Genomic DNA, 576,716 nt, shown 5'->3' with positions numbered 1-576,716 from the left:
GCAGACCCCGCTGGCGCAGCCCCGCCTTCCTGACGCGCTGAGAACGAGACGCTGCTTTCTCCTGCCGAGAAATCCAGCTCCGGCGCTTCCGAGCAGCCCTCGCAGGCAGCTTGGAATATCGAGACCAGAGACGAGAGATACCATCCCTCATTCATCCTAAATTCCAGGTACAGAACTGAATAACCCCTTGCAGAGAATTCTTGAGTCAGTCACTTGGCAAAACAAACTTAACTTAAACTGCTACTTTCTATTCCCGCCCACGTATTAGGCTTAGGTCAGGTACACTGGGGTAGGCGTAGTTAGAAACACCAGTTGAGTACGATTAGTCAAATATATATGTGTATGTATCTATTTTATCCATTTTTAACCACCTTATGGCTTAGAAACCATATAAATGTTTTTACAGTATTATTTTATACTTCTGCTTTTATTGTATGCACTTTACTTAACCATAAGTATTGCGATAATATCGATCCATTTCTCTTGTATGAGAAAAGAGACTGATCAATAAATACCATCTTTTATTGAACACGCCCGTCTCTTCCTTTTCTCTACAATCTGATGAAACTAAGAATGCACGTACTGACTGAGTAAAATAAGTTGTCTTTTGTTTTCACACGACTCTAGAGATACACTCTTGATTAGGGGAGAGCAAAGTTGTCATGTTCTATGGTTGTCAGAAACTAAACCCCTTCTTGTCTATCCAGGGAGGTTCAACTCCTCCTTGCCTATTCGAGAAAGTTTCTAGTGAACTCTGAGCTAGCTGGCAAACCCAAAACTTTAAGTCTAATATCGACAATAGAAGACCTAGTTAACGTCTGGTCTAGGCCTATACTATTGAAGGTATTATTCCAATGCGCAGAGCCTATTGGGATAATAGGAACTACACTACAAGCCATCCACTCTACCGCGGCGGCACTCCAGTGACAGGAAATGCGGCGGCGGGAGGCTGGCTGCAGCGTCGGTCCTGCGTGGTCCCTTAGCAGTCTGGGTCAACTGGTAGGTGCGCGGCAACACCCCCGTAGACTCTGGCAAACTCCCTGTTCCGTTGCTTAAAAGCCATTCCGGTTTTCACAGGAGACTTCAGACCGGTTGGAAGCCAGGCAAATTCATAAAAAAATGGCATTTGCAATGCAATAGGTCTCACAGTTACGAGATTTTGAGCTATTGTAAATGACAATGCCTTTTATTTCTGTTTAAAAAAAAACTACAATAATAAAAGGCATTGTCATTTACAATGCCAATAAGTAAAAGTTTCTGAAATGCGAGACTGTAGTGTTGCTGCCAGTGGGGTGTACCACTGCAGCACACGCCCCCTCCCACTGTTACTACATAGTCTACCCCTGGAGCGTAAGGGGTCTTTGGTTCAGTCCAGGCGTAAGCGTGGACATGCAAATTAAGCAATAAAAGGCCCAGGGAGCTGGGCGTGGTCAGGTTAGTTGTCGCCACCAACTGCAATACATGTGTCCTGTGTCGTCTATACATAGGCCCCGACTGGGACACTACACTGGCGACGAAGGTGGTCTACGATCCACCCCATAGCGTGCCCTGCTGCACCATCGCGACCCAGGCGGGCTCCGCTGCCTAGCGCCGTGCAGGCCTGCACGTGGCGCACTGCCCGGCACTCCCGGCACTCCACTCACCGGTGCCGGCTGAAGTATCCGGCCCGCCTCCTGTGCCGTCCTACATCACCCGCAGCTCCGCGAACCTGGTCGCTGTCCTCAGGTACCCCCGAGTGCTCCCGCTGCTCCACGCTGCCTCCAGCCCCTGGCTGCACCGCTCTGCTCGGCCCCGGCCCCCCGGTCGGTTCATCGGCCTTCCCGCGCATGCGCAGTGAGTGCCCGCACCACACTCCTGGCGCGCGACGCGGCCGCTCAGCCATTTCTCACGCTTCTCGCGTAAGTACGGACCCTGCCAAACCTCACGCATCTCGCGGAACGAGGCCTTGGAACCCTCCACACCGCTGGTTTCCATTTCCAGGTGACTGCAGCAGCCTACGGTGCCTCTTGAAGCCCCTCCTGTCACCCAATCGGCAGTGCTTCGGCCATCATGGCCACCGTGCCGCATCTAGAGCCTTTTGCTGTCACAGGGACCCCCCCCTCTCAGGCTGCCCGGTGGAAGAAGTGGGTAGAGCGGCCTGAAAATTACTTCATCGCAGCAGATATTGCGGTGGGGCATCGATGCGCAATGCTGTTACACCTAGGGGGTGAAGCCATCCACGACATCTCCAAGGACATCACGGAGGGTGCCCCGCCCCACACGTATGCGACCCTACGAGACGCCATCACGAGGTATTTTGAGCCGTTTGCTAGTGCGGATTACGAACGTTTTCTACTACGCCAGGCACGCCAGCTCCCAGAGGAGTCCGTAGATGTGTTCCACGCTCGGCTCAAGAAATTGGCCAGCACATGCACTCTCCCGGATGCGGAAGATGAAATTCGCGCCCAATTCATACAGGGATGCGCCTCCCTGAAGCTGCGAGAGAGGGTGCTTGAAACGGACGCGATGCCCATGCGTGACATCCTAGCCCTGGGGCGGTCCAAAGAACTCTCCAAAGCCGGTGCCGCCCACATGGAACCGAATCCAACGGTAACAATCAAGACGGAACCCGTGTGTGCCATCAGGTCGCAACCTACAGACGGCCGGATGAGAACTCCCAGGAAAGGGCGGCCAAAACCAAGCCAGTCCACCCACGACCAAGCCTGCATGTGGTGCGGAGGTGTCACCCCCCACAAAGGCGCCTGCCTGGCCCAGGGCAAAATCTGCAGCGCGTGTGGAAAAGCAAATCATTTTGCAAGTGTCTGCTTATCGTCCCAAAGGAAGAAGCAGAGTGGCCCGCCCAGGAGGGTATGACAGGTGGCGCCACTACAGAACACGTCAAACAGCAGCGACATGGACGACGACGAAGAAGACGCCGCGTCAGTCCACGTGGTGCGCATGTTCAACACCCTAGCAGCCGCGTCTTCAACCGAACCGATGTGCACCGTCCAAGTGCATGGCCAAGCAGTCAGAGCCCTCATCGACACCGGTGCCACGATAAACCTCATGGCTGCCAGCGTGTACCAATGCCTCGAAGACGCCCCCACGCTTCACCCCACAAGAGTGCAAGTGTTTGCCTACGGAACCTGGCGCCCGTTGCGCCTGTGCGGAGTATTCCAGACGACTGTGGCCCACGACTCAACGCAGCTACAGACAAAGATCTACGTATCCCAGGAAGGATCAGGGTTCCTTCTTGGTTGCAAGACAGCACGGGAGCTCGGGCTCATACACTTTGCCCTAACAGTGCAAGCCCAAGGTTTGGACTATCTGGTTGCAGAGCATTCCTCGCTGTTTGAGGGCATCGGATGCCTACGAGGCCCCCCCGTCCGACTCCACATTGACCAGTCGGTAGCCCCGGTAGCCCTCCGGCACAGACGGATCGCTTTTCACCTCCTGCCCAAAGTCGAAGCTGAGCTGAGGATGCTTGAACAAGCCGGTATCATCGAGCGAGGGACTGGACCCACGCCGTGGGTGTCCCCCATCGTTGTAGCCAAAAAGCCGGAGCAACCCGAAGCAGTGAGGATATGCGTAGACATGCGCCTCCCCAACCTAGCAATTAAGAGAGAACGTCACCTGACGCCGACCATTGACGACATCATCGGAGAGCTTGCAGGGTCCAAGTGGTTCTCCAAGATGGACCTGCGGTCGGGGTACCATCAGATCCCTCTTCACCCAGACTCGCGCCCAATCACAACCTTCTCCACCCACGCAGGCCTGTGGAGATATACGAGGCTAAACTTCGGCATCTCGAGTGCGGCGGAGGTGTTTCAAAACATCATTCACAATGTCCTCCAAGGCCTCGACGGTGTACTCAATGTGAGCGATGACATCCTGGTACATGCCCCAACCTTGGAAGAACACATCACACGCCTCCAAGCAGTGTTCAACCGGCTAAAGGAGAGAGGACTAACTCTCCACAAGGACAAATGCGAGTTCCTACGCAAAGACATCAGTTTCTTTGGATACAAGTTCTCCGACCAAGGAGTTGGCCCCGACCCGGAAAAGGTCAAAGACATCCACGACGCGCCAGCCCCCACGTCTGTGACAGCCGTCCGCAGCTTCCTAGGTATGGTGACATACTGCGGGCGTTTCATCAAGGATCTGTCGGATCTGACAGGGCCCCTCTGCGACCTTACTAGGTCAAATGCCGCCTGGATGTGGGGCCCGGAACAGCAGGAGTCGTTCACGCACACCAAAGCAGCCCTGTCGGCTGACACGACCCTGGCATACTTCAACCCGCAACACGAATCACAACTGCTGGTGGATGCCAGCCCCACTGGCCTGGGAGCAGTCCTATCGCAGCGTCAGACATGCGGAGAGTGGGCCCCCATAGCGTACGCCAGCCGCACGCTGACACCTACCGAACAACGGTACTCGCAAATTGAACGTGAGGCGATCGCCATCCTATGGGGGTGCCGCCATTTCCATATCTACCTCTATGGACATCCCTTCTCAGTGATCACTGATCATAAGCCCCTCATACCACTTTTCCAAGGTTCGTCCTCTCGCCCACCACGGAGAATCGAAAAATGGGTGCTGCAATTGCAGGAGTTCCAATTCACCGTAGAATACCGGCCCGGCACGCGGAACCCCGCGGATTATCTGTCAAGACACGCCCGTCCAGTCACCGACGCTGAAGCAGCTGAAGCAGCAGCCACGGAAGAGTACGTCCGGCTAATCGTCGAACGGTCAAGGCCACGTCCAATGTCCCTGGAGGAAGTAGCAAGAGCCACTAAGGACGATGACTGCCTCCAGATCGCGATCCATGCCATAGAATCCGGCGACTGGAAGGCGCTGCAAAGCCCAGCATCTTTTCGCACTCAGGACGCCCAAGCTGTCCTGAAGGCCCTGTATCAAGTCAAACACGAACTATCCGTCTCAGCCGAAGGATGTCTCCTGAGAGGCCCGCGCCTTGTACTGCCCAGCAGCCTCGCCCAGCAAGCTGCCTTGCTGGCCCACGGATCGCACCAAGGGATCGTCAAGTCTAAAAACAGACTCCGAACCAAGTTGTGGTTCCCTGGACTCGACAGAGCCGTCGAGGAAGTGGTTCATAGCTGTCCGGTGTGCCTAGCGACGAGCCTACCAAACCCTCCAGCACCGGTAATCACCGAAGAAGGGCCAACATCCCCGTGGGTACGAGTGAGTGCAGACTTCGGCAGCCTTCCCGGAGGCAAGTACATGCTTGTTGTGGTGGATGATTTCTCCCGCTACCCCGAAGTAGAAATTGTGACATCGACAGCAGCATCTGAGGTGATCCCAAAGTTCGAAAAGATCATCGCCACCCACGGGATCATGAAGGAAGTCCGCACAGACAATGGACCCCCGTTCAATGGCAGCGAGTTTACAGAGTACCTGCAGAGCCATGGCGTCAAACACAAACGGATAACACCAAGATGGCCGCAAGCCAACAAAGAGGTCGAAAGGCTAATGAGAACTCTGAACAAAACAATCCAAATTGCAGTCGCCGATGGTCACTATCTGGAGCTGGCCATCTACCAATTCCTCCGAGAATATCGCCAGACCCCACACTGCACTACAGGAGTCACCCCGAACAGACTCTCCTTCAACCGGGCTATCGCTGACACCATCCCACACCACCCCATGTGGGAGCTAGCCCCTAACCCCAGTAACCGGTCCATGGAACAGCGCACCAAGAACAACCAGGAAGCATCCCGAAGACGGAGGGCCGCAGACAGCCCCATTCAAGTCGGGGACGCGGTTCTTGTGAAAGACCTCCATCCCGGTGGGAAGTTCCGCCTGCCATTCGAGCTGGACCCCTGGAGGGTCGCCGAGGTAAACGGAACAATGATCACGGCTGTCAGGAATGGGGAAGTAGTCACAAGAAACATTTCGTTTTTCAAGCAAGTACCCGAGAGAGGAGAAGACCCGGAACCGGATGACTGGCACCTGTGCCCACCGCGCAGACCATCAGAACCAACCGAAACAAGCACCACGACACACCTAACAGGTGACCTCGCCCCAAGCAACAATGAGCCAGAGAGACCAACTGAAGTCCCCAGCGCCGCCGAGACTAGAGAGGCAGAAGAACCTCTCCCAGCCGCGGCGGAGGGTCGCAGCCAAGCAAGATACAGCTTACGTCCGTGCCCCAAACCTTCCCAGAGGTACCGAGACTTTGTGGCCCAGTGCTGGCGGTGAAATGATCCAGATGGCTGACCCCGCCGAGAATAAAGTAAGACTGTTCTATTTTGTGTCTGATATGTTATGGTTTTGTCAGTAAATTCAGAGACTGCACCAGAGACTGTTTAGCGGACTTTGTCAAACATAGCAGAGTTAACGGTCACAGCACCTCCGCTGACCAGAGAGACTTTTGTGTGCCGTCGTGTTTTTCCAGGTTGTTTTATCCCTAGGTAAAGGAGGAATGTAGTGTTGCTGCCAGTGGGGTGTACCACTGCAGCACACGCCCCCTCCCACTGTTACTACATAGTCTACCCCTGGAGCGTAAGGGGTCTTTGGTTCAGTCCAGGCGTAAGCGTGGACACGCAAGTTAGGCAATAAAAGGCCCAGGGAGCTGGGCGTGGTCAGGTTAGTTGCCGCCACCAACTGCAATACATGTGTCCTGTGTCGTCTATACATAGGCCCCGACTGGGACACTACAGAGACCTATTGCATTGCAAATGCTTGTTATTTATGAGGCATAAAACAGGATGGTCCTGCTGCCACACGCATGCAATTTGAATTGATGAAAAACTGTGCAATTTCTGAAACATTAACCCATAAAACGGAGCCGTGAAAGGTGTACGATGTATCTATGGAAATGGAAAACTTGCCGGTAATGAAGTCGTTTTTTTTAGCTGGTTCATTTTAGTTGAAAAGGAAGGCTAAATGCATTTATTTCAATGGGCCGAGGGGCGTGTGCCCTGCTGCACCAAGCTCTTTATTGATTGTTGCCTCAGGCATGTTTATTATTCAGTGCTGTCTCAGAGTAAAACCAAGCAAGATAATGAGAGGCGGACGCGGTGAGGTCTGTCATGGTTCATATCTCCGTGAGATACAAATCCACTATAAAAAAATGCCTGTTTTTAACAACATGTCGTGTTTTTTTTCATAATAGCCCCCCGTGGTATGTACATTGCATTTGCATACTACCGCCATTAATGTAGCTGCTAATCTCAATAACAACATGCACACTTGTAAAGCTAACATGCACCCAGTGAACGTATTGGCGTTGAATAAAATGCGTATATTGATTTATGGTATATGTAAAATAATTATTGGGAGTTAAGTGGGATACTGAACTGGAACCCATGCAACCATGAATTGAGAGAACACGCGCCACAGCTGTGGGCTATGAATCAAATCTAGGTTTTTGGCCACATTTTGTTGCAGCAAAGTATTTTAGATCTAACAGGTCGAAACATGAACAGGTGAATCATTAGTGAGAATTCTTTTTTTTTAACAGGGCTGCCCAAGGTATTCAGTGGGCCTGGGCGAAGCACTACGCTACACTGGCGTAGTTTGCGAAGTTTGCGCAACTTCGCACTACGAGAGCTGCACGTAGCACAGTGCAAACATGCGTAGCGTAGCTTAGTGCAATGTCATTTTTTGCTTGCCCGGGGTCCTCAACAAAAAGTTGGCGACCGCGAGCAAGCAAAATAACATCTTGGCGAGACTTTTTCCTCGTTCGCGATCAGCAACATCAAGTTGCCGATCGCGAGCGTGGAAAATAAACCTCCCTGCAAGATTCTCAACGCGAGCGGCAGAAAACTACAGCTCGCACTGTGCAAGATGCCGTTTTCAATGATTTCCGGATGCTTGTCCGCACTGTGCAATCATTGAAAACAGCATCTTACACAGTGCGAACATGCTACTACGCATTTCGCGTAGTGCTACGCGAAGTGCACTTCGCGTAGCTTCGTGAAGCGCTACTTCGCAAACTACACCCAACCCTATGTTCAGGCACCAAAGTCATCGAACATGTTTTTGTTTAGTTTTTTAGGCCTGGCTCTCTGGACCACCTGCAGAGGTACAGTTAGCAATAGTGCAGCAAGTCCGGTGGTGCACATGGTCAAGGAGTATAGGGCCCACTCTACCCCTTATTAATGTCTGTTTTTTGCTTCAAAAGCATAGCATGGGGGAAACTTCTTTGATTGTGTTAGGCCCAATGGCACCCTTTCAATGCCATTGGCTCCATAACACTGCAGGGCTAAACCCTGGTGGTGCCTGTGACACTTTCTAACCAAGGACCTCTATTGATGGCTTTTTGCATTAGATTGTTGAGTAATGGTTTTGTAGTCACCATTGGAAGCTATTTTATATACCTATATGTATGGTACACAGAATATCCTCCTCAAAAGTGAAAAGTAATAAAATGATTTTGGAAAGGAAATAATGCATCTTTCACTCTGAAGGATATAGCCCTGATGTAGCTCTCCCCATAAGATAGACACGTTGACACATTCTATTTACAGAGATACAAATCACCAGGGTCTAAATAAGAACCTGATACATCAGATTTATTTAAAAAAAAAAAATAGCTGAAAGCAGTACAGCAACCAAATTTGCTGCATTGTGTTGCACTAGAGGGATAGAGCAGCACAGGAGCCATGTCTACTTAGATATGGTGTAGCTACTCTCCACCCCAGTACTGGCACACAAACAGGCATCCTAGCATCAAACCTATACCTTTGCACCATGCCACGAAGGTCTGAGCGTGATGTCCTAGATGTCTGAAATATTCTGTGCTTAATTGAACTGGTGGTTGCCAGTGAGGGCCTCCGGTACTCTTGTTTTGGGACCAGCACTAATTGTCCTGCAACTGACATTCACATAGAGCAAGAGAAGAGAAAACAAACAAATGTGGAGAGTTGGAGGGTGACTTAGGGCCCGATTCTGATCTCACTGGGAAAGCCCTCCATATGAAATAGACCTAGAATGCTTTCCTAACGAGACTATTTGTGTGGGTCGTCCGACCGAGTACGATGCAACCACATGGTTACGGACTAGATTCGGCTTCCATTGTATTCTATGCAAGCTTATGTACGGACGCTTACACAGGCTCTGATAGCAAAAAGGAAAATTGTACACACCGTGGCGGGCACCCCTTTTGCCCGCCAAACTGGGCTTGCTTGGATCAGGGGACCCATGTGCACACCCCTGTAAATGATTCTGAGGGCTCTGGGTGCAGGGGGGGGGGCTGCACCGACCCCCGAAGTCCGATTCCAACAGCTGCTTTCTCTCGCTGAAATCGAGTTGATGCAGCTATCTGAATCGTGCATCGTAGTCGCACGTTCATAATCCGGCTTCATTGCGCAGCATGATTCGGCTTCTTACTTGTCGTACGGATAGCTTTGCGTTCTGAAACAAGTCGGTTGCTGCGGACGTGGGGCTTCATTTATGAAAAGTGACGCATCGATGCGTGAAAACAGCAATGCGTCACTTTTCACTGCGCTCTCCCTGCGACATGATTGATGCGTCATATTTATAATATGACACATCATGTCGCAAGGAGTTACACATACGTCAGTATTTCTGACGTATCTGTAGGCGCAAAAGTGATGCATTGCTGGAGTGTGTCACAAAAGTGACGCAACTCCAGCAATGCTTCCTTTCACATGGGGAAAGCCCCATGTGAAAGGGCTTGCGTCAGTCTTACGCCTGCTGTGAGGCAGGCGCAAGATTTTGACGCAACAGCGTCCTAAAAGTGACGCAGTGAAATCTCATAGATTTCACTGTGTCACTATTACGAGGCTTTTTGCGGGTGAACATACATTATACCTGACGCAGGTATAATGTAGCGCAGGGGTTTACAAAGTGACGCATCTGCTTAGATGCGTCACTTTGTAAATAGTGCGCATCAGGAGGCATGTTTTACGCCGCTGATGCGTCACAAAAAGTGACACATCGGAAGTGCAAAACTCACGCAAGGCCTCATAAATGAGGCACGTGATCTTTGCATCATACTTGCTCGTTTGTAACGGGGGACAATTTGGTCAGTAACATGGGCTCCGAATGGGAATCGCATGCTGGATATCCCATTCGGAGCCCTTCCTTACGAGATCGGAATCGGCCCCAAAGTTGGAAAAACTGTCATAAAAGGAGAAACCAGGAACCTGCAAGAGCGACATAAGGGGTAGGGGAGTTTATGCTAGTGGATTAAAGTGACATGAGGTCGATTCAAAATTACGCAGTCTTGGCACTGGGTGTGCTAACATTTAATAGCACCGAGCGTGGGTTTTTAAGCAGAGGTTTGAGAACTGGCATTTATTCTTTTCCAAATTAAGCACTGGAAATGTTAGGAGAAATGAAAAGATTTCTCCTACTTAGCGTCTGCCTCTTTGAGGTATTATTTTTTGGGACAAATCCCTGTCTAACAGTTTCAGTTTAAATCGCTTTGCGTCAAAACTATATTTGAGGTATTTCTCTCCAAATATTACCAAAATAATGAAATTTATATCTCACAACAAATATTCCCATTAATAAAAATACATAAAAATCTAAATTACTCCCCATCATATTCCCCCATAAAACCAACATCTTACTCCTAAAGTATGCTAAGTAGACCTAAAAATATATAGTTACATTACTCCACATCATAATCCCCCATAAAACCAACAATTTGGTTCTTAAATGATGCCCATATACTACCCATGAAATGCTCATGTACGCTATTTACATTACTTTAAGGGCCACTTTCGTGTGGAAATAAAGTTTCGGAAAGTAAATACTTGTGTCACTTTGCGTCGACCCAATGTGTTGCAAAAACCGTCCATGTGGGTGCTCAATTCTAAGGGCCCAATTCAAGGAACAGAGAAAATCCTGCTTCTTTTGAGCCGGAATCTTTATTCTGAGTTGTGCACAAATAAGTGCAACGGCGGGTGCTTGCATACACGATTAATGATCAGTAGAATCTGCTTCGAGTAAACTGCACACATTCTGAGATGCACTACTTGCAACAGGGGAAAAACGCGTCACGAGAGTTATCCCAGTTCCATGCTCTGAGTCTCTTAAGGGTATGGTAAATGCACACCAAGTAAATGCCATAACTGGCAGTATTGGCATTTACCAAGTTCGACATTGCCACCCAGAATTGCGCGGGAAGATGATACCACATTTTATCTCAAAGAAACAGCCCACACGGTAATTCCAATGGCAATTTTGGTGCCAGATGGTGCTAGGGTTTCCATGCACACCCCTACCCCCCCCCCAAAACCAAGGTGCGTTGCTCCCCATCACTGACATATTGCATTGGCTGTCGAAGTCTTTACAGAGAGAGCACTCGTACAGAGTTGGCTTGTAGTCACCTTCCGAGTCCCTTTTAAAGCAAGCTCTGTGACAAACTAATTGCATTACCCTTTTCACAACTCATTTCGACAGTTTGGAACCCTGCCTCTCGCTCCAAGCAATGAAGACGGAACTGTCAGTCAGGGGCCTCGTCTCTCCCTGTGACGGATGTCTCTGACCCAACGGCCAATGACTGCTAAAAAAAACCTGGCCCGGGCAGGCTTTATTGTGCATTTCAAAAGAGTTGATGGGCGGCCAGCGCGATGAACAATTCCCATCGCTAGTTTCTAGATTAAAATTGGACAAGACATGCAATTATTTAAAGGTCAGTGGATTGGTTTGCCAAAAAATAAAAAAAATATGGTAGCCTGTAAACTTCAAGAGATAAGCTATTGAGTCAGCAGAATATGATACTTTCAAAGGGTTCATATGAAATGAGGCACAGGGGCTGCGGTGTACCTGTTCCCTCGTTTGCTGTTTTCCGACGTTTCTCTTCACCAACCAGGAAGATCGGTATGGAATTTCCAGGCCAAAGAGGGTGGTGGAGAAAGAGCGGGGTCGGCAGAACATTGCTCTTGATTCATTGTTTTGGAAGACCATACTCATATGTCATTAGTAGCAGGGGTGAGGGTGCACAAAAGAAGGAAGCTATGACGTATTTCTGGAAGGCTTTATGCAGGTACATTCTACTCGAGTAAATTACACTTGCGCACATGCAGATTTCTGGGGGTGGAGGGAGCCGCGTTGGCCCTGAAAAATGCAGCAGACATTCACGACAATCATACGTTAGTGGGTATTCACAAATAATTTGATGCTAATTTATCACAATGGAAACATACTTAAGACTGCTCCTGTGAAAGCAAGGAGAAAGTTTTTTTTTTTACTTTGGAGAAGTAATTGGATCCCCCACCCCTATTTTATAGGTGTGTAGTGGAAATAGTTTATCCTCAGGGAAATATTTTCCCTGTGTAAAAAGATAAAATGTATGTGAAAATACGCATTATTATGTGCACTCATACATAATTGCATAAAATAAATTACCCTCTCACCATGGGAGTTTTCTCCATTGGGGCGGGCGTCATTTTGCTGCTTTCACTGCTCCTACCGTTTTACTTTGAGTTGAAGAGCAGTTAAAACTTGTGATTTGTTCGTCCATTCGCAATAGAGTGGGCAGACAAATGGCACTACCTCTGAAGGCTCTTACTCTGTCAGGCTGTCAGAGGTGTATGTCGGCGGTGCAGATGGAGTAGTCTCCAGCCGTGGTCGGTAGGGAAGTACCTGCCGGGGCGGTGACGTGGGAAGGGGGAGGGGCAGGGTGGGGGATAGTAATGTATGGATAATGGATGTTTGCAGTTAAATAAACATATACAAAAATCAAACAAATTTTGTTGCACGCACTGCATTGCATTTGGGGATGCAGTGCACGCAACGAAATTCGTTTGATTTATTTATATGTTTACTTACCTGCAAACATCCATAATACATACATTACTAACCCCCACCCTGCCCCTCCACCTCCCCACGTCACCGCCCCGGCAGGTACTCCCCTACCGACCGCGGCTGGTAGTCTCCACTGTCAAGATATGGAAAGACCGCTCAACTGTAAATGTGGCGGGTGTACCTTCAGTTTGGCAGAGAGAGCACTCCGTCACCTTTGTGATGGGCCACTCTCTCCGCCAAACTCTAAACCGAGCCCTAATGTTTATTTTAGATTTAGTCTAAATAATACAAATTTCCGTAAAACTTTTAGTTATATAATATTAATTACAAGCACCAATATAAAAATCCATACGTTGATTACCCAAATAATATAAAAGCATTCCAATTCAACCAATCAATTACCAAAAAATAAAAAACGATTATAATATTAACACTATACATATTTTTTAAATATTATAGAATAAAATCATAAAAATGCATTTCTAGAAATGTTAAATGAAACATAAATATATTTTTTCAAATACTATTAAAATAATTAAATGTATGCCCCAACAAATATTTCAATGAATAAAAACACCTAAAAAGTATTTCTACATTACTCCCCACCATATTCCACAATAAAACCTACATCTTGCCCCTAAAAGTATCATAAAACATAATATAAATGACAAAAAATTGAAACACTAATAGAATAAAATAGATATAGAACAACTAAAGCAGTAAAACAATATTTGTAACAATATTAAAAAATACCTACAAATTACGTTATTACTTGCAGCATTCTATCACACAATATACTTCACATCAGGATATTTGTGATACAATACATATGTTCACACTCTTTTTGAATCTCTGTTGTAGTGGAACACCTTTGGGAGTCTTTTCAATTCCATTTTTAGTTTCTTACCAATGGGTTTTGTGCCATTACCCCATGTCTGATGTAGGATGGCATCCCTGTCATGGCAGTTCATTAGAATGGTTATGATGACACATGGTGTAGCCCTAGGTGGTAGCATCAGCCCCAATGAAGTGGATAACTGTCACAACATTGATACCAAAAATATTGTAACACACAAATATAGTGTCAAAAATATAATTGACACAAAAATTGTATCCCTATACTTATAAAGGTAAGTACAAAATATTGAAAAATAAATATAATTTCACACTAATATTGTAGAAAATAAGACAAAAATTAAGTTTTTCAATACATACACAGTTTAAAAAAGTAACTCTTAAACATTTTCACACATACGATCAATGTAATGTATAGTAAATAATTGTAAGTAACATTTAGGGGCTGATTCCGATTCGGTAAAATGCCCTCCAGATAGCCGTATGGAGCTTTTTTCCCGTACGATTCGTATGCAGAACCGTACCCGTACGTACGATGTAGTATGATGTGTACCCAAAGCAGTTCTCCGTACGAATCGCACCAAAGACCGTGCAGCTCACTAATCCGTACGAATCGCATTCGGAACACGCAGTACGCGATGTCCATACGGATCAAAGCTGCATTTTCCGACCCAGCAAGTACAAATCGTATCGACAACACTCCGTACGACTCTATTTCTACGGGAGCTTAAAACATCCGTTAAAGCAGATTTCGTCTCCAAATGCGTACGAAACGGACCCCCCGGGTACGGTGCATACACTCTATGATTGCAGGGGTACGGTGCATCGGGGTGCGGTGCGTACACCCCTGGATTTCAGATGTACGGTGCGTATGTCCCCTTGCGTACACCCATGATCATAGGTGAACGGACCGTAGGGGTACGGTTTGTACACCCTAAGGTCATAGGTGTACAGTGCGTACTCCCCGTGCGTACACCCCTTGATTTTAGGGGTAGGTGCGTATGTGATACTGCTGCCCTCCGTACAAAGTGCTTTTACGCGATGTTTACCATACGAATCGCGTACTCATTCCCCGGTCCGGATCGTACTTGGCGGGTCGTACGGCATTTTTACGAATCGTACGGTCCACTGTGCGGGCCGATGTCGTACGGATTTACCCTTCATTTTCGTACGGTTCGCAATGATTCGGATGTATTTTCTCGCAATGGATCGTAATACGCGATTCATATGGATTCGTATCATTCGTACGTAAAAAGACTACAAATACGAATCGTCGTACAGATTTGTTTCCCGAATCGGAATCGACCCCTTAATATTAAAACATAAATATATAATTAGATAAATATACACACATAAAAACATATCTATATATGTTTATATATATATATATGTATATATATATATATATATATATATATATATATATATATATATATATATGTAACATACCACTATTATTAAAAGATATATTTTACATTATAATAGTTTTTCTGGCTTTTCTAATTTACTAGAATAAAAAGCATATATATATTTATATAAATACATACAATATAAAAAAATTAACAAATGAGAACAGATAAAATAATCAAAAATATATATCTATTAAAAGTATTGAATAAAAAAATAAAAAATAAAAACATATAATATACAATTTAACAAATAGACAAAAAATAATATAACATATATTTAAACAATAATCTGTGAGAAATAAATATACTATTTCCTCCAATCTGTGCAACAGAAGGGAAACCGTTGGACTATGGGGGGTTAAACTTTATTATTCTGACTCCACTCTGGGAACAGTAGTGGAAAGGATTGGTCTCCAGAAAGGTACACTTTACTATTCCCACTCCAGTCAGTGCAACAGTAAGAAAAGCATTGGACTGCGGAGGGGTTACATTAACTATTTCCACCCCACTCTGTGCAGCAGTTGAGGAAGTAGATCACTTCAAACACGGAACATATTTTAATATCTCTAATAATTGACTAAAAATATAAAGCATTGCTTACAAAAATGATATATATATAAATTAACAAAACATTTAAACAATTTACATAAATATTACAATTTGTGCTAATTATTATCAAATTAATTTTTTAAAATTAATTGATCATTTAATTAAATTCCCACAGAATACTTCCACAAACCTAGCAACAGACACAATTAAAATGTAATAAAAAAATATATAACATGATTAGCATATTAAATGATCAATGAAATAATTATTAATAAATGAATAATTAATTGTTAATCATTACTTAAATAACTTCCCACTCTATTTGCCTACAAACACAATACCCGCACTTGTATAACATAAAAATATAATTAGTAAACAATTTACATAATTATAAATCAATTAAACATTAATTAATTGGTAATTGATTATTACTTAATTTAGTTCCCACCCTATATCTCTAAAATCCTACAACCCACTCCCAAAATATAGATACAAAAATATAATAATGAAAGAATTTGCATAATTAAGTATTAATTAAATAATGAATAATACATTTATAATTAATTATTGTAAAACTATTACTGAAATAACTTTCCACCCTATACACCTAGAAACACAACACTAGCCTACTATATAACTCAAAAAATATAATTTTGACATAATTTACATAACTAATTATCAATCAAATGATTAATAATACATTAATTAATAATCAATGATTACTTAATTAACCCCACCCTATACCCCTACAAACCCAGCAACTCGCACCTAAAATATAACTCACAAAATATAATAATTACATTTGCATAATTAATTATCAATTAAATGATTAATTTTAATTAAAAATCAGTTATTAATTAATTATACCTAACATCCTACCCTGTACCCCTGCAAACCTCACAACCCACTAGAACACTATAAATTACTCTTAACAATTAAATTAGAAATGAATAACTTAAACTTAAAACCTATATTAACAACATTTATGCAAATAGTGTATAACATATACAATTGAAATATGAACTGAAACACACAAAGCTAATTAAAAAACTATTTCTACAACAAAATTATTGAAAGCAATATTAAAACCCAGATATTCTTGAAGTTTTTTTAAAACACAGATATTCTTGTAACTTACCTAATATTTTTGTCCATGATATTTCTGCATCACAATATCATTGTATCATGACATAAAAAACTTGATATTTTTGTAGTTCAATATTAGCAATCCAATATTATGTCCAAATACCAGTGAATTATGAGCCCTTTCAATGGAAAACAATTTGGAGGATCCCATAAGCTTAGGAGTCTTGGGTATCTATTTTCCTAGAATGAGGTTAACTGATGGCCCTTTCAGTTCATTCAGAGAATCCCCAAAATGGCATGCTTTTAATGTGTGATCTGGCTTCTATGTCTTAAATGTGTGCTTCCAGTAGTTCACTGTGGTTTAATTTCAGTTATGCTTTTTTATTTGGCTCTGTAGCATCTTTCTTTGCTTTTGTTTTATAATCGTTCTTTCTGAGATTTGCTTTTATTAGGGTCATCTCAAGAGAAACCATGTCAATTTTATGTACAAGTACAGTGCAGGAGTCCCTGATGGCCTGAAGGAGATCGGCCAGTGACAGATGAGTTGCCTCCCCCAAACCATGTTGTGGGGCTGCAATTGCACTTTCTCTGTGATTGTTATATAATGGACAATTTTATTCGCTCGGGAAGCCTTACACATCTTGGGGCTTATTTTGATGTTGGACGGACGCCGTTGCGGAAACATGATCGACTGACATCAGGTTGGTGGTCCCGACCACTTAATCACCATGTGACCGCACATGGTGCTGTCGCATACTCCCATCCTCTATGGGAGCTCATGTTACAGCTGTAAACCAGCAGTAACACAAGCTCCCATAGAGAAATGGGAGTCTGTGTTCATCCCTTTACCCCATGGCAGGCACCTGAAGGTCCCTGCCACAAGTTGCAGGGATCAACAAGGGGGCACCTATGGCACCCCCTTGGCCCCCAACCGGAGGCTGGAAACAGAGGAGGCCCTGCTAGGGGCCCCCAAACATGCTTTATGACAGGATATCTGTAAGAAGGTGGTTCTGACCATCCGAGCCGCCCGGATTTTTCACTTTTTGAGCACCTAATTGTGGTGTGGCAGGACTTATACAGAATTGGGTGGTGAAATGGAATTGACGTATACACTGGGAAGAAACATGCCAGGGAACGTCAGTGTGTTTTACTGTGTTTCACTTCATTATTCTTCTATGGGGATGCGGAGCCCATGGGCTAGTTTCACTTTCCTAAGGCCTGCAAATTCCTGACACGCACTAAAGTCCGCTGTAACTTGTGTGAGAAAAAGTATTCTGCAGAGTCCAAGGCCATATCTGTACTGCTTTTGGATCACCCAGAACTGTCATATTGCTCTGACTCATCTCATAACCAGGGACTGGCTGGGCTGGCCCTGGCAGGCTGGATCAATGACCTTCCTTCCAAGGACAAAAGCCTTCTCTCCAAGAAGAGAAGATAGGTGGAGCTACAGGCTAATCCATCAGCAGCTGTCACCTGGTGCCAGGCACCAAGCTGCACAAGGGAGATGGCAGCACAGGGGGAAGGGGCTTTCAGAGTCTATGTGGCAAGAGACCCGTGGATGACGCCATCTTGAACCAACCCAGAGGCCTGGGCAGGAAGGAGGGAGCAGGGGCAGGTAAGTGATGTGTCACTGTTTGATAGGACAAACATAAACTTCCTGCCAGCCCCCTCCCCATTCTTTAAAAAGTGTGGGACCGGGCCTCCACGAAAAGAAGAGCTGCCGGGGGTGGGCTCTCCGAGACTAAACAACTCACCTGGGGGTCCAGGTGGGTCCGGATCCTTCAACGAGGCCAGGATGCAGCATGAGGCCACCAGCCGTGCCATCGCGGCCCTCCTCACACAGCAGGGGAGCTGCTGCAATGTTATTCACGAGGGCTAGAGAGAATCGCCCAGAATGCCTTGCAGGCCTGGATTGGCCTGCAATTAAAAACGGATTGTTCTCGACTCAGGATGGCCCCAGGAGGACGGGGTCCCACCAAGTGAGTGCCAAGGAGAAGGGGGAGCTGCAGGAGCATGCAGACTCCCCCACCACGACGTGAGTAAAGTCCCTTTCTAAGTCTCTGGGGACTTCATAGAAATAACCCATCAAGGGCTCAGCCTGCAGTTATCAACATCCTGGAGATAGAACTTTTGTTCTGCAGTTGGTGGTGTGTTAAAGACTGTGCCAATGGGATGAAGGGCTGAGTTGGGGATGTCTGGAGAAGGGTGTCCCCTGGAGGTGAGGAGGTGTAATTGCATCAAAAATACATTTACTAACGGTATTTCTTTTAGAGGGACTGAAAGTCACATGTGTTATGCGAAATACCTGTATAAGGTGACACCATAAGCAAAGTGGGGTTAGGTTGCCAGACATTCTTGCTAGGGTGACTGGCTGTATATGCTTAATCCTGTGATTTCATCTGTGATGCCTTTAGGGGCTGTAATTGCAATGCATTATATTGATCAACAAATGTGATGAGTACTGTCATTCTAAAGTGATGCTTAAACATGTATTCTTGCTGCTGCGCTTAGGTGAACAACAACCCAGAATGTTAGCCACTAAATATGTAGAGGTCTATACTGTATGGTCAGTATGCGATACTCACTCAGGGTTATGTGACACCAGGGCAGGTGTGCCTATTTCAAATGCTTGTTGAGGTAATGGGGTGGGTCGCCACTGGGATGGTGCCAGTGTGCAGGGCCCTCGCTCCAGGTTATGTTCAACTAACTGCATTAGGGGGCAAGATGATGTGCATACCTCGGAGTGGTGGTACTAGACCCCATCCCCCAGCGGGAGGGGTTGAGATGTTATACAATGTCCACAAAGTAATTCCAACTGCTTATGTATATTTGTAAATTGGTGCATAGTATTGAGTAGTTTGTGTGTTTAATAAATGTACTCTTACTTTTATAAAGCAAAGTACAGACTGGACAATCAACTATTGAGTGTTATTTCTGTGTACCTGGAAATGGCGATTACTCGCCTACACCACCTCCCTTGAGTAAGCCTTAGACTGCTTTGCAACGCTACCCTCTGAGAGGCAGGCACTACACTAGGGTGTTTGATTCCCAGTGAAGGACAAATGTGACATGTTATTTGTGCAGGCCTCACAGATACTGCCTCATTTTCCAACAGTTTCCATTGCGGAAAGGCCAGCATGCAAACCCTGCTAGAAACCATGCATTGTAATCCAGAAAGCGGAAACACTTTCCATTTAGATAACAGGCCGGTCTTCCACTGGCAGACGGGCTCCTGGAACCCGTCAGAAGCCAGTCAGAATGACCGGCGGGTTTCAATTCTGACTGGCTGCATAATAATCAGCCAGTCGGAATTTAAACCAATGTTCAGTGTCGGAAAGCCTCCGACCAGAGGTCAAAGTCTTTCTTACACTCGTTGTAATTGCCCCCCTTGTCTTTTCCTATATTTGCTGTTAGGACACATTGAAGTATGCTTGTCCACGCGTTCAGGTAATAAAGTAGCCGAGGCAGACCTAGCTGAGATAAGTAATAGGTTTATTCAGTCCATAGTTAAGATAACAGGAAGCAGAGGTCTGGAACAAGCAGCCCCACCAGGAGCAGCCTACTAGCCGCTCAGCCCACCTCCCAACTGACAACACTCACACCAGGCACCCAAGCATTCCATCCATGTCAATCACACTAACGTTTTACCCGGTACACTCACACTGGCTGAGCAGCAAGTTACAGAGTTGTAAAGAAACATATGAACAAGCCTGAGGAAATTACATTATCCTCTTCCTCTTGAAATGTAAAACAAAAGAGAAAATACAATGAAACAAGAAAATGATGCATAGTAAATATACAATTGAAGCAAGAAGTCTATAAACGCAGGCATGAGGATGAGACCACATCGCAAGAGGGAAAACAGACAAAGAAGGAAGAAAGGGATAGAAAAACACTAACGCCATCCTTCCCCTTTAAAAGTGAACAAAGAAAAGATATAGAGTGAAGGAAGAACTCACAAACAACAAGTGAAGAGGAGGTACTCACGAAAGGAGACTGTGGCGAAGGGTAAGAAAACCCTACATGCCACCCCTCGTGTGAGGGACTGTGTGAATATGGGGCTAACCCATAACAAAATAGGTGTAGGTGAACATGGGACAAAAACCCAAGAACACACGCAGCACGAGATGGTGCAGCACAATGTGGCGAATGCACACATATCAAGGTGAATCACAGGGTGACTTACACACACAAGACGACGTAAGAGTACAAGGTGATGCGTGGGGCAGCTTACACACAAATGACGTAACGAAGAGTCCAACACACGTGGAAAGGGGATTTTCACCCTATAGCCCAAGCATGAGGGTTAACAGCAAAGAATCATTGTGAAATGACCTTGAAATGGGGCTGACACCCACCCCAAACTTGACATGGGAAAACTCCTTGACCAAATTGTGAAAGAGGGAACATGGGACTAAAACCCAATCCCATCCCTTATGCAGGTATACAACAACTGTAAAGAAAATGTGAAAGAGGGGAAATGGGACTAAAACCCACAACCTTCCCTTATGCAGGGATAAATCAACTGTAATGAAAATGTGAAAGCGGGGACATGGGACTAAAACATGCCAACAAATCATATACGTGCGACATGCAAATAAAAATGGTTGGCAAACTGCAATAACAAAACACTGTAATTGCATAGATTTATTTTCCTGTAAGTGAATTTTTTTAGCATTAAATACAGTATAAATGCACCAAAAATAACAATGGTGTGCCTGTCACCACAAAGATTAGACAGGCGTGCAACAGTTTGTGACGTACCACCAAAAGGTGCTTTGGAGACGAAACAGTGCCCACAGAGGACCAGAGAACAACAAGTCTTGAAACAAAGATGAAAATGAATAGGAGCACATAGGCAACCAGAAAAAAAAAACACCGCAAAGAATGTAGGCAACGTTCGGTGACAGGAAAAGAAAGACTTGCTACCCAAACATTGAAGCTGAAGATTGGCAATAGAGACAACGTCCTGTGTTGAGTGTCGACCGACTTGAAGGAAGAAGATATAAATCGAGCCTTGGAGCAGATGAGGGGTAGAGCAGCCAACCCCATGTTGAAAAGGAAGTCCTGACATTGTGACACTGCAAAAGACAAGCCGTTCTTAAAACAAAAATTCATTCGTCGAACAATGGTCGGCAGGTTACTGAAGGGCACCATCAGCAGACAATAATAGGCAAGGTAAAGTGCCTGGATCCACCAACTCCATTATGGTGGGATGCACAGGAGACACATGCCGAGTGGCTCACGGCGGGCTCCTGCTGCCAAACATCGATAGGCAGCAACAAAGACCAGGAAAGCCGAAGACGTCATGGAAGGTTCAAGAGAAACTCCGCACGGCATCGTGGTCACTGTAAGTTGTGCCAGCCAATTTTGAATTTAAAACGAAGCGAAACTGTCATGACTCACAGGCCACATAGCAGAGTAGAAACCATTAAAATGAACAAAGTCAAACTCCACCATGGTCACAGTGTCGCTCTACTCTCCAGCAGGCAGGGAGACTCGTCAATCAAAAACAATTCCAGCTGTGACCACACACAAAGCGCCAATCCACAAGTAAATAGGCACCTGTAACCTTCACAGCGGTGCTGATCAAACACGAAACAGCACCAAAAACAGTCAAACATCCAACCCACAGAAAAGGAAAAACGTGAGTGAAGAGACTCAGTCAGACACAGTATACCTTAGATCTTGAAGCACTGTAGACGTTAGTAGTGGCAGCGTAGACTTTGTTGTGACTTAGTAGACCTTTGAAGAAGCGAAAACGTAGGCAGCTTTGACCACGAATTACCAGGTGTTGAGATGACTTCACAGTACGCCTGGGCTAGGGCTGTCCGGTGTAGTGGACGCTGGTGGGTCTACAGAGCGTGCTTGTTGAGGTTCCTTTATCATGATTAGCTTGTTGCTTGTTCCACATTTGTTACTGGTTAGTCCCAACTCCTGTTAGATGGCACGTTGAGTGCAGGTAAGTCTCCTCAAGATAATCGCCAATAATGTGTAGTATGGTAGTCCAGGTGTTCGTCAATCAAAAACAATTCCAGCTGTGACCACACACAAAGCGCCAATCCACAAGTAAATAGGCACCTGTAACCTTCACAGCGGTGCTGATCAAACACGAAACAGCACCAAAAACAGTCAAACATCCAACCCACAGAAAAGGAAAAACGTGAGTGAAGAGACTCAGTCAGACACAGTATACCTTAGATCTTGAAGCACTGTAGACGTTAGTAGTGGCAGCGTAGACTTTGTTGTGACTTAGTAGACCTTTGAAGAAGCGAAAACGTAGGCAGCTTTGACCACGAATTACCAGGTGTTGAGATGACTTCACAGTACGCCTGGGCTAGGGCTGTCCGGTGTAGTGGACGCTGGTGGGTCTACAGAGCGTGCTTGTTGAGGTTCCTTTATCATGATTAGCTTGTTGCTTGTTCCACATTTGTTACTGGTTAGTCCCAACTCCTGTTAGATGGCACGTTGAGTGCAGGTAAGTCTCCTCAAGATAATCGCCAATAATGTGTAGTATGGTAGTCCAGGTGTTCAGGTAATAAAGTAGCCGAGGCAGACATAGTTGAGATAAGTAGTAGGTGTATTCAGTCCACAGGTAAGATAACAGGAAGAAGAGGTCTGGAATAACCAGCCCCACCAGGAGCAGCTTACTAGCAGCTCAGCCCATCTCCCAACTGACAACACTCACACCACGCACCCAAGCATTCAATCCATGTCAATCACACTAACATTCTACCCGGAACACTTACACTGGCTGAGCAGCTAGTTACAGAGGTAGAAAGAAACATATGAAAAAACCTGAGGATATTACACACATGCTCCAAAATATTGTGTGTTTCTTACTAGAGTCGGTTCAAACATCACAGTTCTGCAACATGCAGTCCTCCCAAGAGAAGCCCTACCCACCCCCACCAGCTTTTATCTGTGCCTGTTATCAAAACTTCCCTTTACAGCCAGGGTCTTGGCTTTGTAGACAGTGTGGGGCCCAAGTTGGTAAAACTCTGAGGGTCTCCCCAGTCAGTGTACCTCACAATGTCAACCCCACTGGTTCTGGAGACCTCCCCAGTCGAGAACCTTGTAGGCACAGTGCAGTCATTGAAGCCCCACTACAACCACAACCTACTCCACAAGAAAGCCACCAAAGTGTTATCTACCTATTGCGCACTATGCATTTCTAAGTGCTGCAGACTCCCAGAAAGCTCAGGGTCACCTCTTCAGTACCCTGTTATTGCACCCCTGTTGCAATTCCATGAGCCCTTTTCAGCAGAACTGTACGGACCACATCCAGTTTAGAGCTCAATTGAGTGTTCATTGAGATCGTTTCTGGCTGATTTCTGTTTAGCAGTGGGGTCCCCTGCCAGGCAGAGTTCAGGCCGCATCTGTCATGATTTTCTTTCTGTTTACATCAACAAACATCTCTCAACAGGATGGACGAAAGTGATCCTGTATTTCACCTCCTCCTGCTATCACACACTTTGCATGCTCTACAGAATCTTCAGATGGATTCCAACAAACACTAGAAAGACTGTCACCCAGGGCCTCATCACCAGCATATTCCTGAAAAAGATGTTAGGAAAATGATTTCTCCACATGGACAAAATAAGAGAGAAAATACAAACGTGCGACTGGCATGCTTGCACTGACAATAGCTGTATTATCAGCTTCTCCTTTGTGACTCATCATGGGGAGCATAGGATAGAAGGCTATGCTTCAGAGCATCACTACATGCTGACAATGATGTTTTCCATGAATGTGGGCCTTAGCCTTTTGGGAAACATGGACCTCTTTTATTAACAAATGTTGACAGCAAGGGAATTCAAATGTAAGGACTAAAGTCTACCATACCTTAATAATTAATTTCCAGTCATTTATGGAGGGTCTCAAATTGCATTCTGCCTCTTTGATATTTATGAGGAAGGACGTTTTGTAGCCTCATGTGAATACACATTTTGTGAGGTGACTGAAAACGATATAATTTGCATTGCAAAATGGTGGATGGCCACAACCATCTGGTGTGCAATTTGCTCACACTGGTTTGTGAGCTGCCCAGTGATACATCAGGACCTATTTACTCCGCCCCTAATATAACCATTAATGTGTCACCTGTTTCTGGGAATGTGGGCATCTGCCTTGCTTCCTCTCAGATCCTAATCATTTGCTGTGGCATCTAGGTCACATCCTGAACCTGGCTCTTTAGCAGCAAACTTCACCTCAGCGTTACACTCAGAATACTGTGGTTCCTTTCAGGCACACACTAGTTACATTTGATGATCGATCAATTAGTAGTAATAGGAAAGGTGTCATCTCACATTAGGCTAAATAACTGTTGTGAAATGGTTTGGAGTCAGGAATGTAAACTTAAAAATATCCAAGAATGATCTTACCACTGAAGTGAGGTGCAGGAAATTGTATTATTTATATATAACATGCAATCTACAGTGAGTCCCTCTGCTTAAAATCAATTTTTATTTTTAGAGTATTAAGACAGCAGGACACATTTACAAAAGTGTAGCACAAGGCTGTGCAACAACCAACGTTGCTGCTTTGCATTGAGCTAAGGGGAGAGAGCAATGCAGAGTCATATTGCATGAAATTGTATTGTTGTTTAATTAGGTTGTGAGCACACTCAAGCAACAGCCACAATCCCTGACAGGGTGATTAACAAAGTCACTATAAATTAACGTGTGTTTAAACCTGGGTAGCTTGTCACAAAAAGAAGTCAGACTTCACTTAGAAGCAATGTGTTAAGGGGCAGATTTATGAGGCACTTGCGCCACGTTTACGCCGCTGTTGCGTCACGCAAGGCGCCGTAAACGTGGCGCATCCCTACGAACGATTTACAACGTGACGCATCTAGGCAGATGCGTCACGTTGTAAAGCCCTGCGCCGCTTGTGGGCGTTCCCGGGCAGGTGCGCCTCGCAAAAGTGGCTGAGTGAAATCTATAAGATTTCACTCAGTCACTTTCAGGCCAATGCTGCGTCAAAAGCCTGCGCCTGCTTGAAGCAGGCGTAGGTCTTGACGCAGCATTGTGGAGATGGGGCACCCCGAGCCTTGCTGGAGCTGCGTCGCGCTTGCGACGCAACTCCAGCAATGCGTCACCTTTACGGCACAGATGCGTCACGCATCTGTGCCGTTTTTGCCCCATGGTGCGCCGCATCATAAATGCGGCGCACCATGGGTGGCGGAGCTGTGGCGCACTGTGGCGCATGTTAACTGGCGCATCCCTGGGGATGCGCCAGTTAACATAAATCTGCCCCAAAGTGTTTATGCAGCACACAAAGAATAATAAAGTGAAAACATAACACAAGAAAAATCCCACGCCAATTTGGAAATAGAATACGTTTTAATAAACGATTTGGTACCAAAATGGAAACAATCCAATTAGTAGAACCAGAGTTATGGATTTTTTAAGTTTTTAGTAAAAACTAGTGCCTAAAAGATCGAAGTGCCAACAATGGGCATATAGTCATGCGAAACCAGGTCAAAGTCGAAAAATATTCCCAACTGTGAAGGAACACGGGATTGGACCTGGTCAATTCTGAGAAGGTGAAGTTCAGTGGGGCAAGGCTGTAGGTGATGTGTGGAGCTTTTGGACGAAGTTGCAGTAAAGGTTTCTACAGTTCTGGACACTTCCAGGTGGGTTGGAAACCCTGTTGTTGAAGGGCCACTGAGAAAGATTTGATGCTGCAGAGAAGAATGTAGTTGAAGCATCCGTGAAGTCAGGCTGTCTGCCCATGCACCTTGGGAGGAACGACTTGCAGGTTGGACCCAGTCTTCCTTCGGTTCTCAGAGCAGTTTTTAGCCAAAAACCTTCCATGTCCCAAGTTTTAGGTTTTGGCTATCTGGGCACCTTTTAGCACCAAAACCATGGGTCCAGGCATTCGGGGTTCTGGGCTCATCCAGGCTGGGTCTAGCTGTGGGGATTCCATATAGTGGGATATTTTTTGTCTCTGTGGCTCTAAACAGGAAGCCAGCAAATTAGCCTTTGAAGTCACTCTGGTAGTCCTGGATTCAGTTAAAGATGCAGGGCTCATAGAGCAGGGCTGGCCCCTGAGAGTTCAAGGCAGTCTCCAGCACGCAATTCAGACCTTCTATGTGCAGCAAAGCAGCCTTGTGAAGTACAAGGTAGGCTACAACAGCAGGCAGTCCTGTGCGAGTCCTTCTGCAGGTTCGAAAGTGAACTGAAGAGTGGTTCTAGAGGCTCTATCTTTATGCCTGGTTCCTCCTTTAAAGCTGGGAGACAATTCTAGAGGTTTGCCTTTGAAGTGCTTGGAATTTCCTGAATCCCCTGCCTTTGCTCCAAGCTGGCTGCAGAGACAATGTGGAGGTGCCAAGTGCTTCATGTGAAGGCAGAGCACAGCCTATTCAGTTGCAAGTGGGGTTGAGTCCAGCTCCACCCCACCATCCTGCTAGTAGATGACCTATTGAGGCAAACCCCATCACTCTATTGTGTGACTGTCTGGAAAGAAATCACAAAGTCTAACGTTCAGTAACACCCATTCATGTTTCCTATGACAAGCTACAGGCACCAAAAGGCTAAGGGCAGAAAAATTCCAACTTTCGAAAAGTGGCATTTTCAAAGCTGCAATTTAAAATCTGACTTTACCATTAAAGGCGATTTTTCATTACAATTTCATAGGTACCAAACATTAAATGCTTACTTAGTCCCTATCAAAAATGTGCACTTATTAAATGTAATTGGCAACCCACTGTTAGAATATGGGAGAGGTAGGCCTCACAGTAGTGCAAAACAAATGTAGGAGTTTTTCACTACCAGGACATGTGAAACATAACAGTTCATATCTAACCTTGTAATTACAATGCACCCTGCCCAATGGGCTACTTAGAGCCTACCTTAGAGATGACATATCTGCAATAAAAGGGGACTTTAAGACTTGGCCAAAGGGGTTACATTGCTAAGTCGAATTGGCAGCTCAAAACTGCATTCTGGCTACAATGGCAGACCTGGGATATGTTGTAAAGTGCTACTTAAGTGGATGGCACAATAAGTGCTGCAAGTCAACTGGTAGCATTTACTGTACAGACCCTGGGTATATAGTATACCACTCTAAAAGGAACTTAAAAGGAAATTAAATATGCCAATCAGGTGTTACCCAATTTACCATGTTTTGTGGAGTGAGTGTAAGTACTTTAGCACTGGTCAGCAGTGATAAAGGGCACAGTGTCCTAAGGCCAACTAAAACTAATTTCAGCAGAAAATGGAGGTAAGTACACAAAACGTTTGGGGGAACACACATTTACGAAAATTAGTCTGCTGTTTCTCCTTTTCCTGTACTGGTGCATATACAGGCTACTTTGGGCTGCACACACAACTTTCCACCATAATGCAAAGGTGTGTGTTTGCGTCTAGCTTAGGTTTTGTACTGGAAGGCAGGGCCGGACTGGGAACTAAAACCGGCCCTGGCAAAGTGCTCGGCCGCCCCCCCCTCCCCACTCGGGGGGGTTGGAGGTGCCATCGAGCCCTTCGCTAGGGCCGGTTTTTGGCCGATTTTGTTGCAGGGCCGATTTTGCAGCTATGCTGCAAAAACGGCCCTGTAACAATATCGGCCCCCAGGTGCTCAAAACCGGCCCCCACCCTTGCGGTGCACCGGGGGATTGCCCGGGGCCCGCTATGGCCAGTCCGGGCTTGCTGGAAGGGTACCTTTCCAGTGCAAATTCATAAGCCTAGACAAACTTCAAAGCGTTTCACACATTGTATGTGGCCATTTCTGAACTGGGGTGGCTTTGTGAGAAAAATATCGATGGATTAAACCCAGATCTGTGACTGGGGGTGAATGTTTTGCCATTGTGCAACATTCCGTCCATCATCTTGTGTGTTTTGCTGTTCACCCTATGTGGGAACGGTATACCTTGACGTGGGTCCCGTGCTCACTAAGCCACTGGAGTCAAGCTATGCTGGCTGAACACGGCTGATAGCCAGAAACCGGTCCTAGGATGCTTGATTCCGGTCCAGGGAAGACATGGCTAGGCAGTTCGGGCTGGACTGTTCCCATGAGGCACAGGGTCAAGACTGATTTGCATATGGCCATGTCTGAACTGGGGTGGCTTGGTGAGCAAAATAACGATGGATTAAACCCAGATCTGTGACTGGGGGTGAATGTTTTGCCATTGTGCAACATTCCAGCCATCATCTTGTGTGTTTTGCTGTTCACCCTATGTGGGAAGGGTATACCCAGACGTGGGTCCCGTGCTCACTAAGCCACTGGAGTCAAGCTATCCTGGCTGAAGACGGCTGATAGCCAGAAACCGGTCCTAGGATGCTTGATTCCGGTCCAGGGAAGACATGGCTTGGCAGTTCGGGCTGGACTGTTCCCATGAGGCGCAGGGTCAAGACTGATTTGCATATGGCCATGTCTGAACTGGGGTGGCCTGGTGAGCAAAATAACGATGGATTAAACCCAGATCTGTGACTGGGGGTGAATGTTTTGCCATTGTGCAACATTCCATCCATCATCTTGTGTGTTTTACGCATTGGATGTGTGCCATGTAGTGCAGTACACATGCAAAGTGTGAATGTAAGGAGAAAAAAACATTTTGTATCAAGGAGGTTGTAGAGAATTAATCACGTGCAAAAGAGAAAGAAAAACTAGCTGAGGCAGAGACGAGGGATCCCATGGCACTAGTTCTGAGCAGGGCCATCAGCCTAAAAAAAAGAAAAGGAACAAGTAATCTGAGAGTGGGAAGAGGAAGAACAGAGACGACACAAAAGAAAAAGAATAAACTAAATAAGGACTTATTGTGGGGGGTGGTGCAGGTGAAGAAAAGGGCCGTAAGGAGGAAGACTCTGGGTGGTGGGAGGAGAAGTGGCATTTGAGAATTGAGCAGACACATAAGAGAGGAGCAGTGAAAGAGGAATAGAGGCAGGAGACCAGAGAGGAGAAGGTGGAACAGAGACTTGGGACTTCAGAGAGGAGAGCATGCACCCATGCAAACGAAGAAGACAAAGATGGGTGAGACAGAGAAGGAGAGATGTGGATAGACAAATGTTGAATGCCACTGATATGGTCTAGCATCCGTTGCGGCCCAGGAAAGTTGTGGCTAGCCGAGTGAGTCTCGGAAAGTCACAGTAACTGCCTGCACAATTTCATTTATACTACTCAATAATGGTGACAGGATTAGTAATGTACAATGGCGATGCCATGATAGAGGGGTAAAAGAAGAAAATAACAAGTGCCTCTCTGAGGTAGACAAGGCCAATAGGGCATAAGTATATAGAGGACCAAGGGGCATATGTATCAAAAAAGAGTTTTGTGATTCTCAAATTGTGATTTTAAGCGAAACGCAATTAGAGAAATGCAAAACGCAGTGTATGTCAGATTTGCTAAAAATTAGCGAATCCTACATATTCCTTATTTGCGAATCACAAATTGCAATTCACAAATAAGGAATACATTCCAATTCATTCCTATGGTCTAGGAGGCCCATAGGAATGAATGAGAAGACATTCTCAATTTGCGATTACCAATTAGAGAATCGCAAATTGAGCATGCAATTTGGAGGTTGCAAGGGTGCCAAAAGGACACCCTGTTGCACCCCTGAAATATGCATGCGTGCAAATTTTGCTCTAAGGGCATGTATGTGCGACATATGGCAATTTTAAAAAATCAAAAAAGTGCTTTTTTTAAAGTAAATCGCAAATTACCACCAACTTGAAGTTGATGGTAATTTACAATTCCTTAAGGCCAAAAAGCAATTTTCTGGTGCTTCCAGAATTGCATTTAAGTGCAATTCCTTAAGGGCATACGCAAAATAGAAAATCGCACATTTTGCGATTCTCTATTTTGCGATGGCCTTGTGGGATGATACATTCCTAAAGGCTTTTTCCCATTCGCAAACGGACAGATTCTGAGAATCTGCCATTGGAAAAGGCTTGACACATATTGCCACAAATGTGCTGAAAACATTTTTTTATTTTTTTATTTCTCTTTCCCCTTCTCTTTACTGACGTTGGGTCTGCAGTTTTGGGTTGTCTCAACATAACTTGCTCTCACTCAAAGGCCCTTTCTTTAGCACCAACCTTCCTAAACACTTGCAAGAGACAGAGAGGATTAATAGGCAGAAGGATAGGAAAGCTGAAAAGGGGACAAATAAACCACATACTTACCTGGGTTGTTTCTCTTTTCCCAGGGAATGCTGGCGGAGACCCCATCAAATCCTAAAATTGAAGTGGAAGAAGAAATAATTAGTGAGTCTATACATTGAGAAGAAAGGAGAAAACTTTTAAGGACACAACACCATATTACATATTATATCTGGCCACATTAAAGCCATAATTTGTAAACACCTACCAATAAAGCCTCCAAAGCATTACATCGACCCATCCTTCCAAGAAGTGTAATGTTATTTTTTGATGCACAGTCCAGTCTAGCAATTTTAGTATATAGAACGTTTTGTCAAAAACCTTGGGCTGTTGCACTGAAACACCAAAGTAGCACTTATGGATGCAAAGTAGTGCAAATCGAAGTATAATGCTAATTGTGCAAAAAAATATTATTGGTAAATCTGCCTCAGTGTTTCTTTCATCTTTTTCCAACATTTAGGGTGTTAATCAGCCAATCAACGTCATGAAGCTCGTACCTACCCATCATCCAAATCTAATGCAGCAAGCTTAACCAGAGTCATTTATCGACATGGTACTTTCTGACACATGAGAGCGGATAACTAGTAAGATGCCAGCTTACTTTAGTTGTCTACAATGTATGAAACTGTGGATCATATTACCAAGGGGGGCGATAGACAATTATCGCCGATTTAGCAGTAAGCGGCGATAATTCTATCGCCCCATTAGCAAGCTGTCACTAACTGATGTTAGCGACAGCTTTTAGGCGATAGCGAGCGGTTTGGAGCCCGCTTTGCATGTCAGCGATGTTTATCGCTAATAACATGCAAAGTGGGCGTACCCAACCCGTTAGCGACTGAAAGCAGTCGATAACGTCGCTATCGCCTATTAACAAGGCAGGCGTAGCGTTGGGAATATTCACGCTAAGTGCGAATATCTCCAAAAACTAACGCCTGCTCAGACCAGTTCTTAACCATGTTATCCAATGTACATGTATTCTTGCTGCTGCGCTTAGGTGAACAACAACCCAGAATGTTAGCCACTAAATATGTAGAGGTGTATACTGTATGGTCAGTATGCGATACTCACTCAGGGTTATGTGACACCAGGGCAGGTGTGCCTATTTCAAATGCTTGTTGAGGTAATGGGGTGGGTCGCCACTGGGATGGTGCCAGTGTGCAGGGCCCTCGCTCCAGGTTATGTTCAACTAACTGCATTAGGGGGCAAGATGATGTGCATACCTCGGAGTGGTGGTACTAGACCCCATCCCCCAGCGGGAGGGGTTGAGATGTTATACAATGTCCACAAAGTAATTCCAACTGCTTATGTATATTTGTAAATTGGTGCATAGTATTGAGTAGTTTGTGTGTTTAATAAATGTACTCTTACTTTTATAAAGCAAAGTACAGACTGGACAATCAACTATTGAGTGTTATTTCTGTGTACCTGGAAATGGCGATTACTCGCCTACACCACCTCCCTTGAGTAAGCCTTAGACTGCTTTGCAACGCTACCCTCTGAGAGGCAGGCACTACACTAGGGTGTTTGATTCCCAGTGAAGGACAAATGTGACATGTTATTTGTGCAGGCCTCACAGATACTGCCTCATTTTCCAACAGTTTCCATTGCGGAAAGGCCAGCATGCAAACCCTGCTAGAAACCATGCATTGTAATCCAGAAAGCGGAAACACTTTCCATTTAGATAACAGGCCGGTCTTCCACTGGCAGACGGGCTCCTGGAACCCGTCAGAAGCCAGTCAGAATGACCGGCGGGTTTCAATTCTGACTGGCTGCATAATAATCAGCCAGTCGGAATTTAAACCAATGTTCAGTGTCGGAAAGCCTCCGACCAGAGGTCAAAGTCTTTCTTACACTCGTTGTAATTGCCCCCCTTGTCTTTTCCTATATTTGCTGTTAGGATACATTGAAGTATGCTTGTCCACGTGTTCAGGTAATAAAGTAGCCGAGGCAGACCTAGCTGAGATAAGTAATAGGTTTATTCAGTCCATAGGTAAGATAACAGGAAGCAGAGGTCTGGAACAAGCAGCCCCACCAGGAGCAGCCTACTAGCCGCTCAGCCCACCTCCCAACTGACAACACTCACACCAGGCACCCAAGCATTCCATCCATGTCAATCACACTAACGTTTTACCCGGTACACTCACACTGGCTGAGCAGCAAGTTACAGAGTTGTAAAGAAACATATGAACAAGCCTGAGGAAATTACATTATCCTCTTCCTCTTGAAATGTAAAACAAAAGAGAAAATACAACGAAACAAGAAAATGATGCATAGTAAATATACAATTGAAGCAAGAAGTCTATAAACCCAGGCATGAGGATGAGACCACATCGCAAGAGGGAAAACAGACAAAGAAGGAAGAAAGGGATAGAAAAACACTAACGCCATCCTTCCCCTTTAAAAGTGAACAAAGAAAAGATATAGAGTGAAGGAAGAACTCACAAACAACAAGTGAAGAGGAGGTACTCACGAAAGGAGACTGTGGCGAAGGGTAAGAAAACCCTACATGCCACCCCTCATGTGAGGGACTGTGTGAATATGGGGCTAACCCATAACAAAATAGGTGTAGGTGAACATGGGACAAAAACCCAAGAACACACGCAGCACGAGATGGTGCAGCACAATGTGGCGAATGCACACATATCAAGGTGAATCACAGGGTGACTTACACACACAAGACGACATAAGAGTACAAGGTGATGCGTGGGGCAGCTTACACACAAATGACGTAACGAAGAGTCCAACACACGTGGAAAGGGGATTTTCACCCTATAGCCCAAGCATGAGGGTTAACAGCAAAGAATCATTGTGAAATGACCTTGAAATGGGGCTGACACCCACCCCAAACTTGACATGGGAAAACTCCTTGACCAAATTGTGAAAGAGGGAACATGGGACTAAAACCCAATCCCATCCCTTATGCAGGTATACAACAACTGTAAAGAAAATGTGAAAGAGGGGAAATGGGACTAAAACCCACAACCTTCCCTTATGCAGGGATACGACAACTGTAATGAAAATGTGAAAGCGGGGACATGGGACTAAAACATGCCAACAAATCATATACGTGCGACATGCAAATAAAAATGGTTGGCAAACTGCAATAACAAAACACTGTAATTGCATAGATTTATTTTCCTGTAAGTGAATTTTTTTAGCATTAAATACAGTATAAATGCACCAAAAATAACAATGGTGTGCCTGTCACCACAAAGATTAGACAGGCGTGCAACAGTTTGTGACGTACCACCAAAAGGTGCTTTGGAGACGAAACAGTGCCCACAGAGGACCAGAGAACAACAAGTCTTGAAACAAAGATGAAAATGAATAGGAGCACATAGGCAACCAGAAAAAAAAAACACCGCAAAGAATGTAGGCAACGTTCGGTGACAGGAAAAGAAAGACTTGCTACCCAAACATTGAAGCTGAAGATTGGCAATAGAGACAACGTCCTGTGTTGAGTGTCGACCGACTTGAAGGAAGAAGATATAAATCGAGCCTTGGAGCAGATGAGGGGTAGAGCAGCCAACCCCATGTTGAAAAGGAAGTCCTGACATTGTGACACTGCAAAAGACAAGCCGTTCTTAAAACAAAAATTCATTCGTCGAACAATGGTCGGCAGGTTACTGAAGGGCACCATCAGCAGACAATAATAGGCAAGGTAAAGTGCCTGGATCCACCAACTCCATTATGGTGGGATGCACAGGAGACACATGCCGAGTGGCTCACGGCGGGCTCCTGCTGCCAAACATCGATAGGCAGCAACAAAGACCAGGAAAGCCGAAGACGTCATGGAAGGTTCAAGAGAAACTCCGCACGGCATCGTGGTCACTGTAAGTTGTGCCAGCCAATTTTGAATTTAAAACGAAGCGAAACTGTCATGACTCACAGGCCACATAGCAGAGTAGAAACCATTAAAATGAACAAAGTCAAACTCCACCATGGTCACAGTGTCGCTCTACTCTCCAGCAGGCAGGGAGACTCGTCAATCAAAAACAATTCCAGCTGTGACCACACACAAAGCGCCAATCCACAAGTAAATAGGCACCTGTAACCTTCACAGCGGTGCTGATCAAACACGAAACAGCACCAAAAACAGTCAAACATCCAACCCACAGAAAAGGAAAAACGTGAGTGAAGAGACTCAGTCAGACACAGTATACCTTAGATCTTGAAGCACTGTAGACGTTAGTAGTGGCAGCGTAGACTTTGTTGTGACTTAGTAGACCTTTGAAGAAGCGAAAACGTAGGCAGCTTTGACCACGAATTACCAGGTGTTGAGATGACTTCACAGTACGCCTGGGCTAGGGCTGTCCGGTGTAGTGGACGCTGGTGGGTCTACAGAGCGTGCTTGTTGAGGTTCCTTTATCATGATTAGCTTGTTGCTTGTTCCACATTTGTTACTGGTTAGTCCCAACTCCTGTTAGATGGCACGTTGAGTGCAGGTAAGTCTCCTCAAGATAATCGCCAATAATGTGTAGTATGGTAGTCCAGGTGTTCAGGTAATAAAGTAGCCGAGGCAGACATAGTTGAGATAAGTAGTAGGTGTATTCAGTCCACAGGTAAGATAACAGGAAGAAGAGGTCTGGAATAACCAGCCCCACCAGGAGCAGCTTACTAGCAGCTCAGCCCATCTCCCAACTGACAACACTCACACCACGCACCCAAGCATTCAATCCATGTCAATCACACTAACATTCTACCCGGAACACTTACACTGGCTGAGCAGCTAGTTACAGAGGTAGAAAGAAACATATGAAAAAACCTGAGGATATTACACACATGCTCCAAAATATTGTGTGTTTCTTACTAGAGTCGGTTCAAACATCACAGTTCTGCAACATGCAGTCCTCCCAAGAGAAGCCCTACCCACCCCCACCAGCTTTTATCTGTGCCTGTTATCAAAACTTCCCTTTACAGCCAGGGTCTTGGCTTTGTAGACAGTGTGGGGCCCAAGTTGGTAAAACTCTGAGGGTCACCCCAGTCAGTGTACCTCACAATGTCAACCCCACTGGTTCTGGAGACCTCCCCAGTCGAGAACCTTGTAGGCACAGTGCAGTCATTGAAGCCCCACTACAACCACAACCTACTCCACAAGAAAGCCACCAAAGTGTTATCTACCTATTGCGCACTATGCATTTCTAAGTGCTGCAGACTCCCAGAAAGCTCAGGGTCACCTCTTCAGTACCCTGTTATTGCACCCTTGTTGCAATTCCATGAGCCCTTTTCAGCAGAACTGTACGGACCACATCCAGTTTAGAGCTCAATTGAGTGTTCATTGAGATCGTTTCTGGCTGATTTCTGTTTAGCAGTGGGGTCCCCTGCCAGGCAGAGTTCAGGCCGCATCTGTCATGATTTTCTTTCTGTTTACATCAACAAACATCTCTCAACAGGATGGACGAAAGTGATCCTGTATTTCACCTCCTCCTGCTATCACACACTTTGCATGCTCTACAGAATCTTCAGATGGATTCCAACAAACACTAGAAAGACTGTCACCCAGGGCCTCATCACCAGCATATTCCTGAAAAAGATGTTAGGAAAATGATTTCTCCACATGGACAAAATAAGAGAGAAAATACAAACGTGCGACTGGCATGCTTGCACTGACAATAGCTGTATTATCAGCTTCTCCTTTGTGACTCATCATGGGGAGCATAGGATAGAAGGCTATGCTTCAGAGCATCACTACATGCTGACAATGATGTTTTCCATGAATGTGGGCCTTAGCCTTTTGGGAAACATGGACCTCTTTTATTAACAAATGTTGACAGCAAGGGAATTCAAATGTAAGGACTAAAGTCTACCATACCTTAATAATTAATTTCCAGTCATTTATGGAGGGTCTCAAATTGCATTCTGCCTCTTTGATATTTATGAGGAAGGACGTTTTGTAGCCTCATGTGAATACACATTTTGTGAGGTGACTGAAAACGATATAATTTGCATTGCAAAATGGTGGATGGCCACAACCATCTGGTGTGCAATTTGCTCACACTGGTTTGTGAGCTGCCCAGTGATACATCAGGACCTATTTACTCCGCCCCTAATATAACCATTAATGTGTCACCTGTTTCTGGGAATGTGGGCATCTGCCTTGCTTCCTCTCAGATCCTAATCATTTGCTGTGGCATCTAGGTCACATCCTGAACCTGGCTCTTTAGCAGCAAACTTCACCTCAGCGTTACACTCAGAATACTGTGGTTCCTTTCAGGCACACGCTAGTTACATTTGATGATCGATCAATTAGTAGTAATAGGAAAGGTGTCATCTCACATTAGGCTAAATAACTGTTGTGAAATGGTTTGGAGTCAGGAATGTAAACTTAAAAATATCCAAGAATGATCTTACCACTGAAGTGAGGTGCAGGAAATTGTATTATTTATATATAACATGCAATCTACAGTGAGTCCCTCTGCTTAAAATCAATTTTTATTTTTAGAGTATTAAGACAGCAGGACACATTTACAAAAGTGTAGCACAAGGCTGTGCAACAACCAACGTTGCTGCTTTGCATTGAGCTAAGGGGAGAGAGCAATGCAGAGTCATATTGCATGAAATTGTATTGTTGTTTAATTAGGTTGTGAGCACACTCAAGCAACAGCCACAATCCCTGACAGGGTGATTAACAAAGTCACTATAAATTAACGTGTGTTTAAACCTGGGTAGCTTGTCACAAAAAGAAGTCAGACTTCACTTAGAAGCAATGTGTTGAGTGTTTATGCAGCACACAAAGAATAATAAAGTGAAAACATAACACAAGAAAAATCCCACACCAATTTGGAAATAGAATACGTTTTAATAAACGATTTGGTACCAAAATGGAAACAATCCAATTAGTAGAACCAGAGTTATGGATTTTTTAAGTTTTTAGTAAAAACTAGTGCCTAAAAGATCGAAGTGCCAACAATGGGCATATAGTCATGCGAAACCAGGTCAAAGTCGAAAAATATTCCCAACTGTGAAGGAACACGGGATTGGACCTGGTCAATTCTGAGAAGGTGAAGTTCAGTGGGGCAAGGCTGTAGGTGATGTGTGGAGCTTTTGGACGAAGTTGCAGTAAAGGTTTCTACAGTTCTGGACACTTCCAGGTGGGTTGGAAACCCTGTTGTTGAAGGGCCACTGAGCAAGATTTGATGCTGCAGAGAAGAATGTAGTTGAAGCATCCGTGAAGTCAGGCTGTCTGCCCATGCACCTTGGGAGGAACGACTTGCAGGTTGGACCCAGTCTTCCTTCGGTTCTCAGAGCAGTTTTTAGCCAAAAACCTTCCATGTCCCAAGTTTTAGGTTTTGGCTATCTGGGCACCTTTTAGCACCAAAACCATGGGTCCAGGCATTCGGGGTTCTGGGCTCATCCAGGCTGGGTCTAGCTGTGGGGATTCCATATAGTGGGATCTTTTTTGTCTCTGTGGCTCTAAACAGGAAGCCAGCAAATTAGGCTTTGAAGTCACTCTGGTAGTCCTGGATTCAGTTAAAGATGCAGGGCTCATAGAGCAGGGCTGGCCCCTGAGAGTTCAAGGCAGTCTCCAGCACGCAATTCAGACCTTCTATGTGCAGCAAAGCAGCCTTGTGAAGTACAAGGTAGGCTACAACAGCAGGCAGTCCTGTGCGAGTCCTTCTGCAGGTTCGAAAGTGAACTGAAGAGTGGTTCTAGAGGCTCTATCTTTATGCCTGGTTCCTCCTTTAAAGCTGGGAGACAATTCTAGAGGTTTGTCTTTGAAGTGCTTGGAATTTCCTGAATCCCCTGCCTTTGCTCCAAGCTGGCTGCAGAGACAATGTGGAGGTGCCAAGTGCTTCATGTGAAGGCAGAGCACAGCCTATTCAGTTGCAAGTGGGGTTGAGCCCAGCTCCACCCCACCATCCTGCTAGTAGATGACCTATTGAGGCAAACCCCATCACTCTATTGTGTGACTGTCTGGAAAGAAATCACAAAGTCTAACTTTCAGTAACACCCATTCATGTTTCCTATGACAAGCTACAGGCACCAAAAGGCTAAGGGCAGAAAAATGCCAACTTTCGAAAAGTGGCATTTTCAAAGCTGCAATTTAAAATCTGACTTTACCATTAAAGGCGATTTTTCATTACAATTTCATAGGTACCAAACATTAAATGCTTACTTAGTCCCTATCAAAAATGTGCACTTATTAAATGTAATTGGCAACCCACTGTTAGAATATGGGAGAGGTAGGCCTCACAGTAGTGCAAAACAAATGTAGGAGTTTTTCACTACCAGGACATGTAAAACATAACAGTTCATATCTAACCTTGTAATTACAATGCACCCTGCCCAATGGGCTACTTAGAGCCTACCTTAGAGATGACATATCTGCAATAAAAGGGGACTTTAAGACTTGGCCAAAGGGGTTACATTGCTAAGTCGAATTGGCAGCTCAAAACTGCATTCTGGCTACAATGGCAGACCTGGGATATGTTGTAAAGTGCTACTTAAGTGGATGGCACAATAAGTGCTGCAAGTCAACTGGTAGCATTTACTGTACAGGCCCTGGGTATATAGTATACCACTCTAAAAGGAACTTAAAAGGAAATTAAATATGCCAATCAGGTGTTACCCAATTTACCATGTTTTGTGGAGTGAGTGTAAGTACTTTAGCACTGGTCAGCAGTGATAAAGGGCACAGTGTCCTAAGGCCAACTAAAACTAATTTCAGCAGAAAATGGAGGTAAGTACACAAAACGTTTGGGGGAACACACATTTACGAAAATTAGTCTGCTGTTTCTCCTTTTCCTGTACTGGTGCATATACAGGCTACTTTGGGCTGCACACACAACTTTCCACCATAATGCAAAGGTGTGTGTTTGTGTCTAGCTTAGGTTTTGTACTGGAAGGCAGGGCCGGACTGGGAACTAAAACCGGCCCTGGCAAAGTGCTCGGCCGCCCCCCCTCCCCACTCGGGGGGGTTGGAGGTGCCATCGAGCCCTTCGCTAGGGCCGGTTTTTGGCCGATTTTGTTGCAGGGCCGATTTTGCAGCTATGCTGCAAAAACGGCCCTGTAACAATATCGGCCCCCAGGTGCTCAAAACCGGCCCCCACCCTTGCGGTGCACCGGGGGATTGCCCGGGGCCCGCTATGGCCAGTCCGGGCTTGCTGGAAGGGTACCTTTCCAGTGCAAATTCATAAGCCTAGACAAACTTCAAAGCGTTGTATGTGGCCATTTCTGAACTGGGGTGGCTTTGTGAGAAAAATATCGATGGATTAAACCCAGATCTGTGACTGGGGGTGAATGTTTTGCCATTGTGCAACATTCCGTCCATCATCTTGTGTGTTTTGCTGTTCACCCTATGTGGGAACGGTATACCTTGACGTGGGTCCCGTGCTCACTAAGCCACTGGAGTCAAGCTATGCTGGCTGAAGACGGCTGATAGCCAGACACCGGTCCTAGGATGCTTGATTCCGGTCCAGGGAAGACATGGCTTGGCAGTTCGGGCTGGACTGTTCCCATGAGGCACAGGGTCAAGACTGATTTGCATATGGCCATGTCTGAACTGGGGTGGCTTGGTGAGCAAAATAACGATGGATTAAACCCAGATCTGTGACTGGGGGTGAATGTTTTGCCATTGTGCAACATTCCAGCCATCATCTTGTGTGTTTTGCTGTTCACCCTATGTGGGAAGGGTATACACAGACGTGGGTCCCGTGCTCACTAAGCCACTGGAGTCAAGCTATCCTGGCTGAAGACGGCTGATAGCCAGAAACCGGTCCTAGGATGCTTGATTCCGGTCCAGGGAAGACATGGCTTGGCAGTTCGGGCTGGACTGTTCCCATGAGGCGCAGGGTCAAGACTGATTTGCATATGGCCATGTCTGAACTGGGGTGGCCTGGTGAGCAAAATAACGATGGATTAAACCCAGATCTGTGACTGGGGGTGAATGTTTTGCCATTGTGCAACATTCCATCCATCATCTTGTGTGTTTTACGCATTGGATGTGTGCCATGTAGTGCAGTACACATGCAAAGTGTGAATGTAAGGAGAAAAAAACATTTTGTATCAAGGAGGTTGTAGAGAATCAATCACGTGCAAAAGAGAAAGAAAAACTAGCTGAGGCAGAGACGAGGGATCCCATGGCACTAGTTCTGAGCAGGGCCATCAGCCTAAAAAAAGAAAAGGAACAAGTAATCTGAGAGTGGGAAGAGGAAGAACAGAGACGACACAAAAGAAAAAGAATAAACTAAATAAGGACTTATTGTGGGGGGTGGTGCAGGTGAAGAAAAGGGCCGTAAGGAGGAAGACTCTGGGTGGTGGGAGGAGAAGTGGCATTGTGAGAATTGAGCAGACACATAAGAGAGGAGCAGTGAAAGAGGAATAGAGGCAGGAGACCAGAGAGGAGAAGGTGGAACAGAGACTTGGGACTTCAGAGAGGAGAGCATGCACCCATGCAAACGAAGAAGACAAAGATGGGTGAGACAGAGAAGGAGAGATGTGGATAGACAAATGTTGAATGCCACTGATATGGTCTAGCATCCGTTGCGGCCCAGGAAAGTTGTGGCTAGCCGAGTGAGTCTCGGAAAGTCACAGTAACTGCCTGCACAATTTCATTTATACTACTCAATAATGGTGACAGGATTAGTAATGTACAATGGCGATGCCATGATAGAGGGGTAAAAGAAGAAAATAACAAGTGCCTCTCTGAGGTAGACAAGGCCAATAGGGCATAAGTATATAGAGGACCAAGGGGCATATGTATCAAAAAAGAGTTTTGTGATTCTCAAATTGTGATTTTAAGCGAAACGCAATTAGAGAAATGCAAAACGCAATGTATGTCAGATTTGCTAAAAATTAGCGAATCCTACATATTCCTTATTTGCGAATCACAAATTGCAATTCACAAATAAGGAATACATTCCAATTCATTCCTATGGTCTAGGAGGCCCATAGGAATGAATGAGAAGACATTCTCAATTTGCGATTACCAATTAGAGAATCGCAAATTGAGCATGCAATTTGGAGGTTGCAAGGGTGCCAAAAGGACACCCTGTTGCACCCCTGAAATATGCATGCGTGCAAATTTTGCTCTAAGGGCATGTATGTGCGACATATGGCAATTTTAAAAAATCAAAAAAGTGCTTTTTTTAAAGTAAATCGCAAATTACCACCAACTTGAAGTTGATGGTAATTTACAATTCCTTAAGGCCAAAAAGCAATTTTCTGGTGCTTCCAGAATTGCATTTAAGTGCAATTCCTTAAGGGCATACGCAAAATAGAAAATCGCACATTTTGCGATTCTCTATTTTGCGATGGCCTTGTGGGATGATACATTCCTAAAGGCTTTTTCCCATTCGCAAACGGACAGATTCTGAGAATCTGCCATTGGAAAAGGCTTGACACATATTGCCACAAATGTGCTGAAAACATTTTTTTATTTTTTTATTTCTCTTTCCCCTTCTCTTTACTGACGTTGGGTCTGCAGTTTTGGGTTGTCTCAACATAACTTGCTCTCACTCAAAGGCCCTTTCTTTAGCACCAACCTTCCTAAACACTAGCAAGAGACAGAGAGGATTAATAGGCAGAAGGATAGGAAAGCTGAAAAGGGGACAAATAAACCACATACTTACCTGGGTTGTTTCTCTTTTCCCAGGGAATGCTGGCGGAGACCCCATCAAATCCTAAAATTGAAGTGGAAGAAGAAATAATTAGTGAGTCTATACATTGAGAAGAAAGGAGAAAACTTTTAAGGACACAACACCATATTACATATTATATCTGGCCACATTAAAGCCATAATTTGTAAACACCTACCAATAAAGCCTCCAAAGCATTACATCGACCCATCCTTCCAAGAAGTGTAATGTTATTTTTTGATGCACAGTCCAGTCTAGCAATTTTAGTATATAGAACGTTTTGTCGAAAACCTTGGGCTGTTGCACTGAAACACCAAAGTAGCACTTATGGATGCAAAGTAGTGCAAATCGAAGTATAATGCTAATTGTGCAAAAAAATATTATTGGTAAATCTGCCTCAGTGTTTCTTTCATCTTTCTCCAACATTTAGGGTGTTAATCAGCCAATCAACGTCATGAAGCTCGTACCTGCCCATCATCCAAATCTAATGCAGCAAGCTTAACCAGAGTCATTTATCGACATGGTACTTTCTGACACATGAGAGCGGATAACTAGTAAGATGCCAGCTTACTTTAGTTGTCTACAATGTATGAAACTGTGGATCATATTACCAAGGGGGGCGATAGACAATTATCGCCGATTTAGCAGTAAGCGGCGATAATTCTATCGCCCCATTAGCAAGCTGTCACTAACTGATGTTAGCGACAGCTTTTAGGCGATAGCGAGCGGTTTGGAGCCCGCTTTGCATGTCAGCGATGTTTATCGCTAATGACATGCAAAGTGGGCGTACCCAACCCGTTAGCGACTGAAAGCAGTCGATAACGTCGCTATCGCCTATTAATAAGGCAGGCGTAGCGTTGGAAATATTTGCGCTAAGCGCGAATATCTCCAAAAACTAACGCCTGCTCAGACCAGTTCTTAGCCATGTTATCCAATGGGAGGTGGATAACATGGCTAAGAACATTTTGTCGCTAATGCGTGAATATCGCTGTATACTCAGCGATATTCACGCTATCGCCGGAAAATGTATCACTTTGGAGATAAACCTTGCTAATAGCAAGTTATCTCAGCGATAATTTCCGGCGATGCTTAGCGATAAAAAATTAGTTGCTAAGCCTAGTTAGCGATAAATATCGCTAATCGTTGGTAATATGCCCCTGTATTCATGCACGTTCAAATCTAGGGATTCAATAGCACTGTAGGGGAACATAGGGGCATATTACCAAGGGGGGCGATAGACAATTAATTCTATCGCCCCATTAGCAAGCTGTCGCTATGTGGAAAATTAGTACGATTTTGGTAAACATTATCTGCGCCATCTTGCCTTTTCCCCTGGTGCCACACTTTTGTCGTGCGCACCCGCCATTTTAGGTGCCTCGATCAGGACCATCCCTTTTTGCATGCCACTGGCCCCCGACCTAGCCCTTCGCCCTCACCAAGCCTGCACGCTGACCAACCCCCCCCGCTCACACCTGCCTTGAGTCATAAACCCCTCTTCAGCGCAGCTCTGCCTCAAAGCCCCATCCTGTTCCCAGCGCGACCCCTCCCGTCATTCTTTTCATAGTCCCCGGCCCTTTGATGCAAAATCCCCCCCTTTTCCTGTGCCCATTTGTCTTCCTTGTTCCCAGGCCGACACCTAGCTCTGCCGATACTATTCCTTGCCCCTCCCCGTACAGTAGAAAGCTTCCCTCATCAAAGGACCCCAAGTTGATCAAAGCCCCCACCCCACGAGATCCGATCGAACCCCCCCACATTCCATGAATCGGCGGAATGTCCAGCTGCGCGATAACCATCACCTGTTGTGACCGGGGTGGGGACTTCTACTGTAAATGTGTGTGGGAACGGGCCCGAAGGGGAGATTCCGGGAATGTCTTTCCGTACATCAAAGCATTGCCATGAATATGTAAACTGTAATAAAGCCACAAAACCTGTATATAAGGGGCCAGGCCTCAGAGATGAAGTTAGAGCACCTCATGACGATACCTGCTGTCTGATTTGTTGTGTTCTCCTCCGGAGAGAATAAACCTTGTTTCCTGCTTTCCAGTCTCCAGCGCCTGCCTCTTCATTGATTAATAATTCGTGGGTTACAGAGGCAATACCGCCGGGCAACTATCGATTGTCCCCGACCCTAGTTTCAACAATTGGCGTCCCAAGCGTGGGGCCCATCAGCGACTCGTGGATCCAGTGGGAGAGGTCCTGACGACAGAGTGAACGACTGCAACGATCGGGAGAGCTCTTGCCCAATAGACCCTCGTCTGGCAGCCGATCATCCGAACTTCACTAGTTCCGAACAGACCTCTCTCGAGTGATCTACGGTCCTGACTGGGAACCATTAGGAGTGCCGTGAGAAATACGAGAAAAAGAGGACGAACGGGCGCTGGATTCGGAAGACAAGAAACTGTCCATACGGTCCGGGTAAGGTCGTGTAAACACGACAAACTGCAAAATAATTGTATTGGTTGTTCAGAAAATACTAGTATTACTCTTTATTTGACTTATTTGGAGATTCACTGTCTGCACACGGAGAAACAGTAGGCTCTTTCCCTTTTGCAAACAGTGAAGGATAGGTAACGCAGCCGTCGTGCCTATTTTTCTCCCCCACTGATTCTATTATTTATTAACGGTTTTTGGGAGATTCCCTCTCCCACACTGATTAACTGGGTTCTTTGACCCCGAACTACTGTTCACGGATCGTTTTCTGGAGATTCGCTGTCTGCAAACAGGAAATAACAGATTCCTCTTTACGGATAGTGAAAGGGTAGAGGACGCAGACTTTTGCGCCCCTACTTATTCTCCCCACTGATTTCATTTTATTTTATTCTATTTTTATTTTATTTTTATTGGTTGTTCTTTGTTATTGGTTCATGAGGTATTCACTGCCTGCAAACAACGTAGAATAGAAATATTCTGTCTAGTCTTTGCGCACAGTGATAAGATAGGCAGTGCTGACTTTTTGTCCCTCGCTGCGAGCCGTCATGTCTGTCTTCTCCCCACTGGTTGATAGCTGGTTCAGCCCGGACCGTTTATTAGAGGTGGATCATCTAGCTCCACTGGAAGGCACCCCTAATAAAGACATGTTCATAAACTATGGATTAGTTACCATAGCCTATAATAAATTGTGGCACAGGTATACCAAAGAAAGTCAGGACAAACAGTGGCCACTGGTAGGATCCTTCGATCTTGATAAAATAGAAACATTAGAAATAGCCCTTCGTAATAATAAGACAACGCCTATTATGCTCGACAGTCTCGGTATGTGGCGCAAAGAGGCAGTGCAACGAAAGAAAAGAGACGAGGACAGAGCAGGTAGAAGAATATATCAACAGGACAACCCCTGGACACCACGACCCGAAGGTTATCCCCCGACACTACGCACAGGACGGCCAGACTTAGGGCAAGACCAATGTGTTTTTTGTAAATGCGTCGGGCACTGGAAAGCACAATGCCCGACTTTACTGAACGAGGGTAGGAATAAAGGACCGACAGGAATAGCAGCCCGGAAGAAAGGAAAAAAGCGCCAGACAAAGAAGAATCAGACTGACATGGCCAGCCCAGATAGAACCACCACGTTTGATTACGCCCGATGGCACAAATTTCGCCAGACCGATTTCAGCGACATGTTCGAGTTTTCATAGATCGGACAATGATAAAACGGGAACCCAATCTAGCTCTAAATCAACAGACAGAAAGAGATAATTATGGCCAATCACTGTTTTACGTTTGTCTTTGGATCTTGTGTGTCATACTTTTACTGTCTCCCCTTCTGAGTTTGTGTGTACGTAATGTATGAATCTGCGTCATCCCCCTGCATGTGCTTCCGTGTTACACAAACTCCGTTAACAGAAATTTTAGCATGAAACAACCGGGAAAGAAAGGAATGAGAAACGAAATCAGTAAGCCACTAAGGAACACGAACTTTTATTTAACATAACAAACAAGAAACAATAACTTTAGAAACAAGAACGGTAAACTGTAGAAAATAAAAGTCAGCAGAACACCCCCCCCATTCTGGAACCTTCCAAAGTAGGGCAGGGTTACGGCTACGCCCAACTGGCGGCAACCCATATAAGGCGGGCCCTGCTGCCAACACTCGGTCAGGAAATCTTAACATATGGGGGAGCCGGAGGAGAGGCAGGGGCCAGCGGAGTCCGGCCACAGCGGCCCTGGATAGCTGCAGGCAGTCCCGCCACATGCCTTCCCGGCCCGGCCATGGTGGCGCATGGGAGTTTCAGGTAGTCCCGCCACATGTCCTCCCGGTCCGGCCAAAAATGGCCAGGGACCGGGGCCAACTGAGTCCGGCTGCAGCCGATAACCTAAGGAAGCCCGGCCCAGAGAAGGACGAGACACCTCTTTCTTTTCCCCTCCGTGACAGCCGCAGCAACTCTGGGCGGCGGGATGTCCTGTCCATACCTCTGCAGAAATTTGTCCAAGTTGGGCTGGGAGGGAGAGGCGACGCGGACGAGCCTCTCCCAGGCGGTGGTGCCAATACTTGCGCAGCACCGAACATGCAACGGTGCCCATATTTTCGGAGCACCGAATATGCAATGGCTGCACCGATACTTGTGCAGCACCGAATGTGCGCCGCAGGTGGCCATACTTCCACAGCATTGAGCATGGGCCTTGTGGAGCGCAGGGTGTGGAGAGACCATCGTGCATGCCCATGAAAGAGAGCGGCCTGGAGTGCACCGGGAGAAGGAGACGGCGCGAACGAGTCTCCCTCGCCCCCCAGGTGGGGGCATCACAGCTACACCCCAGCCGAATGTCCCGCTTCCACGACACAGAGTTCCACTCCCTATTTGTCCTCAGGAAGGTCTCTTCCACTCTTGCAGACTCGACGAGAGGGGACTGCTGCAGGGCCTCAAATTGGCGTCTGGGCCCGCTGGAAGGCGGCTCTCGGCCGCTACAGTAACTTTGAACAGCAATATAACTCGGTCGCTCGCCCACCGGAGCACGAGCCCCCACCTCCGACAGCACCTCCACAGCCTTGAAGATTCTACAAAGGTCCCCGGAGGAGCCCTCGGCCCTTGCAGGCTTCCGGTAAAAGACAACTGCCTTAATCGCTAGCGAAATAAGCATGACATAGCCACTCCTTCTGTTAGCATGAATTCTTGAACTGCCGAAAAGGACTCTGGTCCAACTGCCGGTTGTAGGAAAAATTTTCCCTGATGCTACTTCCGGACTAACCCGGCCCCGCCCAAAATGGCGCCGGTATCAATAGGAACTTACGAACACCTCGTGGTGTTCCTTTTTACTAATACAAAACTTGATGTTCTGAGACATATATGATCCTTTGTACACTTGACAAAAAAAAAGGAGAGCTCACTCGACGAACATGTAAAAAGGATCCCGTTAAAAATGATGATTACAAATGTACGATGTATTATATTTTTATATATATCTGATGTATGACCTCGCTTATGATGCACGCACACGGTATGCATATAGGAAATCTGATTGCAACTAGTCTAACTATGCTTCCAAATTATGAAATAAATGCCCCCGAACCCCCAGCCAATTGATAGATGTTTTAGTTTGCTACAAATGAATTGATAAAACTTTCTAATGTTTTTATTGCTGCAAAACAACACCCCCCCCACTGTACGCACTTTAGCCATTGCCGTGTCCGGCCAAATACGACTGCACCCTCATAAACCCACGTACTGAACTGATTTTGCAAAATAAAGGTTTTCGAAATTATGAACGGGTATTGCATGCTTTATTTAAAAATATGGGATCGGCGGGAGAGTTCCTTTCTGTGCACCCTACTCTGCTCTCTCTTTAAGGTTAAAAGAAGATGGTTGCCCACCCCCGGATGGAGGATCGAATCTGAGACACGACACTCCGCCGTCAAAAATGCGACTGACTCAGGGACTCGCGCATGGAGAAGGACCCCGACTCCCGGGGATGGGTAAAGGCGAAATGGCGCAATATAAAGGATGGGTAAAAGTGAAACGATGTAAATAATAGAATATTATAAAGATACGACACTCCAAGGTGCTAGGGAACAGAGTTGACCGAAGAACTGATAAACCTTGAAACATCACAGCGTTGAAAGAGATTTTAGGACCCCGATAGTTAAATACACCTACCAACTAGAAACTTCGCGCTAAGTGCTTTTGATTCCCTAACGTTTCCCTTCTCACAGCCTATAAGGACACACTGCCCCCCCCCCCTTTTTTTGACTCCAGAAACCACAGCCTCGGGGATTCTATCCCAAGGAGATAAGACGAGTATGAGGTAAGTAAAAGACTTTCGTACCCGTGCTTTTAATATGCTCGAATGTTGTCCCCTTCCCCTCTTTTTCCTCCCTCTGCAGGTTATCTCAGAGATCACAACCGAGGTATGGCGAAGATCTGAAGCCTTGCCATGCCTGATACACGAAGCAGACTAGCGCCGCAAGGTGGCACCTAAACACACCCACAAACTACTAATGTAACAAACAAACCAACAAATAGTCTGACTCGATGAAAAATGATCACCCTTAATCCATGATGCGTGAATGGACACATGTCGCGTGTGTATGAAACTATGAGAGAATGTTTGTGTGTGACTGAAGCGCTGACTCAGCTGGTCAAAGGACCAAGAATGCAAGGAGTGCGACACGATGGTGCCCCCTTTTCCTTTTTCTCAACGCATGTCCCCTGTACCCGACCTAATGCTCGCCCGTCCTGAACCGCATGCTTTCAGAATACTAACACAGACCTGCGATGTCTTGTATCAAGTAAAGCGCCGAATAATCTACCTTAAATACACGGCCGCTCCCTATGTTGCACGTGTGCCATCTAGCCTATTGTTACACATCTCTCTCTCTCTCTCTCTCTCTCTCTCTCTCTCTCTCTCTCTCTCACTTTCTCTCTCCTCCACACTCTCGCTCTTCCGAACGACTAGCTCCTAAATTGGCAAACCGCCACCCCTAGCACACCACCCAATTGGCTTCAAATACCGCCAGTATTTGCTCAAAACTTGTCTTTAATGCAATCACCCTAACGCTGTGTCCCTACCTCTCCTTTCCGAAAAATATTTTGATGAAACCGAGAATTGGCCATAAGGGAAAGGACAGGTAAGACGACTGAGGTTCCCTAATCTGACCCGTAATGAGGGAACTACATGTCAACGGCTCCTATGATGAAATAAAATGCCTCAGATGACGCGACCTTCCCCGTTCCGAATTGTCGCAATACCCGAACCGTAAAGGTAATCGAAACCTCCCCATCTTCCCAGGACGCACCCAGTATTGTGTTCAGTTGCCCCAGATAAGAGTTTTTAACTATCCTTCACCCCCGATTGTAAGAGATGGGTCGACTTGCGACTAACGCAGGCCAGCTGTGGTTCCTAGAAATGATTTTTTTGATAGGCCAATTTCAGAAGTTTGGAATTCGAGAAATGTCACTGAACGCTCACCAACCGAACTGTGGCCTTCTGCCGATAATGCCCTTATAACCCAAAGTAAGACGATGCCCCCCCACCACAGTTTTCTATGTCCCTAGTTATTTTCCCATGAGACCCCTGTCTTTTCTAATTTAGTAATCAGGCCGTGAGAGGCTGCATAGGAACCAGAATGATGTTTTACTAAGTTAAAGATTAGACCGAAGCGAAGAAAACCATTACAATGAACCTTGTTGAAAGCGAAAATGTTTAGTTAAAAGGCAAGATGCATTGATAGAATGAAAAATGTTTAGCCTATGTTCGTCCCTCAGCGGGATACCTACTAGTACCATGTTGATAGCTCATAGCACCCTTTGTAAATATGAACCCCTAGAGAACGGCATAGCTTTGTCAGGCTTGTATTACGAAGGTGGGTCTCCATCAGACGAACTGTCGTGACTGTAATAAATAGTTGTGAAGGAAAGTCATAGTAAATCCAGCAGGCTCACCATCGATCATTTATATGTCAGTTGTGAACCCTAATATAACGGACGTTTCTATTCTCATTTACCTGGAGCTGGGAGAGAAATAGACTTATGTAATTACCTTCCTCTGCCAATTCTCTAAAGACTGTCTTTTCAAACTCCTTCAAGGGTACGACTGTCGGAGGAAAGAAGGACCGGATGTGGGAGCACGGGGCCTGACTACAGACTATGGAGCATCTGCGACATTGGCCGAGGCGAGACCGCGACAGAACGGAGTTGCAGGACGAGGCACTATTTCCGACAAAACGAGAGGAGAGGGCTAACCTGACGCCCCTGCCCAATGTTCCGATGTGTGCCGAAAGGTCCCCGCTCCCTAAACTCGGTCATGAGCCCGCCTACCTGAAATTTTCCGTTCCCCTAGTCTGTTCCCGATCTGGCCTTGCTCCATCCCCCTTTTTTCTCCGACCTACCCTATGGACTATTTATACACTCTTCTTCCATCTGAACTGTTTGACTATCGACTCCGAAAGACACAGGGCGAAAAAGACCCTGCAACACGGGACCTAGAATAGAGCTGGACCCTTAGCTCCACCGCCGGTGCTCCACAGCGCCAACAAAAGACGACAAACAATACTGAGAACTCATTAACTTCGAACATTGACACCCTCAATCATCGTTTCTGCTACGTCTCATTTCTCTCCCAGCCACCAATGTATTGATTATGTAGCAACCGAATCTGATCAGAACTTGGATATGTAATAACCTGTCAGTTCACATTATGAAATGTACCCACTGCTCTCGCTACAGAATCATTTTTTTGTACTGCATTACTATGACTTTCCTGCGAACAAGTTTTTCGATAGACCCGCCTCCCAAAAACGAAAGATTTTAAATGCAATGTTTATAGCTCCTTCACCTGGGTTCCTACTTTTTACCTATGACCACCACCATAGACATGAATAGGAAATAGACCAGCAAGACGTCTTGAATATGTTAAAGGGAGGACTGTGGAAAATTAGTACGATTTTGGTAAACATTATCTGCGCCATCTTGCCTTTTCCCCTGGTGCCACACTTTTGTCGTGCGCGCCCGCCATTTTAGGTGCCTCGATCAGGACCATCCCTTTTTGCATGCCACTGGCCCCCGACCTAGCCCTTCGCCCTCACCAAGCCTGCACGCTGACCAACCCCCCCCGCTCACACCTGCCTTGAGTCATAAACCCCTCTTCAGCGCAGCTCTGCCTCAAAGCCCCATCCTGTTCCCAGCGGGACCCCTCCCGTCATTCTTTTCATAGTCCCCGGCCCTTTGATGCAAAACCCCCCCTTTTCCTGTGCCTATTTGTCTTCCTTGTTCCCAGGCCGACACCTAGCTCTGCCGATACTATTCCTTGCCCCTCCCCGTACAGTAGAAAGCTTCCCTCATCAAAGGAACCCCAAGTTGATCAAAGCCCCCACCCCACGAGATCCGATCGAACCCCCCCCACATTCCATGAATCGGCGGAATGTCCAGCTGCGCGATAACCATCACCTGTTGTGACCGGGGTGGGGACTTCTACTGTAATGTGTGTGGGAACGGGCCCGAAGGGGAGATTCCGGGAATGTCTTTCCGTACATCAAAGCATTGCCATGAATATGTAAACTGTAATAAAGCCACAAAACCTGTATATAAGGGGCCAGGCCTCAGAGATGAAGTTAGAGCACCTCATGACGATACCTGCTGTCTGATTTGTTGTGTTCTCCTCCGGAGAGAATAAACCTTGTTTCCTGCTTTCCAGTCTCCAGCGCCTGCCTCTTCATTGATTAATAATTCGTGGGTTACAGAGGCAATACCGCCGGGCAACTATCGATTGTCCCCGACCCTAGTTTCAACAGCTAACTGATGTTAGCGACAGCTTTTCGGCGATAGCGAGCGGTTTGGGGCCTGCTTTACATGTCAGCGATGTTTATCGCTAATGAAATGCAAAATGGGCGTATCCAACCCGTTAGCGACTGAAAGCAGTCGATAACGTCGCTATCGCCTATTAACAAGGCAGGCGTAGCGTTGGGAATATTCACGCTAAGTGCGAATATCTCCAAAAACTAACGCCTGCTCAGACCAGTTCTTAACCATGTTATCCAATGGGGGGTGGATAACATGACTAAGAACATTTTGTCGCTAATGCGTGAATATCGCTGTATTCTCAGCGATATTTACGCTATCGCCGGAAAATGTATCGCTTTGGAGATAAACCTTGCTAATAGCAAGTTATCTCAGCGATAATTTCCGGCAATGCGTAGCGATAGAAAATTCGTTGCTAAGCCTAGTTAGCGATAAATATCGCTAATCGTTGGTAATATGCCCCTTAGATATTTAACTTTTGGAAAGGCAATTGTGTTGGGCAAATATCCCACTTCTTATGTGCACCTCTAGAAATAATTCTATTTAAATTACATTTAATGTCTTTAATGTCTATGGTGATTTTTCATGAATGAATGCATAATTTCACATGTTGTAGAAAGACTATATAATTCATGGTAATTCATTACAATACAATTGTACATTGTTTTTCAAATCAACGAAACCGGATCATTTCATTTTGCTTCAAAAATGTGAACTACTTAAACGGTTATCCTGGGCACATTTCTTGCAGCGTGCTGCTAATGCTGTCACTTTTGAAAGGTTACACTGACTCAAACATGGTGAAGGACTGCAGAAAAATTAACATCAGGGACAATCCCCTGGTAGATTTGAGTGAAAAGAGCACCATCTGGGCACATTAATACAAACTGCCATTAATCCCCTCAAGTTATCCACAGCCAATGTATATTCATAGAGTATTTTTAGCAGTGCTGACAGTAATTGTCCCAGAGTGGGAGCCCTGCCTTTAAGGGATGAGAAAAGAAAATCTGTGAACCATCCAAAGCATTTTTTGAGCTGTGCCCGAAATGAATTCACAACAATATAACAATAGTTGCAATAAGTAGAATCAATATGGCATTAGCTACATAGCACATATCACCACAAAATTGGGCATTTAAAATGTGGTGCTTGTAGGGAAGAAACATTAACTGATCATAATGCTAAATAAAGTTGGTTCAGCATCTCCTCTTCATTCATTTTTTTCAGTTTAATAAGGTTTTTATTTTGTTTAAGAAAAATAGTACAGCAAAATATAACAGCATGACATAGAACAGAACCAATATGAGATAATCATGAAAGAAAAGTGGAGATGAAAAAAGGTTCAGATATAATATGAAATGGAAGAAAATAGTAGAGAGAAAGAAAGAACCAGAAACAGAGGAGTACAAGCGGACTTCTTCTAAAAATGGAGGAAGGGAAGAAACAGGATTAGCCATGTAGACCAGGACATCATCGGCATAAGCCGAAATTTTTGTCTCAATCGAGGACTGTTTGAACCCCTGAATTAGGGGGTTAGAGCGGATTTTCATGAGAAAGGGTTCAAGACAAAGAATAAAGAGTAAAGGGGAAAGAGGACAGCCTTGTCTTGTCCCTCTGGATAAGGGGAAAAATTTTGAGAATTGATTATTAACAAAAACACTAGCACGGGGAGCAGAGTATAGTAGTTTAACTAAGGAAATGAAGTGGGGACCAAACCCAAACCAATGCAATGCTTTAAACATGAATTTCCAATTAATTCGGTCAAACGCTTTCTCAGCGTCTAGAGTTAGGGCAGCTAGAGGGGCTTTGAATCGTTTACTGTGGGAAATAATATTGGCAAAAACACGGGCATTGTCAGCTGCAAGTCTACCTTTCACAAAGCCAACTTGATCGGTTGAGATTAGTAGAGGAATAAGGGAGTCGAGGCGGGCCGCTAAAATTTTGGCAAAAATTTTACAATCATAATTAATAAGGGAGATGGGACGGTAGTTTTTACACAGGGAGTGGTCTTTGTCAGGTTTGGGGATTATGATTATTAGGGCGTCCAAAAATGAGCCAGATGCTTTAGCATTTGCAATAAAGGAGTTAAAAAGTTGTAAAAGATGGGGGACAAAAATAGAATGCATGTTGGCGTAAAATTCAATTGGTAGACCATCTGGACCAGGGGCTTTCGCTTTCTTGAGGGAGGTAATTGCCTTGAGAATTTCCTGAGGGGTAATTTCAGACTCTAGGTGATGGAATTCGGTAGGGAGAGATGGGGGAGGAGGAAGGTCTTTGAAGAAACGGGAGAGGTCATCATCATCAGGGTGCGTATCATCAGTATACAGGAGTTTATAGTAGTTATGAAAGACTTGTGCAATATCCTCATCAGAGGAAACCGTTGTATTGGTTACTTCATTGAGAATAGAGCCAATTGATTTTCGTTCAGATTTAATTCTGAGATAGTTTGCTAGCATTTTCCCCGCTTTATTCTGACCCCCATGAAATTTAGATTTAACCTTCAAGAGGGTGTTGCAAGCTTCAACTGTGGCAATTTGATTAAGTTCAGATTTAGCTTTGATAAGTTGGAGGAGAACGTCAGGATTCTTGGACGAGAAGTAAGAGTGTTCTAGGGTTTTAATGTTGGAAAGTTGGGTGGTGTATTTGTCACGGTTGAGTTTCTTTTTCCTGGATACATAAGAGATTGTGAAACCTCGTAAAGCCGCTTTAAAAGCATCCCAATTATTTGAAACTGACGTGTCTTGGGGTAAATTGAGGGAGAAGTATTCAGAGATGAAATCTTTAACTTTAGACATAAATACAGAATCGGAGAGAAGGAAAGTGTTAAATTTTCAACGATTGAAAGAGGAGGAGGTTTGGGCCAGGTCAAAAGTGGCATAAACAGGTGCATGATCCGAAAGAAAAATAGAACCAATTTCAGATGTCTGAATCGCAGGGAGAAGGGATTTGCTGACTAGAATATAATCAATTCTGGACCTGGTGTGGTGAACATTGGAGTAGAATGTATAGTCGAGTAAGTTTGGATTACATGTTTTCCACACATCGAAGAGGGGACGTGAAGCAATGGCTGATTGGAAGGATTTGTGTGTCTTATCAGGTTGGAATTTGGAGGAGGATAATCTATCTGAAAAGGGGTCTAACCATTGGTTAAGGTCGCCCGCTAAGACAATGTTAGGGCAGTCAATGGAGGAAATGAGGATTTTGACATCAGTCCAAAATTTAGGGTCTGGTCGGACAGGACCATAAATATTAAGGAGCACCATAGTTTTGTTTTGTATAGTCACTTTTGACATAACCCAACGACCTTCAACATCCGATTGAGAAGATAGAATTTGGACATCCAAACCTTTACGAAATAATATAGCAACACCACCTTTTTTATCAATAGCAGGAGAAAATACAACTTGACCCACCCATGCCCTCTTAAGTTTCAACGATTCGACATCTGTACAATGCGTTTCTTGGAGAAAAGCAACCTGAGCATTTAACTTGGATAAATGGGACAATACCTTTTGACGTTTAACAGGGTTGCCGAGACCACGAACATTCCACGTTACAAAGTTACACATGATGGAAGGCAAGGAAGGAGGATAACAACTGGGTCCAATACACTGCAGGTAAGGAGCTATAAGGAGAGACATTGGAGACAAACATGGTAGAGATGAGAGTCAAACATGAAATATATACAAAGGCAATACAAATCGGGCAAATATAGAGAAACAATAGACAAGGAAGCATCACGGTCATTGGGAAGAGCGAGGAGGAACAATGAGGAATACTGGATTTATCAATAAGAAAGGAAATAAGTGACACAAAGAAGAGAACGGAACATAAATGAGCGAGGGATAAACATGAATGGCCTGTGAAAAGAAGAAGAAAAAGAAAGGAAAGAAAAAGAAGGAAAAAGATAAGAAACAGATCAAGGCAAAGACGCCAGATCTGAGAAAAAAGAGAATGTTTAGATAGTAGGAGCATGGAGACGCCAACGCGGGCGCCCACCCCACAGAGCGAGGACAACGCGGGAATATAGATAGGATATAATCAAGAAGAAGAGAAGTCATAGTAAAAAATTACACGAAAGACATCTGGACAAGGCCACAACAGTCGTCATGACAGATGAAAAGTGAGGGCAGAATGTAGAAAAGAGTTATTTTCAGTCATTAGTGTCCATCGTGGAAGTAGAGACGGTTTGTAGATACTCTCGAAGCTTCTGCGGATCCTCAAAGGTACGGGAACGACCATTGTGCGTTATTCTGCAGAGACAAGGATGAAGAATTCCATATTGAATGCTTAATTCCCTCATACGTGGACGCAGATTAAGGAACTCCTTGCGGCGTGCATTCGTGGCATTCGATAAATCCTGGGCTATGAAGATGTTGTGGCCCGACCAAATAAGGCGACGTTTCGCTCTTGCAGCTTTAAGAACAGTCATCAATTCAGTGAATTCCAGAAAAAGTAGGATAATGCCTCTGGGTTTGGCCGGGTTAGAGGTTGGACGACCCAAACGATGAGCACGCTGTATATTTAGGGGAGTAGATTCAGGTTGGAGTTCCAAAAGTTCGTAGAGGAATTTGCGGATGAAGGACACCATATCACCCTCCCCAAGGGACTCCGGCACACCATAAATACGGAGGTTATTCCGCCTGTTACGATTTTCAAGGTCCTCTGTGTGAAGTTTCAACTGCTGTATCTCCTTTTCAAGAATAGGAATTTTTGTAGAGAGATCCTGGACGTCACTAATGCGTTGTTCTAGTTGCAGAACTGTATTTTCCATGACGACCCATCTGTCTTCTATCTGCTTGAGCTTCTCATTAGTTGCCACCATGAAAGGTTGTAGGCCACGAACCTCTTCCAAAATGGAATCCAGCACCGGGTTCTGAGAGGTGCGAATTGGGGAAGGAGGGTCATTCTTAAGGCGTTTCGGTGTGGTACCGGTGACAGACGATCTCGCATGGCCTGCGTTCTGAGACATGATGTCAACAGAGGGGCAAACTAAGAGGATCGCAGGAATGGAAGTCACACCGCAATAATAAAAGTTTTGAGACCCTAAATGTAGAGGTGTAGAAAGTACTGGAAGAAAGAGGTCCAATACGAGGTGATAGGTAGCACTAGTGAAGCAATAATTCAAACCTATATGACAGGGGTCGATAGGCAGCAAAAATCAGTTTTACAGCCAAAAAACCATCCAGGAATAAGGTGGTGAACAAAACAGCAGAGCGTCCAGGGCTAATGGGACCCAAGTGATTTATTCGGTGTGCCACGAAGGGTTAATGGTGAAAGAAAGATAGGTATGTAGCATTGCGCAGATAGCACCTCAAAATGGCCGCCAAGAAGTAATGCTAGCAGAAATGCAGAAGCTGAGGAGAACTCTGGCGCCAACAGTCACAAAAATGCCTTGAAAGCATGGTGCGCAATATTTAGGACATACCTTGTCTAAACATGGCCTGTGGAGGCAGCAGACGAGCAGATACAGTGTTGGAAATGCCAAAAAAAACGGGACGTGAGCGCGGCGACACAAAATGGCGGCCGCCCGCGTCCCGGTATCTGGAACAGAAGCTGCGGTGAAAAAAGAGGTCAAAGCGGCAATTGCGGGCGCCGCTGCTGCTCGCAAAGCACGGGGACCATGTTCCGTCGTGCGAAAACAACTTTTTCCGGTGTCCGTAGAGGGAGAGAACAACAATATTTCAGGAAAGACTCCCGCGTCGTCACGGAGCTCAGCCGGGCAGCGCCATCACACGTCGGCGCGTAAGCCACGCCCCCCCTCCTCTTCATTCATGAGCTAATTATTTCATATACTGTATCTATTGTATGGTCTCCAAGGCATGAACTAACAGAGTACAGAGGATTGAATGCACCGAGGACGGTATTCACAAGTGCCATTTAGGTGTGTGAAGTATTGAATGTGTTTGATATCTGTAAATATGTCAATTTCTCCTTTATTCCACTGCGGCCTGCAAAAATGGATGTCACATGGTAAATGCAGGACAAGGGGATCCCACCCTCTAAGATTCCCGAGGCAAGTTGGCATGCTCCCTTTGCAACTGACTAAGAAAAAGTATAAAGTGACCAATGGCCACCATCTTTTTCTCATATTTAGCATATTGCCTTGTTTACTCTAAGTACAACGTTGTTGGCTATTCCGAAAATAAGTGTACAGCATACCTCTAATATGTACTAACAAACTATGTATACATTGGGCAGTAACTTTTCTATGTCATTTACTGTCAATGAGCACTTTCTGTGATACATATTGAGGATTTACATTGGTTGTGAGTCTACATACATTTTGTTCTTTTGAAATAACTCATATGTATGTTTTCTACTCCCAATATTCTATTGTCTAATACTGAAACAGAGGCTTACATTAAACTTAAACTGGCGTAATAACTATTCAGTTCTTATTATAAAGTTTTTAATAAATGGAGAGCAGAAAGCTAATGTAATCACACCATTAAGCAGGGTGCTTAGAGAGATTAGATACTCATTCTGTCCCACACTTGTAGTACATAATATCGTGAAAATCAAAATAAAACTCCCTCAAATTATTGTCATCTTGCGCCTTTGCGGTTGGTAAAAAGCTGAATTAGAAACATTGAAAGCCTAAACACTCTCCTTCTGTCGGTGACTAAGTTCATCTATTATTGTTTTGAAAATACAAGTATAAAATGTACTTAAAATGTACTGAGAAAGAGATATATTATAATATTTGGAATGCTTTTGCCAATTATTGGGCATATTACAAACGATTAGCGATATTCATCGCTAACGAGGCTTAGCAACGAATTTTTAACGCTAAGCATCGCCGGAAATTATCGCAGAGATAACTTGCTATTAGCAAGGTTTATCTCAGAAGTGATAAAAATCCTCACGCTAACTGCCAAGTGAGAGATTATCGCTGGAAGACCAACGATAATCTCTCGAAGTTTGGCGTTAGCTTGATGATAGGGGCTCACAAACTTAGCCATGATATCCACTTTCCATCGGATATCATGGCTAAGTCAGGAAAATACCAGGTGTAAAAAAAGCAGCCCTAACCGCGGTTAGCGCTGCTTTTTTTTATCACTAACAGGGTTAGCGAAATCCTTGATAATAGGAGAAATGTCGCTTAACAACATTTCTCCTATTATTTTTCTCTGGAACGCTCCATTTGCATCTCATTAGAGATGCAAGGGGAAGCGTAGAGAAAAAGGGTGCTAACATGCGAATTTGCGTGTTAGCACCCTGTTGCTGATAGGGAGATAATTTTATCTCCGCTTTCTTGGCTTTTAAACCAAAAAAGCGGAGATAAATCCCGTGATAGTATGCCACTATATGCCTACAGCTCGTCTGGAGATAATTAACATGTATTATTTTTCTTTCTCTCTCCTGTGGTTCGATTTCCTTTCTACCTCATATGTCTAAATATCATTATGGAACATCTATTTGAAGTCCATAAACGAAATGTTTCTTTTTCCTTTTTACAACTTGTACTAAGCAAATATTGAATTAGATAATATTGAAATATGTGTGTATTCTTGTGATGGCTACTCTGGCAAAATAAATAAACATATTATGCAAAAAAGTATTTTCCTGTGATTATAATGTGAATCCCACAGACGTCTACATTAACCTAATAATGTTGTCTTGAATTATAGAATTATGAACTCTAAAAAGCATTTCTTTGTAAGCACTGCAATGATGTTTTTCTGTCTGACATTAATCTATATTGAAATTAGGAACCCAGATTGGGTATGTTGCCACTCTCATCACTTGGATGCTGACATTCTAAATGGTTTTACGCTGTTAATGCACAAAGGCATTGTAGCTATTTGCTAAACATCTTGCATTGGGGTCAACTATGAAACTCCAATGTATTTTGAGGCGTCTCTGTCTATTTTACAGGGGGTATACAGGGGGTATAATCACTCTGTACTGTTGACATAACCACTAAACAATCACAATCAAGTGAATACAGAGCTTAAATGAATAATTCAATGAAAGTACACATCAAACTTTAGCTAATGTTAGGTTCCCCTCTGTTCCCGTTAATCTTTCAAGCATGAGTCCATGTTCCAATCACTGCTGTCTTCTAGAACTGGCATTCTCCTTGTATGGTGACCCGCTCCCTTTTCCTTTACCGCCTTTTCCCAATATTGGTTTCCCACTTCAAACGGGTCCACTATTTCCCTCTTTCCTATGTCAGGATCAACATCTCAAAAATGAGTGCCCTTTCTCTCTACAGAGTCCACCCTGCGTTTTGCTTTCAAGGTGGATGCCTTCCACATTTTGCTACCAATTCTTGCTTCAGTTTTCAACCTTCACTGCCTTCTGAGCCACTACAACTTTATCACGTCTCTTTCTTGTGGTAACAGATTGTGTTGTTCTCAAACCTGTAAACTCAATCCTCCCATTGTTACATACCATACAGGGTGCAGCACACACTGTACATAGGTACACGCTTCTTGGTCAGGGCAGGGTAAGCATGATGGCTGTATGCTTAGTATAGGGTCACATGGAATGAATGTGTACTTGGCAGTTTCTTGAGTTCTGGGCTCACGTGTTAGTGTTGTTCTTGATTTCTCTGAGACACATCTCCTGGGAACTTCCAATGCAAGATGCCATTTCTTTTTTTACTCACTGGTTCCTTGTAGTAGGAGCAGCGCAGCCACTCAGGATTGGCTGTGCGGCCACCATGTGTGCTGTGATGGGTCATTGGCGAGGCTGTTCTCCTTAACCAAGATGCTTAGTTTTGTTTCTTGTTTCTGGGAAGGATTTCCTGCCCCTGCATATTTTGTTTTTTGTTTTTTTGCCATATTGGTCCCTGTTTCTTTCACTATTACCCGGATTTCCTTCTCTGCGTTCCATTAACCTTGGAGCGCAGGACAGATAATTCCTCACCTGGAGTCCATTTTCCTTTCTGCAAACATGCCTGGAGCTTGTCCATACATTTTCAGGAACTGCATGCCACCATCTTCAGACGCCAGGACTCTTTGTACCTTCTACATTTTTTGGTACCCATGCAATTAATTTCCTACCAGGTCAGTGCACTGTAGCCCAGATTCCTCTATTGTTGGTTGGGATTACACTTCTCTGGATATATTTTGAGGAGTTCTGGCCATGCACTCTTTTTGCTACTTGTTTTGCTTCTAGCTTGGTTTCCTATTTTCCTCTAATGACTGCCTATTGTGAATTTCCACAAAAGAGGGAGCGTATATTCCATCTTCTCAACATTTTCCTATGGAAACTAATAGGGAATCTGATTGGACCCTGCTCCCAAAAATTAAGGGCAGCCGTTATCAGTGCAGATTAATGTTATGTAATATTTGAGTGCCTTCTGAGTGATTGAAATCTATGCGTTGAGTAAGCAATGTACATTCCCAAAGCACCTTCCCTGACACAAGGGATACCGTCAGGGTGAAAAAACCCATCCAGGGCACCTACCTTCTGTGAACTATGTCATGGCATACAGAATTCTTCATTTGTTTCCCTATTTCCCCTTTACCCTGGTGATTTACTGCCCACAGATGTTCTCCCGTCAGTGTGGAGGTTAACACTCTTGTGGGAGGATGGACTCTCTCTGTTCCTGCAGTACCTGGTCTTCAGGTGAGTGGGACCCTCGACAGAAAACCAAGCCCACAAAATGTATACTGCCCGAATGGAGATGGATTACGCAGGGCTCCCAGACAACCCCAATGACAGAGGGAGTGGGAGTACTGGACCTACACTCCGAGACCTTCCGCTTGCCTCATCTGCTATTCAAAACCTGAGACAGGAGAGCCAGGCACTTATAGGTAAACGACATACATATATGTCTAGAGAAGATTTCTGGGGGCATACACCAAGTGCCATTTCAAAAACCCAGGTTACTGTCTTGCAGCCAGACACATTTCAGCACAATAAGACCCAGACAGGCAGTGGAATTTGCCTATTAACCTTACGGTTGTTACCCTGGTACCTGTTCCCTTAGCAGCCCTGGAACAATTTAAGCAGTGACTGCATTAAATTTGACATTTTTATGATTCAATGCCATCTTCATTTCCTCAGTAAACCCTCAGATTTACATGATGATGCTGCTAAAGTTGCATTTGTAATCTCCCACCTGGCCGACACAGGTGCTAACTGGTCCATACTGCTGATACATAATGACGATCCAGTCCTGTGCAATTTTGCGCATTCAAAGACTAAGGGCCTATTACGATTGCGGTTTTCCCGCATCCTCCGGGCCGGCGGAAGCCACCGCCGGCCCGGAGGATGCGGGAAAACCGCCGCAGAGCCTTGAAAGACCCACCGCCATATTGTAATTTCTGAGCACTCACCCATTAACTTACTGACCCCCGCGCACTCCTACTCAGAGCCAACAGCAGCCGATCAGGCGCTGCATCGGCCTGAGTAACTCCTTGCCGGCGCCATCTTGGGTGAGGTAGAGGGCGAGCAGAATACTTGCTCGTTCCTCCCACCCTGCACTGCATAAAATGGAACCCATTTCCCAGAGGCGCAGCGGACGAGCGCAGCGGGCGCGCCGGCGGTGCGCCGAAGGCTCGCCAAAGGCAAGCCCGTCTGCACCCGTCCGCGCCCCGGAGCGTCCAGCGGCCACAAACCCTGCCCTAAACGAGCCAAACTCTCACACACATGTCGCTTACTCACTTGAGGAGTTACACCGGCTAAAAAGTCACTCCTCTACTTGTCCTCCCCTGGATCCATTAGTCAGCGACTTAGTCAAATGTCCTCAATGTCTCTTCTCCTTTAACCAGGAGACTCTGTCTGCAAACCCTCCGACCCCACCCTATAAGTTCTGGAGTATAAACTGTCGATCCCTACCAAAAAACAAAGATCACATCTTTGACCTCCTCACCTCCACCCAACCAGATGCGCTGTTCCTGACCGAAACCTGGCTTCATGCCAGTTCTGGCCCAGATGTGGCCAGTGCCCTCCCGTCAGGCTATGTTATAGTCAGACAGGACAGAGATACTGGGAAAGGCAGCGGGATAGCGATTATCCTTAAGGCTACTCACTCCTGTCAATTAGATGCTCTCCCTTTCCCCGACTGCGAAGCTGCTGTATTCAAACTTTCAGTCTCTTTTCAACTGACAATATCGGGAATACTCATTTACTGCTCTTCCCCCTCTGCAATTGCAATGGTATTTAACAGTTCAGCAAGACCCTCTTCTGTGCGGTCGGGGATTGCCTCATCAGTCTCTGGAGTAGCCTGTATGTTATCACTTAGAAGGCACGCAAAACAGCCCCAGCAGCACTTTCTTATCTGATTGTGAGGCCATTAACCTGATACTCAGAAATCAGGGTCCAACTCATCAAGCTGACCATTTACTCGATCCAATTATCTCTAACATTCCGCTTGATTGTAGCACCCCTGCCCTTCCCCTTGACTGGTCAGACCATTTTGCCATCTCCTTTAGTTTGACCGTAGAAAGCGCCAATAATATGCCCTTCCCTGTCATCACTAGCAGTTATAGAGCCTGGTCCAAACTAAATATTCCTGCACTCAATGCTACGCTACTTGCTAGCCGCCCTACTTCCGAACAAACATGTATATTATTTAACCAGGAAGTCCATCTCTTGCTGTCCTCCAACATCAACCAGCATCTGCCGCCTAGTTCCAAACGCCCCACTGCCCATCTCCCTCCAGCGCCTTGGTTCACGAATGATCTGAAAATTATGAAATCTAAATGCAAACAGCTAGAAAGATCCTGGAGAAAGGCATATGCCTTAAACGACAAACAAAACTATCGTTCTGCCCTTAGGCAATAACATCTAGCCTGCAGAAAGACGAAAGACTCCTATGTTTTGGAGTCCATAAATAGCGCCTCCAACCGGCCGAAAGCCTTATTCTCAACGGTGAAAAAGCTAGCAGGCTCAAACACTTCCCCTACTCCACCGGCCTTGGGAGAGACCCAATGCAATGACATTGCAGATTTCTTCATTTCTAAAGTAGACATGATCTACGAATCACTTTCCACAGTCCCTCCTAATACTCCTTAGGACCCGACTACCCCGGACATACCCGACTCCCCTTCCCTGACGACACAAATTTCAGAATGGCCCCAGCTCCAGCAAAACTCGCTCCGCAACTGTATGGCCAGTTAACTCAGGTTCTCCCCTGGATCCAATCCTCATCTATATTCTCCGTCAGCTTTCTCCAGACTTACTTCTAGTTATTCAAGATCTCCTTAACTCTTCCTTACGAGAATCCATAGTCCCGGAGGAATGGAAAAGAACTATGGTGATTCCTCTCTTAAAAAAAACCTGGCGCATACCCCAAGACCTATTCTAACTACCGCCACATTTCCCTGCTGCCAATATTTTCAAAAATTCTGGAAAGACATGTCAATACTCACCTTACCTCCCATATCGAGGCAACAGGCTTTCTACATCCATCTCAATCCGGGTTCCGCACCCATTTCTCTACAGAAACCACTCTTCTAGGAGTTACTGAGAACTTACGTTCCCGCCTCGATCAGGGTGAAACCTCGGCGCTTATTCTTTTAGACTTAAGCGCCGCATTCAACATGGTTTCACACCCTGTTCTTTTGAAAGCAGTGGAGGCGGCCGGAGTGACCGGACCTGCATTGGCCTGGCTCTCTTCCTTTCTCAGTGATCGTTCTTTCCAAGTCTTCTCCTCCAATTCTGCCTCTTCTGTGCATTCGTCTGCGCATGGGGTGCCTCAGGGGTCCTCACTTAGCCCAATGCTATTTAACATCTATGTGAGGCCCCTGGCTAGCATTGTGGAAGACTCCGGTCTTTCCCTTTACTCATACGCAGACGATACCCAAATCATTTTTTCACTCTCCCCGGCCAAAACCTGTGCTCCATCTGCTCTCAAACTGGAACTCAGCAGAGTTGCTGAATGGATGCGGACCAATCTCCTGAAATTGAACGGGGACAAGACGGAAGTAGGCATCCTAGGCAAACACAAACACCTCTGGGGCCCCCAACATTGGCCACCAGAAATGGGGCCTCTACCCCCGCCTGTGACACAGGTACGGAACCTGGGCTTTGTCCTGGATGACTCACTATCCATGCGACATCAGGTTGTCAGAGTGGCAGTCACCTGTTTTTCCATCCTTGGGTGGCTCCGCAAAATCCTCTGGATGCTCCCGGACTCGACAAGGCGTACGGTAGTCCAGGCCTTAGTCATCGCACGGCTGGACTATGGTAACGTACTTTAGCTTGGAGTCACCGCGGAGACACAGGGGAAACTCCAACTTGTTCAAAACTCTGCTGCCCGCCTACTTTGCAAAATTCCCTGGAGATCATCCATCTCCCCCTATCTCAAAGATCTACATTGGCTCCGCATTGAAAACAGAATTAAATTTAAGACCCTCTGCTTTATGCATAAGATCAAGCAAGGGCTAGCCCCTGCGTACCTCCAGTCTATTGTCCAATCATACACTCCCTCCCGTCCTCTTAGATCCTCTTCTCAAGGTAATTTCCTAATTCCACGTTTCAAACTGGCAAGAATTGGCGGACGTTCCTTCTCCTGCCTTGTCCCAAAACTGTGGAATGCTCTCCCGGCTCCACTGAAACTTGAGCCTTCCCTGACAAAATTTCGAAAAAAGCTCAAAACCCTGCTTTTCCCTCAGTGATAATCCTCTGACCTCATTACCACTGCCTTCAGTTTTGCGCCGGGAGACCCCAAGTGGGTTAAGCTGTGAGCATTATAAATTTAAAATACAATACATATTAGGATGGCTGGTGGGTCTTGCAGTCAGTCCGCAGCTTTTCCGCCGCGGTCGCCTTCCGACCGCGGCGGAAAAGCTTTAACATGTCTGGCGGTGTCTATCAGACACCGCCAGCCATATTAGGATGGTGTGAAATGTATGCTTTTCCGCGGCGGCTTTTCCGCCGCGGAAAGACATACGGACCTTCACTTCGGGGGCCCGTTGCGGGCCCCCTTGGTGAAGGGGGGAGTGGGGGGTGCACATGGGGGTACCTATGGTACCCCCCTGCATTTGCGTGAACAAAGCAGCAGGCACCGCGCGGTGCCTGCTGCTTTGTGCACGCAAATGCGGTGCATGCATTTTTAACATTGCGGCGGGTGCAGCTTTAAGCTGCACCCGCCGCAATGTTGAAGATAGAGGATGTGACCGCCACCCTGGGGGTCACATCCTAATCTGCACGGAGGGAACGCCGCAGCCCAAGCGGACGTTCCCTCCTACTCTGGGGTCGCGGATGGACTCAAGTCCGTCCGCGTTCCTAATCGACCCCTAGATGTGGTGTCTGTTCGACAAACACACTTTCATGCAAGCAAGTGACACCGAACTTCTAAATTTAAGGCAGGGAAAACAGTTTTTGCTAACATTATATATCTACTTTTAACCGTGTGGTGTCCGAGACACATTGGTCTCTGGAGAAAAGGGCATCCTTGTTTTATCAAGGTCTCTGTGATGAACTTAAGGATATCTTGATTGTGCTGACTTGGTTGACCTGGTAGTGAAGCTGGATCACTGTTTGAAAGAGTGGAGCGATGAAAAGAATACATTGAGAAGAGAAAGTAAGCTAAATCCAGTGTCTCAAGAACCCATTCAAATAGGCTGTGTAAGGGGCCTGTTAACCAAGAAAAGGACTAAAGATGGTCTTTGAACCTTTTTTTATATGGCGACAAAGGAGGCTATTATGCCTGTGATTGCCCTGCCAATCCCAAGGGTCTCTCTGCGAAGAAAACAGCGGCTTTTGTCAAGTAGGGTGGTCTTTCTTTAAACAGGATAAAAAAAGGATCAAGATTGAGAGACCTCTCCTGATTTAGCCGGGTCAGTGTTAAAGGCGCCACGTCACTTCACCATTACTGTGACTTTGGTTATGTCCAATACTGGACCATCCTCCCTATCTTGTTAGACTTAGGGACAACTGGTAATTTCATGGATATCAAATAAGCCAGGACCCATGGTATTTTGTTTACAGAAGAAAGATCCTCAGCCTCTTTTGGCAATAGATGGCACAGAGCTGTGTATCAGGTTGATTACAATGCGGACAGAGCCCTTTACATTAATCTGTGACAATGGTAATTTTTAGTTTCTCAGTTTTGATTTAATAGATACACCTACTTTTGGTGCTATCCTGGAGTGAAGTGGTTATAACTACATGGTCCCAGGATAGAGTGGCCTAAACTCAATGTCATACTAGACTCTAAACATTGCTTGCAATATTGCTATCAGGAAGAGACAGAGTGGACTTGGTTGGGCTTCCTGCTTTGCTCCAGAAACCTCGAGTATGCCTGATCTGTATTTGCAGAATGATTATGTTTTTCTTAAATCCAAGGCCATCCAGTTACCCCTACACCACAGCTTCGATTGTCGAATTGATCTAATACCAGGGGCCCCACTTTCGTGTAGCAGGATTTGGGCCCTTTTGGAACCCGAAACACAACACTTGAGAGAGTACTTGGATGAAAGGTTGTCTTTTGGGTTCATCATACCCTCTTCGCCTCCTGGGTCATCACCTCTTTTTTTGTGCCTGAAAAGAGGGGGATCTCCAAGTGTGTCAATTACTGGGCAATCAACAAAGTGGCAATCAAGAATTAATACCCGTTGCCCTTGATACCCATTTTACTGGGCCAGTTATGCCATGCCACAGTATTTACCAAGTTGGACCTTTACAGAGGTTATTACCTCATTCGTGTGCAGGAAGGAGATGAATGGAAGACAGCCTTCCACACGAAGTTCGCATTATATGAATACTGTGTCATGAATTTTGGCCTGTGTAATGCCCCTACAGCATTTCAGTTTTTTATCAATGAAGTGCTCTGGAAGTTTCTAGACATAGTGTTATTGTCTATATCAGTGATATACTGATATTCTCTGAAACACAACAGGAACACAAGCACAATGTTAGACAGCTGCTACATAATCTACAAGAAAACCACTTGTTCTTAAAGCTTGACAAGTGTATGTTCCAGGTTTCCAGGGAGACTTTTTAGGTATTGACATCACCTCCGCAGGGATCCAGATGGTCAAAAAGAAGACCATAGCCATTGGCTCCTGGCCTATTATGACATGTTGAAGGATTTATCGGCTCAATTGGGTTTCACCAATTCTATTGCCATTTTATTACACATTTCTCAGATCTCATAACCCCTATTACTAGACCCCTAAAAATGATGAGGCATTGCAGTGGTCAACAGATGCTCAGAAAGCCTTAAACGTATTAATCACCAAATCCACAACAGCTCCAGTTCTGATACACATGATCCTGTGTTACCTATTTTGTAGAGGCAGATGCTTCCCAATACACTGTGGGGGCGGGGAGTTTTACCTTATGAATTTTTTGGTACCCATGAGATTCATTTCCTACCCAGTCAGTGCACTGTAACCTAAATTCCTCAGTTTTTGTTGGGATTACACTTCTCTGGACATATTTTGAGGCTTTGTTTTGTTTCTACCTGGGTTTTTGATTTTTTCTATTGACTGCCTATTGCGAATTCCCACTAAAGAAGGGGCATATATTTTAACCTCCCAAAATTTTACTACGAAACTAAAAGGGAATATGATTGTACCCTCCTCCTACGGATTAACAGGAGCCATTTTCAGTGTAGTTTGATGTTATGTAACATTTGGGTGCCTTCTGAGTGACTGCAATCTACGCATTGGGTGAGCAATGTCCACATGTATTGTATACAAAGGAACCAGACTGTATTTGTCTTGTATGAATGTGTTGCACGCTCTTAGAACCTTTTCATGTTGTTTCCTTTTTGTTTTTAAAGGAGACATTCAAGAAGTATCTTCCGCGAAACAAGGGATACCAGCTAGAGGAAAAAAACCTATCCAGGGCATCTATCTTCTGTGAGCTACGTCATACCTATTTTCACCAATGATTTACCACCTATGGCTGTTCTCCATTAAGCATGGAGGGATAACATTTTGTGAGAGGACGGACTATCTCCATTCCCGTGACGTCTGGTCTGCAGTTGAGTGGGTCGCTCAACAAACATTAGAAGGGCATTTTTGTTTCTATGAAGCAATTCAAGTCTTGTGAGTCATTTACACCTCTTGGGTTGAATGTATCATGAAATATCATCAAAGACTCACCACTTAGCAGGTATTAGTCATCTGGTAAGGGACCACATATTGCAACACAGATGTCTGCCTTAATTCTTTTTTGAAGTATTGGTCCTGAATGGTGATCACAGGCACTAAAGAAATTAATTCCACAAGCCACCCTTTAATTTTTTGCTCCCAGGAGGAGGGAAAACCAGTTTCAATGCAGGTAAAGGCGATGACAACTTATCCCCACATGTAAATGGCTGAAAGGTGATACTATGCTCTTACAGAGGGAGGACATCTATGTCTATCTTAAATGAGAAACATGAGGAAAACAATGAAGATTTCCAGTAAGTTGGATCACATTGGTATGTTTCCTCTGGAAAAGTGGACAGAATAGAGTGCAGCAAATACACCAGTCATTGGCCTGTGCATAGCTTGAGACAGGCACATCATCACCGCCTCCTCTGAACATTACTTGACCTGAGAAGAAAACATCTAGAGGAAAGAAAACTTTACCTCACTGTTAAGGAAAGAAAATTCCTGTCTCCTGCTGGTACCCAGGTACTAGAATTGCTCTCAAATGGTTAAGTAGTTTGCCTCATGATGCTTCTGCAAGGGCACAAAAGACCGAAAAGCTCCCGCTTCTAAAGAAAGCTTAACTGGCCATTTGATACGCAACCTTGAGAGAGCCATGGTACAGAGAGACCTGGTGCTTAGATGAATGTCTTAAAAATATGGAGTCTGATGGAAAGACCAGGAGGGATGTTTCAAGGAACAATCACTTTGTGGGATTTATACATTTTTAACCTCCAGACAACTGAGGGTATATGCAGGGGCTCCTCCTGGGAGGGTGCGCTCTTGTTGGAACGACTTCCAGGTGTATCCCGCTTGGAGATTTTATCTGCCAACTGAATGGATTTAACTGGACGTTAAAATGAAGAGATCTGGCCTAATGGAGCCCCGACTGGCTGTAGCATCCAGCCTTGCTCCACTGAGGGATATCAGGAGCCACAAAAGTGACCAAAGGTAAAATTTGGGATCAGGGTTAAGAAACAGAGTTACTCCTCCAGTGATGCAACTTTGGAGGATATGAAATTTTGCTTTATCCCACTCAGAGCTTTTGACGCCGAATCTGAAGCCTTGAGGAGTTTAATGGTGATTTGTATAATTTTTAGGGACCCTTGTTAGCTTTACAATCTTGTCTTGACACACTGGAGAATCTGAGAACTAGGAAAACGTTTAAGCCCTAAAGTAAAAACGTTGATTGGCAAGACCCACTTGGCTTACCAGATGGCTTATCCAACAACTGCTCCATTGTGATTAGCCAACATTGTATATATATATATATATATATATATATATATATATATATATATATATATATATATATATATATATATATATATATATATATATATATATATATATATATATATATATATATATATATTACCTACTGGCGATAGCCAGTAGGTATATATAGTTAGGATTTTTTCTCTATGGGATTTCAGAAAATTCTATGTCTAATAACTTTGGCGTTTGTCAATGGAATTGGCTGAAATTTTCAGGAAAATGGCACATTTTGTTTCTGAGCAGCCCCTGAAAAGTTGGGGGGGTTTCGTCAAGCGGGGTCCGAGAAAACAGGGGGGTCACAAAACGTGTTTTTAACATTGAGTTTTCCATAGGGCGGTTGGACTCACTTTTAGCTCGAACGGCTGAATGGATTTCCACAAAACTTGGCAAAATTGTAGGGACTGGTAGCCCGATGTGCCTTTGCTATGTCTCAAGATATATGCTCCAGTGGTTTTTACGAAAATTAACTTTGAAAAATATATATTGGGCTACATTGGGCTATATATATGTTGGCGCCCAATGTAGCCCAATGTAGCCCAATGTAGCCCAAAGATGGCCACCAGAGACAAAAGAGCCCAAATGTAGCCCAAATATCAGCCAGATGTAGCCCAACTATAGCCCAGTGACAGAATGTCCCAGAGTGTTCTAAAGAACAACTAGAGCGCTAACAGTCTTACTTATGACAAAAGTATGGCACACCTGAAGTCATCTTGATTGGAATAAAGTGTTAACACTTAAAACATTTAATTTGCAAAGGAACAAAATGAGGGGTTTCATTTTGCCATAGAGATGTTATATATATATATATATATATTCACTGAAAAAACCATAGGTTAGAGACCATATATAGTTAGGAATTAGCATTTAAAAAAACTCGAAAATTCACTGAAAAAACCATAGGTTATAGACCATATATAGTTAGGATTTAGCATTTAAAAAACCTTATTTTACTCACACAAAACCATTGAAATTCCATATATAGTTAGTTGCACTAACTATATATCGCGCACCCGCAATCCACTGCTGATGATGTCACATATTACATCATTCATGACATGGTCAGTGACATCACTGATGACATCACTGATGACATCTCAAATGACATCACTGATGACATCACTGATGACATCTCAAATGACATCACTGATAACATCTCAAATGACATCACTGATGACATCACTGATGACATCTCAAATGACATCACTGATGACATCACTGATGACATCATCCAGTGACTGTGTGTTTCTGTAAAGTTTAAATATGTTTGATATATTGAAGAATGAGTGGATGTATAAGTGTCTGGATGAAGGATTTAGTAGGTGCGTGACTGACTGTATGAGTGAGTGAATAAATGTGTCGTACTAAATGCATGGGTTAGTGACTAAACTGTCTGAATGTGTGCATCAGTATGTCTGTTGTGATGTAAACTGCTGCATGTGTTGATCATTAGCTATACGAGAGGTTATATGTGTTATTGATTGGTTGCCCAAGTATTTGTATGGGAGATTGAGTTTGTGTGGGGGTGGCTGGGAGGTGTGTGACTCTGTGCATAGATGTGTGAGTAGTTGATTCACTAGGTGTATGAGTTCAAGAGTGCATGTGGAAACAGCTACATGGGCGGTTGACTGTGTGCATGAGTGTATTGATGAGTGAATGGATATCTCAATGCTACATGTCATAGTAAGTACATATGTAAAACACAGTACATGTGAGAGTTGGCATATATAAATAACTGTGCATGAGAGCCACTGAATGTGTGAGTGGCTGTATGGATCATTGTGAACTTGTATCAGGGATTGTATAAGAGAGTAAATATGTGTTAGTATATGTTTGAATAAGTAAGGTGTGTATAAATGTATAGTTGAGGAAATGGAGGTGAGATTGTTTCCTTGCATGACTGACTAGGTGTGTGAGTAACTCCATGGATGAGTGACAGTGTGTGAGTGTCTGTATACACTGAGTGTATCTAAGGTTATATTAGAGTCTGAAGAGGTTTATCGTATTAGCACAAGAATGATGTCAAATGAGATGTCATCAGTGATGTCATCAGTGATGTCATTTGAGATGTCATCAGTGATGTCATCAGTGATGTCACTGACCATGTCATGAATGATGTAATATGTGACATCATCAGCAGTGGATTGCGGGTGCGCGATATATAGTTAGTGCAACTAACTATATATGGAATTTCAATGGTTTTGTGTGAGTAAAATAAGGTTTTTTAAATGCTAATTCCTAACTATATATGGTCTATAACCTATGGTTTTTTCAGTGAATATATATATATATATATATATATATATATATATATATATATATATATATATATATATATATTTGAGTCAGGGTTGGTGTACCTCCAACAGCATCATTGTTCACATTACCAAAACGGTCTCATTTTCAGGACATTTGAAATTGGCCTACTGGGTCCAAAGCCCAGCCTCTGACTGGTATAATCATTAGACATGTCATTTAGAGACAAATCACAAACATTGCTCATCATTATCTTGTCAATTATCAGTTGCCAACATTTTCTTCTTTTCTCAATAATACTTGTTCTGTTATAGCTGCTGATTTTCCTATCAGCAGGGTCCGTTATCTGAATTTGGGAGGGATCACATCAACCAACTTTTTAGTGACCAGGTGCCTGGCCAGCAACATAACACAGAAAATTATTTTTCTATGATTGTGTACTTTATCGACCTTGCTCCAACACCAAACAAAATTACATTTGAGCTTACCTCAAACTTGGAAACTATTGCTGCAGTTATAGTTGTGCATAAGGTATCCCAATATTCCTGCAAAATAGGGCATGATATAAACATATGTATATCATCTGCGTTTCTTGCACGCACTTACTCTTGCTGGCTGCAGTCCATCGTTCCACCTTTTTAGTGATCCAGTAAGCCCTACATCAAATGATGAGCTGGTTTCTTTTATGTTAGCGGGAATGGCAGTAAAATTTCAAAAGATGGTTGCCAAAATGTTCCCTGGTTTTTGTTCAGGGAGATACTTGAACCTAGACAAAATGCCAAACCTTCTACAGGATACTTAGTCACACAATTTTAGTGGAATACTTAAAGCATCTTTCAAGCATTCAGGGGACTCTGGTGACTCCCATACTGGTGCCTGCCCTGAGGGGAAACAGCCATCACATCGCATGTGTTACAATGCATGCGATTACAACACAGTCATTACAACGACCGCGTTGTTACATTGCAGTACAATGACTTGCTGTAGGGGGCGATCTAAACTAAGGAATAGTACAATTTACTTACTTACTGCTGCACACTCTGGAGTTGGAATAGTAAATTATGCTCTTCCTAAGACCAGCGCGCCCCTACAGCAAGTTGTTGTAATGACTTCTTTAGTAATGGTACTGCAATGTAACATCGCAGTCATTGTAACAATCGTGTTCTATTCACATGCTTTGTAAACGCATGCAATGATAATGCCTATATTTGCCCTGAGTAGTATGGAATTGCCCATTTACTCTTAACCTTATGCCAAACTATCGCACCAGAACATAGAACCTTCAACCTGACCATTTAAAGAAAAATGTAGGCAATTCAAACTTATATAGAGAACTATAGGTGCCATTTTAACTATTAGCCATTGCCAAAAACAACTCCCGCACTTCTGAGTAGTTTGGTATTCCAAATAGCATCCTGAACATTTCCAGCTGGAAAGCCCAACAGCATTTTTGTACATCTCTCATGGGTAGCCTTTCATGCGATCCTCACCCCTTTTTCTGCCCTTTTAAATCTACAAATGACACTCTGGACATTCTGGAGTGTGGTTATATTGAACCAAAATAGGATGTAGTTAAATAAAAAAATCAATTTGGAGAGAATCTCAGTCTTCTCTTGATTAATAGTGTAACCTGCTAAGAACCCCAAATGGCCAGCGAGGCCCTGAAAGATGTGAATTGTTAATTCGGGCTGGGTGGAGAAAAGTATTGAATCATATGGCATTCAAATAGAATTATATTGTTTCCACCCTAATTACCTGTTCTAAGGGCTAAAAAAAATATAAACAAGAATTGGTAAAATAGGACAGCCCTGCTGTGTACCTCTGCTAAACATGACCTGTTCGGTAAGTGTATTATTTATCAATATTCTGGAGGATGGAATTTTATATAGACATTATTGCCCCAATGATATTATGATGAACCTATACTTTCTTAAGTAAGCACACAGTAATGCCTTGGCCGCAACTCAGGTTATCAGACCCAATGGTACATGGAATGTACTGGCTAGATCTATTGATACAACTATCTGATGTGCTAACTTGTTCTTCTGTCCACCTGAAATTAAACCCTTCTGAGCATCCATCACCAGCTTCCCCACTACCCCTGCTGATATCTTGGCCAATAGTGCAGAAAATATTTGATAGCTGGCCTTCAACAGTGACATTGGCTGATAAGACTCACACCTGCTCTGGAGTTTATTTGGCTTCAGTATTACCATTAATGATGCTTCCCACCACAAAAATGGAGGATGTTGGCCCTTGATTAAGATGCAATTAGCAGTTCCTGCAGCAAGAGGATTGGTTCATCGACTATGACCTGATATGCATCCCTAGGTAGACCGTCTTGGCCTGGAGCTTTGCATCGTGTTCCTTGTAAGCAAACAACTTACTTTTCAGAGCAGTCAATCGAATTGCTTCCTTTACTAAGAAAGTGCAGAAATTACCACAATTCCTCCTGTGTCTGCTTCTGTTGGGAATAAGCCTGTTGTAAATGAATCTAGGACTCTAGTGTAATTTTTCCCGATTCATGCCCTTATATAGGTATAGATTGTTTGATCCTTATGTAGGCATAGAAATCATTACCATATTTAGACTGAGCCGATGCAGCCCAAATACGGCACGGCTACTTCCACTAAATTCCAAGAATCAACAACGATTTCTTAGAGAAACTCGCCTTCAGCAGCTAGGGACTTCCCCTTGCCTGAATACTAATTTATCAAGGAAATCATGGACTTTTGGAAGAACTGAGTCTTTGATGATGTTATTAAGTCCAATCACACGTCACACTCGGCACCTTCAAAGCATAAATATGCCTAGATTTGCCCAGACAAACACATGGTGGTTTGGAGCAGATCGGCTAACTACTTGCCCGACGCCCTGCAGCAGCAAGTGCCAAAGGAAGCCGACCCTCCAGCTGACGCTCTGAGAGACGCTGTCTTTTCTTCTGCCGAGAATCCAGCTCCAGTGTTTCCAGGCTACCCTTACGGGTTGCTGGGAAATCGAGTCCTGAGATAGAGATACAAGACCTCCTTCATTCTAAACCAAGGTACGGAGCTGATTAGACCCTTAGAGAATTCTTGGACAGATTCTTGGCAGAGAAATACTAAACTTAAGCTACTCCTCACTTACTTCTTCCCTTGTACTAGACTTAGGTTAGGTACACCGGGGTAGGCGTATTTTAGAAGCACCAGTTGAGTACTTTTAGTCATTATTTTATCACTGTATGTATTTTATATGTTTTAGGCAACTTATGGCTTAGAAACCACATCATGCTTTTACAGTACTACTTTATAATGCTTTTCGTATTATATGCCTTGTACTTTATAACCAGTATTACAATTGTAGCAGTACATTTCTTATGCTCGAGAAAGAAGACTGTTCAATAAATACTTTTTTATTGAAAACGCCCATCTCTCTATTTTTTCAGCACCTCTGGTGGCCCATAGGAATGAATGTCAATTACCGAATCGGTAATTACAGATTCGGTAAAATTGGAAAAAAGTCAAGGGTGGCAGGGTGTCACTTTGACACCATGCTGCACCCCTGATTAGTGCTTGTGTGCACATGTGGCACACACACATGCCCTAAGGGCATGTATGTCTGTCACATGGCACAGGTGTAAATGCACATATTTGCATTTACATAGGAATTCATTATTTACCACCAACTAATAGTTGGTGGTAAATAACGAATCCTTAAAGCCCTGAAGCACTGTTGAAAGTGCTTCCTACATCTCATTTACCGATTCGGTAAATAGCGAATCGGTAAATAATGATTCGGTAAATACCGAATCGGTAAATACCGATTCGTTATTTACCGAATCGGTAAAATAGCCTCCTACATAGGGAAAAGCTTTTACCGGTCGGTAACGGCCGATTCCGGCCGTTACCGACCGGTAAAAGCCTACCTACATCTGGCCCAAAGTTGTCATGTTTATGCGGTTGTCAGGAACTAATCCCTTCTTGTGAATTCGAGAAAGTTTCTAATGACCTCTGAGCTAGCTGGCACTCACAATTAAGTTTAATATATTTGGTAGAGAACTAGTCGACCTCAGTCCTACGTCTAAAGTACAGGATATATTATTTCAATGCGCAGAGCCTATTGGGAATATAGGAACTACACTACATGGCACCCAACGTTTGGTAAGGAGATAATTTAATGCTAGATACTAGAGTAACTCAGTCGTGCTTTTCACACAGATCCCTTTCTCTCGTAAAAACTCCAATAGACGTCTTCTGGAGTGGGTGAAAGGCTAATATCCGCTAAAACTGAGTAGGACGGAAAAACCTATGTATTAGTTTTTGGTTTGTTCAACGTTGAAGGATACAGTGTTCCAAAATATTGTGCATCTAATCTTTGTTTCCTTGAAACTTGTTCTGCAAACTCTTCAATCAGTAAAATTAATGGTTACTGATGAAGAATTAGACAGAGCTGCAGCAGCTCAAGCAGCCTTAGATGACAGAAATCTCCTAGAGAATGACCTGGATGCTATAATCATCCCGGTAAATGTGAGGAAAACTATAACTTACAAACTGATAAATAATGGAGTATCATCGAGAGGTGGTAAAGTAATATTTGTTATAGAGGCACATGAGTATCGGCAGACAGAGGTATTCTATTCATGGATTCACTTTCTTCAAGCACATGAAATAACACACGAGTTTCACTACTACAAAGTAGAAGAACCTCCAACGGAATACGTTCCTTACGAGGACGTTGAGATTCCATTAACTTACCAAGAGCATCAGCTCTGGTTTAAAGGTGCCCTACAACATCAAAATCACATTACCAGGCTCGGTCCACTAGGTAGACCAGGAGCTACATGGCTGGTACTAGCCAGCTATACACCACATCCTGACATAGAAAACATGACAGGTCGAGAACTGTTAGCGCAGCTGAAACAGTTAATTAAAATACATAGACAATTGGTTGAATATGTCATGCGGACCTTAACAGTCCAACCTACTGTAAGGATTCCACAGCACACCCCTCACCAGGGGAACACAAACAAAATCACACCACAGACTATACAATCAGTCATTGGTAAAATGCCTGCCAAAAGGGAACAAATTCCGTTTTGGTTAGCACAAAAAAATACTCAAATTGAGGCAGTATTCCCTGATAGTACCCCTAATGAGAAACACAGAATTCTGACAATCTGTTTACCAATGGGGATAGCACCACATGTGGAGGACTGTGACACTTGGGGTACAGTCTTTGCTTCAATATACACAAAAACAGATGGTGTTCCGTCTATGGCGGTAATACCAGACGTTCTGAGACAGATTCAGAATGAATACGGTCCAGAACCAGCCTTGAATCTAGGTATTAAATTACTGAAAGATTTCAAACAGGTCTCGGCTATACTATTAGCCAACATCAAAGGTGAAGCAGCATCTGTGGCAATCCGCCAGAAGTTAAAAGAAACAGCTAGAGCAGACCAATCATATGAGCTTGCAAGAATTATTGAAAAATCATATGAAGAACTAGGTAGAGATAGTTTGGGTGGGAAACCATTAAAACCCCAACTAACTGAAAATCATGAAAAAGTTTTTATTAAAAATAATCTCACTACTACTAAAAAGAAGTAGGAAAATACTAAGCAAACACTTCCTAAAGAGAAGCATTCACAGTCCAGAGGAAGATCTCCCCAATGGGGAGGTAGGTCTCCCCAACGGGAGCCCTCTGAAAAAAGGTATAACCTTAGAAATAGGGATACTCTAAGAAAACCTGATAGATATCAAGATACTGATACACGTTCCTCTCGTACCTTTCAGACTTCCTCGCAGAAATCAGAGAGGAGAGGACGATCAGAACAAAAAGAGGAAAGCGTGAAGTCCGAAGAAAAACAGCACGTTCCAAAAAATAAGAAAACTCAATTCACCAAAAAGAAGGTAGATAGCGTAAAGATCAGACATACCGAGGATCTTGAGGACACTACTCAAGAACGGGGAGTGGGCCCAGACAATGCTAGACAGCGCAGCAGAAGTGACCATAGCTCGCAAGATTCCGATGGACAGCTTTCTCAAATCACATTCCAATTCATAAAAAATATACATATGCCAGAAAATGGGCAGTAGCTCAGGCTCCAGCATTATATAAAATCATGTGGGATGGGATGAGGACTCTCCTCACCATAAAATCCAGTTAACAAATCAACCTACTGCCCAAAGGCAGTATCCAGTTAAGCAAGAAGCTAAAAAACAAGTCAGGGAGACTTTAAATCAACTTGAATACCAAGGGGTGATTGAAACATGCACCTCATCAATAACAACCCTTTGTTTCCTGTCTCCAAACCAGACAATTCATATCATCTAGTTTTGGAAAACGGGCATCTAAACTCCTGTTGCAAAACATTTGCAGTACAAAATGCAGCACTGATGAATAACATCGTGCGAAAAAAATATAAAACCACATTAGATATTTCGAATGGTTTTTTCTGTCAAAATATTGCACCTGAAAGCAGGCATTTGACCGCTTTCTCAATAAAGGGGACACAGCGACAATTTTGCCGTCTCCCCCAAGTATTCAAGAATAGTCCAGGGTTATTTTCAGCCAGAGTAACAGAGTTACTACAAATGTACGATGATGAGGCATTATCTTATGTCGATGACATCTATTTTACAGACGATGATTTGGACGTGCACTTGAAAAGAGTGAACACCATAATACTCGGGTTTGCATCTGAAGGGTACAAATTCAATTTTAAGAAATCACAAATTGCCCACCTCAACGTCCTATTCTTAGGATATGAGTTATCAAGTGAAGGCAAAAGTCTGGCAGCCAACTTCCTAGAGAAATGTGTGCTGCTCCAACCTCCAAAGACGCTGAAAAACTTACAGTCAATTCTAGGTTTCCTGAATTTTGGAAGAACTTATGTTCTGAATTACGCAGTAAGGGTTAAACCTCTGTACGAACTAATCAAACCTGATTTCAAACCAACAAATTGGACCCAACACCATACAGAAATTTTGCGTTCAGTGCAAACAGACATGTTAGCAAAAACACAATTAGAAACACGCGATAATACGCGCAATCTTGTGATCTGAATCATCCCAGGGAGATGCGGATTCACATACCTGAACTTTAATGAACGTGAAAAGGTAACAATAGCATACAAATCACACTTGTACGCACAAGCTGAAATAAAATTCACTTCTACAGAAAAAATTCTGACAGCGGCTCAAACTGCAGTAGCAAACAAGAGAGCCCTCCCACAGGGTAAACGCATAATGATCGTTACACCTGTACCTGCCTTAGAGGCAGTGACAAAAGCAAGCATTCCCAATGCTAAGGCTTTACATCTGAGATGGATACAATGGGTTAATTCTCTTGCTACAGCAGACGTTGAATACGTTTTTGACCCCTGCTTAAAGACACAAGAATTCCTACAATACGAATACGAATGTCCTCTGCCGACCGAGATTATGCCTCTAGAACATTACGGATGTATAATCTATACAGACGGATCAGCGCAGCACGCAGTTGGGGGTAAACTAGCTTATAGTGCTGCGTGCTCGATTGTTAAAGGTCGCTGACACGAAGGTAAATTTAGACCTATGGTCACTAAAACTCAATCACTCGGAGACTGTACAGCTCAGCGAGCTGAACTACAGGCTTTCAAGATGGCGCTTGAAAATACCGATCGCGAATTCCCCACACTAATAGTGTGTGATTTGTATTACTGCGTACAATCTTGCAATGAATATCTGCAGAACTGGGTTATAAATGGTTTCAAAGACGCAAAAGGTGGCACAATTAAGCATAAAATGCTTTGGGAACAAGTAGTTCTTTTGCAGAAAGAACTACAAAAGACTCACGTGATTCATTCACTGAGACATCAGGGTGATGGCATTCACGTTGCAGGGAATTCATTGGCTGATGAAGCCGCGACGGCAGCTGTGCAAACGGCTTCCGTAGCTGCGATCACTCGGTCAAAAACAAAAATAGACAGCGAAATAATGCAAGCTGTCACTGCTTCAGTTAAAGACAGTGGTAAGACACTCCCGAAAGGCTTTCCAGTAAAGTACTCATATATAACTTATGCGAATAATGTTCCTTTTGCTCGAATCACTGGAGTGGGGGATAGGGCAATTCCAAACAAGGAACATAGGTTAGGACTGATCCTAGCAGCACACGAAGGACTGGCATCTGCACACGCAGGAATTTCCGCCACAGTATCATTATTAAAACAAAGATATTGGTGGCCGCGCATGAGGAAACAAACTAGAAACTATGTTCTAGAATGTGAAATCTGCCAAAAAATAAAAGTTTCAACAGTGAAACGACCTGCACAGACGCCCCTTCTGATTGCAGATAAACCACTAGCGTGTGTTTACCTGGACCACTGTGGTCTCTTACAAAGGGATGGTAACTATAAATATATCATGGTGGCAGTGGATTCCTGCACAAGATTTATTTGGATATGGCCCCAGCGCTCGCTGACGCCAGAACTGTTATAAAGGATTTGCGAGTCTTTATCGGCACATAAGCAATCGGCACGCTACACTCTGACCAGGGTCCTACGTTTAGCTCTCGAGCTCACAAGGAGGCCGTGGCTAGCTTGGGCATTGCATTGCGGTATTCTAGTCCCTTCCATCCTGAGGGTAATGCGGTAGTGGAAAGAAAAAAACGTGACATAAAGCAATCCATAACAGCTAAGGTATTAGGTTCGGGTGATGGGTGGGTCAAACATCTAAGTGTCCAACGTAGTCTTATCAATCTGCCAAGAAGTTCTCTGGGTGGAATCACTCCATATGAATTACTATTTGATACTAGAATTATAATCGAAGACCTTGATTGTCAAACTTCAGTGGTGAAACAAAAACCCTTTGATGTAAAAGATCGTTTGGCTGTTTTACAGGACTTAAATGAAACAAGAAGAAGTCTGAGTAACACGATACAGAAGCCAACAACCACTGAAGAAAAACCACCTGTCCCAGCAAGACCTATCGGGATTCCAAAGATTGGGATCTAGTCAGGGAAAAGATTGCGGTAAAGAAAGAATTTGGGCCTTCTTACAGAAAAGCAGTACCTGTCTTGGCAATCCAAGGAACAAGATCAGTAGTACTACCGCCCCTTGCTGGTAAAAGGGAGAACAGAGTTGTGTCCATCGACCTGGTCAAACCACAACATGTGGCCGATAATAAGTAGAAGACCCAGTGGACTCCCAAGATGTAGCAGAAGACCAAATCTTGCTACAATCCAAGAGGTTCAAACTGAAAGGCTTATCACGTTTGATAGACCTGCAGTAAGAAAGAAGGACTATGCAACAAAGCCATGGAACTTGTGCCTCTGGATACCCAAATAACAGTTCGTCAAGAAACACATGTCTACAATGATGTAGCCTCTGACTATACAAACATGAGAAAGGAAGAAGCAGCTCCAAAGATTCTTAACAATCCTGATGCAATTCCAACAATTGACAGAACTGCCTCTGGCTATTTCATCAACTTTGATACATTTTTTGAGGATCCCAGTGAACCTGAAGATAAGCCAGCAAATAAAACGTTCAATGAAAAAATAACAGAACTCTTTCATCAACTTGAAAAAACATATCTGGTTTCACCAAGGGTTGAATTTTGGATTGTGTTAGGTGTACGTTTCCTCCTGATCTGGCTCATACTAGTGTTAAGTTTGGGAAGGATGATAGATGGAAAATACAGTACAATGGACACAGCAAGTAAGAAAATCAACTTGGTCCTGAAACCTCACAAATCATCTCATCGTGAAAGAAGAGACCTGTCATCAGTAAACATCACAGCCATTCCTATACCTGGTGGTATAGCATGGGACAGAACTGATTATGACATCTATGGCCTGGTGGAGCTGTTGAAAATTCCACACCAGTTCAAGGTTTCTTTGAGTGACTTGGTCTCACCCAGCACATTTTCTGATGATTGGGATTTTGAAACTGTTAACAACATGATGACAGATTTAGAAATGTCAGGAAAATTTACAGAACATGAATACTTAGAAGGTTCATCAGATTATGAACAAATGTATTGTTTTAATCAATATAGTCACCATTATTTGCATAAATCTGCAAGCCCTAGGAATGTTTTTACTTACAATCAATGGGAACATTGTCCAACGCCGCCAAGAGGCAGTTCAAAAACATTTTATGAAAAGTTTCCGTACTTCACAGGGTTTAATGTTACAAATCCAGAAACGTGTTAATTCAAAAATATAAATAAGACAGGAATGAAAACAATGTTGATCAATACTACAGAAGAGGAAGTAGACGTACCATATATTTTAAAACAAAACAGAACTAATCCTGATTGGAAAAAATGGTTAATCTGGCCCACAGACACGAATAACTGTCAAGATAGATTCCTGAACAAAACACAAGGGTTCACAGTGAATAGGTCAGATCCAAGATATTACAACATTATTATTAGTATTATTAAAAAATATTTGTATAGCGCCTAAACTACCCGGAGGCCTCGTAGCGCTTCAGGAACCAATAACGCCACAGACAAAAGTCTCAGCCGAGACTACCAGTTGAATAGATGTGTTTTCAGAAGTCTGCGGAAGGTTGTCAGACTACGCATCTCTCTTACTGACTGGGGAAGTGAATTCCATAATCTGGCCGCCGAATAAGAAAAAGAGCGACCTCCCCATCTTGATTTCCTAATTTTCCTTGTAGTGGCCAGAAAATGGTTACTGGAGCGGAGAGATCTTAATGGTACATAGGGCGACAGCATAGAGTGAAGGATGGCTGGGCCAGATTTCCACATAACCTTATGGGCTATGCACATCGCCTTAAACTTTATCCTGGAGGCCATAGGTAACCAATGCAGCTGACGAAGCGCTGGTCCTGCAGATTGTCTCCTAGGAACCTGCAGGAGTAGTCTTGCTGCACTATTCTGAACCACCTGTAGTTTGTTTATTGTGGTCAGTGGGGCTCCTAGGTACAGGACATTTCCGTAGTCCAGCCGAGATAATATCAGGGCCTGGACCATAATTCTGTGGGCATCGAATGGAAGTAGAGGAAGAACTTTGCGTATCATCCTCAACAACCCATAGCAGGTTGATGATAAGACCATAGCCTGATGGCCGAAGTTGAGGGTGTCATCTAGCCACACGCCCAAACTTTTTATATGTGGCTTTGGCGGTGGCACTGGTCCTAGACATGAGGGCCATGCGGGGATAAAAAGTGTAGGAGAAGAGTTGCCCAGTAACAGGATCTCCGTCTTATCTCCGTTAAGGCGGAGATAAGAGTCCTCCATCCACCTGGCCACAGCTTCAAGGCAGGGGGCCATCATGTCAGAGGATCCCTTGTCGTGGCACAGAGATAACACTAACTGGGTGTCGTCTGCGTAGCTGACGATCTTAATGCCAAATGGATGGATGACTGCTGCCAATGGCTGCATGTATACATTAAAGAGCGTCGGACTTAAGGCCGAGCCCGTAAACAGTCAAAATATCGACTACAAAATATCGAATGGACATAATATCGAGTTTAAAATATAGAATGGACAAAATATCGAATGGACAGAATATAGACATCAGAAATATCGTTTTTAAGGTAAGTAATGTAATATCGGAATGTTAAAAATATAGAAAGTTAAAATATCGAAGTATATAATATAGGTTATTAAAATTATCGAATTTTTAATAATATCAAATTTTTTATAGTGTTTTTTATGTTATTACATGTGTGAAAAGTGTGTATTTATGTTATAATTTATTTTAATGAATGAATTGTGTTTTTTAAATTTTGCATAATTTAATTCTGTAGCGGGTTGTGGGTTTATAGGGGAATAGGGTGGGAAGTAATTTAATTATAATTAATTAAATATGTAAATGTATTTATTGGTATTCATTTTTAATTAATTGTTAATTAATTTATATTTGGTAATTAATTAAATTTTAATTGGCAATTAATTTAAATTAATTGATTAATTGCTAATTATGTTAATTTTACTAATTTATTTTCTGTAGCGGGTTGTGGGTGTATAGGGGAATAGGGTGGGAAGTAATTTAATTATAATTAATAAAATATGTACATTTATTTATTGGTATTCATTTTTAATTAATTGTTAATTAATTTATATCTGGTCATTAATTAAATTTTATTAGGCAATTAATTTTAATTAATTGATTAATTGCTAATTATGTTAATTTTACAAATTTATTTTCTGTAGCGGGTTGTGGGTTTATAGGGGAATTGGGTGGGAAGTAATTTATTTATAATTAATTAAATATGTAAAATTATTTATTGATATTTATTTAGAATTAATTGTTAATTACTTTTTTATGGGTAATTAATTAAATTTGAATTGCCAATTAATTTTATTTAATTGATTAATTGGTAATTGTGCTAATTTTACTAATTTATTTTCTGTAGCGGGTTGTGGGTTTATAGGGGAATAGGGTGGGAAGTAATTTATTTATAATTAATTAAATAAATCAATTTATTTAATTGTAATTAATTTGAATTAATTGTTAATTACTTTTTAAATCTTAAATTATTAATTGTTAATTTGTAAATAATTTGTATTAATAGGTAATTAATTGTAATAATTAATTTTAATTTGTAATTTTAATTGATTAATTATTATAATATATTAAATTGGTAATTACTTTTAATTAATTTTTTATAGATATTAATTTATATATTTTTTAAATAATATATGAAGTATTTACTTTCTCTACTGTTGCACTCTCTGGAGTGGGAATAGTAATTTTTACCTCTACGCTATCCAACGCTTTCCCTACTGTTGCACTCACTGGAGTGGGAATAGTAATTTTTACCCCTACGCTATCCAACGCTTTCCTCACTGTTGCACCCACTGGAGTGGGAATAGTCATTTTTACCTCTACGCCATCCAACGCTTTCCCTACTGTTGCAATCATTGGAGTGGGAAAAGTAATTTTTACCCCTACGCTATCCAACGCTTTCCCTACTGTTGCTCTCTTTGGAGTGGGAATAGTAATTTTAACCCCTACGCTATCCAACTCTTTCCCTACTGTTGCACTATTTGGAGTGGGAATAGTAATTTTTACCCCTACGCTATCCAACGCTTTCCCTACTGTTGCACTCTTTGGAGTTGGAATAGTAATTTTTACCCCTACGCTATCCAACGCTTTCCCTACTGTTGCACCCACTGGAGTGGGAATAGTAACTTTTACCCCTACGCTATCCAACGCTTTCCCTACTGTTGCACCCACTGGAGTTGTAATAGTAATTTTTACCTCTACGCTATCCAACACTTTCCCTACTGTTGCACTCACTGGAGTGAGAATAGTAATTTTTACCCCTACGCTATCCAACGCTTTCCCCACTGTTGCACCCACTGGAGTGGGAATAGTCATTTTTACCTCTACGCTATCCAACGCTTTCCCTACTGTTGCACCCACTGGAGTGGGAATAGTAATTTTTACCCCTACGCTATCCAAACGCTTTCCCTACTGTTGCACTCTTTGGAGTGGGAATAGTCATTTTAACCCCTACGCTATCCAACGCTTTCCCTACTGTTGCACTATTTGGAGTGGGAATAGTAATTTTTACCCCTACGCTATCCAACGCTTTCCCTACTGTTGCACCCACTGGAGTGGGAATAGTAATTTTTACACTTCTGCTATCGTACGGTAATAATATTGGATATTATTTAATTATATTATGTTACTATATATATGTGTTTTAACAAATATGATTGTAAACATTTTTTTATAACTTTCATTAATTATTTCATTATTATAAGTTCATTTAAGTATTTTTAAGTATATTTTAGTAATTCATTTTTAATATTAATTTAATTTAACACTGTTTTTAATAAAGTCGATATTTTTATAAACTATATTTTTGTAAACGATATTTTGTACTCAATATTTTAGTACTCACCTGTTTGTAGATACAAACTCGATATTCTGTCTGTCGATATTTTGGCAACGATATTTTTGCTACTCGATATTATGTCCCTCGATATTATGTCAGTGATCCGGGCTAGCCCTGTGGTACCCCGCATTCCAAGGACAGACTGGAGGAGACCACATCTCCCTCAAAGACTTGGAAGCTGCGGTTACTGAGGAAGGAGGTAAGCCAGTCCAGTGCAGCGCCCGACACCCCGCTACTCTTGAGTCGGTTGATCAAGATGGAATGGTTGACCGTGTCGAACGCTGCACTAAGATCTAGAAGAATGATGGCAGCCCTTCCTCCTTCATCCACCAGCTTCCTTGCCTCTTCAGTTACCAACAACAGCCCGGTCTCTGTTCCATGGTTTGGACGGAAGCCGGTTTGAGTGTCGTCCAACAATTTGTTGGACTCAAGATGGTTAGCCAGAATACTGTTTACATGTTTCTCCAACAGCTTACTAAGCCATGGCAGGAGAGAAATCGGGCAGTAGTTCGAAAATGTGGATGGATCTAAGCTAGGTATTTTTATTAATGCTTTAACCATAGCACATTTCCACATGAGAGGGACTATACATGTGGAAATGGAGAGATTTTAGACCTCTATAATGGTAGCCTGAACAGCCTTGATAACTGCCCTGAGCTGTTGGGGCGGAGCCACATCCAGCGGAGAGCCCGAGGTGACTTTGCTGACAATTTTGTCAAGCATCTCTGCGTCCAGAAGATGTAATTGATCGAGCACTGGTACATGAGCTAGATCTGTGGTAATATTATCCACCAAGTCAACCTGCTTGGGAGGGAAAGCAGTGTAGATAGCTTGTATTTTCTCTTTAAAGAACACCGCCAATTGATTACAAGGTTCAAGAGCCCCTTCTTTTGAGGACGAAGTTTGTGGAGGGGTGACGAGGGACTTCGCTATTCGAAAGATCTCTTTAGGGGAGTTCGCTGCGGTACTTATTATAGTCTCATAGAAGTTTGCCTGGGTCATTTTAATCTCGGTTTTGTAACTCCTGATCGCCTTCCTATAGATTTCCTTTGTTTCTTGTGAAGGGTCAAGTCTCCATAGCCTTTCCAACTTACGGCAAGATTGCTTTAATGATCTCAGTTGGGGGCTATACCACGGGGCTACATTTTTTCTATTATGTTTTTGAACGATGACCTTGGGGAGAGCCCTATCAAGAGTTTCCTGGATCCACCTATTAAAGTTTGTGTTTGCCTCCTCAATGTCAGTACCTAGCAATGGCTTGGCTGCCTCCAAGGATGTTTTCCATTCATCCAGTGGTAGATTACACCACTTCCGGTCCCACCGTATGTTAGATGGTTGTGCTCCCCGTCCAGCCTTTGTTACCCAAAATAGGGGAACTAGGGAGTGGTCGGACCAAGGTAGAGAAATGGGGTCCCCTGATGTAAGATTGTCTAAATTACTGAAGACCGGGTCAAGGAGATGGCATTTTTCATGTGTTGGAAGGAGGCACTTCAAGTCTAAACCCAGCGCTTGGAGGCCAGATAAAAGATTATTAGTTGCAGAAAGGGTTACATCCTCCAAGTGTATATTAAAATCTCCTGAAGTAGTAAAGTTCGCCATGGCAACCACTCGTTCTGAGGCCAAATCAATAAGTTTGGGGGTGAAATCCTTTAGCGCCTCCGGAGGGCAATAAATAGGTACGCCTGATAGGCAGTCGGTTGGGGACAGTTCCAGTGAAAAGGTAAGATTTTCCCCGTCCGTGAATAAAGATGGTAATAATCTGCATCTGTAGGTATCTTTATAGATAATAGCCAGGCCTCCTCCTCTTCCTGAGCTGCGATCCATTCTGCAAATACCGTATCCTAACGGAAAGGCCCGAATAATATCGGGTTCATTCCCTGGTTGCAACCATGTTTCAGTTAAAAATAAAGCATCCAGCTTATATTCCTCAAAATAAAAGGGCTAATCCGGTGCAATGTTTAGGCAGAGATCTACAGTTTAGGAGGGCTAAATTATATTGTGTGGTGGAAGTACGATCTCGATCAAGGTGGTTGTAGGATTTAAAATGACGATGACAGTAACGACTTACCAGCGGGGGCTTTGCAGGGTCTAGGGTGTGATGACATTCTGACCTTTTATTAGGCCTCAGCCTGTGTAGGGTAGCACTGCTATACATCAGAGGGGTACCCCTGGATGAACCAGGGGGTATGGCCCCTGGTCCCGACCGGGTGCGGGCGGGCGCAGACGGGCTTGCCTTTGGCACGCGGCCGGCGCGTCCGCTGCGCGGCCGGGAAGGTGTGCCACTCATATTCAGGCTGGGGGTGGGAGTGGCCGAACCACTGTAGCGGTGATCCCGGGCTACCCCCAATATGGCGGCCAAAACTAACTCCACCCGCCACAGCACCTACTCGGCTGCACGGGATAGCAAAATGTGAGGGCAGCACAGTCTAATGTGCGTCCTAAGCAAGGTAAATTAAAAAAAAAACATTTTTAAAAGTGACACAAGGTTTTCTTAAAACACAACAAGTCTCCCGGCTGTGCCTCAGGAGGTTTTTCGCGCAGCAATTAGTCTGTGCGCGAGGCTAAGGGCGGGCTTTAAATACCTAGCTAAGGTGGGAGCGGCCGAACCACTGGAGCGGTGATCGCAGGCTACCTCCAATATGGCGGCCAAAACTAACAACATCCAGGGATAGTAACTACTAATATTGTAGGAAAGCTATGCCTTGAGTGGCTACAGAAATCTATACTTCCAGAAATCAAACAACACTTATCTTTACTTAAAGAAGGCAATGATTTGCGAGATTTCTTAATGGGGCCTCGCAAACCACGTCAAAAACGTTTCATATACGCCGGTATATACGCTGCGTACAACGAAGCTTGGAAAATGACGGAAATAGAAACTGCAGAAAGAATACGAGAAATTGATCATCTTAATTTAGAGAAAGCACTCTCTGTAGTGGACAATGGATTACCGACTCTGTCCTCCAGAATATATTCTTTGGACAGCATTGTATCCTCTGCAATTGACATAATAGAACAGGACGTGCTAATGTTACAACATGGCCATCTCAATTACGTTCTATAATGCAGCTAGGTTGGACGTTACAAAATCTCTGTTCAGGCTACGTGCCATGGCGTCTAATCAACACCACGTCATTATTTTCTGTGTTTAACCTTACAGATAAACAAATCTCTTAGGCACAAAAAGGAGCCGACTATACGGTGCTGAGCATTGAAAAACTGGAAAGATTACCATTGACAGTTTCTGAAAAACCTGTCATTGAATGGATAATACATGGCACCATCACGATACCAGTGACGATTTTCCAATTTCAGTATTGTCTACAGCATATACCAGCAGGCCTGTATGAAAGGTTGGGTAAAGAATACATTAAGTCGACCTGGACTTTACCATACACACACAAATGTTGGAATGGGGGAAAGGAGGTATTCCTTAGTGGTAAAAATTGTAAGAACTCACTAAGTGGTACACTTTTGTGCCAAAGTATTAATTTACACGGAGCCTGCAAAGGTTCTGCAAATAACCTCTCTTGCCACCTGCACGGTACACCCTCCGCAGTGATAGAACCAATTTTCAGGCAGCTATCCAATGGCAGTTACGTTATGCTCAACGACCACAGCTGTTGTGGCATGATGCCAGGAAAAGCGTATCTAGTCAGTGTCTCCTCCATGGTCACTTGTTGTATGCAATTATTGTATCCAACGCACAAGACAGACAGGGGGCGGCATTATGGCCTTCACTGAATATCTCTTCTATACGAATTGATACTTTAAGCAGAATGAAAGTCATTCTTTTACAAAAAACTGTGCCACTGACCTCGTCTAGAGAAACGTATGATCTGCAAGTTGCAAGGACTTCTGCAGAGATACATGCATTATTATCAACAAACTGCCCAGTACATTTTGCAGAAATGTTAAGTCAAATCTTAAATATGTCTGATACCAGTGGCATCGCACATGTATTTAAGACGATTTTTTTCGGGACTGTTAACACTATTTACAGCAGTCCTCTGCATTTTTCCAAATTTCGTGCACTCTGTGTTCGGCGGCCTGCCTCTCTTCTTGCAACTTGTAGCAGGAATCCTGTTTTTATTCCTTCTGCTCCGATATGGCAAGTCCGGTCACCAGCGACACCCAGACTACCATGGAACAATGCCTCCTTGCCATGAGGTATCGTGAGAGAATTTCACATATTCTTGGCTTGGTTCGTTTAAGAGATCTGAACACAACTCTATCATTCAGACCAATCTGGCAAGATTGCATCTTACCTGTTCTACGATGCCTGCTTTGCGGAAAGGAATGCGTGTTGGACATTTGTCTTACACTTCCATCAGTCCTGACATCGGGTGTTGACACTTTGCTAGGTCCAGTAACGACTCATGCATCGTGTTGCCCCCACCGGCTGCCTATTCTGATGACGGCATTCATTGAGGTCTCACCGGCAAGTCCAACTGAGGGTGAGATACGAGACACTACAGGCATACAGGTACCACCTACTGCGGACATTGCTAATGCATCAAACGCTGACGGCGATGATCCACACTTCTGCACTTTTGATCGGCTAACTGAAGTGGTTCCACTTTCACCTACTACGGTAGACAGTTTCTTTGCCAGCCTAGACGATCTGATGTTTTCTCCTGACTCCGAGAATAACTTTTGATTCATGCACCCTGAACTCTGAAATTCGCCCTTCATTTTTCAAAACAAACCATCTACCAATTTGAAGTTTTTCCAAAATAGAACTCTTGGCACAGAGTAATCTGCTTAAAGAAGAACTATTCCTAGAGAACAAGATTTCTTTTTTATACCTCCTAAATAACAATATTTGACCTAATCATCAGAACGAAAACGGTTTAGATATTATACTTTGGGATGGGCTTGAAATAAAAATATTTTCTTTCTCTCCTTTCTGTAAACTTTAGAGATGTTTCATGAATGTAATTTAGTATTTTACAAATTATAGAATGTATACTATGCTTCATGTCTATAGAGAACTGTTTGTTCTATACTTGTTACATTTAAACAAGCCTTTTCAAATGCAATTTGTATGTTGTATTTTGGGTGGGATTGTAAACACTAGCTTTATATATGTTCAGTGCTTCTACGTTTAGTTTTATTGAACTTAAAATCGTGTAGTGGGTGTTGTAAATGAATCTAGGACTCTAGAGTCATTTTTCCCGATTCAAGCCCTTATATAGGTATAGATTGTTTGTTCCTTATATAGGCAAAGAAATCATTACCATATTTAGACTGAGCCGATGCAGCCCAAATACGGCATGGCTACTTCCACTAAATTCCAAGAATCAACAACGATTTTTTAGAGAAACCCGCCTTCAGCAGCTAGGGACTTCTCCTTGCCTGAATGCTAATTTATCTAAGAAATAATGGACTTTTCGAAGAACTGAGACTTTGATGACGTTATGAAGTCCAATCACACGTCAAACTCGACACCTTCAAAGTGTAAATATGCCTAGATTTGACCAGACAAACACACTGTGGTTTGGAGCAGATCGACTAACTACTACTAACTACTTGCCCGACGCCCTGCAGCAGCAAGTGCCGAAGGAAGCCGACTCTCCAGCTGACGCACTGAGAGATGCTGTCTTTTCTTCTGCCCAGAAATCCAGCTCCAGTGTTTCCAGGCTACCCTTGCGGGTTGATGGGAAATCGAGTCCTGAGATAGAGATACAAGACCTCCTTCATTCTAAAGCAAGGTATGGAGCTGATTAGACCCATAGAGAATTCTTGGACAGATTCTTGTCAGAGAAATACTAAACTTAAGCTACTCCTCACTTACTTCTTCCCTTGAACTAGACTTAGGTTAGGTACACCGGGGTAGGCGTATTTTAGAAGCACCAGTTGAGTACTTTTAGTCATTATTTTATCACTGTATGTATTTTATATGTTTTAGGCAACTTATGGCTTAGAAACCATATCATGCTTTTACAGAACTACTTTATAAAACTTTTCGTATTATATGCCTTGTACTTTATAACCAGTATTACAATTGTAACAGTACATTTCTTATGCTCGAGAAAGAAGACTGTTCAATAAATACTTTTTTATTGAAAACGCCCGTCTCTCTATTTTCTCAGCACCTCTGGTGAAACGAAGCATGCACGATTGACTGAGTAAAATAGTTATCTATTGTTTCCGCAACTCTAGAGATTGATCTCTACTGCTGGTACAGATGGACAAGATACTATGCCTAATAAACACCAAATGAAAGGATTTGGAGGCCAGATCCAGGTGTAATAATGTCAGAATTACGGGAATACCAGAAAAGGCTAACATACCCAGCATGGAAAAGTTTGTGGAAACCATGCTGTGCGAACTTCTTGGCAGTAAACTTTCCAGCATGTTCCTGGTTAAGCAGGCCCACCGCTCTCTCTGCCTCAAACCCCTGGTGGGGGCATAGCCGCGTCCAATCCTGGTGTGTAACTTCTAAACTACTGCGACTGCGACACAGTTCTGAGGCAAGCACACAAACTTAGCTCCGTCCCATACCAGGCCAATTCAATATCCTTCTATCGGACTTTACTCAACTGGTCCAGGCGGCTCGCTGGGAATTTGTTCCTGCCAAGAAACTGCTACAACAATCAGGAACTAAATATGCTCTTCTATCCCCGGCAAAGCTGCGGGTACAGCTTGAGGGCAAATCTCACTTTTTCAGAGATGCAAAGGCTGTGCTGAAACTTACTAGCAGGCGGGAAATTCAAGGAAAGCTGCCCAGCCATCAGGCAGTACATCGTCACCGGGCCACCTGAGCGAGAATGACCAAGCACATTGATCCTCAACTCTGGCATGGTTTGTTTGCACCATGGTTGCAGGACACCCCTGTTAATATACGTTTTATACTTTGCATCCCTTACACCTAATTATAACATATGTTAAGAGGTTGCTCCACCATCACAATGCTGTGACAATACTACCTGCTTTATCTAAACTATGTTGTATCACAGCCCGATTCGCACCACGGCTCGACCACTCAGCCTTAACTGGCAGGTTTGTTCGCTGGTAACTCCGCGTTCCCCACAGAATAATTCTCTTGCAGCCTCCTGGATGTTTGAGTACACTGTTCTTTTGGGTGCAAATGGAGGGACTAATTGCACAAGCTAATTGGGGGGTTGGTGTGGAAAGGGGTGGCATGAGGGTGAGTTGTTGTTGTTTGTTACCGCAAATTGTCCTGATGAGGTTGCTTGCATTGCACATTCCCATTGCAACAATAGAATGAGGTGTCGACCCGTTTGAGTATGCAAAAACACTGTGTACATATTCTCCTGATTCGTCCATCACATTAGGAGTCGCCCACCAGTTTGTGCACCTTAAGCAGTCCCAGGTAGGCTAACATGGCTTCACTAAGATGCATCACCTGGATCATTTGGGATCTAAACGACCATAGAAAAATACGGTTGGTTCAATCGTATCTGACCAGACCCAAAGTAGATATCTGTCTCTCACAGGAGATTCATCTGAGGGACACCTTCCAGTCAAAGCTGAAAGCCAGCAGGTGGGGGGGATATACACACATCAGCCTACTCCAACTACTCAAGAGGTGTGGGGATCCTAATACGCATAGGTCTCCCATGGACAACAGAACGTGTTATGACAGACCCAGAAGGTCGATACATTATACTGATGGGGGTATATATGGAAAACAGATAACTATAGCTAACACATGTGGGCCTAATACTGACGACCCAGAGTTTTTTAACCATGTATGGATGGGGATCTAGTCACTCTGCGATACTCGGGTGGTGACTTTAATGTGATCCTGTCAGAACACGCAGACAGGGTGGGCGCATCCCGCAATCATCATCCACAGACAGCTGCTACACTCCGCACCCTCATGGATGATAACTACCTAGTGGATACTTGTTGTTTACTACGCCCTGATGTAAGGGAGGGCACCCTTGTTTCACAGCAACATGGAGGATGGTCCAGGTTAGATTTGTGGCTCACATCCAAAGACATGCACTCTTGGGCCACAACAGCCACACATCTCCCACGTACATTGTCAGGCCACGCCGCACCGGTAGTACTTAAGCTCCAGATCCTGCAGCCCTATGTGCAGCCCATTGCATGGCGACTACCCCCAAATACACTGCTGGACGCTGTGTTTAAAGACAAGATATGGAAAAGCATATTCAATTTTTTTTTTAGCACAATGCAGACTCAGTAGATTTATTGACCACACTATGGGAGGCCTTCATGGGCGTGATCCATGGGGCTTGTAAAGCCCTGCAGTCGGGGGTTCTGAAAGATCTTCGAAACACCCTTACAAACCTAGAGGGAGATATTCGAGATTTGGAATGCCAATACTTCCAATCCCAAGAACCTGAGTTACTGGCTAAGGTAAGGGAAAAGCTAATGGCATTCCAGGAGGAGGCCGAAAGAGAAACCAAATTCCTACATAAACATGTGCAGGCCCGTATATACGGGGAGGCTGATTGCCCTGGCAAGATGCTGGCGAATTTGCTAAAACCCTCCAGGGCTTCCTCCTATATTACCAAGGTCCATCCACCTGATTTGCCTCTGGTCCACTCACCAACTGACATACTAGACCCTATGAAAAACCTTTACACACAACTATAGACTACAGCGTCATCCCCCCCCCCCGACGCAGAAATATTGGGATATCTAGACACAATAGAGCTACTTTGACTGAGTGGGGCTCACTGCAACTATTTAGACAAGCCTTTCACTGCTGAGCACATACAACAAGTCATACAAAGCCTACCAAGTGATAAGGCTCCTGGGTCCGATAGGCTAACCTCACCATTCTACAAAGAATAAGCGGCGCTCATAGCTCCTCACTTGTTGGAGGTGTATCGTGAGGCGCTCCAAAGAAGGTCACTCCCAACGAATGAGGCAGTCATCATTATACTGCTCAAACCGGGCAAAAATTAGACATCATGTGACTCATATCGCCCTCTGTCAGATATAATATAGACAACAACATATTTGCCAAGCCATTGGTAAATAGGCTGCAGCCGCTACTGCCACTCATTGCTAGGCCACATCAGTCTGGCTTTATGCCGTGCCGCTCCACACCCTACAACCTAAGGACCCTATTTGCACTCATGCATTACCTCGCCCCGCCCATCTTGGCGATAGCCACACTACTAGATGCCACAAAGGCATTTGATTCCCTAGAGTGGAAATTCCTCTTCACGCTCCTGACCGGCAGGGGATGAGCCACACATTCATACAGCAAATCCAACACTTATATGCGTTGCCCACCACCAGAGTCAAGGTCAATGGGCTAATATCTGATCCCATCATAATTTCATTGGGCACTCACCAGGGTTGCCCACTATCCCCCTTATTTTTTGCCATTGTCACAGAGCCTCTTTTGGTGCGGTTGAGGCAGCACCATGTGAACAGGGGTATAGGCTTCACCACCAGGGGAAGGATGGTGGCTATGTATGCTGACAACATCACGCTTTATTACAAGGACCCGGCTGTGAATTTTGTACCAGTACTCAAGAGCTGGTGCGATACGGGGGCCTTTCCGGGATACACATAAACTGGGCTAAATCTACCCTTCTCCTGCTCACAGAAGGCACAAGTACATTCAAGCTTGAGTTCCTGATAGCCTAGGCAGACGGCCCAATGCGCTATCTGGGCGTTTGGGTAAGCAGGAACACACAGGAGCTCTGGAGCGCCAATTATGGAACGGTAATGACATGGATAGAGGAGAGAGATCACAAGTGGAAGACTTTGCCCCAATCCCTCGCAGGGCGTAGTGCTATCACTAAAATTATAATCCTCCCTCAACTGCTGTACCTGTTCGTAAATATTCCTATGCCTATTCCTGCATAATTCTTCAAGTGTCTTAAATCAAGCATGATCGAGCTAGTCTGGGCAGGAAGACAGCCTAGAGCGTCCTGGGAACTCCTCACACTACTGCTAGCACAGGGCAGCCTGGGTGCCCCAGATTTTACATTACATGCATATTGTACCCAATCCCAGTTTCTTCACTTCTGGCACTTCTGGCACTTCTGGCCAACGCCATTTCAACCACTTGTAGCTATTGAAATAGATCGAGTTGCTCACCTACCTTTAACCACAGAGCTATACAAAAGCTACAAGCACCCCAGGCAAGAAACAGACAAGACAGAAGAATTTGGATGGGCATGGGAGGGACTCTGTAAAAGAGCAAACCTGGGCATGCTATATACACCATCCATCCCATTAGCTAACAACCAACAAATCCCCCTTCTAATGGAGCAGGGTACACTGGTTGGCGCCCGCCAGCTTAACATTAACACATTAGAGTACTCAGAAGGCCAATTTCTCACCTCGCAACAACTAAGAGGGTCCCCCCAGTTGGCGCCATTGGACATACTACTTTATCTCCAGCTTCGGGCAGCCTGCCGAGCAATACATGGTACAGTCCCCGCTGCCCTGCCGCCACTTCCAGCACTGGAGCATATGCTCACGGAGTCATCTGCCAGTAAATTAATCATTTTCATCTACTTTATTACCCAGCGTACATCCCGATCACAATCCCAAAATCACGCAGCACCTGGAATGCCGAGCTGGGTTCTCCAATCCGGGATTCACAATGGACTTTCTGCTGCGGCAACTAGAGCGGCTCTTCCCAAGTTAATGCTCAGAATAATACACTTCAAAGTCCTGCACCATTTATATCACACCCTGATTCAACGGCATCACAGGGGTTTACGGTCCGATAAAAAATGCTGAAGCTGTGGGATACCAGGGGCAACAATTCTGCATCTGGCCTGGGACTGCCCACGCGTGACCAGGTTGTGGCTGGCGGTGTTCAGACACATAGAATGCATAACTGGTCAGGGGTTGTTGAGATAGCCACTGGTGGTGGTTTTGTGCTATGTGCACAACATTCCCACAACGAGCCAATGGCTCACAGCGATGTTACTCCTGCTGGCCAGTGCTTTAAATGGGCCGGTACTCACCGGTACTGAGTACCGGCACTTCTAAGTTGTCTGCGCTTGAGTACCGGAACTTTTTCTTGTCTCAAAGACAGTACCGGTACTCATGGAGCAGCAGCCCAACTTAATTTGGCTTCTAAAAAAAAAAGCACGACACACAGCTAACGAGTCTGTCCGCTTTTGTGAAGCACTCGAGTGCTAATCTCCCCTTAACATCTCCTAATTGAGCAATGCCTCTCCTCCTGTTGTGCTCTCTAGCCCGGGCTGCTGCAGCCTCCTGGACACAGGAGATTCTTTCAGCAGACCTGCAGGCTGGGCTATTGTGCTCTGTTGGCCATTCAAACACCTTCGAAAAGTGGCGAAAGCTTTGTTTTTGTAAATTTCTTCATGTGCCCCCTGCTGTCCAGTTCCCTTCAACCCATTTGCAAGGTGTAAACGACTTGGTGCAGGACAGATGAAAGGCCAAATTTGCATCTCACCCCTCTCCCTACTGATAAACACACTGCAGCCATAGCTTGTCAGAGCTTAACTTATAAAGAGGAGAAATAATATACATGCTTTTCCTTTAAAATGTAATTGATCAAGAAAGTTTGTGATATTGTGTTAGGTATGTTTGATTTCTATTGCACTTTTCCAATGCTTGTGAGATCCAAGGCGCTATTACACTGGAAACAATTTGAGAAGGGGTTTACACTCAATTAAAAGTAAAATATTTATGACATTAGAAAATAATTTTAGTGAACTTTTTTCTTCGTGCCTTTGAAACAATTTCTAACATAAAGCGCCAATGAAACGAAATCTTAAATGAAGAGTTTCATTTGGTCATGAGGGTTTAGCAATGATTTTAATTAATTACCCCTTAGCACTACCCTTAGCCAGGCCCCCTTGGCTCCACCCCCATAGCCCTGCCCGCCCCTAACCCCGCCCACATCTCAATTTGGTGAGTACCTGCACTTATTTTTTTCCATTTAAAGCACTGGTGCTGGCCATGTGACGGGTAGCTATTCACTGGGCGAAGATGTCAGCCCCAGACATAAAAACCTAGTTCAAAGATGTTGCATAGTGCAAAGACCAATTCACATGCTACTGGGAACTCATGCCGGCCTGATCTCACCCCAAATACATCTGGTCCTCATTTACATGCTGGCTCCGCTCCCTGATTAGTGAAGTACCATAATGAATATCTGGTCAGCACAGCACACTCTTGTTTGCAGAACACTGCAATGTTATTAGAAGAACTGATTGCATCACCTGGACGCTGGTCCCTATCAATAAAATGTGCACTCACGGATGCCTGCGGGCTTCACTGGACTGAGGCACTGCATTGTGACCATGGCGCAGTGACTGAAGCAGTGGAGGGAGTGTTGTACACTAACACAGTGACAAGATCTCGATTTCCCATCCACTATTAGTAAAGCATATGTGTAGCAAAAATGTTTCGTGTTGTGGTGTTATGTGAAAACAATGTAATGCACCAATTTGGTCACTGCTGAACAAGTAACTGCGGTTGTTGTATGTTTATAAACTGAATACTCAAAAAAAAAATTGAGCTGCTGCATAAAATCTACTTTAATAGGGGAGGCGTGGATTGGAGCCAACAGCAATGGCCGCACATTAGAGGAGGTCCGCGCTCGTAAGCGGTGAAAGCCCGAAAATCCGCAGGGAAATCCCTCAGGCAGTGAGAAAACGTGGGGGATCTATTTGTCACCCTGTGTAGAAGTTCTAACTGTCTGAAATCCCGGGAAATGTCTGAGTTAAAGTTGCGGGAATGCTGACCGACTGAAGAGTGTTCGGAGGAAGCGAGCAGAGAGAAAGCGGAAATGCAGGCTGGCAGTGGGGAGGTGCAACCGACGGAGAGCCTGGAACTTGAATGGGATTCTCCGGCTGTCCTTTTTGACTGCAGGCACCAGCTTGTTACCCCGTGGTCTGAGTGCGGGAGAGACATCGGGAGGCCAGCGACAAATGAAGCGGTGACCCAGTATCGGCCTGAAGGCACACCGACCCCCCCACACGACTCCACTGCGCCGCTGTCCTCAGATTGAGGCTGTACCGGGGCGATGAGGAGGAATGAAAAATCAACCCAAGCACCGTTTGTAGTGAGCCCTACGAAAAGTGGGTGGCCCAGGTTGGGGGCTGTGAAAGTGAGAACAGGCCTTTAGATTGGCGTGTACTGCAGGAGTAGTGAGGCTCAAATAGCGCATACTGAAAGGATCGGACTGGCCCTGAATATCGCAAAGTAGTGAGGGGGCACTTGGTGAGCTGCCGAGCCCCAAGGTATAAGAGGCAACAGAGGAGGACTCGCCCTCGGACTGTGCATTTAGAAAGCAGAGGGCCTGAGTGGGCACCGGGTCATAGGAATGAGGTGAGCGCCATTTTGTACGACTGGTGGCAGGTACTGTCGGGGGCACCGCGAGTGACGAAGGAGAGGGGAGGAGAGGGGGAAAAGCTAAGCATGCATATGGGCGTACGCCCCCCTCCCCCCTGGACGGCCAGTGAGGTCTATAAGGGCGTTGATTACACTTGAAAAGAGAGGAAATAGGCACACACAGAAGTGAGGGAGTAGCAGGACTGGTTTAGACCGGATAGTGCCACACAATTTAGAATGGACCCTGTCAGGTGAACCACCAGGCAATATCACAAATCAAGAAGTGTCGGAAGGGCCAAAATACAGAGGAGCAGGACAAGCGACCACTAAGAGATATAGTGGCAACTTGAGTGTACCTATGTGAGGAATATGGTTCATCCAGCTCAAGTTGGTTGGACAAATAGATTGGACATACAGTACGGCATAGTGGTTGGTCGTACAGAATGGGCGAAACCAGGAAGTGGTGGTCTGGGCATCTCTGAAGTAAAGCACATATCTACAGACAGGAACCATCTGCTGGGGAGTTTTCGATCACACAACAATCAGGGTCAGATAGTAAGCCCTGGAGAGAAGAGTGAGTACTGACGATTGCCGGGAGGGAACGCTACTGAAAGTGGTGAAACCAAAAAGGACCTCCTATAACCCAAACTAACAAAATGGACAAGTATGCAGTGCCTAGAATGGGAACGGGTGATCTTGGGACCCTGGAGGAGGAACTGGGTGAGTCAGAACCATTGTTGGCAGCCATAATGGCAGAGATCACAGATCTTAAAGGGGTGCTGGAGTCCAAAATTGACTCGTATTGGTAGAGGTGAACCTCCTGACTGTAGGAAAACCTTGGAGAAAATAGCAGTAGTGGAAGGAAGTATTGCTCAACTAAAAGACTCTATGAAAGGTCTTAAGAATCAAGTGAAGTCTCTCAGGCAGCAGCAAGACGCCCTAGCAGCGAAACTCAAGGACCAGGAAGTAAGGGTATGATGCAACAACCTCCGTGTAGTAGGGGTGCAGGAGGGAATGGAAGGTCCAAGTGTGGAGCTCTTCCTGGAAGGATTGATCATGCAACATTTGTGCCCCAAGAGAATGTCAATCATTTTTTACAATTGAACGTGCTCATAGAACCCTGAGACCTAGACCTGGGGTGCTGCCGAGAACGATCATCGCTAAGGTTCTTAACTTTAGGGATAGTGACGTAATCTTGCAAGCAGCCAGGACTCATGGTGATTTACATTATGAAAATGCTACAATCTGTTTCTTTCCAGATTTCACACTTCAAGTCCAGAAACTACATCATAGTTTTGAGGCTGTCAAAAAAGAGCTAGGGAATCAAGTACATGATGTTCTTCCTGGTGTGACTACAAGTGGTGGCAGAGGGGAGATCCTGGAACTTCACCAAACCAGAGGACGCCTGGGAATGGCTCGAAGGTTGGCGTGACGTCAAGCAAAAAGAATCAAGACATAGAGATAAAAGAAACCCCTGGGGCTCCAGGGACTGGGACCGACAGACGAGACCAAGTAGCATGGAGAGCGATGTGCGATGATTACCAGAAGCGGCATCATCTGGAAAGGCAGTACCTGGGGGAATGATTTTGTGTGAGGGGGGATTAGGGTGGGGTGAGATCTGAATGTGGGGAAAAGTTGACAATCATGACACTGTATGGGGTATAAAACTATATATGGCAAATATGGTCTGGAATCGTGGGTGAGGGCGGAGTAAAGGTTTGGCTCCAGGCACACCCTAGTGAGAAATAGTTCTATGGGGCGACAGGCTCTCTGCCGATTGGGGTGATGGGTAGTTCTAAACCTGTCAAGCAGGGAAACAGGGCGGGGGCACAGTTTCAGGGGTTATGCCCACATCAGGTGGGTGAGTTCACCAGTGTTGTTGTATGTTCTAGGCTCAGTGAGGGGATAATCACGCAAGTAGTATCAATAAGTATAAGCATACAAAGGGTGAGCGAGGGCGAAGGGGTCAGCTATCAAGATGACGTTAACAATATTGACATGGAACCTCAATGGATTGGGTGGTAAAGTTAAAAGAACATTAGTGCTAAAGTTTTTGAGACGACATGGTCCTAACGTGGTTTTGCTCCAAGAAACCTACCTACAGGGTAACCACTGTAAAGCATTCGATAGGTATGACTATAGGCTTCAGGCTCAAGCAGGTTATACTACAGGTTCGGGGGTGGGAGTTCTAATAAAAGTCTCTATACCACTGATCATACAAAGATGCTGGTTTGACACATTGGGGTGGTATGTGGCCATTTCAGCAGGTTGGGAAGGGAGAACTGTGAATATTTGCTCAGTTTATGTCCCACCATGCCTGCATGCAGATACCTATGCACCTCCTAAACATGTCCAAAGACACGAGAGACCAATAGGAACTCCCAGTTGATGTACGTACAGCTACTATCCTTGAAATCCTCAAAAAAGGTCAACCCAGACTGATTGTGGGTCATACAGGCCCATATCGCTTTTAAATGTGCAAGCTAAGGTCCTGGACAAGGTCCTAGCAAAACAGGTGGAAACCAGTGATAGCTACACTGGTCCATCCAGATCAATCTGGATTCATGCCCCACCATAGTACGCAACTGAATGTGAGGAGACTGTATGGAGTTCTTGACTGGTCCACACGTAGGCTGGGGAGGTTCGTGGTCCTCCTATCGTTAGATGAGCTGATGGCGTTTGATAGTATAGAGTGGCAGTTTATATTTGCCACAATGGACAGACTGGGCCTCGGCCCTGAGTTTTGCTCCTGGGTGAAACTGTTATATCAAAACCCACAGGCCAGATGCGAGGAAATTGAGAAGTGTCTCGTTCATTCGCCCTCAGTAAAGGTACGTGGCAGGGATGTCCACTCTCCCCGATGATTTTCGCCCTGGCGTTGGAGCCTGTGGCAACTGGATATTTAACGACGTGGTGCTACAGGGAATACCGGACTGGGAGGACAGAATATTTCTATATGCTAACAACATCCTCATTTACTTATCTGACCTGGGCATCCCGGAGATCGCCGAGGGACGCCCGAGCCTTTCCTTGCCATCACCGCTGCTCCCGCCAGCCTTCCTGCCGCCGCAGCCACCGGACAGCGTGGCGCGGCAGAACTGGGACTACATTCCCCAGCGGCCCTCGCGACAGGAAGTCGCGCAAGCCCTGTCCCGCCCCCGGAGGTGCTCAAAGGCCAGCGAGAGCCCCCGCATCGCGGGACACGCGCGGGCGGCGCCGGGCTAAGCCCGGGCAAAGGGCGGGCAAAGGGCGGGCCGTCTGTGGCCGTTAGAGGCAGGAGGAGGCAGGGCAGGGCCCTACCCCCCTAACATCTCACACCCACCTGACGTGCGGTGAGTGGTATCCAAGTACGCTTCATTATCCTGTGGTCACTCGCTGAGAATGGGGAAGAATGGTGCCATTGCCCCAGTGGCTAATTTAAACATAATTGATACAGTGTTGGAGCATGCTATGAACTTGGTGAGCAACGAAATTCAGTTGGCAGAAAAAAGACTGTCTGTGGGTACATTTAAACAACCTGGCATTAATCATCATGATAATGTAGACCCAAGCATGGCACAGTCAACGAGACATGCAGTAACTGTACACTCACCACTAATAGTATCTGGGGAAAATACCTTGAACATTGAAGGACCTGATTTTACTGGGCTGGTTGGCAATGTTGAGGCCGAATTGAGCACTATTGACCCTTCGACCACAGTTAATGCACCCCCCTCGCCAGACCCGGAACTATGTGGGACAAAAAAGAAGAGAAAGGCCTTAAAACCACCCTGTCCCAAACCCAAACGAAGTCAGCCTCCACGCTTGAACTCTCAAAGCACAACCCTAAATAAATGGTTTAGGGGTAATTTTACCACTACAGACCCGGACCCAATTCCAAGTAGTGATCCGTGTTGTGATCCCATCGACCCAATCATCGTAGGTGATGAGGATACACAATGTAACACCACAGAAATGAAGTCCACTCAAACTGGCTTCTCAGACTTCACACTCGGGGACACTGCCATCGATATCATTGTTGACACAGTGTGCAATCGTATCAAAGGGCTTGTGGATCTTAGCTTTGACAAATTGTGGAAACGTCTAGATCGATTGGAAAGCCTATCCCTTAATGCTATATTGCCCCATAGGAAAAGTAGAGATATATCTAATCATGTAAATACCCAGGAAAAACACACGTCAGGATTACCATTGCCTTCCCCTGCACCCTCAGTCGGCCTAATTGCAAAACCAATGCCACCCATTATTAGTTGTAACAAACCCACACAACCTGGAAAATCTTGTGTTGCTAACTTAAATGCCGCACACAGCAACGTGACAGCTAATACCACTACAACTATGGTCAGGGATAATACAAGCACTGTTGTGGCCGGGGACAAGGGGCAAGCTGACCCAAATAAGGCCATTTTGAACCTACCACCTGCTTCTTGCCCATATGTGTTAGTCCTTGCAGGGGTACCCCCATTGGATAAAAACACATCTGAGTCTTGGGTACAACTTAGAAATAAATGTGTGGACTGGTTGGCCAAGCATAAAAGGTACAGGAGGCCTGACATGCGTGAAATGTTAATGGTCGGCAGGGTGGGATGGGTGGGACCTACAACAAAAACTATTAAAGGGGATTGTATTGTTATCAATATTTCACACCCAAGGACTGTTGGATCCATACTTGCAGTCAAGGAAACTAACAATCTTTTCTCAACTAATATTTGTGCATTATCCCTTGGATCCTTTTATAAATGTCCCCAGACACAACATCCAGTCCCCAGTTCATCTTATGTGAGACGTGTCTTGTCCTGGCTGACCCCAATCCTGAGGTAGTTTTTGTCTTCATTGAATTATGTGAGGGTATTAAAAATCTGATTTCTAGACCAGTGAGCATACACAAACTCAATCCCAAATGGTTCGATAACATCTGTTCCAGAGCTAATAGGGAATTGAGTTCAGCCTTGTCGGCACGACCCAGAGATCCCACCATTATTCCTGAATTAAGATCTAATTACAAAAGGGAGTTAAGACTCAGGCGTGATACAGTCCTGAAAGAACACTGGGACAATCTGGCTTGTGCAGCCAAAACTAATAACACAAACATCTTTTGGTCCGCCACTAAATCCCTGAAAATTCTTGGTAATCCCTCTACCCCCCTTGACTGTAACATCTCTAGTGAAGCTTGGGTTGCCCATTTTTCTAAGATATATGCCTCCCCATTATATTGTGATAATTCCCTGGAAAACCTGCCCTCCCCTAAAATTAAAATATCTCTAAGTGAGGTTGAGGAGGCAATACTCCAGAGTGTGGGCAATAAAGCCCCAAGCCCGGACGGTCTACAGATAGACCTTATAAAATTAGAGCCGGAATTCTGGGCCCCTTTGTTATTAAATGTTTTTAACAACCTAATTATAACTGAAATCCCCAGTACATGGTCAACCTCTAATATCATTCCGATTTTTAAAAAAGGATCTAGATCCGACACTAGTTGTTATAGGCCCATCTCATTAATTGACAATACCCTCAAAATATTAGGGAGAGTTTTATTTAACAAGATCAGGGCATGGGCCGAGGACGAAAATATTCTGAATAAATGCCAGCTGGGATTTCGGAGCCACCTTGGTACAGTGGAACAGTGTCTGATCCTCAACTTAATATTAGGGAAATATATTATAGCTCGACACAGTCCGCTGTACCTAGCATTCATGGACCTCTCGTCCGCCTTTGATTTTGTTAACAGATCAAGGCTTTGGCAACGTCTTTTGGACTATGGTTTGGACAATAGTTTCGTTCATTTTTTGGCCTATCTCCATAGAGATCTAAAAGCTAGAGTAAGGATCAGTATGGACGGAGCAGTGTCAGGTGACATAACGGTCGGTAGAGGTGTTAGACAAGGGTGCGTCCTTGCCCCTCTTTTATTCATTTTATACATTAATGAACTTCATAATGTTTTGTCTAATCTAACTCCTGACATCACTATAATAAATGGCACTAAACTCCCTGCCCTACTCTATGCAGACGATGCTGTTTTAATGGGTCGCACACCAAATGCTTTAAGGATTGTAGTTAGGGGATTTGTAGATTTTATGTATAGTCTTGACCTTTGTACCAATTTTAAAAAATCGTTTTTAATGTGTTGTGGCCCAAAAAAACGCCACATTAATAGGATCACTTTGGACCAAGATTCATTGCTATGCACTCGCACTTTTCCCTACCTGGGCATTCAATTCTCTGACACCGGCTCCTGGACCCCACACTTGGCCTATGGACGATCTAAATTTATCAAAGCAATAAATTCAGTATTGACTCTCCCTAAGCCAAAAAGATTAGCGGTGGTACTTTCCCTATTAAAAATGTATAGGACACAATGTGTTCCTATTATGACTTATGGGGCCGAAATTTGGCGATATACACATTTAAAAAATGCACAGGCTGAGTAGAATAGATTCTGCGGAAGGCTCTTGGGTGTACCAGTTTCATCGTCTACTTTTTTAAGTCACACTGAATTAAAACTGGCTTATTTGGAGGATTACATCAAGGTCCGACCTGTCCGGTTTTGGATAAAGGTCTGGAAAAACACAGAAGCATCTCTGATCAGGGAAATCTTGGCTGACTGCTTAAAATGTGACCAGGGCATCAGAATTCCCTGGCTGGCCCAAGTACGGGCGAGCCTGGCATCAGTCAACCTCGAGCATATCTTTGATAGCCCTGAAGAATTAGACGGGACTAACGGGAAGACCATTCGTAACATCCTTTACAAGCATTATGGGGAGACCAGATACAAACAAGAATCCTTTAAATGTACTGTGAAACAGTACATACAAATAGAAAGTGACACCGAACCTATTCTGTGCACACTTGCCTGATATCTCCTTAAAGACATCACATGTTGGGAGCGCAGCCTTCTATTTCGTTTAAGAGCAGGATCTTTAAAATATTTACTGTGTTTCCCCATGGGCTATCAGCCCAACATTGAGAACTTGGCTTGCCCATGTCAAAATTCAGGGAAACAAACAATGGTGCACTTTCTGTTTTTTTGCTCCTTTTATCAAAAGTATAGTAGACTCCTTTTGGTACAATTTTTTAGAGCTAGAGGTACAAAGGATTTTAAAGTGGCATACAAGACTGTTCTTCAGCTTAAAGAGGATGGCATTATATACCGTGTGTGCACCTTCTTAAAAATGGCCACCCGTTCCCGCTCTTCTATGAATTAACACCTATTATACGCATATGCATCATATATAATTGGAGTTGGCTTATATTTGCACTTTGCACAGTCATACCTTATTTTACGCTGCTATTTGTAAATATATGAACCATAGTAACTGATGAATAAATGTCTATCTGGCAAAGATGAATTACATGCACTTAGTGGTGTTGCACATTTGCACTATGCACTGTTGCACTTTACCTTGTGTTGCCATTTGTAAATACTCAAACCATAGTAACCCGCCTACTTTAATGTTTCATGGGCGACCTTGTATCATGCACTTTATCTAGATGGTCCAGTAAAAGCGAACTATGCACTTTATAATTTAGCACTTTATATAACGATGCCAAAGGCCTGCAAATTACTTTGTAGCAGATGCCTGTGAAATGTCTACTCTTTATACATTGCTGCTATTCTAAAGGTGATCTCTGCATATGTATATATCAATTGATGCTGCTATCAAAATTTTCCTGAAAGTCGGTGATGGATTGGACAATAATTCACTTTGCACATTATCATGCATGTATTGCTGCTATCGTTAATGATATGGAAACCTTAATAACGTTTTTATGTAATTTTATTGTGTTTTTATTATCTTGACCATGTGCGTAATTATGTGTGTACTTTTATGGATAATGGAATATCCGAATAAAGATCATTGACTTGACTCCTCCTTTACCTTACTAGCCCATATAGGTCAGTTCATAGGGTCCTCAAGGTCTTTCAGCTGTTCGGCACATACTCTGTGTACAAGAACAACTGGTCAAAATCTCCTATGTTCCCGCTGGCCGGTGAACTCCCACAGGGACTAGTGGATAAATTAAAGCAACATTTTCGTACCTGGGCATGCAGATCTTCATGAATGAATCAGACTTTCTGGTGGACAATGTATACCCACAGATACAGAGATTAAGAGAAGACGAGGAACCCTGGAGAAAACTGCTGGTGTCTTTGATGGGGAGGGCAGTCCTCTTTAAAATGATGTCACTACCTCAACTATTGTACGTAATGCAAAATACTCCTCATGTGATCCCACAGAAAGTAGTCAGAGATATAAATAGTGAAGTGTGTAGACTCCTCTGGGACGGTGGTAGTGCCAGGATAGCACTAGAGAAGTGTAGAAAGGGAGATTGGCTATCCCAGATATTATAAAGTACTACTCGGCTTCGCAACTGATCGGGATTAACGATTGGACCTTTGGACACCTCGGCGACCCTGCGCTTAGTGTGGATCAGTGGACGATGGGAGCAAGGGGGTAAATGGCAGCTCTATAAGGCAGGAGCTCAGACAAGTCTTTACCTATGCATAAACAAACAGTCATCCGAGTCTGGAAAGAGGCGACAAAACATGTGGGTTGGAAGGGCAAGTTAACTGGGAGAACGCCATTGTGGGACAGTGAGCACTTAACGAAACTGAAGGACTTTAGGAAGACTTTCAGGAAATGGAAAGTGCTGGGGATTGAGAAACTAGAGGATATATGGAGGGGTCACAAACCGCTCACATTCACGGAACTACAAGGGGAGTATGCATTGGTGGATTTGGAACAATGTAAATACTTACAGCTCAGGCACGCACCATACCAGCATATTAGGGAGGGTGACACTCTGCCGGATTATTTCCCTTTGGAAGACAGACTAATGATGGACCCGATGGAGATCAAGGCCACCTCCCTGACATATGAAAAATTGCTCTATAACTCCCCTAATCCTATAGATCCTCTCCGGGCATCATGGGAGATGGAAGTGAGGCTACTTGGTGGTACAAAGCCCCAGGGAAGTCGCAATTAGAGCCAGGTTACATCTAGTACAGCTGTGCATATTACACAGGTAATATGCCTCTAGATCGCTGATATTTAAACTGGGATATGGGATGTCTGAATACTGTATTAGGGAATGTGGAGAAATTGGTCCCTTTTTTTACATTTTGTGGGATTGTGAATATATACATGAATACTGGAAGGGAGTGGCGGAAGTCATGTCAAACGTCACGGGGATAACAATTTCAGTCGACTCACGCTGGATGCTTCTGTGCGTCACAGTGGAAGATAAATGGCCAAAATATACAACTATTTGGCTGAAGGTAGCTGCGATGGTGGCAAAACAAAATATAGCCCAAAAATGGGGGGCAAGACAGGTACCGGAAGTGAGAGCCTGGAAGTCCGACATGGACTGGGGTGCAAGGGCGGAGAAAGTGGTTAACAAGGCCAGCGGTTGTCCCCACAAATGGGATAGAATATGGGGAGAATGGCAGAAATACCGTGGATACAAGCTGGGGAAGGAGCTAGATGGGAGGGCTATTTCAGATTAGATTAGAGCATTCCAAGATTTCACATGGGGTGCGATAAGTTGGGCATGATCTTGGGTGGGTTGATAATAACAATGATGTGCTATGTACAATCTTTGGATATGATGATTCTGTGTACTATCCTGAGCCGGTTTAATAAAAATATATATTTTTAAACAAAACTTTAATAGGTGTCATTAAAAATTCCGAGAGACCAGTGAACAGAACATTGGTTCCAGTGATGTGTGACAAGATGAGGACCTGCATTCCAGGTTGGACAGTCACAACTGGGAGGAAGTACTTAAATTTGCACAGTGAAGGAAGCTGAAACTGAGCTGTTTGTGTCTTTTTCTTTATATGTCCTTTATTCAGACTCTACCAGAAGGACATAAGTTAATGGGCTTCCTTTGATCTCTTCAGTAGCATGAGGAGTCTCGCAGATATTCTCAGGATAGTAAATGTGAGGAATGTGAAAAAGAACAATGGGAAAGAACAGACTGTGCCAGGGAAGAAACAAGACAGACTGCAAATACTAGATACATGTAGCAGAAGGGACGGATCAGTGACAAAATATCTAAACCACAAATATTGTGGTATGTAAATATTGAGTCAAAAATATCATTATTCTAGACTTATAATGTAAATAACAAAAATATTGAAAACAATATCGTTATACACTAATATCGAAGTCACAAATATTGTTTTATAACATATATAATTAAAAATAATAACCATTAACTAAATTAATATTTAACACTAATATCATTAAAATTAAATATATTTGAATAATTTACTAGGTATATAAATATTAAATGTTTTTTTAAAAAAAAGCTCATATACATCTATATGTGTACAATTATTTAAACTAATATAATTTAAAACTATTAAAATAATAATTGAAATGTTATATTATATCTTAAAAAAAATATAAACACAAAAAAAAAAACTGAAAAAAATAATATATATATATATATATACACACACACAATAAATGTAAAACAATAACAAATGAACTGTAAAAGTTTAATGTCACATAAAAAAGTAAACATTATAACAAAAGCATTTTCCTAAAAGTATGTTACATATTACAAACATTATTAAATACAAATAGTATAATTTTAAATACACAAAACATCATAATAAAATGTATTTTATCATATAAACAGAACTTTAAAATTGTAGTAATAATACACCTATTATTCCTAATCCAAACTCTGCAACAGTCGGGAAAGTGTTGGTCTAAGGAAGTGTGAAATTTACTATTCAAACTCCTGTCTATGCAACAGTAGGGGAAGCATTGGACAAATGAATATTCCTGCTCCAGTCTGTGCCACAGTAGGAAAGCACTGGACTCAGGAGGGGTCAAATTTCCTATTTTAACTCCAGTCTGTGCAACAGTAGGGGAATGTTTGGACTTAGGAGGGGCGACAATTTACTATTCCCACTTAAGTCAGTGCAACAGTGGGTAAAGAGTTGGACACGGGAGGGGAATAAATTACTATTCCCACTCCAGCCGGTGCAACTGTAGGGAAAGCTTTGGATTTAGGAGCGGTACAAATTACTATTCCCGTGCCTGTCAGTGCAACAGTTGTGAATGTGTTAGATTGCGGAGGGGTACAGATTACTATTCCTGTGCCAGTCAGTGCAACAGTAGCGAAAGTGTTGGATTGTGGAGGGGTAAAATGTACTATTCCCACTCCAGTCTGTGCAACAGGAGATAAAGAGTTGGACTCAGGAGGGGTAAAATGTACTATTCACATTCTAGTCTGTGCAACAATAGCGAAAGTATTGGATTGCGGAGCGGTAAAATGTTCTATTCCCACTCCTGTCTATACAACAGTAGGGAGACAGTAGTTCACTTAAAACATGTAAAATATTTTACCAACTACATTGAATAAATAAAAAAATACATATTTATTACAATGTTTAGAAAATATTATAGATGAAAATTAATATCATTAATATATTTAAAATACCACCCTATGGGGCTGGTTAGGATGGCTGTCTGTGGTGGTCTCCCCGTAATCCTAAGCAGCTTTTTCGTCTGCCAGACTTGATGGTGGGTGGTGTGCTGGGAGGCAGAAAGCCCGACCGCCACCCATCCAACAGGCTCTCTGAGCCCAATGGTTCTGCGGCCACCAGAACCCGCCGCAATGGAAAACCTGTACAATGCGACCGTCACCATGGCGGTCGCTTTGTAATTTTGCCTGTGGGCCCCCTTACACTATGTCGGGCGGTCCCCAGCTCCGTTAGTGTGGCGGGCAGACATGAATCTGCCTGCCATACTAATCAGGCCCTATATTCTAACAATCATAAAAACAAACAAACATAATGTAATATCCCTACAAACAAAACAACGCGCACCTAATATATATAAATGAAAAAAATATTTTACTCAAATAATTTACATAATGATTGTTCGATTAAACAATTATTAACAATTAACTAATCATAAATTATTATATTTAATTAACTTTCCACCCTTTACCCCTACAACCCCAACAACCCGCACCTAATATATGACTTAAAAAAATAATAAGTAAAAAATGTACATAATTCATTGTCAATTAAAAAATTATTATTAATTAACATAAATTATGCATTATTGTAATTAATTTCTTTCACACTATTTACCCCTACTAAAACAACAACCTACCTCAAAATATAAATACATAATTAAATTATTTATACATTTTCATAATTAATTATCAATTAATAATAATTAAAAAATAGTTAATAATGTGTTATGATTAAATTAGTTCCCACTCTCACCCCTACAAATCCCATTTCCTGTACCGAAACCTTAACTCAATAATAAAAAATTAGCATAATTAGTTATCAATTCAATAAGTAAACTTAATTAAAAATTTATTATTAATTAATTACATTTAATTTACTTCCCATCCTGTACCCCATAAAGCCGACAGACATAACAATAAACTATTACATTAAATTAAAAAAAAACTAAAAATTAACAAACTATAATAAAAAACGTTACCAATAATTATAAAAATAATTTATAACACATACAATTAAAATGTACACTAAAATACATAAAAAACATAAAAAACAATATTGTTAACTATGATATTTTTGAAAATTGCATTAAAACAGATATTTTTGACATTGTTGCTAACAGCATAGATTTTTTTAACATTGATATCACTTACCTTAAAATTGATATTCTTGTCAATATTTTTGCACATGAAATTTGTGCCTCATGTTATTTGCAACTCAATATTTTTGCCTCTCAATTTTATTTTGTTTATATTTTGTCCAAATACTAGATGGGGCTATGATATTAGATAGAAGTGGTAGAGAATTGGGCAATGGAATTTGGGAGTAAGAACTAGACCACAAGTTATTTTTTGAATACTCACTTCCAGTCTCGCCTACCACTTCTGGGACAGCCCAGGAGCAGGAGTATTTAAACCCATCATTAGTGTATATATTTCTTCCTTTACCATTTTGCCCTCATGCTCTCTGCTTGATCTATGTGTGTCTTCTACCTTTCAAGAAAGCAAGAGGAGAGAAGCAGGATTCTTGTCAGCACAATGACAATTGACTTACCCTTAACAGTAAGGTTCAAATCTCCCTATCAACTAGGTCTAGAAACTTTCAATATTTCACTGGCAACCTGGTGGGAATTCCTTTCATCTAGCTTAACTCCTAATTGCCCAACATGCTAAAGTTGATTTTTTTAAAGAAATAGCATGCCATGTATGGGTGATATTAATCCAATCCCAATACATTTCTCACAATCTACAAGATGATAAAATTGAACTGTGGCTAAAAATATTCAGCTTCATTCTTAACAGGATTGAATAATATTATTTTACAGTCCTCCAGTCCCACCCTTCCTGGGGGTCTAAGGGGAAATCAAACAGTCTCACAGACTTAGGAATCGTAGTGAGGGAAGAAAAACACACCAGCTTAGCAGCGTACATGCAGATAAGGATGTTTAGTAGTTCCAAGTTCATACATCCAAATGTCCAAACGTAATGATAAAATAAAGAAACACACTATATAAATAGAATTATTTAAGCTTATTCTGTATAGACAAACAAAAGTCACCTGGAAGACTACAGCTATGTAAATGAATTTGTCTTTGAGTTGACCTACATTTTAATTTTCTCTGGGGAGTAAGAAGGTCTTTGGTTCCATCTGTGAATTGAACTACCAAGAATTAACGGGTAGTATTTGTGTGATAGAGTTTCATAATTCACAAGTTAGAAACAGCATATAATTCCGAACCTCACACTCTCCATCCTGGAAAAAACTCATTATCTCTGTTCTCCTGAAGTCACTGAGAAAAGTTGGTCAGATCCTGTGGTTGAGCTGGTGGAAGCAGAGGGATGGAAGGGGACTTATCTCAGAAGGTTCCTGAAAATCAAGGATGCAAAGGTCAGTGAGATAACAATGAACTTCAGCTGCCACTTTTTTTCCCAGATAAAAGGAAGGGGTGGCACATGGTTTAAAAAAGGGGCAGTGCCAGGGACAAACATTGTCCTTCAACAATTAACCAGGGTAGCTCAGGGGAGGGGTCTTCCTTCTAGATGGAGGAGAGAATCAATCATTGGTAAGTAAGAAGCATTGTGGGTGTTGTAGATCCTGGCCTACTTTAAAGAATCTGTGAAGAGAGGAAGAAAAAGAAGAACCATGCAAATTTGAGCCTGGGGATTGAGTGCTGCCTTTCTCTCTATTTCCATGGTTAGGATTATATTTTAACAGAAAAAAGTATTGGAGGGACGGAAGGAGGAGGAACCTTGTCAGTTGGAGTATGGAGTTGACTACTGCCTTTCTATCTCCCTCTTGCCCAGGACCTACAGTAATGCCTTCTGAGGATTAGGAATAACCTAAAGGAACTTTTCTTTCTCATGACAACAGATGTCAACAAATTGGCAAGAGAATTGAGACTGTAGAGATGGCTTAGATAGGATATGAAGACATTTTATATGTTGTGAGGGAAAAGGTTACAGAGCCAGTCATAGACAGGTAAGACTGGCTGGAGCACTAGTAGCATATCAATTAAAGCCTGTTGAGAAGATGAACTTAAATTGTAACTATTGAGGCAGCCAGTCAGTCATTCATCAACTTTAATCGGTCATTAGACCATAAAAGCACAATTAAAAAATCTCAATTGGGGAATATCACCTGACAATATAATCATATTGCAATCGAGTTGCAGTTACTGTTCCACACTTTGACATATAACAATTATCAAATATCAGCCAGGAGGAGATGTCCACGATTACTAAATCAAACAATCAAGAGAGAATGTTCATAATACATTCTCATCTAAAAATATCATTTTTCAATGGAATTGTATTACACTCAGGCTGCCAGAGCTATACCCCTGTTGACATATTAAAATCTCATCTAAAAATGGTCACTTTGCTATTAAATGGTGTCAACAACAGGCTATCTTTGTTATGCCCCCATTAACATAGTTCAATTATAAAATATTAGGCAGTCAGAAACAAATGTTCATTTTTAAAAACACTATCACTTCTTAAATCACAATGCATATTTCATTCTCAATTCCAGTGCTTGGGTAATAAAATGCAGGACAGAGCTGCTTTTCAAAGGAGACTCAAGGCGCTGGAGAAAAAAGCTAACCCTACTAATGATAGGTGAAAGATCTTCCACTAAGAATTAGGCATAAACAACATATTTTTAAATAGGTACACAAGGTACAGAAGAGGATAAAATGCTTGGTTGATTGGTGTGACTTACCATCACAGGAGCAACACAATAATGAGGGAAAACAATTGCCTGTAACAGGAAAGGCCACTAGGAAATGTATTGTATTCTCTCTAAGCCGTGTGAGATCAAATCTAAGCTCTGGCACATTTACCCATGTTGAATAGGGCTCATTGCCATAGGTAGTTGACAGTGGCACGTGATTGGACCGTTACCAGGTCCAATACTTTTCTAACCTACCTTCTTCTTTGTGTGCAAGGAACTTTTCCTTGACCTGGCTCCTAAAAAATGGAATTATATTATCAAGTTCTTCAAAAAGGTTGTTCATTCGCAGGTCTCTGGGAGTATTTTTAATATTCTTGAGCCAAGGGATGGTTCTCATGTTGCTCAGCTCAAGATAATCTTTATGTTAAGCCCAATTCAGGAGAGGACCACATTTTAATACACAGTTGAATAGTAGCCAGGCCTACTGTATCTTCTAAAAAGCCTACCCCCAGTTTGTTATGAGTTATGAAACTAGGGGTAGATTTAGAAGTCCCTAACAACCTATTTAAAATGTATTTTCTGCCCCCATAGGGCATTTACTGTTGTGTGCTTCCAGACACCTGCTCCATATGTACCAGCACTAAGGGTTCTGCTTTTGTAAGGCATATTCATTTATTTTGGGTAAAGAACCACACACGGTAGTGGTAGATATAGTGTCACACTTCAAAAAAGGTGTTATCAGATACAGGTACAGATCAGCTATCACCTCTTTACATTTACTCAATTCTGATAGGTGCCACTTAGGGTAAAATACCCCACTACCTAGAGTATTGGTTAGAACAAGGCAAATAATGACTTATTCAAAAATACATCAAAGACAAAACCCCGGCACTCTGAATATTACACGTACAATTTGTGAATACGTTTCTACAGCAAAAGAGACACCATATTATAATGAGAGAAATGTTCTGTCACAGGGATTTAGTAAACAGAGTAGAATTGGATGATTCAACAGTGATTTATTGCCTTAAAAACACACACATATTATGTTGCAAACAGGCTTAGCCTTAGCAAAGCACAAATTCTTTGCTGTGGTTAGAATTCCGGTTTCTCGACTTTGTAGCACGGAAACAGCCAACGCGCGTTTCGTCACCACCGTGACTTCCTCAAAGCTTGTAATATTGTAGCAAATGAGCCTGGAAAGATGCTCCAATTATGGCTCCATAGTCTCGGATTAGAGAAGATCCTTTGTCAGAGCTAGTAACAAACAGGCTTAAAATGTAGTAGCAAGTGGGCCTAGGAAAGTATTCCAGATAGAGTCTCAGATATCTCAGACTGCTGCAAATTCTATGTAAGAGCTGGTGGCGGACGGGCTACAGAAATTAATTAATTTAGGTAGCAAGGCCTCTTTGGCTTGTTGTGTCATAGACACTGGGGTTTGAGAGCAAGTATAAAGTCAGGTAGCGAATACACTCTGACAGCTCATGATTCTCCCAGTTCGAACAGTATTTTGAATATAAGCCTCGAAATTTTGAAATGGTCCACTGAGAGTATTCAACGATCTGTAGTGTGGTCGCTAGCTCAATGCTAAAAGTCCATATATTGGGTATTTCAAAGTAGGACTCTGTCATTCAAGAAGTAATGATCTCTTCCATAATTAAGTCAGGAAGCAAGACAAGACCATCTGATTCGGGTGCTGTGATAAGGCCCAGTGATGATATCTCCAAGCGACCCTAACAACCCGCATCCGTCCGTCTCCCGTATCATGGATACGGGAGACGGACGGACGCGGGTTGCTGGGGTCGCTTGGAGATACGATATTACAAGCCTTGAGGAAGTCACGGTGGTGACAAAACACACCTTGGCTGTTTCCGTGCTACAAAGGCATGAAACCGGAATTCTAACCACATCAAAGAATTTGTGCTTTGCTAATGCTAAGACTATTTGAAACATAATATCTGTGTGTTTTTGAGGCAATAAATCACTGTTGAGTCATCCAATTCTACCTGTTTACTAAATCCCTGTGACAGAACATTTCTCTCATTATCATAGGGTGTCTCTTTTGCTGTAGAAACGTATTCACAAATTGTACGTGTACTATTCAGAGTGCTGGGGTTTTGTCTTTCAGTCATTTATTCTGGGTGCTTGTGTCCTAATTGCCTGGTGAACCCAAATATTGATTCGCAAGAAGCTCCATCCCCTGGGACCTCCGAGTTATTAATCTTTCCCTTCTGCATATTCTCATTAAACATTAGACCTAGTTAATTACATATCTTTAAAACTGGGGGTTCCCCAACAACAACAATATTTCGAGTGGGATTTTTCCGGGCCACAGGTCATGACGTAGGATTTTTTGTGATTCACTTTAAGCTTCAGCCCATGCATTTAATTATTAAAACCATCTTTAAGTATTTTCTAGCCCGTTTGCTGTGTATGCAATTAAACCTGCGTCGTCTGTGTACAATAGTATAGGGACTAAGTGGCAATCAATTTTAGGGGCATCATGTGTGCAAGAAGCTAAAAAGGTGTCCTGGGCATTGATATAGGCTAAAAAAAAGGGCCAATATATAACCTTGTTCAATGCTCCAACTGACTTGAATAGTGTGAAGTGCACGTTGAGTATAACAAACTCTCATGTGGGAATCTTTGTGGGAACCTTTTTAAAATATGCAATAAAGGGGGATCAACCCCATACCCAACCCAAGATGCCCCATATATGTCTCTGTCCACTAAGTCAAAGGCACAGGCGAGGTCCATAAAACCGATGTACATGGCCCGTCTCCAGGCCTTGACATATTACCTAGAATCAGAGACAAATTTAGGGCTTGCTTTGTAGTGCCCATGCGCAGGTGAAATCCATATTGGACTTTGGTGACAAAAGATTTTTCTGCTGCCCAGTCTTCTAAATAGGCCAAGACTACCTTACCACAAGTGTTTTGACCTCGGCATCTAGCAACTAAATGGGTCGGTAATTTGATGAAGAATTTCTTTCACCTTTTTTAAAAATAGGAACTGTGATCGATTCCCTCCATGTCTCTATAGACCCCTCCTTAACTATGACTCTGAAAACATTTGTTACCAAGGGGCACTAAGATTGAGGCTGTGTTTAAAAAGCTTGGCTAGGACCACATCTGATCCTGGTGCTTTTCATTTCACAGAACTCAAGATCGCTTAATGTACTTCACCTACCGTGATTGTCTCACTAAATTCTACAAGATCAAACGGTAAGGCAGGAGAATCACTTAGGACTGGGAACTTGATATCACCATTAGTCAGGTTGAAAATATGTGTGAATTGCTCAACCCATTCTTGTTCTAATAGGTGGCATTCTATGCCGGTGTTTTTTCCAGAAAAGTAGGGTTGATTCATAATCTGCCAGAAAACCCTTTTATCTTTTAAGCGAACTGCACATTTCAGGTCCTCCCAAGCTTTCATTCTAATCTCCTCTCAATAGCTTGATTATACTTCTTTTGTGCTGTTTTGACCACTGCTGGGTCCCTTGCAACTACATTTAATTATTATGTTTAATGTTTTAATGTTTAGCATTAGTGCATTCAGAGTTAAATCAGGATTGCCCGTGCAGATCTATCTGAGGCTTATCTGAGATCAGTATTTCTGAGACCGATTTACATATCTTGACAAAGCTCCCTCTTATGCCCACTGGGTCAGCAGTAACCGAGAGACAACAGAAAATCTCTGCATGGCTATTAAAATTAAAGTCTCTGAACACCATATTAGGATCAACATGTATTCTTTTTCCTCGCAGATTTGAGAAGCTGTTAATGGGAGGGTGAGACTACAAATATAGGAAGATGGTCACTAAATAGCAATGAGTACACCTCATGTTTTTCAGCAAGAGGCTAGGTTATCAGAAAAAATAATGTGATCAATTCCCTCTCCCAGCAAAAGTCTATACCTCCCAGCAATGATTGCTATTTAGCTCTTATGTAAAATACAATTTTTATTTTTTATTTTTATTTTTCAATTCAGAAATTTTCAATACAAACAGTACATAGAAGTAAATTCATATAAAATATATTCCATTCCAGATCGGAGAGTTGAACCCCCCCCCCCCTCCCACGTTTGAATGGAAGCTTAATAAGTCCGATTGCTCATCTTGTCTGCTTATACCCCGAAATAAAAATTCCAATAGCTCCTTCCAAACGCCTAAAAAAGGAATTGGGGACCCGTAGTAGGATCCCTCTAAACGATAAAGAATTTTTGGAAGAATATTTATCTTAACGATATTATATCGTTCAATATGACCATGAGCGCGTTTATTCCATGATTTCATCTTAGTAGTAACTGATGATAAAAAAGGCTCATAATTCAGTTGAATTATACCCCTAACGTCCAAGCATAGTTTGACCCCAGATATACAGCAGTCGGTGTCACCTCAGGGATTGAGACATCTGGCTTATAACTCAATAAAATCTGGGTTTTTAAGATGTTTAGTTTGTACCCTGAAAATATCCCAAATCTGGCTGCCTCATCAACAACCTGTCCCAGTGCTACTTCTGGATTTAATGCAAAAACTGCAACATCATTTGCGTATGCCGTAAGTTCAAGTTCATGCCCGCCAAACACCTGAGGCTTGATACCCATATTCATGTGCAAGCATCGTAAATGTGGCTCCATATACTGCCAAACCAAAATAGGAGACAGGGGACGCCCCAGTCGGATCCTACAATATATATGTAATGCGCTTGTTTTATACAATCCTGGGACAAACCTCAGTTTCTGCACTTACTACGAAAGGCCTACAGATGATAACCATATCAGTCCTGGAATAGTGTTTGTTTGGGTATGAATATTAAGTATACCCACTATTGGTAGGATGAACAGTCCTCCATGGATCACAGAGCCCAAGTAACAGGGTCAAGTCGTAAATTGAAGACCTGGTTCTGCCCATAGGTGGAGTAGTATTGTGGTTAGTAGAGTCAATAATGTAGTTCAATACACAATTGAAATCCCCCATTAGAATCAGTCCACCAGCCCTGTCCAGCTACTCTAATGAATATATATAAAAAATCTCTGGGTCATCAACATTTGGCCCATAAATTGCACGAATACCAAATGTCTGGGAATGTAATTCCAGCTGTCCGAGTACCCATTTCCACCTGGAGTCCACTGAAGTATTATTCTATCCATGACCCTTTGAGATTAAACTAGGCAGCCAACCCTTATTCTAGATCATGTTTTCCAAAAGACGTAGAGGAAGAATACAAATACCTTTGAAAAGTTAAGAACATTCTGACTTACTTTACTCATCTTCCCACGCCCACCCTCCACACCAGACAAATTGTTAATGTAAATGAATCTTGCCAGAGCTTCCCCATAAGCCTAGTGTTGAAAGTGACTAACATGCTCCCCCTCACCATCTACAACTCCACAGACCCAGGGCCAACTATGTGGCCATTTGGCAATATTAAAATCCTCCACCGAGATAAAGAAAACATTGGATAACTATTGAGTATATACCACCAGAACCAGAACTTCCTTTCCCCAGTGTTTCCCCAGTCCATTGCCTATCCTGCAATATGATCTACAATAAGATTTTGATGATTCAATATCTGTTTAGAGTAGATTTTCCCTAAGCCATATGATATGGAGCTCAATCAGAATAACCAGAATAGTCTTGGACCATCACAGCAACGTTTTATATCATTCAATCAACCAAGTAGTATTTGTAAAGTGCTACTTGTCACCCGGGGGTATCTAAGCACTGTGCTGTGGGTGAGTCTGAGAGCCAGGACTTGAATTTCTTCCTGAAGTGGTTGACCAAGGGTGAGGTGCGCAATTGGAGAGGCAGAGTGTTCTATGCTTTGGCAGCGAGGTGAGAGAACAAGCATCCTCCGGTGTGACTGCAGCAGATGCGTGTAATCTGTGCAAGGGCGGGGTGTGTGGAGCGCAGGTTTCTAGTGGGTCAATGAAAAGTCAGGCGATGGTTCATGTAGTGTGGTCCGATGTTGTGGAGGGCTTTGTATGCATGGATTAGGAGCTTGAACTGGCATCTCTAGTGGATGGGGAGCCAATGGAGGTCTTTGAGGTGTTGATTGATGTGTGTTCTCTTGGGCAGGTTGAGGATCAGTGTGGCTGTTGTGTTCTGTATTGTCCGGAGATCTAAGTTTGTGCTGGAATAGAGTGCGTTGCTGTAGGTGGGTCAGATGGTGATGAGGGCCTGTGTCACCTTTTTCCTGGTGCTGGTAGGAGCCATCTGAAGATTTGTTTGAGCATGCAGAGGGTGTTCCAACCAGGGGGATGCAACAGAGTTGACTTGGTATCTCAAGGAGAGTTTGCTGTCAAGTATGATGCAAAGGTTGAATACGTGGTTTTGGTGTGGGGGTAGGTCCACGCTCCGTGGTCACCAGGAGTCGTTCCAGAGGGCGGAGTGTCTGTGAAGAAGAGGACTTAAATATTGTCTGTGTTCAACTTGAGGCAGTTGTCTTTCATCCATGTCGCTAGATTCTTTCATGCATTTGTGGAAGTTGGTTTTCATCTGGATGGAGTATGCTGAGAGTAAGGAGATGAGTTGGATGTCATTGGCGTAGGAGATTATGCTGTTGTTGTGAGATCTGACAATGTCTGCGAGTGGAATCATGTACATATTGAAGACGGTGGGCCTGAGAAATGAGCCCTTTTTCATATATTATGGGAACATGATTTCCCCCTTTGGCATATAACAAAGATCCACTTTATAATGTTAGTTATTAATAGGTAGAACCTTGAGCTTGAATCCAAAATTATAGACTGAATTCTTGGGCACCTGAATCAGTGATGTGTTATGTATTATGCTAAAGTGCAAATATTCATGGTTATTCTTTTTTATTGTTTTTTAATTGTTTGCAGTTTAAAGTACAACATACACGACCCATGGGACAGTGTCCTATACAGAGGGCGAAATAACAATTAATTTGAGCAATCCTCAGGATGTCACATATTAGACATCAGTCATAATAGCAACTGGATATACATTATCAGACTCTATTTAGAGTAAGCCATGCATTCTGTTAAACAACAAAGAAAGAAATATATAAAACACAAATTCACAAGATAGCAGATTGTCTGGCAGACACATGTTACACCCTATACCCTACATTGTCAGATTCAAAGTTACTCTTGGATGTACAATTTGAGCAGTAATTGTTTTAGTTCTTTTTTTAAAACATCAAAAGAGTGGTTTGTTCACACTGAAGGAGCAATCAAGCTTCAGTGTTTTGGGTCATGAGTGAGAAGTGACTGAGGAGGTTCTATTGGTAAGGACTTAGAGCTTTGTGGAGAGAGCACACCCCTCAATGCTTTTTTAATGCACTGAGGGTCTGATTATGACTAGACCAGTCCATAGGACTGCCTTAGTCCCTGTGACGGTCTGCACACAGCCACACTGGCGGTCCAACCTCCATATTACAAGTGCAGCAGTGGCCCTGCCACATGACCGCTGAAACCGCCAGTGATCCATGATCCCACGGCGATGGTGCAGCGGTTATAGTCCGCAATTTGCTGGAGGTGCTGTTGAGGCACCTCCAAGCATATTTCGACTTTCCCCACCACAACCCTTTTCATGGATGTGAGCCCGCCATGAAAAGGGTAGTGGTGAGGAAACTAAGGTGGCCCTACATGACCCCTGATGCCTCTGGGCCTGGGAGTGCATACAGAGGGCACATGGTGTGCCTCCCTGCCTTTCTGCACACCCTGTTCCTGCATGGCATGGACTGCACAGTCAATGTCGTGCAGAAATGTGCTTTGGCACTCCCACAGTGCTGCCTTTCTAAGGCTCACATATGAAAGCAGCGACTGCCCGACCAGGATTCCAGGCTCTGGCGTGGGGGCCTGCTGCAACACCACCAAACTTGTAATCAGGCCCTAAGTATTTTAAGGGTGACAAGATGTATGATTTTGTGCATGATGCATGCCATTTTAATATAGTCGCTAAAACAACAATATAGTCGGCATTTCAGTGGCTAGCCGTCTGAAAGACATGGTGACTGGGGTTGATGTTCTTGTTGTGTTTTTCTCATGAGACCAGTTTCGCGGTCACTTGTAGTGCTGCAGCCTACTGTATTTTGGGATATTCATTTGAGTACTGCATTTCTGTTCTAGAGTGGATATGACAAGTGATTGTACCACATTTCCGGTATCAAGTATTTAACTTGTTACTGGGAGTTTTTCCACCAAGATTGCTTGCATTCTCTGATGTGAGGTAAGTAATTCAGTACACTGAATGAGTGGATCCAAGTGTGGATGGGGCAAGTGTGGTTAAGACAGTGTTTAACTTCGGGCAGTGAAAAGACGGTCATTATTTGAGGTCTTCTAAAGTCTACCCTAGTAGTCATATGTCTTTTTGAAAAATGACTGTGAGGCAAAGCTGTGTGTCATCATCATATACATGATACAAGATGTTCAAGTGTTTAAGAAGTATATTCAAAGTACATATTAAAAGGAAGAACCTCTCAAGTCACAGAAGAGTTAATCAGACTCATCCAATATATGAGTACTGATGAAATGTTTTTTAATATGGTGGTTGGCACTGGGTCAGTGAAGTGAGAATAGAGTCTAGTCTTAATGAGTTCATTTTGATTTCTCTAAAATTGTTAGAGATCACACTGTTTTTGTGGAATTAGAATGTAGACAAATGTATCAACCTATAGTAAGGGTCTCATAAAAAATAATACAGTTCTTTCACACCTTTCTTTTGTAGTTTTGACATGTAGCAAAGGAAGAAGTTTAATATGCTATTGTACAATGTCAAAAGGTTTTTGGGACAACTTTCATCTTGGTCCTCTTGGGATCTCAAAAAATATCTTTCTCTTTAAGATGCTGAAGTATAGGTTTGTTTTTAATTTACAAGCATGACAGGTTCAGGTTTATTGGATTTTGGTGCTATAACAAATTGGGTTACTTGTTTAGGGGTTTGAAACCTTTCTTAAGCAGCAACCACAACCCTTCTCAGGGTGGTCACAAGCAAACCCTGAATAAACCTCTGCTCAACCTTTGGTTAGCTTTGCACAGACCAATAAGGTTTAACTCAGAGGTAATGTGTAACGTATTTGTGCAACACTTTAAACAGTGACAACACACCACAAAAAAAGCACCCACATAAGGCTGGGAAACATGAAGTAATGTCTAATAAATAAAACAAGACCAAATTGCCAAACATCCAATCAGTAGAACCAGGGAAATATATTTTAAAGATTTTATTGGAAAAATCGCTGACTGTGGATATCCGGTCACGTGGGACAGGGACAAAGTCATAGTTAGGCTCGCTGAAAAGATTGTCTTAAATCCTGGTTTGCAGAGCATTGCAATGATCCGATACAAATATGCGTTGCACAGCCAAAGCGAAGCATCAGTTCCAAGATGTGCCAGGGATGTGGTGCGAGGTCCTACATCATCATCGAGGATCCCGTCAACCAGGGCTTGCAAAGTCTGGAGTTGAGGGAGTGCTGTGCAGTCCGGGCAATGCGCCGGTTCTGAGGAGCTGTGAAGCTGTGATGTGAAGTACGGAGTCATCATCGAGGCTGGCATACACGAGGGATGTATGGGCTTGCACTGAGGATACTGCATGCAGCTGCGGTTCTGAAATGGTGATGGGCTGCAATGCAATGTGGGTGTTTGTGCAGTTGAGGCGACGCGTTGGTTCTACTTTGGGTTGAGCTGCACAGTAGAGGATCTGAGTTGGTTCCACTGGATCCACAGAGGCTGGCAGGGCACCTTAACCCACTTCCAAGGGTCCAGGATTGGGGAGGCACCACTTGGCAGGGTAGACTCACAGATGGGCCAAGGTTGATGGAGCCAGCCAACTAGCTCTTGGAGTCACTCTGGGGTTCTTTGTTCAAAAGAAACATGTCCAGTCCTTCTCACCCAGGTAAAAGGGCAGCAGGTCAGCACAGCAATGCAGCAGCACAGCAAGGCATTAGTCCAGCAGGGCGGCAGTTTAGCAGAGTGGTACTGCTTCAGCCGCTCAGGAGTCCTTCTTCCTGGCGGGTAGCCACAGGTCCAGAAGTGTACTAAAGAGTGAGTCTCTGAGGTCCAGTATTTATACTCAGTTGTGCCTCTGAAGTGGGAGGAGAATCTTCTAGAGGTTTCCCTTTGAACTCCCCAGTCATCCTGCCTCCCCTGTCCTGGCTCCAGACTAACTAACAGTCCATTGTGGGGACGCAGGACACAGCCTATTCATGTGTAAGTGGGTTTGTGCCAGCTCTTCCCTTCTATCTTGCCAGTGATGACCCATCCAGGCACACCAATTTTGTGTGGCTATCTAAAATGAATACACAAAGCTCAACCATCAGCTACACCCAGTCATGTGACCCAGGTACAGTCTATAGGCTCTAATGGCCAAGGTAGAAAAATGACAACTTTCTAAAAGTGACTTTTAGCAGCACAAAAAGCTGATGGATGGAATGCTAAACATTGTCAAGTATTCATCCCCAGTCACAGATCTCGGTTAAATCCACTGTTCTTTTGCTTACCACTGCCACCCGCAGATTGGACCCAGCGATATGTAAATCAGTCTTGTCCCTGTTCCCCACTGATTCAAGCTAACCTGGCTGATGCAGGGTGACACCCAGAAACCGGTCCTAAGATGCTTGTTTGAAAAGGTTTAGCACTTAATCCATCTTCTTGATGTGTTTGCAACTTTCTAAAAGTGGTATTTTCAAAATTGTAATAAAAAATTTGACTTCACCATAAGTTAGGAATTTTCATTACAATTTCAAAGACATCAAACGTGTACTGGTTACCCACTCCCAATTCGAAATCACAGCTTATGAAATGTAATACGGTAACTCCAATATTAGTCTTTGGGAGAGGTAGGCCTTGCAGTAATGAAAAACAAATTTAAGAGTTTGAATGTAAACCTTAAATGTACATGTTTACCTTATTAAATACACTTCACCCTTCCCTCTGGGCTGCCCAGGCCCTACCTTATGGGGTGGCATGTGTACTTAAAAGAAAGGTTTAAGCCTGGCAAAAGGTTTATTTTGCCATGTTGAAATGACAGTTTTAAAACAGCACACACAGGCTGCAATAGCAGGTTTGAGACATGTTTAAAAGGTCACTTAAGTAGGTGGCACAATCAGTGCTGCTGGCCCGCTAGTAGCATCAGAAACAGATGTTACTTTACAGTTACTGTGAAACATAAACTGCTTGCAAAGCAGCACTCCTCCTTCCCTACCATGAAATCTGAAAGGAGCAAAATATGTCTCATGAGTTACATTGAAGCACAATTTGAGATAATACCTTATCACATGGCTAGGCACAGTGCCCATAAAGAGTGAATTGAAAGCTTTTATGCGGAAATTCATTACCTAATGACTATTATCATATGCGATGGGTTTTGAGAGTTTGGGCTATCATGCTAATGCATGAATGCATTTTTATGTAGCAAATAAAGCAAAGCACTTATGATTAGACATATATTGCAAATGAATACCAGAAGGAGAGGAAGAGCAAGATGGTAAGCACACCTGAAATTATCAGTGTTAAATAGTTCGAGAGCACCCAGAAATGTTTCAGATTCAGGCATATGCAATTTTCTTTAAATGCACATTCAAGTTATTCCACCCCTTTTTAACCCATAGAATTCTGTACCAGAATCCCACTGTTTTGTGTTACTTAAGATTTTATATGAATTTGCATACACCTGATAAATCATGAACTATTTCCACATAGATTATATATTTTCTTAAATTCTTCAACTAATGTATAACAACACAGCTTATTCAAGATGACATTAAATATCAAGAAGAGAGGTAGGGAGAATATTTGACACTCTTGTTCCCCGGTCAATAATCAATAAACAAAAGAAGAGTGTCTAGGACAAAAAGAACTACGCTTGGAGCTCAGTAACAACCACACTAGGATGTTTTTAGAATGTTTTTAGAAGGCCCTCACTCACCACCTAGTGATGACATGCTTCATCATCGGGCCCCACCAAAGAGACCGAGTGTCTCTTTGGTGTGCTGCAACGCCAGGATTACTGCGGAGCTGGATGGTGAATATAGGGCGTGTTGAGTGAAAATGAGAAATTAGTGAGTGATGAGGGTATAAAATTTGTCAGTAGTGTATCTGAAGCAATTTTATTAATGATCACTAAAGACAGAAAATTTTAAAATGTATTAAAGGATCCAGTCCACTTTTAATTGAATGGTGGGATCCTAAAGAGTAGTCAACATGTTTCTTGCCATCGAAACGGTGTCAATTTACCCGGCAATTCTTCAGGACTGGGTGTGATAAACCCTGGCGGTATGGGCACTCTAAGGCCCACCCTTACCTAGGGACATGAGATGTGAAAATTATAAAAAATGTGAAAAAGTGCAAAAAAATTAGGAATAAAGGGTTAATTCCTAATTTACTCCTGGTTTAGGAGGCTTCCACTGATCGTTTCTGCACTTTTGAGGTGTTAAGAATAAACACCATAGGTCTCAGAAGGGGGGTGGGAGCGTATTTGGCACACCGCCCTCGACGCTCGGCACCCGTAGTGTACCTACGTCGCCCTTCTACCGGACCCCGACTCCGGTAGAAGGGCGACGTAGGTACGTAGGTACACTACGGGTTGACCTCTTCTTTGTAAAGACTGTAAAAGTAAAACCGAAATGAATATGTTACAAAAATATTCAATGGTGCTTTGCGGGGGGCGGCCGACCGGAGGGAGGCTCGCACCCCCGGGGAGATTTGGTGCCTCGGGAGAGGGGAGAGGGGGGTTGACAGGCAGGAGACTGGGGCGAGGCTGTTTTGGGCTGGTTGGGCTGTCGTTGGGATGTAATTGGGCTGGGATTGGGCTCCTTGGGCTTGTGGGGGTATTTAGCCGGCCATGTCAGGTCACTGTCCACCATTTAGGGACAGTGACTCGGCAGCCAGTGGTTAGGCAGGGGCGATTTTGGTAGGGCATTTGTGTAATGGTAGTGGGCGCTTTGGGTAGGGGCGTAGTCCAGGGTGTTGTGGTTAGGAGGGTGTGAGCGGATTGCGGCGGTCACAACGCTTACGGGAGGGCTGATTGGAGCGGCAGCATGGACAGCGAGGCGATGGCGCATCCTCAGGTACGGGGGGCCTTGCGCCTCCTGGTTGAAGCAGGCCAAATGGACCAGGTGCGCGAGGAGTCCGGGTAAGGCCCCCCGGGGCGGGCTGCCAGTGGCGCCGCGGCGACAGTGCTCGCATGCTGCGAGCCTCTGCGGTCTCGCCCGAAGCGTGAGGCGGGTGTCGGGGGGCGGGGCGAGAGGGCGGGTGGTGGTTGGCGGCGAGGGGAGAGGCGGTGGGGATGGGGGGACGGCATAGGGCAAGAAGCGCACGGGCGCGAATAAGGCGGCGCTGGCGTTCGCGGGGGGCAGGGGGCCAGAAGAGTGCGTCAGGTGAGGCTGGGGGTGAGGGGATTGTGGAGGAAATGGAGCGCATACTGCGGAAGGGGCGGGGGGGGCAGCCGGGGGGGCTGCCAGGGGTACATACTGGGGAGGGGTGTGGGCAAAAAGGGGGCTGGCTGGCGGGGTGGACAACGTGCTGGGGCCGGGGGAGGGGAGAGACAGGGGGCTGGGGGGGTCCCAGGGGCTGGATCTGGGAGGGGCGGTGGGGAGCTGGGGGTGTGGGAGTGGTTGGGGGCGGTGGTTTCTGGGCGGGTGGGGCGCACAGCGTGGGGCTTGCAGGGGGGTAGGCGCGGAGGGAGGGTGGGGTGTGGGTTGGAGTGGGGGGTCAAAGGGTGGTTGGGGTGGGTGGCCAGCAAGGCGGGGGGGCATTCCGCAGCATGGGGAAGGTGCACGCGGATGGGGTGGGGAGTAGGGGGTGGCGAGTAATCCCGGCATGCTGGACTCCCCCCCCCCTTTTTTCTTGGCAGGAACAGTTGGCTGGGTGCTCGGGTGAGCAGCATGTGGCTCCGACTCACCGAGTGGATGGGCCGGCTCAGCCTTGTATGGGCGGTCGCGCTCCAACGTGGGACCCCTCACAAGAGAGTGTTAGATGACGGGGGGATAGGTCCCCGCCAGCCCCATCCCGAAGGGTCTCGACGGCCGCCGGGAGATGGGGATAGAGTGTTGATCAACCTTACTCTGAGTGGCTGTTGTGGTATTCCGTGTGCTGAATTTTTCTCTGATGCTAAACAGAGTTTTATTTATAGGGAGGAGGTGGGGATTAGCGGATGAATACTGTGGGGGGACAGGCGAGGCAGTGGGGGGACGGTGGGGTAATTAAGAGCTTGGAGTCGCAGAGGAGGGGGATATGCGGGAGGGGGTGGGGGTGAGGAGTAATGATATTGGAAGTGTCTTTCAGGTACGCCCCCGGCGGGCAGCGTCGAGAGTGACGGCCGCCCCAGCAAAACTGGTTGGGCGGCGGGTTCCCGTGCGGATGCCAGCCTTGACGCCAGGTAAGGATGGTGGTAGAGCGGGGAGTGGCTTGGGCACGCCTCATGGAGGCCAGGTGTTGGGGGGGTATGGATGCACGGGGGGGTCTTGGTGAAGCTGGGGGGGGCAGGTTGTGACAGATGCCGGGGGGGTACAGTCAAGGAAAAGGGGGGTGGTGGTTACAGTGTTGGCGAGCGCCGGGACAGAGGGGGTGGGTGCGGCGGCGGCGGTCCGGAGGCTCCCGTTTATGGGGGCGGCCTATTTTAGTCTGTGTATTAGATGTATTTTATTTATGCCGCTTAGAGCCTCAGTGTTGTTTGCTACGTTGGTGCGCTCTGTCGTTTCAGCCGCTCTACGCCCCACTGCAATGTAGAAATTGTAGTCCAACATATATTTTATGAAATGTAGAGGTTTTTGGTTTTTAAAAATCTGGTCACCCTAGTGTTATGGTACTCGGAGAGTTTGCGGGTTTAGCGCAGCGCCCTAGTGTAGTGGTGCTTGAAGCTGATGGTCATTGGTTCGATCCCATATGTCACTCCTTTAAAGGGCACCGTAGTCTGGGATGTCATGTGATTGAGGTTCAGAGGTGCACCCGGGGCCAAAAGATAGATAGACCATCTTTGCAGTACATTTTTAGGTCCACATTAACACACCTGGTTCCAAGAAGCAGTTTGTTTTAGAATGGTACTGCATCACAAAAAAAAAAATAACAAAAAAAAATGAGCGCTATACCACAACACTGCTGTCCCCCGGGAGAGTGGCTTTACTAGTCCTTCTTTCCCGTTTGGCATTTTCCCAACCTGGTCAAGTACTTCACTTAATAGAATACACATCATTCTATAACTGCATAATTATGCCCTGCGCTGGGAGAAATGTTAGACTTGGGTTTCAGGCCCCCAGCGTTTCTCTTTTATGGGCTGCAGCATATAAATAATTTAATGCTGACCTGCAGCCCGTGAACGTGCGCAAAGGGATCGTCCGGGAGAAGCTGTTCAGGGTGGTCAGGGAGGGAAGGATGGTGCCCCCCCCGTTTCATGAGCTGCCCCTGCCCGATTTGATCGTTTCCCCGATCAGGGTTGTTCCTAAAAAAGGAGCCGAGACGCTTTCAGTTGATTCAGAGCCTGTCGGGCCGGGGGGGCATGTCAGTGACTGGATATAGATCGGCGGGCCTAGCGGCGGGTCGTACTCGTCGGCTGACGTGTCGCAGAGGTAGGTGACGGCAGCGGGACAGGGTGCCCTTATGGCGACATGCGACATTCAATTCCATGTCTGGGTTTCTGCCGGTACATGAGGTGGGGCGCCAGTTGCTGGGGTTCCAGTTCGACGGTTTCATCGTTGTGGTCAACGCGCTTTCCATGGGGTGCTCGGTTTCCTGTGCATCGTTCGAGAGGTTCAGTTCCATCTGGCAGTGGGCTTTTTCCTGGCACACAGGCTCAGAGGGAGTGACGCATTACCTGATTGATTTCTTCCTGGTGGATTGGCCTAGTTCGACGGACTGCCAGAGACAGCTGGATGGTTTTACGGACCTCATGGGCTACCGAGGGGTCCCCTTGGTGCCGGAGAAGAATCATGGCCCAGCACGATGCGGTCCTTTCTCGGTATAGAGCTTGACTCAGCAGCCATGGAAGCACGCCTACCGAGCGATGAGTGGACGGTGGTGGTGACACTGGTGGGAGACACGCTGGCCAGGCGGATGGTGACAGTGGGGTAGTGCAGGGGCTACCGGGCCCACTTGACTTTCGCATGCCGCGTGGTGCGGGCGGAGCGAACGTTCGCCGGCGATTGGGGCTGGCGCAGTCGGGTTTGACGCTACCGCATCATCAGGTACGCCTGGCGGCGGGATCGAATGAACACTTGCGCATGTGCTTGGATTTCCTGGAGCGCTTCAATGGGGTGCCGACGGCGCCGCTGGAGGTCTGGGAATGGGGACATCGTGAAGTTCTCATATGCGGCGAGAGTCGGCGGTTTCGGCCGTTACTGGTCAGGGCGATGGTGCGCAGCGCAGTGGCCGGCTCACTGGCAGGCGGGGGGGGAGTATTCCCTTTCTCGGATTGTGCCCCTTGGTGGTGGCCATTACGGTATGGACGCAGGACTTGGCGCCCAAGCGGGTTTTGTTCCGGGTCATCAATGTGGCGGGCGTGCAGGTGGTGCACGGGCAGTCGGCTGGGTTTCTGCAGGGGCAGTTGATGCGCGTTTGCGTTTTGGCATGCTTGGAACGTGACATTTGGTTTCAGGCCCGGCATGTGCTGGGGGTGGACAATGAGGTTGCGAACGCTGGATAGCGTGCATCGTGGCGGAGGGTCCGTGAGCTAGCCATGGAGGCGGACGAGGTTGAGACGCCGGTGCCAGCGGAGCGTTGGTCGGTGGGGGGCCGCGGGTCATGCACTGGGTGAGGGCGTCGGGGCGACACCCACATGCGAGGCGTACGAACAGGCTTGGCAGGAAGGTATGCGCTCGGAGTGGACGGCACGGGGACAGGCCGGAGGAGTGTCGAGGGGATGATTGTGGCCCAACTGGCGGCGGTGGCATTCGTGCGGATGCTGTGGTGGGGTTAGGCAATTTGGGTGGTGCTGGGGCCGGGGAGGTTGGCGGCGGTGTGCCCAGTAGACTGGGGGAGGTGACTAGCGGGGTGAGGGCACAGGGAGATGTGAAAGTTCTGGATGGTGGGGGACCGGTGAGAGGACGGCGGCTCAAGGTTGTGGGTCCTGCAGCACGCCCTACGGTGTATGGGTGAGGACCCGTAAGAGTCGGGACGCACTTATGTCAGGATGCGGCGGGTAGGCATGGAGTAACGACAGAAATGTTTTGCCCGCTGCTTACATGTGTGTCTTTGCAGGTGCTGTGGCGGGACCAACTGCGGTGGCGATGAGCATTTACATGGTGGGCCGTTTCCTTTGTTAAAAGAGCGGAGAGGGCTGACGGGGACAAGCACAGGAACCGCAATTTGGAGTTAATCGACCAGTTGTTGCGTTGTCATTGGTGGGGAACGGGGGGGGTAGGCGCTGGCACGAGTTGGTGCCGGCATTGTACAATGTGGTGCGGGGTGAGTTTGCCCTGCTGTGCTGGTCATCCTTTGTTAAAAGTGCGGAAGGGGCTGAAGGGGACAGGCACAGGATCCTCAATTTGGAGCTAATTGGCCAGTTGTTACGTGTCCTTGGCGGGGAACGGGGGTAGGCGCTGGTATGAGTTAGTGCCGACATTGAACATTGTGGTGCAGGGGGGAGTTTGCCCTGCTGTGCTGGTCATCCTTTGTTAAAAGAGCGGAGGGGGTTGCAGGGGACAGGCACAAGAACAGCAATTTGTAGCTATTCGACCAGTTGTGGGTTGTCATTGGGGGGGGGAACCTGGGGTAGGCGCTGGCACAAGTTAGTTCCGGCATTGAACAATGTTGTGCGGGGGGGGAGTTTGCCCTGCTGTGCTGGTCATGCATTTGGGGGGAGCGGATTTGGTGCAGTGTCAAGGAATAGCTCTGGTGAAGCAGATGGAATGGGACTGACTGGAGATGCGGGAGCAGTGGGCGGGGTGCTATGTCCTTTGGCAGAGTTTGTCCCTAGGCATGTCTGGAGGGGAGCAGAGGGGTCGGCGGCCCTTGACAGGACAAGAAGGAAGACTGGCATGGAGATGGGGGGTGGTTGTGAGACGGAGGTTTTGGGTAGGCTGGAGCACCCGGAGTTGGGATAGGGCGCAGTGTCTTTCTTTAAGGAGGACTGTGTCCAGTGGTCCCGGTGTGGGATGGAGTTATATATTGTGCAGCTGACGGGGGCAGCGGACTGGGCTATGGGGTGCGTAGGTATCCGAGGGTGCAGGTGTCCTAAGGGGGGGGTCGAAAGCCGTAGTGGGCTTTCGAGTGGCGCTTTTTCCTAGTCTAGGGGGGGAGGGGTCAGGATATGAGGACTGAGGTGTTCCTGGACTGAGGGGGGGGAGTGTACATATGACAAATATGTAACAGTTAGCCAGGCATCGTGCAGTTTGCATTTATGTGTATGTTGTTCTTCGGGAGGAACCATTTTAGGGGTGGGGGTTGTTAGGTAATGCATATTTAGTTAGGCCTAGTTTTGTACGGCACAGGCCAAGGGTTTATGGCATTGTTAGGGTGCACCTGCTTCCAATAAAGCGGGCTTTGTCACACTTTAAATTGCGTCTCCGGCTGGTCTGTACCCCTCCCCCTCTCCTGATGGGCCCCAAATTGCAAATAGGCATCGCAGGTCTATGCCATGAGAAATTTTTTGAAAACACACACGGGCATGTTAGTCATCACAATGCAACAAGGAGACAAAATCCAAAAAACTGTTAATCAAATGTATGACTTATTTTCAAATTATTGTAAGAGTAAACAATGTACCATCGGAGTGCACCCATGGGAATCTACCTTATTTGTCATAGAATGCACTTCTAGTAGATACCTGAAGATAAGTACTCTAAACAGGATTGATAAATGAGCCTCCAAATAGTTGATTCCCGTTTAAATATTGCACAGTTGTCTCAAAACAGTGAACTTCAAAATGAATCATTTTGTGGAAATATGTGATGCGATTATGCTTCTCTTCACATATGTTATAGAAGTGGCAAAGAGCAAAATCTATATCATGAGTGTGTTGTTAATTATCAAATGGGAAGAAATCTAAAACTTTAATTCATTAATGTTATGTAGATGGAATTTTAGTTTAAATATAAAAATTCAAGTTTACCTTCTTTCTAGTTAGAAAATAATCACAGGTAGTCATAAGAGAAGTTTATTATGCCTCCTTGTTAAGGATATTAAGCACAGCAAACAATGCAGGTAAGTGGCATATAAAGCATAATTAAAAAGAAAAATCTGGAGTTTCATTAACATCAGTCAAACATTTTCAAACTTTCATATTCAATATGTGTACCAAAATTATGTAGAATGTATCACCAGGCAGTTAATGGATACTCGAGTTCTGGATGTTACAGAGCAAGGATCCTTGATAAGGTCAACTATGTCACAAAAAATTAATAAATGCAAGCATCTTAAACCCAACCTATGTTAGCTTAATTATAGTTGAAAATAGTTGTTAGAAAAGGTGCAACAAAAACCAAAGTCGAATGAATCTGCTGTTGTAACTCATCATAGAACAGCTGTTAAGCCTGTTTTCTATCGAAAATCATTCACCTTGTGATAAAAATATAAAAGTTGTTACTGACAAACGTCTTTGTAATATTAATCATATAAAAGCAAAACTCCAAGTGGATCTTGTATGCAACGCCATATAGTCTAATCGAAATCCAAGTTGGCAGACAAATATCAAAAAATAATTTTAAAGCCTCCGATCTGTGTCAAATTTGCCAGAGAAGTTGATGTGTACTTGTCAGTGCATGTCATGTGCATGTTGGATCTAGACTGTGACGTCATAAATATACAACCAAAATGGCCACCAAAAGCATGTAGAAAACTTTAAAATTCAAATCTGTTATAACTGTCATGTAAATATTCATAATTATTAACATGTATCAACATTTATCAATATGTATTATATACTAATATGTTCCTTTCATTTTTCAGCTACAACACGTCTTCTTTAATGCCTGAAAATGAGTAGCATGTCAAAACAATACCGTATTACAACACCCACAACCAGTGGTAATCTGTTTATGGAGGAGAGCAGTGATCTATTCAATCTGGACAGCAACGAAGTTATGCCTTCTACAGTTACCATGTCAGTGAAAATAGCACATGAAATAGGTAGATCATAATATTACTCCTATTTTCAAGAGGTGTAGCAAACGTGTTCAAAGCCCTTAACAGATACAATACCAAGGAACAACCTCCAATTACTTAGCATCAGCCTGCATAACACTTCTGAGTCCAAAGACAAACTATCTTTGTTAAAAAGTAATTGCAATCTGTTTGCTAGATTATATATCAGGTGTCAGGCAAGAAATGGTGATTTGGAAGATGTTTTTCAATTATGGGAATCAGACTTTTCTTTCATCTATATCTGTGAATGGGAAACTCATAAAAGGACAGAAGCTGCAGCTATTGGACTGCATTTCAGGAAGTACCACCATACTCAACACTGCTGAGAGCTGGTTGTAAATATATTAAATGGTGCAGTTATAGCAAATATGCTACCCCTCCAAGTCCTGTAAAGCATTTTATGATTATGCTGTGACCATTTTTAAACCCTACATAGAAATTCAAGCAAGGAACGTGCAACGGTTGGCTTTTGTGTGGGAAATATACTACTGGATGCATCAAGTAAAGTGTTAGAGAAAAAAGAGGTGAGGGTCTTCGCCAGTGAGTTGAATCTAACACTCCTGTACCCAAAGATTGGCATAATTTCCTTAGATGAAAACAAGACAGAGTTGTTTGGTTTACTGAGTAGGCATGTGCAACTTATTAGCATTGAAGGGAAGCAAGTAATTGTCCCCTGTCAGGGTAAAGTTGCAAGTTCAACTCAAATTACGAATTTTGAAATTATATCACCTTGTAAACATGAGGAAGCGGACAGAGGATTTCATTCTTCCTATGCAGCAACTGAAGGTCATTCCAAAGTAATGATATGTTCAAGCATACCGATGCAGTCCTTCATGCAATTGCTCATTTTAAAAAAACAGTTCCACTACATACCACTACATACCAACTCACAGTATTGCAGCAGCTTCAGGCATTGATATATTTGAATCTCTGCCCATTTCCACGCTGGTACAGGTTGTAACACCATGTCATATATTCATGGGAGAGGGAAGAAATCACCTTATGAAACCTGGATGGCACTATCTTCTGCTACTACCACATTTACATTTCTGTCAGATTGACCAAGTTCTGTTGATCCTGTTCCCTTCGAAAATATTGAGAGATTCATTGTAGTAATGTATAGCCGCACTTGTCAATTGCATAAAAAAAGGGTGCTCGCCAATTCATGTTTGCAAGTGACAACAGAACTATTGAAAACATCCCAACTACACAAGATACCCTTGTTCAACAATTTAAAAGATCTGCGTATCAAGTGAGCCATGTTTGGGGTCAGACTTTAGTGCTCCTGCAAGAATTGCCAAATTTAAATGATTGGGGCTGGAAGCAGATTAATGGAGTAATGGTACCACATTGAACAACCATTCCAGAGGCAACTAAGGCATGCAAGGAACTTATTTGTTGGGGGTGCAAAAAGTTGTACAGAAATCATTGCAAATTCTCAAAGGCAATCCGACAGTGCTCCAGCCTTTAGCATTTGCAGTGGAAACTGTTGGCAAGATTAAGATAGTATACAAACTCGACTCATCATTGTTTCATATAATAGACATTTTATCAGAGTTTTATATGGTCTTGTATTGTTTGATTACAATGGAAAAAGTATCTGCATGTCATAGTATGTATTGGTAAGGATACAAATGATGCAAATTCTAAGTTTGATGTTATGTTATGTTATGTTAGTGACCTCTTGTATAGCGCATGACTCACCCAGGGTCATCTCACCGCTTACCTAGAGAATAACCAAAGAGAAGGTCAGATATCAAGTAGCAGGAACAAAAACACAGCATTAAAACAAGAAAGCTTTCAGTTGTTTTCTAAAAACCAAATAGATTTACGCAAAGCCTCTGGTAACGAGTACCAATACTTGGGAGCAATATACGAGGAAGCTTTGCCCCCCATGCAGCTACGCCGAATGCGGGGGATCTTCAAAAGTGCCAATGAATTTGATCTAAGATTACAACTGAATAGCTGCTTACAGAGCTTATTTTGCAAATAGTCAGAACCCGTTCCATTGATAGCTTTAAATTTAAGGCAACAGATCTTAAAAAATTATCTCTTTTTCAATGAAAGCCAGTGCAGCTCTCTGAGCAAAGGGAGTGATGGAGATCCTGGGGGACGATTGAGGACCATCCTCGCTGCAGTATTTTGGATAACTTGAAGCTTGGCTAACTTAGTTTCACCCACTTCTGCCAGTAGCGCATTCCCATAGTCCAGGTGGCTCACAACCATTGCCAGGACCACCGTTCTGCGATGTTCCACTGGCAGGTAGGGAAGTATCCTACGTAATAGACAAAGGCTATAATAGCAAGAACCAGCAATGTTTTTGACATTGTCCTTCATGGTCAACTTATGTATTCCCAAGATTTTCACGGAGGAGGAGGGACTGGGGGCCACCCCCAACTGGGAAGGCCACCAGTCGGCCATACAAATATTAGTGGCTCTTCCAACGAGCATAAGCTCTGTTTTTTCTGGGTTGAGTTGAAGGCAACATTCTGTCATCCATTTTGAGATGGCAAGCATTCCCGTCGAAAAACTCAGCCTCTCAACTATTGGGTTGGACCCTATTGGAAATATCAACTGGGTATCATCTGCATACGATACTATCTCAAACCTAAAAGGTTGAACAATCTTGGCCAATGGAGCCATATACACATTAAAAAGGGTAGGGCCCAAACATAAGCCCTGCGGTACTCCCTTGTCTAACAAAAGTTTTTGAGACCTGAAAGGACCCAGGGTAATCGTTTGCCCTCTATCTGACAGGAAGTTTTTTAACCATTCCAGAGTGGGATCCTCGACACCACACTCCCGTAACATCTCCACAAGCAGTCGATGAGAAATGGTATTGAATGCTGCGGAGAGGTCCAGGAGGATAAGTATCGCGGACCTACCATCATCAAGAGTTTGTCTTATCGAATCCGTGACCGCCAATATGGCGGTCTCGGTACTAAAACCCAGATGGAAGCCTGACTGCGAGGGGTCAAGAATACCATTAGATTCTAGATAATGGCTAAGTTGTTTATTTATAAGGGTTTCCAGTATTTTACCCAGCAGAGGCAGCAGAGATATCGGTCTATAGTTGCTTAAAACCTGAGGATCTGCTTAGGTTTTTTGAGAATTGGCCGGACATAAGCTTCTTTCCATGCAACCGGAATGGAACCCGTTAAAATTTTGGAATTGAACATTTTCCGAATTTTCGGAGCACAGGCAGGGGAAAGGAGTGCCATAATTTTAAGAGAACATATGTCCCCCGACGACCCAGATTTCGCTGCCAATAATTGATTATTTATATTCTCCAGCGAAATAGGTTCAAAGTGTTTAAGATGACAGAGAGGCACTATCATAGAAATATCCTGATCCTTGAAGTCTGGAAGTATGTCTCCCATGGCTGGACACCAGTGAGTAGTAACTGAGAACGTCAATGCCCTGCATTACTTCATCTTGCCATTGCTGCCACTGAGCCGCTCCCAGATGACTTCAGCGGGAACATCGACACACACAGCTCTGACCCCTGATGTGTCCGTGGCATAAATTGATGCTTCTCCATCACCCTTGCAGTCTGTCGTGTCAGTTGCACACAGTGATGCAGCCAATACCCCACGACACACACCGGACACACCTGACACAGAACCCGTATCAGGGGCGTAAAAAGGGGATGGGAATTACTGTGTGAGGAAGGAGGCAGTAGAATCCATCAGCGCCATATGCCCTGTCTCTGCCTGGTGATGACCTATGCCTGGGAAATACCTCCTATTGACCCCCGGAACACTCAGCGACATTCACCCGGACCCCGACACGGACTCCCATTTCATCACTGCTGGCCAATTACACAGCAATCCCGCTGAGGACTGCACCCTCCCACTTCCTAATCACTTCTCAATCCCTAAAGGACTGTGGTTTGCCCACCACTGGGCCTCCATGTGAGGTGGGCTTGGATGGCTATATACAGCTCCAGCTCCATCAATCACCTGAATGTGAATAAAACATTACTATGTTTACTCAAGTATGGATGTATGGCTGGATGTAGGGACAATGATTGCTCATGAATCATGAAGGTACACCATGGTAACTGACATCTATGCACATGTGTATTCCTGAGACACATGGCAAATTGGATGACTTTGAATGTGAGTACTAGCTGTGGCCCCATTTCACATCAACAATAATCTCATGAACCCCCAATGCAGGCACATGTCCATGTGTTGAATAAGGCTATGTGTAGGAGTGACCAATTCGGTAGAAGGCCAGGAGTGGTGTCCTACATCACATGTGATAACAGAACTTCATAACACATACCTACTTACACACATCTGTGTGGACACATTCTGTTATGTCATGTGACATTGCTCCACATGGTCAGAGGTTGGACACCATACTCACATTGCTGAAATCACGTAAGTCCACATGTCGGCAAGCACCTATTCCAAAACAATGTCTGGCTCACAGAGCTTGAGCTTGCAAAAGGGACCCATCCCCATTGCCCATGCGTCAGTCAATTCCTCCTTGTGTAAGGACGATGCTCATTGTGGCACACGAGTGGACACTCAAATCCACACCTCACAGTTAGACACCAGGTGGGTGGCATAGACTTTCTTGGGATGTGCGTGTCAGTGTGGACGACGCAATGGCCACAACAGTCAGGGACATGCTGAAGACACTTCCATGCAGCATGGGTACATGTCGAGCTTCAGGAAATGGTGGTGCAAAAATGTAAAACAATCATCAGGGATGGCAATGCTCCCAGCCAACCTGGCCTTGCTGGATGAGTCATATGTTCTTTGGCGTCTGCCCATTGCCCCATGAGAGGGGCACGACTCACTGCCCATGGGTTCTGCATAGTGCTCTGCCAACGGAGTGCTCCTATTGTCTGCTCTGCTGACAGTGTTCAGGTGAAAGGGTCCGACAGGTTCACATGTTGTGCTACATTGCCATGTGTGTGCTCTACCCCAGCAGTGTCTCTGAATTGGCAACTTTGCCAAACAATGCTGTGTTGCTCCGATCATGAACCTGCATCACCTTGCACTGGTGTGTGTACACACGCATTGTGCCACGCACATGCATCCAGAGTCTGTACGATGGCAGACGTGTCCTCTATTGTAGTGGGATATGTGAGCAATCCCCATGATGCAACAAGTTGTTGGGACATGTGCTGTGGGTAACAATCGGATGTGGCTGCAGGGACGTAGTTACTCGTCCATGAATGCCCGCGCTGCTTCATGTGCAATGTGTTCTAATAGTACGTTGTTGTTCTGTTCAAGGAACACCAGGGTGAGCCTATCCATTAAATGGTCTGGGCAGGTGTGCCTAGCCCATGCCATTTTACCAATCCACAATACAGCCCAATAGGGAAGCGCCTCTGTGTGGTCACTGCACACAAGGAATTGTGAAATCTCCCATGCACAACTACCAATACATACTTAGTATGTCGAGGCATCCCATGCATGGCTGTCTCGGTTACACTTCTGTTCATGTTCCAACAAGGGGTGCACACTCAAGTCATAGTCCAATTCATCTACAGTTGTGTTGGATAGGCAGACATTCATGGTACACTTGAATGTGCATGTTCGGCAATGGAACCAGAGCTGGATCCAGGTGACATAGGCAATGCGGAAGCTGAGCCAGTAACTGATCCGCAGCACTGCCAGTGGCACTGCGGCCAGTAAATGTAGCATACGTGCACGGTAGTGTTCCACGTGACGGGGTTGTGCATGTGCCCAGTATGGCCTGCCATTGCTTGGTGCGAATCGTGGAACCTGCACTTTTCTGAACTGCGTCAGTTGTGTGGAGGATATGCCACAGCTCTGAGCAATGATTCGAATGTGTGTGCAACGTTGGGCTGAATGGGTTGCTGTTTCCGTGAGTGTCAAGGGCATCCTATGTGGTGGTACCTCCGGCCGGGGCTTCTGTGTGTGGGGTGTAGATGAGTCGGATAGTTCATTTGCGCTATGCGTGGTGTGGGAGTCGTCCACCGCTGCCATGACATCTCTCTCAGGGTGTTCCAGGTGTGTTCTGGTCCAAGGTCAGAGGTGCAGGTATCCTCCCACCTTCTGCATTGGGACAATGGTGCTTTCATCCCTGATGTTTGGCTGTCTTCTACTTGCGTTTTTGGAATGTGATGTGGCTTTGGCGCTGAGATTAGGGCACGGTCTTGGGCTCATGGTGTACCGATGGCGATGCACGCACACATGTTGGCATGTGGAGACAGGTGCCCTGCAAAGTCTTGCGCTGCTTTTGCAATTTCACTCTATCTCTCTCCCTCGCTCTCTCCCTCTCTTGCCTTTGTTGGGAGCATGGCACACCTTCTTCTCTTGGATTTAGTGATCCAGGCTGTGTCCTATGGATTGTCCAGTAAGGACCCGCTAGGTCTCATCTGAATGGTTGTTTTGTCATTTGTTTGTATGGTGTTTTGTGTTGGTGATTACATTGCTGTATGACTGGATCTTCATTTTCTGGCAACGCATGTATATTGATTTTCCTGCTTGTGTGACACCAGGCAGGATATTTGTTGTGGGATTCGTCGTGTTGGTGTGCAGTCTCTTGGTCCAGGGTTGTGGTGGGCCAAGGGGAGGGGGTGTTGCGGGCCTGGGTGTGATGTCGGTGGGTGTTGTGTCCCTCTTGGGTTTCCGTGCTGCATGTTCAGTTGCTCCATGGCATCTGTTTGTTTTCAAGTGTGGCTGTGGGCTGTGCGCCCTTTTGTGGTGCAGGCTGTGGTCTGACTTTACACCAGGTCAAAGCAGGTGTAAATTTCCCGCTGCTAACGCGCCTAATCGCATGTTTTGTGTTCTTATCACAGATCTGTCTGGTCGTTGTGAATGATGAGGTCTGGTTTTGGCAAGGGAACGCCTACTCTGCATCTCATTAGCGATAGTTGTGGGGGTCCTCTGTGGCGATGTTTTTTGTGAATGCTATCACGGATAAACTGGTGCCAGCTTGTGAATCGGGAGGTACGTTTATCACAACTTTGGCTGCGCTAAAGTGCAGTTAATTCAGTGATGCTCCTTGTGAATATGCCCCTAGTCTTTGAGCATTCCTGGCCAGATAGTGTACAGGAGTGGTACTTTTGAAAGAATTCCCACGTTTGCCCTTCTCTCTTGTGTGCTTGTGCACTCTAAGGAAAGTGATCCAGAAGAGCCCTAGTGTTCTGGAACATCAGCTTCGACACTGCTTTGTTTCGACTGTGTGTTATTTCCACCAAATGGCACTGAAGAGCCTCTATGCAGACCATGGTCTAGAAATTGATGTTGTTTGTACCACCAAATGATGTTTGCCACGCCACTACTATATTTCTCTCACTGTGGCTTGGCTGTCTGTTATTATCATTCGTAATTATTGCCCACAGTCAAGACAGGGACAGGAAGAGAGACTTTATGCCAGGGCAGGTGCTTTGTGGGAATCTAAATATCGGCCCTAGAGGTTTTCAGGGCCTATTTATTTATAACATCTGTAGGCAAAGTCTTTTATCTACTGCACCTGCATACTTTTTACTAATAAATTGCTCCACAATAAATAATAAAGAGAATTCTGTTATCCTAAAACAGTGCTCATTTTCAATATTTCACTCCCCTTCTAGCCCAACGTTTTAGCTCATAACAGTGCAGAAAATCAGTCGGAGAAAGCTGGATCCTGGATCAAACAGCTGTTTTTTGAGCCAGATCCAGTACACAGGCTAGACCCAATGGAATATGCTGCATGTGTCCTTGTGTAATTTGCCGACACTGGCACAAACAAAAGCAACCACACATTGTATGCTTTCTGTTTGAAGAAGTCACCTGCAGACAGTGACTTCCATGACTTCCATATTGACTTCCAGCTGGGCCCAAAACAAAGGCCTGATTTAAAGGGCCATTAGCCATTCCTTTGTTTAACTACCATCCTGGCTGGGAACTATCTGGAACCTAATACCGAGATACCAATGCAATAGAGGGAAATAAAAGCACATAGCTTGTCATCACTACACAAGTATGTAAGAAAAAGTATAATTTGTAAGCAGTTTTATCACTTTATTCAACCACTATATGTGCGAGATATGCATGCTATCTGTCTGGTTGAAGAATTGCACACATAATAATTAAAATAGTACTTAACAACATATTTTGTATGTATTACTTGTGTAGTAGTAGTCCTTCAAATGCAGAGTGCTGGACACTTTAAATCATACTGACACACGGACACATGCACACACACACACACACACACACACACACACACACAGACTTACACAAATTATACATAGAGAATAGATCATGCACATGTGTAAATCAATATAAAGGTAATGGTACACGGTGTAGGAGTCACATATCATCTATACTACTCTGGTATTATATGTTAAGAGTGCATGGTAAGGAGAAACACAAAGTTAGGATTTAAAATGTAGCACAGTGGTTGGGGGTTATCTGTACTAATAAGACTGGGCTGCTACCCAAAGATTGTGTTCCTACCTAAAGTTGTATTAGCAACCGAATAATGACAGATTGAGAAAGAAACAGGTTCTGAACTCATGCCTTGCAATTTTCATACAGCTTCAGGATGCTGGTTCATAGTTAAATGTGCTATATTAGAAGAACTGTAAGGTATGACCTTCATGTTACAAAAGGATCTCTTTGTCCAAAGCAGTAGCCCACATACCAATCTACATAAAATACAAATCTGTGATCTGCATGTTATATGATGTGCTTTGCATCAGGTACATTAACCCTCAATGCTACATTAAGTCAAGTCTATGACCAGACAAACCATAGTACTCTCCGCAAAGGGCATTAAAACCAAAGAGTGTATATTATTGATAATATTAACCCCTGAAAACTGCTGTGTACAGAAAGATCTCTGACGCAGATTCCTAAAAATATATTTTAATATGCAGCCTCTTTGTGACCAAATAATTTAGCCAGAACAGAATTACTGTAACATCTATTTTTGTTGGCAATTTATTAGTGGAAGAGTTTAAAAAAAAGAAATGTGTAAAATGACTGTCAGATTCTGCTTTTTATTACTCCACTCCTCGTGACTTCAGCCCCTTTCAACTGACACACCAATGAAATGTATATATTTTCTTAGATATATTTAGGGTATATTTTTCATTCCTAGTCATTGCTTAACATATTAAAAACTCACAAAAACTGCTGGATCATTCATGTCTGAGCTTTGAATACAGAGGTCTGGAGTACAAAGATTCTGAGGCAGAGTATCAGGAATTTGGAACGTTCTGCACCTTCATCCACACACAGCAACTCACAAAGCTTTTAAGATGTGCAAGGGATGTATTTCACTATATCTAGTGACACAATTTAATTCCTGCCTTAATACTGGTTCCTACACACCACAGTATCCTAATAGTAAGCAGATATAGGTAAGTAGATATTTACTAATCTTAACTCCACCTTGAAATAAACCTATGCTTAACCACACTTATTTAGCTTCCCGATATTGTGGTGGGCAATATTTTAAATACAATATTATGTCAGGACAATATTTAAAACTTGATAATGTGGTAGACTACTGTTTAGGTGTGAATCGAGTGTATAAAAATGGTAAGACAGGCATGTATGGTATAAATTGCAGAGATGCCATGTGTGATTTCTCCAATTCCTCAGACATAACTGGCACCTGGATGGACAGAAAGTGTAACTGGGGTTCATGAGTCTACGAAAGTACAACAATGCTCCCCAATCTAATGATGGGTTGTAGAGTGGTCCCTAATCTGATGATGGGTTGTCCGATGTGGGCAAGAAAATCTTTTCACATGGGGTATTTTCCTGGAAATGAAAAAGGAAATGAAAAGCTATTTTCAGAATTTCAACAATTTCCTAGACATATGCATGTGCGATGTTGGCAATGCAAACTCTGCACATAAAGAGTTATGAGAAAATGATGCTTGGCTGACAAGTAGCTCAATGTTGCAGACCTCAAGGGGCATATTTACAAGGGCTTTATCTCCGCTTTTTTGGCTTTTAAAGCCAAAAAAGCGGAGAGAAAATATCTCCCTATTAATAAGAGGGTGCTAACATACATTAGCGCATGTTAGCACCCTATTACCCAACGCCTCCCTTTGCATCTCTAATAAGATGCAAAGTGGGCGTCACTGGGCAAGACAACCTTGTAAATATCACTGCTGTGCACATTGCGATATTTACAAGGCTGCCAACGCATTTTAGCAGTCGTTAGTTTTGGGCGGAAACCGCTGTTTTAGCCGGAAACTAACGTCTGCTAAAATGCAGACTTAGGCTTACCTATTATGGGGGTGTGTTGTGCTGATACGCCCCTCTGGGTCCTATCAACAAGGTTAGTGCCGATTTGCGGGGAACATAGCTGGAAAACCAGCGATGTCCCCTGCAAAACTGCGATATCGCCGGTAATTATATCGCCCTGGGGAAACGCGTTGTAAATAACGCGCTAACAGGGCGATATAATCAAGCGATAGACGGCGATAAATAGAAAAGCGCTAGGCGCGCTTTGCATCTATTTATCGCCGTCCTTGTCGCTATTCCCCCAAGTTCTTTTGGAGTACCCGGAAGCTTTATGGAAGGGATAATCTGATGTAAATCTCTACAACCCATATTCTCAAAGCTCACATTCAGAGATTAATGGTTGTCTTTGTAAATAAGGTCATTGATGTAGTATGAACACAAACTGTCCTATGTTTCTCTCCTTAACACTGGTTTCCTTGTTAAGATGTATAAAGTTGGAGGTTGTGGCCAACAAGATGGCCAAGCGGCAGCACTAAAAGCTCGCTTCTACCCCGGAAATGGAATCTGTCAGCATCCTGCTGCCCCGAGCCCCCATTTACATCTGTAAGGGTGCCTGCCAGACCAGACACCTGAGTGGAGAAGAGACTGCTGATCCCCCATAGCTGTGGAGCACTGTGGGCCTCCCCGGGATAGAGGGGGAGACCTGGCCCTCTCCGACCACTGGCGCTCTCGCGGAAGAGCAGAGACCTGACCCGAGTGTTGTGGCCGCTCTGGTGCATGACAAACCTGCAGGTCTGGAAGGAGTGGCGGCTGATGCGAACCCTCGCCCTATTGAGGTGGTGATGCGGTGTATGGACGTCGTTAGATGGCTGGAGGTCGACACATACTCTCCTCGGGGTGTGGCTGGCTTCGCAGCTGTGGGAATTGAGGCCTGAAGGGCGGCACTGCTAGCGTCACCCATTGCAGCCTTGTGCTGTGCTGCTGGGGAGGAGTGCTGCAACCAGGGACGGCTGGAGTGGGGATGATAGGAGGCTCCATCATCTCAGCCCCTCCCACCTAGGATGAAGCAGTGGTGTGTGCGTACCTGCAGTCTAATGGGGCACCATGATAGATGGGTGCTGAACGCCTGATAGGCCCGCACGCCACTGTGCCTTCAATATACACTGAGGTGGCGCTGAGGGCGGCAGATTGCTTTAGGAGGAGACTGCAAGGGCATATGCCCCTGGGTATGGACTTTGTATTTTTAAGACCCCGTGGAAGCTTGCTCCATGAAGTGTTGGTGCCAGTGCCTGATGAGTTGAAGATCTGAGGCCTGATTTGTTTACGGGTCGGGAGATGGACACACTTTCCCACCCGCCACTGCCTCTTAGAGACCAAGCACCGGGTGTACATTGGACACCTCCTTCCCCCTCACCGATGCTGCCACAGTGGGGCCCAACCGACCCAAAGTGTTTACTTTAACTGGCCCCCCAATGAAGTGGTGTCTTGGAAGCCACCTGGCCCCCAACAGCCTATAGATTCTGGGGTGGAAGTGGAGTGGTGTGAGGCTCGATGGCAGCCAGCTGTCTTTATCTTTCAGGATGGTGCACCCCCGCGAGTTCATGGGACCCTGTGACTTCACCTGGCACCATCAGAGTGTCACCTGCTGCTGTGGGAGGAGCTGAGTAAATTATTTTACGATCTGCAGAGCACCGTCCAATATATATACTTTACCTCCCCCTGCGGCTTTGCTAGAACTGTGGGTTGCTGGCTGTTTCGTCACCTAGCCAGTGTTTCTGCATCCAGGGTGCCCTCTATGACAACGCAAACTGCAGCTTGCTACTTTGTTGTGCTTTGGTGCGAGAGGTGTATGCTTTAAGTACTGAGAGTGGGATGACGCAGGTAACCCAAGGCCCAACGATTTCATTCACACTGAAGGTCGGAATCGTGGAACCCAGCATAGGCCTATGGGTTGAACGTTGATACAGGGGTATCTATTTGCTGTACGATGTAGCCGATGTGCAGCTTGAAAAGTGCCTAGATGGCTCACACCATGGGTGAGGATAAGAAGGCCCAGACCATGCAACAAACAAAAATGGATCACTACACTGCCCTGAATATAAACAATGGACAACAATCAGTGAAAAGTGCTATATCCATGAATACGGCTGAACCAACTGGAACTCAGATACTGGCGGCCATTGAAGCTTCTGGATCGGCAGTGCACACAACAATTGAGGCAATAGCCAGCTATGTGAATTTGTTGAGAGCTGACCTACATGAGGTGGCAGAGGGATCAGTAGAGACAGAGATCCAGGTCACTAAATTGAGGGAAGAAGTTAATGAGTTTAAGAAAACAGTAACTGTTCTCAAATCTCTCTCTAGTAAAATAGAAGATAGAATCGAGGATGCAAAAAAGCGCTCATGTAGATGCAACCTCTCATGGAGTTTCCGGAGGGCATCGAGAAAGGCAAACCTGAAGCCTTTCTGGAGGAATGGATTAAGTTGATGCTTCCAACTGCCCAATTATCCAACTTCTTTGCAGTGGAGAGAGTGCATAGAGTATTGGCCTCAGCCCCAAAACCTGGTGCTGCTCCAAGGACAGTTATTGACAAATTCCTGAATTACAGGGTTTAGGAAGAAATCCTTCAGGTGGTTCGAAAACTAGGAGACCTGAGATGTGACCAATAACGTTATCTGCATCTTTCCGGACTACACCAGAGCTGTGCAACCTGCAGAGGCAGTCGTTTTGAGGTGTTAAGCAAAAACTTTCCACTATGATATTTTAATATATGTTGCTGTATCCTGCTAAGCTGAAGGTGATCCACTACTTCTTTATGACCCCAGAGGAAGCATAAGACTGGATGGAGGTCATGAGCAGTGATCGCATGCAGGATGCATCATCCTGATGCAGATGTGATTCGTCCCAGAGACAGGTGGAAACGAGTGCACAGCCACGGAAAAGAAGCAGGCACAAACGAAGAACATGGTTGAGTGTGAGAGTGGTGGTGAGAATGGATGGCACCATCAATCTGGAATCACACCATCAGGAGAGAGCAGAGGCCAGGGTACTGGTGAGACCATGAAGTCTGTGGCATCCTCCAGTGTCGACTCAGAGCTACAGGATGAGTCGAGTGACTCACTGGCGAACACTGCCAAAATAGGAGAGGATTGGGGCTGTGCTGTTTGAGTCATGTGAATGAAAGTTCACATAAATAGCATATGGTAAGCAATGTCAGCACTCTTTGTTTGGGAAGAAATCTGTTGGTGACCATATGTGGCTGCTGCAGGCGTAAGCCAAGGGACTGGGAGAGGGAGCACCTACAGAGACATTGTAGTTCTACTTCAATGGAGACATAGGGATGCCGCCCGAACTGGGGCAGAATGGGGCAATGGGGCACAAGAATGGGGTTGGCCTCTTACATGTAGCAAGGACACAGTTCATCTCAACATACTTCCCTTCTTCACCTCCATTATCCTTTTAGGATTTTTTATTTTTTTAGTGTTTGGTTTTGCCCCAACTGCTTGTTGTCTTCTCTTTTCTGAGTATCTTGATTTTGCTCTCGGTGATATACATAGGATTGACGTACACAAAGGGTTCCCAACACACTCCAACATTCATTTAGCATATTTCTGTTGTTTGGGGGGGGGGTTAGTTGTGATGTGATGTATGGACAGACACTAGGTGAAAATTGGAATGTTTACCCGGGGTGGGTGGAAGTTGTGGAACTAATGTGTTGGGATGTTAAATTTCACATTCTTTTGTTTTTTACAGCAGTCACATTGCATCAGACAGTGTGGGGGAGCAAATTGAGGGGTTGTTGAATAGGGACGGCAAGTCTATTCAAAGCTGGAGAGGTATGGCTGACATAATACAAATATTAACATGGAATGTGCGGGGGCTCTCCTCTTTTATATGAAAAGCTATAGGACACACACCTCCCTCAGACGGCCGAGAGTTCATCTCCTGGAGGTTGAAGCTCAGAAACCCAATTAAAATGTTGAGAACGGTTGTACTTTTCTACTTATTCTTTCTATGCCTCGGGGGTATGCATTAGGGTGGCCCCGGGAGTTCCCTTCCAGTTAAGAGGGTAGCTAGCGGATGTGGAAGGACGTTATACATTGTTGCATGGTATGTCGGATGGATGAGAGTTATGTATGTTAAAATGCCTACGCCCCTAATATTGATTAGGGAGAATTTTTGGGACAACTAGAGACTGAGACGATGCCTTATTCTTGCTTGCCAATTGTTTTGGTAGGATAATTTAATTGTATTCTGAATGGGCAATTAGCTAGACACCCACCCAGACTGGACATGAAGTCTTGCATGATGGCAGGCTTTTGAGAGGTTATGACTCTGCTTCAGTTTACGGATGTGTGGCAGCAGCTTCACCCTATGGATAGGAATGTTCGTGTTACTCTCCCACACATGATACACATAGTAGATTTGATCACTTTCTCCTCGCTAACGATGGGGTCCTTGATGTTGTGAATGCGTCTTATCATGTACGATTCCTTTCCGATAATACCCCTCTGATTCTGGACTGTGAGGTGAGAAGTCATCGACCTTGTATCCCACTGTGGAGGTTCAGGCCCAAAGCCCTAGGGGGCCCTGAATACGCTATTGATATGCAGGACACACTCTATGGTTTCTTTACCACAAACTGGACCTCAGCAGCTTCTCAAGGCGAATATTTGGAGGCATTAAAAGTGGTCATTAGAGGGGCGAGCATTGGTAAGATGTATGGTATTAGAAAGAATTTATAACAAGATCAGAGAGAAAAGGAGGAACAGTGAGCAAAACTGCAGCATCAGATGGAGGGGCAGGAGCGGGAAGGGATGTTGCTGACAGAGGATTATAGGGCTGTGACAAATGTCTGGAGCAGGCTGGATGCCACGTACGGAAAGACTGCCAGCAACATCTCCATAGAGACAGAGACAGGAATGGATGAATGTTGGCTTGGCTACTTAAGAGAGAAGGTCCCCCAACCAACAATTCTTACCTTACGAGGACCCAACGGAGCACTGGTTATGGGTCAAACAGCTATTACCCAGCTCCTGCGTAATCATCTTGCTGGGGTATATAACCCGGGGTGGAAGAGTTCGTGGAGCAGGTGGCTGCCCCTCAGCTGATATTAGCCTAGGCTGTAGGACTAGGCGAGGCCATAACCGTAGAGGAACTGAGGGAAGCTATCTGCGTCATTGAAAGGGAAAAATATCTGGGTCCCGACGGACTTCCGGGCAATATTATAAGGCCCATTCTGCCACTTTGCTCCCAGCACTGCTGGAGACTCTTTTGGAGGCATATGGACTGGGAGTCTTCCTGAGGCACATGATGGAGGCAGTTATACCTAGACTTCCAAAATCAGGTAAGGACCCCGTACACCTGAGTTCATAGAAACTGCTCTCTATGTTGAATATAGTGAAAACTAAAAGGGGGAGTGTAGAGGTATCAAGCAGGGTTGTATGTCATTACAACGCAGGCTTTTACCCCGCATGCCATTACAACCCGGGGATTACAACGAAAGTCGTTACAACGACTTTCGCTGGAGGGCGCAGGATATTGGAATAGTTTAATTTTCTATTCCAACTCCAGCCCACGTTGACAGTAGGGAAGGTGTTGGATAGAAAATTAAACTATTCCCTATCCAACAGCGCCCTCCAGCGAAAGTCGTTGTAACGACTTTCGTTGTAATCCCCGCATTGTAATGGTAGTGCGGGGTAATCCCCGTGTTGTAATGGCTGTTCTCCATCAAGCAGGGGACCTGTCCTCCGTGGCACTTAGTTAGCACTCAAATGAGGTACCCGCAACAGAGGGAAAGATGTCATTGTTTGCAGGGAAATAGAACTAGAAAATACTTTTTTTTTTCTTTTCATAATACCCTCAGCCACCCGGGACCCCCCTGGGTGGCATGCTTCAATATTGCACCCATCGTTGTCCTCTACGGACAAGGCCGTGCTACTACCTATGAATACGTGGGAGCACTTGTTAGTAAAAAAACTGGGTGTCCCTAACCACTAATGATTAATTTTATAAAGGGAGTGGGTAAAGAAACAATGGTTAAAAATTCGAGATTGGTGGGTCTAAAAAACAATTTTATTTCCTACCCCCAAATGGTATGCTAAAATCTGGGGATGTGTGGGAGAACCTTAGGCACTAATACCTGCTATTTTCCTTATTTTGGTCGACTAGTTTCATGCTTTTCCCCAAGGCATTTCATCAGGACCTAGAAAGGAGAAATTATGTTCCCACTCCTAGTGTCACACTGTACATATCAATAATAAAAAATAAAAAAAAGTGTACATACAGTACTAAATTGGCCTGCGTTTAAATAGCAAAAAGACCTGCAATGATACAAAGAAAACAAAAGATAAAAAATACATTACCGTGAGGTTTATATTGCATCTTGTGAGTCATGATAAATCTGTGATTGTAAGCGTGACAGACATTTTTGCCCAAAGCATGCAGTAACCTGTGGAGAAAGAAAGACTCGCTGGACATACTACCATAAAGAACATAAACATATAAAACAGTATCACCCGTATAAAGTAGGTGTAGGGTGGTTACATACTTAGAATGCGACCATCATTGGGCCGCATGAGTCCATCCGGAAGATTAAGAAGGGACTCCTGTAGTAAAACCCTGCATACGTTTTGTAAGTAGGGAAAATGAAAATATGAGTGAGCAGGCTGAATTGTTACAAAAAATTTGGCTTGCCTCCTGATTATGGGCTGGGCGGCTTCACTCATTCCGTCAAGGCTACTCCCTCTCTGTGCATCTGACCGCACTCTTCCGTGGCTCCGATGTTACTGGAGCCGCTGGCGGTGGCCATGCTAAGAGACATGTGGAACAAACATGTCACAGGAAAGAAAATGACTAGACCGTGTAGCGTGGTTGGCAAATAGGAAGTGATACTTCTGGTTATTGCACAATAAGCCGCGTGAACATCATTCCATTAGAACTACTTATTAAAAATGATGGCCTGTCTGAAAAATGATCGATGTAAGAACACTGTTCATATTATACTCTGGCAGAGTTCGTTATGGTCCTGTTTACAGAGACCATATGAAGAAAGACTCCCATGAACCAGATGGGGAAAATAGAAAAAAGACTCTCATGCACCAGACAGGGAAAATAGAAAAAGGTTGCCTGCGTTCTAAAATCTAGATGCTGAAGGCCAAGCCGGTGTATTTTAGAAGAGGCTTAGATGCCCCTCAAGAAAACGGGTGGTTCTGACTCTATAGAAACAGGGATGTTAACGAGGTCTAGGGGAAACTTTCCAAGTAGGAAACTTTATTGACATCAATGGGGATGAACAAAAAGCACAAAAGTGTCCTCAATCGTTTGCCCAGTCAAAGTTTGTGTTCAGGTTTGGCTCTATTTGTTACATAGCTAAACAGATATCATAAAGATATAGCAAAAGCTGTAGGCAGGCAAAAGTCATATGACTTGGCCCCAGGGTATATTTGAATTTAATCCATTTTCATATGACTGAAGTCTATATACCCATCTCTGTTCTTTTTCATGGAGGTGAGCTTTGTTGCTGCTAAGTTCAATTAAATTACAGTCCATTACAGATCTTTTAGGCTATGTTTCTTTTCCAGATAATGAGAGGACATTTTGGTTGCAGCCCTTTGGCACCTCAGATTACTTTGATGTTTGCATCTGCGTGTCTTTAGTTTCCTTGATGTCATGACCACGTAATGAAGGTCGCACGGGCATGTAATCAGATATACAACATTCTTTGATTCACAGTTTGTGAACTTTCATTGTTCCCATAAGGTACCATCATTGGAAGTGATTGCCTTGCTGGTTTTTGTAATGTGGCACACGCTACAATTGCCACAAGGGTGGTGGCCATTGATAGGTGTTAAAAAACCTTGGTTAATGATGTTAATTCATGATTGGCGTGGCCGAGTGTGGACCAACATGCCTTTCAAGTTACGATTCCTCCTATGTGAGAACATTGGTTTAGGGAGTATCATTGTACTCAATAAGTGCCAATGTTTATTTATTAACTTCGTGATAGTGTTTTATGCACTGTTGTGTGTGGTGATACAGATGGGACGTGTCACATCAGGTTCCTTGATCCTGGGTTCTAGGAGGGCTTGTCTGTCATTATTTCTAGCTCTCTTTAAAGCACAGAATATTATTCTATCCGGATAGTTATGTGCTTAAAGATTTGTACTTGGGTCATTTGCTTGTAGCATGAAGTCCTTAACCTCCGAACATTTCCGCTGGAGCTGTAAGAACTGACCGAACGGTAGGTTCTCCCTGAGGTGTCTTGGGCGATGGCTGTTGAAACTCAAGAGAACGTTTTTTGCTGTTGCCTTCAAATGGGTTGTCTCTTTAGACCTCCTCCATTGGCACTGATATTTAAATCCCAAAAAAAACTAGTAGTTCTTGAGATCGTGTAGTTTAATTTAAGGTATTGATTCTATTTGTTGAGCCAGAAAATAAAAGACTCAGCTGTTTTCTCATCTCCATTCCAGATGACCAGTACATCATCTATATACCTCTTCCACAGCCCAATGTTGTCTCTATATTGGTTGTGTGATGACAGCATCTTTTGTTGTTCAAGGAGGTGGACATATAGTCCCGCCACACTTGGAGCAAATGCACTGCCCATGCTCGTCCCGTGTTTTTGTAAGAAGAGTAGATCTTCAAAGGCAAAGAAATTCTCTGTTAGTGCTAGATGGCAACTTTCCATCACCAGAGTGCGGGATGTCTGGTACTTCCAACCTGTATTAAAGAGGACCGTCTCCAGTATTTCTAAATTTTCTGGATGTGGGAGGCTTGTATACGAGCTCTCAATGTCAAGTTCAATAAGGTACTGTGTTTTACCATCAAATGGTAGAGTATTCAAGATATGTAGAATGTCCTTAGTATCTTTTAAGTATGTCTCAGTTCCTTGGATAATGGGTCACAGGAAGGTGTCTGCAAACTTAGAAAGGGGTTCCAGGACAGAGCCTATACCTGAAACTATGGGCAACCCAGAGGTTTTACCATAGCCTTATGTATTTTCGGTACGGTGTAGAAATACAGTGTGAGCGGTTTTTTGCTAGTGACGGAATCCCCCTCTCTCCTTGATAGCCAATCATGAGCTAAAGCTTCTTCCACCATACTGCCCACTTGTGTTCTGATGTTTTTAGTGGGGACTGTAGTCAAGGGTTCGTACTTACGTTGGTCTTGTAATAGGCGGAGACATTCAGTCCGGTAAGCCTCCCTAGTCTGGATCACTATCAAGTTTGGATCAAGCTGGGTCGCACTTGGTTTGCAAGGATCAATGTGGTTTTGTGCCAGGAGGGGCTCCCACATGAACCTAAGGAGTCTACCACATGTAATGCATGAAACTCAGGCATCTAAATTTGAGGCAGCTGTAGTGGCCTTATACATAGACAAGGCTTTCGACACCCTGTCTTGGCCATACCTCTGGGAAGTTCTGCATTGTATGGGAGTGGGAAGCAGATTTCTCTCATGGGTCCACCTATTGTATACTTTACCCACAGCGAGAGAGCGGTTGGCTGCAGAGATATCGGAGACATTTACAATTGAGAGGACAGGGCTGTTTGCAATGGTAATGGAGCCACTAATGATATACCTGAGGGACCAACTGCGAGATAAGGGTGTCCTGGTAGGAATAACTACCATGTTGTGTCATTGTACGTGGAGGATAAATTGATCTATCCTAGAGACCCTAAACGCTCAATACCTCTTCTCATGCACCTACTGGAACATTTAGGCAGGTTGTCAGGAATCTGCGTCAACTGTAACAAGACAGTGCTCTACTCGTTGGCTGCCTTAGTGAACAGAGATGAGGCAGATCTCACAGTAGTGGGGATGATCTGGAAAACACATAGCTTCCAATATCTTAGCTTCCAGATCACCCATGGCCGGAATCTGCAGTATCAATTAAACATTGGCAGGATTCTAGATGGACTCACAAATTCTGCCTGCTTCTGGACCACATTACCTCTGTCAGTGATTGGCAGAGTAGCTTTGAGTAAAATGATCCTCTGACCCCATTGCCTTTATATGATGCTAAATTAATTTTGTGTCCTGCCGGCTGGAACATTTCAACGAATAGATAAGCTGTTGGTTGACCTAATATGATTGGGCAAATGGTGTAGGGTTAAACTAGAGATCCTGAAGCTGGACCTTGATAGGGGAGGACTCAAACTCCCTGATGTACAACTATATTACTTATCTGGTCTATTACAGTACTCTGCTATGTGATGTGACACTGAGCCTATTCGGAAAAAGAGATTGCTTTCGGGATCTACTGAAACAACTCAGCTCCCCACTTGCTAATGTGTGGTCTAAGACTCCCACTGGGAAACCCCTTCAGTGTTGCTATACTGCTGTAAACGTGGCAAATAACAGTGAAGAAAGTCATAAAAAGGACACCATATGCCCCACTCCTTCCGCTTTGGTGGTATTGCCCCTTTCTGCATATCTGGGAGTCTATGGATGTTTTAAGCAGGATTGAAAGGGGATGTGAGTATGCAGAGATTTGTATTTGAATGGTAACTTCACCAAGGCATCGACAACCAACAATTTCTCCAATATGTGAGTATATTGCTCAAGGGACGTGAGATCTTGCCCACTTTCCTGGAAGAATCTGAGTAGTTGTAGGACCTTCAGGAACTTCAGGAAGTTCTGAATCCCGACTCCTTTAAGGTTATTATATACAGACTAAATGCACCCCTAAAATCTGATAGAAGGACAAATGTTGCTCTGAAACAGGCAGCCTGGCATTGGGACTTAGAGTCTCCATTAATGAATAGCGAATGGCGTTGGGCACAAGCACAGGTGCGCAAAGTAGCTGGTAATACCTGCTTTAAGATGGTGCACTTCCTTTTTCTCTACCAAGCCTATATGACACCATCTCGTATACACAGAGTGTACTCAGCAAGATCAGTGAGATGAGCCAGATGCCAGTCAGCACCAGCAGATTTTCACCACGTAGCATGGACCTTAGTGCAACTCCACACATTCTGACAGGATGTACTCGGGGAGTTGCATAAGGTAACCAGAGTAGCCATGGAACTCTTGGTGCATCATTGTTTGTTGGGGCTGACACCACATCCCAAGAAGGGAAAAAAATGTGATATAAATTTGTCCAACTGGGCCTTCTACTGGCACAATGCTGTCTAGCAATACACTGGGCCAGTCCCGTCCCCCAGCCGTCACCAAGTGGATATTGGACCTGTTGGAGTGGGCGGTGGCTGAGGAGGGTAAGCTTAGGAGGGTGCACACAATGAACATGTGGAAAGAGACCTTTTTTTAAATTTAAAATCAATAAAAGCTTCATATAACTTTTCACAATAAAATGCCTGATCCATGAATTGAATTTTGTTACAAAATTGAACAAAACTATTTTACGCTGTTCCTGTTATGACTAATAGGAAAAGGAACAAGCTGATTTTCCTTTACTGATGATGCTTTCATGAAAAAGAAAATAATATAAATAATATATAAATAATATAAATAGTAAACTTTCGTAATAGGAAATGAAACAAAAAGGTTTAAAGATTTTAGTGGGAAAATCGCTGACTGTGGATATCCCGTCACGTCGGACAGGGACAACGTCATAGTTAGGCTCGCTGAAAAGATTGTCCTAAATCCTGGTTTGCAGAGCATTGCAATGATCCGAAATGAAACAAACAGTTTTCATATGTGTGCCATTCGTTAAACTATTTTTTAAAAACTTGTATTTATTGCCAGCAGTGTGGAAACATAAGATTATCAAATAGGGATATCATCGATTACACAGGAGAGCCAAGGAAAGAATGGAAAAAAGTGATTAAAATGGAGCACTTCTCAAGTAAAAAAAACATTGCATCAAATTCCGCTTTCCATGGTACTGATCTAGATTCAAATCAAATCGGTCACATATCACTTCTGTAACCCCGTGTTTTGACAAAGACCCATAGTTAGTCCAACGAGGGACAAGCATAGGTGTCAAATCAGCCCCTCCGTTCAATGCCTTTCTGATGTTTTTGGCATACAGTCTGCTTGTAGATGCACATATCTTCTTGACCAGTCAACCATCCCACACCCGGCATAACAGAGGTCACCAGCAGCTCCCAATAAAACTCCCAAGGTACAGCTAAGGATTAGCAGCTTAGGACATATAAGCATATACGTTAATCAACCTTACTGGATGCGCCATCAAATAGTCCCTTAATGCTGCCATATATTTTTTGGGTGTGAGGTGTAATGTGGAATACATATTGCTAGTGATGTTGCAGTAGGTTAGATCACAAATCCAGGATTTCACAGTTGGGACCTGCGTCTCAACTGTGGGATAATCAGGGTGATGGCAGCAAATCGCCACACTCCAGCATGCAGAGGTTTGACATAGCCCAGCAAGTCCGTCAGTGGTGAGGGTTGTATCATATGGTCTATCATCAGGGATAAATGGCATAAAACCTCCCCCAGTATGTCAATATGGTTCCCCAATTCCAGGCCAAGTCTGCCTGATCCTTGGCACATCTGTCACAGGTGTGTGATTTGATTGGATCTATCTTGGCTAATAGGTACGGTGTTATATATGCTCCATGTAAGTATTTAAATTGAAACACTCCCCTCACTGTTAATTGCGCCGTTTACTGCTACCGGCTCACTGTCATCAGTATTTAGTCCAGTTAATGATGATACACATAACTATTACAAATGGGTGATGGACATGTAACGAGTGCAAAGTTAAATCGGATACCCTTGGGCAAGTTTGTATTGAATGATATGATGATGCTTTCCTTCCTGCAAGATTGCTTATGGTATCTTGTTTGCCAAATAGCTATGGGTTATATATATAAGCTGAGTTGCTTAATTTCTGCTGTGACATGATAAAAAAAAAACCTTACTGAGGATTGCAGTCAGCCTATTTTATTGATGTTGTCATTGCACCATTGTGAGACTCATATTGTAAGTTTCCTGGACTTAGGACAAAAGATATATATATTTGCAGTTTATGTCCCAAATGTACAGGTAGCATACCAGTTGGACCACCCCCGTACAAGTTATCACCAAATCCACTGTGGGGAGGGGGGACATTTTTATATTGCATATGGTTTGGAATAATGGCTACACCTCAAATGTAAGCCTATTACAACATGGAGGTCTACTGTATGTCCATGAACTGAATGTCTATGTGGTGTGTGAGCCAGAGTCTCAGGTGCCACTTCTCAGCCACTCCTTACTCTAATCATTGTCATAGACATCCTTCCTACTTTCTTCTGTGCTCCTCATCCTTAAACTGTTTTAATTCTGACAGCTCTCTTCTACCTCTGACTGATCATCCCAGTCTCTGACAGATCATCCCAGATCTATCCTCTATTCCAAGCACTTTCAGATCACGTCAAGCTCTAGTACTTTCCTCTCTTGCTACAGCTGCGCAGAGGTGAGCAACCACTATGGTAAGGAGATGAAAGAATGTGAGCACTGTCCGGCCAGAATTCATCCTTGGAACTTAATAGCAAAATAGTGAAACCACTGAGATGTTTCCACATCACATTGTTGTGTGCAAAATCCAGCCTGTGCTTTTAACTATCAAATTTTCGTTTTTGACACTCCAAACCTTTTGGCAGGTGCTTTCCAGTGAGAAAATAGCACTTGCATTGAAATTCTGAAGTGTGTACACCTTCAGCTATCTCACTGTAGAAGGGACATTCCCAGTCCCAATTTTGAGAAGTTGAACTGACTATTTGTAATACATATCTTTTTTTATGGTTGGCCCTATGTTAGTACTTTTCATAAAAACACACACCCATTCTTCTTCTGAGCCTATGTCACACAAAAAATCCCCCTTTTTAAACTCTGGCTGTTTGGATTTATAATGTTTAGAGCTGGATTTCCAGCTATAAAAAGGTTGTTTTTTTTGTTGCAAAAGTGATACATTAAAATACACTTTCTGAAGGTTAGAAGGAGATATTCAAACTCTCCTAGACTTCTACTGACAGTATGGGAACCTGCGACATCACACACACTTTAAGACTTCTATTGATAATATGAGGACCAGGAAGACACACCCCTGAAATCTGATTGGTTGATTTCTGTCCTTAGCAACTGCACTGTCTGTGTGTGTAGAGGGAGAATATGTTTGTGTGTACAGGAGGGCATTCATCACACACACTGTCTGAAGAAGGGGAATTATGAAGCCCTCTTCAAAATTTCACTCAGATAGCTGAGAGAGCTCCCCTCAGTATGTGAGCACTGTAAACGTTATGAGGACCGGCTTTTCGGCCCTCATAGCACACTGGTCCTCATAGCGTTGGTGTGTAAACATGTTCTGGTCCTCATAAATATAGATATACAAACACACACGCACACACACACACACACACACACACACACACATATTGGGCCTCATTCATGAAAAGTGACGCATCGCTGCGTAAAAACAGCGATGCGTCACTTTTCATTGCACCCTCCTTGTGACACCAATGATGCGTCATATTTACAGTATGACGCATCATTGCGCAAGGAGTTACAGCTACGTCAGTATTTCTGACGTTTCTGTAGGCGCAAAAGTGACGCATTGCTGGAGTGTGTCACAAAAGTGATGCAACTCCAGCAATGTGTCCTTTCACATGGGGCAAGCCCCATGTGAAAGGGCCTGCGTCAGTCTTACGCCTGCTGTGAGGCAGGTGCAAGATTATGATGCATTAGAGTCCTAGAAGTGGCGCAGTGAAATCCTATAGATTTCACTGCGTCACTTCCATGACCCTTTCTTGCGTCAATACGCCCCCCTTGCATACATTATATCTGGCGCAGGTATAATGTGGTGCAGAGGTTTACAAAGTGACACATCTACCTAGATGCGTCACTTTGTAAATATGGCGCAACAAGGCGCATTTTTTACACCACTGGTGCATCACAAAAAGTGACGCACCAGCGGCGTAAAAGTGACGCACAGCCTCATAAATTACGCCCATAAAGTGAAGTTATAATCAGCTTTGGTTGTAACCAGTAGTAACCAGTAGTATATTTAAAATGAAACTAAGATGTTCACTACAAAATTAAAGTTACAGTGCAGGTATGGTTACAAATTAAAAATGAAAAACAACTGCAATATACAAGCACAGTCTATAACCTGGACAACAGTCACACAAACAATAATTCGCACACCAAGTACAATGCAATGCCCATGACCTCATCCAGCATTAAATAGATGCAATTGCAAATGTTATAAATCACATTCAGTGGAATTATATACCACGTTACCCCTACCACTTTGAAAGAGATGACTATGAATGTAGTATCATTCATTAATTATATGTGTAATTACAGTTCACTTTTAGGAGTTGCTATTTATTGATATAAATATTATGATGTGCTTATGAGTTGCATTTGTTGTGAAAGTTAAAATTTGCATGGCATGTGTATGTGTGTGTAGGTGTGTGTATGTGTGTGTGAGAGAGGGAGAGAGAGCTATAGGGTTACATAATGGATAGCTCACCAGAATATTTGCCGCTCATGACGCCTATTCCCTCAAAACAATCCTAAATGCATACTTTTATTTTAAGACACTTCGTTCACAACAATATTTTGAATGCTGTTAGTAATTACCAAAGACAAAATACAGCAACATGAACAAGGACCTGCAAATCCATTCAACAATTTCCACCTCCCTCCCATTTCTATCTGCGGTGGCATGCGTTTAGGATTGAAGTTCAGTGTTATCTTCAAAATGAGGAGGACTGGCTCTCAACCCCATCTTGCCCAACTCCTGACAAAAGCTACCTACAGAATTATGCCAGTGTCAATATACAAAATGGGGTAACTAAGCCCAGTGATGGCTCCAGCATGGGCTGTTTCAAAATCATGATGCTTTTTAGCAAAAGCCACGTATCCAGTCCACTCTTCATCTTAAGAGCAATGGGGCCAGGCAGCCCCCACGCTTTTGTCACTCTGATAGGCTACTGCTATCTGTTGAGCATATAGGTGTCCCCTGAGCTCTCATGGAATTAGCCTGATAGGTATACACACCACAGGGTCTGATGCAAGTTTTGATAACAGACAAAGGCTACCCTTACCTTCTAGTCTTGCCAGGCCTCTCTATGGCCTTTCAACAATATTAACATTCTGACCACTACCTCCTACTATGGTGACTTTCCTAGCTTCTAAAAAATGCACATGAATTCAAATGTATCTAGTTGTGGCCCTCAAGGTTTGAAGGAAAAACAATAACTTGCAGATTATTTCAAGATTTTCATTCTCTCTCCAGTTCACCTAAACCTCTTCTTACGCCTCTCAGAGCCCTCTTGGACAACCATAAAATCGAAATGCATCAGCATGTTGATGACACTCTTCTATGGCTAAAACATTTCCCAAGCACAAATATCGAACAGTTCAAAACTGTCACTACTTCTCCCAGACCCAGATTCCCAGTTCTATCTCAAAGTGAACTGCAGCTAAACCATATTGTCCTTATAGTTATCAATGGAATTCAAGATAGAACCAAAATTGGCTCACAAAGATTAAGTTGAAGATAGTCCCCTCACAATTCACCTTTACTGCAAAATCTTCTAAATTTATTATTGACAGCAAATCTTCCATAAAACCCCACAGAGCAAATAAGAAGCTCCTGATGGTAACAACTTTCAATCCGTGCAACCCGTGAAGGCTTCTATATATTTCTGATCTGCTATCCAAACCGTAGGTTGCAGAAATGTCACTAGTCTTTGTCCTTATACAAATGCAACTTGAAGGAATGTCACTTGTTAGCCCTATTAGAACATGCCAGTGTCAAGGCCTCCTGTGTCTGAAACATGGTAGTGATGAGCAACAATCCACCAGGCCATCTTACCTTCCCAGATTGTCAAAGCAACAAATGAAACAGTGATATTGAGTTGAAATAATGACGTTTAAGATGTAAACATTCAGTAAATAAACATTCTCAAGCTATGTACCAAGGCTGTTCAACAACAACCCATCAAATATCAGACCTGCTATCTCAATTCCCCACTTTAGAAAGGTGCTAAAGATTCATCTCTTTAATAAGCTAAAACTCCTCTCCCACAAGAGAATGAGCACCTCTGCTCAGCCCTCTCTCTAAAAATTGTTTGTGAGAGAAAGCAGCGTCAGACAGCTGGAAGGTGCCAGACTTACTTCAATTCAGACAAAAAGGCACATTTAACAATCCATCAAACTTCCATCTCATTGCCCTACTCAATGTGGAACGTAAATACTTCGCTAAAATCCTAAACCCCCCCCCAGCGCCTTGAGACCCTCGCGAGTATGTAGTGCGCTTAACAAATGACTGGTTGATTGATTGAAACAATGAGCTAGATCAGCGGTCCAACACTAAGGCCCTAATACCCATCACACAATCAGGTTTTAGGCACTGACATGTCACTAAAGACAACTTGATGATCTTTTCTTCTTTGATCAAAGCTGCAAACTGCACAAAGGCCCCTCGACTCCATGTCGCCTCAATAGGCTTTAAAACTGCATTTGACAAAGTGGACAGAGAGAGACAATGGCAGAAGCTGTTCAATTGGGGCATCTCGGAAAATCTTTCAAGAGCCATTAGAAGCCTGTACACTGGAACCTGGGTAAAAGCAAAAGTTATATCTAATAGATTCACTATCCATAAAATCAAGACCACCTCAGGAGTAAAACAAGGTTGTATCCTTGCTCCACTGTTGGTCAATCTATACTTGGCAGACATAAACAAAGCAGTTGGTTCTGCACCTGCTTTTCCACCCAAATGTACTGGCTCCCACATACCATGCCTTCAGTACATGGATGATACTCCATTATTCTATCACACTGTGGTAGGGCTGCAGCAATCACTGGCGACCCTTGCTCTTTATTGTGCGGAAAACAAACTTGAAGTCAATAATGCCAAAATGAAAATCATGGCTTGTAGAGTCAGAAACAGACATGCTGCCAAATTCAATGTTTTGATGAACAATGTGGCTCTGGAACAAGTGACAAGCCTTAAATATTTAGGCATCCATTTTTACAATCATGGCTCCCATGTAACACATGTTTGCTGCTTAAAGGACTCTGCCATGTCAATGATAATGAGTTTTTAAAAACTGCCTTCTAAGATGGGCGCCTCTGATCTAACGGGCATTTGTAAAGTAATCAATGCCAAATGTATGGCAACACTCACATATGGCTCATTGATTTTTAAAGATCACATTTCAGTTTGGCTGGACAAAGTGCAAACATGATTATACTGACGTTTATTTAACCTCCTAGACATGGCACCATGTTCGCAGATATGGCTGGAATTTGGTCTCCAAAAGCAATCTATAATGTTGAATGCTCGGTTGTTGGGATATTACATGAAGCTGCAACTCCAAGGTCTCTGAAAGAAATTATAATATGAGGTATCCAAGACAAAAAACTCCTGCGGGAACCTTACTGGAGGGAGGCAATGGAAGCCCTAAATGTGTCAAATATATTTCATCACGACTTAACCCCGAAGCTTACTGCTAAATTGTTGATAAAAAATGGCAAAGATACAATAGGGAATTGACGACAAACAAACACTGTCTGGGAAAGCCCATGCCAGTCCATGTGAGTCCAGATAGTGAGAGCCGGGGTAAAGCAGTGTACCTAGCCTGCCCCATGAAACTGGCCATTAAAAAGATCTGCTGGGGCTGAGATGCAGTCTAATTCCTCTAAAAGGCTGTTAAATTTTGGCGGGCAACCGGGTCTATGGAACAGCACTGCAGCTTATGTAACTATAAGAAGGAAAGTCTCTCTCACGTAATATGCATTTGCCCAGTTTTGAAAAATGTAAGATGCTACTGGCTGAAACCCCTCTTCCGTAAACTCAGCATAATACTTAGAGAAGTACAGAAGCTACTGAACCTACCGCCAGAGGGTTTTTAGCTATCTTATCTGTCGGAGAGTGTCCATCCCTTTTATCCATTTTGGTTGGACCACATTTAGGGGTCAATTAGGATGGCGGACGGACCTGCGTCTGTCCGCCACCCCAGAGGTGGAGGGACCGTCCGCAGAGGCAGCAGCGGTCCCTCCGTGCGAATTAGGATGTGACGGTCACATCTGGCGGTCACATCTGGTATTTTTAACATTGCGGCGGGTGCTGCTTGAAGCAGCACCCGCCGCAATGTTAAAAATGCATGTTTAACATTTACATGCACAAAGCGGCAGGCACCGCGCGGTGCTTGCCGCTTTGTGCATGTAAGTGCTGGGGGGTACCATAGGTACCCCCATGTGGTACCCCACCCCCCAACACCCTGGGGGCCCGCAACTGGCCCCCAAATGCCAAAGTACACATGCTTTTCCACGGCAGAAAACCCGCCGTGGAAAAGCATGTTTCCCCCTGCATCCTAATATGGCTGGCGGTGTCTGATTGACTTTTTATATGCAAACAGATGTGCAGACTATAGTCAAAATGGATTGCATTATGAAGTTGCATCTGCATTTAATCTTATCTAAATTATAAAGACTTTTCCTGTAGTTTTAGATTGGCCACAACGTTATATGCTAGATTTCTCTGCACCATAGACAAATATTATTTTCAGTATGATTTTTTTTTATTTGCTTATATTATTAACTCTCTGCCACATCTACCGAGAATTAACCTGTCCCCTCTTGTCTTTTCTGGAGAAAGATCCGGAATCATCACAGTCATTGTGGCAGCACTCTCTGCTTGCATCTAAGGTCTAGCGCAGTATACATCTGAATACATACAGACAGGCATGCTTAAATACACACATATAGACCTAGACACACAAATGCCCGAGCCAGTGGTAATGAGGCACAGAAATCAAGCCTAATTCTAGGAGCTCAGATGTTGGATGATATGCTTGATTACTGCCAAACAATTCAGGGCCTCATTTATGGCACTATTGCGTCGCCGGAACGTCACTTTTTTGATATTCCAGTGGTTCAATGCGCCAGTGCCATATTTATAAGGCCACGTAAAGCCACCGTGGCTTTTCATGGCCTCATAAACATGTCCCCCTTTCACGCAGAAAACTGTGTGGAAGGGGCATTCCATTAGTGGTGCTGGGTCAGTTCCCAGCAACATCCATGGCTTTTTGATACGGTACCAGATTTAAGAGAAATTGTAAGTCTGCGGCAACATCAAAATTGTACGCCTCCCCAGAGGAGGTGTAAGTGAGGCACAACGAGGAGAATTATCTTTAATTCTCCTCATTATTCCCTTTTCTATGTGTGCTGCATTCTGCACCATAGAATGCAGCACACATAGAAAGAGGAAAAAACCTCTTGTGATTGTTTTTGTGCAGGAAGGTTTACCTTCCTGCACAAAAATAATCATCCCTCAACGTAGGTACCCTTACACTATGGTGCAAATGTTCCTGCGTTGGCGAACAGCAGACCATTGTGCACCAGCACAGGGGAACAGGACAGGAATCCAAAATATCTAATAGAGATGGCATATTCCTTCCCTTTTCTTTTGCTGTAGAGCAGTGCCGCAGCGAGACCTACTGCACTGCCCTACAGCAAAAAAAAACATAAATATAGGCCCTCAGTATCAAGGCATATCTATTCATTTCAGATTGAAAATATATTGTTTTACATACAGAAGGTAGGCGAAGTTAAAAAACAAAGACCACCATAATGAATAAGGTTCAAGATATTTCCCCCAAATACATTATTTGTAGCAAAGGTTATTTTTTACAAGATTTTATGAGGTAAACTCAAGCCACAGGGTATCTGAATCACAGACTGCCCCTCTGCTAAGAAATGACTGGAGACTCCTACCATGATTTAAGCTTCATCTATCTTAACATGTGTGTGCATTAAGTGGAAAGTATTTGCAGGGGCAGTAAATAAGGAAGAAAGTTTCATATTCAATCCAAACATTTTGTTCTGGAACCTATATAGAACCCCTTGATTACACTAGCAAAAGAAAACCATAAACCTTCAAGCTACATTATGATGTTCTAATGGGGCATTTCGTGTTTAACAAGTATTTAATACCCTGTCCCTCTTTAGTTAAGACAGCCCTATGTTGTGTTCTACCTGTCATAATTAAGCACTCGCAGATTATGTGTTGTGAAACACATAATATGGGCCTATTGAGCTAATAACAGCCTACGGAAAAAGTTATTCTCAGGAGTCCTCAGGGCTCATCTCACTATGGCAATTCTTTAAAGTTATATTCGATGGGGAAGAGAGCTCAGAAAAAACCCAACCATGTATCTTTATTGGTGTTTCCTTTCCTCAAGTTTCTCTTTAGTCATGGGTGAAACAGATAAGAAGTATTGTGCCTCCGACCTTGGAATCAGCTGCAACCATCATTTAATCTTTTCATAGAATTGTTTGAGGGAACAAGATCACAGCCGACCAACTCGCGACCTCCCTGAGCATGAACCCTCCCACCTGCACACCGAACCCAAGCCAGGCGGCCACCAACCTCACCAAGTGGATCAGCGACTGCGCAGACGACCTCGCCCCCCTGAGGACCCCGCCCAGCAGACCCGGCAGCAAGAAAGCCCCATGGTTCACCGACGAACTCAAGAACTCCAAGAAGAACTGCCGAGCCCTCGAGAGAACCTGGCGCAGAGACCCAACCCCGGACAACATGGCTGCCCTCAAGCTCGCCACCGAAAGCACCACCAACTCATCCGCGCCACCAAGAAAAACGCATTTAAGGAACGACTGGACAACAACGCACACAACAGCAAGGAACTCTTCAACATCGTCAAAGAACTCTCCAACCCCAACGCCGGAAACAACGACATCAGCCCTTCGCAAGACGTCTGCAACTCCCTCGCCTCCTACTTCCACAACAAGATCGCGGACATACACAACAGCTTCAGCACTCAACCGACGCACGCCACGACCGAACCCCCGCCCCCCACCACCACCCTCCGCGCCTGGACTCCGATCAACACCGAAGACACCATCCGCACGATGAACTCCATCCACTCCGGATCTCCGACCAACCCCTGCCCTCACCACGTCTTCAACAAGGCCGACGCTGTCATCGCACCCCACCTGCGGGACATCATCAACACCTCCTTCGACACCGCTACCTTCCCGGAGAGCTGGAAGCACGCCGAACTCAGCTCCCTACTCAGAAGCCATCAGCCGACCCCACCGACCTCAAGAACTACCGCCCCATCTCGCTGCTCCCGTTTCCTGCAAAAGTCATCGAGAAGACCGTCAACAAGCAGCTGGCCGCCTTCCTCGAGACGAACGGATCCCTCGACCCCTCGCAGTCTGGCTTCCGGGCAAACCACAGCACCGAGACCGCCCTGATCGCAGCCACCGATGACATCCGTGCCCTGCTCGACAACGGAGAAACAGCGGCCCTCATCCTCCTAGACCTCTCCGCGGCCTTCGACACTGTCTGCCACCGTACCCTAGTACAGCGCCTCAGCAACGTCGGAGTCCAGGAGAAGGCACTGGAGTGGATCATATCCTTCCTCGCCGGAAGAACACAGAGAGTCCGCCTCCCTCCGTTCAGATCGGAAGCCACCGAAGTCATCTGCGGCGTCCCTCAAGGCTCCTCGCTCAGTCCAACCCTCTTCAACGTCTACATGGGCCCCCTCGCAGACATCGCACGCCAGCACAACCTCAACATCATCTCCTACGCCGACGACACCCAGCTGATCCTCTCCCTCACCAACGACCCCGCCACCGCCAGAGACAACCTACACGAAGGGATGAAAGAGGTAGCCGAATGGATGAAGAATAGCCGCCTGAAACTGAACTCGGACAAGACAGAAGTCCTCATCCTGGGATCCTCACCCTCCGCCTGGGACGACTCCTGGTGGCCCCCCGCCCTGGGCAGCGCACCCCAACCAACAGACCACGCACGCAACCTGGGCTTCATCCTGGACTCCTCCCTCTCCATGACCAGACAAGTCAACGCCGTCTCCTCGTCGTGCTTCAACATCCTGCGCATGCTACGTAAGATCTTCCGGTGGATCCCCACCGAGACCAGGAAGACGGTCACCCAGGCCCTCGTCACCAGCCGTCTGGACTACGGCAACTCCCTCTACGCCGGTACCACCGCCAAACTCCAGAAGAGGCTCCAGCGGATCCAGAACGCCTCAGTACGTCTCATCCTGAACATCCCCCGTCGCAGCCACATCTCCGGACACCTGAGAGACCTGCACTGGCTCCCGTTCAACAAGAGAACCACCTTCCGACTCCTCACCCACGCACACAAAGCCCTACACAACCAAGGCCCGGGATACCTCAACAGCCGCCTCAACTTCTACGCTCCCAAACGCCAGCTTCGATCGACCGGCCACGCCCTCGCCGCCGTCCCCCGCATCCGAAGAGCCACCACAGGAGGACGATCCTTCTCCTACCTCGCCGCCAAGACATGGAACTCCCTCCCGACCCACCTCCGCCGGATCCAGGACCACCTCGCCTTCAGGAAGCAACTCAAGACCTGGCTGTTCGAGCAGTAGCGGACCCCCCCTCCCTAGCGCCTTGAGACCCTTTGGGTGAGTAGTGCGCTATATAAATGCTGCTGTGATTGACCCTCGAATATGGCTGTGGGCACACTTTCTGTTGACCTCCTGGCCATCATAGTCAGGTGCTCTCTTGTTGGACATTGTTAAAACATGGAGGGGCATATTACCAACAAGTAGCGATAATTATCGCTAAATAGGCTTAGCAACGATTTTTTTATCGCTGCCTATCGCTGGATATGTTAGCGGAGAAAACATGCTATTAGCAACGTTTTTCTTCATTGTGCTAAAATATCCAGCGATAGCGGCGAAATGCTTGAATATCGCTGAGAATACAGCGATATTCACGCATTAGCGACAAAATGCTCTTAGCCATGTTATCCACCTCCCATTGGATAACATGGCTAAGAACTGGTCTAAGAACTGGTCTGAGCAAGCGTTAGTTTTTGGCGATAGCGGGAATATTTCCATCGCTACGCCTGCCTTGCTAATAGGCGATAGCGACGTTAGCGACTGCTTTCGGTCGCTAACAGGTTGGGTACGCCCACTTTGCATGTCATTAGCGATAAATATTGCTGACATGCAAAGCGGGCCCCAAACCGCTCGCTATCGCCTAAAAGCTGTCGCTAACATCATTAAGCGACAGCTTGCTAATAGAGCGATAGAATTATCGCCGCTTAGCGGCCGAAAACGGCCGCTAAAGCGGCGATAATTGCCTATGGCCACCCTTGGTAGTATGCCCCGGAGTACCTTAAGCAGACTTAGAGACTTTGGAGTCCATAGGAGGAAAATCACATGGAAGACAGGGCCGGAAAGAAGACAGGTAGGGGCATATTATCAAGGGGCCGCGATAAAATTATCGCCGCTTTAGCGTCCGTTTTCGTGCAAAAAGCGGCAATAATTTTATCCCTCTATTAACAAGGACACGCTAGCGCGTGTTTCCTTGCCTTAGCGCCCGGTTTCTTTCCGCCTCGCATCGCTAATGAGATGCAAGGGAGGCGTGCCTTGTAAAACCTCATTGTAAAATATCGCTAACGGGGCTTTCTGATATTTACAACGAGGCCCCGTCCCGTGTAGCGCTGATCTTTTTCGAGCCAACTCTGCCTTAACGCAGGAATTTAACAACTGTTAAATTCCTGACTAAGGCACACCTAACATGGGAGGTGGATTGTGGGGCTAAGGCCACAGTGCCCTATCATCAAACATATCGCCGTTTTCCATGGAACATCGCTGTAAAACCAGCGTTGTTCCATGGAAAATGGCGATATCCCCGCTATCGCTGGAATTTTAATCACCTCACGTGTTTCCTTAACTTAGCGCCCGGTTTCTTCCCGCCTCGCATCGCTAATGAGATGCAAGGGAGGCGTGCCTTGTAAAACCTCATTGTAAAATATCGCTAACGGGGCTTCGCGATATTTACAACGAGGCCCCGTCCCGTGTAGCGCTGATCTTTTTTGCGCTAACTCTGCCTTAACGCAGGAATTTAACCTCTGATAAAATCCGGACTAAGGCCTACCTAACATGGGAGGTGGAATGTGGGGCTAAGGCCACAGGGCCCTATCATCAAACATATCGCCGTTTTCCATGGAACATCGCTGTAAAACCAGCGTTGTTCCATGGAAAATGGCGATATCCCCGCTATCGCTGGAATTTTAATCACCTCGGTGATACGCGTTGTTCATAACGCACTAACCGGGCGATAAATTACAGCGATAGACGGCGATAAATAAAAAAGCGCTAAGCGCGCTTTGCGATATTTATTGCCGTCTATTGCTAATATGACCCATAGTGAGTTATAGGGTGGAATAGCCTTCCTTGCTTTGTGAGAAATTTCTTCCCTACAGACACTAAATTTAAAACAAGCATTTGCAAAGCCAATAGGTGTGGTCTTGGCAAGGGTGCATTTTATTGTATTTTATTTATTTGTTAATTTTGCAAACATGCAGTATGCAAAAAAAAAACAACAGTAGCGAGCATATACAAAAATAAAAATTAAAGAGTGCTGCATTAGTACAGACATAACACCGCTGGCACTAAAGGGTACTCCTACTCGAGAGGATGCGCACATATGCTCATGCACAGTGCCGTCACTCATTGTGCAAGACAGCCAATGGATGAAGTGGGCTGATCCAGTTTGCCATGCTGTAGCAGGAAGAAGCAAAATGAGATTAACACTCAAGCAGACCAATGGATAAAGAGGGCTGCCAAAATACCTATTTGTATCTATATTCTATATATGTATTTGTTTTCAGCATGGTTTTTTTTTTTTGGGGGGGGGGGAGCTGCCTCTAGGGCAGACCTAAAAAGCCAGTGCATATGCAACTGAATATCACAAGGGCATCTCCAGTTAAATCATTCTCCTTTTGACTGCCTCTGGAAAAGTTCCAAATGTTTAATTTTAACTAGTCAGCTTTTATATCACATCTTTCTACTATGGATGGACTCTGCAATTGCAGCAAAATAAGCCCTCGAGCAAACTGGACGAAAATACCTGATGACATCCTTGCGCGAAGCCAGAGAATCTAATGGACTACAAGAACAATCTCACTTCACTTCTCACTTGATTCTGGGAGCTGGCAGCGCTTTTCTCACTTATCGTCTCATTAGGGGAAGTAATCCTCGAAAACCACAGCATCCCGAAGGGCTCAGGATGAAACAAAAATACCACAAAATCACTTATATGCAGCTAGTCGTGTGATTTATTGAAGGGTCTTTTGCTATCTCCCTGAAACCCCTGTGCGTCAGTTAGCAGACTTAGACACTCAAATGCACAGAATGTGGTTTCAAGGGTGCTTTGTGGCTATATATATCCTTCATGGAGAAAAGAGAAGGGGGACACGTGCGAGCAGCGACAGGAGTACAAAAAATTATAAATTATAATAATTTCTACAAACTGAGAATCTCAGAAAAAAAGTATGAACAGCCTTTTATGTATGGATTTAAAAGAATAAATAAAACATGAAATAAAAGTATACGTAAATCATCTGTGGTGTCTTTATTTTTCCTTATAGTCATCGAATTCTGACGTGGACTTCTTATGTTGGCGTTTTTGGCGCTATTTTAGGCATTCTGCATAGAGGTAACAAGGACGCAGAACAGTCCACCAAGGTCATAGGAATCACCTGAAATCATTTTGCTTGTCGTTCACAGAATACACGCATGATTTCTATTCTCAGAGTCTGCCCCTGCACTCCCTTCTTAATCCCATTCTGCTGACATTCTATTTATATACGCAATGACAATAGGGCATATTGATTTCTCTCTCGACAACACATCTGAAATCCTGTACATTTGAAAATGGCTTACAACCTCAGAATGTACAAAAACAGCCATTAGCTTACCATTTGGTAAAGTTGTATTACATTTATATAGGTCTTACTACCCTAACAAGACGCTGAAGCAATATTACCCACAAGTGAGCAGACGTCATGGGGATGTATGAAATCGGCATGATTTGGTGACCTAGGTTTGGGATTTTGAGAACTGATATTTTTTATAATTTTTTTTTTTTTGCAGTTTTGTGTAGCTTGACCTTGGCCTGAAGGTATTTGAGGTCTTTACAAGAGCACCAGTTCCATTACACAAGTGTTGAGTTTATTAGGAGATGACGGACCCTCCATTGATCTAGTTTGGGTGGGGAAGGGCCCATGGTGCACACAACCTGATCAGATCAGTACATTTCAACATGGGCATGTATAAATAATCCAGAGTGGCGGTTAGGATTCCGAGAGATAGGGATTCCTCGGAATTTTGATTGATAATAACGTTGACACCATTTGGCAAAGCTTTGCATACCTATTGCTTTTTCTACATTGACTGATGATGCAAAGTCTCCTGGGGATTTGCTAAGAGGGTGCAAAGAAAAAAGGGAGGGATTCCACCAATGCCTTTTCCTTAGACGTTTTAGACAAATGCAATAGGAAAATGGCTGAATGGATTTTTTAGGAAATTTGAATATAGATTATAGGGTGGAAAGGGTTCTTTTTGGTTGCATATGTAAATTGATTCAATAGTTTTAAAATTGTAAGGCACAAAAAGGTAGTAATATTTTGGGCCGCAGTACACCTAGGTATTTTCACTGTTTTTCGCGGCACACTGTGATGACAAAACATAATATTACTGGTTAATGAAAGCCCTTACAAAAGTTAAATCGCAGCCATATTGTTTATTTCACACTTTGGTAGGTTTGCATGTCAGATATACTTTATTACTTTGTTTTTTTTCACCTACAGGAAGACATGAGGCATTTTACAAAAGTATGGATAATTAGTAAAACGTATTTGTATTCTTCTATATATTTTTAAAAGAGGTAACGCAATACCACAGAGTATTATTTAGAAGAACCGCTGCTTATCATCTTCACCAGCCTGGGTACCCATGACTACACCACACACAAACCTTAGTTTTACTCACCTTTATTCATCTGCATGTAAATGGCAATTCAACATTCTAAACCAGCCTTAAGAACATTCCACTCAAACACTTACATCACAGTTCTACGGAGTCAATCAGGAGCCAACAGGGTTTCATAATTTCCAACTCGTCAGACACTACTTTTCTCTTACAGTTTTTTTACAAAACCTTTAGATAGATAGACATACACAATTAAATCTCTTTAATCAATCTTTTTGGCACTTTAATTGTTTGACCTGATCTTGTTCTCAGAAACTGTGAACTGTCGTCACCAATGTCCAGGAACTGCATCAGCGGTGTAGAGGTCACAGCAGTCACTGATGTTTCATGCCTAGTCTCTTCTTCAACAGTTAGATATGATGAACGATTTGTTAATGAGAAGAGTCTCCAGTGATAGACTTTCCAGGGTGCAGGAAAGTCACCATGTGTCCCTTAATAAATAAATACCACTTGAAATCGTTCTGCATCAAATGGAGTATCAGATTTTCTTTCCCACATCTGTCGCTCGAGCACTCGATCTCCTTTCTTAAAGATAATGTTCTTCGCACATTGTTAGAAATGGGGGTCTCTAGTTGGCAGAGGTAGAGACCTTTGTCCAAATAGGGACCCTTGCTTCTAATCAGGGTAAGGGGGATATACACTTTAGATAACCCCTGATCACCCCCTTGGTAGCTTGGCACGAGCAGAGAGGCTTATCCCAAAGTCTTTAAAGTATTTGTACTAACACTCACAGTAACACAGTGATAACACCACAAATGGACAACCATAATGGTTTAGAAAAATAAAGTATCTTTATCTAAACTTAACAAGACCAAAACAACAAAAGTCCAACATACAAGTATTAAGAAAAATTACTTTCAAAAAGTTTTAGCAACTGAGTCCATCAAAAACTATGGATGCATGATTTCTTGCAAAGTACCTGTTGTTGCGACAAAATTCACCAAGCCAAACCGCTGCAGTGATGAGAAGCGTAGAAAAACAAAGAGATGTGTCGTTCCTGAGACCTTTGTGGGTGCGATGGAACAGTTCCGCTGTACACAGGTGAGCGGTGCGTTAGGTCCGGTCTGTAGGAGGAAGCGATGCGTCGATTCTGAAACGACTCCGATACGCAGGTGATGCGTCAGGGAAAACGTGCGGCAGAGGGGTGATGCGTGGAAATCCGGGATTCACCTGCAAATGATGCAGTGGTGGTGAGCACTGCTGCATTGGGCTTTTCAGCCGTGATTCCTCGATGCGTCGATTCTTGCAGCAGCGACAGGCAGTGCGTCTGTTACAACAGCAGCAGTGCAGGGAGATACTTCTCGCCCCACGGCATTGTGTTGGAAAAACGGCCGCCAGAAGAGCGATGCGTCGATTTCCTTAGTGTTGGGTTGCTTTCCGGCTCCCAGCAGCGGAACCAACCTTCAGAGGCTCCACACAGTCACAGGCACTCCTTAAAGGTCAGAACTCCCAGCAAGGAAGTTCAGGCGAGCTGAGGGTGAAGTCTTTGTGTTCCTAAGACTTCAAAACAGGAGGCAAGCTCTACTCAGGCCCTTGGAGACTCTCCTCAAGCAGGGGACACAGCACACAGCAAAGTCCTCCTCCTTTTTTTGGCAGAAACAGTAACTGCAGGCCAACCCCAGACACACAGCGAGGGCAGTACTTCTCCTCAGTTTCCCCAGCTCTTCTCCTCAGCAAAGGTTCTTCTTGATTCCAGAAGTAATCAAAAGTTTAGGGGCTTAGGTCTAATACCTATACCCCAAAATGTCTTTGTTCTCTTTGTGCGAGGGTCTCTGAGCCCAGTCCAAACCAGTTCTGTCCTCTCTGGTGCAGCTGCCCGGCAAGAGATGGAGACAGCATTGTGTAAGGCATACAGGCCCTATTCAGGTGCAAGGGAAATCTCCTCCCACCACTCTAAATGCAGACCGGGACTATTCAGGTGCTAGTGAGAACTCCTACCCCTATTCTGACTGCAGTCCAGGTCTATTCAACCCAGCCCTGACTCATTCAGGAATGGAAGGACACACATCAACCCCTCCCCCTGGTGGCTGTCTGAGAGGATGCACTTGCCCAGCCCCTATCACTCCAAAACCAGACATTCAATACACAAACAGGCAGCGGCACACAAATTGTTAAACAAGAAAATGCCTACTTTCTAAAAGTGGCCTTTTCAAACACACAATTTAAAAATCATCTTTAGTAAAAGATGCGTTATTAAATTCTAAGTTCAGAGAGCCTAAATTATTTTTTTCTATCTTATCCCTATGGGAAGATATGCTTGTGAAATGTTACAAAGCATTCCCCATTCTGTCCTATAGGGCAAGATAGTGAAAAACGAAATTGGCTGTATTTCACTATCAGGACATGTCACACACACACAGTACATGTCCTACCTTGCACATACACTTCACCCTGCCCACAGGGTTACCTTGGGCATGCCTTAGGGGTGACTGACATGCAAGAAAAGGGAAGGTTAGGGCCTGGCACGTGGGTGCACTGCCAAGTCGACATGGCAGTTAACAACTGTGCACAGAAACTGCAGTGGCAGGTCTGAGTTACCGTTTCAGAACTTATCATGTGGGTGGCACAATCAGTGCTGCAGGCCCATTAGTAGTATTTGATTTACCCGCCCCAACACACTCAGTGCACTTTACTAGGGACTGACCAGTAAATCAAATATGCCAATCAGGGAGAACCAATCATAAGAACAATTTACACAGAGAGCATATGCACTTTAGCACTGATCAGCAGTGGTAAAGTGCCGAGAGTCCTAAAACCAGCAACAACAGGTCAGGAAAAAATAGGAGGAAGAAGCATAACGTTTGGGGATAACCCTGCAAATAGGGCCCAGTCCAACTCACATCCTCTTGGAAAGCGTAGGTTTTCATTTTTTATTTGTTTACCAAGTCATTTTCATGAGTAGCTTACTCATCTTTCTTTCACTGATTGGCCCTTTGAGGTAACTTGGTGTTCATTGATTTCCTGAACATCAATGTCGCATGACTTCTATCTGCGGTCCAGTGGGGTGCTGAATGATGATCTCTCAAGGTAGAATTCAACACAGTTTTTAAATCGAGTTTCTCAAAATTAGCACGCTGCACTACTTTCTTTAGTGTATTAGCACTCAGCTAGTCTGTTGGCCTGCAGCCACAAAAGTTTGCTCTTCTGATGCTTTGTATTCAAATGCTCTGAGAAATCTTTAAACTCTCGACTTTTGAAAGGCGGGCCATTGTCAGATTTCCCTATGACTGGAACACCTTATGTCGCAAAGATGCCATCTAGTCTTTCAAGGGCTTGTTCTTGAGTAGGAGAAGAGAGATCTTCAATGTATAAAAATCGTGAATACTGGTCCATAATCGCCAGCAGTTGATGTCCATTGTCGAGTGGACCAAAAAAAGTCAACAGCTATTCTCTACCAAGCATGTTCAATGTGTGGTGAGTAGTTTTGTAGAAAGGCATCTGCAGACATAACAGGCCCTTAATTCCTTTTCAACCCTGTCATCAAGGTAAGGAAACCAGGCTCGGTCTCGAAGAGCTCGTTTTGTGGCAACAATTGCACGATATCTTTCATGGGCCACTTCAATTATTTTCTCTCATACACTCTCCAGAATCAGAATTTGTGACATTAGTAGGATAGCTCCTTCCTGAGCTATGGACAGTTCATCCTTACCATTGATGTATTTTTTTAAATTCACCCTCACTGGTGAGCAGTCAAGTGTGTTGGTCCCACAACTCATGTGTAATTATGTCCTTCAGCTTTAACATGTCACTATCATGGCTCGTGGCAGTGACAATCTGGGCTAAAAAAATTGCTTTTACAATAAAATTGATATGCGCCTCAGCTGTCTTGGAAGTAGTGCAGTGACCTTGAATAGGTACCCTGGAAAATTAGTCAGCAAGGTTTACTGCAATCCACATCGTTCAATGCGAGAAGGCATTTTGACCTTGGAATTGCGAAATATAGTCAGTAAAGCTTGATGATCAGTTACTAGCATGAAAGGCTTTCTGTATTGGAACACATGGAAATGTTCACAATCCCACACCACAGCTAATCTTTCTTTTTCAAGTTGGGAGTAAGCACATTCTGTTTGAGACAAACTTCTACTTGCATATGCCACAATCTTGCTTGGCGCATTTGAGGGTCTGCTGTGCTATGCAAGATTATCGCCTATACGACTGGGCTGGCATCAACAACAAGAATGTCTGGATGGGGGGGAGGAGCCAAGCTGGCGACCGAGATGGCTGCATAGACGCTCGGCTCCGTGAGCCCTCTCACCCCGCGCATACATCCTGGCAACTATCCTGAGCCGTAACGGCATATTTAAGTAGGCGAAGGACAACTTTCACTGACCGTTTGCTCCGGAGATTTTTACGTGCGGCAGACCCGTTGAAATGTCCCCGACTGTTTTGCGGCCTTCACGGAGCTGGGGCCGGGGTGTCGAGTGAGGAGAGTAGCCGGCCGCGACTGCGACAACAGCGGCCTCTGGTGGAGGTGTGGAGTTGGCCGGAGGGCACCGGAGACCTGATGGGCCGCTGGCGACAGTGCCGACCCAGTCCATCTAGTGGAGTGCCTTGTGGGATGTGCGGTAAAGCTGGGTCAAGGGGAGTGCTCGATACTTGGCCCCCTTTCCAGTGTTGTGTCCGGGCATGACTGGTGACTTCTCCCAGAGTCGGCGAGCGGCTCCCAGGGAGCGGCGGAGATTTTGTTTAGCCTTTTGGTGACCCTCCGCTGGGAAGCCTGCCTTGCCTTTTGGGGTCCTCGTGGCGACTCCTGTTGCGCCATGGTGTGGGGCCCGGTCCCGAGGTGAGGTGGAGAAGGACGAGGCCGGATCAGCTAAGATGGCGGATGGCACCCTCTTACGCAGACCACATCCAGGCAGAGAAGCTGCTGTGCGGGAGAATCCTGGGGTCTGGCGACACGAGACGGAGCCCATGTCCAGAGATATACTGGCTGCGCTAACAAATCTGCATACGACCCTGATCCGGGACGCCCGGGATCTGGGAAGAAGGATGGCCGCCATTGTTGTCCCGCCGTTCCACACGGGCATAGTTCGATCTCAAGGAAGCGCCGATGTGCCCGCCTCTGCGTCAGTGATGAGTGCTCCAGCTATGCCTATGTTCGTGGAGACACTGGAAGACCCGGTTCATGAGATCGCTTTGGACAGCTCTGTTGTACATGTGAGTGACTCGTCGGGGCACTTATCTATTCGGCGGCTGGGGAAACAACGTCGATCTATGGTTTGGACTGCCCCGGCGGCGTTTCAGCGCTTACCGGATGGTGTGACTCTCTTTCCCCGGCTGGTGAGACTGTGTTCGGACTGGAGGATGATTTCAGGGTCGACACTGACACAGACGGATTTCCGCCATACATATTCGGCTGGGTTTTGGTGGCTGAAGTCCTATGGAGTAACAACACTGCCCGGATCTGCCCGGATCACTTGGACCCTCCGCGCTGCTCTATATGCCGATTGATAAGTGGACGTATGTTGGTACTACTGATAGAACAGGCCAAGGGTGAGACCGTCTAGGACATAGTGGAACTTATTGTTGGCTGACGGTGATTTGGGGGACACTCAGCGGGGATGTTATTGATTGTGCTATCAGTGATTACTGTTTTCCATGGCTATTCTGATCTTGCTTTTAGGATGTTTATTGTGCGCGGTGGTGGGGGGGGGCGGGTGGCCAGATCAATGGCCCTTCCCCACATTTTTTCCTCTTTTTCTTCTTTTTCTATATTTCGGGTCTCTTATTTAGGGCGACATGCACGCTGTTGGGGGGGGATAGGCCGTAGCCTTCTGCAGGGGTGCAGGGTGGGGGGTAGGGGGATGGGTTTGTTAATTTGTCCTTTCTTTGTTTCTATGGCCCTTTGTCTTTCTCCTTTTTGGTGTCGTCGTTTTTCATGTTTCCTACAGTATGTTTCGTTTTGAGGGGTGGGGTACAGCTTTGCTACGAAACGTGTTTTGTTTTTACATTTATCCTGACTCGTGTGCCTTACCGCCAATACTTCACACGTATTTGCACTATTTGCGGATTTCCTGCTTCATGCTTGCTATTGTAGGACCATGTATGACCGTGTGACATTGATTCTGAGTTTTTCTTTATTGTAAAATGAACCTTCTCAAATCCGGAATCTTGCACAGTACGCTTAAATACAAGTTATATCCTGGACACTTATTAGACCCCGATTATCGGGCTGCTGTATTTTTCTACATTGATTTGCTGTACTTACGACTTGACTAGCGGCTGGCCGGGGTGGTTGTAGGCCCATGCTTGTATTTACTTGAAGTGACAATAAAGGTTCTCAAAAAAAAAAAAAAAAGAAAAAGGAATATCTGGATGAAGCATTGGATTGTAGTACACCATTTCCATAACATTCTAAACGGCTTGTTTAATTCTTTTAATGCATTTCTCACATTCATGTGACCAATGAAATTAACCATTATTTTTTGTCAAGTATCTCAACGGAGCACTTACAGCATTAGAGTCTTGTATGTATCTAGAACAAAAACTTGCCATGCTAAGAAATGAACACACCATAAAAACATGTTGTGGGGTATCAGAATTTGACAGTGCTTCTACTTTAACAGGATCTGGTGTCATATCCCCATCCCAAATGTGTTACCAACATTATTTTGCTTTGTCTTATGGAACTCATACTTGTCTGCATTTAAAGTCATGTCTGCTTCCGCAAGTAATTTACGTACTTGTGTAAGAGCCTTATCATGGTTTTTTTGTGTAGCTCCAAAAATCAATATGTCGTCGCTTTAATTGAACGCATTCATAACAGGCTATATGACATCAAATGATGTCTTATGTTCGGCCGCGGATGACATACCAAAGCTTAGAGGTTAATTACGAGTTTCAAGGTCCATGGACCGCCAGACTCATGGGGGTGGCCGCAGCGGTCTTCCAACAGCTCTATTACAATGAGGGCTGTGGGCCGCCTTGGTACGGCCGCAACCTCCAGGGATCAGAGATCCCTGGCAGTGGCGCGGCAATCTAGAGGCTGCAATATGTGGTCTCGCTAAGCATAATATGAGTTTCCTATCGCTGCAGTTTTCATGGTGGTTCCACCTCCATGATAATCGTGGTGGAGAAGAAACAACCTTGTTCCTCGTGGCCTGGGGATGCATGCAGGGGGGCACATGTTGTGCCCCCCGTGTGCATAAATAATAATAATAATAATAATCAGCATTTATTGAGCGCCTGGCTACACAAACTGTGTGTCCCCGCGCTGACTGCAAATGCTAACCTTCAAGAGGACCAAGAGTCAGGCAAACGGAATTAATTTTTGGGAAATAAATGAGTTTTAAGTCTAGCTCTAAACCTAGTTTCAGATGGCTCCATCCGCAACTGGACAGGCAAGGCATTCCAGAGCTTGGTGGCCAGATAACGGAAGGATTTTCCTCCCATTTTAGCTTTAGTGATGCGGGGTATTTTGAATAGCATCGTGCCTGCTGATCTAAGATCTTTGATCGGCCTATGGATGGTGATAAGGCTTCTTAGATAGCTAGGGCCTTTGTTTTGGGCAATGCGATGCGCATAGCAGAGAGTTTTGAATATAATTCTCTCTTTTACAGGGAGCCAATGAAGCTTGGCAAGCGCATTTTTCGTAGAAGCTCTCCGAGGGAGACCGAGCACCAGTCGTGCTGCAGAATTCTGTATGCATTGTAACTGGTGCAGACTCTTTTGATTAAGGCCAAGTAGGAGAACATTACCATAGTCCAAATGGGGGGATATTAAAGCATGGACTATGGTTTTTCTCGCTTCTGTCGGGAGAAGATCTAGAACTTTGCGCAGTACTTTTAGGGTGCTGTAGCATTTGTTTGTCACTTTGTTTACCTGGGCTCTACCTGAGAGATCGGCGTCAAGCATGACTCCGAGATTCTTCACCTTCTCTACAGGCACCGGTAGTTCACCCAACTCACTAGGCCACCATGCATGTGACCAGATAGAAGTATCTTTCCCCACTGTCAGAACCTCTGTTTTATCTCCGTTTAAACGGAGGCAGTTGGCGTTCATCCATGTCGCTATGCTGAGCATACAGTTGGAGAAGTTGGAAGCTAAGTCTCTACAGTCTGGCGTTATTTTAAACACCAGCTGGGTGTCGTCAGCATAGCTGACAATGCCCACCCCAAATTCCTCCGCAATGTGTGCCAGGGGTTCCATGTAGATGTTAAATAAGGTAGGGCTCAAACTGGAGCCCTGTGGAACCCCATGGCTAACATTGCGAGGTGATGACTTAAAGGGTGGGCAGTGCAGTTGAAAAGTTCTGTCAGTAAGGTATGACTGAAACCAGGTGAGAGCAGAGTCTTTTACTCCCATATCAGAGAGTCGAGACAGCAGTGTAGAGTGCAGCACGGTGTCAAATGCTGCACTTAGGTCCAATAGGACCAACGCTGCTGTCTCTCCCTCATCCACCAGTTTCCGTATCTGTTCGGTTGAATACAGAACAGCTGATTCTGTTGAGTGGCCTGCTCTAAACCCTGATTGGGAAGGGTGGAGGAGTGATTCTCTCTCCAGAAACTCCATGAGTTGAAGGTTGGCCACCTTTTCTATGATCTTGGCACAGAAAGGGAGAAGAGAGATTGGCCGTAGATTTTGGAGCTGAGTAATTGGGATGTTCGGTTTTTTTTTAGTGGTATTACCTGGGCAGATTTCCAGTTTCTCAGAACATTGCCTTCCCGGAATGAAGTTGTGATCATGTTGCTTATGTGATCCAATAATAAGCTTTCCATGACCGCTTTATACTGTTCCGGTGGGCAGGCATCCATTGGGGAGCCTGAAGAAATACTGTTTATAATTTTAGCTAGTTCCTGTTTATTAGGAGTCCTAAAGTTAGTAAACTGGGGTTTATTGGAACAGGGAGCTAGGGTATCTGCCTTATTTTTATCTGGCCTGGTACTGCTAGAAAACGTAGCATGAATTTTCTCTACCTTCTCCACAAAGAAGTCGGCTATCTGGTCGCATATCTCTGTGGAGTAGGTATCTTTAGTGTCCAGGCGAGATAGTGTGGTAATTTCTCTATAGATACCGAATAATTCTTTGGTAGGGTTTTTGGCTTCCACAATTCTGCTTTTGTAATACAGACTTTTCTCTAATCGTACCAATTTTTGGTATTTTTTCAGCTCTGTTCTATAGTTTTCTTTGAGTTCTGAGGTGTAGTTTTTCCTCCACTGTCGTTCGATGGATTTGCATAGGGCTTTGGCATTTTTCAATTTTTCCGAAAACCAGGGGGCATTTTTAATTAGTCGAGCCGGGGGTTTGGTCGTCCAAGGCGCAATCTTGTCTAGCGCTTTAGTTAGCCATGACTCAAAGTTATCCCATACCTCCTGTAGAGAATCGCCCGTTGCCATGGGATAAGCGGTGAGTTCATGCAGCAGCAATTCAGGGGTGCACTTTTTAAAGTTACGACGTCTATAGGGAAGAATTTTCGCATGTGACTTGATGATACTATTTTTGGCTATTTTAAATGGTACCATACTATGGTCAGACCATATTAGTGGAACAGGTGGTGAAGTTTTCACGCCTTCCCAGTTCGAAAATATCGGATCTAATAGATGCCCATGTTGATGCGTGGGCAAGGTGGATAGAAGTTTGAGATCGATCGCATTAAAAGCATTTAAAAGGAGTTGCGCTTCCTTGGAGTGGCTGTCCTCTAGATGGATGTTAAGGTCGCCAAGTATGATAATATTTTTGTGTCTAATGGCTAACTGGGTAGCCAGTTCAATGAGCTGGCTACAGAAGGGCAGGGCCACTCCAGGAGGTCTGTATATTAGTAATCCCGTGATTGTATTGGTGGTGTCTACTTTGATGGTAAATCTACCGCACTCACTGTCCATGATTTTTTGTTCGATTAAAGTGCACTCAAGATCATTTTTGAAGATCATTGCCAGTCCTCCCCCTCGTTGTTTCTGACGGTCTATTCTCAGGAGGCAATAATTGCTCGGTAACGCCTCTAAGATCTCCGGAGTGGAGGCTTCATCTAACCATGTTTCTGTTAGAAACATGATGTCCAGATCTCCATTGGTCAACAGGTCGTGAATTTCAGTTTTATGCTTAGGCATAGATCTACAATTAAGTAATGTCATGTTGAGATTCAGAGTTTTAACCGAGGTTGAATTACTGTTGGGAAGTAATTGATGGCATATATTACACTGTTCAGGTAAAGATAAAGGGTCCGTGACGTGCCGACAGTGAGGTGAGAGTGGCTTGCCAAGTTCCATCAGATTAGCTTTGGTGTAATAATAGCGAGGACTCTGATTGGTATGCGGCTGTAGAAGTGCAGGGGAGCTGGATCTATGGAGTCCTGCCCCGAGCCCCGTCCGTTCGCGGACGGGCGCAGACGGGCAGGACTCTGGCTTGACTCCGGCGCGCGATCGGCGCGCCCGCAGTGCGCGTCCGCTGCGCGGAGCCATGGACGTATGTATTTATGACGTCGTCCGCGCGACGTTCTCAGCGAGCCCACACTAATGTGGCCGCTGTTGTAATCACCCAGTCCCTGCAGGTGCCAACCTTACATCGGCCACACCCACCGAGAGAGTCCGAGCAAGCAGGCTGCTCTGGCTGGGAGAACGGAGCGAATCTCCGGGACTCAAGCACCTTTCCTCACCAGATAATGTGTGCGTACCTAAGTGGCGATATTGATAAATTTTAAAAACACAAGTGGCAGCACAAGTGGCAAGATCGCGTCTAGCACTTCAGCGCGATGGGGGGAAAGGACACACAGGGATAAATCAATCGGTCGCAGTTTTTACAAATTAAAAGTTATTTTAAAAAAAGCATGACCTCCCGGCTCAAGCCTCAGGAGGGAAAGCAGCAGTCTACCGGCTTGTGGTCTGACCTGTATTTATGACGTCGTCCGCGCGACGTTCTCAGCGAGCCCACACTAATGTGGCCGCTGTTGTAATCACCCAGTCCCTGCAGGTGCCGGCCCTTACATCGGCCACACCCACCGAGAGAGTCCGAGCAAGCAGGCTGCTCTGGCTGGGAGAACGGAGCGAATCTCCGGGACTCAAGCACCTTTCCTCACCAGATAATGTGTGCGTACCTAAGTGGCGATATTGATAAATTTTAAAAACACAAGTGGCAGCACAAGTGGCAAGATCGCGTCTAGCACTTCAGCGCGATGGGGGGAAAGGACACACAGGGATAAATCAATCGGTCGCAGTTTTTACAAATTAAAAGTTATTTTAAAAAAAGCATGACCTCCCGGCTCAAGCCTCAGGAGGGAAAGCAGCAGTCTACCGGCTTGTGGTCTGACCTGTATTTATGACGTCGTCCGCGCGACGTTCTCAGCGAGCCCACACTAATGTGGCCGCTGTTGTAATCACCCAGTCCCTGCAGGTGCCGGCCCTTACATCGGCCACACCCACCGAGAGAGTCCGAGCAAGCAGGCTGCTCTGGCTGGGAGAACGGAGCGAATCTCCGGGACTCAAGCACCTTTCCTCACCAGATAATGTGTGCGTACCTAAGTGGCGATATTGATAAATTTTAAAAACACAAGTGGCAGCACAAGTGGCAAGATCGCGTCTAGCACTTCAGCGCGATGGGGGGAAAGGACACACAGGGATAAATCAATCGGTCGCAGTTTTTACAAATTAAAAGTTATTTTAAAAAAAGCATGACCTCCCGGCTCAAGCCTCAGGAGGGAAAGCAGCAGTCTCAAAATAATGCATGCACCACAGTACCTGCACAGCATGGACTGCCGCAGTCTGTGCCGTGTAGGTTACTGATTTTGACCTTCCCATTGTGGTGTCTATTTCATAGGCACCACTGTGTTTACACCAAAGAACCACCCCCCAGACCAGGAAAAAACTCCTAATCTGGTGGGTGGTTAAACTACAGGTTTGCAGTGCGGAAGTCTTTTGTATTGAAACAGATCAACGTTGTACAAAAGGTTATGATGTACCTGCAAATTTTCTTCAATTTTTAATTGATGATAACCTTTATTTAAATCAAGCAAGAGAAGACCTTTGAACCATTTAATTGTGTTATCATGTCAGCAATGAGGGGGCCTACAAGTCATTCTCATTCACTTGCCTTGTTTGCCTGATGCAAGTCAATGCACATGCATACAGCTCCTTCACTGGCCTTTTTAGGCACTACCATTATGGCAGCCACCCATGGTGCTGGACCAGTTAAACATTCAAGAATGCCACCCTTATGTAAGGATTCAAGTTCCATTTTAATAGTTTCTTGCAAACAAAAAGCAATGTGTCCATGTCTCTGAGCAACAGAATAAACATCCTCATGAATCAATCAGGGATTTATACACTGCACTACTCACCCGGAACGGTCTCAAGGTGCTGGGCGGGTGTCGGGGGCAGTTTTGGGCAGCTCCGAGGTCATCCAAAGAGCCAGGTCTTGAGGTCTTTTCTGAAGGCTTGCATTGTAGGGCTTCCTCTGATGCTGAGGGGGAGTTCATTCCAGGTCTTGGCCGTGATGTAGGAGAAGGATCAGCGCCCCCGTCCTGGCTCTGTGGATACAGGGGATTTTGGCAGGGGCTACGTCGGCAGAGCGGAGGTTTCTATTGGGGGCGTGGAAGGAGATTCTTTTGTTGAGGTATTGGGGTCGGGTTGTGGAGGGCTTTATAGGAATGTGGGAGCAGCTTGAATGTAACTTTCTTTTCAATGGGGAGCCATTGGAGGTTGCGGAGGTGCTGGGTGATGTGGTCTTGTTGTGGGATGCTGAAGACAAATCTGGCTGAGGCGTTCTGGATGGTCTGTAGATTGTGATGGACAGATTTGCTGATTGCAGCATAGAGAGTGTTTCCGTAGTCCAGCCTGGTGGTGATAAGTGCGTGGGTGACGGTCTTCCTGGAGTCGGGGAGGATCCATTTGAAGGTCTTGCGGAAAATGCGGAGGGTGTTAAAGCATGTGGAGGACACGACTTTGATCTGTCAGTTCATGGTGAGTGAGGAGTCGAATATGATGTCGAGGTTGCGGGCGTGGCCCATGGGGGTGGGAGGGTTTCTGAGAGCAGGGGTTCCCCAGGTGTTTTCCCACACAGCGGGGGTCGATCTGAGAGGTCTAGTAGAATGAGGGCTACAGTGTGGCCTTGATCGAGGAGGGTGCGAATGTCATCCGTGGTGGCTAAAATGTAAAATGTAAATCTGTATTTGTAAAGCACAAACTACTCACCCTTATGGGTCTCAAGGCACTAGGGGCCATCATGGAAATGAAGTGAGCTATTACCCAGAGTCACATGGTGTTGAGTTGATCTGCCACCGGAGCCGAGGATCGAACCGTGAACCCTGTACTCCAAAGTCAGCTGCCCTGGCCGCTGCACCACGCCTCTCCACAAAAATATATATGTAAATCCTTAGAGGGGGGCCTTGGTGCTGTAGTTGCTGCGGAATCCAGATTGAGATGCGTCGAGGATGTTCATTAATATATAAAACTTAACTTTCGTAGTCTTAAGCTTTCCCGAACCATGAAATAACGAAGGAAAGTGACTTACTATTTTGTGGTGTGCAATCATGTTGTAATTCACGGAAATCATTGTCATATGTATGTATGTATGTATGTATGGCATATTTGTATAGCGCAGAGACTGTCACCCAAAGGGTATCCTGGCGCTTTGACTTTTGACCAACCATACGCGATGTTATACTGCCACAATCTTTACACTATCCTAGGAAAAAGGTATGTTTTTAATCCTTTTTTAAAGGAGGAGAGGTCCCCCATATTCCTCAGAGGCAGGGGTAAAGAATTCCACAGTTTAGCTGCGGTAAATCTAAAGGAGCGTCCGCCCATCCGAGTCCTCACAATTTTTGGGATTACCACCAGGCAGGCTGACGAAGAACGAAGAGATCTGGTAGGCGTATACCAGGAAAACATCGCCTGCAGCGGAGATGGCCCCTGACCATGAAGGGCCCTATATACTAGACATAATGCTTTAAAATCAATGCGCTGGACGATTGGTAACCAGTGAAGGTCCATGAGCGCCAAGGAAGAGGAATCAGAACGCCGTCGAGAAAGAGCCAGCTTAGCAGCCATGTTCTGTACTAGCTGCAGTTTACCCACCAGGGTAACTGGCGCACCCAGAAGTAGCGCGTTGCAGTAATCAAGCCTGCTAAAGATGATACTACGCACTACCTCTGGTCGGGCGTGAGCCGGGAGCAAAGGAAAAATCTTCCGCAATGTGCGGAGCAGCATCATACAAGTAGCCACACTTTTGTTCACAAACGTGTCTAACTGTAAGTTAGATTCGAACATCACACCCAGATTTTGAACAGAATCTGCCGCCAACACAGTGCCCAGGGAGGAAGAAGGCCTAAAATCCAGTGCCAGAGGCCGAGGGGTGCGATCCATCGAACAGTGCAGTACCTCAGTTTTTGAGCTGTTAAATTGCAGGGAGTTTGGCAGCTGTCATAGAGCGGTGGAAAGTCTCCTGAGACACAGCATCCCTACCTATCAGCGGCTGTGCTGAAACTGAGTAGACTGGCACTTTATACTGTGCCTTGAAGCACATGGCTGTGTGCTTGTACATATCTTTTCTTTTGTTTCATTGTCGCAAAAAATGAACCTCGACATTTTAGGGCATCAATATAGCGCATGTATACACTTTGGTATTTGATGGGGTAAGTTTTGGCAATGGAGATACATCCTTGTCTTTTTCCTCAGGCATAATGTTTATTGTTGCACCACTGTTGATAATGAAAGGTATCAAATAGCCATTTACTTTCAGTGTAATCTTCAGACAAAGTTTGAATGACTTTGGTGCTTTGGCATATTGATTTTTCTTTGCATTTTCCTTCAAAAGCATCAAAACCAACATGTGCATGCTTTTCTGAGGCAAACATCGACATTACTTAATCATTTTCATCACTTTCACTTGGTACTGATGCAGAAGAACTGTTTGATGATAATTTAGATGACGATCGACTTCGTTCAGTGTCGATTTGTCTCACCTGATGCTGCCACTTGGCTTTGTGGGTGTGCGTTGAACATTGCTTCTGGAATGTTTTGGTGGTCATTTTATCTTCGCACCATGATGCACTTACATTTTCCTGTGCTTTGCAAACCATCACAAAATGGTTCTCCTTCTCACAGCCTTTAAGTATCTGTCCAAGAATGGGACATTTACATTCATGTGGAAACGAAAATCCACATCTAAAATACAACTTCTTTTGATATGTAGACATCCACTTTGTGCCCTTTAGTCTTTTGTTTTGGTTAACTTTTCACACTCATGACAGAGTCGTTCTGAGCACTACCGGCTTCCATGGCAGCAGATTGTCTATCAGCACACTCTTCAACTCTTGCTGCAATTGATCCTCACTCCAGACTAAGAGTTTCTCTCAGATTCGTCATCTGAATGAATCTGACAAACATGCGTCTATAACTTTCAGAGGCATAGCTTCTTCATCATTAAATTGATTGAACTTACAATATCTGATGAGTGGGTTGAGTCCCTCATCAAATTCATCAATGGTTTCACCAACTTTCTGGCATTCTTGGTTGAAGAAGTATTATTCATGATCAACATTTGACATTGGATTAAACTTGAGATTCAACACCTCTTTAATCTGATGATACGTTACTTCTTCATCAGTTTGTGGCATTTTCGGTATGACTTCTTTTACACCATCACCAGCAAGATTTTTGAGACACTTGATAATCTTTTTGCTATTAATCTCTTCAATTGCTTAAATAAAATCATCAAATGTCTATCCAAGCAGTCCATCTATCGTCAATATTTGCTTCTGGCAGTATCGAAAGGAGATGGTGGTTTCAGGAAAGTGGCAGTGTTGTAACCATGTCTGGGAGTGGTTGATATTGAGGGTTAGCTCTCACTGGCTCCCTAGACTGTTGTACTTGAACCTGTTAATGTGAGCCATCTCCAAGGCCTTGAGATGTGCTGGTCTCTAGGTCATCCTTGATGACTTTTGGGAAGATTACCTCCATTCTCTCAGCCTTCCACAGCTTCGAAGATATCTTGAGTTGCTTTGGATTGTCACCAGGTTGATAAACACAACCCATATGCTACCTGGGTTGCGGCACTTGCGGCCGCGGGTTCTGGTGACTAAATAACTGTTTTCTTCTTTGGCATCTCTTTGCGTGCGCTCTGTCTTCACCACATTCATATTGTAACATTATCTTGCAATTGTCTGTTGCTATTTGCTTCTCATTCAAAGCCTGGTTGCTTCTAACTTCAGCGTTATCACTCCGTATTATATGTGACTGTATATTGCATAGCAGCGCAGAACCTTTATATGCGGTCGGACCAGCAGGTCCTCAGCCACAATATGTAGACTTTTTTTGCACTGTTTTTATTATTTTCAACTTCTTCACAGCGGCTGGATTTGCGCTTTTACTCCACATGTGTTAAGTGTTAGTTCTGTACTTTGACTACAACACACATGGCACGTACAAGCAGTTTGATTGGACCACAGCAATCTCTCCGGTACAGCACTGTCAATATTCTGGTTACTGATCCCCTAACTGGTTGTAGCATCTTCCCCAGCCTGGCTGCCCGCCAATGACTATGCCACACACTGAGCCTAGTTTTACATGTCTTTATTCGTCTGGGTGTAACTCTGAACTCAACATTCTAAACCAGCCTTCGGTACATTCCATTCTAACATGTCACAGTTCTACTGAGTCCATCAGGAGCCAACAGGAATCCCCATTTCTAACTTGCAAGCCACTACACATGATACCTTTATAAATTAAAAAAAATCCTTTGATTTGATTTATATTTGTAAAGCACCACGTGTATACACTAAAGTGTCTTGGGTCAGTTTCTGCAGTTCTTACTAACTGGAAACGACTACAAAGCAATACAGGAATAGTTAAAAGGGTGATGCAACAAGTCAAGTTTTTAAATGCTTTCTAAAAATTATCAGATTTGCCTTTGATCTTAAGTGGAAAGGCATTTGGTTCCAAACAAGGAAGGTAGCATGCCCAAAACTTCTGCGTTCCCAGGAGGCATTATGGATTTCGGGAACTTTCCTAGTTTTAGAGTAGGTAAAGCACAGTTTCTTCTGGGTTTATGCCAAGACATTTTATCCCTCAGATAGACCAGGGCCTTCCCATGCAGGGATTTGTGCACCATACAGAGTGCTTTATAAGCCACCCTACTCCTGATCAGCAACCAGTGTAGCTCCTTAAGCACCGTAGCCACTTTTCTTAAAATTTTTCAAGAGCTGAATCTTTATTATCAGCCCTGCATGACCAAGTAGATGGCATTGCAATAGTCTAAATGTGAGAGAATATTAAAAACCACCACTGTTGTCTGAAGGTCGGGAGATAAAAAGTAACACCTTTTAAAAATATTTCCAGCCAACAAAAGCAAGAAGAAATCAGCTGGTTGGTCTGCTCCTTAAAAGTGAGTTTCAAATTGAAAATCACTCCAAGATTTCTTACTTTGGAGACAGAAGACGGTAACGGGCCAAGTTTTGCAGGCCACCATGAAGAATTTCAAAAAGTCGCATCTGCCCAAAGAAGGAGCACCTCCGTTTTGTTGGAGTTCAACTTCAGACATTGACTATTCATCCAGCTGACATGCAGTTTCTGAATCTCAAGGCGACCTCATCAATATTGGTGTGAATGGAGATTACAAGTTGCATATCATCTGCATATGATAATGTATTTAAACCAAAAGATCAAATTAGATCACCCAATGGGGCAACAAAGATGTTAAACAGTATGGGGCCTAATGAAGCTCCCTGTGTGACCCCACATTGCAAAGAAAAAGTGTTGGAAATAAAATCACTGCATGTGACAGATTTCTTTCTGTCACTCAAAAATGAGGCCTGAAGATCAAGTGCATTGATCTTAATACTTATTTCAATGAGCCGCTGTTTCAAAACTTTATGAATTACGGTGTCAAAGGCTGCAGATAGATCCAAAAGGACCACCATAGCCTTTCCCCCTGCATCTATTATTCCTCGATTACCACCACTAAGGCAGATTCAGTACCATGGGACTTACTAAAGCAGAATTGTGATCCTTTCAGGATACCATTCTGCACAAAAAAGTTGGAGAGGGCCATATTGAGGTGCTTTTCAAGGATTTTTGCTGGGACCGGAAGTCTAGAAATAGGAAGGCAGTTGTTCAAAAGACTAGGGTAAAGATATTTTTTTTAAAAGATGACGGACAGAAACTCTTTTCCAGTTTTTGGGGAATACACCTGAGGTGAGGATATTATTCAATAGGACTGTAAGTGTAGGGGCTAAGCTTTGTGCCACCTCATGGAAGATGTTTATCAGACAGAGATATGTTGAAGCCCCAGATTTAGTGAGTTTAATCATCTGAATCACCTCATCTGTTGTTAGAGAGGGAAAGTTACTGAAGATTAGGATGTTGTCAGTGACCATACATATAGAGATATCCCTAGGTCTATACAAATGTAGGAACACGCATAGTACATCCCACCAAGGCTCTCTCTATAAAAATTCAAAATCAATCCTGAAAAAATATTAAATACATTTACGGATTCCCATCACTCACCTAGTCAGGTGACATGCTTCATCATCTGGGTCTCCTTTGATGGTCAGACTACTGGCAATCAGGGCTACAGCTCTACCATATTGATGGAGGAGCTCAAGGATATTTTATGTCACCTAACAGATGTGAGCAAAAATATTTAAGTAGAGTGTACGGGAAAAGCAGTGCAGTGCAATAGTGAAAGTGCAAATTAAAATTAGAACGTGGCAGGACCACAATTTTATTCCTGTCTGCCACGGTCCAAATTAAAAACAGTGCAAGGAAACAGTTTCAACAGATAGCTGTTTCTAATAGTTAAATGGTCAACATGTGTCAGCACCCATAGGCAAAACTATACCCCGTGCTTTCATCAGGACCTTCCCAAATATTTATGCTACTGCAATAGTGAAAAAAAGTTAATGAAAAAAGGTTAATCAGTGTGACATTTGTCAATACATATGTCTTAGTTGGAAACAATACAACCTAGTCACCTGTTTCCTACTGTTTATATTTCATCCTCAACAGATATTCATATCTTTCGACCACCCTATTACTCGAGTTAAGGATGTTTTCCATATTTCCAGCATTGTAGACCCTATTAACATCCTCCACCTTGATCTTAAAAAACTCAGCTAAATTATCGCAGATAATTGAGTAGGAATCCAAAGGCTTGGGTTTCGCAGACAGGAGAGCTGTTTAACTGTTTTAAATAGCTCCTTAGGGGAATTGCTGGAGTTTTTGATCATATCTTCAAAGTATTGTGTTTTTACAGCTATCATTTCAGAATTGTATTCTGATAAACACTCCTTTTATTTTGCTTTAGCCTCCACTAGGTAACTAATCCTCCAACTTTTTTCTTGTTTCCTGCAAAAGAAAAAAAACCAAAGGATTTATGACAAACAATACAATAATAAACCATAAAAATTAAATCATTGTTTGTTTGTCATAAGTCTATTTATACAAAATAAAAAAGTACTGCAGTACTTCCAAGATATTACTGAGATACTCCTTTACCTTTTAAAAATGTATATACAACAATAAAAATACTTTTCACTAACTATTCAGACTTTGTCTTCCTTTAGGGTAAAACACATAGTAATAAGCTATATCTCTTTAAAAAACAAAATATTAATTCAGCCATTTTGCTGCTATGATTGTGTAAAAAGGTGATGGAAAATGCAAAAGACACCCCACAAATCGCCACTCCATTCCTCTGTATGCCACTTCATTCCAATCTAATACACACCACTTCATGACACTCTACGACATACCACTTCACTCTACGCTGTTCCACCTCATGCCACACCACTGTACACCACTCCACTCTTTACCAGTCCAATCTATGCAACTCCACTCTATGCCACTCCACTCCATTCAACACTCCATTGTACACAACTCCACTCTATGCTATTCCACTCTACATCACCACACTCTAAGCCAATTCACTCTATGGCACTATATTCAATTCTATTCCACTCTACACCACTCCACTCCACACCATTCCACTCTACGCCATTCCACGGTAGGACACTTTATGACACACACCACTCTATGCCACACCACACCTCTCTATACCACTCCACTCTACTGTGACATGCGACTCCACTCTAAAACGCTCCACTCTATGCCACTCCACTCAACGCTATTCCACTCTATGCCACTCCACTCTGTGCAACTCCAATCTATGCCACTCCACTCTATGCTTTTCCACTCTACTCTCCTCCACCGTAAGACACTGACCGGCAAACCACTATATGACATGACACTCCACTCTACTCTACAATATGCCATGTGTGTAGCACTAGTGTCATTACCATGCATTTTTACCACCAGTATCATTGACACTTATTTTTTTACCACTAGTGCCATTATCCCTTATACTCAGGAATTAATGTAATACCTAATTATTCATATTTAATAATTGTAATTTATGTTATTTCTGTTAATGTTAATAGTTAAAAAAAATATTAGCAACTTTAATACAATATTTTAGGAATGGGATGCAAGGGCTATAGAGGTTTTGGGCGAGGAAGTGTGTTAATACTAAGGTAATACGTTTAATACTTGAGTATTAATATTTAACTATTGTAATTCTTGTAAAATAATAATAATATAACGTTTTAAAATATTGAAACCTTACTCTTTAGGGATGGGATATAGGATGTTGTATGACTTTTTAAACCTATTTGAAACCAAAGCACTATTTACATTTTTTTCGGCTATGTGTTTTTTATACTGCTCGGAAAATTCTCCAGATGAAGATCATGTGGCTGCAGAAGGAAGATGGATGTTGTTAATCCACTACTACAGGGTTATTTTGGGGATATTTCTACTCCGAAACAGTTTTTAAAGTTATGTTTTCATTAATAGAGTTTCTCATACATCTGTTGCTTTTTTGTATTGCTTCCATCCACATGTATGTATTACGACTGGCTTTTTTGGGAGAATGTTTATTTTTTGGGTTAGTGAAAAAAAAAACTTCATTCCCCATTTTTGCTTTTTAAAACTGCTTTTTTATACTCAAATTACCTATATTTGTAATCATTGGGTTGTAGGTGATGGGCAAGTTTTTTGAGGGGTTGAATTTTTCTGTGGGTGTAGATTTGTCTATATAGATTATTGTAGTACAGTTGTATGTATGTATATGTATAGGCATTTATATAGCGCACTACTTACCCGTAGGGTCCCAAGGCACTTCGACCGCTGCGAAACCCTTCCTGGCTTCCCTGAGAGATGGTCCCTTAATGGGTATCTCCAGGGTGAGACCAGGCATCCCCGGCGGTCTGGTGGGGCCGTTAGTGAAGATGAGGCAAGCTAATGCCCAGAGTTGCCGAGTGTGAACGCTGATCAGAGTGGGCACCGAGGCGAGAGAATTATCGAGTCCGCTGACCCTGGTCCAGAAACCTGCCGCGCCGGGAATCGAACCCTGGTCCCGGGCCGTCCTCTGCTCTCGGGTCTGCCGCCTCTAACCAGTGAGCCACACTACTTCACTATTCACAGTTGACTCTTGATGACACGTAGTTTGAAAAAGTCACCAAGAGTTGAAGAAAGAAGACAATTACAGGTAGGAACCCCAAAATCCCTTTAATTTGGTGAACAAAATATGAACAATGCCAACGAAAATGTATTGAATTGTTAAAACAGGAAAGTAAATTTGGGAGACATTAGTGAGCCTTAGTAATATAATATGTATGCAATACTGTCCAGGTAGTATGAAGCGACTATCATTGAAAATTATTGGATTTCAGTCAATAGTCTCTCAGACATTTCTTTCATTTTTTATATGTGGTTCAGGCTACCTGACAGTAACTGTGCAAGTCTCATTAATTGGAAAACGTTTACAAAAATTATATAGATTTAGGTGAAGTTTGCGAATTGATTTACTGAAGGAATTGTGCCATCCCTCAATGGCATTGTTAATCTTTGCACCTCTCTCTAAGCACATTGTGTGACAGTGGCCTCCTCATGTGGCCCCGCCTGCTTAGATTACCAATCCACGTATCTTCAAAGTAATCTTAGTAAGGGGGCAATTTCTCTTCATTTTGGTTAAAATATTCTAAATCAGAAATTGCTGTGTAGTACTCATCTACACTGTCAGGAGGTACAAAGCAAGTGGGAGGTAGGTTTTTTTAATTCATAAAGAAGTTTACACTATGGTAAGTATTCCTCATCTAAGTATGATTTTTTAATTTCTCTCCAATATGCCTGTGGAATGTGAAAATAAATCCTTGAATGTGGGCAGTAGGATAAAATGTTGCAATTGTATTAATCATTGATAATTCAAAGTCAATTATTACTTTTATTCAATGTTTTTGATTGTACATCTGTGAATAATTCAATGTGTGTTGAGGATTGCTTGTCAGGGAGTAAACTATACACTAATGGACAGTTGTCTTATTTATGTTAGTGTGAATAATGTAAATGTGGGCCAAAGGATGCGGTGTTGATTTAAAAGCACCAACCATCATCCAAATGTCACTGATTGCAAGTTTAACAGGTTATGGGTTGTGCTAAATATTAGTACTCTTTTTTTAGGGTTTTCATTGTCATGCAATAGGAAAGGTTCATCGGAGAAAGTAACAGTTAATTCAGAAGGGATGTTAATGTCAGAATAAGTGTGAGGTGTTACTCGTTGTGCTTTACTTGCCTGTATTTGTCTTTGTACCATTCTCCTAATATTCAGAATTGTGGACATACTACTAGCTACATGCATTGGAATGGTTGTGTTTCTTGTCTCAAAATCGAGCCATAGGGCACATTGGAGGTGGATGCAAATTCTTTTTTGTATGTTTTCATGTACTTCAATCTCCATTGCAGAGACAGAGAAGTTATGCTCAGTTGTCCTAACTACGGTGTCTCCCAGAGAAACTGCTCTGCCTGTAGAATGGGCGGAAAAGTACTCCACAGAGTGAAGGAAGATGGCATCTCATTCCACTGCTGTGAGTTTGCTCCTGGAGCTGCTCTTGAGCTGACATCCTGCCAGCCAGCCATTGTGTCAGCAAAATGTCCCCACACCTAAAGCTTCTGCAGCATCGAGCAGTGTTTTACATGGTTGTGTGAGGACTTTTCTAACCTGATGGGGCAGCTTTGTGCCTGGATGCTCCAAGACTGTTTGATGTATCTGTGGCAGGTCAGGTGGCCGGCTTGCATTCGCAACTCCGGATTCTGCTTGTTAAGCCCCTACCTTGTAATGGTGCCACTGGGGACAAGTGCTCTTTGTGGAGGTTGGAGGGCCATATAGCAGCAGCAACACTCTGTGAGGTGCCTGCAGGTATCACTGTGTAAGGAGGCTTGGATGGTAGCCTTCGATCAGCAGAGAATGGCTCTTGTTCCCTGGTTGGTCGTCGTGTTATGAGGTTTTTTTCAATCAAGTAACGCAGCCAGCGTCCTTCAAGCATGTATTGAGGAACATGCCAGTCCGGACACATCAATGTTGGATATGTTGTTAGATGCAGTTCAGAATCCAACTGCAGGGTCTGTCCTGGAAGTCCCAGTGACTCCAGCAGGGGATTAAGTGGAGAAGTGTGGCTCACCGAATAGAGCGGCAGAAACTGAGGCATAGGTCTGGCCCGGGACCAGGGTTCTATTCCCGACGCGGCAGGGTCTTGGGCTCAATGTCCACGGACTCGATAATTCTCGCCTAGGTGCCTACTCTAATTATGGGTCCCACTCTGCAACTCTGGGCAATAGCTTGCTCAATCTCCACAACGGCCCCGAAAGCGCTAGGATGCCTGGCCTCACCTTGGGGGTGCCCAGTAGGGGGCATCTCACAGGGAAAGCCAGGAAGGGTTCCACAGCGGTATACAGCGCCAAGATACCTTCTAGGTGATAGTGCGATTTACACATTTCCATTTACACATGATGATAATGTTGCAAGTCTTCTCCAGCTCAGGCAGCCACGCAACAAGGTAACTCTCGTAGCCAGTTTGGGATGCACATTCCTGTAATACCGGCCCTCATGGGTGCCAGCAACAATTTTGCAATGTCTTCTCCAGCTCAGGGGGCTTTGCACATTCAGTTTTCTACCGAGACTGAGCCAGGAGGGATTGTCTCCAATGACAGAAAAATAATCGAAATTTACACCTGGAGGAGGCAGACGCGGGGAAGGGCCAATGTGTGACCATGAATGGGTCGGTGCTTACTGAGACAGAGGGTTCCCCTTCAGTGGCAAATCTGGAAGCCGAGTGAGATCGGCAGTTACTTCAGTAGTGGTGGATGAGGAGTTTTTTTGCTTATTTTGAAACCACAAGCCAAGGAGTGATTGATATATTACCCAAATATAATGCTGTGGTTGGTACTGCTGACCGCTCGATGCAGGCTAGTGGATCCCCTTACAAGAAATGAGGCAAACAGAAGGCTCAGAAGGGCTGAGGTGACTCATAGAAAAATGTGGACTCTCAGGGAGCAGTAGCCATAATAATTCATTCACTGCATACCTAAGTGAAAGGGTGTCAAAGGCAGTCCTCTGCACAACTTTGTCACCTAAGGGGGAAGTCAAAGCACTAATATCTTGGCTATCTACTTTCTGCCTACCTAACCAGCTAGTATCAGGTAAGGGTGGACTTTTAGTATCAGTTTGTCACCCCAACTCCTCCCTCAGTTTTGAATCTAGCACAGTTCAGGGGGGCTTCTTGACTCCTCTGGTGGCATTACCTCTGGGTGTTCCACACCAGCTACTAAGACTCATACTTCTAACCTGGCTGATCTGGCTGATCCAAAGAAACCGTCTCTGTCCACAATTCTATAGTTGTTGCAAGCAGAACGAACAAAAGTGCAGGAACATTATGTGCAAGCCAGGGCAAACAGTTGGCCCTACAGGAGTCTTTGTCTGAGGTAACCAGTAGGGTGGCACTGCTCACTACAGAAGCGGCTGAGCTCTAACAGTGTGATGCTGGGGCTGAAGAAGTTGGCTCAGCAAAAGTAAAGTTTATCAGAAGCCACGGGAGGCAACTGCTTTTTGTACAAAGCAAGGTCAAAGATTTGGAGAATTGGCAATGCCAAAACAACTTAAAGGTCTTTAGAATACCTGATGGAAGAGAGGGAGATGACCCAACACTGTTTATTGTGAAGCTTTTTGAGAATGCATTTGTGAGATCGCAGATGGGGACATGGACTCACAAATACAGAAGGATCATCAGTTTTCTATGATTTTGAAGAACACAACTGCTCAGGAAAACCCTTTGTATCTTCGTCCAATATTATTATTTGCAGGTAATTTTCTACCTAGGCAGGCAATATTTTTTAAAGATCGCCAGGCTATGCCTGTATCATTAGACTCCATGTCTAGTTCAGTTCGGTCAGACCTTTGTAAATTTACTATGGATCAATGTTGGAAGCTGCATAAAATAATCGATCCTTTGAAGGCTGTTGGTGGACAGGTCTTTCTGTAGGAACCTGCTCGGCTTAAATTTATCAAGGGCTGCCAGACACAGGGCCTGATTATGATGGCGGACGGACTTCAGTCTGTCCGCCATCATTTCCTATTTGAGACTACCCACCTACAAGGCGGCAGTCCCACCGTAAGAATTACGATGTGACCACCATTGAATTGGACGTATTGCCTATTTTTTGTAGTGCGGCATGTCCTGCTGGCTGCAGCACACACTGCAAGACAAAAAGTGGGTCACCATACATATCCCTGCTTTACGTGGCAGGCACCATGCGGTGCCTGTGGCAGGGACATGTTGGGGGGCACCATAGGTGGCCGCCAGTGCCCTCAGCCTAGGTCCAGGGGGAAAAGGGGCCAGCTACAGTACCCCAATGTCTGTTTCCCCCAGCTTTTTCATGGTGGGTGCACCGCCATGAAATGGCTGGCGCGGGAGGTACATGGTAATGCTTACGGTGGTGCTTGGTAGGCACCGCCAACAATGCAGGGATTGCAAGGCCCTCCCCCGTGGGCTCAAGAAACCCGTCGGGTGCGCGTTGGTCGGTGTTTGCAACCGCCATCACACCGTACATCATCCTAATGTGGCGGACAGTGAAGGTGCTCCTGATGACAGCCTGTCGGTGGTGGTCTCACCACTATCGTAATGACCCTCACCGTTCTTTTTTACAGAATCTGATGCAGTGCAGACTCTCAGCAACTTGCAAGGGACATCTTCGCTCATTTAAGTAGGTTTTTACTGGCTGTTACTGGCTGGTGGCACTCACAGTCCATGCTATTTCTGTTAAAGTAATGGTCACCTAATGATTTGATATACTTGTCAGTTTGTTCTTTTTTTTTAGCTTGTGCTTCACTAATAACATTCCTATGTCTACTTTTAGGCCTTTTTGGATTTAGGCCCGCTTCTAGATGTTGGCTCTTTATTCATTTATTCTCTTATTTCTTGTTCATTGGTACAAGGGGGATTGAGGTATTCTTATCACTAGGATCGGGCCGGTGGGTTTCGGAGGGTGTAGCCTGGGGGATAGGTTCTCACAGGGACATTGCATCAGCTGACAGCAAGGTGGGTGGATGATTCCTTCTTTCAGAAATGGGGGATTGTTGGAGGACTTCAAGGTGGTAGTGGAGGGGCTGCACACCCTAATTTTAGATGGTTTGACGTGGGAAGTGGGGTGGGGGAAATAAATATGGTTTTGAACGCAGAGGTAAAATTGAGGGCCGGCGTTGGTTTGGATTTGAATCTAAAGAGTATACTGATACAATTGTCAGCCCTAAATTAATGTGTTGGAATGTTGCTGTACTGAATCATCCTAAAAAACGGCAATTAGTTTGTGAAGAAATGACGATGTCTAACCACAAACATTAGGAATAACTGAAACTCACTTATCACTTAGAATTGTTGAATTGGTCAGGGTATTTAATTCTAATGGGCGTCTTTAATTGCATAATGGACTACTACATTTACTGGCAGACCGCCCCAGCACTTGCACTTATATTTGAAAATAGAGAACTCCCGCCAGAGAACCGATCGGGAAACTGTCAAGTAGAATGAATCCACAGCACAATCGAAACGTTCTGATCGTGCTGTGGATTCATTCTACTTGACAGTTTCCCAATCAGTTCTCTGGCGGGAGTCCAACATTTTCAAATGCCCAATTACCAACTATCGTGACAATTAATTATCCGACCGCACGGCGGAGGTACTACCATGAATATTCAGATGTTTTTCTGAACTACAGCTTCGAGCCACTTCTAAGATGTTTTTCCTTGATTTATTATACTACCTACCATGAGACCAGCGTAATTCACTTCATGGTAATCTGCCCCCCGTCCTGATGAAGACCCCTCAGCAAGGCACTTATGATTGCCTGCGTTGTCCGAGGGTCGAAACGTCGACAGACATCTCACAGTCCATATATCAGCTTCCTGCCGCATATATCATTGATTGTTAATCCATTGGAAGTATGATGTATAAGATTTAATTTGTGAATGTATCCCTTGTTGTTTATAAATCAGATTAACTTGATTGTTCATTAAGGTCTCTTCCTCCATTGCCATGTCACTACCCTAAATACCCTACACTGTCCCATCACCACTTCCCATCCTTTTTCCTTCTGGGGCACTCATTTTATTCAATATTGTTTGCATTAATTGGCGGTAATATGTACCTTACACATTGTGATTAAATAACAATGTTGTCACTATTTTTGAATCAATGTCATATTTATCAATTATATTAATTTGTTCTGTGTCTATGTTCTGGGACCCCCCTTCCTTGTACTAAACCTATGCCCAGGTCCCAGTGACTTTTTGAGTATAACCCTGTGCTTTGTAACATGTATTATATGGGTCGGGGATTGTCACTCTCACACTTGTAAGCACACTAACCCTAAGGTGTGTGGGGTTGTTGAAGAAAAGGGCCATCCTCTAACTCATTCTAAATATCATAACTACAGCAATGCCCTAAATAGCTTACTGATGATATGGGACCTGGAAATTGTTAATCCAAAATGCTCTATTACGAAGCAAATGGCAGCAACATTTTATCAGGCAGGAGGGTCCTCATGTATTGATTTCATTTTGTTCCCTATGTCCTCATGCAGAAATGTTAAGAATTTTTAGGTCACACCATCTGTATTTAGTGATCACTCCTTTCTGCATTTTACGTTTAGCTGGCACTCACCCAATAGATTGGGCACCAATTAACCCCCAGACCAGTATTAGCCTGAAAAAACGGCTATACTTTAAAATGGGAGAACATTGACCCCACAAAATTGCCACCGAAAATAGTGTCCTCCTCCTATAAGGAGATCTGTCTATGCCTAAACTCGCCTTCCAAGGTTAACCAAACCATGGAAGCATTTAGCAGTATTTTAACTTCCATAAAGGAGCACCTTACCAGTCAAATATCCCAAAAAATACCTTCATAACAAAAGTGGTTTGGGAAAAATTGCTCATGAGCACTAGCAGATCTTCATAAAGCACTCAAATCACGACTCAGAGATCAAAACCTTATCAGAGGTCTCAGGTCTTATTATAAATCCGCAAGGCAGGAAAGAAAAAGGGTGATTACCAATGAAACCTGGGAAAACCTGAGATAAGTTTCCATCGCTAAAGAAAGCAAGTCTTTCTGGAAAATTGTTAACAGGAAGAGAGTGGGCCATCACTGGACCTCCACATTGATGAGTCCACGTGGATGAACCGCTGCAAGAAATATTCCAGGAACAACCAGCCCAAATGCTAGAGATATCCAAGCCATATTCAAAGATTTCATCAGCACAGGAGTACTCCACAGATGAAGAAGAACGTGCTTTAAACCAATCACCAGCGCTGAAGGCACCCAGGCCAGATTGGGTTCCATTGGATGTCTTTGCAACTAATAAACCTCTCTGGGTACTGGTTCTCACAATAGCATTTAATGCCTATGCCATCCTGGAGACAGTCTGTCATAGTCCCAATCCATAAGAAGGGGAGTGGCACAGATCCAGCTAATTATCGCTCGATCTCTCTATTGGACAGCACAGCAAAGCTAATGGGCAGACTGCAACAAAATAGGCTGGAGGAGTGGGCATCTGGGAACAGAATCCTCGCTGAAGCCCAATAGGGCTTCAGGAAGGGGAGGGGCACAAAAGTCCAGTGCCTCAACCTAGCCCTAATCGCCACAAAATACTCCGTTGCTAAACAGGGGCAGCTATTTTTGGCGTTCATGGATCTGTCCACGGCCTTTGACTGCATGAGCCACAACAAATTGTGGTCAATCATGGAGTCATCGGCCGTGGACCCATCCATAATCTCATTTATCAGAGAACTGTAAAGAAACGCAGAGGCAGTCGTCCAATATGGAAAACAAGGGAGCGCACAAAGTCTTTCAGGATTGAGAAAGGGGTAAGACAGGGCTGTGTTCTTGTCCCCTTTCTTTTCTCCCTGTACACTAACAAACTCTCGGAAGTTCTGATTAAAAAATGCAAGGATGTTCCAGTGGTAGGCACACAGCCCTTACCCTTACCGTGCTCTACGCCGATGACGCCGTCCTACTGGCCAGAACTCTAATGGCCTCACAGCTCTTGATTGAGACATACACTACCTACATGTCGGAGTTAGGCCTAATGTTAATAAAACAAAATCATATGTGAGGGCCATGGGCAGGGACAAGAAGCAGAAACTAATGGGCTTCCATAATAATAGCAGAAGACTGGATAGAATAGACAACTTCATCTACCTGGGCATTTTCTTTGATGAAAGACTAAAATGGTGTAATATGGTGAGGAATATGGCCCTCTGGATTACTAAAAATATAGCTAGTGTCTGGAAATTCGCAGCAAAAATAGGGAGCAAACCAGTAACATAAATGTTAGAAATGTATCATGCACAAGATCCATAGCGTCATATGGTGCAGCAGTTGGGAGATCAGCAAATATTGACTCTCTACAAGCAATAGAAGATAAATTCTTAAAGGGACTATTAGATATCCCAACCTCCTGCCCAAGCATTTTAATCCATAAGGAACTAGATTTTTTGTTCCTATCTGACACACTGAAAATTGCCTAGAATCTAGCTGGGCTCTCAGTCTGCAAAAGGGAATCGGTTCCTCTGAACCACTTAGTACTAAAGGATATCTTAACCTTGGATCATGCTTCTTCGATCAGCTGGCTAACTTTTGTGAAACAGTCCCTCTGGGAATTAGTTCTGGAGTTTCTGTTTAACTCACCATCTGAGTGCATATCTTTTTCCAAATCGCACCAAAAATATGTTTTTGATGCTAAATGCAACTCAGACAGGTGACAAAAAAAAAAATATATAGTTATAGTGTCAGCATAGCTAGCATCACCAACTGTGATCACTGGCCCTCTATCCTACATCTCTTTTGTCACCAACATCAGGCTTCGTACTGACTAGATTTAGACTTAATTACATACCATTAAAGGCCACTTATCCGGCACAAGTTTATTCGGTAAACCAGCCATCTCTGTGCCCCTGTGATGGCCTCTCCCACCAATTTATTTCACACCTTTTATTTTTTTGCTCATATATAAGGTAGAGAGGAAAAAAATCATCATGCCATTGTTGAAAAAATTCTATATCCGCTCGCATAAACAAGCCCTTGAAACCTTTCGATCATTGGAAACTCTATACCTATGTTTTATGCTTGCAAAATTTTTACTTGCCGCCCTCTAAATTAGAAAAGTGCATTTTAATCCACATGGGGCACATTTTTAGTATTCGTACTATTAGCTATTAGTGGGTGCAATCCGTGTTCATGCATATGAGTTTATTGATTTTTCAACCTATTGCAGCTCTTTATATCAACATGATACCGTCTTTCTAATAATCATTACAGTAGAATTGCTGTTTTATATAATGCATATTACATTTTAACCTATGCACATTTTATGCATTTATCTAAAAGCAAAATAAAGATGGATGATGATGATAACTACGGTATAGACTCTACTAATCATTTGGCACACACAAGAGTTTCTAACACTAGAGCTTCTTCATTAAAACTCCTGCGACTGCATGGGTTAGTTGATGTGTGGAGAATAATGTAAGCTTTAAAAACAGTGTATATTTATCACTCGTCTTCACACAAGCAATACTCACACATAGATATGATTTTAGCTTGGGGTAGTTAATAGAAGATGTAGCTATGGAAGTATTCCCTAAGGTTACATCAGATCATAATACAATAATGTTGACACTTCAGATTGCAACTGCTGGGAGATGGAATTTTTATCGTCCACTTTCTTTTCCTCGTCATCTACTCACCAAACCAGAATATTGGGTAGATCTTGAGGGCTTACTCATAGAGTTTATACAACTGAATAAAGGTTCAGCCTCGGCAGAGGTTGTATGGGACTGTATGAAAGCATACATGAGAGCTGTAGCACTTCAGTTTATTCGGTATAAAAATAGATTCATGCAGAAAGATGTGAGGTGACACCGGCATGACATTTTTTAGTTAGAATTGGAGCACACGGGGCGAGGTCTCGCCGCAGCAGGATGGCGGCTTTGCTGTGAGCTCTGCTCGGATGCGGAGCTCTGTCTCTGATTGCAGCCACTTTTCCTGCATTCTGAGCCGAGCGGATGCCAGATTCTGTTGTCTGAGTGGTCGAGGCAGTGCATGGAGCTGCCCTGACCATATTTCCTGCCTCGAGTGACCCAGCGGCGAGTGACTTGAAATAACGGCATTTCTGACGCGATCGGCCGCCATTTTGTTATTGGCGGCGCTCGCGCGTTTTTCCTCAGGTAAAACCGGCAGTTTTCTTTCCGGCACACTGCAAATGCGAAACTTCGCTATTTTTGCATGTTTTTCTCCCTCATTGCTCTCTACATACTTCCAATACAGTGACTACAAATGCAGTAAGCTTTTTTTCACTATTGGACAGTGAGGCTCTCCACAGCTTAATACTCCTTATATGCTGGTGCTCATTCTACTATGTTTTATAAGCAAAAACAGTCTTTGTATTCCTCATACAAAATACTCCTGTAATGACTGCAAATACCTTCGCATCCTCTACATTTTTGCTCAAGGGGCAGGAATTTTCTTTTGTTAACACCTTGCTCCATGTTTTCGTGTGAGTTTCCCTCAGCATCTTTTTCTTTTTTATACATGCTGACGCTGTATATCATAAATGCCTATCATCCCCTGAGTGTTTGCAACACATTTTACACTGTCTCTACGCACTTTCCTCATTCTTATGGTGTTGCTGTTTGCTGCTTTAGTCATTTTTTTGCATCTGAGATTATACCATCTATCTTCTTGTCATATCCTTTAGCACCTAACAGTTCTTATAGCATTTGATTTACTAAATGCTCACCAAATGTGTGCTGGGTTGCAAATGAAGTATGGCACATCTCTCTGTATCTACTTTTTCTGCCTCTTTTCAATTTGAGATGTATTTTCTTTGAGTTTATGGGCAGACAAAAATCTCTGTTAAGAATCACATCTCAATCTTCACGACAATCCAGAATGGCAACTGAGGCACCCCTTCGGCTAAAGCCATGTCTACAGGTACCAAACACAAGAGAGCTAAGAATGATCCCCCTTCGCCATCATCTACAGGAACACCATCAGAGTCACGAACAACACCGAAGACACCATCCCCACCACCAATCACCTACACTTCCAGATCCGCACCGACCCCCAGACCACCCTCAGAGGAACACTCATCTACAGACCCCCGGGTCCACGCGCACAATTCAGCGAAACCATCGCCGACCTCATCAGCCCGCACTCCCTAGCCTCACCAGAATACATCCTCCTAGGAGACCTAAACTTTCACCTGGATAACAACAATGACAACGCCACCGCCACCCTGCTCGACAACCTCGCCTGCCTTGGACACAAGCAACTAGTGGACTCCCCCACGCACCTTGCCGGCCACACCCTCGACGCCATCTTCTCAGCCAGCAACCACATCGCCTTCAACCACGCCACAGGACTACACTCGACTGACCACAGCTGCGTACACTTCACCTTCAAAAGGACCTCATCCCACCACCACATGCCCCGGATCCCCCACAGATGCTGGAACAAAATCACCACAGAACAGCTCACCACATGACTGAGCCGGAACCCACCTGCCGACACCAACATACCCGACACCAACATCGCAGCGCTCAACCTCACACAATGGATCACCAACTGCGCCGACGACCTCGCCCCACTAAAGAACACCCACAGTAAGACCACCGCTAGGAAACCCTCATGGTTCACAGACACCCTCAAAGCCGCAAAGAAATCCTGCCGAACCCTCGAAAAAACCTGGCGCCAAGAACGGACAACGGAAAACATGACAGCCCTCAAAATCGCCACCCGCGAATACCATCAACAGATCCAGAACACCAAGAGGACATCGCTTAAGGAGTGACTAGACAACAACACCCACAACAGCAGGGAACTCTTCAGCATTGTCAAAGAGTTTACCAACCCCAACGCCAGCAACAACGACATCACCCCTTCACAGGACCTCTGCAACTCCCTCGGTACCTCCTTCCCCCGCAAAATCGCAGACATACACGACAGCTTTGGACCCCAAACTCCACCTCTGGACACCAGCCCAGCAAACCCCACCATCACCGTGAATGCCTGGACCCCCATCAGCATTGAAGAGACCATCCACGTCATGAGCACCATCCACTCCGGATCACCCTCCGACCCATGCCCCCATCACATCTTCAACAGAGCCATCACCACCATCGCAACCCACCTGCGGAATGTCATAAACAGCTCCTTCACGTCAGCTACCTTCCCTGAGAGCTGGAAGCATGCAGAGATCAACGCCCTCCTGAAAAAACCCACCGCAGACCCCAGGGACCTCAAGAACTTCCGACCCATCTCACTTCTCCCCTTCCCAGCTAAAGTCATCGAGAAGACCGTCAACAAACAGCTGACTACCTTCCTCGAGAACACCAACTTGCTCGACCCGTCTCAGTCCGAATTTCGAGCAAATCACAGCACTGAGACCGCCATCATCGCAGCCACAGACGACATCAGAACCCTAATGGACAACGGAGAAACAGCCACCCTCATCCTCCTAGACCTCTCAGCTGCCTCAACAACACGGGAATCCAGGGGAAGGCCCTGGAATGGGTCACCTCGTTCCTCACCGGCAGAACCCAGAGAGTTCGCCTCCCCCCAATCGCTCCTCAGCCACCGAAACCATCTGCGGTGTACCTCAAGGATCATCACTCAGCCCAACACTCTTTAATATCTACATGAGTTCCCTCGCCGCCATCGCTCGAAAACACAATATCAACATCATCTCCTACGCCGACGACACCCAGATGATACTCTCCCTCACCAAGGACCCAGCCACTGCCAAAACAAACCTATAGGAGGGAATGAAAGAGATAGCATACTGGATGAAGCACAGCCGTCTCAAGCTCAACTCGGACAAGGCGGTGGTCCTCATCCTCGGACAATCCCCCTCTGCGTTGGACAACTCCTGGTGGCCCTCGGCGCTGGACACCGCACCGACACCCACGAACCACGCACGCAACCTGGGCTTCATCCTAGACTCCTCGCTCACAATGACCAAACAAGTCAACGCTTTCTCATCCTCATGCTTCAACACCCTACGCATGCTCCGAAAGATCTTCCGATGGATCCCCACCGAAACCAGAAGAACAGTCACCCAGGCCCTCGTCACCAGCCGACTGGACTACGGGAACGCCCTGTACGCTGGAACCACCGCCAACCTTCAGAACCGTCTCCAGCACATACAAAACGCCTCCGCACGACTCATCCTCAACATCCCCTCTGCTGCTACAACTCAACCCACCTCAGAAACCTCCACTTGCTCCCCGTCAGCAAAAGAATCACGTTCAGACTCCTTACCCACGCACACAAAGCACTCCACAACATGGGCCCAGAATACCTCAACAGCTGACTCGCGTTCTACACCCCCACTCGTTAGCTCCGATCCACCAACCTCGCCATCGTCCCACGAATCCGCAGAACGACCGCCAGAGGACGATCATTCTCCTACCTGGCAGCAAAGACCTGGAACTCCCTTCCCACCCACCTACGACTGACCCAGGACCATCACCACTTCAGGAAGCACCTCAAGACCTGGCTCTTCGAGCAATAGCAGCCCCCCGCACCCCCCCAGCGCCTTGAGACCCTAACGGGTGAGTAGCGCGCTCTACAAATGATTGATTGATTGATCTTATACTCTAAAAATCCTGTTTTGGACTCCATTTTAGATGAGGCGAGGGGCTTGAAATCATTTATGTCTACGACAAATGAGAAACTTCAACAGATAGAGGACAGATGGATTACTATGGAAACAAAAGTTCTGGATATGGAACAACGCATTAGTGTTCTTCATGATGTCACTACTAAGATTCCACTCTTGGAGCAAGAAATCCATCGTCTTAAAATCCACACTAAAGACCTTGAAAATCGTAACAGACGCAATAACTTACGCCTGTATGGCCTTCCAGAAAATATTGAGGAAACGGACATACTTATTTTCCTTAAGAAATTCCTGTTAGAGCTATTGGATCTTCCTTCAGTGCCCTCATTAAATATTCAACGTGCCCATCGGCTAGGTCGTCTTCAACCAAATGCCTAGAAGCCTAGAGGAATTATTATGCTAGTTTTGGAATTTACAGACCTCATGCGTGTCCTCACAGCAGCTAAAACTAAACGTCGTCTCATTTGGTCTGGCCATAATATCTATCTGTCACAAGATTTCTCGGTATGTTACCTTTACAACGCAACTTTTACAACGCACAACAATTACAACGAAACTTTTACAACGCAAATGTTTTTTCAACGCATGTTATTACAACGCATGTTATTACAACGCAAGTACTTTTACAACGTAAGTACCTTTACAACGCAAGTATTATTTTTATATATATTTTAATTTAAAAAAAATGTTAATTTAAATCATATTGGAGTATTAATAAATATATTATGTTAAATTGTATTTGATATATTAAAATTATTTTTTTTATTTATTTATTAATTTATTTTGTATATAAATATATAATATATTAAAATAATTAATAAGTTTTTTTTAAATACAAATAAATTCTATATTAATAAATGGATATATTACTTTTTTAATTTATAAATATATTACTTTGTGTTCTATGAAATAATACTGTAGTATTAAAAACAATATATAGATACTAATAAAATAAATATTTACATTTATTTATAAATATTATTTTATATTTATTATTAAAAAAATATAATAATCTAATAATGTTTGAAAATTATTTTTTAAAAATACTATAATAATATAAGAATATAGTTTATTAATTTGTTATTAAATTATTATTTTTAAAGTTATAAATATATTAGTTTGTGTATTAAGAAAAAATACTGTAGTATTCATAATAATATATATTTTATTAAAATTTTTATTTATTTATTTATTATGAGTTTTATAATTTTAAGAACATTTTTAAATAAATTAGGATAAACAGTTATTTAAAAAAAATTAATACTCTAGTATTATTTTGAGAATCTAGTAATTTTTAGTATGATTATTATTAGTTAATGTAAATGTTAATAATAATTTAATGAAATATTTAATATAAACAAAAATGTATACTCTAGTAATTTTAGTTAATGATATTGTTATAATACTTTATAATTATGATAAAATTATCAAATATATTGTAAAAAAAATTATTAATTGATTTTGATAAATTTAGCAATATTAATAAATATTATTTTTAATTTATTTATTAAAAAAATAAATACTCTAGTAATGTATGAAAATTATTTTGTAAAAATATTGAATTATTATTCGAAAAATATTTATTATTTTGTAAACAAAATATTAATTGATTTGGATAAATTTAGCAATATTAATAAATATTATTTTAAATGTATTTATTAAAAAATAAATAAATACTCTAGTAATGTATGAACATTATTTTGTAAAAATATTGAATTATTATTTGAAAAATATTTATTATTTTGATATTAAATTAATATTTTTTTAATTTATAAATTTATAAAATTGAGTATTAAGAAATAATACTGTAGTATTAATAATAATAATGTGATACATTTTTAAAACAAATTTAATTGAAATATTTTTTAAACATTACTTAATATATTTAATATAAAAATAAAATTAAGACTCTAGAAATTTTTATTATGATTATTATTAGTATATGAAAAAATGTTCTCACGCTTTTACATTGATTCCAATGGAAACAATTGTCCTTCATTTATGTCAATAGCTGGAGCACTACAGTCCGCGGAAACGATAAAGAAGGTCTCAAAGAAGAAGAAAGGGGATGAGTAGATAAGAAAAAGAAAAAGGATGAAGGTAAGGAAGGAATATAATTATTTATAGAGTATATACATATTATTAAAAAATTAGAATAACATAAATACATTAAGAAAAAACATACGACATTGTTTAATATTTGATATTTTTTTATTTAAAAAATATAGAAAAACTGCAAATAATTTTTAATATTTATTAATATTTTTCTGTAATTTTAATCATATCAGTAATGATTGTTATAAAATATAATGTAATTTTTTAATAACTGTATTTTATTAGTCCATTTTCTATCTTTGCAGCAGTTTATGACGTATTCACGTAAACGTCATCGTAAGCGGCCATTTTGAAGAGCATCGATGGAGGAAGCAGCTGGAAGCTGATCTACGTCCAGGTAGGAAACATTTTTTACTTATAAGATACATGTTAAATTTAAAATAAATACATATGGGGCATATTATCAAGGGGGTTTATCTCCGCTTTTTGGCTTTAAAAGCCAAGAAAGCGGAGATAAAATTATCTCCCTATTACCAAGCTGTCGCTAACACCAGTTAGCGACAGCTAATAGGAGATAGCGACCATCTTGGGCCCCGCTTTGCATGTCAGTGATATTTATCACTAATGACATGCAAAGTGGGCGTGCCAAGATGTTAGCGACTGGAAACAGTCGCTAACATCGCTATCTCCTATTACCAACTTTTGGAGATATTCGCGCTAAGCGCGAATATCTCCAAAAGCTAACACCTGCCCTGAGCAGTTCTTAGCCATGTTATCCAATGGGAGGTGGATAACATGGCTAAGAGCATTTGCTCGATAATGCATGAATATCGCTGACTTTTCAGCGATATTCATGCATTGCGGGAGTTTTTTATCGCATTTGCGATAAACCTTGCTAATAGCAAGGTTTATCTGCGATAAAAATCGCCGATGTGCGGCGATAATTTTTGTCTCTAAACAAGTTAGAGACAAAAATTATCGCTAGTTGTTGGTAATATACCCCATATATGTTAAAGAAAGGATAAGGAGTGGTTGCCGTTTATATTATTAATATAAAATTAGAAGTACAACATGTCGACGATCGTGTAAATACTGTATGCCTATGTCGGATCACAAAAAAAGTTACGTTTTGAATTGAAAGATATAAATATGTATTTCATATGCATTTCTTATTTCATTATAGATATAATTAAATAGGACATGCTTTTTCATGGAAATAGAATCGATATACATTCAACTATATTTTTGTAAACGGAAAGAAGAATGTTAATGGAAAATGCTTCTTAAAATTATTTCTGTTATTATTGGTTAGGTAGACTGTCAGGAAATAATTTAGTTTCTTTGCATTTATTTAAAATATTTTCTAGCGAAAGTTGGAATAGAAATTCAGAAATGATTAAGTGGATTTTTTCATGTTTTTCGATTTGTTGGTCTGTCGGTAAATAAAAAAAAATTTGTTTGGTAATTATAAATAATATTGCAGCTGTTTTGGATGAGTTTTTTCGTTTGGATAATTTGGAAAAAAAGTTTACAATAGAAGCCAAACTGCCTGTTAATTTGGAAAAATATCAAACTAGTTAGGGTTGCATAGCGAGAAAATGTTGCTGTAGGAGATAGAAAAGTTTTTGGGATGTTCAAATGGAACTGGTATGTTTCAGATTTGAAAATGCAATAGAGTGTGTTATTATTTTAGAATTGAAATGTTTTTTTTGAACAAAGAATGAAAGTGCGTATTTTAAAAACAACACCTTTGCTTTTTTTGTATGCAAAAATTATTTAATGTTCAAAATTATTTCGTATATTGAACCAATTTCATTTAGAAATTTTTTAAACAATTTTAAGAAGCATTGAAATCATTTTTATAGTTGAAGAAACGTTCATAAGTTGGTAGAGAATGATACTCATTATTCAATTTTGAAAAAATTGCATTCAGTATAATATTAAAAATGCAAAATATATGATATAATAAAGTAAGCAGACCCGATCAAATTTTTGAGTTAATTTAGAAAAAAAATGACAAATTTAGCTAATTGTAATTAGTGAGTTTTTTAAATTTAGGGCAAAGCAGGAAAGTAAGGTCAAATGTTTTTATTAGAAAGTTAGAATGTTAGCCACATTTTCGAGGTAGTCCAGAGCCACAGACAACGAAAACTGTTGTAATATACCCAATAGTCTTTCAGACATCTCTTTAGTTTTTTTACTAACTCGTGGGTTTAGACTACCAATTAATGCTTGAGAAAGTCTCATTTCTTGGAAACTTTGCTCCTTCTTCAAAGTTTCTAAAAAAGAGTAGAAATTAGGGTGATGTTTTCCAATAGTATGATTGAAGGAGTTATGCCATCCCTCAATGGCATTATTTGTTTTAGCTTCTCCCTCTAAACAGGTCAAGTAACAATTCCACCACTCCACATGGTAACGTGGCTTCCTCCTGCGACCTGATCTGCTTAGGTGTCCAATCCATGTGCCTTCGAAATAATTTAAGATGGGTGCCAATTTTTCTTCATTTTGAATGTAAAATTCAGATTCAGTAATGGCAGTGTAGTACTCATCTACACTATCGGGAGGAACAAAACAAAGTGCAGTTAATTTTTTTAATTCAACTTGGAGTTTGCTGTCTGTTGAGTATTCTGTAACTAGGGATGTTTTCTGTAATTTACGCCAGAATGCCTGGGAAAAATGGAAAAAACACCCCTGAATTTGGGTATCCATGTACATTTTATTGATCACATTGATCATGCTCAATTCAAAATCTATTATTATTTTCCTAGGACTTTTTGTTGTTTTATTTTTAATTACTGATTAAAATTCAGTGTATGTTGCAGAAGTCTTATCAGGCAGCAAACTGTATACTAAGGGTATTATATTATGGTTAATTTTGCGTGGATTGTGTAAATTTGGTAGAATGGATGGGGTGTACTTTTAAACGTCTCATCCATCATCCAAATTTCACTGTTTTCTAACCTTACAAGGTTGCGGGAGTACTAAAAATTAAAATACGCTTTTGAGGGTTTTCATTGTCATGGAGAAGGAAGGGTTCATCAGTAAAGGAAACAGTAAGTTCATGTGGAATATCAATGTCAGAAAAAGTATGAGGTGTCCTGGATTGAGTGTTACTTGCCTGCTTTTGTCTTTGTATAATTCGTCTCAAATTTGGAATTATAGGCATATTAGCAGCAACATGAGAGGGGACATGTTGTGCAACCACTCTTAAAATGGATCCTGTGGAATCATTGGAGGTGCTTGCTAGTTCTTTCATCTCATTAATAGTTTCTCTTACATCAATCTCAATTGCAGAGGCAGAGTGGTTGTGATCAGTAGTTTTTACAACAATATCATCATGGGTAACTGCTCTGCCGCTGCAATGGGATGTGTAGTATTGCACACACCTCCAATGATTCCTAGGAAAACGTATCCCTTCTTTAGCATATATGTATCCACCATGGTTTAATAGTTTATTTCCCTTCCTGGATTTTATGTAGGAGGCTCTTTCATGAGTAGATATTATCTGTTGGAGGAAAAAAAAAATATTTCAATATTTTGAATGATTAAAAATAATGCTAAAGATTTTAATTTTAATGTTACTTTTATTTAAATCACAGTTTTGCAAACATTTGAACTGTTAATTTTCTGTTATTTTTAAAAAAAAACTTTCAATACCCCTACAACATCCAACACTTACCCTACTGTTACACCTTCCTAGAGTTAGATTACTAATTAATACTCCTAAACCATCCTACACTTACCCTACTGTTGCACCTTCCTGGAGTTAGATTAGTAAATAATACTCCTACACCATCCCATACTTACCCTACTGTTGCACATACCTGGAGTTAGATTAGTAATTGACACCCCTACACCATCCCACACTTACCCTACTGTTGCACCTACCTGGAGTTAGATTAGTAATTGACACCCCTACACCATCCTACACTTACCCTACTGTTGCACCTACCTGGAGTTAGATTAGTAATTGATACCCCTACACCATCCTACACTTACTCTACTGTTGCACCTACCTGGAGTTAGATTAGTAATTGACACCCCTACACCATCCCACACTTACCCTACTGTTGCACCTACCTGGAGTTAGATTAGTTAATGATACCCCTACACCATCCCACACTTACCCTACTGTTGCACCTTCCTGGAGTTAGATTAGTAATTGACACCCCTACAACATCCCACACTTACCCTACTGTTGCACCTCCTTCGACTTACAATAGTAAATGCTACCCAAACACCATTGTACATTTTCTGTTCCCTTATGTGTTTTATATACCTTGTGGTTTTCTTTTTTTCTTTATGGACTGGATTCTGGTTGTATTTTCGTCTCTTGGAGGCCTGTAGAGTTGTTGATGTTTTCAGATATTTGAGTGTCTGAATGATTTTTGAGAGTTTCTAAAAGAAATGTCAATAAAATGCAAAATGTTTATCATGAACTTATCAATGTCAGTAAAATTTGGTGTAAAAATGTTTTAATTTACAGTGTCCTACACCATCCCACTCTTACCCTACTGTTGCACCTACCTGGAGTTAGATTAGTAATTGATCCCCCTACACCATCCTACACTTACCCTACTGTTGCACTTACCTGGAGTTAGATTAGTTAATGATACCCCTACACCATCCCACACTTACCCTACTGTTGCACCTTCCTGGAGTGAGATTAGTAATTGACACCCCTACAACATCCCAACACTTACCCTACTGTTGCACCTCCTTAAACTTACAATAGTAAATGCTACTCAAACACCAGTGTACATTTTCTGTTGCCTTATGTGTTTTATATACCTTGTGGTTTTCTTTTTTTCTTTATGGACTGGATTCTGGTTGTATTTTCGTCTCTTGAAGGCCTGTAGAGTTGTTGATGTTTTCAGATATTTGAGTATGTGAATGATTTTTGAGAGTTTCTAAAAGAATTGTCAATAAAATGCAAAATGTTTATCATGAATTTATAAATGTCAGTAAAATTTGGTGTAAAAATGTTTTAATTTACAGTGTCCTACACCATCCCACTCTTACCCTACTGTTGCACCTTCCTGGAGTTAGATTAGTAATTGATACCCCTACACCATCCTACACTTACCCTACTGTTGCACCTACCTGGAGTTAGATTAGTAATTGATCCCCCTACACCATCCTACACTAACCCTACTGTTGCACTTACCTGGAGTTACATTAGTTAATGATACCCCTACACCATCCCACACTTACCCTACTGTTGCACCTTCCTGGAGTGAGATTAGTAATTGACACCCCTACAACATCCCAACACTTACCCTACTGTTGCACCTCCTTAGACTTACAATAGTAAATGCTACTCAAACACCATTGTACATTTTCTGTTGCCTTATGTGTTTTATATACCTTGTGGTTTTCTTTTTTTCTTTATGGACTGGATTCTGGTTGTATTTTCGTCTCTTGGGGGCCTGTAGAGTTGTTGATGTTTTCAGATATTTGAGTGTCTGAATGATTTTTGAGAGTTTCTAAAAAATGAAATAGGAAAAAGAAATGTAAATAAAATGCAAAATGTTTATCATGAACTTATAAATGTCAGTAAAATTTGGTGTAAATATTTTTGAATTTACAGTGTCCTACACCATCCCACTCTTACCCTACTGTTGAACCTTCTTGGAGTTAGATTAGTAATTGACACCCCTACACCATCCCACACTTACCCTACTGTTGCACCTACCTGGAGTGAGATTAGTAATTGATACCCCTACAACATTCTACACTTACCCTACTGTTGCACCTACCTGGAGTTAGATTAGTAATTGACACCCCTACACCATCCCACACTTACCCTACTGTTGCACCTTCCTGGAGTTAGATTAGTAAATGACACCCCTACACCATCCCACACTTACCCTACTGTTGCACCTACCTGGAGTGAGATTAGTAATTGACACCCCTACAACATTCTACACTCACCCTACTGTTGCACCTACCTGGAGTTAGATTAGTAATTGATACCCCTAAACCATCCCACACTTACCCTACTGTCGCACCTTCCTGGAGTGAGATTAGTAATTGATACCCCTACACCATCCTACACTTACCCTACTGTTGCACCTACCTGGAGTGAGATTAGTAATTGACACCCCTACAACATCCCACACTTACCCTACTGTTGCACCTACCTGGAGTTAGATTAGTAATTGATACCCCTAAACCATCCCACACTTACCCTACTGTCGCACCTTCCTGGAGTGAGATTAGTAATTGATACCCCTACACCATCCTACACTTACCCTACTGTTGCACCTACCTGGAGTTAGATTAGTAAATGACACCCCTACACCATCCCACACTTACCCTACTGTTGCACCTACCTTGAGTGAGATTAGTAATTGATACCTCTACACCATCCTACACTTACCCTACTGTTGCACCTCCTTAGACTTACAATAGTAAATGCTACCCAAACACCATTGTACATTTTCTGTTGCCTTATGTTGCCTTTTCATGTGAAAGCCGCACTTCCTGCATTTTACCGCCCTCGTGGTCCCGTTCCGCCCCGGCTTGTGCCGTTTGTTGCGGAGGGCCAGTTCGAGGAGCGCACTTCCTGTAGGCTGACACCACTTCCGCCCTGCGCTAGTCTTTGCAGGTGAGCGGTCTAGTGGTCCCTCACCCCTAGTACTTAATGGTGGCATGGAGGAAGCGCAGCGGACGAGCGCAGCGGGAGCGCCGACTTCGCGCCGAAGTCGTGCACAAGTCAAGCCCGTCTGCGCCCGTCCGCGCCAGTACGTGCCCAGGGCCCAGTTCCCCTGCCCACGATTACGTAACATATTCTCGTACCGCCTTACTGCGGTTGCGGGGACCTTCCTGTTCCTCGAACATTGTTTTTAAGTATTACAATGCACCCATTTCTTGTCCAAATTGCAGCCTCTCATTGGAATCTGCCACTTCAAGCATAGACTGTATGTCTTCTACTTTTTGGAACATTCCATCCCGCAGTCACACTTTCCCCTCCACTCCGCCCAATCCCGGTTCCTCTCTGAGGTTTATCAGTATTAATTGTCGATCTCTCGCGAAACACAAGAGAGACATTTTTGACCTTTTAGAGACAGCTAGCCCAGCTGCCATGTTTGTCACGGAAACCTGGTTAAATGACAGCTCTGGCCCTGACATCGCCATGGCTCTCCCCAATGATTACACCTATGTTGGGCGCAACCGGGCTCTTAAAGATGGCGGGGGAATTGACATTATTTTCAAGAGAGAATTCTCTTGTAAATGGGAAGATCTCGATTTCCCTAATTGCGAAGCTGGTTTGTGTAAACTCTCACTCACTCCTCATTTTACTTTAACCGGCACGCTGATCTATCGTCCGCCGGGCTCTGCTAGTAGCTGGGCTTCCTCCTTCCCTGACCTTATTGCCCCATTCTTGGCGCAATCAACTAATTTTATCGTCGTTGGTGATTTAAACATCCATTTTAACTCTGCTTCATGTGCTATCTCCACACGCCTCTTACAGGATCTTGCAGCTTTAGATCTTCACCTTCATAATTCCGACCCCACTCATAAGGCCGGTAATCTTTTAGACCCCATTATTTCCAACCTTACTGGCATTTCCTACCAATCTTCAACGCCGGTCTCTTGGTCGGACCATTTTATTGTTCATTTCTCAATTGAAATGGCTATGGTTAACCCCTCTAATCCCGCTCTCCCTCACAAAGCCAGCAGGAACTGGAAACGTTTAGATGTAGACAAACTAAACTCATTTCTTACAAACTCAATACCCACGTCTTCCCGCATAACTACCAAAGAGCTACCTTCTGTCAGACTGTGGTTGACAACTGCTTTGGATTCTTGTCTCCCTATTCAAAGAAACAAATCTCAAATCCATCACCCACCAGCACCATGGTTCACTGACGCCCTTCGCCAAGAAAAATCTAATTGTAAACAACTGGAACGCATATGGCGCTCCAACTATAACTCTGATCAGAAAGTGGAATACAAGGCTGCCCTTAAAGCTTATCACTCGGCTTGTGATATTGCCAGAGCTAATTTTGCTAATACCACTATTCTTACGGCGCAGAATAGACCCAAGGCCCTGTTTAAAATAGTTAAAGAGCTATCAGGTGCATCTACTGTACCTAAGGACCCCTGTCTGGACACTTCCCAGTGTGAAGTTTTAGCCAATTTCTTTGTTGAGAAAATTGAGAAGATCTATGAGACTTTTAACTCTACTCCCGTTGCGTCCACTTACCCTGATCTAACCTTATGTACTCCCCCACCGGTCACTTTTCCTTGCTCCACTTCCATTATTCCCCAACTTCACGCTTGGGATCCTATCTCCCCTACGCTTCTAAAAAAGTATCTGCAGGACATAAAATCTGGTTCCCCCCTTGACCCTATGCCTCCTCAAGTTTTGAGCTCTTTGGACCCAGCCCTACTACTTATTATTCTGAAGGTTCTGAACGCATCACTTACTGAAGCTATCGTTCCTAATGAATGGAAGCACGCTATGGTGGTCCCATTATTTAAAAAGGCCAACACAGATCCCAATAACCCATCTAATTTTCGCCCCATTTCTTTGCTTTCATGTTTCTCTAAAATTCTAGAGAAACACGTTAATTCTTTGCTCAATTCTCACGTGGAAACCTTCAATCTTCTTCATGGTTCTCAATCCGGGTTCAGGGCGGGTTTCTCTACTGAAACCACTCTCCTTGGTGTGTCAGAATCCATCAGACAAAAGGTGGACAATGGGGAGACAGTGGCACTCATATTGCTTGATTTGAGTGCCGCATTTGACACCGTCTCCCATTCCATCTTGTTGTCCACCTTGAAATCTGTGGGTGTCGGTGGTTCCGCCCTGGCCTGGATTGCTAATTTCCTTTCTGATCGCACGTTTCAAGTTTTTTCTTCTACATCTGTTTCATCAATATTCCCCTCCAATCACGGTGTCCCACAAGGGTCTATCCTCAGCCCTCTTTTTTTTAATTTGTATGTTAGACCTCTTGCTTTTTTGGCGGAACAGGCAGGTCTCACTATTTATTCCTATGCCGATGACACTCAAGTCATCTACTCACTCTCCACCAACAAAAATCTTCCCTCTTCTTCTCTTCAAGCTGGACTGAAACAGATATCGGCATGGATGCTTGAGCATAAATTAAAACTGAACGGGGAGAAAACAGAACTGCTCCTGTTTGGCTCTGACACCTCGCTCTGGGGCCCACAACATTGGCCGCCGGAGATGGGCCCTCTTCCCACCCCAACTACGACTGCTCGTAATCTTGGGGTCCTCCTTGACAATCAATTGTCCTTCAAGCAACACGTCGTGAAAGTCTCCGCCACCTGTACCACCATCATCAGGTGGCTGAGGAAAATCACGTGGATGCTGCCTGCTGACACCCTGAGAACTGTAGTCCAGGCTCTTGTCACCTCACGCCTGGACTATGGTAACATCCTACTCCTGGGTGCCTGCAAGGAGGTAACTAAGAAGTACCAGGTGGTACAAAATATGGCTGTTCGCCTTATTTGTAACCTACCCGCCAGAACCTCAGCCACGTCTCATTTGCGTAAACTACATTGGCTGCGAATTGAGAGCAGAGTCAAATTCAAGGCACTATGTCTCATGCACAAGATCATGACTGGAAAAGCTCCACACTACCTATCTGTTCTGGTGCAGCAATATCTTCCCCCTCGCACACTTAGGTCATCTACCCAGAATAAGTTTAGGATACCGCGTGTCAAGAGAGCTAAAATGGGAGGTCGCTCTTTCTCCCTGTTAGCGCCTTCTCTGTGGAACTCCCTACCCCTACCTCTGCGTTCTGAAATGTGCTTCTTGACTTTCCGTAAAGGAATTAAGACCTGGCTCTTCAATACGTAAACTGCTGTCCTGACGCTCCTCCCACCCTGTATATCGTTCTGTTTGCCTTAGCGCCGGGAAACCTCCGGGTAGCTGCGCGCTTAATAAATGTAATTATAATAATATACCTTGTGGTTTTCGTTTCTTCTTTATGTACTGGATTCTGGTTGTATTTTCGTCTCTTGGAGGCCTGTAGAGTTGTTGATGTTTTCAGATATTTGAGTATGTGAATGATTTTTGAGAGTTTCTAAAAAATGAAATAGGAAAAAGGAATGTAAATAAAATGCAAAATGTTTATCATGAACTTATAAATGTCAGTAAAATTTGGTGTAAATATTTTTGAATTTACAGTGTCCTACACCATCCCACTCTTACCCTACTGTTGAACCTTCTTGGAGTTAGATTAGTAATTGACACCCCTACACCATCCCACACTTACCCTACTGTTGCACCTTCTTGGAGTTAGATTAGTAATTGACACCCCTACACCATCCCACACTTACCCTACTGTTGCACCTACCTGGAGTGAGATTAGTAATTGATACCCCTACAACATTCTACACTTACCCTACTGTTGCACCTACCTGGAGTTAGATTAGTAATTTACACCCCTACACCATCCCACACTTACCCTACTGTTGCACCTTCCTGGAGTTAGATTAGTAAATGACACCCCTACACCATCCCACACTTACCCTACTGTTGCACCTACCTGGAGTGAGATTAGTAATTGACACCCCTACAACATCCCACAATTACCCTACTGTTGCACCTACCTGGAGTTAGATTAGTAATTGACACCCCTACACCATCCCACACTTACCCTACTGTTGCACCTACCTGGAGTGAGATTAGTAAATTACACCCCTACACCATCCCACATTTACCCTACTGTTGCACCTACCTGGTGTTAGATTAGTAATTGATACCCCTACACCATCCCACATTTACCCTACTGTTGTAGTTACATTGACTTACGCCCTACACCAAATATGTAATATTTATTAATGACTACATTTCTATAAAATCAATAATTTGTACAAATAAAGATTTACCTTCTTTTTTAAGTGGTCGATTAAATTTTCAAAGTAGAGAAGAGTTTTTATTTTTTTCAAAACGATTTTCTCTGTGAAAATTAAATAAAATATATATGGTTTTAAACTTGTATTTTGTTTAATTTTTGGATATTAAATGGTTTTGTAAAAAATCCAAAAGTACCTTTAAATTAATTTTGAAGTAGAGTGTTGCTTTTTTGACAAAACTTAAATGTTTTTGCTGTTGTCATTTTCGTAGTAGATTATAGTGCCTCGACTAATAATAAAAATGTCACATTTAGTGATGTTACTGAATAATATAGGTATATATTTTATTGTTATGATAAATAATTAATACATACATTTAACTTTGCTTTTTATATGGATAGTTTTTTATTTATGGATATATGTATTCATAAATACAATAATATATGGAAGTTATATTATTATATTTAAATACGAAAAATCATTTTATTACAGGAAACATTTTAATCGTTTGTTGAAAATATTCTAGATATTATTTAATAACTTACTTGTTTTATGAGAAATATTCCTTCTAATATATAATCGGGTATTATCTTTGCTATCAGGTCAGAGGGTCAGCTGTTGGCGTCTGGTCTCTCTGGGAGTTGAGAATCAACTGTTTTAAAAATGGTGTCTGGCTCGTATTGATATGTTTTTCAGTGTGTCATTGTTTTTTTAAAGAAATACAGCGTTGGAAATCTTTTTTTAGGGACGTTATATTTTTGAGGTAACTTATAATTTAAAATGTAGTTAAAAGAGTAAATGATTTCGATGTTTCGTTCCGTTTTGGCATCCATTTTAGAAGTACTGTTGTGGTATTAGTTTAATAGAAAGAGTTGTAGGACTTATGTTGGAAGAATACATGTTAAAATGGTGGACTGATCTATGTATTATGTTTTTGTTTGCCTATCATTTGTTTTAATAATAATATGATTCGATTTTATTTTAGTACAGTTTTGAAAATATTAAATAGTGACGAATATACGAGTATTAATTTTTAATATTCGGGTATTAATTTTAATAATTGAGTATTAATTAATAAAAATGTAGAATTTATAAAAAATTACGTTCAGTTTTTCTCTACATTTTAAAACACTTCCCCACCCAAAACCCCTAGTTTCCCTGCATCCCGTCCCAGGGGTTATTTTACAAAAAAAAATATATATATAATTTATATTTTTGCATTGTAATGGTATGCGTTGTAAATAAATTCGGTGTTATTGCATATTACTATGAATAACACTATTTCGCGTTGTACTAGTAATCGTTGTAAAAACATGCGTTGTAATAGTATTTAGGTTGTAAAAAATGCGTTGTAAAAGCATGCGTTGTAATAGTATGCGTTGTAACGTCATATATCCGATGTCTCCAATGCGACTAATGCACGAAGAAAGGAATTTCTGGCTCTCCGTCCGCAAATGAGGCAGTTAAATATTCGTTATGGCATTTTACATCCATGCCTTTGTAAGATCACTCATGAGGGTTCCTCACATACCTTTGATGATCCTACGAAATTGAAAACTTTTCTTCATAATCTCCCTCCTCCTTCTGCTGCTGGTTCCTCTCCTCTTTTCTGAATTTCTTGTAACTGTTCCTTATCTTTCTATGATGGCTATTCATAATTCTATTTATTTTATCTCCATCTCCGTCGCTTCATCTTCTGTCTGTGCATTTGCGTCCCTTGCGCCAATCTTTGATGTTTTCTCCTAGATCTGGATCTTTTTCCATGATCTATCTTCGCTTTCTTTTTTTCTTCTTTCTTTCCTCCATCTTATCTCATTCCTTATACTGCTCTTTCTCCCTTTTAATTCGTTTTCATATGTTTCTGTCTCACCTGCCTTTTCTTCCTGTTTTCTTTCTCTTCTTTTCTTCTCTCCTTTCTCTTCCCTTTTTCTTATATCTCACCTTTCGCTCTTGTCTGTGTTAAATGGTCTTTCCCCAAATTTATTTCTATCTGTTTTGTAATGGTAATTGTATTCAGCTTCGTCCAGGTCTATGTTGGTATTGTGTACTTTTTTGTAACATTTTAAGTATATAATTTACTTGTGTGGTGTGTTTTTTTCTTACAGATGTTCTCCTGCGTGTATCACATCCACTCATGTATTACCCTCCACGATGTGTAAGTTTGATACGTGGAATGTTCGTGGTCTTGGGAATCTAGTCAAATGGCAAAATGTATTCCCCCATTTATCCAAGCTTGACTCTCAGATATCTTTTCTTCAAGAAACACATTGTACTGAGGCTGAGTCACTTAAGTTAAAGAGGCAATCGGTGGGTCAGGTTGTTTACTCTCCTGCGTCCAACAAAAAGGGGAGTGTTGCCGTATTGTTTCATAAATCTTTATCTTTACAAATTTTATCCACTCAAAATGATGAACAAGGATGATGGGTAATGGCAAAGATTGTGCTACAAAATAAATCTTTAGGTTTGCTAAATATTCATAGCCCGGTTAAGCCAGATCCTAAATTCTGAAACGACGTTAAAATTTTACTTTCCTCAGTAGACTGTCCTAATATTATTGTTGCTGGTGATTTTAACCAATGGTTAGACCCCTTTTCTGACAGATTGTCTAAATGCAAATTTAACCCAGATAAATCTCACAAAGCTTTTCAATCGGCCATTGCCTCTCGTCCACTGTATGTTGTTTGGAAAACTTGTAACCCTGATTTGCTTGAATACACTTTTTATTCCATTGTACATCACACTCGATCTAGAACTGACTATATTGTGGTCAGTAAATCCTTGTTACCTTCTATTCAAACTTCTGACATTGGCTCCATTTTTATATTTGATCATGCACCCGTTGATGCTTTATTAGACCTTTCACTTACCTCTTCTAAATTTAGCCGCTGGAAACTTAATAATGTTTTATTATCTGATACTGTCTTTATTAAAAAAGCTACCACCTTTATCAATTAATTTTTTAGTTTTAATAACCCATCCAACACCTCTGTCCGTAATAATTGGTCTTTTCGTGCCTTTACCATCTCATATGTCTAAAAAAAAACAGAAAGTCACAAGGAAAAAATATGAGGATCAATTACGACATCTCAAAGAATTAGAACATATTTACTTTACCTCTAGATCGCCCTCTGCCCTTCATGAGTTGATTTAAAGCTAAATCCGATCTCAACAAATTGGCAACATCTGAAGCATGCAATATTCTGCTCAAAATTAAATCTAAATATCATGGAGGCCAAAATAAAGCGGGTAGGATGTTAGCTAATTATCTGAAGATTAAATCGGAACGTAAAACTATTGGCCCTATCCTGAAAGAATCTACCAAAAAATTGGTTTCATCAGATGAAGATATTGCTGAAGTTTTTCATAAATATTATCAATCTCTTTATTCTGATGACACATTTCCCACTAATCACAATTTAGATACTTTTTTCTCTGGCCTTCCTTCTCCACCTTCTTTACCTGATAAATTTGATGCATTAGAAAGAGACATCTCACCTCAAGAGATTATTAACGCTATAAAATCGCTAAAAAAGTCAAAAGCTCCAGGACCCGATGGTCTCTCTGTTGAATTTTACACCACCTTTACCTCCATTTTTGTTCCCAAGATTTTGGTACTTTTTAATTCCTTTATTGCTGATGCCAAAGCATCTGGGTCCTTTATGGATGCTTTAATTACTATAATCCCTAAACCTGATAAAGACCACTCCTATTGTAAAAATTACCGTCCCATATCTTTAATCAATTTTTTTTTTTTAAACATATTTTATTGATTTTTAACTTCCGTTTATGGCCTTGTAGAATGGTCTCATAAAGCCCGAAATGCATTGGGTTTTACACAAATAAAGACTGCTTGTGATGAACATGGCATTATCCTTATTCTTTCAAGAGGCCTGAGGCACAGTTGGAATATTAGAAAATTGAAAACTGGCATTGCATTCGGTTTGTGGATTTGGACAAAAGTGAGAATAAAATGGTTTAAGTGAAATTGAAACTATGGAGAAAAAACTGGAACATAAAGGAGAAATGGTTAAAAAAAATTGGAAAAAACATGCACGCCAGGGGCGGCATGATGCTGTGCGATTGGTTCCTTGGGGCTAGATGTAGTCCCATCCCATAAAAGCTCATTGTAACTGATGGCAGTGGGGCAGTCCTAAACCTCTCTGCACGCAAATGGAACTAAGGAAAGATAAATGTGGGACAATTAAAGAAACATGACAAAGAGGTGTGCATCCCTTCACCAATTGAAAATTCATAACTATAGCCCCACCCAGGGAGAGCACCCGCCGGAGAAGAACGGTATACAAAGAAAAAAATGAAAAGTAACTTTAAAAATCCACTAGTCGAAATAAAGACCGCAGTTCATCGCAAGTGTCATTGAATTGGCACATATCATTTCAAACATGGATTGGAAAATGTGGCAGCACCTTTTAAACACACATCAAAGAAATGATTTTGATGTAACGCTGATTGTAGACATGCATTTTGGGAAACGTAGTTGGTAAATGGGAAGAGGCATGCAAGGGTAGGCAGTTCCTAATCCTTAGCTAATTGGGAGAGAGAGCATGTGGGTAGAGGGTTTTAAACAGTGGGCGGGACCAGTTGAAGGATTTACTGTTTGAGGAAGATGGCGAGGACGGCAGGTGTTTTTAAATAAACAACCACAGCAGGTACACAGAGAGTTGGGCTGGCAGAAATGTTCGTGATTCGATAATATTACGGGAAAACTGAGGAGCATGTTGTTATTGAAGTGCTCAGAGAAAAGTACAGGAAATTGTGCAAGCTGCATGTTTATAATCCTTTACAACTGTTATTTGCAGCAGCACTTTCCGAAGGAACATGTTTCCATTTGGGGATTCTTAAACGCTGACAAAAAGGGATTAGAGGAGGTTAATGGTGAGGGGAGGCACGTGTATTGGGATAACATGAAAAGCGTTTATTGTTGGATCAGGACAGACAGTCAGGGTGAAAGATAGATGTGGATGAACGATGGGCGTGCGATGTAGACATTAGATGGGGAGAAATGAAAGGAAAAGCATGTAATAGGTGGACAGACATTGTAGTAAAAAGCGTAGCATTGATGTAAGTGTGTTGCAACAATTCATGTATTGAGAACTTTAGTGTTAATAATTATTGTTTTACTATTAATTGCAGTGACCCCCGAGGAAGGGCACTCAGAGGCCCGAAATGCATTGGGTTTTACACAAATAAAGACTGCTTGTGATGAACATGGCATTATCCGTATTCTTTCAAGAGGCCTGAGGCACAGTTGGAATATTAGAAAATTGAAAACTGGCATTGCATTCGGTTTGTGGATTTGGACAAAAGTGAGAATAAAATGGTTTAAGTGAAATTGAAACTATGGAGAAAAAACTTGGACATAAAGGAGAAATGGTTAAAAAAATTTGGAAAAAACATGCACGCCAGGGGCGGCATGATGCTGTGCGATTGGTTCCTTGGGGCTAGATGTAGTCCCATCCCTTAATAGCTCATTGTAACTGATGGCAGTGGGGCAGGCCTAAACCTCTCTGCACGCAAAAGGAACTAAGGAAAGATAAATGTGGGACAATTAAAGAAACATGACAAAGAGTTGTGCATCCCTTCACCAATTGAAAACTCATAAAGTTTACGACATGTCATATATACAATCAATGTTACATTTTCACCATCATAGTACATATCTGTATTCTGTAACGGGTAACTTTGGGGGGAAAAAAAAACACCCCATATATATATTCCCCCCCACCGTAAAGAACTGTGGTCACACTTCAAATGCATCATCAATAGCAATACATGTGCACCCCGTTAACATCTAGAGTTATATGTGTAGGCATAACACAACTTTACATTCCATTAGATAACAAGGTATGGGCGACTGGTGAAATTGAATACACAGATATGGCAACCTTCAAATGAACGTTTCAACCTCCTCAGACCGGAACTCCTCTAACATAGCCACCCATTCTGATGCTATTGGTGTTTTTCGTAATCCTCGTGTCTCTTCTCTGCGCAGTGCCGCGCCCTCTGCACTACCCCACTTCAACATTTCCGTGTGCCATCTGTGTATCTCAGGAAGTTTGCTGGATTTCCAACGCATCATAATATTCCTAAGAGCCAGGAGCAGCGCCAGGTCGATGAATCGGTATTGTACCTTGTGTTGAGACCTGTGTGTGTGTAATCCTAGCAGGCATTCCTCCACAGTATCTTGCAACATGAGATGAGCCGCCAGTCCTGTAATCTCTCTAATCCTAATCCAACAGTCTTGCAGTTTGGGGCAAGTCCATAACATATGTAGTATTCCCGCCCCCGTGACGTGGCATCTTGAGCATGTGTGTTGTGTCTGGGGGAACATATTATCCAGCTTTTCCGGAGTCAGATAGGCGCGATGCAGTATCATAGTTTGAATGAACTTGAACCTCGAGTTCCGGGATACCTTTTTGGGGTGTTCCAGAATCACCGCCCATTCTTTATCCGTCAATTCCCGGCCTATCTCCTCCACCCAGACAACACGCAGAGAATCTAGTTGCATCCTAGTGTGGGTGCTGATCCCATTATATATCCAACGGATCAGATGTCGCCCTCTTCCCATATAAGGTACCATCTTTACCAATTTGTTTTGGTCTGGCTCTTGGCCATGTGGTGCCCAGTGTTTTTTAATGTATTGTATCAGAGCAGCATGTGTTAAAAATAAGTGCTGTGGGGCGCCTGTCTCATGAACGAACGTGTCATGATCTCTTAGGAGCTCATGGCTAAATCAATTATGATTGCAAAATTGTTGCTAACATTCTTGCAGCCTGACTTGATACTATAATTCCCTTATTGATTAAAACTGACCAAGTTTGGTTTGTTAAGGGTAGATTGGCATCTGATAATGCACAAATATTTGCTAATATTATCTCATATGGCAAAAAATACAAATGTCTGCTTGCAGCCCTGTCTCTAGATGCTGAGAAGGCCTTTGATCGTATCAATTGGCAATTCATGTTCGCAACTCTGCAATGGTTTGGTTTTGGGCCTTCTTTTATTTCTTTTATTAAACTACTGTATTCCTGTCCCCGAGCTAGTATCTTTGTTAATAATCACTTCTCTAAAAAAATTTCCTATCCAGAGGTACAAGGTAGGGGTGTCCACTCTCCCCTTTATTATTTATCCTATGCCTTGAACCATTCCTGGAACGTATCCGTGTTAACTCACAGATTAAAGGCTTCCAGTATAATGCCATAGAAACTAAAATATCTTCATACGCAGATGACATATTGATTTATATGTCCAATCCCATTGAGTCTCTTCCTCCTTTTTTGAATGAAGTCCGATTGTATTCTAGCGTTTCTGGTTATAAACTCAACCTTTCCAAAACAGAAGTTTTACCTCTAAATTCCATATGTTACCAATTTATGTTTAATAATACTGATTTTGCCTGGTGTCCCTCAAAAATTAAATATCTTGGTATTTGGTTTTATTCTTCTCTACCTGCTACAATTAGACTTACGTTCCGTGCATTACTCACTAAAATCCAATCACTCCTCCTTAATATGGTCCCCACTATTCTTATCCTGGTGGAGCAGGTTAGATACCATTAAAATGATGATTGTACCTCATGTTTTATACACATTATCTATTTTACCTATTCGAATTCCCCTCTCATATTTCTCTCAAATCAATTCTTGCTTGTAGAAAATGTTTATGGAACAAGAAACATCCACGAATTGCTCTTACTAAACTTATTCGCCCTAAGGGTGAGGGTGGTGTACGCTTTCAAAACTTTAAAATGTATCACTCAGCTTTTTTGCTTGAGCAATCCTTTGCTTTAGCTTATGATTTTGGTGACATTCCTGTTCCCAGATGGATTATTTTTGAACACTCCTTAATAAAAGACTTTTCTTTTCAGCATGTCATTTTTATGTCAAACAGTACTTTCATATCCAATAACCCTATTTTGAAATACTCCCCAAACCTACTATACAATACATTTTCTACTGGTTTTACTTCGCTCCAATGTTTCTTATCCTCCACCTTATGGTATAATAAATTCCTTAAATATAAAGGTAAATCTTTCCATTTCAAATACTGGAAAGAAAAGGGTATCATTTCTGTACACCAATTGTTACAACACAATTCTGTTATTCCTTTTCATGCCCTACAAGCACAGTACCAATTACCTGATTCTTGCCTTGATCGATATACCATAATTTCCAATGCCTTACAATCATACTTAGCCACTTTTGACCTACCTGCTGATACACCATCTCTTACCCCCTCCACTCCTTTATATCTCTTATTTCCAACACACAGACCTGAAGCTGCTCTTGTATATAAGTTATTGTTATCATATGTTGATGAAAGACCCAAATCACATATTGAAACTGCTTGGGAAACTGATTTATCTGTTTCTTTTCCTATTACGACTTGGGATAAATTTTGGTCTAAGTTATTCAAAGTTTCTGCTGCAACTCGAATAACCCAATCTTTGTATTTTATTTACAATAGAGCCATTATTACTCCTGTTTGTATTTCTAAATTCTCCCCATCCTCTTCTCCAATGTGCTGGTCCTGCTCTACTGTTATTGGTACATTGCTACATCAACTTTATGCTTGTTCTAATGTTTTATCATTTTGGAAATCTGTATGGAATATTTGCATGTTAATTTTTAAATGCGATTTTCCGTTATCATTACAAAATGTTTTTCTAGGCTCTTCCTCACCTGATGTTGCTGACTCACCCCCTATTTCCCTGTTGTTTGACCTTTTTAGTGCTCTTGCTTTTAAAGTTATCTTATCATCCTGGAAAGACAACTCTAAAATATCCTTATTAACTTGGTGGAATTTTGTTTGCGATGAACACAGGATTCCTACTGTTTCCTCCATTTCCCTCTCTCAAAAAATTAAATCTGATCTTTTATGGTAACCTTTTACAACGTATCTCTCTACTCAGGCTCCCATTTCCTAGTTCCTTTCTTCTTTTCTCTATGTTATTTTCATATGCAATTTTAGACCTTCCCTCCCCTCCTTTTCTCTTTTCTCTTTCTTCTTCTCTCTTCTTTCTTCTCTTTTCCTCCTTTTTCTTCCTTTATTTCTCCTCTGTTAGATTCATATTATATAGCTTGTGGAGATGCGCCTGTGCCCCTGTGAGAGGTACTGAGACCTGTAAGAATCGTGGGAGCCTGCTCAGCCAGCCACCCCAGATGAAAATCGTTTTTTGTTTATCTCTACTGACGAAGGATATAATCCAGAAACACATGTGTCTAGAGATGACAGCACAAATCTGCACCAACTTTGGTGGAACACTCCAGCAAAATACCAAGTAAGCACGCACTGCAAACTGTATTTACCATAATGGTAAGGGGCAAACTGTACTGGGAGGTCAGCAGTGTGCTCCCACCCCTTCCTGTTTCAAAAGGCTCCCTTGAGCCATGTAGCTGACGAGCTAGTGGAGATGCACCTGTGCGCCTGTGAGAGGTACTGTGACCTGTAAGAATTGTGGCAGCCTGATCAGCAAACCCCAGAAGAAAATTGTTTTTGATCCCTACTGATGAAGGATAAAATCCAGAAACGCATGTGTCTAGAGATGTACAGCACTAACCTGCACCAACTTTGGTGGAATACTCCAGCAAAATACCAAGTAAGCATGCACTACAAATTGCATTTCCCATAATGCTAAGGGGCGAACTGTGCTGGGAGGTTAGCAGTGTGCTCCCACCCCTTCCTGTTTGAAAAGGCTCCCTTGAGCCATTGAACTGACGAGCTTGTGGAGATGCACCTGTGCACCTGTGAGATGTACTGAGACCTGTAAGAATTGTAGCTGCCTGCTCAGCCACCCCAGATGAAAATCGTTTTTTGTTTATCTCTACTGATGAAGGAAATAATCCAGAAACACATGTGTCTAGAGATGACAGCACTAACCTGCACCAACTTTGGTGGAACACTTCAGAAAAATACCAAGTAAGCGCGCACTGCAAACTCTATTTATTATAATGCTAAGGGGCGAACTGTGCTGGGAGGTCAGCAGTGTGCTCCCACCCCTTCGTGTTTCAAAAGGCTCCCTTGAGCCATGTAGCTGACAAGCTAGTGGAGATGCACCTGTGCGCCTGTGAGAGGTACTGAGACCTGTAAGAATTGTGGCAGCCTGCTCAGCAAACCCCAAAAGAAAATCGTTTTTGATCTCTACTGATGAAGGATGAAATCCAGAAACACATGTGTCTAGAAATGTACAGCACAAACCTGCACCAACTTTGGTGGAACCCTCCAGCAAAATACTAAGTAAGCATGCACTACAAACTGCATTTACCATAATGCTAAGGGGCGAACTGTGCTGGCAGGTTAGCAGTGTGCTCCCACCCCTCCCTGTTTGAAAAGGCTCCCTTGAGCCATTGAGCTCACAAGCTTGTGGAGATGCACCTGTACGCCTGTGAGAGGTACTGAGACCTGTAAGAATTGTGGCAGCGTGCTCAGCCACCCCAGATGAAAATCGTTTTTTGTTTATCTCCACTGATGAAGGATAAAATCCAGAAACACATGTGTCTAGAGATGTACAGCACTAATCTGCACCAACTTTGGTGGAACACTCCAGCAAAATACCAAGTAAGCGCGCACTGCAAACTGTATTTACCAAAATGCTAAGGGGCGAACTGTGCTAGGAGGTTAGCAGTGTGCTCCCACCCCTTCCTGTTTCAAAAGGCTCCCTTGAGCCATGTAGCTGACGAGCTAGTGGAGATGCACCTGTGCGCCTGTGAGAGGTACTGAGACCTGTAAGAATTGTGGCAACCTGCTCAGCAAACCCCAGAAGAAAATCGTTTTTGATCTCTACTGATGAAGGATAAAATCCAGAAACACATGTGTCTAGAGATGTACAGCACTAACCTGCACCAACTTTGGTGGAACACTCCAGCAAAATACCAAGTAATCATGCACTACAAACTGCATTTACCTTAATGCTAAGGGGGAACTGTGCTGGGAGGTTAGCAGTGTGCTCCCACCCCTTCCTAGTACATATGTTTGTTGGATGTTCAGCACTTCAGAATTTTTTTAATAACTTGATCCAGTCTATAACATCTTGTTTAGGGTCAGATTTTCAGCTGTCTACAAAAATAAATTATGTTGGGGTATAAACAGGGTGTTGGCTTCAGTACTACTTCATTAGCTTCCATAAGAATTGTAACAGCTTGTCTATGTATCGCCAGGTCCTGGATAAGTCTTTACCACCGAAGTTGACTGAATGGTGGTGAGGTTTCATCAAATATACGAATGTGAACTAGTAGTGGCCAAGGCTAGAGGTTCTCGAGGTATAAGAAAGGTAAAAGAAATCTGGTCCAGCATCAAATAAGAATAGTCTCTGAACTCTCTGACTGTACTTTGGTTTAACCTGGGGTATTACTCTTATTTTCGCTTTCTCTCTACTATATTAATATGTTAGCTATTATATTTGATTCTGAAACATAATGGTATATTTATGAAATCGATATGTTATGTTCAAAACTCTTATGTTACTACCTGTGTTTTTGCCCTTGTTCTGTAATCATTGCTGACTCTTGATAATAAAATAAAGATTTTTAAAAACAAAAAGAGAAGTCCTCCACAAACCTCCAATGACACCTGGACTCAGTTAACCTGTCCTTACAATAAAGGTAGCCAGCATACTTTAAGAGCCTGTTGCCTCTCCGGGATTTGGCATGACTCTCTCAATGTTTTTCTGTCTTGTGCATTTTTGTTTATTTGTCTGGTAAAAGAATGAAAAAAAAAATTGGGTTAATTTTCTATTTCTGTAGAGAAAGAAAAATGTTTAGAGGCTCTGTTGAAAAGAGAATATTTATTGTTTATTAAGTTTTTTACCTTGAAAAAGAAATTGTTTGTTATGTTAGAAAAAATGTGATGTTTAGTTTGTTTACTGGGAAATTGGTGTGTTGTTTGTTTTTGAAGTAGGCAATTCACAGTAGGTGTTTCTACTTTGAAAAGTTCTTTTGGAAAATTGTTCTTTCTTCGGTTATCTTGTTATCTATAAAAAGAGAAACATAAAATGTAATTTACTGTTTATTGATTGACTTTGAGATTTAGGGAGTTTTTCTTAACATTAATTATTATTTTTCACAATACTTACATTTGAAATTGTTTTTTTGGGCAGGATGTGTTCTGCAGTTTGATGTATGTATGTGAAGTGTTTGTGTGGGTAGATGTACCTATTTTATTAAGAAAACAAATATGTGGGTTTTTTCGTATTTATTTTATCAACCTGGTCATTGTTGAGCAACTGGTGTGAGTTAAATATTTGGTGAAGTTAAACTACAAAATTTGTGCCATAGTGATGTCAAGAACCTGTCCTGAGGTAAGCAATTTTTCCCCTAGCCACTGTCCATCACCTTCCCGAACGTATGTATCTGGTGGAGCTGCCCCCAACTCACTGTACAGCCCCTGCCCTAAGATAAGTACTAGGTGGTATTAGAATAGTAATTTTGCCCCCTAGTCACTGTCCAGCACCTGGCCTGAGGTAAGTACCCGGCGGAGTTAGACTCCAGTCACTGTCGAACAGCTGCCCTGAGGTAAGTACCTGGTGGGAGTTAGAATAGTAATTTTATGCACCCAGTCACTGTCCAGCACCTGCCCTGAGGTAAGTAACCGTTGGAGCTAGAATAGTAATTTTGCCCCTGTCACTGCCCAGGTCCAGCCCTGAGGTAAGTACCAGGTGGAGTTAGAATAGCAATGTTATACCCCCAGTCTCTGTCCAGCAGTTGCCCCGAGGTAAGTACCCGATGGAGTTAGTATCATAATTTTGCCCCAGTCACTGTCCAACACCTGCCTTGAGGTAAGTTACAGGCGGAGTTAGAATAGTAATTGTGACATCTGTCACTGTCCAACACATTACCTGAGGTAAGTACCCCGTGGTAGTTAGAATATACATTTTATACCCCTAGTCACTGTCCAGCACCTGCCCTGATATAAATACCTGGTGGAGACAGAATATTATTTTTGCCACCCAAACCTGTCCAGCAACTTCCATGAGGTAAGTATCTGGTGGAGTTAGAATAGTAATTTTGCTCCCCCAGTCACTGTCCAGCACCTGCCCTGAGGTAAGTACCTGGGGTGGTTGAAATAGTAATTTTGCACCACAGTCACTGTCAAGTGTGTACTTTGAGAGAAGTGCTTGGTGGAGGTAGGATACTAATTTTACCCCCAGACACTGTCCAGCATATTCCCTGAGGAAAGTATTTTGTGGAGGTTGAATAGTAATTTTGCCCTATAGTCACTGTGTAGCATATATCTGAAGGGAAGTATCTGGTGCATTAGAATAGTAAGTGCCCATCTCAGCCATTGTCTAGCATCTGACCTGAGAGAAGATGGTGGAGGTATAATAATATTTTTTGTTTCCAGTAAATTATTGGCATCTACTTCTTAGTATACACCTAGCTATTTTGCCACAGTCATTTAAGTTAACAATTAGTAATTGTTTTGTGAGAAAAAATATATTGCAACATTTTGTTACTCAATTTGTTTTCTTTAGTGATATAAGATATATTATATAGTACAAAAATAACATTTGATAAAACTGCAATATTGTTTTATATAAATGAATTTTATATATACAAAACCATTAAGTATTTGTCAGGCAAACTTTAGCAGATTTTGTGGAAGAGATCTGTAAGTTTAGGAAGAGTATATTAATTGATATGTAATATAAGTAACTGGTAAAAATACAAGTACTTTATTTGTGAAAGTTCACTTACCTGTATGGGTATATGGTAGTCTGTGAAAGTAAAGTGTTTCTTCAGCAAAGACCTCTGTTAGCTGTGTGGTCACAAACGGAGTCAGTGTACCAGTGTATACAAAATGGTGGGAGGCTGATTTTATATGTTTTTGGTATGGTAGATGAAAATTTAAACAAAGATATGTTTTGGAATATACATTTTGAAGTGAGTTTTATTGTGGATAAATATTTTGTTATTTTGTTTGGATAAAGAAAACATTTATTCCACTTCCTGTGTTACAGAGACATTTCAATTTGAGAGAAGATGAAAATAAAGGTAGGACTAAGTTGCAAAAAACCTATTATCTGGAAACACGTTTTTGAACTAATAGGTGTATTGTGTCATGTTTTATTTATAATGTTCAGTTGTAGAATATGTTTTGAAAAACATTAATTTTCTATTTTTTAATTGGTGTCTTGTAGAAATAATTGAAAACAATTACATTTTGTAACTAAAACTACTTCTCTACATTGGTTATAATGGCATGTTGTAATGGTGTGCGTGCAAATATAATATGGTAATGGTATGCGTAGTAATGACACAATGAATGAAACTGTGTATGCCTGGTAGCGTGTTTCGTGGTGAAAACATGCATTGACTAGTAAGGTTCATTGTAAAAACCATGTTGTTAAGGTATTAACAAGAACTATTTATACTACAGTCTAAAAATGAATAAATATGTATATATATATAAATACAATTCTATTCAAAACTATGAAACTATATATCAAACATTATAAATAAAACTTAAATTAGCATTTACCATAGAAGGGCATAACTTATAAAAAAATAAACTAACCTATAAAATCAAACTTTAAACAACCTTAACCAATAAAATCAGACAAACAATTAAATCAGCAATATGACCGGCACAATAATTTGATCAAGTAAATACTTCAAAAATGACAAACGCTGCACGACTAGGAAACTCTACCGGATTCTCTGACCAGAGTATTAAGGAAGAAATGTATACATCGAGACAACTACCTAACCAAGTAAGTAAATGTATTTTTAAACTAAAATTAAAAATGTAAAATAGTGAATAATTAACAAAGGACTTTCCAACTACTATCACTTTACATGTACTTTCTAAAATGCTACAACTTCGAAAAGTGTTAACCTGACTAGCAAAAAGATATAACAAAGTAAGTATACACAAATTATTGAAAATATTAACTCACCCCAAAGGGTGTTGAAGTAAATTCAATAGCCTCAATCTCTACCAACTCCCAACATATAAACATTTAAAATAAAGCTGACACTTTTGTTTCTACCAATAGGAAAGAAAGCACCTGTTTCACATTACAATACCTCCCACAGAAAAGCTGGAAAGCAGTGTGAAACATCTCAAAAGAACATACATGTAAGTATAAATGTAGTTGTATAATTGTATAAGTAAATAACACACATGTACATTTAAAAAACATTTTTTATTTATAGTATAACTAAGTCTGGGCGGTGAACTCCGCTCCGTTCGTGGAGTTTAGAGAATTTTCTGCAATCCGCGTAGCTCGCGGAGTTCAGAAAACACCGCTTCGCATAGTGCAGTAAAGTTGTTTTCCCCACTCGCACTCGCGAATGGTAAGTTCGCGAGCGGAAGCTGCTGCTTGGGTAGAATTTCTACCCGAGTGGTAGGAAGACCAGTGCCAGCAGCAGTTTGCAGTGCACTCTGCACCTTGCAGAACTTCGCAAAGTTCTGCAAAGCAAAATTCTGCAAATTACACCCAGGCCTGACTATAACCCTACTTTCAGATACAATAACAGATAAAGCAAAACATATAAAATCTCAGAAAGGAAAGTACATGGGAAAAAAGTTTGAATTGGAAATGTACCAAATAGTATTCTAATGAATGCTATGGGAGAGCCACTACAAACATGTTGTTGCAATAAATGGAAGGGTACATAACCACCCCCCAAATGTGGCAGAAATAGAAGTAAGGGAGGTTCTGCAGGATATAAGTGAGTCAAGCACTAGCTTCCAGGAACTTAAAACCAAAATCCGAAAAGATTTAGGGGCACATGCATCAAGGTAATCATTTGCGATTACCGAATAGCGAATTTTAAGGATTTGCCAATATTTTTGCAAACCCTTAACATTACCTACAAGCGAATTGCAAATTGCAATTCGCTATTAGGGAGTGCATTCCCATTCAGTCCTATAGACCCAAAGGAATGAATGGGAATGCATTCACAATTTGCAATTACCAAATTGGTAATCGCAAATTGCGAATGCAATTCCAAGGGTAATAGGGGGCCTAAGCCAACCCCTGATACACCCCTAAAAAAGGTAAGTGTGCACAAGTGGCGCACACACATGCCCTATAGGCACTTTTGCGCATTTTTCAAAGGATTCCCAAATTACCATCAACTTGAAGTTGATGGTAATTTGCGATTCCTAAATGCAAAATCGCATTTTAGAAATGCTACATGTATCTGATTCTGCACATCGGCCCGTTTGCTTGATGCATGTGCCCCATACTCCTTAAAGTCCCAGAACACATCACAGGCCACTACCATCTATACCAACTTTATGACATTTATTTGCATGAACTAGGAAGCCACCAGTGATACGCCTCCTGCTGCTAGAAGATAGCAAGACATAGAAGTACCTAAACATAAACAAATTACACATAGGGCCTCATTACAATGCCAGTCTGATCGCCTGTCCAACCTCCATCTTTGAGGGTCCTTTTCAACCACTAAGGCAGGGGCAGTTCCCCCGACACGGTACCATGCAGCCGCTGCTACCGCAGCATTCACATCTACAGCGGAGCACATATCCCAAAAATGTTGCTGCAAATGCATACAAAATCACAAAAAACAGGTGACTTATACACTCATGTATGACAAATGTTGGGATATGCCTTTCCCATCATGTACCCCATTGCTGGAGTGTGGCGGTATGTGCACCGTCCAGTCAATAGGAATACATAACTCTTAAGGAATTACCAGGATTCCTGCTCCCACAGGAATGTATTCATCTGGGTATAGCAGCTCAGGTATAGTGGGGACCTTGAGGAAGAGATCCACAGCAGAGACTGCTGGTGAGAAGCGAATTTGGGTCAGTATGCACCTCAAATCCATTGTTTCCACCAACGTGAGGCAGACAATTGGACCTCCAAGGTCAGGTCATCAGAAACCCACATTGTAATCCGGACGGTGGTCGGAGAGCCCTGTATTGCCCTGTGGATACTGTTTTTGTCCGAGCGCCATGTTGGCGATAGGAAAAAGACTGTCAGAGTTGGCGGTCTTTCAGTGATTGGTCGGAGTACAGGATGCATGCATCGTAATCCAGCGGTCAGACCATCCGCTTCCGATGAGACCAGGCAGTCCCACAGGAATGCATAAATCGGTCCGACCTGCATCGTTATCAGGACCACAATGAGGAACCTTTCCTGTGTTATGACAACCTAAACAATGATAAACGAATCCTAATGTATTCTACAGCAGATAACTTACTAAAACTAAGCCATTGTCCAACCTGGATCAGGGATCAGACCTTCATAATGTGCCAGAAACCCTACTCGAGCTCGGCGGAGAAGGGTAGGTCATGCAGCCAGGACACAAGAGATTGGAGTTTTGACCCAGGGACTCATCCTTGATGTCTTATCCCGCCGACCCCTCAGGTGGCTGTTAGTTCTTGACTTATAGGCATAGGACAACCCCCACAGAGGTAATATACACACCACTTCACACATGACACCAGCATGTTGTTGTTCACCTTTTTATAGGTCCTGATGAATCGCGGGCAACTATTCCCCATAGCGAGAAACATGTCGACCATCTTCACCCCTAGCCCCATCTAGGGTCACCTGACCTTACTCGTTGACACCTAGTGAGCTAGCCCCCTGTTTTTAATTGCAGCCAGGGGACCCCTAGAATAAAGTAAATTCTGGTACCCTTAGCTACATTTTAATATCCCTTTTCACTACCACACACCACCCTGCCCACACACCCACACCTCACCATAAGGCTGTTGGACAAAAGATCTCCGCCAAAGAGCCCCTCTTTGAGGTGAGCCCGTCGGGGATTGCACCGCCTCCCCGACGAGGAGCAACCGCCGATGATGAAGCATGACACCCTTCTGGGTGTGTGAGGCAAATCCATCCAACAAAATGGATGCCCTAGGGTGTTACTCCTACACCTTTGGTCACGCCAGTTAGATCTTCCCTTAGTTACACATAGGAACAGTCCAGTAACCCCTCTTTGTTGTATTCCCAGAAACCATTCACTCAGGTATACACCATACATGGTGAATATCAAAACACAAATAACCCTTTACATATGCCCTACTACCAAATTAACAAAGTAGCACTTACTACAAATTCCTAAACTGCATTAAACATAAAACAAACAACTATTACCCACAAAAAATAATCACAGACATAGGACAACGCATAATTCAAAACATTTTAAGAATTTTCCAACAGACAACTATACAAGGCTGATACTATCATTTCAATAAAAGCATATGGAGACACCTCCAACAATCGTCACAAAAGGGGTTATTTATGAGAGGCTTGCACTACCGGAACATCACTTTTTCTGATGTTCGAGCAGCACAAACCTCTCAATGAAATCTATGAGGCCCAGCAAAACCACTTTGCATGGCCTTGAATGCCCTTATAGATATGGAGTAAGGCAAGGCAGCTCAAATTGCTGCATAGCCTTACTCTGCACCGGGGGGCATTCTATGGGCGTTGCAGCGGGTTTTCCACGCAACATCCATGAGTATTGATGCTACTCGATTTACTTAATCACTCAAACCAGGGAAAGATCCAAAACTTCACGCATCCCCAGGGGAGGTGTAATAAGGAGAAATATTTGTATTTCTCCTTGTTTTTCCATGTGTGCTGCAGAAGAGGATAATGCCTCTCTGGATTATTGTAATGCAGGAAGGTGCCCCTTCATGCACAAAACAATCCTGCCTGCAATGGATGCACTCATGCACCACCGTGCAAATGTGTCTATGTTGGTGCTGGGCTGCCAAAACGGCACCAGCACAGGCAGAGAGGATAGGAATGCACAGTATTGCTTAAATACCGTGCATTCCTGCCCTTTCATTTTGGCATAGGTCAGCACAGCAAGGTGCACTGCCCTATGCTACATTTCCATAAATGATATGCTATATGCTACAAACAGCCAATTTGCCTTTTAAATAACTAAAAATGATAGCACTAGCTTATGTCTCTGAGGTAGCTAACCACTACAGATTACTAATAGAAACTCCTTTCTACCAACAAAACGAAGACAAAGTAAGGCCCGCATGGATTATTTCAAAGAAACTTGTGTTGACAGACTGCATACCTCCACACACAGACGCCAACCCAAATTCCAAATACCATGGTGTAATGTCTATAAAAGCACTTTGACACAGAAAGCCAAAACAAACAAAGGACAGGAAGGATGCCACAATGCCCTCCAATCCACACTATGTAGAACCCAATCTACACTCTATAAATGCATAGAAGCATTACAAAAATAGTAGAGCAACCAACAACTACGAATGGAGCATTCTGTTACTCAAATGACACCTAAGTTTAGCAAACAAAACAAAAGAAAGCGTGACATACTACAATGTAAAGTTACAACTTTCATACACAGTAAAGGAATAGGGTTCAGTGACTGAATACCGAGGGACATAATATAGAATGCTCAAAATATGGACTCCAAAATATCGAAGTACAGAATATAGAGTCCCTATCTACAAACAGGTACGTACTAAAATATCGAATCCAAAATATAGATTGTCAAAATATAGTGAACTAAAATATCGATTTTTTATAAATGTATTAAAAATATTATAAAAGTAATTACATATTAAAAACAATCAAATAAAACATACTTACAATAATGTTAAAAAGCTTAAAATGTAAAAATAATAAATGTAATGTAAAGAAAGTAGAGATTTTGTTGGATAGTGACAGGGTAAAAATTACTATTCCCACTCCAGTGAGTGCAACAGTAGGGAAAGCGTTGGATAGCGTAGGGGTAACAATTACAATTCCCACTCCAATGAGTGCAAAAGTAGGGAAAACGTTGGATAGCGTTGGGGTAAAAATTACTATTCCCACTCCAAAGAGTGCAACAGTAGGGAAAGCATTGAATAGCGTAGGGGTAAAAATTACTATTCCCTCTCCAGTGAGTGCAACAGTAGGGAAAACGTTGGATAGCGTAGGGGTGAAAATTACTATTCCCACTCCAAAGAGTGCAAAAGTAGGAAAAGCGTTGGATAGCTGGAGGGTAAAAATTACTATTCCCACTCCAGAGAGTGCTACAGTAGGGAAAGCGTTGGATAGCGGAAGAGTAAAACAATACTATTCCCACTCCAGTGAGTGCAACAGTAGGGAAAGCATTGGATAGCAGGAGGGTAAAAATTACTATTCCCACCCCAGTGAGTGCAACAGTAGGGAAAGCGTTGGATAGCAAAGGGGTAAAAATTACTATCCCCACTCCAGTGAGTGCAACAGTAGGGAAAGCGTTGGATAGCGGGAGGCTAAAAATTACTATTCCCACTCCAGTGAGTGCAACAGTAGGGAAAGCGATGGATAGCGTAGGGGTAAAAATTACTATTCCCACTCCTGAGAGTGCAACAGTAGGGAAAGTAATGATTTAATAATAAAATAAGATTCAATTAATTATCAATACCAATAAAAACGTAATAAAAAATAATTACCAATTAGTACAAATGAATTACCAATAAAAAATGCATTACCAATTATTAAAAATTAATAATTAATTATCAATACATATAAATACAAATAAATATTTACTTTATTACAATTACATTACTTCCCACCCTATTCCCCTATAAACCCACAACCGGCTTCAAATAATAAAAAATACAACTAACATAATTATCATTTAATCAATTAATAAAAATTAATTACGAAAAAATAAAAATGTATTACCAATACATACAAATTAATTACCAATTAATACATAATTATCAAGCAATTAATTATCAATACATATAAATAAAAATAAATATTTACTTTCTTACACTTAAATTACTTCCCACCCTATTCCCCTATAAACCCACAACCCGCTCAAAATAATAAATAATACAATTAACATAATTATCAATTAATCAATTAATAACAATGAATTACCAATTAATAATTATCAATCAATTAATTATCAATACATATACAGAAAAATTAATATTTAATTTACTATAATTAAATTACTTCCCACCGTATTCCCCTATAAACCCACAACCCGCTACGCAAAATTAAATTACATAACATTCATTTATTTAAAAAAAATAAACATACATTACAAAAATAAAACATAATTTTTAACACATATACTACCATACAAAACACTAAAAGAAATTGATATTATGGAAATCGATATTTTAAATTCGATATTATGGAAATCGAAATTTCCTACCCCAATTTCGATATTTTGACTGACTATATTTTGGAGTCAATATTCTGGCCTGTCTATATTTTGGATTCTATATTTTGGGTGTTGACCAAGGAATAGATTACTAAACAATTATAGCTAAAAGCATGCTATAAAATTAATATTAACTTATAAAAGTCACAAACACCATCACATAATCCAAACCAACATGACATATCATTTTGGAATAAACAATAAACATATTTTATTACATCAGTCTAAACATTAAATAAAAACTCAATGTTAAATAAGAAAGAAAATAAAATGATACATTAATTATTTACATGACAAATGTAAACCTCACCAAACAAACAGCTCTAACAAAACATTTGATCTGTCATGTAATATAAATGTAACACATACACCCCACATTTCCAAATACAAATCACATAATATTTACAATAAAATGTACATTTCTTACACAAAACAAATAAAATAAATAAGACTTACTGTTCTGTCGCTGTAGATCTTCTTCATAAAAAAAGAGAAACAGTGTTTAAAAAAATAAACGCTCCTAAAAATCTCAAAAAAAGGAAATCAAAGTCACAAATATTGGTTTATTATAAACCAAAAGAGATTTATTTAAAAAAATCTGTAATTCCTAATGCCCATAGGAGTCAGCTGATTTTCCCAGAGCAGATAATTCCCCATTCATTCTACCAGGTTGCGGTGGCTGACAACAGAGAGGGTCACTATCCTGTGACCCTGGTTCTATTTGAGTGGGGGTGCAGGTCTTCTGAAATGTTGCAGTAAACCCTGCAATACCTGTTCACTGTTTGTTGAGTAATGACCTTGAGCACACAACTTAGGGGCCGATTCAGATTTTGGCCGGAAGGGCTCCGAACCATATTCGGAGCCCTTCCGACCGAAAGGTCAGTCCCGGTCGGATTCCTTCCCGACCGAGCCATTCCGATGGGCTCGGTCGGGAAGGAATACGACTTGGATTTCCGGATTACAGAGGACAGGCTCAGAGAGCCTGTCCGCAGTCCGAAAATCCACCAGTGCTCCCCCGGTGTCCTCTGTTCGACCGAGGGAGTACGATGGCAGCTTTTCCCTGCCTTTTCGTGCCGGTCTGTCTGGCACAAAAAGGCAGTCGGAATCTGTCTGGGTGTGAGGCCGCCATATGGTGCCCCTCCGTTGATCCCTGCACCAGGTGGCCGGCACCTTGGGGTGCCGGCCACAGGGTGCAGGGATGAACTGCACCCCTGCTTTCAGCAATGCAAGCATGCTTTCCGGTCGGAAAGCATGCTTGCATTGTAAGGTATATGAATGCGACCAAACCCTTTTCGGTCGCATCATACTACCAGGGCTGTAACCGATGACAGCAGGTCGGTCGCTTACAGCTCCGACCCGATGTCGGGCGGACTTAGGTCCATGCGAAATCGTAATCGGCTTCTAAGAAGTAAGTGGTGCTCAATGCTCATGAGGAGATGTTAGGGTTGCCTGACTGGATGCTGTGCTACCACATGGTGCATGGCTGCCCAGGATGGGAGTCATAAAGTGGTTGTGTCTGGAACATAGGGCCCAGCCAGCTGCAAGGAAGGGGAGAGGCAGAGGGTGTATGGACTGACCTCTGAATGTACCTCCAGTGGAATGGATGGGGTAACTGTGGTGGCCGCCCCAGAGTCCACTGAGAAGGACATTGCTTCTCTTGGTGACCTGCCTGAGCTTGCTGGGTGGCATGTGGTAGGAGGAGTTCTGTAGGGCAAGAAGGGAGATCCCAACCCTTGGGGGCATGAGCTAACAGGCTGAAGTCCAAGCAGCAGGTGATGCCTCGGGTAGTGACCACATTTACTGGGAGGACAACCTCCTTTACAGTAAGCCTAAGCCTCCGGGGCTTGGAACAGTAAGCCCTGGTGGTCCCTCAGTGCTACATCACCTTCCTACAGGAGCCGTCCCCTGGGAGGACACCTGGACCAAGCTGAGATTGTTGCAAGGCTTGTCCCCCACGTCCATTGGCCAAGGATCAAGCATTCCTCAGATGCATTCTGTAGGACTTGTGTGACTCGCCAGGCCATTGTGAAGACAGGGCAGGGGCATTCAAGAGCCAAATGACTGAGTTATGGAAGCAAGCCCCCATTAACCTAGAAGCCAGCCAGGAAGTCATGAAGGAGTGGTATGACAAACATTCTGTCACTGTAGAGTTTCAACCTGGTCAAAAAGTGTGGATGATGGAGATGGTAGAGCAAAAGACTAGGAGTGGGCGGCATATTCCGCTCACAGAACTTGCGAAATTTTGGCTTTTCTGTGGAACGTGAAAATGCCGAAACTTCCGCGATCCACGGCGAAACGGAATTCGGGGCATGCATGAGCTAATTAAATCTCACCAGGAAGTGACTAGGAGGCTGCCTTCTCCTCATGAGTTTCTCGAGCTCCATCCCTGTGTAGATCTTGTGACCAGGAGGGTGCTTTCTCCTCATCTGATGCTGCTCTGATCGGCCTCTGAAGCCCTTTATTAACAAGAGACATCTGAACTCACATTGAAGCCCCGCCCATTTGGCCATGCCCCACACACACTATCGGTATGCACTGTCTTCCCGCCATTTCCCCACTATGATGGACAGCTCACTCAAACGACCTCGGTGCCATTCGACGCGGTGGAAAAGTTACACACATACATGGTCACTGGAGACAACTCTTCTGGTCCTTTACGCAGATGTAGGAAAAAAGCACTATACATCTACCCAACGAGGTAGCACTTACTGATTAGCCAGTAGATTACCCTGCATAGATTAAAACAAAGAGTGAAGCAAAATCAAGACCCATAGGCAACCCCCGCAGGGTGCTGCATGTAAATCACCTCAAACCCCACTTTGAAAGGTCTGAGCTCACCATGCTTTTGGTGACAGATGGAGAAGATAAGAGACAAGTGAACCTCTCCCTGACCCCTCAGACTCCTAGGAGATGGATGGGTCTGTGGGAGAAGTAATCCTTTCCCCCACTCTAACTCCTGAGCAGCAGAGAGACTGCCACCAAGTGTTGGGACAGTGCTCTTCTCTGTTCTCCCTTATCCCCAAAACATACCGCCTGTGTACCGATGATTTGGACACAGGGACAACCTCCCTGCTAAGAATACCTCTTTCAGGTTGTCATTTAAGGTGAGGTCCAAATGCTGGAGTTGGGGGTGATTGAACTCTCAGTAGCCCCTGATCCAGCCCTGGCATTCTGGTACTAAAAGGTGCCTCACCAGACACCCCAACTGATCCCCACAAGCTATTGTAGTAAGAAATGAAGTCAACATAAATCAATCATAGAGCATGCCAAATGACAATCTCTTAGTTACATCGACAACACATGATATTATCCTCTTTAAATGCAAAACTTCAATCTCTTAATTAATTACATCAACAACATTTACAGCATCAATTATTACATTTCCACATGTGTCTATGTACTATCTGATGCTTTGTAAAAATGTAGTTAGCTATCTGTGATTTGAGTACTGGAATGTCTAAACTTAAGCTAGACTTATGTGGGAAACCATGATGCTATAGAAAGCAACTCATATCTAGCTTGTCATTCAGACCCAAAGGAGTCATGGTGTTGACTTTCTTTAGCCAGAAGATTTCCTTTTGTGATAAGATGTTACTGGGATCTGATGTGCCTTTAGGCATCACAATTTCTAGAACCGGAAACCGTAGTTGTGCGCTGTTATGGCATTGTTCTAACCAATGTACTACTAGATTGGAATTCATATTCTTGTTGCGGATCATTCTGTTGTGTTCGGTAATTCTTATTTTAACATTTGCATACATTTTGCCAATGTAAATAAATGATCTTCATGGAATTGGAGTTTGACCATTGTTTAAGAGTTATTGTTTCTCCTGTTCTGGGATGTATGATTTTATTTCCTACTATGACATTATTACAATGAACACGATTATGGCATTTCCTCATGTCTTCCAGATTACAACTGGTTGGTTTGTTGCTTGGTGACAGCAACGCCTTTATGTTATTCATCTTTTTGTACATTTGCCTGAAGCATTGTAGGGCTCGGGTCCTTAGCGCTAGCGCTCTGCACTTCACTTTTTTTGTGTGTGTGAATTGAGAAATTGTATTTTAAAATATCTCTAACACTGTGATTTAAACTTTGTTGGAGACCACGCGCATTTTATTATTGTGATCTAGATTCTGTAAGAGCCCGTGCTCACCTTTTTAATATACTCGCCGTCACTCACACACCTTTGTGCACTCGTTCTCCCCGTTCCACCGCAGCCGTTCCTGCTGTTTGAGTGGAGGGAGTATCCTCGAGGCCACTGCACCCTCACTTCCTGCACTGACACACTAGAGCGGCCATTTTGGACAGGGTTGGCGCTCTAGTGGTTGCAGGGAACTAAACTTAAAAGGAGAGCATATCGCCGACGCGCAATTGGACATTTGCCTGAAGCATTGTAGGGCTCGGGTCCTTAGCGCTAGCGCTCTGCACTTCACTTTCTTTTGTGTGTGTGAATTGAGAAATCGTATTTTTAAATATCTCTAACACTGTGATTTAAACTTTGTTGGAGACCACGCGCATTTTAAAATTGTGATCTAGATTCTGTAAGAGCCCGTGCTCACCTTTTTAATATACTCGCCGTCACTCACACACCTTTGTGCACTCGTTCTCCCCGTTCCACCGCAGCCATTCATGCTGTTTGAGTGGAGGGAGTATCCTCGAGGTCACTGCACCCTCACTTCCTGCACTGACACACTAGAGCGGCCATTTTGGACAGGGTTGGCGCTCTAGTGGTTGCAGGGAAACGGACTATAAATCTATAGCATGGCGCAGACGCGCAGCGGACGCGTGCAGCGGGCGTGCCGGCGGCGCACCAAAGGCAAGCCCGTCTGCGCCCGTCTGCGCTAGACCGGCGACCGGGGCCAGACACGCTGCCGGTGTACTGCCAAAAACAATCTATACCAGAGAAGAGTTACTTAGTCTTAACCCTCAGGCCAAAAACCTCCCTCTCTTGACTTGTGGAGAGCCAAAAGAACCTTCCCAGACGGGTAACAAGAGCAAAACGACTGATGTCATGGACTCTGACTATGGGAATAATCCCACAAAACAACTTAAATCCAAGCCTCTCAAAGCCACCTAGTATGTGGCCTTATAAATGTCAGGTCCCTTACTAAACACGCGACGCATGTATATGACCTGCTCGTTGATAACTCCTTTGATTGTTTGTTTCTTACGGAAGCTTGGCTATCCGACTCTTCCAACCCGGATTTAGCACAAGCACTCCCCCTGGGATACACTATATCCAGATTAGACAGAACAGGAAAAATAGGGGGAGGGATTGCGATCATTTATAAAGAACATCTAAAATGTACCACGTCATACACCTCTGAGCTAAAGGACGCAGAAAGTCTCTGCTTCAATATTAAAATAAATAATCACACCACCTTTGCGGGAGTACTGGTGTACAGGCCCCCCTGGCCCTATGGGCCCCTTTTTAGACACTCTTGGGGACTTTCTAAGTCCCATGGTAATACGTTATGCTAACTTCACAGTTCTAGGTGATTTCAATCTACACCTAGAAATGGAAAACTGCCCAAATACAAGAAATTTTAGGGAAATCACCAACTCCCTTGGTCTTAAAATTCATAATAAAGGCCCTACCCACCAAGCAGGACATACCCTAGACGGGATATGTTCAAATGCTACTAACATAGTAACACCCCCCCCCGTCCACCCTTGTCTGGACGGACCACAAACTGGTGCCTTTTAATCTATGCTATGAAAATGGACCTATAAAGGGGAAAGATATTACCCCCCCTGTCTGCAACTGGAAGAATTTGCTAGCCAGCCCCAATCTGCTGGATCTAGCGGAATCTTCTAAACCCACCCTCACAAATGACCCAGATACGGACAATGACCTGTTTAATGAATCGATGCTATCAATAGCAAACACGCTAGCACCGTGGAAGAAGGGCAAGAACGCAAAAAGTAAGTCAGCTCGCTGGCTTACACCCCAATTAAAAACCATGAAAGATAAGTGCAGGAACCGAGAGAAAATATGGAGAAAGCACTACAAAACAGAAGACCTGAAATCTTTTAGACTAGGAATAAATTCCTACCACCTACAAATAAGGGTGGAAAAAAAGAAGCACTATACGCACCTTATTGAAAGGGCAGATGACAACCAAAAGTCTATTTTTACAATAGTCAAATCTTTTACGCACCCAGCTAGCCTTGACTCTGAAATACCCCCTTCACAGGAACTATGTAATGATATTGAAGATTACTTTGAAAACAAAATCAGTGAGCTAAAAAACAATTTTACTGACTGTATAGCTCAAGACCCCCTAGTCCAAAACCCAGGTCCAAGAGTAGAACTCAAATGTTTCAAAGAAATTATCTTAGACGAATCAAAGAAGGCTATCTTATCATGCAAATCAGGGTCCCCTTTCGATCCTTGCCCGCCCAAGATTCTTCACACATTAATTGAGATCGTTAACCCATTCATAAATCAAATTATTAATTCTACACTTAAAACAGCAAAAATCCCTGACCTTTGGAAAACAGCCGCGGTTAAATCTCTCCACAAAAAGAAACTATCAGACCCCACCATACTTTCCAACCTAAGACCCATCTCCCTTCTCCCATGTCTGAGTAAAATAGCGGAAAAATTGGTGAATACACAGTTAAAAGAGTTCCTGGAAAGCTCCAACTGCCTTCATCCCAAGCAATCAGGCTTCAGAGCTGGGTATTCAACAGAATCAGCACTGCTCCACACCACAGACACCCTGAAATGGGCTCTAGATCAAGGTAAAGAGGCGGTGCTGATTCTGTTGGATCTCTCTGCGGCCTTTGATACGGTCTCCCACAACATCTTGATAAACAGACTAAAACAAATAGGAATAAACGATAAAGCTCATGATTGGTTAACCGCATTTCTTAGAAACAGGAACCAGGTCGTCACTCTGGGTAGGTACAAATCTACAGGGAAACAACTGTCCTCAGGGGTCCCACAGGGATCCTCTTTGAGTCCGACCCTTTTTAACTTATATATGTCCCCTTTGCTCACACTGATTGACTCTTTCAACATTGAAGAAATCAGCTACGCAGACGACACCCAATTGATTCTGACCCTGGATAGAAATTCTACCGCGGCAGAAGAAAAATTTCATCACTGCCTCACCTCAGTCATGAAATGGATGGAGTCAAACCATTACAGGTGCAACAGCTCCAAGACAGAGATTATGTTGTTTGGGAAAGCTAACAACTTTAACCCAACCCTGTGGTGGCCTACTAATTCAGACCCTCCGCCCGCCACAGTGGACACAGCCAAAAACTTAGGTTTTAAATTTGACCCCTCGCTTTCCTTTCACAAACAGGCACTCACAGTCGCGGGTACTTGTTTTCAAATGATAAGAATGTTGAGGAAATTCTTTGATCTGCTCCCCCTGCACGCTAGAAAAACTGTCGCAGTGGCCCTGATTTTATCCCGCCTTGATTATGGGAATGGTCTATATGCAGGAACAAAAAAAATGGTCATAAAACGACTACAAGTGATCCAAAATGCCGCCGCTAGGCTGGTACTGGGACTCCCCAAATGGTCATCCTCGACCGATGCCCTAAAAACCCTCCACTGGCTGCCCATTCATAAAAGGATCTTGTTTAAGATCCTAACCATCACCTATAAGGCCACTTTTGGAAGTGGGCCACACTATCTGAGAAATCATCTTAGACCTTACAAAACAAAACGAACCCTGCGGTCTTCCAATGAGAACTTGCTCACCAACCCCCACTTTAAAATGAAAACCCGAGGAGGGAAAACCCTGGCCACACTGGGAGCAAAAGCTTGGAATCACCTGCCCACCCAACTAAGACACACCAACAACGAACCCGTGTTTAGAAAGCTACTAAAAACTTGGATCTTTAGCACCTCAGATCAGGAAATCTTAGCACTAATCTGATCCTTTTTTCAGTCCTCCACTTTTCTGCACCTCTTCCCTCCCTATCTTTCCTTCGGTCTCTGTCCAATAGCGCCAAGATGCTCCTTGGAGTGAACGCTGCGCTCCATAAAAACCAGTTTCATTCATTCATTCATTCATTCATTCATTCAAGTATATGCAAAAACTGGTCAATGATTAAATATGTTGCCGAATTCTGGCGCAGTTTGTAATAGTTCCCAGCATTCTAGAATTGCCTTTTCAATGCATTCAATTTCCTGGAAAACTTGGAAATGGACACAAATTGATGCTTCTCAGGTTTAAACTGTTTGCTAAGTAGTTCATGATGTTCTTTCAGTCTAATGCAATGTTCCACTTTCAGCACTGTTGACATTGGGTAACCTTAATGTAGATATCTCCGTCTGATCTTCGCAATGGCTGTTTCTCCCCTTTCTGTATTGGAACATATCCTTTTAACTCCCGTCATCTGAGAGTAAGGCAAATTTTCCAGTAACTGAGGAGGGTGAAAGCTTTGAAAGCGTAAAGCATTATTTCTATCTGTCTGTTTTGTGAACATGCTGGTGTTTAGTTCCATGTTCCTTTTTTCAATCCATACATCCAGAAATGCCAAACTGGTTCTACTGATGGTATGGGTATTGGTCCATTTGGAGACTACGAAAATCAAAGGATTATTTGGACAATCATTTGGATTGTTATTATTCTTCAAATACAGTGGTCCCTGAGGAAGGGACTAAGGGTCCCGAAATGCACAGGGCAGAGATAAACATCGATGTGGAATTCACAGATCAAGAAACAACTATTAATCATTATTCACAGAATGTTGTTACGCTATATTTAAAAGAAATTAATTGATGTTACAAATGTAAATATGACCTTGTGAGTTTGTTCAATGTAACTTGAATACATACGTATGAATAATAAAAAAAAACTTTGTATAAAGACTCTTTATGTAGAAGATATTGTGATTAAGTAGAATAATTGCTATTTTGGTTGATTTGGTATTATTTTGTATGTAAAATACACAGAGCAGTGCACACAGGTTTCTCAGGAAAGCATTAATCTGAGATACTATATACAGGTAACATATGGCAAATGGTATGTCCTCTGAATATACATACAACACAGACTCTCAGTTACATGTACACATATATCTCATTCTTAAGCACACATGTTCATTCATCCCCAAAGACCACACTCTCGGTGACAAACTGTCATCATGCACCTAGTAAAGGATTTTGTTCAAACCATAGTATCTGGCTCTATGGACATTAGGCATAGAGTCAATGAAGCTGTAAGATGGGAATGTCTGGTAGCAATGCATTAGTTTGCTTAGCTTTCAGTAGCTCACGATGATTTTCACTGATCAGATGTAGCTCTCACTACAGAAAAGGTTAGAGCCCCCTGCTCAAGGGGTTTAGTGGAGTCAGAGTATGAATCCTAAACTAGAAAACATCTCAAGCATTTTCATATTGCTGCCATAGCCATAATTGAAGTAAATGCTAGGATATTTTAGACAAACACCTGTGGGATAAACAACGCGGGGGTGAAGTCTTTACTACTAGGCCAGCAGGGAGCCTATCAGTCTCTCGCCCCCTCACAGCATCTACAAGAAGTATCAAGGTGTGATGGTCAACAATACTCTGCAATGTCTCATGAAGCAGGACTGCCACTGCAATCACACTGGAACATCAGCTATAGTTGGATGCCCATTAACATTGCTCAAGACCATTATAGGACTTATAATTTCCTTTTAGGTATGCAACCAACAAATATCATCAAGACAAACCTCAATTTCTTCAGAAAGCAAGGCTTCAACGAGGTGCCAAATTATCAATACCTCCCTCATGCAAGAAGCATTCACTCAACTCCTAAAACTGTGCAAATTATTCCAATGATGAAGAACTCCAACCTGAACACAAATATATCCTCAAAATACATGCTGGGTTCCATTTCACCTTGTCTGCAGAAAGTTTTCAGCTTTGTGCCTCTTAACAACTGATGACTAACATCAATGACACCATCTAGGGGCAAATTATCTATCTGGTGTCTGTTCTAGCTTCGGTACTGAGAGCTCTACCTTGAAGGTTTTAGATGACATTCATCATTTCTTGGAAGAGGGAGACACAGGTTTACTGACCGTCCTTAACCTGTTTGTAGTGTTTGACACTGTTGATCACCAGAGGCAGCTTCACACGCTGGAACACAGAATGGACTTTCAAATTACGTTCTGGTTGTCCTCCTTTATCTTCCAGTGAGAACAAAAAGTAAAAATTGATAAGCAGATGTCAAGGAAGCCACCAAAGAGGTGGTGTACATGAAAGAGCCATTGTGATCTGCATCTGGAACTACAAGGTTTATTCCATATTTGAGATGGGGGTCACAAGACACCATTTTGCACTCAACACACAAGTGAAACTAAAGACTTAGTCCATTTGTAGCATACCCATTCAGAGTCCCTGGGGAAGTTTCATAAAACATGTGCTGTAGGCCAATCCTAGAGCGGTCAAAGAATTCTGTGGCAGGGCCAATGTCAACCACTTAACAATTAAACAGCAAAATTGCATGTATACGCCCCTAATTTGGGCCTCTACTGGTGCAAATTCTCTGTTTCAGAATAGAATCACTGAATTACTGTGCAAATGTAGTCTGGATCCAGATGTCACTGTAGAGAGACTGTGGAGCTCTAAATGTTATTTGTGAGATGTTCCATGTGGAAGTTTTTCCCAAAGCCTTCTGTTACTGGTTGCAGCCAATAAATTTGATCTTTGACGTCACCAAGAAGATTCCGCATTTCTGTAGTTCTGAGACAGGTGAATCCAGAGACTTCGGGTGTGTCCCCTGGCACCGATGGGTTCTAAATAACCCGGTTCTTCATTTGGCGCCCAACGTGGGGCGACTTCAGCGGTACCGGTCCAAGCCCGACGATCGTGAGGAGCTTCGTGTGAAAATTCTGGAGGAAGGCCAGCCACTTCATCGACCCCTGTATGTCGTCGTGGTCCGAAAGACTTTGCTGCGAGGTTCCCCGCTTTCCGACGGCTACGAAGAACTGCTGCCCTGACTGTCGCCCTGTCTTGGAGCCTTAGACGATTTGTAGAGCGAGACGATAGACGGGTCTTCTGGTGACGTCATCGATACCTCAGTTAAGTATGAGTGGAGCGTCTCCCAGTCCTTAATTTTGGGTATCCTTTTGGGATCTTTGATTTGGGCCTTGCAAGTACCAAAGCAGAGGGACTCGTGTATTCACGAGACTATCGTATTCGATAATCCTTTGAAGTTTGAAGCTAGACTAGTGAGCGAAGATGCCTGGTATTAGCAGGCTTGGAAGAATATTTTGTTGTGGTCGTAATAGGGATTCCCGATTGAAGGACTCGTGTCCGGTTCCTCCGATTGGAACTCCAACCTATGAGCTCTATGTGAAACATGGCGTGGGCCCCATCACGTATAACGAAGTATGGATTAGGTACACTAGGAAGGACGGTGTCCTTAAATGGCCCCAATATGGTAGTTTTGATACGGAAGTCTTAGATAATCTAGAGGTTAGACTCTTTAAGAAGAAAGCCCGGCCGGCGATGTTTGACTCTTTTCGCCTATGGTGAAAGGAAGCCAAACAGAAAGAAATTAAATTAGCGAAGAAGAATAAAAGAGAGAAGGGTATCTCGAAAATGCAAGCTGCTATGCAGTTTAAAGATAACGAAGAAGAACAGGCAAGTGAGCAGTTGCACAGGCAACGTAAAATGGCGATTGATAAATGTTATCCAGTTTTGCCGCCTCTTCAGCAAGATGCAGCGAAGGAGCTAGAGAAAGATCCTTTGACGTCACATTTGTTGAGTTCGCCACCCCCTTATGCGCAAAGTGCTACAGCACCTCCGCAACCTTTAGTTGTGCAACTTTCAGTTGTGCAACTTTCAGTTGTGCAGCATCCTGTTATTCCACAGCCGCCAGCTCCTCTTCAGTTGGCTCCTAATCCTCTGGTGCAGCCTCCTCAAGGGCCACCGACTTTGCTACCTGCTCCGCCTCTAATTCCTGCAACTTTTTCACCTGTCCTCGCTACCTCCTCTACTACTGCTCCTACGTTGACTTTTTCTCAATCCGCTTTATCTCCTGTCCTGTCAACTTCCCCTTCTGTTCGACAGAGAATGACTGATACTGTTACCAGTCTCTTGACCCCCCTCTTTGGGTCATTTAGTACGACTCCCGTTTCAGAGCGTAAACAGTTGCGTAGTCAACTGCCTGATTCCCGAGAGAGGGAAGTATTGGATCTTTTAGCGCATAAATGGATCACCCGTCCTTTAAGATATAATGTAGAGTCTGTTATGGATGTCTTCCGTCAATGGGAAGCACCGAAACAGAGATATGTCTTTGACAAAATGTGTATTTTCCTTCGTGAGGAATGGGAAGATGGTGATCTGGAGCAAACTCCGCCTGAGCAGTCCAGTGTACAATCCGAGTTTGCGAAAGGCACGATTGTGGATTCCGATGTTGAGAGAGCAGTTGCGACGTTGTTGTCGTTTAGGAGTGAGTCTCCTTCTCAGCCGCTGTTTGAGCCTGACGTTTCTGTTAGGAGAAAGGTGCGACAATATCCAATGAGAGAAGTTCCCCCAGTTTGGAGAGAAGGAGACCCAAACGCTAATCCAATTGTTCTGCCTCATTTTCAACGTGTTTGGGTACATGTTCCGTGGAAACGTGCTGAAGTTTTGGCTCTTAAGCAGACCTTACCTGACCCCCGTAAAAATCCTGCAGGGTATTATAAGGGATTATCACAGACTGCAGACTCATGTGTTATGAACCTAGCGGATATAGACATGTTGTTTGGAAATGTGGTCTCGCAGCCTTTATGGGGTTTGATTCGTCATACTGATCATGCGCCGGAGTTAGGTGATACGTGGGCTAATATTGGTGCTGCGGATGGTCGACAAGTTGGTGGTGCCAAACCTGAGCCTGTAGTTGCAGAACTTCCTGGTAGGATTATTACCTATATGAAAACTTTAATGCCTGCTATGCGAGTAAATTGGGACAAATTGACTGCGTGTAAGCAGAAGAAGGATGAAACTGTATCTGACTTCTTCACTAGGTTTGAAGAAACGTTTATTGACCATAGTGGTCAAGACATGAGTACCGAGGGTGGTCAATGGTTGTTTGTTGATAAATTTGTGCATAATTTACTTCCCGAATTATGTAAGAAGTTGAAGGATTCAGAGAGTTCTTGGGCCGTTTCCTCTTCAGCACAGATATTGGCTACTGCGCAATACTATGAAAATAGGGATAAGGATGAGAAGGATAGATCAGACAAGAAAACTAAAGAGTTGAAGACGAAGGTGCTTTTACAGCAAGCGTATCCGCCCCGTAGTAGCCAGCGTGATTATCAACAGCCTCAGCAGTTTCAGAGAAACTCGCACAGGTTCGAGTCTCCTCAACCGCGTTTTCCTGTAGGTCCTAATTAATGTGCATATTGTAAAGTAGAGGGTCATTTTAAACATAGTTGCCCTGTTTTGTTGCAGCGTATGAATGGTGTTTCTGGCACAAGAGGTCGAGGTATTCTGCAAGCTCCTAGAGGTAGAGGACGTGGAGGTTTCCCCCAGAACGCGCGTTCCTTTCCTCCACAAAGTTCGATGAATAGTTTTGATCAGCAAAATCATGTATCTGGTAGGACGACTCAGTACTATGCTGACGACTACTACGTTGAGGGTGAGAATATGGATGGTGATGATTGCTAGGACAGCCATGGACAAAGAGAGGGAGTTGTTTCAGTTCCAGTAGATCAGAGTGGACCTTATGTTGAAGTGATTACATCAGGTGTGTCAGAGCCTTTTCTGTTGGATACTGGTGCTACGAAGAGTTCTATTATGCACTCTAGACTCCCTGGCGCACCTTTGTCTGGCTTAACGAATGTTTCCGTAGGTTTTTCTGGCGCCACAGTTAGAAACCCGATTTCTAGTCCTATGTCTCTTTCTGTTGGACCTCAAGAATTAGAAGCACCCCTCATTCTGACAACAGGGTGTGGTGAAAACTTGTTGGGATTGGATCTGTTGAAAAGATTGTATGCAACATTGTATTGTTCTCCTTCAGGAGTACAACTTACATTAGGTAAGAAAGTGGTCTCTCCGATGTATTTATCAAAGGATAAACTTCCGACAGAATTGTCTTCTCTTCCTGATACTATTTGGGCGACTGGTCCTAATGATGTGGGTCTTTTTGGAGATACCGCCATATGTTGTGACGTTGAAAGCGAATGTGAAAATGCCACGTATTCCCCAATATAGAATCTCTAGTGATGGAGAACGAGCGCTGCTAGCGATCATTTATGATTTGATTGAGAAAGATGTGATTGAAGAAACGAGAGGAAATGTGTGTAACAGTCCGGTTCTGCCTGTTTTGAAACGCACTGACTCTTCTCAGCCACCCGTGTACAGGTTTGTGATCGATCTTAGAGAGGTGAACAAAATAGTCGTGCCACAATTTCCTGTTGTCCCTGATATCACTGCCTTATTGACGATGATTCCGGCTTCGGCCACTTGGTTTTCGGTGATTGATTTGAAGAATGCTTTCTTCAGCATCCCGATTGCCGAGGAGAGTAGAGATATTTTCGGCTTCTCTTTAGGAGGTCGAAGCTTCTGGTTCAAGCGCGCTCCTCAAGGCTATTGTGAGAGTCCGTCAATCTATAGTCAGGCTTTGAAAACACAGCTAGATACGATTGTCTTACCTGATGATGCTGGTCTTCTCCAGTACGTTGACGATTTGTTAGTTGCTGCCGATACTGAGGACATTTGTAAGAAAGCTACTTTATCACTGCTGCGTCATTTGTCTGATTTTCATCACAAGGTGTCTCTTTCGAAATTGCAGTATTGTCGACAAGAAGTGACCTACTTAGGTCATCTCTTATCGAAGGAGGGAAGAAGATTGACCCCAGAAAGAATTCAAGCGATTGCAAAAATGAGTGTGCCAATTACACAGAGAGAAGTGCGTGCTTTCCTGGGTATTACGTCATATTGCAGACAATGGATACCAAATTTTTCCCTGCTCGCCAAACCGCTGGTGGCATTGACCTGTAAAGATACACCGAATCCCCTCCCGTGGTCCGATGATTGTCAGAAAAGTTTTTCCGAATTGCGCAATGCGTCGTGTTCGGCTCCTGTGTTGGGTACCCCCGACTACAGTAAGCCTTTTACACTTTATGTCCACGAGAGAGAGGGATGTGCATTGTCAGTGTTGACACAATCTTTTGGGGACAAGCAACGTCCATGTGCGTATTTCTCGTCGACTTTGGATCCGGTAGCTAGAGTGTTGCCGAGTTGTTTGAGAGCCACAGCGGCAGCAGCTGTTTCTATTCGACAGTCTGCTGGTTTGGTGATGAATAATACGCTGGTCGTGATGGTTCCACATGCAGTGGACACTTTGTTAAACAGGACCAAGACACAGCACTTAACTAGTGCTCGATTGTCAGGTTATGAGCTGACACTCCTAGCGAGTCATGTGCACATAAAGAGATGCAATACGTTGAATCCAGCCACATTGTTGCCGATTTCAGTAGAGACAGATGTTTTTGAACAGCATGATTGTTGTCTCAGGACACAGGAGGAAACAAAAGGGAGAATAGATCTTAGGGACACTCCTCTTCTGAAGTGTGATGGTACTTTATGGGTGGATGGTTCATGCTTTAAGCTTCCGAATGGTGATACGACTGCAGCATATGCTGTTACGACTTTGCATACGATTGTTGAAGCTGCACGTATCCCACATAATTCAGCTCAAGCAGCAGACTTGATTGCACTTACAAGAGCGTGTATGTTATCGAAAGGAAAGAGAGTGACCATATATACCGACAGCCAGTATGCGTTTGGTGTGGCTCATAGTTTTGGACGTTTGTGGAAGGAACGTGGGTTCCTCACGTCTCATGGGACGAAGATTCAGAATGGTCAGTTGGTGAATGAGCTACTGGAGTCACTTACCTTGCCGTTGCAAGTTGTGATTGTGAAATTCAGTGCACACAAGAAGGTTACCGATGACGTTGGTCGTGGTAATGCGTTTGCAGACGAAGTTGCGAAAGACGTGGCAAGGGACGTGATGAGTCGAATGTATGTTGCGGGTCAAGGCGAGATGGGTTCCGGATAGAGGAATGTGTGAGGATACGATAGAGAGTGTGAAGTCGATTCAAGCTGAAGCTACAGAGAAAGAGTTGAGTGTGTGGAGAGAGAGTACGGGTAAATTGGATGCGAATGGTTGTTGGGTTGAGTTGTCAGAGCATCAGTGATGGTTATTACCCGATGCGTATGTGCTTGCAGTGGTTACGATGGCACATGGAATGGCTCATATCAGTATGAAAGGGACTTGTAAGTTGTTGGCTCCGGTATGGCAAAATGCTGGAATTCCTAAGTGTGCAGAGAATGTGGTCAAGAATTGTATGGTTTGTCTGAGGTACAATCCTTGTAAGGGAACTCCAACTCCAGCTGGTCATTTTGCTCCTCAGACGTATCCATTCGAGGTTTTGCAGCTAGATTTTATTCACATGGAGAGATGCAACAACCTGAAATATGTACTCGTGGTTGTTTGTAGCTTCTCAAGATGGGTAGAAGCATATCCCTTGAAAGATAATACTGCCCTGTCCACAGCTAAAGCCCTTGTCAAAGAGTTCTTCCCTAGGTATGGTTTGCCAAGAATGGTCTGGAGTGATAATGGGAGTGAATTTGTGGGTCAAGTGATGAAGAGAGTGTGTGATGGGAAATCACCCCCAATCAGCTGGATTAGTAGAGTGCTATAATGGCACTCTTAAACTGAAACTTGCCAAGATACAGGTGAGCTCTGGTCGTAAGTGGCCTGACGCCCTGCCATTAGCACTTTTGTCAACAAGGATGACTGTACATTCCTGAGTAGGACTTAGTCCTTATGAGATTGTGTTTGGTCGCCCGGCCAACATATGGGGAGTGCCGAGGCCGACGAAATTCAGCGAGATTGAACACCCTGTACTGCTCGATTACTTGTATGATTTGACGGCTAAATTGCATGTCTTACACCAACAGGTCCACGATACACTGCCTCAGGCTTCTGAAGATCCAGGTCATGCCATCGATCCTGGCTCGTGGGTTTTAATTAAGAACTTCCAGCGGACAAAGAACGATCAGCCCCGCTGGATTGGTCCGTACTTGGTGCTGTTATCAACGCGATCTGCAGTACGAGTGCAAGGAAAGAAGAACTGGATCCACGGTGTACACTGTAAGAGGGTCCCTTTTCCTCTGCCGTATGACCGGTGGGTCCAGGAGGGTATTCCTGATTCGGAAACTGAGACTGTGCCTCGTTTTCTGCCTTTTAGCGATGCACGTTTAATGGGGACAAGTTCTGAGCGAGAAAGCAACAATCTTCTACAAGAAGCTGTGCCACCGCCAGTTCGATTGGACACTACCAAGCCTGAACTCTTGTTCTGTGACCAGACATTGCCCGGGAAGGGCCGTTATAATTTACGACCAAGAGTCATGGGACAAATAAAATGATTTCCTTTGCTATTTTTGAACATACAGCTCTCCCATCTGAGAAACAGTTTTGACCGATTTTTGTTTTTCGAACCGCCATCCGGGTTCAGCTGTAGGGTTGCGGCATCAAGTTTTTGGAGTGCAAGCCGAAGACACAAAGTCAACGGTTCTGGTTGGTCCTTGGGCGTTCCCTGGACTGACAGACGCATTCCTTAGCATGGAACACCCTACCTCCGCGAGCAGCACGGTTAGAGGATGGAGTTTTTCAAGATGGAGAGACCTGTTGAAGAAATGAATTTTAGAGCCAAAATGTGTAAAATCATGAGCAGAAAATGTTTTTTAATATTGTGTCTTTGTATGTTGCTTAGCGTAATGATGTTTTTGATGGGATATATAATATTCTCTTTTCAAGTGACGTTTGCACCCACTACACAGCCCATACCTCCTTCTACTGTTTCCTCACATTCTTTTCACCCTCTGCCTGAACATGAGTCCACTAGAAGGTTGGAATTTGCTAATAACTCTTTGGTTCATCTTCTGCACCAACACCAATTAGTAGTGAACACGACTAACTGTTGGGTGTGTGGTCTTATGCCTCATACTACTGATAAAGGTATTCCTTACCTGGTCCTGCCATTAAGCTACAATGGTTCTGTGTGGGCATACAGAACGATGTTTATCTATGCTCGAGAAGTTCACCCCCTACGTTCCGCAAAGGACAATCCGAAAAATAGTGCTCTAGTTAAGGGAATAGTCGATATGATTAGAGGGTTTAACTCCTATGAGACGATCCCGAGAGAAGAGACACTAGCATATATTGGATGGAACGTGACTGGATATGGAGTTAGTCTGAGTGAGAACCAGCAAGCGAAAAGATCCTCTCCGATCTGGATCGTACCCCATCAGGGTAATCTTTGTCTGCAAGGTAATGGCAAGAATCCGAGAGCTCAGTTAGGGAAGAGTATCTGCACGGAGACGTATGTTTTTGCGAATCTCCGAATCTATACACGTGGACAAAGGAGATTGGTCGGTGATGGGATGGTTTTGGGAACTGTTATCCGCCTGGGGATGGAAGATTCTGATGGACATTGGGATGATCTTAGCCATCCTTTTCCTGTTCTGTCTTTTTGTACAGTGTGCTCCCGCTATATGTGGCCTTTGTGCTACATCGTGTGCAAAGAGACCTGTATCGAGTAATAGGATGATGCTACAGCAACACCTTGATGATATGATGAGTATAGACCTAGATTCAGATTGACATGGGTTTAGGTTATTGCCTATGTAAGGGCAAAAGGAGGGTCTGAGGTTCCGTGAATTCTGAACCCCTTTCATAAATGTCGTCGTATCATGACGATTTTGGTATCAGCGGACCGAAAATGACGAGTGTAGGATGTACGAGTGTTTTCGGCATGTTCGAGTGACGAGATCACCATGAAATCAGGGATTCCGTTCTGAACCCTTGGGTTCCATTTTGTGCACGGCAGCCATTTTGTGGTTGCCCTCACATAGGCCGATGACTAAGGCCGAACGAGTCTTTGGGATACGTACACCTTTAGCTGACTTCTGTGTGACCTGGGCAAGCTGACTCCGTTGCCCGAAGCCAAACTTGTTAGACCACTTTCTTTCCCAGTAGTTGATCAAGATTGAGGATCAAGGCGCAGGACATCATAAACCCTTTATTGCACACAACTATGTCTTATCTTACTTACACCTGTCTCCGCTCCTTTCTTTATGGCCTGTTTACGATTAGGAGGTGCCCGTTTTTATTAGGGGTCCGTTAGTTTTATCAGATGAAGAGTGTTGGGCCTTCCCGAGAAATTGATGGTGGGCTGGACAATGAAATGTGGGTTTGTCATACAATGCTTTTTGTCGTGTACACATGGGATTGGTCAATTGTAAATAAGGAATGTTTGCCTGAAGCACAATATTTGGTATAAAAGGGATGACTTGCCTTGTAGAGTTTGAGCAGTCTCCTACGAATATATGCCACTGTACTTCGTGGACTTCTGTTACTGGTTGCAGCCAATAAATTTGATCTTTTACGTCACCAAGAAGATTCCGCGTTTCTGTAATTCTGAGACAGGTGAATCCGGAGACTTCGGGTGTGTCCCCTGGCACCGCTGGGTTCTAAATAACCCGGTTCTTCAACTTCTCCACCTGAGTAGGCTGCTGTCCTGCTCTTAGGGATTTCTAAAGCTCTGCCATCTTAGCACTTCACTTATGGAACATACTTCTCTCCTGGCAGAACCCATTGGGCTGGGCCACTGTGTAGGCCTCCAGGTTGGCTAGCTCAAATTCCATATTGCCAGGTAGGACCACAGACATTGCAGATGAAATGGGACTTGGGCAAAAAGACTTTGGAAAAATCAAAAGATGTCAGATATGGGAAAATTAAAAAGGGTTGAATTGGTATCAGTATAGAGTTGTAGTGAACAATGAGTTATTATATGGTATGGCACAAACACAAGTCCCATCCTCACCGCTGATCTCCAGTGTTAGAAATGGGAGCGTCCGCCTCCCCTCCTTCCGCTCAAACGCCACCGAGATCATCTGCAGCGTACCCCAGGGCTCTTCCCTCAGCCCGACGTTGTTCAACATTTACATGGCACCCCTCACCCACGTCGCCAGAGAGCACGACCTCAACATCATCTCCTATGCCAACCACACCCAGCTGATCCTCTCCATCACCAAAGACCTTCACACCGCAAAGACCAACCTCCACGAAGGAATGAAGGCCGTCACCGAATGGATGAAGAACAGCCGGCTGAAGCTGAACTCAGACAAGATGGAGGTCCTCATCCTCGGACCCACCCCTTCGGCCTGGGACGACTCCTGGTGGCCGACCGCACTAGGGACAGCTCCAACACCCACCAACCACACATGCAACCTAGGGGTCATCCTTGACTCCACCCTCTCCATGACTAAGCAGGTCAACGCCGTCTCCTCATCCTGCTTCAACACCCTCCGCATGCTCCGCAGGATCTTCAAATGGATCCCCATCAAAACTAGAAAAACAGTCACCCAGGCCCTCGTCACCAGCAGATTGGACTAAGGAAACGCCCTTTACACAGGAACATTGGCCAAACTCCTGATATGACTGCAAAGCATCCAGAACGCCTCCGCACCTCTGATCCTCAACATCCCCCGCCACAGCCACTTCACACCCACCTAAGGAAACTGCACTGGCTCCCCGTCAGCAAGAGGATAATCTTCAAGCTCCTCATCCAAGTACACAAAGCTCTCCACAACACCGGCTCAGCATACCTCAACAGACGACTCAGCTTCTACACCCCCTCTCGCCATCTCTGCTCCGCCGGCACCGCCCTCGCCACTGTCCCCCGCATCCGAAGAACGACCGCCGGCGGCAGATCCATCTCCCACCTCACCGCCAAGACCTAGAACACCCTCCCAACCAAACAATTGCAGACCCAAGACCTACTGGCCTTCAGAAGACTCCTCAAGACCTGGCTCTTTGATCAATAGTAGCACCCTCCCCCCACCCCAGTGCCTTGAGACCGTCACAGGTATGTAGTGCGCTTTAGAAGTGTCCTGATTGATTGATTGATTGATTGATTGATTGATTCCCGGTTGGCTGAGTTATGCACCCAGGCAGGAACCATCACTCTAGTCAGGACAAGCTAGATACACACTAAAAGATAACCTGTGCTCACTCTCTGGTAGCTTGGCACAGAGAAATCAGGTTTATCTAACGAGGCAATGTGTAAAGTGCTTGTGCAAAACGCACAGAAATTAACACAATGAATATACCACAAAAAAGACTCCACACAAGTTTAGACAAATAGAATATTATATTGTGAACAAAACAATCCAGAATGACAAGACTTCAATGGATAGAAGTTGAGATATTGAATTTTGAAGTATTAAATGCAGCAAAGTTCTTAGAAACAAGTAGAACTAAAAAGGTTACTTTAAGACGTTCTGGACCGGGGCAAAGTCAAAGTTTGTGCTGATCACAATGGAGAGCCGGCCAGTTATAGGATCCATGCAGGCCACTGTAAACAAAGCACTTTTCCTAGTCAGTCAGCGAAATGGGTCAATGTCAAGGCTCGCAGGTGCAGGATGCATCGATCTTCTTCACGCAGTGAAGGTGATGCATCAGTTCTGTAGATCGGTGCTGGATTTGAGTGGTGTTGAGCAATGCACCAGATGCCAACTGGTTTGGGGCAGAATGTGAGTGAACTGTACAGGTTACTTACAGAGGGAGCTCAAATACTACATTGCCCCCAGAGGGAGAGGGGTGATTGACCATGTTGGGGGTCTACTCCCCCTTCTAACAACCCTGGTGATCTAGTAGTATGAATCTTTGCTAGAAATCACCCTTCTGCTTCACTCCCTACCTAATAATCCAATGGGCGGATGAATGGCTGCAAAAGGGAGAGGCCCCCATGTCCAGCATTACCTTTAAAATTGAGGTTAGTGATAGTGGGAAAACTGTACACAATAGAGCAATCAAACAGAAGGCTCCATCCTCTTTTTGTTTCAGCTACAGTGGCCTGAGTGCGCATGGCGAGCTGTACATCACTGAAAAGGAAACAAAAATGCCTCAATCTTTCCATGCAGCCTGTAGTCGGGCAAAATAAAACCAAATCACTCTGGTGTGAGCATTGAAAGAATTCCATCCCTTTTGTGAGAGAACATGGCATTTTCTTTGTCCTCCACTACAGTTAATGAGTTTGAGGTCCAAATAATATTTCCTTTCAATAGGATACTAAACACATCCCTATTGGCTTTGCCTAAGGCTGGTAGCACTAGTGGTGGTAGATGTGATATGTTAGTTGTCGTATTGTGGTTGTGATGGGTCGTATTGTCGATGTTATTAGTACTATAAGTGGTGGTGTCAGTTGTAGATACTTGTGGTGACCAGTGGTAGTGGGGTTCTTTGTGATATTGGTGCTAATGGCATTGGTGGTATATTATATGTTATTTTATATCAATTGCTCACTGCTGTATCTTCCCTCCTATGTCTGTTAGTACTGCAGCCCTATGCTGCATTGCCTTGTTCATATGTTCCATTCCAGGCATCACCTTGTAGAATGTTGGATTGTTGCCAGGTTGCCTTGTTACTGGGTTCTCTGATTCTAATTGTTTGAGAGCAGTTGGAGTTGGTCATGTAACCATCCTGCTCTCCTTTCTACTGTGTAGCTTTTCTGGAATAAATCTTGACTTGAACCCCTACAGTGCCTACCGGCTCAATTACTACACTTATTTGTTAGCATGTACACATCTCATACTTGCCTGTGCACAATCATACATTTTGCTTATCACATCAAAAAAGCCTAATTCCAAGATATGCTGTGATGAATGTCGACCCCAAAATACTGGGGTGAATGCTTGACATTGTCCAGCATTCTGTCCGTCAATTGTTCTTTTTGCATTTGTCACCCCGAGTGGGACGGGTATACCCAGACGTGGGTCTTGTGCTCTCCATGACACTGGAGTGAAGCTAGACTGGCAGATGAGGGGTGAAACTTTGAAACCGGTCCTAGGATGCTTGTTTAAGTTCCAGGGAGGACCTGGCTTGCCAGTTCCGGCTGGACTGCTCCCATCAGGAGCAGGGTCAAGACTGATTTGCAAATGGCTGAGTTTAAAGTGGAATGGCATGGGGAGCAAAAAACGATGGATTTAGGCCCAGATATCTGTACTGGGGTGAATGTTTGACATTGTTCAACATTCTGTCCATCAATTGTTCTTTTTGCATTTGTCACGCTGAGTGAGACGGGTAGGCCTAGACATGGGTCACTTGCCTTCCATGCCACTGGAGTCAGGAAAGCCTGGCTGACGAGGGGTGAAACCCCAAATCTTGCCCTAGAATGCTTGTTTCCTGTCCAGGGATGACCTGGCTTGGCAGTTCGGGCTGGACTGCTCTCATAGGGAGCAGGGTCAAGACTGATTTGCAAATGGCTGGGTTTAAACTGGAATGGCATGGGGAGCAAAATAAACTATGGATTTAGGCCCAGATCTCTCGACTAAGGTGAATGATTGACATTGTTCAACATTCTGACCATCAATTTTTCTTCTTTTAATCGTTGATGAGATTAACAAAAAGCAAATAGGGACATGTTAGGGTCAGGCTTGCACGCAAGCCATGATAAAAGCATGCATTTAACAAATGCCTTCTACAGAAAAAAAGATAGTTTTTTCCATGCACGTATGAGACTACGAATTGACTGTGACAAAAAGTCAATAGTTGAGTGTACTAAAATACTCCATCTTGAATGGCAATACAAGCACTTCAAAGGAGACCAAATGAAACAGCAAACAGTTACATGGCCGTTAAAGAGATACTCCTCCTCTGGGCTAATAGACTATGTGATTGACAATGTCTTAAACCAGCGGTATAGAGTGACAGATCCAAATAAGCCATTGGTCAGAGCGGCTGACCCAAAGCCAACTCTATATATTGATAGCAAAATGTCTTGCAGATACCCACCCTGCCATTCCAGACAAAAAAACATGAATTACCATTTCCAGACACACCTAGATGAGCTGCTAGCCTGTTAAATTGCCTTTATATGAAGTTCAAAAAAAGGTCATCATTGTCAGACAGGTCGTTGTTATTAGGAACCTTCTGCAATAGGAAAGATAAGTGATGTAGAGCTCTACTCTAACAATCAATTATAAAACATGGACCTGTGTGAATTGCTGGTTAATACAATAAACACATCTTGCTCATTTCAAAGGTTGAAAGTTGGTTTATCGCAGACTTAGTCACTTTTACTATGTGATTACCTAAAATCATTTACAATTGCAATACATATTACTAAAAACGATAAGTTAATACAATAAGATCTAAAAAGGGTTTTAAAAACTACTAATAACATTTACATTCATCAAAAGTGCAATGATTTTAGTGCATCTAATGATAAGGCATAGTGCAAGGTGATGCAGTGGTGGTAATACTTTTGTGATATACAACAGAGAGCTGTAATTAATTAGTACATCTTAGCTGTAAGGCTTAGTGCAGGATTACTAATGGCGTGCTGTGCCGTAATGTTAATGCACACTGGCAGTAAGCATAAAGTTAGTGTATTATTCTGCTGTTGTTTTTTATTTGTTCTTGCATTTGGCATAAAGTCTTTCCAGCTGCAGCCAAGAACTTCCCAGCCCGTGCAAGCTCCATTGGTAGTGTTGTGGTGTTGGACTTGGCCCTTCAGGCAGGTTCACCCCTAAACTTTTCGCTTGTGAATGTGAAATGGTGTTAGTATTTTTTTGGGCTTCTGCGCACTTTCACTGTGTCCCAGTGGAAAGTGCGTGCGCACTCTGAGTGCATGTGGTGAGATAGGCCTGCCCTCCCATAGGAATGCATGGGGAATGTATGTGTCCCTGTTAGTTCCTGATGCGTGGGGAGTGCAGGTGCGAGTTTGGTATGTGCGGACTCGTGTGATTAAATGCTGCGCAATGATGTGTGCGGCGTGAATGTGTCTAGTGTGGAAGTGCCACTTCTAGACATGGGTGTGCATGTGCAGTGAGTGTGCTGGCACGTGATTGGCTGGAGCTGGCTGGTGAGCCTGGCTCCAAGAGTCTGGATGGGTCTGCCCGGTGGTGAGTGGAGAGATTAGCATGCTGATGTGAGGGAGGGGTGCACCCGGGACCTGAATAGGGCTGGGCTTACCCCACACAATGCTGGCTCCGCCCCCTGTGGTGCGACTGATGACCCTAGCCTAACTAGTGAATAGGAAGGGTGGCTGAGCACATCAAGAGTGCTCCGAAACCAGCTGCGACTGGTTTTTCCCCCACCCTGCACCCTGAGACAAAGGATTTTCTAGTATAAGAAGGGGCTGAGTCCCCTTACAAAATGTTCTCTTCTTGGATGCTGTTGCTGATGGGGGCTGCCGCTGGGCGCCAGGAGGACCACCACTGGGATTGCCTACCTGCCTAGGAGGACCCTGTGAGCGGGCTCTGGGCCCAGCCTTGCCCCCCATCTCCTGAAGGACTTTGTGCTGGTCCCTGGACTTTTGGGACCCTAGCGCCTGGAAGAGCTTGATTTTTGCCTAGCGCTTGAGAGCGCTTTATTCTGCCTAGTGCTTGGGAGCGCTTTTGTTCTCAGCCGGTGCCCACCCGGCATTTGCCCCGTTTATTTGCCGATTATTAAGTACCCTGGCAGTATCACGACTCGAGAAAACTCTCTCTAGTTTGGCTGCACAGGAACAGAGATGCCTATTCCCCAAACCACCGCGAACAACAATCCAGAGCTCGATGGGCACAAGTCTCTCAAATGTTATCCCAGGGGGAAGGGGGATATTGGATAAAATAACAAACAGAGAGAGAAGAAGAGGCTGTCCTGGCTGGCTCCTTTAATCTGTCCGACCCGCTGACTTCTAGTTATGGCTGGAACCTGTAGGGGAAGAAATCATTAATACCTGTTGCGTTGCTACTCTACCTCACTAAATGCTCAATTTCTTAACTCTACACCTACCAGTGTGCTTCCAAGATGGTGCCTTTCTTCTGTGCGACTTGTTAGGAGTATGATAACTAATTCTATTCCTCTTATTTTCTTCAGGAACTCTGTAGTCAGTTATCTTCCTAATGCTCTCTCTCCTCTCGGTGTGAATGCTCCTGTGTATGTAATCGTAGAAAGATTAGCTATACACTTTTCTATCCTAACTCGCTATACTGGTATGACCGGGAAACCCTATACTTACTTACACTATTTATGTGTGCATGTATCCCCTTCTTATATCCGTTTAACTAATTCTGATTATTTTTTCTTTCTTTTGTAGATTGCGGTGAAGTCAAGATTGTCTTATGGTAAGTACGAATTAACAACACTTCATATGATGTACAGTCTTGGTTATTTGTCAATACACTGTGCGAATTTCTTAATGTCACTATCTCTGTCACTCTGTATCTCTTCTCCTCAGATGCCTGACGAGGATGACTGGGTCTGTAACTCGCGGCGGAACTACTGACTCCGACGGCTTTTTCAAGGACTGCCTTAATCGGACGAAAATGCTCTTCGAAGATAGTTGGTTTCTACAAACTAGTCTTCTGACTAGAAACTTAGGTTTTCCTATACTTTAACGCTATCAAGCTCTCCTCACTCGATCTCCATGACTGCTCCGACTCAACGACTCGGTGAAGTGCGCAGATGATAATCAGCGCGCGCTTCACCTGGACAGCAGTGGTAACTAGGTGGAAGACTAGACCGCTGGGCAGAACGCTCAGCTGGCCGCCATCTTAGAGTGCCTGTTGTGTATCAGCATTGACCAGGAAAGCCTGCGCTGACTTTATTATCTTCTTCCACGACCTGTGTGCGTCACAGTGGACACTTGAGGTGTAAGGGTCCTGACAGGCAGCTGCCCACCCCGCCATGGACCTGGTGCCGTTTTGTGGCCCCAAAAGAGTGCCCACCTCGCTTTATATTTAAATTGAAGAGGGCGCCTACCCCTCGTGTTGCCAGGTTTCACCGCCGCGGCCGGGAGCTGGGATCGCGAAGAAACCGGAAGTCCCGCCCCTAAAGCTCAGCGTGGACCGGAAGTGCTCCTGCGGGAAAACAGGAAGCGAACGGGAGCCCACCCCGCGCTCCTGTGGCCGGAAGAAGTCGGCCGCATCCCGACCGAGGCTCCCGAGGACGAGGGAGAGCCCCGGACTGCCTGCTGGAGAGGCAGGATTAAGAGGGAGCCTTGGAGGCTCCAAGGAGACTGCGACGTAGAAGAGCCCCGAGGAGTGGGAGCTCTCCAGCCCCAGCCGCCGCGAGACCCGGTGAGTGGCTGCAAAGGAGAGGAGGGCGTCGGGGTACATTGCCGGTGCTCGCCCCTCCCCTCCAGTGCAGGGACAATTCTATCGATTTCGAGCCCAAGAGAGGCTCCACCAGTTCCGGGGACAGTTGGTTCTCTCGAGTCCCCCAAGAGGGACTCCACCGTCAGTGCCGCCACTGGTTGACGAGCCGCAGAGGCTCAAGGCGGCATATCTGTTTTACGAGCCAGAGAGGCTCAGGGGCATATTTGTTGTTTAGAGTCAGGGAGGCTCTTTGGGGCATAGACGCTTCGAGTCCCCAGGAGCGGGACTCCAACGGTGGGGCCATTTTGTGTTTAGAGCCCACGAGGGCTCGGGGGCACATTTGTATTTCAGAGCCCCGAGGCTCCCAGGCCCCCACGTGATTTTGGGGACACCGTTGTGTTGTTGAGCCCACATTGTTGGTTGAGCCACAGGAGAGTCAGGAGGCATGCTGGTGCCAGGCTCGAGTTCCCAGCTGCCCAGCACTTAGTGGGCAGCTGCTCCGTTAAGGCCCCTGACATTTGGGACATTCACTGGTTGTGGCCTAATGTGATTTCTGCGCAATTGTGTTCTGTGCTGCACCTCTGAATGTGTTTAGGCGTCATGTGCTTTCTCCTACACCGCTGAATCTATGTGATGCATCATGTCTAATGTTCCTATGTCTATACCCCTAACTGTATGGTGATACTTAGGTGGTTGTTTTCTCCTAGTACAGGTTTTGCCAGTGAGTTCATGGTTCCCTGCGTAATATTCTCCTAAGGTGGTTAGGGTTCCGTGGGTGGTACTTACCTGTTACCAGTAGTTACTGGGTGTGCTCTATTTTTATATTTTGTGCTACATTTGCTATTTGATGCTACAAGTGTTCTATGTGCTAATTACTATTCCTACAAGTGCTAATTCTACCAAGTACTAAGTCTAAAAGTGCATATTCATGACAGTGGTCCAGGTGGCCCTGTCTTGTACATATCCCCTGTAAATTCTGCCCGTGCCTGTTGGCACATTGTAAAGTGTGTGTTTTTATCTAATGTGTTTTGGTATAATACAAGGGCTATTTTTAAACATAACCTTGTGTGGAGTTTCCTTTGTGGTGGGCCTTGGGTGTTGTTGCTGGGTGCAAGCGCAAACGCTTAACTCACATTGCCTCCGAGTTTAGCCTTACTGCTCGTGTCACGTTACCAAGGTTGTGAGCAGGGGTTATCTTGGCGTGTAACTACCTTGCCCTGACTTAGAGTGGTGGTCTCTGACTGACTTTGGCGCGAGCCGTGGCCAGCCGGGGATCCCATTTCTAACATTGGCAGCAGCGGAAAGGATACGGATTTGCGTTTGCGTTGTGCCGCAATAGCAACTGGCCGCACTACAAAAATCACATTTTGGGGATTATTGTTTTTGAAGTTCCATTATTTCTTCTCCTAAGAGTGTCATTTTCAAATAGTGTCCAGCACATTTGTTCCCCGCCCCGCTCCCAGAGTTTGGTACCTGTGTCACGTGTGGTCAGGTTGAGAAATCAGGGGTGGTAGAAACTGCCTTACTAGTCTGAGGGGGGATTGTGTGTGGATGAATGGTGTGTGGCACTGGGCAAGTGAGTGTGAGTTCTCTGGGATAGGGAGCTCGCTGAATTCTTTGTAAATTTTGTACTCTTGCTTCAGCTCTGACAGTTAAGTCCCCTGTGTTGCACATGTCTGTGAGCATCCTGCCAAGATGGAGCCTGCTTTTGATTTCTGTGAACCTGCTTTTGATTTCTGTGATTTAGGTAGATACAGTATGTGGGAGTTGCAAAGGTTCTGTAGAGAGAGAGACATAGGGGTGGATGAGTCCTACACTCAGTCCGAACTTAAGAACAGCCTGACCCTATGGCAAAAGGGTCAATGGGATCTTGAGCGCAGTGAGGAGAGGGCCCGGGTCTCACACCATGAGGGTGGTGGGTCTGAGGGGAGCCCTGAAGAGTTTGAAGAGGAGGAAGAAAATGAAAGTACAGGGACGCCAGCAGATAGTGAGGACCCCATAGATAGGGAGTCCCTTGCTGGGTCCAGTGTAGGGGGCAGCGTCCCATCCCTTTCCCGGTCCCTGCCCCCAGAGTGGTTGGAAGATAGGAGGGCTGAGAGAGGGGGCACCAGCTGGCTTTGGAGAAGCTCAGGTTAGAGCATGCCAAGGAGATAGCGCAGCTGGGTATGCAGGAGAGGCTTGCAGAGGCTGAAAGGGCCTTGACCAGGGAGAAGATAGCCTGGAGGGTAGTTTATCCCCTGACCGCAGTTATAATTTTCAGGATTCCCCAGGGAGGGTTGAGTCCAGTGGTGGCAGCTATCTAGACTTCAGCGCAGTAAGTCCCAGTTTCCAACGTATGGTACCGTGTTCCCAAGAGGAGGAGTTAAGGTTGAAGTTCAGGGGCAGTAGGAAACTGTCTCACCAGAGTTGGAGGTATTTTGTGGATGACTGTTCGGATGCAATGTGGAATTGGCTGGCGGCTAACTCGGATGATGAGAGGGACGGAGTAGTGAATATGTTTCTCAAAGAGCAGTTGCTCAGTGTTTGTTGTCCAGAGTTGCGCCAGCACCTGTTGAAGTCTGAATACTTTAGTCCTTGGGTGCTTGCAGAGGAAGCAGAGTGCTGGGAAAGTGCTAGAGGTTCTTTAGAGTCATTAGTGAGTGATTCCAAAAGTAGTGGTTCAGGTATCTTCCAGCCCAGTGTGGTGGAAGAGGCTCAGAGTAGCCCAGCTAGGTCCCAGTATAGTGAGAGGGGTGGAGAGGTGTACTACCTGGCTCAGTGGAGCAGGACTCAGTGGGTGGCGGAGAGTCCCCAGATGCCCGAAGCCCTATCTCAGAACCTGGGTGGTTTCTTGAGGGAACACCAGGTTGGGCACTTAGGCTGTCCTGTTAGTCCATTTGAGGAGGATCTCCCAGTGTCTATGGAACCTGGAGCATCTGTAACTAGAGCTCCAGGGGTTCCAGTGTCTGGCAGTGCTACTCCAGTTGGGAGGGCACAGGAGTCCGAAGTAAGGAGGGATTGGGGGTTGAGTTCCCCAGTGGAAGAACCAGTGGGTCACGGACTACCCAGTTGTGCTAGGTTCCCGTGTAGTGACCAGGGTGACACCACTTCTGTTCTGGGGGATCTTCGCGCACTGTCAGATGGACAGGGGATGGGAGATCTGCGCCAGACAGATAGTCACACGACATATGGGTCATGTGTCAGCCTTAAGGGGATGGTGTGTGAATCCCCAGAAGTCCTGGAGTGCCAGGCAGTTATTCCTCCAAAGGTTCTAGACCAGAGGTTGGAAGGCCAGGTTCAGGATCCGCCTGACCTGAAGGGTAGGACGTCTGTAACCAGCGTCCTGACCGGTTCATCTTCCTGGGGTACCACTCCAGCTTGGAGGGTGCGGAGCTCTGGAAGGGGGTGCAGAGGGTGGGAGAGCCCGCCTCTGACCCCGGTGCAACCTGAGGGGTTAAACCCTAGGTTGGGAGAATGGCGTTCTGGGGGTACCCCTCGCAGGAGGAGGAGGAACCCTAGACGGAGAGGTAGGGGGAGGAGAGACTCCCCTGAGACTCCTGGTCCGCCTGAGGGTGTAGACCCTAGGCTGGAGAACCAGTGGCAGTCTAGCCCTGTCTTACAGACAGGAAGAGTGGAGCATGTCTACTATGTGCCAGGGGTTACTACCCCCACTCTGTGAATAGGCAAGGACCAGTGGCACCTGGGTGGCCCAGGGCTTGGTCTTGGCCGCGGACAGCTAGGGAGTACCAGTGGGGTAGCCCAGTTGTTCCAGACAGTGGTTTTAGAAGGAACCCCAGGGGTTCACCATGGCGTAGAACAGGAGGGTGTCCCTGCAGTTGCGGGCCCGCGTCCGTGTTCTATCACCCCAAGCAGGGAAGCCCATCACGGTGGTGATTGGTCTACCCTGCGTTTTGGCTGGAAGGGGGTTGTGTTGGACTTGGCCCTTCAGGCAGGTTCACCCCTAAACTTTTCGCTTGTGAATGTGAAATGGTGTTAGTATTTTTTGGGGCTTCTGCGCACTTTCACTGTGTCCCAGTGGAAAGTGCGTGCGCCCTCTGAGTGCGTGTGGTGAGATAGGCCTGCCCTCCCATAGGAATGCATGGAGAATGTATGTGTCCCTGTTAGTTCCTGATGCGTGGGGAGTGCAGGTGCGAGTTTGGTATGTGCGGACTCGTGTGATTAAATGCTGTGCAATGATGTGTGCGGCGTGAATGTGTCTAGTGTGGAAGTGCCAGTTCTAGACATGGGTGTGCATGTGCAGTAAGTGTGCTGGCACGTGATTGGCTGGAGCTGGCTGGTGAGCCTGGCTCCAAGAGTCTGGATGGGTCTTCTTCGGTGGTGAGTGGAGAGATTAGCATGCTGATGTGAGGGAGGAGTGCCCTGGGACCTGAATAGGGCTGGGCTTTCCCCACACAATGCTGGCTCCGCCCCCTGTGGTACGACTGATGACCCTAGCCTAACTAGTGAATAGGAAGGGTGGCTGAGCACATCAAGAGTGCTCCAAAACCAGCTGCGACTGGCATTTCCCCCACCCTGCACCCTGAGACAAAGGATTTTCTAGTATAAGAAGGGGCTGTGTCCCCTTACAAAATGTTCTCTTCTTGGATCCTGTTGCTGAGGGGGGCTGCTGCTGGGCGCTAGGAGGACCGCCACTGGGGATTGCCTCCCTGCCTAGGAGGACCCTGTGAGCTGGCTCTGGGCCCAGCCTTGCCCCCCCCACCTCCTGAAGGACTTTGTGCTGGTCTCTGGACTTTTGGGACCCTAGCGCCTGGAAGCGCTTGATTTTTGCCTAGCGCTTGAGAGCGCTTTATTCTGCCTAGCGCTTGGGAGCGCTTTTATTCTCAGCCGGTGCCCACCCGGCATTTGCCCCGTTTATTTGCCGATTATTAGGTACCCTGGCAGATGCCCACCCCGCCAGGGACCTGGTGCCGTTTTGTGGCCCCAAGCGAGTTCCCACCTCGCTTTATATTTAAATTGAAGAGGGAGCCTACCCCTCATGTTGCCCCATTTCACCACCGCGGCCGGGAGTCGGGATCGCGAAGAAACCGGAAGTCCTGCCCCGCAACCTCAGCGTGGCCTGGAAGTGCTCCTGCGGGAAAACAGGAAGCGGACGGGAGCCCACCCCGCGCTCCTGTGGCCGGAAGAAGTTGGACGCATCCCGACCGGGGCTCCCAAGGATGAGGGAGTGCCCCGGACCACCTGCTGGAGAGGCAGGATTAAGAGGGAGCCTTGGAGGCTCCAAGGAGACTGCGACGTAGAAGAGCCCCGAGGAGCAGGAACTCTCCAGCCCCAGCCGCCGCGAGACCCGGTGAGTGGCTGCAAAGGAGAGGAGGGCGTTGGGGCACATTGCCGGTGCCCGCCCCTCCCCTTCAGTGCGGGGGCAATTCTATCGATTTCGAGCCCTCGAGAGGCTCCACCAGTACCGGGGGCAGTTGGTTCTCTCGAGTCCCCCAGGAGGGACTCCACCGTCAGTGCCGCCACTGGTTGACGAGCCGCAGAGGCTCAAGGCGGCATATCTGTTTTACAAGCCAGAGAGGCTCAGGGGCATATTTGTTGTTTAGAGCCAGAGAGGCTTTTTGGGGCATAGTCGCTTCGAGTCCCCAGGAGGGGGACTCCAACAGTGGGGCCATTTTGTGTTTAGAGCCCACGAGGGCTCGGGGGCACATTTGTATTTCAGAGCCCCGAGGCTCCCAGGCCCCCATGTGATTTTGGGGACACCGTTGTGTTGTTGAGCCCACATTGTTGGTTGAGCCACAGAAGAGCCAGGAGGCACGCTGGTGCCAGGCTCGAGTTCCCAGCTGCCCAGCACTTAGTGGGCAGCTGCCCTGTTTAGGCCCCTGACATTTGGGACAGTCTCTGGTTGTGGCCTAATGTGATTTCTGCGCAATTGTGTTCTGTGCTGCACCTCTGAATGTGTTTAGGCGTCATGTGCTTTCTCCTACACCGCTGAATGTATGTGATGCATACAGTACAGGTTTTGCCAGTGAGTTCATGGTTCCCTGCGTAATATTCTCCTAAGGTGGTTAGGGTTGCGTAGGTGATACTTACCTGTTACCAGTAGTTACTGGTTGTGTGCTCTATTTTTATATTTTGTGCTACATTTGCTATTTGATGCTACAAGTGTTCCTCTGCGGTCCAGCACTAATGTAGCGATTCCATTGGTCCGTGTGAAATATATCAACTTCCTCCCTGATTCCGTCGGTACCTCCCCCTCGGCTCAGGATCAGTCCAGGGGTACCGACGGACAGGTGAGCAAGCAACGCCAGCCAAGCTCCATTTCCAGCACTTACAGCAAAGCGCTTTCTCTACTTCAGATTCAGCAGAGCGCATAGGCTGTCAGTACACAGGCTGCTGGATTAAGATTAAGATGCTTGGTTTGATTTGATGAAACTAAGTTCTTTTCAACCAGTTCTGAAGAGCCTATTTCACTGTATTTACAGTGATATATTGTTAGACTTAGAGAACTTTTACCATCTTTGTCTCAATCTCACGGCGGCCCCTGCGGGTGCTGTCTCTTAAATGCTCAAAAAGAATGCCTAGGTTTTTTAACAGTTCTTGCCAGTGAAACACAAGTATGGGCACGACCTAATCAGGCATCCACTATTTTTATTTCACAATTAGAGCGGGCCTCCATCCCTGACCAGTGGCCAGGAGAGGCGAGGCTTTCTCCCAAGCATATTTGGGTGAGTAGAAAAGAAATATAAACAAGTTTCTATCAATTTGAAGAATGACCCTTAGGCAAAAAGAAATATGTGGCGCAAAAATAATAAAAAAATGTGTGTCTGTGTTCTATCTATTTGTTGTCTTTTTGTGTATCTTCCCTTCTAGGAAAGAATCCTCAAATAATTTATGAAACAGGCATCCCCCATATGGAAAACCCATGTACGGTAGGATGTTTGGTATCATTTATATGTGTTAACTTTTTCTCTTTTCACTGAAGCTTATGATAAGGTTTATTGCAGTAGTGTTCCAGCGGTCCTGATGAAAGCTGGGTAGGTTTAACTTCCCTACAATGGCTGAAACATGTTGCCCAAATACCATCCTTAATAGACAGGTATAATTTCAAACTGTCTTACACTCATTTTAATATTGACACCATGATCTTACCCCAATAAAAAGTTTCCTTGTGTCATGGTAGCCAATTTTACACCTCACTTTTGATTTCTTTTTATACACTTTTCTCACTGCAATTGACATCCCACACCATTACAAATATATTTGTCTTTTGGTATGATCCATCACTGGTGGTTCCTTTGGTTTGGAGAAGCACACAATACCAACAGGTGTGTGACTCCTTAACCGGACCATCTTTGGTTTTATCCCAGATGATGATGCTCTACCATATGGGTGGGCTGATGGGATTCATTTCCTTTTTGTTATATACACTCTACAGGTAGACACAGAGCTCTTTCTGCATTTTTTCTTCGCCCACATTAGTTGCATAGACCATTGACAGTCTTCTTTGTATTGTCGGTACTTACCTGTTACCAGTAGTTACTGGTTGTGTGCTCTATATTTATATTTTGTGCTACATTTGCTATTTGATGCTACAAGTGTTTTATGTGCTAATTACTATTCCTACAAGTGCTAATTCTACCAAGTACTAAGTCTAAAAGTGCATATTCCTGACAGTGGTCCAGGTGGCCCTGTCTTGTACATATCCCCTGTAAATTCTGCCCGTGCCTGTTGGCACATTGTAAAGTGTGTGTTTTTATCTAATGTGTTTTGTATAATACAAAGGCTATTTTTATACATAACGTTGTGTGGAGTTTCCTTTGTGGTGGGCCTTGGGTGTGGTTGCTGGGAGCACGCGCAAACGCTTAACTCACATTGCCTCCGAGTTTAGCCTTACTGCTCGTGTCACGTTACCAAGGGGGTGAGCAGGGGTTATCTTGGCGTGTAACTCCCTTGCCCTGACTGAGAGTGCTGGTCTCTGACTGGCTTTGGCGCGAGCCTTGGCCAGCTGGGGATCCCATTTCTAACATGTGGTATAAGTAAATTTTAATGCCTCCTTGAATGTTCTTACTTTGTTTTGGATGAACATTGTTCTTAGGTATAAGCGCCTTTGGCTTAACAAAGCTGGCAGCAACAGATCACATGCTCGGATTCTGTATGATATTGACATAAGCGACATCCACTATTTCCAGCTGGTGTAGTTTTCCAGTGTGCTCTGTAAACCTGTGTAGGTAAAGTTAGAAGCCTGGTCTTCAGAACATTTTGAAGAGTATATCTGCCCAGACCAGCTTTGAGGTATGGTTGGCATAGGGTAGTGTTGTAACTAGATGTATCTCCTTTAGGTTTCTCAGCCAGAATGAGTGAGATGTCTGCGTGGAATGTTGGTGTGCGTGATGTCAGAGTGAATAGAATGTGTGTGTGCCTGGTGTGAGTGGAGAATGTCAGTTGGTGAGTGAGGGCTGAGCAACATCCATCAAGCTCCTGGTGGGACCTAATACTCATCTTATTGAAACCAACCAATAAACATCTTACTTGGATTAATTACCTGGCTTCCATCTACTTTATATCTTCATTTACCCACAACAGGTAGCTTCATGTGAGTGGACAAGACCCTCAGCGCCACGGCTGGCTCTGATCCTTTCGATGTCCTGATATCTGGAAATGATCTTTCCCTGCTTTTTAGCAGGTTCTTTAAACTGTCCGTTGTCAATTGATTGACTGTTGTGAGAACAGATGTCAGGCCCAGTGTACTATTGGGTGACATGAGGTACCTTGCCCATCAACTAGTATTGTCAATGAAGACTATTTAAAGTGCTTCCCTCAAAGTGCTTGGGCTTGCCTTAATCACACGATGATGCAGTTTCACTATGTATTTTTTGCATTCTATGTCCATTGCGGTTAAATTGAACTCAAGTCGAATCAGTGTGCGTCTACTCAAGAGTGGTAACCTAAAAACATTTCTGAATGCTCCAACTTGTCAGACAATTGGCCCAGAAATGTGAGATGGCCATAGCTTATTGTTGGAACTAGTTTGGCTTGCATTACTCTTTGTATGCCCTCCAGTGAATGGATCACAAACGTCTGGTGCAATCTGCATAGGGCATGTGTAACCTTGGCTGCTGTTGCCTCCAGTGTTTCGGCCTGTAGTGTTGTTCTGCCAGTATCTGAGAATTGTTCTCCCAGGTAGATATACTTGTTTGCGGTGGCAATTCTTAATGGTCCAAGATACCAGCCCAACTGAGATTGTTTTGGTTTATGTCCAAAAACCAATACCTCAGTTTTAGTTGCATTGGTTTGGAGTTTATTTTTCATGTTGTAGAGATGTAGTTGCTCCAATGCCCTTTTCATGCCTATTCTGGTTCGGTCCAAAATGAGATGGTCGTCCGTGTATTGCATGATGGGCAATATAAGGTGACCCAGTTTAGGTGGAAAGATGTTGGTTTTTAAAAGTGCATCTCCCATGTCCGCAGTTGAACAAAGTCGGTGCGATCACACAGCCCTGTGTTAGGCCTCTATTTGTGTAGATCTTAGCAGTTGCATTTGTCTGTGTGAGCTTAGTGCGGACCCAAGTGCTGGTGTGGAGAGACATGATAGCCGCCAGGAGTTTCCTTGGTATGCCCCACTTTGTGAGTTTTGCCCACAATATGTTGCGGTCGATACCATCAAAGGCTGCACTGTAGTCGACAAAACAGGCATATAGGCGTGTGGTTGCGCCCTCTACGGCCTTAGTTGCCAGGTATGATAATGCAATTGCATTGTCCATTGTTGATGAATTTGGCCGAAATCCTGTCTGGTATTGCAGTATGATTTGGTTGTCTGTTATCCATGCCTCTAGCTCTTTCAGGAGCACCTTTGCATTTGCCTATGTCTAGCAATGCAATTAAACTGTAATTCTCGGGCTGTGAAGCATTTCCTTTCTTGTAAAGGGGTTGCAGGATGGAACCTTTCCATGAGTCTGGTACCCCTGAGGTGTTGTAGCAGTGATTGAATAGGCAATTCATATGGGGTGCCCAGAAGGCCCGATCTTCATTGAAGACTCTTCCTGGTAGCCCATTAGGACCTGGAGCCCCGTCCTTCCTTATACCTTTCAATATGATTAATGTTTCTTTTTCTGTTGCGACGAGATCCTCACTCTCGTGCTCCTCCGGATGATAGCCTTCAGCCTCCATAGTTATTACCCTGGATTTGTCCTGATCGACATATAGCTTTATTGCGTGTGCTGCCCATTCGTCGGCGGGCACGGCATTGTGTATGTAACTTCCACAATCCCAGAGTTAGCCAACTGGCAGCCGCAAATCATGCCACAGCTTTAATACATTGCTATTGTTTGACAACTTACATTGCTTCTATGTTTAAAATTATGCAGGTGCAGGAAAATAGAAAGCTGCATTTTTACACGAATTGTGATTTTAACAAACATAAAATAGAACTCTAAAGAGGTATCACATGGCTAGAGCAAGTGTTGAAAAGAAGGTTAATAGGATGTGCCTAATGGTGCAGTTTGTTTTAAAGCTTGCTTTATGGAAGTAGCTTTTCAAAAGTTTAAATTGACTCCCAAGTGCATCTTCGTCCCCATTTTCAATTCTCCAGACTGGAGTTTTGCAGCTTTTCATCACCGTTTTAGCTCTGTATTTACTGTAAAGGCAAATTTGATGGGCCTTGCAGGGGCACTAAATTCTCTTAGCAATTTTACGAACTGATTAATGTGTTAACTGGTGAAAAAGGAATGGGTTGTGAAACGTTGCTGTCAGGGTAGATTAAGCTAGAACTCTGAAAACAGTTTACAGTCATTTAATTTCATTTTACGTCCTAGTTTCAACTGTAATTGCCGGGCAATGTCTTCAGTTCTGGAACCCCCTTCAACACTCAAAAGTGCTTTTTATGCATTTAGGCCTTGATTGAATGTGGCCAAGTTTTTTTAATGATCCCCTCGCCTAACGTGATGTGCATTCTAACACAAGATAACGTAATATGTAGATTAATTAAAGTGCAGATTCAATTAAAGCAGAACTAGGTAGAAATATTATAAATGTGAAATGCTTCCTTTTAATACAGTCTTTGTGAAACTGCACGTAAGAAGATGAGCTAGGAATAGCGCCTATGTAGTTCAGCACAGTTATACGCTAGGCAATTGGCATGTCTTTATCAACTAATGGGAAGCCGAAGATGAAATCAGACAGACCTATTGCTCGTCCCAATCAGGACAACACACTTAAATGTACAAAAAAAGATTAATGCGGTGCTTGAATTAATCTCAGCCACTGGTAATTTCTCAGGCTACATTTCAATCCATTGTTCTTTTGCACACCATGTCACCTCAGTTTGGAACCAGCTATATGCAAATCAGTCTTGACCCTGCTCCCCTAAGTGGGACGGATGTGCCCAGACGTGGGTCCTGTACACACCATGTCACTGAAAACAAGCTATACTGGGCTGATAAGCCCATATCTAGGGTGAAAACCCTCCTGGGTTTCTTGTGTTCCAGTTGATGCAAAACCTGGATTGGCAGCTTTGTGAGTAACGTTTCCGATTGGAGCAGGATCAAGACTGATTTGCATATAGCTCGGACCGAACTGAGGTAGAATTGTGTGCAAGATAACAATGTATTGGGATACCGTCCGAGTGATTACTAGTGGCAGAGATTAATTCAAGCATTCCATCCATCATTGTTTTGCATACTTATTGTGTCACACTAATTGGGACAGGTATGCCTAGATGTGGGTCCTTTGCACACTGTGTCACCAGAACCAAGCTACACCTGGGTGATTAGCCCAGGACTATGGTGAAACACATCTTGGGTTGCTTGTATTCCGGTTCAGCGAGGACCTGGACTTGGAAATTTGGGCTGGACTACTCCTATTGGAGCAGGGTCAAGACTGATTTGCAAATAGCTTGGTCCAAACTGAGCTGGCATGATGTGCGAAATAATGATGGAATGGGATGTGGCACCGAATGATTACCAGTGGCTGAGATTAATTCGAGGTGTCCGTCCATCCCTGTTTTGTATACTTAAGGTGTTGCTCTAAGTGGGACGGGTATGCCAATAGTTTCTACACTATTCACTTGAAAATTGACCTACTCGCCAACAGAATGGACCATATTAAGGAGAGAGTACACAAGCACGAAAAACCCATTGACCAATTGGAAAGTTGTACCTCAGACATTGAAGACACACATACTACTACTGGTGAGAACCTTCTCAATATGGAAAAAGTACAGGACATTATCTATACTAATATAATAAAGAGAGAGCCCAAACCTTTGAGGTGGGTAATCTCAGGAACCACAGCACCAATCACAACACCCAATACAGCGTTGGAAAGGGCAGTTGCAGCAGAAGGACATAGGCTATGCAGACGCCCACCATATACATTTAAAAGGTAAAAGAACCGTGCCAGCAAAGTAGTCCCTTGTGGGCGTGTCTGCGTTGTGCTGTGGGTGTTTGCTGGGGGCGTGACAAGCACTGGGGGCGTGTGGTACGTTCCGCCCTTCTTGCCATGTCTCATATCGTGTGCTGTGGGCGTGTGCTGGGGTCGTGTGCGGGGCGCGGGATTACGGAGAAAAAAAAGTGCGCCTTGTGCCCAATATTTCATTGTTTTTTCCTCCCAGGTTCTGTACATTCCAGCTCCGGGTGTCCACCCTGCTCCCTTTAAATACCCCTGCACCCCATAATCATAACCTACCCATATTCCTTAAAATACCACAACACCCTTAAACACTAATCCATCTTCACCCTATAAATATACCCTGTACCTCAAAACCCAAACCTATCCCTAAACCCTAAAAATACCCCTGTACCCCAAAACCAAAACCTAAAAATACCCCTGTACCTCAAAACCCGAACCTACCCCTGAACCCTAAAAATACCCCTGTACCCCAAAACCCAAACCTAGCCCTGAACCCTAAAAATACCCCTGTACCCCAAAACCACCCCTGAACCCTAAAATACCCCTGTACCCCAAAACCCAAACCTAGCCCTGAACCCTTAAAATACCCCTGTACCCCAAAACCCAAACCTACCCCTGAACCCTAAAAATAACCCTGTACCCCAAAACCCAAACCTACCCCTGAACCCTAAAATACCTTTGTACCCCAAAACCCAAACCTAGCCCTGAACCCTAAAAATACCCCTGTACCCCAAAACCCAAACCTAGCCCTGAACCCTTAAAATACCCCTGTACCCCAAAACCCAAACCTACCCATGAACCCTAAAAATACCCCTATACCCCAAAACACAAACCTAGCCCTGAACCCTAAAAATACCCCTGTACCCCTAAACCCATACCTATCCCTAAACCCTAAAACTACCCCTGTACCGCATAACCCAAAACTATATCTGAACCCTTAAAATACCCAAACACCCCAAAACATTTACCTCAGTACCCCAAAACCTATACCCCTATACCCATACTTACCTTATCCAAACATTAAAAAAAAAACCATGCTTTTACCATTCATGCATTTACAACGAATTTCGTTGTAAATGTATGCGTGGTAAAAGCATATAAAATGTAATGCCATGCGTTATAATGGCATTGCGGAGTCATGGCACTTTCGTAATGAAAGTATGCGGAGTGATGGTATGCGGAAAGAAAGTTGCGCAATAATGGGTGTTTACCCTCACCCGGTAAGTACATTGGTGGCACGGCGGCCCACATCTCCAGCAACATACTCATATTTTTTCACCACCGATTTGAAAAATGCACAGGTCTCTCTCATTGATGGCCAGCACCGACATACACTTTTAGACACACCTCCCGCCACAAGTTCTAGAATTGCGAACTTTAGAGCTGGGGAGCTAAGTTTGAATCTCGGCATCAGCTCAACATCCTGTGATTCCAGGCAAATCGCTTTGTCTCCCCGTGCCTACCACAAATTAATGTGTTCTAATGTAATGTAAATTGTGCTCATGCCATGTTGTCGAGATTGCGCTATAAAATATTGCAAGGAAAAATAAAGTAGGGAAACTCGAGTTCACACGCTACTGAACGCACACTCTTAAGTGCAACAGCAGTGCACTGTGAATTGGATCGTTTCACAGGCCTGTCACAGATAAGAAATGCTATCAAAACCAAATCCTACAAAACAATACACTACTGGCCGGCAGCAATTCATTCCCGGACAACGTCGGGACGGGCTGCTAGTTAAAAATTAAAAGGAAGACCTTGAAGTGCAGTCCAGGTTCAATAACCAATTTTATTCTGGGAGTCCCTGAGTCTAGATTCATGTATAAAATGGAAACCTATGTAGAAACTATGTTATGATCTCTTGTTGGCAATTCACTGTCACCAAACTTCACAGTGGAACTGGTGCATCACCCTTTGGGCCTGAGTGCCCCACCTGGGGCACTGAAAAGACCAAAAGTGACCCACCCGCTAAAATAGAGGGGCAGGGATACCATTTTGAGACTTGCTAGAGATCACAAATCCATTCAATATCAAGATAACACCATCCCGTGCTGCTAAATATCACACTTGTGGGACAAGTTGCCAGCTGGGCATTCCTGCCAGTTAAACTCCTACTCCAGGGGGCTGGAGTAACACATTCCTTGCTACATCCCGCCAAATTACACATCAAGATTGGTCACTTCTCAGATTTCAAGGCAGGGACGAAAGTCTCCTGCAAACTGCCAACCCCAGAGAAATTGGATCAGCTTCACCTGTGACTAATGTAAAAGGACATCTCAGTGACAATGATTGATCGACTCTGTGCATCTATCACAATGAGTCTTCCACAATTGCAGTAGACTGGCTTGGAAGCCTACTCCAGGACAAATGGAGATAGCAGTGTATGCTTTATTAGTTTGACATTTGCCTGCTGGGTGCAGTGCCGTGCCATCCAAGAGACCCACCACCTCAATGACTGATTCTCTTGCCCTAATAAGCACTTGATTTCTTCTTTCCTCGACCACCCAGTTCTGTCTCAATTGGGCTGTATGCTTAGGCACCTGGTGACAATCTGGGATGTTTCCCTTTGTGACCAACAAGTGCTGGGATTTTAAAATTGGTTGGGAATGGTGTTGGTATTGTAACCAGTTGAGATTGTGAAGTGGGTGGTTGGTATTTTGTTTTCTCTCTGTTTCCCCACTATGGAGTGCATTTCGTCCTGCAGATACTAACACATACATTGCTACATACACACAGCTCATGCTGTCAATTTGCATCAACTCTTATCCATGTAATTTCCTTCATACGTGATAGCTACCACTAGGTGTTTGACCTGGAATATCTGTGGGCTTAATGATCAAAGTAAGGCGCGATTAGTATTTTCCTACCTAAATAAACATCCCATTGATATTTGCCACCTTCAGGAGCTGCACCTAATTGAGGTGAAACACTCCTGTCTCAGAGCTGGGAGTATAGCAGCAGTCCATGTTTCCTTGTATTCTAACAACATTCTTATCCACATAGATTTGCTGTAGTGCACACAATAGTGCTCTGTGACAAAGATGGTAGATGTTGCTTATTGATTGACACACTGTTAGGCCTCCCAATTCCCCTGGCCTTTGTCTGCATCCAAATCTGGACTGCTTTGGATTCTTCAAAGTTTTCTGGCATCTGCTCACTGGTATGTTACCTGGGATGATGCTCTGGGGCAAGGAATTTATTGTGGTGTTGGACCACTGCGCTGATAGAATCAGTGACACCAGATGCCCACCATCCAGAAGCACCTGCTTAGCTATGTGCACTAATGCAGAACAATGACCTTATTGTAAGATGGCGATTAAAGAACATCAATAGTACCAAAGGTACACGAATTGACTACTGACTGGTCACTCACAATGTTACTACTTGGACCACAAAAAAAAGTCCCTCTTCCCAGCTCTTTTTCAGACCATGCCACTGTTCTCGTAGAGATTTCTCTTCACTTCACTGGTACTAGGGCCTTTTTGGAATAGATAACCTTAAGTATTTTGCTCATAGCCAACATTCTGCTAAATCTCCCTCAACACTTTGGGAAAAGTTCAAAGTTGTTATCCGAGGCACCTACATGGTGAAACAGGCGGGGATGTTAAGGACACTGTGTACACAACTACTAACTTCACTGGAAACTGACATCTGCAAACTTGAGCTTACGTACTTTGAAACTAGGGACACAACTATATTAGCTGATCTTAGGAGCAAATTTTCAGACTAAGAGAAGGCTGTGATTAGGAAGATGTACTACTTGAACAGGGAGGTCGAAGCTAGGCAGTTTAGTGAAGGAGACAGAGCAGGCAAAACTCTGCTGAGACACCTCAGGAAACTGTGGTATAGTGATTATGTAATGGAACTTATTAATGAGCAGCAGACAATCCACATGAGACGTGATGACATCCTACGTACCATGACTCACTTCACAGACTTATATCATACATTGATGCTTCATGCCTTAAATACATTTCTTGAAATAATTAAACTCCTCTGGCTGGAGGGCACACATCCTCAATATCTAGGCACCCCTTTTACTCTTGACAGAATAGTACAGGCCATCTAGTGTATTCATGGGGACAAAGCACCGGGTCTAGATGGTTTAACCACGTCCTTTTATAATGAATACGCATAATGTCTCACTTCCCATTTGCAGGTAGCGTAGAGGAGTACATACTGCATGGGACATAGCCACCCTCCCTGTGTTAAGTTGTCATTGTCACCATAGTGAAACTTGGCAAGCCACCAAACCACTGTGACTCATATATACTTCTATCAATGTTCCGTGATGATATTAAAATCCTGGTTAATATAATTGCCAATCACCTACTGCCGCTCCTACTGGACATCATTGGACCTCACCAATGCGGCTTTGTTTCAGGCCACTCCACAGCGCATAACCTATGTGCCATGATTGCACTTATGCATACCATTGGACCCCAACTCAGTCCGGTAGCTGTACTACTCCACGCCACCAACACGTTTGATTCCCTGGAGTGACCATATTTATTCCAGCTCCTGGCCCGTATCAGGGTTAGCACTCAGTTTCTTTGCCTGATCAATCTAATTTACACACAATCTACCAAGTGGCTGCGCATAAATGGTTAGATCACTCCTTCCTTTCCAATCTCTCGGGCACCAGACAGGACTGTCCACTGTCACCCATACTATTCCACTTGCAATTGATCCCTTAACAACCACGTTACAGCAACATCAGCCAAACAGAGGACTTGCCTTTACAGCTAGACGGATACTAGTTTTCATGTATGCGGATGATGTCACATTATATGTCCGAGACCCTTGGGCCAACGTCTCCCCAAATGCCTAGATTTTTATCAACTGGTTTAAAGCTATTATATTCCTGCTCACCCAAGCAACTTTTTGGGTTTTCAAGCAAATATTCTGTGTGAGGCTAGTGATGAGATTCTATCAACAGAAATATGGGTGGAGGTGTAATAAATTGTCTGCATATGGGTAAGTGGAGCAATGTGTATGATGTAATGCACTTACCTTAATGAGTGTATCCTGAGTGGTGATCTGATGGGGTTACTTCAAATATTTAGTGCAGACGCTGTGCATAAAGGGCCTCATTTACTATATTTTGACGCACAGTGGCGCATCAAGCATTCCGCTGGAGCACTCTCCGAGACAAAGGTAACGGAGTTTTTGGCCCAGACACGTGTCACAGGCTTTTATAGGAGAAGACACATCTATTTTTGCATTCAGATTTATTTGACACTGCAGCTACTCTTTTAAATTGGGGATATAATCTACTGACTTCAGAGTATAACTGTGGATCACAGCCCTGAGGAAGTCGTAGGGAGACACACTTGTTTACTAAACACGTGATGGCAAGCAGAGGAATCTAAACCCAATTAAAGGAAGAATTGGAGGATACAAGGACAACTAGATTACTTTTTTGTGTGAACGCACTATTGTGTGTACTGAAAGACTTGTTCAGTTATCTTCCCTATGTGTTAATGTTCACAGAGATGACATCCCTTCTCTTTTAAGCGCCATATCAATACCAAAATAGGTCTAATATTTGTGTGCTGTGTCCTGAGCACCAAATCCCTTATTCTTCCCTTAGCTCACAATGTAGAAAGATTGAATGTTGGGAGCTCCATTGAAAATAGTGGAGTGCTCCGGGCTTCAAATGGTCGGTATAAGCCTGGAGCTCCAACATTCTAATCTGGTCCTTCACATCGGCTGCTGTGAACAAAGACATCATGGAGCCCGGGAGGTTTCCAAGCCCCTCGGGCTCTGTTAGGCCTTTCTTTGTTTTATTTGTTAGAACATCCTGACCTCAAGTGGTGGAATGTTCTAATAACCTTATAGCCCTCTGTAGCTGGGCTATACCAGCATTAAAGTCCTGCTTGCTTTTTAAAGGTCTACTGTAATGGCCGGTATAGTCCGCTATGGTGGCCTACAAGGCTATATTTAAGTGTAAATGTTACAGAATCACAAAAATGGGACTTTGTATGCTCCTGGCAAAGCCATCCTCCTACTGTATAACAGGTAGGGTACCGGAATACTGTCTGACAAAAATATTGTGTCTACAATATTATTTACAGAAATAAAGCCCAGGTGAAGTTATTATTAGCAACTCCACGCAATCGGTAGATATTTTTTTCAAATAATATTTAGCGCATAATATTTATGTCAGATGACATTTTTGCCAACAATATTATGGCATACAACCATAGAAAGGCCACAATGGACGCTACAGGACAGGTTTTTCTACTATACATGAAAGGCATTGCAAGACACATCAGATTTCATATGGTGCTGAGGGAACAAATCGTTTTCTCAAAAAAGTTGCTGACATAAAACAATTGCTTGACCCTCCCATTGTTTTGCCAAGTAAAATCTTTACAAATGGAAGACTCAATCTCTCTGATCAATGTATGTGGGTTTTTCCTCAGCCTTCGTTTGCCTGGAGCATTCAAGGCTGTGTGGAAAATTAGCCCAAGTGAGCGTAATGTCTGGATTGTTAAAAAATCCTGATTGAACGTCGCTTGAATACGTGTTACAGTAAGTATAGTAGAGGCATTAGGATTTAGTAAGCCCACGGAAAAGATAAACGTCCTGAAGCATGACTGCACATTCCCCCAATTTAGAGATAATGGGCTCTATTACGATGTCATTCTGAGTTGCCTCTAACCGACACAGCAGCGGTCTCAGGACCAACCAACCTCCGGTCGGCGGTCCTGACACCGCACTCACAATGCGACTATATACGGTCGGTCGCATACTCCCATTTCTCAATGGGAGCTTGTGCTGCAGCCCTAATCCGGCTGTAGCACAAGCTCCCATTGAGAAATGGGAAATTCTGTTAATCCCTGCACCACATGGCAGGCACTTCCAGGTCTTCAAAGCCTCACAAAGGCTTACAAAGCCTTACAAAGCCTGACAAAGCCTGACAAAGGCTTTGAAGTGCCTTATATGCACTTCAAAGCCTTACGGTGCAGGAATTAACAGGGGGTGCCCCCTTGGTCCCCAACAAGAGAAACAGGAAAAAGGAGACACTGCTAGGGCAAACTCGCTTTCCAACACGCTTTGCATGTCAGAAAGCCCAGCATGGAAAGACTTTCAGAAACCGAGCATCATAATCCCATCGGCGGAAAGGGCGTCCACTGCCCGGTTTAATTTCTGACCGCCTGCATTGTAATTCGGCGGTCGGATTTGAAACCGTAATGAGGCCTCCATCATGCGGTCTGATGCTTTTCAAGCCTCATCATAATAATGTCAAAAGTTGGAAAAATGACTGTTGCTAGGAATCTCAAACCTTTTCCATGAGTATACTTGTGTTACTCTGTTCCTTTGGGGGTGACATTCATTTTTTCCAGTGGTAAGACATGTCTACTCAATCACTCACCGAAAAGGTTCTGAACATGAGCCTGGATATTCAGTCATAACTCATATTTAAGGCTAGAGTAAGGCAAACTTGTTCACAGAAAAAGCTTTGTGAATAGGACCCTGCATCTTCAAAAGGACACATTAATACAGGCATAAAGGCTGGAAATCAGCCTAATAGGTGTTGCATCCAAGGCATATGGCATACATTGTGAAGAGCAGAAGATAACTGTGTGAGAACTACCTTTGGAAACTCTTGGCCCAATTCACACATTTTTTCCGTCAGTAAAAATGTCTCTTTATCTTCGAAAGTATTAACTCATTTTTTTCAGGCCTGGTTCATTGAGCAATTTATCTGAGTTGTTGCATCTCGGTGCAGACATAGACTGAATTTGAATTTCCAAGCACAAGGGATGCTTACACACAAAAAACAGGCTTGGCTCCGATTCACAGAAAAGCTGGAAATCTTCACCTACTGATTCCGACCCGAGCACATATTTCAGACTTTTTAAAATTCAAAAACGTTTGAAAGGATACACACGTTGAAGCCAATCGTTCATACCGGCCACACGTGCTTTGGGAAATCCTTATCAAGTGTGTGATTGTTTTTATTTACTTTTTTCTGTAGCATAATAAAAAAAAATCCCAAAAAAGAAACACCTTTTCCTAAATTCTCACATATTTGGTGGTGTTCTCTTTCCTTTTCACATCTTCTTTGCGCCCACCTCGACAGGAGGAAATCTCTGACCTTTTCTGGAGTAGGAAGGAGCCAGAGAGAAGTTTGTGAATACTAACGTGCAAGACTTTCTGTCTCCACAAGGTTTTTGCCACTCTGCAACGCTCGCTCCCTGACTATAGAAGTAGATTTAATCATATAGAAAATGATCTGTGACTGGATTCTATTATGCGTGTGCAATCACATTTGTGAGGAGCGAAATTTAGGGGCATATTACCAAGCAATAGCGATAATTATCGCTATTGCTTGGTTAGAGACAACATTTTACCGCTGAGCTGCAGCGATTTTTATCGCAGATAAACCTTGGTATTACCAAGGTTTATCGCAAATGCGATAAAAAACGGCCGCAATGCATGAATATCGCTGAAAAGTCAGCGATATTCAGGCATTACCGAGCTAATGCTCTTAGCCATGTTATCCACCTCCCATTGGATAACATGGCTAAGAACTGCTCAGGGCAGGTGTTAGCTTTGCGCGAATATCTCCAAAAGTTGGTAATAGGAGATAGCGATGTTAGCGACTGTTTCCAGTCGCTAACATCTTGGCACGCCCATTTTGCATGTCATTAGTGATAAATATCACTGACATGCAAAGTGGGGCCCAGGATGGTCGCTATCTCCTACTAGCTGTCGCTAACTGGTGTTAGCGACAGCTAGGTAATAGGGAGATCATTTAATCTCCGCTTTCTTGGCTTTTAAAGCCAAAAAAGCGGAGATAAACCCCCTTGATAATTTGCCCCTTAGTTTTACGCGCTAATAAATGTACCCAGCACTTGGAAGCTAAACTTAATCGCATAAATAGCTTTGTGAATCGGGCATCTTGTCACCGAGTAATCATTTCTCACACCCCAAATACCATTACATACCGAAAAAGTTTTCTTAACCACGCTTTATATTGGAAGAAAAGCATTCAACTCTACAATTACAAACACTAGTACAGTTCTGTACTTAAAAACTACAAAAATAGAAATGGTACAGGTGGAAGAATCGAAAACAAATGTTTTGCCTCGAGTAATTCCTCAGCAGCAGATGGCGGCAGGAATTTGCAGAGCGGCTTGTTCTTCTCACAATCCCAGGAAACCTAGTGGGAATATCCTAAGCTGCTAGCAAAACCGAGCGGAAAGAAAGATATCTGGTTCACAGGCGTGCAAACACAGAAAAATGTTTTGCATAACATTTTAATCTAGGAAAACTTCCGGTTATGAGAGTAACTGGAGTGGCATTCTGTTCTTTACTAAGAAAATCTATAACCCTTGTGAATGAAGTCTGTCAGATAAATACGTTAAATGCTAACGTTAGCGCCAAGAAGGCAGCAAAAGCCTATGTTTCCGAATAATATTGGCATTACTATGACAGGAACACTATGGGGTACATGCATCAACATTTTATTTTGCGATTTCTTATTTGCGAAAATTAAGAAATCGCAAATAAGGAATCGCAAAATGAAATGCATCATGTAAATCGCAATTTTTTTGCGATTCGGTAAAAATCACAATTTTTACCGAATCGCATTAATTTTGAGATTCTGTAATTGCGAATTCGCAATTTGCGAATTCGCAAATTGCGATTTTCCCATGTTGCTGCATTCCATGACATCACAACCAGGAAGCAAGGCCACTGATTGCACACACCTGGTTCTAGGGAGTGGTGTTGGAGAGGCAGTTGGCAGTTGGTGCTCAGTTAGGAGAAACTGGAGCTGACTGTGAGCCTGCAGCAGAAGGGGAAATGTCCTCAGAAAATGCAGAAGAAGAATTGCAAGTCAGAAAAAGAAAGATTACATTTAGTGACAAAGAACTGGAAATTCTAATTGAGGAAGTCACTCAGAGGCAGGACCAGCTTTTTGGGAAGCAATCATTGAAAGTGCCAGAAGCTGCAAAAAGAAAACTATGGCTTGCAATCAGAGCAAAAGTAAACTCTGTGGGGGTTCCACACCGTGACATCACAAATTTACAAAAGCGCTGGTATGATCTGCGCAGGGATGTATGTCGTTTAAACGCATGCTTTTACCACGCATGCCTTTACAACGCGGGGATTACAACGCAAGTCGTTATAACGACTTGCGTTGGGGGGCGCTGGATAGTGGAATAGTTTAATTTTCTATTCCAACTCCAGTCCCCGTGGATAGTAGGGAAGGTGTTGGATAGAAAATTCAACTATTTCCTATCCAACAGCGCCCTCCAGCGAAAGTCGTTGTAACGACTTTCGTTGTAATTCCTGCGTTGTAATGGTAGTGCGGGGTAAAAGATTAGTTGTAAACGATGTTCCCCTCTGCGCAGTCGTGCAAAGGAAAGGATTGCCAACAGGATGAAGGCAGCTAAGAAGACTGGCGGAGGAGCACCCAGGGACAGGCCTAATACCCCCATTGAGGACTTGGTGGAAGGCACACTTACTCCAGAGGCAGTTGTTGGCGTAATAGATATTGACACCTCTGAGCATGCACATACATCTAAAGGTAAGAACACAACATGTGTGTTGCATGTAAATGTGAGTTTGAGAGACCCCTAAGTTTGTTGTAATATTTAAGAATGTGTCCACTTACTGTAGAAATTAAAATGTATGCAATTGCAGTAATTACTAACCCTTTTGATTACTGCACTAATGCATCATGGGAGTTGTAGTCCTTTCAAAATAATGTACTGAAGTACTATGGCAAAGTCATTAAAAGCAAATATTTTACAATAAAGATGAAAGATTAGGAGACATTCAATGCAATATGTAGGTTTTATTTGTAAATTACTTGATTTTACACATTCTTAAGTGCAAATCAAAAAAGTAACAGACTGTTTGCACTATTTCAATCATAGATACAGGACAGAAATGAACATGAATGGTCTGAGTTCCACAGTCAGGACTTTCAAGACACAGATGAATCAAATGCAGCCACATCTTCACCCACAATTGCACGTAGGAGACTAACAAGCAGAGTGCGCCAACTACAACACTCAGAGAGTGAGGATCATGTCAATGTATCTGTCGAACAACAACAGGCTGCTCCAACCCCTGCAACCCTAAACACACAGTAGATCAGGCGTAGTAGGTTGCAACAGTTCTATAGGCACAGGCCACGACCTTCACAAAACCAAAGGCCAGGAGAAGATGAAAGGAACGCCAGTGATGTGGAGGTTAAAATCCTGAAAGTCCAACGCCTGCAAGGCAAAGACATCCGTGTCATGAAGGGCAAAATTATTAAAATCAGTCATGACATTGGTGGCATACACAACTGCATTCAGAAAATGTCAAATGTCATTGAGCAAGGACAGAGAGCGACAGCCGAGAAACTTGACCATGTGGCAACAGCAATGGAGAAACTGTGCACAACAATACCAGCGCAGCAATTAGCAAGTGACCGTAGGCATCATAGGGCAATGTCCAGCATGCAAGGGTATACCAGGGCATTGCACCGTCTTTGCAACACTACATCTCAGCTTTCAAAGCAAACAGTTGCCATGCAATAGGAGATGTCACAATGTTGCGGTGAAGTTGCCAGGGGCATGATGACACTCATGAATGTTGTGGAGGGCATGCAAAGTGAAGCTGCAAGTGGGATCCTACTACATGTTGGAGGGAATGTTGGCGGCTCAAATGTAAGTAGCCTGGTGGAACCTTCTGTGCCTGGGGGACGACGAAGCACCAGAAGGCAAGAAATTACAGAGAGGCCTACTTTGGTTGATGCAAAAAATTCAGGAAACGCATTAGGGGTGCGTGGACGCAAGAAGTAGGATATGACTTAATTACCTACATAGTTTTTGTACAAAGGACATCTGAAGAAAATGCATTGCAATGACTGTGATCAGTAAATGCAATTTAAATTGCTGTTCACATACTGCATGCACTAAGATGTGTTATGAACCCTTAATCCATGCTGGAAAAAAATTAAGATTAAAATATTTCAGTTATGCAGAAAGATGTGTTGTGTAATTCTTACCTCTATTAAAAGTAATGTTGAGTTATCTCTGCCCTTCTTCTTCTCCCCTCTGCTGCGTCAGGTCCATGTAGTCTTGGTTGTGGTTGTTGTGGCTGGTTATCATTGTAAGGTAGTACATCCTCCTCCTCCAATTCTACGCCTCTTCTAGTGGCTAAGTTGTGCAACATGACACCTGTTGCAACTATTTTACAACATATATCAGGACAATATTGTAAAGCACCGCCAGTTTTATGTAGTATACAAAACCGAGATTTGAGGACACCAAATGTTCTCTCAATTACGTTGCGGATTGATATGTGTGCATGGTTGTAGTGCTGTTCTTTCCGTGTAGCTGGATTAAAAAATGTATGACCTTACAGCGTATGCACTGTTACCTATGGAATGAGATGGAAGATACACATTGGGGTCGATTCCGATTCGGGAAAAAAAACGTCCGTATGATTTGTATCCGGAGCCCTCTCCGTACAAATCGTACCCATCCGTTCGAGTCGCGTAGTACGATCCGTATTCCGTGAATCCGTCCGAATCATCGCGATCCGTATGTATTGCAAGGCTGAAACCGTGAATCGTACGACTCGTACACATGCCGTACGACTCGTACTCATGCCGTACGACCCGACGAGTACGATCCGGACCGGGGTATGAGGACGCGATTCGTACGGTCCACGTCAGGTAAGGGCGAGTCGTACGGAAAAGCACACAAACACATACACACCGTACGGTCCATACCCCCCATGATCACAGGAGTACGGTGCGTACCCCTGCGATCATGGGGTGTACGCACCGTACCCCATGTACGATGGATGTACGCACCGTACCCCATGTATGATGGGTGTACGCACCGTACCCCATGTACGATGGGTGTACGCACCATACCCCATGTATGATGGTTATTCACACCGTACCCCATGTACGATGGGTGTACGCACCGTACCCCATGTATGATGGTTATTCACACCGTACCCCATGTACGATGGGTGTACGCACCGTACCCCATGTATGATGGTTATTCACACCGTACCCCATGTACGATGGGTGTACGCACCGTACCCCATGTACGATGGGTGTACGCACCGTACCCCATGTACGATGGGTGTACCCATCGTACATGGGGTACGGTGCGTACACCCCATGATCGCAGGGGTACGCACCGTACCCCTGCGATCATGAGGGATACGCACCTTACCCGGGGGGCCGCTCCGTTCCTGTTTCGGCGCGCATTCTGCTTTTACGGCTTTCAGCTCCCGTAGAAAAAGGGTCGTACGGTGCGTCCCCGACACGTATCGTACTTGCTGGGTCGTAAAAAACAGCCGCGAACCGTACAGATGTCGCGTACAGCGGGTTCTGAGGGAGAATCGTACGGAGATTCGAGTCGTACGGTCTCTGTACGACTCGTACGGAGTAAGGCTCCTGGTACGAATCGTACTTCGTCGTACGTACGGGGGACGTTGCAGGGTACGATTCGTATGGGAAAAATGCTCCGAACGGCTATTCACTGCATGTTTCACTATACTAATCCTCTATGGGTCCTGGAGTAGCGTGCTACCCGCCGAAAAAGCGCTTTGACGCCTTGTCAGGGGTAGTAAGCGCTATATAAATGCAATTACAATACAATACAATCACAAGTTCATCCACTGAACTCCACGATTCACTGACAGAATGTTGATGTAAAAAATATAGATGAAAAAATATAGAATCCTAATATATCGACTCCCTATACTTAAAAAGGTAAGCACAAAAAATCTGAAAAAATATCAATGTCAAAAATAGTTTCACAAAATATCGATATATATAAAATAATAAATATTAAATATATTAACTAATAAAATTTGTTAAAAAAAAGTAAATTAGATTTAATAAACATTTTAATAAATATAACAACAAGATGTCATCAGTGATTTCATGAGTGATATCACTGACCATGTCATGAGTGATGTAGTATGTGACGTCATCAGCAGTGCATTGCGCGCGCGCGAGTTATAGTTAACTAAACTAATTATAACGGGGGAATTTCAATGGTTTTGTATGAGTGAAATGTCCAGCTAACTATAACATGTGTGAAACCTATAGTTTTTTCAGTGAATGTCTAAGGTTTTTTAAATGCTAATTTTTACCTATAACGTGTGTGAAACCTATGGTTTTATCAGTGAATTTCTAAGGTTTTTTAAATGCTAATTTTTAATTATAACGTGTGTGAAACCTATGTTTTTTTCAGTGAATTTCTAAGGTTTTTTAAATGCTAATTCCTAACTATAACGTGTGTGAAACCTATGGTTCTTTCAGTGAATTTGTAAGGTTTTTTAAATGTTAATTTTTAACTATAACGTGGCTGAAACCTATGGTTTTTTCAGTGAATTTCAAAGGTTTTGTAAATGATAATTTTTAAATGTATTAATTGTTATATTTTGTTATACTAATTTACTACATTGTTTGAAAGTGTTTATTTTTAGATATTTTATTTTTTAAATTACATTACATATTTTTAATATGAATTGGAAAAAAAAAATTAAAAAAATTGAAATTATAATTTTTTTTGTTTAATATTTTTTTAATTTATATATATTTTATATAGCAGGCAATGATATTATATGGAAGGAAATTCAAGTTACTGGTAAGTACAGTTAAATTTACTTTTCAGGAATAGTAGTGAGCTGAAAGATGCAGCACTGAGGTATCTCCTGATAACAGGTGAGTAAATTGGAATTTGTAGTTCGGCTGATTTTTGAGGAATTTTTTTAAGTTCCAAAACTCTACACTTAGAAGAATTTCCAAGTGAAACCAGTCAATATTAACCTATGGAAGGAAATTCAAGTTACTGTAACTACGATTAGAATTACTTTTCAGGATCAGTAGTGGGCTGAAAGATGCAGCACTGAGGTCTCTTCTGATAACAGGTGAGTAAATCGGAATTCGTAGTTCCGCTGATTTTAGAGGAATATTGTGCTCAATAGTGAAGGGAGGGGGTGGGGCCTGAGGTGACATGTGTGTAAACACGCCCTGTGGCGCGTTTTAGATTGGGGAATTAATTCCTCTTCAATACTGAGGTCCCCTGTGAGCCAACTAGCCAACCAGGTACCTCCAGTATGCGCAAGGGAGCTGTGTTGCGGAGAGGTGTTCAGAGGGCACGCCCCCTTTTTACAACACGCTGCAACGCAGCTCCATGGTGCTTAATGGAGGTACCTGTTGGACTAGTTGGCCCCTGGGGAACCTCTGGATTGAAGAGGAATTAATTCCGCAACTTAGAACGCGCCACAGGGCATGTTTGCACACATATCACCTCAAGCCCCGCCCCCTACCTTCACCACTGTGCAAACACGCCCCGTAGCGCGTTCTAAGTTGGGGGATTAAGTCTCCTTGCATACTGGGGGTCCCCGGAGGCAAACTAGCCCACCAGGAATCTCCAGTATGTGCCAGTGGGCTGCGTTGCAAAGAGGTGTAAAAAGGGGCGTGGCTAACCAGTCAGTGCTACTGTAGAGAAAGTGTAGGATAGCCGAGGGGTAAAAAGGACTATTCCAACTCCACTAAATGCAACACTAGGGAAAGTGTTGGATATCAGTGGGGTAAAAATTACTATTCACACACACTACAATGAGTGCAACAGTAGGGAAAGTGTTGGAATAGCGGACAGATAAAATGTAATATTCCCACTCCAGTCAGTGCAACAGTAGGGAAAGTGTTAGATAGCGGAAGGGTAAGACTTACTATTCCCATTCTAATAAGTGTAACAGTAGGGAAAGTGTTGGATTGCGAAGGGGTAACAATTAAAAAGATGAAAAAAATATGAATATGTTAAAAAATAAAATACAAATATATTTAAAATAAAAAAATAAAAACATATGTAATGGTAAATACATATGACAAATACCTACAAATATTATATTAAATAAAATAAAAAATAATTTTCAAACGAATAAATATTTTTAATTCGAAATTATTTAAAAACTAAAACATTAATTATTACATAAATGTACTTTTGTTATTTACTACCCTATAACACCACACAATTCACGACCCACATCTAAATGTAAACAACATACTTCCATATTACCATAGTTAATTACCAATTACAGAAATATTATTCATTAAAAAACAAATTAAAAACCATAAAAATGTATTAACTTCCCACACTTTACCACTATAATTCCCACAACGCATAGAAAAAATTAAACTGTAAAAAAATCAATTGCACAATTTAAAAAAAGCAATTAAAAAACTAAAAGTATTTAACAACTAATTATAAAGTGAGTAAAATGTATTTACTCCCTACTCTTTACGCCTATAAAATTAAAACTCACACACCAACAAAATTTAATTACTCTAATTAAATATCATTTAATTAATTAATATTAATGATCAACTAATTAATAATTAATTACCAATACATTACTTCCCACCATTTACCCCCATAAACCCCACAAATCACACCTAAAATTAATTACACACATTGCATAGTTAGTTTTCAACTAATTAATTAATGATGATTAGCATCTAATCAATAATTACTTAAACAAAAAATATTTCCCACCCTTCACCCCTATAAACTCTACAACCCTCACATAAAATGAAATACACAATTTCAGTAATTAATGTACAATCAATTATTTAAACATAAATTACTTCACACCCTATACACCATAAACCCCACACCCTGCACCTAAAATTATTTGCACAATTTCCATAATTAGTTTCCAATTGATTCATTAATTTAAATTAACAGCTAAGGCCCCCATTAGGATAGCGGGCGGAAAATCACCCTGACCGCCATGGAGACGGGAATCAACCCACCGCCGGGACCGTGGAAAAACCGGCAGCCAGATTAGGATCAACCGCCACAAAAGACCGATCGCGGCGGTAGCGGGCAAAACAAAACCGCCCGACGCGGGCTGTGACGGCAAAAAAACGTCCGCGGCGGTCGGAAAAGCAGCGGAAAATCAACAGCCCGCCGCAAGTAAAGAGACACCCCATGGGAAATTAGGATTTCCCAGAGGGCCCCGCGGTCGGAACCGCTGATTCCGACCGCCGCGGTCGCACATAGGAGTGAATGGGAGAGATAGCGGAAGAGCTGTAGCATAGCCACCGCAGCGGATGGTGCATGAAAAACATGGTGGAAGATGCCAAAACACCGCAGTGATGCCCAATATTGCACAAATCAAAGTAGCCATGCCCCCCAAATACATAAAACACATACAAATGAAATAAAATATGCCAAATCAAAAATAAAAGCACAGGACAACTCCCACAACACACATGACAGACAAATCCCACTTAGACACACCCACATAGCTGAGTATAAAACCAGCCCCTTCACTGACCACAATCCTTTGCAACACTCCAGAAGAGAAGGCCATACACCACATCTGACAGGAGAGTCAAAAGAGCACAGCACACACACACAACCACCACCACCATCACTACCACCATCACACCAGCACCAACAATCCCCCAGCACACAACTCACCTCACACACCAACACCACACCCACCACCCCCACACCTGTACCCACAAACACTTCAACCACCACACAGTCATGGTCAATGAGATAGTCAGAGTAGAGCCACAACTGTTTGGAAGCCTGGTCCAACAGACACCATTAGCTACAAGGACACAAATGTGGGAAAGGATAGTACAAAGGGTCAATGCAGTAGGGACCACCCCGCAATCCAAGAAGGAGATCATGAAGCGGTGGCATGATCTCAAAAGGGTTGTCAAAGAGAGGAGGAGCAAGAACCGGGAGCTGGCTGAGAGGACTGGCGGTGGCCCTCACATTCCACAGAAAACATTCACACCATGGGAGGAGAAGGTGCTTGCCATACTGCATCCTGAGAGTCTCACAGGAGTATCTGAGGGAGTGGAGGCTGGTAAGTACAAACAAATGCCAACCAACACACTGAGAAGTACTTCCTTGTACAACCCAAACACCATTACACTGTCCACCCTCACCTAAAAGGTAGGTAGCCATCTAGCTTGTGATGTCTGTCTGTGGGAGGGAGGCCTGTACTACCACTCCCACCATGCCCCATGGCCCACACCCCAGCAGCATGGAGCCCTCCCTCCCACCCAGGAGCATGTGTCAGCCGTTGCACTGTTCCCCCTCACCTAACAGGTAGGTAGCCATCTTCACTGGGAGGTCTGTTTGGCGGAGGGAAGTTTGTTGCACAACTCCCACCATGCTTCCTGTCCCGCACCTGAGCAGGATAGAGCACTCCCTCCCACCCAGGAGCAGCTGGAAGTCATTGCACTGTTCACCAAACAAACTTACAGGTAGGTAGCCATCTTCACTGGGAGGGTCTTTGAGGGAGGGAGGCCTGCACTACCACTCCCACCATGCCTCCAGTCCTACAGCTGAGCAGGATAGAGGCCTCCTCCACCCAGAACCAAGTGTCAGCCATTGCACTGTTCACCAAACAAACTTACCGGTAGGTAGCCATCTTCACTGGGAGGGTCTTTGAGGGAGGGAGGCCAGCACTACTACTCCCACCATGCCCCCTGGTCCACAGCCCTGCAGCATGGAGCTCTCCCTCCCACCCAGAAGCAAGTGTCAGCCATTGCACTGTTCCCCCTCACCTAACAGGTAGGTAGCCATCTTGCTTGTGATGTCTGTCTGTGGGAGGGAGGCCTGTACTACCACTCCCACCATGCCCCCTGGCCCACACCCCAGCATCATGGAGCACTCCCTCCCACCCAGGAGCATGTGTAACCCATTGCACTGTTCCACCTCACCTAACAGGTAGGTAGCCATCTTGCTTGTGATGTCTGTCCATCTTGCTTGGGAGGCCTGTTTGGGGGTGGGAGGCCTGTTTGGGGGTGGGAGGCCTGTACAACAACTCCCACCATACCCCACTACCACAGCCTACCAAGATGGATCCCTCCCCCAACACCACCCAGAAGCAAGTGTCAGCCATTGCACTGTTCCCCCTCACCTAACAGGTAGGTAGCCATCTTGCTTGTGATGCCTGTCTGTGGGAGAGAGGCCTGTACAACCACTCCCAAAATGCCCCTGGCCCACACCCCAGCAGCATGGAGCACTCCCTCCCACCCAGGAGCATGTGTAACCCATTGCACTGTTCCACCTCACCTAACAGGTAGGTAGCCATCTTGCTTGTGATGTCTGTCCATCTTGCTTGGGAGGCCTGTTTGGGGGTGGGAGGCCTGTTTGGGGGTGGGAGGCCTGTACAACAACTCCCACCATACCCCCTGTACCACAGCCTACCAAGATGGATCCCTCCCAGAACACCACCCAGAAGCAAGTGTCAGCCATTGCACTGTTCCCCCTCACCTAACAGGTAGGTAGCCATCTTACTTGTGATGTCTGTCTGTGGGAGGGAGGCCTGTACTACCACTCCCAGCATTCCCCCTGGCCCACACCCCAGCAGCATGGAGCACTCCCTCCCACCTAAGAGCATGTGTCAGCCATTGCACTGTTCTACCTCACCTAACAGGTAGGTAGCAATCTTGCTTGTGATGTCTGTCCATCTTGTTTGGGAGGCCTGTTTGGCAGTGTGATGCCTGTACAACAACTGCCACCATACCCCCTGTACCACAGCCTACCAAGATGGATCCCTCCCAGAACACCACCCAGAAGCCAATGTCAGCCATTGCACTGGTCCCCTTCACCTAACAGGTAGGTAGCCATCTTGCTTGTGATGTCTGTCTGTGGGAGGGAGGCCTGTACTACCACTACCACCATGCCCCCTGGCCCACACCCCATCAGCATGGAACACTCCCTCCCACCCAGGAGCATGTGTCAGCCATTGCACTGTTCTCCCTCACCTAACAGGTAGGTAGCTATCTTGCTTGTGATGTCTGTCCATCTTGCTTGGGAGGCCTGTTTGGGAGTGGGAGGCCTGTACAACAACTCCCACCATACCCCCTGTACCACAGCCTACCAAGATGGATCCATCCCCCAACACCACCCAGGAGTATGTGTCAGCCATTGCACTATTCTCACTCACCTAATAGGTAGGTAGCCATCTTTACTCTTCTTGATGTGTGTGTGTGTGAGACCGGCATCCCTACACACAGCAACAATTTTTATGCAATGCATTGACACCTGACATGTATGAGTAAATGATGTTCCTCTGCACCATGAAATTACACACAGTGTTGCAATGAATAATACTAGTGGAGACTTCACAATTGTGTAGTGTACAGACAGTCGATGACACACAGATGACACAATACTTGCATAGTGCCCAACACTGACCATTACCCATCTAATCCACAGGTGATGAAGAACTCACTGATGAGGTCCACAACAACGAACAGCAGAGCCAGTCTCCACTCCCGGTACATGGACTCTCGGATGTTGACTCCCAGGACAGTTTGGATGATGAGCTCCAGGCCGGCCCATCTGGTGTGCCACAGACCAACAGGTCTCAAGACCCCATCCTCCCCACCACCACGTCTGCTGCAACAACAGCACAGCAGACCCCTGCAGGCCCGGTCTCTGCCTCCACCGCTGCCACCACCACCACCACCACCACCAGTACCACCACTACCACCTGCAGCCCCCTCCCTGTCCCAGGGAATGACCAGGCCACACCAAAAACTGTGGAGGGCAGGGAGAGTGTTCATGGACCCACAGTGGCTAGGCAACAGGCCCGTGGAAGCAGGGCAGGTGGGAGGGCCAGGGTCACCACCAGACCTCGGGAGGAGTGGACACCATACCTGGATCACTTCACCAGAGTTGTGGAGGCATAACAACAGGTCCAGGGACAAAGTGGCCAGTCTGATGAACTATTACAGGAGCTCATCCTGCTGATGAGGTCCATCGACAACTGCCTTGGACAGATGGTGGACCTCATGGGCCAGCAAGTGGCATTACTGAGGGACAGGCCAGTGTCTCAAAGAACACCTCCTCCCCCCTCTGTTGTGCTACAGGATGACAGTGCACCATCCTCCCCTGCGGCCACAGAGAGGGGTGAGTTCTCAGACGCCGCTGGCCATGCAGCAGCCCCCCCCAAGAGATCAAGGGGGCGTCCAAAGAAGAGCCTGGGAGTCACTGGAGGCAAAGCACCAGCCACACGCCAGTCACGGAACCAGCCCTGATGGCAACCCTCTTCCCCACTGCATTGACTCCTTGGACTGTCCTTCCCCGCACTGCCTTGTGAATGGCACATGTCTGTTGGACTGGGTCACCACATCCATGTGGTCTCTACTCTTGCATCTCATTTACTATGACTGTCAACTCACTACTCCATCACCACCTACATGTGAAAATTCCCGCACCCCTCACATGTCAACTTTGTAAATAAAACACCTTACACACTACAATTTGTGCAGTCTTGTCTTTAGTGCTATTTTGACAGTGTCCAAAATGTCCATGATGTATATAAAAGATGTACATTATGTAGGCCATGATGACTCCGATGCACCTAGGAAGACACAACTGAACAACAGTCACTGGGGTCAGTGTGCTATAACAGACATAACACTACACCAAACATCAACATAACTGTACAGGCAGACAACACAATGTGCAGCAAGTGTCAACAAACATAGTCCTGCATATGCTCACATGTGAAATGTAACTGCCACATTTCCACACACAGGTGACTCCACATGTGCCTGTCTGTTACAGCCGCGCATAGCCCTTCACAACAACAGCAACCACACCAGACAATGTACAAGTCGTACCTCGTCACCCACCTTCAAGTGAAGTAGCGGTCAATGAGCTGTTGGCGCAGGTCAACTCCTTCCTCCTCTCCACTGTCCTCATCACTGGACTCAGGTCCTTGAGCAGGCGGTGGCCTTGGTTACTCACCATCGTCCATGAGCAGGGGGATCCCCTTGTGGATGGCCAGGTTGTGCAGCATACAGCATGCCACAACGATCTTGCAGACCTTCCCAGGCGAGTATGCCAGTGCACCTCCTGTCCTGTCAAGGCAGCGGAATCTTGACTTCAGCATTTCAAAAGTCCGCTCGATTACACGTCGTGTCCTGCCCTGGGCCTCATTGTACCGAACGTCACCCGGGGTCCTGGGATTCCTTAGCGGGCTCAACAGCCATGGCCGACTGGGATATGCAGAGTCACCTGTGAATGACAAACACCCATTGCAATGTTGCACAGCCAGAGTGTAGCAGATAACACACAGCACGCCATATCAGTAGGCATACTCACCCACAATCCAAGCACGCTCTGGATGCAGATTTTCCATCATCCGTGGCACCATGCTGTTCCTCATAATGTACAAATCATGTGCAGAGCCAGGAAATCTTGCACACACATGGGAAATGGTCATGTCCCCAAGGCACACCACCTGTACATTGATAGAATGATAATGTTTATGATTTCTAAAAATTTGCTCAGTTGCCTGTGGTGGCACCAGACCTACAAAGGTGCAATCAATGGCACCAACAACATGGGGGATGTGCCCAAGGGGATACAAGTCACCCTTCACACTGGCGAATTCTTCTCCCCTAGGGAAATTAATGTAGCGATTCTTATATAGCATCATGGCTGCAAGAACATCCCTACGCACCTGGCTGAACATGGGCTGCGACATCCCTCCAGAGCTGGCCATGGTCTCCTGGAAGGAACCAGTTGCAAAAAAAGTGGAGGGCTGCCATCACCTTGTATGTGGGTGTGAATGCTGTTGGATAGTGGTGGCGAGGCTGCAGGTGGGGCTCCAAAAGATCACAGAGGGTCTTCAGTGTTCGTCTGTCGAGGCGGAATTTCCGAATGATTGCAACATTCTCCATGTCCTCCAGCACTGTCAGGTGACGTAGGAGATTTGGCCTCCTCCTAGTTGAGATGTAAATGTGCAAATGTCAGTGACAACCATGATGAGATGGCCACAGCACATACCATCAACAATGTCATGGAAAAAAAAGAGTGTCCTGAGAGATGCATGCCACAACAGGTTACATGGGTGGCCATTTGAGACACACAGAGGGCATACCTCACCACTAACAATACACAAGTGCCGCAAACAACACATAGGTCAATGTGAATGCACACATACTGAACCACATATTTCACATGTGCACGCCTGGTGCTGTACCATCCGCCAATGTGTCTGAAATGACCATGACTGTATCATACTCATCTGCTGTACCTGTCACACCTCAATGCATCATGTAAAATCTCCAAACATCCACAACAAAATGATCACATTAACCGGAAAACTTTCAGTTGTGTGCATGAGCTGATGTGAAAGCACCAGTCTGGTACGATACCATACAGTGAGACAAGCCTTGACAAGGTTAGCACTGACCCACAACACATTGATTTGTTACACATCATTGACACCAGCTTAAGAGTGGCAAGCATCATCAACCATCAAATGCATAAGTGACATGGCAGGGACCACAGACCAAGGTGCGTCACACAGAACGTGCGTCCACCTGTGGATGATATGGTAGAATGGCATTGTGTGTACAATGATGTGCCCTTCACCATGTTGCTGCTGTGTACTGATGCAGTGTTCACGATGGACATAGCCATTAAATGTTACAAAAATGGCGGTAGCTACCGCCTAGCCACGGCGGTGTGACACCAGCACCACACCCTTCACAAGTGCAGTAGCCATTGGCATGGAGACATGTGTAGATGGCTGTGGGCATGCTCCGCCACCAAAATGGTGGTAGCTACTGCCTGGCCACGGCGGTGTGACACCAGCACCACCCCCTTCACAAGTGCGTTAGCCATTGGCATGGAGACATGTGTAGATAGCTGTGGGCATGCTCCGCCACACAAATGGCGGTAGCTACCGCCTGCCCCGGCGGTGTGACACCAGCACCACCCCCTTCACAAGTGTGGTAGCCATTGGCATGGAGACATGTGTAGATGGCTGTGGGCATGCTCCGCCACACAAATGGCGGGAACTACCGCCTGGCCCCCGCGGTACATCACCGCCATGGAGCATTGCCTACAGCCAATGGGAGCGATGATCGCGGTGGCATGATGCAGATTTGAAAACCGCGGAAGGTTTGCACTGCCACCGCGGAGGCGGTCATTGGATGCTTTTGAAAGATGCACCCTCGCGGTAGCGCACCCCGGGCCCCCGCGGTACATCACCACCATGGAGCATTGCCTACAGCCAATGGGAGCGATGATCGCGGTGGCATGATGCAGATTTGAAAATCGCGGAAGGTGTGCACCGCTATCACGGAGGCGGTCATTGGATGCTTTTGAAAGAGGCAGACCTGGACAACCAATTGCTGCAGCTTTGCAGCTTACAAACGACCCCAGGGGGCTATAAATCTGTGGGAGTAAACATTTCTACTGCTCACAGAGCCTGCTGCCTGGGACGCTCTCCTGCTGCTGCCTACAGAGCCTGCTGCCGCCTACAGAGCCTGCTGCCTGGGACCCTCTCCTGCTGCTGCCTACAGAGCCTGCTGCCTGGACCCTCTCCTGCTGCTGCCTACAGAGCTTGCTGCCTGGGACCCCTCACCACTCACCTTGAAGGTAGCTGTAGGGCAAGGGGGTGTCAGACGCAAGTTGTGCTGCTGCAGTATATGCCTGAGGGTGTGGGGTTGTGTCAAACACTGACAGACAAGGGATGTATGACGTTACAACGCATACTTTTACAACGCCTACCTTTACATCGCAAGTTTTACAACGCATACCATTACAACGCATAATGCTTTTGGGCGCTGGATAGTGAATAGTTTAATTTACTATTCCAACTCCAGTCCCCGTGGACACTAGGGAAGGTTATTTGATAGTAAATTAACCTATTCCCTATCCTAGAGCGCCCCCAAGCGCTATGCGTTGTAATAGTTTGCGTTGTAAAAGTTGCGTCGTAATGGCAGTGCGTTGCAAAAGCTTCGTTGTAAAGGATGTTTCCCACAGACAAGCTGTCTCCAGGGCGAGGGAGTGTGTGTGTCCCAATGTCACTCTTTTCCATGCCTGTACATGTATGTGTGAGTGGGGTGTGTTACATTGTCAGCCATACAGAGCCACCTGATGTAAGCCATGTAGGTGCCAGGACAGTAATTGCTTGTGTGAATATTTCAGTGTGCCCCTGTTGTTTGACTCAGTGTGACCCAGAGAGTAGGTCCAGTGCCTACCCACCCAAACGAGAAAACAACACCAGACTTACATGCTCCTTGCTCCAGTTCCTTCACACTGAATAGTAGCTATGCCCCATCTGTGCCCTGTATAATTGCACACTTACACACTTCTGCCAATGCATATTTGTGTTGATGCATCCTGCATTTGTGAGATTATCATGGACCCTCTACGCCCCAATGTGTGCTTGCAATCACATCTGTTTGGGCCATGCAGAGTGCCCTTGTTATGTTATGTTATGTTATGTTATTTATTCTTTTGTATAGCGCAACGGTTACTCAAAAAAAGTGTCTCCAGTTTTGGAGGGAGGGAGGTTACAATTGGTCCTGAGTCTGTGTCTTGCTACTGCACTGATAGATGTTGGTACCTGACACTGGTTAACTGGTCATTTACCCTTCTTTTCTCTCATTCCTGCAGCTCAAGGTGCACCAGCGTAAGGCCGTGTGGAGGGCCATTGCAGCAAAGGTGCGAGCCCTGGGGGTATCCAACAGACGGCGCACCCACTGTCACAAGAGGTGGGACGACATCAGCCGGCTGGTAAAGCAAGTGGCAGAGATGACCTTGGGGATGCTACCACGTACAGGGCGTATGTCACGGCGCAGCATGACTCAACTGATGGGCCGCATCTTGGCAGTGACTCATCCAGACCTGGATGCACGTCTGAAGGAGCATCGCCAGCAAAGCAGGGGTGGTGAGTATCTGGGAAGGGTGACTTTTGCTGGGAGTGGATGCATGTGTACAGGGCCTACGGCAGCGGTGACCCATGTGATGTGCGTGTGTTGCTGTGCTGTGCTGTGTAATATGAGTGTCTGCTGTGATGTGTGCTTGTATCAGGCATTGGGCCACCCTGGCCTTACTAAGCTGATCCTCCCTGCTGTACGTTCGCATTGCAGATGTGTTAGGCTCCACATGGTCATTCAGCATTGTGATAGTGTGGGGAATCTATTATGGGGTGAACAGCAGTGTCCACTTTCAGAGTGTGACTTCATGTATGCCTACTTTGCATTCACCATGATCGTTGAGGCCCACACATCTGACAACAATGTGCCCCAGATTGCCACATGGTGCTTGCTATGGCCTACTTGGCATTGTGGACTGTAATGTCATAATAGGTGTGTGTGTTGTCCCCTCCTGTTCCCTGAAGGTCTGTCAGTGGTAATAAGTGTTGAACCCACATCATGTCCCTAGGTGAGGGAAGGACCAGTTGTGTGTGTGTGGTGCACTCCATCTACGGGTGTAGTGCTGTGTGGCATCAACATGGCTCACTCAAGGCAGATATTCAGCGTTACTGCCACTGTTGTGGTCTATGTTGTGTGTTGCTACACAATGATTGCAGGGTGAGGTGGTTACCATGTAGATTTGGACCTCTCCTGTACTGCATTGATTTGAATGTGTGTGGCCAGATGATGAAATTTACACAACCCTGTATCTCTCTCTCATGCAGATTCGCAGGAGACCACGGAGGAACATGAGCCAGAAACCAGTGGTGGCGAGAGTAGCACAAGAGCTGCAATGGAGGCCAGTGACACAGAGCCCACCAGCGCATATAAGGGGGACAGAAGTATGCAGGAGGAATCCGTGGCTGAGACACAGAGTACCACATCATCTGATGCCAACGGGGATGCATCCATGTTGGCAGGCACAGGGGATGGGGAGTCTGCATCATCATCTACCACCCAGCGGCCAGTACCCAGCCTCCCATCCACTTCCTCTGGTGCTGCCCGTATCCGTGTCACTAAGAGGGGACGAGTCACATTCACACCTGGCACCGCTGCCCCTGCACCTGTCCCCCCTGCTGCCCTTAGTGCAGAGTGTGTAGAGCTCCTGCGCCAGCTTTGTGTGGGCCAGACTGCCCTGCTCAATGCCTTCAGTGACCCTGACAAGAAATTAGGCCAGGTGGTTGCATACATGGAGGGCATACACTCTGACGTACGTGGGCTACACCGTACAGTCCAGGCGTTGTCATCCACAGTGACGTCTGCCCTTCAACAGGCACATGCTCCCATTCCAGCTCAGGTGCATTTATCCACCCCCCAGTCAGTGGCCACATCAGATGACAGTGACCACAGTTCACCTACGTCACCGAAACGATACAGCACAAGGAGCACACAATAGACACAACCCAAGCACTCCCGCCCACAGACACCATCCTCACAGAAGAGCAGGGCCACCCCAGAATGCACAGGAAAGAGCCTGTCAGGGAAGAACATGGCCAGAAGAGCAATGAGGCAGACATCAGGCTCACATGCCGCAGAGGCATCACCAGCAAAAGACTCTCCTGTCACTAAAACTTCACACAGACCTACCCATGCAGTGTCTGTGCCCACTGAGGAGGTGTTACATATCAGGGGTACACCTAGGAAGAGCACAGGGACACATCCACCCACCACATCAACCCCAATTCCAAGACCATTGAAGCAGGTGGATGAGGGCACTGTAGAGACCCCCCGTCTGGAAAAAAGGCAAAGGAGGGCACTGTAGAGACCCCCCCTGGCAAAAAGTCAAAGGAGGGCACTGTAGAGAACACCCCTGGTGGCAAAAAGGCAAAGGAGGGCACTGTAGAGACCACCTCTTGCAAAAAGGCAAAGGAGGGCACTGTAGGGGGTACACCTGGCAAAAAGGCAAAGGAGGGCACTGTAGAGACCACCCCTGAGAAAAAGGCAAAGGAAGGCACTGTAGGGGGTACACCTGGCAAAAAGGCAAAGGAGGGCACTGTAGGGGGTACACCTGGCAAAGAGGGGAAGGTGGTCCAGAGGCGTAGCCAGACCAAGCGTTCCGCAGGATCCAGCACATCACCATAGGTAGTGCCAGTGTCTGCACCTGATGTGGGACAGTTGGTGTGTGTGCCTGTTGTGTCATCACCACTTCCCATCAACCCCAGGGAAGCCATTTCATATTCCCAAAAAGTGGAAGGGCACCCCTCAAACCTCTCAAACCCACACTGTGTCAGAGGTCTGCATGACTCCACCTCCACGTGCCACTATGCCACCTGGTCCACACAGCCCTTCAGCTTGCCAAGCCACTGTTAGCCCTACATCACCTGGGGCTCTGTCTCCCCAGTCAAGTGGGCCTGCTGTCCCCGACACACAGCCAGGTCCAAGTCCGCATGACAGCCAGGAGTGAGTTGACATCCCCCTCATACGCCTGTGCCTCGTACATGTGTGCTAGTCCTGACCATTGTTTACAACCTGGGTGTGTTGCTGGCCCTGTTGTGTTGCTGGCCCTGGGTGTGTTGCTGTGTGATTGGGGGTGGTGTGTCCCTGTGGTCTTTGTGCCCTGCCCATGCCTTGGAGTGGCCCTGCCTTCTGCATAGTGCGGCCCATCTGAAGGTAGTGTTGTAGGAGCAAGATAGTCGAGACCCAGTCATGAACGCCATGGACCCAGCCCTCCATATGCATCCGGTGATGTACCTCCTACAACACTACCGTCTTGATGGGCCGCCGCGGACGCCACCGCAGCTACGCAACTACACAAATACAACACACAGGCTGACACAGGGTCCAATCACCACACAGACACCCTGCTGGGGGTCGCAACACATCCACAAGGGCACCCACACATGACCCACCTGACAAAAAGGGCCCCTTCTGCAACCGGGACACACATCGACCGCCAACCAGCAGCAACTGGTCCAGGTCACGTCACCGCCGCGGTCAGCACATACGCACTATGCAGAAGGCAGGGCCACTCCAAGGCATGGGCAGGGCACAAACACCACAGGGACACACCACCCCCAATCACACAGCAACACACCCCATCAAGTCACAGGCCAGGTGCCCATCCTGTGCACCCCCATGCACACCAACAAGCAACAAGCACTGCAACAAACAAGCACAATACACACCCTGCACCACACAACACACAACCAGGGAGACAGTCACTGCAGGAGTGGCTGACAAGGAACACACAACACCAGTGCCACACACACTGAAGGTTCACAATCCTTGCCAGCACATACACACACAAACAAACACACACCCTGGGTGTAGCCACAAACAAAACACACACACAGGATGCCTCAACAGATGCCTGCACAAGAACAACACACAAACACTACAGGAACACATACTGAACCCCAACAGAAACAGACATACCCTGTCAGCCAAACTGGGGAAAGGCAATGGGAGCACAGACACAACAGGAGTTCACAACATCATCACTCAGGAACAAAACACACACACCATAACACAAATCACACAAGAAGTGCACCAGGACAAACCCACACTGCCACATCAAACCAATCTCAGATGCACATGAAACCCTAATCAACAAACACCACAGGACATCAGGGGATGCACATCAGGCAATGCCAAGGCCACATACACACAGCACTGCATGCACAACAAGCAGTTTGTGCATAACAAGCACAACAGCCACACACAGACACGATTGACACAACCTCACCACACACACAACAAATCAGCACAGCACAAATACAACAACACACCCAGGAAGTGAAGCAATACCACAGCCAACACACAGACATTCAACACAACAGCTACACATGCACCACTCGGGGATACAAGAGCCAAACCATCTCCACCAGAGCACTGGGCAGCACACACAGCTGAAGTGCACATGACCACTACAAAATGACTAATAGCATAAGCACAGCACACATAAATCTTTGGGGCAATGTCCAGAGTGGAACAACACTCTTGTCCCAAGAACTGCACCACAAAGCACAAGCTCACAAATGAAGTGATGGGGAGACACACACATGGAAACCAAGGGTACAGCTGACATCAAAGTGAAATATCCTGCATGTCAGTAGCAGACATGTAAGGGGTGTACCACACACAAATAGAGGGAGGGAAGACCTACAATGGCCAGGCACAAGTGGCACACATAGGATGCTTTACACCACACACACCATGCCATACAGGAGGAGAAAAGCCACCTTGTGCCTGCAATGCATTACAAACACAAACACAATGCCAGTGTGGAGCAGCAGGGCCACACAGTCTACACAAACACACCCAAGACACATTGAAGATCAAACAAACACAACACTGATGTGCAACTCACACACTTTGCACACTTCTAAGTTACCAACACAACAAGGAGGAGTCACACACAACAGCATGGACACACCAACACACAGCACAGTGCACAACAAACAGCTCACACAAGTGCATACAATCTTCTACACAGGGCAAGACAAAACAAACAACAGGCACACAACTCCTGGGTGACACATGTGTGTCTCCCACAATCCAGGAGCACACACACATCCACTATAAACTTACACCCTTCACACTGCACACCTCTGCTACACCCAAGACCACGCATCTCATGTAGACAATGGTACCAGGACTAAGGGCCAACACAATATGAGCATACACATACACGGCTGGGCACACATAAAGGAATCCACACACATACATCATGACATATCCTAGCCTGCTTCCAAACCTTTGCACAGCATCACACCCTGTGCTGGCAGTGTCCCCCAACCATGACATGTGAACAGTGTAGAGAACAATAGCAATTCACTAAGAAGATAACTGCATTGCAGGTAAAATAGCCATCACAGATTACACTATTATCAGGGTCAGAATGGACTGAAGACCCTGTCACCCCTGTCTAAAAATCTGATGCAGGCAAAGAGCTTTGCAATGTTGAAGTGATACATAGAGCATGGGACACAGCCAATCAAATGCAAACACCAAAAGAACTTTAATCAGCAAGGACACTGACAAAACACACAACAGGAGTAACTGTATTTATTCACATATTGCACAGATGTAGCAGTAGAACAATAGTAGACAACAGCAAGGCACAAAATGATGATCATATGCAACATACTATACACAGGTTAAATACAAACAGGAAGGCCAGTGTCCATAGCACAGGGAAGATCCCAACACAACAGAGCAACAGGGCCAGAGTCCATAGCACAGGTGAGACAGCAAGTACATGAGAGGCTGCACAGGGAAGAGTACAGCACAGGAGAGCAACAGGGCCAGTGTCCATTGCACAGGGGAGAGCCCAACACAGCAGAGCAACAGGGCCAGTGTCGATAGCACAGGTGAGACAGCAAGTACATGAGAGGCTGCGGAGGGGAGAGTACAGCACAGCAGAGCAACAGGGCCAGTGTCCATGGCACAGGTGAGACAGCAAGTACATGAGAGGCTGCACAGGGGAGAGCCCAACACAGCAGAGCAACAGGGCCAGTGTCTGGCACAGGGGAGAGCCCAACACAGCAGAGCAACAGGGTCAGTGTCGATAGCACAGGTGAGACAGCAAGTACATGAGAGGCTGCACAGGGGAGATTACAGCACAGCAGAGCAACAGGGCCAGTGTCCATGGCACAGGTGAGACAGCAAGTACATGAGAGGCTGCACAGGGGAGAGTACAGCACAGCAGAGCAACAGGGCCAGTGTCCATGGCACAGGTGAGACAGCAAGTACATGAGAGGCTGCACAGGGGAGAGTACAGCACAGCAGAGCAACAGGGCCAGTGTCCATGGCACAGGTGAGACAGCAAGTACATGAGAGGCTGCACAGGGGAGACTTCAGCACAGCAGAGCAACAGGGCCAGTGTCCATGGCACAGGGGAGAGCCCAACACAGCTGAGCAACAGGGCCAGTGGCCAAAGCACATGTGAGGCAACAAGTACATGAGAGGCTGCACAGGGGAGAGCCCAACACAGCAGAGCAACAGGGCCAGTGTCCATGGCACAGGGGAGAGCCCAACACAGCAGAGCAGCGGGGCCAGTGTCCATAGCACAGGTGGGACAGCAAGTACATGAGAGGCTGCACAGGGGAGAGTGCAGCATAGCAGAGCAACAGCGCCAGTGTCCATGGCACAGGTAAGACAGCAAATACATAGGCTGCACAGGGGAAAAAACAGCACAGCAGAGCAACAGGGCCAGCAACACACCCAGGTTGTAAACAATGGTCAGGACTAGCACACTAGTACGAGGCACAGGCGTATGAGGGGGATGTCAACTCACTCCTGGCTGTCATGCGGACTTGGACCTGGCTGTGTGTCGGGGACAGCAGGCCCACTTGCCTGGGGTGACAGAGCCCCAGGTGATGTGGGGCTAACAGTGGCTTGGCAAGCTGGAGGGCTGTGTGGACCAGGTGGCATAGTGGCACGTGGAGGTGGAGTCATGCAGACCTCTGACACACTGTGGGTGGGAGAGGTTTGAGGGGTGCCCTTCCACTTTTTGGGAATATGAAATGGCTTCCCTGTCTTGGGGTTGATGGGAAGTGGTGATGACACAACAGGCACACACACCAACTGTCCCACATCAGGTGCAGACACTGGTACTACCTCTGGTGATGGGCTGGATCCTGTGGAACGCTTGGTCTGGCTACGCCTCTGGACCACCTTCCCCTCTTTGCCAGGTGTACCCCCTACAGTGCCCTCCTTTGCCTTTTTGCCAGGTGTACCCCCTACAGTGCCCTCCTTTGCCTTTTTGCCAGGTGTACACCCTACAGTGCCCTCCTTTACCTTTTTCTCAGGGGTGGTCTCTACAGTGCCCTCCTTTGCCTTTTTACCTGGTGTACCCCCTACAGTGCCCTCCTTTGCCTTTTTGCTAGGGGTGGTCTCTACAGTGCCCTCCTTTGCCTTTTTGCCAGGGGTGGTCTCTAAAGGGCCCTCCTTGGACTTTTTGCCAGGTGGGGTCTCTACAGTGCCCTCCTTTGCCTTTTTGCCAGGGGGGGTCTCTTCCCTGGCCTCTTCCACCTGCTTCAATGGTCTTGGAATTGGGGTTGATGTGGTGGGTGGATGTGTCCCTGTGCTCTTCCTAGGTGTACCCCTGATATGCAACACCTCCTCAGTGGGCACAGACACTGCATGGGTAGGTCTGTGTGAAGTTTTACTGACAGGAGAGTCTTTTGCTGGTGATGCCTCTGCGGCATTTGACCCTGATGTCTGCCTCATTGCTCTTCTGGCCTTGTTCTTCCCTGACTGGCTCTTGTCTGTGCATTCTGGGGTGGCCCTGCTCTTCTGTGGGGATGGTGTCTGTGGGCGGGAGTGCTTGGGTTGTGTCTGTTGTATGCTCCTTTTGCTGTATCGTTTCGGTGACGCAGGCGAACAGTGGTCACTGTCATATGATGTGGCCAGTGACTGGGGGTTGGACAAAGGCACCTGAACTGGAATGGGAGCATGTGCCTGTTGAAGGGCAGACGTCACTGTGGATGACAACGCCTGGACTGAATGGTGTAGCCCACCCACGTCAGAGTGTATGCCCTCCATGTATGCAACCAGCTGGCCTAATTTCTTGTCATGGTCACTGAAGGTATTGAGCAGGGCGGTCTGTCCCACACAAAGCTGGCGCAGGAGCTCTACACACTCTGCACTGAGGGCAGCAGGGGGGACAGGTGCAGGGGCAGGGGTGCCAGTTGTGAATGTGACTCATCCCCTCTTAGTGACACGGATACGGGCAGCACCAGAGAAAGTGGGTGGGAGGCTGGGCACTGGCCGCTGGGTGGTAGATGATGATGCAGACTCCCCATCCCCTGTGCCTGCCAACATGGATACATCCCCGCTGGCATCAGATGATGTGGTACTCTGTGTCTCAGCCATGGATTCCTCCAGCATACTTCTGTCCCCCTCAGATGCGCTGGTGGGCTCTGTGTCACTGGCCTCGGCTGCAGCTAATGTGCTTCTCTTGCCACCACTGGTTTCTGGCTCATGTTCTTCCATGGTCTCTTGCGAATCTGCATGAGAGAGAGATACAGGGTTGTGTAAGTGTCATCATCTGGTCACACAAATTTAAATCAATGCAGTACAGGAGAGGCCCAAATCTACATGGTAACCACCACACCCTGCAATCACTGTGCACCAACACACAACATAGACCACAACAGTGCCTGTAGCGCTGAATATCTGCCATGAGTGAGCCATGTTGATGCCACACAGCACTACACCCTGCCCGTAGATGGAGTGCACCACACACACAACTTGCCCTGACCTCACATAGGGTGATGTGGGTTCAACACTTCTTACCACTGACAGACCTTCAGGGAACAGAAGGGGACAACACACACACCTATTATGACTTTACAGTCCACAATGCCAAGTAGGCCATAGCAAGCACCATGTGGTAATCTGGGGCACATTGTTGTCAGATGTGTGGGCCTCAACGATCATGGTGCATGCAAAGTAGGCCCACATGAAGTCACACTCTGAAAGTGGACACTGCTGTTCACCCCATAATAGATTCCCCACACTATCACAATGCTGAATGACCATGTGGAGCCTAACACATCTGGCAATGCGAAATTACAGTGGGGAGGATCAGCTTAGTAAGGCCGGGGTGGCCCAATGCCTGATACAAGCACACATCACAGCAGCCACTCACATTACACAGCATAGCACAGCAACACACGCACATCACATGGGTCACCACTGCCACAGGCCCTGTACACATGCATCCACTCCCAGCAAAAGTCACCCTCCCCAGATACTCACCACCCCTGCCTTGCTGGCGATGCTCCTTCAGATGTGCATCCAGGTCTGGATGAGTCACTGCCAAGATGCGGCCCATTAGTGGAGTCATGCTGCGCCGTGCCAAACGCCCTGTGCGTTGTAGCATCCCCAAGGTCATCTCTGACACTTGCTTTGCCAGCCGGCTGATGTCGTCCCACCTCTTGTGACAGTGGGTGCGTCGTCTGTTGGATACACCCAGGGCTCGCACCTTTGCTGCAATGGCCCTCCACACTGCCTTACGCTGGTGCACCTTGAGCTGCAGGAATGAGAGAAAAGAAGGATAAATGACCAGTTACACAGTGTCAGGTACCAACATTTATCAGTACAGTAGCAAGACACAGACTCAGGTACAATTGTAATCTCCCTCCCTCCAAAACTGGGGGACCCCTCACAAGGGCACTCTGCATGGCCCAAACAGATGTGATTGCATGCACACATTGGGGCATGGAGGGTCCATTATAAACTCACAAATGCAGGATGCATCAATACAATATGCATCGACAGAAGTGTGTAAGTGTGCAATTATACAGGGCACAGATGGGGCATAGCTACTATTCAGTGTGAAGGAACTGGAGCAAGGAGCATTTAAGTCTCGTGTTGTTTTCTAGTTTGGGTGGGCAGGCACTGGACCTACTCTCTGGGTCACACTGAGTCAGACAACAGGGGCACACTGAAATATTCACACAAGCAATTACTGTCCTGGCACCTACATGGCTAATATCCGGTGGCTCTGTATGGCTGACAATGTAACACACCCCACTCACACATACAAGTACAGGCATGGAAAAGAGTGACATTGGAACACACACACTCCCTCGCCCTGGAGACAGGTTGTCTGTCAGTGTTTGACACAACCCCACACCCTCAGGCATATACTGCAGCAACACAACTACACGTCTGACCACCCCCCTGCCCTACAGCTACCTTCATGGCGACTTACCACTATATTGGGACCACCAAACAGCCTTGGGTACTGTGCCAGCACCTCGTCCACAAGGACCTCCAGTTCCTCACTAGTGAATGGACTGACACGGATCTTCTCTGTCCTTGCCATCCCTGTGGACATGGAACCCCTGTTGTGGAAGTGAGTGGTGAGGGGTCCCAGGAAGCAGGCTCTTGAGGCAGCAGCAGGAGAGGGTCCAAGGCAGCAGGCTCCTGAGGCAGCAGCAGGAGAGGGTCTCAGGCAGTAGGCTCTTGAGGCAGCAGCAGGAGAGGGTCCCAGGCAGCAGGCTCTTGAGGCAGCAGCAGGAGAGGGTCCCAGACAGCAGGCTCTTGAGGCAGCAGTAGAAGAGGGTCCCAGGCAGCAGGCTCTGTAGGCAGCAGCAGGAGAGGGCCCCAGGCAGCAGGCTCTGTGAGCAGTGGAAATGTGAGGCTCACTCCCACTGATTTATAGCCCCCTGGGGTCGTTTGTAGGCTGCAAAGCTGCAACAATTGGTTGTCCAGGTCCGCCTCTTTCAAAGGTATCCAATGACCGCCTCCGCGGTGGCGGTGCACACCTTCCTTGATTTTCAAATCTGCATCATGCCACCGCGATCATCGCTCCTATTGGCTGTAGTCAATGCTCCATGGCGGTGATGCACCGCGGGGCCTCGGAGTGCTACCACAATGGTGCATCTTTCAAAAGCATCCAAAGACCGCCTCTGCGGTGGCGGTGCACACCTTCCACGATTTGCAAATCTGCATCATGCCACCGCGATCATCACTCCCATTGGCTGTAGGCAATTCTCCATGGCGGTGATGCACCGCGGGGGCCCGGGGTGCGCTACCGCGATGGTGCGTCTTTCAAAAGCATCCAATGACCGCCTCCTCGGTGGCCGTGCACACCTTCCGTGATTTTCAAATCTGCATCAGGCCACCACGATCATCGCTCCCATTGGCTGTAGGCAATGCTCCATGGCGTTGATGCACCGCGGGGGCCAGGCGGTAGCCTCCGCCATTTGTGTGGTGGATCATGCCCACAGCCATCTACACATGTCTCCATGCCAAAGGCTACCACACTTGTGAAGGGGTGGTGCTGGTGTCACACCGCCGTGGCCAGGCGGTAGCTACCGCCATTTGTGTGGCGGAGCATGCCCACAGCCATCTACACATGTCTCCATGCCAATGGCTACCGCACTTGTGAAGGGGTGGTGCTGGTGTTACACCGCCGTGGCCAGGCGGTAGCTACCGCATTTGGGTGGCGGAGCATGCCCACAGCCATCTAGACATGTCTCCATGCCAATGGCTACCGCACTTGTGAAGGGGGTGGTGCTGGTGTCACACCGCCGTGGTCAGGCGGTAGCTGCAGCCATCTTTGTAACATTTAATGGCTATATCCATCGTGAACACTGCATCAGTACACAGCAGCAACATGTTGAAGGGCACATCATTGTACACACAATGCCATTCTTCCATATAATCCACAGGGGGTTGCACGTTCTGTGCAACGCACTTTGGTCTGTGGTCCCTGCGATGTCACTTATGATTTGATGGTTGATTATGCTTGGCACTCTTAAGCTGGTGTCAATGATGTGTAACAAATCAATGTGTTGTGGGTCAGTGCTGACCTTGTCAAGGCTTGTCTCACTGTATGGTATTGTACCAGACTGGTGCTTTCACATCAGCTCATGCACACAAGTGAAAGTTTTCCGGCTACTGTGATCATTGTGTTGTGGATGTGTGCAGAGTGTACATGATGCATTGAGGTGTGACAGGTACAGTAATGGGTATGATACAGTCATGGTCATTTTAGACACATTGGCGGATGATACAGCACCAGGCGTGCACATGTGAAATGTGTGGTTCAGTATGTGTGCATTCACATTGACCTATGTGTTGTTTGCGGCACTTGTGTATTGTTAGTGGTGAGGTGTGCCCTCTGTGTGTCTCAAATGGCCACCCATGTATCCTGGTGCATGCATCTCTCAGGGTAGTCTTCGTTTTTTCATGACATCGTTGATGGTATGTGCTATGGCCATCTCATGATGGTTGTCATTGACATTGGCACATTTACATCTGAACTAGGAGGAGGCCAGTGCTGGAGGACATGGAGAATGTTGCAATCATTCGGAAATTCGGCCTCGACTGACCAACACTGAAGACCCTGTGTGATCTTTTGGAGACCCACCTGTAGCCTCGCCGCCACTATCAAACAGCATTCACACCCACATACAAGGTGATGGCAGCCCTCCACTTTTTTGCAACTGGTTCCTTTCAGGAGACCGTGGCTAGCGCTGGAGGGATGTTGTAGCCCATGTTCAGCCAGGTGCTGAGGGATGTTCTTGCAGCCATGATGCTATATAAGAATTGCTAAATTCATTTCCCTAGGGGAGCAGAATTGGCCGGTGTGAAGGGTGACTTCTATCCCCTTGGGCGCATCCCCCATGTTGTTGGTGCCATCGATTGCACCCATGTAGGTCTGGTGCCACCACAGGCAACTGAGCACTGTACAGGTGGTGTGGCTTGCGGACATGACCATTTCCCATGTGTGTGCAAGATTTCCTGGCTCTGCACATCATTCGTACATCATGAGGAACAGCATGGTGCCACGGATGATGGAAAATCTGCATCCAGAGCGTGCTTGGATTGTGGGTGAGTATGCCTACTGATATGGCGTGCTGTGTGATATCTGCTACGCTCTGGCTGTGCAACATTGCAATGGGTATTTGTCATTCACAGGTGACTATGCATATCCCAGTCGGCCATGGCTGATGAGCCCGCTAAGGAATCCCTGGACCCCGGGTGATGTCCGGTACAATTAGGCCCATGGCAGGACACGACGTATTATCGAGCGGGCTTTTGGCGTGCTGAAGTCAAGATTCCGCTGCCTTGACAGGACAGGAGGTGCACTGGCATACTCGCCAGTGAAGATCTGCAAGATCCTTGTGGCATGCTGTATGCTGCACAACCTGGCAATCCACAAGGGGATCCCCTGCTCATGGACGATGGGGAGGAACCAAGGCCACCGCCTGCTCAGGGACCTGAGTCCAGTGATGAAGACAGTGGAGAGGAGGAAGGAGTTGACTTGTGCCAACAGCTCATCGACCGCTACTTCACTTGAAGGTGGGTGACGAGGTACGACTTGTACATTGTCTGGTGTGGTTGCTGTTGTTGTGAAGGGCTATGCGCAGATGTAACATACAGGAGTCACCTGTGTGTGGAAATGTGGCAGTGACATTTCACATGTGAGCATATGCAGGACTCTGTTTGTTGACACTTGCTGCACATTGTGTTGTCTGCCTGTACAGTTATGTTGATGTTTGGTGTAGTGTTATGTCTGTGATAGTACACTGACGCCAGTGACTTTTGTTCAGTTGTGTCTCCCTAGGTGCATCCGAGTCATCCTGGCCTACATAATGTACATCTTTTGTATACATCATGGACATTTTGGACACTGTCAAAATAGCACTAAAGACAAGACTGCACAAATTGTAGTGTGTAAGATGTTTTATTTACAAAGTTGACATGTGATGGGTGCAGGAATTTTCACATGTAGGTGGTGATGGAGCAGTGAGTTGACAGTCATAGTAGATGAGATGCAAGAGTAGAGACCACATGGATGTGGTGACCCAGTCCAACAGACATGCGCCATTCACAAGGCAGTGCAGGGAAGGACAGTCCAAAGAGTCAATGCAGCGGGGAAGAGGGTTGCCATCGGGGCTGGCTCCGTGACTGGTATGTGGCTGGTGCTTTGCCTCCAGAGACTCCCAGGCTCCCCTTTGGATGCCCCCTTTATCTCTTGGGTGGGGCTGCTGTATGGCCAGTGGCGGCTGAGGGCTCACCCCTCTCTGTGGCCGCAGGGGAGGATGATGCACTGTCATCCTGTAGCACAACAGAGGGGGGCAGAGGTGTTGTTTGGGGCGCTGGCCTGCCCCTCAGTAACGCCACTTGCTGGCCCATGAGGTCCACCATCTGTCCAAGGCGGTTGTCGATGGACCCCATCAGCAGGATGAGCTCCCGTAATACTTCAGCAAACCGGCCACATTGTCCCTGGACCTGTTGGTATGCCTCCACAACTCTGGTGAAGTGATCCAGGGATGGTGTCCACTCCTCCCGAGGTCTGGTGGTGACCCTGGCCCTCCCACCTGCCCCGCTGCCATGGACCTGTTGCCTAGCCACTGTGGGTCCACGCACACTCTCCCTGCCCTCCACAGTTGTTGGTGTGGCCTGGTCATCCCCTGGGACAGGGAGGGTGCTGCAGGTGGTACTGGTGGTACTGGTGGTGGTGGTGGCGGTTGTGGCAGCGGTGGAGGCAGAGGCCGTGACTGCAGGGGTCTGCTGTGCTGTTGTTGCAGCAGACGTGGTGGTGGGGAGGATGGGGTCTTGGGACCTGTTGGTCTGTGGCACACCAGATGGGCCGGCCTGGAGCTCATTGTCCAAGCTGTCCTGGGAGTCAACATCCGAGAGTCCATGTACCGGGGGTGGAGACTGGCTCTGCTGTTCGTTGTTGTGGTCCTCAGCAGTGAGTTCTTCATCACCTGTGGTCTAGATGGGTAATGGTCAGTGTTGGGCACTGTGCAAGTATTGTGTCATCTGCGTGTCATCGACTGTCTGTACACTACACAATTGTGAAGTCTCCACTAGTATTATTCATTGCAACACTGGGTGTAATTTCATAGTGCAGAGGAACAACATTTACTCATACATGTCAGGTGTCGATGCATTGCATAAAAATTGTTGCTGTGTGTAGGGATGCAGGTTTCACACACACACATCAAGAAGAGTAAAGATGGCTACCTAACTGTTAGGTGAGTGAGAACAGTGCAATGGCTGACACATGCTCCTGTGTGGTGTTGGGGAGGGATCCATCTTGGTAGGCTGTGGTACAGGTTTGTATGGTGGGAGTCGTTGTACAGGCCTCCCACCCCCAAACAGGCCTCCCAAGCAAGATGGACAGACATCACAAGCAAGATGGCTACCTACCTGTTAGGTGATGGAGAACAGTGCAATGGCTGACACATGCTCCTGGGTGGGAGGGGGTGCTCCATGCTGCTGGGGTGTGGCCCAGGGGACATGGTGGGAGTGGTAGTATAGGCCTCCCTCCCACAGACAGACTTCACAAGCAAGATGGCTACCTTCCTGTTAGGTGAGGGGGAATAGTGCAATGGCTGACTCTTGCTTCTGGGCGGTGTTGGGGGAGGGATTCATCTTGGTAGGCTGTGGTACAGGGGGTATGGTAGGAGTTAGTGTACAGGCCTCCCACCCCCAAACAGGCCTCCCTCCCACAGATAGATTTCAGAAGCAAGATGGCTACCTACCTGTTAGGTGAGGGGGAACAGTGCAATGGCTGACACATGCTCCTGGGTGGGAGGGAGTGCTCCATGCTGCTGGGGTGTGGGCCAGGGGGCATGGTGGGAGTGGTAGTACAGGCCTCCCTCCCACAAACAGACATCACAAGCTAGGTGGCTACCTACCTTTTAGGTGAGGGTGGATAGTGTAATGGTGTTCGGGTTCTGCAAGGAAGTACTTCTCAGTGTGTTGGTTGGCATGTGTTTGTACTTATCAGCCTCCACTCCCTCGGATACTCCTGTGAGGCTCTCAGGATGCAGTATGGCAAGCACCTTCTCCTCCCATGGTGTGAATGTTTTCTGTGGAATGGGAGGGCCACCGCCAGTCCTCTCAGTCAGCTCCCGGTTCTTGCTCCTCCTGTCTTTGACAACCCTCTTGAGATCATGCCACCGCTTCATGATCTCCTGCTTGGATCGCCAGGTGGTCTCTACTGCATTTACCCTTTGTACTCTCCTTTCCCATATTTGTGTCCTTGTGGCTAATGGTGTCTGTTGGACCAGGCTACCACACAGTTGTGGCTCTACTCTGACTATCTCATTGACCATGACTGTCAACTCACTCTGTGAATTTGGGCATTTGCTGTGATGTCATGGTGTGTGGTGGTTGAAGTGTTTGTGGGTGCAGGTGTGGGGGTGGCGGGTGTGGTGTTGGTGGGTGAGGTGTGTTGTGTGCTGGGGGATTGTTGGTGCTGGTGTGATGATGGTAGTGATGGTGGTGGTGGTTGTGTGTGTGGGCTGTGCTCTTTTGCCTCTCCTGTCAGATGTGGTGTATGGCCTTCTCTTCAGGAGTGTTGCAAAGGATTGTGGTCAGTGAAGGGGCTGGTTTTATACTCAGCTATGTGGGTGTGTCCAAGTGGGATTTGGCTGTCAGGTGTGTTGTGGGAGTTGTCCTGTGCTTTTGTTTTTGATTTGGCATTTTTTATTTCATTTGCATGTGTTTTATGTATTTGAGGGCATGGCTACTTTGATTTGTGCAATGTTTGGCATCACTGCGGTCTTTTGGCATCATCCACCATGTATTTTATGTACCGTATGCTGCGGTAGCTATGCTGCAGCTCTTCCGCTATCTCTCCCATTCACTCCTGTGTGCGACCACGGCGGTCGGAAACAGTGGCTTTACTCCATGTAGAAAATATGTATCCTAAAAATATATACAAAAACGGTATTATAATAATAACATTTCCTATGGGGACCAGCCCTCCACTTAGCTGAACATATATCACTATAATTCTAAACGGCATAAAACTATTGCAGTGTCATAGCCACAGTATTTTGAGTATGTATGCATGAATGTGATAATAGAAGAACAATAGGGGTGTTCCACAAGATTGATTGAATCAAAACAAGAGGGAAGATCGTTTTTTTTTCGGTTATTTGAACCCAGTTCTCTTTGTTCATTTGAAGGGTTGCTCCGGCATCCGAGCCTCCATATGAGTAAGCCTGGACAAGAATGGGTCAAGCTTGTCTTCTAAGATATCCTTGACCATAGTTAAATAACTCCCTGGTGGAAAGTTGTCCTCCCTCGACACAGGTGGATTATGGTCAGTTTACGCCGACACATTAGCCTGGGAATTACATTGAGTTGGGGTGGGTACTCGCCTTTTACGCTTGTGTCTGGGGCTGACCACCAGGGATGAAGGGGGAATGGTCTGGCTTTGCCTCACCTCTCCCCCATCCTGACCCTCCCCCTGAATTCCCAAGTCACATGAAACATTCAGGTCAACAGGCATTCTTAAGGCCCTACTGCAATCAGGCAAGCAGAGGGGGTTAAGGAAAGGCTGTCCCCAGACAAGAAGAACCTTGATTCAGCCAGTTCAATTTCTTAAGATACCAACCTCACTGCCTGATTTAGGAAACCCTCTATTGCGAAAAATACAGGGAGCAGCAAGCAGGGGTGGCACCTTATTAGAAGTCATTTTGTGTTTCCCCATACTTCTTACACCCTTTAACACCCTCAGCCCTCACGAGCAAACTCCACAGATGAGGACAAACGCCCTACAACAACAATGGTCCAAACCACAACCCCAGCAAGAATCAGAGAATAATAATCACAGGTATAACCGTGAGGACCAGGTCAGAGTTAAAAGCTTGTTTAGTCATGCACAGTAAACAGAACATTTTTAAATGAAACCTCCAGATAGACAAGGGTCCAAGGCTACTGTTCACAGCCAGCAGATCAATCTCAGCAGCTCCAGGCACCTGCTCTCTGAAAACACAAGACACTGCCTGCAGCTGTGCCTCCTGGTGCTTTGTTATGTGGGAGATGGAGTTCCCTGATGTTCTCAATGTCTGCAAGGGTCATGTGACCCAAAGCTGACAAATATAATGCCCGAGCAGTTGTATCTGTTCTCTCTTGCAGTTTTGGCATTTATGTAAGGGGTTATAATACATGGACGAATGGAATAGACACTTTTACCTACATTTATAAAAACATAACATTTAAGTTTGTAAACACTTAGGGGCTCATTAGGATGGCGGACGGAAGGAGGACCGCCGTCCTGGAGTAGGCGGAAAAGCCCTTTTCCGTCCGCCTGCCGTGGACAGTCCGACCGCCATATTAGGATGGGAAAAACTGTGAAAACTCTGTACGCGGCGGAAGAGAACGCACCGCCGCGGAACTGCACCGGACCCCGCGGCGGACGTAACCAATCCGGAAACACCGCCGGTCGGAATGACGTCTCCGACCGTGTCCCAAATCACGATGGCGGAAAACACACATAAAACCGCTGCGGAAAAACAACCTGCCTGAACACGGCGGATTCCCCACAGCTAACAAACCACACATTGCGAAGATACCCACCACAAGCAGCTCGCCCACATGGATCCAGCGCTACACGCTTTTCCAATATTCTTCGCGATTCTCCACCAGCAAGTCATGGACCATCATCGACGACGACGCAGGTACGCTACACACCATTTACTTCCGGAAGGGGAGTACCTGGCAGGGCTGTGACGTTGGGAGGGGGGGAGTGTCATGTCACAGGAAATACATTGACGAACGCACCAAAATATACACAATTGAAGTACACAACCAGGAATGACAGCGACAAACCACAAAACATGATTTATTAGCTTTATTCAACATAATAGGTGCATAATATCCGAATATCCAAGAGCATGGGCATTGTGCCCAACAGCAGGTACATCATTGGCAGCACGTGAGAGGGCAGAATGCAGTATTAGAACAGCAACAGGGCATTGTGGACAACACAGCAGGTACATCAAAGGCAGCACGTGAGAGGGCAGAATGCAGTATCAGAACAGCAACAGGGCATTGTGGACAACACAGCAGGTACATCATTGGCAGCACGTGAGAGGGCAGAATGCAGTATCAGAACAGCAACAGGGCACTGTGGACAACACAGCAGGTACATCAGAGGCAGCACGTGAGAGGGCAGAATGCAGTATCAGAACAGCAACAGGGCATTGTGGACAACAGAGCAGGTACATCATTGGCAGCACGTGAGAGGGCAGAATGCAGTATCACAACAGCAACAAGGCACTGTGCCCAACAGAGCAGGTACATCAGAGGCAGCATGTGAGAGGGCAGAATGCAGTATCAGAACAGCAACAGGGCATTGTGGACAACAGAGCAGGTACATCAGAGGCAGCACATGAGAGGGGCAAAGTGCATCAACAGTCCATTGCACTGAACAGGTCCATCAGAGACAGCACGTGAGAGGGGCCAAGTGCATCAACAGTCCATTGCACTGAACAGGTCCATCAGAGACAGCACGTGAGAGGGGCCAAGTGCATCAACAGTCCATTGCACTGAACAGGTCCATCAGAGGCAGCACGTGAGAGGGGCTAAGTGCATCAACAGTCCATTGCACTGAACAGGTCCATCACAGGCAGCACGTGAGAGGGGCTAAGTGCATCAACAGTCCATTGCACTGAACAGGTCCATCACAGGCAGCACGTGAGAGGGCAGAATGCAGTACCAGAACAGCAACAGGGCACTGTGCCCAACAGAGCAGGTACATCATTGGCAGCACGTGAGAGGGCAGAATGCAGTATCAGAACAGCAACAGGGCACTGTGCCCAACAGAGCAGGTACATCATTGGCAGCACGTGAGAGGGAAGAATGCAGTATCAGAACAGCAACAGGGCACTGTGCCCAACAGAGCAGGTACATCATTGGCAGCACGTGAGAGGACAGAATGCAGTATCAGAACAGCAACAGGGCACTGTGCCCAACAGAGCAGGTACATCATTGGCAGCACGTGAGAGGGCAGAATGCAGTATCAGAACAGCAACAGGGCACTGTGCCCAACAGAGCAGGTACTTGCAAACACAACAATGATGGACAGAATGTGGATCAATGTCACACATTCACCCCAGTCCAAAGATCTGGGCCCAAATCCATCGTTTTTCCACTCCACACCACCCTGGGTTAGACAATGGCGATATGCAAATCAGCGCTGACCCTGTGCCCCATGGGAACAGTCCAGTCCGAACTACAAAAGCCATGTCCTTCCCAGAACGGAAACAAGCATCCGAGGACCGGCCCGGTTTCGAGGTAACACCTCTCATCAGCCCGGCTAGCTTGATTCCAGTGGTGTGGAGTAACTGGGACTCACGTCTGAGCATCCCCAGTACACTTAGAGCGGTAACTGCAAACACAACAATGATGGACAGAATGTGGATCAATGTCACACATTCACCCCAGTCCAAAGATCTGGGCCCAAATCCATCGTTTTTCCACTCCACACCACCCTGGGTTAGACAATGGCGATATGCAAATCAGCGCTGACCCTGTGCCCCATGGGAACAGTCCAGTCCGAACTACAAAAGCCATGTCCTTCATTGTTGTGTTTGCAACAGAGCAGGTACAGCATTGGCAGCACGTGAGAGGGCAGAATGCAGTATCAGAACAGCAACAGGGCACTGTGCCCAACAGAGCAGGTACATCATTGGCAGCACGTGAGAGGGCAGAATGCAGTATCAGAACAGCAACAGGGCACTGTGCCCAACAGAGCAGGTACATCATTGGCAGCACGTGAGAGGGCAGAATGCAGTATCAGAACAGCAACAGGGCACTGTGCCCAACAGAGGAGGTACATCATTGGCTAGCCAAGTACGTGTGTCAAGCGACCCGTCACAAGGAGAGTAATAATACATAGGTGGTTAAATTAGTCAATCTCCACACAAACTTAAATGACATGTGACTGATGGCAACTAGACCTCACACCACAGAATCTGGTGGACTGCTTGAACAACTCGCCTCGGACACACCGCCAGCACCAGCAACAGGAGTGTGATACACAGCCACCGATCTACTGACTGACACATGTGCCCTAGACCCAGACACACCACCAGCACCAGCAACAGGAGTGTGAGACACAGCCACCGATCTACTGACTGACACATGAGCCATAGACCCAGACACGCCTCCAGCACCAGAAACAGGAGTGTGAGACACAGCCACAGCTGTGGTGACTGACACGTGTGCCCTAGACCCAGACACACCGCCAGCACCAGAAACAGGAGTGTGAAACACAGCCACAGCTGTGGTGACTGACACATGTGCCCTAGACCCAGACACACCGCCAGCACCAGAAATAGGAGTGTGAGACACAGCCATCGATCTACTGACTGACACATGTGCCATAGACCCAGACACACCGCCAGCACCAGCAACAGGAGTGTGAGACACAGCCACCGATCTACTGACTGACACATGTGCCATAGACCCAGACACACTGGCCGGACATGTCCCTGTACACTGACCAACAAATACCATGCCTGCACCTGACACATGTGAGTGAACAGCAGCTGAGCCACTAGGACCACTGAAATGGTGAGCCACAGGGCTGTATGGGCCAGGAGGCAGGGTGGCTCTGGGAGCTGGGAACAGCTGTACTGTTGCGACATTGGGGTGTTCAGGTTCAGGTCTCAGTGGTGTGTGTCTCCGTTTCTTTGTGAAAGGTAGGGGCACCCCGGAGATGCCTGGACTGGTAAGTGGAGTGGCATCACCAGACATCAAAGTTGTATCATGTGCTTGTGGTGGTCTGCTCTCTGGGGACGTGCTGGACCCTGCCTGCCGTTTGCTGTGGGCCTGCCTTCTGCCCTCTGCATCATGTGTAATGGGGGATGCAACAACAGTGTACTCCTTCCTCTGCTTTAGCGGGGCGTGGATGGGAGTAGAGGTATGGGGGGACTCCACCGCTGATACATGTGTTGTACGTTCCTTAAACATCATCCTCAGTGCAGCCAGGGGTGAAATATGCCTGTCCTTGATGGTGCTCGTGTCCATGGGAGAACCCTTGGCCATGGGATGTGCCTTGGACGTCGGAGGTGTCCTGTCCCTGGAATGGCCCTGATCCCTTTCCGGTGCCCTGTCCCTGGGTGCAGACATGTCCATTGTAGTGTCCCTCTCCTTTGAAGCTAGCCTGCTCTTGGGAGGTGCCCTTACCTTGGTACTGTCCTTGTCCTTGTGAGTGTCCCTGCTCTTGGGAGGTGGCCTTTCCTTGGTACTGTCCTTGTCCTTGGGAGTGTCCCTGCTCTTGGGAGGTGCCCTTTCCTTGGTACTGTCCTTGTCCTTGGGAGTGTCCCTGCTTTTGGGAGGTGCCCTTTCCTTGGTACTGTCCTTGTCCTTGGGAGTGTCCCTGCCCTTGGGAGGTGCCCTTTCCTTGGTACTGTCCTTGTCCTTGGGAGTGTCCCTGCTCTTGGGAGGTGCCCTTTCCTTGGTACTGTCCTTGTCCTTGGGAGTGTCCCTGCTCTTGGGAGGTGGCCTTTCCTTGGTACTGTCCTTGTCCTTGGGAGTGTCCCTGCTCTTGGGAGGTGGCCTTTCCTTGGTACTGTCCTTGTCTTTGGGAGTGTCCCTGCTCTTGGGAGGTGCCCTTTCCTTGGTACTGTCCTTGTCCTTGGGAGTGTCCCTGCTCTTGGGAGGTGGCCTTGGCTTTGGAGTCACGTTGGTGGTGGATGGCTGTGTAGCATGTGAATCCATTTCCATACACACCCCTACTTGATCCTGTCTGTCAACTCCAGTGTTGGACACGTCGTCTTCGGATAAAGAAATCACAGGCTTAGGGGATGGTGTCTGTGCCCTCCGTGCCCTGCCTTGCTGCCTGTGGCTGCTCCTAGTGTAATAACCAGAATAAGAGGCCTGGTCTGAAGACTCACTCTCCCCTGTAACATCAAGTGGTATGGATGGTCGTACAGAAGTAGCACCCTGTCCATGCGACTGTACAATGGCTGAGGACACAGTGTTTGCCAATGACTGAACTGTTCTGTGGAGACCAGCAACATCGCCATGCATCCCCTCCATGAATGCCACCACCTGCCCCAACTTCCTATCGTGGTCTTGGAATGCATTGATCATGTTGGTCTGCCCTACACACAGCTGTCGCAGCAGATCAACAGCCTCTGCACAAAGTGCACTTTGTCTCACTGGGGCAGGGGCGGCGGTTCCTGCACTGAAGGCAACTCTGCTCCCCCTCCTCTGGCGAGCACGAGCAGTACATGTTGCAGTGGGTGGCAGTGTGGGCCCTGTGTGCTGTGTCCCGACTGAAGGTGTCGATTGCCCACTCCCTGTCTGTGCCAACAGTGCGGACTCACCAACACTTTCTGAGGATTCTGAGGAAGAGGGCGATGGTGTTTCCACATGCGAGTCCTCAGGGATGGTCCTGTCCCCCTCTCCGGGGCTGACCTCTTCAGTGTCAGTCTGCGTGTGTGTGACCTCTGATTCGGAAGCATTGCCACCACTCATCTCCGTCGTCTGTGGGTCAGTGCCCTCTGCCAAAGCTGAAATAGAGAGAAACGCGGTGTGAGTAAGTGCCACACTCACGTAGTGAAGGACAACAGATCTAGGATTCCATTACATACATTGTACATGTAGCACACATCCTGCACACGTCACACCCCTACTATCTGCACACATGTCATGCCATGGGACCACAGACCTCAACGGCATGTCCTGGAACCCTTAACTACCAAGCAAGTGGGCCGTCCGCCTGGCGGACATGTGTGGTAAATAAATAAATAAATAAATACCTCTCTTTTTGCATGTATAAATGAATAACAGATAGCTCAATAAATAAGAGTCAAGATTCGAGGTAGTAGGAGTTTTGCAGGTTTAATACAGCATAAAGGACAGGAACAGGACAACCTGCACAGGAATAGGATGGCAGGGCCCGACAGCGCTGCCGGGGTCAGGATCGGGACAAGGGATCACTTTTTAATAACAGTACATGGGCATATATACATATCGCAAACACATAGCATTACATTGCAATGGGCGTAGCAGTGGGTGGAGCAATAGGCGTGACGCGTAGCAGTCGCGAAAGATAAGGGTGGAAAGAGGTGTAACAGGGCGTATACATAGACATGTGATGCAAACGTAACAGAATATGTCATGAATGGGGCGGAAACCGTGGAGGGGGCTACCTGAGGAGCCGGGACCTCTAACCTGATGGTGCGCGCAAACTGGCGATGACGTGTTACTAGGAGAAGCTGGGGGCTATGAACTCTGTGCTAGGAGCAGAGACTGAAGTCTGGAGAGCCAGGGCGACATGTACCTAAACCCTATCTAGTATCTGATGTTTAGGGAACATGTTGATATAAACTAGAAGTCAGGAGGGGAAAAGCTAACAGACTCTAAGACTGGAGCATGCATTATTCTACATGTAGTGCGTGATGAAGAATATTAAATGACCATTAATACAGTATTTCTCTAACATGGGGCCGTAAAGGCTAGACAATGACGGAAACTATTGATGCAGTTCAGTAGCTTTAGGAATGCAGAGGAGGAGGACTGAACTGATAACTGGAATCATAACATACTCTTGGCAGACTCAGAGGCAGAACCAGGCTGAACCGGGCACTGTGAGGCAGGAAGTAAGTGAAGGGTCGAGGATACAGGTGGGGGCTGTATCGCTCCTCAGCGAGAGCTCAGGAGACAGGAGCTGAATCTGGTGTCCGGGCCCTTTTGAGGCCTAGAAACGGGGACTTTACAATGGAATAACGTGCACACTGAGAAACGTGGCAACGTAGCTTTACATAGGCCTGATATTCGTAGTATTCACGAGAACTGGAAACTGACATACTAGAGATGGACACAACTGTAATTGCGTCTTTAATCAAACATGGGGAATAACATATGCATATTAATCATGCACATATAACATATGATGGAGGACGCGTAGGGACACAGAACATAGCAAAATTTACTTTTCCACATTCCCTCCTTGTCACTACGTTTCCTTCAGGAAACATCAATATTCATGATACCATCTATCATTTCATACAGTATCATTTGTTCGTCTCGAATTTTCTTGGAACGGGTTTTAGAACGGGGCTTGGGACTAGGAATACATGATGTAGCACAAATGCCGCAAATCGCAGGGCCACATTGTATACAGAGGCAGCAGCTAAATATGATCGCTACTGCAATACCTAGAAAGGACAAGACTTTCCATCCCCAAGCGGAAATTATATTCCAGAACCAACCGGACCATGTCCAGGTGCCTGGATTTTGGTGTAACAGATGGGCAATTTTATGGAGTCTGGTTATAGCTGAATAAACAGACGGTGCGTTATTTGGAATGAAAATGCAGCAACTAGATCCGATGACTCTACAGGCCCCGCCCCTATCGGCCAATATGACGTCAAGGACGAGACGATTCTGGAGCACGACAATTCTCATAAAGGATTGTTCTTCGGTTAAATTACTTAGAGCAGAAGTAGTCTCAATTACTACTGCTTCGAGTGTTCTGGTTAACCTACGTATCAGTTTACTATTCACGACTGTACCTAAATAAGGGAAGACACCTTTATTGATATCTATATATTGTTCTAGAACAGTTTCAGTATAATCGACAATCGGGAGGTTTCTCTTGTGTCTAGTATGTACTAGGTGGGAATTCCTATGGTAATCGGGTGGGGCTAGAAAAACAGGTGGCAGTAGGAAGGCAATGTAACAGGTTCCCTCCCGATCGAGGGGCAGACGAACATATGCGGTCTGACCACAAATAAAATAAGAATGACGTGAAGCTTTGAAAATAGATTTCCTACTGTCACTATACTTGACAATAGTAGTACAATCGCTATGTCCTACATGTATGGAACCATTATTTCGGACACATAATTCGCCTTTGACTGGTAGTACTGAAATTGCAGGTAAGTCTGGAGTAGTATCAGACTGAACATTCAGGACCATGAAATTCGAAGAATAATTACCTAAATTATACACTTCATTTTCTAGATCTGACCCTGTTCTGTGGGGAAGACCTTGCTTGTCTGGAAAACATGTACTGTTAAGAAAAGACATATCTGTTGAGGATGACGTTAACGTGGACCATGCTCCACACGAACCATTATGTGAAAATGGATAAGGAAAGAGTGGCAGAACTCCCTTCGGTGTCTGAAAAGGGGGGAGTCGACCACACACCCAACAATTAGTGGCATTGCTGGTCTGGTGTGAATAATGTAACATGCGGATGAAAGAATTATTTCGCATAGCGAGGCGGTAAGAGAGTTCATGAGGAGGCAGATCACTAAACGTATGCTCTATTGTAGCATTGGTAGACTTATTTACATGAGAAACTAGAAAATACAAGTAGAATGCATAACTGGTGCAGGAAATCATAATACTGAGAAATAATATGAAACATAGAAAAACGATACATCGGATTGAGTTTTGACTAACTCTCTCACTATGGGGGTCTATTTTATACATGTCAGAAACAGTCTAACCGTTTCACCTAGGGGAGGACTTAGACAATCAAACTGGCTGACTTATTTGACTAGACCGGAGTTTCAACTTATACTCCTGTTGCGGAGTTTTCTCTAACAGGGGAGGGTTTGTAGCAATGTCTTTTGCGGGACAGTCCTTAAGAATAGTACTTTGGCAATCCTTCGAATCCTGGGAAATGTTCTTTGAGACGGGTTTCAGTCCATAAAATTTCTTTACGTGCGAAAGGTGCACCCAGCCTTTGCGACCCTCCAACTTCACGGCTGTACGGGTGGCGAGGAGGACCTGTCGGGGCTCCTTCCAGCGTGGCTCCAGCGGACTTGAGCGGTCGAAATTCCGGACAAGAACCATGGATCCTGGAACGATTTCATGCGGTGCCACCTCGGTATTGTCTGGAAATGCGGCGGCAACCTGTGAACGACAAGAGTTGAGGGCAGACATCAAGGAAGCTAGGTAATCTGTCAGCATATTACTTGAAACATCGGTAATACTTCGGGGTCTGGGTGTACCCCACATGTTAGGGGGGCGGCCGAAAACGACCTCATACGGGGACAGACCTGATCTGGAATGTGCGACCATGCGCATATAGAACAAAGCGACTGGCAGAGCTACTAGCCAGTCCACACCTTTCTCTTTACATACTTTGGCGATGCAGATTTTCAGGGTCTGGTTATGTCTCTCTACGAGACCGGCTGCTTCAGGATGGCGTACACAATGGAACTTCCACTGGTACCCTAACAAAAGGGAAACATGCTTCATTAACTCTGAGGAGAATGGCTGGCCGTTATCAGAATATACGACCCTAGGGAGTCCGTAACGGGGGAAGAACTCACGAACCAACTGCTTGGCAGTGGTCGCGGCTGTGTAATCTGGGACTGGATATGCTTCTGTCCACCTGGACAAAGCGCATACAACTACAAGGACATACTTGAAACCTCGACATCGCTCCATCTGAATATAATCCATCTGGAGGACTTCAAAAGGGTGGTCAGGAGGTTGGAATCCACCTTGTTCCACCGGGACACTTTTACCTGGATTAAACTGACAACATATCATACAGGTACGGACTTTCTGCTTGGCTGCAGCTCGTAAATGCTTGTTGAACCAAATGTTCTGGATACTGTCTAACATAGCTTTTTCTCCTAGATGTGCTGGACTATGTGCAGTATTGATAATGACTTGAACCATAGAGTCGGGGAGAAACCAAGTGGCTTTTCCTTTCGTTACCCATCCCTGATCTGTCTGGACCCCTCCTTGTTCGGACCATTTCTTGATTTCATCGGGAGTAGCATGTAACTGGATATCTATGACATCTTGAGTAGGGTCCTTAACTGTCATACATGGAGTCGGATCTGGAGTGTGTGTCATGTTAACTGGAATGTCTGGAGTCTGTGCTGTAAGCTTGGCTGTGCGATCTGCTAGATCGTTACCCTGGGAAATAGTGTCAGTAACTTTCGTATGTGCTTTGCATTTCATGATAGCAATGGATGTCGGTAAATGTATTGCATCTAACAGAGCTTGAATAAGGAGACCATGCTGAATCTTGGTTCCATGAGAAGTCATGAAACCTCTCTCCTGCCAGAGCACTCCAAAGTCGTGTACGACTCCGAATACGTAGCGTGAATCTGTGTAAACATTAACTTTCCGGTTCTTAGCGTGTATGCAGGCTTGTGTCAGAGCAACTAGCTCTGCTGCTTGAGCGGACAGGGTGTCAATACGGTGTGTCTCAATAACTTCGGTGTCAGTAGTCACTGCATATGCGGCGACTAGTTCTCCTGTACTTGTTCTCATACATGAACCATCCACATAAAGTGTCAGGTCGGGATCTGGTAACGGAATATCTGTCAGATCTTGTCTTGGCTTTGTCGTGATGTTGACTACTTCCACACAGTCGTGTGTGTCCGGACTTAAAGTAACTGATGGTAACAGTGTAGCAGGGTTCAGGATGTTGCAGCGTCTGATTTCTATGTGTGGCTGGAACAGTGTCAATTCATAACCTGTTAAACGTGCGATTGTCAAGTGCTGAGTCTGTGTTCGATTTAAAAGAACTTCCATGGAGTGTGGAACTTGTACTGTCAAGGAATGTCCTAATACTATGGAATCACTTTGTCTGATAGCTAGTGCTGTGGCTGCAACTGACTTGAGGCACGCAGGCAGAGCCTGGGCTACAGGATCTAATGTGCTCGAAAAATAAGCACATGGCTTGTATTGTCCTGCTTGATCTTGTGTGAGAACAGATAATGCTGTACCTTCGCGTTCTGTGACGAAAAGGGTAAAAGGCTTACTGTAGTTTGGTGTAGCTAGAACTGGAGCTTGGCATAAAGCTTTCTTTAACTCATTGAAACTGAGTGTATGTTCAGATGTCCAAGGGAGGACAGTCGATACGGCTGTCTCCTGTGTCGTTAACTGTATCAGTGGCTTGGCTAGAAATGCATACTGAGGAATCCATTGTCGGCAATAAGAAGTGAGGCCGATAAAAGCACGTACCTCCTTCTGGGTCTTGGGGTGAGGAAGACTCGCTATTAACTGGATACGGTCTGGTGTCAACTGCCTACCCCTCTTGGACAGTAAGTGTCCTAAGTATACCACTTGCTGGACACAGAATTGAAGCTTCGAAGGGGACACCTTGTGCCCCATCTCGGCTAGGAAATAAAGAACCGTCAGTGACGCTCGCTCGCAGTCACGTTCAGAACGGGCTGTGATCAGTAGATCATCGACATACTGGAGCAGGGCAGTGTCAGTTGGCATGTGAATGTTGTCTAGTTGTCTCTTGAGTGCTTGACTGTAAATACTAGGACTTTCTGTGAAACCTTGAGGAGCTCGTGTGAACATATAGCTCCTTCCATTTAAACAGAATCCGAAAAGAAACTGGCTGTCTGGATGAATGGGAACACTGAAAAATGCGTTCTTGAGATCTATGACAGTGAAAAATGTGGCTTCGGAATCAATGGCTGTCAATAGGGAAGAGATATCTGGGACAACTGGGTACTGAGGAATAATACATTTGTTAAGTTCTCGTAGGTCAATCACTAATCGATATACTGGGGGTGCATTTGGATCAGTACGTTTCATGACTGGAATGATCGGAGAATTACATACATTGGAGTCAGTTTCTACAACCACTCCTTGAGCGATGAGCTCGTCAATAATTTTGGATAAGGCTGCTACAGCCTCAGGTGGCAATCTATACTGTCTGATTCGTGGTAACACTACACCTGGCTTCAGAGTCACACGATGGGGTGTGATTTGCATATAACCAACATCAGTTGGACCTTGCGCCCATAAATGCTGCGGAACATTGGACAATCTGGGATCAAAATCTCGTAATACATAGTGACCCTTAAAGTCACGTAGGAACAGACGTATTCCCTCTGGGGAACAGCATATAACTGCACCTAATTCTTTCAGTGTTTTAATGCCTAACAGATTTTCTGGACATGACTTAGTAAGTAACAGATCAGTAGTACGGGACAATGGACCTACTTCTAGAGTAACTGGCTTTGATATTTCATTTACAATGGGTTTTCCTGAAAATCCAAGGGAAACATTTCTTGAGCCTGAGAGCGGAGCCCCTGGAACTTCGGCGTGGCTAATTGTGGTCCTACTTGCCCCTGTATCAATCAAAAACTTTCTGTCTTTCCCTAATACTTGACTATGAACATAGGGACCTTCTTGATCTACAGGTATCTCGATGAGAGGCAAGCCTACCTCCCTCTCTAGGCTGTTTCATGAATACGGTTGATACTCCGGATACTCAGACTGTGCATACTGGTACATCTGCTGTGTAACATGCTGTGTTGCAGCGATGGGCTGCGGTGCTGTAACTGTCTGTGGTGCATTCTGTGGCTGAGGAATCTGTGAAACTTGTTCTTGTCTAGGCGGACGTGGTCTTTCTTTAGTCTTACCAGTAGCTATGTTGTGTTTCAGAACTGCACACTCGTTTATAAAATGGCCTGGCTGTTTACAATAATTGCAGTTCCCTTTAACGGGAGCTGCAGGATGACTGGCTTGATTCGGACCCCTCTTCTGACTGTCTTGAGGAACAGATTGTGCAACTAGTACTTTCATTTTCGTGTCTTTCATACGTTTTCTCTCGTGTTCTTGCTCTTCCCTGATTCTATTCTGGTGGTATTGGAGCATCTGTAACATCTGGGACGGGGTATTAGCTTGCCAGGTACTTTCGACTTTCAAAACTCGATTTTTAATTGGTGGACTTGAATTCTCGACTAATTTAGTAACAAAAAGATGAGGGTATGACTCACTACTTGTCTTGAGGCCACTGTTGATGCTAAAACATTTCTCAAATCTAGAATAAAAATCACTAATGTCTTCATCTTGTTTCTGTTTACAGGCTGAGATTGCATCCCAGTCTTCCTTTTTCGTTGTTAACAATCTGGGTAAAACTTGAATCAATAATTCAGGTAATTCTTTACATTTCGCTCCAAGACCGGTACCTGGTACTCGTGCCTTATCTTCAGCTTCTAGAACTGCCCAATCGATCTTTTTCTCTCCCACCTCCCATTCTTTTTCCTTGAGCTTTTCATACACCCCTGCGGGCAGCAGAACCTTTAACATTTTAATTATATCTGGATACGTGTATTCTCCCATACGGAGCATGTCTTTTAATTCTCGATGGAACCCTGCTGGATCTTTATCATGACAGGGGATTAATTTTTTCATCTCTAAGAGTTCCATCTTTGTGATCGGGGTGTAAACAAACACTCGTTCTAGTTCGCCACCCGTTCCTCTAACTGGGTGGACTTCTCGCAACGGATTCTGTCTCTCCATGTAAAATGGTTTACTTTCTGGGGGTGAGACATGAACAAAATGCGGGTTCAGAAACGTTCTATATTTGTGACGCTGTTCTAGAATGACACTAATTAAATCGGTACCTAAACCTTTCCATCTATACTGGAGTAACTCGTTCAGGATATCATGTAACGGGCCTGGATCAGAGTGCTGACCCTCATACAATGTAATGAGGTGCTGAATCATATACATACCCGCCAGTCGTTGCTCGGCTGGGGGCATTTTCAGAAACATTTGTGCCACTATTTCGTCTGGAAAAGTGGTAGAATCAGTAGTCCATCGGACTGCTGATCGGGCTAGTTCTTGTTCATACATAGTACTTAACTCACTGTAACCGATTTGTGATTTCAGAATGTGATCGGTAGCTTGAAACACTTGTTCTAGAGAACCTTGTTCTGGTGCTGGATGATGGAAAGTTGACTTGTGTTCTAGGCGTAAATGGCGATCTGGAAATCTAGATTTTCCTACATACGCTATTCTGGCGGAATTCTCGTCGTCTACCTCTTCAGTATCAGAGTTACTTTCTTTCTCGCTTACTTGTGCTGCTTTACGCTGTTCGTGTAACTTTATTATTTCTTTACGGATTTTCTTGTACATACTCTCCATAGCACCGACGGTCTTGTGCTTACCCTCGGCTATATTATCACTCCACCTTGTCAGGGTTCTCATTTCGGCTGGATCTTTAGACGGGTAATCTTGTTCTCTTATTAAACAATTAATCAAAAACTTTAGTATCATGAGCTGGATCTCGGCTTTCCTTTGAGACATGACTTCGCCAATGCTTTCTGGATCATCCCCTGTACGGATGAAACGATATATTCTGTCTAGATCTTCTTTCATATTCGGTAGGGTGACTAGATACTCGGCCACCTTTCTTACGCGGAATGAATATAAAACCATATTATCCTCGCCTGGGACTGGATCATAGCCGCATTCATTAAGGGCTTTTCTTATTTCTGCTACAGTCTGATGTCTGGGCGTACGCTGTGACGCTTGTGCATGTAATTCGGCTGACGTTAAACGCTTATGTGGCGGCGGGGTCTGAGGAGGACCTCCCCCTGCGGCCCCTAAACTAGAGTCGTCTACTGATGCTCTTCGTCCTGGCAGAGTGGGAAATGGAAATGTAGGCTGGACTTGTATGGCGGGCTGGACCGGGGGTACCGTAACAGGTACTGCAAGGGGTACCCCGGTGTCTGGAGGAGCGGGAAGTGCCTGATTTACAGGAACTGGCGGAGCGCGAACAGGATTTGCATATTCCGGGACTGTGTCGTCCAAATAGGACGAGATGAAAATATCAGCTGCGGTCGGTTTGTGACGTAACTTGGTCGGAACTAGTGGTGGCGGAAAGTTACTGGATGCCTCTGGGGTCGCTTTTGGCAGGCCCTCGGCAAGAAGAGGATACATACCCTTAATAAGAGCATGCCTCTGTCTGTCTGACTGTTCGGCTTTAACTTGTTCACCTATCTCGATTAGTTCTTTTTCTTGTGCTCGTTCTAAGGATTCTCTACTTAATTCTGACTTTCTGATTTCCTTTTCGGTTCTTTTATGAGATTCTTTGCGCCATAACTCGATGGCATCTTTCTGTGACTGTCTGGCTTTCTTTTTCCATAATGCTTCTTCTACTCTCATGATGCACTCGGCATCCCATGTACCCGATACGGGCCATCTATACTTTTCTTCTAACTGTTTGGTATACTCTACCCATAAATCTAGATATAATATGGCGCTTATGCCATGCTTCTGATACATAAAATGACCTGGACTGTCCCTAGGCGGAACTGGAACTGCTGCTTCCAGCAGACCCTTTCTAGTTTTTAACTGACGTAACTTAGAAAACAAGGGCATGACTGGACTGTAATCTAGACACAATACAATACACAATGAACACGATACTTATTCCCCATTCATACCACGACATTAAAATACATGAAGAACATTTAAAATAACAGTTCGAACAGAATACTACCTGGAATACGGAACACAGAATACATGAATTTTCTCGAGAACAGAACTGACTGGAACAGAAACTAGATGCACTGCTGAAACAGTACGAAACTTACCGGTCTCACAAAGAGACACGTCAGGACCCGCATCCACCAAAGTGGACACTTTGTTTGTGGGTCTGTGTACCACCAACCCACGGACCAGAGTCAATTAAATTGACCCTGTCTAGATACTACCCCAGTAATGGTACTCACCGGGCAGTAAGAACGGAAGGCCTCAGACTGGACGGGACTGCTTGGACGCCGGACGGACGAACTTCGGACTTCTGTTACGGGTGGACCTCCGGATACCTCGGACCTTGGACTCTCGGCTTGGGCTCTGGTCGGGACTCGCCGCGTTCCTCCACCGTCTTGTCTGGATGCTGGACCGCCTCCTCCGTCTCCTCCGTGGGCCTGAGGGATACTTGAAGCAGAAATATCTGCCGGTGCGCAGAAGAGTTCCGTCACGACTGCAGAGGGTCAGGGGGTCGGCGTGGCTTCACCGACGCGTGGGGAAAGGGCAAGTCCCTATTCGGGCGCCATTATGTGGTAAATAAATAAATAAATACCTCTCTTTTTGCATGTATAAATGAATAACAGATAGCTCAATAAATAAGAGTCAAGATTCGAGGTAGTAGGAGTTTTGCAGGTTTAATACAGCATAAAGGACAGGAACAGGACAACCTGCACAGGAATAGGATGGCAGGGCCCGACAGCGCTGCCGGGGTCAGGATCGGGACAAGGGATCACTTTTTAATAACAGTACATGGGCATATATACATATCGCAAACACATAGCATTACATTGCAATGGGCGTAGCAGTGGGTGGAGCAATAGGCGTGACGCGTAGCAGTCGCGAAAGATAAGGGTGGAAAGAGGTGTAACAGGGCGTATACATAGACATGTGATGCAAACGTAACAGAATATGTCATGAATGGGGCGGAAACCGTGGAGGGGGCTACCTGAGGAGCCGGGACCTCTAACCTGATGGTGCGCGCAAACTGGCGATGACGTGTTACTAGGAGAAGCTGGGGGCTATGAACTCTGTGCTAGGAGCAGAGACTGAAGTCTGGAGAGCCAGGGCGACATGTACCTAAACCCTATCTAGTATCTGATGTTTAGGGAACATGTTGATATAAACTAGAAGTCAGGAGGGGAAAAGCTAACAGACTCTAAGACTGGAGCATGCATTATTCTACATGTAGTGCGTGATGAAGAATATTAAATGACCATTAATACAGTATTTCTCTAACATGGGGCCGTAAAGGCTAGACAATGACGGAAACTATTGATGCAGTTCAGTAGCTTTAGGAATGCAGAGGAGGAGGACTGAACTGATAACTGGAATCATAACATACTCTTGGCAGACTCAGAGGCAGAACCAGGCTGAACCGGGCACTGTGAGGCAGGAAGTAAGTGAAGGGTCGAGGATACAAGTGGGGGCTGTATCGCTCCTCAGCGAGAGCTCAGGAGACAGGAGCTGAATCTGGTGTCCGGGCCCTTTTGAGGCCTAGAAACGGGGACTTTACAATGGAATAACGTGCACACTGAGAAACGTGGCAACGTAGCTTTACATAGGCCTGATATTCGTAGTATTCACGAGAACTGGAAACTGACATACTAGAGATGGACAAAACTGTAATTGCGTCTTTAATCAAACATGGGGAATAACATATGCATATTAATCATGCACATATAACATATGATGGAGGACGCGTAGGGACACAGAACATAGCAAAATTTACTTTTCCACACATGGATGCCAACGCCTACTCCGCTAATGGCACCAGCATGGTATTTCAGCTAAACAAACGCACCACGGAAGCCACTACTGTGTCTGAGCAGCAATACATGCATTGCAGGCCCAAGTAACATACACATACAATCTGCTTACCGCTAGTTTGCTGTGGTTCCCCACTCAGCTGGGCGGACAGGTCAGGATGCGTCACAGCAATGATACGGTGCATAAGAGGGGTCATGGTGCGGCGGGCCAGACGTGTAGATCTTGGAATCATCCCCAGTGTCATCTCTGCCACATTCTTGCTAAGCCTGGAGATGTCGTCCCAGCGCTTGTGGCAGTGTGTGTGTCGTCTATTGAACCCCTCCACTGCCCGTACATCACGTGCTATCGTCCTCCACACAGCCTTGCGAACGTGCAGCTTTACCTGCCATGATGGGAGACAAGAGGGTAACGTAAGTGGACAGTATGACATGCACAAACATCGCAGTAACACGATTCAACATGCAGCCATGCTCAGCACTACACATGTAAAGGTCCCACAGCACACCGCCAGGCCTGCATTAGACAGGAGCCACTGAACACCTCATGACCAACAACATGTACACCACTGTACTTACCACCTGTCCGGGTGCACCGTAAAGCTGTTAGTAGTGGCTGAGCACACCGTCCACAAGGACATCCAGCTCCACTGCGGTGAAGGGACGCGACCGGGTCTCTCGCACTCCCTGCATGGCAAGGTCCTGGACTGTGGCACAACAGCAGCAGCCGTTGGTCAGCTCAACAGCAGCAGGTCGAGGTGATGGTCACAGGCAGCAGCCGTTGGTCAGCTCAGCAGCAGCAGGTCGAGGTGATGGTCACAGGCAGCAGCCGTTGGTCAGCTCAGCAGCAGCAGGTCAAGGTGATGGTCACAGGCAGTACTGGATCGAAGCAGTGAATATGTGCTTGTGAAAGTCACACATATATAGGGCCCAGAGCCCATGTCAGTGGCACACATGGCCAGCTATTGGTCCCCCCTGGATGCCTCATTCAAAAAGGCCCAATGACAGGCCCTGGTGTGGCGGTGCACTGTTTCCGCCATTGTCGATGGCGCATACGCGCCCCGCGTGACCTCTTCCCATTGGCTGCCTGTGCACGTGCCATCACGGACACACATCGGCAACCGCAAGTGCGCACTTCCACGATGGTTGCATCTTTTGCAACAATGTTCAATCAGTGGCGCCACCATGGCGGTGCACGCCTTCCGCGGGGGAGGTGCAGGCCAACACATACTTGAAATGATGGAACTCAAAATGGCAGGTCATGACCCCCCATACAGTCACGTTGCATCATCCACTGTACACCGGCCGTGGCAGGCCCTGTGCTCAACCGCCGTGCCAGGCATGTCACCCACCGCCGGGCCAGGCATGTCACCCACCGCCAGGCCAGGCCGGTCACCCACCGCCGTGCCAGGCCGGTCACCCACCGCCGGGCCAGGCATGTCACCCACCGCCGGGCCAGGCCAGTCACCCACCGCCATGCCAGGCCGGTCACCCACCGCCGGGCCAGGCCGGTCACCCACCGCCGGGCCAGGCCGGTCAACCACCGCCGGGCCAGACCGGTCACCCACCGCCGGGCCAGGCCGGTCACCCACCGCCGGGCCAGGCCGGTCACCCACCGCCGGGCCAGGCCGGTCACCCACCGCCGGGCCAGGCCGGTCACCCACCGCCGGGCCAGGCCGGTCACCCACCGCCGGTCCAGGCATGTCACCCACCGCCGGGCCAGGCCGGTCACCCTCCGCCGTGCCAGGCCGGTCACCCACTGCCGAGCCAGGCCGGTCACCCACCGCCGGGCCAGGCCGGTCACCCACCGCTGGGCCAGGCATGTCACCCACCGCCGGGCCAGGCCGGTCACCCACCGCCGTGCCAGGCCGGTCACCCACCGCCGTGCCAGGCCGGTCACCCACCGCTGGGCCAGGTATGTCACCCACCGCCGGGCCAGGCCGGTCACCCACCGCTGTGCCAGGCCGGTCACCCGCCGCCAGGCCAGGCTGGTCACCCACCGCCGGGTGTTGACCGGCCTGGCCTGGACAATGCGTTATGTATGTTTGCTGGTGGTGTGTGGATGTGGTGTTCATCAGCTGCCTGTTTGGTATGTTATGTTTGCATGTGTGTGTGTTTATTTCTCTGGACTTGCAAGTCTCCATGATGTGTGTCCTCTCATCCACTGATTTCGTGATGGGTGTGGTTTGTGGAATTGTGCACTGCTGTGTGTTGTGATGGCTGTGATTCACTTACCTGACGTGTGTTTGCTGTCTCTGATTTTCCCTAGGTCACTCACACAGCGGCAGGATTCTGTATGACATGGTTCCCTGCACCTGGTCAGGTCTGTTTCTGAGACAATCATGTGAATAAACATGGAGGCAACACATCATTGAGTGTGTAAGTGAAATGTATTTACAGGTTGTGCATTGGTGCTGGTGGATATATACAAGTAAGTGTTGGGTGGGGGAGTGTGAGTTGAAGGTCATGGTAGTTGAAATGTCCGTGCTGACACCACATTGGGTGATGTCCGGCTAGTCCAGCAGACCTGTGCCAATACTTGGCGTAGTGGGACAGGATAATTTGCGGGTGGATGGTAGCCTCAGGCAGTGTTACAGTCATTGTCGGCCCCTCTTTGAGCGTGTAGATGGAGCATCCCCACTGCTCTCACCTCCATCCAGCCTCGGACGGCCCCTCCGTCTTGGAGGCGGTACGGAGTCAGCTTGTGGGGCAGGTTGCTCAGGGGCCACATCCATGTCCAGGGGAACAGGTGGCGGTTGCGGTGGTGTTGCTGACCGTGGTGGCTGGACACTTGGTTGAGGGGGGGTGTTGCGTTCTAACCATACCTTCCACAGTGATGTGTGCTAGGCCAGGAGGTCCACTATTTGGCCAATGCGGCTGTCAATGGACCGCAACACATTGGTGTTATCAACCGAGTCCTGGTGGGCACGATCAGCATGTCCCTGCCCACGGTCATAGGAAGCCTGGACTCTGCCGAGGGCTTCCAGTGTCTCAGCGCCAGGATGGGGTGGGTGTCCTTCCCCAGCTCGCCGGTGTGAGGTACTCCTGCTTGGGGGATGTTGCCTCGGCTGTCTCCTTTCCCGTCCACTCCCCCTGCTTGCCTGGGATGTTGATGGCCCTGCATCTTGCGGTGGGTCAGGCAGGTTGGCACAGGCAGGAGTGGTGGTAATGGTGGTGGTGGAGGTGGTGGTGGTGGGTCTACAGCTCACTGTGGCAGGTGTTGCAGGAGTGACACAGGCCACGGTTGTTAAGGCAGGGATTTCCTGTGAGCCAGATGGCCCTGGCAGTGTGCATTAGCCCGCTCCCTCCTCCGCACCAGAGCTGGCTGTGACATCGTCCCCAGAGAGTCCTGGATGTGAGTGAGGAGAATGTTGCGGCGGGTTGCTGGTTTCACCAGTCAAATTGTGATCACCTGTGGGAAAATATTTTGATGATCAATACTTTGGACATGACATGTTTTGTTTGCCATAAATTACTTTTCAGTGTCCTCTCGCACACACCCCACCCTCCACCACCCTCCCTGTGGACATGGGGGCCTGTTGGGAGTTGTAGTACTATCCTCTCTCACACACCCCACCCTCCACCACCCTCCCTGTGGACATGGGGGCCTGTTGGGAGTTGTAGTACTATCCTCTCGCACACACCCCACCCTCCACCACCCTCCCTGTGGACATGGGGGCCTGTTTGAGTTGTAGTACTATCCTGTCGCACACACCCCACCCTTCACCACCCTCCCTGTGGACATGGGGGCCTGTTGGGAGTTGTAGTACTATCCTCTCGCACACACCCCACCCTCCACCACCCTCCCTGTGGACATGGGGGCCTGTTGGGAGTTGTAGTACTATCCTCTCGCACACACCCCACCCTCCACCACCCTCCCTGTGGACATGGGGGCCTGTTGGGAGTTGTGGTACTATCCTCTCGCACACACACCACCCTCCACCACCCTCCCTGTGGACATGGGGGCCTGTTGGGAGTTGTAGTACTATCCTCTCGCACACACCCCGCCCTCCACCATCCTCCCTGTGGACATGGGGGCCTGTTGGGAGTTGTGATACTATCCTCTCGCACACACCCCACCCTCCACCACCCTCCATGTGGACATGGGGGCCTGTTGGGAGTCGTTCACATTTTGGTGAGTATGTAGCCCACATGCATGGGTTAGAGCCTGGGAGCTTTTTCTTCTCAGTTGTGTGAGGCAGGCCATGTCTATGTGCTCGTGGTGCTTGGTTTGTACTTACCAGCCTCTTCTCCTTCCTCAATTCCTTCCAGGCTCTCTGGGTGCAGTATGCCCAGCACCTTTTCCTCCCAATCAGTGTAGGGTATGGGCTCCGGGGGTGTGCTGCCGCCAGTGTGATGTGCTCGCAGATGGTTTTTAGCACGGATGCCTTTGACCCTGGTTTTTAGGTCATGCCACCGCCTCTGGATCTCGTGCTTTGTCCTTGGCACAGTCCCTGACGCATTCACCCGAGTTACTATCCTGTCCCACATGTGATTTTTGTTGGCCACGGTGGTCTGCTGGACTAGTGTCCCGAATAAGTGGGGTTCAACACGGATGATTTCATTCACCATTACCTTCAACTCTGTCTCCGTGAATTTGTTTTTTTTTTTGGGTGCCATGGTGTGTGGTGCTCAAGGTGTGGGTTGATTGGTTTGGGAGGTGCAGGTGTGTGGTGTGTAGGAATGGTGTGGTGGGTGTTTGTGTGGTGGGTGTGTTTGGGTGGTGGTTGTATGTGTGCAATTTGTCTCTGCTGTCCGTCGTCTCTGGCCTCTTGCTAGCAGCTATGCTGTGCTGCAAAGGATTGTGGTAGTGGGTGGGTGTAATTTTATAGTCCGTGTCGTGGTTGTGTCCCAATGGTTGTTGGCAGTCAGGTGCTAGGTGGGTGTGTTGACTAGTGTGGATTAGTAGGTGCTTGGGGGGTTGTCATTGTGGCTTGTGATTGGTGTGGGTGTTTCAGGTGGGTGGGTGTCCTGTGTAGTGTGTTTTGTATTTACTTCCGTCAGCCATTTGTAAATTGGTTTGACGGTAGGGATGGTGTTTGTGTTGTCCTTCCGCTGGGATGCTGGGTTTCTCGTTGCATTGTTTCCGCAGCGGTTGTGGATGGAGGTGAGTTCCGTGGGACTGGCGGCCTTATCCTAATCGCGGGAACGGAGCATCCGCAAGTATTGCGGTGGCTGTGCATGTACCCGTAGTCATGTTCGTCCGCGGCGGACGGAGTTTCTTAGGTTCCGTCCGCTTGCGGCGGTCTCAGGTGTACGCCGTCCGCCGCGGACGGGGTTTGATGTATTCCCTCCGCCGCGGACGGAGTTTCATGGTATTATTATCCTAATCGCAACGGCGGTTTCTCCGCGGAGTGGTCGGGAGTATCTTGGCCGCGTCCTTGGCGGACAGAACCCGTTTCCGTCCGCCATCCTAATCGACCCCATAATGTGTCCTACAAATAAACAGTTAAGCATAACAATACGTACCAAAAAGATGTCCATCTCCAAAATTTCCCCTTGCCAGCCAGTTATAAAGGCCTGAATGATGAAAGATTAAGATGTCATGTGAACTCCTGGGTATTTGGCCAATTAATCGGTTATTATATATGCAGATTTGCAAACTACTTAAATATTCAGAAAATGGTGATATTTTCTATTCCAAAATAAATACTCTGATGCTGACGGTGGGCAGATTTGAATGTGATTCCCTGCAACACAGCCTATTACATGTGGGAACTGAGCTTTGAAATAAAAAACAACATTTGTTAAATATAGGGCCTAATTACGATGGCTATGTGACTGCCACCATTAGGCAGTCAGTGCCATCCAGGCCATCTGATCTGACAGCCACATTATGATGCAGGTGGTCGGAACATGACTGGTGAGGGGAAAGACCGCTGCGTCTGCCGCGTCCCATCAATTCAGCGGTCAGACTCCTATTCCCTACAATCAGACGGTGACTGCTCAGGCATTGCTGTATGGATTAGGATGTCCCTATCTACCGGCCCTTTAATGGCGATTAACATGCCATGAAAAGGCAGGCAAAAAGTGACTTGAAGGCCCCTTGCATCTGTGTGTAGGTATGGCCTGGCTAAAGTTTGTTGGTTGCCCAATAATTGGGTTGAGTTCTTCTATAATATCCATAATGAACTGCCTGCTCAACCTGTTGTTAGTGTACACCTCCTAGTCCGTCTCCCCAAACAAGCTGACACACATTTGAAAAATGTTTTCCTTTATCCTTCGTTGCCTGTGTAGTGCAGCGAGGATGCACATTTGTCTCACCACAGCATAGAGTATTTTGAAAGATTAAGGGGTTCATTAGGATGACGGGCGGACTTAGTCCGCCCGCCATCCTATCAGAATTCGGAACCGCCCGCCATAAGGGCGGGGGCCCCGTGGGGGGTATTAGGATGCACCCGCCACAGTGGCGGATCCTGCCTTTTTAACATTGTGGCGGGCGGTGCTCTCAGCACCACCCGCCACAATGCTAAAAATGCATGTATGCACCTGAGGCTGGACTTGGACAAGACTGAGGTCATCATCTGAGGGTTGTCCCCTTACGACTGGGATAACTCCTTGTGCCCCACCGGCCTGGGCACCGCACCGGCACCCAGTGGCCTCGCACGCAAGCTGGTGTTCATCGTAGACTCCTCGATCAAAATAACCATGCAACTCAACACCATCTCTACCTCATGCTGCAACACCCTCCGCATGCTGCAAATGATGCTCAGATAGATCCACTCCTAGGCAACACAGACAGTCACCCAGGTCCACGACACCAGCCGGGCTAACTACAGCAACGCCCTCTATGCAGGAACAACAGCCCAACTGCAGGAGGACTTGTACACATCCAGGGTGCATCCGTACACCTCATCCTCAACATCCCGCGCCACGGCCACATCACCGTCCACCTGAGATACCTACAATGGCTCACTGTCAACTGCAGGATCACCTTCAGACTCCTCACCCACACTCAGGAGGCAGTCCACAACCCCAGACCCAAAAACAACCTTGGGCGTCTCTCCTCCAACACCCCGTTGCCACAGCTCCGTCCAGCCAACCTTGCCCTCGCCACCATTCATCGCGTCCACAGAACAACTGCATGCGGGAGATAGTTCTCCCACCTCGCCAAACAGACCTGGGACTCCCTTCCCGGGCACCTCCACATGACCCATGACCTCTACGCCTTCATGATACTCTTCCAAACCTGTCTGTTCGAGCAGTATTGCACCCCCCCCCCTCAGCAGCTTGAGACCATCACGGGTGAGTATTGTGCTCCATGTATGAATATGAAGATACATTGTGACCTATGTGTGTCCTAGAATGAACTCAGATCCCAGTGTATTGATGGCTTGAGTTTGTTCCACACTCAGGCATACTTTGACATGATGCCACACTTATGTTGTTGACTCATGCTAAGTGACTGCAACATTAATTTACCTTGTGATTGTTTTCTTTATTTCTCTGTCAGGTGCGTCATTCGTGAGTAGGTGATAGGTGCTGTACAATAATCCAGAGAATCCAAAGTTCACAGAGGGAGGTGTGATGCTTTGCAATTGGAGTCACCAGAGTCCAGACCACAGTGCTTGGGATTATTGTTCAGACTGCAACCAGCAAGTCCATGTGGCAGAGTATGACAGTCAATGAGGTGATGCTGTGGCACACAAAGTCCAGGTGCCAGACCAGGTGACATGGGAGATGTGCATGGCCCACTGCCACTCATGGTTTTTTCCGTGGACGACCCACCTTCCTTGGTGGACCCTCATATACAGGCCTTGACGAAGCATCGGATGCTCCGTCGGACGATTCCTCCTCCTCCTCCCTCCCTGTGCCTGGTGGCTGTCTTCGCCTAGAAGTGTGTTGCCTGGTGACACAGGTAGGGTGCTCCATGTTGTCTGCGATCCGACGGAGTGAATTGCTCATGTCCCTTTCCACCGCCAGGAGTCAGCCAGTCTTGCCTCCATCCGTCCTTGGTGTTGTTGTTGACTGGTGTGTTGCTCGGCCTGCAGGTTTTTGATGTTTGTGAGGGTCACCACTCCCTGGCAGGTCTCCCTGGTGTCCGCCGGTATGCCTCAAGGATTTTGCGTAGTTCTGACATACCGGGCCCTGCAGCTGGCTGGTCAGGTTCTTGCCTCCACCTGCCACCACTCCCACCACCCCTGCCCACACGAGCCTGGGCTGCCGTTTTGGGCACATCGAGACGACAGGATCCCTGAGGGATGGCAGTGGTGGTGTTGTCTGCCACCTCCTGGTTGCCCGGCGGACCTTGTCCCTCATCGTCAGACTGGCTCAGTTGTTCACTGAAGGCAGGGCTCCTAGATGTCTGCTGGGATGTGGCAGTAATGGTGGTGGTGGTATGCACAGATGTTTCGGAGCAGCAGGGGTTTGGACAGCACAGGGGCCAGGGTGGTCGTGGTCATCCGTGGAGTGTTGCGAGACGTCGCTGACGGTGGGATCAGGGTCCTGCGGAGCCTGAGACTGTGAATCATCTCCCCCATTGTTGGGGGTAGATTCTGCACGTTGCCCTGTCGGCCAGACAATGTTAATGCTATTTCATGCAACATCCATGTTTCATACACATTGTAGTTGGCACTGTTCTACCAGGTAGTTGTCTGTGCTTTGCATTGTCCTCAATGTTCACTTGTGGATGGGTATGTTGTGGGGTCAGGTTGATATGTGTTCCTGAGTCATTGACATGTGGGGGCATATTTACAATAACTGGCACATCCCTGCATATCAGCATTGTGACAGTGGGGCAATCCATTGCCTGTCCCAGGAGGGTATGTTTGTGTAAGGGGTGTGTGTTACAGGCCGTGCTGGTAGTTGGAGTGTGAGTTGGCACTGGGCCTCCCTCGTGATATAGCAGTCCCCCCCATGGAGCATGCTGCCATGACAGTGTTTGTAAGGTACTGTCCAAGACAGCTGTGGCTCGACTCTGATGACTTTGTTGGCAAGGGTCTCCATCTCCTCCTTTGTGAACTTTGGATTCTTCTGTGTGGACATGGTGTGGGGTGACGGTGTGTATGGATGTGGGTGTGTGGGTCTTAATGTGAATGGGGGTGTGTGTGTGAAGGTGGATGTGTGCAGTTGGTGGTGTGTTGGCAGTGTTGCAATTTGAGTCTCTTGCAAAGGATCATGGCTTGTGTGTGTGGGCCCTTTTTATTGGTCCATTTGTGAGTGGGGCTTAGTTTGAATTTTTGGTGGTTGTGTTATAAGGGGTGGTTCTGAGTTAGCCCCTCTGTTTGCCTGTTTGGATCTGCCCAGGACATTCATTTCCATGGTTTGTACACTGTAGACATGTTTTGTGGTGTTGTGCGACTCGTTTTTACCCTCCTTGTGCTGCTTTATAGTGTCCATGTGTTTCAGTACGGCTGGTTTAGTTGTATTTGCTTCTGTTTATTTGTGTGTTACGCGACGTTCTCCACGGTACGAGTCGTTTTCACCCTCCTTGTGCTGTTTTACTGGGTTCGCGTGCGCGTTGTTCAGTGTGGGTCCGTCTCATATTTGATTGTGTGGCTCACTCATACGCACGTTTTCTGTACGGATCGCATTCTGATTCCCCGGTATTGCTCATACACACGTTTTCCGTATGGATCGCATTCTGATTCCCCGGTCTGGATCGTACTTGTCGGGTCTTACAGCATGTGTACGATTCGTACGGTTCACTTTGAGGGTCCGTGTCATACGGATTTTCCCTAGCTATTCGTACGGTTCGCAAACATTTGGTCGCATATTTTTCATACGAATCGTACTACGGGATTCGGACGGTATTGGACGAGTCGTACGGAAAGGGCTACGGATTCGATTCGGTCGTACGGATTAGTTTACCGAATCAGAATCGGCCCCATAATATTTAATATATATTAAAATGTATATTTCTTTTATGTACTCACCTTCAACATATAAAATTACAATAAGACTATTGTAAATGTGCAACCAATATACCATTTTTTTATTAAAAAAATGTATGATACAAAAATATATATGTGAAATAGTTTTGTATAATATGTAATATATTAAATATCATTCTTTTAAATCGTACTATTTAATATTCTAAATAATAAAAAGGAAATGTTCAAACTATAACTTTGTAAAATACATATATAATTTTTCAACAAAAATAAAATTATATAAAATGTTTTAACATTTTTTAAAAACAAATGCTGTAAAATGTTTACTTTTTCTATAAGAAATGATAAATAAAATCAAAAAGGTTTTAATGAAATAAATATATTTACTTTACTATTACATGACTATACTTCATAAAAATGTAACATTTAAAAAAAATATATGTATGTAAAAATATATTTTCCATTTTGGAAATGTACATTGAAAATATATGTGAAAAATATATTATACTTTATTTTGTATTCTGAATAACAGAAACATGTGTTATTCATGTTTTTCAATATTTTCCAAAATTGTATACATAAACCAAATAAAAGCAATTTAGGTGTGAACAACAAAAACAAATACATGTGTTTGCAAATAAAAATGTTAACAATAAAAACTGACATATATCTGCTTTCCTATTTTAATTTACATATCAACTTTAAGAAAATACTACATAATAAATCATAACAAATTACTATTCCCAACTCCAAAACTAACTATGTTCAGGGAAAGTCCTGGATAATATACTATAAAAAATTACTGTTCCAACTTCAAAACCAACTAAACTTAGGCAATGTGCTGGATAAAAAACCATAAAAAACAATTACTATTCCTAACTCCAAAATCAACAAAACTATGGGAAAGTGCTGGATAATAGACCATAACAGCAAGGTGCCTGCCACATAGTGCAGGGATACGCAAGTGCCTTTTTTATGCGTTGCGGCGGGGGCTGCTAACCGCATCCCCGCCACATTGCAAAGTATAGGTGATGCAACCGCCGTGGGGGCGGTCGCATCGTAATTCGGATTTTGGGGAAGCCACCTCATAGGCGGCCAGCCCCAAATCCGAAATGATGGCGGGAGGACTGAAGTCCGTCCGCCATCATAATGATCCTCATATTACTTACTCCCTGGCCCCTTTTTTCCTTATGACAACCATTACAAACATGTCCCTCATTTGGCTCATTGTCCTGCTCAGCCATCAGAAAAGACTTGGATAGGTCAGAGTGAGGCTGGTTTGGGTAAAATATCCCAGTGAAAAAGAAATAGACAAAATCCTTTTATTTCTCATATGTAGCAAAATCTGTCTGTATAGGCAAACCAAAAATGCCAAAGCCTGACTACCCTAAGCAATCCACATTTGCTACCACATGGGCAAGCACCCCTGGTTGCTCTCTACATGGGCACATTGATAGCACCAGTCAAATATCCAGTGCCACTCAGTCACAGCACATCTTGCAGTCTAGTAAGTTCTTTCAGGAGCAATGTTAGGAACCTGGTAATGTAAATGTGGGGGACTGAATCAGAAGGGGAGAGTCTGAGTGGCATGCCTACCTACTGGAAACCCTGGAGCGCACAGGCAATTCTTAGCTCCGACTGCGATACCTAAAGAGTGTGTGTGCTGTTGCTTTATTTTGCCTGGAGTTCACTTTTTCTAGCCTTGGGAAGTTAAATCTAGTCCTGCCAAAAATTGAGAATTGTAATGTGGATTTGCATCCATTTATTTCAAAATGAAACAAAAAAATGATCCACCTCTAGTTGGGAGTGTCAGCCTAATTTATGGTGTGCATCAATGATGAGCAGGAATTGCATTTTGAGCATGGTTTGCTGACGTTTTCCTGTCTACATGTGGGATTAACCCCATATGTAATAAGTGACGTAGAATGAAAGGGTTCAGAGTACCCTGGGTTACTGATAAGTAATGCCTCATTTTCAACTGCCTGATAAATGCTGGGACAATAAGAGGACATTTGTATTTAAAAATACACGTTTAAGCATGTTGCAAAGTCCAAAAATGCCAGATGTTGGCAAAGCCACAAGGGTTGAGGTTGAGAGCTAACGAATGCAAACATAGGCATGCAGTAATTCTGATTCATGCAATAGGACATTAAAGCCAGGCCAACTGACTCTGTCACTGGTCAGTGGTTGGTAGAGGTTTTATTGGTAGTGGTGGTGTGGTTGTATTTGAATTAGGGTGGTGGTATTGGATGTGGTGGGAGTATTATTTGTTATGTTGTGGTGTTATTGGTGGTTATCTTTGAGGTGGGAGTGGTTTTGGAGGTAATATTAAAGGTGGTGATATTGTTAATGTTGATGGTGGTATCGGTATTGGTATAGGTTATGTTAAAGGTGAAGTTTAGTTCTGGTGATGCTACTAGTTGTACTGGTTATTCTGTACTGGTAGGTAGTATGGATGGCAGTATTAGTGTTGTGGTGGCATTATTGGTAGTATGGCTATTGCATTTTAGAGGATGTATGCCCAAAGGTGTTGGCCCAAAAACATTTTTGCTTACTTTATCAAAGGCACATAAGTAATCTATTAGTTGCATTTTAGTGATAAGGAGAGAGCCATTATACTGTCAGTAGCATTTGATTGGGATATAAATCCTGGCTGTCAACTATCTAGTATAATCGAGGTGTCTCAAAATTAAATTTGGGAATAATTTTTCCTCGCAATCAAGGAGGGCTATCCTATGAAAGGTTGAAGGATTAGACTGGAATTTATTTTTATGGATTGGAACAAGTCTACCACTGTTAGAAATTGGGTTTCTGGTTTGCTATGGTAAGCACCTAAAGCCAGGCATGAACCCACCACCCTAGTCAGGGCAAGAGAGTTACGCTCAGAAGATAACCCCTGTTCACCCCCTTGGTAGCTTGGCAGAGCAGTCAAGCTTATCCCAGAGGCAGTGTGAAAGCATTTGCGCAACACACCCACACAGCAGTGACACACTAGGCGCACCATAAAATACCATGAAATATCATTGCTGATATTGTACATACCACCATCACCTCCTGGTGCATATAATTAGGCTTTCCTGTTTTCAGTTTCTATTTTTGGTAAATTCTGGTGGGGTTTTTTCAGTGTTTTCAGGTGATTTCAATTCCTTAAAAAAACAGTGGTTATCAGTGGTTACACATTTTCTGCCATTAAAAACTACGGAGCACTGTGTTTTTCTGATGTTTATGGAACGTTTTGCTTTTATTATTGCTTGCTGTCTGCCCTGATAGCGCATGGTATATAGACAGTGTAAGTATAGTGTATATGAGGTCCAAATAGATTTTTGTAAATAAACTTATTATAGTACACCGTGCAATACTTCTTCAGTGAGTCTTTGGTCATGTGCGCTCGCTCCTTCCTTCCCATGAAAACTTCTGTGAAAAGGCCCTCTCAACATTGGCACTTGAGATGGGCAACGCCGAAACAGCTAGTACACAATTTGTTAACTCTGGCCACTGATATAGCTTTCCATGCCAATACTGGTTCACTTGAATATTGTGAATCCCAGGGCAGGTTTTGTAACATTTGCGCTGATCTGGGCGCTTAAGCCCTCAAAGTTATTGAAACTGTCAAAAATTAAGCAGCACTTTTGAAACTACAGACGAAAGTTCCCCTTTCGGAAGGGATCTAGAACAGAGTACCACAGTGAGGTTTCATTGACTTCAAATGCGATTGGTGGCAAAGGGACATTTCTATGCATCATTACAATCCATTTCTCATACATTGTAAAATGAAATTCCTGAATTGCTCTTCGCCATTGTTTTGATTACCAAGTGGCAAGCACTCTAACATGGACCATGTTGCAGTGCCAAAGTCACTAAAGGTGTCGCCCAGCCTACTCTCAAAGAGATGTTTCACATCTACACCAATTAAGCTGAACACTTGGCAGACAAGGGTGTTTTCAGACGCTAGATTTTTTATTATGTCCACCATAGCAGTTATGTTTTCCTGTAAAAATCTAAGAATGCAGTAGAGTGTACTTTTTTCACATCACTATCAATTTCTTGCCTTTGGCATCATCACTCAGCAAAAATTCCGTAAACGGTTGCCACATGGATAATATAGCATTCATAGCCCCTTTGACTGAGAACCATCAGCTAATGGACACAGTTGGGATGACTCTTTCTTCAACGCCACACAAAGCACGAAATGATAAATATTTGCGTTTTAGTTCCTGTGCATAAGAAAACAGTGCACCAGAATGGACTAAAACATCGATAGCATTCCTCATTAACTCTGAAGATTGTAAAGATGCTTTCAGCATACCATCTAACAAGTAGCAAGGTTCTCTTACAGGGAAGCACTTCAGCTCCGGTATCAATTTTGACAGGTCATCACACAACCTTTTCACATACGTAGCTGAATCACTGCAAATACAAACAATATCACTCCAATCTTTGTTGAACTTGGAAAGAACCTTTTTTGCAGCACATTCCAAGTGACACTGCGTTCCATGTTTTCCAAGAGTCTGGTGTCATGTTTTAACCACTATCCCAGATGCTTGGGGATAGCGTTCTTTTCACATATATTTGTCACTATACCTTGCATTGAATGTTTAAAGCTCGAGGTGTTGGCAATTTGCCTACTATCAATACTGACTCACTAGAAACTGGGGGTGATGTATTAAGGGTTTTTACCCATTCGCTGTGGGTAAATGTGATGACAAATATTAGGCAAGATTGTTATGAAGCCTGCCATTTTACCTGTCAGTGAAAGAATCAAAAACATCCAAAAATCAACTATGATTTTGATAGTTTCTGATTACCTACAGTTTCTAAATTAATTAAACAAGACCTAAACCATGATTCTAAACCCTGCATATTTAGACCAAAGACCACAAAACTGAAAAAAAACAAAAGTAAGAAGAAACTATATTTTAGTGGCATCCGTAAACAACAAAACTCAAGCAGAATAATGTTACCCCAGACTTTCCTACTGCTAGCTTGTATAACAAAGTTACATTGTATTGGCCCTCTTCAGGAAGAAAAGAAATGACTTGTTTACTCTCTTTTTCCTTTCTTTGAATAGCATTTAGTTTGTGGTTGTGCAGGTGTTTTTTCAGTGTTTATATGTTTTCACTGGTAAGGGCTATTTCTCTTTTAGTGGGGATTTATCAGTTATTATAGGTTTAAACCTAAAACCGGACAGCCTACATATAATGTACACTCTGGGAGAATGCATGTGATCCTGACCATGCACCAATTATAACATTACAGGAATTACACACACGGAAGATATCACACCCACATCGGGAACCTCATGTCCACAGTAACTGACTTCTCTTGCATAGGCTCCTGGGCTACCTGCCTGCCTACCACAGAAACTGTGGTAATTTACTCGGGCCCCATCCTGGGGTCACCCAAAAATGCCATTTCTAATAGTGAGGCCTCAGCCACTGAGGCCAGCCATGCCCCTAACAAGAGCCACACAATTGGCAGCTGCTGCAATTCCTCTTGGTGCCGCTGTTGGCACCAAAGCCGTAGGAGACCTCTTCCAATTTCACGGACCTGGCTGCCCAACCTTGCTTCCCGGTAACCGGCCCCAAGTGAACTCGCTTGATCAGCACTCACGTTGGGAGCGGCCCGCCAACTCGTGGTGCCGTCCTCACTGCACACCTTCTCTCTGCAAGGGTTGACTCCCTGAAGGGCCACGGGAAGACTCAGTTCGGTCCTCACCGGCCAAAAACAAAGCACAGAGTGACATCTCCACTTTCTCGCGGACCTCCAGTGGCCTCCGGCTGATGGGGGCTTCCTCTCACTTGACTTCTCACAGCAGTGGGCCCCGCCCACATCCCGGCTCAGCCTCTGCCTGGCTTTCGGTTTTGGCCAGATTACGGAGTGAAGTCCCTGTCGGGTCTTCGGTCATCCCCCCAGCAAGGACTCTCTCAGCACTCGTGGTATGGAGGGCTGAGCCCACCCCTTGGGCTCAGAACAAACATCAAGTTGGAAGTGCCCACCACACGCTCTGGATGAGTGGGCACCTGACCTCACAGTGCGCTCCAAAACAAAAGCGCCTTGCCACTAAGAGATGCAAAGTGCCCCTGCCTGCACTTGACCACAGAGTGCAGGGAAAGCAGGGCGCTCACCAGCGCTTGATTAGAGGGCAGTCCATGCAATGTATTAGCTCAAGCAGTTCCTGAAGTTCTTCTTTTCTTGGGGTCACAGCCCCAATAATTATAGTCCATATGTCTTTGTTCTTCCCTCTGGCACAGGGCTCTGAGCCCAGTCCAAACCAGTTCCGGGGGAACTTCAGAATATCTTTACAAGTGAACACAACCTTCATTGTTGATGTAAGCCTTGGCCCCAGACACTCCACAGCGGGCGGAGCCATCATTGTGGAAGTAAGGCACTGCCCTATTCAGGTGGAGGTACTACTAGTCCCACCGCTCCAAATTCAGACCAGGCCTATTCAGGTGCCTCCTCGCGCTACTCTAAATTCAGCCAAGGTCTATTCAGCCTTGTGCTGAGTCACCCAGGCAGGGCAGGACACACCTCAACCCCCCCCCCAGGGACTGGCTGAATTGAATGCACATCCTCTCTCTCCTCTCAATCAGAACCAGAAGGTCAATACACATCAGGCAGGCACAAAGACACAGCACACAGAAATGCTCTCTTCTAAAAGTGGCAGTTCCAAAAAAGTAATAATAAATCCGCTTTCGGCAATAGTCAGGATTTATTGCTACTATTCCAAATATACCAAACTTGACCATGCTACCCCTCTCAGATCAGAAATTACCACTGAAGCACATATCAGGGAACGGCAATGCATCCCCACGAGAGGACAGCCTAACAGCAGTGAGAAACCAAATAGGCGGTTTGTCAATACCAGGACATGCCACACAGTTAAGGCACATGTCCTACCTTTTACATGCACCACACCCTGCCCATAGGGTTAAATAGGGACTACCTTAGGGGTAGTAAAAGGGGAGTTACAGACATGGCAACCACTTTATCTGCCATGTCACAAAGGCAGGAAACCGCACACAAGTAGTCCCTGCAGTGGCAGAGGTCTAAGACAGGTTTGAAAGGCTACTTTGGTAGGTGGCGCATTCAGCGCTGCAAGCCCACCAGTAGCATTTAATTTACTGGCCCTGGGTGTATGGGATAGCACTGTCCAAGGGACTAACAGGTAAATTAAATATGCCAAACAGGTGTAGATCAATCTTGCCAAGTTTACCACAGAGAGCACATGCACTTTAGCACTGATCTGCAGTGATAAAGTGCCCCGAGTCCTAAAACCACCAACAACAGGTCAACATAAATCCAGGAGGTAGGCAAAAATGTGGGATGACCCTGCAAAAAGGGCCAAGTCCAACAACCGCCATACCTGGATGCAAGGAAAATCATTTTAAGATTTAGAGCTCTAGAAACATTTAGGCACTTCATTACTTCACCGATTTCTGACCTAGAAGACGTAAAAAGAGGCAGAACATGGTCTATACACTGGTCATGCGAGTACATAGTGAAACCTAGGTAACTACCCTACAAAGATTCAATATGGTGTTCAATGGTTTGTTTATGACACTACAATTTGCTGTCAGTTTAGAAGCCTTTAAATCATAGGAAATGACATACCATGCTCATGATTTTATCCCATAATCTCTCCCTAGAAATTAATTTAGCAATTGCTGAGCAACTTTTATATTTCTTCTTTGACTGTAAAGAAATGTGCTCTAAACCTGTGCTATTCTTGTTTGTATGCGCCCATGGATGGGCTCTGGTAGCACCACCCTGAATATCAGCACATTCCCGATTAAACAAACGATTCTTAGTCTGTTTCACACCCAGTGTAATACACAAGTAGTTAAAGAAAATGCCTTGTGAAGCGGGCCCAAGATTAGCATACAATAATTCATCTCTCAATTTCTTTCACTAACGCAGTTCTCTACTGCAGACCTAGAAAAAGAGCATTAGCACAAGTGAAAACAATCGGAAAGGACGCAAGCAACGAAGGCTAGAAAGATTGTCCCAGGCTGCTATATAAAACCGACTGCAGAGAAAGCAAAAAAAATGGCTACATTTTTAATTAGGAAAACTCTCTGTTATGACAGTAGCTGGAGCATGGAATACTGCTCTCTGCTGAGGAAGTATATGACCTCTATGAAGTGCATCAGATCAATACATTCTTCATGCATTTTATCACCTAGAATGCAGTGAAAGCCTACCTTACCGAAAAAAACGAAGAATGAAAGGAGCATTTTTTTTTTGCTTTATTCTGCCAGCACCCATGATTTTTTTTTCAAATTCTTTTTATTAAAATAAACAATCATGACAGGCTCCGAAAACAGTTGCATACTGTGGCAACATAAGATAGTATGTGGACACACAGAAGGCAAGGTCACTTATAATACAGTTCCAAACATTTCGGTCTGCTTACAAATGCAAAAATACATGCATAGCGCTAGGAGGTTATGGAATCGGACTGGCTGTCCAGTAGATCCCCCTATACATTCTCCATGCCGCCCATATTTTCTCCCACTTCTTGGGACAGCCTCTACTTTTATATATCGCTTTGTCAGCTCTTTGGCAGCAGTCTAGGTCTTTCTCCCAATCTTCCACTGATGGCAAAACATTGCTGCCCCATATTCTCGCTATGTTTCTTTTGGCAACCATGCTTGCTAGTGCCAGCCAAATCTTTTCCCACTTGGGCCACGTAATGTCGCTCGTAACTCCTAAGATGTGCCATCTTGCCTCCAGTGGAACTGCGGTGCCAACCACTTCTGACATAATGTCCGCCAATCTGGACCAATATGTCCGGATCCTGGCGCGGTCCCACAAAATATGGAAGAAGGTTCCCACCTCCCTGCAGCACCTCGGACAGTACTCCGTGGCAATGTATCCTATGCTGTATTGTGTCATACGTGGGGTGTAGGAGCGGTGCAGGATGCGCAGCTGGACAAGTCGAAACCGGGCACGGATTGCCACCTCTCGGGGACTCTGTAGGGCCTCCCACCAGTCGTCTTCCTCCAACAACCCAACCTCGGACTTCCATTTTTTACGTAGAGGCCCCAGGGTATCAGCGATATTATGAATTAGCTTTTTGTATGTGAGGGAAATGGCTTTGTCTATCATGGGATCGAATAATAATCTATCTTCCAGTGGGGCATTTTCTGGAAGTTGGTCCCCGTGGTGCATGTGTTGGTACAGAGCATGTCTGAGCTGCTGGTAGTGAAGGAACTCCCCCTTTCCCATTTGGAATTCTGTCTGCAGGGCAGTAAACTCTAGCGATTCCCCTTTTTTCCAGACATCGCCCAATACTTCAATACCAATTAAGCTCCACTTGCGAAGACCCTTCAACTTAGCAACCTCATGCAGATAATTCCCAGCCCATAGCGGGGTTTGTGCCGTGAGCTTCGCTTCCCAACCCAGCAGTTTAGTAGCCTTCTTCCATATCTCCACCACTGTGGCAGTTTGAGGTGGCAGAGCCCGACTGCGTCTACCCTTGTGGTAAAGGGCGGCAAGGTAGTTATCCACCCCAAGTACCATGCAGTCCACTCTATATGCCGGTTTGTCCATCGGAGCAAACACCCACCCATTGATGTTGATTAACTGTGCCTCCCAATAGTAGAGCCTGATGTCGGGGACGGCGAGACCCTCTTCGTAGGTCCCCAGCTGATGCTTCCTCAGTGCAATTCTCGGGCACCCCCCTCCCCATAGAAGTGTGCGTTACTCCGATTCGATCGCCCGGAAAATCTTCTCCGGAACTGAGAAGGGAACGTTTTGCAGAATATAGAGCAATCGAGGGAGGGCCGTCATTTTAAAAAGGACGGCGTGTCTCATCAAGGAGACCGGGAGAGTTCTCCAATGCCAGACATCTCCATGTAGCCTCTCCAGTTGAGCGTATACATTCAGTTGCATGAACTCCTCTTCCGATTTTGTGATCCAGATTCCTAAATAGCGAAAGGTCTCTTTCCATACCATCCCCCGACATTCAGCGGATAAGTTCGGCAGAGGTCCTACCAACAAATTACCTAGGGACTTGTCCCAGTTAATGTGATATCCTGAGTACTCGCCAAATGTGCGTAGGATATGCATGATTCTATGGATAGAGTCGGCCCGTCTTTGGACATAGAGTAGGACATCATCGGCGTATAAAGATATACGCTCTTCCCAGCCGCCCCCCACATCAATACCCCATATCATGGGGTTCATCCGTATCCAGGCCGCCTACGGCTCCAAAGCCAAAGCAAACAGTTTCGAGGAGAGTGGACAGCCATGCCTAGTGCCCCGCCGTAGTTGGAACTCCCTGGAGAGGGTACCATTGACGCCGACCCTCACAAGCGGTGCAGTGAACAACAGCCTCACCCATGCTCGAAAATTATCACCAAATCCCAGTTTGGTCAAGACTGCGTATAAATACTGCCATTCAATACTGTCGAAGGCCATTTGGGCATCCAGTGACAATAGGGCCACTGGTTCAGTCGGGCGCTTAGACACCGTTTGAATTACCCCAAATGAGCACCGCAAGTTAAGCCTAGTGTTTCTATGCGGCATAAAGCCCGATTGATCCGGGTGGATCAGGGATTGAATAACCGCCCCCAGTCTGGTGGCCAGGATTTTGCAAAGGACCTTGGTTTCATAGTTGAAAAGCAAGATGGGCCTGTAGGAGCTGCATTAATCCTGTGTTTTCCAGGCTTATGTATCACTACTATAGTCACAGATCTAAGGTCCATAGGGAGTAACCCTTTCTGTCTAGCCTCATTAAACATGTTTAGCATGTGAGGTGCTACCCTTCCCGACACACACCCGTACGATTCCGCTGGAAACCCATTGGGGCCAGGCACTTTCCCTGCCTGTAAATCTCTCATAGCAGCCTCTACCTCTTCTACAGTGATGTTAGAGTCTAGGATATCCCTATCATCAGGATCTAGAGTAGGTAGGCGGATGTCGTGCAAGAATTCGTCACACTCCCATTTTCGTCTCTCAGTGTGCATCTGATAGATAGCCTCATAGTATTGCGCAAATGCCTCCGCTATGCCTGTTCCTGTGTCCCGTATAGTCCCATCCATTGTTCGAATCCCAGGCACCCAATTACTGTCCCTGTCTCGCTGCTTGAGCCAGGCTATCATCTGATTAGCCTTATCAACCAGGTCATAAATACACCTCTGTGTGGCAATAGCGTGCAATTTCGCTTGGTCGGACATCACGTTCTTCAGTTCTTTTTCTTTAAGTCTCAGCTGATGACGTTGTTCTTGTTCCTGCTCCTGCGTCTCACCCCTAGTGCACTTTAAAGTGTGGAACTCTCTTTCTAGCATATCAATTTGTGCGTGTTTTTCTTTTCGGCGTTTACCCATCTCCGCCTGTACAAAGTCCCGGGCAACTGTTTTATAAGCCTCCCAGAGGGTACAATGAGATCTGACGGAGCCCACATTATCCTCAAAGTATTGTTCCACTCGCTCCCTAAATTGGTCTTGAAACTCCTGGTCATTGAACAGGAATACATTCAAACTGGGGGGTATCGACCAGTCTCTCTCGGGTCCCATTAACTACACCTCCACTGGGGAATGGTCAGATATACCTCTGGCTTTACGACAGCTATTGTGAAAGAGGCCCATGTGACCCACCTGTGTAAGGAGGTAATCTATCCTGGACCACGAGCTGTGCGCTGAGGAGATATGCATGTATTGTCTAAGGTGGGGGTTATGCGCTCTCCATAGGTCCACCAAACCCATCGCGTGTACAAAGTCCCTGAGATGGTGCACTCCCCCATGGTCAGGCAGGGCTGTGGTCCTATTTGTCTCTCTAGCCATCACATCATTCATATCTCCCCCCCATGATCAGGGTTCCTTCCGGCATTTCCAATATCAGTTTCCCAATATCTGGGAGGGTTGTGCAATGTAGTTTTGGTGGAATGTATACAGAGCAAAGATTGATCGTATGACCCTCCCACCGTCCAGTAAAAGCCGCATAGCGCCCCAAAGGGTCCAGCCACTTTCGCCCCACCACCAATGGAAGACAGTTTTTAATGAGGATCCCGGTTTCCCTGGACCCAGTAGTGAAGCCTGCGTGGGCCTGTAGCATGTATCCGAATCGGTTAAGGCCCTTATAATGGTTACCTATCAGGTGTGTCTCCTGGAGGAAGACTATATCAAGGGCATGTCTTTGGAGATACTGGAGGACCATAGTGCGCTTGATCTGATTCTGCACACCGTTAATATTCCAGGATAATATGTTAACTTTTTTTGCGTTCGGTGTATGCCTCATAATTGTCAAGTATAGAGAGTTTCTGAGATGGTTGCCCACCCCCAAAGCCACCCACCACACATGCACCCCCAGTTGATGCCCCAGCAGCCAAAATAACAATATCTTGCATAAACCAAAATGTATAAAACAAACATTCAAGTTGAGACTCGCAACCCCCTGTGCCCTACCCCCTCCCTGCTACCCTGAGTCTCAGGTCAACGTGACCCAACATGCCCCAACTAGCAGAGCGCCTGTCAACCAAAAAACAAAAACTTGGGGGGTGTGTGCTACAACCGGTTAGTCACCCTGAGGTCGTCGCCCAGCCCTCAGCATTGCGAATCTAGCCGCTACAACATCACATCCTAGGGGAGACAGGACAGTAATTATAGCTAGTTCAGACAGATACATGGTCCATCCTCCCCCATCCAATTGTACCGTGTCCGCTGTTCCATGTCTGATAGGGACCCAGTGCCCCTCATTCCATTCGTTCAGGCTAGGCTCCCCTCAATATATCAATGTCCCAGCAACTCTACACACAGGAGAAACGCTATACTTTACGTGTATCCCATCTCAACACCACCGCCCCATCTAGGGTGCCCTCCGCGTCATCATACATCTCCAGTCGAGGCAGACAGACTCCGCGACCTGGACCTGGAGAGCGATCGAAGTCCATCTCGTAGCAGTCCCTCTCTCTCAGTCGGACCCGTGGAGGAGTAGGGGGAGCACACTTCGGTGTTTCTCCAGCTGCCCCTCGGACGTGGACTTTCGGGTTGTTTTGCGTTCTCCTCTAGCCAGGCATGAACATCCTCCGGGGACGTGAAGAAAAAGGATTTCCCATTGGTGATAATCTTGAGACGTGCCGGGAAGAACATCATGTATTTAATGCCGCAGTCTCTGAGCTCCTTCTTAATGCTATCAAACGTGTGGCGCTCCTGTTGGACTTTAAGGGTAAAATCCGGAAAGAATCGTATGGTGGCGTTGCCAATCCGAAGGTCTCCATGCTGTCGTGCGGCCTGTAGGATGGCATCCCAGTCCCTATAATTAAGGATCCGTGCAATATTTGTTCTCAGGGAAGCTCCAGGACGTGGTGGAGGAATAGGTGCTATGTGTGCTCATTCAATGATAAAAAACTTGGAGAGCCTTTTGGGTTTAAGGTGGTTTAAGATTATGTCCTCCAGGAACAGGTCCACACTCGGCCCCTCCATTTTCTCCAGCACTCCCACCACGCGATTATTATTCCGGCAGGCCCTTCCTTCCTGGTCCTCCAATCTGGCAGCTGTCTGCCGTTGTTGGTGGGTCAGCTGGTGGATCCTCTCTTCCAACGTTTTGGTTGTTTGTTGAAGCTCGGCAATAGATGTGGCATTCTGGGAGGCCTTCTCTGACGTCTTATTCAGATCTGTCTGCAGAAGAGTCATTTCAATTGAGACCTTATCAATTTCAGTCTCTAGTGTTGTGCCCAGCGTTTGTATGGCCTGCATGATGGAGGCAAGGGATGGCTCCGCAGTGGTGGCCGTCTCCCGGGGACAGCCTCCTCCATTCCTCCCTCCGAGGCCGTATATTTGTCTATTGTATTAGTTTGTGTGGTGATGGATTTCTTAGGTTTCTTTTATATAGCTGACAGGATCTAAGAGGTGGTTTAAGACACACTCCACTCACCGTTTTTACGATCTGCCTGCTGCCGCACCGCTGGCCCGCCAGCCTGCCGCTCCGTAGATGTCTGCCTCGTTTTAGGGGTTTGGCCGCATAGAGTGTACAGTGTTCCACAATAGATTGGTAAGCCCCTCTGGTCCATGGGTGCTTATTTACAGTCTAGCGTCCAACTGTCCTCGGCACAGCTTCGCAGAGTATAAGGCACCGCCGTCCCACCTCCCGGGTCACTAGAGTCCAGTACCCAGTGCTTCTTGTCTGTATCTCAGAGTAGGCTGTGCGCCGACTAACGGTACCGCCCGCTTTGGGGCTAGTCCTCCCGAAGGAATTGGCCTCACGAGGGGGGTCTCCTCCCCGGTCCTCCTAACGTCCCTCGTGGCTGTCTCCGAGGGTGTGGAGAACTGGGGTCTGCAGAACCGTACCGTTATTGGTGGGGTGTACTATAGTAGGTAATGTGTTCTCTACGCCTAGTCCAACTCCACTGTTCGACCTCACCAGCCACTCATCGGGCGGACCAGGCACTCTGCCATGACCTCGCTACTTCAGGCCACTTCGGAACGCTTCACACTATCGTCGTGAGGGTCCGCGCCCCCCAGGGACTGCCACAATGTGGTGCCTGGAGGTCGCCGTTTAGGGAGACATCAGCTGGTAGGCAGGGGCGTAGAGATGAGAATCTGCGCGGTCTCGAGGCAGCCACCGGGAATCAAGTGGGGTAACTCGAGCGTGAGCCCCACGTTAGAACTCCTGGGTTCGGAGCAGGATCCCAGCTCCAGTTAAGCAGCTCAGCGGCACCTCGCTGGGTCTCTCCCTAGGCTGGGCCTGCCCCACGAGGGTCCTAGGCCTCCTCAAACCCAGGGACGTGGCGCCGACCCTCCGAGACAGCACCCAGCCCCCGCTGGTACTCGAGGCTGGTGCTCCGCCCTCAGTTCTCGCGAGTGAAGGCCGCTGGCGTCCTCGTCTTCGTCGCTTGACGTAGCTGGGCTTCCCGCCGTCAGATTAAGACCGGAGTGGCTCGCTCTGGAGCAGTTCTGCCAGCGGAGTCTGTGCTTATTTTAAATCATGCGGCAGGATTAATGCAGGATTTTATGGGTCTACGGCTCTCCCTCAGTAGTGCCTCGGGACAATGCGGCCATCTTGGTTGCTGCCAGGCCACGCCCCCCCGCCAGCACCCATGCATTATGTTTTAAAAACAGAATTTTTTTTAACAAAATGTTGTTGTGCTTTAATGTGAACAATCTCTGGTGAAAAACTACACACAAATAAAGGGAAAAGGCATTAGCAATGCCAATAGGTCTGTCTTATAACTAAAAGTGCCTCTTGAGTCACTGAGTTTAGGTAGTATATACGTCATTATACATTCACTCGGCTACGCATCTTTGCACGACTACATCATACATTTAGATTCTACCATTCACCCACTTACCCACTGCTTCCTCCATATGGCGCGGCAGAAACAGGCAGGAAAAATTCTAGAAGGCTCCCTCGCACAGGAAAACAAATCCATCGGGCCATTTTTTTCCCAATAAAAAACAAATTTCCACTTTGGGAATTTATTTTAGCCAAACGTAAAAGGTTCGCCTTGTAGGTGGTTCAAGCACGACCCCTCCTTTTCAGCAAACCAGGCAGCCGGGGATCTCTAAATATGGTCAGCTGACCTCCACAAAGAGAGCAGAGGTCATGACTGCCGCCACCCCAATGCTTAATAGTTTATGCACATAAGGATGACTAAAAACATGTCAAAATGATGAGGAATAGAAAAAGAAAACATTGATATTGGCACAGCGGCACTAAAAGTGCACATTCTTTTAGGTAGATATAAACATGTGATCGTGCAAGTGCAAGAGGGCAAGTTACTAAGGTCAGCTGACCCATTGCCCCATGCAGCATGCTGGGTGACAGAAAAATGTGATTGGCAGTTGGATTGACCAATGGCTGAAGAGGCTGTCCCAAATCCACTCTATGTATGCTTATTTGTATGTATTTATTTATATATTTGTTTATGTAGATGAGGCTTACAAAACATCCAACTCTAAAAACTGCTATCCCCTAACTATTCCCAACTGTGCTTTGCAAGTTTCGTATTGTCAATGGAATGGGGGTTTCAGTTAAAAATTGTGCAATTCGAAGTAAGGAACCTAAGAAATCCTATAATTTACCAGAAAGAAAAATATAAATACATTTAAAAATACTATGGATTTTGGGTTATGATACATTTCATATCTGCTAGGCTATTTTCCCTAGGTTAATCTTTACTTATAAACTTTATTTTCGCAGTTCAGTGAATTGCATAAAAGTATACATGTAAAAATGGTCACATTAAAAAGTAGTTTGGAACAAGCCTCCAATCAAATCAATACATTAAAATGTATACAGTGCGAAATGCTCATTGATTTTCGTTACATAGAGGGTTTAGACTAATATACAAACACTATTTTTTTTTAAAACCGACAAACTGTAGTGACAGCAGCAAAACGTTTAAAGTGTGTTAGATAAAGTGCAAATGGCCTTACGGATTCTCAAAGCAGCCAATAAAAAAGAAGCTAATACACAACAGACCAAGGGAGTATCTAGAGAGTAAAATAACACAAGGGCTTCTGCAACTGTACGTATATAAAATTTCCTTAAAAAGGAGGATGTGTGACGTCGATTGGACTGACTTGTCACAGGGACAAAAGGATAGGTTCCTTAGGACAAATTGATTATGTGGATGACCAAGCATAAGAGGAATTTGGTTCAATCTGAACCTTATCAGGATAAATCGGTGCTGGTTATTTGTCACTATTTGTAAGTAGGATAGAGAGTGATTTGGAATCTTGGTAAGGATTCATAAAACTTGACATATTATTTCCCTTTATGAATGTTCCATCTATCCTGAGTAGCTTTGTTTAAGAAGATCGCTTTTAGTCTGGTCCTAGGAAAATGTTTACAAAGAGATGGTGTATCAAACAAAAAGCCAAGACCCAACAAGTTAAAATTTTCTCCAATGAAGGTTATCCTTGGAATTCTGTAGACATAATCTAGAGTTAAGATATCTTTAATGATTTTTTTTTTAAATGATTTTTTTTATTCCCTTTTCCAGATGGATAACCAAAGGGTGAGTGGAGCTAATTTAATTGTGTCCGTGATGTAAGGCGTGCCTGCTTCTTTGTGTGCTATAAATTTGCTGTATATTTCTAGCGGTAATTTTAAGTGCCTTATACAGGTTTTCTGAGGCAGCTGTACAGCTCATGTCAAACTACCGGTTGAGTGTGGGATCTCTCGTGGTGGGTGAACGTATCAGCTGTGATCTTAGGAACTTTAGTAGCATAACTAATGCCTCAACTATACAACAGTGATCTAATGAGGGATCCAAACAAATATGTATACTCTCTAGTCTAGCCCGGACAAAGCTAGTAAAAAGAGCTGTCACATCAACCTTGTCCCTTTTCATAGTTACGCCATTTGTTCTGCTTATTATTGGTTTGGGGAAATTATTGCCATTTTGAGGCTTATCAACTGGCCACAACAAGACACTGGACACAATTGCGTGATCACTATTCAGTAAAGGAGATATTGGGTGAAAGAAGCTTTGAGCTTAAGGACTCAGATGAGATAATATAGTCTAGTGTGGAGCAGTTTTCACCTCTATAAAAGGTTGTGGAGAAAAACCCAGTGTGTGCGTCTTTGACATTATGGATTACATATTGCCATTTCATTAATATAGTATTTAGGGCATTTCCGTTGGTATTATGATGAAAGTGTTGAATGCACTCATTTTCATAATCCAAAATTCCGCATAACTGCAGAGTTTTTGGAGCTGGGTTTCAGATTAAAATCACCCAACCATATTGCATGAAATATCTTATTGTGAGACTCCACCAGTTCTTTGAACACATTATCTAGGGACTGGGGAACCGCCACTGGATCTAGAAAATTATTATTATAATAGTTTATCAATATCAAGTCCCAAGCTACAGGTCCTTCAAACACCAGTATATGGTAGGGTGGAGATATATTTAAGAAAGACAGAGCTTTCAGTTCCACCACATTAGAAATCAGTGTTAACAAACCTCCCCTTGACCTACCCCCTAAGGATGGGGAAGCCATAGTTTGGTAGGATTTATACCCACCAATATGTATTGGGTTCATCTCCCAAGTTTGTTGCAAAGAAAGTATTTGTAGCCAGGGAGTAAGATTGATTCTATGTGTGTTTTCAGGGAGATAAAAAGGTCTGATAAGCGTAAGCAGTTGACTGAGAATCAGTATAGCCCTGATGTTTATTAACCTCCTTTGAGATCTGAGGAGCAACCGTTAAGGGCACACATGACTGATGGTCACTAAAAATTGGCAGGCTCTTACCCTGATGTCAATCGCATGTATTCAGACTTGATAAGGAGGCGAATTAATTATGGGTAAACAAGTGCGCTGAATTACTCATGGGGATCCTCTGCCATTGTGGGAGGTGGACTGGCAGTGTAAGCTGGGCCCTACCTATATGCAAAATAGGTGATTTATAGAAGAAACCCAAGGGAGCTGTGACAATCCTGGTTGTGGTGTGAGGACTAACAATAGGTTGTGATAGTAAGTCACTGACTAGATGTAGGTTGTCAAAGTTTAAGACCACACAATCACCCTCATAGTTTTTAATAGAGGGACCCACCCAAAGGGTTCTCTGTGTCCTAGCTTAATCAATTAGCTTAACCCAGAGGCCTTCTGGTTACTGGAATTGTGCAGAAAAAGCGTTGCCAAAGCCAATAGGTTTGGCTTTAATCTGTTAATGTTAAAGCCTGCAAACACGGGTATTCATTTGGCTTTTTCCATTGTTTTCCATCGCTAGTGTTGACTAATGGTATCACACTAAAATGGGCTATCTCTAATTCTGTCACATGAGTCTATAATTCTGAAGCCAAAAAAGTGAATGCGGTCATTTGCTAACCCCCACAAGCAGACAAAAATTAAAAGCTTGAGAAATCATGCAGATCCCTTCAGCCTCAGTGATGAAAAAGATAAAAAAGCACGATCAGAAGATATGGCTCTCCAAGGAGTAAAGTAAATGTACCTGGCCAAATGCATATACTGGAAGGAAGTATTGAGCAGAGCTAGGCGGCATCACTCTGTCTAGGGTTTACCAGGTTACCTCAAAATCTGCTCATACTTCCATTGTACACAGCTTCCCTTAGTTCAGCAGTTCCTGTCTATTTTTCTGCCTCTTCACACCTCCAGCCACTCTCTGTTTCTCTGGTCCTTCTGGCGACAGGTATCAATTTCATCTTGCACCAGGTCAATGAACCTGGTACTAGTACTGTGGGTAGATAAGCCTGCACAGCACCAAACTAACATGCTGCTGATGGATCTGTACTCTGTACTGTGGCTATGAACTACTGATGAGCCCGGTAACTTAAAACTGCTGATTCTGAACTAGCCTACTACTCCTATATTATGATTATGCAATCCCAGTAGCGCTACACTATTCTGCTCCTGAGCCTGATAATGATATAACATGGTGCTGATAAGCTGGGACTTCTTTAGTGTCCAAGTCAAAAAAGAAAATCACCCTGGCATCATTTTGGAGTCATCCAATGACTTCAGCTTGGCTAATCCTGTAATTATCTAGGGAAGTCCCTCCAAGCCATCCTGAAGTATGTGTATGGGGCGAAATATTTAAATAAGATGACTCTAGAGTCATCACGAAAACAACTCCAGGACGGTGTCCTGATTTCTTCAATTGAATATTCGTAATGGTCTTGTGCTACTTGAGGAAAACTAAGTGATAATTTCAGGATAAATGTGAATTACTACAGGATCATTTCAGGACAATGTCCCGATTATTGTGGATTACCCCAGTTTTTTTATGACAACTTCAGAATGAGTGTGGATTACTTTTAGATGACGTCATGAGTTCTGCAGGATGAATAGAAGTGACAGTTAATATACACGAGGGGAGTGGGGGAAGCACACTTTGATCCATTCCTCAATAAATGCACAACAATCAAGGGTACCCAGTGCAATAATCCAGAAGTAATTGCCATTCATAAGAACCAAGTGTATCAACTGAGTGGGCACTCTTGGTTATTACAAATGAGGATTACTTCTGAATGATTTCACGAAATGCTCTGAATACATGCGAATCACTCCTTAATGTATAAATAGTGGCTTATGTTTAGATAATATCTTTTAGACCGTAATGCAATTACATTCTCTGAATGACATTTCTCTCATCCAGGATTCCTCAAGTATAATTTAAAAACACCAATGTGAAATAAATACTTGGGAGAAAAATGATGTCCTGGTAAAAAAGAAAACGGTTTGGGTTTAAAACATGTACCTTCTTTACACAAGGTGGAGAGTGATTAAAAATGAATTCGGAGGAAAGTAAGTATTGGCAACAATTCAAATTTGCATTGAGTAACATACTTGCAACTTATGACATTTTCAGATATTCCTTGCGTCTTGTCTTCATTTGAGGTAAAGAGCATTACCCTAAATTTTGATATGGTGACCTGTGGTACTACACAGAACAAATAATTGGTTTAAATAAAATGGATCTGAGATGACTTGCTTTTGTAAGCTTTTCTTTAGCCAAAGCACATACTTGGCCTCAAAGAAAAATAGGAAACTGTACAAGACAACATTAAAAATTAAGCACAAAGCATTTTAAAAAGTCAACAAAACAAAGAACTCTGTTGTGTGATCCCAGATCCAGAGTATGTTGTCCACTTCGGCAATTGCAGATCATTATGGCAAGATTCCTCCTCATAGTTCGGTTGTTGTGAGGTAGTCAGCTTGCACAGAGAATCCATACCAATCTAAAAAGATAACAAAAGCATACACTAGTACACTTGCTTCAACAAAAATACTTTACATTTTCTATTAGACTGGCTGCCTGCATACATCACTGGATCCCCCTACAGCATACAGGGTGTCTTATGAGATGTTTGTAGCTTAGCTTATGATGTCTGTGTCAAAGTGCACATGTGAAATTAGGCAATTTATCAGATGGAAGGTGAATAAAGAAAATGTCCCTTTCTGGGCTGTAAGAGCAGAGGGGCAAGTTAGATTCAGAAGCTCAATACAAGAAGTTCAACATTTTGTCAACAGACAATGAGATCTGAGCTTTCAATCTCTGACAGCAAGGATGGATGGGGAGACTGACAGGATGCATCGGGAGAGGAAGTGTTGTAACAGGAAGCTGGGTGTCAGGGTCACTTTTGGAAGGGGCTACATTTTAGGTTTTTGGGTTCAGGGTGGGGGAGGGAGATGGGGTTGTTTTCAGGGCTGGGGGGAGGTTTGGGGATTTAGGGGTGAGGGAAGGTTTGAGGGCTTATGGTGAGGGTGTATTTTTTAAAGGGGAAGGGTTTTAGACCACAGTGTGGGGGAAGGTGTAGAGGTAGTTTTACAGTTAGCACGGGGGTGAGTTTTAGGCCTCAGAGTAGAGGGGAGTCATAGTAGTTTTCAATAAAGGGCCTCAGGGTGGGGGAAGGGGAAGGGGTAGGTTTAAGGGCAGAGCAGGGTAGGGATTAGGCCTCAGAGAGGGGGTTGGATGGTGAGTTATAGGGATAGAATTTTAGGGCGTAGGGCAGTTGGAGGATCTGGGTAGTGGCAAACTTAACCATGCATGTCAACTTACCAATCATGCCTTGACAACGAAAATGCATGGTAAAGGCATGCATGGTAAAGGAATGTGTGGTTAAGATGCATTCATGGTCTAGGCTGTGTTTAATAGGCAGGCGTGGTTTAGCCATGCGTGCCACTGTCACATAATCCAATATGTCACCTGTGCAAATTGGAAGTAAACTCTCTTGGGTACAACATATGCTGCCTTCTAGTTAGATATTGGAGAGTTCCATCGAACTATGATTGCAGCATGCCTGTCTGAAAAAAAGAGTTAAGAGACACTCCTTGGCAACCGGTAAAGACCTAGTTACCCACAATAAGGAGCTATAGAGGGTAATTCATCAGGTGGCCCTCCACTCGCAAATCACAAGAACAACAAAAGGCCTGACAGACACCGGGGCTCACACCATCTTATTTCCCATTTTGTGATATTAGACCGGAGAAGTACATTAACTCTATGTCCTTCAATCATCTGTTAAATATACAGATAATGTTCATCCAGTATCAACCACCCCAACACGTTAATAAAATTGTTTATCAGTCATCACTCTACAGACATATCCCTAAATATAGAAGTATATGTGTAAACAGAAAAATTTGTGTGACGGTGAGACAGTCCCTCACGTGCCCACCACCAGAGGGGCTACTGGTTGGTTCTCACAGGCTTGCCCACGTTTTTCATCATAGGGATCCCTCTCACGTGTGAAAGTAAATAAAGTGTAACGTGTCCAGTGCAAAGGAAGAAGTGCAGACAGAAATGTGTATGTCAAAAGATAGACCAGAAAAGTGCAAATAGGAAGACATCTTTCCTCCCAAGTACAATTGAGTTAAGGTTCACATACACCAAGTTTAAATTTTAATCACACATGTGAACCATACTCAATATTAAAATCAGACTTGCACGTTATAAACCATTCAAGGATGGTCCAACATTTTTTATTTCCTTTTATTTCTTTATGGCAAATTCATCAGGGCTTGAGGTCGTCTTCTACTTTTATTCATTTATTTATTTACTTGAGTTTTATATAGCGCTGGATAAAGCCTTAGGTATCAGAGTGCTTTACATGAGGAAAGTTACATAGGGTACAAGTTATACATTGTTACAGAAGATACATCAGTTACAAGTTCAATTTCAATTTATCTTTATTCGGTACTTACAAAGATACCATTAAAGAGCATAAAAATACATACATTTTTTTATAAAAGAGAAGAAAAAAAGCAGTAAAAAAGCAATTTAAAAAGAATTTTGTAAAAAATTTTCAGTTAAAAAAGAATACATCATTCATTCAGTCAGTCAATGGGGGTCTTGAACTGAATTCGGCTCAGGGTGTGCAGTTATTTCCCTGGTATTCCTTAGTCTTATGGAAACTTTGATAAAGCTTATGACACATAACAAAGTGTGTGGGTCTGATGCTTTTTGCAGAAAAAGGAGGGCTGCTTTGGCATGCTTCAGTTTTTGATTTTTCAGGATCCTAACTAAAAAGTTTTTTCTTGGCTCTGAATAAAAAGGGCATAATAAAATGAAGTGAAGGGTATCCTGCGGAGACCTAGTGTCGCAGCCGCAGGAACCCTTCGCCTCTACAGTAGATGTAAAACCAGCAGGAACCGCCAATATATGGTGAAGTAAATTCAAACGGAACCTAGTCATATAAAATCTTTCCTGCGCATTATGCATTACCGCTAGGTATGGTTCCAATTTAAGATTTGTAGAGACCACTGACCCATGTGCCACCACCGAGGGTTTTGCATTTTCAATGAGGGCCCTCTTTGTTGATGACCATGCACTGAATGAGTTTTTGACCAGTGCTTTATTCTGTGCGGACATCGACTCTGGGTCAGTAAACAAATCTTTGCAGCCAATACAGTCCAAAGTATCCTTTACATATTTGAGCCATGTGATTTGCTCCCATTTATCCCGACTCAAACAATCCATAATTATCTGTCTGCTAAAGCAAGCCTCTGGGTTTGTCCATATCCTGATCCAGGCCATGATAGGTCGAATCTTAATTTTATCCGCAATGTAGGGCTCACCCAACTCCAAGTGAGTTATATGTGCGGGGGTGCTCTGTGGAACCTTAAGAAGCCTTTTAAAGAATTTGTTTTCCTCAGCCTGTATCTGCTGCACATGGTTGGTTTTGCAGCCCCACACTTCCGCTCCATATGTCACTTTAGCACAGGATACAGCTTTATATAGGTTTAGTATCTGTTCCGGGGACCATCTGCCTAACCTCCTTCCGAATGCCATTATGGCACCCGTTGAGGCCACCAATTTTGATGCATGTTTTTCCACCAGATTCTTAAATTCTAATTTCTCGTCAAAGAGAACACCAAGGTAGGAGAATGACTTGACTGTTCCCAACTTGTGTTTGCCTATGCTGTACGAAAAAGTATTTTTTTGGTTCCGGCCTGTAGTCATCACAAAAGACTTTTCCAGGTTTGCTGAAAGATCCAAGGAATTCATGAAGTTTACAAACCCATCAATTAGCTTTTGTAGTCCTAGTGACGTACGGGCTAACAGCACCGCGTCGTCCGCATAAAGGAGGACGGGTACCGGGCGCTGGCCGATCTTAGGGCAATCCACGCCCAATTTCATAAGTTCTTTGTCCAGGTTATTTATGTACAAGGAAAACAGAAAAGGTGCTAGGATGCAGCCCTGCCGCACTCCGCTTGAGCAGGGAAATGGTTCTGTCTTCATCCCTTCGTTGTTATAGCGAACTGTGGCCGTGGTCTCCCAGTGTAGTGCCTTCAGAATGTCTACTAGATCGTGATCCACCCCCATGGAGATCATCAGGGCCCATATTTTTTGTCTGTTAACACGATCAAAGGCCGCTGAGAGATCCATGAAACCCATATCGATTGTCCCCTTAGCTGCAATGGTGTATTTGGCTGTAAGGAGATATAGGTTTAAACATTGATCTGTTGTGGATCTCCCTTCTCTGAATCCATACTGTACATCAATTAGAATATGGTGTTCCTCTGCCCAAGCTTGTAGGCGATTTAAAATTACACGTCCTAAAACTTTGGCCGTAATGTCTATCAAGGAAATTGGGCGGTAACATTGGGGATCGTCCCGGCTGCCCTTCTTGTAGATCGGAACAATAGTTGCAGAGGACCAAGAGCGAGGCAGCCCTGCCACTACTGCCTCGTTCAAGACCCTGGTAAGAACGGGTGCCCATAAATCAGTATTGCTCAAATAGAGATCGGGAGGAATACCGTCGGGACCAGGCGCTTTGTTTTTTGACAGCCCTTGGATAGCTGATTCTGTTTCTTTTAGCGAAAACTTTAAGCCTACAGTTGTTGGTGGTTTAGACCCAATTTCTTGTGGTATGGCCCCCGTGTGATTGTAAAGACCACAATAATGATTTCGCCAATGCTCAGGAAGAATAGTGTGTACTATGTCTGGTCCTCTTGGGTCTTTAAAACTTGGGTCATTTATGATCTTCCAGAAGGCCGACATATCCCTCCGCTCAGCTGCTTCCCTTAAGTCCTCCCATGCTTGGTTTTGTAGGGATTTTTTACGTGTTTTCAGGGCTTTTTTATACGTGGCTCTCTTTCCTGCAATCATAACTTTATCTGTCGGTTGATCAGTGAGGCTTTTTTTTAGGTCTTTCAATGCCTTAGTACAATCGTGGTCAAACCAACGTGGGGTCAAGGGCTGTTTGGGTCCTGTTCTTGTTGTTGAGTTCAACAAACTGTCTACAAGTTTGGCAATTTCCTCAAATGCCCTAACCACACTAAGACCGCCCATGGTTTCGTCCAGACATATTTGCAATCGTTTTTCACCTCTCGTCACTAGGTCAAGATAAAATTTGTCCCCATTTATCTTGGCCCATTTCAGCCTTCTCCCTTATAAGTTACATCTCCTGTCTAGTATCACAAAATAGGAAATAAGTTGGTGTGAGCCCCTGTGTCTGTCAGGCCTTTTGTTGTTCTTGTGACCAGTAAATAACTGCCTACGAGCATGTGTTTGGAGTAGGTATGCAGATAAAAGTCAGAGGTAAAGGTGGAAGCACTGTTCGCTCTCAGTGCTGCCCCCAAGTTTTCTGGCTTAAGCCACGGATGGCTTGCTTATTTGGAAATAACTGACTGAAGGAGTAGAACGACAACACAAAACAGCAATAAAGGAACACTTCTTGTATAACATAATCTGCCAGGGGATCACATAAGCCTAAAGGTTTAATCACTCAAAACAAATGTTTAATGTTCATTACTGTTTTTACACCAACAATTTGCAGCTTTGATCTGAATGTTAATTTCCAGAAAGGTAATTAGGTTGTTTGGAATATCTTACCAAATCAAGCATCAATTTTCAGGTGATCCTTGGCCAAAGCTCTCCTCTGCACACAATAATTTCAAAATAAATAGAGGCCAATAGAATCTTCACCAGATGCTGCATATCATTCTGCAGATCAGAATACAAAACATTATTATATATGCCATCATCTATAGATGCTTTAAAAAATAAACGTTTTCGTTTCTGGATTGCTATTTGACATTTATAACCCCCATGTATAACACTGATCAACAAGTGGTACGCTAGTGCCAGAAATACACAGTAGACATGTCAAAAAATGTACTCTAATACCTGTTCTCCTTTTTGCAGGGAATCTACAATGTTTGTCAAAGCACATACTGCTGCCTGCAAATGTTATTCTACAGTCTCAGCTGCAATAGGTGATTTTGTTTTAAAAGGTGCAGCATTTGGTTATAGAAGCCTATTTCTGACATATGCAGGAGGATAGAAATGAAAAGTTCCAGATAATCTAATACTTTGGCTCATGTGGTCAAGAAGTTGTTGCTACTTACTTGCTGATGTGCACAGTAATGCAATAATCTGCTGAGGAGCCTGGATGGGGTAAACTGCGTCATAGAAAGAAGAATTACCGGTCAAATCCGACCTGGAATTACTGATTCCACAGGCAATTTCAATTTCCTCAAGGGAGAGAGGGGCAGGGTCAGGTTTCCTTGTATTTCCACACCCCCAGCAGTCATGGGACCCCTAGTATTGTTAACGCTAGGGGTGGGAATTAACCACCCACACATAGGAGCGCAATGCTGACAGTCCGTAAAAGTTCAAAAAGTGTCTCAACCATGCCCTTATTTACAATTTGCCTTTGTTAATAGAATTCCATCATTTCCACATTTTACTCTGAGCTGCACAGTGGGAGATATTGACTATATAATGTCTATATAAACAGCTGTTCCTCGCTGTCAGGTGTACTATTTGACCTACGTACAGAAACAATTAATAACAAAGGGTTGCATAGTTCCAAAAGTCTTTTTAGTGACCTGGTTGTGGGTAAAGGTCTTTTTGCTGACAAGTCCATAATGGTGTATGAGGGGCAGGCACAATTGTATGATAATGATTAGGTATAAAAGGGTTAACCCTTTGTCCCTCAGAACCAGGGCTGGACTGGCTACCGGGCAGTTTGGAATGCTGCTGCGCTGGGGGTGATTTCGTTCATGGAGACCTGTGTGTGCTAAACAAAATTTGTTTTGTATTAATTATTTCAAAGCACACAAACTAAATCAGCCTCCACCGCAGTGAAAGCAGCCCCCAGCTCGGCAGCATTCCAAACTGCCCGGTAGTCAGTCCGGCCCTGCTCAGAACCTGGGTAAGTTTCAATTAAACAAAAAATGGTTCTGTCGAGTAGAACGAACGTAAGTTGAAGATGCTCACAGTGCAATTCAAAAAGCAATCTCTGGAACACGCCTCTTAAGATCACACACTCAACACTTAAGGAATAAGGACTGAGATGAATGGCTTGGTATTGTTGCAAAGGCTTGGTATTATTACAAAGAAGAACATTTGTACTCCCACAACAACCCATTCATCGACTGCATAGCAGCCTGGAAAAGGTACATAGACGACATGGTCATGATCTGGTCCGGCACAGAAGACCAGTTGAAAGAGTTCTTTGGATGGCTTAAAGGAAGAAATAAGGACATCCAATTCACTATGAACTGCAATAGGCAAACCATAGACTTCCTGGACATTACTTTCAAAGTGGATAATGGCCTACTATACTGTGACCTTTACAGGAAACCGACTGAAAGGAACACATTGTTAAAATATGAGTCACACCATCCTCGCAACTTAAGAGATAATTTGCCCTACGGGCAATACCTAAGAATGAGGAGAAACTGCACACGAAGGGAAGACTTCTTCAGAGAGACGGACGTCCTGACAAAGCGACTACGGGAGCGTGGTTACCCTACAGGGCTATTGAAACGTGCAAGAAAGAGGGCCTGGTACTGCCAGAGAGACCAACTATTACAACCCAAAGACAAGAAAACCGGCACGGACAACACTGTATGTGTGACTACATTCCATTCAAAAAGTAACAACATAAAAAAGATCGTCAAAAAATATTGGAATCTAGTGGCCACTGAACTTAACACAAGTCAGACTCCCTAGTTTGCTTTCAAAAGAGGCAGGAACCTGAAGCACAGTGTAGTGAAGGTCTACCTAGAACCCCCTAAACAACTTGACCTGCGGGGGCAACTGGGACTACCACCCATACTGGGACATTTCAAATGCAGCTCGTGTAAAGCCTGCCCTTCATGCATGGAAGGCTCAACACTAATGCACAATAATAAATCTTACAAGCTGCTCCCCTTTACAAACTGTAACAGCGCCAACGTCATACACATCATCTTTTGCCCCTGCGACATACCCTACATCGGTCAGTCTACCCAGAAGGTCAAAACTAGAGTCCTACAGCACATGAGCAGAATCAGATGCAAGGTTCAAAGGGCGCCACTTGTAGAACACTTTCTGACCTTGAACCATCCACCAGAAAGCATCAGATGGAGGGTGGTGGAAAAGATCAACCCCAACCCCAGGGGTGGGTCCATTGCAACGTCTATCAATCTAAAAGAGTGCAAATGGATACACACCTTGAACTCAGTGGCCAATGGACTGAACGAACAAGAAGAGATAGGGCTTGTTATAGGACCTCCTCGAACCCCCATCCCTGTAGGAAGTCCGCAGCACATGATTCAACACATTGTTACTTAGCTGAACTGGTAATCATGCTCTACGCAGCCCACAACTCTCAGATAGTCACCCCTTGAGGTTTGAGGGTTTATACAGGCAGCTACCTCGTATTAAAGTCACTCCTTGAATGTTTGACCCGCATGTGATACTTGCTAATACACACTCTGCCACCCACATGTGTGGTTTGAAGATTGAGGTTTGAGGTTCTAGACAGGCGGCTACCTCATATAGTCACTTCTTGAATGTTTGATACACATGTGATACTTGTTCATACAAACGCTGCCACCCACATGTGACACATGGTTGTACATACATTGCCAACACACCTGTTTGGATTATATACATATGGCAATATGTTGTTCAAATAAATGTATAAATACTTAGTTAATTAGGAGCGAAAATATGTTTTTTTTTTAATAATCATCGAATAAACTTGAACATCCTGTCTAACTGTCATATTGTAATTACATGTATAGTGCACATCATGCCTCCAAATGCTGATCAAGTATATTGTTGTGTAAAACATTTGAATGTATTCACATTGCATTTTCAAGAAGGCTCTGGGTATGCCACACACCTTCGGATGGCTCTTGTGATAGCCAGTTTCCCCTTTCCTTCTCACGCCTAGGGTGTGATACATGACATGACTCCTACGTCGTTGCTTAGCAACACGTCTCCCGGCTGCTACGTGCACGTGGGTGAAATGCCTATCAGTTTCAGTACATATACTGACGTTCACCGCGCAGCACTTACTCTGTTCCGATGCAGAGGATGGACGGTACTGCGCCCCGTCTATCTTGCTACTATGATTGTTACATACACAGGTGAGCCCCCTGCATATACAAAGCTAGCATCAGACCTTTAATCATACTTTTGTTGGAGAAGGCCCACATAGGGACCACTTATCATGGACAGCACATAGTTTAGTCCATTAACAAGATGTATCAATTGAGTTTCCCGACTAAGGCTCCCCGCGCCATACGCGCATATACAAGCCCCATTTTCAATTCACATACTTCCGATTTCCTTTAAATTTACGTCACCGCACTGTAAATATATGTCACCAATACCCTTGAGGCCATAAGGGATACTTAGGCCCCTGATTAGACCTCTGATTACACCGCACTTCGAGAACGGTCTGGACGCATCTTTACACGCCCTCGTTTTAACTCATGTCACCGCACTTGGAGCGCGCGCGATAACCTCCACAGCACCACCAGTAACAATAATTCACTGGTTCGCCACATCAGGCAATAAGGGACAGTTAGGCCCTTTGTTAGCCCGGTTTTTAAAGCCACCATGGTTTGATTTTGCTCAATCTATGACACCGCACATTGAGCACAGGCTTTTCAAGCGCTCTTTTTTTTTTGGTAACTCAACGCACTATAATCACCACACTGTGAGCACACTCCGCTATCTTCTGAGCTTTGCAGATTCCATGCATGTGTTTCACTCTGCCCTTACTATAGCTGAACCGCATATGATTGCGCAACTGGCTGCACCAGGTCAACAGTACCTTCTCACTCACGCCCTGGCACCTTTATGTACAGAATTTTTTAATCTTCCAACATTTCTTTAATCGCCCCTCCCCCCGCTACTCTGCAGATTCGTACACCTTGGGACCCGATCTGAATCTCCTAATGTCCCAGAACCTCCGGCTGAGACGTCTCCGGCCTTCAGAGGGTGAGTGGTTTAGCCCCTCATAGACGGTGCATCATTTCAAGAGCACCAGCAATCTCTCTCACACACGCCTTCGATTACCTTTTAGGCTGTCAACTCCCCCCCCCACCTGTCCTAAGGAAGACCCATCGTGACCACCAACTGAGGCACCACCAGGGTTGAAATGTCGACGCTAACGTTAGGCCCAGAACTACCAGTATTCTACACAACGCAAGATAGGAACGTCTGGAGTGAAATTATCTTCTGGCCTACAACACACTTGTATATAAACAATCATGATCTCACTGTATATTCTGTACACTACTCGAGCACTGTGCACTATTGTCACTTCTATTCACTTTGCATCCTTGTATATAATTTGTTTTGACAGTCTACTTGTTTATTGTAAATATAAATGAATGATTTAATTCTGATATAAATAACAATACCAAGCCATTTATCTCAGTCCTTATTCATTAAGTGTCAAGTGTTACATCTCAGTCCTTATTCATCAGGTGTTGAGTGTTTGATTGTAAGAGGCGTGTTCCAGAGATTGCTTTTTGAATTGCACTGTGAGCATCTTCAACTTACGTTTGTTCTACCCGACAGAACCATTTTTTGTACAATTGTATGATAGCTTTGGTATTGTTATAGCAGACGACATGGCTTGGGCAGGTTCAAAAGGCTTTACGCGACTCAAAGTGCTGTTTTACTGTCAGACACTTTACCCTCCATGTACAGGAGCTGAGCTGCCACTGTTTTCTTCTTCATCAGTGTCTGCTCAGTGGCTCCCCATTTCCTGGAGGGTCGGTGTGTATTGTGACACAATAATGGCAAGGTGAGATACTCCTTTGACTCACAAGGCTTACTTTCCTGAAGCGCAGATGTAAACTAAAAAAATGCCGTCACTCGGCTTCACTGATGCACCAATACCCAGAATGGCTGTGTGTTGCTAAGAAATGTGATTGTAACTTAAGACAAAGTAGTGGCTGAAGGAAAAGGCCCTTTGCCCCACACTGTGTATGCTACCAGTTGGCTGATCCAGAAGCAATGGGTGAAGGGAACTCATCCTAAGCCCCTATTGTATTCACATTTTAATAATTTAATGTTATTTTCAGAGCTCTAGTCTACAGCTAAAGCAGTCTCTAGGCCAGTACAGGCCTGCATGGCTCATTGGTGGCGAGGCGGGGTGTCACTTTTGCGGGGGTGCGATTGCGGGAGGGTGCGTATAGTAAAAAATTTTTTTTTTTTAATTAACTTAGCTTGCCACCGGGTCCCACATCTCTGCTCCTGCTCTCCTCAAGGAACAGGAATCACAGCCAGGCCCCACTGACCAATCACAACAGTGTAATGCAGCGTTATGATTGGTAGGCACCCAGACTCCCCTGATCAGGCACAACAATGCAATGCAGCATCCTGGTTCTACGCTCAACCAGTGAATGTGGGCCTCGGCATGTTCTCCAAACAAGCTATAATGCAGCCTGCATGGAGAATGGGAAAGTACACATGACTGGTTTGGGCGGCCCAAGAGGGCCGACCAAACATACATTGCGCACTCAGGAGTGGGCAAACACTCCTCCCCTGTCCCGTTCTGAGTGCAGAGCAGCCCCGCCCGCAAAGCAGCACAAACATAAAATAGTAAAAACTGAAAGTTATTATCATTTTATGCTTCTACTTCTCGCAATGCTTGAAAGCTATGGTGCAACCCTAGCCACCACTGCTCTAGGCGACTTTTAAAAACGAGGAATGCCGAGACAGATTCTGTTTTCGACAAAACATTGGTTTCACCAGGAAACGATGCGATAAATTAAGGAAGTCAAAAATACAGTCCAATTATAGGCAACTGACTGCAGTATATAAAAAATGGCTGTTCATATAAATATCATCCCTATTTTAGGCGATTGGCTGCAGTATGTATGAATTATGGCTGCTAATACAAATATCAGCGTTTGGGAAAAACTTAGCCACAAGCAGGCGGGCTGAATAATGATAACTGTTTCATGTGCTTTATGTATTGGACAAAAGCATGGCTTCGTGTTTTCTCCATAATATTTCCTATGTGGGAATGGAAGACAGTACGACTATAATGACCTGTAAAACTGATAAATGTATATGAGACTACAGTTTCGTCTAAACCTGACATGCGCGGGCACCGTGCATTGCTTTATCTGCAAAAGAAATCAAGCAAACTAGAATTGTACATTATAGAAATAACGAATTGTGTAGTCCACCGTGAAGAGATGTGTAAAAGGTTCAAGTGCAACACAAAGTCAAACCTTTTTTTAGCAGGTTCAATTCAGTCTCGTTCCATAGGTAATGCATTTCTAAAACTATTAGAACCTGGAACAAGAAAATGTAGCAAGAACATTCTGAGGCTTAAAGTTGGTTAAATTGAATATCTAAACCGAGCCTGCTATGACGTTATAAAATGGAGTTCTTTCTAAATAAGGCAATGTCAAGCTCACCCTTGCTGACAGTAAGTGCGGAAGGAGGGGAGCCTGTATAAGATGTGCTATTGATTAAATAAAAGGTCGTAAACCTTGTTCCCCTTGCAGATGAGCAAAGGCGACTATTATTTAGCAGAAATAATATTTTGTGGATATAGTCACGGGATAGAGAACTAAAACCACTGCAAAGAATTACTGATAAAAAAACACATGGATGTGGTCTGAGCGGGGTCCGATTTAGATGGACGCTAAGTGAACATGTGCCAAAAAAAGGTAGATGTCTTCCCCTCCTAACTCTCTGTTCCACTGGACGATTTAGATGGTGGTTGGAGGTGGTGTTATGGATGACAGAGCCACATATTATCTCTACCATGGGGAATTTCATTGTGGAGTCTTGGTGGGTGACCATGTGAACCATTGTAATCTGGCACACAAAACAGCTAAAAATGCCCTTTTAGTTCTGGAGACAAATGTTTCTGTCTGGTAGGGACAGCTGTGTATGGGAAAAGTGCATCCAGTTTGGCGGTGTATTTTTGGGGCTCACACCAGTGCAGTAGGGAGGGAGTGTCAAGGGAAGAGGCATTGAGGCAGAGTCAATCGAGGGCCAACAATTGTCGTTTTTTTACTTGAGGCGCTTCCTGCCATCAAAAGCACTCTTGGTAAAACATTGTCATGAGTTCAAGCAATACCAGAAGCACTGCCCCATGACTCTATCTGTGCAGGACCCAAGTAGTACCAACAGGAGTGCTCCATGATTTTACTTGGGCTGGATTCTGGAGTTGACTCAGTGTTCACAATATTTTATCCGGTCTCACGCCTGGCTTGAATCCTAATCTATGGAGTCACTTTGGAAACCTCTCACTGTAGTTCAGAGTTCTTGATGAATATGCAGCTCTGGTGCTTGGTGTTTACATTTATGGTAGGACTCATGAGATCTGTAGATTTTGGGACACCTACGGTCCATGATAGAGGCAGTTTACCTATTTAAACCATGCCCGCTCTGAGACACATGCCTGTTGTTCAGCTTGATGGTTAAAGCAGGGGCTCAGCGATGGTAGCAAGACTTACCTGATCTTCTATTGTGCATTTCCACAGTCCCGAGGGCACACATCTTGTGCTCGCCTTGCTTATACACTGTCTTTGAACTTCTGCATATGTCCCTGAAGGAGGAAATTCAGGTTAGTGCCAAATTAGGACTGCAACAACAAAACAGAACAATTGCCAATACTGAGCAACACTCCTAAACTTATTTAATAGCCTGAACCTAAGAATGAAATATATAGGTCCACACTTTTAACTATGCCATCAATTATTTTATTTAGCAGATATCTTTCAAATCACTTTACCAACAATGCTTCATATACATGTGCATAAACAATGAATTCAAAAAGGAATTATATACACAAGACTGAATTTCATCAAAATGTAACAATCACCAAGACACCACCACACATTCAATGCAAGCCTTCAGGCATACCTCCAAACAGATTCAACAAACACTTATACCTAACACTCACACCATTAAACAGCCACACCAGGACAGGTCTGACCACACTATACAATAACTTTTACGTGGCCCCAGACCTGGTGGACCACACTCATACTACCAAGGTCAAACAACCAAATAGATCCTATACACTCTCACTGAAGTGCAGAAATGATTCTAGTTGACCACAATTTCCTACATCCAACACTAATTCACTACACCAGTGGATACATTACACAACATGGTTTGTTTGACAAAGCAAAAAAAAGGTCAACGCGTTTCAAACCCAACTGTTTGCAGGGTTCTCATCAGGACCATGAAGTTCTATAAAGAAAGAAAGAAAACAACAGTTCTTATTTAGAGAGATTCCTACGACCAGTACTTGTAAAAAGCACACAACCACCGGTGCATTTTGCCTACCTTATTCAATTTGCGGACCAAATCTGTTGCCTCAAAACAACATCGATATTATTATTATGGAAAAGACAAACCTTTTGTATTCATTGTTTATGCACATGTATATAAAGCATTGTTGGTAAAGTGATTTGAAAGATATCTACCAAATAAAATATTTGATGGCATAGTAAAAAGTGTGGACCTATATGCTTCATTCTTAGGTTCTGGCTATTAAATAAGTTTAGGAGTGTTGCTCAGTATTGGCAATTGTTCGGTTTTGTTGTTATAGTGACTCAGCCTTACTGAGTAGAGTCAAGGCCCTGGTGTTTCTAAATTAGGACTGCGGCACAAGTAGCTGAAAGAGGAAAGACAGGTTAGTACCAAATTGCAGTTCTTACAGGATTCACCATCATTTAAACCTAGAGCTCATTTTAGTTCCATTCAGAAAAGTATTGAGGGTCTTGAGTTTCTGACAGAATCATAGTTTAATGATTCAGACATCTCCACCAAATTCAAGACTACATAAGTTCTTAAGCATTCAGTTGCTCCACAACAGATGTCAAAGTCTTAGATGAAGCAATGAAACGAGTGTGTGGCACTCTTCCCAGGATTAATGTTCATGCATCTATTGTCAAAGAAAACGTGTAAGCAATGTTTCCGCAAAATAATAGTTCATGTAGTTAATTGTGGAATATCTGTTCATTGCAAACTGTTTGTGTTTCAGAAAGGGTTAGAAACCCTTAACTAGGGGGGGAATGTCTTACCTAGTAAAATTTTACAGTATTCCAGAACACCCTAATTAGATTTTTGAACAAGAATTGACTTACCTAGGACTGATAGAAAAAAGTGTTTCCCTAATAAAAAATAGAAATAGGGAGATCTTGCAGAATATTCTTGTTTGTTGCAGCCTATCTACCCAACCATTGGGGAACAGTGCAGATCACGTGAACCAACTAACAACACATGATTCATGGTCTCAAACAAGCTGCATCTGTCTTTGGGTTTTCTCTTCTGTTTCTCTGTCCACGCTCCCAATCCCTTTCCGCCATTCTCTTCCTTTGCATCTATCCGCACCTTGGAGACTGCCTCAGAGAGCGGAGTTGTGGGTATATGGTCATCGCTATTCCAAAATAGGTTAGTGTTTGACTTTTTAAATCCGGAAATCCATGATAAATGTCTGTTGGTACACTTTGCATTTGGCAGACGAGCTACCACATGCTGGTGGAATTGTGTCTGTCCACAACACTCTAAATCAGATCTGATTTATATGGACTATTTGATGGAAAGTCCCCATACCTTTAGAAGAAATGCTAAATCTGGAGGAGATTCGACTTAAATGTTCTTTGGTGAATTATATGTGTGGTGTAGTCAATTGCAATGGTGGATTATCCACTAGAATAAGGCCAATATTAAAAACCAGGAACAGAGAGTCTGCAGCATTTGAATTCGCTCTTACACACTAGTAACATACAGTTAAAAAGTGATGTGTTTATCATGCCTTGCTCTTTCAGGGAACCCTCTTGGTTATTCATGAAAAGGAATAAAAATGAAGCAACAGCTCATCAGTAGGATGATGAATGTAGTATCCGGTCTGCACAGATGGGTCAACTGGTGATAATACCCCCCACACACCGGTGGAGGACAGTTCCATGACACTGTACTCTAAATTACATCTTAGGTCCTCTTTATAATCATGCAGCAGTTTGCTTGACACCAAAAAGGATAGGAACAATTTCTCTTTTAAAGAGAAACAACTTATAAAGTGATGAAACATATGAACCTTTGACAATTTTTTTTAACTCGCACAATTTAGAGGCTGTTAAATCTCCCTACACCATAAACCAAATTCCTCAACTCACAGTCACAAATCAGCAAGGTCACAAGATGTTTGGTTTCAGGGTCTGAAAACATTACGCCGATATCGAAATGAATAAGTGGAAAGGTGAGCCTCTTAAAAGTGTATAGTGAGGAAATACAAACTGAATAACCTCTAAGAGATTTCAGCCGAGGATGCAGTGACAAGTGTTGAAAGATGTGAATATTTAGATTCTTTCTAACAGCCATAACTCCCAAGGCTTCTAAATTGAAAAGTAATTGGCCCATTGGCACTCTTTATTTGTTTCTCACTAAAGTGTCAATGACCTTTCCAATGCATGCAATTTCGAATGAGGCAGACGATCCTGTATGTATTGCAGTTGGGTCTTGAGGTCCAGATGGTTGAGACCCAGAATTTCTTCCTTGCTATCTTTCTTGATGCATTTTCCGGATGATTAGGAGATAGGAGGTTTAGTATTTCGTTCAAAAGAACTTCTGGTTGTTTTCACTATTACACATTTGTCTTTGGTAATAAGTGAAATGGGCCCCAATGATTGAGTACGCGTTACCATGAAGGTCAGAGATCTGAACATAAGGGCTCTCAATCGCAAATGATTGTAATAGCATTTCGGCCCAACTAGGGACTTGCAACAGAAGACGCATCGTGGTCGTATCAGTTTCAGTACTTGGTGTCTGCCAGCGGTTCTACTTCAAACTGACTGGAACATTTAATTTTCATATTTTCCTCTAAGATTACGTTGTTACTTGGATTTATGGCTATTATGGATACCAGTTAGATTCAGTACTGTAGCTTATATTGGCTCACACGCCGGACAGATATATACGTTATATTCCTTTTGGAAAACAGCAAATCTTTTACTTAGTCACTTTGGAACTCTTATCCTATATTCGTCGAGAGAGGCCCTATTCATCCTCCATTATATTTGCTCTTCAGAACCTCATCTGCAATGCTTACTAGAAGCCTTTACTACTTGCAGAAGCCCTGAAGAAGTCCCTAGTTGGGACGAAACGCGTCGGCTGTATGGTGCTTCATCTATTTTTTTGAAATAAAGGAAAACCAATCTGAGGAACTTGATGTTTTCTGTGACTCTTTGAAATTGTTTAATCATATGTCAAATGTGGTGGTGCACCTTTGCTATTACAATCAATTGATTCAGTTCCGTAAGGAACAAGCACAGTTATAATGGGTGCTATCCAGTGTGCACACGATCCCCCAAGTAGAATATAGGGATATTAGCTATCACACAGGGTTATTTTCTGTTTAGGGGCCGCTCCTAAGAAGGTTCCACTGTTAGGTCTTTTGTCTTTATGGCTCTCAATCGCAACTTCAGGTGCCTGGTGCATAACAAGGTTGTGTGTCGTGTTGTAAAAAGCCCCGTTGGTAGCGCTGCTGTAAAACCAATCTGCTATTAAAAACACTTAATAATAAAGGGCACAAGTTTACTTTTAAATAAAACATGTGCAAAAGGTGTGGTAGATAACCATACTTCAATATTATAGGCCTGCATTTAATTAAAATTCGGTATTAAGTTAGCCTAACTGTTGATACCATGTTAAATGGAAAATATTGCATTAACACTGTAAGGCCTGCTTTTCATATTGAATAAGTTGCTTTTGCAAGATGTTTTTCTTCTCTATGCTGCAGATGTTGTAACTTCAGAAGCCTACTGTTAGTGAATATACATTTGTTTTGTATTAGACAACTGATAGTAAGGTTCTTACTGGGAAAAGACAAAAAAACATGAAAAATGATTTATCGGAAGAAGTTTTTGGACCACAAAAAAACAACCCTTTACCTTTTCAAGGGTTAATGTCTGAAAGCTTATTATGCTCTGTTGAGGGGATGAGGAGTGAACTTGTTCCAAGTAGTCTGCTGATATTCTATTGATGATGAAGGAGACAAAAGAAATTAATGTTGCAACATAGAATTTCTGTATTTATAATAGTGCATGCTCCTAGAGTATGGTGGGATTCCTTTCCCGACATTATGACTAGATATTGTTCTCTGATCTTTTTGACTTCTATACATGAGAAGGTATTTGGCTACATTTTAGAAGTCCACTGATTTATGGCTGTGAACTCTTTGCAGTCTGATTTGCAAAGGCTATATTCTTGAGCATTGATCTCTCTCTCATCAGAACTTTTCTCTTGGTTTCAGAACTGACACCCTTTCTCTCATTATTCCAATGTATTTAGATTAGGGAGTTTCCTTTATGGAACACACTTGTATTATTATTATACTGACTGTGATTTCAAAAAATACTTGTTCTATTTTATAATCAAGTATCAATTGATGGATTGTATTAACTTTTAATGCTGAAATCCAAAGAATAATGTCTAGTAAATAAATATATGAAAAACTAGAAAGATTGAAAATAAAATCTTTTAAGTCACACCAACTCTCTTTATTGACTGATTTTAATGTCTTTAATGATGTATTGATTATGTAGATGATTGCTCCTCATGTCTCTTCACTGACGAAGAAAGTTCATGCAACCAGTGGCGGAGGTTATTTTATGATTACACTTGAAGACAAAGATATAGAAAATCCTGCTCCATCAAGTGACAGTGAGAGGATGTTTTTGTCACACGAGAGAGGAGCTAAACTAATTTGCCCCAACTTTGAATTGCCCATGTTCTTTATGCCCAGAGCCTGAACTTGTAGACTTAAAGAGTTGCAGTTTTGCAGACTGTTGCACTGGTGAAGGTGAATCAATAGGGTTATGCGTTGCAATTGCCTTTTTCGGATTACGTTCTTATGTTGAGATTATGTGTTTTGTGAAATAGTGGTATTTATGCTTAGACGTTGAGCAGTTGAAGTTGTTATCAGACTCAAACTAGTATAAGATCCTGGGAGAGATAGTTGAAAAATAAAAGGTGATATTTGTCTGCTAAAGGTTTGTGGTGAGGATTTGTGAGGTAACATCGACTGCACAATGGAGATAGGGTCTATAACAGATTGTTGTGAAGGTGCTAATATTGATTCGTGTTAGAGGAACCTATTGCGCAAAAGGGAAACTACGTCAGTTGGGCTGATTTCCTGCTGGTCGAGATTTCATTCGCATGTGTGTGTTGTAGAGTTGGAAGGTATTAAACCTCATCTTTGATTCTTTCTTGTGTGAATGGTTTCATTTTAATTCTTTAGTGGAGCAGATAAAAGTTACTTGTTTATTGTGCTTGCTTAAGTATTAGAAATTGTGTACGACAAAATTGTAAAGACGGGTGAACAGTTGCAAGGAGTGAAGAGATACACCATAGAGTACCCTGAAGAGATAGGTCAGTTGGTGTGAAGTGCTGTGCTGAGATTGGTTGGTGAGTTATCAAGTATCAAGCCGTAATAAGTTTGTGAAATATGAATTGTGACAGGATTGAAGAGGAGTACTGACATTGATGGAATTGTGAACTGAACAAAATATTGACGTATTAGAATTTGATTGCTATTTATTTGCTGTTGAAAATGTGCAATCATGAAATGTTTTAAAGCTCTTAGAGCTTTAATGAGGGGAGATGTGAGAGTCCCAGTTCAGGTTGGTGAGGAGGCACCTCCGGAAGGCACATCTGGTCATTACATGGCAACACATTTAGTGCTCATGTTTGTGGTTAGGTGCAAGATCACATAAAATGAAGGACCATTTACATTTCAACAATATGGTACTTTTGATTTAAGTATTATTGAAAATCTACAAGAAAAGTTGTATGAAATGAAGCCACCTCATAGACCCACACAGTACGAAGCATTAAATGCTTGGGAATGAGTGGCTCATGATAAGGAGACAGAAAAATACCAGAATCAAGCAAGGAGAGCAGTGTGAAATTACGCAGATGCTCAATGGGAGAAGGGCTGCAAAGATGGAGGAAGTGTGTAGTCGAGGGAGCTTGAATGTACCCAGCTATCACCGCAGAAAAGACTAGAAAGAATTGGAAACAGGTAAATGGGGAGGAGGAAGCTGCCAAGAAAACAGATACTGATAGTGATTCAGGGGGGGTGACATTTTAGAAGCTTGCTGTCCTCGTATCCACTACTTATCAAAACAAAAATATCAATGTCAAAAATATAATTGTACAAAATATAAATTTTTATATATATAACGTAAAATAATAAATATTAGATATGTTTAAAAATAAATTAATCTAAAAAATAAAGTAGATTTAATATATATTTTCACAAACATGACAAATAAACTTAATTAAAAAAGTTAAACACACATACATAATAAGTAATATATAATAAGTAATATATTATATATATATATATTTGGTATTCAGCCCTTACTACGAATCCGTCACCCCGCATGTTGTTACAGAGCGTCCGTTACAAATTAAAATGCAAATATATTTATTTTAAAAATGTTTAAAACAATTATAATGTTAAACAAATATGGCAATTACCTACAAATATTATATTAAATAAAATAAGAAATAATTGTTAATCAAATAAATATGTTTAATTAGAAATTATTTAGAAACGAAAACGTTAATTATTACCTAAAATTACTTTTTCATTTCCTACCCTATAACACCACACAATTGACAATCCACATTTAAATTAAAAAAATGTACTTCCATAATTAACATAATTAATTACCAATTAAAAATATTTTTAATTAAAAAACAAATTAAAACTCATAAAGATTAATTAACTTCCCATACTTTACCCTTAAAATCCCCACAACCCACAGCTAAAATTAAACAGCAAAAATTAATTACACAATTAAAACGTATTTACAATTAAAAAATGAATAGTGTTTAACAACTAATTATAAAGTAAGTAAAATTAATTTACTCCCCACCCTTTACCCCTATAAAAAGAAAAGCGACCCACAAAAATATAAACAATTACCTAATTAAATATCAATTAATTAATTAATTTTAATGATCAACTAATTATTAATTAACTAAACATAAATTACTTCCCACCTTTTACCCCTATAAACCCCACAATCCACACCTAAAATGAGTTACACAATTTCCATATCTAATTAATTAATATTCATTAACAACTAATTATTAATTAAATAAACATAAATCATTTCCCACCCTTTACCCGAATAAACCCCACAACCCGCACCTACAATTGAGTACACAATTTCCATCAATAATTTACAATTAATTCATTCATATAAATTAACAATGAATTATTAATTAATTAAACATAAATTGCTTCCCACCCTTTACCCCCATAAAGCCCACAACCCATGACACAATTTTCAAATACTATCAATCAATTAATATAAATTAACAACTAATTATTAAGTAATCAAAAAAAATTACTTCCCTCCCTTTACCTCTATAAACCCCAAAATCCACACCTAAAACAAATTACACAATTGCCATAACAAATGAATTAATATTAATTAACAACCAATTATTAATTAATTACAGATACATTACTTTCCTCAATTAACACTATAAAATCTCAATGAAATAAATGTTAATAAATAAAATTAAAAATTATTGTATTATATTTAAATTACTTACCACCATATCCCCTAAAAATTCAAATTAAATAAAAATAAAATTGATAACTACTAAAAGTGTAACACATATATTGAAAAACAAACAATACTTATACAAAAAGATATACATCACATACATTTAGAATATAAAGTAAAATACATTACACTAATTAAAAAATCGATATTTGAAACAACTATATTTTTGCAAATTATATTAATGACTTCTATATTTTTTTAAATGATATTTCTTACCTTAAATGCGATATTCTTGACCACGATATTCTTGCTGTTGTTATTTCTGTGTCACAATATTTCCAACTCAATATTTGTGTAGGTCGACATTTCCAACTCGATATTCTGTCTGAATACCGAAGAGGATGCTTTAGCTTTCCCTATGAGGGAAATACCAGGTGTAGGGTATGGTCTGTGGAGTAGGAAAGATCTTGTAACATTTACAAACAATTTTCCCAATTTGAGAGAGAATCCTGCACAGTCGTATACACAAGTTGACCAATTTGTAAAAATGTCAAAGGTTTGGTGGACAGATTTGAATACTTTCTTTGATACTGTGGTAGATCTGTGGGACAAATGCAAGATAGCTGTGCAATGGCCACGTTCTGAACCTCCATGGAATGTGTGTGCAACTTCACCTGTGGTATTAACTAAATACGATGAGGTGATAAGCTTTTTGGAGGGAAAAGTTCCTAAAAAAGATATTGATTGGCTGAAGATTAAAATAACTCACAAGAAGCTAAAATAATCAGTGTATGCATATTATGACAGGTTATTGCAGGCATAAAACAGTGGACAAGAAAATCCAGAAACGGGGAATACAAGAAGTTTTGTATTACAGTTTGTTCGTTTGCACACATAACAGAATTTGATTTGCTGGCAGACAAAACCATTTGATGAGATCCTGCAGTTTGCAAAATACTGTAGTGATGAACAGGAAATAAAGCAGAAAAGGCTTAAAGAGATGTTTATCCTTGTGCAGACAATGTGGGCTCTAAAGGGATTTCAGAATCAATCGAATGGCAGAAATGTTGATGGAATTCGAAGTATTGGTTTTCAGGCTAGAGGTCAAATGGCCCAAGGCGGAGTAGGTGAAACAGGGTGGAGGTCGAAGTGTTTTGGTTGATCCAAAATTGGGAATAGACATTGCAACGTTGAAGAAAACAACTCCTTGTCACTACTGTAATAAGCTTAGGCATTGGAAGAAAGAGCGTAGACAGAATCCAAATCGAGTGATGATGATCAAATGCAAGATGTGAATCAAATGCAAATGCAAAATGTTACAGTTCAAGTACCTGCCCAAACAATGCAATCACAAGGTCCCATGATGCAAGCCTCACAAGCTCAGATGGCCCTCAATCTTTGGGGAATCCCAGATTTATTATTAATCAGGTACCAAGAGCGAATTTGAATCCATTCCAAAATAAGAACCCATTCCAACAGTTCCCCATGTGGAAGAACAAGAGTTTAAATTCTGACAATTCCAGATGATGGTGCCTGAGTGGGGAAGAAGATTGCGTGCTTGGCGCAGTCTTAGACGTAGAACAAAATGAACCATTTGTAGAAGGAGAAATTAGTGGCATCAAGTGTTATTTCTTATTGACACAGGAGCTATCTATTCCACTGTTAGACAAGGGGAAGTCCCAGACCTAAACATCTCAGGACAGAAGATCCAGGTTGTAGGTGTCACAAATAAATAAATTACTAATCCTGTTTCAAAGAAAGCGCCTGTAAAAATAGGATCATTTGAGGAAGACCATCAGTTTGTGATATGTGATTCTAGTCCTATAAATCTGTTAAGAAGGGATTTATTGTGCAAGTTAAATTGCACCAATTACTGCACACCAGATGGTGTTGAACGACAAATGCAAGACAAAGATGTTGAATTCAAAATGGCCAGACAAGAAATAACTGTAGGGTTTTATCCTGTGAGAACAGAGGAGGATTGACCACCCAATTTTAGAAATTCAGTAAAAACAGAAGTATGTGGATTCTACAGGGAAAGACCTCGGTCTAATAAGAGCTGTAGAACCAGTCCGAATAACGATAAAGTAAAATGCTGAGCACCCAATTACACCACCTTATAATTTAACACCAGAGGCAGTGGCTGGAAATACGCCAGTGATTGAAAATATATTTAAACAAGGGAATTTGAAAGAAATCGTCGGAAGTCCTTGCAATTCACCGACTATGGGATTACAGAAGCCAAATGGGAAATACAGGATTGCACAGGACCTTCGAAAGATTGACAACATAGTAGTTTCATGTTGTCCCGTATACCGAATCCAGCAACAACATTATTTCAGATTCCTTGCACTGCCATGTGGTTTACCGTTTAGGATCTCTGTCAGTCCTTCTTCTCTATTCCATTGTGTGAAGACAGCCAATTTCTGTCCTCATTTGTGTTTGGAGATAGAATTTTGACTTTGCACATTGTGTCTTCGAGCAATTTGCAATACGGTCAAAAAAAGTCTTTTATTTGGGACATGTAATTGAGAAAGAAATAAGAAAGGTGTCACAGGAGAGAATTGAGTCAATGCTGAAGATTAATCTACCCAGAACTTAGAGAGGTGTCTGGATGCTCCTGGGAATGGTTGGCTATTGTAGGCAGTGGATACCCACATTCTAGTGGGTATCCACTGTACCTAGTGGTCAAGACTTTCCTGAGGCTGATGCACAAAGATGTACCTGATCTGCTTTAAATGGACGATGTTTGCTTGAAAGCATTCCTAGAGGTGAGAGAAGGTCTCTGACATGCCCCACAGCTAGGAATTAGTGATTACAGTGAGATGTGTATATTGTTTTGCAGTGAGAGGGAGGGCTCGCTCTCTCAGTGCTTACTCAGATGCATGGAGACTCATGAAGACCTGTGGCATATTTTTCCACAATACTTGACCCTGTTGCCGTAGAACTGCCCGGTTGCAGTAACATGTTTGTGGAAATTGGTGTCAGTTTTGAAAGATCGAAGAGCATTTTAATGGGACATCCTCTTACAGTCATGGTCCCTCATTTGGTTGAAACTTTTCCCACTTGTACCAAAACACCAATACATACAAAATATGAACAGCAAATACTTGGTGCTGAAAGCGCCATACTAAAAAGATGTCATACATTAAATCTAGCTACATTATTTCCATTGCCTGAATATGAAAATGACAGGGAAGCAGTCACTCAGCAGCTCAAGTCACAAGTTGTCACCAATGGAGGGAGAGCAATTACGTTTGTAATAGCTGCACATGCAGCGTAAGACTTTGAGATGTTTTACTCCTAGGTGGAGTTCATGTGAGGCTCTTGATGCTGCCTCAGGGCAGTTTCAAACATATAAAGCAGTGCCACTGCTTGCACATTAAAGGGCTTACCAAGATTTAGAAATCCCTTTTTTTACCAGGAACACAAGAAGAGGTTTCCTGGTCAATTGTCCCACACAAACAGAAATGGCCGTCGAATGCCCCTGAGCAAAGGGGGAGCTATGTGGCCGCTCTTAGGCGGTTACAAGCCCATTCCTCACCTTAACAACCTAGCACTCACTGAGGTGATGGAATTTTTTTATTACAGTCGCCTTATGCAGGGAACTTGTATGGTTTGTACAGCGCACGCTGAGCTCCAGGCCTGCTCTGACAGCAGGATTGGCTACTCCAATACAAATATAAACCATCAGTCCACAGACTATTAAAGCTATCATTGGAAAAGCACCCATGAAACATGATGAAATAGCTTTCTGAGTTGTACGTAAGACTAAGCAGTTAGATACAGTGTACCCCTACACTACACCCCAATACAAACATAGAATACTGACTATGTGTCTTCGTCTTCAAATGGTGCAACCCTTGGAGGAGTGTCACACCTGGGGATGCATATTTGCATGCACTTACACCAGAACGCATGGCACTCCTTCATTGGAAATTCGCCTTGACGTACTTTAAAAGGTACAGAATGAGCATAGAGATGCTCCAGCTCTAGATTTGAAATTAAATGAGTGGAGAACTTCTTAGTTTCCTTCATCATCCTAAGCAATATTAAGGGAGAAGCTGTGTTTCTTGCCATACAGCAGAGGCTGGAAGAGGTTCCAGTTCAAGATCATTAACAGGAACTACCAAAAATAATAGAAGTGTATACCTCTGTGTATGCCTCTGTGGGTCGTGATACCCTGAATATTCAACCCGTTAAGCCACATTAAAAAACTAAAAATACTAATGAGGGTTCCGTTAAAGAGAAATCTGCAAGTTAAGGGAAAGAAGAAAGAAAGGGAGAAAGAGAAAGAGAAAAGACAGACTGGATCACCCATATCCTGTGAATCTAGTAGAGGTGGTTACAATTTAAGGGACTATTATAGAGATACAAAATAGAGATACAAAACCTGAACTGTATCATAATTATGATACCGACTGTCCATGTTCTTTTCAGCACACTGACAGTAAACAAGCAGAGAGAGGGCTTTGGTCTGAGATCTTAAGAAATTAGGAGAATAGCTGGAAAAGTGAAGCAGGACATGGGACTGACTTCAGTGTAAAGAGAGAGGAGAAAGGATTGGACTCTAAAACTCAATTAAAGAAGTAGGAAGGCGATAGACATTCTAAAAAACATGCCAATACAACTACGTGTCCTCCTGCAAAACAGAACGTGGGTGAAGTGCTTCTAGGTAGCGCAGCAGAAGTCATGGTATTGCATCAGACGCTTTAGAGGTTTCTGATTGCTAATCCAACATATTTACGAGCATCTGATACCACCGTAGCGTGAATATTTTGACATTATGGCAGCTTTTTTTATTGCCGTATTTACAAGTTGCCGCAAAGTCCATTTAGCAGCATTTTTTAGCGCTAATGTGATTTTTCCGTAGTGGCACTTCTGTTAGTGTGACTTACCAAAAATGAGACGCAGGGTAGGCGTTCTCGCGTAAAAACTCATGCAAACACACAACACAATATATACAGGTGTTTCCATGTACGTCGCAAAAAATAGAAAAACTGCCATTAAAGGCAGTTTTTTAATGTCAGAAATTAGCTGGTTTTAAAAATGGTGCAAACACACTTGGGGTCTCATTTTAAATGTTTTGGTGCAGGACAATTCTGCAAGGAATCTTGCTGTGCTGCCCTGCGACAAAACAAAAGGGCAGGAATGCACCCTATCAATAAGATAAAGGTGAATTCCTGTCTTTTTCCCCTATGTTGGCGCACAATGGCTGCCATGCACCAACGCAGGCATCCTTGCACCATGGTGCAAGGTTGCCTGCTTTGCAGAGCTGATTGATGTTGTGCACGAAGGGACAACTTCCTGCATAAAATCAATAAATCCAGGCGATTTCCTCTTTCAATTTGTGCTGCAGAATGTGGCACACATAGCAAAAGGAAAAAGCAAAGGAGAAATTAAAACATTTATCCTCATAGCTCCTCCCAAATGCCAACCCATGGGGTGATGATAGATTCTACCACATTTCCAGTTTTATGTTTTCTTGTAAATCTGGGAATGCTTCAGATTCCATGGTTTTTAGTCGGAACGCCCACAGCAACATCCATGGAATGCCCCTTTTATGCAGTTTTATTCATGAAAGGGGCACATATTTACACGGCCAGGAAAAGTAACTTAAGTGGATTTACGTCGCCTTGTAAATATGCTGGTGCACAGTGCACCACCGGAATGTCAAAAAGTGACATCCCAGCGGTGCATAAGTGCCACTAGGCCATGAGGCCCTTGGATAATATACCAACTCCCACAATTCATCCATGGCAAGGTCAACAACACTGTGGACCTCCTGCCATTGGAGCTAGGAGCACCAATGAGACCACCACCCTGTCAAGCATCACTCATCTGAACAACTGCTCCATTCCCTTTGGATGATGATCTCTAAGTGTTGACCTCGGTAGACTGGAACATCAGCAACAGAAAGCTGGAGAATGGGAACCGCAGAAAGTAAGAGACTCGTGAGAGCCGTCTGGAACTGTGGAAGAAGGAGAGACGCACAACCAGTCAACCTTAAATCAAGTCATCTGCCTTCTGTGGAGTCACATCCAGGGGCTGCCTGGACTTTACACCGGGTGGCACGTCGCAGTGGAGCCATTGTCAATTGGAGAGCATTCAGGGGAAGTGTTGGGATCCTGTCTCTGAGTGCAATCACATATCGTTGCCACCGCATTCAGTGCTTTACGCCTCTCTTATATAACCTGCTTCAGATTTGAGTTGGCTTGTAGTTGTGTGCTCCTCCTACACCTTCCACTTCGACTGGCTTTGCAAAAGACAGCATTTTGCACAGACCCTTCACTCCCTGTCCGCAGCACCTGGTGACGAGAAGATTCCAGCCAGGTCCAGACCTGTCCAGCAGGGTCACAGAATTGCTTGTTAACAACTGAGACCACACGCAGCCTTGCCGGTAAGAGGAGTGAGTATTTGATGCCGAACTATCGGAAGCGTCGCTTAACCACTCGAAACAACCTTGTATGCTCTGTACCTCGTGGCATAGTCATGAAAGAAAAGTACTGTGGTGTTATCTACTTTCACCTCCCCCAGCTTGGATACCTCCCTCAGGACACTGTCACGATCCATGTAGGAGGTGGAATAGAAAAAGGGTCTAGGACCTGTCCCAGGTGGTCGACGGCTCGCCAGAACTTGAATGGCATGCTCTACAGCAAAGAATGGGGAGAGTGCACCTGCTGGCAGTAGTTCACACACCTAGTCACAATATATGGCACTTCATCAGCCCTTTCTGCTCCCTCCAGCAGACCCACCCCCAACATGTTGTTCCTCCGGGAGCGGCCCTCCACATCCTCCCCTTTTCATCTTAGAGACTTTACACGTCCTATTGGCTGCTGTACCTCCAACACTGTGGTCGTGGTAATAGGGTGGACTTTGGACAGTTCTTGTTCAATGTCGTGTACCTTGTCAGTCAACATGCGATGATCTGCGTGCTCCAGGGTGAAGTTGAATGTGATTTTTTTGATGCGACTCTCAAGGGATGTGCACGTTTGTTCGAGGGAGGTACCTATTTTCTCCACAGCTGCGAGTACAGAGTCTAGTTTGGAGTCCAGGGTTTCTGCTGTCATCTGCCCAAGCAGCCAGCGACTCCCAGCCGCTCAGTCCACCGACACGGAGGAGCGGCCAGGTGTCAACCCCGCCCCGTGTGCAGACGGACCATCGTTGTGCCAGACGTCCAGGCACTATGTATGACATGCAGTGTGGCCAGCCAGCCCCTCTGCTCCAGTCAGATGTATGCTAGCCAGGAATCTTTCGTGGACGGCACAGGGGGAAGTCAATCAATCAATCAATCAATCTGGGATTTATATAGCGTGGCTACTCACCCGTGAGGTTCTCAAGGTGCTGGGGGAGGGGGCCTGCTGGTTGGACTGGATAGATGATTATTAGAAGAACCAGGTCTTGAGGTCCTTTCTGAATTGGGTCTGAAACGCGGATTGCCTGAGGTGCAGGTCTTGGTGGCGAGTTAGGAGAATCACCTTCCTCCTGTTCTGGTCTTGTGGATCTTCGGGACGGAGGCAAGGGCAAGTTGGGAGGATCGGAGTTGTCTGGTGGGTACATGGAATGTGAGGTGGTGGTTCAGGTATGTAGGTCCTTTATCATTTAGAGCTTTATAGGTTTGAGTGATGAGTTTGAAAGCGACTCTCTTGTTGACTGGGAGCCAGTGGAGTTGTCTGGGTTGTCGTGTGCTGTGGCTGTGGCAGGCGATGTCGAGGACCAGGCTGGCTGCAGGGTTTTAGATGTTCTGTAGTTTCTTGAGCTGTTTCTGGGTGACGCTGGCGTACAGTGCATTGCCATATTTGAGTCTGCTGGTGATAAGTGCATGGGTGAACATCTTTCTGGATTCTGTGCGGATCCATGAGAATGTCTTTTGAAGCAGGCAGAATGTGTGGAAGCAGGCTCAGGAAACTACGTTGATTTGGCAGTTCATAGTGAGTGATGAGTCCAGTATGATGCAGAGGTTTTGTGTGTGGTCTGTTGGGGTGGGGGGAGATCCCAGAGCGGCTGGCCACTACGAGTAGTCCCAGGCTGAAGGGGTGGGTCCCAGGATGAGTACTTTGGTCTTGTCCGAGTTGAGCTTGAGGCAGTTGTCTTTCATTCAGATAGCAACGGCCTTCATTCCACTGGTGAAGTTGGTTCTGGCTCTTGTGGGTTCATTGGTGGGGGATAGGATCAGCTGGGTTTCATCGGCATAGGAGACGATGTTGTGTCTGTGGCTTCTCATGATGGCTGTGAGGGGGCATCATGTAGAGTTTGAAGAGGGTCGGGCTCAGGGAGGAACCCTGTGGTAATCTACAGCTGATCTCTGTGGATTCTGAGAGGGACAGCGGTAGTCTTACTTGCTGGGTCTGGCCAGTGAGGAGGGAGTGGATCCAGTCCAAAGCCTTGTTGCTGATGCTGGCATTGTGGAGCAGGATGTGGTGGGAAGCAGTGTCGAAGGAGGCCGAGAGGTCTAGTAGGATGAGGGCTGTGGTCTCGCCCCGGTCAAGGAGGGAGCAGGTGTTGTCTGTGGCAGCTAGGAGTGTAGTCTCTGTGCTGTGGCTGCTTCAGAAGCCAAATTGGGAGTTGTCCAGGACGTGGTTCACTTCGATGAACTCAGAGAGTTGGGCGTTGATGGCCTTCTCTATGACATTGGCTGGGAAGGTGAGGAGTTAGATCGGTCTGGGGAACACGGGATCAGGTCACCATCTGGTAGTTTCTGCTGATGTCCCCATCTGCCAGACTTCGCTACCAGGTAAGGGTGATCGCCGACGCCTCTATGTATATTGCGACAGTCGACAGGCTTGGGCTGGATGCGGCCCTCCTCCATCATCAGGCTGCAGTAACTCTGCAGCACTAGCGCCTCCCACTCTGGGTCTCAGGCACAGGCCCAGCGAGGCCTCCATTCCCCAGGGACTGTCCGTGCTTCCAGGCATCAGGCGATATGGTGTTGCAAGGATGGTGCAATGACAAGTACTGCCTCACTGTTTTCCCCCTGCGATGAGCCACTTTTTATAAATGAGGCCCTGATTCTGCATTTCCTCTTTCCCTGGGATGCTGGCTGGTCATCCTGGCAGGTGGGAGGTTTGGGGGGGGGGTTCTTGACCTGTGCTGAACTTGGTCCTGGCTGCTCCATTCTGCATCCTGGTGTTTTTATTTATTTTTTCCTTATAGGTGTATTTGTCAGCTCTTTTTGCCTCTGGAGGCTGAAAAGTGACGTTGGGCTACCTAACATGAATTTTTTTCCCGCTAATTGGGCAGCCGTCACTTTATTCACACTAGCTTCAAGATTTTTATGGCTGTGACATCAGAGTTAGCAGCAATTTTCACCGCCTCATGCTGCTCCTAACGCGTTGTAACAAAGTATTGTAAAAATGTCACAAACATGGCAATGGATTTCGACAATAGACAGCTGAAAAAAACTTGCTGCTAAGCAACATCAAAACTGCTTAGCAGACATTCTTGTAAATATACCCCTGATACCACAGGTAAACACTTATATCCTCCTGATAGGGTTTGCAATTTAAATAAATAAATCAAAGGGGGTATACCATGTATCATTAAAGCAGTCTTCTGATCGCAGTTGTCCAATGATTATGACATCATCTTAACCGAAGAGGACTGGCCTCCAGTCTTTATTAGGGAAGCACCCTGGGGGTGGAACTAATCAGATTAGCTTTTTCTCCATTAGTACCTGGCGACATAGGGAGAAATCTATACCAGGCGCTTGAATGGATTCAAGGATTCAAAGGGAAAATCTGTAAAGAATAAACTGCTTTGGGGAAAGCTAGTTGTCTTTCAGGATAAGCTTCCATTGGTCTATGTGAGGCACACTTTGGCCCATCAGCTTGATGGCGCTCATGCCAAAGTTAAAATGTGTGGCCTGCTTAGCTGCCAAGGCTTCAGCTCAGACTGTTAGGCTATAGCTATTCTAATCAGATGTCAAAAGAAGATCAACACAGATATCTTAACAGCCATACACACAGCCTCCTGCAGGCTTTCCTCCCAAGTTCTCTTACACCCTTAATTTACCCTTAATTCAGGCTATACCCTTGTAGTCACACTACCAGGACTGGAAACGGCATAATGCCTAAAAATCTGTCCAGATTAGATTTAGGCAAAGAAGCTCATGAGGGATTGGCATCTGCACACGCAGGGGTCAATGCAACCATACGAAATACTATGGCATTGCTACTGGTGGCCTTGTTTATGTTTACAGGCTAGACATTGTCTTAGACACTGTGACATATGTTTACAGATTAAGCCTTCCACTGTCACGAGACCCACACCAACTCCTTTCACAGGGCCCAATTCACAAAAGTAATCTGAGACAAAATCCTAAATTTACGACTTTCAGTATTCACAGAAGGCATTCAGGAGTACTAAAGTTAGGATTTTGTTTCAGATAAACTTAAGACTTTGGTCTTAAATTAAATTTAAGACAAACTTAACTGAGACAAAACCTTAGTCGTAAAGTTAGGATTTTGTCTCAGTTAAACTTAAATTTGTCTCACGTTTGTCTTAAGTTTAACTCAATAGTACATTCATTTCACTCTGATAACTGTCCTGCATTCGTCTCTAAGGCTTACAGGAATTTAATGTCTGCTGTAGGAGTTTTTCTGAAATCCAGCAACCCGTTTAGGACCAAATCCAATGGTTTAGTTGAATGTGTTAACAGGATGACTAAACGAGGCTTGACTGCTAGTGTACTAACTTCAGGTCTTCGTTCAAATCATAATCTGGATGGAGTCCAGAAAGCATTAATTAACAGTCCAAGACAAGTATTGGGAGGCTGTACTCCACATGAGGTTCTCTTTGGTGTTCCTATGAATGTACCTGGCTTAGATAATCCTCGGAAGGTGGTGAAAGAATATAATTATGATATAGAGAAATGGTTGAATGTTTTGCAAAGTATCTAAAGGGTCAGAGACAAGCTGTCTAATGTCAACCACTCTTATGCCACCACCTGTGAAGAGAAGGTTATAACTGCTGCTGACAGGGGGCTTCCCAAGGTCAGGGACCTCGTTCATGAAAAAATCCACATTGAGCAAGCTTTTGAACCATTATATAAACCACCCAATTCAGTTCTTGGGGGTACAAGGCAACAGAACTGTCATCCTGCCTCCGTTGTCTGGTTCAAGGAGAAACAGACAGGTTCCTTTCAACAATATTGAAAAGCATTATGTGGCCAAGCCTCTACAGCAAACCATCCTAGACACCAAAAAATATTCAGAGTGGAACCTCACAGCTCAGTCTCTCCTTCCTCTGAATGATTTTCCCCTTGAACAAAATAGTAACATTACTAGCTCGAGTTCCCAGCAAGGGATATTAGAGCATACTATCAGCCTGATTCATGAAGCTAAATTGCGGGCGCAATAGCTGCGAAAATGCCATTGCGCCCGCAATTACCCAAATCGGCATTCATGAAGAAAATAACCAAAGCGCAAAACAAAGATTGCGAATTCGCTAATAAATTCTCAGAATCCTTGTAGGTTAGCGCCAAATCACGGAAATACAGAAAAAATTTAGCGAATTCGCAATACTAGCGCAATCGGAATTCATGAAAATTCTCTAATAGCGAAAAACCTCAAAATCTCCGTTAGCGCCGCGCAAATTAAGGACAACCCAAAGCAGGTGGTAACCATAAAAGTGATTAGCGACAATTTTGAAAAACAGTTGGCCAATCAGGAACAGGGACAGGGCTGACCAAACACACATAAGGAGACACAGCAGCAGCTGTCGGTGTCTCACAATGCCAGGAATGTACATGGTGGTCAGGCGGCGAAGGCTACAGCGAGCAGCACGGAGGAGACGCAGAATACAGGAGAGGATATTCCGCCAGCGGATCACCCTGCTTGGACAAACCAGGGAGCAGATCTATGCGAAGTACCGGTTGAATGGGGCCATGATAATTCAACTCATACACGACCTTGACCCCCTGATGCAGCACCCAACAAGGCGGACCAATGCTGTGCCTACACATGTACAGGTATTGTGTAGCCTGCACCTCCTGGCCTCTGGTAGCTTCCAGGGGATAGTAGCCGCAGCAGGGGGGATATCCCAGCCCACCATGTCACGCTGCCTCCGGAGTTTTGTTGACGCAATGCTCACCCAGCTACACCGACACATCAGATTCCCCACCAGCCAACAGGAACTGGACTTGACAAAGTTAAACTTCTACAATGTGGCCCATTTCCCATCTGTGATAGGATGCATAGACTGCACCCACATTGCCATATGCCCCCCAGCTGCGACGGAGTACATGTACCGGAATCGGAAGTCATACCACTCCCTCAACATACAGATGGTCTGCAATGCCAAGACTATCATAACTGACATCGTGGCCCAGTACCCAGGGAGTACCCATGACTCTTTTATATTCCGGCACAGCGGCCTCCACACACGACTGGCCAGGGGAGAATTTGGGGAAGGACACCTACTTGGTAAGTACACATTGTCAACAATTACACATTGCAATGATGTAGCTGCGCAGCACAGGCACTCACCCTCTGCTCCTCACATGCAGGTGACAGCGGCTACGCCCTCCGGGAATACCTCCTCACCCCATACCTCAACCCGGCTACACCACAGCAACGGCGGTACAATGTTTCTCACATACGGACAAGGAATTGTATAGAACGGACATTCGGCCTACTCAAGAGCCGGTTCCGCATACTGCACAAGACAGGTGGGGCCATGTACTACAGTCCTGATGTGTGCTGCCGCATTGTGGCTGTCTGCGCAATGTTACACAACATTGCAACCAAGCGCCGGATACCAGTCGAGATCTCTGGCAGTGAGTCTGAAGGGGACGACCGTCCACCAGCAGATGTGCGGCATGCACGCGGGGAGAACCCTGCTGAAGGACACAGACGGCGCAACCACATCACTATGAACAGTTGCTGAAGGCCACAATCCACTCACCCAACATTCACTCCTGCATGGCAATGTAACAAATGACAGGAGGCCCATGTATGTTGCATGAATAAATATTATTGTTAAATCCACAATAATAAGGTAAAGTCTACATTCATAATATTGCAGCAGTATTGCGCCATACTGCTCCTAACTAGCCACTGGACATGCTTGTATCATCAGCATTATCTAGGCAACTTGCAAGTAACTCAATTGCGCCTCCGCCGCGCAGCCCCCAAACGACGCTCTGGCTCTTCCTCTGGGACGGCACGTGTCCCTGCAGTGGGCCTGGTGCTGCGGCGTAACACGCCAACCATTGAGGCAGACAAGCTGCTGACACTGGAGGCGCATTCACTGGTGTCGTCCCTCCCCACATTGCCTTCACCAGTAGGATGGAGTGCCAGTACGGCAGTGGTGACCTGCTCCAGCACCCGTCCAACATCCTCGACACATTGTATCAGCTGCTGCTGCTGCGCCAGGCACCGTCGTGATAGCTGGGAGGTGGCATTCCCCATTATGTAATTTGAGCGGGTGTAGGCTGTCAGGCGCGTTAGGAGCTGCCGGTGGCGTCGGCGGGCGGAGTTGCGCTGCGATATAACTGCAGCAGTGTTGGCCTCCATGGCTGGCGCCATGCGCTCAATCCTGTCACCCACATTGGCCACATTGCGGGCAATTTTATGTAGTTGCAGCTGGATGGCCCCTTGCCGTCGTGCCTGCTGTTGGTGAATGCGTAGCATCCGGCGCTCAGTGCTCATGCCTGGCATGCGCACAGCCATCCCCCTCCTGCCGCTGTGTGATGTGTCATGGTGGGAAGCCCTGACATGGCTGCTCTGCTGGCTGTCCACAGTGGGTGTGTGCACAGTCACCGCAGTTGATGCACCAGGAGTAGATGGTGCCACGGGTGGTGGACTTGTGCTTGGCAAAGGTGCATCACCTGATGGTGCTGGCGCTGTTGGTCTGGCCCTGCCTGCAGGGTTAGGTGCAGCGCCGGATGGTGCTTGCGCTGTATGTCTTGCCCTGGCTGCAGGGTTAGGTGCTGCGCCGGATGGTGCTGGCGCTGTTTGTCTCGCCCTGGCTGCAGGGTTAGGTGCAGCGCCGGATGGTGCTGGCGCTGTATGTCTTGCCCTGGCTGCAGGGATTGGTGCTGGAGCTGTTGGTGTTGGCCTGGCTGCGGTGTGTGGGGCTACGCCTGATGGTGCAGGAGGTGTTGGTGTTGGCACCTCCTCCGCATCCTCTTCTGACTCATCGATCTGCAGCATGTCGCTGTCGCTGCTGTAGTCGGCGCCACCTGTGAGGGGAATTGGACTTACATTAATGCCATGTATCTGTCACACGTACAGCTTAGCGATAGCTTATTTTGGGTTACGTGTGGCTGCTTTGGGGTTCGTTTACATTATGGGCAGTCTACATGTCCGACATTGCTTGTGGCCATGATCTCATGTGCATTGTTTGTATGACTTGGAATGCATATGGGAGGCTATAGGGCCATGGCCATTGGTAGGGGACAGGGTCGCAGTCGCATGCCACTTACCTTGGCTATCTTGGCTGGGTCGGGATGAGTCCAGGTTGGTGACACCTATGCATGCCTCTGTCTCGAGGGTGTCCTCCACGCGGTCCTCCATGGGGGTATTGGGAGGGACAGTAGGGTCTCCGCCCCCAGTACCAGATGTCTCGCCCAGCCTCTCTGCCACCCTTTCCTTGGCACGACCTCGGAGGTCGTACCACCTCTTCTTTAATTCGTCCAGTGACCTGTGTGTCACGCCCACAGCGTTCACTTTGGCAGATATTCCTAGCTAGATGCGACGTCTCTCCATCTCTGGCACCCTCCGGGAGTCCTTTCCGAAGAGTTTTGCGTGGTTTTCAACCACTCCCTCGATGAGGTGCTCCAACTCCGGCTCGGTAAACTTGAGCTTTCTTTTGCGCCCGGTGTCACTGGGCCCTGGTGCAGTATCCTCTGTCATTGCTACTGTCGCTAAAGGGTGACTAGCGCTACTTTGGAGGTGTCCCGGTAGGAGCTCTCTGTTTCGCTGCAGACTCGCGGTCAGCCTCGCAGTTCACAATGGGTGTGGCAACTGCCTGCTTCCTGGTTGCGACGTCATCACGGCGCTCGTAAAGCGACTTCCCGTTGGTGAGTTCTCGCTACTGGCGAGATGTCGCTAATGTGGATTTGCGTGGCGCTAAATAGAGACGGAATATCTGGGTTTTTGCGACTTTTTCGGCGATTTCATTTTCTCGCTATCGATTTTAGCGCCCGTGTGCGAATCGCTTTGATTACTCGCTATCTATGATGAATTCCGATCTGCGCCTTTCCATTTGCGATTCGCTGTGAATCGCTAGTTGAGAGTCGCTGTTTCCTTTCTTGATGAATCAGGCTGTATGTCTCCAATTCTACATAGAGTATTAAGTTGCACAGATCAATCTGATGCTGCCATCACAACAGTTGCTAATGTCAACGCAACTCCATGGTTAACTGTGAACTACCAACTAACTCAACATCACTCGAGATTATGCCTTTTCGAGAGCCAACTAATTATGAGAACGACTCTGGATATTGTACAGAGGTATTTTCAACACACTCTACAGTCACTTCACATCAGAGAATGCTTCATGCCTATATTTGGTTTCATGACAGATACTTGATTGTTCCTTGGTGCTTTGCTTGGATCTCTTTGGGTACTTTTATTTCCATCATGTGGCTATCAATGATGTTCATCGTTCTACGGCTAATGAATGAACACTTTGTCCCTGCAAGAAAAATTGCACCACCTGCGGCTCATGAACTACAGCCACATTCTTGATCTCACAGAGCTTGAAGAGATCTCTATACTGCAAACAACACAGCTGATCCTGTGCCTGAAGGCAAAGTTTGGAAAAAAGTTCCATCCCAGATAATGGGGCCTCATAATTGCAATTACCTTATGTGATAAAGGTTTCAATGAATGAGATTATTACCTAAGGTTCCATTTCAGATGACTGGGACATAGAGACTGTTTAAAAAATGATGTCTGATTTACAGCCATATGCTTAATTGAATAATGGTGATCCTTATTTGAATTCAGCAAACTACAAAGACATGTATTGTTCTAACCACTCTGTACATTAGTACATACATAGAACCTGTTACCCAAGGGAAATATGCAATTACTCACAACTGGAACATTGTGAGGCTCCGCCTCTGTAATGCTACAGGCAATTATATATCTATTGTGAGATCATGTATTGACCATTGACTTTACTTTATTTTAATTACATTTGTGAGCACAATTTCATTTTAAGTATCTCTGACCCTGCTTTTCAGCGGTGAACACAGGCAGGCTCCGGGTAACTTGAGAACGCACATAAATGTTTATGTTTTTCACTTCACTGAGCTGGAGAGATAATCTGCTAGAAAAGACAAGTGTGGCCTGTGTACAATGCCCAAGGATGAGAAAGTGAAGAAATCTGCCTTAGCTCTCATCAGAGCCTGGCCAGCTCTGTTGAGTGACCTGGACGCACAGAGTGCAGCCGCACGGAGACCTCTTGGTGTTTTGTCAGGAACTCTCTTTAGGGGTGGCGCACTGCCTAGGGTCTTTTCCTGGTTGAAGAGCTTCTGCTGAGACTGTCAACGGGCTCCCCTGTTGTGCTGACAGGATGATGCCAGACCAACAACCGGTGATGTATTCCAGGTTTTATTGACCATATTCTTGTGTGCATGCAATTTTCTTTCTATGCATTTATTCTTGTGTATCTGCATTTACTGTACGCATTTATTTTACCTGTGCATTATTGCTATTTGATATGTGGGAACTTGCTGTAATAAATATTCCTTTTTACTTGACAAATGAGTGTTGAACTTTTTTTTTATGTTGTAATTTGGGACTCTAAAGGGGTTTGGAATCCAATTGCAGAAGAGTGTTCATGTTCTATCCTGGTGTTTTGAAGTCTTGCTCAGGTGTCCTGAAGAGAAAGCAAGACAGCCTCCTAATAGCCACCCTAGTTCTCTTTTTTCAGAGTGATGATAGATTAAGTCCTTCAGCTTTCTATTTCTCACAGATGGCATAGTTGCTTCAGAAAAATCTATATACTTCAAACAAGCTGATTTATGCCACTGAGTTTAGTCAACATCTGTCTATCCATGAATATGAGTATTGGAAAGCAAATATTAGTTGAATAAGTATATGGGAACCACATCTTGGCAAATTCAAGAAAACTAAGCCTTATTTTGACCAAACATAATACCTAAAAGAATGATTCTTCTGAACAAAACTATCCAACAGACTACCTGTTGGTGATTCGGTATTATGAAAGACCTAAATAAACCTTCTATACCCAAAGTCAGTTTGGCTCTGTTAAATAACTGACACTTTCAAATAAATATGTCATAATCAGAGGTTGCAACACTCCTGGACCTAAAGCTAATCACCCCGATACACGTTATAGCATGCAAACACCTGTAATATTTATTATATGTAGTGAAGATAAACTATGACAACAACAGTTCAAACTTTCAAGTCTTTCAGCCATGAAAGAGCATTTTTTCACTAATTAAAGAAAACATGGATATCCCTGCTATTCTTCTAGGACCGCACCCAACCTCAAGTAAAAGAATTGTAGCAACAGGAATATTTACCATTTATAATGAACTGAACAAATATTCAGAAAAAGAAGCTGCAGAAATAATTAGGCAAATAGATCAAGACATTTTGCCAGCAGTCTTTAAAGTTTCTTCATTCTAAAAGGGTGTTCTCATTAAACAACATTTTGTCTTCTGCCTTAGATCCAATAAAATGGCGTTTGGGTTTATTACAACATGGACAAGCTCAATTAAGAGCTATCATACAATTAAATTGGGCATTACAAACACTCAGCTCAGGTTTTGTGCTTTGGCAACTTTTAAATAAAACTGTTGTTTTTAATTTTATAATCAGACACTAATGAAGAAAAATAGCAAAAAAAGAATCCACATACACATTATTGAGTATTAAGCAAACGATAAAAATCACCATTTTCAGTGACACACCACTAGTGACATGGGTAATACATGGCATAATTGCTCTACCTATTACAACATTTCATTTTCACAACTGCCCAAAAAATTAATCTGTAGGCTGGTATGAAACCCTGAACAATTCACAATTGTTCCATTCATGGAAGTTTCCTTTTTCTTACATGTGTTTAAATGAAAATGAAGATGACCCTGTTTATATCAGTACAGCTAATTGCAGAAAGGCGCTGGGACACTCCTTTGTTCGTGATACTATACCATATAGTTGAATGGAATATGTAGTGTTTTGATGCCAGGGTTAAGTTGTGTTTTATCTGTAATCCCCACTTCATCCATCCCCACACATCATGAGCTGTTGAATAATGGTTCACATTTATTTTTAACAAATAGTACTTGCTGTGGGCTGGAACCTGGCCAGCCGTAGGTGATTACAGTTTCAAAAACAATACAGTGTTGTGGAGGTACCTTAAACCCCCAAGCTCAAAGCACAATTAGAAATCTCTCTTGGACTTGTATTGATATGAAGAAACTGCATTTTAATTACTTAAACATATTATTGTCAGTTTTGCTTCAAAAAGAAGGCCCTTTGACTTCTATGGCTGAAATACACAATCTGCAAACAGCCAAAACTGCTTCAGAGATTCAGAAGCGGTTACACACAGAATATCCAACACATTTTTCAGATATTGTGCAAAGGATATTCAAGTCATCTTACTAACTGGTATTGTGAATCTTTTTAAGAACATTGGATCAGGCCTGGTGTCTGGGTTTTAAGCAGTATTAGGACTGATACCATATTTTTCCACTCTTTGTACTCCTGCCTGTTTGCAGGTTTTCCAACCATCTTACTGCTAATCGGCTGTGGTATTGTCATATTTCTCCAGTTCAGACACATAAACCAGCAACATGGAGTACACGTATCCAGCAGAACAAAGATGCAGAGCGACTCTAGCACGTCACTTGGGACATGCTTAGCTATCCAAACTCAGCAAAAATTAGCTACTATCCTTTCCAAACATGAATGCTACATGACTGAATCCTGTGTCCTGGTGCAAAAACTACACAAAGGAACTCATTTTGGACCTACAGCTGGAACTGTCCCTAGTGTCTTATCTTTACATGAATGTTATGCTGCACTATAAGAGCACCAGAGACAATGCTAAGCAATACACCTGTCCCTCCTACAAGACGCTGACTATGATTGGTCAGTCTCACCAGAACCACTTTTTGACGCTACACTCGAAGAGTCGCTTGACCTATTGTTCATATTTCAGTCTCCAAAGTCAGAATTTCCATCATAACTGAGTGCCTCAGATGAGCAACCAATTGCTGCTCCATCGAATTTGTGACCTAACAGCAAAGCACACAAACACATAATTTGGTTTCTCTAAGAACCACACATATGCTATATGTGCACCCGATGACACTGACATTCCAATCATTGTCATGTCTGCCATTGAAACAGATGTCATCTGACCTTATAACTCCAAGAACCGTGAAAGTGTCTGGTCATTCAGACAATGATATAGATATCACACTTGATGCAGCAAAAGTCTGGGACAAGTGTCTAGTTATCACAATATCCAGTTGAAATAAGAACAAACAGAAATATAAACAAAACAATGTGTTCTGAATTGATGACCATGTACCTTAAATGGCCATCAGGATACGTCCGGAACATACACCTTGATTAAAATAATCTATGCCAGAGAATCTTTAACTTACGTCAGAAATTACAATTGTCAATAAGAGATAGTATAAAAAGATCCCTACTTGACTACTTAGGAACAGAGGTCCTTTGCCCAGATTATTGCACACGATACTGCTGGAGACGGTCTACACTACTGCCAACACACCAAGAAGGTGCCACATTGCACTTAATGCAGATAACGGGCTGAGGCCAATAGAAAGGACACCACAGGGGCATGTCTTTTCTTTTGCAGAGAACATAGCTTTTATACCATCACAGATAATCAGAGCTTTTGCTGTAAACATGGTATACAGTGTGTTGCTTCTCACTAAGAAAGTCTAGATAGCAAGTTCTACCTTCCATGCTGCCCTAGAGTACTGCATAAAAATAAGTTTTAGGGTGTTCATTTTTAAATGAAATTTTAATTATATTGGAATAGTTCTTTTGATCCTCATAGTTTGCACCATTATATGGTTATGTGGTTATTTTAGATGTGCTGAGAAACATGCTCACCCTGTTGCAATAAATGCTATTGGTGAAAAGTGTCAATCAATCAAGGATTCCACTTCAACAATGTATTGGTTGATTGGGTGGGGTAATGCGGGACTACAATACCATGTCTTTTACATTCAGCGTTGGTGAATTTACCCTAATTCACCCATGTCACACTTGGGTGCGAAAGTAAACGTTGTAGTTTATACAACACCATGGTGCACAACAGACATCTTCAGCACCTTCTGTGTCTCTCCTGAGCAGTTAGTCAGATCTTTCTTGAGGTAGCACCCAGACAGCTGTTCCTAGTAGTTTGTGAAGTGAATATCACAGTTTTCTGGTTCTGAACTTTGCAAAGGGAAGTTGGCAATGTATGCTCCAAATCTGAATCACAGAGTATTCCTTGTCACCACTGGTGTGGAGACCCTGGAATCCAGTAGAGAAATCTTGGCAATCTGGCTGGAAGTTTCTGTTCCATATTTATGCATGCAGTTAGTCTTTGTGTATTCTAACAGGCACTTCTGAAACCAGTTCTAGGAAGTTCTGCTCATTTTGATTATTCTGCTCTGGCTGATCTATCTAATGTCTTTATACCAAAATGTGAAGAGGAAGGGGTGGTGTCTCCAGGAAGGAGACGCAAAACATGGACTCAAAAGAATAGGAGCCTGCTCCATGTACCTGCTAACACTTGAAGGGTAGCTTTTCCAAAGCACAATGGACCAGGAAATGGCACAGGAATCTCCATAGCATCAAGGGAATCCTCTGTGCTTTCTCCTTAACACTCCTCTGTCTGACACACTCCAAAGAATTCCTGGAATTAACCATCCTCGTATGTATCACTTAAATGTAGCAAATAGAAAATGGATTCCTGTTAGTCTATCCCAACTGTGGCGCACATACTACATGCATGCATCCTCTACACGCACAAAACAGTACACAATTGTGACATCTATGTCCTACCTGGATGAGCAAGTGACCTGGTTTTAGGGGGCTAGGAGGCAACTTTAAAAAATGGGGGAGAGGCAAGTATGAGTCTCCCTGGAATTGACAGGTATAAAGACCTGTCTTACCACTACCAATGTTATCAGTGCCCCCACTGTCAGTCATCTACAGCCCAGTTTGCTGATGGTAGTCACACAGAAAAGAGTGCACCTGATGTGCACCTCTTGACCATCAAGTCATACTCTGTGTTTTAATCGATGCCACGAAAAATAAATACCACCAGCACACATGCATGATTGTAATGGATGCTGAGGTAGGTTGTGGCAAATTCAAGACAGAATTCAAGCTCCTGGTCAGATACAAGATCCTGTGGAAGGACCGCCCCAACCACCCCAGAGGGGGCCTTGCCATCGCCCACAAGAACACCATCCGGCTCACCACCTCAAGCAAAACCTTCCCCTCTGCTGAACACCTGCACTTCCAGATCCAGATCACCCCCAACTCCACACTCCGCGGAACACTCATCAACAGACTTCCCGGGCCCCCTTCACCACCACCATCACCGACCTCATCATACCCCACGCCATTACCTCAATGAATTACACACTCATTAAAGACCTGAACTTCCATCTCGACAACTCCACCGACCCCAAATCCACCACCATTTGTGACAACCTCGCCACCTTCGGGCTTAAACAACTCGTCACCACACCAACCCACAGGGAAGGACACACCCTCGACCCCATCTTCGCTGCAGTAAACAGCATTCACTTCAGCCACACAACACAGCCCCCATGTACACTTCACCATCGACAAACCCAAGACACCCAAACCAGCCCCATGCCCACCACGAAGGAACTGGAGCAAGTTCACCGATGAGCAACTCAACTGCACCCTCACCGAGATAAGCACACCTCAGCAGCCGACACCAATATCGCAGCCAGAAAACTCCACACTTGGATGTCCAACTGCGCAGACAAGCTCGCCCTGCTATGTATCCCGGACAAACAGCGCTCCAGGAAAGCCACCCGGTTACCACCGACCTCCAAGAAGCCAGACGCACCTGCAGACACCTTGAGAAGATCTGAAGAAACACCAAGACACCCAAAAATCACAACACCTACAAGGACACCATGACGGAATACCACAACCGAATCAGAACCACCAAGAGGACGTTCATCCACAACAAAATCCTCGCCAAATCCACTAACTCCAAGGAACTCTTCAGTGTCATTCAGGAATTCAGCAACACCTGCAGCGAAGCCACAGACATCACCCCGTCCCAAGACCTCTGCGACAAGCTTGGAACCTAATTCCACCTCAAGATCAAAAACCTGTATGACAACTTCGTCGACCATCCACTAGACGTCACAGCCGGCCCTCCCCCTGGACACACCAGCCAGCCCACCATCTACACCTGGACTCGATCACAGCTGAAGACACCACCTGAAAGGCATGAAAGGCATCCACTCAGGGACACCCACTGAACCCTGCCCTCCACAACATATACCACAGAGCTGCCATCGCACCTGAACTACAACGCACAATCAACACCACCTTCGAAACAGGCACCTGCCCAGACGACTGGAAACACGGAGAAGTCAGGCCCCTGCTCAAGAAGCCAACAGCAGACCCCACTGACCTCAAGAATTACCAGCCCATCTCGCTCCTCCGCTTCGTGGCCAAAGTTGCAGAGAAAACAGTCAACAGGGAGCTGATGCGATTCATCGAAAACATCGGCATCCTCGACCCGTCCCAATCCAGATTCCGAAGCAACCACAGCACCGATACCACCCTACTCACCGCCACAGACGACATCTACACCCTCCTGGACCAAGGCCACTCCACAGCCCTTATCCTACTCGACACGTCTCCTACCGCACACTCATCGCTAGATTACACAACACTGGCATACAAGGAGCAGCCGTAGCCTGGATGTGATCATTCCTCACCAGAAGAAGCCAAAGAATCCGACTACCACCCTTCCTCTCCAACCCCACGACAATCACCTTCGGAGTCCCACAGGGGTCATCACTGACATGACCCTTTTCAACATCTACATGGCCCCCCTCGCCGCCATCGTCCGACAACACGGCCTCAACATCGTATCCTACGCTGATGACACCCAGCTCATACTCTCCCTCACCAAAGACCCCACCGCCGCCAGACTCAACTTCCAGAAAGGAATGCAGGACATTGCAGTCTGGATGACCAACAGCTGCCTGAAGCTCAAAGCTGAGAAGACAGAAGTCATCATCCTTGGGACCACCCCTTCAGCATGGGATAACACCTGGTGGCCGGCCTCCCTCGGAAGCCCACCGATCTCCTCCGACCACACCAAAAACATCAACATCATACTCGACTTCTCCCTCACCATGAACCGACAGGTCAACACCGTCACCTCCAGCAGCTTCAACACACTCCGCATCCTCCACAAGACTTTCAAGTGGATCCCCCCTGATTCAAGTAAGACGGTTACCCACGCACTTATAACCAGCAGGCAGGACTGCAGCAACGTACTCTATGCCGGCATAAACAAGGCACTACTCCGAAAATGCCAGACGATACAGAACACCGCTGCCAGACTTGTCCTCGGCATCCCACGGCATGAACTCAACAGCCCACACCTGCGAAAGTTCCACTGGCTCCGAGTGGAGAAAATAGTCACCTTCAAAATTCTCAACCACGCCTACAAATTCCTACACAACACCAGTCCCAAATACCTTAACCACAAAATCAACTTCCACTTGCCGAAAAGAAACCTCCAATCTTCCAACCTCGCATTGGCCGATACCACGTGCATCCAAAGAGCCAGAGCTGGCGGAAGATCCTTCTCTCACATTGCGGTTAAGACCTGGAACGAGCTCCCGGCAGACGTCAGATGCGCACCCTCCCTGAACACCTTCAGGAAGACTCTCAAGAATTGGCTTTTCGGCTAAGCAGACCTGCTGACCCCCCGCCCCCCAGCACCTTGAGACCCTCACAGGTGCGTAGCGCGCTTACAATTCCCTGATTGATTGATTGATTGAAGCTCAAGAGAGGCATACAGGGAACCTTTCTCTGTCCCAACATGTGTCCAATTATTGACACCTCCTCTGCCTTCCTGGGCTGAAGAGCCAGGCCCTTGTCTTCAGGAGCAGATTTGTTGACTCCCAGACAGGATAATGTATTTAGCCTCTGGAATAGGGCACACAGGCTCTGATTTAGTTCTCTGGTAGATCAAAATGCTGTTTTTAAAAGTTTACTTCCCACTAAAGTTATCAATAATCCACTTTCAACATTCAATCAAATTTTTGGAACTAATTGAAAAATAATTTGGAATCATTTTGGTAGCATTTTCCCAAGATATAAAGTGAGTATTATTATTTACACCTAGTCCTGTTCATAAAAATCTAGCCTTACATACAGAGTGAAAACAGCATTTAGGTAAATGTACTGTAACAGCATACTAATCTCATTATGTAGTATGTCCCATTTTTATATAATACGCACATAACCCCTTAGCTAAAAAGGCACACTTATATAAAATTAGGTTGTCCTGCACAGCAAATGCCATGTATCGCTGTAGAACTTGCAACCTGTTCTCCAACCACAGTACAGTGGTGCTTCTAGCAATACTATATTTAGCCATATATGTGGATGGTATAAATATACACTGCAGCCCATAAATTACATTTAACTGCCATGGCATTGGTGCATTTCTGTCTACCTACCATAGCCTTACAGGAAAGTTAAATAAGCAAATTTAATGAAAAGAATTTTACCTACACCATTTTGTGGGCAAATTACACAGAGTGTGGCACTAAGTAGCAGTGCCACAGTGCACAGAGTCCTAAAGTCAGCACAAAAAGGTCCAGAAAAAGTTAAATAAATCCAGGTTGACCATGCAAAAATGCAGATTAGCAGCAATAAATGATTGCAGCGGGTTGCAAATAGTAAACTGCCAAATGAATATTCTTGGGCAGGTTGTTCTGGGACCTCTTGCTAATGGATACATTGCATTGCAAAATTACAGGCAGGGCACGAAAAGTGAGTGAGTAATTTGTACCCACTATCTGCAACCTCGTTTTTGGCACATAATGCCCATGGTCTCTTCTTTCAAGGCCTCTGCATTGGGTCCATTTTGTGGGTGGTTGAATAGTTTTTTTAGCCTAAATATAAGGAGGTTTCATGGTTAGGCTAAGTTCACTGTGGTCCTAGGTATCACAGCCATGGAATAAGCAGAAACAAACTGAATAAAAGTAAATGAAAAATCCTGCTCAGTTCTTTCCATATCTCTGTGCCTAAGGATAGCTTATTGTAAACCTCTACCTTCCAGACTTTTTTAAAAGGAGCAAAGTTTAGTGTAAATGCCTACAAAGAGTCTGATATGCGATTATCTGTGGTGCAAACATACTGTACTTCTCGGGTGAACATGTGTAATTCTTCAACCTCCCTAGTACTACTCTGTATCCGGGGAATGAAAGGCTGGTAGGTGCAGTTGGTATATTGGTGCTGCTTTGTGAAAGGGTTCAAGTCTCTAAAAGATATACTATGCATAGGCACCTGCTTGCAAGTTCGGAAACTACATTTTCCATGAAGCAACAGAACTCTCACCATCTTTGTAAGTGGTAGCAGCCATTTTAAAGATATCTTGTTAGACTGATGAAATACATCCTTGCTAAGTAATTGAGATACATTGTTGGTGCAGTCAGGAACTGTTGCTGGACTTGTGAAATCCTTGAGGATTGTTTGTTTTCTTTAGAGTTGAAGTTAAATATAGGAAAATATTATAAGGATGATAACAGTATTTTGGAAATTAACTTGCATGGTTAGATGTATTATTTCAAAAATACCCTTAATGGAGTATGAACTATGTTTTTGTTACACATTTGAATATTAAGGACCCGATTTCGAATTTTGTGGAAAGGGTGCTCTGCCACAAGCGAGGTGGAGTACACCCGGCAGTGAAACCCTTGATCTGCCTGTCTCATTTAGAGACAGGTGGACCTTAAGTATTCTGTCAGCAGAGCCCCCATCAGCTCAGTCAACGGGATACGTCATCTGACAACACGACAGCATAGGGATCATCGGAGGAAAGGCACCACACCATCTGCCAAATTTGTTACGGACTGTGTAACGCTTTCTTTTCCAGAAAAAACTTGGTTGTGAGGGACAGGCAAACCCCCAAAACAACTTCCACGCCCTAGTAAAAGACTCTTGTTCCACCAAACTCTAAACCATGCACTAGGTTATATGCGAAAGAGAAAGGATCCTCATCATCTTTAAAGACTGCTGATGTTTCCACTATCTATAAATTGTATTCAAGACTGCTACATATGATTAAAGAAAAATATTATTGGTATCAGTGTGAACTATAAAATGGGTCATTAGTTGTGTGGCCTGCACAAATGATGGGTCCACATTTGTCCTCCCCTGGGAACCGAACACCCCATTGTTGCGCTTGACTCTCACAGGGTAAGAAAGCAGACCAGTCCAAGGACTACTCAAGGGAGGTGGTGGGGGGTGGTATCCCCCATTCACAGATACACATTTTAGCACTCAATAAATGATTGTCTAGTCTGTGCTTTTTCTTTTGACAATGACACACTACTCATCACTGTACAGCAATTTACAAACATAGATAAACTGACGGAAATACATCTTGATGACATTGCATAAACATTCTTACCTTTTCCAAAGGGAGATCCTAATCAACAAATCACATATCAAAACATTCACTTGTATTAAAATATAATAATTGAATATACCTTTGAATGAATTCCCAAAATTGGCAATAAAGCATGTATACCTTGAACATGAGAGGCTGTCAGTGTCATTACTTAATTAAAACAATCACAAGAGAAAATGTCTATGCATGTCGGGGTGATTTGTGTACTCAGCATAACATTTAGTAGGAATAGCACAGTACAGACATAACCCCTAAAGAGCCTTATACTTCTAATCAAGCTCATATGTAATTACAACCGCTCACCCCTATAGGGTGTTAGTGCAACATGAAAACCTATGTGACCACTTTCAAGCCACAGGTACTGTTGCCATAGCCTTTTCTCCATGAGGGCATAGCACTCACAGCTGTAGAACAAAAGCTCCAGCTTTGGGAGGGCTTGCAAATTCCAAGGAAATCCTGGAGGGTATTCTTTTGGAGTCCCATCCAACTTATGTTGGGGACTCCTAAATACTTTTTTAAGGGAGGATGCACTGCACCTGCAGCTCCCCCCGCAATTCCTTAATCCATACGTGGTGAACATGTTGTCCTGTGTCCACCACAAGCCAAAAACAAACCCAAACATCGGTCAACAGAGACAAGCCCCACATGGCAATACTGAGCGCTTCTCATGTGTTTCATAAATTTTTCATTAGCAGGCCTCCCGCTGCACCAGGGAGAGCCATGTCTTGTTTCTCCTTTGATTTTCCTTGGTGGTTTGTTTTCTTCCTTTTTCATTGGTGCAGCCTAACACTGCACTTTAGATTCGGCTGCCCGGTTCCACCCAGACACCCCGCGTGCAAGTTCTTCCTTGCGGGACAGCCCAGGAAACCCACCCCTGGATGTCCCAGCCAGCTCCCCGTGCTAGCAGCACTCCAGTGTACTGCCACAAAAGCCAGCAGCACTTCCTCTGGTCTGCATGCTCCTGTGGGCAGGTGTGCTGTTGGTGGCTGGCCTCCTGGCTCCCACCAGTCACTGGCTTGTGGGGCGGGGTAGGCCGGCCATGCAGGGGGAGTGCAGCAGCACTCTTCATATCTCCTTCCCCATCGGGCCTGGACCCCTTTCTGCCATTGCAGGGGAGTGCAATGGCGCTTCTTTGCTAATGCTTCTCCTTGGGGATCAGGGATGTGGTCCGGGGTCCGTTCCTCTTTAAACTGTAGCAGATTTATTTTTGGAGTCCCTCATTATGGGGACATTGCTTGGGCCCCTGATAAAAAGACCAAGTCTTTTTAAGCGCAGATTTATTCAGTACAACCACCAACAAGTTCTGCTCTTCAACTGAATATATTCCAGCTGGAATGCTACACCACAATCTGTGATGTCATGCTCGCCATATTCTACGAGCAAGCAAGCTAGTTACAACACATCCCCCTTACAGAGTGATTTAACAAAATAGATAACAAAAATATAACAACATGAGCTCAACAAAGCTAAAAAAGAATTTAAGTGAACTAAATAGAACAAGAAAATACATCAATACAAGACATAATCTTTGAATTTCTCCGGCATATGTCTGTGCACCCTGGCCAAATGTCCAGTGTGCATGTTCTTACTTGGAGGAACAAAATGCTGGGTAACAGTGGAACTGTCACTAGACCCTGTGAACTTTGTCAATCTGGACATGCTCCAGGTACATCCACCTGTCCAAAGTCACAACATTTTTTTAATTGCAGTAATAATAAAAGGACCACAAAAATTAGAGGAACCCTTGTGACCATGCTTAGACCTCTTCACCAATACATGATCACCCAAATTCCATTTTCTCACTTTGACTACCATCCTGACATCATACCGTTGTTTATACTTTTGCTGATATTTAGCAAGCTTGTCCCTCCTCCTCAACTCATCAGTCACACCATCATCACTATTCCCTACAGGAAGCCAAACTGGGTTGAGTTTAGAATTCGCCACTCTACCCCTCAAAGCTTCAAAAGGAGATTTCTGCATAATTGCATTAGGAACAGTACGATGTGCCCACCAAGTTTCCCTCAACACACTACTGAAACATGTCTTTGATTCTAACACTCGCTGAGCACAGCTCTTTACAACTCTGTTCATCCTTTCTGTGAGACCATTGGCCTGGGGAGTATACAGAGCCGTCTTTTGGTGAACAATTCCAAGATCCTTAAGAAAAACATCCATCTCATGAGAGGTAAATTGTACCCCATTGTCCGTGACTAAATATTTAGGAATTCCTTCTGAAACAAATACATCCTTTAAGAACTCAATCACAGACCTTGAGTTGACAACACCCATGCACTTCGAGACCACCCATTTTGAAGTGTAATCAACCAAAAGGACCACAAATCTCTCATGAGAAGGCATCAGCTCAAAAGGGCCAGCTATATCCAAACCAAGTTTAGTCCAAACCGCATCAGCAACCTCCACAGGTGGAAGGGGAGAATGATTAGTGGTGCGAGATTTATCATTGACAGCACACAAGTGACAGTCCCTAACTGCAGACTCTACCATCCGGTCCATACCAGGCCACCAGTACTTTTCCCTGACTCGTGCTTTGGTAAGGCTTGTTCCCAAATGCCCCTCATGAGCTAAACTGACAACCTTATCTCTTAATTCAATGGGTGGAACTATCCTGTCACCCCTCATTAGATTGCCCTGACAAAAGGTAAGATCATTCCTCAAAGGGCAATACAGTTTCAGACCACAATCAAGATCTTCATAAACAGGCCAACCTCTGGAGATGACCGATTTGAGTGATGAAAACACTTTGTCATTCTTGACACACACTAACCATTCCTCCTTAGACAAAGAAGGTTCCATCACCCAACTCACACTTTCAATATCTTCTACTTTTTGTTCAGCCTCAATGGGCAGTCGTGACAAACAATCTGCAGGTTTAGTGTTCTGACCTGGAATGTACCGCACGGAAAAATTAAACTCCTGCAAACCTTCACTCCATTTCTTTAGTCTAGGGGTCATGTGGTCACTGTGATGACATGAAAAAATGTGTACCAGGGGACGATGATCAGACTTCAGTACAAACAGAATCCCCACAAATAAAATGTAAAATGATGTACTGCCCAAAATATTCCCAATGCTTCCCTCTCAATGCAAGAGTAATTTACTTCAGCTTCTCTAAGAGCCCTGGAGGCGAAAGCCACAACTATTTCTTCTCCATTCACCACCTGAGAAAGAACAGCTCCGAGTCCTCTAAGGCTGGCGTCAGTCGTCAGAATAGTCCTCAACTTCAAGTCAAAGTGACCTAAAGTTGGCATCCAATTTCCAACTTGATAGTATTAAAAGCCTCCTCACATTCAGTCGACCATGCAAACCGCACACCCTTCCTCAACAGAACTCTAATGGGTTCAGCAACACTGGCAAAACCTTTGACGAATTTAGAGTAGAACTCAGCTGTACCCAAGAAGGATCTGACTTGCTCCTTGTCTTCCGGTGCATGAGATTTGACAATACTCTCCGCAAGCTCCATCTTTGGTTGCATACCATTCCCCGATATTACATGGCCAAGATAAGTAACAGATTCTAGACTAATTCAACACTTTTCTCTCTTGACAGTGAGTCCACTCTCCCCCAATGTATTCATCATAGATCTCAACACAACCTCATGCTCATTCTCATCCTTACCATAGACCAAAATGTCATCCTGAAAATCATTACGTTTTGTAGACTTCCAAGAACCATCTTCATCACTCTCTGAAAGCAGGCCGCTGCTGAGGCTAACCTGAAAGGCATCCTCAGGAACAGATATTCTCCCAGAGGAGTAACAAAGGATGTTAAATGCCGTGAGTCTCTGTGAAGTATGATTTGATGATACGCTGACGATAGGTCCAATACGCTGAAAATGTTAGCTCCCTTCAGCATACTAATGGACTCGGATATGTTTGGGAGAGGTTGGCGGTCTACCCAGATCCATTCATTCAATCCGCGCAAGTCCACACACATCCTCACAGACTTACCACCATCCTTGGGTGGCAAAACCACTGGAGCCAACCATTCTGAAGCCTCAATCTCTTCAATTTATTTATTTATTTATTTATTTATTTTTATCGATTTTTAGAGCGCGCAAATACCCGAAGGTGTCTCGGCGCTAATGTTGCTGAACTCTCTGGCGGGTGGGTGAGATTTTAGGCTGAAAACAGCCAAGTTTTCAGATTTTTTCTGAAGTTGAGCAGGGTTGGAGCACATTTGATGTGGAGGGGTAGTGTGTTCCATAATTTGGCTGTGCCAACCGTGAAGCGTTTGTCTCCCCAATTGACCCTCCTTGTACGGGGGACTATTAGCAGGTGAGCCGAGGATGAGCGTAGTGTCCTGGGGTGTTCAAGCGGGCGGAAGGCTTGTCTTAAGTATAGCGGACCATGGTTGTGGATAGCCTTGTAAGCTATACATAACGCTTTAAATTTAATACGGCTCCTCAAAGGCAGCCAGTGTAGCTGTCGGATGTAAGGGGAGACAGATGCAAATTTGGGAATGGATAGCAGGGTCCTAGCCGCTGCATTTTGCACTGTCTGCAATTTGTTGAGGACCTTTTGTTGTGCATTGAGAAATAGGGCATTGCAGTAATCGGTTTTAGAAAAAACTAATGTACTGACTAAGGTTGTGCCTGCAGATGATGGTAGGTAAGGAATGAGTTTTTTGATCCTTTTTAGAATATGGAATGAAGAAGAAACCACAGAATTGGCGTGCTGCTGGAATGACAGCTTGTTGTCAAAGACAACCCCCAGATTTCGCACTTTAGATACTGGTTCAATCACACCCAACTTTAACAATCTCTCAATCTCAAACTTTAATGGCTCAACCATCATATTTGGCACTCTTCGCACTTTGTGGACACAGGGTGTTGCTGATTTTTTAAGGATAATTCTGTGCTCGCACCCTTTTAGACAACCGAGAGCATCTGAGAACACATCAGGATAGTCTTTAAAATATTTGTTCACATCACTCACAAAATCAACCGATACAGTTTGAGAATTACATAACAAATCCTCCATCAACATTACTTGTTCTTGAGGATTCTTAGCACCAGGTTTAAGAATTATCCCTAAATCACTTTGGTGCCTCCAACCTAGGAGATTGTCTCCCCTCACAGCTACGTATACTTTTCCAACCGTTTCTCTTCCTTTGAATGTGATTCTTGCTACCACATACCCCAGGACATCAATTCAGGATCCTCCATAACTTACAGGAGCAAAGTCAGGAGGCAAAAGTGTAACATTTTCAATCTCACAACCTCATCCCAAATTGTGTTACCTATTACGGTAAATGGAGATCCAGAATCTGCCATGAATTTAAACATATTGCTATCTACACCAATGTTACAAAAAGGAATACTGATCTGCTCAGAGTCAATCTTGCCATCATTCACAGATACATTAGACACCACTACAGTGCGGATAACGTTTGTAACATCTTCACTCACATCCTTTCTCTTGGACAACTTACATACACGAGCATAATGCCCCTTGATCCCACAATTATTGCATATACTGTCTCTGGCATAACAGTTGGGATAGTTAGAGGAATGAGAGAAACTACCACATCTATAACATCGTATCTTTTGATAATAATTAATCTTGTTATGATCAGATGAGCGTCGCTAATGAGCATCACGTTCATTAGATGGTGGAACATCTCTGCAGGTTGAAGAGCGAGATGGAGAGTTCTTTGGTGCAACCTTGTTCTTGACATTCGCAGAAACTTTAGCAACACTATCAGGAAACTCCTCATTAATGTCACGCACGTACACTATCTTGAGGTTATTTGGATTTTCACTAGGGGTTTGATTACCACACTCCCAATTTTTTCTTATTTCCTTAACGCAAGAGGAAGTATTTTCCATGCCTTCCACGATGGCAACTACTTCAGATAACGTGGGATTCTTAGATAAGAGCTTTCCCTGAACTCATGAACTGTTTGTACATCTTACAAGTTGATCCCTCACCAGGGAATCAGATAGTTCTCCAAACTCACAAGTACATGCCAGTGTCTTGAGAGAAGCAACATAAGTTCCTACACGTTCAGCAGGACCTTGTACTTGTGTAAAAAATCTGTGCCGCTCGAGAACAACAATAATTCTGGGACCAAAATAACATTCTAACATAGTCATAGACATCTCATATACGTCCGCAGGCTCTCCATCACCACTGCCTACTCGTATAAGGTCCATACTATCATAAGTGTTTCTGCCCTCTACACCCAAATTATGTAGCAAAAGTGCTTGTTTTCTAAAGGCCCAAAATGTTTCTCCTCCAATAGCTTCTATGTAGGAATCAAACAAATTCCTCCACCTCTTCCAAGGAAGGATTGGTTCTCCTTCTTCAGAAAGGAATGGTGGAGGTTGTGACATACTAGTAGATGTAGCCATTGTTAGTTGAATGTCCAATGTATAAAACCGAGAAAAATTATGTTATATATATTTTGTTCATGGTTTAATAAAGTTTGTTTCCCAAAAAAAACTATGTAAAAATGATGGTGTTATTATAAGAAAATGAAAGGAAATCCTCACCGTATATTTGGTAGTTATGTCGCGTTTGAAACAATTTGTTGGGTTAATCAGTCGGATTAGTTGAAGAGATCGTCGTTAGTTTTTCACTGGAAATGTGAAGCTTCTAAAACTAAAAAGAGCTTCTAAACTTAATAAAGATGGCCGCCACGTTGTTATTACGTTGTGCGCTGCGTGACCTGACGTGCGTCCAAGTGTCAGGGTCAGCGCGAAGAAGAAGGAATGCTCACCTCCAGACAGCACACACGTAGTGAATTCAAAAGAAAACTTGTCGCGTGGGAGTGCGAGCGGTACCGGAGCATTAACTGTTCTGAATGGCCAAATCTAGTAAGTTAAAGTCATGAAAATACATACATTGTTCGTTTCATGTCTTCCGCCGATTCCAAAGTGTTAACAGTTTTCTTCCTGAAACTGTTTCTTGGTGATAAATTGCCGTTTGTTCAGCTGTGGTCCAAATATTGTCCAAATACCGAATATGGGTTCACAGGGGAGTCGGTGGTTATGTGTGCTTGTCCCCAATCAAGCTTTCCCTCATCGCCAGTGATAAAAAGACCAATCCTTCAAGTCTTTTTAAGCGCAGATTTATTTAGTACAACCACCGACAAGTTCTGCTCTTCAACTGAATATATTCCAGCTGGAATGCTACACCACAATCTGTGATGTCATGCACTCCATATTCTACGAGCAAGAAAGCTAGTTACAACAGTCCCTCATCATGGGAAAACTTCTTGAGGTCCTCCACCGTCCTGGCCGGAACCCCTAAGGGTGTCACTACTTCTGGGAAAATCTCCAGCCTCCTGCCAAATCAAGAAAGACTAGCTTGGGTCTCCCTCCTTGGAAACCTGCCCTGCCTTTAACAAGTGCAGGAATTTCCAGGTGCCCTCTAATTACCTCCCACACCCCACAAAGTAAGAGCCACCCCTACACCCAATCCATAGTGTGGGTATTAGTTCTGTTCCTAAACCCCTAGAGGAGAAACCCACCTCTTGGAGGCCTAGTGTGTGTGGTGTTAGGGTTCAAATGGTACAGTTGTGGCCATTAACAATGTTTATGGATTTATTCTTTGAAAGCCCAATCTCACCATCACATCCTTAGTAAATGTAAACCAGTCATCACAACACAGTTTGAATATTAAACCATAATATCCTCACACGATATGTATGTGAACGGGGGCTTTCTTTACCCATACCTGTAGTTCACATGATAAAAACTTTGAACCCTTCCCAGATGTTGCGCTCTTATAAATGTTCATTACCGCCTAAGTAATGTGTGGCAAAACACAACTTACCAAATGCTATCAATGCGTACTGGAATGGGATTCTATGTTTCCCGTCGCTGACCACCAATATAAGAAAAGGGGTCATTAGTTGTGTGGGCTGCACAAGTATTGGGTCCATATTTGTCTTCCACTGGGAACCAAACACCCCATTGTAGTGCTCTACTCTCACTAGGTAGCAAAGCAGAGTAGTCCACGGCCTACTCAAGGGAGGTGGTGTGGGCTAGTAATCACCATTCACAGGTACACAATAATAACACCCAATAAATGATTGCCCAGTCTGTGCATTTTCTTTAAAAAAAGGACAAAGTACATTTATTACACACACACTACTAAATACTGTGCAGCAATTTACAATTATACATAAGCTGATGGAAATACGTTTTAATTACATTGTGTAATCATTCTTACTCCTCCCAAAGGAAGATCTACATCAACAAATCACGTCAAAACATTCATTTGTATTTAAATGCAATAATTGAAAATACGTTTGAATGAACACACTTAGGGCCTGATTAAGAGTTTGGTGGTCTTCCTGCCGGCCGTCATAGCAGTGCCCCACAGGAAGACCGCCAAACTCAAAATCAGACCACCCTCCAGATTACAAGTTTGATACTAGCAGGCAGTGTGTGCTATGGCAGTCTTATTGAGGTGCCTTTCTAAGGTTCAAAGTAGGGCCATAGAAAGGTAGCGCCGTGGGACTGCTGAAGCACTTTCCTGCACGGGAAGAAATGCACTATGCCATGCATTTCTTCCAGTGCAGGAACTAGGGGTGCAGAAATACAGGGGGCACAACATGTGCTCCCCTGCATGCACCCCTATACACAGAGCGCGCTCTTCTTGTGTTTCGTGCATCTTTTATTAGCAACTCTCCCGCTGCACTTGGGAGAGCAATGTCTTGCTTATCCTTTGTGTTTTCCTTAATGGTTTGTTTTATTTTTTTCTGTTGGTGCAGACTTGCACTGCACTTTTGGCTTTGGAGTGCCCTTTCCCACCGGGACACCCCGCGTGCACTTCCTCTGGTCTGCCCACTCCAGGGAGGACCTGGCTTGGCAGTTCAGGCTGGACTGTTCCCATGGAGCGCAGGGTCAAGACTGATTTGTATTTGGCTGGGTTCAAACTGTAATGGCATAGTGAGCAAAAAAACGATGGCCATAGGCCCAGATCATTGTACTGGGGTGAATGTATGAAATTGTTCGCCATTCTGTCCATCAATTGTTCTTTTTGCACTCCTGCAGACAGGCGTGTCGTTGGTGGCTGTCCTCTTGGTCCCCCAGTCACAGAAGCGGGGCTGGCCGGCCACGCAGGTAGAGTGTGGTGGTACTCCCCCCTCTCTCCTTTCACGGTCGAGCCCAGAGATGGGGTCCTGGGCCCCTCTTTGCCATTGTGGGGGAAGTATGACTGCGCTTCCTTGCCAGTGCTGCTCCTTGGGGCCCAGGGATTCTGGACCCCTTCCTCTTTAAACGGGGGTGCAATGACACGCCCCCACGACAGATTTCTTCTCGGAGCCCAGGGAAGGGGTCCTGGACCCCTTGCTACTCTTGAGGGGGAAGCGCAGCATCATTTCCCGCCACTTCCCCCTTGCTGCATCGGGCCTGAAGATGGGGTCCCGGGTCTCCCAACGATAAAACCGATCTGGGGTTGGGGTTCCTAGGCCTTGGGAGCATCAGGGCAGGGGGCCCACACTTGCCCTTTCCTGGTCTCTCTTTGCTTGGTGTTGGGCTTGGTATTGAGTCCTTCCATATGCTCCAAATTTGCACTGGGAGGTCCAGTGGTCAAAATCCTTCCTGTGCAGATATCTCAGGCTCGGTTTCACTTGGTTTTGGTCTCATTTTACTCTTAGTGGTGAGCTCTAGCCTCCTAGCCGCAAAGGTGATGAACTCTGCAGGGAGCTGGATTCACTGCCTCCCTGCGTCAGCCTTCCTCTTTGTTTTTGCTCTAGGCCTCTCTCCTCCTTGGCACAGAAGCCCAGTCTTTCCCCCAACTTATCCTTCAGTGCTGCAGCAGGCTTATCTTAAAAGGTTGAGACTGGCCGTACACATGCGCAGTCATTTATCATGAGTTTACTGTGATTGAGTCACAGGTTATGAGGCTCCACTATAATAAAAAGTCTAAAAGCAAATGATCAAAAAGCTAAATATTTCGGCAGGATCCATTTCCTTACAACTATATAGAATGAAGTGATGTTATGTCACAACTCAAGTAATAGTGATTACATATGTATATATAAGTTCCAGTAATGTCAGAATTTCACCAATATCTCAGAAAGTCTGAGGCACAGAGGTGTGCTGGAGGAACAGCATGCTACAGCAAGTGCTTAAGGACTCTGTACAGAGATTAGTTAATCAAAATGTCAATCTTGTATTTAGACATTTGCCACAACGCAATGACGTCAGCGCTCAATACAAAAGATGCCAGCGCCCACCACAGTAATGAGGAGAGTGGTGATATTCAGTGCCTCTATTTTTTTCATATCTCATTCCCCTTGGCCTGGGTCAACCGATAATCAACATATTTCTACTGTAGTTGATTGAGGATATGGAGAAGTGTTGTAAAGTTTATCGCTCCTGTCCCTCAATTGTTATGTGCAGGAAAGTTGACCACTCTGACATCACAGACAAATGTTCCATGGAAGGGGGAAAAAGGCTGAACCAGAATTAGTCTCATATATTTGGAAAACACTTAAGTGTACTGGTGATAGTCCTTTCCTCATGGCTCAATGTGCCAACAAAACTGAGTCTGGGAGCTCCGGATGGTCCACCCAGTCGACCCCAGCCGAGTGACCCTGATCTCCATCTGGGAACCCCGGAGTCCTTCTCCAGTCGACCCCAACTAAGACTGTTTCCAGTCCCCTCCTTTGAGGATTTCTGCAGCCTGGCACACACGGTAGCCTCGGGCTCGCTGCTCGACCCACTACCTCCCAAATTCTGGAAGGCCTTTCATGCAGAACTCTTTCAGCCCCAGCATTCCATCTGCCTCCAGTCTTTGGAGTTGGCTTCGGTCCCTGAGTGCTGGAAGCTAGCAGTAGTGGCTCCGCTGCTCAAGAAGCCAACGCTGGACCCTGTTTGCCTTTCTAACTACAGGCCAATCTCTTTGCTCCCATTTCCTATCAATATCATGGAAAAATGGGTGACCCGCTCGCTCTCAGCTTTCCTGGAGAACATCGGTTGGTTTGACGAGGCACAGTTTGGTTTCCGCCCCGGGCACGGGACGGAGGCTGCCCTTGTAACAGTACTGGACAATCTTCGGTCGCGTGTCGACAGTGGTCGAGCAGCCTTTCTAGTGCTGCTCGACATGTCGGCCGCGTTCGACACTGTTTGCCATCAGACCCTCATCAGGAGACTAGAGGAGTGTGGTGTCACAGAGGGGCAAGAGACTGGCTGATATCTTATCTGAGTAATCGGCAACAGTTGGTCTCGCTTCCGCCATTCAGCTCTGAGCCCAGGAAAGTTGGACAGGGGGTTCCTCAGGGCTCGGCCATCAGCCCGATACTTTTCAACTTGTATCTTCGCCCCCTGGTCCAGCTTATTAAATCTTTTGGTGTCTCGGCTTTCAACTATGCCGACGACACCCAACTGGTCTTTTCTCTGGAAGGAAATAATGCGGTCCCGCTGGAGGCATTTCATCGCTGTATGGCAACCACAGCGGACTGGTTACGGGCTAACTCCCTCCAATTTAACAGCTCAAAGACGGAGGTGCTCTATTGCTCTACGGACCGGATTGCGCGAGTTCTTCCAGAGAACTTTTGGCCTTCCACCTTTCCCGAGCCAGTTGCGGCGTCGGAATCAGCGCGCAACTTGGGAGTGATCTTCGGCCCAAATCTACAGCTTGACTTGCACGTCAATAAAACCATTTCCACGTGCATGATGCTGTTACGCATGTTGCGTAAAGTTCTGCCTCTTCTCCCCGCCCAGGCCAGGCCGGAAGTAGTTCGCAGTATAATTTTAAGTCGCTTTGACTACTGCAATGCGCTACTTCTGGAGGCCCCTAAAAATCTGCTGGGGAAGTTACAACGAGTGCAGAACATGGCCGCCAAGTTGGCTCTTTCGCGCCCAAGGTCCTGCTCCTCCACTCTTGCTCTCAGAGACTTACACTGGCTCCCGGTTCACTTGCGAGTGCAGTACAAAGCCGCGTGCCTAGTGTTTAAGGCAGTACACCAACTGGGCCCTATACCATTGCGGAAAATGTTTACCTGGTACTCTGCCTCGCGCCCCCTTCGCTCCTCTACGGCACAATTGCTGGTCGTCCCGAGGTTCCAGAGAGTTAGGATGGGTGGCCGCTCATTTAGTGTTGCGGCGGCCAAACTCTGGAACTCCCTGCCTGGCTCCTTGAGAAGCCTCAAGGACTTCCTGCCGTTTAGGAAAGCGCTTAAAACGCACCTCTTTCCGAAAAGCGGTGAGCAGTGAGAAGTGTATCCGTCCAGAAGTTCAAAGCTCCAGGATGCCCTCTGGGTGACAGGTCTGCGCTCTATAAATACATAAATAAATAAATAAATAAATAAACTTGCTAAACCATTATACCTAAGTGGCTCTTAGATGTAGCGGGGCCTATTGTGTATTCCTTCTGGGTGGAAAACGTCTAGCAATTAATTAACAGCAGGCAGTATATTATTTTCCTGTATTTTTAAATATTGTTTTTTTACACTGCTTAAGAAGTTAAGCATACTGCCCCTTCCATAGCTAATGTCACAAGTGTAAAAGGGGCTAACCGAAGGCTAAATTTCTTTTAGAAGCCATTTCAATCCTGAGCATGATGGATTCATAGATTTGAAGGGATTACCAGTTGATGAGTGATTGATATAGAATTATTAGGCTAGTATGTGTTGAACAGTAGAAACAATTTTTGAAATATTTAATTTTGGCATTAAAAATGATTGCCTGCCAGTAATGTGAACTACCCCGGAATATCGCTAGATTATATTTCTGCTCATTGTAAACTGTGCTTCATATATTATTCTTGGAATGACTCATTAGTCGCTAAATTGAGATTGACATATTGAGAAGTCCTGTGGCAATTGTTAGTTTGATGGCAGATAGCAATAAAGACTGTGATATTTTTTAGGACAATTGCACAAAATATATTTTATTGGTTGCTGTACAGATGTTACTGGATTTTTTTGTATATCTGTCTGGCACATGATCTCAAGCTTACAGTTTTTTATAACATGTTTTAGGAGGCCATGTTATCCTGGTTCTGTGGAGTTTCACACATTTAAATGAATTTCATCCTTCAGTTGTTATATATTGTCCAAAATTTCTCTTCTTGTCCATAGCCTGGTAATTACAGGTAACTTTACAGTATATGTGCTCCTTGGCAGATCTCTCACGGATTATCAACATAATTACATGATACATTGAGAAAGGAGGTTAGAACTGGCAATTTCTATAGGCTCATGTAACATCATTTGAGAGCAGTAAGATCCTCCATATGCTCACAAATCAAAGAATCTATACCAATATAATAAAGAGAGAGCCCAAACCTTTGAGGCGGGTAATCTCAGGAACCACAGCACCAATCACAACACCCAATACAGCGTTGGAAAGGGCAGTTGCAGCAGAAGCACATAGGCTATGCAGACGTCCACCATATACATTTAAAAGGTAAAAGAACCATGCCAGCAAAGTAGTCCCTTGTGGGCGTGTCTGCGTTGTGCTGTGGCCTTGTGCTGGGGGCGTGACAAACGCTGGGGGCGTGTGGTACGTTCCACCCTTCACGCCATGTCTCAAATCGTGTGCTGTGGGCGTTTGCTGGGAGCGTGGGCGTGTGCGGGGCGCGGGATTACGGAAAGCGAGCGTTGTGCCCAATATTTCATTGTTTTTTCCTCCCAGGTTCTGTACATTCCAGCTCTGTGTGTCCACTCTGCTCCCTTTAAATACCCCTGCACCCCATAATCATAACCCACCCTTACTCCTTACAATACCCCAACACCCTTCAACACTAACCCATCTTAACCCTATAAATATACCCTGTACCCCAAAACCCAAACCTATCCTAAACCCTAAAAATACCCTTGTACCCCAAAACCCAAACCTAGTCCTGAACCCTATAAATACCCCTGTACCTCAAAACCCAAACCTACCACTGAACCCTAAAAATAACCCTGTACCCCAAAACCCAAACATAGCCCTCAACCCTAAAAATATCCCCTGTACCCCAAAACCAGAACCTACCCCTGAACCCTAAAATACCCCTGTACCCCAAAACCCAAACCTAGCCCTGAACCCTTAAAATACCCCTGTGCCCCAAAACCCAAACCTACCCCTGAACCCTAAAAATACCCCTGTACCACAAAACCCAAACCTAGCCCTGAACCATAAAAATAACCCTGTACCCCAAAACCAAAACCGCCCCCTGAACCCTAAAATACCCCTGTACCCCAAAACCCAAACCTAGCCCTCAACCCTAAAAATACCCCTGTACCCCAAAACCCAAACCTACCCCTGAACCCTAAAAATACCCCAATACCCCAAAACCCAAACCTAACCCTGAACCCTAAAAATAAAAATCTCTTCATCAGCTCAACATCCTGTGATTCCAGGCAAATCGCTTTGTCTCCCCGTGCCTACCACAAATGAATGTGTTCTTCTGTAATGTAAATTGTGCTCATGCCATGTTGTCGAGTTCGCACTATATAATATTGCAAGGAAAAATAAAGTAGGGAAACTCAAGTTCACACACTACTGAACGCGCACTCTTCCTGCCTTTCTTTTCCTCCTTTTGATTTTGTCTCTTATTTATTGAGATCAAGTACACATCAATTTAATGTGTTTTTTGTTGTGATGATGTTTTTTTGAGTTTGTGTAGATATATTGTGACATGTTTGGTTTATGAATTGGTTTGTATAGTATTGTAAATATATGTACAGTTTGTCCTATCTTTGCTAATGAATATATATGTAAAAAAAACTTTGAAAGTAAAAAAAGAAGTCAAAGGTATAAAATATAACTACCAGGTCAGAATTCAATAAAGAGTATTCTTGACCTTCATTAATTGTTTTTGTTCTTTTTTAAAAAAAAGAGTGGTCTAGGCATTTGTGTGTTTTTTGCTCTTAAGTGCATCAGCAGTGCACTGTGAATCGGAGCGTTTCACAGGCCTGTCACAGATAAGAAATGCTATCAAAACGAAATCCTACAAAACAATATACTACTGGCCGGCAGCAATTCATACCCGGACAACGTCGGGACGGGCTGCTAGTACTGATATAAAAAGTTAATGAGGTGGTAATTTACACCAGCAAAACAGAGGACCATTGTCATGATGTAAAGCTTTTTTGGGGGGTGGACGATGGGTAGAAAGGAACCATAGTCCATATATGGCTTACTTAATGCTTTGTTCAATCATTCTATAAATTTAGTAGTATAACAATACAACACAGACAAATGTGTTTTAGATGCCATCTATGCTACAATGCTGATATAATCTTTAAAAGTCTTGTGATGTAATACTTCTCTGATTTGAAGCTAGTGAGCACAGCAAGTGAGTCAGACCTCTTCAATGGGGGTTGGGGGCTCCTTCATCCCCAGAGATAATTTTGAAAACAAAAATTGAAAAAAAGGAGTAAAATAGTGCCTGTTAAAGATCAATTTTACCATAGATTTGCTAAACTATTATAGGCGCCTAAAGGGCACCCATTAAATATTCAGGTCCTTTCAATGTGTGCCAGGAATGAAAGGGCATACCTTCAGAACCCCTCACTTTGGCATGCCTTGGTGAAAGCATGGGCACTTCAAATAAAAGTGCATATGCATATGCTATTTTGGTCAGTGCAGGGGTCCATTCTTTGTTTTCCAATGTGCCCTGAGTAACTAACTTTATTTGTGATACCACCAGTGTTAATGTGCTTAGACAAATTGGTGAGGACCAGAAATATAGATTGGTTATCCACCAAACCCCAGTCAAGGAACAGTGGGCCAGACGTACCTAGTGATTTTGTGATCACAAACTTTGTGAGTTTTTAAATGACATGGGTTGTGACATCTAAACCACTTTTTCATATGAACAACAAATAACTTTGCAATTGGGAAAATGGGTTTAGAATTCTATACCATGTGTACGGCATTTGTTAAAAAAATTTATTCTGTAACCTATATATCAAATCAATCACAGGGATGATGTTCTGCAGTCCAATGCAGACCATCTTCCCTATGACTGTAGCCAATCAGAAGGGGTCTCAAATTGCAACCTGCCTAATAAATATTTATTAGCGAGGATGTTCTCAGATCCCTTGCAATTCTTTCTATTGTAATGTGACCTATTAGAGCATAGGTCGGAACTCAAAGTTAAATCGTGGTGTCTCTAAAAGACAGTATACAATGTGTGACTACTTTTTGGAACCACTTCCTTGGTACATCAGGCCCCATAATACTTACTGGTTATATTGGGAACAGAATTAATACTCAAGACATGATTATAACCACAATAGTGAACACATACTGGGCCTAAAGAGAGAGCAAAACATGATACTATGTTCCTCCCCCTTCAGTGTCCTATGCCCTTAAAAGAAATTCCACAACAAAAAAGGGGCCTGAGCAAAGAGGTAGAACCCCAAAATGATAACAATGAGGCAATTGTTACCAAAGAAACAAACATGGACGAAGTCCATGAAAAAATCACAAATCACACAATTCTGCTAGAACAAGCTGTGGATTTCCTTTGCCATCTATAGGGAACAGGAGTAATTGGAGAACATATGCTAGAAATAGGGCTTAAACTAGAAAATTACCAATTAGGGGTGAATATGCAGAAAGAAAGTCCCTAGACCCTGTTCAATACTGGATTATTCAGACAACCAATAGTGAAGGCACCACTGAAACAAGGGCTTGATTTACTAACAAGTAATGTAGAGCAGCATCCAAAGTTGCTGCACTCAGTTTAGCTGGGACACTGAGGAGCCATGTCAAGTACCATAGTGGAAAGTTATGTGTTGAATGTCTAGCACAGGTTTTGTTGCAGAAGGGTGCAAAATATTATGCTTACCCTAACTTTAAAACTTTTCACAAATTGGGTGTGTGTCGTCCAGTGCAGCACTAATGCAATATGTGGAAAGCTAGAAAAAATGAAACATTTCTTCTTGTTAATACCTGCTTCAAGGAGGCACTTTTCTATTGTAAGCCCCTGTCAATTTTAGTAGATAGGGCTTTGTGATAAAAACCAGAGCTGGTAGTGCTTCATTGTCCATGTGAAAATTCCAGAGGCAACATTTTGCCATAGGGGCCCCTTATTACAAGAACTATTGCCAATTTGTCTGGGCTGGTATTTTGGCAGTGGTGTCCATTTCGCCAAGAGCTACATCCAGTATATCTGCACCAGCAGTTGTCATGGGTGTCACATATCCCAACAATTATCATGAGTATGCTAGCAGTAGCATTTTGCCATAGGTGTCCTTTGTGCCAAGAAATAACTACTGTGCGCTTTCGGCAGCATTTTGCTCTGTGAGCCCTTTATGGCAAGAATTCCCTCCTTTATGCCACTGTATTGCCATGGGTGCCCTTTATGTATGAATTATGTCCAGTATGCCAGTCCTACCACTTTTTAATAGGTATCCCATATCCAAGATCATTACATCTAGGGGCATATTTACAAAAAAAGTGGTGCAGCGCGGCAATAGCCTCCTTAGCTTAATGCTGCACTCTGCCACTTCTGAAACACAGGGCTGCACCGTATTTACAAGAACATGGTGCAGCCCTGCATTTCTCCCTGCACTGGCACTAAATTTAACAGTGTAGTGCCAAAGCAGGCACCCTTGAACCAAAATGCAAGGGTGCCTACATTGAGGGGAATGTCCCTTCCTGCAAATAAACAATCTGAAATAGCGCTTTGTAACTTCTATGTGTGCTGCTTTGTGGAGCACACATAGAAGTTGCAATGTGTCATTTGATTTTTTTAAATAATTGTTTATGTGCAGGAAGGGACACAATCAATGGTGGTTTGCTATTTATATGTGCTTCACAACGCAGCACACACAGAAACAGCAAAAACAAGGAGAAATAAAGCATTTCTTCTTGTTTCGCCAGGGTAAAACCAGGTTTTCTCTGGTCTTAATTTTGGTGCTGCCTCATATTTACACCACCCTTGTAAATATGAGGCAGCATTAAATTCAATGGGTGTTGCATTGGAATGCCCAGCACAACACCCTTTTTCCATCCCTTTCATGCTAAGTAGAGAGTGAAAGGGTGCCTTATTTTCAAAGCAAAAGACACACAGTTGATGGACGGAATGCAGAACAGATCAAAACATTCACCCCCAGTCAAGAGACCTGGGTTAAATTCATCATTCTTTTGCTCACCATGCAATCCCAGTTTAGACCTGGCCATATGCAAATCAGTCTTGGCCCTGTGGCTCATGCGAACAATCCAGACCAAGCTGCAAAGCCAGGTCCTCCCTGGACCGGAAACAAGCATCCTAGAACCGGTTTGGGGGTGGAAGCTATTCCACCGTAGCATGCTGAACGGTCTTCTCGAGGGTGCTCATAAATCTCTTGATAACATCATTTGCCTGAGGCCAGAGAAGTGTGCTTTCCTGATACTTGACAGTTAGATGAGTGTGAAAATCTTCAAATTCTTAACTATTGTAAGGCGAACCATTTTCAGATTTCTAAATTGAAGGAACACCCTATGTTGCAAAAATACTTTCTACTCTCTCAATGACTCTGTCATGAGTAGTTAAAGACGGATCTTCCACAAGAGGAAAATGGGAATATTCATCAACAATTATTAGTAGATGATGTCCTTTGTCAAGAGGTCCAAATAAACCGCTTGTAATCTTTTCCCATGCATGCTTTGAAACATCAGGCATGTTTAACAGATGTGTAGTTGTTTTGGATGACAAGCAGCTGCACAAATGACATGCCCTTAACCCTTTTTCAACTCTTTCATCAAGACGAGGGAACCCGCCATCTATCTTGTAGAGCTAGTATAGTAACAAAAACTCCATGATGTCCCTCATGGGCCAGTCAATAACTTGTCTCAGACTCTTGGGTATGACAGTTCTCAACCCTTGTTGCGCTAGCGCTTCTGGGTGAAAACTGTAATTTGCTGCAAGTGCTTTTTAAACCTCGCTGTATTTTAAAAACTGTCTGTTGTTACTAGCAAACTGTGCGCTGACTCCCCGGTCCACCGCAGCAATTCATGCTGTTTGTCGTGGAGGGAGAACAGAGCGCCTTCACTTCCTGGTGGTGCCATTTGCGGGTGGCCATCTTAGTAAGGTGACGCTCTAGTCTTCCCGTAAGCCCAATCTACTTAATACCCTCTCTCTATCGCGCAGCGGTTACGCGCAGCGGGGGCGCCATAGACGCGCCGAAGAGGCGCCTAAGAGAAGCCAGTCTGCGCCAGTCCGCGTCCATCCGTTCCCAGATCCCTAGACCCCGGCATTATGGTAGGGAATCGACTCACTTATGATTCCTCCTCCCTGCACGCCTTAAGATCAACCATTAAACCTCAATGTCTGCACTCGGTGCGCCCCACGAATAGCAAGGCCCGTTGCAATGCTTGCAACTGGGAACTATCCACTAAAGTCATAGGGAGACATTCCAACGACCACATTTGGAAGATGTTTCTTCTTAACTGTCGTTCGATGCCTAAACACTGCACAGAACTGGCACTGTTGATAGAAGAGTATAAACCTGATGCTCTCTTTCTAACAGAGACGTGGCTCCAGCTGGAAGTTGATCCGAAAACAGTATGGGCCACCCCACAAGGCTACACCTTAAAGAGACTGGACCGTAAGACGGGTGGAGGAGGGCTAGCCATTATTTATAGAGATCATTATAAGTGTCGCCTTACTCCTTCCACTACATCAGTCTGTGAGAGCCTACTCTTTACTCTAGAGCTTTCCCCTACTAACACCTTTACAGGCCTTTTAGTCTATCGACCGCCAGGAACCCCTGGTCAATTTGTCGCAAACATGACGGACCTCGTTGTCAATTTAGTGCTTACCTCTGCAAATTTTACTGTGTTAGGCGACCTAAATTTGCACTTAGACGATCCGCTTGATTCAGCAGCCAATAGTCTCCTACTGAATCTTCAAGCTATCGACCTGATCCAAAAAGGATTCCTTTCCACACATGCCAAGGGGCATCTCTTGGATCATATCTACAGTAACCTTGATAGCCTAAACGTCGAGTCGCCTATACCATTGCCTTGGACCGACCACTATTTAATACCCTTTACATGGACCATGAGAACTTCCCCCATAACACAAGATCCTAAAAAACATTGGGGCAGGAAATGGGCCTCGCTTCCCTCTTCCAAGTGGGAATTGATGCTCTCCGAACTTAAACCCTCGAAGGCTACGAACCCTAATACAGCTAGTATCAACTTTGATAACTGGATTTCCCATTCCCTTAATCTAGTCCTTCCGAAGGAATCTCTGCAGTCTATAAAAAGGTCTAAAGTAGCCCCATGGTATTCCCCCATTATAAGAATCATGAAACAATCCTGTCGTAAACTGGAAAGAGCCTGGAGGCAGGATTATTCACAGTCTAAGAAAGCAGAGTACAGAGCCGGTATTAGGCTATATAAAAAGGGAATTAAGTCAGCACAAGCCCAATTCTATGAATCAAAAATCAATTTGGCTGCAAATGCCCCCAAAGAGATTTTTAAAATAGCCAAATCGTTGATTTCCCTTCCTCCCGAGCGTAAGTCACCAGATGGTGCATTAGCCCGATGCAACAATTTGCCCATCTTCTTCTCCCAGAAGATCCAGACCATCTATTCTTCTTTTGTCACAGACAGATCTGATGCAGATGCTGCCACCATAGCTAGCCTTGACATCCTAGTCCCTTGTAAACTAGATAATTTCCCTCTCCTAGATTCCATCTTGCTAGATAGAATAATCCCTAAAGTCATCTCGGGATCTCCTAGTGACCCAGCACCTCCGCAGGTTCTTGCCACGGTCATTGATGTCATTCGCCCAGTCATCCTCGATGTCCTCAACTCCTCCATCATCTCGAGCGCCGTCCCGATCGCATGGAAATGTGCAATGGTCAAAGCTTTATTAAAAAAACCTACCTTAGATCAAAATAATCTAGCCAACTTCCGTCCCATTTCCTTATTTCCCTGGATGAGTAAGTTGCTAGAAAAGCACATTAACAATATCCTAGTAGATTATTTAGAATCTAACAGTCTGCTATGCACCTCCCAGGATTCCGCCCTCAACACGGAACTGAAACAGCTTTGCTGGCAGTGACGGAAGAAACAAGATCGGTGCTGGACCGGGGAGGGAAAGCAGCCATCATATTATTAGACCTCAGCGCCGCGTTCGACACGGTCAACCATGCCACCTTAGTACATCGTTTGAAAGGCATGCGTGTGTCAGGCGTGGCCCTGACATGGATGACTTCCTTCCTGGAAGAGCGCTCCTTCCAGGTGTTTGAGGGGGAGGTAGTTTCCATCAAGCAGCCATTCAGTTGTGGGGTTCCTCAGGGCTCTGCCCTGAGTCCCACACTCTTTAATGCCTACATGAGGCCTTTAGCGGAGATAGTCCATCCCTTTGGCGTGCATATTATCACCTACGCTGACGACACTCAGTTGGTAGTCTGATTGGACCACACTGAGGGGTCGTCTAGTACACTGGGCCCCTGTCTAGAGGCAGTGGCCAAATGGATGGAATCCTCCTGCCTCAGATTAAATGGGGAGAAGACTGAGATCATGTTACTGGGCAATCCTGCACCGACCACTCTGGTTTCCATCTGGCCCTCGTGTCTCGGTTCTCCTCCCCCCCCCCAAACCTCAGATAAAGAGCCTGGGAGTTTGGCTCGATAAATCGCTAGATTTCACTCTCCAGGCCACCAAAACTGCATCCACCTGTTTCGGGCTAATGAGAATGCTCCGGTAAGTGCTCCCTTTGCTTCCGTTCCAGGCAAGGAGAGTCATGGTTCAGGCCTTGATACTCTCCCGCCTGAACTACGGCAATGCTTTATATCTAGGAGCCACGCTGACAGCGATTAATAAACTCCAGGTCACTCAAAACTGCGGGTTCCGACTACTTTTTAATATTCCACGCTGGCAGTCAGCCAAACAGGCCTTAAAGAAGCTACATTGGCTCCCTGTGGCCGCAAGGGTACAATTCAAAGCCATTGTTCATAAAGCCATTCATCGAACAGACCCAGCTATAATGCACCCCTTAGTAATCCCCTACCTTCCCCCCAGAGCTCTTCGCTCCAGCTCGCTGCATTTAGCCACCACGACCAAAATAAAGAAGGCTCGCTGGGGCGGCCGCTCATTCTCGTACATTGCTGCGAGAACATGGAATTCCCTTCCTCTTGCCCTTAGAGAGAACAACAACCGAATGGCATTCAGAAGAGCTTTAAAAACTCACTTGTTCGGAAGAGCGTGTTAACCAACCCAGTAGACCATCCTGTAATTCAGTCAATGCGCTGCGAGGCCTCCGGGTAGTCCATGCGCGATACAAATATAATTTTTCATTTCATTTCCTTGTATGATGATGCATTCTGGGATTACTGAATGTTCTTCCTGCACATTTTTTAATTTCTGGTATTCAAAGTCATTATGAAGAGGTTGAGTATGTTTTCACTACGATTGATGGGTAAAAATGCCTTTGGGTATCAGCAAATCTCTGTTAGTGTTTGTGGTAGCAATGATTTGTTCTACCGATATGGCATTTCACGATGAAGGTAACAGTAGCATCAGCCGCTTTAGAATTAATGCCATGACACTGCATTGGTAAACGTGAGAAGTAACCAGCAGGGTTTTGTTTGATCTGTTCCTTGTCGATGCACAATCATACAGCCATATTCCTGGATTTGCAACCCCCACTTCTCAATGTGAAGGGGTATCTTCATATTAGGATTGCTGAAAATGGTGAGCAATGCTTGGTGGTAGGTGATAAGTGTGACATCCATTCCATTCAGGTACACATACAAATGCTCACAAGCCCACACCACAGCAAAGCTTTCTTTTTCAGGTTGTGAATAGTCACATTCCATTGATGCCAAACGTCAGCTAGCATAAGCCACAATGTATCTTGGAGCATTGGGATGTCCAGTGTGCTGGTCAGGGATGGCACTCAACCCCACTGGGCTTGCAACAACAACAACGTCTTTCTGGAATTTCAGATCAAAGTATGCAATTTCAATGACATTCTTAATTGCATGCCTGATTTTCTTTTTTTTTTGGTCCTCATTTTCCACCTTGGTTTCATGTGTAAAAGGTCTAACAAATTCTTTTCGCTGTCTCAGTATATAACTGGCAAGGGTTATACAATGTTTCTGTTCCGTCACCCTTCAGCAAGAAGAGGCATATTCCAAGCCCTTCGCATCGAAACCAAATAAGCATGGACAGTGCTGCCATCATACCTGGGATTCCAACCTAAGTATAGGCAAGAACAAGAGAAATAAACCACAGCAGCATAATCATTGGACCAGGGGGAAAAAAAAACCCGGTCAGTTAATTCCATTTAAGCAAATGCCAAAAAGATCTTTTATTTGACACTTGTAAGACCGAGACTCGCCAGTCTAAAAGTGTAGGTGGATGATGGTCCTTCCACCTTTTACAGATCTCTCTTCTAGCCAATAAGATGGAGTAAAAGAGAAGGTTCTTTGCCGGGCTCCGAGCTCAATCCGTTACTCCAAAAATTGAAAGAGGGAGATCAATCGAAATTTAAAGACCCAAAGATGACGTGGGTAGATTGCTGATAGAGTCCCAGAAAGCTGAGACAAAGGGGCATTCAAAGAACATATGGGCTTCAGTGGCAGCTATTAAACCACATCTGGCACACGCTACCGAGGAGCCCTGGACGCATTTTGTCAACCTTTGTGGTGATTAATATGCTCTGTGAAGTGTATAAAGGTGATTCCTACGCAACCATGCGGACTTCACAATATCCCACCCGGACCTTGAATGATGCAAGCCACCGGTCTTGTAAGTTACGACAGGCAAGGGAAGAGCCCCACAACAACTCAGGTAGCTGAAATTCCCCGTCAGACTCCTCTTGTATCAGATTATATCATAAAGATATCTCCTTTTTGCCAGATGGTTTATCCAAAAGGAGAGTCTCAAGCTGGTTGCCACCCCGACTCGAGCTTTATTTCGAGATGAGGCTTGTGAGGTATAGGAGTGTGCCCAACTAGCAATCTGAATATATTTAAATTTGGAAAGGTTTGATCCTATCTTCCCTTTTAAGACTTCCCATGGCAACAGGTATCCTTCCACAAATATATCTCCCCATACCTCCAGCCCTGCATCCCGCAAAGGAGCAGCTAGACAAAGTAAGTAATTCTATATTGTTTGGTTAATTAAAACCATTACAATGTGTAAAATGTTCACACTATTTAAAACGAGCTTTTAGTGCTACAATGATAAAAAAACAAAAGAAAAAGAAAAAAGACGAAAGACAAAAAAGGGTAAAATCTGTGTGGCCGAGAGTCTGTCGTAAGTGTCGGTGAACTTATTCAGAGCACAAAATTGTCTTTAATAACAGAGTTCTTAAGTCAAGATAAAGGTCGGGCCTATGACAATGGGCCTCGTATTTTCACAAAACTGTCCAGGAATTTAACTGATCTGCAAATCAGTTGGGGGTCCGCCGTGCATAGGATTTGGACTATCGCAGTCCGGCAGGTGCGTACTCCTTGCTCATTGAGCTTATCCTTTAGCCAATGCCGCCGACCTTGGTACATAGCTGGACAGATGCAAACTATATGAATAATATCTTGTTTGCCAGCACCGCAAAGATCGCATTCTGTTGTTTCTTGTGGTCTCCATTTTGGTTGGTCCAGTCTTGTAGGAAGATTGCCCAGCCTTAAATGGAGAAATTTACGTTTAATGAACGACGAGAATGCAATGTCTAAATAAGCTGCTGGTGTGGGCATGTGTATGATTTGATAGTCATCCAAGCGTGGGTTTGAGCGCTGAAGGTTATTTTGTCGTTGAGAAACGAGTGTTTCTGAGCGATCCTCCTAACCACCTGTTTAAACGAAGAAACCGGCAATTTTGTTTCCCACAATGCTCCCAGCTCAGTTGCATCTAGTGAGAGTTTAAGGTACTTTGCATACTCGGAGTTCGGGTTTGTGTGCATTGCTTCCCACAATGCCCCGTTTATTTTGTTCTCCTTGTTCCTCCAAACGTTGTACCAGAACTTAATGGCCTCATACTTTTCAGTAGTACTTGAGATTCTAATCCGAATTCAAGTCTTACTTGCGCTCGTGAGGTGTTCGGTAGGAAAAAGACCCGTTTGTAGACTTTGGTTTGTATTTTGTCTATGAGAGTTGTGCTTTTCCCATGGTGTAATACACTCCCATATGCTATTGTGGGTAATAATTTTGCTTTCATTGCGGTTCGCAAGGGGGAGACAAGAGGACCTTTTAGCTCAGTTGCCAGACTTGTGAAGGCATGCAGTAAAGTGGATCCCTTTTTTTCCATGTCCTTAAAGTGCGTTTGGAAGTTGAGACGCTTGTCTAGATGTACCCCCAGATATTTATAGCTATTTACCGCTTCTAGCTGGTCATTGTTTATTCGGAAGGTTGGTGGAGTTTTGTGTCGTCGCGTTCTGGGCATTATCTTTGTTTTCCTGATGTTTTTTTGTTAGTAAATTCTTTTTTGTATAACAGGACATATCATGCAATAGGCGTTGAAGGCCAATTTTTGTCTGGCTCATCAGAACCACGTCATCCGCATACGATAAATGCGTTACACGGAGATTACCTAACCGGGGAGGATGTGCATTGACCTTGTCCAAGCTTTCTGCCAGATCACCCATAAATAGATTAAATAAATGTGGGGCCAAAACACAGCCTTGCTTTAGGCCGTCGGCAGTATTGATCTTTCGGGTCAAGCGATGCCCATTATCGATTTTTACCTGCATCCAGGTGTCAGTGTACAGGTCAATGATGGGCAAGAGAATTGAGTCCGGTAGGCCCTGATGTTTTAGTTTTGCCCATAGTATTTGTCTGTTGACGCGGTCAAATGCCGCTTTAAAGTCCACAAAACATGTGTAAAGCTCCTGGCAATTCTGTAGGCTTTTCTCTGCAATCAGGCATAGGGCCATTGCATTCGTCATTGTTCCCATGCCGCGGCAAAACCCGGGCTGGTTCAGTGGTATTTTGTTATTAATTTCTGATCATTCAGCCAGGTCTGCTAATATCATTGACGCATAGTATTTTGCATCGGCGTCAATGAGGGCGATCAGACGGTAGTTGTTTGGATCTTTATGGTCTCCGCCTTTGTAGATTGGTGTTATGATTGCCCCCCTCCAGCTCTCTGGAATACCACCTGTGTTGCTTACTGTTCGGAACAGTGAATTGAATTTGCTAGCCCAATACTGTGGGTCCTCCTTGTAGATAGCTTGCGGGACACCGTTTGGACCAGGGGCGCTGTCTTGCCTACTTTTCTTAATTATTTTTAATATGCTTTGTACGTCACCTTGCCTGGAGCTTGATACCATGCTTTCATGGACTTTTAACCGGTTGCCTTGATGGACTTGGGCGATGACTTCCCTCTCTGATTTTTCTGTTGCTATGCTTGCCAAAGTTGTTATTGTCCTCAAGTTATTTATTGAAAATATGTCCGTTATGTGTTGGGTCCATTCTGATTCAGTTATGCAGGTCATACTTATTGGTGGAGCTGTCCGATTTACGGAATTAACTTGTAACCAGGAGGCCCTTGAATCCGCTCTCTTTATATTATGCGGTAGTTTAGACCAGAATTCAGGTACAAGGTTTTGCTTTTCAGTCCATATTAATTTCTTATATTGTTTCCTGGCCTTACGTACTGCTTCCCAAACGCTGGAATTTTGGGTTTGACCATGTACTCGATGCGTTAGTTTTTTCAAGTGCCTCCTTAATAATAATGCTGTTCTATTGAATCTGATGTTAAATTTGAGAGGAGTTCTTGTTTTGTTATTTGAACTAGTCCTCAGGAGTTTTTTCAAATAATCACTCCAAGTTTCTGGACTCAGAACGTTCTCTATAAGTAGCGCTTGTAGTAGGTTCTCTGCTTCATTAGCTATTTGGGGGAGGGAGTCGCTCGTCCACTTGAGCCGCTTCAGGTCAATGGTTGTGATGTTGCGTGTTAACATAGGTGCTGGTGCGTGTTTGGTTATATCCATCCTAATCTCAAAGTGTTGCATTGAGTGGTCACTGTCCAAGGAACAGATTATATTTAAGTTTTGTACTTGACTTAGCAGGGGTAACGTGACTAGTGTATAGTTCAGGATGGAGCTTGCGTTTTGGCCTGTGTAGGTCATGGAGGGAGGGTTGTCTTGGTTAGTTCTTCCATTTAATACCCTTAGGCCAAGATTTTCAAGACTATCTTCCAGCCACCCAGGGTTCCCAGGTGATCCCCACAACGGGGCCCTACTAGAGACGTATCCGAGCTTTATTGAGATCCTCACCTTAGCCCACATTTTTGCCATCCCCTGTAAAACCTTTAATTTGATTTTTTTTAAAGAACTTCGGATCTCCGAATTTGAACAAAAAACCTGACTTCACCTTTGAGCAAGGCTGAGAACATACTTCCGACCCCATGATCTGTGGGCATCTTTAACAACATTCGAGCATGGGAAAGTTGGAACGCCCACGCGTACATTTGTGGATCAGGAGCTGCTAGGCCACCCTTCTCCCTGCGACGCCTGAGCTTCTTCCATGCAATCCTTGGAATATGTTTATCCCAAATAAAAGATGTTACATCTCCCTGTAACTTAGATATGGCTAACGGTTAAAAAAAAAGAGGAATAGTATTGAATAAAAACGACACTTTAGGTAGGATAGTCATCTTAACTAAATTAACTCACCCCAACAAAGATAAAGGAAGATGTGACCAAGATTGCATGAGTCTACGGCATTCCTTCGCGACAGCAGCGAAATTGGTTACGGCAATTTTGTTAATGTCCTTGACAATATTCAGTCCCAGATAGCGCAAGCTTGGAGAAAGCTGAAACTCTGTGCCACAATCTCCATCATTCCAAACCATTACCTCGGTCTTTGAGGCATTGACCTCATATCCAGATATTTCCCCAAACTCTAAAGCCAACTTAATAGCTGCTGGAAAAGCTGTACATATGTCTGAGGAAAATATCAAAATATCGTCGACGTACAGAGCCACTTTTCTTTCCCAACCCTCATATACAAATGACTTAATAGACTCCTCCTCCCTCAAAAGCTGGGCAAAGGGTTCTATGTACAGATCAAACAGTAAAGGGGAAAGGGGGCAGCCCTGACGCGTACCCCTTGTAATGGGAAAGGAATCAGATAGTTCACCATTCACTAATACACTAGCTGATGGATTCAAATATAGAAGTCTGACTGCTCGATGAAAGCTATTCCCAATATTGAACTTAACCAAGACTCCCGACAGGTATGCCCAATTCACCCTGTTGAAGGACTTGGTTGCATCGAGCGTCAGAACTGCCAGTGGGAGGGAGTCAGTTGTTGCCATATCTATGGCCCCTATCAAGTCATAGGTCAATTCATATAATTGACGGCATTTCACGAACCCCTTCTGGTCGCGATGTAAGATGTCAGGTGCTACTAGGCTTAACCTCTTCGCCAGAACCGTGGCAAAGATCTTGTAATCCACGTTCAAGATGGAAATAGGCCTGTGTGACCCGCAGGACAACGCTGACTTCCCTGGTTTTAAAATTAAGGTAATTGAAGCACTATTCCAGGAAACAGGAGGAGAAAACCCATCCTACAACATTTGATTAAATAGCATAGTTAGAAAAGGTACAATCGCTTGTTCCAGGGCCCTATAGATATCGGCTGGGATGCCGTCTGGTCCGGCCGCCTTCCCTTTCTTACTGTTAAGGATAGCGGCCCTGACCTCCTCTTCCGTAATAGTACTATCCAGGGAGGCCCGTTGCTCCGAGGATAAGGAAGGGAGAGACACCTCTTTCAGCCAGCTATCAATATGTTCCTGATCCAAAGTTTTATCTTCCTGGTAAATGGTTTGGAAGAATTCTCAAAAAATTGTTCTGATGTCGCCATCCGACGAATAGGATACATTATTATGAGATATGGACTCGATGTTATTACGGACCTGGTCGGTTTTAGCTTTCCAGGCCAAGAGTTTCCCCGCTCCCTCACCAAATTGGAAATGGGCTATCTTACTAGCCTCCCATTTCTCAAGCAGTCGTTGATTTAAAACAGAACCCAGCTGACCTTTTAAAGATAATAACTTATTACAAAGTGCGTGTGTAGAAATCCCGGGTAGAGCGCGATCAATCTCATCTTGGGTTTCCAACATCCTAGCTTCTATAGAAGCTACTTCTTCCCTATATTGCTTCCTCCGGTAGGAGACGTTATTGGTAATGAGGCCTCTTAAAAATGCCTTAAAGGAGTCCCACAAGATCCCAGGAGCAGCCGAACCCAGGTTGGTCTGCAACAAACACTGGGTTTCCGAAATAAGGAAAGAAATGTCATCCGCTGCTGAAAAGACCGAGCGGTCAAATGTCCAGGATCTAGAAACCTTGGGGAACCCCTTAAGTTCCATGAATACTGCCGAATGGTCTGATATATGAGATGGGAGGTAGCAAATATTTTTTACAAATTCTGCCAATCTATGATTAATTAACATAAAGTCAATTCTAGACAGGTGGTGATATTTCTGATTGCGAAAAGAAAACCCCTGCTTCTTGCCGGCCCTATCCCTCCATATGTCAATAAACCCATATTGCTTCATACAGCTAAGCAAAAAGACCCTAGTCTTAGAAAGAACTAAGGGCCGACTATTAGGGGTTTTATCCAAAACCGGGTCCAAAACTATATTGAAGTCCCCCGCCAGAATAGTCGGTTCCGGGAAAGACAGTAGATGTGAAAATATAGATTTTAGTACAGAACGATCGTCTATATTGGGCCCGTAATAGCCCGATATCGTAGTTTGTGCTCCGGCAACTAATACTGTAGCGATGACCCATCTGCCACCTGGGTCAACCAATTTCGATATTAGCCTTACTTTGAGTGGTCTTTTGAAAATAATTGTCACACCTCTGGTGTTAGTGGGTTGCGACGTTGATATAGAGAAATCAATCCATCTATTTTTCTTTACTAAAGAGAGAACTTCAGACTCTATTAGATGTGTCTCCTGGAGAATGATGACCTGCGCATCAGAATCCCGTAAATACTGCATAATCTTATCCACCCTAGGTCTGGTGCGGAGGCCATTCACGCTCCAGGAGAGCATTTTCAAACTATTCATAGGGGCTCAGTTCCTCCAACCCCAGACCTCTTATAAAGGCTAAATAAACAAAACTCTGCCATGATCGTGATGTTGCCTCGATGCAATTAGTGACCTTAAACCAAAAGTAAACCTGTTTCGAGCAGAAAATGAGTTTTTTTAAAGACTTCTCCCCACCCCCCCCTCTCCCCTGTGCCCCGAACTACACCCCACCATGGGAAACCCTTGCCCTATCTATCCGGAACAAGTCCAGAAGATAGTGCACCAACCCAATACTCCCACTGTGCTGTCTAAAGAGGAAAAAAAAAAGACGAAAAGTTAGGATAATTACAGGAAACTAAGTTACAATGCCTATACGTAGCTTAATTAACTGGATTACACACGGCAGGCCCTAGTGTTTGACAAAGGATTTTTTCTTTTTTTTCCTCCTCTTTTTCCCTTTTGTTTCCTTTCCCAGTGGTATCATTTTTTCCTTTTTCTCCTTTTTTCTTTTTCTTTTTTTTCCCCTGTTCCTCCTCTTTTCCCTTTTTCTCTAAATGTGATTATTTTTCTTCCCTTTTATCCTTTTTTATTTTTTCTCCCTTCTTCACTTTGTACTACCACCCCCACTTCCTATTACAACAGAAAAATAGAGGAGAAAATGCCAGAATGCCAAAATGCCATTGAGGACAGTGACCTCAACCCGAGGAGCCCTTAACACCCCCCTTAGCACCCCCCAAGGTGAGCAGTAGCTCGTCTGCCTCCTGCACGGACCTGATATTAAACATTTTATTGTTGTGCATTATTCTCAAAGTGGCAGGGAACTTAAGTTGAGCAGTTGCGCCCACACTTCTAAATGCCTCCAAACGCCTCCCAAGCTCTCACTGCTTCTCAAGGGTAGCTCTAGATAAATCAGATCTAATTTGAAAATTAAACCCTTTCCCAGTCAATGATTTCTGCTTCAAAGCTGAATTGAGAATACTTTCCTTAAGCGTGTAAGTACGGAAATTTACAAGGATTTTTCAGGGCTTAGATCTCTGAGGTTTTTTTCTAAAAGGGTCCCTGTGGATGCGTTGAATATCATTGGCCAGGACCTCAGGTGACTCCGCCAAACTCAGTGATTCCCTTAGAAGCAATACTGAAACTGAAACTGAGTAAACATGAACTTGATGAAGTGCCTTGCAAAACATTAATTGGTTCTTGTACTTTCGTCTTTTTATGCTTTAATGTTACTATGAATAAACCTTGACTTTGCAGTGGTGTCAAAACAGCCCAGGTTAACACTTTTGTTTTCGGCTGGGTTAAAAGGGGCACAGGAAACAGTTCATTGTACTTTTCCATTGATAAAATGTTTATTGACACGCCACTGTCTATAAAAAAAGGTATGGCGCACCCATTCACTTTCTGTGGGATTTAGGGACAGTGTTCAAATTAATTTCACGCTTTCACTTGTCGACCTAGCTTTGACCAGCATTCTTCCTTGCAAGAAGCTAATCCTACATGCACACGTCATCCAGGGGTCAACATTGACATCACATACCCATCTTCCTCACTGTCACTTGACAATGACGGTTACAAATAATTTTTAGAGAGGTATTTGACGACAATCGATGTTTTTCAGTATGTACTTGCCTCAACTGATGCTGCCACATTGCCTTGTGGGCATGATTGAAACATCTCTTGAACTTTCTGGCATCGATTTTGAAAACCTTGTCATGATGCAATTGATCTCTACTTCATTTTTTTTCTTGTCGTGATGCACTTGATCTTTCCCTTGCTCTGCAAACCGTGCACTTTCCCTCATCTTTTGCATATCTGTTCAATGGCGGGACATTTATCTTTATGTGGAAAAGAAAATCCACTTGTGTTTCAACGTATTTTTCACACTCAGCACTTATTTATATTGGGCTATTCTGGCCTCCATGTTAGCTGCTTGTCTGTCACCTCTTTCTTCCTCTCTGGCAGCCATGAATATTTGTTGCAAACTGAGTGTCTCTTTCAGCATTTGTTGTCTGAATGAATTGGTGAGACAACCATCTATTACTCTGAGACGCATGGCGTCCTAATCATTGAACTTGTTGAACTTGCAATGCTTGATGAGTGAATCAAGTCTTTCCACAAACTCATCCATGGTTTCACCAGATATCTGCCTTTCTTGGTTGAAAATGTACCTTTCATAGTCAACATTTGCGACTGGATTGAACTTTGAGTTAAGCACATCTTTTATTTGACGATACATCACTTCACCATCGGGCAGTATATTCTTTATCATTTTTCTTACTCCTTCAAACACCAAATTCTTCAGATATTTAATGATCTTTTTGTCATTTACTTCTTCCAGCGCATCAAAAAAATCATCAAAGATTTCAATCCAAGCAGTCCATCTATCACAAATATTTTGCTTTTTGGCAGTATCTAAGGGAGACAGTGGTTTCAAGAAGGCAGTGGCACCATATTTGGGACTAATTTCAGTAGCCACTGGAAAAGAAAATTTCACTATTCCAACCACCACTCACAGCCTTTCAGTCAGTATGATGTGATTCACCAGCTTGGTAAGCCCAACCTCAGTACTTCTGCTTGGGTGTTGGCCTGGTGCTGCGGTCGAATGGCTCTCTTTACTTTACTTTACTTTACTGGAAAGCATTTTCTCTATATATCTGCTTCTACTCAACAACTTTCTCTTTCACCTGGCTCTCACTGCCCATTGCACTTTCCGTACCTGGGTGTCTCTGCCTTTAGTGTTTCTTTTGGTTCAATAGTGTTTCCTCTTTTAGCACTTCCTTGCACTCAGCAATGAATGCCTTTGGCGCATCTCTGTACCTGGTTGTCGCTGACTGTAGTGCTGTCGTACTCCATGAATGTCACCTCTGTGTTAGGCTGTGGTGCAGTATCTCTTGTCTCGACTTTACCAGCAAAATTTCTTGCCAACAGCAAACAAACTTTCTGTAAGGTCATCACTTTCTTCACAGGCCTTGCACTGGCTGGAGTGGAGCTTTGACTCCACATACTCCACCTATCGATTTTGGCACATAGGAGCAGTTTGCTGGACCACAGCAAACTCTCCCGGGGGCACTCTCGTTTCTGTGGGTTGCAGGGTTTATGTAATCCCCTATCTCATTGCCAGTTGTTGCGTCCTCCCATGCCCAGGTATATACAAATTATCATGCCACCATCAGATTTGTATTACACGTCTTTATTTCTCAGATTGTGTAACTGTTCACTGAACATTCTACATCATGAATTCCATCACCCATGCACTTACGTCACTGTTCTGCGGAGTCCATAAGGAACCAAAAGGGTCCCATCATCTCTAACTCACAAGACACTACAATGTCCACACATCATTTCTTGTAGGAAGATTAAAGGGTAGAGGAAAATAACAGGAGGTGCTCAGCCTAAACCGGTGACAGTCACTTCCAGAGCATAGCAAAATTGCCCAGGTTTTAAGCTGCACTGGCAGATACTGAGTGTCACAGGGCCACAGCGACTGGTGAGCAAAAAGTGGTTCACCTGGAAGCTCCAAGACTACATAACATCTCAGGATTCAACTGGCCCTGTACCCCCGAAACATAAGATTTCTGAAGGGCTGTGACAGATTTTCAAATGACCTTTCACACTCTATTTTTGTTTAGGTGAACCCATTTGGGATTTATGTTGGAATAATATTTAGTGCCTCCGGGACAGGTCACTGCACTTCAAACACCTGCTTCTATTGTCTGAACACAGGCTCTAGTTTACTTGTTCCCAGTTAATTGGTAAGTCTGAGTAAGGAGAAAAAAAGTGGTGCCCTCCTCCGAGCATTACATTCTTCTCATCTCATTTTGTCGAGTTCCTTCACCTAAGAGAAAGATTAATTCCTGATTGGTGCCATAAAAAGGTTGCTGATCATGATTAAATTCATCCCCACTGATTTCTGAAATCTCCTCAAGCTGTTCTTCAGGAAAGTGCTGAAGATCCCCCTTTACAATCAACACCTTATCCAAGTCTAACTTTCTGATGAATGGCCCAATGTGGAAATCTTTCTTGTCTTCAATGTGTCCAACCTTCATCCTCTCCTTAAACTTTATTTCTACCCCAAACCCCTCGTACAGGTTTGCAATATATACATTTTCATACATGCATGCATGAATTTCACACATTTCCTAATTCTAGCAAACTCAAAAATATAAATGAAAATATTTTATGTTAAATATTAGTGTAAATACATTTTATATATTTATTTTAAATGTAGAACAAAATTGAAAAAATGCTACAGCACTATCAGAAATTCCAACCCAAAATAAAAAAAATATTTTTATAAGCATTAATAATTCTTAAAAGTGATGTATAGAATCAATTAAAATGAATTTAGTTATATTTTAATAAAAGTTTTGCAACAATACATTTCTACTCAAAAATGTTACTGAAACATTTTAAAATTACATAATGATTATGTACCATTTTTTTTTAACATTAAATTATATTTATTTATATTTTCTTAACTATTCTAAATAATATTCTTACATTTATATTATTTTCTATGTGGTTTTATTTTAATTCCCGACCTCCATTATTTTCTATGAGATAATGTTGCAGTACCAGTAGTTTGCCCTGTGTGGTGCTGGACTTAATACTTTTTTTTTAGCAGTATCGTACTCTTGCATTTGGTGAATAAGCCAAAAGTAGTAAACTTGCTCAAAAGTGTAAGATACCTTTGAGAATCAGGCTACCTGTGTGAAAAGGCTGCTGGATTTAGAATTCTCTGTAACTTTAATTTTCAAAGAGACCTTTATTGACTTTATGCAAAACTGACACAGCAAAGTGCCTACATCCCAGCGGGCCGGCAGTGCAATACGTTTCATTCTTCACCGAAAGGGGTAAGGGAAGGAACACAGCAAGCCACCTACAACCTATTGGGCCAGCCGTGTCAGGTGGGCATGCATATGTTCAGCTGGTAAGTCAGGTCTCGAACAAACCTAAGAAAACTTTAAATTCAAAAAGCCAAATTACTCACGCCACTGATCGCCTATCATGTTCGACTGTTGCTAACTCAGTTGCTGGTCATAATCTGCCACCCAGTTCCTCCCCCACAGCCCGTGCCCGCAGATTACTCATATCAGATTAAGGCAGTCTGTTCTCTCCAATGTCTAGGGGGCAATCCCTCTCAGTGTCCTTCCTCTTCCCGTACGCCTTCTCCTCCTGAACGGGTATCTGGGTTCATGTCGTCGGTTTCAGTGTGTTTCAAGAGGTATATTTGAAGAGGAGCCCAAATGTCACGTGGGTGGGATGAGGGTGGCAAAAGTTCAGCATAAGTATGTAGTTGTTCCTGAAAATATGTGAGGTTGTTCAGCCACTCCTTAAACTTGGGTGCCCGTCCTCTTCCCCAACGGCAGGCTATACGTCTTTTCGCTAGAAGGAGGGCCAGGGAGGTGTACTTCTGTATCTTAGCGGGGAGCTGTTCTGTGTACCCCAGGAGAGCTGTGAGGGGGGTGTCAGGCTCGTGCATGCCAGTCATTTCATCCATCGTGTCAAGGACCTCGCTCCAGTATTCCCAGATCGGTGGGCAGTCCCAGGCCAAGTGTCCAAACCTCGCACCCTCTGCTCCGCATCTGTCACAGCGGTCGGTGTCTCGCAAATGTAGGCGGTGTAAGCGGGCCGGTGTGTAGTATAGTTGATGTCAGTATCTGTAGTGTATTAGGCGCAGTCTGCTATTGGCAGAGATTTCACCAGTCTGGCGGCTGCAAAAGGACCACTGTTCATCAATGAGGGGATGTCCCATCTCCTCCTCCCACCTGCCTCTAGCCGGGTCAGGGTCTCTTTCCCATTCTTTTTGTGTCGTGCGATACAGCCGTGACACCACATGCTCTGGGGAGGCCTGCTGCAAGAGAGTGTGAAGGGGGCATGACGGGCGGTTCAAGCGGCAAGCATTGTGTGAGAGTTCGCATGTCCTGCCTGAGTTTCACATAATAGAATCGTTCCAAAGGAGTGGGGGACGTGGTGCCAAAAATGTCCTCACTAGTGCAAAACTTCCCTTGTGTGTATAATTGGCCCCAGGTAAGGCGAGATAGTATTCATAACATATGGCAGCATCTCCCTTCCTGCGCGACAGGTGAGTCGTGTCTCCCCCGCAATTGCGCCAATGGTGAGTAGAGTAGCGGGCATTGGAGCCTCTGCGCCAGATCACGCCAGGCACTAGTGGTGCATTGTACAGTAGTGGAGGCTAGTTGCCTGAGGACTGTAGGGGTGCTCAAATAGGCTGTGCAGGGTGTAGGAGCCATGTAACCATCCTCTACTGCCAGGTGAGGCATGTAAGAGGGGGGTGCATCCAGTAGGCCGCAAAGTGAGCCTGAGCACAGATAAAGTAAAGTTCCACATGAGGGACCTCATGGCCTCTGGTGTCAAATGGACGCGTGAGGACCTCCCATGCCAGTCTGGGCTGCTTTCTGCCCCATATCAGTCGAATCATCTGGGTTTTGATACTGTTAAAAAAATGACGACTTGGAGCGTGAGGTATGTTGGTGAACAGGTGGAGCAATTTGGGCAGAATCACCATTTTGATCAAGGACACTCTAACAGCCATAGATAGGGGCAGCACAATCTATCTGGTTATTTTATCCGTCAATTGGTCGAGCAAACGGCCATAGTTGTCCCGCATCAGCTCCTCTTGGCAGCGGGAGACATTGATGCCCATGTATGTGACCACGTCTTCTCACCAAGCAAGCGGGTAGTCAGGCTCGAATCGCGAGCTGGAATCAGTCAGACGGAATATTTGGGACTTCCCCCAGTTCACGTTAACTCCTGATAGTCTACCAAATAGGATGAGTAATTGGAGGATTGGGTTAAGGTTGGCGTCGGGGTCTCTCAAATACGATGTCAAATCGTCTGAGTATAATGAGATTAGAATCTGTCTCTCTGGGTAGATCTGTGCATATTCCCGGTAATGTTGTCTGACTTTGGCCGCTAAAGGTTCAATTGCTATAGCAAAAAGGAGGGGTGAGAGGGGCCAACCCTGCTGGGTACCCCAAGTTATCTTGAAGGGGGATGATTGTACCCCTTTGATCAGGACTCTAGCTTGTAATCCCGAGCATAGCAAGTTGATCCAGGCCAGAAAGGGTGGCGGGAAATCCCATTCGCTGCAGCACAAAGGCAAGGTAATCCCACTCCAGGAAGTCAAACGCCTTAGTGTCGTCTAGAAATATCACTGCAGCGTTAGTGTCAGGGTCTACGTCCTGGAGTAGCGCAAACAGTGTGCGCAGATTGTGAGAAGTGAAGCACCAGTGCAGTCATTAGGGGACTAATGCGATTGGCAATTAATTTAGCTAGGATTTTTGCTTCAACATTTATTAATGAAAGGGGCCTATACGAATCACAGTATGTGGGTGATTTGCCTGGTTTGTGTAAGGATATGATGTGCGCCTCACGCATAGAGGGAGGGAGGGTACCGGACTCCCTAGCTTCTTCAAAGACGTGCCGTAGCACCGGTATGAGTAGGTGATGGAAGTTCTTGTAGAATTCAGCCGGGAGGCCATCCCGCCTTGGCACTTTTCCATATTGTAGTTGCATTATGGCTGTAACAATCTCCTCATCTTCATGATGTCCCTGAAGAAATTTCCTCTGGCCATCCCCGAACCACGCAATTGCCGTGTCCTCAAAGAAGGGCTCAAATTCCGCTGGATGATCTCTACGCGTTTTATACAGGCATTTATTAAATCTACGGAAAGTTTCCACAATGTCTGATGTATTTCTATGCATTTGGCCGACGTCGTCCACTATTTCAAGGACTATGTTCCAGAATTGCGGTGGCGGATTAAGGATGCTAGCGCTTTTCCAGGCCTAATTCCTTCTACATATTGGCGTGCTCTATGTACTTTCCACTTAATTTGCACTCTCTTTCAGCAGATTCTTGGTAGTCATTGAGTGTACTCCAGAGCTGAGCCTGTAGCTCAGGTGTCGGGCAGTTTGTAACTGGGCCTCTATGTGTTTGAGGTCTGTCTCTAGGCGAAGCAGCCTGGATCTAATGCCTCTCAAGAACCCCCCGCTCTTAGCAATGCACAGACCACAAATGGTTACTTTAAATGCCTCCGATATCGTGGAGTAGTGTGTAACCGAGTTCTCATTCCGCGGGAAGAAGTTAGTAATCTCTTGTTCAAGTTGTGGTTTGAATACCGGGTCAAACAAGGAGAGTGGATTTAGGCGCCTGTTCAGAAAGGGTGAGCCTTCATGTGGGGGGGGGGGGGTAAGAGTGATAAGTAGTGGGGAATGATCGGAATATGTGCGAGGAAGATGGGAAGCGCATGTCAACCACAGGATTCTACATCCGAGGTGCCGCCATCTCCGTCTGGGGGGGGTGGCGCGGAGACGCTCAAGCCACTGGTTGTTTCGTAAAGTCTTGAGGAAGTCCTTTGCCTGTTGTGGGGTGCTGAAGAAAAGCTGCTTCTCTAGGTGCGTGACCGTTAGACTTGCAGGAAAAAGCATTGCATAGGACAGATTGAGTTGTTGTAGTCTCTTTTTGATGGGATGATATTTCTGCCTTTGTTCTTATACCGCCATGGTAAAATCAGGACAGAGAGAAATGTCCATCCCATCAAAGCGGAGTTGCCCATGTTCTCTAGAGAGGCGAAGAGCCGTGACGCGGTCCCGGTAGTTTAGAATCCTGGCTATGATTGGCCGGGGTGTGGCGCCCGGAACAGAGCGGGCTGACAAAGAGCAGTGAGCACGTTACACCACCAGGAACAGTGAAAAGGCCTCTCTGCCGAACAACATTATGAGGAGACGTTCGACGTAGTCCTCCATGCTTCCTGTAGCTGTCGATTCCAGTGCACCTAGGATTCGGAGGTTATTGCGCCGAGAGCGGGATTCTAAGTCCTGATTTTTGGCTGCCATTACCTTAAGAACCCTCTCCATTTCTAGTCTGCGAGACGTAATGGCGGTGTTGGTGTCCTCTAAATCCGAAATAAGGCGCTCCTCTTCCGTAAAATACTATGTACAGACTTACTTTAACCCGTTTCCCTCTTTTTATGGGTGCTGTAAAGTGCAGCACACCTGCAAAGTCGGAAAAGGAAGGAGAAATGAAAGCATTCCTCCTTCCTGCTGCCTAATTGATAAGGGTGCAACTTTCTCACGCTAAACCCAATCTACTTTATTTAGTAAATTGGGTCTATCATGAGAAACCTTGGGTGGTTGCATGGGAACGTGCATGCGCCACCCTTGGTACGCCCCCATGGCACAAAGTAATACAAAGCAGCGCATATTTTTCCGTTATTTCCAGGGAAAATAAGATTTTGCACCTATCCTTGTCACTTTTGTGATGCAAACACAGCGCAAAATCTTAGTAAATCTCCCCTTCCCTAAACTGTTTTGGTTTTGGTGACAGTTCTGAAATGGCATAAATGTGTTGCTGCTGTACTTGCCCTTCTTCTAACCAGAGGTCACCAAAGTTCATCGATGATACCGCAAATAATGGCTTACATAAGGGAAGTGAATGGCTTCCTTATTTTGCAAAATCTGCGAATAAAACTCACAAATAGAAATACTAGAAAAGCAATGTTAGCCATTTATGTAGCAAAGTGTAAGCCTGGCACGGTTCCTTCAGAAATGAATCTAGTTAGCCAAGATTGCTTGCATTGTCTGTGCTGAGCCGATCAAATTCAATTGCAGACGCTACATAATTGCAAAGGATGTACAATTGTTCCCATATCGAGCAGTGAAAAACAAATTATCTCTAAGAATCCATGCTGGTATGTTTAATCAATGGATTTGCTAAATTACATTGCTAAATACCTTCACATCATTTAACAGGCTGGAGCGCGGAGTCAAAAAATGATTAGAGAAGAGAAAGCAAATCTGTCAAGGTTAACAAACAATACCTTCAACAATCTATATAAGCTTTGCAACCTCTCCAGATGATGGAGGGTTTGAAAATAAAAAAAAAACATTCTTGCCTTGTCCATGCAATTAGTTTGGTGCCTTCAGCAACATAGGAGAACAGCTTTCCCGCATGGGAATACAGCGCCATCTACGTAAACATACCGGAGTCATGAATTATTTTATAGGCCCCGGGGCAATTGTTGGCATAATTTTGGAAATTTCGAATTACGCTTCTTGTGCTGGGGTGTGTGTGTGTGTTTGTGCAACAACCATGCACTCAGAGCTGATAATGATCTAGGCCATGGCTTGGGCCACCAACTAATGACCACACGTACATCTGTGTGCTGGCAGGGACAGAACTACGAGCAGTTCATTCCCATTTATTTATCACCTTGGCCGCGCACGGCCTAGGTGTGGCAGGCTGACGTCAGAGAGCCTGGGTGCCTCAGTACATGCCACACAGCGTTAGAAAGCAGGGACCCTCCCCACCTCGGCACACACGATGTTACGAAGCCTATGGCTGAGTGCCGGGATGGGCCTTAGTTCTTATTGCTGTCTCCGCTAACTCGGTGTGGCTGCAGACTCCTCAAGCATCGTTTCACCTACGGGGGCAGATTACCCTTCTTGGTCCCTTGGTTGGGAAGTGTCAGGGTTTTAAGTGGCAAAAAAAACTGGGGGTGCTCTAAAAAGGGCGGGGCAAACCTTTTAAAGGGGTGTGGCCTATCCACGCAGGGGCGTGGTCTAAATCAAGATAACTAGCATTGTGGGCCTATGAAAAACCCCTCCAATTATCCTACCTTTGGAAAACTTTTTCTTCAAAGGATTTCACTTCCTCCTACAAGGCAGCTCACCTAGCATGACGTCTCCACTCTGACTCATGATTTCACTGCCCTCCAACTGGAGCACAGTGTAGGGCACTCTTTCCAGCCAGGCGGAAGGCCACAGTGCGGGAAAGTGAGCCCACAAACCCTGCGTGAGACACTTAAGGGGATAGAAGCCTGGAAGGAAATTAAAGGCTGTGAATCTCCTTTTTTGTAGCACTAACGATTCCTGCCTGGAGGTCGCGCAAAAGCATTTTCATGTACATTAATGAATCTTTACACAAATTCTATTTGAGCATAAAAGGCAGTGGCGGCTGGTAACATTTGAAAGTGGTGACCCGTAAAATTAGTGGTGGAGCACACCGCTGCGAGCGAACCAGCCTGAACGACCTAAGGAGGGTTCGGGTGGAGAAAATTTTGAAAAACGGGTGGGCAAATGGTGCATTTTCAAGCAAATTTGAGAACACATGCACTTTACTCTTCACAGTCAAAAACGAGGTGAGGGTTGGCCTAAATGAATTAATAAATAGGCTTGACCAACGTTGTTGTTTATGTACATAGCAGCACCATGCTTCCAGTTACACCAAAACCCTCCAGAGTCCAAAGAAAGGCCACACTGCACTCGTGCACTTCTTTCTGTCTGTTTGTCACTAACATATTCAACAGTAACAGTGTCCAAACACAAATAGCGAACATTGATGTGCCCAGATTTTACAAACATCACACAGTCCTCACAACAGTCATTCATTAGATTTAATGTTTTCACCAAAATGCTGCTGTTGCTTAACTAATTTTCCAAAACACCCGAGACTTCAATTCTTTAAATAAAAGATGATCATGCTTTACTCATTAATGGAAAGAGATTTTGTATTATAAAAGAAAGATATTTTGTATTATAAAAGAAAGCCGGTGAAAGCAGCAGCAATCTATAGAGCACAACAATGTGGCCACATGAACATTAAAAATTTTGATAAAGTCGACAATTTGCTTTATTTCCTCTCGTACTGCTGTGGGGGAGACTTCAGACTGGAACACGCGGTCACTGTGGCTGATTTATGGGCCAGTGATAAACTGTGAGATACGCCCACTGATACACTTGTAATGGTGTTAACTATACAATAAATACATTAATTTACTGTGAAGTGCTTCTACAATTCACTTAAACACTGTATGCTCCTTAGCAAATCATAGTATCTTCCCATGCGGCAAATTAAAAATACGTGTAATGTAGATGTGCAAAAATAACTGTACAGTGAGTGTAGGGTACTATCTTAATCCCACACCGTTCACCCCACCAGTCACTGCCTAAAGACCAAGGAAACTTTTGTGTAGTCGATCTTCAAAGATTGATGTCAACAGAAGCCCTGAAATGAATAGAAGGTTCACCCGCATCTGTCTTGTGTAGTTGTCGCCTCCCTGTATGTCTGTCTGCTTTTACTTTTAATGCTACTTTACAGTGCAAAGATTTTTTGTGGTGGAAAGTAAATACTTTAACAACACTTTGCGTCACTTTGTTATATTGTTGAGTGTTGATAAATTTGCCCAAAGTGTGCACTGGCAGTAGAAGCATTTATTCCTTTCAGAGCGTAGATACAACACGAGCAGAGGTCATGCACGCTTCCTTCAGCCATACAGCACCTGTACAGTAGTCAAAGCCTGAGAACACATACAAACTCATGCATCTTGAAAAGGGGTACTTTTCTCACAGAAAGAATAAGCAGGGATCAAGATCTTCAAGGGTAGGCCATTTCCGCTACGAGTCACAGAACTTATGGGACATTTCACCCTTCCAGCTTCTCCAAGTAAGGTGCCTTAAAATATCGATCATTCCAAACTTAGGGCCATATTACCAACGTTAAGCGATATTTATCGCTAACGATGCTTAGCAACGAATTTTTTAACGCTAAGGTTCGTCAGAAATTATCGCAGATAAACCTTGCTATTATCAAGGTTTATCGCAAATGCGATAAAAAACGGCCGCAATGCATGAATATCGCTGAAAAGTCAGCGATACTCATGCATTACCGAGCTAATGCTCTTAGCCATGTTATCCACCTCCCATTGGATAACATGGCTAAGAACTGCTCAGGGCAGGTGTTAGCTTTTGGAGATATTCGCGCTTAGCGCGAATATCTCCAAAAGTTGGTAATAGGAGATAGCGATGTTAGCGACTGTTTCCAGTCGCTAACATCTTGGCACGCCCACTTTGCATGTCATTAGTGATAAATTTCACTGACATGCAAAGCGGGGCCCAAGATGGTCGCTATCTCCTACTAGCTGTCGCTAACTGGTGTTAGCGACAGCTAGGTAATAGGGAGATAATTTTATCTCCGCTTTCTTGGCTTTTAAAGCCAAAAAAGCGGAGATAAACCCCCTTGATAATATGCCCCACAGTCCGTTAAAGAGTATTAAATAGATTTCTGATTGCCTCCCGGAGCCGCGCTCTGCGGGCAGCGTGCGGCGGTGCTTGTGTCATTAACAGGGATAAAAGCCCCGTCGTCGAGGTGTGGCACAGCCGTAATTGATTATATGGGGGGTGGGCGGCGCTGCTAAATGATGTGTGAAATACCAGGCCTTTGAAGAGCCAGAGCGTGAAGGATGGGACAGGGTTTGCTGTGCTGTTGGAGTCGGAGACACTGTGCATAGCAGACACATTCTCCCGATTGCCCCTCGAGAGCACAGACTGCTGCACTAACATTCCCTGCACGTTTCTAGGCGCTATTCTATTTTCAGTAGTATAAAATTGATTTATCCCTAAACATGCCGTAACTATTCTAGTTACAGTCCTAAAATATATTTTAAAAAACGTATTCTGGCCCGAAAATAGAGCCCGATAGAGACCCGTTTCGAGGCTCTCTAAAAATAACTGCCGGTGCTCAGACCCGGCCCACTTAAAGCCCTGGGAAGTGTTATAGCCACCGGTCATCGCAGTGTCTTTCTTACCCTCCAGTAGTAGTATGTCATTGGCCACCAACTTGTTTTCCACTTCTCGTTCTGACCGTCAGAGAACATGGGGGCATATTATCAACAAATAGCGATATTTATCGCTAAGTAGGGTTAGCGGCAATTTTTTTATCGCCGTGCATCACAGGATTTTATCGCTGAGATAACGTGCTATTAGCAACGTTTATCTCAAAAGCGATAACATTCCCGGCGATAGCGGCAAAATCCGTGAATATCGCTGAGAATACAGCGATATTCACGCATTATCGCTAAAAGGGTCTTAGCCATTATATCCACCTCCCATTGGATATAATGGCTAAGAACTGGCCTGAGCAGGTGTTAGTTTTTGGACATATTCGCGCTTAGCGTGAATATTTCCATCGCTACGCCTGTGTTGGTAATAGGCGATAGCGATGTTAGCGACTGCTTTCAGTCGCTAACAGGTTGGGTACGCCCACTTTGCATGTCATTAGCGATAAATATCACTGACATGCAAACCAGGCCCCAAACCGCTCGCTATCGCCTACAAGCTGTTGCTAACTGCTGTTAGCGACAGCTTGCTAATAGGGCGATAGTATTATCGCTGCTTAGCGGCCCAAAACGGCCGCTAAAGCGGCAAAAATTGCCTATCGCCCCATGATAATATGCCCCATGGTCCCTCTGAACAATGAAATGTTTCTCATAGTCACCTCCTGCCCTCATTGGGTCTTTATCATTGTTCCATCCACCTACTTCACCGTCCATGCTCCCCTCTCAAACGGAGCTCGGAACTTCCACCGAGGGTGGCGGTCTTTCACCAGAATATGGTCTCCTACCTCCAGATGCCTTCCCACAGCATTTTCCATCACCTAATTTTGGTGCTAGCTTCATCCATCTCATCTGGTTGCCAGCCTGGACCAGTTGGGATACTGTCCAAGATGTGTCTTTGAAACGTCATTGGATGGTTGTGCACTGTGCCATGCAGTGATGTGTGTTGCTATATGCCCTCAGGAACAGGTGCAGTTCCCACTCACTTTCTGTACTCTGGTTTACAGCAACACGGAGAGCCTTATTTAATGTCAGCATAGACCTCACCACTGTCCCCTTGGCTTGGGGCCCTTGAAGCATTATCTTTTGGAGTTGGAGCCACTACTTTCACCAAGTACTCTCAAAACTTGGTTCCCTGAAAGGGAAGACCATTGTCCATCCAAATGGCCTCTGGTAGGTCAGGCATTGCAAACGTTTCCTCCAGTAAGGATTTAACATGAGAAAATGCCGGTGTTGCCACCAGCTCCACAATGGGATATTTCGAACAGTCATTGACCAAGACCTTGGTTAGCCTCCCATAGGGGAAACTCCCAACATCCAAACTTGTCTTCTTCCATGTGGTCTTTGGGCTGTCCTCTGTGGCCACAGATGATGGCGCAGCAGGACTTCCAATGAGCTGGCACGTCTGGTGCTGGCGTACTGCTTCCTCCACCCTGCCATCTATACCCTGGAACCATACTTTCCTCCTCATTCTTTACTTTTTCTTTTCAGCCTCTTGATGGCCCTCATGCCAAGGTCGATCACTCTGTCCTTTAGGGACTTAGGGATAACAATGCGGTGACCTCGCATTATGATGCCATCTGCCATGGAGCTAAGTTTGTCCTGTATCCAGTAAGTGACTATATTGACCTTGGTGGCCAAAAGTGCTCTCCTGGCAAAGGCCAGGTGGGCCCACACCCCGGCTCTTGCTCCTGACAGGACTTGCATCCACCTCAAACTCTGTTGCCCTGTCCAGATTGAAGTAGGCCATCGTGGCTCCTGGCAGGAGGGAGTCCTTTACACTGTCCAGTGCGTCTTGCTCCTGTGGCCCCCACGACCCTCTTGTTCTTACTTTCGTGAGCGCCTGGAGTTGCTGTGACACGGAGGTCAAATTGGGCAGAAATCGACTGCAGTATTTCACTTTGCCCTGAAAACTGAGTACCTCCGTTGAATTCTTTGACTCTGGAGCTTCCTTGATGGCTGCAGATTTGCAGGGGTCAGCCTGTAGTCATTCCCTTGAGAACATGAACGTAAAGTACTCAATCTTGGACTCGAAGAAGGAGCACTTGTCCTTATGCAGGAACAATCTGCTGTCCCTTAGTCTCTGAAGTGTGGCTTTAAAGCATCTGTGATGATCTGCCTGATCTGCCAGTGTGGTGGAATAAATGAGAATGTCATTGTTTATGTTGAGGACCCCTTTTGAGGCCCGACAGTGCCTCTCATATTGCATTCTGAAACACTTTGGTGGCTGAAGATATCCCAAAGCTTAGTCTCATGTATCGTCTCAGCCTCAGATGCACTGAGAATGTCTTGATGTAACAACTGTCCATGCGAAGCACCAGCTGATAATATCTGATGTTCAAATCAAGCTTCAAAAACCATTTTCACCATTTAGGTTGGCTAGAATGCTATCAATTGTGGGGATAATGTGACGTTCTGTGCATATGGCATGGTTGGGATGCCCTATGTCTATGCAGAGGTGGATTGCACACGCTGCTTTGCTTACTTAGTTATCACCAGGGGTGATAAACACAGTTTGGGCCCTGGAACTTTTTCAATGACATCCATCTGTTGCAGTTCTCCAACTATGCTTCGCACTGGGTATGCAGGTGAAACGGAACTCGACAGTGGTGGAGAGCTGGTGCCTGGATTGTCTTGTCAATGTGTAATTTGACTGGGGCCTCTTTTCTGCATCTGAGTCCTCAGAATAGCCCTTGGAATTGATAAAGGAGGTGGTGCTCTCTACCAAAAATAATTTTGCCCTTACCTGGGACTGCCTGTTGCCGCCATTATCCCCGTGGACATTTCGAGGCGTTTGGGGCTTTGAGGGGCGCGAGGACGCACACAACTGCTTCCTGTTGGTCTCCCCCGCTGCCGCTGCATCCTGTCATCTGTGCGCGGCCGCCGAGGGGGGAGACCACATCTCCCAGGGCTTCCCGCGGCTCATGCCGCCCACAGAGCGATTTCACGCCAGGCGGTGCATTAAAGGACGCCAGAGTTCCCGCGTCGCGAGACGCGCCCGGGTGTCGCCGGGCTAAGCCCGGGCAAAGGGCGGACTGTCTGTGGCCGTCCGGGGCCGGAAGAGGCTAGGCCGGGCCACACCCCTTGGTTGGGTGGATAGCAATTGATTCAACTCTCTAACTGGTGGCAACTACTCAAACCTTGCTGCTGAAAGTACATTTTAAATTGACATTCGAACTTATGCTTCAAGTCTTTATTACTTTTTAGTGACTGACTATTTTTATTTCCAATTGTATATCTCAATCTTTGTTGGAACCGTTATATTGAATCGTCGTTAACTTAGTCCCCTAAGTCTTCTGTGTTTAGGAATATGGGTAAAAATATCCCTCCGCAGCCTCGCCCTCTTACCAAGCAAAAAGCAGCCTTAATTACTCCACTCCCGAGCTTAACAGCAATACATAAAATGCTGCAAAAAACTATAGAGGTGGTTGCGGCTGCTATTGAGAACACAGAAACGCACCTTTCTTTCCCAACTGGTATGCTCCCCCCTTGCCATCTGTGAATGTATCCATGCTTACGGTAAACTCTCCTGATTCAATGTTAGCGTCTTCTTTTGTCGGATTGCCAAGTGCCCAACCCATCCCTTTGAATTATGAGACTGTGCCCATACAGCATAATCTGTCATTTGAACCCCTCCCCTTGCCAACCAAACTATCCTTGACACCTACAATGTTGCCATCAAATGTAGTTGTTGAGCCCCCTCTTTTAATCAATGACTCTCCAGGGCAGGTGGGGGGTGATCTCCCTCTAAGTCCCATCTCTGTATCATTGTCAAGGTCGAATAATGTCAGCCCGCATGTAACAACTAGAGGGCAAAAAGCAAAGCGTAAACAAAAGCACATAAATAAGGAAGAACTACCTGTAAAAAACTCTAAAGGGAAGGGTAGTCTTAACCAACGTAAAGGTGCTGTAAAGCCACTTGGATGGAAAGGGAATAAGGGCAAGGGCCAGACAGATAGTGTGTCTGCCCAAACTAGTTTAGGCAATCCAGAAGATGATGAGAATTTTTGGGGAAGAATGGAGACCTTGTTAACAACACTTTTAGAGCCCATTTGTTTAAAAATTACCACTATTGAAACCTGGGTAACTAGTATAGAGGAAAAGATGATTAACATCCATCAGTTCATACAGGTAGAACTGATCAAGACATTAGCTCATCCAACCCCAGCCAACATAAGAGAAAACCCTAAAGGTATATCTATGGATTCGGCCAACCAAGTACAACATAAAAACAGGGAGGTTAATAAAAGAGCGGAACTCAAAACCCAAGGGGGTAACATTGGAATCAGTGCAGCAGATCTAACCGGCCCAAATCGGGGAGGGTTTGACAACAGCAATACTAAATGTGATATTGGAAGAGATCAGCCGTGCCAAAGGGATAATGCAATCTTACCCCTACCAATCCTAAATGTGCCTCCTGAAGCTACAGCACATACGGTTGTGTTAGCTAATGTTCCAGTTCTACCCCCCAATGCTTTCGAACATTGGTCGACACTGAGGAATAAATCCCTTCATATTTTAACCTCCAGGATTGGATTTAACAACTCACTATTTTCTGAATTTAAAATGTCCAGAAGGGTTAGCAGGGTAGGCACATCTAGTAAATCTCTGAGCGGAGATTCTAACATTTAGGTCCCCGCATCTGGTACGAAATATAATCGAGGGAGGTTTTAACGGGGCAGTTAACACCGAGTTTATTAACATTCTTCCCCTTGGTTTCTTTTACCGTCCCACCCACCTTGGAAGGTTTCCAGGACCCCATTGTCTAGCAGAAAATTACTTGGGTCACACCGAGGAAGATATTGTGTCCCGACATCAAATCCTTTTGAGATTCTGAGTGGTCTAGAGAATAATGCCTGACTGCTAATGGACAATTTCGCTAACTTTCCAGGCGGAGCAGTCTATCATAAGTCTGTTTACAACCACGGGGACACTGTGAATGAGTGGGTAGAGAATGCTAGTATCCCAGGGATTGAGGATACTAATGAGGGGGTGGAGGCCTTGGAAGTTGGTCTTGAGTTAGTGCTGCCAAATGGGACTGGGTCATTGCCAGAAGATGTTAGGCCCCCTTCTTTCGTTCCACCCACCCCCCTGTAACCCCTCTATGTAATATTACCTCCTGGAATATTGCTGGAATTAAGTCGTAAATTGATAACCCACTTTGGCAGGACTTTATCCAGTCACAAGATCTGATTTGTCTCCAGGAAACCTGGAGCAAGGAACCGGTCCATCTTAATGGGTATAAGACTTTCCATACTCTGGCTGTTGAGGTTATGCAAGGGAGAGCCAAGGGGGGGGTTGAGTGTTTATCTCTCAAACAAGCTGAACTTAATAGGGGTCATAGAGCCTATCAAAGATATTTATTTTCAGTCCTTGATACTTGTATTGGACTCTGACACTTCGATTGCCCTGGTTAATTTTTATAATAATATTCCCCTGGGTGAAGTATCAAACGTCATTAACAACCTGTCTAAAGCATTGTCCTCACAGGTTAAAAGCAATAGGCAAGATATGATGATTCTTTTGGTGGGAGATTTTAATTGTACTTTATGCAGTATGGTTGAAGATAATCGATGTGGAGTAGCATGGGAAGAGGGCCTGTGTCAATCACATTTTAATCACACTCCTCTAGGTGAACAGTTAAACGAAGTACTTAGTAACTTTGACCTGGGATTTGTGAATGAAGTATGTGTTCTACCATCCTCTTTACCCCCAACATTTAATGGTAGGGGCTATTGCTCTACTATTGATTATGCTTTTGTAACTAATAATCATGCCGATAGAATTTATTCTTTTAAAGTCTCAGACTTTAAAACGACATTAAGCAATCACTTTCCGCTTTGTATGGCCATCTTAATGCCAATGAAGAACCTCTCAAGGAGCATTACCAAAAAAGATAGAGTGGGTGAAAATGTGTCTATTGGTAGTACAAACGGGTACTCGCTACGATGGGCCATGGTCAATCAAACCAAAATACTTAATACAGTAATCGGCAAATGTACGTCTGAGCTTGTGATTTGTTTGGGGGAAGATTCCACGCCTGAAATTCTATTTGCATCCTTTTTACCCATTACAAATGAAATTAGGAATTCCCTGACGAGACAGCGTAAAAATAATAGAGAAAAGGGAGGATGGTTTAATTCTAACTGTACCCAAGCTTATGCACTTCTAAAGAAAGAACTGCACAATAATCCTAGAAGTGTTATGGAGGTGAGGAGACTTAGAAAAGAATATAAACTAGCTGGAAAAGATAGGAAGAATATGTTAAAAGCAGAAGCATGGGAAGCCTTGCAAGTAGCTTCTGTAAATAATGATAGTGCAGGCTTCTGGAAGATTATTAGAACCCCCTTTTTAGTGGAAGAGACCGGCCCCAAAATAGAGATAGCAATCCCAGAAGCAGATTGGATTGGGCATTTTGCCCAGGTATATGAGAGAGAGGTATCCTCAACTTCTCCTTGCTTTCCTATTCTCTATCCCACTGAGGATGAGGTTGAAAAAGCACTTTACGCAAGTCAGGGTGGTAAGGCTCCTGGCCCGGACGGTGTCCCCATAGACATCTTTAAAGCTATTATTCCTCTGTTGGCTCCCCTTCTGGTCCAGGTGCTTAATGCAAGTTGTACTACAGGATTTTTGTCTACCTGGGTGGAGTCCATAATCGTGCCTATCTTCAAAAAGGGGGATAGGCACGATCCCGGATGTTATAGACCCATCTCCCTGTTGGACTCTTTTACGAAGATAGCTGGGCGGATAATCTTAGACCGTCTTTTGGTTTGGGCCGATGACAACTCTATTTTGTCATAATAAATTGAGACCACCTTGGAGGATGCTCCCGTCCATGCTGCTGGATACAGTTTTCAAAACTGAATTGGGAGTTGAAATTGAGGAATTCTTTCCTAGGAACAAAGATTCGGTGGCTAGTGTGGAAATGGTGTGGGAGGCAGTCAAGGTCACGATCAGAGGAATTTGCATATCTAAGGGCGGAGGGGTGTTGAGGGATATACAAAGGACGTTGCGCAGATTAGAACAAGAACTGAGAGAACTAGAAATAGCCATGACAACCAGTCTGGACGCAGGGATCCATAAGATATTTCGAGATAAATTGACTGAATATGAGGCAGAAGCGGCGAGAGAGGTCAACTTCAAGGGAAAGCACTGGACAGCGCGACGGTATTGCGAGGGGGAACGTCCGGGCAAAGTGTTGGCTGCAATGACGAGGAAGCCGCGATTTAGCTCAAATGTATTAGAAATTATGACACGAGACGGCACACGGTGTAGGGACACTGAGAGTATTCAGCGGGAGTTTGTGTCGCATTATAGCCATCTTTACACTTCAAAGCAGACTGGTGCAGTAGACGTGGGCGGTTTTTTGGACGACATCGCGCTATGTTGGATCAGCGATGTGCATAGGGCGTTCCTTAGCGCGCCGCTGGAGATAGATGAGATACGTGATGCAATAATGTCACTGTCTAATGGTAAGGCGACGGGACTGGACGGACTCCCTGCGGAGTTCTATAAATGCTACATCGATATCATGGCACCAGTCCTTCGTGAAGTATATGTGGAATCTTTGGATGTGGGTATGCTGCCGGGGTCGATGCGAGAAGTAGTTATTACCTCCCTGTTAAAACCGGGGAAAACCCCGACGGATACGGACTCCTATCGTCCACTGTCACTCATAAATTGTGACGCTAAAATCCTTGCTAAAGTACTAGCGACGCGCCTTTCTCTGATAATGACCAAACTGGTTTTACCTGATCAGGCTGGTTTCGTGCCGGGCCGTGCGACGTCGCATAATCTCAGGACGCTGTTCTCTTTGATTCAGACAATTGCCCCAGATATTCCGGTAGCCGCCGTGTTCCTCGATGCCACAAAAGCATTCGACTCGGTTGAATGGGCATACCTAATTGCTATATTGCACAGGATGGGGTTCCCGAAGATGTTTGTTAACTGGGTGGAGCTGCTATACACTGCTCCGACGGCCAAAGTAGTTACTAACGGGTTGTTGTCTTCCCCGATACCGATAACCAGAGGCACTACACAGGGGTGCCCTCTCTCCCCATTGCTTTTTGCCATAGCGATAGAGCCGCTGGCCTGTCGTATCCGCCAACTGCATAGAAACAGCGCTTTTCGGTGCTACCAACGCCAAATTGGCATATCATTGTATGCGGACGACATCACCATCTACGTGAAAGACCCGCAAGCCACTCTTAATCCTATACTAAGAGAATTCCTGGTTTTCGGACGAATATCGGGAGTGCAGATCAATTGGAAAAAATCTCAGTTTTTCCCGCTCACTGGTGCTGTCCAAAAATTTCAGTTAGACTATCCCCTGGAGTGGTGTGATACAGATCTTAAATATCTGGGGATACAGATATCACTGAGCAGGGAGGAGACACTGAGGATGAATTACGGAGTGGCTGTATCGAAACTGGCGGATGACGTTACACGGTGGCAGACACTGCCGTTGTCAATGGCAGGGAGGGCGTCATTGATAAAGATGGTGATATTGCCGAAGTTCTTATACCTATTTCAGAACATTCCTTATTGCCTTTTTTTTTAAACAACTGAGGTCGGAACTTCTTCGTCTTTTCTGGGGAGGCAAACAACCACGGGTACGATGGGACATTCTCACCCAGCCTTATGAGAGGGGAGGCTTTGACGTCCCTGACTTTGAAGTCTAATATTTAGCTGCACAGGCACAACACGCCTACCACTGGGTTAACCCCACGCCCTGTATGCCACAGGTCGCAGCAGAAGACTGGATCGCACGACCTCTGCCGCTTAGTGGCTTGATACACGGTTCGGTGCGGGATATTGATACGCCGTTCACTACGGTAACATGCACCATAGATGCTTGGACTCGCATTGCGAGGACTCTTAATGTCACGCAGCTGTATTCACCTGCTATGCCCCTCTCGTATCACCCCGATATGCCGCTCCTACAAGAGGTTGGATTTCAGCTGATGTGTAAGCGCCTAAAGGTTACCAAGTGGGGAGATTTATTCCTCGAAGGGCAGTTCCGTACCAGGGAACGATTGTTTCAGGATGTGGAACCCACTCCTCTAGAGGTTTTCTATTACGTTAGGCTTCGGCAGGGGCTCAGAATGCTCCTTCCCGAGTTCCCGAAGGAACCCGACGTGGTGTTGCCACTTCACGCAATGCTGTTATCCGATGGTCGCCATATCGTCTCCAGATTGTACAACAATATCAGATTGCAACGTCGGGGACCTGAGAGCTCCGCGCGTAAACAGTGGAGCGAGGACCTGGGTAGAATTATTTCTGACGATCAGTGGCAATATTGTAGTGCCCTCACAGCTAGGATTTCATCTAGCAACAGGCTGAAAATTATTCATTTCAAGTTTCTACAGAGATTTTATTATACACCTGTTAGAAAGCTACGATTTTGCTTGGCGGACAACGATAGGTGTGAACGCTGCAAGGCGGAAGGGGCGGGATTTATCCACTTGGCATGGGAGTGTCCTGGTATATATGACTACTGGTCGGAGATATGGGATGCTTTGCAGACCATGACTGGAGAAGTGCTCGATAGTGATCCGTTAATAATGGTATTGGGGTACACACGAGACATACCTAAGACGGTTCGCAGGTTTGTAGAAGTTGCGCTACTATTAGCCAAAAGACGTGTGGCATGCAGGTGGGGCAGAGGAAGGGCCCCAAAGTTCAAGGAATGGATGGCAGATATGATTTATTGCCAGGACCAGAACAGTGTATATGCAGATTTGCTACCAGTGCGCAGTAGGCCAGGCGATATATGGGGTCCATTGCAGAACTACTTATTGAAAGGTGCGGAGGCGTCAACTGACTCAGACACTGGCAGTCAAGGGTAGAGGTTGGTACGGGTGCCCTCACTGATACTCTCTGGGATATCCCTTAGACTCCTATATGAGATACTGTGTCCAACGAATCCTGTGCACAAGATCAGCCCACCCTGCCTGTTGCTTGCTCTATGTCACGGCTGAGACAGCTTGAGTATAGGGTTGGGTGGCTTACAATGATACCAATGCAAGATTATAGATGGGCTCTGTCTTCTTGGCGCTTGTTGATGTATAGCTATGTCGTTTGATGCCCCTCAGACTAAACAAATGAGAACCACATTGTTGTAATGTAGTGTTGTTGTATAACAGTTGTACCACGTGATGGAGACCAGCCTGCGAAATGTTATCTGCATGTATCTGCCCTGTTTAGGCTCACCAGCTGCCGTATTTTGATTCTCTATATGTATATGCTTGGAGATGCATTGTGGACATGTGTAACCTACCTGGTTGTTGTTCTCTCTTGCTGAATGTCAAGAAAACTTTATAAATAAAGGTTTGAAAAAATTTTTTTTATAGATTCATTAGGCGCATTATCTTACTGCCCTTATTGAGACAGATGGGTCTGCGCCAATGTCGTCCGGCCCTGCTAAGTATTCAATATTTGGATAACGAACAAAGCGTTGCAACAATCACAGTCTTTTTTAAAAGAGTGATATATTGCAGAAAAACTATGATTATGTAGTGCACTTTAATTATAGTAAGGTTGCCTTGAATGGAAATTTCCCACTAATGAGTTGTTGTGTATATATTTTCATAAGTTCTTTTTATAATATGGTGATTTTGTAAAATGAATTGAAATGTGATTAACTTTTATTATGTATGTTTTTATGATTGCTTTTAACAATCAAATAAAGCTATATTTGACTTGATAAAGGAGGTGATCTACCTGTATGTCATGAATTTCCCAGTGAAGAAAACCAGCCATAAGTTTTCAGCTATGTGCCACTCAATCAAAGTCTCTTCTCCATCCATTATCAGATGGAATACGGTCCTGATCCCTCTATCTTCATGTTCTACTGTTGCATACATTTTACCAACCAGGGGGAGCGGCTCCCTTACCCCAGTTGTGTAGAGTTTGGTGTGAGAAGGTCAGATGGGACCCTCCCGGTCTTGGGCATAGGAGCAGAAATGACTGGCGTTTTATCACATTGACCGAGGTCCCTGTGTCAATAAGGGCTAGTATGGTGGTACGTGTAATGGTTACCCTGCAGACCGGTTGAGGACACCGACCACGGCTCCCAAGAGCTGTGGATGAAATGAGGAGGGTTTCTTCTTCCTTGGGATCTACCTCGTCAATGTTTTCTTCTCTCTCACCATTCCCCCATGCTGGGTGTTTTCCTCTACAGTCAGGTGGCGCACAGCCTTCATCAGCGGTCTCCTGCCATGAACTTGGCACCTAGGTTTGCGAGTCCTGCATACGCTCGGAAAGTTGTTGGACTCACTGCACATTGAACACATGCACCCTGTGGCAGGTCACTTCTCCAAGTAGTGAGGTTCCAATCCATAATTCCTGCAGGAGGGGTCCACCACAGGCTGCGACTTCCCCTCCTACGGCAGCGGCCTATTGTGAATGGCATCAACTGTTTCAGGTAAAGAGCATAGCTTCCTTTGGTCACTACTTACATTAGCACCATTCGTATTTCATCATTCAATACCCTAATCTCACAACCACTCCCCACACAGAGGCTATATTCAATGCCCAAACAGTACACCAAAAATACGTCAAAAGCAGAAGATGTTCTAGATTATTTATCAAAACGATATGTATTATAAAAACAAGAGTTCTATATAATCCCATACGTTTTTTTAAATGACAAAAGAAAATACAAGAAAAACATTTCATTTACAATATAGAATCACACCATTAATAGAAATCAGCAATTTATTTATAACTACTAATTACAAAAACAATGAGTGAAGGAAAAGACAGTACACTTTGTCATAAAAAACATATTCATGTGAAACAGTTACGCAGATTGAAACCAGATACATAACCACTTGTTGGATATCTATGATTCTAGCCCGTTAAATGAATTGCGTATCAAAGGCGTTAACGCGTTTCCATGGTGTTGTCCAAATGTATACCATCTTTAGCAAGACATTACTATAACTCTCATGGTTAAAAATATAGTTGATCCTAATCGTAATCCTGTAAATTGAAACAAATATAAATATATAAATGAGTACTATATTGACATAATATTTGGAACAAGACACTTATAAAATCCTAACACTTAAATTTTAAACAATATCTACCTTGTCAGATCTTTTACTTTGCAAACAAAACTAAACAATTTCATACTAATGACATAAATTGATCGACAGGATGGGCAGACAAATAAAATGCTGTCAAGCAATATCAAACACCACACGCATATTGCACATACCCCACATCATTCGTATTACAACATGTTTTTAGGAAAGATATTACACTGGGTACCCATATCATGGCTCTATAGTCAAATGGTTTGTTTCCTATGAGACTAAATCTTCTCTTAATAAGACAAACATATGACCAAGGCAAGACCCTCCTCACCTGTTTGCTTATATACTATCGTTTGCCTTATGATAAGGCAACCACACATCTGAAGCTGGCAACTTTCCTCTGGTTTCTTATCCCCAGTTGAGGAAATACAGTAACTTGTCTATAGGCAGAGAAGAAACTAATGATCTCCTGGACACCTGCTTATAGAAATCCTAATCACCTTCAAAAGGAATCCCTAATTCAAAGAGAGATGTCTCACCTCCTTAAAAGGAATCAGAAGGCCCTAGTTTTTAAAGCCCACAATGGAGCTCTCGTCCTGCTTGGCAATAAGAGACCTTTTCTTTTTTCTTTTAGATCACAGGAATGGTCTGTGGAACAAAATAGTAAACTATCAAGCTCCCTACGTTGCCATATCTCTTAATCTCAAAAGTTAAAAGCAATATAAACCCAACGATTAAACACTGGGTATAGGGTACACGCTTGTGGTGAATCCCAAGTTATCAATTTACCCTATTCCTTTGGTGATAAGGGGTCCCTCTCTTGACAATTTGATCAACTTTTTCAGACTTAATGGTGGGCAATTTTGTACTAGCGGCTTGTCCTGGTCAATGACCTCGATCTATAGGACCTCCAGCACTCTGTTGCTACTCACTGTATTCTAATGTTTATGTTTCTTTACATGTATGCTGTAAAGTGCTCTGATACCCCTTTGGGTCTTGTAAGCACTATATAAAACTCCAAAATAAAATAAATATCCAACCCCTCTGTTTAGCGCTATTTCCATCTCATCTGCCTTGGCACTGAACATGCCATACATGCAGACCAGGATGAGCATGTCTAATTATGCCTAAAAATGTCATTTAATGCACTTCATTATCAGCGCCTTCAAGGCCTTTACATGTACGCACAGGTGCATGGCTGATGTGGAAGCAAAAGCGGGAGGTTCCTGACATTAATAGGCCATTTTCTCCACATAATTCACTCTTCTGGCCTGTTGATCCACTTGACCGAAGTTTCTGTTTGCGGATCAAGACCTGTGACACAAAAAGGGTTTTTTACATTTGCAAGGGGAACATTGCTCCTCAGAGATGTGTGGCAGCATTTCTGTGGCCATGGGTGATTGTCAAGAAAGCATGAACGTCCACCTGACTGAAATGTACTTCTGTAGAGTGACTCTTATGCTTGTATACATTCCTAAGGGACATGTTAAGAGTTGGCTAGCATTGAAGAAGGATATTCTGGTGTAGGGTTATGAATTCCTGAATCCAGTTATTGGCCATTTTGATTTTCCGGGCCCAGAATCAGGGAAGTATCTCCTAAGGAAAAACCACCAAAATGACTAAGAATTGAGGCCTGTTTTTGAATATCAGAAAATAATGCAAGTCAAGTCAAAATGACTTAATATTGGTTGCGAGAACCATAGCAAGATTAACAGTATCACAAGATAAAATACAATACATCAAAAAAACTACAATAAAATCTAAAACTAATCATAAAATTCTAGCTATATCATGTCATTCTTTTCATAAAAAGTCAGTTCAGGAGCAAACTGTTATCCTAATGGTCTACATACAATTTTACTCCTAGTTCTTCCTAATCGCAATAGAACCCTTTGTCTAATTAAATACTGCAGAGCATATTTCAGAGGTTGCTAATGACTGTAAAAATCGAATTCTCACTGATTTAACAATGTACAAAATGATACAAAGTGCATAATGCTTTGACTTGAGGAATTATCACACAGAGAGGACGTAAACCTGCCAGACCACCCTCCTTGGCATGGAAATGCCAGCAGAAAGTGCACAGTGCATAAAGAAAACCTTGTTAAATAAAATCGAAACTGAGAATTGATAGAAATAAATTAATAAAATTGAAGAGGGGCGGGTAACAGGCGAGGCTCTCGGATATTGCCATTATGCTGACGATTACGCATGTTACCCCTAGTGCAATTCTCCTATTTAATAATGATCTTCTCATTTGAAAGAATACTTCCAGGGTTTTCAAAAAAGTGTTTAAGACCTATCTCCTGATATTTTCTCCTCAGATAATGGAACCAGGGAATCTTTCAAACATTATCTGATTTTAAGCAGTCTTTGAGGACATCTCTTGAAAACATTAAATCATCTGAGGGCCAAATCTTAACCCATAAAAGCAAAGTGGCGCTGCCTTTAGGGTCTTCAATGAACTCTAAGTCCAATTCTGTATGGCAATATAGGGTGGGAGCACTTTTCAGTAGCATCAACAATTTTTAAATACATTTAGTTTCAATTATTACGAGCTGATGGTTTTTATCATGACCCCAAACTCCTGCCCCATACGTGGCAATAGGGATACACTTAGCTTTGTGAAGGGTAATTAATTACTTTACAGGCGTGTGCCCTAGTTTGCTGGCAAAACAACATAATGAAACCACAGCCCTACTTGTCTACTGCACGCTCGTGATTAAAAGTGTCCCATTTCAGCTGATTATTAACCAGATTGCTCAGGTACGAGAAATTGCTAACCTTTTCTATCTTCTTACCCTGGACACTAAGTGGCTTATTTACAAGTGACGCAACGGTGGAGCAAGGGGCTTGTAAATAAGCCACTAAAAGTTTTAGAATTAGTGGTTTAGGGACCATACCATTTCCATCTCATCTGGCCTGCACTGAACATGCCATACATGCAGACCAGGATGAGCATGTCCTCCAGTTTGTACCCTAGCTGCCTGAGAACGAGCCTCCTCAGATTGGCTGATCTGCATCCCTACATCAATTGCTCACTGACCTCCTTTTGGTAGTCATCATCCATATAGGTGTTGGCCACACCCGCAGGCTACCATGTACATTGTCCATCGACTCCCCCTCCCTTTGCCATGCCTGACACAATTTAAACCGCTCAAAATAAGGGTTCAATTGGGGTTCAAAGTGAGCACGTCATAATCGTCTACCTCCACTGTGAGGTTATGGAACAGTTTATATATTTCCTTCCCAACAAACGGTAGCAACAGTGATCTCTTGACTTTATTTTCTCTCTTCCTCTTGGCCCTAAAGTAATTTCCAGTCTCCGCACCCAGATCTTTCCATCTGGGGACATCCATAGCTGTGTTCGCCATTTGGCTGAAAGATGCCAGAGCCCCTACGGTTGAGTGGGCAGTCGTGGATTGCCTTGCTAGCATTCACATTGCGACCCTTTCCAGCCCCACGGGGCCCTCCAGACTGTGCATCATCTGCCACGACTGGTCCGCTTTGCAGAGATGGTCAGGGTCTTGGCTACCCAGGAGCCTTAGGGCACGTGCCATTGTACCTTCAATTCTGCTGAGGCAAGCCCAACTGCAACAACAATGCGCTGTGGGCTCATTGAGGGGCTTCCCTCTCTAGATGGTGCTGTGCCCCTCTTCACTTTGAGGGCCTTCGCCCTCCGAGAGACGATAGTGCCGCAGGGTCTCCTCTCCCATGACTCATGCCAAATCGGTAGGCTCCTCCTGTCGAGCACACACTCGCTGCGGGCCCTACGTGCTTCATGTCAGCACTCCTTCCACGTGCTCAGTGATTCAAGCGGGAGGAGGGCGGGTCTACGCACCTCTGCAGCCCCATTGGCAGAATTTGCTGCGAGGGCTGCCAATGTTGTTCTTCCCTCTTCGCCAGTGCATTGGGGGGGGGGGGGGGGGGGGGGGGGACACCAGCCATGCGCTCAGGGTTGGCAATGACGTAGGCCCTGGCTGGGCTCCCGCCGTAACAAATGACCACACATACACCTGTGTGCTAGATGAGACTGAATTATGAACGGTTCATCCACATTTATTTCACTCTTTTTTATTTTTGTGCAAAATGCATCCTTGCATCAAAAATTGACACGAGGATGCATTTTTGTGTGCAATTATAGCTCTGAATTACGGATTTGTATTTTGCATCACGTTACATAACTTTTCAGAAACCTTGCATAACTGAACAAAATAAAACTAGGTGAATTTCAGTTCATCCTATTATTTTCCCACTTGTTTTTAGCGTTAGTGCAGATTGTGGAAAAGCCCTATTTGCCCATAAGCAAACGTATCCATAAATGGCCCTGATTACAAGATGGAGATTAGATTCTTATTTCTCTGCAAACAGAAGTTTGTGCAAGGAGAAGAATGTTGAGTTGTTTGATAATTCATACACCCCGCAGTATTTCCCTGACAGATTTCGCCAGGTCAAACCTGGGAAAATGTATTGGAAAGAAACGGCCTGAGTAAAAAGCAAAATATGTCAAATGAAGGTGCTCTAAACACCAATTGTGTTTGTTTTGTCTGATTTGCAAGTTAAAGACTTGTCTTAAAAGGCATTTTCTGCACTGCTAAATACCTCACCCTGGGATAATGGAATGTACTGTGTGAAGTAATTAACATACCCCAAACCTTCCAGTTTGTACTTTGATCCATAGAGGGATGTACTGAAATAAGCCCCAAACACAGATTAAGACTCAAAAAGTATCTGTTATTTCTACAAAGTCTTTATCTAAAGTGCCTGATAGAGAACATTTTTATGCACTTATCATTACCCAAATCATATTGACACTCTTTTTACCAATCTCTGAAGGATGAAAGTCTGATTGGATTTGATGCTGTGATCTGTAAATCACACACAGACCTCAGCACTAAGGGCTCAATTCACTTGGGGGCATATTATCAACTACGTGGTTAACATTATCGCCGCTTTAGCGGCAGAAAACTGCTGCTAAAGCAGCGATAATGGGCTTGATAATACGCCGTAGAGAATTCCCATAGAACTTCACACCAGAACATGGGCATCTATGGGAATTCACAAGGGCTTATTATCAGCCCATTATCGCCGCTTTAGCTGCAGTTTTCTGCCCTAAAGCGGCCATAATGTTAACGCCATTTCTTGATAATATGCTCCTGAGTTATTTTACAACAATGTCCCCTGCTTGCATTGACAAACCCATACCACATCGCTCATGAAATGCATAGGAGCTGACATATAGAAATACATTTCTAATTAGGCCTAAAAATGTCATTTAATGCATTTCATTAATAGCACCTTCAAGGCCTTTACATGTATGCACACGTGCATGGCTGATGTGGAAGCAAAAGAGGGTGCTTTCTGACATTAATAGTCCATTTTCTCCACAGAATTGACTCTTGTGGCCTGGTGCTCCACTTGACAGCGGTTTCTGTTTGTGGATCAAGACCTGTGACAAAAGAAGGTGCTTTTACATTTGCAAAGGGAACGTTGCTCCTCAGAAACGTGTGGCAACATTTCTGTGGCCATGGGCGATTGTCAAGAAAGCATAAACGTCCACCTGACTGAAATGTACTTCTGTAGAGTGACTCTTATGCTTGTATACATTCCTAAGGGACATATTAAGAGTTGGCTAGCATTGAAGAAGGAGATTCTGCTGTAGGTTTATGAATTCCTGAATCCAGTTATTGTCCATTTTGAGGTTCCGGGCCCAGAATCAAGGAAAATACGCAGGACTATGAGCTACTGTGTCCATTACCGTATGTGGGCCATTTCCATGGACAGAAAATGGGGTTGTTGGCGTGGGGTAGATTGGAGTAGACTAGAATGGAGTAGGGTAGACTGGGTTAATTGGAGAGGGGTAGAGTGGGGTATAATGGAGCGAGTCGGGTTGACTAGAAAGAAGTGGGGTAGATTCAAGTGGAGTTGGGCAGATTAGAGTGTAGTGGAGTAGATTGGGGTAGATTGGAGTGTAGTGGGGTAGATTGGGGTGGAGTGGTGTGGAGTGGAGTGGGCCTCAATTGGGATAGATTGGAGAAGAGTGGAATAGAAAGTGTTTAGTTTCAATGGTCAGTTAATCTACCTGGTAAAACTCAGATGCGTACAGGGTAGTATCTCCTATGGGAAAACCACCAAAATGACTAAGAATTGGGGGGAGCTGAAACGGAGGGGACTTTGAAACTACCTTTTGCTGTGGACGCCTCTGAGCGCTGTTGTCCTCCGCTGTGCCTGCCGTCCGCTGCCGCACTTCGTCCATCCCTGTGCGGCCGCTGTGAGGTGAGCGTGCCCCGGGGACTACAATCCCCAGCATCCAACACGGCCGGAAGCCACGCATGACCGCTACGCGCCAAGAGGCGCATAAGGTTGAGCCTCATCCCCTGACGAGCGGGGGAGCTGAAACGGAGGAGACTTTGAAACTACCTTTTGCTGTGGACGCCTCTGAGCGCTGTTGTCCTCCGCTGTGCCTGCCGCCCGCTGCCGCACTTCTTCCATCCCTGTGCGGCCGCTGTGAGGTGAGCGTGCCCCGGGGACTACAATCCCCAGCATCCAACGCGGCCGGAAGCCGCGCATGACCGCTACGCACCAGGAGGCGCATAAAGTTGAGCCTCAACCCCGCCTCGCAGGACGCCGGGCGAAGCCCGGGCAAAGGGCGGGCCCTCTGTTGCCCTCAGAGGCCTGAAGAGTGGGCTGGGCCATAGACTTTGGTCTTTCAGTGAAGGACTATTTGTATTGATGTGAGACTTTATATTTTATTTTGTGGTGTATGTGTAAGGTGCGCTGAAAGCCTGAGTATTGTTCCATTACATTAGCCTTCATTTTGTGTATAGCAATAAGCCAACTCGATGTCTAGAGGCAAAACTGATAAAACTGCTTCTGGGTTGGGCACCATGGACAACTACTTGGTTAAAAAGGTAAATCAGAATAATAATGATTGAAGGGCCTCTCTAGGTCGGGGGAGCCCTCCGTTGTTACAGAAAGAGGTGCCTCTCCCAGTGGTGGACACAGCTATGCCCAATAATACTGATATTAGTGATAGGGATGTTATAACGGCTATAGTTCAGGTGCATGTAGAGAGGCATGAAGACCAGCCAGATACCTCTATTGAGGAAATAGAGCAGGCACCGCCAGCACTGAGACCGGTGAGAAACTGTAGAAAAGTACAACTGAAACGTGGGGGAGGCATAGCAAAAAAAGAGTTGACACAGCCGAACTAGTCAGTAATGGCTCTGCCACGGGACTCTGTCTATCTGAGGGAAATAATGAGGGTGGTATTAAAACACATTTTGAGCGACTTGCCCTACTGATTAGCACCTTAGAAGGAAAAATTGAGGAAAAAATGGAAGAGCTGATAAGACCTTTGATATGTAAGCTGGATATCTTGGCTTTGGAGGTCGATAGACTAGGTGGACTGTTTTCAGCACACCTGGCATCAGCCTCGCCTGTCAGATCTAAGGCAGTGGAAATGGGGCAGGGACTCAGGAGAGAGAAGGTACAGCAGACTTGTCGGCAAGTTTCTGCAGCGGAAAACGGTCCACCTGAACCCCCATCATCTTGACGGGCTCGCTGACGTCCCATGAGAAGTTCCTGTTAACACGGTTTAGGTTAAATCTCTTCCATCATCTGCTGATTAGACCAAAAATGACATTTTTAATAAATCTGCTGCATCCTGTGGCTGCGAAGGAAAGTCTCCACAGGATATGCTGCATTTTATATTCTTATGTAAATTGTATGAATACCCGCGCAAACGCTATCTGGTAGATCTTTTAAGGAAACTCAATTTAACCAGATCAGACCAGCATTAATGTATCTGCAACTTTTACATTGTGACAGTATTTTCCAAGTTACTGAATTTTTAAAATTGTCTGTTAAGTTGAGAAATTGTTTGGACCATTGATGGTCCTTGTTGACTGAATTGTCTTTATAATGAATTTTTATGTATGGAATACGCTTTATTTTTACACTCTTGCACTTTATCCATCAAGTTTTAAAACTACTGTGTTTTAAATTGCTAATATTGTATATGTACTTTTGTGGTTTGAATCAAAACCGAAATAAAGTCTCTATTGAATTGAATATTGACTAAGAATTGAAGCCTATTTTTGAATATCAGAAAAAAGCAAGTCAAGTCAAAATAACTTAATATTGGTTGGGAGAACCACAACAAGATTAACAGCATCACAAGATAAAATACAATACATCAAAAAACTACAATAAAATCTAAAACTAATCATAAAATTCCAGCTACATCATGTCATTCATTTCATAAAAAGTCAGTTTAGGAGCAAACTACTACCCTAAAGGTCTTCATACAATTGTACTCATAGTGCTTCCTAATCACAATAGAACCCCTTATGCAATTAACTACTGCAGAGCATATTTCAGAGGTTGCTAATGACTGTAAAAATCTAATTCTCACTGATTTAACAATGTACAAAATGATACAAAGTGCTTAGTGCCTTGTTAAATAAAATTGGAAATGAGAATTGATAGATAAAAATAATAAAATTGTAGAGGGGCGGGTAACAGGCGAGGCTCTCGGATATTGCCATTATGCTGACGATTACACATGTTACCCCTAGTGCGATTCGCCTATTTAATAATGATCTTCGCATTTGAAAGAATGCTTCCAGGGGTTTCAAAAAAGTGTTTAAGACCTATCTTCTGATATTTTCTCCTCAGATAATGGAACCAGGGAATCTTTCAAACATTATCTGATTTAAAGCAGTTTTTGAGGACATCTCTTGAAAACATTAAATCATCTGAGAGTCAAATCTTAACCCATAAAAGCAAAGGGGTGCTGCCTTTACGGTCTTCAATGAACTCTAAGTCCAATTCTGTATGGCAATATAGGGTGGGAGCACTTTTCCGTAGCATCAATAATCATTTAATAAATGCATTTTCAATTATTACATGGCCCCAAACTCCTGCCCAATACGTGCCAATATGGAGACAATTAGCTTTGTGAAGGGTAATTAATTACTTCACAGGCTTGTGCCCTAGTTTGCTGGCAAAACAACATAATGCATTCACAGCCCTACTTGTCTGCTGCACGCTGGTGATTAAAAGTGGTTCCCATTTCAGCTGATTATTAACCAGATTGCCCAGGTACGAGAAATTGTTAACCTTGTCTATCTTCTTACCCTTGACACTAAGTGGCTTATTTACAAGCCCTTGCGCCTTCGGTACATCACTTTTTCCCATATTAAAAGGGACGCAACGGCGGTCCAAGGGACTTGTAAATGAGCCACTAAAAGTTTTTAAATTTTGTGGTTTTAGGACCACATACCATTATGTATGATTTGATCAAATTTACTTTTAAGTCGAGAAAGGTCATAAAATGAGTAAAAGCATCAAGAGATCTCTGCAAGCTCATGGCTGTCTTTGCTAACAAAACTGTATCATCTACATAAGATAACAGAGCAAAAAGAAGTTTTGCATGTTTTGGGGAAGTCAAGTTACCTATTTAATAAGAAAGCCTTCATCATATTTGTGTATGTTAACAATACAAATAGGGATATAATAGATCCTTGCCTAACTTCCTCTGTTGAAATTATTGGTTGAGTTTTCTCCCCTTAACTACCATATCTTATGGTGACTGTTGTACTGGAATGAAGCCTGCGGAGGAGGTTTACTAAGGCTTTTTCAACACCCATTCCTTCTATCATGGCCCATAGTTTATCTCGGATGATAGTATCGAAGGCACCAGATAAGTTCATGAAGGTCAGATGAATAGAGCTCTTCAGGGACCTAATGTGCTTATTAATGATTGAGGATATGTTAAGGCACTGTTCAGTTGTACCCCGCCTCCTCCTTAAACCATGTTGTGTATTTAACATAATCCCCTTAGTGGTTGCCCAGTCTTACAGCCATGCAAGAAGTGCCCTGCCCAAAACTATTACTGTGGCGTCAATCAATGAGATGGGCCTATAGCATGTCGGGCCACTTCTATCGCCTTTTTTGAAGACCGGGACCACAATTGCTTCCTTCCATGATGCTGGCAATTTGCCAATAATGGCTGCCTTAAAAACATTTGTTAGCAACTGTGCCCACAACTTAAGATTAGGGTTAAAATGGATAGGGTGTTCATCGATATGCCCCATTTTTGGTTTCAAGTTAAAAGTGGCAATATGAGGGTGATGACCACTTGCACAATTTGGTTTGACCCTGAAATCATGGACAGGAGTGGTAAAATACTTTGTCATTAGCATGAAGTCAATAGAGCTAGCCCTACCACCCACAGTAAACGTTCGATAGTGCATAAGAGAGTTACAATCATAAGTGTTTAAGAAAATTAAATTATTTGCCACAAGAATGGAGTTTAAAGCTTTTCCCTGAGGAGAGTGAATGAAATGAGTCTGGGGCTGACCCTCATTGTTCTCCAGCCCGCACACCCGATGAGAGCTGAACTTACAGATTGTACAATTAAAATCCCCAACCCCTAAAATACATAGTGGTTGCCACTTTATAGTGGCTTGGGTATTTTCTATTTAAAGACACTCTATTACTTGACAGTTTCCTTTGTTCAAAATGTTGTGGTACCAATATACCAATAGTATTTTAATCTTAGCCAGACTCGAGATCATTATCAACTGGTATCAAGGGGATGCATTTATACACTTGGTTACTATAGGTCTATATTTTACCGAAATAAGCGCCACAATAGCACCCTTAGCTCTCCCTGATGGGAATGGAGTTGCAGGAACAGAGAAAGAGTGATATTCATCAATAAAAATTTCATCTAAACACCAGGTTTCTTGTAAGCATAAGAGATCACAGCTTTTGATTAAACTTAACCAGTCCTCATTCCCCAGTTTGGAATGGATTCCTGCTATGTTGCATGAAGGGATTTTAAAGTTTATAGCAACATTTTCATGCTCTACCAGTCCCTGAACTATATCAGCAGGGACCTCAAATGTGTCATCATTTACAGAGACTACTTCTTTGTGTGTGTTTACCATCTCACGTGACCTAACACCTTGAATATTGCATACATTAACCAGACTTCCTAGGTTGTTTGGCAGATTGGGTTGAGACTGCAGTCAATCTGTTCCTAGGCATGGGGAGAGTAAGTTATTTGCCCAGAACCACAGGATGTTGAGCCTATACCGAGATTTGAACCTGGTTTCCCAGCTCCAAAGTCAGTAGCTCTGGCCGTTATGCCATACCCTTTCCCTCATGATAATGCATTTATAAGATTTTCGCCACAATGAGCGTATATGATATAGTTACATGCATGCCTGAGTGTAATCATACTCTTATTGGAAGACTTATTGAGGATGCTAATAAATACAGTTATTGTAGCTGGACATGGCTGAAAGCCATCAGGTGACCTCTTGTGATGCCCTAGCTGTTGTTATTGCTGTTTCTCTGGTTTCTGCAAATTCACCATTATTCTCTTTAATATGTCCTCCCCTGGTTTACATGACACTCAGTGACTGGAAAATTGGTTCCACTATTCTGTTAGATTTTTGAGTTTCTTCAACTTCTGGCACGCTACTTTGCTTAATGTCTACTACTGTGCTATATTACCAACTTCCTCCAGCTGTTCTTTACTCAACCGAAGAAACAATTCAAAGGCTGATGTCCCGGTTGCTTCTGGCTTGCACTGCAGGATCACTGTTATACTCTCTCCCCCCACGCTGGATTTCCCATGTATTTACAAGCAAGAATTCAGCAGCAGACACTCTGGGAAATTCTAGCTCCGAAGTAGAAAAAACCGTCCTTGAACTGTTCTCTGTTACATGTTTGGATACTCCCCTCCATTTCTCATATTCTGTGTCTCTGCTGTCCTGCTGATTGCACCCCTCTTCAGAAACGCCAGGAGAATGCAGAGTGGTTCCAATGATTTCAGAGCCCCATGCCAAGATGCCCACCACCATGCGGTAAAGTGCAGGCTGGCATTCTTCCTTCTCTTTGCTACATACTGTGCAGCCTGCTTTTGTCAAATGCATGCCTCTCCTGATTTGTGTAGACCACTGGTACCTTTCCAGACCAGTTATGACCCAGTGGTACCTGTTCCTACAATCTGCTCTTCTAATCCGGCGCAATCCCAAACTCAACAAGGTGACAGTGAAGACTCCACTACCTGATCAATGCTAGAAGGAGAGCTCTCTGCCAGAAGAGCGATGTGGCCGACATAGTAGTCTTCTTCTTGGAGCACAAACTGCCTCAAAGTGCTGAGGTGAACTGAAAGTCATATCAATTATGATTTAGAAAAACAATATTTTACTTTTAGTGATAAAGTGCCAAAGCATTCTAATGAGCATGTATTGACACTTAGATCTAAAATAGTAAATCCAACAGATACAAATTTTTGCTAACAAATAGATAATTGGCTAACAAGTGGATGACAGGATCCAAAAATTATGTAATGATGGTCTCTTTCTCCACAGGAAAAGATTTCTCCAGTGGAAAAGATAACCTTCTACTACTGCAACAGCATGATCAAAACATCGAAACCATGTCCTCCATCTTCATGACAACTTGAAATATTCATCCATGCATTTGCAGCTGTTACAGGTAAGAGTGGTGGTGCAGGGCGGGGCAAGGCAGGGGTGGTGCAGGGCAAGGGAGATGTCAACATATGGAAGGATAGGGAAAATAAATAAATAAAACCACTTACCTTGCGCTCGCCACATCGCCAACTCAGCGAGTGCAAGGTAAGTCTTTTCATTTATTTATTTGTTTTATTTTCCCTATCCCGTTGTATGTAGACTTCCTCCCCGCTCTGCCCCGCCCCACTGCTCTTACCTGTACCAGCCGCGACTCCATCCATATGCAGTATTTTTCATTATCTGTGTTTGTTGTGTAAATGCTCTACTAGACACTTCCCCTGTCATGGAAATTGTTGATCATTAAAGAAGTGACTGATGCACAAAACATCTTTAGGATTGCAATTACCAGAGTGGACCCATTTATATGCCAATAGGATGGAGACCTTTATTTGATTTAGTTAGATAATCCAACTTAGTAACTAGACTAATGACATAAACCCATTTAGAAAATATCTCACGACAATCAACCATCATTGACTGGACAGCTATGTTCTTGCAATTTAGAAAGGGGCTAACACTGGAAAATAACACAGCATTTCACAGTGGTGAAGAAAACTATCACTTTCAAGGCTGCTCTTGGCCACTCCCTCCGTATTTGTCATATAAATGATCTACATTTTTCCAATTTTGGGGTTTCAGTTGTTATTCAAAGATTAAGTTATGGTCTCTTAAACTGGAGCTGTTTGCACATTTTGAAACGATGGAAGAGCATCTGAAGAGACACAGGGTGCATTTCTCATGGTTATTGTCACAAGTTTATTACTATTGTACAAAACCATATATGCAGGACATAAGCAACAGGTTTCAAATTCAGACAGAAAGCTGCTCTTGGGAGAGATAAATTCACTGAGATCCAAATTCTTCACTGTTTAGGAATAACATTTTCTTCTTTGGTACTGTAGCCTATATTTTTACAGACATTTTTTTCTTTGCATTTAGGTACAGTGGTGCCTCGCTTGATATTGTCCTTGAAGTCTATTATCTAAAATATCTTGTAGTGGTAACCTAAGAAAAGGATATTGTGTGCTCATGATCCTGAAATGGTGATTTACTATTTGAATCAATCAAAACTCCTAAACAGAGTATTAGATGTAAAGTGAAAAAGGTTTAATTTGTTATCAAAATCCTGTGTAGTTACCTTTATGGAAAGATAGATTGTTACATATACTTTGAATGCACACAACGTATTTCCTTGTGTGAAAAGCCTTGATGTACCTAACCTGATCATATAAGCCAGTAGAATTGTTTTATTTGAATTATATTAGAATTATTTCTCATAACAGTTCACAGAAATACCTTACTTGGCAAGTAACCCCCACTGAAGGTATTATTGCTTACCAAGACTTAGGGGCCTAATTTCGATTGCGGTAAGACAAGCGTCAAACTGCCATCGTTTCGGGCAGGAACCGTCCGACAATGAGTTAGCAATTCTGCCCACCCTATTAGGATACAACTGCCATGCAGGCAGTTTTAAAATGCATTTTTTAGTGTGATTGTGCTGCAGCCCAGGAACGGGCCGCAGCACAAGCTGCACATGCCGCTTTTTATGCATATCCATGCACCGTGTCCCAGGCACCACTTGGTGCTTGGCACACAGTGCACGGACGTGTAGTGGGGACACTACATGTGCCCCCAGGACACTAAGCAGTGGCCCACAGGGAAGAGGGGCCGTGCATGGGGCCCCCAAAGTCCTTTGCCGTCTGCCTGGTCATGGCGGTGGGATGGTGGTGTGACCACCATCAGGAGGTCAGTCAGAAAAAGATATCCTTATCTCTAAAGCCTCCATTGTAAGGATTAGGAATCCGACCTCCGTCCTGATGAGATCTTTGATTCTGTCCGAGGCGGTGTTTCTACCCCTAACCTCTACGGTAATTAATTGTAATGCAGTGCTCAGACTGATGCCCTAGATGGTGGACAGAACGCCACCAATGGCCTGTTGGTGGCGGTCCGCCCGCCAACGTATTGAAGGCCTTAATTTTATATTGTCCCAGAAATGTATCATGACCTAATGGAGCTGGGACAACTAAACTCAATTCGGTTTTAGGGTTCAATAGATAGCTCTGCATTAGAAAGTCTTGATCAGAGAACTGCCACTGTGACACATTTACACATTTGTAAGAAAATATATGTCCTATTCTATTTTTTCATGGAGTGATGTTTTCAAAATTACTGTAAGCCCTTTTTGTTTCCGTTACAAGAAGCCCTATAACTATTGTCATTTTGAAAATGGCCAAAAGATTATAAGGCATTCATTAACAAGAGCCTGGGTAAATTCCAATATGTGTGTTAACTCTTGTTATTATGCATATCGGATCGGAATTATGAGTGGTGCAGATTTTATTGCAGCAAGTGACATCTGGGAGAAATAAAAGTTGCATTCCCGGATACTTTTTTTCAGGGCAAACCCTTGAACGTGTGGATTTTGGTGCACCGAGCATCAAAATCCTGTTATGCCCCATTTTTAATGACACAACTTGTACAGGCGATAAATATCGCACTTGATAAATTTCAAACACGGAGGTTTTGGATATTATCGGGAGCGTTAATTTTCATATCGGAAGCCAGGGCACTCGCAATGTACGCCTAAATGTATCCTTAAAACATCTAATTTGGAGCTGAGGACTTAAATGACTGAAAATGATGGATTAATATTCCGATGCCTATGCCTAGGAGGGCCTAATAGTGTGATATTTACTTATCCACCAAGTGGAAGCATTGCAGCTCACATGTTTCAGGTCTGCAGTAATTAAACAATTTTAACTTTTACACATGTTTTAGTGCTCTAAATCCAGCATTTTAAATGTGACCTCGTTGTTATAGTGTTTTGGAACATTTCCTATTGTTATATTTGCCCTCCAATACTAACAACAAAACCATTGTGTGTGCAGATGTGGGATTTTTTTATTATTTTTTGTGTTTAGAGTGAAAGGTTGTATTCGCTTAAGAACTCTAGCTAGGGTGTGACTATATCGATCCAACAAAGAAATGTGTCCACCTCTGCAACAGCCTAAGCCTGAAAGTCATTGCCAATACTGTTTAGGGAACTCTATATTGCACCACCTGTAGTTTTAATAGAGTATTTCCACTTGCTACCCACCTCTGCCGGTCAGCTACCCAATGACCAACACTTAGGAAACTTGTTTACATTAGAGAGGCAACATCCATGAATGAGAATTGAAAAATAAATTTTTAGCAAGTCAATTGGATACTCAATAAAAATCTGAACTTTTTCTTCAAACTGACATACACTTTGTGCTGGACGCAAAGTCTCTTGACGACCACAGCCTGGACTACTGACCCCTTTTTAGTACTACATCACTCAAGCACTACAAGTGCTCATTTGCATCCAGACTACATGGTGTTGCACAACTCGAGATGCAGACTTCAATTACCTGTTCCTGCTGGATGATGGCTTTAATTGGACAGTACCTATTATAGTTACCGTGTTTGCATTTCTTTTCACACAAACTATGCCTTGATGAAGTCCTTGATTGGATGAGGCGCATTAGTTGTGGAGAATAAAGAGCATAAAAACTCAAGAAAACATTCAGACTTTTATTGTGTATTCGATTGACTCACTAAACAACTATTTTTCAATTGATATTCATGTATTTTGCTTCTCTAATGTAAAAAAAAATCAACCGACACATCCACAGGTCAGAAACATAACCCTTCTCCCCAGTCATTTAATATTTACACAAATCCCTCATTTTTATTTGCGAACTCCCCCCCAAAAAACCCATACCAACTGAACAGCAATCAAGCTCACCTTATCTTCACAGCACACACACTTCCACATCCCGACTCAAACTTACTTGAGATAGAAGATCTCCAATATAAAGATAAAACCTGACCTCTCATTAAGGCTCTAACAAATATAATATTTCAAAGTATGGACAAAGGTTCGCCTTTCCAAAAAGAGAAAACATGTTAAACACAGCAATCACTGGACCGCTGACTATCTGAACACTCTAAAAAGAATGCTGTAAAAATGCAATGCCACCATTCCAAGTACACAGCCAAATTCAAACAGACACCTCCCCATGCCATAAAGCTAAATAAGAAGCCTAAAAATATTCTTCACCAGAAATGTAAAACAAAATTAAATAGCCCTCAATAAGTTTTAAAGGTAGTGCAACATTTTATATCCCCTTGATTTCACCTCTGCTACCATATCACACAGCCTAGGCGTTTGCCACATGCTCCGCTGCTTTCCATTGACAATGTGCAGGAAATCAGAAATGACATCGTCCTCACATCACATTGTTCCCAGCACTATAACCTCCCCCTGCAGCTGCATGATAACAGCATAACATCCTCACCCTCTGACACCTCAGGAATTCTATCTATACTGAAAGTCCAAGGAAACAACCAGGTGACTCATGTCAATCAGTGGAGTTATTGCCAACCGCATGAAACCTTAGCAACCTCAGTTTTCACCCCTAGCACCCACAAAAATAAAGAAGTCAACACTCACTGGTGGTCCCTCTCCTCAAAAAAGGCATCATACAATCTGCTGACCTCAACCACTACTGAGTCCTAACTGCACTGCCTTGTCCCAGCCACAAGCTTATGTAATGAATGGATGTATGACGTTACAACGCAGGCTATTACAACGCCTGCCTTTACAACGCGTTTTTTACATCGCAAACCTTTACAACGCATAGTGCTTTTAGGCGCTGGTAGTGATTTATTTAATTTACTATTCCAACTCCAGTCCCCGTGGATAGTAGGGAAGGTGTTGGAGAGTAAATTAAATATATTCCCTATCCTAGAGCGCCCCCCAGCGCAATGCGTTGTAATGGTTTGCGTTGTAATGACCGCGTTGTAATGGTAGTGCGTTGTAAAAGTTTCGTTGTAAGTGATGTTTACCGTAATGAATATCAGCCTCCTGTTTTACACAAATCTATTTTGTACCTAAGAGCCTGGGTCATATCCATCCTTCTCATAGCATGAGGGGATATCTAGGAAAGAGCAGGTCAAAATGCCCTAAATATACTTAATCTCCTTGACCTAACGGCGATTAGACACAGTAGATCTCAATGTCCTCTTACCCACACTTCAGTGTCTCTGAGAATGCACTCAGACAGTTCACATTCTTTCTGTCTGACCATACCCAGAATGTTTGCCTTGGAGAACTTTCCTCCCCAACCAGCCCAATCAACTGAAAGGTCCTACATGGCTCTCCTATTGCTGTTACCATTAAACATCTGCGATAAATCCCCTTGGATTCCCTCCACTATCCCAACATCTGCTTTTTCTCATACACAGACAATACACATATGTACCTGAGAGTGTAAAGGGCATCCAACCAATTAAAAAAAGATTGTTTTCTGACAATTTAGAAAGGGCTACAACATTCTCAAGAAAATTAGGGTCAACACAGAAATTCTCATCCTAGGCCCTCAACATGTCCTCAAACAAATGGACTTCTTATAACTTGACACAACTTTATCTGCCCAAACTGTACTCATGAAATCCAAAGTGGAGGGAATTGGGTCATTAGTTGTGAGAGGTGAAAGTCCCACTCAAATATTACACACTGTCCTTGTCAGAGTCACTAAACCTGTGCTTAACCCTCTGGTAGCTTGGCACAAAGGCAGTCAGGCTTAACTTAGAGATAATGTGTAAAATATTGATACAGCATGCAAACAGCAATAAACTGAAAACACGGCACAAGAAAAATCCCAAATTAATTTAGAAAAATAGATACATTTTATTTAGGAAAAATGATACCAAAACAAGCGAAATCTAATCAGTAGAACTAGGGATAGCAACATTTTAATTGTTAGGCAAAAATAGTGCAAGAAGTACAAAGCACCAATTACAATTATCTGGCATCATAGCTGGTTGTCGTCTGCACAAAAACACGTCACACTGGAGCTTTGTGATGGTGGTCGTTGCAGGTGGCCAATTCTTGGGGTGAAGTGGTCGCCCAAGAGGTATTTTTCTTTACCTTTTCATCAAAAGGTATTCTTACCGATGCCAGCCAGGGGTCCAGGACATGGGGGAACACTTGTTGATTAGGACTCACTCCAGCAGAGGCCAGCAGCAGGGGTCAGACATGTCCAGATGGTGCTGGTAAGCTGGGCTGGTGCAAGGTGGCCTCTGGAAACTTTTCAGACAACGAGGCAATCCCTCCAGCAGCAGGGCAGTTCTTCTTGCAGCAGAACAGCCTTTCTTCTGAATCTTCCACAGTTACATGAATGTTCCAATCAGGAGGTCTCAAGGACTCATTTTTATACCTTGCACCAGCCTTTGTGTTGGAGAATTCCCTGACCTACCCCAAAACTGGATCTGATCTGTTCTTTCCATTTTACTGGTTCTGGGTCCAAACTGGCTAGGGTGGCAAAAGGCAGGGCAGGCTTGGTGTCAGGTTCCTTTGTGTATGCTGCAGGCAGAGCCCCGTGAAACAGAATCAGGGCAAGGTACAACTCCTTCTCAGCCATCCTGTTGGGAAGAATCTCAACCCTCACACATAGGTTACCCTTGTTTCACTGTCTCGAAGTAATAGACAGAACCCAACACCAGAACCGGGACACAGGCAGAAAGGTACAGTTGGTTTGGACAAGAAAATTCCAATGTTCTAAAAGTGGCATTTTCAATACTGTAACGTGAAATACAACGTCACCATTAAGGGAAGATTTTAAATTACACTTAATTTGAATGTAAACAGTATATCAGTATCTACTCCCAATCTGAAGTTAGCACTTTTTAAATGTAATAAGGTAACACAGTATTAGCCTTTGGGAGATATAGGCCTTACAACAGTGTAAACATGACTTTAGGAGTTTTTAACTCTCAAGACATGTAAAACATAAACACACATGTCCTAGGTTGAAATTGCAGTTTAAAACTGCACTACAGGCTGCAGTGGTACTCTACCCTATGAGTGGGTAATGCCAATGAAAATAAGTATAGCAAGGTAAGGGGGTGAAGGCAAAGAATTTGGGGGAATACCACACTGTGGATTGTAGGTCTAACACAATGTAAAAAGTGGGTGGTCACTTTGACTTCCACCCTCAGCCCCAACTCGTATATAGGAGCTCTTGTGGAAAGCTGCATTCTTCCACTTTAAATTTGTCAATGAAACCCTACCTACATTACCCCAGAAATTCTAGCAGTGTCAGAAAGAGCAGTAGTTGCCTTGCACATTGGCTTCTGATGCAGAAATTAAACAAGATTATGGTCCTCTACATGAATTGCAAATGCTTTAAGACTCATCTTCAGATACCTTCCGAAAAACTTTAAAAATAGTTTCATTCCACCCACTCAACCACTAAGCAAACAACTTAGCAGTAACTTCGAGAACCAGAAATAAACGCAGATATGACTATTGATTTGTAGTTTTGTACCTCTGCCTCTGAAACAACATTCCCTCAGACACCCGCCATACCTCATGTTTTTAGAAATAAATTAAAGACACGCCTATTCTAACATGACACACAATGAAACATGGATAAAGCCTACCACTTAGGGGAATGGCCTCAAATCACAACAAGCCATCTTTCGTACTAAACTTTTATGCATAAAAGGTATTTCTCAAATAACTTGAAATGCAACATATTTTACACATGACATATCTATACGGTTAGGTCAGTGCTCCAATCCTTAGTTTTTGATTAACAATGTAATGAAGCATTTCCCAAACTGGGGGTCGGAACCCACTGGTGGGTCACCAGCCGAATTCTGGTGGGTTGTGAAAGAGCAGTTAATAAAAAATGGTTTTATGTTTCCTATTTATCTTCACATTTGCTGTGCTTCAAGAACAAAGGTCAAATGCCAGGCCAAACCAACAGTGCCTTTCTGCCTGCGTCCTGGCTCTGCTGTTGGGTTCTGTGCATCAACAAATTGCTGATTACTCTTTTAACACGGGGATTGGTGTTTACTTTTCTTTCTATGACTGCAAAGTGAGAGGAGTTGTTTTTTCATTTTGAACTATGTGACAATCTTGCTGAGTTTTAAGTAGCGTGAAAGGAAAAGCTGCAGGATGTCATTTTGTTTGTAGCACACAAAAAAATATAAATGCCTATAGATGAACTGTACACATATATCAGAATATATCAGCACTTTGGGATGCCAAACAATTAAGCACATTTGTTTTGTAATTTTGAAGTGTGATGGAAACAAATAGCATCAAAACAAATCAAGACACTTTTACTCAGTAATGCACAAATGATAAATATTCACTTAAAGATTATTTCCATATATTACTGTTTGTGTGCTATATAATTCGATAAGTAAAAGTGTATGTCAATATACATTTAGAATGTATGAACAAAAATTCCTAGGCACTTGAAATATAGGCAAACAAGTAACATAAAATGACAGTGAAAAATTCTTCAGGGAAAATGTTAAATAAAAGCAACCATAATTTTAATGAACACAGTTAAAAATCATACAAGTTAATAGCTTAACAAACACCGTATGATAATAAAATAATTTAAAAAACATACAATTCATACAAAGAAAACATAATCATAAAGCAAAGACACCCCGGCAACTTAATATCGTTGGTGTCAAAACACAACACAGTGGCGAGTGAAACTCGACGCGCGTTTAGACAGCTTTGCCTCCTAAAACTACTTTTTATCAGATCAATAAATAGATCCTACATATGCAGAGAAAGTAGAAAATCCATTGAGCAGGTGGAAGGTGATATTTATCAGGACTGTATCTATTCCGGCCATTGGTTTGCAGAGATTTCAAGACTCATTCGATTGTATCCTTAAACAAACCCTGTTATCCTTCCCAAATAATATCACTGTGTGGCTCCTGAAGAAGGCGTTGTCTACGCCGAAATGCGCGTCGAGTTTCACTCGGCACTGTGTGGTGTTTTGACACCAACGATATTAAGTTGCCGTGGTGTCTTTGCTTTATGACTATGTTTTCTTTGTATGAATTGTATGTTTTTTAACTGATTTTATTATCATACGGTGTTTGTTAAGCTATTAACTTGTATGATTTTTAACTGTGTTCATTAAAATTATGGTTGCTTTTATTTAACATTTTCCCTGAAGAATTTTTCGCTGTCATTTTATGTTACTTGTTTGCCTATATTTCAACTGCCTAGGAATTTTTGTTCATACATTATTATCCCTGTCCTAGGAGTTTTGCTGACACTATTGTTCAGGGGGTCCTTGTTTTTTTCAATCCAATATAAATTTAGTAGCCATTTAATGGAATATGTTGTCTGTAAATGACAGTGCACTACCGCGCAATGCTTTAGTAATACATGTTGGACCAAATTCACCACCAGCTACATATTAGTCGCATGCTGACTACATTTGCTACACTTTGTGTGAAGTTGATTTTTCACACTCCTTCTGACTTCAGTAATGTAACGTTGATGTCAGGAACCCCTCTCTGAAAATTCCTCCAAAATCACTGGGGCTAACGAACCGGTCCTTAACTTCAGTATTGCAACAAATCCTTGCAAGCATTACCAAGCAAAACTCCGATTGAACCTTCCAGTATTTTTGCTGCTGTGTTTTTTTACTCACAAAGCGATTTCAACATATAATGTGCTCACTTTAAATGATCGTACACAATCATCCCATCTGTGCATGACTTTCACACATAAAGTGAGAAATATGGGTGCGGCATAAGGGCTAGAACTGCTGATTTTGGATCTGGGGAGCCAGGTTCGAATCCCTGCAATGGCTTTTGGCAAATCAAATCACTTAGGGCCCGATGTAGGAGCCCTAATACCGGTCGGAAACGGCCGATTTCGGCCGTTTCCGACCGGTATTAGGGTTTTCTAATGTAGGAGCATGCTTTACAGAATCGGTATTATACCGAATCTGTATTTACAAATTCGGTAAAATTACCGAATCGGTAAATACAGACTCGGTAAAAATACAGATTCTGTAAAAGTACATGTAGGTAGCACATCTTTGAGTGCCGCAGGCCTTTCAGATTCGGTATTTTAACACCCAATTCAATTGGGTGTTAAAATACCGAATTCAGGTGTGCATGCACATGTGTGCATGCACACCTAGCCATGTGACAGACGGACATGCCCTTAGGGCATGTCTGTGTGCCACATGGCGCACATGCCTATTTTTGGGGTGCCAGAGGGTGTCAAAGTGACACCCCCTGCACGCTTGCAAAATTCGGTATTTACCGATTCTGTAATTACAGAATCGGTATTGCCCATTGATTCCTATGGGCTTCAAGGCCCATAGGAATCAATGGGCAATACCGATTCGGTATTTACAGATTCGGTAAATACCGAATCTTAACGATTCGGTATTTACAGATTCTGTAATACCTACATCTCCCCCTTCATATTTACCGACTCTTAAATACCGAATCTGTAAAATTCGGTATTTAAGAGTCTGTAAATATGAATTACCTACATCTGGCCCTTAATCTCCTGTTCTTTTTATAAAATTAATCTGAACTACTGTAATATGTTGCTCATGTAAAATGCTCCAAAGCACCTGGGCAATATTTGCGCTAACTAAAACTGCAATATATATCTATCTATATATAGATGTTATATATATATTACCTACTGGCGGTCGCCAGTAGGTATATATAGTTAGGACCTAGTTACCATAGGAAATTCTGAACATTCTATTGGGAATAACTTTGGCGCCGATTGAGGGATCTGCCTGTAATGTTCCTTAAATTTGCCTCGCTCCGCTCTGCTCCTTCCCTGAAAGTTTCGGGGGGATTCGTCAAGCGGGGCCGAAAGGGGGGTCCCAAAATGTGTTTTCCCCATGTTAATTTCCATAGGGACATTCTGACAAGGCTACAGCTCGAACGGCTGAACGGAATTACACCAGATTTGGCAAAATGGTAGGGACTGGTATGCAGCAGTGCCTTTTGTATGTTTGGTGTAAATCCCTCCAGTAGTTCTTGAGAAAATTGAATTTGAAATATTTCAAATGGCATTTTCTATGGGACCTTTAGACATGGCTACAACCCGAACGGCTGAACGGAATTACACCAAACTTGGCAAAATGGTAGGGACAGGTATGCAGTAGTGCCTTTTCTATATTTGGTGGAAATCCCTCCAGTAGTTGTTGAGAATTTGAATTTGAGCAAATTATATATCTATATGCGCTCAACATTCTATTGGGAATAACTTTGGCGCCGATTGAGGAATCTGTGTATAATTTTCCAGAAGTTTGGCCAGCTCCGCTCCTTCCCTGAAAGTTTCGGGGGGATTCGTCAAGCGGGGCCGAAAGGGGGGTCCCAAAACGTGTTTTCCCCATGTTAATTTCCATAGGGACCTTTAGACACGGCGACAGCCCGAACGGCTGAATGGAATTACACCAAACTTGGCAAAATGGTAGGGCCTGGTATGCAGATGTGCCTTTGCTATGTTTGGTGAAAATCCCTCCAGTAGTTCTTGAGAAAATTGAATTTGAAATGTTTCAAATGGCATTTCCTATGGGACCTTTAGACACGGCTACAGCCCGAACGGCTGAACGGAATTACACCAAACTTGGCAAAATGGTAGGGACAGGTATGCAGTAGTGCCTTTTCTATATTTGGTGAAAATCCCTCCAGTAGTTGTTGAGAAAATTTAATTTGAGCAAATTATATATCTATATGCGCTCACCGTACGCGTACCGTACGCGTACCGTACGCGTACGTGCGCGTACCCTTACGTGCGCGAGCGAGTTTCTGATTGGCTGGCAGTCGACTGTTAACATTCCCAACTGTCCAAACCAGGAAGTGTTGGCCACCATCTTGTTTTTCAGGAGAACTGAGGCACAAGAGAGCCCAAAACAAGAGTGGAAAACACGAAAAGGGGGCAGGGTATATACCCCCCAACCCTCTAGCCCTTCTCAGGGGGTCCCAAAAGGACCCCCAAGGGCAAAAAAAAATAAAAAATAAAAAAAATGGCGGGGTACGCGCACCGTACGCGTACAGTACGCGTACCCCACGATTTAAAAAAAAATTTCAAAAACTTTTTTGCACTTGGTGGTCCTTCTGGGACCCCCTGAGAAGGGCTAGGGGGTCAGGGGGTCTCAACCCTGCCCCCTTTTCGCGTTTTCCACTCTTGTTTTGTGCTCTCTTGTGCCTCACTTCTCCTGAGAAACAAGATGGCTGCTTAGGTGGTCCCAGAAGGATAATAACATATATAAACGTTATCCGCTAATAGAATTAGCATTTACAAAACCTTTGAAATTTATTGAAAAAAAATATAGGTTTCACGCCTGATATAGTTAGGAATTAGCATTTAAAAAACCTTGCAAATTCACTTAAAAAACCATAGGTCTCAGGCCTTATATAGTTAGGAATTAGCATTTAAAAAACCTTGCAAATTCACTTAAAAAACCATAGGTTTCAGGCCTTATATAGTTGGGAATTAGCATTTTAAAAACCTTGCAAATTCACTTAAAAAACCATAGGTTTCAGGCCTTATATAGTTAGGAATTAGCACTTAAAAAACCATTGAAATTGCTCCTATATAGTTAGTTGTACTAACTATATTTCGCGCACCCGCAATCCACTGCTGATGATGTCACATATTACATCATTCATGACATGGTTGTGACATCACTGATGATATCATTCATGTGATAATACGATGCACCTCCTCACACTCTAATATAACCTTTGATACACCCAGTGTTAAATACAGACTACCATTCTTGAAACCATTGACACACCAATACCAGTTATTACATACGCACTCACTGATTCCTAGGTCTACACACACATTCACTCATTCACCCATAGAATCACTCATACATACAGTCACTCATCAATACAACACTATCATATGCACTCATACACCTATACAGACACTCACACACTGCCACTCATCCATGGAGTTACTCACACACCTAGTCAGTCATGCAAAGAATCAATCACACTTCCATTTCCTCAACTATACAGTTATACACACAACACCTTACTTATTCAAACATATACTAACACATACTTACTCTCTTATACAATCACTGATACAAGTACACAATGATCCATACATCCACTCATACATTCACTGGCTCTCATGTGTAGTCATTTATATATGCCAACTCTCACATGCACTGTGCTTTACATATGTACTTACTTGGACATGTAGCACTGAGATATCCATTTACTCACCAACACACCCATGCACACAGTCAACTCTGTCCATATAGCTGTTTCCACATGCACTCTTGAACTCATACACCTAGTGAATCAACTGCTCACACATCTATGCACAGAGTCACACACCTCCCAGCCACCCACACACACACTCAGTCTCCCATTCAAATACTTGGGCAACCAATCAATAACCCACATAGCCACTCATATAGCTACTGATCAACACATGCAGCAGCTTACACAACAACAGACATACTGATGCACACATTCAGACAGTTTAGTCACTAACCCATGCATTTAGTAAGACACATTTAATCACTCACTCATACAGTAACGCACCTACTAAATCCTCCATCCAGACACTTATACATCCACTCATTCTTCAATATGTAACACATATTTAAACTTTACAGAAACACACAGTCACTGGATGATGTCATCAGTGATGTCAAATGAGATGTCATCAGAGATGTCATCAGTAATGTCATTTGAGATGTCATCAGTGATGTAATCAGTGATGTCACTGACCATGTCATGAATGATGTAATATGTGACATCATCAGCAGTGGATTGCGGGTGCACGAAATATAGTTAGTACAACTAACTATATAGGAGCAATTACAATGGTTTTTTAAATACTAATTCCTAACTATATAAGGACTTAAACCTATGGTTTTTTTAAGTGAATATGTATATATATATATATATATATATCTTCACACGCTGGTTCCAGGTTACCCGGCCATTGAGCGCTCGTTGTGGGTGCGTGACCCTACGGCAGAACCTCACCGTTATATATTTAAAGCTTCTTCGTTTTGACGCGAAAGAATTCGGGCGCACTCCCTCTGTATACCACAGTTAGATTTATTACAATCTTTTCAGCATGAAAACCACACGATTTACGTGTTTCGGTGCTGCAAGCACCTTGCTCACGATCACCTTCCCATATTTTTTTCAAAACATTTAAAGCAATCAAAGGATTAGATGTTACATCACTTCCTGTTTCTCAATGCTGGGCATTGTGGATATTGTAGTTTTTATCTTTATAAAATAAAAAGAGTCTCTGGGTATAGTTTTTTACCGTTCATTTTACACAGAAAATAATAACCCCTTATTTTCAGTATAGAACTCTTGTCTATGAAGCGACATTATTTTATAAATTCTGTTTTTTCGTTTTTTAGTGTCTTTAACCATCAATGTTGTTACTATGTTTTCCAGTCCCTCTGGTGGGATGTCATCCTAACTCTGTTTTTTTTGTTGGGGTTCTTCTTTTTCTCTTTCTGATTTTGAGTTTTCGGTGTTAGAGCTTCACACTCTCTTCCCTTCTCATGTGTTCAATAATGTTTCAGAGATGAATATATAACTCCTCGGATTGATTGAGGCCATACGCACTTAAAGTTCTGAAATTTAGGATGTGGCGTGACTCCTTTTGCCTCAGGGCTTTTTCTCGATCTCCTCCACGAATATTCTTTGGTATTGTTTCTATCCCAAAGAATTTCAGTTTGAGCCAATCTCCATTGTGATGTTGCTCCATGTGTTTGGCCACCGCGTTTGCTCTGTCCTTATGTGTTGTAGCTCTTGCATGTTCCATTATGCGTTTTTTTAATTCACCTTTTGTACTGCCCACATACATTAGAGAGCATGGGCACTCAATTCCGTACACTGTGTACTCTGTTTTACAGGTGATTAGTTGACGTATTTCCCATTTTTTGTTATTGGGCATTGGGACTTCCTTTGTCTGTTTTGCAATTTGGCACATTTTGCAACAATAACATTTGATGAAACCAGTGGTTTTGAGCCAGTCCTTTTTATTGTCTTTTTTCATTTTGCAGTGACTGTGGATCAGTCGATCCTTTAAGTTCGGTGCTCTTCTGTACGTCACAGTTGGATGTTTTCCCAATAGTTTCCCCACTGTTTCGTCTAGATGTAAGATCTTCCAGTTCTTTCTCAGGATATGTACCAACTCCTTACTATTTTCAGAGTAGTCAGTGATGAGCCTGATCGGTTCCTGTTCAGTTTTGTTCTCATATTCCTTTGAACGTTTCAAACATTCCGTTCTGGGTTTCTCGTTGGCTTTCTTCCAACATTTCTCAATGTTGCCCTGATTGTATTTCCGATTCTTGAACCTCCTTTTTGTTGTGGCGCTGTGTTTTTGCCATTCAGTTTCTTCGCTACATATTCTTCTGATGTGAAGAAACTCCCCATATGGGATACTGGAGATCAGTGATGCTTGGTGGAAGCTTGTTGCTTCCAATATTGCATTTGTGGCCGTGGCTTTTCTGTGCAGGGTTGTTTGGATGTGGTTATCCTTGATATAGATGCATGTATCAAGGAATGTTACTTCTTTGTTGTTAATTTCATATGTGAAGTTCAGTCCTGTCATGCTGCCATTGATGATCTTGTAGTAATCTTCAAATTCCTCTGGTGTCCCATCCCAGATGATCAGAAGGTCATCTATAAACCTTATCCAGCACATGATTTTGCAGGTGAATTGGTCATTCTCCGGTGCCCAGGCAATTTCCTTTTCCCAGTAGCCCATTGTGAGGCATGCATAGTTCGGGCTAAAGGAAAAACCCATTGCGGTTCCATTATTTTGCCGATATAGCTCCTCTCCGAATAGGAAGATGTTTTGTGACAAACACAGTTCAATCATATCCTGAAACATTTGGTTGTGATTTTTAAATTTGATGTTTCTGTCTTGCAAAAAGTGATTATATGCTTTCATTCCAATGTCATTATGTATATTCGTATACAGAGATACGACATCCATTGATATTAGTTGGTAGTTTTCTTGCCATGGGGTGTTTTCCAGTCTCCTCAATAGATCATTGGTGTCCTGTATATATGAGCTCAGTTGTATCACATATGGTTTGAGGAAGTGATCGATGTAATTCGAGATAGGTTCCAAAAGAGAGCATTTAGCAGATAGAATTGGCCTCCCTGAAAATATCTGACAACTAATCACCCAATAACAGCTACGATTTATTTCCTGCCAAAGGTCCACAAAGATCAGAAGAAACCCCCAGGGAGGCCAATTCTATCTGCTAAAAGCTCTCTTTTGGAACCTATCTCGAATTACATCGATCACTTCCTCAAACCATATGTGATACAACTGAGCTCATATATACAGGACACCAATGATCTATTGAGGAGACTGGAAAACACCCCATGGCAAGAAAACTACCAACTAATATCAATGGATGTCGTATCTCTGTATACGAATATACATAATGACATTGGAATGAAAGCATGTAATCACTTTTTGCAAGACAGAAACATCAAATTTAAAAATCACAACCAAATGTTACAGGATATGATTGAACTGTGTTTGTCACAAAACATCTTCCTATTCGGAGAGGAGCTATATATCGGCAAAATATTTGGAACCGCAATGGGTTTTTCCTCTAGCCCGAACTATGCATGCCTCACAATGGGCTACTGGGAAAAGGAAATTGCCTGGGCACCGGAGAATGACCAATTCACCTGCAAAATCATGTGCTGGATAAGGTTTATAGATGACCTTCTGATCATCTGGGATGGGACACCAGAGGAATTTGAAGATTACTACAAGATCATCAATGGCAGCATGACAGGACTGAACTTCACATATGAAATTAACAACAAAGAAGTAACATTCCTTGATACATGCATCTATATCAAGGATAACCACATCCAAACAACCCTGCACAGAAAAGCCACGGCCACAAATGCAATATTGGAAGCAACAAGCTTCCACCAAGCATCACTGATCTCCAGTATCCCATATGGGGAGTTTCTTCGCATCAGAAGAATATGTAGCGAAGAAACTGAATGGCAAAAACACAGCGCCACAACAAAAAGGAGGTTCAAGAATCGGAAATACAATCAGGGCAACATTGAGAAATGTTGGAAGAAAGCCAACGAGAAACCCAGAACGGAATGTTTGAAACGTTCAAAGGAATATGAGAACAAAACTGAACAGGAACCGATCAGGCTCATCACTGACTACTCTGAAAATAGTAAGGAGTTGGTACATATCCTGAGAAAGAACTGGAAGATCTTACATCTAGACAAAACAGTGGGGAAACTATTGGGAAAACATCCAACTGTGACGTACAGAAGAGCACCGAACTTAAAGGATCGACTGATCCACAGTCAACGCAAAATGAAAAAAGACAATAAAAAGGACTGGCTCAAAACCACTGGTTTCATCAAATGTTATTGTTGCAAAATGTGCCAAATTGCAAAACAGACAAAGGAAGTCCCAATGCCCAATTACAAAAAATGGGAAATACGTCAACTAATCACCTGTAAAACAGAGTACACAGTGTACGGAATCGAGTGCCCATGCTCTCTAATGTATGTGGGCAGTACAAAAGGTGAATTAAAAAAATGCATAATGGAACATGCAAAAGCTACAACACATAAGGACAGAGCAAACGCGGTGGCCAAACACATGGAGCAACATCACAATGGAGATTGGCTCAAACTGAAATTCTTTGGGATAGAAACAATACCAAAGAATATTCGTGGAGGAGATCGAGAAAAAGCCCTGAGGCAAAAGGAGTCACGCCACATCCTACATTTCAGAACTTTAAGTCCTTATGGCCTCAATCAATCAGAGGAGTTATATATTCATCTCTGAAACATTATTGAACACATGAGAAGGGAAGAGAGTGTGAAGCTTTAACACCGAAAACTCAAAATCAGAAAGAGAAAAAGAAGAACCCCAACAAAAAAACAGAGTTAGGATGACATCCCACCAGAGGGACTGGAAAACATAGTAACAACCTTGATGGTTAAAGACACTAAAAAACGAAAAAACAGAATTTATAAAATAATGTCGCTTCATAGACAAGAGTTCTATACTGAAAATAAGGGGTTATTATTTTCTGTGTAAAATGAACGGTAAAAAACTATACCCAGAGACTCTTTTTATTTTATAAAGATAAAAACTACAATATCCACAATGCCCAGCATTGAGAAACAGGAAGTGATGTAACATCTAATTCTTTGATTGCTTTAAATGTTTTGAAAAAAATATGGGAAGGTGATCGTGAGCAAGGTGCTTGCAGCACCGAAACGCGTAGATCGTGTGGTTTTCATGCTGAAAAGATTGTAATAAATCTAACTGTGGTATACAGAGGGAGTGCGCCCGAATTCTTTCGCGTCAAAACGAAGAAGCTTTAAATATATATATATATATATATATATATACCAACAAAGTTGCCTGCTGTTAGAAAGAGCTTCACAACAGGATAAGTATCTGCCACATTTATTTGATGGAGGGAAAGCGTGAGTGAAGGCTTGCTGCAACTAAAATAAATCCGGAGTGCCTGACGCGTTTCGTGGATACACCACTTCCTCAGAGGCAACGGACATGAAGAAAGCAGGGACACAGCCATTTGTAGACACCACTCGCCTCAGTAGGCGTGGCCGCTCCCAAGGCATGATGGTCTTAGTAGTGTCTCTGTATTGCTTCCGTGAGCTGGCGTGCCCTTGTGCATGTTTATTCAAATCCTTCCACAGTGGGTGTTGTCGAAAGGCTCCAACTCACTGCTTGCACTCTGTTTCTCCATCTAACCGGCACCTGTCCCATTGGCAGCGGCGTCGTTTGGCGTCGTTGCTGGAGTGCTGTGAGGCACCGGAGCTCTTTCCGCGGCTCAGGCGGGCCGCATGAAATACCAACAAAGTTGCCTGCTGTTAGAAAGAGCCTCACGACAGGATAAGTATCTGCCACATTTATTTGATGGAGGGAAAGCGTGAGTGAAGGCTTGCTGCAACTAAAATAAATCCGAAGTGCCTGACACGTTTCATGGATACACCACTTCCTCAGAGGCAACGGACATGAAGAAAGCAGGGACACAGCCATTTGTAGACACCACTTGCCTCAGTGGGCGTGGCCGCTCCCAAGGCATGATGGTCTTGGTAGTGTCTCTGTATTGCTTCCGTGAGCTGGCGTGCCCTTGTGCATGTTTATTCAAATCCTTCCACAGTTGGTGTTGTCGAAAGGCTCCAACTCACTGCTTGCACTCTGTTTCTCCATCTAACCGGCACCTGTCCCATTGGCAGCGGCGTCGTTTGGCGTCATTGCTGGAGTGCTGTGAGGCACCGCAGCTCTTTCCGCGGCTCAGGCGGGCCGCATAAAATACCAACAAAGTTGCCTGCTGTTAGAAAGAGCCTCACGACAGGATAAGTATCTGCCACATTTATTTGATGGAGGGAAAGCGTGAGTGAAGGCTTGCTGCAACTAAAATAAATCCGAAGTGCCTGACGCGTTTCGTGGCCGCTCCCAAGGCATGATGGTCTTAGTAGTGTCTCTGTATTGCTTCCGTGAGCTGACGTGGCCTTGTGCATGTTTATTCAAATCCTTCCACAGTGGGTGTTGTCGAAAGGCTCCAACTCACTGCTTGCACTCTGTTTCTCCATCAAACCGGCACCTGTCCCATTGGCAGCGGCGTCGTTTGGCGTCGTTGCTGGAGTGCTGTGAGGTACCGGAGCTCTTTCCGCGGCTCAGGCGGGCCGCATGAAATACCAACAAAGTTGCCTGCTGTTAGAAAGAGCCTCACGACAGGATAAGTATCTGCCTCATTTATTAGATGGAGGGAAAGCGTGAGTGAAGGCTTGCTGCAACAAAAATAAATCCGAAGTGCAGCAATACTGGGCACTACGAAGACCATGAGGCCACAGGAGTGGCCACGCCCATCTAGGCGGAGGTTTTGTTATCAGGTGTGGTGCTTAAAAAATACTGCTGTGCTGCTGCCTTTCAGTTCCTTTGCCTTTGAGAAAGTGGAATGACCACGAAACGCGTCAGGCTGAACTCATACTTGTGGAGGCATGGCTGCTGGTCTCCTCGTTGTAACCCCTCCAATAAAGAAATTTTGGCAATAGAACATCTTGTTAAGAGGCTTCTCCTTTGACAGGCAACTCTGTTGGATTTATGGCGGCCTGCCTGAGCCGCGGAGAAGAGCCCTTGTGCTGTTCACAGCATTCCAGCTACGACGTGAAAGCGCCACTGCGTATGGGACAGGAGCCGCATATTGGGGGAAGATTGTGTCAGCGGGGACTCGAGCTGTGTCCCACCGCCCACTGAGGTGTTTTATTTGAACAATTTGGGGCAATTGCACAGCATCTCACTGCAGCAATACTCGGAACTACGAAGACCATGAGGCCACAGGAGTGGCCACGCCCATCTAGGCGGAGGTTTTGTTATCAGGTGTGGTGCTTAAAAAATACTGCTGTGCTGCTGCCCTTCAGTTCCTTTGCCTTTGAGAAAGTGGAATGACCACGAAACGCGTCAGGCTGAACTCATACTTGTGGAGGCATGGCTGCTGGTCTCCTCGTTGTAACCCCTCCAATAAAGACATTTTGGCAATAGAACATCTTGTTAAGAGGCTTCTCCTTTGACAGGCAACTCTGTTGGATTTGTGGCGGCCTGCCTGAGCCGCGGAGAAGAGCCCTAGTGCTGTTCACAGCATTCCAGCTACGACGTGAAAGCGCCGCTGCGTATGGGACAGGAGCCGCATATTGGGGGTAGATTGTGTCAGCGGGGACTCGAGCTGTGTCCCACCGCCCACTGAGGTGTTTTATTTGAACAATTTGGGGCAATTGCACAGCATCTCACTGCAGCAATACTGGGCACTACGAAGCCCATGAGGCCACAGGAGTGGCCACGCCCATCTAGGCGGAGGTTTTGTTATCAGGTGTGGTGCTTAAAAAATACTGCTGTGCTGCTGCCTTTCAGTTCCTTTGCCTTTGAGAAAGTGGAATGACCACGAAACGCGTCAGGCTGAACTCATACTTGTGGAGGCATGGCTGCTGGTCTCCTCGTTGTAACCCCTCCAATAAAGAAATTTTGGCAATAGAACATCTTGTTAAGAGGCTTCTTCTTTGACTGGCAACTCTGTTGGATATATATATATATATATATATATTCACTGAAAAAACCATAGGTTATAGACCATATATAGTTAGGAATTAGCATTTAAAAAACCTTATTTTACTCACACAAAACCATTGAAATTCCATATATAGTTAGTTGTACTAACTATATATCGCGCACCCGCAATCCACTGCTGATCATGTCACATATTACATCATTCATGACATGGTCAGTGACATCACTGATGACATCACTGATGACATCTCAAATGACATCACTGATGACATCACTGATGACATCTCAAATGACATCACTGATGACATCACATCACAACTGAATGAGTGGATGTATAAGTGTCTGAATGAAGGTTTTAGTAGGTGCGTGACTGACTGTATGAGTGAGTGATTAAATGTGTCTCACTGAATGCATAGGTTAGTGACTAAACTGTCTTAATTTGTGCATCATTATGTCTGGTATTCTGTAAACTGCTGCATGTGTTGATCAGTAGCTATATGAGTAACTATATGGGTTATTGATTGATTGTCCAAGTATTTGTATGGGAGACTGAGTGTGTGTGTGGCTGGCTGGGAGATGTGTGACTCTGTGCAGATCAATGTGTTCTTGTATCAATGATTTATAAGAGAGTAAGTATGTGTTAGAATATGTTTGAAAATGTAAGGTACTCTATGTTTAACTGTATAGATTAGAAAATGGAAGTGTGATTGATTCTTTACAGGACTGACTAGGTGTGTGAGTAACTCCAAGGATGAGTGGCAGAGTGTGAGTGTCTGTATAGGGTGTATGAGTGCATATGATAGTGTTGTAAAGATGAGTGATTGTATGTATGAATGATTGTATGGGTGAATGAGTGAATGTGTGTGTAGACGTAGGAATCAGTGAGTGTGTATGTAGTAACTAGTATTGGTGTGTCAATTGTTTAAAAAAATATATTCTGTATTTAACACTGGGTGTAACAGAGGTTATATTAAAGTGTGAGGAGATGCATTGTATTGTCACATGAATGATATCATCAGTGATGTGACCATTGATGTCAAATGAGATGTCATCAGTGATGTCATTTGAGATGTTATCAGTGATGTCATTTGAGATGTTATCAGTGATGTCATCAGTGATGTCATTTGAGATGTCATCAGTGATGTCATCAGTGATGTCATTTGAGATGTCATCAGTGATGTCATCAGTGATGTCATTTGAGATGTCATCAGTGATGTCATCAGTGATGTCACTGACCATGTCATGAATGATGTAATATGTGACATGATCAGCAGTGGATTGCGGGTGCGCGATATATAGTTAGTACAACTAACTATATATGGAATTTCAATGGTTTTGTGTGAGTAAAATAAGGTTTTTTAAATGCTAATTCCTAACTATATATGGTCTATAACCTATGGTTTTTTCAGTGAATTTTCAAGGTTTTGTAAATGCTAATTCCTAACTATATATGGTCTATAACCTATGGTTTTTTCAGTGAATTTCATTGGTTTTTTAAAAGCTAATATCTATAGCTGTAAAATGTATTCTTCTTTAAATCCAAAAATATATTTTATATGTTTATTAATAATTTTTTTTAAATATTTTTTTTGTTTCGCTCCCGGTCCGCGAACCGGGAAGCTTCCCGTTAGCTCAATTTGATTCCGCGACCCGGTCCGCGAACCGGTAAGAAATCAACATAGTGACGGTATCGCGTTGCCGCGTAATGCGTCTTATGACGTACTGCGTTAGCGCACCCGGAAGTGCCCCGGGGCGCGGACCGAGGCGCGAAACGCAGCTCCCCGGAAGCGATCCGCGGCACGAAAGCGCGACGTATCGCGTTGCCGCGAAATGCGTCTTGTGACGTATCGCGTTAGCGCACCCGGAAGTGTCCCGGGGCGCGGACCGAGGCGCGAAGCGGAGCGACCCGGAAGCTAACCGGGGAGCGTTCCGCAGCGCGTAACATGAGCGTGAGAGGTCATGTGACTTGTTAATAAAACTTTTCATTGGTTCATTTCACTTTTGGTTTCATAATGATGGAAGGCTAGGTCAGGTGACTTAAAAATAACACTTTTCATTGGTTGAGAAGTATTGTTTTTTCCCAAATGATGAAAACCCCTCCTTCTTTCCTCACTCTGACTTTCATCATTGTGAGAGGAAGACCAATTTTGCTTGTTGGAAAATGGCTTCATTGGTAGCTTCAGCTGGTGGACCCCCACCACCACCACCACCTCCTCATGGGAAGAGAGGACCACCTCCCCAGGTCCTGACCAACACTGAGGAGGAAGAGGAAGAAATGGATGAGGAGGGAGAAGAACCACAATTTTTAGAAGAGTTGCCCCGGGTTTCCAGAAAGAAAGCCAGTTTCATCTGGCAGTTTTTTTCAATACCTCGTGGCCAAAAAAAAGTCAATGCGAGGTATGTCACCTGCCTCATATGCAAGGAACAATTGTCCAGAGGGACGGACAAAAAATATAGCTATGGAAATCACACAATGCACAGGCACATGACAAGGAAACATCCCCTAAATTACAGCCGGGCGGAAATAAGGGATATGCACGACAATCCAAGACCAACTCCTGTGGCCAGACCAACAATACCGATTTCTCTAACACCAGAAGAGGCACGGGAAACTGTGCCAAATATTCAAGAAAATTTTGGGCACATGATTCACTTATGTATGCACTGTCGTGCATTATTAGCTTGTGGCAACATGAGCATCAATGCACTCAACCTGGCGTATGAACACCATGATTGCCCTAACCGCCCCCAGTAATTTTTTTTTGCTCCTGTTGAGCCCTTTTCAACGCCTGTTTTTTGTTGTTTCCCCCCCCCAAAAAAAAACAAAAAAAATATAAAATCGTTCAAAAAATACAAAAAAAACCAACAAAAAATAAAAAATAAAAAAAAATATAAAACAACAAAAATATTTTAAAAAAGTTCTTTTCAGAACTACCTTCCCTTTCCAAAAAAATTGCTAGAATGTTTAGCACTCTGGCAAGCTCTATTTCTTTTGGTTCGCTTCCGGGTTAGCTTCCCGGTACGCGGACCGGGAGCTAACCAAAAAAAAAAAAAAAAAAAAAAAAGTGTAAGTATAAGGAAAGGAAACAGAGAGTGATGTTAAAAGAAAGACAGCTATAGGGAGTAAAGAAGAGATACTGTTTAATAGATCTATTTACCGAAGAAAAGACAGAAGAGGGTATAATTGTGAAAAACAAAATAGATAACGAAGTGAAAGAAAAAAAAAGAGAGTATAACATTAACAAAGAAGAGTTTCTTGGAGAATGTGAGTGAATGTTCAAAATAAGATTAAAACATGAGGAATAACAGAGAGAAAAAATAGAAAACAGAAAACAAAAAATAACAGAAAAAGATTAATTGAAACAGCAAAGAAATGTAATTAACATAGAGCCATATCATCAACATAGGCAATAAAAGTTTTGCAGCTTTTATTGGCAGAAATGTGTCGCTAAAGCTGCTTTTGTGGCAGAAAACTGCCACTAAAACCACTTTTGCACCAGTTTTCTGCCAATAAAAAGAGCAATAATTTTATTGGCTGTGTTCATAATATTCCCCTTAGTGTGCTTCAACTACACAGAGAAAGCATTATGAACAAGTAGTGATAGAGTGATCAGTCAAAGACACTAAGAGTAATAGAGACGCAGTGAGTGAACAAGAGTGAGGAACTATGAGAAGAGAGGGACTGAGAAAAAGAGTGGAAGGAGTTGAGTAAGTAGGTAATAGAGAAAGGAATGAGGGAAGTAGCAAAGGCAGGAAACTGAGGGTTAAAGAAATGAAGCAGTGGAACTAATAGTAGTTAAATGTGATAGAAATGTAACGAAAACAGTACAAAATATTTACCTTATAATTGTCGTTAAATTACTCACTTTTTGTTTTTATACTTTCAATCTGTGAAAGAGAGAACAAACATTTGAAAAATATTAAAACATGTATTTAAAAATTAGAAAAGACAAGGGAAAAGATTGAAGGACAAACAGTTTTTCAACAACTTTGACACTTACAGAAGCTTCTGCTTCTCCAGGCCCCCTACACAGTCCTAAAGATATACATTTTAAACTAACAGTATCTTGATGCAGATGAAGTGAGGCCTATATTAAAACATGGTGCATCTTTTGCATTGCTGTTGTTTCAGAAAAGTGTCGCAAGACACTAAAATTTTAAATAATTGCTTCAGGATGCCAATAAGATGTCTACTATCCAGAGGTGTGTTTCAGGTGAGGCCTACTCAGGGTTGCAGATGAGATTTACACTTGTTGAAGAGTACAGAGGAGATAATACATGTGAAGGTCTACCAATGAAGTGAGTCATGTCCACTGCACTCTTCAACAAAGTCCAAACCTCCTATGTTTCCCTGGACAGACCTAAACTTGATCTGCACAATGTGATTCGTAATGATAGGAAACACAGGTGATGTAATTGAAATACGTGCAATTTATTTTGCTCATTTCACAATCACATCACTTGTGTTTCCTTTGCTTAGGTATCTCATTGTGCAGATGTAGTCTAGCATATGAAAGAATACGCAGAAGTGCAGCACTGCATGCAACAACTTTGACACTTACAGAAGCCTCACCTTCTCCATGCCTCCTACACATACATCATAAATGCAAACAGTACAGAATTAATTATACATGTTAAATGGTTTATTTTTGCTGTTCTCAGAATGTATCAAAATTCACTAAAAACAGTGACTTGAAGGTATTCATCATATAACAGCGGGGAAAAAAAACACAATCAAAATGATTGTGTTTAAAAAACCCATACAACATCAGAAATCAAAATTCAGAACTCCTTAAAGTTAACTTACTTTCCATGACGTCCAAGGTTGTCCTATGAACAGCTTACACTCTTTTGTGCTGTTATTACTTTCAGCCCGCCACTTTCTGAAAGAAAATCTCCATCGTTTTTAAAAACACGTTACATGCAATAAATGACTTCTTGCTCTCTACCACAAGTTTCCACAAGGCCAAATCTGGTCAGAGCCATTTATAACTCTTGGATTTCTTGTAAGCCAATCCCGTCATTTGGCATTTCCGCAACTTTCAGAATTAAAATGTTGAAGATCATTTTCACAATCCTGGAATAGTAATATCTTCCCCTTCTTGCTCAGTCATGTTCTACATTTCCTATGACACTGATACTGCTTACTATGAAGCAGACTTACACTACCTCTATGACTACTACAATTATTTAATTCTCTACATCACTTTTAATCACAAAGCAATGTAAAACAGTAGACAGCATTGCAGACTTACATTCCCTCTACTCCATGTTTTGATTGGCTGCTTCAATTAGCTTATAAAAAGAAACAGTTTTTCTGAACTCATTCAAAGTGCACGTATTTCTCCATGACGTCCAGTCCTATGGTTAGAAGTTATGTCTCTGAACTACACTTATCCTCAAGGCCAAATTGTGTAGGAGCCATTAGAACTTCTTGAAATTCCACAGAGCACATCCCGAGATTATTTCCCTAAAATTTTGGTTTTAAAAACACCAGGTAAGAGTTTTTAAGGTCATACGGCAATTTTTTTTTTTTAAATTAAAACAGAATCATTGCAGAATGACCAGCCATTTCTAGACTTTAAATAAGCTGTGTAATGTCCTGATGTTATTGAAGTGCCGTCATGATATATAATTGCTGCAGTTACAAAAGTCCTTCCTGATATTGACAACTGCGAAGCTACAATTTTTTTTATTAAAGTTGTCAATTTTGTTCCATCAGGCCTACATCGTTGGAACATTAAAATGACATACTGGCCATATGTTCGTATAAATAATGTGGACATCATTTCAGATTTACATTGGCTACACTCCATGTTGTGATCAGCTGCTTTTACTAGCTTATTGAAGGAGACTGATTTACTGTCTGGCAAAGTTAAATATATAAATCTTTCTGAGTCTACACTAGTAGTACTTGATACCATACAGTTCTCGCAGTCATGCTGCCATTGATAAGAAAGCCCAAACAGCTGATCTACATCTACACCTTCAGCATGTAATACATCAAGCATATACATTAAAAACTCCTGACAATCTTGCTGAATATTTTGAGAGAATTGTGTTTGGCCTGAACATCTGTCTAACAGATTTCGAATTTCAGACACACTTTCTATGTTTCTTCTATCAGTGCTACATTTCTCTAACACAGAATTTAACAAACTGCAAAATCTTTGATCAGAATTGACCACAATCTCTTCTTTTACATTTTCTAGAGAAAACAAAACATTAACCACTACATTAGCATAGCAGTTAACACCAGAACTGTTCTCAAATTGAAAACCAACAACATCTTCAACAGAATCCTTTTTGTTTCTGCTAGTAATTTTAGGTTCATCGACTTTTCGTCTTTTTGCTACAACCTCCCCAGTATTGGTCACATTTCTTCGTTTCCGGCCTACCACACGTTTCTCAAACAAAGGATACTGAGGCAAATGTGGCGCATACTCTCTTCTTAACCTATTGTATTCCTTAACACAATCTAGATCAGCACAAATGTTTGTGACATCACACTCAATCAAGTACAATCCCGATAAAGTTCTAACTCGTGACAATGCCACATATGCCATACCCTCCTTGAACACAGAACTGCCAATATTCACCAATGCACTGTCTACACTTAAACCTTGCGATTTATGGATTGTCACCGCATATGCCAAGCAAACAGGAAACTGCTTACGGCGAACATATAAGTCTTTTACGAGCAAAAATCTAGCAGAACAACGAGCAATTAGCTGTACTTCCTCAATGCCATCAAATTTAATTTTTAAAAATTCAATTCCATCTCTATTTCTGTATTTCACAAAATCAACAACATTACCCATTGATCCATTTACCAGACCTCTTTCAACATGTAAATTCCTTCTTAAAATTATACGGCAGTTCAAGCACACATTCAGAGTCTTTTCAAAACCTGCAGTTTTAGATATACTCTTCTCTAATGAATCCAATTTTGTTTTCAGATTCTCAGACAAAATAATTGTTGATCCCATATGCTCTACTCTGTCAATAGCTTCCAGTTTCACAATCTCTTGCTTTTCTAAATGCAACATTTTGTTGTTAAATTTGGCACATTCTGCAAGAGTTGGCATCAAACATATTCCAGATTTCTTCTCAGTAATTTTCTGAAAAATATTCTCAGGCACAACATCTTGTTCTGGATATAAATTTGACAGTAATCGTGCATGTAAAGCTTCTTTCCCATGCTCGGTCACTTTTCCAATTCTAACATCTTGTAGAATAGTCTTGTAAACTTCATCCTTCGCCTGACGCATATTTTCATGCAGTTCAGCATAATTGAAGTTTAACCATATATTGACGTTGCCAATGCTGCCTAGGCACTTCCTGGTATCTTCATGCGTGAGCATTTTGAACACAGGTTGCCCTTTCACTGGTGTCAGCTGCAGAAGATCTCCGAAAACAATGATGTGTTTGCCACCAAATAACACATCATACTCTGTTTTGAGAACTTCTTGCATCCTCAAATGCACAAAGGCAAGCATGACATTGGAAACCATGCTTACTTCGTCAATGATAAGAAGTTTCATTTTCCTCAAGATTCTTGAAACTTCAAAACAAGCATCTCCAGATAGCTTGTGATATTGTAATTTGTTGTCATGCTCCACTGGCAGCATCAGTAAACGATGTAAAGTAATCCCTTTAATATTATGTGCTGCCAGTCCAGTTGGAGCAGTGACAACACAAGACAGCGATGACTCTGTCCTTTCCTGCAAATAGCATGAAATTGCTTTAATGAGGAAACTTTTTCCAGTTCCCGCTTCTCCACTCACGTACAGTCGGACAGGCTTCAACGACGTACATGAGCACTCTTTCTTATCATGACTTAATCCATGATCAATTTGCATGGTAACTTCGTCATATATTTTCCTCTGCTCAACGTTGAGTTGTCTTTCCAACTCTTCTAAGTTAACCGCATCCTCTTGAGCATGTGCCATGGCTCTTTCCACTTCATTCATAGCAGTGGCAGCTTCATTTTCGATAACAGGTCCTCCTAGTGGATCCTGACTCAATGAAGCAGAACTCTGACTGTCCTGAGAACTGTCTCTGGCAATCTCGGCTGCAATCGTTGCTTCCTGCTCAATTTCCGCATTCAACATTTCTACATATTTGGGAAAAGCAGGACATTCTATGGTCTCCTTGGCGGCATTGAAAGAGTCTTCGTAACAGAGGAAATCTCCAAGCAGTTCCTCTTCTGCACGCCAAGGCTTGAAAAGTTGCAAAAGTGCTAAATAGAAAAACTCATTTTTTTCAGGAGATTCGCCACTCAATTTTCGATGGTTTACCAAGTGGCATTTTCTTTGCTTGACCAGACATCCCTCACTTCCTATTACAGCATACACTCCTTTCTCAGTATCTTCTTTGATGTTCCTCTTGAATATGTAATTTTGAAGAACCTCATACAGACAAACATTCTCGAGGTGAATGCTTCGATTTGGATAATATGTATCCAACATGTTGGTCTTCAAAATGTCGGTACTGTTTGGCTCCTTTTCCGCCAAATACTCAATTTCCCGCACAGGTTTGAGAACTCGATTACGCGTTGCAGCAAGACCAAGACTCGCCCAAACGATACTCCTGGACTTGGCATAGAGACTTGCTGAAGACAACCGGTCAGAACATTCGTACGCTCCGATTTCTCGATGCGACAACATTTTCAGACTGAAACTGTACAACTTCTTGCTGAGGCTCTTTTCATGGGAAATGTCCTCCCACATATCCTTCAATTCTGTCTTCTCTTTTTTGGTGATGTAAGACGTCACATACCGAGCCACAGCCATACAGTTATCAGCCACAAACTGTATATCCATGTTAGCATTCCACATGGACAAAATCACCGGGTTGTAGTCGTTGATGTACTTGGACTCTTCGTTCCTCTTCAAATTGTAAGTGTTTTTAGGTGATTTCTTCATGACATTGTGTCGCAGCGAAGACATCAAACTGTTTACTCTTCCTTTAGAAATCACCGGTCGTGGAAAGCCGAAACGACATTTAGTGTAGAACTTGTCCTTGTTTCGGAATTTACGACGGCAGTACTTTCCACATCGATGGCTTTGGAAACGCAGAACTTTTTCTCTTAGGCTTTTCTTCTCCTTTGCGTTTGGAACAGCACACGTAGAATACTGTTGGATGAAACTCATCACTGAGTCTTCTGGATCCGTTCCAAATTTAGGTGCATCCTTGATCCACAGCAACATATGTATATGAGGAGCACCTCTTGCTTGGTACTCCTTTCTCCAGAAGAAATCCAACACCTCTCCAAGAGGTGGATTCTTCTTATTCATGATGAAAGACATCATAGCTTCAAATCTATGATTGAAGTACCTACATACATTGACTGGATCCAAAGAGCACAGTTCTCCGGGTGTCTTGAATTCGATGTTATCTACGTTAGCATTTGCCTCTCGTAGAAATTCAAGTAAGTCTTCCCAGCCATACTCGGCACAGCTCAGAGTGAGGAACCATGTGGGAGTACCTAAGTTCCTCAACATACATTTTAAATCACCATGACGACGGTACCAGTACTCATTAGTACCACGCTGACACGCCATGAGATTAATCAGGTGAGAATCCAAAATACTGTCTTGGACATTGACTTTATCCATAAAGTCACTTGCCGAGATGTTTTGCATGTGTATACCACTTTTCAAGATGTGGTTCACTGCATATGACAGTCCAGACGGATCGCTTTCAAACAGGAGAGGAAACAAATAGGGAATGCATTGTCGAAACCTAGCATCTCCTGCATACAATCGCAAAGTCCGGTATTCAGAAGCAGGAATTTGATGAGGTCGCTCATCATATCTTCCTCCCTGACCTGTTGGAAAAAGCTGTGGGAAACACCGAGCTTCCAAACTTTCCTCCCAAACACTAATGGGACTCCCTTTGGCTTGTTTCATTTGAAACAACTCAATAGCATTCCCCATGACTTCCTTGGAATGCAAAGGATGAACACTATAATGTTCATATATTTCTTCACTAGTAGAGGGTTCTACTTTCTCAATTTGACCAGCACACAAATCGCTATCCTCTTCCTCACTTACTTCCTCTTCTGCAACATATACATTCTTATAGTATTTATTATTTTTTTTTCAAATACAATGTTGCCTTTTTAACTTTCCTAACATCTACTAAATCTTGCCATATTTTCTTATTCTTTGTCGGAACCCCATTAACTAAGATAACCAGAGGTTCCTCTTCCTCTTTTTCTACTCCAATTGTGTTAATGTTTTTCTTCAAATCTAGAGGCAAATAAACAACTCTTCCCTTTAATCCTCTCTGTAAATCTGATGGAGGCAATTTCCCTGTCTTTGGCTCCATTCTTACAATAGCCTGAAAGGGATGGATACTTTGAATAAAAATAGATTCATAAGTATTTAAATCCTTCAATTCAGAAGGAATCTCAACCAATTCCAGATTATTATGAACTGCTCTAGCAGGCATCTGGTTTTGATTTAATTTGCAACAACAATAACTACACACACGTTGATCCAATCCCAAATCAAAACAATTTTCTACCATCAAGTATGTTGCGAAATCCTTCCATTCACTATTATTTTCCCTTTCACTTTTTGCATATAAATCCACTAACTTAGTCTGATTCTTATAATAAGTGCGTCGACAACACACACAAGTGAAATTAGGCCTCTCACTTGATTTCACCTCAAACGTCGCAATTTCCCTCTGAAAATTATCTGTACTGGAAACCTGTACACTATCTTCCACATGACCCTCTTCTTCTTGCTCAATTTCAACATTCTCCTCTTTACTTCCAAAGTAACAAAACTCAATTTCTTCACATATATTCTTCACATCTATTTCAGAACCATGCAAAAGAGCAGCGCATAATTGTTTAAGCATAATTGCTGGACTCTTAGCATAATACAACATTCTAACTAATTTCCTCACTTTATTATGATGCACTGCTAGCATCCTGAAATGATGAAAAACACTCTGGCATACTCTCCTGGAAAGACAAGCCAGTGAATGACCATGCAAACCTGTCACTTCTCTTACTCTGCAAGGATCTAATTCTTGCAACAACCTTATTTTCTGCTTCAAACTTTTCTTATTAAATGACCGTACAAAATCACAAAGCAAATTGATGGAATCCAGTCGCACACTGCAAATACTACTACACTTCCAGGTGTACACAGGACCCTTAGCACGTCTTCCTAAAACCTCATTACCTAACACCTCTTCTGCCTCTGTTGTCACAAGTTTTTCTTTTTCAACTGGACAACCATCTTTCACTTCATAAGCACGACCACTGGTGTCAACTGCATGCACCAAATCATTATCCTGGAAATAACTCTCCTCATTAAAAAATGCCTCACAGCTTGAACTATGCATCCATTCTCCAGAAAAAACTTCACAAAAATTACTACGATTAACTATTCTCTTCCATCTACTATTTCTTTTGAAATCATAAATTGCCTTGTTTAGCTTCCTAATTCTATTGATTATCAAAATAAATAACTTACGTTTAATTTCAAATGCCTGATCAATAACTTTCTCAACTTTTTTTTTTCTCTTATAAAAAACCAGTTTCTGTTGACCTTTCTTCATATTTTTTTAACAAATTGCCAATTATCCTGTTGCGGAACATTCGTTTACGAATCTCCCTAAACTGTTGTTTCCTTCTACTATCATGCACAGAGTTATCTCTTGCTCTAGCAGTTACATTTTTGATTGGCCTTTCCTTTCCATTTGAATTCCTTCTCGTTTTATGGACTGAAACATTTTCTGTAGTAATATTTTTTTTACTACACATATTTCTTATGAAATATTTTGTGCTCTTACCCGGTGCTTTCTTCGTGACTTGACAAATCTTTTTGTTAGAGGACTGCTGCTTATTTTCTTTCACCTGCTGTCTTTGACGTTTTGCAGCCTTTCTCTGTCTTTCTATTGTTGGCATGGTGAAATCTTGAAATGATCTGCAGTTGAATCTGTGGTAAAATATAATAAAAAATGTTATTAACCATTATTACCAAACAGTAAAACAATAACAGTGATCAAAAACTTAACACACTACTTGACATTTTAAATAGAAGATTTTTTAGTCCTTGCAAATTTACAATACAGAAATAGCAGAAAAGAAATGACATTTATATTTATGTTACCTATGCTATTTTATATGTGAATCTGATCTAATTTTATGAGCATATTTTAATATTTTATTGAAGACACTACACATAACCTGCTTTTGAAGGTGTCTTTATTTTTAAATTAAACGGTTTACCTTTTTACTTTTTATTAATTATAAATTTTAAAAATAAATGTTTATATTTCCATAGGCTCAAGCAGGTCAGCTTCCCATCCTATGTCATATAATTCGGACAAATCTGCATCCTCATCACGCTCTTCTTCATCCTCAGGATTTAAATCATCCAAGGGATCAACATCCACTGATGTTTCAATTACAAGTTCAATGATGAGGTCAAAATCAACTGATTGCAGATTGTCGCTCATGTTGAGGTTGTCTTTATCTTTAAAGAAAGATAACAACAATGAGATGTTGCAGAGTAAGAGACAAATCTCAGAGATTATAATAGTAAAATTGTTTAACAAGAGTAATATTTTGCAGCTATTATTTAGCCATGTCCAACAATGCTGAGCAGGTGAAGACTATGTCTAAATTTTCAGTGAACAGGACTCATCTCTTCTTAACCTTGGATAAGCCTCACCGACTCTGTGTGTCCTGCACATACTTAAATGTAAAGGGGCAGATTTATGTTAAATGGCACATCCCCAGGCATGCACCAGTTAACGTGCACCACTACTCTGCCACCCATGGTGTGCCGTATTTACAATCAGATATGAGAAAGCTTCGTCAAAACCCTGCGCCTGCTTTATGCAGGCATAGGTCTTGACGCAACATTGTGGAGATGGGGCACCCCTGAGCCTTGCTTGAGCTGCATCGCACTTGCGATACAACTCCAGCAATCACTACCTTTACAGCACAGATACGTCACGCATCTGTGCCATTTTTGCCCCATGATGCCCCGCATTCTAAATGCAGCACACCATGGGTGGTGGAACAGCGGCGCAGGATGACTGACACATCCCTGGTGATGCACCAGTCATCATAAATCTATCCCTAAGCTTCTTATCTTGTTACAGATGAACCGCCATATGTAGCATGAAACTATTTTGCATTTCCTAAATAGCGAATTTTAAGGATTAAATAGCAATTCTTTACCATTCCTAATTTGCAATGAGCAAATTGCTAATTGCAAGTTACCCATTCATTTCCATGGGCTAGGAGGCTCATAGGAATGAAGGTTTAATTTGCGATTAGCAATTTGCTCATCACAAATTAGGAATTTTTCCAAGGGTGCAGGGGTGTCTCAAGAACACCCTGCTGCACCCCTGAAAAAGAAATTTGGGGGCATATGGCACACATACATGCCCTAAGGGCATGTGTTGGCGTCATATGGGACCTTTTGTTTTTTTGAAAAAAAGCTTTTTGAAAAGAATTCACAAATTACCACCAATTTACCACAATAGTTTCCAAATCCTTAATGTCATTTTTTACATATTTTTTGTTTGATACATTGCATTTAAGTAGTCACAAAATTTGCAAATCCTTCAGTGCAATTGCAAAATAAGGAATAGCAAATTTTGCTACTCCTTATTTTGCATCAAACTTGTTTGATACATACCATTTGTCTAATAAACATTCGCAAAGGCCGAAATTCGTAGAATTTTGATCTTTGCGAATGCTAATTAGCTTGATACATATGGCCCCAAGTGAGGCCTGTCTTGCGACATGGTGCATCTTTTGCATCACTGCTGCATCAGTTTCATGTGGTACGTTTTTTTTACACCATGACATATCTGCCTAAATGCATCAATTTGTAATGTTGTTGCCTCATAGCAAATCTTTTGCACCACCGCTGCATCATAAAAGTGACGCACAGTGGCACAAAAGAGGCATACACCTATCATAAATCTGTCCCTAGCATTTTAAATGATTAATCCAGGATGACGATAAAGTGTGGCCTATCCAGAGGTTTGTTTAAGGTGAGGCCTATTCAGGATTGCAGATTAAAGTTACGCTTGATGAAAAATACAGAGGAGATAATACATGTAAAGGCCTACCAATGAAGTAAGTAATGTCCACTTTATTGCGCCAGTCATCATAAATGTATCCCTAAGCTTCTTATCTTGTTACAGATGAACCACCATATGTACCATCAAACTATTTTGCATTTCCTAAATAGCAAATTTTAAGGAATAAATAGCAATTCTTTACCATTCCTAATTTGCAATAAGCAAATTGCTAATTGCAAATTAGCACCGCCGCTGCATCATAAAAGTGACGCACAGAGGCACAAAAGAGGCATACACCTATCATAAATCTGTCCCTAGCATTTTAAATGATTAATCCAGGATGACAATAAGGTGTGGCCTATCCAAAAGTTTGTTTAAGGTGAGGCCTACTCAGGATTGCAGATTAAAGTTACGCTTGATGAAGAATACAGAGGAGATAATACATGTAATGGCCTACCAATGAAGTAAGTAATGTCTACTTTATTGCGCCAGTCATCATAAATGTATCCCTAAGCTTCTTATCTTGTTACAGATGAACCACCATATGTACCATCAAACTATTTTGCATTTCCTAAATAGGAAATTTTAAGGAATAAATAGCAATTCTTTACCATTCCTAATTTGCAATGAGCAAATTGCTAATTGCAAATTACCCATTCATTTCCATGGGCTAGGAGGCTCATAGGAATGAAGGTTGCAATTTGCGATTAGCAATTAGCTCATCACAAAATAGGAATTTTTTCAAGCGTGCAGGGGTATCTCAAGAACACCCTGCTGCACCCCTGAAAAAGAAATTTGGGGGCATATGGCACACATACATGCCCTAAGGGCATGTATGGGCGTCATATGGGACCTTTTGTTTTTTGGAAAAAAATGCTTTTTGAAAAGAATTCGCAAATTACCACAAACTAGAAGTTGGTGGTAGTTTCCAAATCCTTAATATCATTTTTTACATATTTTTTGTTTGATACATTGCATTTAAGGAATCGCAAAATTTGCAAATCCTTCAGTGCAATCGCAAAATAAGGAATAGCAAATTTTGAATTAAGGACATTTTAAGTCATTTCCACATGTGCAGTGTTTTCAAATTATGATTTGAAAATCGTTTTTGGGGAAAAGTAATGGTTTGCAAATTTATGACAAGGACATAATGGTGTATGCTTCTCTATAAGGCATTTCAGTGTCTCTGATGTCATTTTTCCCATATTACATTATAAGACCTTTCCCCATGTAGCACATTCCTTGTAAATATGCTCCCACCTGTGCATGGCGAATTTAGATTTTGACTGTTTGAGTCACATAGCCATGTTAAAAGTGTCCCAAAAAAATTGCAAACGTTTTAAAAAAACATACACTTTTTTATATTCCTACTTCCACTCTGATACTATACACTGCCCAAAGATAAATTCACTGATAAAAACTGCCTATCTAAAATTAATCCCAACAGTGCCCTATCTCTACTAATATATATTTTTTTAATCTAAATTTCAGGCAAAATGGAAGGCGAACAGAAAGTTGAATTTCAAATTGTCCTGCAAGAGAGCAGCCAAGAAATCATTGATGAAAATGATATTGAATTTTTCGATGAAACTTGGGACAATGAACTACTGCAATGTGTACAAGCAGTAGATAACCTCCTTGCAAATGAGGACATTTTACACCCTCAGAGACTACAATGTATATTCCATGATAATTATGAAATTTCTGACAATGAAATGTTAGAAAGTTTAATAAATTATGAAACACAATCACAATAAAAAAAAATGCTTAAAAAATAAAGAAAATAAAAAATAATGAACAAAACCAACAATCAATTAACATACAGCATTTGAAAAGTCTATCATTCATTTTTCATTGTAGTACGCTGCCCAGAACGCTTCCCGGTTCGCGGACCGGGCGCTACCCACGCAAAAAAACAAATTTTTTTTTTATTTTTTTTTGCCCCGCGGGGCCCTTTTAAAGCCTCCACATTAAACCTAGGGGGTCAGGGAGGATCTACTATGCCCCCTTATGGTTATTTCCCCCTTTGTTTTGGCCTCCTCTTGTCTCTCGATCCTACCGAGAGACAAGATGGCGGCCGCTCCGGACTGTTTAGAATGTTGACAGACGCAGGAGAACCAATCAGCTTCGCTACGCGAAGTTCTGGTACGCGCCCCGGTCCGCGAACCGGGGAGCTGCCCGGTCCGCTGTTACAGATATATATCTTTTTTTAAACGTTAATTTCTCAAAATCCACTGGAGCACATATATTGAGACCTACAAAAGGCACATCGGGCTACCAGTCCCTACAATTTTGCCAAGTTTCATGCAAATCCATTCAGCCGTTCGGGCTAAAAGTGAGGCCAACCGCCCTATGGAAAACTCAATGTTAAAAACACGTTTTGGGACCCCCCTTTTTTCTCGGCCCCCCTTGGACGAACCCCCCCCAAATTTTCAGGGGCTGCTCAGAAACAAAATGTTCCATTTTCCAGAAAATTTCAGCCAATTCCGTCCACAAACGCCAAAGTTATTAGACATAGAATTTTCAAAAATCCCATAGGGAAAAAATCCTAACTATATATACCTACTGGCGACCGCCAGTAGGTAATATATATATATATATATATATATATATATATATATATATATATATATATATATATATATACATATATATATATATAAAAGCTCCTATTGCCCCTCAGCAAACAGGAACGCACGCCACAACAGCTGACAGCCAAGTCTTTAATGAGTAAGGACGGAAACAGACAGTCTGTCCGCCCATAATCTCAGAAGCTGATGTTCCACGTTAGCGGCTCGATATATTCCCCGCCGCATGGCCCCCAGTGATCAAGGGATGGTGCGTTCCTCATGGCAGGGACCGCCGTGCAAAAATGAAAGCTCCTATTGCCCCTCAGCAAACAGGAACGCACGCCACAACAGCTGACAGCCAAGTCTTTAATGAGTAAGGACGGAAACAGACAAAGCAATATATTTGCAGTCCCAAAAAGTCGATGTAGCCTGACGCGTTTCAGCGCTTGATGCGCTTTCCTCAGAGGCTCGACAGAATTGAGCATCCATACTGCCACACACTTATATTCAACTTGATAGCCCGCCCTGATTTTGGGCCGCAATGTTTCCTGGGCTTTGTAGTGCGTTAAGCTTCTGCAAATTTGTTTAAAAGTTTCAAAACCCTGGATGGGCCTCGCTGAGTCTGTCCGCCCATAATCTCAGAAGCTGATGTTCCACGTTAGCAGCTCGATATATTCCCAGCCGCATGGCCCCCAGTGATCAAGGGATGGTGCGTTCCTCACGGCAGGGACCGCCGTGCAAAAATGAAAGCTCCTATTGCCCCTCAGCAAACAGGAACGCACGCCACAACAGCTGACAGCCAAGTCTTTAATGAGTAAGGACGGAAACAGGCAAAGCAATATATTTGCAGTCCCAAAAAGTCGATGTAGCCTGACGCGTTTCAGCGCTTGATGCGCTTTCCTCAGAGGCTCGACAGAATTGAGCATCCATACTGCCACGCACTTATATTCAACTTGATAGCCCGCCCTGATTTTGGGCCGCAATGTTTCCTGGGCTTTGTAGTGCGTTAAGCTTCTGCAAATTTGCTTAAAAGTTTCAAAACCCTGGATGGGCCTCGCTGAGTCTGTCCGCCCATAGTCTCAGAAGCTGATGTTCCACGTTAGCGGCTCGATATATTCCCAGCCGCATGGCCCCCAGTGATCAAGGGATGGTGCATTCCTCACGGCGGGGACCGCCGTGCAAAAATGAAAGCTCCTATTGCCCCTCAGCAAACAGGAACGCACGCCACAACAGCTGACAGCCAAGTCTTTAATGAGTAAGGACGGAAATAGGCAAAGCAATATATTTGCAGTCCCAAAAAGTCGATGTAGCCTGACGCGTTTCAGCGCTTGATGCACTTTCCTCAGAGGCTCGACAGAATTGAGCATCCATACTGCCACGCACTTATATTCAACTTGATAGGCCGCCCTGATTTTGGCCCGCAATGTTTCCTGGGCTTTGTAGTGCGTTAAGCTTCTGCAAATTTGTTTAAAAGTTTCAAAACCCTGGATGGGCCTCGCTGAGTCTGTCCGCCCATAATCTCAGAAGCTGATGTTCCACGTTAGCGGCTCGATATATTCCCAGCCGCATGGCCCCCAGTGATCAAGGGATGGTGCATTCCTCACGGCGGGGACGGCCGTGCAAAAATGAAAGCTCCTATTGCCCCTCAGCAAACAGGAACGCACGCCACAACAGCTGACAGCCAAGTCTTTAATGAGTAAGGACGGAGACAGGCAAAGCAATATATTTGCAGTCCCAAAATGTCGATGTAGCCTGACGCGTTTCAGCGCTTGATGCGCTTTCCTCAGAGGCTCGACAGAATTGAGCATCCATACTGCCACGCACTTATATTCAACTTGATAGCCCGCCCTGATTTTGGGCCGCAATGTTTCCTGGGCTTTGTAGTGCGTTAAGCTTCTGCAAATTTGTTTAAAAGTTTCAAAACCCTGGATGGGCCTCGCTGAGTCTGTCCGCCCTCGCTGAATCTGTCCCTGTGAGCGGAGGTCCATCTATGGACTGGAAATGCGCGACATGCAACAGACACAGTGCACCCATTCAGGGTTTAATTTTGGCACACTACAGGACCCAGAGATCCTTGGGGCAGGAAGGCGTGGCATTGTCCAGATTCCAAAGGGGTGTGTCAACAAACAGCACGTGATGTCGAACTTTTAATAGAGAAGCATTTGAGCTTTGAGATAACTGTTCGTCGAGCCTTTGAAAAAGAAGCAGCATAGCTTTGAAACGCGTCAGGCTGAATCGGCGACTTTGGCTGCATGAAGCTTTCTGATCACTTGGGGCAGTTTCAACCAATAAAGGACTAATCTCTGATCATTGTGTTGTGTGCGTTCCTGCCTGAGGGGCACCTGGAGCTGGAATATTTTCGCGGCAGCCCTTGCCGCGAGGAGCGCATCGACCCACGAAGGCAGGGTACCACGGGGCCTGGTATCCAACCAAGCTTCTTTCGTAGAACACGGATTATGGACTGAATCTGTCCCTGTGAGCGGAGGTCCATCTATGGACTGGAAATGCGCGACATGCAATAGACACAGTGCACCCATTCAGGGTTTAATTTTGGCACACTACAGGACCCAGAGATCCTTGGGGCAGGAAGGCGTGGCATTGTCCCGATTCCAAAGGGGTGTGTCAACAAACAGCACGTGATGTCGAACTTTTAATAGAGAAGCTTTTGAGCTTTGAGATAACTGTTCGTCGAGCCTTTGAAAAAGAAGCAGCATAGCTTTGAAACGCGCCAGGCTGAATCGGCGACTTTGGCTGCATGAAGCTTTCTGCTCACTTGGGGCAGTTTCAACCAATAAAGGACTAATCTCCGATCATTGTGTTGTGTGCGTTCCTGCCTGAGGGGCACCTGGAGCTGGAATATTTTCGCGGCAGCCCTTGCCGCGAGGAGCGCACCGACCCACGAAGGCAGGGTACCACGGGGCCTGGTATCCAACCAAGCTTCTTTCGTGGAACACGGATTATGGACTGAATCTGTCCCTGTGAGCGGAGGTCCATCTATGGACTGGAAATGCGCGACATGCAACAGACAGAGTGCACCCATTCAGGGTTTAATTTTGGCACACTACAGGACCCAGAGATCCTTGGGGCAGGAAGGCGTGGCATTGTCCAGATTCCAAAGGGGTGTGTCAACAAACAGCACGTGATGTCGAACTTTTAATAGAGAAGCATTTGAGCTTTGAGATAACTGTTCGTCGAGCCTTTGAAAAAGAAGCAGCATAGCTTTGAAACGCGTCAGGCTGAATCGGCGACTTTGGCTGCATGAAGCTTTCTGCTCACTTGGGGCAGTTTTTAACCAATAAAGGACTAATCTCCGATCATTGTGTTGTGTGCGTTCCTGCCTGAGGGGCACCTGGAGCTGGAATATTTTCGCGGCAGCTCTTGCCGCGAGGAGCGCACCGACCCACGAAGGCAGGGTACCACGGGGCCTGGTATCCAACCAAGCTTCTTTTGTGGAACACGGATTATGGACTGAATCTGTCCCTGTGAGCGGAGGTCCATCTATGGACTGGAAATGCGCGACATGCAACAGACAGAGTGCACCCATTCAGGGTTTAATTTTGGCACACTACAGGACCCAGAGATCCTCGGGTCAGGAAGGCGTGGCATTGTCCAGATTCCAAAGGGGTGTGTCAACAAACAGCACGTGATGTCGAACTTTTAATAGAGAAGCATTTGAGCTTTGAGATAACTGTTCGTCGAGCCTTTGAAAAAGAAGCAGCATAGCTTTGAAACGCGCCAGGCTGAATCGGCGACTTTGGCTGCATGAAGCTTTCTGCTCACTCGGGGCAGTTTCAACCAATAAAGGACTAATCTCCGATCATTGTGTTGTGTGCGTTCCTGCCTGAGGGGCACCTGGAGCTGGAATATTTTCGCGGCAGCCCTTGCCGCGAGGAGCGCACCGACCCACGAAGGCAGGGTACCACGGGGCCTGGTATCCAACCAAGCTTCTTTCGTGGAACACGGATTATGGACTGAATCTGTCCCTGTGAGCGGAGGTCCATCTATGGACTGGAAATGCGCGACATGCAACAGACAGACTGGTGTCTGACCAGTGGCCCGGTGGCAGTGGGCTGATTGGTCGGTTGCTGGGTAGCTGCTGCATTTTCCACTCCCCGCCCCGCTGATTGCGAGCGGTGGCGCATTCCTGGCAAAATTGTTTTTAAAATCTGTTTTAACTTACCTTCAAACTTGTGCAGGTACCTAATCCTCTTTGGGCATTTAGGGGTGAGCTGCCGGCTGGGGTTGACCGGGTCCCTCGCGGGCTCCCAGCGGCAGCGGGCGCCATCTTGGCCTGGGCTTCGCTTCCCACCACAGCCCTGCCCCTCCCCCGCCGCTCCGCCCCTACTTATACGGATAGTATGAGGCAGCGCAGCGGACGAGCGCAGCGGGCGCGACGGATGCGCGCCGGAGTTGCGCCTGAGTTAAGCCCGTCTGCGCCCGTCCGCGGCAGGCCGGGGCAAGGGGCACGGGACGCTGCTGGTTATACCACCTATACCCCGTCTCAGCTATGCCTCCTTTGGTCCCCCGGCTGTATAAATCCTGCCACCACCCTCGCCCTGCAACATCTAGGCCTATACCGTCCCCCTCCATCCTACCCCCCCAGTCGTGCACCAGTCTCTGTTTCGTCTGCTTTCACATCCCCCTTCACCTCCCCTTCACTCCCAGCTCCCCCTGTTCAACTGCCCTCTACTTCGGCCACCCTCTTAAACACCAGGTCCGCCGTAAATCACCAGTACGAGCTATTCGATTACCTTGACACCAATGAACCAGATCTCCTGTTTTTAACTGAGACCTGGTTCAAGACCGACTCCCTGCCCAATGTGCTTGCCGCCTTACCATCTACCTATTCCACCATTCGTGCGGATCGCCCTGACGGCAAGCGGGGAGGTGGAGTGGCGCTAATAGCCCGCACTGATGCTACTTTTCAAATCCTCCCTTCCCCTCTTATTACTGATGTGGATCTTCTTGTAGCCCGTTCCACTTCCCATCAAGTCCCCTTCACTTTTGTTCTTATTTATCGTCCTCCTCAGCCCACCCCCTCTTTCCTTCCCGAGATCCAGACCCTTTTGGCCACATTGGCAGTAAATCACTCCTCTGTGCTGGTATTGGGGGACCTCAACTTCTGGCCTAATGACCCGGCCGAAAGCCCCCAATCCAAGGAATTTACCTGCCTTATGAAAAATTTGAATTTTGTACCGCTCATTCACAGTCCCACCCACCAGCTTGGCCATACACTTGACCAAATCTGGACATTAAATGTCTCATCCACCCCTCCTATTATTCTCCCCTGTCCTTGGTCGGACCACTTTACTATTACGTTTTCCCTTGCCCTATCACTCCCGGTCAAACCCCCCCTTCCCAAAAACACCTGGGTTCGAAAATGGGGTAAGGTCAACATGCCCTCTCTTTGTTCGGCCCTGGCCACGACCTGCCCGGACCTTACTGGCATGACAGCCGGCCTTCAACGGGCCGCAATCAATAACTGGCTCACGAGGGCAGGAGACGAATTCGCCCCCTTTAGGCGTCTTTCAGTAAAACGGGCCCATGCAGCCAACCGTTGGTTTACCTCCGACTCAAAGAGAAAAAACTTGCTGCAAGAAGGGCAGAAAGAGCCTGGCGCAGAATTTACGATCCTGCCTTAAAAACAACTTATCTGGCCACTCTGCACACTTACAAAAAGAGCATCCTGGAAGCTAAGGCCGAATACTACACCCACAGGATACTGGCTGCAGAGTCACAATCAAAGGAAATTTTCTCTACTGTTCATGAGCTCGCCTCATCCACCAGAGCCACATCAACCATCTCCCCGTCTCAATCCCTCTGTGACTCGCTCAACGAGTTTTTTATAGATAAAGTTGAAAAAATCAAACATAACATCCCCCAACCCTCCCCTACCTTTATGGACCCCTCCCCTCCCCCCTCTCCTGCTACATTGACCAACTTCCCACTCCTTACTATCGATACCCTTGGCCCCCTGCTCCAACGGGTCAAATCAGGCTCACCCCAGGACTTCGCCCCTGCCAACATACTCAGGGAAATCTATTCAGCCTGTCCCATCCCTCCCCTGACCCTTCTTAATGACTCCCTTATCCATGGCCATGTCCCCATCTCACATAAATCAGCGGTTGTCATCCCAATCTTAAAAAAATTGGACGCTGACCCTTCCTCTGCCTCCAATTACCGCCCTATCTCTCTCCTTCCCTACCTTGCCAAGGTACTCGAAACCCACATCACCTCCACGCTGAGCACCCACATTGAGACAAACCATTGCCTCTCCCCCTGTCAAGCTGGTTTTCGCCCCCTGCACTCTACCGAAAAAGTGGTCATCTCAGTGATGGACAAGTTGCGTGAAGGAATTGACATCAACCTTCTGCAAGCCCTGATTCTCCTCGACCTATCCGCCGCTTTTGACACGGTGAATCATACCATTCTTCTTAACCGTGTCAGGGCGGCGGGGGTAGAGGGCTTAGCCTTTCGCTGGCTAGAGTCCTTTCTTGCTGGGAGAACACAGGGAGTCCATCTGGCTGGTTTTGCGGCGGCCTCTCGCAAGGTAGAGTGCGGGGTCCCCCAGGGCTCGTCACTTTCCCCCCTTTTGTTCAACCTTTATATTTTTCCCCTTATTTTTATGTTACAGCAACTGGAGGTCACCGTATTCAACTATGCGGATGACCTCCAGTTAATCTTCAATCTATCTCACTCCCCCTCATCTGCCCTGAATGTCCAAACCACAATGACCATCATCCAAGATTGGATGAACTGCAGCCACCTCAAACTCAACCCGGACAAGACCGAATTGGTCTTGACCGGAGGTGGCTGCAGTCCCTGGTCTTCTTCTTTTTGGCCCCTTTCCCTTGGTGTCCCTCCACTCCCGGTTCCCAAAGTGAAGACCCTGGGTATTTTCCTAAATCCCCAGCTTACAGTTCTCCCGCAAGTTAATTCTGTGGTCTCTTCATCTTTCTTTTCCCTCAGAGTGATTAGGAAAGTTTCCCGCTTCTTTTCCCCCCCAGCTTTAAAAATTATTTTGATGGCCATGGTACTGTCCCGTATAGACTACGGCAACATAGTCTATAACGGAGCCCCTGCATACATGATCCATCGCCTACAACTTGTGCAGAATCAGGCGGCCCGTCTGATCCATGGCCTCCCCAGATATCATCGGGTTACCCCTTTACTCAAGACCTTGCATTGGCTCCCTATAAGGGAGCGCGCCCTGTTTAAACTCGGCTGCCTTACCTACCAAGCCAGAGCGGGCACCGCTCCCGAGTTTATTTGTTCCCTCATTAAACCATACTGTCCAGGCAGAGAACTCCGCTCGGCCCATTTAGCCCTCCTTACCATTCCCCGCTTTAAAAAGCAGAGGGCGGGCGGAGTGAGATTCGCTGTCCTGGCTCCAACATTCTGGAACTCCCTCCCGATTGCTCTGCGCACCTCACTTTCCTACCCCCTTTTCCGGAAAAATCTTAAAACCTTTTTGTTTACCCAAGCCTACCCCTAAAACTCCTTACTGCTGCCTCCACTGATCATCACTAGCGCCATGAAACCGTTGGGTATGCGAGCGCTGTACAAATGTTTTTAAATTCAAATTCAAATTCACACAGAGTGCACCCATTCAGGGTTTAATTTTGGCACACTACAGGACCCAGAGATCCTTGGGGCAGGAAGGCGTGGCATTGTCCAGATTCCAAAGGGGTGTGTCAACAAACAGCACGTGATGTCGAACTTTTAATAGAGAAGCATTTGAGCTTTGAGATAACTGTTCGTCGAGCCTTTGAAAAAGAAGCAGCATAGCTTTGAAACGCGTCAGGCTGAATCGGCGACTTTGGCTGCATGAAGCTTTCTGCTCACTTGGGGCAGTTTCAACCAATAAAGGACTAATCTCCGATCATTGTGTTGTGTGCGTTCCTGCCTGAGGGGCACCTGGAGCTTGAATATTTTCGCGACAGCCCTTGCCGCGAGGAGCGCACCGACCCACGAAGGCAGGGTACCACGGGGCCTGGTATCCAACCAAGCTTCTTTTGTGGAACACGGATTATGGACTGAATCTGTCCCTGTGAGCAGAGGTCCATCTATGCACTGGAAATGCGCGACATGCAACAGACAGAGTGCACCCATTCAGGGTTTAATTTTGGCACACTACAGGACCCAGAGATCCTTGGGGCAGGAAGGCGTGGCATTGTCCAGATTCCAAAGGGGTGTGTCAACAAACAGCACGTGATGTCGAACTTTTAATAGAGAAGCATTTGAGCTTTGAGATGACTGTTCGTCGAGCCTTTGAAAAAGAAGCAGCATAGCTTTGAAACGCGTCAGGCTGAATCGGCGACTTTGGCTGCATGAAGCTTTCTGCTCACTTGGGGCAGTTTCAACCAATAAAGGACTAATCTACGATCTTTGTGTTGTGTGCGTTCCTGCCTGAGGGGCACCTGGAGCTGGAATATATATATATATATATATATATATATATATATATATATATATATATATATATATATGTTGCAGTTTTAGTTAGCACTATATATATATACAGAAGAGACCGGACTTTGCTCCAGCCTATTTTTCAGCACCCCCCACACCGCCAGCCCAGAAGCACTCACTCTGTGCATTCTGAGAGTTGGAGTCCGGCGTTTGTCGTGGCGATCAACAGGTGAGCCCAACTTGCTTGGGGGAGGAGCCTCCGGACCTGTACTCAAAGGGGCGCAGCAGTGGGACTATTCAGTGAAGCTGGCTACGCAAGGCAGGGCGCTGAGGAAGGCTACTCGCCGAAATGCATACGCCTGAAAAGTGCGTTGCTTTGTCTGTTAAATAAAGCTGCTTTCTCCTTGGAAACCCCTCTGGCCTCTGCCCGTTCATTCTTGGAGGGGAGTTATTTCATGTTTTATGCTTCAGCCAGAGGAGCATTCCAGATAGCCCTACTGCAGAAGAGACCTGGACTTTAAACTGGCGCATCACCGCTGGGCTCAGTGAAGTCACAACCCGGGGTACCGGGAGTTCCAGAGTCCACCTTTGATTACGGCGCGGCACGGGTGGAGCGAGGTATTCTACCTCCGTCAGGACGCTATGCTCTATGGCTGTCCCTGCCCAAATGCCTACCTGGACTTGAAGGTAGCAGTGAACCGAGGGGACCCAAGGAGGGGCTGGTGGACTTTGACAGACCCCTGTGCACAGCCTGATCTCCCTCCTGCACCATCCGGACTTTGCTCCAGCCTATTTTCCAGCACCCCCCACACCACCAGCCCAGAAGCACTCACTCTGTGCATTCTGGGAGTTGGAGTCCGGCGCTTGTCGTGGCGATCAACAGGTGAGCCCAACTTGCTTGGGGGAGGAGCCTCCGGACCTGTACTCAAAGGGGCGCAGCAGTGGGACTATTCAGTGAAGCTGGCTACGCAAGGCAGGGCGCTGAGGAAGGCTACTCGCCGAAATGCATACGCCTGAAAACTGCGTTGCTTTGTCTGTTAAATAAAGCTGCTTTCTCCTTGGAAACCCCTCTGGCCTCTGCCCGTTCATTCTTGGAGGGGAGTTATTTCATGTTTTATGCTTCAGCCAGAGGAGCATTCCAGATGGCCCTACTGCAGAAGAGACCTAAACTTTAACTGGCGCATCACCGCTGGGCTCAGCGAAGTCACAACCCGGGGTACCGGGAGTTCCAGAGTCCACCTTTGATTACGGCGCGGCACGGGTGGAGCGAGGTATTCTACCTCCGTCAGGACGCTATGCTCTATGGCTGTCCCTGCCCAAATGCCTACCTGGACTTGAAGGTAGCAGTGGACCGAGGGGACCCAAGGAGGGGCTGGTGGACTTTGGCAGACCCCTGTGCACAGCCTCATCTCCCTCCTGCACCATCCGGACTTTGCTCCAGCCTATTTTCCAGCACCCCCCACACCGCCAGCCCAAAAGCACTCACTCTGTGCATTCTGGGAGTTGGAGTCCGGCGTTTGTCGTGGCGATCAACAGGTGAGCCCAAGTTGCTTGGGGGAGGAGCCTTCGGACCTGTACTCAAAGGGGCGCAGCAGTGGGACTATTCAGTGAAGCTGGCTACGCAAGGCAGGGCGCTGAGGAAGGCTACTCGCCGAAATGCATACGCCTGAAAACTGCGTTGCTTTGTCTGTTAAATAAAGCTGCTTTCTCCTTTGAAACCCCTCTGGCCTCTGCCCGTTCATTCTTGGAGGGGAGTTATTTCATATATATATATATATATATATATATATATATATATATATATATATATATATATATATATATATATATATATATATATATATATATATATATATATATATATATATTTATTTAGAGATTTAGAGAGAGTCCAAAATGCAGCAATGGGCCTTGTTATAACATAAAATTGAATGAGGCCTCAACCCTCACTCTGCTACAGAGTTTCTTTTTTTTAATTTGCTAAAGTAACTCGTAATAACACCAAGATTTTTCAGAAGTATTGCACTTTTAGTGAACAGTGACCACAGGCCACCACCCCACTAGGAAAAGTTTTCCAGCTCCAGTGTAGTTCATCATCTGCTGCTTTTATGATCTGACCAATATCATGACTACAGTCGATGAAGACATATCGAAGGGCGTGGTCAAGGTCATGACATTAATAAACAATGGCTGTTAGAGAGGAACATAACAAATAGTAGAGTATGTTATTTTGGTAATTCACAGCATTTTAAAGCATGTCTTCTATTACATTCAGAATCACCCCTGCCTTATGTCTGCTGAAGTTATGTGGGCCGCAAACTTTAGCCGCTATAACAATTGTTGGTTCTAAAAAGTTTGGGAAGCGCTGATCTAACGTATTCTTTAATTTGTGTCCCTAGTGAGTGATTTGAACTAACATACCAGAGAAAAATGTATCTGGAACAGAAAAGCCAGGGATTGGAGCACCAAGTCCATGAGGTATGGGGTCAAATGATAATCTTACAGGTCTGTAGTATTTTACTTTTGTGACCATGAGTCTGTTGGCCCACTGCACTCTGAAATAAATACATGTTCTTGTAGTAACTACAGTTGTGTACGCGAAGCCCAGAGGCCTGGCCAAGACTTTGTAATCACGACCCCATATCCCTGGGTGGCAGATTTCCAAGGAGTTAAAAAGCAATTAAGTTAATCAGCATACCATGTATAAACAAGTAAACAAGCATAATCAACTGAAATGATTGAAAAACACTTTCCCGTGGGCTTAGCTGAAGCCTACATTACAGGCATGGAGAATTAAGCTAGAGCAATGACATTGCATAGGCAGACAGAAGGGGTGGAGAGAGAGAGGTACAGAGAAAATGTGAGCAAGAGAGGATGAGGAAGAAACAGAGAGAGAGATTAATAGAGAAAGACAGGAATTTAAAGAAGGGGAAGTAGCCAAAGGACTTTGGGTGAGGCAGAGAGAAAGAGAGAGAGAAAGACAGACAAAATAGAATTTGAGAAAGAGCGCTAGAGAAAATTGTAAATAGTGAAAAATACAGATGGGTATTGAGACTGAAGATAGCGAGGAAAGAGAGGGAGCGAAAGAGAGGCTGGAAGGGAGAAAGAATCAATGAGAAAAAAACGAGAGCAAATGAAAGCAAGTTGGCAAAATAAGGAAATGTAATTAATTCCGAATAACTAATGCAGCACACACGACCGTCCAAGTACTTGAATATCTTAACGACAATCGAGATAGGAATCATTAAAACATGGCTGAAGTACATCTAAAAAAAAGAGTATACAGAAAATAAAGAATAATTATTATACTCGAGAATTACATTTCTACTCATCATCCTTCCAATAAGGTTGCATGAAATAATGTCATGCTTTGTTGTCTTTTTTAGGTCTCGCATGTTCTAGGGCTTCTTTCCGTGCCGCCTTGCAGTAACATACCTCTCTGAAGCGTCACAGCCCCTATTATCATTCTCTTTTCTCTCTGCTGCGACTCATAGCACTGCCAATCAAGTCATTTTCTCTAAATACAGCCTACTGATTCCTTCAGTTACATTAGCAAATGCGTATTTCTATTTATTTAAAAAGTTTTATATAGCGCGAACGTGACCCTCGCGGGTATCAAAGCGCTTTACAGGTAGATGAAGGCACAAACATATATATCACTCAAACAAAGTCCTTAAACATATATGATAAGAGAAAAGTTTATTCATAAAAGGAAATTAAGAGGTCTATTCTAGAGATGTGTTCATAAATGTAAGTTTGACTTCTTTCTTGAAAGATGTAGTTGAAGGGATCATTCTTATTTCAGGGGGGAGAGAGTTCCAAATACGAAGGGCAATGCATTCTCAATTGTCATTACAGGTCTGGCCTCTCCCCTTGTATGAATACACTCTTCTCCTTCACTGACGCAATTATGCTCCCATTCACAGACTTGGCAATCCCGCTGTGATGCCATACTATAGCATTCTTCAACATTGCAGCATTGGAGAATGTGCATCACATCTCTCCTGGTGCAGTACAGCTGAACAAATTACTCTTCTTTTTCACTGTAATCAATCTCATATATCAGACTCCATTTTTGTAGCCTGTTTCTGATTTCGATAGAATATTGCCTGATTACAAGAGGCCAATTAAATTGTGCTACTTGCGATACAACGTTTGCTCTGGCATCCCAAATACAAATGGTGTGAAGGCGATAGCACCTGATTCAAAGCAGGAACGATAAAGATTGCACTATTTGTTACATTTAAAAAGGTTACATTTTCTGGAATGTAACAAAGGGGAAAGTCACAGTAAGCACCAGGACATGCAGATCGCGGGGTGACAAGAATACATATCCACGTTTCCCCCAGAAACTCGGAATATGCGATAAATGTTGCATGCAATAAATTCTGAACAAATCAGTGTCAGATTTTTATTGGATGCTCTGGCTATCACATTTGACAGGGCATACGTGTTCTCAGACCCCCTTTGTTTCTTTTGTTCATTGACAACATTTTAATGTAACCAGTACTTATTGTTCTGCTCCTCCACCCTTAGAATACTTTGATAGCCTTGACCAAATTCAACCGTGAGCACAACTCTAATTAGCTACTGTTATCTATATATAAAAAAAATCACCAATCGACCAGCTTTAAGGTAGTAAATAAACACTTGTCTGCGACCAATACCAGGTAAGTGAAAAGTCTTAAATTGGACTCCATAAAAAAATTACACATTCTTGTCATATCTCTTTCAGTGGAACACGTCATTCACTAAGCAAATTATTGTCTCACAGGTCACCATCTCCAAAATACATTTCTTGGCTGTTTTCTAAGACAATTTTGGAACTGATGTATACCTGGAAGTGTACATAAAACACAGCACTAACCAACGCAGTATTTGTTTTTGCAATTTTATGATAAAATAGTAAAATGTATATTATCCTTCTAGACTTATCCCTTCTCTTGCTAGGTTTATCACATGACTCAACTGTATTTCAATCCTTCGCCATGAGAATTTCTCTAGCTCCTTATTTAAAACCAGTTATTTTTCTCAGTATCAATCTTTCACATTGTCTTGTGCAAAAGAAGAAAGACCACTGCTTCTGCTGCAAATTACCTTCCTTTGATACTATTCATTGGCCTTAGTTTCTCCTTTTGTAAGCCAGTCTGACACAGCACACCTCGGTTGAGCATCATCTTTAAACACTGTTGAATCCACATTGATGACTACACTGGCCACTACACATTCATATTTATCATTTGCTCCTTTACACTTGTAAGATAAGGGTAAAATGGAAAAAAAAAAGTCAAATAGGACATTCTTAGCTTCTGGCATCTATTCCACAGTACAAACTTTCTGAGGACCTCAACTGACAACCGGGCAACTCATATATTGGCACTTGGCATTGCATGCACTATTTTTTAACGTTTTTATTGAAGGGCATGTAGTGTATGGCGGGTCAGCAAAAAACTCAACTATAATTGCTGCAACAATAAAGTAAGCCAAAGAGCATCACAATAACACATAAACAGTCAGTATTGTTGAATTAATTTCCCATCACACACAGACCGAGCAATTCTTTCCAGTGAGGTGTAAGTAATTCTGCTTGACCAAGGGCACATCCTAGTCCACCACCGGTCATGCACAATGAGTGCTATTGGTGTTACTTTTTGTTGCTTCATATCTGTTGGAAAACACACCTTCTTCCTATTTTGTTCTGTGGTATGTACCACAAGGGCACAAACCTTTTCTAAGTAATCAGATGGCAATTGTTTATCATCTCGTTAACTCAAACCTAATCACAAAGTTCTTTAATCAGGTAAAAATCAGAGAATGTTTATTTTAGGCCCTTTATAAATTACTGTTTTTCTGCTCTTAGCTTATGCATGTAATTTGCTCATTACCTGCAGTTATACCATGCCCAGATTTTGTATGATGGTCAATGATTGACTTTCAAGATGACCAATACACCAATGGAGAAATAGAAGTATTACCCTAGCATGACCTCCATTAAAACGTATGGATATAAGGCCATAAATGCTAGAGAATGGAGAGAGCAATTCTTTTTGGTCCCCTGTCAAACATCTACAGTATCAAGGCTATTTGGATAGGTCACCTCATCCACTTGTATTGTGGCATGCTTCATCATAGGTGACCTACCCACGCTGTGGTAGGGATAATACTACACGGTGAACGTAACCTTTTTCTGAGAGTTCTCAATAAAGTAGTACTGTATAAAGACAAGGGTCCAGATAAAAAAAAAACTTAGGTAATCCCACAGAATGATTCCTTTATTAGTGGGGTAACCTAGTTATGATTAAAAATGGAATGTGGATAGTAGATGATAGACAATGGGTTGCCAGGACCAGAAAAATGCGAACATGAATTGTTTCAGGAGTCTGCAGAAGGGAAGCCGAAACGACGAATCCCCCTGAAGGCAGGCACCATGCACCCAAAACTGTGTACAGGGAGCAGTCCCCCAAGGGAAAGGGTGTTGTTGAAGGGAAAAAGAAGAGAGTCATCTGAGTTCTTCTACAAATTTGGTGGGTGTTATCTGACTTCCATGGTCACCGATCTACAAAGCTGCCTTTAGTGGAGCTGAGGATCCGTCTTGTAAAGAGGAAGCAGAGGAAAGGTTATACTCCCTAACTATTACCCTATCTCACCACGTTCCACCCGATCCCGACTTCCCAGTTGTGGCCTTGTATATGTAAATTCAATATGTCTCAGCCTTATCCTTGCCCCTATGGGTCAAATGGCCTTCATCACAGCTGTGATGTACGCTCCCTGTCTAACACTACACACTCAAACCATGTTACTAGATGAGGCAAAGCCCCTCATACCTTATTCTTCTTTCATGCTTTGAAACCCCAAGTGTGGTTAACGAGGTGTCTTGGCCATGTCAAGGTGGAGCCTCCCTGTAGTCACACACTTGTCATTGGAGGATTCCAGCCAGCATACTTAACAATCTTGCATCAGCCGCCAAGAATTTCAGGATGCTGTAGGCATTAGTAATTTTTAAGTCATGTAATAACCCATTGCTAGCTATTCATACACTGTACGCTTATCATTCAGAGCTATCCCAAACTCAACAAGGCAACAAGGAAGATTCTACAACATGCTCAGTGTGGGAAGGACAGATCTTCACTTGAAGAGCATACAGGATGTACTGTCAGAGATAAGAATTTCTCATGTTCATGGGTCTGTGTGCAGGATTTTAAGAGGAATGAAAAGGTGGGGGTCTCTCAAAGGGTTTGGTAGAACAAGCATAACCACGAGGTGTGGCCTATATATGTTTAGGCATGGCTTAAAACATGTAAAACAAAATCCTGTATTTCTCACAGTGTGACATGTGACCAGTATTTTGGATCTCTCTGTGAGCTTTTTGGTATTGCATCAAGACAAATCACACAATAATGGAAATGCACATAAAACAAGTCGGCCCTTGCAAGCCGTGTCGGATAAATGAGTAAAGGCAAATATTTTATTGTAAATAATAAAAATTGACAATATTTTAATTCCGAAAAATATGAAAATTTGACTCAGACTTTACTAAAGCCTGTGGAAGGGGTAGAGGTCATTGGAGTGTCTCATTCTCATTCTCCCTTCACACTGAAGCATCTTCCCAGCCAGGGTAACTACCAATGGCTACGCCACATACAGAGCTTGGTACCACATGTCTTTATTCATCTGTGTGTAACTGCGAATTCAACATTCTAATGCAGCCTTCACTGCAATTCGCTCTATTCATTATGTCATAGCACTATGGAGTTCATTAGGAGCCAAAAGGGTTCCATCATTGTTAACTCGCAAGACACTTCATCTCCCCCTCTGTTAAACAAAACCTTACAAATTTTGCAAAAGCTATACAAATATATACATTTAAGTGTCTTCAAGCAATCTCTTTGGTGCTGTAATTGTTAAACCTGAATGTGTTGTGCGAGGTTGAGACCTGTCACCATCTGGTGAACTATGAATCAAATACCAAAATCGAGAAGAGAATCTGATATTATTGTTCCCAGGGTGCTGGGTAGTCACCAAGGGGCATATTATCAAGAACGGCATTACAAATTATCACTGGTTTAGCGGCAGAAAGCGGCGATAGTGGGCTTGATAATATGCCCTTGAGAATTCTAATAGCAGTCCATGTTCTGGTATGAACATGGGCTTCTATTGGAATTCTCCAGGGCATATTATCAAGCCCATTAGTTTTTTGCCGCTAAACCGGTGATAATTTTAACGCCGTCCTTGATAATATACCCTCAGGTGACCTTTGGTTGACACCATTTTGAAAGGTACTGCATCAAAGAGGGCACCTTGCCGGGATCTGCTGTGCAAGCACCTAGTCCCCCTTCTCGAAGACAATGTTTTTCGCATGTCATCTTCAGTCAGCATATGCTTTCATCTTTTGTTTCTGAACCAAGTCACCTCATATGCGTTGCATTCTCATCTTGTTCTCTCTGATTGGTTCACCAGACTGGGGTATCTTGGTTGTCATTGCTCTCCCGAACATCAAAGTAGCCAGACTTTCACCAGTGGCTGAGTGAGGTGTTGAACAGTAGACTCGCAATGTAGAGTTGAACACAGTTTGTGAATTGACCTTTTCAAGTGTAGAATGCTGCACAGCTTTCTATTGCATACTCATAAACCTCTCAACCAGTACGTTGGTCTGCAGCCACAGAGAAGTGCTCTTTTGATGCTTTAGACTCAGATGCTCTAAGAAGTCTTTGAACTTCGGACTATTAAAAGGCAGCACATTGTCAGATTTTAGTATGGCTGAAACACCCCATGGTGCAAAGATGCCATTCAGTTTCTCACAGACTCCTTCTTGAATGGAGGATGAGAGATCCTCAGTTAATGAAAATCGCGAATATTCATCCACAGTCACCATCAGGTGATGTCCATTGGTGAGTGGACCGAAAAAGTCAACGCCCATTCTCTCCCAGGCATGCTTTGGGAATTCTGACATGTTTAGGGCGGGTTGAGCAACTTTTGTAGATGGGCAGTTTCATAGATGACAGGCCTTTAATTCCTTCTCAACTCGTTCACCAAGATGTGTAAACCAGACTTGCTTCATTGCAATGATTCCCCTATGTCCTTCATGTGCCACTTCAATCATTTTCTGATGTAGACTCTCCGAAATCAAGATTCTTGACCCTCGCAATATAACTTTCTCTTGAGTTATGGACAGTTCATCTTTGACATTTCTGCATTATTGATATTCACCCTTACTGGTGAGAGGTCGAGTTTACTGTTTCCATGACTGGTGTGTAATTATATCTTTCAACTTTAGAATTTTAGCATTATGGCTTGCGGCAGTGATAATCTGGGCTAATGAAATGGCAGGTGGTATGTTTGATTTTGCTATGAAGTTCATTTAAGCTTTAGCTGACTTAGCGTTGAACTTGAATGAGCACTCTAGAAAAGTAGTCAGCAGAGTTTGGATCCTTTCCTGTCCTATGCACAATGTTATAATTGTTCTCTTGTAGCTGCAGTCCCCAATGCTCAGTGCATGGAGGCATCTTGGCCTTTGGATTGTCAATAATATTAATAATAATAAAACCATTTATTAAGTGCCTGAATACACAAAAACAGTGCGTCTCCGCGCTAGGATGCGATCCAGCACAGTTAAGGAATCGAGGTAAGACCACGGAGAGGGAAGGGGACAGGGGAAGAGAGGCCTAAGTATGTACTAATCTTCAGGAAATAAATAGGTCTTCAATTTCTGCCGAAACCTGGTTTCTGATGGCTCCATCCGCAGCTCAACAGGGAGTTCATACCATTGTTTGCTGGCCAGGAATCTAAAGGATCGCCCTCCCATCCGAGCTTTATATATGCGAGGTATCGAAAACTGCATACTGCCCATGGATCTCAAAAGATGCCTCGGACGGTAGATAGTTAGCAACTTGTGAAGGTAGGCCGGGCCTCTGCTATTGGCAATGCGGTGACTAATGCACATGATCTTAAACCTGATGCGTTCCCGCGTTGGGAGCCAGTGCAGGCTATAGAGGCGCATGTTTACCTGACAACCTCCTCGGCAGCTTCAGAACAAGCCTGGCAGCCGCATTTTGGACACATTGCAACTGGGTCATTCCCCTTTTACTGAGGCCACAAAGCAAGGCATTCCCATAGTCAAGATGGGACGTAACCAGTGTGTGGACCAGAGTTTTCCTGTCTCTAATAGGTAGGAGATCCAAGATTTTGCGCATGACCTTCAATATGCCATAACATATCCCCGCCATCTTACCTATGTGTTGGGCGTATGTGAGATTGGAGTCCAAAAGAACACCCAAATTCTTCACAGTATCAGAGGGAATAGGTGTAGGACCCAGGTCAGTGGGCCACCAGGCTGATGACCAGATTGAAAGAGAGGAGCCAACCACAAGCAGTTCAGTCTTATTACCGTTAAGGCGAAGGCAGTTACACTTCATCCAATCTGCCAGTGCCACAAGGCACGCAGAGAAATTATCTGCCGTCTCAACTGGGTTGTGAGATAGAGTAACCACCAGTTGCGTATCTTCCGCATATGATACGATATCCACCCCAAAAGATTCCACCAACCTGGCCAGGGGTTCCATGTACAGATTAAACAGTACAGGACTTAAAATGGAACGCTGCGGGACCCCTTGATTTAAAGTTTGAGGCTTGGATCTGAAGGGGGGGCAGAGTATTTAAAATTTTCTTCCCGCCAGGAAGGAGACCATCCATTCATGCGCCGGGTCAGCATCTCCTATTTCACTCAGACGGGCAAGCAGGCAAGAGTGCGATACGGTATCAAATGCCGCACTTAAGTCCAGCAATATCAGGGCGGCAGTCTGTCCTTCATCCACTTTCTGTCGAAGCAGTTCAGTGGAAAAAAGAAGGGCGGTTTCAGTCGAATGTTTCGCCCTAAAACCAGATTGGGAGGGGTGTAAAAGATGGTTATCTTCCACAAATTTAACCAACTGATTGGTGACCAATTTTTCCACCACTTAGGCACTGAACGGTAAGAGGGAGATGGGCCTGAGATTGTCCAAGTGAGAGATGCTCAGGTTAGCCTTCTTTTTGATCGGGACTACCTGTGTAAGTTTCCATTCCTCAGGCACTTGTCTTTCTTGGAAGGAAAGAAGAGCCATATTGCCTATACAGCTCCATAGAAGATGAACATGGTTCCTAAGAATTTTAGGGGGAGCAACATCCGTAGGAGAACCTGACTGGATGCTCATAATTATCTTTATCAGTTCCTCCCTCGGGGGGACCGTAAATTCTTTAAGACTTGCGTTCCTAGTTGGCTCTTTGCTAATATCCCTAGCCAATACTTCTTCAGTTGTCCCTTTCTGAAAAGATACGTATATCCGCTCTACCTTGTTTACAAAATGATCAGCGATGGATTCGCAAATGTCTTTTTTTTTTTTTTTGTCTTTATTTGAGCAAGGACAAAATACATATATCAATAAACAACCACAAAAGAGACAAAGCTGAGTCATCTATATATACATCACAGGTTAAAAAAGTAATATTCACATACTATGCGGATAAAGCAAAAAGAAGGAAGAACAAAAAAATACAAAGGAAGAGAAAATCACTTCACATGTTTGTATGCACAAAAGAAATAAGTAGTATATTATTCTAGCCATTGAAATTTCTAAGGGCTTCTTTTGTTATCATACCATCTAGTGATAGGAGCCCAAATCTGAGCCCCAAGTGTTCTTCCTCTGGTTTTATCAATGGCTATCTCATGCTTATAAGTTCCTAAGAACCGGCATAGCCACATTTGAAAAGTAGGGGCTTCTGAATCTTTCCAGCGGGCAGGCAGTATGATTCGAAGCACTGCCACACCCAGAAATACTGATGTCAATTCTTCCCTACTATATCCAATAGATTCATCATGACCCAAAACATATATCGTCAGTGAGGATCTTAATTCGTGCCCGAAAATTTCAGTCCAGTATTCTGAAATCATCTTTTTGATTAGGTCTAGCTTGGGGCATTCGGCAAAAATATGGGTAAGATTCGCTTGAGATTGCCCACATCTTAGACAGTTGTCATTAGTCCGAAGACCCCATGACAATAATTTGGAAGGTGTAAAATAGAGATCATAAATAGTTCTATAATACTGAGCTTTAAGATTAGAGGCTATAAATAATTTAGATGACAGGATCAATGAGGTGTCAATGTCTATATTTGGGTTATCTAGTTTAGTAACCCACCCTGTCTCAACTCGCTCCATATCGTCACTAAGGTTTTTCATCAGTATTTCATAAATGGTCCCTATCCTAGTGGTTCGCCTATCTATAATTTCAAAGAAGGGAATATTATCTAATTCAATCTGTGGTAAGCTAAGTTGAATACACGAATGGACTTGAATAAATTTTAAAAAGTCGGTTGGGGGTATATGAAAATTTTGTTGTAAGCTCTCATATGTTGCAGTAAGCCCCTGGCCAACAAAATTACCCAAAGTAATAATACCTGATTGCTCCCATCTTTTAGAAGTATTGTCATTAAGATACAATGGTAAGATCAAGCTATGCCAAAGAGGGGTATATTTAGTGTACTTTGGTATGGCTAGATGTTTTGATACCTGTTTCCAGACCTTCCACGCATCAAAAATGACCTTAAATTTGATCTTTTTAAAATATGAAGGTTCTACCTGTCTTAGTAACAACCCTCTAGCAGTGTCCCCCAATATTAATTCATAGATTGAAGGTATATGAGGGTCTGTTATGGTAGCAGCTATAGGTTTGGTATTAAATAGGGGAGCCATTTGCTGAATAAGAGTTGCCCATATATACAGTGTCAAGTTTGGAATGGCTAACCCTCCCCTATGTTGAGGTAACGATAAAAATGGTAACGCTTTCCTGATTTTACCATAATTCCAAATAAACTTTGACATACCAGCATCGAGGGCCTTGATGATATTATCCTCAACCATCAGGGGAATTGCTCGAAATAAATATAATATTTTTGGAAAAACATTCATTTTAAGGTAATTCCCCTTACCTAATATTGACAGCCAGAGATTGTCTGGTGAGATCAGTTTTTATTTTCTTAATCAGGGGATCGTAATTAATTTGAGTAATTTATTTAACGTTAGGAGATAAAACTACACCTAGATACGTTGCCTGGCCAGTTCTATAAGGACTCTCAAATACAATATTTTCAGTGCACAGCACCATTGTTTTATCCCTGTTCAGGGAATACCCTGAGTAGGAACCAAAAGTCCGGGTAATTTGCTCTATCTCTTGGATGGCCTCGGTGGGGTTGAAGTTAATACCGCCACGTCATCGGCATAGGCTAAAATGTTAGTACTAGATGTTCCTATAATTATAGGTTCTATTACGGCAGATAAGAGCAATTTTAATATTAACGGGTTGTTATAAAGGGCGAATAGAATTGGGGAGCACGGACACCCCTGTCTCGTGCCCCTTTGGATGTTAATAAACTCTGATTCGATACCACCTATGGAAAGTTTGGCCTTGGGTTCTACATAGAGAGCCTTGATAGATTTAATATAGGCCTCTCCAAAGTTATTTAATTCCAATACTTCCCACAGGAAATGCCAAGAGACCCGATCAAAGGTCTTCTCGGCGTCGAGCAGGATCATTGACATCCGGCCCCCCGTGGCTCCCATGATGTCAAAAAGGGAAATAGCTCTCCGGGTATGATCTGTTGTACCCTTACCGGGAATAAAGCCATGCTGCCACGGGGAAACCAGATGCTCAACAACCCTGCTCAGTCGGTTAGCGAGTATCTTGGCATAGAGTTTCGAATCAGAGTTTATGAGTGATATGGGATGATATGAAGATGGTAACTTGGCAGGCTTTCCTTTTTTGGGAAAAATAGCAATATTTGTGTTTTTCCAGGATTCAGGTGGTGTGCCACTATATTGTACTCCAAGAAACAGATCCAATAAATAGGGGATAATCTGCTTCACAAGAATTTTATAGAGGTCCAAAGGGATCTTATCAGGACCTGCTGCCTTACCATTAGCAAGTTCTAATAATGCTAGTTCAAGTTCTGTTCTTGCAATTTCCTTATCAAGATCTTCCCTAGCTAGATCATCAATTGAACCAGTTTCAGTGTGTGAAAGCCACTGATGTAAAAGAAATTTGGTATCTGCTACATACTGTTGATCTTCATTTTGATAAAGTTTTTGGTAGTAAAGTTGGAAAGCACCTGCAATATCAACAGAGGAGGTATATTCCTGCCCCTCAAACTCAATCGTTTGGATAGCTCTGTGGGATTGCTTCTGGCATGTTCGTAGGGCAAGCTGTTTACCAATTTTTTCCCCATTCTCATAGGTATTTCTTTGTTTTACCTGAAAGGTCTCGGCTGCTTTTTGTGTGGGGCCACTATTAATCTCTGTCTTAAGAACTAGTATTTTCTGCAGGGGATTCTGACTTTCTTCTCCAAGCTGTATCTGGGTAGCGTGTAGAGTTTCTAGATTTGCTAGCTCTAAGTTGAGTTGTTGGCTTAGGTTGTTCTGGTTCTTTTTTTGCTTGGCCACAAACACAAGAGTCTCACCTCGAAGAGCCGCCTTGAAGCAGTCACAGACCACAAATCTAGGGGCACTATATTGATTTTAATCGAAAAATTCCTGGGCCCAGATCGTTGTATATGTTATATAATCCCTATTGAACAGGAGCTTACGGTCAAATGTCCATTGAAAAGGTGGCCTCCTATAGCTAGCAACATCAAAAGTAAAAGTTAGGGCATTGTGGTCTTATATAGTTTTAGGTAGTTTAGCTATCCTAGAATCTGCTATGTTTTCATTAGATACCATTACGTAATTGTTAGACGGACCGGGAGGGTCGGCCGAGGACAAGGGGAGAGGTCTCCGGGGAGAGCCGTCTCCAGCGAACCGTACAGACGAGTAACTTCCCCCCCACAGACGGACACCACACAATGATAAAGTTCAACGATACTTTATAGGCAATTCTTTAAGTACGGTAGAATGGTACAAGGAGGTCTGGACTCAGGGGTCCCCTCTATTCTGGTCTCTGTTTGGGAAAAGGGTAGCAGGACAGTCTTGTTACCAAAAAGATGGAAATAGCTCTCAATCCTCGAGCTCGGTGGTGTAGATGAACGGGCCGCGGCGGAGCCAGCGGGTCCCGAGATGGATGAAGGAAGACGACGGTCCGCGGCAGAGCCAGCAGGTCCCGATGAAGGTGGTGGTTACAAACGGTCCGCGGCCACGCCAGCAGGTCCCGACGACGATGAAGGATAGGGTGGTTCCCAAAGCCGCGGCAGCGCCAGCAGGCAGGACGAGGGTGCACAAGACAGAGCTACGGCAGCGCCAGTAGTCCGTCAAGGATGAGTTCTTCTTTGCGTCTCTCGACTCCAAGATACAACTCCCGTCCTGCTCTGGAGCTGCCCCAGTTATAGGGCTGGTGTGCTTTGATGTCCGGACCCTCGCACTTGGAGGTCGGGAGGTCCGGGATGAGGGGGTTCAGACACCCAGCAGGGGGGTGGAGCCAGCGCCCGGGGAGGCGATGGGCGAGCGGCACTTGGCGGGGGAGAGCCATCGACACCTCTTGCTCCCATTGACTGACCAAGTAGCCCGCTCACCTCCTGGGTGGATGTTGGTGCCGGAATGTCTGAGGCCTGGCCAGGCCCAGGGTTGAGGTCGATCGGGGGCCAGGCGGCCTCGTGGTGGAGTGTCCAAGATGGCGCCCAGGATGGGCGCGCAGGCCGGTAGTGGGTCGGCCTACGCGGTCAACAGGTTCGAGTGTAGGGGTCCCTGCGGGGACGGTGGACGTGCAATGGTGGTGTGTGGTACTTGCGTGGCTGGTTCGGGCCTGGTTGGGCCGGGGGAGAGCGGCCCTTCATGTGGCCTGTCCAACATGCGTCCCCCCCAGCTGAAGGCGGGGAGAGTTACCCATTCTCTTGGGGACTCTTCTCGTCGAGGCGGAAGAACCGGGACAGGCCATCTGCGTTGGCGTGATCTGGCCCAGGCCGATGTTCAACTGTGAAGTCCATCCCTTGTAGGGAGATGGACCAGCGTAGTAACTTCGGGTTTTCCCCCCGCATCTGCATCAGCCACTGCAGGGGTCGGTGGTCGGTCTGTACCCGAAAGGGTGTGCCAAAAAGGTAGGGCCGGAGCTTCTTGAGGGCCCATACCACCGCGAAGGCCTCCCTCTCTATGGTGCTCCAGCGTTGTTCCCGTGGTAGGAGTCGCCGGCTGATGAAGGCCACCGGCTGATCACGGCCCTCGGTGTTCACTTGAGACAGGACTGCCCCAATGCCATGGTCGGAGGCATCCGTCTGGACGATGAACTCCCGGCTGTAGTCGGGGGCCTGGAGCACAGGGGCGGAGCACATGGCGGCTTTCAATTGTTCAAATGCAGCTTGACACTCTGGGGTCCAGTTGACTTTCTGGGGCTGATTTTTTGACGTGAGCTCTGTGAGGGGCCTCACGATAGTACCATAGTCTTTCACGAACCTTCGGTAATAGCCCGTGAGGCCCAGGAAGGCTCGTACCTCGGTCTGGGTAATGGGGGGCTGCCAGGACTGGATGGCGGCAATTTTTAGCTGCAGAGGGGCCACCAGGCCGCTTCCCACCTGGTGCCCGAGGTAGGTTACCGACCCTTGCCCAATTTGACATTTGCTGGCCTTGATCGTGAGGCCAGCTTGCTGAAGGGCGTGCAGCACTGCTCGGAGGTGGTGGAGGTGCTCGGACCACTGGTTGCTGTATACAGCGATGTCGTCTAAGTAGGCGGCGCTGAATCCTTCGAGCCCCGCCAGGACCTGATTGACGAGCCGTTGGAATGTTGCTGGGGCATTCTTCATGCCGAAGGGCATGACTGTGAAATGGTAATGGCCATCGGGAGTGGAAAAGGCAGAACGTTCTTGTGCCCGGGGTGTGAGGCCGATTTGCCAGTAGCCCCCCGTCAGGTCGAAGATACTGAGGTAGCGGGCAGCTCCCATGCGGTCGATTAGTTCATCTGCCCGGGGGATGGGATGTGCGTCTGTCCTGGTGACCGCATTCAAGCCCCGGTAGTCGACGCAGAACCGGAGTTCTGGTGTGGTGCCGGGGGCAGCTGCTTTGGGGACCAGTACTACCGGGCTGGCCCAGGGGCTGTCTGAGGGCTCGATGACCCCGAGCGTGAGCATTTTGGCTACTTCCTCCTGGATGCAGGCCCGTACCCGATCTGGCACGCGGTAGGCCCGGTGGCGGATAGGGGGGCTGTCCCCAGTGTCCACATCGTGCGTACACCAGGAAGTGACACCTGGGGTGAGGGAGAACAGGCTGGCGAATTGTGACAGGAGCACTTGGCACTCCTGGTGTTGCTCTCGGGTGAGGGCCTCTGAGAGTCGGACCCCATCTACGGAACCGTCTTTCTCCCGCGTTCGTAGGAGGTCCGGGAGGGGCTCGGAGTCCTCTTCAGCCCCATTGTCTGTGGCCATCAGGAGGCTGAGTTCTGTCCGTACAAAGTGCGGTTTCAGTCTGTTAGCGTGGAGGACCCGGAGGGGGTTCCGGGAAGATTCCAAGTCGATGAGATAGGTAGCCGGACCCTTGCGCTCGACCACTTTGAAGGGCCCTGTCCACTTGTCTTGTAGGGCGCAGGGTTCGGTGGGGGACATCACCCATACCTGTTGCCCAGGTTCAAATTCGATGGAGGAGGCATTCCGGTCATACCACCTTTTCATGTCCTCCTGACTGGCCTCTAGGTTGGCTTTTGCTAGTTCTCGGAATCGCCGGGTCTGGTTGCGGAGTGTTAGGAGGTAGCGGAAAACATCTGGTGGGTTCTTTAGAGGGGGCATCTCCCAGCCTTCCTTAACTAGGCTGAGCGGCCCGCGTACGGGGTGTCCATATAGCAGTTCAAATGGGCTGAAGCCCAGGGACTTCTGGGGAACCTCTCGATATGCGAAGAGGAGGCACGGCAGCAGCACATCCCACTGGCGACGGAGGGGCTCTTCCAACCCCCCGATCATCCCTTTGAGCGTGCGGTTGAACCGCTCAACGAGTCCGTTTCCTTGAGGGTGATAGGGGGTCGTGAACCGGTAGGTAACCCCGCACTGTTGCCAGAGAGATTTCATATATTTCGAAATAAAGTTCGTGCCTCTGTCACTGACGACCTCCCGGGGGAAGCCCACCCGGGAGAAGATCCCCATCAGAGCCCGGCCGACTACCGGGGCTGTCACAGTCCGCAGGGGAACAGCCTCCGGGTAGCGGGTGGCGTGGTCCACTAGCACCAGGATGAATCGATGGCCTTGTTTTGTGCGCGGGTCCAGGGGCCCTACGATATCGATTCCGACCCTCTCGAACGGGGTGGTGACCACGGGAAAAGGTTGCAGGGGGGCTTTCAGTTTGCGGCCGCTCTTCCCACTGGCTTGGCACGTGGGGCAAGATCGGCAATGCTGGTGTACATTGTCCCTCATTTTGGGCCAGAAGAAGTGGGTCACCAGGCGGCTATAGGTTTTGTCTTGACCCAAGTGTCCTGCCAGGGGGACATCGTGGGCCAGGTTTAGCAGAAAGTCTCTAAAACGGAGGGGTACCACTAGGACTCGACTGGCCCCCAGCTCCGCGATTCTTTGCTCACTGTACAGCAGATCATTGTCCCAGTAGACCCAGTGAGTTCCGGAGGTATCCCCTGCGCTTTGGGCTAGCGCTTGCTGGCGGAGTCCCTCGAGGGAGGGACAGGTCTTTTGTTCTTGGCGAAATTGTTCTTGCGTGGGCCCCCCCTCTTGAGGCCACTGGTCGAGGTTAGCGAGGTCTGGAGGTTGAGCTGGTTCGGGGGGGACGTCACGGTCGGTGGTTTCGGCGGGGGCGACCGGAGGCGGTGGCGCCGGCCATTCGAGTTCCTCTGGGCGGGTGTTGGCACGGGCGGTCATGGACCGGGTGGTGACGCACGCCCAGTCCGGGACGCCCAGCATCCCCAGGTGCTCTTTTCGTTCGACTGCTGCCCATGGAGAGCTTTCCAGGTCATTACCCAGGAGGCAGTCTACGGGGGCATCATCTCGGACCGTCACCTTCAACATGCCGGAGACCCCTCCCCATTCGAAGGGGACGCAGGCCATCCGACACAGACTTTCTGAGTTATCGGCTGAACGTACAGGGCAGAGAATGTTTGGTAAGTATTGTTCGGGGGTCACCAGGTGACAGCGGACGGCTGTTACACTGGCCCCAGTGTCACGAAGGGCTTCAGCCCGGCGTCCATTGATGCCCACCCATTGGCTGTACTTCTGGGTATTAGCGGGTAGGGGGACCCGCGGGACCATGTCTCTCCCCCCTAGGCAGGCGAGAGCCATGGCGGCTGGCTCCCATTCTTGGTGTTCCTGTTCATATTCTTCTTGTTCCTCTGAGATCTGTTCCTCCCCCAGAGCAGCAGCGGCTACTTGGCGGGGTCTTGGGCTCTGGTACTGGGGGCAGTTTGGGTCGTTTGCATAGTGTCCGACTCGTTGGCATCGATGGCAGGTAACATTGGCTCGATGTCCCGGTCGCGCTGGGGTGCTGCCCCGGTTGGCCGGGGGGGTGGTGCTGGTAGTGGGGGTGACCGGAGCGTTGCTCCTTCCGCGTCCTTGGCCTCCACCTCCTCGGGGACGGTGCTGACCATTGTTGTTCCTGTTCTGTTCGGAGGACCCATTTCGACTCACTCTGGTGATCTCCCACCGGTCTGCTTCGGCTGCGAGCTGCCGGGGATCCGTTAACTTGCTGTCGAGGAGGTGCTGGCGAAGTTCAATGAAGCAATTGTTCGACAGATGCTCCCATACCATAAGATTGAACAGTTGTTCGTAGGTTGTGACCTTGCTTCCTTTGATCCAGCCCTCGAAGGCTCGGCTAAAGTAATTGACATAGTCCACCCAAGTTGTACCCGGGATGCGGGTGCAGTCTCGGAACCTCTGACGGTACATTTCGGGTGTGAGGCCATAGCGGGTGAGGAGTGCAGCTTTCATATGGTCATAGGAGGTCATCTGGTGGTCCGGGAGTTGCAGCAGGGCGTCGCGGCCCTCATTGAGGAATCTCCCCCACAGACCGGCCCCCCAATCGCTTTTATCGATCCGGTGTGCAGTCATAGCGATTTCATAGGCCTTAAACCATTGCTGGATGTCGTCCTCTCGGAAGTATTCTCGAACGACATCCTTGGGGATGTGTACCTTCTTCTCTGTTGCCCCTGGAGTGTGGGGTTGCTCGGGCACCCCTGTTTCTTTATTCTGTTTGCGTAGGTCGATTTCAGCTAATTTCCGCTCATGTTCATATGCCAGTTTCTTTTCCTCGAGCTCCCTTTGTCTCTGTTTCTCCTCTCTTTCTTCTCGGAGACGCAGGTGCTCTAAGTTGATTTTCTGTTCGGCCAACTTTAGTTCAACGTCCATTTTGAGCCGGGCCATTTCCAGCTCGTGTAGTCGGGTTCTTTCTCGTTCCTGGATCTCGTCTGGCGAGAGACCCGTTCTTCGTTCTTCAGGGGCCATGGGGGTTTGTGCTGCGATGTCTTGATCGGGGGTTCCGGCAGCCCCGGTTTCTGCCCAAGATTCTAGGGCCTGCTTAAAGTCATCTTTGGTATTTAGTCCGGTGGTAGCGATACCTAATTCGATACAGAACTGTTTAAGTTCACGATGGCTGTATTCGTCCAATTTCTCCATCTGGAATTTCTCCGTTGATCCGCTGTCTTTAGTTGACATCGTGATTCGCCGTGGGGTGAGCTACTCTCTGTACGGTTTATGCGGTGATTCGGATCCCGTCGCTGGCCACCAATGTTAGACGGACCGGGAGGGTCGGCCGAGGACAAGGGGAGAGGTCTCCGGGGAGAGCCGTCTCCAGCGAACCGTACAGACGAGTAACTTCCCCCCCACAGACGGACACCACACAATGATAAAGTTCAACGATACTTTATAGGCAATTCTTTAAGTACGGTAGAATGGTACAAGGAGGTCTGGACTCAGGGGTCCCCTCTATTCTGGTCTCTGTTTGGGAAAAGGGTAGCGGGACAGTCTTGTTACCAAAAAGATGGAAATAGCTCTCAATCCTCGAGCTCGGTGGTGTAGATGAACGGGCCGCGGCGGAGCCAGCGGGTCCCGAGATGGATGAAGGAAGACGACGGTCCGCGGCAGAGCCAGCAGGTCCCGATGAAGGTGGTGGTTACAAACGGTCCGCGGCCACGCCAGCAGGTCCCGACGACGATGAAGGATAGGGTGGTTCCCAAAGCCGCGGCAGCGCCAGCAGGCAGGACGAGGGTGCACAAGACAGAGCTACGGCAGCGCCAGTAGTCCGTCAAGGATGAGTTCTTCTTTGCGTCTCTCGACTCCAAGATACAACTCCCGTCCTGCTCTGGAGCTGCCCCAGTTATAGGGCTGGTGTGCTTTGATGTCCGGACCCTCGCACTTGGAGGTCGGGAGGTCCGGGATGAGGGGGTTCAGACACCCAGCAGGGGGGTGGAGCCAGCGCCCGGGGAGGCGATGGGCGAGCGGCACTTGGCGGGGGAGAGCCATCGACACCTCTTGCTCCCATTGACTGACCAAGTAGCCCGCTCACCTCCTGGGTGGATGTTGGTGCCGGAATGTCTGAGGCCTGGCCAGGCCCAGGGTTGAGGTCGATCGGGGGCCAGGCGGCCTCGTGGTGGAGTGTCCAAGATGGCGCCCAGGATGGGCGCGCAGGCCGGTAGTGGGTCGGCCTACGCGGTCAACAGGTTCGAGTGTAGGGGTCCCTGCGGGGACGGTGGACGTGCAATGGTGGTGTGTGGTACTTGCGTGGCTGGTTCGGGCCTGGTTGGGCCGGGGGAGAGCGGCCCTTCATGTGGCCTGTCCAACAGTAATCTATCCTGACATATTTGTTATGGGGAAAGGAGAAATATGTATAACCAGGATCATTTATATTTTTCAGACCCCAGACATCAGTTAGATTATAACTGGCCATAAGTTGTCTTATAGCCAACTTATATACCTTGGGTTTACGCCCATTATAAGTCTGCTGTATTTGAATATTCAATGTAGCACCTAGCACCACATTGAAATCCCCACAGAGAATGAATGGACCTATCCAGGATGCCAGTTCTAGCTCTAGATCTTGGAATACCTGGTGATCGTCTAGGTTCTACCCATAAACCGAGCAGATGGTAAAGCCTAGATCGAGGTGTACTATGACCCATCTATCATGAGGGCCCACTAACTTCCGTGTTGGTTGTCCCAAAAATGTCTTTGCCAAAATGGCGACACCTCGTGTTTTAGAAGTTTGAGTTGTCATAGCCAGGATATTATACTAAGGTATCTTTAGTAGCTCTTTATCCCCCACTGCAATGTGGGTCTCCTGTAGACACACAAAGTCATATGAATCTTGACGAATTGCCTGGTAAAATTGTGCCCTTTTACCCCTATCATTGAGGCCAGCTATATTCCAACAACAAAGCTTTAACTTCCCCATCGTATCAATTCAATACATATACCCGCCATGCTAATATAATGATTATTTGCATAAGTAAATATATCCATTGTTCCAAATCTTTGGTCATTAACTGTACATTATGAATTATAACATTCAATACATCTTTTAAGTGTTTGAACTTGCTCTTTTTAATTTTATTAGACACACCCACCCCCCTCCCACCTTGCCCCCCCGACCCCCCCCCCAAAAAAAGGCAATTCGACTTTGTGAGAGTCTGTAGCGATGGTGAGATGTTTCCCGACCCGTACCGTACAGTTCTGACCTTATATAAAATAGAGTAAGAAAAAGACGAAACGTTTCAGTGCGGATGCGGGGAGAAAGAAGAACAGAAGAACAATGATAAGAAAGAAAAAGAACCAGACAGAGAGAAAAAAAAAGTGGAAAAAAATTACATTCCAAGAAAAAAAAGAACAATGGAAAGAAAACTCAAATCAGGTGAGCTTTAACATAGTGCACCCCAAAATATGAAACATCATATACCACCACTCTTTCCCACTGCTCTACATAACATATCTCAAGAAAGGTCAGGGTGCTTTTGTTCTTTCATCACTATAGCCTATATGTAACTTATGTCATGACTATACGCTATGTCTTGAGCAAAACAACAGGGAAAAAAGAAAGAGAGGGAGAATATAGAAATAATAAAAGATAATAACAGTACTATCTTCTTTCCCTTCAAAACCATTAACTCCATGTCAAATTAATTCAAGCTATCTAGGAATTCTTTCGCTTTAATTTCTGATGTAAAAATCTTGTTTGCCCCCCAATTTTGATTTTTAATTTGGCCGGGTTATTAAGATAAGCCTGTGCCTTCTTATCCAAAAAGGGCTTGATCAATTGGCGTAAGCGCCATCTTCTTTCCACTGTTACGTGGCAGAAGTCTGGTCGTACGAAGTATGAAATAGAGTCTCTGTTGCGCCGTGCTTCAGGCCTTGCTTTATCTGAGATAGCCTGTCTTAAAAGAAAATTCCCAAAATAAACTAAAACTGCTTGAGGATAGCCACCCTGCTTAGATGCTGGCTTCAATGTCAATGGTACTCTATGAGCACGTTGCACCTCAAGGTCCCAGTTCCAGGTGGAAAGTTCGGGCAATGTGTCACGGAAGAGCTGTATAATAAAGGCACGGATGTCTGCACCTTCGGTTTTCTCCGGAATGCCTAGGACGCGCAAATTATTTCGGCGTAGCCGATTTTCGCAGTCTTCTAGTTTCCACCTCAAATCCTCTAACTCATCCTCGTGAGATTCAACACGTTCTCGATTTGTCGCCGCTTCTGTCTCGTTGGACACAATACGAGTTTCCATTTCCGTCATTCGATCATTGAAGGTGCTCACTGTTTTAGTTAGCTTGCGTACAACCCCCTGAACTTTATGAATAGCTGCCTGTGCCTTACGACCATCTTTTGAGGTCTCCTCCCGTTGAGAGGCAATAGCCTGGAGCACTGTGTCAATGACTGTAGTTAAAGTAGCCCCTGAGTATTCAGGGTGATCTAATGATACAGAACGTGCGGTATGAGGAGGATGATTCTGGTTTTGACTTAAGGACTGAACCGAAGGTGAGTAATTCCAAGTCAAATCTGGTGTTCCATGATGACTCCTTTTCTTTTTAAGAACAGTTCTACGACTAGCCTTAGGGTCATTAGATTTCAAGACCTGGTCACTGTCTGTAGTGGCATTGGACTCAGTGTCGCCATCAACGTCTTCCTCAATCTCATTTGACCAGCCAGCATCCTCAGAAAAGGAATATAAGTCAGTGGGATCCCTATCAGTTTCTACTGTCTCTGCAATTGTCTCTGCAGCCAATGCCCCAGGGGGGTTTGTAGCATTTATTGCATTTATTGCCTCTGAGTCATTTCCTTCAAGGTTCTCCTCAGGTATGTCTGTAATATTAGTCAGAGTCAAGATCTGAATAGCAGGGACAGCCCCAATAGTAGTTATTGTATATATTATATCTGATAGTTTCCCTTCAGTATTTCCTACAGGTAAATCTGTATTGCCAATCACTGCCTGACTAGTAGACATAGTCTCCCCCATTTCGCGTACCAACGGAGTTATTTGAACAGGGTCCTGGGACCCCCAGCATCAACTACGAGTGGTACGACAAATGCCTCCCCAGAATCACCTGCTGCTGCAATACCAATTGTTACTGACATTAAGTCCTGCTCGGAGGGTGTAGACGTCAAGCTAGTTAGTGTATCCATTACTGATGGAATTTCTGAGTTACTGGCAGCAATCAATTGCGGGGTCATACCTTTTGATTCAGAATTCATCCCAAGCCGATCCGTAGCATCTGCAGCGTCCGATACAATCTCAGCAGTCACCACACCTCCCAGAGAGATCCCAGCTGACGGACCCCCAGAAGGAGCAGGGTCCGATACAGCGCCAACTTCAATCCGACCGCTTTGCTCCAGCATATCGCCTCCGGCTACCGCGTCCTGTACGACGCCAGAGTGAAGACCCAGTTGTGCACTCTCCTTACAGACCGAGGGGAGCTTCAGCGTTGTTTTGGACAGTAGAGCACTCGGGGCTCTTCGAAGCAGCTCCACAACCGAGGGTCCAGGTGATACTCCTGGATGTTTTGTGGGTTTCGACGAGTGTTCCGCGGTTAAATCCCCCAAGTCTACATCGGGACCGCCTCGTTTCAGGATCAGCTCCTTGTCTCTGAGAGCCTGTTTTGCTGCCCTCGTTTTCGCTGCTGCGGCTGCCACAGCCGCAGGATTTTTCGGGGCCATGACAGCAGCGTTTTCGGAAACCAGCCTTGCAGTCAGGTGAGTGTCCATTTGTACCGTGCTCACAAACACAGGTTTGGCAGACCGTAGTATCCTTAACATGGCAACACCAATTAGCGAAATAACGAGAGAGAGCTGGGATTGTAATACAGCCCTCTTCTCGCTTAACAGCTCTGTGGATTCCAACGCCGCCGCCGCTTCCATGTCAGTTATCAGTCGCTTTGTTTATAATCACTCCGGGAGGCGTGGTAGAGTTCACAAACTCGTAGCAGAAAACTTATAGCAAGAGTGTTTTAAGCCATAGCGATTATAGGTTTCAATCTCCGCCTAATTCAGCATATTTCTCCCCCACACGGTCATCATTGCCAGCACCGGTCGGGACCCATCTCTCAGCAGACTATCATGCCGTCGCCATCTTGCCTCCCTCTCGGAGTCTTCCAACTTCGCAAATTTCAGTGGAGACTTGGTCTTTGGTCTCATATTTAGCTCATATTTGGTCTCATATTTGGCTCATATTTGGTCAAATATTGTTAGTAAGGCTTGATGATCAGTTACCAGTGTGAACGACTTTCCAAACAGGAATACATGGAAGGGTTTACATGTCCATACCATGGCTAAACTTTCTTTTTCAGGTTGTAAGTATTTTCTGGTTGGGACAAACTCCTACTTCCAAATGCCACAATGTGCCTTTGAGCATTCATATGTTTGTGACGCTGTGCAAGGATACCACCTAACCCCTCAGGGCTAGGATCAGCAATAACCTCTGTATGAAGTTTCAGATTGAAATAGGCCATTTCAGTAATATTCTCAAATGCTTGTTTGATTTTCCTAAACCTGTTCTCACATTCATGGGACCACTGAAATCAAACATTCTTTTTCAGATCAATGGAGCACTTGCAGTGCCAAAGTCTCATACATTTCTAGAACAGTAGTTGGTCATTCCAAGAAATGAAGGCACCATGGAACCATCTTTTGGGGGTCAGCATTTTACAGTGTTTGCACTTTAGCAGGATCCGGTATACTGCCCCATCAGAATTGACATGGCCAAAGAATTTCAACTTTGGTTATAGAACTCACATTTTTCTGCATTAAAGTCAAACCTGCTTTGGCAAGTAAACAACATGCTTGTGTCAGAGCTTGAGCATGTTCTTTTTGTGTATCTCTGAAAACATTGCTGTAATTGAAGGCATTCATAACAGGCTGTATGATACATTGAATGACGTCCTGAAATAGTTTAACAGTGGATGACACACCATAACTTAGTCTTTTGCATCGAAACAGGCCAACATGTGTAGGAAAGGTTGTAATATACCTGCAATGTTCTTCAAGTTCCAACTGATGATAATATGTATTTGAATCAAGGTGAGAGAAGATTTTGCACCATTCAGATGCATTCATTTATCACAATGGGTGGAATTAGATGTCTTTCTCGATCAATTGGCTTGTTTGCCTGACGCATGTGAAAGCATATGCCTACTGCTCCTTCACTGTCCTTTTTGAGCACTACAAGATGGGAGTAAGCCATGGTGTTGGACCATTAAATGCTCAATAACATCATGCTTAAGAGTCAAGTTTCCTTTTAACAGCATCTTGTAAATGATAAGCAATTCGCCTACGTCTCTGAGCAACAGGACAGACATCCTTATTAATATGCAACTTTACTTTCATAGTCTTAAGCTTTCCCAAACTATGAAATAATGAAAGGAACTGACTTACTATTTCATGGTGAGCATTCATGTTGTAGTTCAAGGAAATCGTTCCCATATCAGCAGCTGTGCTAAAACTGAGTAAACAGGCACTCAGCGCTGTCCCTTGAAGCACATGGATGGGTGTGTGTACCTTTGTTTTCTTATGCTTCACTATCCCTACAAATGAACCTTGACTTTTTAAGGGTGTCGATGCAGCCCATGTATACACTTTAGTTTTTGATGACATAAGTTGTGGTATGGGATGCAATTCATTATATTTTTCCTCAGGCATAATATTCATTGACACACCCTGTCAATAGTGAATGGTATCGAACAACTATTTACTTTCAGTGTAATTTTCAGACAATGTTTGAATGACTTTCGTGCTTGAGAAGTCAACTTTTTTTTGACTGACAGTTTTTGTCAAATGCGGCCAGTCCAACATGCTCATGCTTTTCTGAAGTAAACATCGACATAGCACAACCATCTTCTACACTTTTACTTGATACTGATATGGAGGAAACTGTTTGATGATGATTTAGATGACAATCAACTTCGTTCAGTGTTGATTTTTCAAATCTGACGTGTCAGCTGGATCTTGTCAGTGTGCGTCAAAAGTTGCTTCTGGAACGTTCCGTGGCCATATTGTCTTCACACCATGACACACTTGTTTTTCCCTTTACTTTGCAAACCGTCATAAAATAGTTCTCCTTCCCACAGCCCTTACATATCTATCCAATGGCGGGGCATTTGTCCTCATGTGGAAACGAAAATCCACATCTAAAACATAACTTCTTTTTACATGGAGACATCACCTTGTGTCAATCAGTCTTTTGCTCTGACTTGCTGTTCTCACTCATGAAGGATTTATTTAGGGCACCTCTTATCTCCATGTCAGCAGCTTGTCAATTGGCACGCTCCTCTGCTATAGCAGCCATTAAAACTTGTTCAAGACTCTGAGTTTCTCTCAGCATTTTCCTTCTGAAGGAATCGGACAAACAACTATCAATGACTGTGACATTTATGGTTTCTTCATCATTAAATTCATTGAACTTACAGTGTTTGATCAGTATGTCAAGTCTCCCTACAAATTCTGCAATGGTTTCTCCAATTTTTTGTCCTTTTTGACTGAAAATATATTTTTCATATTCAATATTTGGCATTGGATTGAACTTGAGATTCAAGGTTTCTTCAATCTGACGGTATGTGATTTATTCTTCAGTTCGTGGCATTTTCTTGATGACTTCCCTTACGCCAACACCAGTAAGAATTTTTGAGGTATTTAATAATCTTTTAACGCTCGCAGCCTTGGGACAGCACTAGAGACTTTGGCTGTTTCTTCACTACGGGGGATAACCAGAAAATCGCCGTACCTTGCCAGGATTGACCGGGGAGGCTCTGAAGGCAGTGTTGTGTGCGAGGGCGGGACTGCGAGTCCCAGCAGGAGCAGCGCTTCGATCACCAGCGCACCTGCGACTCTTCCCGCCCTCCCTCCTCCCCCTGCTGCTTTAAGAGGCTCGCGGCCCCCCGCTCCGCGGGTGCCGCTCGCAGCCTGGGACAGCACTAGAGACTTTGGCTGTTTCTTCACTACGGGGGATAACCAGAAAATCGCCGTACCTTGCCAGGATTGACCGGGGAGGCTCTGAAGGCAGTGTTGTGTGCGAGGGCGGGACTGCGAGTCCCAGCAGGAGCAGCGCTTCGATCACCAGCGCACCTGCGACTCTTCCCGCCCACCCTCCTATCTACTTAACACCGCCCTTTTACGCGCACGCGGGACAAGGGCGGGACCGTCTGTGGCCGTCCGGGGCCGCAGGAGGCCGGGCTGGGCCAATTCCCTTAACCCCAGTCTCCAAAACGAACAAGGTAATGTCCTCGCCACCATCTCGAGATACTCCATCGAGAGAGGGGGCCTCCAGTGCAGGGACATTGGATAATTATTTCAAATCTGCTAAGGGAGATGCGGGCAAGGAAAGCTTATTAGAGGAACGTAGGGCGGAGCGCAGGCGCTCCATAGAATCCATGAAAAACAGACTATTGAGCGACATTATCCCTTACCCTAGCTCTCAAGAGGAGGGTACGCCCCCTAGCAGCACTAACAATTCGACCCTCGAGGACATTCCCCGCTTATTAAGGGAAATTCCCTCTACCCCAGGGATAGTGCCTGGAAAAAATGTAGAACCAACCCCCCCAGAGTCATCTCTTACTCCTGTTAACCTGGTAACCCAAACTCCCCCTATGCAACTAGTGAGGAAGAGTAATCCAAAACCAATTGTTGTGGCAGAGGTGCACAGGCCTCCGCCTAGTAAACGCGCCAGGAAGTCTTATGGGGGACGGGGGAATTCTAAATTATCTCACCTTGATTTTGGCAAGAAACATACTAACATACTCCTACCGGGGAAGGCAATTGAGTTAGTGCCTATCATTCCACCTCCTAAGGCTCAATGCCCCACCATAGTTGTTACCACCGAGGAACCAGAGGCTAACACATCAAACATAACCCTTCCATCTACAGCCATAGGGAGTATCGAATTTTTATTCCGCTCCCTCCTGCAGCCCATTAGCGATAGTCTGAAAAAAGTTGAGATTCGCCTCACCTTATTAGAAACATCTCTTACTACCCTGAACACCTTAGTTAGTAAGCAAACTAAGCTAGTGGGAACTCCTTCTTCTGTTGGGGACCCTCCAAAAGTAGGGGCTGCATCAATTGTCAATAAAGCCCCCCCCCCATAATGTGCCACCTGCCACTCTTTTGCAACCCCTTATGGCCACCCCACGTCAGGCACAGCATAACAACCAAATTAATAGATCTATACAATTACTAGACCATGCCCCTCATAGATCTGTAGGAGAGACTAATGGAAGATCCCAAGAAGAGGTTAATGCCCCCCCACACTCTCCAGGTCGGCCAGTGCCAAGACCACGGAGGCCAGACCTCCCGCCGGAAGCCAATAGCCTAACGGTGGTTTTAGCAGGAGCCCCCCATTTAAGTTCAGGGGAAAATGAAGATTATCAATCCCTTAAGAAAAAGGTCATCAAATGGCTCAATTGGAATCGACCCCTCCCATCCCACTTTAACAACGAGATTATTATGGTGAGAAGGGTCCCTTGGTTAGGGAAGACCAGAAAAACTATAATAGGGGATTGCATTCTGGTAACCTTTAAAGACCCGGGCACTGTTCTGCATATCTGTGGAGGAGTAAATAGATCACTGGATTCCACCATTCAGACCCTCCCAGTATCTTTCTTCTTCCCCCCCATTCGCATGCACCAGGTTCCATCTCATGATGAATGGACAAGGGTGGAATGTAGACGCAGACATAAGGTCCATGCACAACGCCCGCATTTCCAACCGCCGGACACACCCTATTCCCATTTCAATCGTTTCAACTGCCTGAATGGTTTGGACGGGGTTGATTGACTTACTGTTCACAATTCAGGGACCTGGGATAATGGCTCCTGCGGACATTCTGAACCTCCTACCGTGGCTCCTGGCATAACCCCAGGCCCACTGTATGATCTAGTGGCTCTCGACTATGACATCAGCGAATCTTTCCATCCATCCGCTGATAATGCAGTCATAGCTGAGGGGATAGTCAAGGACCTTTTTTCGGTGGGCAATGGTGAGCTCAGACCTTCGGAGTCACTTACACCCCCAGCTGACCTTGCCCCAGGCCTTGCTACAGGAGGGGGGCCCGGAATCATTTCTCCTAGCCCCTGTGGCATGGCAATCGACACCCCCGAACATTTGAAGCTAATTTGCTGGAACATTGCGGGATTGGCCAACAAATTGGATGAGCCGGACTGGGCAAATTACATCGAGACTGGTGACATATGTATGTTCCAGGAAACCTGGGCCAGAGAGGATTACGGACACCAAGGTTATACATCATTCTCCATCTCAGCAAGGTGGGAAGGTAGGGGCCGCCCATCAGGGGGGCTCACGACGTGGGTTGCTTCTCATTTGGGCTGCGTGGCCACACGGTGGCCGTTTAATTCTGATGATATCCTGGTGGTTTCACTACTATGGCCAAACAAAGTTAAACTTTTGCTGGTTAACATCTATTCCAGGCCGATGGGAGTGGCAAAGGAATCACCAACCATTGATGAACTTTCGAATTTTTTATCTGAACTGCCGACTGATTCATACTATGTGGTGGGTGGGGACTTTAATTCTCATTTTGAGCCACTTCCCGGCCTCCTGGATGGGCTTTCATCGGATGAAGAGGCTAGGTGGGCAGTACCCTTGGTGGAAGCTCCAGTCCCGAAAGCCTGGACCCCACTAGCATTACAAATTACTGCCCTTACTCTAAGGTTCGGACTTAGAGCCTGTAATGGGCGAACAAAATCCGACATACCCAGCAAAAATACTTACAACAGACGGGGGAGAGAGTCCCACCTGGACTATGTCCTGGTCCAGTTAGTGAGGTGGCCGACAATACAGGATTTTAGGGTGACGGAAAGGACCGATAGTGATCACAATGCCCTTGAGCTTGACCTTGTCCATCCAGGCCCCCAAGCTTTAGTGCCTAAAGTGGGAGGGAACAACCCAGCGCTTCTCCTGGATAACAACAGGAGAAGAATCAGGTGGGAGCATATGGTTACAAACAAGGATAAACTCCCTCTGCTTTATGCGGAGATTACTCCCATCTTGGAAATCGTGGGGAGCCTTGATATCGAGGCAAATAACAAAGTCTCACAGAGCAAACTCTATGAAGCCCATGAGGAACTTATAAAAGCTGCGGCACCTCACTTCACTTGTAGTCCACGAAAGCCAAGGGAGAGGCGCCAAGGAAAAACACAGTGGTACAATGTAGCATGTAGACGGGCAAAAACAGAACTCCTTGGAGTGATTAAGGAGGGTATAGGGGGGGAACGCCTTAAACAAAGCAGGCGAGACTATAAGAAGCTTCTTGTCCAGGCTAAAGTAGAATGGGAGGAACATCAGTGGGAAGAACTCACTAAGGCCCTAGCGATCCAAGATCAACGTCTATTCTGGAGGACCGTCAACGGGGGATCAGGGAGTCTACATTCGGCATTAGAGCCCAATATAGCACCTGGAGTGTGGCAGGCCCATTTTCAGTCACTGTATAGCTCTGAGCCGGGTGAACTCCCTGCTCCTTTTGAGGTGGACTGGCCAGGCTGCCAAGGGGACTCAATAACAGTAGGTGAGGTCACTGCTGCCATCTCAGGTCTGGCCTCGGGGAAGGCGCCGGGACTAGACAGGCTACCGGGGGACCTGTTTAAACAGGAGCCCAACGTTTGGGCGCCTTACCTTGCTGCCCTTTTCAACAGTATTCTCGGCGGGATGGAAATCCCTAGTACGTGGCTGGGGGCTGAGGTGGTCCCCATCTTTAAAAAGGGCTCGCCCCTCCTCCCAGTCAACTACAGACCGATTAGTCTGATAGATGTAGCACAGAAGCTGTTCGGCAGGGTTTTGTTGAACAGGCTTCAGGATTGGATGGAGGAGGTGGGCGCACTTAGTCCCTATCAGGCGGGATTTAGGAGGGGGGTGTCCACAGTGGACCAGGTTTTTAGATTGAATCTGATCTACTGGAGGACAGCAAAGTTCGAGGGCGGCAGTTTGTACACAATCTTTGTGGACTTACGGGCCGCCTTCGACTTGGTTCCTAGGGGGAAACTTTGGAGCGTCCTGGCGGAGATGGGTGTACCCCCAGACATCCTACTGATCTTGCAGAGGCTTCACCACAATAATTACGCCCGTGTGAGGTGTGGGAGGTCAGGGGAACTGACCGACAGATTCCCCGTGGGCAGAGGGGTAAGACAGGGTTGTGTGCTGGCGCCGACCCTGTTTTGCCTCTTCGTCAACGGGGTAATCGCCCATCTCAATGCCACCGACCACACTGACGCCCCAAAACTAAATGGCAGCAGGGTGCCCGCAATTATGTTTGCGGATGACACACTGCTGCTATCGAAAACCCCCATGGGCATACAAAGGATACTTGATTCCTTTGTGGCTTTCTGCTGTGACAGAGGGCTGGAAATCAATGCTAACAAAACCAAATTTATGGTTTTGAACCCAAGCCAGAAGCAGCGCCCGAATCCACAGCTGGGTGCCGTCAGGTTGGAAAGAGTAGCCACCTTTGAATATCTTGGTGTGACCCTCAACGAAACCTTGACCTGGGGACCCCACCAGAGTAGGGCAAATCTTAAATTAATACAAACTACTGGGGGTATATCCCGGATGATGACCGGCTCGTCCTATCGCCCATTGGGGGCTTTAATCCAGATATATAGGGCCCAGGCCAGGGGGGCGATTATGTACGGGGCTGAACTGTGGGGCCATATGCCATGCCGAAACCTGTCTCTAACAGAAAATAAGTTCATAAGACAGATAACCGCACTTCCCCCTAGTACTCCGCTCCTCCCCCTGAGGCTTGATCTAGGGCTACGACCACTTGCCGACGAGATAAGCTTGAGACCCATTGCCTTCTGGCGTAGGCTTTGGAGCAGCAATAATCTCGCCGACTATAGGGCGGAACTGGTCGAACTACTGAATCACCCCAAGGCGCTTTCCATCCCCTGGGTCAAAAACATTCAAGCTACCTGTGTGGAATTGGGGCTCCCTGATTTGTGGTCTAAGCCGGCGAATGTTGCACCAAACATCTCCAAGAGGTCCCTGGCGAATTTATATCACGAACATAAAAGGGCAAGGGCCCAAGCTACCCAGCCAGAGGGGTCCCTATCATCTGTATTCCTGCAAACCAAGGATCTCTATAGACTTGAGAAGGCACTGGACCCTATATATCCCACACTTGCTAGGAAGTTGTTCCTCCAATGGAGACATGGCACATTGCCCCTTCGGGCCTTTACAAGTTCTTGGTCATCGGCTCCCTCCACAAAGCACTGTCCTGTCTGTCCTGACAAAGAGGAAAACGATCTGCACGTGGTGTTCTTCTGCCCAGCATACAAGGTAGCTAGAAAATACTGGCTCCTCCCTCTGATAAAGAATTTGGGGGGCAGGGAATACGCACCAATGTACAGGATTTTAAAATCCGATGTTTCTGGCCCAACAGTTTTTGCACTTTCCAAATTTTTTACTAATGTTTGGTACACGCGTAATCGCATTTTAAAATACGCTGGGTAGTGCCTAGTAATGTTTCCCCTTTTTTAGATGCTCTTATGTCTGTATAGATTATTTTTAACATATGTACTCAATGTTTTATCTGTTTATGACAGAGTTACATGTGATCTTATTTGTATTGTGTATCTTTTATGACCGAATGGTCGAAATAAAGATTGGAAATTGAATTGAAAATAATCTTTCTTCTACCATTCTCTTCAAGAGAATCAATTAAATATTCAAATGTCTCTGTCCACGTAGTTCATTGGTCACCACTATTTTACTTTTTGGCAGTATTGAACGATGGTGATGGCTTCAAGAAAGCAGCAGCATTGTAGACCATTGTAGAACTTACTAATGCTGGGCATGGCAGTCTTTCAGCTCCTGCTTCTAGCTCATTTTCTCTGAAACCTTGTGACTTTCTGTTCTCTGGATCATCCGCACCATCTCGGAGACCCTGTGATGTGCAGGGCTCTGGGTCATGATGGGCAGTCAGTGGAATGGTGACCTTTCTTTTGGTTTCCATTGGAGCATTCACTTCTTGGGGATCTTTGGCATTGTTCTGAGCCACCACCAAGCAGCTTTGCTGGTATGCCACTACCGGTATTGGACAGCTCAGTAAGCCCACCCCCAGTGCTTCCTCTCGGGTCTCTTTGCCCGGCACTGAAGTCATAAAGCTCTTCCTTTTTCAAGGCTCAGTAAGTACCTTGACAGTATGTGATTGCCAACTTTCAACCACAGTGTTCTCTTGCCATTTTTCACAACGATGACATGTATTCAACTCGCTCTACCTAAAGTGTGCAGTCCCATTCTAACTGCAAGGAAGTGGTGTGAAAACTGGGTTTACAGAAAGCCCCCAGAGAACATTCTGGATGTCGCCAATGAACAACCTCTCCCTATACCCCTTCAAACAATATTTTGGTGCCTTTACTCTATTGATCCAACGTTCAATCCTTTTAAAAATATGCAGGCTAAACACTGGAAAAGGTACTAGGGAGAGGTTGCTAGGAAGAGAAAGGACCAAAACAAAAAATCTATGGTGAAATGAACAGACCAGGGGGATTGTATCCACAGAAGTGATTTTAATATTTCCAAAATTAGAAAATAAGACATTGATCCAATGACCTGCTAGATATGTAGAACCTTTTACCGTTTGGGAAAGTTCCATAGAAGTGCAGATCTCATAAAAGTAAGAAGTATCTGCACATGTGTGATTCTTCACCGGCAATTTAAATCGGCCAGAAATTTAAAGTGGGAAAATGGGAGACAGCATGGAGTTAATAAGTTCCATGGCTAGGAATAAAGTTTTGGAAAACTCTGGGGCATGCTGAATCATGAAACGTACATTACTAGTGGGTGAATTTGCACTAGATAAAGTTCGTCCTCAGCAAAGGTCAGAGACAGTAGAACATATATGGATAAATTGAGGCTGCACCTCCTGCTTTACTTATGTTACTCAGTTGAAAGATACCCCTCTGGAACTTGTGATTGTTTTATCCATGCACCTATTCCCCCAAATTCCTACAATGGCAATTCCTGCTCCTAAAGCACACTAACCCACTGGCAACACCATCCCTTGCTTCCCTGTTACTTGCCTCTCCACAAAGACAGTTTTATTCTCTGGGGATTCTCTGTGACATCATTCTCATCTTTGCACCTCATATCAACACAATGGCACAGAGTGAGAACATGTGACTCTCTCTCCTGGGAAACAAATCAACCTCTTGTCCACACTGACCACAAGGTTGAAGTGATGAGAGCCTCTGGTTATTGTAAATTCATTAACTCTGGCAATCCTAACAAACTCACCTCCAAACTACAAAAAATTCACCTTCCTCTGCAGGATCGCATCTGTCTAATGCTGATAGCACTCAATTAGCTAAAAGAAATGCACTACAATTAAATTCAGAGTTGTGTGTACCATTCATCTAGCATTCTGAGGCCAAGGACCTTTCATACCTTTAGGAGCTAGCACTTTAATTTCCCTTCCCCCAAAAAAGTCTTCTTTGTAATAACCATGCATGATATCAATCAAACTTCATTCAAAGGTTGAAACAGGGAAGTGGGTCTCTGGGCTTGCAAGGACCTAGACTCTGGAGCACCTTTGGCCCGAGCCAACATCTGAACTCCAGCACCTGTGGTCCACACAAAATTTGAAATCTGAACTTGTCAGATTGCCCTTTAATTGAACTCACCACAAAAGAGAGGTTACAGTAGAAACATTTTTGACACAATTCATTCATTCTGCCTGATGAGATTCCAATGTCCTATCATCATCGTGTTTTTCTCTGTGAAATGCTCAAACATAATTGAAAGGAGACAAGGAAGACATTTTCCAAAATATGTGATGCACTGCAGCAAAGCAACCAAAGTTGCTATGCTGTGTTGCAACAAAGGGAGAGTGAAAAGCAGAAACGCATATACTAAGACATGCACTGTTTCCTCCCCCAGCACTGGCACATTTTAGGCTGCCATGTGCTAGCAGCCTAGCACACACACCCTTGCATCATAGTGCAAGAAGGATGTTTGTATTCATTCAAGCATAAGTTTTGTCCTTTACAGAAACCATGCTTTAATATTTTTCGAACTATGTATGTGAGTTGTCCAATGCAGCACACATGCAAAGTTTAAAACTTATGGGGAAATTAAAACCTTTCTCCTCCGTTACACCAGCCTCATGGAGGCATGAGTGTTTAACTAAATTCCATGTCTACAGCTGTTAGTAGATAGGGATGTGCATAAAATATCATGGGTGGTTGCATGAGAACACCCATGAATCACCCACCGAATGCCCAATTGATGCAAAGTAGCACAAAGCAGCACATAGAGCTACTTTGGCCAATTTTTCAATGCAAACTATGGGTCACGTTGGAAAGTAAATGTCACCATTTCACTTTGAACTGGGTTTGTGTCACACAAATTATGCAAAACCGACACAAAGAATTAGCAAATATGCTTCATAGTGCTTGAGAAAATTCCTCACTAAATATAGTTTGGTAGTTGGCACAGTCAAATGGCCTGCCTTTTTTGGCCTAATGTTTTTATCTCCATGGTCTTCAAACCTACATCTCCGAAACTCCATATCGAGGATATTTGTAACCATAAATGCAGTCAGAGGACCAATTGGCAAATTCACACTCTCAGCCATGAGCCCACTTTACTGTCCATATGCACTCAGTCACACACACCCACAAAGCACCCACACCAAGTAGTCGACAAATACAGGTCACATATACCCAAAGAAAATCAACAAGATGTATCCTATCACACAGGTCAGTGACATACGCACACATAAAACATCTGAGTCCTTTATTTACCAAGAAATTAAGTTACTTATTTGCATAATACAGGATGTATCGTACAAACACCCTTTAAGCTAATTTGGATTTCGACCCTGACATTTTAATTGCCTATCAAATTCAAGCATAGCTGGCACTCCACCAAACTGGATACCCACAGATGTACTTAGCTGTGGGAAAGTGCCCTTTTTGTTTGGTCACCCCACCCCCGCTAATTGCCCCAAGGCTTATGGTTATGACTTTGAAAGTGCACTGGAGCCTGCTACCCAGACCCCAGTGCCTGTGCTCTCTCACTAAAACTGTTATGTGTAAATTGGCATCCCAAATTGATAAGGACGTACCCACTCCTCACAATTCAATAGTATATGGTATCAGTGGGACCCAGGGCATGCGTGGTAAAGGGTTCCCAAGAGCTTGCAGCACTATCTGTGCCACCCTGAGTGCTCAAGTAAACTTTTGACAGCACACCTGCCATTGCAGACTGCCCAAACAGGCAAACTCCTCCATTTCGACTTTGACCTCACCATGTGTGGCACTTTTATTGTATGTCAGTCACCCCTAAGTAAGGCCTCCTAAGCCCAGTAGTTAGGGTGCATTACAATAAACATGTGGGCATGTAAGTTCAAGCTTATATGTCCCGTTACTGATCTTTACCATTAAGTGATAGGCGGTCCATAGGATAACATTAGCTGGCATCCGGGCAAACCTGAGGTTGGTAGCTCGAGAATGGTACCACCTAAGTATGTCATGTTTAGTATTAAACAATGTGCCTTCTCACCTCTAACATGAATCGTGTGTTAAGGGCGCTATGGCATGCACCCAGGTGGCTACCTTATAGGTTGTCCACTTGGTTGCCCCAGTTCCTCTGTGCTCTGGCTGGCAGCCTGCGCTTGCTCCCTCCAAGACAGGATTCTGACCTCCTGCTAGGCAGTGTGGTCACTCCCAGGAGTCAGGAGCAAAGGCCTAGGCAGGAAGGAGGTCACACCTCCTAGGATGGCTAGTGAAGTGGCACCTCAAGGAGGGGAGTTTCAAAGGATATGCTGCCTCTGATATGTATCAGGACTGACTCCCAGAGGAGGAAACAGTCCTCTCCATGACCCAGGCACATTTGCACCCAATTAGGTAGGCAATTAGTTATGCAGGAGGTATACACCCCCAGAAGACTCGCCACACCTCTGGGGTGGGCTGCCTGGTCTGTACAGCTAAGAAAGATCTGTCATTTTTAAAAGTAGTAAATATAGTGGGTTGTGTATTGAAAAGGTGACCTACACCCCTGGATGTGGTCACCTCCGGGGCAGATTAGCCATTGGCCACTTGCACCCACACCCCTAACATTCCTAAATCTAGGATTTAAGGCTATCCCTGACACCAGAGCCTCAGTTATGAACAACCTGAATCGAAGAGGGCAAAGAAGAGAGCTATGTCTGTGATAACGGGACTTGCACAAAGCAAAAGAGGGATACTCTGTCCCTATGGCAACGCTCCTGGAACTGCCTGATCAAGACTCTTCTTAGGCTAACTCTCGGTTCCCCCAGACAGAGGGACCCCTATGAGAGCATGAAGCCCCCTCAGACTCCCCTAGACTAGTGGCACTAGTCCTCTGCAACCTGAAGGCAAAAAAAACGCTCTGGATCCAAAGAATAGCTGGTTATTGGGCACTTCGAGGGATCAACCAAATCCAGATGGTCTAGTGCATTGTGGGAACTGTAGTACTGCCTTCCATAAAGTTACAAGTGGCTACCATGTTCCCCGGCACCACCGGACGTCAAAGTATCTTTTTCTAAGGATTACTGCTGACAAGGCTTGCTGGTTGCCAATCCAGCAAATGGCCCCTGCACTCGATGCTGCGCCTAGAGGGAACTCCATCCGTCCTTTGACTTACATCAGCAACCACCCCTTTGTTGTGTTTTTGCATCTTGGTCCCCACAGTACCATGTAAGTGGTTAAAGCAGCGCTCCCGCAGCTCCCGTTCAGCACCAGGGACAGCCACGACACCTCTGCACCTGAACTCTGTGGGCCAGGTAAAATCAAACTGACTTTCATTGCCTTGTCCTGGGACTAACATCACCATTACCCTGCAAGGGTTTCATGCAACTCGACCTGCAAGTGCCTGATTGTCACTAGTGGTTCTTCCCATTGACCGCAATGTTAAAGTCTCACAGTATTCTTTTGCATTGATTTTAAATTGTTTCTTAAATACATTAGTCTGGTTATATGTACACTATTCTGCATGGTTTGGTGTCTAAATTAAATAAAAATACACTTTACATTTATAAATTGGTGTGGATTTCTCTTGAGTCATGACTGCTCTTTGCCACACTACCAGGACTGAGCTAAGGATTTATTATTGTGAATCTAAGGACCATCTCTGTGATCTGTGAGAGTATTGCAAAATGAAGCCTTACCACCATCACAACATAATGCCTTTCTACATTAGCCGTGTTCAATTTCCCTACTAACGTGTTCATGTGGAAATGAGGCAGCAGAGAAATATGCAGAAACCCCTAAAAATCTTGTGAATAGAAAGCCAAAAAGAGAAATGTCCACTATCCACTGTAGTACCCTTAAAGAGAAAGAAACAAGTAATACATTTGAATTTTCTGTCTTGGATTATAGTGTAGTGAATAAATAAATATTAATCCAATGCAGGGGGCACACGACCAAGGTGGCCGCTCGCCTGTGAGGCTCCAGCCCTGCCGAGCAGGGAAATATCCTTCAACTTCATCCTGAATCGACAATGTGAACACCCGACCTCACCGTGAGACACTTGAATCAAAGCTGATACAGGGGATACCAATTGTATGTGCCCAGTCTGGAGCACAGCTGCGAATACGGTTGCTGACACTAGAAGCGGACTGTCATGTCTCGGACTGGAGCGTGAGGTGCGGCTGACCTTAATGGGAAGGACCGAGGCCGCAAGGGAGTGGGGGTCGGAGATTCAGAAAGTGGACTACAGCGATGAGCCTCCAACGCTTTTTTTTCTCCTAGATACCTTACTTCATGAGATGGGTGCCTGCACCGGGGGGCTAGAGGACATCTGTGCTGTGACAGACTGATCGGGGCCGCATGCGGAGACGCTAGAACTGGCACTGCGGCTCAGCGACACGCAGCACTACAGAGTAGGCGGCTATTGGCACATCTTGACCACAAGAGGTGGCGGAGAGCCGGCGATGAGGAGAGCCCGGAATCGCTCGACATGGCGCATACACTTACTCACTAATCCTACCTGGCCTTTGCTGACTTGTTTCCGAGCTGGCAACGTTACCTTGCTACAACTGCCAAAGGGAACTGCCACCATTTTGATCTGCCACAAAGACACCATCCGAGGTTGCGGTACAGAACCTTTGGGCCAAGCGGGCCGTTTGCTGCCCGGTAGGAATGCCATTCTGTTACTTTACGCGCACACGGTCTATTGACAGAGCTACGCACAGCCTCTGCAACTCGCCCTGAACTAACTGCAGATGCTGGCACCCGCGGACATTTTAAGGTGGCTGGACGGAGGGTTTCATTAGTGGTTGTTAGACCTGGCATCATTGGCATGAGTCTCTCCTCCATTTTTTCTGTTTGCCTCCTCTGTTTACGATGTTTTTGCTGGTATATGCTTTGGGCACTGTGCCACTGCTGATCAGTGCCACAGTGCAAGTGCTCCCTATGTGAAATTGCTGTATTGATTTACTTCCATGTTTGGCTTATTTGGTTTACTATCAGTCCCTAGTAGCGTGCACCAGGAGTGCCAGGGCTTGTAAATACAAATGCTGCTAGTGGGCCTGCAGCACATGTTGTGCCACCCACAAAAGCGGCCTAGTAAAAGTATGTCTGAAGGTCTGCCATTGCCAGACCACGTGCAGTCTGACTGTCACGAGGACTGCGCAAGTACACCTACTTGCCAGTCCCTAAACCTTCCCTTAACTTCATGTTAGTCACCCCTATGGTAGGCCCACGGGCAGGGTGCATTGTAAGCATAAGGTAGGACAAGCCTGACAAGGTTGGCATGTCCTAATAGTGAATTACAGCCATAGTCGTTTTTCACTATTGTAAGGTAACCTGCTCTCCATCAGTTAGAATGGGCTGCCAGGATTATTAATGTTATAATCCTAGCGGGCTCGGGGAGCATGGTGCAATGTCGAGTTTGGTATCCCTGAACTCAGGGTTTAATAACGCATCCGTTTGTGTGGATGGTTTTTGGACTCTGTGTTTGAAAATAGCACTTTTAGAAAGTAGCTATTTTCTTGTCTAACTGTCTACCGGTCTCTGCTGGTTCTGGTGTGCGTGTGACAGGAGCTGGGTGGCTCCAGAGAGTCTGAATGAGTCAGTGTGGGATGAGTGGGGCATTTGCATTGAGAGTAGGGGAAGAGTAGCTCCTGATAGCCTGCCCTGCCTGATACAATGTTGGCTCCGCCCCCCTGCCAGGCGACTGATGACTCTGTGCTTGCCTGGGACTTTCCTGGCCCACCTCCTGCCGGGCAGCTGATGGCCCTGCCCCTGCCAGTGACAATGCTGGCTCCGCTCCTGCTGAGCGGCTGAGGACTCTGCCCTGCCCAGTGAATAGGCCAGGTGCTTCGGCCTGGCAACACCCACAACAAACCCAAGAAGGGGGGAAATTCCCCTGCATGGACAAAGGGATCAAAGCCAAAAAGGGGTATAAGAGAAGGACCCCTGAACCAAGAATTCAGATCACTTCTGACAAGGAAACCTGAACCAAGGACAAGAAGCCTGCTGATCTAAGGACTGCCTACCCCTTCTGCCAGAGTGCTGTTTGTTGGGGGAATCCTGCATTGCTTCTTTATTTTTGCCAAGGAACCAGGAGAGAGGAACTGTGTGTGTACTCTCACTCTTTGCTGAGAAAATCTCCAAGGGCTGGAAGAGTGCCAGTCTCCTGTTGAAGTCACAGGGCTAAAGGACTTCATCGGCTTAAAGTGCTATTTGCTGGGATTTGTGAATCCAGCACCTCTGAAAGAATCCAGCAATCTCGACGCCGACGGACGCCGCCGAATCCAGCTCGACATCGTGAGTAACGGCTCCAGTGTCCCGCTTCCTCGACGCCGGCCGCCGGGCCCGATCGACGCCAGCAGCAACGCCAGGGAGTAGTGAGTTCGGCTCCAGCTCCAAGTGACCTCGTGTCTGCACCGCCGCTGATCGCATCGACTTCGAGCCCTCTCGACGCCGTGAGCGCTGCTCACTCTTGCATCATCGACATCGACGACGTCGTATCCTGCTTCATCCCGTGAGCGCTGCTCCCGCCTGACTTCGGTCGACGCCGCTGCAGATCGCCCCGACTCCGAGGCCCGATCGACGCCGAAGACGCGACGCCGGACATCTCGACGCCGCTGATCATCGAGTGCTTCACTTTTTCCAAGGTACTGTGTTGTTGGGGTCTGTGCGACTCCGGGCTCGACGTAGCGCTCCTCGCGGTCGACGCCAAACCTTTGGATTAACTTTGCCTCGACGTCGTGTGACTCCCGTGTGGGTTACATTGTTGCCAAGAACTGTGTTTTAGAGAAGAAGAGTTGTTTTTGATACTAAAGACTTTGTGCTAAGAAGAAACCGTGCTTGAACTATTACTTTTCCTTCCAAGAGTATTTATTAAGATTGTGGTATATTTTTGTCGTTATTTGGTCTTGTGCTAAGCCTTATATAAAAATACTTATTTTTATAATACTACTGTGTCGTGTCCATTTGTAGTGTATTCACTTTATTACTGTAGGTGGTCATAAATGCTTAACGCACTGCCTCTGAGATAAGCCTGTCTGCTTTGCCAAGCTACCAAGGGGGTGAGCAGGGGTTATCTAAGTGTGTGATCTCCTTGCCCTGACTAGAAAAGGTGTGTCCCTATTTGTCAGAAGTGTATACCTCTGCCAACTAGAGACAGCCGCTTCTAACAT

This window comes from Lissotriton helveticus, chromosome 6, assembly GCF_964261635.1.
Source record: "Lissotriton helveticus chromosome 6, aLisHel1.1, whole genome shotgun sequence".
Taxonomy (NCBI): domain Eukaryota; kingdom Metazoa; phylum Chordata; class Amphibia; order Caudata; family Salamandridae; genus Lissotriton; species Lissotriton helveticus.
Note: the sequence above shows the minus strand (reverse complement) of the source record.